This window comes from Thunnus albacares, chromosome 13 (assembly GCF_914725855.1).
Source record: "Thunnus albacares chromosome 13, fThuAlb1.1, whole genome shotgun sequence".
Lineage (NCBI taxonomy): Eukaryota > Metazoa > Chordata > Actinopteri > Scombriformes > Scombridae > Thunnus > Thunnus albacares.
Window position 1 is genome coordinate 28,806,625 of NC_058118.1, and position 572,711 is coordinate 29,379,335.

A 572,711-nucleotide genomic window follows, 5' to 3' on the forward strand; every position below is an offset into this window, starting at 1 on the left:
CTGGGGGATAGAGAGGGGTTATGGCAGGTTAACAAGGGGGATGCATTTTGGTCTTTTTGCTAACAAGGGGGATGGTATACCCCCTAATCACCCCTCAAATCACCTATTGAGTATAATTGAAACCCATAGCTGCAAATTTTAGACATGGTGTGAATACATACCAAGTCAATTTGAAGACACAAGTAGACACAGATTCGCCCAGGTGGGTGTGCAAATTGAAGCAAATTTGTGTCTGCGTTAGTTGTTTCAATGTTTCAACTTGAGCAAAAAATTCACACATATCGTGGGGCTTTTATGAATGTACTTCATGTTCAGTTCAGTCAGATGCTAAACTGAGCACACACACATAGAAACACTCCCACAGGCACGGATGATGCCTTTCGTTGCTAGCTAGCTTACTGCTAGTGTGTTTTGGCTGTTTGGGGCAAATAAACACAAACGGTCCAGTGGTCAAGCTTCGCTTCATGTTCTGTCTGAACACAGTAACAACGATTCAAAGAAACGCCACACAATAATGGTCTATATGAGTATGTTGTGTGTTTTCTTATTTCTCTTTGCAAATTTCAAAATACCAGTAGTTTATGTCTGCTCAATTTAAAGATAGCCTACCTTTTAAACTTTAACATTAGGCTTCTCTCACTTCGGATTATTACAAATGTCAATTATTAATCATTGCTTTAAATACAAATCAACATGTAAAATTATAAATTACACCTCCTTACAAGCTCCAGTAATTATAGTCACATTTACCATTAGCCTCTGATGATACACTAATGGTGCAAAACAGCATGTGAGTTTCAAGCTGGAAAAATGGTTTTAACTCTAAACAATAGCCACATACTGAGCAGGTCTGATAATGAGGTGATGTGCAGGTGTGCATGGCACACATGAAAGTTTTCATACAAACTTTAAATAATTTTTTAAGTGTAAAGCTCACAGTACCTTAACTGATAATATGTTGTATGTTGCCATTCCCCGAGCAACAACCTAGTCAGAGGACATTCTTTGAACCAAATGGTGGAAAGTGGAAAGTGGACAGCGAACAGTGGACAGTGGAGAGCAGAACTACCTAGACCCAGGTTGGTAAATGCAAATATCTGTCTCTATTTTAGTATATTTTAGGGTAGAAAAAGAGCAAAATAGAGAAAAGTTAAATTCCTAGATATCTGCTTAGGGGTGAATTTTATTGTATTTAGTCTATACTAGGGATGTGCAGATATCCCAGTATTTGTATCTGTATTTGTTGAGGCAGCAAAATTATTTGTATCTGTATTTGTATTCGAATAAAAGTGGAAAGAGGCTTAAAAATACTGTTTTGTTTTTATGACACTTTAAATTTTAGAAAATTAAAGTGTTACAATAAGTGTTCATGAATAAACTACCTACAAAGGAGGTCCCCACACCGGGTCTTGAACTGCAGTCTCCCAGCTCATAGACAACTGGCTGACTACTGAGCTAAAACTCTACTCATTGCCTCATGCAGACAGACCTCTACCTATTTATACACCCATAACACAGAGACAGCACACCGTGTAATGAGTAGGGAAGAACTTCAAAGGCAATTATTGCTTTGCATTTTTCATTTGTTGCCTATTTTTTACAACCTGACTTTGTGGAAAGGAGAGGGGGAACAACAGGTCATGGAGAGTCCCTTGGGATTACTTTGCTTGTGTCAATAGCTCAGCTTTATCTCTGGGGAACACCCCCAACAAATAATTTTAAAAATATTTGTATGAAACAAATATTCGTATAAAACCCACTATTTGTGCTATGCCGAATAATGTATTTGTATTCGGGCACACCCCTAGACTATACTTCAATGTACTTAATACTTTAAAAGATGGGTTTGGATTTTTTCAAGTCTATCTTCATACTCACTCATACACTGCTGTATACTGTATGTTGAAAGAGTTCTGGGTTGCTGTTATCATCCCCCCTCTCCATACTGGCTGTGAAGCAGTGCATTTGTTGAGCGAGTTGATCACCCAAAATTTACTGTTCCTGCTGGTAACTTTACCATCAGCATTCATGTCACCTTCTTAAATTAGTAGTGAAGTTTGTGATGACACTGATGCATTGTGACACAGTTTTGCAGACTGCCAATATAATGTAAAGTGGAGACTTACATTTCTGTGTAAATAAGCTTCTGTTTGGTTACAAGTTTGCCAATGACTTTCTCATTATAACAAGAAAACCTTTTTTGTTATAATGTGATACTTTCTCATTATAACAAGCTAAACCCAAGTTTGGTCTGAAATTCATTATAACTTAATATGGTTATAAAAAGTATGTATTCTTGTTAAGAGAGCAACAAGAGAAGAAATTATTCATTATATCATTAGTCAAAACATCAGTTGGACCTCATGTTATGAATAATAACAAAAATCAAATATCTATTAAATTAATACACATTTATTGATTTATATTTTACATAAATTAAATAAAACAAAGTAAAATAATAAGTAAAATACAGTACAACACAGTAAATTACAAAAAGTTTAGAAAAAAGAAATGATAATATCCTTCAGGAATAAAAACACCATATTGAAGTTTATTATTTAAACCTGTGGTACACAACTTTTACATATAAATTTACGTCTGTTACATTCAAGCCCTTGCCAAACGAGTTCACACAATGCTGCTTAAGCATGTCACTGCCAGACAACTTTCTCTGTATTTCACAGTATACAGAGTATTTAAATCTCATGTCGGGCTCTGGCTGTTTGAAGAGAGTTCTGCGGCCGAGCCAGCAAACCTCCGGTTAGCCCTCTGCTAACTTGAATGATGATAAAAAATAATTTTATCATGCGGCTCTTCTAGACTTTCCAGATGTTATCGGACAGAATGGATCAAATTCTGATAGTGAAACAAGTCATTTTTGTGTGACACTCAAAACAATTTATCCACCATTTTACAGTAGCCTATGACGTAAGCACGTGTTGACAATGTTTTTGTAATCACTCTCACTGCCAGAGGGGGGAGACAAAAGTCCCGCACTCCAGCTTTAAGTAATTGCATTACAATTGGAAAAAAAAAAAATCTGAATCACACTGTTAATTAGTCCTCAGTTTAGAATACATATCTCAGTTGTTCTTTATGTGTTTCCAAACACACAACGAGCTCGTTTGTAAGCTCCATAATCCGAATTAGAGCCCCCGGTGACCATCTGCTGTCTACACTAGCAGCTCCGCGCACTACTTTGTTACTGCATTCACCTCAGCCCGCCCCCTCTGTGTGTGTGTCTGTGCTGTGCGTTTGAGTGTGTGTGTGTGTGTGTGTGTGTGTGTGTGTGTGTGTGTGTGTGTGTGTGTGTGTGTGTGTGTGTGCGGGTACAGCCTACCGGGCGGAGTAATTCGTGTTGGTATATCTACTGAGTGCGTGTGTGTATGTGTATGTGTATGTGTGTGTGTGTGTGAGAGAGAGAGTGTGTGCTACGGCTGCTGCTTGTCACTCATTGTGCAGCGAACACGGGTAGCGACAAGGACCAAAAATCCGTCCGGTAGCAGTTGTTGTCCCTGGAAAAGGCTGATATCTGTTTTTCGCCCCCCCTCAGAGACACCTCGCTTGTTTTAAGTGCGTCTGCTCTTCAAGGAGAATATCTGTGACACATTACAATGGTTCATATAAGGGACCTCATCTGGGGATTGCTGTTCTTTGGCTGTGCAGGTAAGAAGCTGAGTTATTTATTATTAATATTAGGTGAAGAAAAAGAGTCATCGCAATGCTGTGGCTTTAGCAAAAACATGTTAATATGCAGGCCGAGCTGTGTTGGTTTTGGAGCAGCATCCTCTGGTCCCACTGGCGGCATCCTTGTCACTGACTCCGGACAGTGGCTTTAGGTTGGAGCTGGTGCTCTGCGAAATTCACCACGATTATACAAAAAAAAAGTTTCTGTAAGAAGTGAGAGTATTACCTACACACTGAGCCAGAGAAAGCGTGAAATATATGAATCGGAACGCGTTTTATTCATTTTCGGGGGTATCTATTCCTGTACTTTCACACAGGAGCTGCTCGCCTCGGTGCATTTTTGAATATCTCCGCGCACTACGGATGAGTATGCCATCTCAGGTCCGGTCGGCTCACCCAGTCCTCCCAGAGTTAAGGCATATTTGTGTTATTTTGATGAAAATTGCCCACACGTGCTGCGTTTTTATGTGAATTAAGCGTGTGAGTTCATGTGCGTGGGTAAAGGTTAGATGGATGCTGGCGGAGGTTCGGACCGGTGATATAGAGGGACGTTTTTGTGGTCCCCTGTTACTTATACTCTCTGTGGCTGCTACTATGTCACAATTTTAGTATGAAATAGCAAATAACCCAAAGTAAACGGCATATGATGTTATCCAAAAGTCCTCCTCGGCTCTCACTTCTGCTGGGTCAACCGTGACGCACCGAGGATGGAGTGTCCGGAGCGTCGGTCGCTCTTCACGGGGACGTTTTGTTTCAGTTCACAAAAACAGGTTTAAGGGCATTTTTTATCAAGATAAATTTCGGATTTTGGTTTCCAGCAGCATGTGCTTAAACTCCTCGTTGGATGGATTAGATGCGTCCACCATCCCGACTCTGGCCATCGTCGGATTTGGCAAGCAAACAGTATTCTGCGCGGATGTGTCAATGTGGGATTTTAGAATTTAACATCAGTCAGATTATATACAGAAGGTTAACAGCCTTTGTTAACCTACCGTCTTTGTGTGGAAGAAACCCTGTTTGTATTCTTTTTCTGTCTTGCCAAAGAGGACACTACAGTTCTCAACTTAGTAGCGCGGTGCGTTTTTTAGGCGCAAAATGATGTTGATACAGGGGCCCGGACTGATTTGATCGTAGTTTTAAATTTGGTTGGTTGGGAGGAAGGTCGTCACCCATTGAAGACGACTGAATAGACATTCTATGTATACAATAGGATCCAATCCCAGTGCTCCCACGGTTATATAGGCTAGGGCGGGAGGGGACCCATTCCCCCACCCCCCACCCTCAACCCCCCCACCTCTCCCGCCTCCCACATCCTCCTTCCCTCCCTGCATCTGCCCCCTCTTTGAATAGACTGCAACTGCAGTGCTACAAGTGGAGTTTGAGGACCCCCAGGGGTCCTTGGAGAGGTGAAGAATAGCTAGTTGAACAATAATGTAATTTATTAGACATTATCTCAATTACAATATACAAGGATGGTTATTCTAACCACAGGTTTTCAATTCACCAATCTTTCTCTGTATTCTAAAGGTCTAGTTAAAGGCTAAGGTTAGTCTCTTACAGTGATTGACGTCAATGCCACACATGTTGTGCATGCACATCAACACTTAAACCTGTCACACAGTTATAGTATACTGTAGGTCTATTATTGCCTTCAGTTTAACAACAAACTGAAGGCATGAAACATTTTCATCCCCTTCTATTTAGGTTTAATTCAGCTAATGATATCGCTGTCCTGCATTGTTGTTTAACTAAAAGCTTCACTATACTGTCCCATACTGGATTTTGAAGCAGATACTGATATCAATATTTGAATTTCCAAAAAATCTGATAAGCTAATCATTATATTAGCTCATATTCATTATTCAACAACAACAACAACAACAACAACAAAAAACAAACAAAAAACCCCCCATTTATATACATATAATATTAAAACATACTGAATTTGACATTTTTACTAAGGAAACCATAGATTTTTGTTATTAAGGACTGTGACCATGATACGTTCTGAGCTTGACATTTTACTGTGTAAAAATAAACCTGTTAATGCCTCTGGTGGGCAAACTATTGAATATATCTAAGATAAGCTAAAATTTATATCAGCCAGGATCTGTGGGTTGTGTGGGTATAATGTGTGTCTTCTTCCACATCTATGGCTTGACATTATGCACTTTAATGAAAAGAAGGGCTTTTTTAGCTTCATGTATTATTTTCTAGGTATTTTTCAAATTATTTCTTGTCAAACACTGAGTCCACCTGTCACTGTTAGCGGTGTAGAGAGTGGTGTGATACCAAGAACCCCTAAGGATGTGTTGATTTCTTTCTTTATGATTCACGATTCAGTAGGGGAAGAAATTCAAAGAAATTGATCACATTATTTGATAGGCCCAGGGAATATTAAAAGGGTAATGACAGTATCACACACTTTGAAGGCTCAGCAATTTAATTACGTTTATTGATTTCCAGTTCTTGTTCCAGTTCAGTGATAATTAAATTTTGAGGCTAGCAACAAACATAGGATGGGAAGCCACACTACTTTCCAAGAAATGATTGAATAAATGGCTGGGTTGAATAGAATATGATTTTAGAATTGGACACAGGCACTTTTCTTGACTTAGTCTGTCTGCAGCCAGATGGATTGAGTCTGGTCTGTATCAATTTTGAGTTATTGATGTGATCTACTACATCCTGATGGAGGCTAATCAGAGCAACAGAACTATTTGTCGCATCTTTTCATGCACTTTCACCATTTTAGGAATGAAAATGTAACTCAGATTTACTGCTTGTAAACATTATCAGTTTAAGGTTTGCACAGAAGAGCAACTTCAGGAGTTTTAATGCTTAAAAGTGATTTTTGATCATATGATTTTAGATTTTTGGTTATTGGGAGTCATTGATGTGCTGTTGATGTGGCATTGAGAGGCTGATCAAACTTTTTCCTGTTTCATGTTCTGTGCTGCCAGCTGAGTCAGACCAACTAATGCCTCTTGAATGAGTCTTGTCCCAAAAAAAACAGAGTTAAACCTGGCTTTGCTGCACTGAAATGCAACATCATTGTGTTGGCCTATCGAATATATGTAACCTTACCTGATTACTTTGTAGAGGAACGAGGTCATTTCACTCACAATTGTTGAGATGGAGGATAAATTATTATGATTGTGATAACTTTATAGAGTTGTAAAATCCTCATAGTATTAAAAACAACTGTGCAGTGTTTTGGTGTCAGATCCGTTCTTTGTGTATCTATTACTCACACTGGAGCGATTCAATCATATTTCTTCATTTCATTGGTACCGGAAACAACAAAGCCCTGCATTTTTCAAGTTCTGTTTTGTGACTGAAGTTACTGCTCTGCACCTGCTGCTGCATTTATACAGTTGTATGAAACTTAAGAGAGTCAGTTCAAGGACAGAGCAGATGTGCTTTTGAACTTTGAGATAAGGGATGAGCACTGTGAATGCAAACACTGTGATGTTCATTTAATGATCTACGAGATCTAAAACAATGTTTTTATGCATCAAGCAAAGAGCAAAACTCAAAAAGAGGACAAAGTTTAAAGCCGGGCTCATACTACGGGAGTTTTGGGTTGATTTATCCCTGATTCACCCCTACTGACAATCAGAGGAGAAATCTGGTCTGGGATCTCGATCGGTACTGATGTTCGGTCCAGATTAGCTGGTAATGTGTCGGTTTTACAGGTCCAGTTTTTAACCTCCAGAACTGCTCGTAGACTCAGACGGGGCCGCATTGATAATTTCAAACATTTGATATTTAGGAGTTAAAATCTGGAGGATTACATCACTACTTTCCAAGTGGGACCAAAACAATGAAAGAGAGCTGATGATGTTGCCAAGCAACAGTAAATGTTCTATCCCTTGAGGCTAACATGAGGTAGTATGCTTCTTTTGACAGTTATTAAATCTGACAGTTGAAATCTCACCTCCAGTTGTCACTTGAAAACAGACAATCCCCTGCTTCTGCGTCTCCACAACCTTTTTTTTTTTTTCATCCGGACTCGTTTAGTCCTCTGCTTTTGTTTTTTTTTTTCTTCCTACAAAGCATTTTGTTTACATCTGCCTCCCCATGAGATCACGTGAGATCATGTGAGGTGGTGCATTGCTCCCTCTGGCATGATAATCTAAATAATATCCTGTAGTAGAGTGTGATGCACCATTATCTTCATTATGTTTGAGATTAGAGAGAAGGACATCTGTGAAGTTTCTCCTGATGTGCGTGATGCAACCCGATTTCAAAATTGGTTAGGATTTTAAAACTTCTGAGCCCGGCTTAACTTAACATTTTTTAGGGAGAGAAAATACACAATTCCTAAATGGCTAACATATGGGACTTTAACTGCTGTGGTGAGTTCAAAGCCACTATGAAAATAATACTGGCTATTTTTGACTAAGGGGAACTGGAAAAAGCTGCCAAACAAGGGAAAATTATAAGGCGTTTTTAGCCTGCTCTCTGAATAAAACTAGATTGTGGATCCTCAGAACTTTGCTCAGTAGTTGCAACAATATCCATGCTGCACTCATGTACTGTACAGACATGTACAGTACACACACACGCACACACACACACACACACACTTATTTATCACAGTTTATGTTGATCAAATCCTCATCAGTACAGCTGCTCAGATTATAACTATGGCCCCTTTGGTTTCAGCTCATATTCAGGCATGTACAGCATACTACTGCTATTGTACAGTGTTTCTAAAAGCAGAAGACAGCATCAGAAAATGACTTCTCATTTAGGCCTAGTTATAATTGCACATTTAGTTGATTTGCCAGATGTGAGTTCTATGCTGCTGCTGGAGTTTACATAAGCCTCATTCATTTTACTGTGCATCACTTTTTCCATATGCTTTTGATTACTTTTCATTTTTGTGAATACTTGTATATTGTTTAAAACTGTGAATATTTTACAATTTCTTAAAACTTAAAAGTCATACATATCGCTGTTATTTCTCTCTCTATGCGAGGAAGTAAAGTGAAAGGAAACTAAAATGAAGAAGGTTGATGGAATGAATTAAACAACAAGTGATTGCACAAGATCCTTTTTTAAAAATACAGTTATCAATGTCAAAGCTAGGACCGGGGCCGGCCTAAGCCCGTTTGGGGGGGGCCCTAAACCAGATTTGATACAAATAAAGAAACAAACAAACAAGTAAAGTTGAATTTATGAAAATTAAAATCACTAAAAGAAATAAGAAATAACCTGATAAAATATGCTGTACTATCGTTGTTTTCAAAAGATTTGGTACCACACCCCCAACATGTTATTCATTATTATCCCCGAATTTTTTTTTTCTTTATATTTTTTTTGTACCTACAAGTTATACCTACATTACACCCCCCCCCCTAAAAACAAGTAATAATTATAGACTATTTATAATGTCAAATGGCTTTTTGCAGCTCTGTGGATGATAAAACATCATGTAACGCTCAAAAAAATGATGAATGACAATGGAACATTTTTTACAGCTGTAAGGCAGTGGATTCTGATACATTATCCATAAATTCATGTCATCTCCCAGTGCTGCTTCATACAGAATGTAAAAGTGCAGATAGTTCCAAACAGATAAGTTAAAAATGATGGCTAGCTGTTGCATTTCTTCTGCTGCTGACTGTTAGATGAGGATGGGCTGTCTTTGCATATTAATCAGCGCATGAATAGGGACCGTGAGTGATTTGCATTGTGTGAGCGCTGAGGGCGTCCTGTAGAGAATTGAATGTGGGGAAAAAAAGGAAGACTGAAAAAAAGAGATGGTCTTATTCTACAGAATAACCCCCCCAACCACTGAATTTTTTTTCTGTTATCAGCATAGCATAACTTTACAAAACTTAAAACAGTGTACAGTGTGTACCTATCTGCACAATTAATTAACCAACACATTATTTGATCCTTTCCATTATGCTTGTTGTGTTCCTTGAATATTAAAGACAAAGTAAGGCAGAAAACTGTATCATTTTCAAGTGTGAATTTACATACAATAACTTGCCTCCCCAGTGCACTTGTTGTGTTGTGTTACGTGTTGCATGATAATTAATGATTCAGGTCTGTATTGGAGGTATTGGAGCTAGCTGCTAATGAACCTGAATGAGGTCACTTTTTTTTTAACATAAATAATGAAATGCATTAAGCTATAATTTATAAAGCCTGAAAGACTCTGTCAGTTATATTAAATAAGAAAAGCACCCAGTCTGCTTTGTCTTTTAAAAATATGTGATCAACAGAAAGTTGGCCCAAACTTTCACATCCTGAAACAACATTAGAATCACAGCTTTCAAGGTTTGAAAATGCACTCTTTTAATGCACGCTTTTGTTATGGTTATAATGATGAATCATTCAGTCTAAATTTAACTTGATTTTATGGCATTTTTAAAAATTTGGCCAAATTATTATTAAAATGTGGTTGATGCAAAGGTGCCCTAAGATCACACCCAGCAAGGTAAAACATCTCTGGGAGTGGTTCTGTTTCAAAACAGTCTTAGAAGCTGCTGGTGCCTTAAGGCCCTAATAGCCACGCTTCTCATGGAGAATGTGGAAGGTGATGGTGAATGGACGCTTGCTTTCTGTGACACTCGGCATCTTCAGCAGAGTCCTTTATCCTAAGGTCACCTGGTTTTCTGCGTCAGCACTGATGATCTGTGCAGCTCCCTGCAATTTTATTCTTTTTGAGCTCTATTGAAGTGAGGCTGCCAAGTCTTGTTAGGGTGCCTAAGATGACGGTGGACTACAATACTAGAATCCCAGCATGATGCCCCTGTCCTCCTTGACCTGCCTGGAAAACTACAAGCACCGATTTTATTTGGAATAGATACTGCTTATATCAATGTTCCAGTTTTCTTTATTGTCAGCATGGGGCCCAGTGTTATTTATAGTCTGCCACTATTCTAACTTACCTCCCCTAGGACTGGCACTGGTGAACAGATGGTATTTCTGTCTGTGAAAGTCAAAGACACTTCTGAGTTTTCTTGTGATCACACTCAGTTGTAAAAAGTGATGTTTTTTAAATTCCTTTACTGAACCTGTTTCAACCGCACACACAAAATCCATTTAAAAATTAGATATAGTTATATAGACAGCACTTTAATATAAAAAACCCTGCTTTAGTTGCAATGACCTTTATCAGGGTTCATACTATATGCAATCATTTGTATGCTTAATGATGGACTACTGGCCTTCTTTCACGAGTCACAGCAGAGAGTAGGAGGTTTTGCTTGATTGTCCCATTGTTCAAATCAGCTTTTAAGTAATGAGAAAAGATAGAAATATTGTGTCACTGATAGGTTTTTTAAGCTGATGAAGTATACACTTACTGGTGGCCTGCTGCTGGCATTATGTCCTGGAAAGCTAAATCAGCAACACATATCAGCTGTGTATTACACACATCGTAACACCTGATGATAGGCACCTGAGTGGAAACATCACAAATTGGCATGAGATGTACACAGCCCAAGACAGGAGGGCTCTGTAGCGGGTGATTAAAACCACCCAAAACATCATCGGTACCCATCTATAGCATCAGTGATACTGGTGAGGTGAGGTGCCTGCACAGTGTGCAAAGGATGCTAAAAGACAATACCCATCCTAGCCACAGCCTGTTCACCCTGCTGCCGTCTGGCAAAAGATACAGAAGTAGTCGCAGTCCCGAAATAAATTTTAAAAACACACATTTACCAACTGAAGTGTCTCACACGGAGGCTCCGATACTGACTAGAGCACCAGTCCGCAGAAACAAAGAGATGCGACGGATCTGTTTTACCAGCCTGCATGGCAGCTAGCAGCTAATTAGCATGGGTGCTGTGCTGTGTGTAGCCCATAGACTATATAAAAATAAGGTGTAGCCACGGTGTCTCTGGTTTTACAGCACCGTGCTGGGCTGGTGACAGGTGTGTTTACGGTGTTTGTGTGCTCTGAAAGAACTCACGGTGCTGATATAAAGTCACATAGCTGACGGACTGTTAGCCTAGCATGCTAATCATACATAAACATATGGATGGGACCATACGTTTACAGACATCTGTAGATAGTCACAGATGAAAGAACGGGGGGATTAACATATATTTAGAATAGTTATAAATAAAATTGAAATAAGTTCTCTTTCCAATCAAACATCCCAAGATATGAGTTGAAAGTATTGTTGTTTTTTTTTTTGATTAAACATATGCTACTTCACTTATACACAACTACACACAAATATTACTGGGACCACCACAGAAAATTGCTGATTTGCATTTAATATCTAGGAATTCACATTATAGACACTACAACTGACTACCCTTGTAACAAATTGGCTATTTTGCATATCGACCATACACGGTCTGTCCAGCCATATACTAGGTTTTGACCCAGTCTTGTTAGCTACTTCACCAGTGCTACAGTTTAGGGACAAATTGAAGTGATTGAAGTGAAAGTGTAAGGCAGTCTAAGGCAGATTGTTCCAGGATTTTAGCAGCCTAGCTGCTCCTGCTGTGTTTTCCTGCTCTGAAATCCTGCTTTTCAAACCACCTGGAGTGGCAGCTCATTTCCTTGTACACCTGGTGTCTACAGGGGCAATTGTTGTTCATTTAAGATGTGTTAGGTGATGTTTTTCCATACAATGCATTGTGATTGTGTCTCAGTTTTTTAAATGTTTTCTTTTCTCACTGATTGTCTCTATTTTTGCTTGATACTCTTTACTATTTTTCACCAGGATCTGGTCCGTCATGCCATTATCTTCACTGCCTTTTTTTTTCCCAGAGAAAGTGCTTTAATTGCCATATTAACATGGAGTTTTCAGTTTGTACTGCAGCTTGCACAAAACATAATAGCTTCCTCTATAGTGACAAATGATTCAAATAAAAGTATATATTTAGCAAAGGCAGCTGGTGATTATTTACTTGGGTGGGGCCACAGGCACTAAAGGTCTCTGCTTACACAAACTTGTCTCCTCTGCCTTGGTGTGTAGCAAGTAATAAAAATCCAAGCTTTGTCTCAGTCTTTTAAATTTCCTCTCACAAATGAAAATGTAACCAGAAAAGCAAATATACTGCCTCTGTCAAAACTGGGATATAATCTTAAATCTCTACGGTCCTCTATATCTAACTAAAATGGCTTTCAGTCAGCTCTACTGGTATCCATGGCAACATTATACTTCCTGTTTACATCATCCAAAGCATGATAGAAAATAGGGCTGCAACTAATGAGTATTTTCATTATCAATTAATCTGTTGATTATTTTCTCATTTAATGGATTAGTTTGATCTATAAAATGGTAAAAAACAATACTGATCTGTTTTTCAATGTATTACCTCAACCAGGTATCCCTAAAGCCTATTTTCTTCCATTTCACATAATAACACGACATAATTGTGTGTTGAGTATTGAAAAATGCGAGTGACCTACACTCAATACTGTGTCCGAATTTATCATGTGAAGACACTGATGGAGGGCTGAAGCTGCTGCTGCTCTACTAATGCACTACTTTCGCTAAGTAGTCAGTATAGACATTGTGTAAGGCTCAGAGTGCCCTATCAATAGGATTCTTATATCCCTGAAATGCTGCCACTCTCCTCTATACTTTCGTAACAGATATTCTTTAATGTGTTGAAAACCTATGGACATAAAATTGATAGCATTTCTGAGTAGCCCAACTTATTCTGAAAATAACATTATATGCCATGCCTGGCATAAATAAAGGATGTAAAAACTCTATGAAAAAGCCACGTTTTCAAATTAATTATTCTTTTCCAATGTCTCTTTTATCAAAAAAAAACTTGTGTTTGACTTATCTGAGCTTTTCAGCTCTGATGCCAACTTTAATGTGTAAATTGGTAGGATTTCTTTCTAATTCTCTATGGCACACTGTGTTGTCGGAAAAGCCAACATGGCCTTTGAATAGTTTCTGAGGTAATCACTCATTAATCCCTTTATTTTCATTTTGCTTGCATTAGATGGATGTGGGATAAAGAGAAGCTATTGTCCAATTAGAGTGTGCTTCTAGCATCCAATAATGTAAAAATTTCCTGAAAGGTTTGCACTTAACTTGAAGAAGGAGAAGAAGAAAAGCATACTTTTTTCATTATTACATTATTATTAAAATGATGACATCATCAATTTTTAAAAAAAACCCTCTCATGACAGGTATTACATTATTGGTGAAAATGTTATTATAATATCAGTCAGGACATTTTATTACATTGTTGGTCAAGTTATTAGGCTACATCATCGGATTTTATTACATTTTCGATCAAGTTACGTGCAAATTGTATTACGTTTTCAGGCGTTATTACATTTACAGGAAATCATTACATTATTTGGTGCTACAGCGCTCCATAACCTGAGAGACATAGTGCTCGTTCATGCCGAATGGGCGTGGTTTCCAGTCCATTTAAATTCAGCACACATGCAACACATTCTGGTTAAACCAACCAGAATAGACGGCATGTGCAGCAAGAAAACAAAATACTACATGGAGCCCAACTGCATAGCAAACAGCAGATATGGTAGACACATAACTAATCCAACAGTCAACATCCTCAAGTTTTCAACAAATGTTATAGTTTGCTCTAATGGATAGTTGCACAAGACAGGTAACAGACAGCAGTTTAACTTGTTTATATTGTTTCCCTCTCTGATATTAACCAGTTTCTTGTTCACCTTTTTACATGTTATCCTAAACAAGAACTGTAGCACTGCAGCATGTATATTGTGATACCAATATATCACAGATAGGTTGGTATCGGCCAATATATCTGAGTCTAGCTCTTGCTATTAAAATAGGTTTTTCTGTGTTCTACGTTATGAATAATGTTAACACATTGGCCCCACCAAATGGACCACAGCCAGTGTGTATTGCAAAGTTCCAGTGATACCCATCAGTAAAGGAAAAAACAACATAATGTCTTATTTGGCATTTTATTTCATTCATTACACTCAAAAATATATATACCCATTATATGATATTTGTTTATTTGAATAACTTTAAAGGCATTTTAAATATTGGTGACTCATAATAAAGCTTTGGTGGATGCAGGGCGCTGCGTGTGTGCTCTCTATTTGCAGACCATCAGGTGGCCTGACGTGGTGTGGGTATTTTGTGTTAGCACATAAATACTGTATATTTGGCATCCCACCGTAAAAACTCAGCATCCTTTCAGTATCCCTTGCTGGGAAGTCTTGGCACTGACGTAGTTTACCTGAGCTACAGCTGTCTGACACGATTTAAGTGCTGCAGCTCAGAGACCAACCTGAGGATTATTCTTGCCTCAGAGATGAATAGTGTGTATTTGATGCATATTATAAGCACAAGGATAGACCAGCTTGCCTGTGTTCCCCTACAATTTCATCTCATCTTGGCAGAGCTATCATGGGGAGGCAAGGCCGTAATGTATTTGGGCATGTGTTTTACCGTCTCTTAATCCCAGGGAGTGACTCACCATCATGATGTAATGCCTAGCAATGGCAGTTAGGTCATCCCAGGGACTCTGGCTGTTATTGGCTAGCTTCCTCAGGTGCCAAGCTGCCTCAGCGTTTGTGTGAAGAAATTAAAAAAAAAAAAAAAAAGGTGCGTCTTCTGGGAGGAAGGAACAAGGTGAGATGTGCAGCTTGTGCAGTATTCCTTGGACTTGTTTACTTTCTAAATTGGCACAATTGTCAGTGAGCACATTCTTGAGGTGAGCATCCTCAGTCTGGGGCTCCTTGGTGTTTTTTAAGACCATACCAGCAAAAAGTACAGAATGACTTATTTCATTCCATACTGCTTACAATCTCAGGTGGCACAAACTGTTCTGTCTGTAGGTTTTTAATAATCTTAATGGAATTATGGCCTTTATAAGTAAGGTGGAAGCTGAGTTCACTATTCTTATTCAAAACGTATTACTTACCTATTATTTTTAAGTATATGTGTGCATTTGAGTGGTTGGGTGTGCAAAAACAGCAGGCTCAAGAGAAAAAAAACCTCTTAAATTCAGCTGGAAAAAATTCAGTTTCATTTGCGTTGGGTTTGTGTTTCAAGGTAATGTCTTCTGATGGGTGAATGTTCATTTCTGAGATGGAAAAATAGATAAAGTACTTCAGAGATGACACACTCTGGTTTCTTGTCACAGTCAACTGTTAAAAGTATGTGTGTGTGTGTGTGCTTGTTTAAAAACGCACTGCATTTGCTTCTCTTATGTGTATGTTGCTGTGAAATATACTGTGAGGTAATGCTATGGAAACAAGATGAAACACAGAGACAGATAAAGGAGCTGTTGATTTGACAGCGGATGCAGTCCAGACTCTGTGGACGTTTTTTTTTTTTTTTTTTTTTTTTGATCAAACTGCTGTGTCAAATATCATTTAATTAACTGGTTAAGTCCTGCCCACAATCTAATATGGGAGCTGGATATGACCAGAGCCCTGCTGCTGCTGCACATATGGACATCATATGTGAACATAGATGAGGTCAGACTGATCAAAATAAATGGCGTTTTTGTGTTGGGCTGGTAGCAGGTGGTTGCAGGATAACATCATCTAGGTGCTGAGAGGGAGTGGCTGTTGCCATAACAGAGACAAAGTGAGCTTGAATACATTTAACACTAATAGGGCTGAGCATCAAATCTCAATACTTTTTAAGCACCAACTGAAATGTATCTGTAACATCAAGTCTTGCAAATTGTCTTGCTAGGCTTACATATGCTTTAATCAGATAGTTCCTGATCTCTAACTTTATTAATACAATTGAATATGTTCTATAGTTCTTAATATTTATGCATTTAGTAGTTTGGAGTATTGTTAGGGGAGAAAAGTTTGAAACGTATTGTCTAAACTAGAAAGTATAAGTTGAAACATTTGTGAAAATGTGTGAAAATCAGGACCTATTGTGCATGAGATCGCTCAGATCAGATTTCCATTAGCAGACACTTTGAAATTAAAATATAATTGCAGTAAAAGCTACTTAATAGCTGAGTGCATTGTACTGAGCCTCTCAGGTGTGAAGTGGTAGAAAAAAAAAATCGATGTAGAAATCTGTGTGAACGAACTGATAAGCTAAATGTAAGGATTACTACACCATGTACGTTATCAATTATTAATTTACTTGTGTGCACAGATTATTATGTTGTGCGCTCCATGGCAATACATGTGCACAAATAAATAATCTTAAAAAAAAAACACCTTCAGAGTAAAAGTCAAGGGGGGTTAGATAGTGTTAAAATAATGTCATTTGGTATTTGTACCTATTAAAAGCACAGATTAATAAATTGTGTAAATAGAATACTATGATACATGTGCAGAGATTTCCATGACACTATTTTTCTCTACAGTGTGACCCCCAGTGGGCTCTGTAATGCTGCCGCTGTAAACAAACACAGATGCAACACATAAGAAAGGATTTGACATCTTTCTCTTAAATGCCTCATTGATTTTGATTTAACAATGAAGACAGCACGCCCAGTTTTGTTCTAAAGGTTTTAAAGGACAATCACCCTGATTTGACCCAACACACACACACACACCTCTCTAAGAGGGTCTTTTCCATTATGTGTTTACGGTCAGAAGATCAGGAGAGGTCCTATTAGGCTTTCACACTAACAGCATTATTGAAGAGCCGCTCCTGAAGATAAAGCTCCAGGAGTGAGTCACTGCGAGCAAGGGGAAGAAAAACAAAGGTGGAGGGCAGCAGGCAGGAGGAGGGGTGGAGGAGGATGAGAGTGTCATCAAGGAGGAGCCACTGGGTGGGCAGGGCACTTCAGCCTCTGGATTCATTGTTTCCAATTTTATTACTAGAGCTCCATTTCATGTAATAAAGCTCTCTCAGAGCAGTAATAATATTAGACATGGATAGTTTTTTAGACCTTCATACCTTGATTTAATTTGAATGTTATACTGATGGCCATTCTTCACATTGGAGATCAAGGACATCATTTAGAATTTTCTTTTCGTAAATCTTTTCTTCACTGTTCTAAATTAAATGCATTTGCCTATGTTGGTTGAAACCTCAGATGTCATAAAGACAAACAGCCCTGAATGATAAGCTTGCGTGACGTGTGTTGGCCAATAATGCACTCTTTTGAAAAGCTTTAACCTATCAATAAACTCTCAGCTAAGCTCTCTGAAGTCTTTTACATTTTTAATTTAATGCCAGCAGCGTCTTCCCTGCCAAGGAACATGATTGGAGGATAGACACTTTCCCTTAATGGTTCAAATGAACAAGACAGACCAAGGAATGTTTCAAAAGGTGTTCCTATTCTTTTATACCTTCAGCTTGAAGGTTAAAATAATCTGACGAATTATATGTTAAGTTACAAGATCTTCTCTCAGATGTTTCATGCCTTCATAGACATTCATACTTTAATGCAGCTGTTTTATTAATTTTCCTCCCATCCTATAGATCTTTCATGACAGATTGGGAGGTAAATGTCAAATGAAGATCACTGCTCAGTCTGAACACCAGGATAAAATATGTTTACATTGCAGGAACAAAGGGAGTTTGTCATGCTGCATATGATTGATACTGTCTTGCAGTGCAGGCAGCCAAATGGGCTGAGCTCAGACGATCCAGCGCGAGGGGTCGAGGGCTCGGCCTTTCTACTTGAGCCAACAGAGGCCTGAGAGACTCTGCTTCCCAAATGCTCCGGCTCAAAGACTTGTAATGTGCTTGGCATGCTTCAGTGGTGCTCCCAATGACACTGTACTGAATCTGTTCAACAGCAGTGTGTATTGAATATATAGTCTTAAGTAGCAGGATAACAGGTTAATTAGATTCACATGTAGTAAAAGCACCTATTTTAGCAAGCCATTTGGTTTCATATCTAACAAACAAACAAATAATCCACCGGGGAGGAGGGGGAGATAATTCACCTTGTTCAGGAGTTTTCTAGGAATAAGTGTCAATATCCTGCAAGAAAGAATAAAGGTTTCATTTTGTGTGCTTTTTGTGCTACTCTTGACAGTTGTCTCTTGACACAAATAGGACATCTTCACAGAATAAAGAGTCTCAGAGCATAACTGGCTGTCAAGTACTGGCACTTTATTGGTATGTCATACGCAACGTTAAAGACTTTTGCAAATGTTCGGGTGATTAAAGACTTTGTTTCTATGTTAATACTTAACAATTTCTTGAGTAAGGATGGCAGAAGTAAGAAAATACTGTCAAATATAGAAGAGATTATGCTGAAGGTGCCCAGGCCAGTATATCCAGGAAATTAGTATATGTCAAATACCAAAGATCAGTGCTAATGCAAGAACTAGTGTGTCTGTTATGTAGTTAGGTAAAGGCAGGTAAAGGCAAGGATGTGACTTACATGCTGGAGACCCAATCAGGTCTCTGTCTCATGATCCTTAACCATACCTCAACCGCGCACAACCGTGCTACAGTAGTCATGTGCTGATAATGGAGGAATAGATAATAAAAAAGATAGTAAAAGGTGTTATAGAACATTTAAAACAGTCATCATTAAAAGCACTCTGGGGAGCACACTCTATCAGAAAAAAGACTTGGTTTTTAAATTCTTGAGACAAGATGAATTCTATTAGGAATGGGTGAGATGATCACTTACTATTGGCAGATTTTCTTTAAACTTGCTTTGAAAAGAAATAAGAACTTTTTCTATCATTTTCTTTCCCGTCCTTCCCTCCATTTTTCACCAAGGTGGTTGCATAACATACACAGCATTTGTAAGAGGAGCCATATCTTCACTCTTTCACTGGTAACACTCAGATTGCACATGCTTGCCACTGAAAAAAATATTTTTTTTTCCTCTCTCTGACATGCTGATAAAAAGGGGATCTCTGACCAGATGTTGCCTTGCTAGAAGTCTAATGGGTTTGGAGTGCATGTCACTTGGCCATGTTGGTAGGCATCAATCAGGGTTGACTGCTTTTTTGAGCAATGTAATAGCTTAGCTCAGAGAGAGAGAGAGAGACTAATAAAACCCCAAGAGTCTTCATCTCTGTGTGCCTATTTGAAAGCAAGATGATGTTCTTTTTTGGTCTCTGATGAGCCATACTACCTAATTTATGAATCTTGACCTGGGCAGGTCCAAAGAATACCTTTTGTTTAAGTTTATATTGACCCTCTATTAAATCAGTGGATAACTGTTTTCAGACAAACTTTTGCATTTGTTTCAATTCATTGGACTCATTCGTGAAATATCCAACTTTTATTTCAAGAAGCCACATTTTTGTGTAAGTATTTTATCTGCACACACACATTTGTGGAAAGTGTTACAGTATTATTTTGTATCTGGAATAATGGTGATCTATCTAACAGTTGCTGCTATCATTATTCAGCGTCACTGTGTCTAGTGAGCCATAGGTAGATCACTTATCAGTGTCTGACCCGCCGTCAGTGTGAAAGAGCAACTCAAAATGCCACATCATACTCCCATTTTCCATTGTTTGTTTCGCTGAAATGTTTTTTTTTTTCTTCTCTCTTATCTCAAAGAAAGCATACTCTGTTATGGCATGCTAACACAGTGAAAGCCCCACTGTTGTTTTTGACTGTGTTGTTTTATTCAGCTCCACCACGCTCTGTAGCCAGCCAAGCAGATCACTTAGTTAGACGCCCTGTGCCATAGAAACCTTTCGGGACTTTGTTGACTCCCACTTCCTCAGATTCAATACTAAAGGAGCAGAGCAGAGAGGGAAGTCTCACATCTTCATTAATCACTCTGTCAAATTTTCATGGTTTCAAAGTATAACTGAAATGACTCTGCCCTCCCTGTCAGGAGGTAAAGCTAACAATAATTTCCATGGGAAATAGAGTACAGAAAATGAGGGAACAATGAAAATGAGGAGATTGAGGAAACAAACGAGCCAGGGCAACTCTTTCTGGTGAGAATGGCCTGGTTGTTAGTCCTGAGATGCATGAGACTGAGTTTGGATACAGTGTTAGCTGACATGGCCAGCTTCCCAAGGACAGAGCCCTTTTTACAGAAGCATTTGCTCATTAGAGAGCACATCTCGCCACATTGTTCGTGGACTTTAATGAGCCTTGCCGCGACCAAGGGTAGAAAAACAAAGACGAGAAAATACGGACCTTGCATTCAAAAATGCAGCATGTCCACTCGTCCAGGACAGGAAGAGAAAGAGCTTCAAATCCTGCCTGCACTGCCTCCCCACTAATCTTTTTTTTTCTGAACAGTACACGCTCCTTGAACATATGAGGATGAGCTCTGCCATGCTCCCCAATCTCCCTGATTTTTTCTTCCAGGTTTTTACCTTTTTCTCTCTCTCTCTTTCACATTACTGCTACTGTGGAAAACAATCTCAGGGCACCATTTTGCTGAGGACATTGAGGAGCTTAATTAGTTCATTCACGGATATGGCTCTTCTTACTAGCCCAGTGGCTTTAATGCCTCTTGAGGGCCTTAAATGCCAGTTCCCTCTTGCAGAAAAGCATCAAACTGTAGAATATAAAATACCTGTCATTTTAATAAGGGAGAACCCTCCTGCATTTCTTTATAACATTTGCACCCTCTTTCAAGGACTCAGATGGCACTGTGGTGGCAGAAGATTCATAAATGCCCCCTATGGTACAATCTTTTTCTATCACTGCTGTCTTCCTGTCTTTATTTGCTTTGTTCAAAACAAGGGTAAATTAGATACAGAGAGAACGATTAGTGCACGAGGTAGAAAAGGGTGTTAAGTTGAATGCATGCCTTAATAAAAGCAACGAAGTTACAGACCTGAACTTTTATTGCTCCTAAAGCCATTTCCCATTGCATGAGTTTAATGATTTTTCCACAACAAAATCACATAATGCTTAAATTGTTTCATAATATCAAAATGTTAATATTTATTCATGATCCCAAAGTTAAAAAAAAATGTAAAACTGATGTTAACAGGCATCTACTTCGAGAAGAATTCAATTTTTTTTTTTGAAATTGAAGGCTTGAAAGGAACTAAAAAACAATTTTGCTAAACAAACCTGCAGATGAATTTGCTGGAGTGCTTTTTTTTGGCATCAGATTGACAATGGTCTGTTAGTTGTTAGTAGGGTTCTTGGTAAGACTGTCGAACTAAATGAGCTCCTAATGTGATTTTAAATTACCAAGCTCATAACTCGGTATGCATTGATTGAACAGAGTCAGTCTCCAGTCATGGTAAAATGATACCAAAAATTCAATAACAGTGAGGTCTTCCTTTAGGAAAGGTGCAATTATGATTTCAAAAACATCTGAACTCTCATTAGAGTGGCAGGCCCCAGAAAATGGATGCATTGGATCAGTATAGAGTGCTCAGAGCGAAATTGGAAAATCAAGTTTGGAGGCTTGGGCTGTTTGCAGTTCTTCCTGTAACACTATCCTGTTTGTGGAATGGGGGGTATTCCTGAAATGACATGCAGTTTCTGGGCAACAGAGCAGCAGCTGTGCATATCTTTGTATCCGGGGTGGTAGTGGTGGTAGTGGTGGTGGTGGTGGTGGTGGTGAGGGGTGATAAAAGCCCATTGATGCAGCTGTGTTTGAACAGGGAGATTGCAGTTCGATCAGTGGCTCAAGGGACTCTCCAACTAACACAGTAGAGGGAAAGAACATTACAAGATTCCTGCAGAGAGTTTTTAACTGTCTAAAATATTGTTAGAGCAGAGCGGAGAGTCTGAGTGGATGACAGTTTTGTTTTGTGTTCACACTGATGGACCACAGTGGTTGGCATGGTGATTTTGAGAAATGAGAGGTTTACTCGTTCAGCATGCCTTCATTCAATAAAAAGAGTAGTTTGACTGAAAAGTTTAATTAAAAATAAATATCAAAACATGAAATTGAATTAAATATAGTGTGATATCTTTTACTTTAAAATGGAGTGATGACAAAGGGAGAAAATTCTGTTTACAAAATAATTTAGCAACACATTTGTGGCTAATTCAGTTTTCTTAATGATCCAAGATTAGGGCAGAGCGAGAATTTAGTATTATCATTTTATGAATTTAAAATGTGAAATCTTAATGTGATAATATCATGTTGTTGTTTCACAAATTCCTGTTATACATATAAACTAGTAATTAAAAGTAAGATGTTTGCAACCCAACAAAATTAGTGAGGTTTTTATTTCACACAGAGTCGAGTTTGGTCTCATGTGAGTTCAGTGTTTTGAACATCATTGTGATTATTTCATAGGTGGCTTTACATACATTTATCATATCATTAATACTCAATAATATCATGATGATTTAAACCATATTCTCCAATAATTTAAGGATCTCACCCCAAATTACCTTAATATGAGTAATTAAGAATAGGAAGTTCCTGAAATGATAAGAAAAGCAGACAAACAAACAGTATTAAAACATGGATAAGTACACTGTACATTATTAATTTCTGTGGGAAATTTTGACTAATCATAGCAAATTTTGTCTTTTTTAAAACACCAATGAATACCAATTAAAGTTGAATTTCTTCGTCTTTTTCTGCCTTTGTTTTCACCATGATAAATGTGCGAGTCTCCAGTCCGCACATGTGTCCAGTAGGAGAGTCTCCCTTGTTTTTAGTGTCAGATATTGCAATTAGGACAGAAAATACATTCAAATATATCATCATCCATACATAATAGTCTGCTACTTGACCCAGAATTGAAAACTCTCAACAAAATATTAGGTTTCAGATTGGGGTTCAGGCCGTTTTGTGGTGTAAAGCTTTAGGCACAGGACAGGTTGTTTGTCATTATATTTGTAAGTAGATCTGTAATACCTTGTGGGAAAAGGGACAAAGTGTGTAGCCAGTGTGTTGCATAACTGTGGTGAATGAAACAACCTATTTTACCAAGTAACACTTTATGGCAGCACCGGTGGAGCGTAGGGCACACATCTCACCAGTGTTGGCTAACCTACATTGGCTAAAATTGATTTTACAATTCTTTTAATTACCTATAAGGCACTACACAGACTGGCCCCACTCTATATCGCTGAATTACTGTGTCCCCTGACCACGGTGAGATCACTGAGGTCTACTGATCTGTGCCGAAATCTAGGTTTAAGACCAAGGGTGACCGTGCTTTCGCGGTTGTGGCCCCCACCGCCACACTTTTTATTTATTTTTATTTTTATTTTTATTCTGTTTTATTTGCATTGTAAAGCATCTTGTAACTCTGGTTTTGAAAGGCGCTTTATAAATAAAGTTTACTTACTTACTTACTTACTTTAATGCTGATCCCCTACTGTGAACGTGAACACAGCATTAGAGGTGATAAGGACGGTGATGTTTTCAGGAAATTTATAGCAGAGGACATCTTGGCAGTCATTAGTTACTTGTTGACACACTCATTGCTGAAGCAGAGACAAGAGTGGAGGTGGAGTATAACGGAGCCACTCTCCACTGGTGTGGCCTCATTAATCACTGTCCTTTCGTTCGCCATGGGTGGAGGGGGTTCTTTGTCTATGTTTGGAGCATTCTGTATTGGATTTGATGCAGTGCTTAGAAGCTGTAGCCTTCATCCCGGTTGGTGTCCAGGAAAGATGGTTGAACAAAAAAAAAAGTGTGCTACATGACATTTGTGCTCTTTTTTTTGGCCCTACAAGTTGGTATGAGTTCTCATCAAAGTCTAAATTAGGACTTCATTAACCTACATGGAAGCTATGCCACATCAGCTGTGAGTTTGCAGAAGGAGTTTTATCTTTTTAATAGATTTCTTTCTGAATACTACATTCTGTTGTCTCGCTATCATCATCATTGTCTGCTTAGAGGCTTATGGTTCAGGGTAAAGATATTTGTTTTCTATTGTGCCTTATTCATCCACACTGCTGACAAGTGCCTTAACCATTCATTTCTCAAGCAGAGGTTTTCATTATGAAAGAGACTGAAAAAAAAAAAAAATCATTATCATTTTATGAGGGAAAAATGTCTTTTTGAGTGAGATTCATTTAATGAGAGATACAGAAACTGTAGCAGACACATAATTTTTATTACCAAATGATGCTTGTTTTGAAATTCTAGAGAAGATGTTTGGAGATATGGTCCAAAAAAAAAGACTGAATGATTCAGCGTTTTGTGATTGAGTATTTAATGTCTTAACAGGCAAGTGTCACTGCTGATTTGTAGGCAGTTTAACCTGTTTATCAGAGTGGGAAGAGTAATGATGAGTATGAAGACTGAAGGGCCACTGTGAAGGCAACTGATCTTCCACAGTGATGAAACTGGTACATCTTTGGGTCTGACCTACACGAGGTTGTAAGTAGTTTTGATATGACGTGCCTCTGTGTTTTTATCTTGAAAATATTTGCTTGTTTCTTAGACAGATCACATTTGTTTAAGTCCTTGCAAATTTTTCATATGCTACAATTTCAGATGATGGGGTTTATTGTTCCTTATTATAGGAAAATGTTTCCAGTGAATGATTGCCTGCATTATGATAGCACTGAGGGACATTCTAATGTTTTTTAAATGTTAAATACCAAATGTTTTCTAATTCAGCAGCAGTGACTGTACAAACAAAATGTAGTCTCAATGTCTCAATTGTGTAGGGCTGGATATCAAACCTCAAAACTTCTTCGGTAAGACCAGAAATGTGTCTGTAGCACAAAGTAGTCTATCCTGCTATTTTACAGTTGGTGCTACGGGTCAGTAAACGCAGTAAAGTAAAAAACTATGACACCTTAAAGAGTGAAACTGACCAAAGGGAGCAAATTACCATAGGTCCTCATGATTCTTCTGCACTATAGGTTGCTAACTGCTCTCAGGGGATATGACACTGTTGGGTTTCATTTCACTTTTGAGTCAAGCCATGTGCTGCTTGTCGCCAGTTTCGACAAGAGGGTTTAGCATTAGATTGACTACCAGAAAGGATCCAGCACTTTCACCTATACTATCTTTGGCACAATTTTTTTTTTTCCAAGTGATCCCTTTTGATGTCAAACAGTGATTGCTTAGAGGTTGGGGTCCATCGACCAGTTGGAGAATTCTTGGTAGGTAAAGTCAATAAGCACTACTCTATCCTTTCCTCCATTACAACCACTGTTAACAGTAGGAGACTGTGGTTACTGGAGGCAAGTCCCAGCGTGAATATCTACAGCTGTATGAAAGTTAAAGGAGATATTGCTAAAATAATAACATGTAGGTTTGTCAGATTTTGCTGGATTAATACTGTATAGGGTGCAGATTACAGCTCGCTTGGAGGTGGATTTGTGGCTGTTTGATGAACGTATGTCCAATATTTTAGCTCTGTTTTCTCCACCAATTCCGGGAAAAAAAGAGTCTCTTTACTAGACACTAGATGCTCCACTGTTTTCACCAGCTAGATTCTAACTTTATGTGTCATTTGGTGCTAGGTGCTGCTGGGTAGTGCTGGGTAGTGTGCCAGTGAGTTTTTGATGAAAACACCTACCTGACGCTGCAAAAAATGGGGTTTATGAGCAGAGTTAAAATGAGCTAAAAGAGACAAATACAACTCTCTTGGTGTGAGGGGAATGGCAGAGTTGGGTGATAATTCTCTCTGGATATGAGCAACGCCCTTAGTAAGTTGATCCATTAAAAGTATTGATTATTGGAGCTTTAAAATGGGCCTCTGTGAAGAACTGTAACCCTAACCCTTGATTAGTCAGCGCACTGACTAAGGCTTGCATTTCTAATGTTGGTATCAGGGATTAATAATCTTGAACAATGAAAGAGATGGAATGGCTTTGATATCTCATCAGTATAATACAGACATTATTATAATATTAATAGATGCTCACACGTCTTGAATGTTTGCTAGATGACAATGTGATTAGTGAAAGTGAAGCAGGCAGCAGATAAATAGACAAGTTCCCCCCCATTAGACTTTGGGAGGCAAGAGCACCGATCATTCTGTCGCCGGTGATCACAGAACCCATAAACAAAACCCAATTAGAGAATTATGTGGAAAAATAGTATTGGTGGGTGGGGGCAGGGGGATTGATGGAGTGGGCGGTGCTCACTCCTATAGGACCTGCTGGGCTCCAGAGACGCCACAGATGTGACAGTGTCTGGACTGTGTCTGGAATATAATATAATTCTGATGAATTAATAATCATGGGGAAAATGTCATAAATAATGAGGACCAATGACTGGTGTGTGCTGAAAGTGGGACCATGCTGAGCAAGGGTGTGCCCCCCTTCCCATGACTGCTCATGGTGGCAGGAGGCAAGGCGCCAGACTGATATGCGATGTGATCCCAGGAGTCCCTCAGCAGACAGGGTGAAATAACGGGAATCCCGAGAGTAGAGCTGGGGAGGGAGGGGTGGTGTAGTGGGGGTTGGTTGTGTGTGTGTGTGTGTGTGGGGGGGGGGGGGGAGGGGTCTGAGGGGCTTGGTCCACCCATGTCTTCTGCTTGGCTTCACCTGAGACAATGAGTCAGCCTGGCAGATTGGTGCCAAAGAGGGGACTAAAGGTGATACTGAGCCAAGAGGATTGAAAACACTGCAAATGAAGATGGCGCACCCAAACGCACACAATGTAAATTTTCCACACACTCTGTATACTTGCATTAGTCAAATTTTGGTCAATAGGGAGCAGAAAAATAACAAAACAAGCTGAGAGACCTTGTTGATGGCAAACGATTGCCTCCTATGCATCCAACTGAGACAGAACGTTATCATTTATTTGAAGTCAAACTCCGACAGAGAAAATCTCTTTTTTTGAGCTGCTAGATGTTCATCTTCCTCCACTAGCTAGTGAATGACCACTAGTCTGTGGGGGGGGGGCTCAAGAGAGCTGTCAAGAATCAACCATAAAATAAATGTGCTGTAAAATCAAACCAATAAGTTAAAGGAAGCTAAAAATCGCAATAGAGCTTCAGAGTTGAGTGGTTATTTTGACACTATGGTGCTTTCATGTCCTAAGAATCATTTGATTTAATTATGTCAGGAATAATGATTAATGCAGCTTTAAGTGTCATCATTTATACCAAGTTTCACCAAAGTATACACAGGTTTTTTAATGTTTCAAGGTATCAGAAGGTTTCTAGGGGACTCTGCTCAGAACAGTTTATAGTGAACAGGCTTCTCTAGTGGCGATGGCAGCTCAGAATATTATTCCAATGGCATAAATTGTAAAGAAAAACGTCATTAAACACTAAAACTACAGGACGTTTGTGCTGAAATGTTACCGGTCTAATTAAATTTTCACCCAAATTATCAACATTTATTCATTGTCAAAAGGTTTGAAAGGACTGAAGTTCTTGTTGGAAGTCCATTTACAACAAACAGGGAAATTTGAAATGGTCCACTAGCTAACATTTTCCTATTTAAACTGTACAAATATGTCAAATGAAAGACATTAATTTTTCATTGCCACTGAAATGAAAAGTAGCATCAGCATGAGTAGTAAATTAAGGTACATTGTCTAAAGTTTCAGACATGACAGTTCAACAAGGATCTAATGAAGGTTAAACTCTGACATTTTCTCTCTTATTTTCCATTTCTGTCTGTCAATAATTTCTTGTCTTTTTTTCTTTTCCCTATTTCTTTGAACTTTCATTCTTTATTTCTGCCTGCCTTCCTTCCTGTCATACCCCCTCCACTCTGACCAGATCTCTCTCTTTCAGTAGCTGGCTCTCACTCTGTATGGTTCCCTCTGGCTGTGGTCTGTCATGGTTCCTCCATGCTTCATTTCTTCATTAGAGGTTCTAAGCATTTTGCAGAATAGATTTCCGCTATCAGGGATCCCATGCTGGCCTGCAAGGATTGAAAGTCTAGACAGTTTGGAAAAAACCCAACAATTTACCTTCACACTGTGGACTGCAGCTGATGTGAGGGTGAGAATTCCATCTGTACTGGTGTCAATGGTAGCGCAGAGGTCGGTTATGTGTGTCCTTTGGGATGACGTGGCATCCACCTCAATCAAATCATCAGTTTTGTTGGATGTAGAGGTTAACTGAGTTTTACCTTTTATGTCTGGACAGGTTGAGCCAATTACCATGAAAGTGGCATTCCTAGGTTTGTTTTGGGGTAAGCCAAGGCTGTTGGAGGAGACTGGATATAATGCATACTGCCATTTTCAAACTTACAAAAACAGTTAAAAATCAGCGTTGTGTTTTTATCTTCTTTGCATCCATGGTGCCACAACCACCTTTTGCACAATGTAAACACCCATCAGACAGAATCTATATTTTTATGTATTAGTGTCACTGCTATTTTAGCCTATAGGAATGGATATAAAACTGTAATTCAACCATATTTGAGATTTAAGCATCGGAAAAGACACTCAAGACACTCAAGATTGTCCTTGTTGGGTATCTCTGGCCTGGTCTGCTCTCTCTAACCAACAATGAATGTGCTCGTGTCATGTCCTGTCCTGTAAAATTAAGCTTTCACAATGCTTTCTTCTGTCAAAATTCTGTAAAATATTAGCTTTTTTGGGTATGAAAGTATTGACTTACAACATTTATGTTGTAGCACTTTTATAATATTACAGGGATTTGATTTTTAAGGTATAAAAAGACACTAATTTCATCAACATATCCAACTCCATGAAGAACCTCAACAAAGTGTTTAAGTTACCCAAACTTAACCATGGCTGAATCAGAAAATGCACATATGGGTCATTTATGAATTCACTGACTGATGTCTGACAGAATATTTCATTTCTTACCAGGAAATTTTGATCTAAAAAGCTCTTGGCAGATTATTCAGTTACTAATATGTAAATCTGACATGGAATATGTCAAAGCTTTCCTCTTCTAAATTGTATTCAAGACATAGGCCTACCTGTTGGCACATCTGTATCATACACGTTGCATATCTTTTGCATTAATTTTCTGCTTGCTACATGACTGATGTTATCAGTTTGCTCTTGGTGCGATGGTTGTACCAGCATGTGTTGTTGTTAATCCAGACAATAAGCCTGATAAAGCTGGGTGTAGTTCTCAATCCCCCAGGGCTCTCAAACATCCACAGAGAGCCGAAACCAGAGATGATGTGTGACTTCCTTATTAGACTCAAAGATCAGTAGCTAAACTTGCACAGATGAATCTTAAAGGGTTCTGTTTTTTTTTTTCTTTTTTCTAGTTCTAGTTAAATCTAGTTAATCTAGTTAAAGTGGTGGCCTCTCTGAGGAGTACTTTTAAAAAGCTTTATTTGAAAGAGCTGGCTTAGTGTGGAAGGAAACCAAAGAGAGAGACACATTCAAAAATGCAAATGTATTTGCATAGTAGGAGGGAAAAAAACGTTTTTAAACAGCGTACTATGAAAACGTCCTCTTTTTCTTTCTGCTCATTGTATATTACAAATCCCATGTTGTTTACAGCTTTGACAGTGAAATTGCTACTTTTGCTCCACTGGAGTCACATTACTTTGCCTCCTTTGGTAGCTCTGTATTCTTATGACTATTTCCATCACTGTTTTTCTTTTTTATGACCAGATGTATGTGGTGTTGCCAGGTTTTTGGAGTCCCCTGGCAGATGTGTTAGCACAGTAGTTCTCATTATCTACAGCTAAAAAGAAGGCATAATTTAACCTCTTATGCTGACCATGTAAATATAATGCACAGCAGCGGTTATTTACTCTTGACATTGAATGGAACAAACCCATTGATACAACTCTGCTTCCTTCTCCCTGGGTGACATTAACTATTTATGGGCCTCAGGCAGTGCCTCATGTGCGCTGTCACACTAACTTACAGTAATTGCCTGTTCTTCTAACATATCCTCTCTTTTTTGTGCACAAGCAAACTATGAGAATATACTTTCTGAGCTGGTGACACAGTCCAGTGAACCCTAAAGGGATAACAGTTGCACCTCTTTTCCATCAAAAATGCATTTAGAGAAAAACACCACTCTCCAAGAAGAAGCACATCAAAGAAGATGTGCCCCCCATGTTCAAAGAGTGGAGTGAAAGTATTGCATTGCTGGCAACCTTTACCCATCAAAACTTTTTAAAAGAAAGTTGTTGTTTTTTCTCACAGAGCTGAATGAACAGCTATTTTTGTACCACTGCAGATACTAAAACCATACAAATTTGTGAGTGTTTCTACATGTCTGTTTATTCTTGTGCGTGGTGCATATTCTTTGCCACTAATTCAAACAAAATCCCCGCCAAATGCACTGCGTTCCGTTCATCGTGACTCTGCACTTAGTCAAACATTAGGAATCTGGAAAGAAAAGGCCAAAATTGCCCTTGGATTCTGTCAATGCATGAGCGTTACCAGCATGAAAGTATGTTTCCTCCATAAGCACACAGAGCTGATATTGAAAAAACATCACTTTGTGAAATTTGCCTGCTCTGTTTGCATAACTGTCAGGATTTGAAACAGGAGATGAGAGTTTCATTTGGTGGTCCTTGCCATAGGGATATGCGAATAAGAGGTATGCTCTGGGAACGTGGAGTCAGTGTGGAGTTTGAAAGGGGTGTGAATATGTCAGTTGTAGTGGCAGGAGTTCAGTTTCACTGTGGAATGCACTGTCAGTATATTTATGCTGTTGGTAAGTCCAACAAACCTAGCCATATACCCCTGTGCAGTTCCAAGTGCTGTCCACACCTCATGCCATGATATAAACGATTTCTTTTTTGTTTCAGAGCTTGTCATAGAACCCCAAACCAGGCTGCTTTTCCATGAGAATATGTAGTGTGCAGTGAGCTTAAACTATCACCACAATGCTACAATAATGCGGTGAGAAGCATAACTACTGTTTGCTTTCACCAATCATTCGTGAAGCAACGCAGCTCCAACCTTGGCTTTGTTAGGCCCATTATTTCAGATAAATTTCTGGGATGGTACCAGTTTTACTTCAATGTTAAGAGATGGGTGACAAATTCAATACCCACTCCTGGTAAAGAAAAAGCCTGGATGCCTCACACTGTGAGAGCTTTTGGTCAGAATAGAAGAGAAACATAAGATAACAACAAGGAGAGTGCTCTAAAGCAAGTGGGTGTTTGCTAGTTTTGCCTCTTTCTGCCCTCACCTCTGAGTAGCCTTCCTTTAACAGAGCTCTATCATACTGGAAATGAACAGCATTTACAGTTGAAGTGATGAGAACAAACGGCATGAGTCTGTTTGAGTTGCTAGGAAATAAAAAGCCCTACTGAGCAGCCTCTTGGGAGTCCGGATAAATGGACTTGTTTCTGTGCAGCTGCTGTCTATTGTCTGACTAGACGCTGGCTGGAATTCCAACCCTGATGATGTTTCCTTTGGTCTGGAGCTGTTTGTCCGCAGCACTTTCTGCTGAAGTCTTGAACTTGCCTTAGGCTCATTCTCATTTTGAATAACTTGTGGGATTTTATATCTTTAAACATCAATACATCTGTGGTCAAAAAACCTCTGCGTTGATTAGTTGGATGTTGAAGGGTTTAGCAGACCTGCAGATACATCTGCATTTCAGGGAGATAGAAATTCAGAGCTCATAGTCAAATCTCTGCTTCATTGCCTGTTCGATTCCTCCCAATTTTTGGGTCATCAATGATCATTTTTCATGCATGAATTGAAATGCTGCCCTCCAGTGAATTTATGCAGTCGTCATTAATGGCTATTGTCCTCAAAGCACCTCATTTATCAAGCAGGATATAAAATAACAGAAACAACCTAATATAATCTAGTTTTTGGTTAATCTGAAACACACTTCCACAAAGTCTTCAACATTATGACTTACTATGCAAATCTCTATATTTTTCACTGAAGCTTTAATATGAAACTGAACATTTCAATAAAAGTTCCTCTCTTTTAGGCAACAAGCTGTCAGCCTCTCTCTTGGAAAAGACATTATTACAAATCAATTCAGACTGTTTTGACTGCCTATTTAGATGGCACAGGTCTTCATAGTTCTGAGTATGTGCATGAATGATGGTTGCTGTTAAACCGTATTACAGTCATTTACTGATGCATTGCAAATGCAAGTAGATTTCTCCTTCTTGCTCCATAGCTGTGATGAGTTTATCAGAACTATAGTTGTTGAGACAGACTGAGGTATGTATGTTAATATTAGTGAAATTATTCCACTAAAATGTACGAGATGTATGAGGGAAACAGCAGATTTTCCACTTCTCATGAATATGTAGTACAACTGGATTTTACATTTACTGTAAACACAGAACATGAGCAAAACTCACATGGGTGAATGAGGGCCATTGTTCCTGTGCAGATGCACATTGCCAGCTGATAGGGCTGGAAGAGCCTGTCCTGCAGCAAGTTCTTCAGTGATGAATAGATCTTTTTCACATCTGCTCATCAACACATTCAACACGTCCATTTCCAGACGTGTTCATTTTCTAAGGACATTGTAACTGCTTGAATGATTCAAGATTCGGTTCTGTTTTAATTATGATTTGCATTCACTGCAGGCACTTTGAGAAATGGAAGACTTGGTGATTGCTTTAAATGCACAACAATATCCTCGTATTATTACATATATTTTCTAATATTACAGTTCAATTAACCTCATATGCTATTTTATGTGAAATATCAACAACTAATACAGTTATTTACATTGATATGTATGTCTGTACCATACTTCTTAGAGCTTTATGCATAACTGTTTGCTCCTGACTTCATTCCCTCTATGACTCTCTATCCAAATTAGACCTTACAGATATGGTTTTATAAGTAAATATCCTTATCACCATAAAATCTCTTATAAGACCCTCTTGGGTTGATGCTGTTTTTTGAAGCTATGGAAGGCAGAGCTGAAACTTCTTAAGTTGATTGAAATTTATCCAGGTTGCCAAATCCCACAACTTTCATATCAAAAGGCACACATACCAGACATGACATTTGAATTATCAGAGATACAAAGGAGTTACTCCTTGGTTGTTGGGCTGAATGGGAATCGGCTGACGCCTGGAATAAATATTGCGTAATGTGTTTGTCCACCCACATGTGAATGGCGAGGCTGAGGCAACATAACCTGATTATACTAAATTGCCATTTTGTTTGCACTTTATTATTCAGACATCGTGCTCTAATGGTAGCCCATTTTGGCCCCAACCAACCAGTAGGGAGTGGCTTAAGCGTCTCACCAAAGTAATTTTCAGTCCACACACTCCGTTAGCAGTTCCTAGGAGCAGTTAATCCTTCCTCATGTAGATCGGAGACATATGTTGTTATTTCTGCGAAAAAAAAGGTATAATAACTTTTCTGGGCTTTGGCAGAGCCATTAATGAGTACAGTATGAAGCCATATTTAAATCACTGAAAAAAATTAGATGTTGGTGGTGGTTCAGAAGTCTGGAATCAGGCTCGAGGCACATAGTCTTTTGAAAGATATTGATAGGTAAAACTCATGTCTGCTGCTTGCTGTCAAGCTATCAAGGCAAAATATCCCGCTAATCTTTGAGTCATTGAATCTCTTCTTTCTGGGTTAAGAGATGAATGCATACATAGTTTGACATAATAATTTGACAGTGGTAACTTCATTTTATAGGTTATAGGACATTGGGGAGAGCAAGAAGTTGTAACATTAGCAGAAACTGCACTGGAGTAATAAAGTAGTGCCAAAATTAGTACCAGAAGTGTGGCAATAGTGGAAAAGAAGCTTATGGTTCATGAAAGTGAAAATCTGTTTTGGATGAATCGTGTAACTTGTATGAAATTTGTGGATTAGTTAAGGTGAGTTTTAAGTGCACTATAACTGGGACATATCTCTGGAATGTTCCATGACTCATCTTCCCAGTATTCTGTGGGCAGGGATCCTCCTCTCCCCAGAGACCCTGGACTATTCCATCACTGATACAGTGAGAGGTGGTGAGGGCTGGCAGACTCCGACTTTTCAGAGCCATTATCACGACTGCTGCTGCATCACTACCTTCATCCACACTTCATTCCACTAAGTGTGATTGATTGGAATTTCCTTCCTGGCCTAGCACCGTGTCATGGCATACAGCTGAGGGCAAGTACTCCTGAGAGAGGGACAGAGGGGAGGAAGAAGTTAGAGGATTTGAACTTTATAGGTGCCACTGCAAATCAGAGTGAGCAGAGTTTACACCTTACACATATATAAGAGTAAAGTCATCACCCTTGACAACATGACACTGTGCCAACTGAGGCTATAATAGCTCAGGGACACTGGGACCGGGACAGCACACCTCTAACAAGTAAACAATGGAGTTAAAGAAATACAGTTATAATCCTGCAAAGTTCATGCAGAGTTCGCATTTAAAGCAAAGTGACAGCTGCATTGTACAGATGCACTCATTTCCAGAGGAATTCGTCTATTGTCTTCTAAATTAGTGTGGGGAATGGGGATTTGTTTGGTCCAAGTAGTGTGTGTGCGGAACCACACAAGACACATGATTGGTAAAGTGAGACTTAAATCCAGTAGTGTAAAGTAACCAAGTATAGTTTTGAGGTATTTGTACTTGAGTATCTCTATTTTATGCTCATACTTATTTTAAAGCTAGTTAGTATTTTCTACTACCACTGCCACTAAATAAGTAAATGTAAAAAAGATAAGTAAATGCCCTACACACCTATGCTCACTTACATAGATATTTTTACTATGTAGGCTACTATGTTACTATAGTCGGCTGATTGGACCTCTTCTCAGGACTTGGTAGACATGTGCAGCGATTGATTGTACATTCTTACCTGTACTTGTTTCTGCAGGACGACTTAACTACCTTTATGATTTTTATTTTTACATGGAGTTTGGTGACTTCATGTAATTCCCAGTGTATTTCTACCAATCTACAACCTGTGCAGAGGTCAAATTGCAAGAGTATAAAATACCTCTGTACTCTAGTAACAATCTGAATGCTGACCGATTCACATCGTTGATAAATGAGTTGAAAATGAAACAATGGCAGCAGATGTAATAGTTTGAAACATATTACTTTGGGCACTGATGTTATTTACATCCATCACAAGCTCGGGAGAGTGAGGAGACTCTGTTAGTCTGTGCATACAAAGCATAGACACAATGATATTCATCCCCCTCATTCCTCATCCCCCTCATAGACAGTAATCACTCCCAAGGATGGACTGTGGCCGTTGTATTGGTGCTCTACATTCAGCTCACGCTACAGAACCTCCGACATTGATTTAAACAGTCTCCAAGGTTGCATTCTGTGGTCGGTCATGTGACTGTGAATTGTAAACCTTGATTACACAACATCTTTTTGGGAAGCACGCTTCACACGCATGGTCTGTGGGAGCAGGGTCTGAACAGTGTGTTCCTGGACCTCGGTGGACGAGGTCACCTGAGAGCCAACACAAATGTGGGCCATTACAACTTAACTGCTCCTATTATGCTCTGATATTTTATTTATTGCACTGAACCCAATGCGCCCCAAAGTGCTTTGGCTGATCTTTCTATGTACCAAGCATAATTTGCTCTCAAATTATACCATGCGAGGCACTGTGAGGCATTTGTCAAATGTGTAATTCCATGTTGTTGATAGCAGCAGCGCAGCGTAACTTTGTGGCCTTGTTTAAAGTTTGGGGTGTTCAATTTCAGTAAACTCAGCACAAGAAGTTGACACCAGCAGCAAGTAATTGAAAACACTTTTCAGGGTCACGCTCTGTATAGATCTGAGGAGTAATTCTAGCCAGCCGAGATGACAGAAACAGAAGTCAATGGGAGTTATTGCCCTCCTAGTGGGGAGTTCATTGCTGAAGATCAGAAAGGAGATGAATGACAACGTAAGGAACCCAAAGAGACAGAGTTCCAACTCTGATACCCACACCCACCACTACGCCTGGGAGTAGAACCTTACTCTCGAGTTTTGGAAATCTTTGAAGCACAACAACAGCAAGCTTTAGAAATCTGTAAAGCATTGAAAATGGGCACTGCATGCTTGGTCAGAGGCTTGTTTACTTGTTCTTTGGTCAGATATTTCCTCATTTCATTTTATTTTTGTACAGCTCTGTTAAAAGGGAAGACATGGTTTGTTGAAATGATACGAAGGTTGCCAAAGCAAGTTCTCAAAGAAGTGTTTTGCTACTCATGTTTACAGCCAACTTAAAAGTGATCAGATCTTTGGGAGCTGCTACTGCATTCGTGAACGTAGTTGTGGCTCCAGAGGGAGCTGTGCGGAATCTGATAAATAAACAATCAAATGACATCATTCGAGCCAACATTGGTTTGGGCTAATTTAACTGTTCACCCTTGTTTTCTCTTTTAAATACATTTGGCTAACCTGAAGGTTTGTTTACAATGTATCTGATTGGCTAACTGCTCTTGTTTCTTTCCCCGTCAGACTTTTTTTTTAGCGATGTCGCCATGTTCCCAGACAGCAGTAATTAATTGGTTAGCACATTATTATTAATACTAATATAAGTGATAATCAAAGCTACAGAAATTGTAACTGGAATAATTCTTCCTGTTTTGTTTTTAATCAAACTCACTAGATTACGTTTAATCTCTATTTATCAATGTTGTTTTTATCTATTTGTTGAACATCCTGTTTTGTTTTGTTTTCTCTTTATTTTATCCCTGTTATCATTTTTATGGCCTGTTGGTTTGATTTTTATATACTGGGTTGCTTCTTGCAAAGTGACAGAGAGTACACAGAGAAGGCTTGGTTCAAACACAATGGATAATGATTTTATTAAAGGAAGACAGTTTGGGGAAAATATTATGATTGCTAAACAAAGCCAGACTCTCATGGGGTTTGCCTACATTCAAGGTTCATTTCATCTAATACCTCTCTAACTTTTTTTGTACTTTTTCAGCCATCAGTAGTTTCTGATGGCTTTGTGTATATTCTCAAATAAAACAGCATATTCAGAACTCTCTTGGGTTGCCTGCAGTTAATTTTGCTGCTGGTGGTGGGGTGGAGATTGGTAGAAAACTGGAAGAAACAGTGAGAGACTCTACTATTTGCCTTACCAAGTCATCTTCATTGTATTTTCCTTGGTCAAGCTCTGAGCTCATGATCTCTGGAGAGACGGATTACAGGAGTACTAAGCTCCAGATATTTTTTTCCATCTTCCATGGCTCTAATTAATCAGGGCAGGCTTCTACCAAGGGGCTTAGCTGGCCCCTTGTCAATTTGCAGCTATCGGCTTGCTTAGACAGGCCTAAACAGCACCAACCCAGTTGCCCAGAGTAGATAGCAACCTTTAATGGGAAAAGCTTTCAGATGAGATGCTGAGCAAACAAAATACAATATGGAACAATAAAGAACTGAGGTTGCAAAGGGAATATAGCTGATTTTAAATGAATATAATAAGTGCTATAATTATAAAACTGGCTGTCATATATCATTATTGATGATGTCACTGTTGTGATGTTGTGACAACAACGTCAGGGATTTTGATCATTCAGTAATCTTGAATATATAACTTGAAATCATTCAATTTATATAACGATGTCGTGCAACTTTCGCCATTGCTTCTGACAGACAACAATTATAGTTTGACAGGCCACGAAACATCCTTACCAAGGAAATGTAAACCATTGCTGATTACCTGGTATGGGAAATTTTGCCATTTCTGGGATCTTAGTGCTGAGGTCAGCGTGAGCCAGTGTCATTGAAATATTAGATTTAAGTTAGTGTTGCTGAACATTTATGTCGTGTTACGTAATTATTAGATGTTACCAGGAATAGTTTAGGTCACAGAGAGGACCTGCCCTCCATCATGGGAAATTCAAAGAATTTGCATCAGGACCACTCTGAAAAGGAATGTGACTTCATCCTGTGCTGGTAAACACAATCATCTTGTTATTTTTTTTTAGTAGAAAATGGTTATACAAATGCATCTACCTGCAACTGATTCCATGTAGTTTTAAAAAGTTTATAGAACTTTTGTAGAACTTACTTCTTTCTCTATTTCACTAATCCAAAAATCTATCACAAGCAAAATGTCAAGGTTTTCTGAAGCCTCTAAAGCCAAAAAAAACCCATCAGTGTAAGTAAAAGCATTTACATTTTCTCTTAGTCTGGTCCTGTTTTCTGTATGGAAGGTCTTATGAGAGGCCCCATTACCTTCTGTCACCTACCAAGTCAATTTAGCTCATTAATTGTTTCTTTTTAGTAGGGCTCCAAGCTAGAGCCAAAGAACTGTCAGCCATGCCCCACTTCTATTATCTTTTGGTGAACAGTGCTGTGGAGCTGAGTCAAGATATAATGGACATTAGTTAGTGTTGATTGTGGCCCTAGTTGGGTTTAACCCATGACCTTCTTGCTGTGATGTGATAATAGTCATTAATAGTCATTGAGCCACCATACCCTGAGATCAAAGTAGTCCCTATTACCTTGTATTGTGATCGACCTGATTGTTCTGTGATTGCTTACTGTAAAGGATAATCTTGTGTATACTGTACTTGAATATATGTAAATATATGAGTGATATGCGCTCAACAAATTCTCAAAGCTCAAAGATAAGTATTATTTTAATGCTAGGCATGTGCAAAATTAAGTTAATTCATAAGTAAGTGTATTTTTTAAAAATGATATAGTACTAATGGTACATCATGTTCTTCAGATTCATAAAGGATGCCATCTTTTCATATTTTTATCTTTGTCTAGATATGAGATTTCAAGATGAAAAACCTTTTGCAGCAGTCACAATGGCAATCATAACTCTCATAACTCTCAAAGACTTAAATCTGCCTTTCTAAGGATCCTTTAGGCTATGTACAGCAGTCACTTAGGGGAGTTAGAATGTATTTTGATTTGCATGGTCTCACCTACAAATGACAGTTAGTCTACGTGGAAAAGGAATAAGATTCAAATCAAACACAGGAGGCTTTTTTTTACCAGCAGCTTTTGATTCAGTGTGCATTTACTCTGTAGATTTTAGTTGTTCTGATTATGTAGCATTATCTCTGTCTTGCATTAAAACTGAAGTGAGTCTGGGCTTCATTTTCTTTTGAAGTTGTTCAGAACAGCAAGGCAAGTTCAGGCCATGGTCAAATTTAGGTGGTGTATGCTTTGAGAAACCATTAGCTCCTTTTAGCTTTGATGCATTGCATAAAAACAAGATGTAATGGAACAAACTATCACTATCTAATACTATATTTAACATTTCATTTGAGTTAATTCATCTCCTGCTGCACATTAATTTGATATGCTGTAATACATCATCCTGCTCATACAACTGCAAACACATTTCAGCAGGACAAGTGGCTTCTAAGCTGCCGACTGCGATAGCTCATTGCAAATGTTAAATCAAATGGTGCGTGTTTTCTTTGGCAACACCCACCTCTGGGCTTCAGGCTCTATTGACTATCCAGTAGTATGTTTCAGATTTACTGGTTCGTGTCCAGCCAGCCCTTTTATTTACACTACGTTGGATTGTGGGATCTGAGGCAAGGAACATCTGTGAGCAATTGAGACAAAAGGAGGACAGGACCTCATCACAAGCACCACTGACATTAAGCTGCATTTCTACTGTAGCACACTTTCTACCACTAGGAGCGTGCTAAGAGTTAGCAATAATTACTAGGTCTGACTGCTACTAATGACAAATTGACAGAACATTTCTTATGCATTGGACAAGAATAAAGAAAGAGGGGTGTAGTTAGATCCAGCCTTACATATGTAAGAGCTATCAAAATGCTAATAAGAAAGCTATGTAGAGCTGGTAAAGCTCTTGATGGTAATGAAACATAATTTAAAGCCATAGCTGTCAGGATGGCCTAGTGGTAATACTATGTAACTGCTCCCCATGTTTCATATTATTATCTCCACTGTCACTATCTAATAAACACAAAAGACCCAAAAAATAAAAATAAAAAAGTAAAGACTTTAATTTAAGTTTCAAGTTTTGTACCCTGGCATAACCTCGCCACTGTATTACATGTCCTCTATCTTCTTATTACCACTATGCATCTTTGCTGAGTTTTGGAAGAGTTTTAGAGAATTGTATTGGCTGTCAAAGCTTTGCAGACTGGCAGGAGCTCTATCTGTTTACTGGCCAGCTGGAAAGGAAAAAGCAAGGTTGTGATTAAGTCTGCCTATGAGGTAGAAGGCATGAGATAGTTTAGACATGATAAGCCAAGGGACCCAAGCACTGTTGTGTACCAGATGGATAGAGATATTGCGAGAGGCTTAAGGCAGCGTAGAAAGATGAAGGGATTATAGCAGCCAATCTTTCTGTCAATAAGTGGTTCGGAGGCTAGGAAAATTTACCTACAACTGTTTTCCCAAGAGACAGAGGCATACACAAGCAATTTAATTTTCAGTTGGAAGAGATCTGTCAAATGTGTTCATATTACAATTTTTATCATACTGTTTCAAAAATGTGCAGATTTTTTTTAAAAGTCCTGAATCAGGTGGTATCACTATTTAGCTTCCTTTAAGTCAGAAACAGAGCTGTTAAAAGATAAATTTAATTTTTAAAAAAAAGGATGCTTTCACATAGGTAGTTTGGTTCACTTGGATGGGATCAATAAAAAAACAAAACAAAACTATAAAAGACAAACTGTTGCTTTTAGTTCCAGTCTGTTTTGTGTTCACACAATTTTTTTGCAAACTAACCAAGAGATGTAAACATGAAGTGGATGGGCAGGTAACATATTGGCACGACCAACGCTCTCGTCATCACTGAGGCCGACATGCGCAAGTCGTGCGAGTGTGTCAACATCCACAAAGTGGCCTGGCCAGGCTATCAACCTTTCCCTTTATGTGTGTGGTCCCCTCCTGCCTCAAGTCTTCCACCATTGTTTGGTACTGTAAAAAAGCAAGGTAACATGCTTAAATGAGTGGCGTCCTGTTGCCCTCACTCCCATAGTGAACAAATGTTCTGAGAGGCATGTTGAAAACCTAATCTGTAGGATGCTATCTCTCACCCTGGACCCTCACCAGTTTGCTCACCAACAAAATAGATCCATGGACGACGCCACAGCCATAACACTCCACACCACCCTCACCCACCTGTAGAAGAAGAATTCTTATTTGAGGATGCTGTTCGTATAGTTCAGTATTCAACAGCATTAGTCCTCTCTAGACTTGGCACCAAGCTCAGGGACCTCGGACTCAACCCCAGCTTGTGCAGCTGGATCCTGGACTTCCTGTCGGGTTGACGCCAGGTGGTGATGATAGGCTCCAACACCTCTGGCCCTCTGACCTTCAACACAGGAGCCCCTCAGGGCTGTGTCCTGAGCCCCCTCCTCTATTCCCAGTACACCCACGACTGTGTGGCCACGCACAGCTCCAACTTGGTAATTTTGTTTGCCAACGACACGACAGTGACAGGCCTGACTACCGACAATGACGAGAGCCTAAAGGAGAGAGGTCATTAACTTCACACAGTGGTTCCAGGAGAGCAAGGAGCTAACTGTGGACCATAGGAGGAGAGAGACTGGACCCCATCGCCATTAACGAGTCAGCTGTAGAGAAGCTCCTCTGCATTCATGTCATCGAGGACCTCACCTGGGATGAGCACACCAGCCATGTGGTGAAAAAGGCACAGCAACACCTCTTTCACCTCAGGCTGAAAAAGTTTGACATGGGGCCCAAGATCCTAGGGGCCTTCTGCAGAGAGCATCCTGACTGGATGCAGAAATTTGGTAATGGTTGATTAAAGTGGACGTGGCTTACTATAACAAATCTAAATTTCTAGACATTTGACATTCCAGACTTTAAAAAATCAAAATAAATCACCCATACGTCCTACAGAGCTGAAATTCTTCACACCCACTGTATTGTGACAAAAGTCTGTCACTCATCAATTAACAATTAAGTCTTCATTCATATGCTACCAGAATTGAAACAGACATTCTCTAGATGGTGCATTTTAAGTGTTTTTGACAATACACCTGAAACCAACAGAATGGTGTGTGATATTTTTCAGAATTTTTTCATTAAAATTTTGACTGTTGTAAGCATTTTAGGGATTAGCTCTGCAATAAAAAAAAACAAAAAACTGTCCATTCTCACCATGGTCCTCCATTGCTGCATGGCTGAAAGGATCATTATTGTTTACATTTCCAGCTCCAGCAGGAAGCAAAGTCACGAGGTGTTTCTCACAGTGAAACCAGTTGTAACAGAGTCCACTGGCTGTGTACCTTTAGAGCAACATGTCCTTAAATGTGACAGGTGTATTGGGAATTATATTAAATTGTGGTTTCTGAGCCATCGCTCACTGGTGCCTGACAGGTTACTGATGAAAATCATAACTATTTCCTGTCTCCTCCCCAGGGAGGGGGGGTGGATGGGGGGTGGGAGGGGGTCAGAGTAACCCACAGTGATTGTGAGGTTGGCATTGACAAAGCATTTATTTCTGCTCTTGAGAACAACAAGTGGTGAGATAGCATGTAAGGTCTCCCCTTTGTTATTTGGCCTGAGGTGTCTTTAGTTCTCCTGTGTGTCTTCTGAGTATGTGGTCATTTTCATCCAATGGGAAAAACAGTGATGTCTTTTTGCCCTCTTAATATTCACCACACATGAAACCAGAGCTGCTTATATTACAATGCTGTTCATTTCCTGAACAATCCTGTAACATACATGTAACACAAATAAAGCCATTTAAAGAGCAGGCAAATGCCACAGATTTCAAAGACATTAGCTAACATCGAAAACTCCCCCCTTTGTAATGCTATACCTCAATATTTGTATACAGTGCAGAGGAATCTTATCTTTTTGAGCTTGCTGTTTTTAGTATCTTGTTATGTAACACAACACAAACACAACATCGATATGTTTTTCCATAACCAAATACATAATAAAGCTTCTCACTGCAGATGATCTTACAATATGAGCATGGCACATTCTATAGAGGACCTTTGACATGACATGAACAATGCTTTAAGCATTTTATATTGTTATTTTAACTAGTGATTCCCATATATATACTTAAGCTATGTGTTCCTTTGAAAATATGGATTGATGAAAAGGTGAAATGAAATGGTGAATATGGGAAAAATACTTTCCCAATGGCTTGTGAATTTAATGTTGTTTTTCTGTCAACTGATAAATTAGATTCAGAGCTTCGATCACCAAAAAGGAAGTCTCAGCCAACTGTTGACAAAGCAGATTATTTTGTCTATGAATTTTGAATATTTTTTTAGAAAAAGCATTTTTGCTTGATTATAAATTATCATAATTGATGATTAATTTTCTATCAGATCTCTGATTAACTAAATAATTGTTTCAGCGCAAGTCCTAGGTAATGTACTCAACGTCCACTGTTGGAAACATGACGCTGGGGGTACAAACTTTTCCAATTTGTACTGGTACATAGAGAGATGAGTTCTCTTTTTTTTATTCCTATGGTGCTGAATATATGAGCAGATTTGCTGTTTTTGCTGCGCAGCAGTCCTATTGTTCAATGCTTCCAATACACTGTATTTCTCCTGTGATTCAGTCATATCAGGGCCGGAAGGCTTACTGCAGAAATGAAGGCCAGTGGCGATGCTCAGTCATCAGCGCTTCCAATTGCAGGAGGAATGTGGGGGAGAGTGGTACAAGACAAATACACACTGTTCTGTCGACAGAAAGCAACAATAATGGAAAAGGAAATAACTGTAGATCTTTGCGAGGATTTCAGATTACTTCCACAATTTCAGCTGAAGCATGCAAGAATATGTTCAGAGGCTTTTGCAATTAAATTTCAAAAGTGTTTTAAAGCACTGTTATCACTGCTCTTTGTTTAATTTGGAAAATTACAAATCTTACATTGGTTTTGGCTAAAAAATGGGTCATGACAGTTTAATTTCTTTGTGCATTGATGTTTTATGAACTACACTGACTACAATAATAAAAAAAAAAACCTCCTTAGAGTTTCTCACCAGCTTGATGAATGAATTAGTACATTTCTGAGGGACATACTATCTGAAACTGTATCTAGACTTTTTGTGGTTCATGTCCTCATGTAAAAGATAAGCTCATCCCGTGGGATCTTCTGATAATTTATCGGAAGACAGGTCATTGCCCCCATAAAAGCCACTAATTATGTTACAATTGAATTCACTGACATACAGGACAAAAGACAGAGGTAGAGATAATAGAGGTTCTGATTAGGCATCTGGCAGGCCGGAATATAATGAGATTGCCTAGGTATGAGTTGATTATGCTGTCATGTTGATAAAAAATAATTGCATTTTCTATAATCCCCAGGAGGGCCTGAGGTTGGGATTTTGGCAAATGATTTAATAGTGCAAACACACTGTATCCTCTCTTCCCAAAGAGTAGCACAAACCAGGTCTGTTAGCTCCAAAGGTCATCGAAGAGGACTCAGACACAGACACTGAAGAGTTCTTTGAGGATATGTGACTTATATCTGATGAAATCTGTAATGCCTGGCTATGAATTGTGCAGGTGTTGAACTGCCTGCGCTAAAAAGAGATTTCTAACAACATACGCTACCACCAATCCACATAGAAACACCATCCTCTAAAAGCTTTAGTCCATATGTTTCTGAATTCATCTTGGACACCTCATTGTGTTATAAATTCTCAGGCTGTTTTGTGAGCTTGAAAATTCTGATTTTTAATGATTGCGGATGTTAAGATTGCAGCAATTATTCATTTCTGATATTCCTTAAAATGTTGCCTGGCAAACTTGACCAAGGTGAAACTTTGTCCTGTCAAATTAGAGTGGAATAGATTATTATTTTACACATACAACAGCTCTTACCAGTTTGTGCCCATTTTAAACAGCTACAAAGGGAGACAAAGATAGGCCACTACAATGCAAAAAGTCACTTCCTATTTAATTTTAAAGCAAAGCATCAAGGTTTTGATTCTTGGTCAAGTTTATTGTTCAGAATGAGAGATAAAAATTAACTCCGATGGCTCATTTAAACACTTTTAAGTCACTTGGACGATCTCACGAATGTTGATAGTTTTTGCCAAAGTTCGTCAGTAGGTTCCTCCCTTATTTGAATTATTCCTGCTGGTATTTGCACAGAGTCAGCAGTTGGAGATATCAGAGGAGACTCCCTTTATAGGAAACCGCCTACAAAAAATACCCACAGAGCTACTTATCGCATCACTGTAAACATGAGATCATAGTGCAAACACACATGAATTGCTGTGAACATTTTAAATAATATCAGACATGTTCTACAGATATTGAACGTCATCGACGAATGTCCTGTAAAATGCCCAGTGTAACCGGTAACACTGGTGTTGTCATGGATTTATTAATCAGTGGGAAAATTTTCTTACTGTGGCATCCCTAATTAGACAGCAGGTTAATATGTGGCCATGCACTTGTATGTTGAAAGTAAAAAAAATAAAGTTCCAAAAAATTAAAGTTGATTGAATTTGTCTCATATTCATATATTGATGTGTTAACATGCAGTATCGAAGAATGATCTAGTGGGGATGCAACAATTCACTCGCTGTTAAGTTTTTAAACAGAGTGAGTTACCCAATAATTTAATTTGGTGTGGTGTTTTGTCTATAAAACACACAGTTTCCCCCAAAATATCATACTGTTGTCTGAACAGCACTCAGTATGGTCGTTTGACTAACCCGACTGTCCCCTCCTGAGTTATAGCAGCAAGCTCATTAGAGGAAAGTTGATTGACTAAATATGCAATGTGTTTTGATAATTACATCTACAATTTGAGTGTTGAAAATTGCCCCCTCTCTGTATAAAAACTAATGGTTATGTTTGATTGAATGTGAAACATTAATGAAAGAAAAAAGGCTGAATGAATTTATTTGATGTATACCTGTTCAGTTTCACACAGTAAACAGCAATTGCATGACAGTGCAGTGTCTTTACTCCTTATGATTCTGTATAACCTGCGCAGCGGTAGGATTGGTAGAAGTAGCACTAGCATTAGCATGATATTTTGTACCTGAATATTTACCAATCTAGTCCTAAAATATTGTGTCAACAATAAAAGCGGCACATAACCAACATGGATGACATTGACCATAAATTTCAAATAGCAGTGGAGCATTTTACATACAGTGAGTGGTCAATGAGATACTAAAACACTGACAAGTAAATGAGGTGTAACAGGAAGTGGAAGGGGATTTGAGTAAAGCTCCGGTAATGCTCCTCTAACTGAAGGTGCTTAATAAACAGCATTTAAAATTTGTCAGTTTACCATTGAGACACATCAATATTTAATGATGTGCTGTCTGCTTAGCACGTTTGCTCTTCTTCCCAGCAGACAATTCTCAGATATCAGACTCATGGGTTTCTTTTCCAGGCTATATTCTGCCTGAGACATCAGACACAAAGCAGCCTCATTTACAGCGGCTTATTTATATTTCTACCTCAGTCTGGACTGTTATTAGGACGGAAACTGATGTGACGTTTGTCTGACATCCTATTGATTTCCATGCCTCTACTAGTTGGGTTGGATAATGTCAGTTATTTACACCCGACCCTGTCTTTCCGACTCCCCTGTAGACTACTGGGAACAGGTTGAATTGCAACGTGCTAGCCATGCTTATATCCACAAGTTGTACAGGTTGTGGTGAGAAAAAAGTTTAGTCTGCATTGGAGAAATCATAGTATTAGAAAACAGACATTTCTCTGGTTTGGCAGTTTTTATTGTTTCCTCATGTTCTTGTTGATGCACTGAGACTACCTACAGGTTGGTCCAAGTGCCTAGTACCCTACACCTAACAACATTTGGGTTGCCTGGAGTCAGAGTCTTGTGCTTTGTACCAGGACATGCCAAACATCCTGAATGTCTAGGTGAAAATAGATCTATCTTCCAGCAAAGTGCAGCTGAATCAGATGCTTCTCTGATCAAACAACCTACTTCAGAAAAGAGAAATAACCCAAGACTACTGCATCTTCATCTAAATCCACACTAGGACCCCATTTATTAACATGTGATCTGTATTTGATTACATTATCTAGATATCTAGATCTAGATCACAGACCTGTGCATTTACACATGGAACTAATAAGTGTTCTCGTTATTTAAATTCTGCACACATTGTGATTTCAATATGCAAATTAGATAGGCAGACCCAGTGAACTTGTCAACAAACATGGTATGTCCCAGGTAGTTGGGGGTGATGCTGCCGAGCCAAGTCTCTTAAAGAGGACCTGTTATGCTCATTTCCAGCTATATATTTTTATTCTACTAAAGTAGCGTTGCATGATTCACAATAAAAAAAACTCCTTATTTATCTTATACCGGCCCTTTACGCAGCCCCTCAGTTCAGCCTCTGTCTCTTAACAGGCAGTCTTAGCTCCTGTCTCTTTAAGGCCCTCCTCCTGATGAGCCCACTCTGTTCCGACATCCCAGCTTTAGGGAAGTCTGGCGAGGGGCAGCCATATCAAAGTCATGTTAAGTTACCGCTAATGCAAACCCAACACTTCCTGCTTCACTGTGTCAAATTAAAAGCTTTTAAATTACTAAATATGAGAGACTTTTATTTTGAAGAATTTACGTGAAATGAAGCTTGTTCCTCACCGAATTAGGAGAGCTTTGTTAGTGTTGCTGAAAACCGGTTGAAATGACAACATATGGACATATTTTGAGTTTCCTCAGTGGATCAGTTAGAAATAATGCAGGGAAGAATAGTACAAACAGAAAGAGCCACAGTGATGATGATGTTTGATGAAGAGCTGCAGATGACCAGCACTACTCCAACAGATAAACTACTTATTTTACTTTGCTCTGCTGTATAACGGAGTCATGGCTCAGCTTGACTACCCCCCCAAAATGCCATAATTTTAGCGGAAACAGAAGTAGAAAAAAATGTTGGAAATTGAGCATTCAGAGCAGTGAAACCGGTGCTTTTTGCTGACAGAGATTACTTCTACATACATTATTTGTCAGGATGGCAACATTTAATATGAACATCCAACATTGTAACATTTATATGACTGAAAATAAGGGAAAGCAAAATAGGTCCCCTTTAAAGTTGGTTAGAATTATAAGAAAAACCCTCAGCTGCTGACTGGTTTCAACCAGTTGAAGTGTGTGAAAGACAGAATATCAGAATATGTATATGTGTATATCCATGTTCCTGTGCACATTTGTTGAGTCTCAGTCAGAGAGACAGGATGCGTCCATGGCATGTAAGTCAAGCTAGAGCAGTCAGGTCACTCAGTGGTCCTTGACTTGGAGCCGTTTGGTACTAAGCCAGTGGCTTTGCTCGAAGAGTGCGAAAAAAGTTTGTGGTCTTAATACTTCTCAGCCAATACTTAAGCCTGTTATCTGTGCTTGTGTGCTCTGCCACTGGCACACTCTCTGCCCTGTTGTGCTTGTTCTCAGCAGTCAGCTTGGATGCCACTGCACAGTTAGTAGGAGCTATATGGAGCAGACATGGTGATGACTCCTTCAAAGCACAAAGCAGAAAGTTAAAGGCTCTTTTCTTTTGTCAAAGCAGTTTCAGTGAAGAATCAGTTCCATGCCTTTTTATTTATCTGCAGATGATTTCCAACTAAGGTGGAGAACTGACTCATGACCAGTTGCTATAAACACACATTCGATGCTTATGGCAAGAGCTGGCAGTAGCTAGCATTTATGTTGGCAAAGCAACTAGCTGATAACACCTTATCGGCCCATATTAATGGACTGACAAAACAGATACATGGAGAGAACAACCAGCCTCATTAATTAGTTTTTACAAGTCACTACTATACAGAAAATCCTTCTGCGATATGACAGGTCAAACATGGATGCAGTGAATTCATAATTGTTTGGTTAGTGTCTAGTCTACATACTTTTAATAGATTAGAAAATACACATTTGAAAGTCACAATAACTGGAAGTCAATACAAATTACTTAAACTTGGCAATTGTGTGTCTGTTGTGTGTTGCATCATCTTTCCCCTTGAACCCACATCTGGAGCTTCGTCAGAGGTCCATTGGCAGATTATCACTGTTAAATTAAAATTATAATCCATAATATTTGTAATGTATCAAAAAGCATTTTTTATACAGCTTTATTTTTTCAGCAGTAATGGTAGTAGAGTCCGCCTTCTCCATACAGAATAGAAATGTGGGACCTGTGTTTTTGAAACACACTTATGCAAGGTAAATGGACTGTACTTGTATAGCGCCTTTCTAGTCTTCTGACCACTCAAAGTGCTTTTATGCTATGAATCACATTCGCCCATTCATACGCTGAATGGGTACAGGTGCTACCATGCAAGGTCCCAACCTGCCAATCAGAGGAAATCTAATCATTCACACACATTCATATACTGATGGAAGAGCCATCAGGAGCAATTTGGGGCTCAGTATCTTGCTCAAGGACACATCGACATGCGGACTGGAGGAACCAGGAATCGAACCGCCGATCTTCCCATTAGTGGACGACACGCTCTTCCTCCTGAGCCACAGCAGCCACAAGTTACCACAAGTAACCACAAGTAACCACAGATGTCAAATCAACTAAAATGTTAACAATTATAACATTAACAAGCAGACTTTTACAACAGTTCCCAGTCAAACGTGTTGTCCTTGAGATGATAACCTCTAATATCTGCCACCTGGTGTCTTATATTACCTGAACTTCCTGAGTGGCATTCAGTGAGCACTCACCTGAGTCAGCCACTTGTTAGGTTAACTACACCAGGTCACCTGGAATTATAGGTTTGGCAGGATCTTGGAGTATAGGAAAAAAAACCTTTTAAACTGGAACATCGGGGAAACTCAAATGCTCATGCTGTCTACTGACTTTCTTAAATGCTGCTGCCAGGAAATGCTGCATATGTAAAGCTGAAACATTTTATATTAGGTGACACATTCATATCAACAAAAGACTTAATTTGCTTGATGAAAAGAGGCACAGATTACAAGTTAAGTGGTTGTTGACATTTTAAAGATTGGTATCCTAACACAATTACTTCATAAGCAGCATCTAACGACATTACCAATTTATATTTGGCTGCCAATTTTTAAAACACACGCTGACCACAATTATCTACAAACACACTTGTCTATGATGTGCATGTTTCGAAAAAGGCTTGGCATACTCCAAAAATATGTACTGATTTATTCATTCTCCAATTCAGATCTCAGTTTTGTAATCGTCCACACATGACTTCGCCAACAATCAAAGTACAGAATGATGGAGCTCTCAGACTGTTCAAACAGTGGAGATCAATCCTTCCCTGATGTTCAGTACATTTATCTTGTGGAACACGCAAGTCTATGGTGGCAACACCAAGATCACTTAATGCCAACTGACCTCTCTTTAACTTCTGACAGATCGTTATCAAATCCTCTCATATGTCCAATCTTTGTCTGCGACTTAAAAACTGAGGCAATCACATGTTTCTCCATGGCAAGTTCTAGGCTGCTGATTCTGCCAAACCTCATATATATACATTACTGGTGAGTGATTAACAAGGATTTTGTGTCATGAGGGGACACTTCAGATGACTGATGTCACCAGTCTTTGCACTGGTACTCTTTGTGGGAAAAATTATGTCCTTGCACTGTTATCTGACTTCTTACAAGAATATCATTTAAGAGGGTTAAGAGGCTCTGCAGATTAAATTGCTGATAAATGTTATCGCTATTTTCATGAAGCTGCTGACTGATGCTGCCAATGTGCAATCGAAGACGTGGGCGGCCTTCTATTAAGACATTTCACTTGAAATATCAGTGACCTTTGCAGCCTTTTGCTTATGCTCATATAGCACCAAAGTTACTTTTCCTCTCCTTTGCCTTTTTCCCGCTCTGTTTTCCTGAGCACTTGAGAGGGCTGATATGATTACCATGTTAGGACAGTAAAAGGACAGCAAGGCATTTCTTCAGGTAGATTAATAAGTTGACCTTGGCATTCCCTTTCCACTGCCTTTTCCCTCTTGCAAAATGGACATGATTTGCTGGCTATTAAACAGCATGAGAGAGGAAGTGTTTTATGGTGATTTGTATTGGGGACAATGGAGAAAGCTATTGACCAACCCAGCATATGCTGTTTCCAGTACTGATAAACAGTGTTTTTATAATAAGACGACCATGACTGGTTGATTGCGTGTCAGGGAATTAATTAAATAGGCAATAAAGTGAAGAAAAACACAGTCTGCTTTTTTGTGGTCATAGTTTGTCTTTATGGTGCCTGTATGGTATGTTTGCAATTCAAATAAACAATACTGTAGCATCAGATTGAGAAGTAGTCTGTGCACTCTTTCAAACTTATGTGGAACATTGACCCTTAACCAAGACAGAAAAGATAGATCAAATATGTGTATTTAATGCTCTGTATGGGACCCTGCTTATAGTGCGACCTGAGTAGTAAAAGGTTGTGATGTAACCTGAGACGGTGTTAATCCTTTAAGCTGACTTAAATTAAACAAGCAAACAATACTATGCCGAGCTGCAGGGATTTAACAGTTGGAAAAACACTGCAGATCTGACATCACACCCTTCAAAGTTAGTTTTAAAAGGGTACGCCTTCATAATTCGAACAATGCCTCACTCTACCAGGCCCTCGCCGGTGTGTCATTATCAGTAATGCGGAAACACGATCAACCTTGTACAGGGTAAAAAAGTGTTGAAGATTGAGGACCAGTGCTGCAGTTCACTCTCAAACTTGGGACTTTTTTCTAAAAGGTCAGCTGAAAATAGCTATGTATTTTTTTCTTTCTCCTCAGGAAATGATCCAGTGTTGTTTAAAAAGCTGTGCTGCTTAAAGACTTCTTGGCGTCATTCACCTTGCATCTGGAAGGCTTTTCATGTGTGACTTATTGCACTGTATGCACTGTCGGGAAGTTGTTTACAATTTAACTAATATCTCTTTTTTTTTTCTTTGTCTCTCCCTTCTCTGCTCCTTCGGATCATTCGGTGATTTATTCTTCACATGTCTTCATCAATAGGTGAGTTATCTGATTACTTTTAATATAGCAGTAAAGAATCCCTTGGAGGACAAATTTGTGTTGGAACAAGGGGGGGGGGAAAAATCCAAGGTGACGCTGTCTTCTGGAAATAATAGAAAGCCATTATTTATACGGCTGTTGCTAAAGGCCAATTTACCCCTTTACTGCTTGTAGGTCTTAAAGATGGTGATGGCGGTCTTTCCATCCAATTAGGTCCAGATCCAGATAAATTCACCAAGGTATCATGAGAACTCACAGCCAGATTTCCATTACCAATACTGTGTTTGTGGTTCACAGAAGATGAGTCCTAATAGTTTGATGAGCTTAACCCCTCGAACATTTAATACCGCCATCCAGATAAATTTTGCACTTGTATACAAAGAAAACTGAAAGTCTAATTGGCAGATTACCATGAAAAAAAGCACGCCAAATTATTAGCACTTCCATCAAGACAAATTGTAGATTGTGGCTACGTTATTGGTGTGAAAAGGCCTCTGACTATTAGCGATGTGTTCCTACATGCATGCATAATAGTTTGTGCCAGAGTTTAAACAGTTTTGGTCATTTCACATGAGATTTTTGGTTATGTTGTTTTTATTGAATCAATCAAAATTAAGCAAATGTCTTATCAAAACATGATGACGTTTGTTGGCTTTTTTTTGTTTCCAGGCCACTGTCAATCAAATCTGACCACACAGTACTGATGTAGCAAGTTTTTGTTAAATTCTTATAATGAACACAACCTGAGGATCACTTTCGACAGTTAGTCTCGTTACTTTGCAAAATACAGCTGGAAAATAAATCTGTCACATTCAATGTAATGTTGGGTGGCCTATTTGTAGATGCTATTCTAGGATTTTTGAGATTACCTGATGGCATATGTTGGTGCTTCTTTGTAGGAAAATGAGAAACAGTGCAGTCAATATTTGGATTTAGCCCATTCATCTTAGTGTTCCTGGGTCTGATACACTGTTTGTCTGTTTGACTGTTTATAACCACTAAGAGTTTCTAAAGTCAGAAATGTATGAAATTAAATATGTGTATAGTTGTCAACTATTGTGAAGTAAGGTTATGGTTGTTAAAAAAGTATTTCTACCCCTTAAAAAACATATCCTAACATCCTTTATAAGAATTATACCAGCTAAACTACAGTTCCTCAAATCAACAGTGCATGTAGAATGTGGGCTACATACCATTATGGCAATCACAACCTCTCACAGGAGTAAATAATGTTGAAATTAAACTGTCAGCATTTCTGTCCTGGCTGGGTATGTTGTGAACATGACAGCTATTGTAGGATATAGGACATGACTGTAATGACTTTCTTGTGATAATGTTGCAGATAATAAAGCTTAGTTATAGGACACACACACACACATATACACAGCCCCTCACACAGTTGCAGCCTCACCTTCCAAGGACCTCATAAATTTTACAAGCTTCCCCAGTTTTGTTTTCATCTTAAATTTCCAAATCTGGTTGTGATTAAGCTGCTCAGCGAGAGCCTCTGGATGCTGTCCAAGCCCCTCGCCGCACGGGTCCCTCCTTAAACACTCCCGTCTGCTGCCGGTCGTCCGCCACTGTGCATTTATTCAAAAGAGAGGGGCCCCGTCAGCCCGCTAAACCCACTGTCTCAGAGTGCAGGGTCCTCTCCACAGGGAGTATCTAGTGTCAAGCTCCTGCTCCATGAGGTGATCCATGATGAAGCTTCGCTCCTAGCACTAAGGTTTCAGCTCAGAATTTATCATGGTCTACTCACAGCTTGGATTGCTCGTAGTCCTCACAGGACCACATGAAGGCTATTCTAAACTTAGTTTCCCGTCAGAAAGACTCCCAGGCGTAGTATTTGGAAATAAGAAAAACGAGTATTTTAAGAAACCATACTGGCATTTTTTTCTCTTTTTTTAGTTCTTTAAAGGGTTGGTTCATCCAAATTACAAAGGTTTTGAGATATCTGTCTCAGATATCAGCCTAAACTCAAATACAATGATGGTTTATGGTTTCTGATTTGTGGTTCTCACAACTAGAAATGATATTAAAGTAATTTTTATTGCAATGACATCTGGTTTCATGGCGTACAGCTGTGTTGACTGGCAGACAAACCAGCGGTGGTAACAAAACTTAAAAGTGGGAGCTAATTAGGAATAATGAGGTAATGATGGGTGAAACTGAACCCTGAAACTGATATGATACAAAACTTCATCAGCCTAAAAGACAAACAAATTTTACCTAAAGCTCATGACAGGGAAGTGTCCACTAGTGTCTCATGTCATTAAATGAGTTAATTAACCTATTCCTGTGCTGTGTGCATTAGAATAATCTGACATTTGTTATTGATTATGCCTGATTTAATGAAGGCAGCAAGGGAGGTCTAAATTATTCAATAAGACTGCATGGGTAAAATTAAAGCAGTATGTGGTTGATAAATGCTATCAACAAGTACTGAAACATTATTATTAAAATCTGCACTACTGTGGTTAATTTCAGGCTTGTATAATATTCCCATAATATTGTATCTAATTTATACCAAACAGATAATCCCTACTTGCAGAGTAATGGGGGGACACTAAGTCTGAAAAAAGATCTTATTGTTGAATTATTTTAATGTACTGTAATTTTTCAATACATTGAGCACAACAAACAAAACTTTTTTGTTAGATGAGTGAACTGACACTTCAACGCAAACCATTTTCCAAATCGTAATGTGGTGTTGCTGCTCTTTTTTCTCCTAATTTAAATACATTTTTTGCTTTACTTCTGGCGTCCGGTGGTTTCACATTCATTTTTTGATGATATTAAAAACAAACGTTCAGAGACTCCAAACCTGCATAAGTTACTGTAGGTTATCCATCACAATGAACATCCTGCCTGCCTTTACACTTGGCAACGTTACGTTACAGCTGCAAAGCTTGTATTTCAGTGCGCCTTTAGAAAATACACTTGTAAGTTTATTTTAAGTCTGCACTGAATGAATGGAAATGAATGTGTGCGCCTGGATAGTAGAAAAAACTAAATCAAACAAATCTAAAACAGTTTTAAAAGAGTCACTCTCACATCTGTGTTGGGTTTAAGAATGGAAGCATTTGTTGAACATATTCTCTGTTTATTTTTTTGTTGTTTTTTGTTAAATGACAAACCCATGAAGAAAATCTGTTTAAGCTTCAGCTATCACCTCCATCACCTGCGTACCAAATTGTGTTTCTAATGGATTTAATTATAGCACAACGTTTTTCTTTATACAATAATTCTCTGTCATGGGTTGACGACATCTCTGCTGAGTGATGCGCACGAGTAAGCTGACAAATGTAGTTCTAATTGAATACTGATCACATGCCCCTGGCATCGCCGCGTATTGTCATCCAGGGGCAGGATTGACAGCTTCCTTTCAGGACTGTATCACCTACACATCGCATTGGCATGCATCTCCGTGTTTGGGTTAGGCTGGCAGACAGGATAATTGCAGAGAGGGTAAAGTCCATGAAAAGAAAGTGGGAAAGAACTTAGTTGCGGAAGAAAAACACTGTGCTGTATCAAAACAGCTTGGTATTTTTCCTCTCATGCTTTCAGAAGGGTGACAAATGTCTTATTTAAAGGTTGTGATGATTGACGTAGCTCTAAAGGAGCACCTTGTGATGCACCACTGATGTGTTGATTTTATAGTCTGACAAATGATGCTTCTATGCATCTATCCATGGCTATTAGGGATGTTAGAAAATTAAACTATGATATCCATCAAAAGGCACACAAAAAAAAAAAAAACAAACCTCATAAAAAGCAAGTTTCAAATTAATGAAAACCAATGGCTTTCTGGAGGATTAAGTGTAAATATCGGTTTTCAGCAGTACCATTTTTTTTCTTCAGCATCAGTGCCCTCATTACTCAGGATAATCAGACACCTCGCTGTGTTTTCATTGGAACCACTTTCTACCAATGAATAGTCTCTGTGAAAACTGTCAACAGTGCGATAATCCAGAGCAACATGGACACTGATTCTAGGAAGATTTGCTACTGTTGAATTTTTCAAAATGTCAAAGCTGTGAACGCCACAAATTCAATTCTATTCACGTCCTTTGTATAAGGGTGGTGGCAGAAATCTCTGAGTAAAATATTTCAAACAGTTAACTTTACAGAACTGACCCTTTAATCCAATCCAAGACCAATGTTTTGCATGTTTTTTCTATATAAATCAAATTATCTTACATTCTTTCCAATGGACCGAAACTGTCTTTATGCCTTGTAATCCATTATAGTTAAAGGCGAGGGCACTTGTGAACACCACCTCTAATTTTCATTTGGTCATTCATATATCTTACCTTCCCTAAATGCTAAATCCTCTTTTTTTCTGTATTTCTGTACACTTGAAGAAGGGGGCCTGCTTGTATTAGCCTCAAGTGCTCAAATAAAACATATATTGATGGTGAATAGCTCAGAGGGTGACTGCTGGGAAATGTGGCTCTTAGGGCAAAGCTGTTGGGCATTAAATAGGAGTTAGTGAGAGTGCCTTTTCAAGGTGGAAAACCTGAGGTGCTCAGGCAGGTGGTCCACAGTCCCACCTCCTGCTTGTGTGGAACCGCTGAGAGCCCTGTCAAATCAGCCGCGGTCACAATGTTGAGTGAGCCGCACTTGAAAGTGAGTGATGAGAATGTTTACTCCTCATTCCACATACCCACCATGAGCTCTTATAGGCCTGCCCTGCTATTTTTGCACACCCTCGCCCTATTGGACAGCTGTGAAGGATTGCGTCGGCTGCTGGCGGCACATGGCACTCCCTTCCATCTGTCGCCAGTGTGCTGAGCCAGTTGCAAAGCAGGTCGACTCCAGCAACCCCTTCCACCACCACGTCGCCTGCCCTACCCCTTCACGGCCATGACTCGGTAATGACTCCCCCCTACCCCCAAAGACATCCAGATCATTTCCTAGTCACTCCCACAGGGTTGGCACACCCATCCCCAACTGTCAGTCAAAACAACAACATGCCAAAATGTCGTAGACATTCCGAAAGGCCTCAAATTTTCGAACAACATATTGGCAGGCCCTGTTTTTTAAAAAACCGCACTCTAAAAAACCTCTAAAAAAAAAAAGGGAAGATGGGCTGCTGCCCTCAAAATTTCCCTTTAAGCAGCCACAATTACAAACCTTCAGAGGATGGCTGAGCCTGGCAGCATGAGGGAAGTGGAGAGTTTTTTTACAGAAAGGGGTCAGATGAAATGTGGATGAGTCATTGATTTGGCTGGTGTTGTGAGGGTCTTTCTTCTTAGCGTAAATAAAGAACATGTTACATGTAGAAATGCTAATTTAATGAAAGGGCAGCAAACACATATTGTTCAGTGCCAACACCGAGCTTTTCATCACTTTCTGATTGCAAAAATCTCAGCCAAAATTGTTCTAACTCCCACAGATGGTGCAAATGTAGTGTCATATTTACATATTATAAACAGTACAGCACATGCTGCGTAGTGCTTTTAATCCCATGTGCTATTTTACTATCATTATAATCCCCTGACTCTTTAAATGTGCTAAAACTACTAAAAGCCAGTGTAACATCATGCAGAGTCTGACTCGTCACAGGCTTGTCTCGTCTGGGATTTTTTTTTGTGTGTGACTCACAGAAAGCTGTTTACGCCTCAGACAAGTAAAATTGAACTGTGTCCCTTTTTTTTCAAAATAGATTACAGCTTGGGTGAAGTCTTTGTATCTGGCATGTAAGTGGATAATTATAGTCAAGCTTTTTGTCATCAGAATGATTGATAGTGTGAAAAGTTTCATTACTTAACTTCACTTTAAAGCCTGACCTAACTGCTGCAGTTTCACAGAGAACAAAACTCTCCAATGTACGCCCACAGGACAAAGTCACCAGCAGTTAATCACAAAAAACCCCCCCAAAACATTTCCTTTCAACATGATAACACAAGCAATAAATCCAATTTCATATATTATATTAAATTTAATAGTATGGGCTGTTAAAAAAGACCTGAAAACTAACATATTGTTGTTAAGATTTCACTATTCATCAACCCAAAAAGCAAAGTTTTCTCCGTAACATGCTACTAAAATTAGGATATCCTGAGGGGTTTAGTTATGATTGCATCAATGGTAGCCCCACAGAAAGGAAGCACAGCAAAACATCTGTCCCCAGATGTGTTGACTCAAGAATGAACTGACAAGATGTGTTGCAGCAGCTCAGCACACATCACACCAGTTTTCTCTAAGCGTGGGTGTAGACTTTAATTGCATGGAAGCTTATATCAGGCTAATGGAAAACAGCTGCCAGGGGGCCTGACAGACAGAAAACAAGTCCATGATCGCTCCTTAGTCAGAAATACTCCAGATATTAATGTGAGAAGCAGCTGCTGAAGAGTACAAATAGGGACCTTGTCGACTCTTTTTGTAACATTCGCTACATGACATGAAGCGCTAAATTATGACAGAAAAAAAGTTAAAGGTAGTAGCAGAGAAAAGCCTCCCGACACCAGCTGCTTTCCATCATACTTCCTTAAAAGCTTTGTTAGTTTTTCTCATTTTTAACTCCATCACACTAAGTGGTAAAACATTATCTTCCAGATTATAATACTCCATTGTTTGTTGGACAGCATCATGGATTTGGAGAAGTTTTGTACCATTCCCCTTTTGCAATGTTAAAAAGATATTTAGTGGCAGCACATTTAGGGCATGTAAAACATGTCTTGGTAAGGTGTTGCGCCACCATGAGCCTCAAGAACAGCTTAAATTCTTCCAAAATAAAAAGATATTCCTTTATTTGTTGGTGATGGTGGGAGAGTGAGCTGCCTAATACATACGTCGCTCTAAAATCTCCTGTAGCATTGGATGTTCAGTTGGATTGAGAGCTGACAATCATTTTTTGGTTTTTACCATTCAGTTAAGGTTTTACTTTAAATTCAGTGAAATAGTTTTTCATCCTGAGACAGTATCTGTCTGTTAGAGATGAGTAATCAGATTCTCCTGCTCTGCTTGTTTAACTTTAAATAGAACTTGCTGTTTATTTCTTATCTTATAACTACCTAAAGCAGCTCTTGACCTTGGAGTTGCAGGATTTCTACATTATGTTCTTAGGAAAATATAAACGGAGGAAAACATCAGCTGAATACCTCAATGATAGCAAAGCAAAATGAGCCAATCAGATTGCCCTGTTTGTTTACGAGTGTGTGCTGGCAGGAGCGATGCTGATAGCCTGTGCCATATGGTGTATCCAGGCAAACGGTTGGAAATCAATGTGTTCGGGAAGCTGCTCAGCTGCCATCTTTCGCCTGCACCTCCGAGAGTGATGGGATGGGGGGGGAGAGGCGGATGTGGGGGGTGAGCGGGAAACTTGGAGCACCCAGTCCCACCCACATTCATCATTGTGAGCCTGGTGTCTGCATCTAATCAGATCTGTGCTGAGAGCCCCACCAAAACTTGATTAAAGGCCGGACTCTTGGCGTTTTACTAGCTTTCTGTGCCACTTAAGCAGCCTTTCACCACCTGCCCCTGTAAAAGTATCCGCCGCTATAATGTTTATTTATGTGTTTATAGGCTTTGAGCCATTAAGGAAGCTCTATGTCTCTCTCTCTCTCACTCAACCTCTGCACCACCCGACAATTTCTATCCCATAAACGGGCATGGCCTGTGGATAAAGAGGGGGCTGGGAGGAGGCTGTTGGAGAGCTGTTGTCTCACAAAAAAATCGAAGGCTGAGCTGCTTCCCATTTCTTATGCTGTGAGTGCTCACATTTCCAGAAAAGCCGAGAATATCTGTTTTTCTTTCTTGAGCTTTGTTTTGCTCTCCAGTTCTGATGTAATCATCTACACAACAGACTTTATTCTGTAAATATATACATGTATATGATTCTACTGAACTATATTGAGGAATTTATAGACCAATTTAAGTGTCTGAAAGAAAGCGTCATATCTGCACCTCCTCACCCGACCTTACATTCCTGACGCAGTGTGTCATTGACGACTTTGCTGAATTGTTCCTGAACTGAGACGACTTGCCAGGAATTTTCAGTCAGAAAGCTCTATGCAAGTATTCTCTGCAAGAATGTTTGTGAACACAGCCCCGGGTATTTTAAATAACTGAATGGAGCCAACTTTATTTTCCCATTCACAAATTGCGTTCCATTTTGTGACTGACTGTCAGCTGGCTTTGGGCCGTTTCAGAATCAGTACGCGACATCCTGTAGAGCACAGTTGGGTCTCTGTGTTAGTTGAATTTCAGAGGAATATATGTCGGCCTATTAATAAGCTGTCAAGAGAAGGCCAATGGCGAGACATTTCAGCTTATTACAGATAATGCCTTGGATTCAGTTGAAAATAATTATGATGATAATGTTCAGTCTAAGTTGATGCCATAAGAACAGATGGCAGGTAATCAGCGTTTCATATGGTGTCATCAAATAGAGCGAGGAAGAAAGAGGGAGTTGCCCTCATGCTGGAATTTAATTTGTCAGCCACTGTATCTTTAATGGCTAGAGGTGTCTTTGAAGGGCAAAAACTGACTGTCTCTCTTCAAAAGAGGCTTTAAGACTGTCTGACTTTCTGCTGTCAGTAGAAGTATTTGCCAGCATAGGACCTTGTCTTTCCGGTGTCCTGATATCTGCTCTCTTAAATATTTGAATTTCCAGATTGAGGTGACAACAAACCATCTACTTTTGTTTGCTCCGTTGGCGTTCGTCTCGACACTGCACCGCCTGCTTCCTCTTCAATATCTGTGGCAGCGGTGTTGTGACTTACTGATTCATTTCACAGAAGGCTGCGGTTTGCACAAGGAAATTTGAGAGTAAGATGGCCTTGAAATGGAGTCACTCTGGTCTAGGTTATGGAGGGAATGATGACCGTATTCACTCCTCTTCAAAGTTTTGATTCACAGAGCTTCTTTTATCCTCAAATGCAGCAGAGATTCTATGCACTCACAGAATATACTGTGTTAAGTAATTTCCATATCTGATCTGGACCATATGAGTATGTGGTGCAAATTCAAAACATAAGGAAAATTACTTACATCCAGATGAGGTCCAGCCTGCTGGAGCCGACATTAGCATCGTGAGTTTATGTTGATTGGTGACAAATCAAAGGAAAACCCGGAGTAAAATGTCTTATTAAGGTGTGTCGGACCGCCATGAGCCTCCTGAACAGCTCCTATGCTACTTGATATAGATTCTCTACTCTTCTTATATCTTTAAGCGCTGTTAAATCAGGTTGAGATCTGGCGACTTTGAAGGCAGTAGCATATGATTCACATAATTTTCACACTCATCAAACCATACCGTGAGACCGTCCTGCCCTGTAGGGATGCATCTGCATTCGTGATGTTTCTTCAATGATTTATTCAGGTTTTCATCTGTACATCCTAGAAGAAACATCAATAACTACAAAAGATATCTACATGTAAAAACCAATGTATTCTCAAAAAAGTAGAGAAAAAGGGTCTAAAGACTCTATTGCTACACATATAAACAAGCTACGGAGGTTTTTTGAAGTCTCAGGTTCTTACTTTCAAGAATCTTTACAATTATTGATCTTGACAGTTGAGGAAAAAATGCTGGATGTCAGTTGTGAGAGCAGATCCTCAGGGCAGCTCATGTCAGACACTTACTGCACCTGAACTACCGTGGAGATGTCTGTGTAGAAAGGTGGAAAAAAGTTATTTCAATCTGGGAAAGTGCTTTAAGAGACTAAGTCTGTCTCAGAATATTTATCACATTGGAATAAATAGCTTTACTTTGTTAGATGGATAATTTTGGGTTATGTTTAATTTTAAGATGAGTTAGTGTATGTTTGCTCAAAAGATTTTGTGCTTTGTCTCACGGTGGCACTTCACAATCACCACAGTCTCAGAACATATGAGACATACTGGTTTTGATCCGCCAGTGGGAAGACCGAACATGTAAGAGTCTGTCTGTTCTTGATTAAAAGCTCTGTTTTTCACTGTCTACTGTTCTCTTTTTAGAGCACGCCGTATGAAATGACTTTTCTCTGACTTGCTTATTTCGACTGTAGTCTCTCATCTCGTCTCTTCCGTGTGTGTATGTATCTCACTCAATGACTTGAGTTGTAGTGCTTATCGGAATGCACAGATTTGATTGGCTGAGTAGAGTTACGTGATTTGCAACGCATGCAATTGGTCTGTGAGTTTCCTGGGCCGCTAAACCAGTGCCGTAAAGGCTAGAAAAGTTGCGCCGGTTAAAATAGAAACACTGTCAAAATTTAATAATTCTCAATCATTTATTTTTTTACTTCCTTGGGTTCTCAGCAATACTAATAGTATTATAACATCTAAAACATTATGATGTTGCTGTTTCTGTATAGATCCAGAAACACCTGATTGGCTGCTGTATGTTGCAGCTATGCATCTGCACGGCCGCCATATTGGAGAGGTCAAGATCTGCAAAATGTTTTCTAAATGTTATGATATCTTTAACATATCTCATCCAAACAACTTCACGCTTGACACTGCCCTTCCTTGGGTCCCCACCAATGCACCTGCCAAGTGTGAAGTTGATCGGATCAATGGTTGTCGAGAAAAGCAAAGAACAGACAGACAGACAGAGACTCTTTCCTTTATAATTAGAAGTAACGAGCGTTGCTCTTTAGAGTTCTGTCAGGAGCTGTAGGTAAATATTTATTTTTCTGGAAGCTGGTGGATATTTAATTTAGTTAAACTGTGATTTCAGTAGCCATTACTGTCAGTTTTGCACAATCCGCCACTGGTCTTTCCAACAGTACATAAAGCCATACCACACCATTATAAACCCAACTTTTGTTGGCTGAATCTAATTTTTTATTAGTAAAGCAGCTTTTTAATTAGTAAAGCACCTTTCTAATCTTTTGGTTGCCTCCCTGGATTACTTTCCTCTCAACTGTAGTTGTGTGTGACTGCAAGCTGAGGAAATGTTTGTGCATGTTTGTTTGTGACGGGGATTAGATGGTAGTTAAAGCTTTCCATCCGTTGTATCCTGAATCACACTCAGTGAAGAGGCACGCTCTCAATGTAGATCCACTACAAAGGAAGAAAATAACAACCCACCATATAAAGAAATTCACTGAACTACTGATTGGCAATCAAACTATTGCATCAAGCTGATTATTATTCACTATTTAGATAACTGATTTAGAAGCTTAGGTGGAAGGGAAAAGGCTGATCGCTTTTTAGTGCTGGTTGATGGGTTAAAATGAGGGATTTTAGAAAAGTAATCTCTGAGACCATAGTGTGAAGGATTGTTTCATAAATCAACAAGCCCGGTGTGCAGCCTTGCCAACAATAATATCATCTATCCATCACTACAGAATATTGAAAATGACCCTTGCTTAAAACAAACTGCAGTAATTTAACTGAGAGTCCTCTGCCTTCAATCATTCGTCTGCACCAAAGAACTGCTGTATTATTTGATTCTCCCCTGTTCCGCAAGTAGAAGTTCCTGTGGTTTCTGTTCAGTGGTCATCTACAGTACACGTCAGTGAGATTGCATTAATGCTACTTGAAAGGGAAATAAGATCTCTTCTCTTCCACATTAACGAAGACAAGCAGATGATTTGAGTCTTTCCTCCCCACTAGTTGGCTCGGAGAACAAAGCGAAGGAACCTTAGCAGTTTCTCAGTGGCTGGGGGCTGATAGGACACATGATAAACGCTGAAAATGACTCCAGAGCCCGGAGGACAGCTAAAACAAAATGAACTGACAATACTCATTTTCACAGGCACAAATTTAGATTGTTATGATTTCAGTAATGATTTTCCTTAAGCTGTGGGAAAGCAAGTAATTAAAGCTAATGAGAGAGATGGTAAGAACTCAGAATAGACCGGCTTCTGGGCTATTATTTTACTACTTTGTTTTAGATACAGGTGAATGCTTTGTTATCTTGAACACTTCTGTGCTAATGAGATAAATTGGTTAGATGCATTTTCCACTTTATTCTCTGGACTGACTAAAGCCACCCAGATAATCTCTTTTATGCACATGTAGCTATTGAGTAAATGCAAAATCAAATGCTTTTTTTTATATCTACTGCAGCCATTGATCTTCCATGTGCTCTTCACTGTTGTTTATATTTCCCCCTTTCTTTTGAGGAAAAGAAAAAAAAATGAAAGGCACTCAAAGTCCATAACTAATAGGATCAAAATGTGGTGCAGACTACATGTGGATAAGAGCCTGGGATAATTGAGTTTGAGCACTAAATCAGAATGCACTTACAGGCCTGCAACTGAGGTTTGAAGGCCAGGATCACGGTACCTATTGATCAGCAACCCAGGTCACACAGTATATATTAAGACCGTTAAAATTCTTAATTCTGGCCTTATGAATAAGCACAAGGCCACTACTGAACATATTAAACTCAGCTCTACAAAATAGATCTTCACCTTTCTTCTTGCCTCATTATTTTTTTTCTCTGTCAATAGAGAACATGCTGTTCTATATAGTTCCAGCTCACTGCTGGGGGTTTGCTGTTTTTGGGTTTCATACTTGGTAGCTGGTCCAGTGTTTTGCTATTCTCTTTTATGTGCGTTGTTGTTGTTCACACAGGATAGCTGCACTCCTCCATCCTCATCCAACCCTCTTGGCCCCCCTGTACAGAAGTAAGCCTAGAAACATGTGTTGCAGAGTAAGGTTACATTTTTAGGCCTCATGCCTGTGCACAGGTCCAGAGAAGGTTGTGCTCATTAAACTTTGCTTCAGGACAGCATGACTATAGCTCGCGGTATGTCAGACCAAATTAAGGCCATGTTCACCACACGGTCTCAACACTGGCCATTTGAGCAAAGTCCACCATATATCCTACTGTCCTGGTGTCCAGTTTAAATTCATTGACTTCATTGGCTTTTTCCCTCCAAGTCTCGCCTGCTTTTGTCTAGACAGCTGTGCACTGCTGGCGTCTTTGTGCTCTTATCCCACACAAATGGAGAAGGGGAGAGACCCCATATGCTACCAGCTGCTAGACACATTTGCTCTTACTCCTAGTAACTGAACCCAACGAGGAGGAGGGAAAACCTATCTCAGCTGCCGCCATAACTAAATGAAAGGGCTTTCTGAGTAATTTCCCTATAGGTTATATAATGTTTTAAAATGCTTACTGCCATTCAGAGACCTATACGACATATACTATATAACAGTAACATGGGATGGGGTGAAATTGTCTGAATCACTGTAAATTTGTTTTACATTGATTTATCTGCTGCATATTGCTTTCACTCCCCACCAAAGGGGAAATTTAGTCTCAAGGCTTAACTATATCCAGTATTGCTGTTGTTTGCATAAGTAACCAGGCTCCATATATCGTTGCATTCGCCTGTTTGTAACAAAGAAGGCCAGCTGCATCAACCACACTCCCTTTTAAGAGGCTGCTTTATGGTCGAAGACACCCCTCTAATTTATGTCCTCTCGTGGGCCCCTTAAGGAGCATATGAATCTGAGACACATGGTGTGGATAGGGTGTTCAATCCCTCCCAATAGATTTAAGACCCTCATCATGAATGGCTTCAGGGAAGTGTGCATGTATCTGGTCCAGGTCAAGGACGGGTCTAAAACAGGTCAAAACCACATCAGGCCTATGACCAGAGCAAATACATATACAAACATTAAAATATTTTTCATTCCCAATGCTTTGTGCTCATGGAGTTTGCCACAGATTAGCATGTTCTGTTTGGGGCAGCTCTGTACTTTAGCCTTCAATCTAATTAACAAATTACATTGAATTTCTGGTCTATTGGGTGCTATTTTCAACAAGTTTTCCAAACTTAACAACAAAATGAATCATTTCTCATTGCCTTTTAAAGGGTTTTCTTCTCCGAAGCCCCTATAGGCAGGAACAATGCCTTTCAAAACCAATGCAAATTAGTTACAAAATCATTCATATTAGCATTTTCTCAACTGGTTGGCTTTTCAAAGCAACTTGGTTAAAGTAATGGAGAGATCATGGTTTGGATTAAAATCAACTACTTGGTCACGGTTATAAGAAACCAACGTTGACCGCTGGTAGCATTGCACGTCCATCCATCCAACCTGACATCCTCACTAAGAAGTTTTAAGGCTCTCGCACACTACTTCCACTTTGCTCCTGCCAGACAAAACCATAATTCACATGGCCACTAGAGGTCCTTGTCTATTATAGGTTTAAAAAAGGCTATTTTTAGGCTATTTTTAGGCATTTCAACAAATGACTGATAGAAGTAATGGCCAAAACTACAAACCCAAGTTGTAATAAATCAGAATTTTTTCCTTTAGTGCATAGGTTTAGAGGTTAAAATCCTTGAAATTGTTAGACAGAAAATAAACCATATTTATTTATTTTGCTGATCAAGGCTGTCATGGCTCTTTCAGCTAGATCTATTTGTCCTGGAATAAATACTAAGGAATGCACAATTCTGATCAAACCCTGCACATGGGACTTTTCCCTTGCTGTCTTGTGCTTTTTTAATAATTAAAATAAAACTAATAATGCTTACAATAATAGACATTAACACCCCAACAGAGAGAAGCTTTTATTAATAACCCAGCCATGATATACTTATTTCTGTGGGCAACAGGGAAATGAAAATTAAAACTTCACTCAATTTGTTTTTAATATCACAGGCCATGGGTTGCCATTAACAACAAAGTTATTTCCAGCCAACTGTATCGATTTTTCCTTTGTGCGTGTCATATGGTGTTGGCACACAAATGGATATTAGCTGCTCCTGATATACCAAACAGCAGACCAACATCTGTTAAGTATTGAACTATTTTTGGAGAGGTTTTCCCTCCTCTTTACCAGAGGGGCTTTAAAGTAGGTCCATTAGATTCCGAGCACCCAACCATTTGCATCCACCATCTCATTGAACTAGTGGAAAATTACACTCAGGGCTTGTTTAGCCACTGTCAAATTTTGCATCACTGACAAGTGACATAATACTATTACGCCAAGTTCTTGGGCTACAGGGCTAAGTGTGTGTGTTGCATTTTAACACTTCCATCAGCGTGTAAAGCTTCTGCCAAAAATGAAAGTGCCAAACTGGCCTTAAGAGAACAAATGAGCACATATCTATTTACACATCAGTCCACAGGCTTTTGTTGTTGTTGTTGTGAAGAGAATTATTATGCGCAATGTAATGATTTCCATGTATATTGAAAGAGCAGCACCAATTGGAATGCAAAATCCACCGAGGAGCACATGGCTGTTGAATAAAAATGCCTTTGCTCTGCTTCTGTATTGTGGACTCAACAGTGCTCTTATATAGAAACCAGCTGTGACCACTCTCGGTACCAGCTCGCCTTGACGAAAAGATTATGGACCCCTGTCTTTGATGTACACACTCCCATGGTGTAGTCACCGTCTGCTCATGCTGAACCTACTGTTCTCCAGCTGTGGCATAAAATACAGAGACTCTCATTTGAATTCCAACTATAGGGTATTGTTTGCTAAGATATTTTACATTTTCCTTTCCCTCCTCCACGTCTTTGCAGCTGTGTACACTTAAGAGGATCTTGAAAGTTGTCATTGGTTCACCAGACCCCAACAGTCGAGGTTTTTATATTGTGCATGAGTCCTAGGGGATGAAATGCATGAGAGAATTCATAGTGTGAAGAGTTTAACAGATGACACAATAGAAATGAAATATATGGCTGCTCCACTGGACCTGTAGACTGGAGCTGAGAGTTAGGGGTTGAGGTGAGTATGGGGGATGGGGTTGACTTCATACAGCAAGGCTTGCTACCAATTTCCATGTGGTTTACTGTCATTTGGTAAGTCATGCACATGACGGCATTCATCTCTTGACTGTTTTTCAGACAGGCAGCCTCTTGCACATTGATGTAAATAATTTTTTTTCCTATGTAGTTATTATAAGAATCTAGAGTTATATGAAAGATAATTCAGATTTATTACATAATGGGTCTTATTTCTGTATTTTGGGTCATTATTTATTCATTTATCAGTTAAGATGGACACATGAAGAAACATCTGATAGGTTGTAAACAAACAAACAGATTATATAAGCCAGTTTATTTAGAGGTTATTCCTCACTGCAAAAAAAGAAAAATTGCATGTGTCAGTCTGCAAACTGCGATGATTCTTCACAACAGAAAATTTGGGTAGTATTTTTAGCCTTTGTATTCACCTCCCCATAAGGTTTGCTAACCAGAGGGTTGACCTTCCACTAGATACAGCTGCATTGCATTCGGGTTGCACCACACACAGCACCATCTCATCATGCCTCGCTCTTTTTTTCTTCATTCTCTTTTTTTTATCTAGCTCAAGGGGGTTTATTGCTATCTCTCTATCTCTCTCTCCTTCTCTCTTTCACTACTTAGAAAACAAGAAACACTTGAATTTTTAAAAGTTGTTACATATAGATAAACAGATAAATATAGAATTTATACGCATTCACAAGTGAAAACGGTTCAGGGATGCGAGCAGCTCCGATAGCTCAGTGTAAATATAGAATGGTGAGTAGCTGTGGTTATACGCTTGATGGACATCACCGTCTGACTGGAATGCCAACATATCTGGTCTGAAAGCTGTGATGTGGCTGAAATGTGACGCAGATCATTGTAACTGATAGGAGTGATGGCTAAAAGTTGTATGAAACCAGTGTTAACTTTTAATCACTGTCAAGGTCAACTAACAGTGGAAACCTTATTTTTCACTTTTCTCTCTTTGACTGATAAACTATTCATAGGGCATTGAATTTCTCATGCTCTCATGCAGGCCAGACAGATAACTGATGTGTATATGCTTTATGGAGTTTGGTAGGGCAAAGGGAAGGGATCCCACAAAGAATGGATGGAAAATACATGGGGAGGGTTCTCTCTCCTTTCGGAAGCACTTGCAGAGTTATTGGTTACTTCCTAACCTCTGTCTAGACAGAGTTAACAATCCTGGAGTGTCATCTGGAATATATGTGTTTGCCACGCAGGATCTAATTGGGATTTTAATATACTACAGAAGATATTTAAAGATTTGTTCACTGTCTTGAAAAATGCTTTTATACTGGCTCATTCCTAATGAACTGGATCACTGGTTTCCATCTGGAAATCTTTTAGGAAAACTGGAATATTTTTAGCCTTCTTACACAGGGGAGTCTGCCTGTTGAATTATTCATGTTAAATCGGTGCCTTATGCTGTGTGTTATCTTAAACTGTTTAGTTAAGAAATAGATGTTAAGACCAAGTCGGAGCAATGTAACCATAATCTCCACGTCGACTTCTGAGGAGAAAGCATTCTGTTAGAGAAAAAGACTCCCTAAGGCATGCTTTTAAAGTCTTCCCCTTCTTGAAGGTGTTATGAAACAATAACAAATCAAGACACCCGAGAAGTGAACAAAGTTCCCATGGCCAATAGCACTTGTCACACTTAACCTCGTTGTCCTGACAAATTTCCTGACAGAGCGTTGTCAAACAGCATGTGAAAGCTTCCCATGCTCTGAATCTCCTCTCATTCACTTTTGTCTAGTTGGCATGGAATTAAGAGGCAGTCATGTAAAAGCTCCCTATGAGCCTGGAGGATGAGAGGTTGTTTGGAGGTCAGCGTGGAAACCTGCAGAGCTGAAGGGCGCCAACAATCTCTGGGAAAGTGGTACAATAGAAGCTTTGGTCATTTCAGAGGCAAGACAATGGATCCATTTGTCATCTCACCTTTGACCTCTGGTACATTTAGCAGCAACCATAAAGACCCACAAATTAATCATGTTGATAATGTCTTCTTTCACAAAATGGCTCCATAGTCAAATTCATGGACTTGTTTAAGTTAATGTAAAATTCTGTCTGTGTGTTACATGAATAATCTCTGGCAGGTGCATTCTCCAAGATTCCAAATGTGCTGTTTTCATGGACTCAAAGTCTATGTGGGCACCTCATGGAAATGATGATGTCAGAATAGAAACACACAACAGAGGCAATGCTGATGAGAAGCTGCACTCCACACTGTTGTGAATGATTGACCAAAACAGTATAGTTCAGTGTCTCTGAGCTGGATAGGCTCAATCTGGCCTTTTGATGAAATATGTAGTCAGACAGCTGATGTTAAACATGGCCATACTCTATAGATTTATAGATACAGATATTTTTGGATTCAAGATAATATTATTTTTAATTCTCATGCCAAAAGTTTACAATAAAAGAGGCATTTGAGCTATTCTGGAATTATATCTTTGCAAGGCGCTGAAACAGCCTTTATACAAGTTGTTTCCAACCTGTAAGCAAGAACCTCCTCATGTGATCTCAGGACAAATCTGAGGGACTATGACATGATAATTTGGCTTTTCTCCAATCTTTTTGTAAAATACTGAGCTGCTTTAATTCCTCTGGCCTGTAAAGATTATTCAAATGAAAGAATTAGAGAAGAGATAGTGCCTTTCTGGTCTTTGGCAAGCTGTCTTTTAACAATGACTTTAAAGTAAAATTGGGCCACTACCCACTGATGCCATCCAAATCAACTGCCCCATTAATTGTGAGCAGAGCTCAGCTATGCAGTTTTATATCACATCACTGAGCATGTAAAGCCCACACAGAATGGTTGGCTACCTTTTACCACACAAATCCCTGTCTGTCACTGGGGGAAGGGCAGCCACACTAGATATATTGGTTGTGCGACCGTGTGAACATAGGTTTGCCATGGGAATCTATCTTGCTATTTTCCCCCTCTAGGTGTCAATTCTTGAGTAGTGACTTTTGAGCCAGTGCTATGTAACTTACCGCTTGTAACTAAAGCCCCAGGGGCAGCGCAGCAGAAGCCCCATGAGCAGTCGGGTTGTTGGAATTGGACATAGAAAGACACTCTTAAATTCTGGCATCTAAAGCTGTAGCAAGCATGTCAGAAAGCTGGAAATGCTCTTTTTTTTCAGAAAGTTTAAGTTGGAGTGGATTCATTCCTGTTGGTCACCACTTCCCTCTGTGAGGGCTTGTCCGCTTGAACGGCTGCACAGGGTGAATGAAGAAGTAAAACACAGCCGAGACACGAGATTTCTTATGTGATTTCTCATGCCTCACAGTGTGAAGTGCAGAGTGCAACCAGGATTTGAACACGCTTCAATTCAGAGACCTTTAAGCAGGGATGAACTCAAGGCTTTTTGGCCCCAGTCCCAAATCAACAGGGCATGTTGAAAATACAGAATAACAGCCAACACTAAATATCCAGAACATCCAACTGCTAAATTATAGTGCCGGTGCTAAGACTACAATTCCAAGAAAATAATTTTGCCGCAAGGAAAACATTGCCTTTTTTTGTCAGTGATCCTCAAATTCATCTCTTCTGGGGTAACTGTGCTTGCCAGTGCTTCAGAGTTTCATTCTCTGTCTCTTAGTACAAATACATCATTGCTTTCATCCTTTACAGCATTGTGAACCTAAGTGGCTGTTCATTGGTTGTGAAATTTATCTCGCTTTAGCAGGTGGTGAAGGGAATCCACACAAGGATGGCAGAGCCTATACCAAATTTTTCACAGCCACGTTTAAAATGGCAATCACATCTTGTTTTTGGTCCTTTCTTTGTCTTATACTCAAGAGGTAAATAAACCCTCATGGTGGATTACTGCCTGTTTCTGCTGTGTTTACCCATGGTCTGCCGGGTGTCTCTTGTGCATTTGACATACATGATTAGGAGCCTAACTATTCTTGAGTCACCCCCCGCTACTGGATGAGTTTATTCCCCGTGATGGATGACCTATTCCTCAATACCCTTGCCAAACTCTGGATTAAGTGATCCCCTTGCTCAGTGGAACTCTTGTTACCTGTCATCAACAATCATAATTTTAAACATCAATGCTAATTGGGTGTACAGTGACCTTTCCATCAAGTATGTGTGTGTTGAAGGGAAGGTCCACTGCCACATACACAAATGGAGTGACTTATTATAAGGTCTGTAGTTTTTCCTTTAACCCCTCTCAAACAACATGGGACAACAAGTAGAGTTACAGCCCAAAGGAAGCCATGGGCACTAATGTCTAGGCTCATGTTTATGTATAATACGGTGTGTTATACACTGACATATGTGACATTTCAGGCCAAGAATAAATTCATTGGTTGATAAACTTGGTGAATGTGTCTACCAAAACTTGAGGTAAGCTTTTATTTTCGTAGCGAACATTAACATGCATTGTTACTCCAGTCATGTTTGGACTTACCATGTTTGGAGGCTACAATGCGGCACTTTATTTGTTCAGGCTAAAGTGAATTACGCGAGAATGATTGTCCATGGCATGAGAGTTTGCCATGAGTCAAGTTTGATTACCTGCAGCCTGAGCAAATAGTGCTGGTAAAGGCACAGTAGTCACTGCCTTACAGAACAATGCAAAACCCCTAAGCCTAACCCTAAATAACTTTTAGCATTTAAAGCCACCTTTCTTGATATGTAATGCTAGTTAAACTAGCTAGCATTAGCTAACTTAATAGCATTTTTCAACTCAGTTACCAATGGTGGAAAGTAACTAAGTACATTTACTCAAGTAGCTACTGTACTTAAATATAAATTTTAGATACTTGTATTTATTTGAGTATTTCTGTTTTCTGCTAAATTATACTTCTGTTCCACTACATCTCAGAGGCAAATATTGTACTTTTTACTCCACTACATTTATCTGACAGCTTTAGTTACTAGTTACTTTGCAGATTCAGATTAACAAAACAAAATATAATCAAAAAATAAAGTGTGATATTATTATATCAATAAGGCTTTATTGATCCCCAGGCGGAAATTCACGAGCTACCCAGCAGTATGTAAAGTAATGTATGCAACACTAAAGTGATGAACACATTAATGCATCAATAATTATAATCTAATAATCTAATAATATATATTGTTCTGAAATGTGCCATTCTGCATAATGAGTACTTTTATTTCTGTTACTTTAAGTATATTTTAATGCCAATACTTAAGTAACATTTTCAACACAGGACTTTTACTTTTAACAGAGTATTTCTACAGTATGGTGCATGTCAAACGCTTGTACAGGTGAAGAGATTTAATAAATAAAAAGAAAGAAAAATATGATGTGTGTTTTCCCTCTTCTTCCCCTCTCTTGCCTGTAGTTAGACATTGTGGTTAAAATAATCAAAATTCAATAAAACCTATGTGTTTATCAACACAAGATGTTGTTTTCTCGTTGTATTATAATCTCAAAATGCTCCAAAAGGCTTCATTTGCATATTAAAATCACTCAAATTTTCTTGAGAATGCCCCCAGACCTCCCTACCCGCAGGTCTGCAAAATTCACCAAAATTGATTGGAACAAATTTACTTTGTCTCCGTAAACAATTCCACTTGAATTAATTTATTTCAGTCCAAAAGTTCACTATTACAAATTCCCTTTATGACTAAGCAATCTAAATGTTAGAGGAATAATACAAAATTTTGAGAAATACTCTATTTGCCGCCTTACCCAGAAAGAGATGACATGAGCAAGGTTTGTACTTCCAGGACAGAGATAGGTTTGGGAAGTATTTAGCCTGTCTTAGCACAAAGACTTAAAGCAGGAGGAAGGTGCTAGCCTAAATTTACCCACCTTTAAATTTCCATTTATGACATCCCATGAACAGAAAACACTTATCACCAGTGTTTATACACTTACCAGATGTAAATTTGTGCAAATAGAGGTAGGTCTATGGCATTTCAATCAGTAGTATTGCTGTAGGCTTCTCTAATGCAGCCTAACTTTAGACTGTAAAACAGCTGTACTTGTAGATAGTAATTTCAGGAGAGGCCATGTTATCCATCACAACACCTACACTTGGACAACCACGAGACTCTTATTAACATGTTTGACCAGCATCTGCCTGAGGATTAGCTTGTCTCCCCTGAGGGTTTACAAATGTGCACTGGAAAGGGCAGCAGGCGAATAAGAATCTACATGGCAATATTTCAACATGCTGAGCAACAACAGAGTTTATCACAAGCCATCAACATGTCAAATTGTCTCTTGAGATGCAGTTTATCCATCTTGTCTGACAAGGTGGTTCTGGATGGGTAAGTCATGATGTTGGGATTCATTCTGTCCACTCTGTGGAATTGATGCTGTTTGTCCACAGTTCACTTCTCCCTGGTTAATGGGTGATTAAGCTGGCACCGGATACCGCATGACTGATGAGGTTGCATGACTGAATTGCCAACTACACTGGGAACTGGCTGTTTTTATTTCGAAGGGCTATTCGTGTACAAGTGCTACCTAGGCTTAACAAATTAGTAAATGAAAATAAATAGGCTAGAAACCGATTCAGACATTACTTCTCAGATTTACAAGCTTACTTTTCCCTTGCATTAGTTTCAGATTTCTTTGGCCTCTCTAGCCTTGTGCTAGATAATCTTTTGCATGATGGATGACATAACTGTACTAATATACAGGGATGGAACAAAAATCAATATGGCAGTGTAATATGATGCATTGTGATGAAGTTATCAATCCACTGCTGCCATGCATTGATGATGTCATTAAACAAACAGGTGCACTGAATGGATTTCCCTGCATTAAATCTGCAACCGTTTTGACTTGAGTGACATTGACTAAAGAAGAAGGACTCATAATCCTCTGATCATGTGGGGAATTTGCACTGTTTTGTACAGATTGAGGCACACAGGGCACAGGTGTTCCCATCCTTCACTGCAGACATGCTCTGTCAAAAGTTCCATATCAAAATACAATAAATAAGTAATAGTTTTCTACTACTATACTACTAATATAGTATATGGCAGATGTTTTATTTGCCTTTTAATGATTTTTGATTTGTCCTCCAGTGTGCAGTAGCTGAGTTCCCAGATCTCAACAGTTCTTAGACAGAACTACAAAAAGAAGACACATGTTGTAATGGAATTGAATTATCCTTTTATACATTACCCATCTCTTATTACATTACCATTTGCCACAAGCGTATTTGTATTTTGTATTGAAGAAAGAAGGCAATTCCACCTCAAAGCCTAATGCAATGTCGTGCCTACTCAAACAGTTGTTTTCATACATTGTACAACCAGACTACCCCCAAATCTGTTCCATACTTGGCCAGTATGTGCAGGTTTATATCTTAAGTATTTAAATCTGAACACCAGGGATAACTTTGATGTCTAAAGGCAGCAATTGAACCGTTGAACCCTGCTACCTTGCACCACATTCCTAATCTAAGTCCAAAAAATCCACAGGGGAGTGTTTCCCTCCAAAACCGACCACACAGAGCAGAGCCAGCCCTCAAGACTGCTACACAAATGTGTGTGTGTGTGTGTCAGCCAACTGCCACTGAACACTTCATACACACCGCAATCCCCTCAACCCCTCTGACATTCACAGGAGATATTAGGCAAAATCAATAGCAGACTTCAAAGTCATTTACCATAATATTTGCAACACCCAGTGCATTCAGAGGATATTAAATGGTTTCAGTCTGTGCATTCCACAGAGCAAAAACAACAGATGAAGAAGATAACCTTAGATCCAACCTGAATAAAGACAACTTTGCTTAGCATGGGAGCTTCGTGCAGTACCAGCACCAAACTCACGGCTGTTTTTGTTTTTTTTTGTTCCTGTGCCTTCCTTTTGAAGATAAATTTGGTTTGAGTCTAATTAAATGTGTGATTGCACTCTTGTTTTCAAGTTTCTGTTCAGAGGGATGGCAGTAGACTCATTTAAATTTATTACCTGTGTAAGTTTGACATTTGTTTGTCCTTTCAATCCAAAATTGTTTTTCCCTGTTGGTGGTCTGGCAGAGTGAGCCGGTTCCACAACTACTCTGGCCGCAATGAATTTGGTATAAATATTTGGTAGTCCATAGGGGATAAATCCTATTGATTTTGGGGAGCATTGACGTTTACTCTTGTGCCCCTTTGTCCAACATTTTGTTAAATGATTAAGTATTCCAGTATTTGCCAAATTTCCATAAAATTGTTTGTGTATATTCATTGTTCCAAGGGGATGAATCCTTGACCCACAGCCAATATCTCTAAATGTACAAGAAATATGGAAATCCACCCAACTGATTGCCCTAAAGCACATATATGCTCACCAGAGGATGAACCTTTTTTTTTTTTTATTTTGAACTCTTCTCTCGCGCTTCTCTAGCACCATCCTCAGGACATAATTTCACCTTCATACACGATATTTAATAATTTAATAGGCAATTCCATACTTAGTTTTAGTGACTAACTAGTTTGCTGTGAATCCATTGCTCCAAATATAAGTTTGTCTTGTGTGTCAGTTTGACAGTATACAATACAAAAGTACAATACTTATGGTCACTGAACCGTTGAGAAGACTATAAAGCTTATTGAATCATAATGTTTATGTATATTTTTATTGTTATGATGATAATCCCTGCAAATAACGTTAATTCCCTTTCACAGAACAACCTAAGCACAGCCAGCACAGAGAGTCCTCTCTTTATTATAGCTGATTATTATTGTGCTGAATTTGTTCTGTTTCTTTTCATAGAACTTTGTAACCTGGTTTTGTAAGATATTGTACATCCCCAGCTTTAATCCCCATTGTATTTGGAATTGCTTTGTAGATTGTTGTTGTAAATTTAAGGTGCCTCTCAGTTGTCTGTTGTGATTAATAGCCAGTGTCTTGTCTGTCTGGTTATATAACAGAAGTCAATATAGTATCTAAAAACTGAAGGTGGTGATTTGTATTCAGGGAGAAAAATATCTTCATTCCCCATGGCAGTTTGACATTATCACATTAGTATATTGCTTGGTCTGACCACCCATCACCTCCTGATCACCTCCCCCCCGAAAAAAGACTTTTTTTCCTACCATTGTGCATTGGAAGTCTAAAGGACTCATTTGCATATTATGTCCCTCCTTTTCAGTAACCAGGCCCTTCTGATTTATGGTGACCCTGTAAAAAGCACGACTGACAAGAATGGAAGCAAGGCTGACAGATGCAAATTGCTTTGAGGATTTATTGAAGAACCACTGCTTTACAATGCTTTGTTGGTACCATAGCGGTTTGAACACGTTTCAATTCCAGTAGAAAGTAATCCTTCTGAATTGACGAAGCTGCATTGTTCAATTTCTGAAAGCTAAAATTGTTTGAATTTTGGGAACTTCAGTCCCTTATAGTTTACATTTCTGCTGACTATTGTCCTAATCATGCCATCATTTTGTTTTGATAAATTGTCCAAATAAGCCATTGATTCCTATCACTTTCACAGTGCTATAACAGCAACCTACAGAGACTTAACAGTTCAGCTTCAGATAAGTAATCAGACACAGTGAATAATTGATCGGCCTCTTTTTAAATTGCAAGCACAAACTGTTTTGAAAACACTTCGTGAAGCTACCTGCTGCATTTCAAGGAAAGCAACTGAAAAGTATTCCACACATGAGCTATGATGTGAGAAAATCAAAACCACTAAAACAAAGAGCAGGCAAACAAAACCATGGCGTCTTGGACCACACTCGGGTGCTGGAGTGTTCTTTAATGCACCAACTGAAAGAGGTTTTAAAAATGGTCCCTTCTAACAGCTGCTTTACCACATGATGAATGCAGTACCTTGTAACAGTAACTACAATGAGTTTCAAGTCTCTGCACGTTGCCTGGAAGGTAAGAAGTCAATCTAAAAAACTGTGATTTGCAGTTGATGACCTAAACCATGGAAAATTAACAGTATGGTCTTTTAATTTTGTTTGTACACCTTAATACCATACTATAATTCTACATGATGAAGGGACTCAGCCAACGTCTCTCTATCTCTGTACGTGGGGTGTTGTATGAGCTATCGAATAGTCTTACGCCTTGCTTAATAGTGATGAATGATTCTGGCCAGCATGGCACCCAAAGGCTAAAGGAAATCAGTGGCCAGTAAACAAAACAGTGCACCTTATTTGTGTTGGTGTTGTCTTATTTTTTGGCATATTTTTAGGTACATTTAGATATGTTTGCTCTATTCATTTGCAGGGTTGGGAGGATTACTTTTAAGATGTAATCCGATACAATTACTAATTACCTGCTAAAAAATGTAATCAGTAACCTAATCCAATTATCACAATATTAAAGTAGCATAACTTGATTACTTTCCGTTACTTTTGGATTACTTCAATACCAAAAATGCAAATAAAGACAAGAGAAAGGAAATATCAATAAGGTGACTTTTACTAAATTCTGTAAGACAACAGAACAATCAGTGGCAGTTTAAATGCAGGTCCAGAGCAAATGTGTGTTTCAGTTTTCAGCCAGCAGATGACAACAGAGTCAGAGATTTATTTATTTTAAACTATTGCTTAGCAAATGATAAACTGAACCGAGCGCTAACTAAAATGGAGCGCAACTTCTCATGCTCACTATGATGTTAGTTACTACCGGTGCGACAGCAGGACAGCAGTGTGTGTGCAGCACTCTGCTTCCACTACCTGCAGGCATAGTGGGCGTGCCAACCGCGTACTGCAGCTTTCATGGCGCTCTTGCCAACCGTCCACGGCTTGTTAACAAATTGTCGACAAAACTTGGATGGTTGGCCAATTGTACTTCTGCTAATAATCCCCCTTTTTACTAAACGTAATGGTAATCTGATTATGTCTTTTTTTTCTGTAATTGTAACAGAATACAGGGATGTGCAGAGGGCTCGGTATTCGTATTTGTATCTGTATTTGTTGAGGCAGTAAAATTATTTGTATTTGTATTCGAATAAAGGTGGAAGGAGGTTAAAAAATACCTTTTTTGTTTTTATTACGCTTTTAATTTTAGAAAATTAAAGTGTTACAATAAGTCTTCATGAATTGTTCCCTTGGGAGTACTTCGTTTGTGTCAGTAGCTCAGCTTTATCTCCAGGGAACACCCTCAACTCCGGGAGTGATGTCCAAATTATGAAATGTGCATCATGTAGCAGGTGGATGTGACTCCCCTCATTGAGACCTGCTGAGAGAAAGAAAAATAAAAACAGACTTGTATAAAATGATACATTTTTGTATCATTTTATTGTATCATATCTTATTATAATACTTTAATTTTCTAAAATTAAAAGTGTAATAAAAACAAAAACAGGATTTTTAAGCCTCAAATACAAATACTGAGATCTCTGCACATCCCTACTCTACACTCTACACTTCTTTTTAAAACTACTTACCTTTTGCTCACAAACCAAATCTTTTCAGGGACTTCTCCCTGTCTGCTAAAAAACCACTCAGCATCCACCATTCAACATCAAAGTCTTGTTCCTTCGATGGGAAAGGTGTTGACCTGAATGAATTACTCACTTGCACCAACATTGCTGACTTCAACCTGAGTCGCTCTGATTAGAACCCTCTGTGTCTGTCTTATCTATGGATATACAACGATTGTAATTACACTAATATGCTTTCCTTTTTTTCTTCCCCTCTCCCATGTGGTGACCCCAAATGGTCTTTCTCAACTGTCATATTAAGGTAAGAGAATTTATCTATTATACCTTGAAGATTCTTGTTGTAAGAATGCATAAATAATTGTCTACAGCTTCTCTGAGTGTCTGACTGGTGAACAGTTACACATGAAAGAAAAAAAAAAGGTAGAATACTACATAACCCACATTGCTGCACCGTAGGATTGATTGTTCCAAGATGTCCTTGAAACCACAAAGTCTGTGTTACATACCATACTGGCAGTGGTGAGTTCAGGGAATATTAGGGACTGAAGAAAAAGGTTATTGTCTCTGTTTTCAAAGCTGCCTGTAAACCTCTTCACATAAGTTCAGAGAGGAGCGTTTCATTCTGAGTTCAGCGATGGGCTCTGCCTTACATGCACACTGTACTTTGAGTGTCTTCATCCTGCTGGCTCTGTGGGAATGTATGATGTTCAGAGTATTGGTTTATCTTCCCTTGCATCATTTTAAGCAGACAGTAGAAACTATCTTCTGTCTCTGTTTTTTTTTTTTTTTTTTACATCTACATGTCTCAGCCTCTGTGAGATGCCTCTGTTTGACTGTGAAAGTGGATAGCAGGTGTTTTTGTTCTTTTCTGATTAGCAGTACCTGCATGGTTCCCTGTTTTTTCCTCACACTGAATGGTGGATAGCTTTGGTTGCTGCATAACAAGCCTGTTTACTCTGTGGTGGCAGTAATGTGTTTATCCTTGCATCATAATTTCTGTAAAAATCTGTTTGAAGCTAAAAATAGATTCGAAAATATGCCATCTTAACATTATCAGTTTAAAATGACACTTTTAATAATCTCACATCTGTAAGTTTTGGGGTCATTAATTAATTTAAGGACCTTTAAAGTGGGTCCAAAAAATGCAGTTTTAAGATAAAACAGATTAAGACTTGTATTTAGGTTGCAATCAGTATTAGGTTTATTTAAGGATAAATCTAAGCTGGAGTGAGCATGGACATGGAGAAAAACAGGATTGAAAGAGGGTTTATGTGTGTGAGCAAGTGTTGAGTGCACATATGGCCTCGCATGACCTAGTTGTTTGTCCTCTTTTCCAATTCTCACAAGGTTAGATTGAAATTCATGTTAGGTTTTCTTTTGGCTAAAGGCATGTGAGGATTCATTGTCTCCAGTCTAACAAGTCATGGTTCACGCAGGGCAAAGCCGCTGTTGGTTTAATAATATTGCAACACAGACTGGGCAGCCAAGCTGAAACGTATTGCATTACAATATCCACCTCCATCTTCCCGAGATTCTCAGAAATGTGAATCCCATATTTTTCTCACAGTTCTATTATTTTGCAATCTTCAGTGTTCTTCAGAAATATCATAACCATAATCACATATTGTTCTAGCTTAACGAGTCTCCCCAGTAGGGAAATGGCATGCCTTTTTTTAAAAAAAAAAAAGTTAATATTTGAGTGTGTGCCTTCTGTAATGTATCAGAAAGCCTTGCTGATGGCATATGACAGATTTGAACTTCTCTGTTTGTAAAGAGATGAGATAGAAGGTGAGGACAGAGAGAGAGAGAGCAGGTTAGAGGACATGTTGAATGCAAATATCTCTTTTCCCGTCTCCTGCGCTCTTGCAGAAACAATAGGCTGGATTCTGTTTGACATGGATGAGTAGTACGCTCTCTTGCTCTGTCTCTGCCTCTGTCTTCCTTCCTCTGAATATATTTCACAGCTGTCCAAGAGGGCTAAGGGGAACTCACTGCAAATATTAGCAGTCTGCAGCTGTGTCTTTTGTGACAAACTGCTCCAAGAGCCGCAGAGACTTAGAGGACAAGAGAAAAATACAGTTCTAAAACCTGCTAATACAGATTTGGTAATGAAAGGAGGGGGAAGGGAAGGACGAAGAGGATGGCTGCGTAATGCCTGTTTCATGTCACAGTGGAAGGAGTGGAACAGAATGGCATTTGATGGCTATTACATGGAAGAATTCATGTGTTTCACTTGTTGGGATTCATCCAGGTTGCAGACAGCTGGCTGCTTGCTTTAAATCTAACATGACCTAAAAGTTACACAGATAAAATTCATGGACATGTCAGAGGGACGTTTCGTCTTTACAACCTATTCAATCTGAGTGTTGAAGTCAGTGCTGAAGAGCTTTGTTTTCTCCAACATACAACATGCTAGATGAGAAAACTTAAACTGCACTGAATTCTGAAGCTCTGTCTCGTCTCTGGTTCAGGTTTCAGTAACTATTTTACTTCTATTGTGAGACTTGGTAGCAGTTTTTGAAATTACTGTTCCATAAATGGGACATTATAGCTTAGTTGTTTAGTTGTCCCACTCCAGGTTTACACAGATACCAGCCTCTTGCACAAATTGATAGTTTTGGCTCCAGGAATTTAGATTTCTCTTCAGCAGAATGTCTTCTGTTTGATGTTCTCCATTCAGTGAGTCTCTTGTACTAGAGTTTTGATGTAAAGGACCCTTCAGGTGTTCAGCAAGGAAACAAAGGGCACAGGATCAAGTGAAGTTAAAATTAGATGTCTTCATTACCAATAAAAAGAGGTTTAGACTTTCCTTTCAGCAGATGCATAAGTGAATACAGTACTTTCGCTTCTGCAATAGAAAATAGAAATAAACTTAAGATTTTCTCCTCATTTTACTTCAGTGTTATTATTTAGAGCTGATAAATGATTTGGGTCATATTTTATTGCTTTTACAACTTGTCCATATTTCTGCATTGTAAGTGCAGCGACAATGAAAGCAAGAACATTATTGACCTTATATTTGTAGCCTTTTTTTTTTTTTTTACCACAGTGCACCAACAGTGACTTCATGTTGCACCTGGAAAACTGTGGAATACACTTTATGACTGAAGCAAACACTGTAATTTAATGAATTTATTATTGTTGGGAGGAAAATTAGGGAATAAGAGAGAGCAGTTTTTCCCTTTCTTCTCTTGAATTTTACTTTGCTTGGCAGCCATCTTTCATCTATACATGCAGGGCACCTCTCCTTTCAGTTGAAAGGAAAAAAGAGATTACGTGGAATTGATTTCCCCCCAGGCTTCAAAACATCTTTTCAGAGATTTATTTGTGAAATCATTGATGATACATATTTGTCTGTGCAGTTCGATGTATTTATATATTTATTATTTATTGTTATTTATATTTTTTTATTTCATTTTTTTGTCAATCTTTCATTGCTATCTCCATTTAATCTTGCCAGACATCTCATATTAATCCACGTGCCTTTTGCCTCCCAATTAACTGCACCACCGTTCACTTTCAAATGCACAGACTTCCATTCAACATTTCAGTCTCTGTGATCCCACCTTAATTAGAGAAGAATCCGAGAACTAAATGTTCCACAGTCTGAATGTACAGCTCAACACATGATCAGTGAACAATTTACATACTATATGTCTATGCCATGTCATTTCAATGATGTTGAGTCACATGATCCCTGGTTTATGAAGTCCTCCACAGTTTCAAAAAAATTCACACAATCACCTATAGTCCATCTACTGACTGCAGCTCTGCCACTACCCAGAGCCTCTAACCAGTGCGAGGCTGTGGGTGAATACATTAGGAGACAGAATGGAGAAAGAGAGCAGCACAAAAGATATCTGTAATGCAATAAGAATGAATAAAGGGTTTTTTAATGAGGAGGCCTCCATTCCTCTGACTCTCCCTCTGCCAATCCAATTGTTTCATTATTCTGAGTGGGACATAAGAGCAGCAGGGCTTCAAAGCTGGGGTTTACTGGGGACTAAGGTTAACAAGGTCAAAGCACAATAAAATCATCAGTCAAAAGAACATTTCTTATGCATTTACGGCTTGTAAAGGCAGTCCTTCAGCCTGTGCTCCCACTGTAACCAACATCCTCTGTGCTGTACTGCTAATGTTTTTATTATCTTTCTTTTTTTTTTTTTTACCTTGGGCTAGGTCAACTTGAATAGATGCTGGATGGTTTCAGGGAGTGCTTGATCTTAATTAATCTTAAAATAAACCAAATTTGCCTTACACATCAAAGCATGTACGCAGGTCTGTGATGTCGGCCATAGGTTTCTGAAGGGAAGTTTTGAAAGCAGAAAATCCAAATTTAGTCAAAGGGATGGAAGCTTTGATGGGGCTGAGATGGGATATGCAAGCATATGAGGCTGCATGGCTGACGGTGATAGACCGGGACATCTGTCAGACAAGCACACAAATCCCAGAATATTATTCTGTTTAAGTCTTAATATCTCTTTTATGAAAAAAAAAAGTATTCTCACAATTGCTGCCATGACACACATTAGAGCCTCACCACCTCTGCCAGACAATTTCCTGTGTAAACCTTGTATTCACAGGACCAATTTCATGTTACTGTCAAAAGCCAATGCTGTCTTGTTGGTGTATGACCAGACTGCCGCAGTTAAAATACTACTCTGAAATCCTCAAAACTCTTTCTTTCATCAGTTTTGGAATGAAAAATTCACTCATTATTCAGTAAGATTGCTGCTGTAAACTGGTATCAGGTAAGTTCAAACTGTTGAAGAATGTTGGGAATTGTTGATGGAAATTAACTGAATTTAAAGCCCATATTACAGCCCATATATAGGGTTTTACTTTGGTGACTGCCAGTGGTAGTATCAGAAACACACCGTGGTAGACAGAGATTACACGGAATCCACAACACAGATCAACAGGAGGATTCTGAGAAACAAAGGGCTGAAAGAACCACACACATTGCACCAATTTTCCCCCGGAGTGTCTTTTTACAAACATAAATTTGATAAATGCCTTTAAACAAATAAAAATTCCACACATAGTGGCTTTATTTCCAAGAAATGAAGAGTCGGTTAGCAAACTGCACATAACACACTCATATTATACCAGAGGATTCAGTCCTTTGAGACTCACAGGTCAATATGTTACAATAAATCTGCTACAAAAATGTTCTGCAAATAATTTAAATTCATAACACTTTCTTTTAAAACATGACTTTGGTTTGTTTGACCATGGAAAGGAATTCTTGACCTTGGGATCAGTATTGTCACGTGGGTTTTTGCATGTGTCCTGTATGACTGTTGTGTTTTACCCCACTAGTGACAAGGCTTAGTGACAGCGGTAGTATTCAGTTTCTCCATCCATCCATCCATCCAAAAATGGGATTTCCCAAACATATTCATGTTCTCTAGAGGAGGAACTATTTTAATCACACCATGACGTCTCCTCTAGCACCATCAAACATTGTTCATTCCGTTCAACCCTTCCTGAGCACATGTTAAATAGTTTTTAAGGTGAGTACTTTCAAAGGTCAGTCCCTGAGAGCCCTTCAGCATTTTTGTAGTGGCAGCATCCTTGTGTAGATATACATCAGTCCTGCAGAAAGGTTCTGCGCATTCACTTCACATGCAATGGGTTGTTTGAGTTCATCTTCAGTGCTCACAGAGGAACAGAGCGTTTCATTTTGGTAGTGTGGCTGCAGGGCATGGCTGATGTTCAGCTGGATTGAGTTATCAGCCATCTTTGCCTTGTTGCACACCAGAGGGGAGAGAGCAGCACCAGAGGGGGAGGAGTATGAATCATTCAATCACAGATCATCCCCGAGTGTAAGCAGGTTGCATGTGTGTATTGAGTGAATGGCATTAATTGGATACTCAGCAGTGTATCTGCACTTGTGTGTTTCCATAGCCTGATATTCTGTTAAACCAAAGGAGTATAGGATACTAGAGCAACAAAGTTTTGTCATTTATTAGATGTTTGCTGCCTGTATTTGCTTTATCTGAGAACTGTTACTGACTGGGACTCAAACTCGCAAGACCAAAACGTAGGGGCAATTTGCTATACTATTTCTCCCTCACTTATTTTCATTTCACCTGAACTTTTAGAGGGTCAGTTTGATTAGCATTGGTTTTGAAATTACTTTTTTTTTCTGGGAAAGGTTTCAACTACCTGAGTTATTTACAGCGGTTGTTTTATTTCTTCATTTTTTGAAGCTCAAACTTTCTGTGTTTACATTTGGATCCATATTTTTTTTTCAACAAGTCTTAATACAATACTTACATGCTATGTGTTCGTTGAAAGAGTTATTGATCGCTGTAATCATTGCCGCAGTCCGTACTGTTCAAAAAGTGACCACTTCCCACTGCATGTTCAGAACAAAATCAGAGTTGTTTCTGAAGAAGGTCTGATTATAAGCTAAATTGCTGTTAACATATTTTTAAAAGCCTTTTATTTAATATGGGCAGGTAGCTATGCAAAATAAATAAAAAGATAAAGTCAAACTGTGTTCCTTTGCTCTGCCTTTTAAAGAGAAAAGTATTAGATTTTGGAGATAAAGGAGGTTTGTGTACTTGAAAAACTGATGACACACTGCAAAGGATCTATTCACTGTATGAGGGGATTTATTGCATTTGGTAAATGATTTTTGGTCGGGAACCAGAATACATTAAACTCTGTGGGGAACACAGTATAGTATCTGATTTGCAGTTTGTAGCTGGAAATAGTGTATTTATCATTGCTTCCCATGTGAGGTATCGTAAGTAATCGCTCCCAGTGGACATGCCTTCTCTTTTCGTAAACAGAGCATATAAACAAGCAAAAATTGATTGCAACCTTTTGTTTATGTCCATCCCCTTTTTCAGCTTTGTTTTTGTAGCTTCCACATACTCAGACAGCTCATTGCGAAACACTTTGAAGAATTTCTGTTCCAAGGTTGAATTTTGCATGCAGATAAAAATCCTTCTTGAGCTCTCTAAAGGTCAGTGAGTGCTTTGATGTTGTTTGACAGCAGCATGTGCAAATAACTCCTACCTGTCCTTAGCAAGAACTTCTGACATTTTTCTCCAGCAATCCGGTAATGGATTGCCTGAGAAAGAAATATGCATGAGCGTATTATTCCTAGGTGAATGTTTGACCATGACAAGGTCTAAGGAAGTTCAACCTGGGGTATTAGATGAAATGAGAAACTACACAGTTATGGATGTAACATTTTCTAAATTTTGTGATGGAGAATGAAAAAGGTTTTCACTGCACTTCATTTTCACTTCACTGTCACCTCTTATATTGCTTAAAACACACAAACCTTTCAACCAATAGAAACCTGTTTTGCATGTTACTTAGCTAATGCATGCCAAACAGCTGTAGTCAGACAGTTTACCTGGAAATATTGTAAGGAGCGCTACATATGCTACTAATGTACCAGTGGCGACATTTGCAACATAAAGCATCAACAATTTAATTTGGAAGCCAACAAAATTGTGATTTTTCACTGTTGTATTATGCAGAGTCACTTTAAATATGGTCATCCTACCCTGCAGATAGAACAGCGACATAACATCTAATGTTGCCTTTTCTCAAGAGATGTTTTGGATGTTGCGTCTGTGACTTCACCTGTTGATTTCTGAGGGGAGGTTTTGAAGATTGGTTTTTGGCCCTCGCTCATGTTCAGCTGAAGCTAATGAGGCTTCAGCAGTCCAAGTTAGTCATATCAAGCGGTAATCTTCTTTCTGGCGATTGCATGTATGGTTTTTTGCCAAAATTTAGTTTGTACATTGTTTGTCAGTTACAGGGGACAGAAAATCCTAATTTGATCAAATGTGATAGATTGAGACACCTGTCTCATCAAAATGCATTATATGTATCAATGTGGCTTAACAAATGTGTGTAGTGCATTTTCTCCCTATTAAAACTTTTTTTGCAAAGTGTTTTTTTTTTTTAAATATTGTGATACATACATTGTTTACAGCCAAGCCATTTCCTTCTTCCCTGCCGTTTATTGTTGCACTGCTATGTTTATGTAACCCTTCTTTTCCGGCTCAATCTCAGCAGACTGAAGAAACCGCCTAAAAAACTTCTCTCAGGTTCAAGGTGTTTATTTCTCGGCACAGCTGTTAGGCAAACAAATGCATGTACAGGAGGTACAGCTCCTGCCCCACAGCTGAAACCTTCAGCAAAAGGGCACATTTCATGCAGTTTAAAACTCTTTTACAATGTGATCGTATAGTTTTGTTGAAAAAATACAAGTAAATTTCTACTACGAAATAAAAACCTACTGATACAAAAGTGCCCTCAGTTGGAATTTGAGTGGGTATGTTTGCTCCAAAGATTCGTGCTTTGTCTCACGGTGGCACTTCACAATCACCATGGTCTCGGAAAATATGAGACATACTGGTTTTGAACTGCCCATGGGAAGAATGAACATTTAAGAGTCTGTCCATTCTTGATCAAAAGCTCTGTTTTTCGCTGTTTACTGTTCTCTCTTTAGAGCACGCCGTGTGAAATTTCTTTTCTCTCACTGGCTTATTTCTCTGACTATAGTCTCTCATCTCGTCTCTCCCCCGTGTGTGTTTATCTCACTCACTGACTCGAGTCGCAGTGCTTATCAGAATGCATGGATTCGATTGGCTGAGTAACGTCATGTGAGATGATTTACAATGCATGCAATTGGTCTGTGAGTTTCCCGGGCTGCTAAACCAGGTTAGAAAAGCTGCACTGGTTAGAATATAAAATGCTACATCAAAATTTAATAATTGTAAATAATTTATCTGCTCTGGGTCTGGGTCCGGATAGGACGGCGTCTGCCCATTAGTGACCTTGGATCTATAACAAACCTGTTACACTTGTGTGTTCGGGAGAGTTGGAGACTTTTGGAGAGATTTCAGTACAGTCAAGAGTTTTCTTGAAACTAGGATCTTGTGGCCATGCATTGCACCGTATAAGGTGCACTCAATTACATTACTGCTCAGCCTGTGGTTGCTGCTTGGGTGCAATTTCTGAAAACATACTTTTCATGTTATTTTCTGCACTGTCCTTCTCTCTGATATGCTGTAATTTGCAGTATTCCTCCTATTCCTTTGACAGACTTCCTTTGTAAATGAATTGCATATGGGAATGCTACATTCAGTGGGTTTTACAGAGTTGCAGCGGCATACCCTGCTACCTTGACAAGCAAAAAAGCAAAATAAAAGGCAATTTGGATACTCTGAAATCCTTCTTCTTCAGGGAAAGTTACATCTGAGAGCTTGAGCCGGCTGTCTTTTTCTTTTATCACCATTCTCTTTTACAGTATATCACCTCGCCTTGCATTCCCTCCCTCCTGTTACTCAGTTTTCTCTCTATCTCTTTGTTCTTACCTTCTTCCTCTATACTTTAACTCTGACTTTGTTCAGTTCTTTCTTCTGCTGTTTTTCCCCCTCTGTCCCTCTTCGTTTCCCCTGTCCCTCGTTTCCTCTCTCTGGGGGGTTTTGGATCAGAGAGGCGTTTTTTCGTGCCAGACTGCGACAATACTTCATGTTAATGAAAAGGATCGTTGGAAGCACAGTGGGAGCAGCACAGGAACATTTTTTCAGCTAGTTTGCCATGCCTCGTTGTGTTGTGGTGGGAAAGAGTCTGTATCTTTTAGAGCACCGCTCCGTCTTCATCAGAGGTAGAAGGTGTGGTTGCACTCATACTAATATCTTAGCTGCCGCAGATTTATTTGTGACTTGAAAATGATCCTCTGGTAGTTACATGACTGTAATGAAAGCAATGTAGACTTGAAATTGGAAACAGAGGTACACAAATTCACTAAATTGGCCTTCAGTAGCCCTCATGTTCAAAGAGGTACCCAACAGGCAACTACCTGCAAATTTGCCCCAGTTATTGAGTTAAAGTGATGTGAGAACATGAGGAGGCAATTCTTCAGTCTGGTAAACCACAATTCAGCCTTTCAAACACAAATGACTTAGTACTCTACATAACTGCATATCATCAAGTTGAGAGGTCCTCATTCTTTCACATCTGTACAGATAGGTGGGTAGTAGGAGTGTGCCTGAACACAAATACATTATTATTTGTTGGGGGTGTTCACTGGAGATAAAGCTGAGCTACTGACACATGCAAAGTGCTCCCAAGAGACTCTCCATAACTTGTTCGTCCCCTTCTCTTTTCCACAAAGTCAGGTTGTAAAAAATAGGCAATAAATGAAAAGTGCAAAGCAGTAATCGCCTTTGAAGTTCCTCCCTACACATTACACGGTGTGCTGTCTCTGTGTTATGGCTGTATACATAGGTAGAGGTCTGTCTGCAAGGAGGTGAAGAGTAAAATTTTAGCTCAGTAGTCAGCGCAGTCGTCTATGATCTGGGAGACTCCAGTTCAAGACCCGATGTGGGGACCTCCTCTGTCAGGTAGTTTATTCATTTAAGTGTCATAAAAACAAAAACAGGATTTTTAAGCCTCTTTCCACTTTTATTCGAATACAAATACAGATACAAATAATCTTGCTGCCTCAACAAATACAAATACTTGGATCTCTGCACATCTCTAGTAGGTAAGTAGATAGATAGATAGATGACTTTATTAATCCCCAGAGGGAAATTAAATCATCATAGCAGCCACACACATTAAATTACAGATGACAACATGAACATAAATGCAAATATTCAAATATAGTTAAATATAGAGTCAAATATTACAGTGTGCGAAGAGCAAAGTGATTAGAATAATGTACACTCCTGCTGTAGTGACTGTCTACTGTATGCATTGCTTCACAGAGCCTTTTACATTGCTTTGATGTTTCATTTTTAGCCTGCCATAATCTATTAAACATGATTTTGAACCTACTTACTAAATAATGAAATGGTATCAACTACTGTAGATCAGTAGTTAAGTCTGTGTCTTAAGCTGCAGTTTCTCAAATGGCCTTTAACTGATGTCAGCAAAAATAAATGAAAATAAAAATGAATAAAAATAAAAGTGTAAGACTGATTGTACTGAAATTCATTGAGTTCAGATTCAGATCTTGAATTTTGAAGTATCTCAGTCTGGTCTACGTGAGGTGTTCTGTTGAGAGAAAAAAATAATGTCTACTGTGTATACTGTAGCACACTTCAATATGTAAAGTTGTTAATTTGTGATAATTGTAATAATCTCCGGAGATGGCATGTAAAGATATGTGAAGCCTACATTTTGAGACATACATGTGAGCTGGAATAACATCGTCCACTACAAAATGCTCTTTACATGGTGCTGAAAATACTGTGAACAAAGGAAAACACTACCGTATCAACCATGCAGCAGTTGGAGCGTAAAAAACTCAAAAAAAGGAAAATATTTGTCCATATTCTCAAGAAGGATTGTGAAATCCTGTGCATGATGTGCCGATAGAAAGTAAGTCTATCAGCACATCTGAGAATATACTGTAGCTTCCATAGATTCACAAGCAGTTTCTTTTCCCTTAACTGTGAAGTGAGAACACCTGTCAAAAAAAGCCTGTTGGTCTGAAGTCAGTAGCAGCACTGGGCAATATTTTTATTCACATAATGCGTTCAGCTGCTGAAGGTGTCATCATAGCAACCAGCAGATCTGTTACCGACATTTATTGAGACCAATCTGTGAGTGTGTGTGTGTGCGCCAGGTGAGGCCGATGTCTTATTGTTGGAGCAGTTGACCTCAGGGGCTTGTCATCCAAACTGCTGATGACACACTGAATCACTACAATGCATCATTCTTCAGCCCTCCCAATAACATTCACATCACACCAAATAGATTGGGATCATTAATTTTTGAAAAGGAAGACACCACGGAAAGAGAACAGAAGCCTGTTCTCTTCAGCCTGGAGCAGAAATGTGTCTGATCTAAACCTCTGAATTGCTAAAAAAGTACACCAGGGGGGAATGTGATGTCTTGCATAAATTTGCATTTCAAATTGTTTGTGCTTGATTCATAATCTATAAGTGAACCACTTATCTAGAAAGCATTGCCAAACAGATCTATTTTGTATAGGTTTTAATTTGTTACGTCTCTATGCACTTTTGATGTGGAAGCTTTGTTTGGTGTGGATGTTAATGAAGAAGACAGTAGCACTCAAGGACTGACACTGAGCCAGCTGGGTTCAAACCAAATATCTGGGCCTGTTCTTATCAATCTTCCTCTTAAGAATGCTCTAAAGAGCCAACTTTAAGAGTGAAAAAAGAAAGTTCTTTGAGCAAGTGAAGAATGAGACATTTATCAAGCAACTTACTCCTTCTTACAGCAAAGAGTAGGGGTAACCTTTAAGAGCTTGTCAAGTGATCATATGATTAATGACATGTATGCTAAGAGAGAAAAAGCCAGTCTAACATAAAAATGGTCCACCCAACTGTTAGCTCTTTAAAAAGAATCTCTGCATTTTCCAGTAACATTTACTCTGCAGAAGCCTATATAATGTTCATGTTTTTGAAGTTAATTGTGTTTTGTGAATTATTTATTAACTCTAGTAGCAGATCCTATCATAAATCATATATACTTGAACAACTTTCTATTAATCATGATCCATGTTATATTGTACAGTCATTTTAAAACATGTCTCCAAAGGTGTGTGCTCACTTCTGTCTTTGCACTGCGGCAATCTAGCATCTATTCTTAACCAGAGACCTCTATGAACTGTAATATTTTTAAGTCAAAATACACGTATGAGTAGCTTTTATTCTTACATTTATGAGGAGGAAAAGAAGTGAAGTTAATTTCACTTTTAGTCCACCAGCATCTCTTCAGCAGTATTTAATGGGGAGGTTGTTATACAGAGCTCAGCCAGTGGAATTAGTTTACTCTTAAAACCTCTTGAGTTACTGTTGCTGTGTCGGAAAACTTTCTGTCAACAACATCGCGGTGTCTGATATGTAAAACAGTGGGTCCTTCCTGGTGGTCAGAGGATAAAATCTGTGAGGTTGCATGATGATTAACCCTTTCATGCATGAATTGTGATAACCTCAGTCAGGATTTTTCATTCCTCTTTAGGCATGAAAAAAAATATTTGAACTTCATTTTTTTAAAACACATTTTTCAAGGAGTTTGTCCAAATGTGGACAAATGATTAATTGTCATTTTCCCCAAACATAAAATCAATACTTGGAAATTTTAACAATTGTATTACTCCTTAGTTGTTACTTGATGCGACAAAATCGTATTTACCTACAAGGGTCTATTACTGTAGAAGGATTGGCAAGATATTCCTGAGCTGTTGGGCATTTCCGGCTGGCAGGTGGCCATCTTGGTTTTGAACTTGAGAAATTCGTGTTGCACTTACAAAGGCTGGCCAATAGATGGCAGTGTATGGGATGACACACTAGAGTCCACTGTGTTGGCTGATGTGCAACTATACCAAAACCCATGAATATATAAGAAAACGGCTTTTGAATAGTTCTCCACTGTAGTGACCACTATGCATGAAAGGGTTAAGAACGACAAAAAAACTTTATTTTCTTTGGCTTTCCTGGAGTCCACCTTGCCTACAAAAAACAGCACAAGTAGTCCTTCAACAGGACTTGGACCTGAACGCATATTCAGATACTATCTGTCTTACATCTACTTGCATCTCAGGTAAAGTCAGTTGGATTAACGGACATAAGATAGCATTTTATAATAATGACTGGCTAAAACTTCTATCACCAGCCTGCTTCTTCCCAATTGGAGGACAGTTGGCGCTTCATGTTTTGATTAGATTAAGTTAAATAATGTCTCTAGAAAAGTTTGGAATTATCTAAAGGATACTTTATTTTTTGATGCCTTTCTTTGTAAAATACAAACAGATTTTTATATAAAACTCCTTTTTTCGTGTAACAGAAGAAGCCAAGGTTCTCATATGTTAAATGATGGAAAATGATGGAATAGAACATTGAGGTCAGCTAGTATTTGTCGATTTCACTAAACATCTGTTGACAACAGATTTGGGAGAAAAATGGCACTGTCTATCAAAAGCAGAAAATACAGGCTGAAGTGCAACAGATTTTTGGATCAAGGTTAAGGAAATACATATCTTATGCACTTCACTCGATGGCTTCCTTCCTCAGGGTGTACAACAAGTATGAAATTCCGCTACACTCTAGTTGCAACTCTTCACCTGGCTTCCCTCATGACACCATGCAGATTTTGAGACTGATGGCAGTGTGACACAGCCCACTTCTCCAAGATTGTTTTCTGAAACTATTATAGCAAAGGCAGTTTACATTTACTGCTTCCCCAGCCTTGAAATCAGTCTTGGAGGAAGAAGGGATTGGGACGGGGCATTAAAACGACAGTGAATATGTCTAAAGGCCTCATTGAGCAGAGGGCTATTTGTTGCTGTTATGTTTAAAAATGTAAATTCATATTGATGGCCATGAATGATTAAAGAAGTATTGGTTGACAGCAACATCACTGATAAAGGAGCAAATAAGCTAGTAGGGCTTAAATATTGTAACTTAAATATAAATTATTCAGCTTTGATGTAGGAAACGCAGCATGGACATGTAATGTGTAAACAGATTACCAGCAATCAGCATGCAATTTGTCTCTCATCTGAGGATATTAACCAACACAAACAAAACAAGTTGCAGTAAACACAAAGAAGCCCAGTGTGTCTGTGTGTGTGTGTTTAACATCACAAATCTAAGGTGTAATCGCATATGTAATTTAAAAGTTTCGATAATAATTGACTCAATCTGTCTGATCTTCTGTGTGTACCCAAGTGCTCACAGAGCAACAAAATAATGCATCAATGTCAAAACGGATTATTGCGATGGTTGACAGAGGTGTTGACTGAAGGGTTAGGGGTTAGGGCCAGGGTTAGGGTCAGGGTTAGGGGTTAGGGGTTAGGGTTAGCGGTTAGCGGTTAGGGTTAGGGTTATAATATATATGTTATATATGTATATATTTACTATACAAAATTAAAATTTGTGAACAAGCTACAAAACTAAAATGAAGATGCAAAACACTATGTAATGATTTAAACATTTGTTTTTCAACTGATCTTAAATAACAGTGCAAATCTGTTTCAATATGTGTGAGCAAAGCTTTGATAACAACTGAAGAATGTTTTGTTTCTACGCTGCAAGTGTCTTTGGAGTCTCTGCAGTGAAAGATGTGACAACTTCAGAGTGAAGCCAGGTTCTAAAACTGTGCTTTTGATAGTGGAGTGTCCCTGTGGTTTACGTTACATCATGGAGGGTGTCTTTAACCTGATCATATTGTGTAATAAGCTTCCCGAACACAGTGTAGATCAAAGACTCACAGCAGTGTGTATGTGAGCATGTGTGCACCTAATGTATGATAATGCAGGACTGCTTAGCACTTCTGTAGCCACACAGCGAGCAGGAACATGAATTAAATTGACTGCCCATTCTTCTACTTATTCCTTTTAGATCTTTTGATACCAAGTTGCAATATGAGATCAGTTTAATGACTGGAGTAATGATGAAACAGGAAAACTGAACCAATGAGAATTTAGCTCGACTTAAGTGCTTTTATTTTTCTTCCAGCGCAGCAAGTATGATTGAATTCTGTTGCACTGTTTTTTGGTAATCCACAAAATGAGCAAAGCTCCCTTCACTCCTGGCGACAGAGTCCACTTGCTTCCCCAATATAGTAGCAACACCTTAATATGTCAAAGCTACTATAGAGTAGCTGCCAAATGTATTATTTCCTAGGGAGTGCTTCACATAGCTCCACCCCCACCCGTCTACCCATGCTAATTAGACTTAAAACAAAGAGAGATATCATAGGTGGATGAAAGATGGGGTTTGATGCAACAGGCTGCCTCAGCCACCTGCGGAGGCAGAGATGCTCAGTTGCGGTCCTGGATGGTGGAACTCTACCTTGATTATTTTTATTATAATAATTATTATTATAGTATTGTGTGTTTGTCAGACCCAGTTAGATCAGACAGCAGTGGTTCACAATGTGATGATAATGATGCAATTATATCTTTGTATGGAACCACTGAATGGTCAAAAACTCACAGGATGATTTCCCAGTGGTTGCTCACAATTGCCAGTGGGTGCCTGAGCACCCGTGGAATTGGCGCCTTTGAGCACTGCAGTAGTTCCTTTGTGCCTTCCAAAACTGAGAGACATGACTGTTACCAGAATGATTCATGTGGCCATCTGACACTGCTATGGCAAAGGATTGGTTACATTCAGGCTCAAAACCTACATGGTTAAGGTTAGGGAATAATTGTGATCATGCTTTAAAGAAACCAACATCGACAGTTGGTGAGCGGATAAAAACGTTGTCATTGTCAATGCTTTGGACAGACAAGAGTCATAGACTAGAGGTCCTTGTCAGGTAAACATAAACATATGTTGTTATAGACAGTTGAACAAAGGGAAAATGCTGTTATTTATCTTGTGAGGACTGTCTTTAACCTTTCTAGAAGGGAAGCAAAAAACAAATTTGTATCTTTCTTATCATACCTTGTGAGATGAAAATATGCACCAGGTTATGGCATTTTAGAGGTGAGCTGGTAAATGAAGTTATCAACCTGTGAACACAAATACACTGCAGTTATAATATGCTTGTTGATGCGCTCATGACCCTCCATGTATTAAATCAGTCTCGAAAAAGGTTTTCTACCCCAGCTACACATTGCTCAGTGGTTTGTGACTGACATACAACACAAATTTAATGCAATACGGTGCTCTGTTAAGCAGAAGGACATCTGGTCTAGTCAGATTTAATCTTGCATTCAAATTAATAATGCCAGCAAATTGACCCTTACACAATGTTGTTTTCGTAATTGCATGAGAGGGATCAGGAGTATTGTGATGGAGATGGGGGGTGAGGGCTTAAAAAGCAAATAACATTAAAGAGGAACTAGGACCTTGATGATATAATAATTGAGATATTCCCATATGGGGTTGTTTAAGGGTGTTTGGAGGTTTAATGGACTAGCATCATTGCCGTCGTCTGAACCGCAGAATATGGCTCATAAGCTATCGGCAAGCCCTCCGATGATTGGATCAATGAGGAACAAGGTAGCACAAGCTCATTAGTGGATCACTGCAGCTTCAAGCTACCGTGAAATACTTTCCAGGCTCACACACACACACGTCTCATGAATAGCCAGCTTTATTTATCTGCTCTGTCAGGTGAATCAATAGCTGCTGATTTGATAGCAAAACTGCACTGATCATCATCCATCCACACAAGCACACAGACACACCCACACACACACCTTCCATCCTTTCAGTTTTCAAGCCCCAAGAGAGCCACGTGTGTTAAACCGTTCAAATGAGCATTGGATCATGTCTGTTTCTGAATTCTGTGTGCATATTCTGAACCTTTTTCAAAACCGTGTCTGATCACAGCTTGAAGAGATACCTTAACATTTTGAATTTCAGTGCTTTTAGTCAGGATCAGCAACAAAAGCTATCATGTCATTTTAGAGAAACAGCAGGACAAAAGCTGAAACTTTCTCACTGTGGGGAGAGCAGACTGGTTCAACTTTGCTGTCACCAGGACTGATACAGGAAATCTTTTCTGCCCAAAGCAATACAACACCTCACCTGTTTAACAGAGAACGCTCAGAACTCACAGCTTTATAGTTTCTGTCTCAACCAAACAGTTTTGTTCCTCCAATAACTTGCTCATGGTGAATTTCCACAGCTTTATACCTCATTGCATTAAATAAATAAAAAAAAAGGTTCAACAACTTTTGTCTAATGTATATAGAATGTTAACCTATGTTTATATTTTATATTTTATTACATTTGTAATGTATGCTAAGTTTTTTAATATTATTGTATTGAGCTATATTATTTATATTTATTATTTATTATAATATTATATTTTATCTCTCTATCTATCTATCTATGGGAAAAAATGAACTGAAATCCAAAATACCAAGCTATTACTTGAAGATATCTTGAGCTTGATTACTGCCTTACTGGCTTTTTCATTCATGTTATGTCTGATTTTCAGACATAACGTAGGCATAAAAGCCTAAACTTCAATAATGTCTGGTGATCTAACCATTCCCAGGTGTGGAAATGATAGATGGACATGGATATTTGCTGCATTGCTATACTTACAATTGGCTTTGTCTTCTCCAGTGTGAACCAAATGCACACCCTACAGCTATTTAATGCTGAGAGGTGCCGTAATTGCATTTCCTCACAACATCACTCATTAGTTCTTTGACTGATCAGAAGTTTTTCAAAGCCCACTAAAAGTTAAGCTTCATACCCCTGACATGAATGAAGGGATGAAATATAAGACAAGATAAGACTTTATTGATCCCTGGGGGGAAATCCACACATTACAGAACCACAAGAGACAGGCTAAGAGGTAAGAAAAACAGATAAAATCTATATTTTTATTGCATTAATATTGATACAGTCTGTGACTCCAGGTGGTCTGATTCATCTAACAGCCAATGTAATTATGGTCTAAACAGGCAGAAATTCAGTGTTGGCCCAGATAACCCAACAGTTCAGCGCTGGCCTGACTTTTTGGTCCAAAACTAACCTGCAAAACTACATTATGTTGGCTCAGTGTGGTCAAGTACTACTTAAATTTTCCACCCGATGTCAACAGAGGGTAAACATTGTCTTAGTCTTAATATGTTGACACACTTGTCAGCGTTATTTCAATGTTGGCACAATGTGGCAAATTAGCCTAAAAGTTGACACTCCAATACAGGCAAATATGCCAATAGAGACAAATTTCTCTGATGTTTGCCCCTCCAGCTTGACACCATCATTAGCAAAACTTTGTTTGGAGAACACCAACCACACCAGCAGTTTTTTCTCAACCTCTACTCGCTCTCTGGGCTTGGGTTTGGGTACTCTGCAAAAGCTTCCGTCACTGGTGGTAAATTCAGCTCTTATCCTTTGACAAATCAAATATGATTTCTGTTTATGTGTCAATATAATGTATATAAGGAAGGATTTTCTTCAGATAAATGATTCTGCTCTCAGTGGCTGAATGGATAAGATAACTTTCTTAAAAACTCAAGTCTGATAGACTAAGATGTACTATCAAGACAAATTTATGTTTTCTGGTGAAATGCCTCTTATCAGCAGAGAAGCCTCGGTGTCTCATTTCTGTATAGATACAATAAACTGTTTTGTTTGTTGTTGCTATGGTTATTCAAGATGGAAAAGGAGATGGAATGAGAGTTAGACAAAAGCCTGTTAGGATGATACCTCATTTTGTGGGTTCAAGTCAGGTTGACATTGGCAAACAAACTTTGTTATTGCAGTACATTATTTATTATTAATGTGCTGTGCCCCATGATTTTCTCATTTCTGACATACATTGAGTGGCATAGTAATCAGTTGACTGTTGGAAAGATGTTGAGTCAGAAGGAGATTCTTTACTGCTGCTTTTGTGGGACTTTATGACACATTTCGCATAGTCGTCATCAAAGAGCATTTTAGGGCTTTTGACCATATAGCGTATCAGTGTCATTTTTTGATTGTCCCCAATGAGGAGAGAGCGTATGCGGCCGCCTGAAGAAAAAGCTCTTTTTTTTTCAGTGAGTGCTCCAACATTTTTGTGTGGCTGCTAGTTGAAAATCTCTTTTCAGAAAGGTGCTGGTGTCGTCACTGTCGCTCCTTTTTTAAGGCAACCAATCATATCTCCAACGGATTGTGTCATGCACCCACATCCTTTTTTAGTCTACAGCTGTCAGATTGAGAGGAGCGGGGACATCACCATTATTACAGTATGCTCATTCATACAAAGTATGAGTTCAAGCATGCTCTGGTTGGTGTTCATGGTCATACAACGGCAGTTATAGTGGTGATATGTTGTTATACAAATTGTCAAAATATTATTGTCATAGAAACAGAAGTCATGCACAGCTTTTTTTTCTCTCACCGTAGCGCTTCATCCTAGTGCTCATCAATATCCTGCCAGAGAAAAACGCTGTATGCACACCAGGCCTTTCTTTCACTATATGTACTGGACAAATTAAAATTGAGAAGATGACAGTCATGCCTAACAATGACTGAAAAACCTGCTGCTGAATCCCCTGTGAAAAGCAATACAAGTGGTTTGCTTGTTCATATGAGCCAGCGTCTTCTGAAGGAATTCATGATCTCTTTTCAGATAGGCTGTTTGCTTCCTTATTTGTCCACCAGTAGATCGGTCAACGTAAAGCCAGAGGTTGAGCTCATAAAATCTCAGATGTATGCTATTAAAGTTGTACTCTGTCTTGCCCTCAGTTTCCTGTTTATCCTATGCTGGACAAAAATGATAAATAATGAGCTCTTTATCCTCCTGGGCTGCTGTTTGGCTGGTGGAGAAGCTTAAGACCAAAACACTGAGCGGGTCACTGTTGCCCATTAGTTTCAGACAGAAGGTTCAGTTGGACAGGATCCATTTGGCAAGTGAAGTGAAGAGAGGAGCAACACTACATTCAAGATGTTGGAAAACAAAGGATGCTGATTCTCTGATTATTTGTAATTGCATCATTTTATGCAAGGGCATGATCACTTGTTGTAGAAGAAGGTTAAATAGACTGCATGCTCAATGTTGTCCGCCATGTAATGGACAAAGGACATACAGAAAGTAACCTTTTAACCTCAAATCTAGTCAGATCTGACGTTAAACGACAATATCACTGAAAAAATATCTTATCTATATTTTAACATCACAGACCTATTTGAGACAGATGGCATGCACATGTTCTCCAAGAACTTGATACTTTATGCAGAGAGAGCTTTAACCATCACCATTCACTGTGAAAGTCACTGCGTAAATTATAGCAGCAGCAGAGAACTTAACCAGGTTGGATCAAGCTTGATTCTGTTGCACTTACAACCAAGATACTGCCGCAGCGTTGAGTGCTTTCTTTCCAAGATCCTTTGTTGTTGTTGTTAACCTATGTAATGTGTTTTTGTTGTGGCCATTTCTTTCTAACACAGAAATGGTACTCAGTACTTCCACTGAACACCCCAATTACCACCATTTCTCCTTGCTAGAGCCACCAATGTTGACCATGCTAGACCAGAACTGATTCACATCAAAATGTCATGATGGAGTGACATCAAAGTTGCATGAATTCTGAATAAGATATGCATCAAATTTAATACCATAGATAAAGTAAAATAATTGTAGCTCGTTGTCCAGTTATGAGCTTTTTGTGGAGCTTTCAACTGCACCGCACAGTCTTTATCAGTGAATGGAGTTTGACTCAGTTGTCAACAAGTTCAGTAATTGATTAAATGCTTTTTGTTATTTTCCATCTCTGACAAAATCTATCATAATGTCAACTTCCCCTCTATATTCGTTTAGCTTCAAAACCTCAACTAGATTTCAAACCTCCTATAGACTAATACTGTACATCACATCAATTCTGTCAAAGCAAACAAACACAGAGCTGAAAATGCATGCAGTATTGACTCTGCTCTACCCTCTCTCTCATGCGTTTTTTTTCTCTCTCAATATGAAACAACTAGGATCAATATTTTTCCATTAGCAACAGCACAGAGATTGGATGGCTGCATGGTCACAGATGGGCGAGCTGCAAAACATCGGGCAGTGGCTACAGCCACTTAGTTAATTACAATATATTTGGTTTAATGGCCCCCTGAGGACCAAAACAGTGAAGGTTGGGGGTGACATCTCTTTGACACAAAGAAATACTGCCTCTGTGGAAAGTTATAGGAGAGCTACAGGAAAATAAAGTAAAAGACAAGGATGTCAGTAATAAAATCCATCCTCATTCACACCCAACTTAGAGTAAAACATAAAGATAAACAGTAGTTTTTACGTATTATTATTGTTCATGCACTCTCCATTTTTTTTAATTAAGTAATTTATTTTATTCATTTACCTTACCCTGTTACCCTGTAACGCCATGTAAATGCTGTGGTGACCAGTTTTGATCAAAACACTAAGGCAGTTAAGCACCAGAGAAGAATTAAAAGAGAAATAGAGGTGAATTTAACCTGCGCATCACATAGCTCAGACAGAAAGCATTCGCTTCACCCCTGCTGTTGGCTTTACTGATAGTACAGTTATCGATTTCACAGAAAAGTGTAAACACAGTCAAAGAATCTTGAAGATGATTTTGCAAATCTCCATCATAATTAGTATATTCATGCTTAAAAATCCGTCTTGCTGGACGTCTCCAGCAGAGTCAAAAGGCACAAGTGAAGATTTATTTTCTTTAACTCCATTTCCCACAATAATCTGGTTTCTTGTGTGCATGTGAACATGTTCTCAAGAGTTGAGAAATAGTTTTTGGAGTATCTTTTGATGGAATACACTTCAAGATTGTTTACACGGTTTTAAGTAGAGCACCAGGACCAGAAACCGGAGAGGCACACTTGTTTTTTTTTTGACTTTATAGCCTACTGAAAATGTAAGGCTTTGAAAACTTTTATCAAATGACTGTTTTTGTTGTTGGTAATGATATGACCTTTATAAGCTACAGGAGTGACTCCCCATTCAGTGGAGTCTCTGTTACAGTTTATTGTTTTTCTTTTTAAATCGTTACAGGTTTTTAGAAAGTCATGGCGCACAGCAGAAAAATACTTTTTTTGTGTTCCTTTGAAGAACATATTCATAATGAAGTAGATGCAGAAGTATGAAGGCAATGTTGGGCAAAATACTTGAAAAATGTAATAATTTATAATTTTCTTCATTAAAATAGCAATTACATTACTAATTACTAAACACCAGAAATACGGATGATAAAGGACGATATTTTTGTATAATTGTTTCCTAATTTACCACTCTCTGCCCAAACATTAAACCACTTTGCATTGTTGTTCAAGAATCCACACTTATAATTGGAAGATTTTCATTATCAATAAGAAGAAAGTCTTGATTGGATTTATGGTGAAGTTTTGTGGCATTCCTGAGATAATTCAAATTAAATTATAATATGGTGTGATAAGACCTTATCCATCACTATCTACAAGTCATCTCATTTATTATACTCTTCAGTCTGAATCAAGAGCTTTCATTTGGAGGGATTGATGAGGATTACAAATACACAATAAGAATACAGAACTGGATAACAAGGATCCCAGTTGATTCACAGTCCATCAGAAGCTTCATATAATGCAAAGGTGCTTGTCATTAGCACAAAAGAAGAGAATGCCAATCCGTGTTATCCAGCCTGCTCAATGAGGAGTTTTTGGGGGGTGGGGGTGGAGGGGGTTCTTGAAGAGTGAAGATAATCTGATTAGTAATGTGATACACCGCCGGAGGGAGGGAGGAAGCAGCAAGGCCTTTAGAGAATAGAAAGTGGTGCACATTTCTCCTCACATCTCTGGAAAAAGGAGGACACACCATTTAAGTAGCTAAGTGGTGTATTATGGGAATGATAGACAACCGGCACTGTTTTGTTTTGTGTCTTTTAAGAGGGTTTTGTAATTTCTGGGATACTCCACTGGGTAGACAGGATTGGCACTTAAAGTGTTTTTTTTATCCTTACAGTACATGAATATTTATGAGGTAGATAAATACTATCATCAAACTGGTAAATTGTATAACCATAGTTTAGACCATCTTGCATATTTTCTAGATTTTTATTGCTATGAAATCAAAATAATAGTTTTCACCGTCTCCAGTAAGCATCTGAATGAAAAATACACAAAAGACTGATGCTTTTTTTTCTTTTTAAAGCCTTGAGGCAGTGAATAGAACATCTGAAAGTGAGTTTATAAGTTTGATGCCCAGTTAGAGTTTTGGTTGGACTTTTACTCAGCAAAGAGTGAAAGATGCTGCCTGGGCACTTTCAACAGTGCCGAAACTTTGACAGCTGTATCTACAGGCAACTTTGAGGAGATCATGTCTTATCGAATGTCATTTATTTAGTCTGGGCCTTTTTAAAAAAAAAATTATCAGCTTTGCTTGGCCACAGAGGAAACCAACTGGACAATGCCACTTTAATCCTGCCCAATGGGGACTAATAAGATGAAAATAAAGTGAAACCTTCAGCATGGAAACTGTCTTTGTTATGACTGTTATCAGCTTTGCACACAAGGCCTGTGTCCAGCCTGTTCTGACGTACTTTATGACGCACTCAAGCTATCTTGTGGGACAATCAAGAATCTAGTACCATAGATTATTTAAAAAAAATCTATAGTGCTGATATGCAGTACAAAATAAATCAATATACATTTTTAAAAAATGGATATTGTCCAGTTGTTATGAACTACCAATTACTGGAGGACCTGCATGGATAGATAAAAATCTTGGTCACCTACAAAAAAATGATTTATTTAATTATTCAGTTATGATTTTTCTAAATGTATTTTTAGTTTGAAGGCTGTAATGTTTCCTTATATTATCCTTATTATCCTAACTGCTTAACTATATTTTTGCTGGATTCATTGTGCAGTTTTCTATCAGGTTTTTCACAGGCTTTTGTATCAAACAAAACGCATAAAAAATTAATGTTTTTTATAGTTTTTATTCTGCATTTGTTTTCTTAACATTTATAACTAATATATTATTGTGATGGCATTCACCATTGTGTTGCAGGAATATCAGGGAGATTAATTTTCTTTGTTGATGAGTGATAGCCCCTTTACATCACCTTCCCTCATAAGTTTTCTGTGCAAATCAACCTGTTTTTGAAATTCTGTAAACCAAGTAATAAAGGCCAGGGGTGCTCTGTAAACAGTTATCACCATGAACTATGCCACAGGCAGAGCAGAGCTGCAAGTTGGCTCAGGCTACTGTGCTGCAGGCTCTATGGAAGTGACTGGTCCCTCAGATGGTCTGCTAAACTTTAAAGTGCTAAGTGTTTGAGCTGTTAATAGGGACTTATTATGCTCATTTCCAGTTCTATATTTTTATTCTGGGACTCCACTGGAGTAGCTTTGCATGATTCACAGTTTAAAAACCTCCTTATTTATCTTACACTGGCCCTTTATGCAGCCCCTCAGTTCAGCCTCTGTCTGTTAACAGATGTAGGCCTTTTCCATACACATGTCCTGGCTTGGCTTGGCGCATTAGCCCCGCCATGGCAGGGATTTGCATCTCCATTACAACAGGGTTACCCACTTGAAGGTGTGTCTTTAACTGATGACGCGCTTATATACATAATGGCTGTGACTAGTGGTCAAAGTCGTGGCTGTAAAACAGTGGATAAACACATATAATTTCCTATAAATTCTTCACAATAAAAGTCCCCCATTAGTCTGTCAGTGGAAAGCTTTTAATATGAAGCAGCAGCAGGAAACGTTTTCAGCTGCAGTAACTTAACATGGCTCCGAAACGGCTGAAAGCAGTCAAGAAATGGTAAAAAACCAAACCGACCAAAAAAACGCTGGAAACTGAGCGTTCAGAGCAGTCAGAAGCTTTAAACTTTAGCCACATTTAATATGAACAGCCAATATTGAAAACATTATATATATATGACTGAAAATAAGAAGAAGCTTAAAAGGTCCCCTTTAATGTTAATGTTGTTCACACAGACTGTCTTCAGAAATTTTATATTGTCTCAATCTTTTACAGTACCATAATCATTTACAGGCATGTGGGACCTGGCTCCTATCATATAGCCTCCAAATAGAAAACGTGTCAGAATTTATCCAAGAGGGTTCACCAGTAAAATCCAATGACTGGGATTGTTTCCCACCAATCAGCAATTCCATTTGCCTTAATACTTCTCAGTGTTTCTAATGAAATTATACTACATTAACCTGGGTAACAAATAACCTGGGTAATAACAAAACACAACAACAAATAACAAAACACCTGCGCCTCCTTCCTGTTAAAAAGACAGACAGTGTGTCCATCCAATCAGCGATGAGCCTTGTCAATAGGAGAGCGTCCAATTAGCAACAAGCTTTGTCAATAGCAGGTACCTACCTTTTCCGGTAGAAGTTAATGTTGTTGTGTTTTCTGCTTTTGCAGTTGTGTTTTCTGCTTTTGCGGTTGTGTTTTGTTATTTGTTGTTGTGTTTTCCTATTTGACTTTGTGATTTGCACTTCAGGGCCACCGTAGATTAAGTATATAAATAAAAGATATAAAAAGGATATAGCACATACTTAATATCTTGTAATGCACCTTTAAAATTGTAGGAGTGAGTTATGTTTTGGCATTCAACTCTGGTCATGAACAGGATGTTCTATGTCAAAATGAAGGAGTTGACATGAAGGACCAATTTGTCTTTATATGTGTGTTAGAAAGGTAATAGAACTATTATATTTAGCTTTATATAACAACAACAATGTATTCACTGAATAGAATAGAATACCACTTCTTTCTAACAATATTTTAGATGAAAGATTCATAGAACCCCTACTCTACTTCAGTAGAGATGTGTCCATTAAATTAATGTAGTAGACAGGCTAAAAGACAAGCAGAGGCAGATACACAGAAAAAGTTTTACTCTTAAGGAACAGTGGCCATTTGGGAATATCTTAAATTATTAAACCCAGTGGTATTTTTTTTTAGCTGTGACCAGTCACTGTGTTGGCTGATTGGTCCCAAAAGTTAAAAAAAAAACCCCAACTTGTATGTGTGATCTGTATGCCATTTCATGACGCATAGACTATAGGCTTGGCTGTTGCATCTCTTTGAATTTAAAAACATGTCATGCTGCTTGATCCCGCATTAGACTGACTGGTTGACTCCATTCATGTATTTATGTGTGGAGGAGTTTATGAATTTATCACATCTCAAGTCTATTCCTTGACATCACTTTGATAAATTCAGCCAATCCTGTTCCACAGCAAGCTTAACACTGACAGATTAATAGCATTGTAGTATACGCTGCCAACTAACACATATTTTAGTGGTGATTTTAAGAATCATTGTCCTATTTAGAGGATGTTTAGACTGAATGAAAAGTATTTTAACTGTTTTTGCTTACTGTAAATGAAGCATGTCTTATTTAATCAATCAGCTCTGGTGATTGCTGTTTGTTTATCCCAACTCAACCAACCTGGATTCCTCTCCTTTGAAATTTGAATTTCCTGGCTCCATTGATTGACAAAGATGGCTGGGAGCGGCAAACCCAAATCCAGGGCTGCTTTGGCTCCACGTAAAATGTTTGCTTCTGGATGTTTTTTTCCCCATGAATCGAGAGAATCCCCATTATACTCAGATGGAAGATAGCTGCCAAAATAAATTGTTTTCTTGTTTATGTGAAGCAAAGGGAGCAACACACCCCTCAATTTTCACCCTTCTAGCGATGATATAAATGCTTGTTTCCGGCAGTTGTTTGGCAATTCAACACAACACAATGTTTAAGTGCACTATGCAAGGAACTCTAAATATATGCTTCCTCTTTTTAAACTGTATCCTTTCCATATGTTGTCTAAGGATTCACTTTGTATGAACCAAAGGAAAAAAAGGCTATGAATGTGTGTGAATGGTTAGTTTCCTCTGATGGGCAGGTTAGGATCTTGCATGGTTGCCCCTGTACACATTCAGTGTATGAATGTGTGTGAATGGGTGAATGTGTTTGTAGTGTAAAAGCTCTTTGAGTGGTCAGAAGACTAGAGAGGCGCTATACAAGTACAGTCCAAAGTAAAGCAGTTTTCAGGGACATTTTTCTTCTGTCGATCTTGTGACCTTGTTCCCTTATTGAGGTATAGAGAGCCTTGTACGTTACTGTAAGAAAGACTTCAGCAGAAGATAATGTGTCACATGGAACAAAATGCAGCCCAAGATTCAACATATCCCTTTAGATAACTATGGATGACGTCACAGATTCCATGTTCATGTTTTTCAGTCTGTGGTTCACATGCTCAATGTGGCAATTTAGGACCAAGCTGATCTCAACTATTCACAGATTCTGAGCTTGTCACTGAGAAAAGAGAATGCTTCAAAGAGTCATTAAAACTGCAGTAGGAAGGTTGGAAGAAAGCAGTCAAACAGTTGAAGCTCCCCCATGTCTCCATCTCTGGAGCAAACAGCGGAGACATTGCGTTATCACTTTTGCCAGGATTCTTACATGTTGTCGTCTTCATTTAAATTAATCCCACATGGGGGTGACTCTTGCTGAACTCTGCTCCTGTTGTCTTACTGTGTATATAAATTGCAAAGGGCAGGGAAGCTGTGTTCTCAACTAGAGTACAGGCCAGAAACTGTGGTTTGAAAGTTATTGATATTGATCAACAGAGTCACAGATATATTACGCTTATTTAGTGCTATGACACAGTAAAAAAAACCTTACTTATAAATGTTCATCAAGTGCCAGTACTACACTTTATATGATGATAATGAGGTTTTCGAAGGATTGCTTAATTAGTGCTTTTGGTGTGTGAAGGTTCCATTTATAGGAGCAACATTTAATTTCCCAATCCCCGGATACTGGTACATGGTGGCAGTGAAGAAGTCTGGGTGTCTTTTCAGAGGCAGTGTGCTGATGCAAATGCATGCTGGCATTTGCTGACAATGGAAAAAATTTGCCTCTAATGTTGGCTTGATGAGCCGTCCTGGGAAAAAAAGGGGAGAGCTTGCAGACTGGATTCACCAGCGCAAGCCGTGGCTGCACACACACACACACACACTCTGTTCATCACCCCGAGAAAGCATGATTATCTCCCCCTTTAGTCATCTTCTCCCTCCAGGTCTCAATTAAAGTTTGTCGCTGAAATGAGCACAAATGGGCGCCCACCAGTTTTACCAAGCTGCATTGATCAGTGATCTGGTGTGTAAAAGGGCAACACATTCTTTGTTCTTTTTCTGTCTCCTGGGTTTCATTCTTATGTGTCTGTCAGATTGTGCTCTGGCACTGACAGGGTTTCTTTCTACATTAACAATCACACCTTAACATTTTTTTTAAATTCCTGTAAAATTAGCCTAAAACACCTATCCAAAACATACCTAAAATAAATTGAGTTTTTTCCCCAACAATCAGAATCATTGTAAGTGCTACTGGCATTGAGTCATAGAAGTTTGAACAAATTGAAGTAGAAGGTTATTTCTGCCTTGATATTTTTTTGCAAACAGATGACCCATAGCTTGAACTTATGTTGGAAAACACAATGGAACCACAGCATGAAGCCTTAATTAGTTCAAATACAAATTTAATAGGAATACCACAGACTATTCATATTTTTTTACATGTTTTTCTGAGAGTATTTCTGGGCATCTTCCAAAACAAGGCCATTTAGAGACACCAATTGACCCCTGCCTCATTTAATATACATGCTACTCACCTATGAGACTTCAATTTTTCCAGCTGGCTGAGGAGACTATGCACTACTATGCATGCAAGCATAGATTGTACTGATTACGATCAAGAAAGACAATATATGAGGGAAGAACTTAGGAAGACTGGACTTCAGGAGCTCAGCATTAAAACTATAATGAACCTGCCAAATGGGTGGAGCAGTAGTTTTCTTTGAGTTCATTAGACAGACAGGATTATGTGTAGGATTTAATCTCTGGTCCACACTCCGGAGCAGAAGGTGGCGGTAATGCACCTAATACGCTGTTATAACGCCGTTATAAACCAAAAAGAAGTTGTTTTTTTCCAAACAGAGTGGTACATCCTGTCAGCCTAAGTGTTTCCTATCTGTGATGGACCGAGATGGACTGTTTCTCACTGATGGTCCTGGTGTTTCCTCCGCAGACTTCACTTCACTCAGCTGCCCGTCAGACCCGCCGCCTCTGCCCACTTTAACCTGAATAACGAACCAGGGCTCGGTGCTCCGGTTGGATCCACGTGGAGAGCCGGTGCTAACGTTAGCTAAGAGGCTAGCAAAGCGTTAGCCGCAGCATGACCGGAGGGAAGCACAGCCATCTAGCCTCCAGCTAATCTCTGAGCTAACGTTAGCCCCGGCTCTCCGTTTGGATCCAACCACATCTAAGCTGGTCTGATGGACAGCTAAGTGGAGCCTGCAGAGGAAGCACCGGGACCGTCAGGGTGAAACAGTCCGTCAAGGGAAGCACAGTCAGGCGGCGGAGGAGAATGTGACATATCGGCCTCTCATAATCAGCAGATTTCGCCAATGCCAATATTTCATTTTAGACCTTTTATCAGCCGATACCGATGAAGTGCTGATAATATCATGCATCCCTAATCACAACCTCATTTGGTTCAGAATTTGTTCCAGTAATGCCCACTCGAGAGGGTTTTTTAGGTAGGTGGGAAGATAAGTGTGTCAAGATTGTTGTGTTATCAAATGAGCAAGCCCCAATGTGTAGAATTTGAAAATGTATAATTTTAGCGCCAATATTAATTGTATCAAAGATGGCATCCAGGAATGCCCCACCTCCACCAACTCAGTGACTGCATCAGTTTTCATCTGTGTCTTTTCTTTCTCCAAACTAAAACATATCTCATCAGAATAAATGGAAATATTCTCTAATCACATAAAAAAATCTGCACATAGTGGCTGTAAAAGAATTCAGCAAAACTAATTCAAACTAATTTAAATTGTGCTCGGTATTCATTGGACCTGTCTAAAAGAAAAGAGTTCCTTGAGCCCCACTTTTGCAGCCACTGCCCCAGCTGATGAGAATACCAAGTTAATACAACCATCTGTTAAAATACAGTTCTGGAAGATCATTTTCTACTGCAGATGTCTGTTGCCATAATGTCCACATATATAAACACATCGCTTTATTTAGAAACAAACTCTGGGGGGCAAGTTCCTTAAATCTAACCTGTGAAATGAGTGGACCCTAATCCAAAAGACAGAGAATGACTTTCATTGGCTAGGAAATGTACCTGTGTGTGCATGTGTGTGTGTTTTATGTTTGTGTATATTTCCCAGCACCATTTATTTTTGAAAGTGGGTTGGATTGTCTTTGTTTCCTGCCGCTAAGAACACATGTAGTCCATGTGAGGTGTGTTTATTTGCCATATCTGGAGCCCATCAAGATTCCAGGGTCTCTCTTTGCCTTTTTCGCTGTTTATCTTGGTTCAGTGTTTCAACTCAGTCTTAACATACTCACTTTTAGAGAGCCCTTTGTTCCACTGTTGCCGCTGCTGGCTGGAGCTACCCATTACAATCATAATCATAATATGTTCCGTGGCTTGAAGTTGAGTTATTGTCAAAATGTTCAGGTTAAATATGGTGTAAAGTGAGAGTTTTTGTCACACATTTCCATATTTTAAAAATAATTTCAATAACTACATTCAAATATGTGGAGATTTCTTAACTGAACCTGTTACACCTTGGAATATAGACATTGGAACTCTTTAAATGACAATTACAGTATATGGTAAAAACAATGTACAAAGATCCACTTTTAAAGCTTTCAACAACCTCTAACCTGGTCATTTAGTCATGTGATCCCAATTGGTTTTATGTGGACACTTGGCATAAAACTAACTGCACACCAACAGCAGATAACGTCAGATGTCCATGAACACCAGGTCAAACCTGGGAGAGTGTCAGGGTCATTGATTAGGAGATGGCAGGAGAAAGATCAAGGAGGTCATCCACATTTGATGCCAAAGACCATCCTTGAACCAAAACAGAGGTTCCCTCCCTCCCTCCATGTATTACCACTTAAAATATCACATAACCAAGTGACTAGGTTAAAGTCACATTATGACTATTATTATGACATATGAGGACTGTGAGATGCATTTGTAAGCCACAGAAACTAATGAGAGGACAGTTTGTACTTTTCTGGAATGACCCACTTATAATCTAAATGCTTAGATGTCTTTTCATTTGAAATTAAAACTGTTCTCACTGGGAAAGTATTTGAACAACCATGCTAGCGCTGGATCAAGTAAAACTCTAGAACTGTGCTTAGTAGGAACGTCCACAAAATTAAATGGAGGTATTGAGGAAAGGGTATGACATTAGCAAGTCTCACATTACCAATTTTCCCTCCATGACTGCTCTTCTAAGCAGATTCCAAGATGGAAAATCAACAGCTGCATCTGCCAGCTTTGCACACTTGTGGCCCCACATGGCAGTTAGAAATAAGAGAACATTTTCGACTTCAACAGCCAGAAATCCTACAAGTTGACATCAGTCACTGTAACTGCACAGTCATAGGCAATTGGTGATTCAGATACTAAAGAATGCCAAAAGTAGGAAAAAAAAGAGGCTAAAGAGTGGTCCAGCTCTCTCCGGGCAAAGTGCTTAGTCACTGCTGATTAGGAGGCACTGCATTACTATACAGATTCAATTCATTAAGAATGGGGAAGTTACCATGCTGACTCAAGCATTTCTCACGCTGCTCTCTGGTGCAAGCCCACATTGTGATTCAGGCTGATAAAACAGGTGAATTCCTCCAGTTCTCATACTCAAAGGGGAAAATAAGCAATTTAATTTCAAACAATTCATCATATGAGCTGCCACGTCTGTAGTTAAGATCTGGTTAAGTTTAGGGACCTGAAATTACTTAGGTTAGGGAAAGATCAGGGTCATGGTGAAAAGAACTGGCGTTGACTTTTGGAAAGAAACTGGAAACAAACCACAGACTCAGTGACACACTTTGTATGCCTAACAATCCACCCCACCCTCCTTTCTTTTTTCAGTGGTATATGTCATATGGCTTGCACCTTTTGCTTCTTAGAGGGGACAGATATTACCTTCACAACCCTCAAGAGGTCTCTCGTCAGAAAAATAAGCTGGCTGCATTTGTTTTTAATGATTTGAACAAAGGACCGATGCTGTCTTTTGTCTGGTGAGGATAGTCTCATATTCTTACATAAAACTCAATTAAAAACGTATTTCTGTAACCCCAAGGCTAACAGGGTCCAAGACTATGAAACTGTCTGAGAATATTATGATCTAATTAGAGGACATATACTGTATCCTAACTGTAATTAATATGGTCTTATTTTGTCTAGTGTGGAATACTTATAATAACTAAAGTCCAGTCACTTCCTTCTCTCAGTTCATTGATTTTCATTTTGAGTTTTACAAGAACTTCATCTCTACTTTCCTGCTACAAAGACAAATAAATCTTGCTTGCCTCAAAATAACTCTTTAGGTTCCAGTCATAATATTGTCAGGCTGAGTTCGGACTGAGTTCTCAGGAAATTAGGAAAACACTGAGGGAAACACTGCTGTGTTTTCTTGTTCTTGTGCTGCTACCCAAGGCGTTTTGAGAATACGCATGAGGGAAACTTAGAAGACCTCTGTGGCATGGAAGCCAGGATAGTATTGTGATTTTGAATGGCTTATTCAGATTTTCTTTTGCTCATATATTGAATTTTCAAAGTTTTTCTGCGAGCACCGTTTGCATAAAGGGCTGTAACTTGTATTCAGTCTCTCAAGCAAGGAGAACCAATAATCTGTGAGGTCATAGAATAAGTAGAGGAGAAATTTCATTTGGAAATACCTCATCTTCACTTAGAATTTCCCCCTTTCCTTCTTAATGCTGTGTTGACTTTTCCAGTCATAGGGGGAAAATGAGCGCTCTCTGGAAATCTGAGGACTCCACGTGGTTACCGCAAGTGGTCAAACCTTTCAGCCAGAGCCATTGCTCTCATCTTTCTGCTATGTGCATTTGCATAAGCAAAACCTGAATGAGTAACCGTCTGAATCAGCATTTGCAGTAGCTGCAGAATGACTGTGGCATTCCAGGGCTGAAAAGTATTAGCGCATAGAATGGCCTCACGACAAAAGCTCTATCCTTTGTAACACTATTTTTTTAAAGCATAAAACATTGTCTTAATGAATCTCTTGGCAAAAAGATATCACATGACACTGACATATCATGTACACTACATACAGTGATCTCTGATAATAGGAAAAGGTAAATCTGCTACATTGTTTTGCTCAATTCTAATAAAACAGCCTTAAAATTGAAAATATATTTTTTCCTGTAAATGTGGACCTTATTCTCTGCTACAAGTAATGAAGAGGAAGAGATGTTTTAAACCATTTTGTACAAGACTAATAGATAGTTTTCCACCTGTAACTCTAAAAGATCTCCCCCTAGGAGATCAAAAATTTTGTTTTATCTTACCAATGGAAACTGGTTCTTGGTCACCACCTGTGTGCTAAACCATATGCTAATTGAATAACTCTGGTAGAAAATTTTTAGAGGACAATTCCCGGGAGTCCATCTGAATCTGAATTATGTGCCCCTAGCCATATATAATGAATATGCAACAACCTAATGGATTGCAGATTAGGGGAAAGTATGGAAGAGTGCCACCACAGAAATAGCTGCTAAAACTTTTGCCATCTCCCGCTTTCTTATCACCAGCAGGTTCTTAATTTAACTCTCTATTCAGAGTGTATTTATTTTACTTTAACAAGACTTCCGGGCTGTCACTGACGACACTGCTATATGCTTTCCAATTAGGTTGTTTGTATATGTATTTATAAAGCAGAACCATAGGGCTAGTGTACAATCAGACAGATATATGTCGAACACTGAAGGGTGAACTTCTCAAAGGAAGCTAAAAGTAATGTTGCCATCAAATGGGGCAGTGTCACCTTTGCAGCAGCTTTAGAATTTCCAAAGCCGAAGAGGGTGTCATGACACCAAAACTTCTGCCAATTTCAAGTTTAGAAATCTTTTTTTCCCCCAAGGATTTCTTCTTTTATGACTTTTTTATGGACTGTATCAAACCTCCATGCATACTTTTTGTTACATTTTCATTACTGCTGTGTGTTGCAATAGCATCTATTGAATTTTGTAAAATAAGCTTATTTGTAGATTTGTGTACAAATAGAATAGTGGTTTCACTTGTAACTTATTATTTTGGTAGAAAAGATGTCGACTAACTGTGAGATTCATTTTATTAAATGCAAAACATATTCTGTTTTTTAAAGCCTAAACAATTGGACAGAGAGAGGCTGCACAGAGAAGTTGGGCTATAAGCGACTTTCTGCAATGCAGGATGATAAACGATGTTAAACAATATTTTAATAATGTCTGGGATGGAAAATAGTGGGCATTTAAATCAACTTGAGCAGTCCTGTGATCTTTTGTCATGTTCTCTATTTTCTTTCCCAGAAAATAACAACATTTACATTTGCAGTGCAATCTGAGATCTGTGTAATACATCATTTGTCTGGTGCTTATGTTGCTGGCTGATATTGCTGTGTTTAAATCCCAACATATTGCCTTGACAACATCATACCAGAGATATATTATACAGTCATTGACTGAGTGCGTTACCCCCGGCCTCACTTTGTCCTTGATGGCAGCACCCTTACTTAAACTGTAATTTATTTGTTGTTCACTTGTCACTTTTGTTCGTCATCATCCATGCATTTTACCTCTAGCGATAGCTCATCCGTTTAGCAGTGCTTAAATAAGAAAGATGTTAGCTGGGGAAAGTAATCCCTTCAGCATGTACAGGATGAAATGGTTTTCAGAAAAATAGGGCTATTTTGCTGATAAATATGGACGATATAGAGTAGATTAAACCATGCTCTCAGTTAAACAAGTGAGGGTGACAGGGTATACACAGTTGTGGGTAAGGAACAACCGAAAAACTACTACACTACTCTGTTCCCGTCTACAGGGGCATTCTCACATTTTCTGGTCAGTAAACAAGCAAAGTCATATATCTTTCTGCAGCCAGTCGATAATTGTTCATTTCTCTGTTCCTTCTCTAGTTTGTTGTATATTTGGCAGATTTTGGCTAGTGTCCAAAATGGAAAGGGTTCCTCCTCTATTGGAACATAAAGAAGCTGAGTAAATTACATTATTATTTTGATATACATATGGGCCTGATGATGGTGCAACAGGAAGAGTCACAGGGTCATCAACATTATCTGGACACATCCTATGGGGACCATGCATATTCAGATGTCATAGAAATCCAACCATTACTTTTTTAGATACCTTGTTGAGAAAATAAAGAATATACAGGTCTGGATATCATCATATCGTTAGGAATCATCCTCTGGGGATCATGAACCAGATTTCAAATTGATATCGTAGAGCTTTAAACTTGAGAATTGGCTTGAGAATAATCAAATGTCATTTTAATGGTCAGCATTCAGAGGGAGATCTGCAGTTGACATGCACTTTGCTTAAGAAGATTTTTGAGTGTATGTGTGAGTTGCTATTATAGGATCCGGGACATGGTTTGTACTTGTCTTAGATGACTTGAAACAATACTTAAAAACAGCATTGCAGTCTTGCCAGTAGTTGTCGGGACATGTCTGTGCAAAAAAAAAAAAGTTCCATTATAAAACATTGTCCACATAAATATTTCACCCAACTTAGTGATGCCTCAGAGCTTGAGGCTTTCCAAACAATGATTTCTTCACTTTCTTGTGTAGGGGATTAGATGGTGTTTTACAAGTAGGACACTTCACCAAAGAATTGATCATTATCATTTTTTTCAGTCTAACCCCTACATAACATTAGGGTTTCTTTTTCCAAAACTGCTGATTTCCCTCTATTATCCTCTATTATTTCCCTCAACTGCTACTGACTCTGAGGAAAACAGTTACTCCCTTTGAATGAGACATTTTAATGAATGGGTCCCTCAGACACAACGTATATTAGAGGTTTTCCCTTGGGTTTAGGTTTCCAGTCTGTGAGAATCACTTAATATGCATGCCTTAGGCCAAGCCAAGAGCATGGTGATCACAGATTATTATTCTGTCTGCTAATGAGTTTATTTTCACAAAGTGCTCATCCTTCTCCCTGCCCTTATGTCTTTATCTTACACTTGAGTGTGATCTTAAAGTGATAATTAATATTTTATTTTCCAGGGTTGATGATACTGATGGTTTGCAAACCCATTTATCCAAGAGGACAATGGGTGGAAGTGATAAACTTGGCTGTTGTTTGACGCAATCCAAGGGTGAATAATGCAGCCTCATCACAACAGGAAGCTACTTCTGTTTCTTCCCAGTCTGTCATTAAGGCAGTTGTCTCTTTTTTTTTATGGAGGAGACGCCTAGCAGGGGTGAAGAGCAGAGATGTACTGTAGATTCACCCGGGTGACGCTTGTGTTTGCCTTAGGAATGTAGAGTTGACACCCTCATCACACCCACCCCCCCTCCACAGCAAGGCTGATGCCTCGGGAAAGCCCAGTTGTCATTTGTAATCTTTCATAACTACGGCTCTTTTATTCCAGAAACAAGTGCGACCTGTTGTTTTACATGTAGATTCTACATGTCACATGGGATGTCATGTTCACATCAATATAAATAGGCTTGTACAAGTCATAGCGTTGGGAGACCAAGGATGTTTTGACGTCTACATGACCTGTAGGAATTCTATCAAGGCCTCTGATCTACTCATCTGTAATTGACGAAAATAATCATATAATAATAATAATAATAATAAGTCACTGAAGATGAGGAAAGGCGGAAAATCTCACTGTGAATTGAAATGATGTTGATTTACTGTTGAAAACAGTACTGTGAGCAAGTCTTTGTATACCCACTGTGACTTTGGGTCTCCGACATGACACTCAGCACATGACGCTTACAAATCGTAGTTTAACTATAGAAAAATTCTGTATGCCAGTCATCCCTTCTTGAGTGCATACTCACTACTTCAGCAAGTCTAGCCTCAAACTGATTCATCTTGGAAATGAGCAATGAGAAAAGAGAAATATGTGTGTGGAATGGAAATAAACCAGAAATACACAGTCAAGTTGACACTCATGAAAATCACATCATGTGAAACTGCTGACCCATTGCAGACAGTGGTAATGTTGGTATGTTGGAGGCTGTGAAAAGGCTGTGTATTTTTTATCTACAGTAGTTTGGCCCTTCAGCATAAATTCACTGATACAGTCAAAGCCGATATATTAATGTGGTTGCAACCAGCCATTTTCAGTGTACAACCACACCAATTTCAACAGTATTTCTAGTATCAAGTTCTTTAAGGATAAATTAGGTTGTAGGTTGTTGTTTTGACTGTTATTTTTTATCAGTTAATATAAGACAGAATATAAGAGTTTAAGTAATATTTTTTCTCTTCCAAATAATCTTATCCAAGGTTTGTTTACAACCCGTCTGATCATCTTGTCCTGTCAGACCAGACCTTTGAACTTGACAACTCATCAGTTCATCAGTATTGATGAAAATCCGCAGAAATATCCTGGTGATATGGGTAAAAGCCCAAATTTTTTTTTAAAAAAGAGCTTAAGAGGCATCAATTTAAATAACTGTAAACTGATGTATTCCCATAGTCTGTATGACTGACTCAGAACTTCAGCAGCAGACATATTTGAAATCTTACTGCTCTTTTTCCACTTGAAAAGCTCATTTCTGCCTGTATAATTAGCTGGGCTGCTACAGAGTTTTAAGATCCCTGCATGATTTTGTGCCCCATTACATAGACTCCAGTGTCCCTTGGAAGTGAGAGAGAGTGAAGAGGAAACTAGATGACTTCAGTGAAAGACTCTTATCAGTGTATTCCTTAGTGCAGCGCTTTCCTGCTCAGACTGGACTGCTGCCATTGCTGTTGGGACTCAGACAGAGAGGCTTCTGGCATGAACACGGCTCCTTCCTCAGTACTTTGTGGCTAGCTGCTGGTTGTTAGCTTCATCAGGAGGCATGCTACAATATATGGGGTTTCAGCAGTGATAGAGGCTACATTTCAAAACACGCTAGCCCCTCTCCCACACCACCAAACCGTTCCTTGGAAATATGGAGCAGCGCCAGAACATATGCTTATGCCGTCACCCTGTTGCAATGCAGACATTTGCTGGTTATGTTACACATCCTAAACAGTGTGTGACAATACCGATACAGTTTACACTGCGGCTGTATATATAACACCTTCAGCAGATCGTAAATCACTCGCTTATTATCCCACCAGTCCAAGTCCCTTTCCAAAGTCAGTTTTTAAAGCTTATTTATACTATAGTTCTTCTGCTTTGGAAATTCTGTTTTTTCTATCAGCACATGTAGATCCTTACATTTTCCCATGATGACTACTGGTAGCTGTGTAGGGCATTGCACTGGTCACACTGGTCACACATTTTGGTGTATTCTATTTCCAGTGATTATAGTGAAACTCTCCAGTTGTAGTTTGTATATTGGTAACTTTGATCCTGTCTTAGGTGTTGGTGGGATTTTAAATTGCCCTGAAGACACCTGAGTCAAGCCCATAGCAACCGTGTACATCATTTGCAGTTTTTACTGGTAAAATAAATGAAATTAAAGACCACTAAATTGAATAATTTACTCAGGAGAACCACAGGAATAAGGGGGCTGAGCAGCACCCCTGTGAACACCTTTAGCAGTAGTAAAGTGCTATTAGGCAGGCTGCCCCACATCATATTTCACACTCAGAGAAATATTCTCTTTATTAGAATGCCAATACATCCCTCTTTAGCCAGGCTCAGAGGACTTTTATCATAGTATATCAAAATGACTGGATGTTCTGGAGGCCTGGTTCGCTGCCCAGGATGTAGGTAGTGCCACATTTAAAGATAAAGTGTGAGGCTACAGATAAGCTTACTCTACTAGAAATTTCACTATTTATTCATTTGAGTGATTAAAAAGATTAATATCTAGTTCTTGAGATACAGTACTGAAATAATTTAAAAAAGGTTCTTCCTCTTACAGTTTTATCAAGTACACTGTTTTTCATTCTTTTTTCATTTAATTGGAGGCAAATTAGAATGCATAATCACTCAAAAAAATCAGTAATAATGAAATGTATTATTAGGCAGGGGAATGCTAATGCTTCTAATGTACCCCATCAGTTATGTTTGATGCCATTGTGGAGTAAAAATGTGACCCCTCGTTCCCTGGTGGTGATTGTGTGCCTGGATGCAGAAGTCATAAATTTATATAGAAATGCAGGAGATATTTGGAGATTTGGAGATTGAGGACCACATGAACAGAAACCTATGCCCTAGAGAATAAATGACAATATTGTTGGGTTCTGTTTTTAAATTATGAGCTCAAAGAAACCTGACAGTGTGAGTGAATCGAATCAAACACATTGGACAGGAGATGGCTCCTACCATTCATCATTTAGCCAAAGACAGCCTGCGCCAATTTGATATCACATTATTTATCATAAACGTATGTAGCCTGAGTAATGCAAGACAAAATAATGACTTTATCAATAACTCATCATCTGTGACCAGTACATCAAAAGCAGAGTTTGCTTCATTTTTTTATGAACAGGAGTCCATTATTGTCTGCACACAGTTCCAGGCTTGTCAAACAAAGGACCTCAATTAGTTGATCAGAGCCATGTCTTGCCACTGTGGTGCACATCACTACTAAAGTTTAATATTTCCTGACAGTATTGACATGAAAATAATGAGTCCTTGGTTGCCTAAGAGGAGCAGCCATATTAGGCTGGTCAAAAGAATATTACAAGAGGGCATCTTGTTGACATACAAATGAGACTTTAATCTGTTAGATGAGATCATGAAGCCTGAAGCCATTTGTCACCTCCTTATTTGCACTTGCTGGCATTTTTTTCTCAGATAGAGCTATCTGTTAAATTGCAACGGAAGTGATCATGCAGCAGAAACAGAAGGTGATGACGACTGCTTCCTCTAAGCAATGACATTTCACCAGATAAAAAAAGCAGTGTGCTGATAATAGAATAGCAGCTTCATTCAACACCGACCGTAGTCGAGCTCTCTTATATGTCCTGAAGGCTTCTTGTTGCTAAGCATCCCGGAGCAAAGGTGTTGCTCTTTGTCTTTTGTCTTTCTTTGTTTTCCTCTGTCTGTTCTGCCATGGTGACTATTGTTGCTCATGCTAAGTCCCTCATTTTTTCTTGTTGTGTTCTGCCAAAACAAACCACTGTTGCTGCTGCCAGAGACATTAAACACATCTCTTCCTGTGCACCAAAGCATTTTTCACTTGGAGGATCTCCCTGACTCCACAAAGCTTTGATGATCTGACTGTATGTGGAATTGTATGTGTTACCAACAGAGAGCAGCAAAACAGATATTTATTCATATGTGGGTAGAGCACTGGGAATCAGTTCTGAACAAAGTGAAAATGTGTAAGATTCCACATTCACACCATTGTACAAGTTAATTGTATGTTTATTGGTATTTTGGGTTTTCATGAACATGTAATTTGCAGCAGTTCATTAAAGAGTTATTGTTTTTGGAAGTTAAGATCTTCACACCAGTTTGTAAGTTGTGATTTTTTAAGCAAATGTTACTCAAACAGGACTAAATAAAACAAAAATAAAACTACAGTGACCATCTTCATTGTTATGAAGGAAATTGTCACCCAGTGCAGCAGAGTGGCTTATAAATGTTTTCTTAAGTACCTTTTGGCAACAATGGCGGTCTATAGTACAGAAGAATAAGCTGTATCAGGCTTTGGCTACACAGCCAATAATTTCATTGAATTTGTTGACAGTGAGAAAAAATATCACCAGATGTATCCTGTAAGCTTATTAACAAAATAGCAACTAATAACTTTAGCCTCTTACTAATGTTGAAAGCCATACTGTACCACCTAAATAGCTTCAGTAAGGGATTCAGATTAGATGAGCAGATTCAATACTGGATGCAGATTTATTAAAATCCTGCTGAACCTCAACCATGCTGGATACTAACTACATACTGTATTTAGATGGGATAATTCACATGCTCTCACATTCTTAAGTGAGGGGTATCCTCATTTTACATTGACAGTTAATTATTTTTTTTACTATTACTATTATTATTTTGATAATAGTGTGACAAAACCACTTGGTTAGGTTAGGGAATTGGTTTGGATTAAGGATAATATGGTGTGGGTTTAAATTACTATTTTATTAAAATTAGGTGACCATCAACGCCATGACTACAATAAAAGCCACAGAGTTAAGGTTAGGGGACAATTGTAGTTAAGTTTTTTTTAATAGACTGTCCACACTCATGGTTGGAAACGGGAAACGATCAGCAGTTCCCTGTGGCAACGTCCACTGTTGGGTTATATCATCCATCCACCCCTCCTCCTTTGAATGAGGACAGTTGTCGACATATACTGTATATACGTCATTTGAACTGTGCCACTGCTGTCACTCAAATGTAATTAATTATAGGTCGTATTTGGGCATCTAACCTATTGTGTAATTTTTCTTGGGATAGGGTTAGGGTTAGGGTTAGGTATGTTGGGCCTCAAACCATAAGGTCACACAGAGAAGGCCTACATGTAACCTGTGAGGCCTGACCACGAGGTGCTTGTTCCTTTGTTTCCCCCGAGACAAAGGAATAGCGCCAAAATGCTGCTTACAGACAATGGGAATCCATTGCAAACTCCATTTCCAAGGATGCTTTGCGATTTTCACACCTCATCAGGGAACAGTCAACATACAGTCTCATTGGCGGAGACGCTCCTGCACAGCGGAGCGTCCTGATGACGCAGCCATGACATCACCGCCCCTTTAAAAACTGAACGTGCCCTGAAGCACACGTCTTTCCCATGTCACTGAGCTAGGGGTAACTCCTGTTCCTCTGTGAATCAGCTGACTAAAGGGGGTACCCCACGTATGTGTTTTCCCCTCATCGAAGACTCCCCTTGCCGGACGAGACGAGACTTCGCCCGTGTTCGCCCAGGACAAAGCCGGACATAAAGACGGATTACACACAAACCCTGCTCACTTTCTGAAGCGACCAAGTAAGAGGCATAAGTCTGGGCAGAGGCAGTGTTAGTTGTGTGTTCTTATCAGCATCAGTAGTTTAGCATTCAGCTCTTAGCTTTTGCTATTGTTTTGTTGTGTTGTTGACGGACCGCCGAGCCCATTTTTCCTGCTTTATTCTGAGGAGTATTTTAAGTTGCTGCCTGTTTAGTTGTGTTCACCACGCTAGACTGTTTTGTGTTTGTCCCGCTCGGGACTACTGCTGTGTTTGTGCCATCATGAGTGAGGAAGTAAGTTGCTTTGTCGGTCAGAAACCAGACAACGTGCATTACAGACTGCCGTCCGTACACACGCTGTCTGTGGACGAAGGAACCGCTTCTCTTCCTCTTACGATCGCTTTCTCTCCTTCTTCCCTCTCTTCTGACTAACACATACACGTACACACACACACACATGCACCGACATCTTTTTGCACATCTGATGGTCAGATAACGTCAGACAAAGCTTGGCTTTGTCTTTCCTTATCCGCCATCAGACACGTGTGTTTTTCAGAGAAGTGGGTGAGTGCAAGACGCCGACCACCAGGCGGCGCCGTCTTGCTTCTGTCTAACCAAGACACCGCCACATTTCTGCCATCCGGTTCTCGCGTGATCTGACTTCCTCCCATAGTCACGTCCGTGTCGCAGACCGACGACGTCATCACGTCAGGCCCCGTTGCCATCTTGTCGCACGCGCACACACACACACATGCATTCCCCTGCAAGTGTCCAACCTTGTACATAGCTGTTTGTGTTTTGTTTGGTAGGATTAGATTCTAGGATAGTTGTCTGTTGAATTAAGCATTTGTTAACTTTGTTAATTTTGCTAAGTTTAATAAACACTGTTATATCTTTAAAGAGAAGTTCTTCTGTCATTATTGTGTGTAACATATTGTGAAAAGTGGCTGATTGAAGGAGTCAGAGCTCGAATTCACCCTTCTTTGTTCACCCTCGAATGTTGATATCTCTCAGATATCAACATTCTAGGTGAACTCCTTTTATGAGACTACCTGGTTTGGTTATTGGTCCCGGTTTCCGGGAGGTGCCCCGTATTTGTTAATTCATATTAATAATTCTATTAATTGTCATAATTAATTATCCTTGATAATTGATAATTATTGCAAATAATCAACTGTGTTCCTCACAGATCCAACAGTTGGTGCCTGAATTATTGATTAAGGTTAACAATATCTTATTTTCACACATCACAACCCTAAATCCTAAATATCCAGTTACCAGCTCACTACTGAGTTGAGAAGCTTAGTTGTGAACTAAAACAGTCTGGGCACATAGTGTATTTGTGTATTAAATCATCAGGGGCTGTAATAATACACATTTTTCTGTCGTTTTTTGCACTGGCCTCCACTCTGAACCACCCCTAAAAAAAAAAAGTCACTTAGGTAGCAGTTATTTTTGCTGCTTTTAATGGCCTTGAATGGCATGTGAGCTTTGTGAGAGGGGCTGCCACAATGGGGAAAAAGGAGAAAAAAAAGAAGTGCTTTTCTGATAATGGACAACAACTTAGTGAGGGCAGCACTCACACTGTGCAGTCTGCCTCTTAACTAACTGCCACTTCCCCCGCGACTTCCCCTCTTACCATCATCTCTCATCCATGTTTGTGTCGGAGGTGGAGCACTGCTGGCTGTGAGGCAACTTTCTCCTTAGGTTTGGGATTTTCTTCCTCCCTATCTCTTTCTTTCCTCCCATTGATCCCATTTCTTGTCACGTATCCAGCCCTGCTTATCCCTCACTCACACAAACACCCCTCCACTTTATATCCTCCCTTTCCCTCCATCCCTCAGCAAATTCTACCTGCCTCCTGCCTATGGAGACAGAAGTGATCCTATGCTTTTCCTGCCAATGTAAGAGGGAAGGGAGATAGACACGAACTGAACCTCAACATGTGGCAGGATTAGTGACCTGTTAAAAGTAAAATGTCAGAACAAAGCTGCTAATTAGTATATTGATATGCTACCACTCAAAATAAGCACTTTAAATATGAGCATGTTGTTTACTTAGGACGGAGTTAATACAAGTGGTTGCACGTTTTAACTCCTTAACTACATATTGCGCTGTGGTTCACATGACTGCCAACTACACTTCCTTCAGTGCGGTACATTTTTTAGATAGTTATCCTATCATCCATTATTTTCAGTGTAATAAAAAAAAAAAATCATCTTGTAGAAAACTGAAACTTCTAAAAATGAGTAACTGTCACACAGTACATGGAATTGCTTTTATTTTTATTAGTTATGTTGTTATGTGACATAAGTAGAGATCGCATGGTTTTATTAATGCAACAAATTACTACATTTGCACTATTTTGTAAATGGTGACCCTGTTGATTTATCATTCTTGTAATAAACGTTCAGACAGGATAAATAAAAAGCAATGCAATACTAGAGTAGATGACTATCATCACCAAGGAGTTTGAAAAGTTTCATTGCACTTCCACAGACGGGTAATAAAAAAAGAGAGAAAATTAGGTTGGATTTCTTGTAAATTTTAAAACTTTTGCAGGTAATTTTTTATATTATCCTGAAATAACACAGGGGGAATGTTTTGGAAAATAGCTTGTAATGATGTGACGCACGTGTATGTAATTTGTAGTTAATGGGCTACAAAAAAGTAAAATTATGGTCCTTAAATAGGACCAAGGAAAATGGACGAGGTGTTTATCAGTCCTAGACTTGCCAAGTGCACAATGTGTGCTTGTGTGGAAGGTTTTTCTCCAGCTACATAAATGAGATGCACGTTCTTGGCGCGCAGTGAACATACTATACTTTTAGGTTGTTAAGACACACCGGTCTTCACTGCAGCTGTTTGAACCATCTCAATTTGGTTATTTTCTTTAGGTATGCTCATCATCTGAGGTATCATCTTTGCACAAATGTTGTACATCTCTTTATATTAGTCTTTGGAACACCAGTTCCAAATGGCACTGGCAGCATTTCTTTTGAAAGCTACATATTTTTCTATCATGTGTGGCTCCATATAATAAATATAAATTATAGGTGTCTAATTTTGTTGCTGCTCACTTATGCTTTTAACCAAACTACTACTTAATTAAAGAGAGATTGCAGAACATTGCCTTGAGAAGATGAATGATCCTCTCATCTTTATCTCCAAGGCTTCAGAATCTCTCCACACTTTATCCCTCCGGTATCTGTCTGAGACTAGATCCATCCTTCATCAGACAACATTAAACCTCAGCTGTGGGAACATGCTGCTTTAGACTTGTTGCTGTAAACTGTCTAAAATATCCCTATGAGCACCAACATTGTATCAGGTGTATCTTACTGTGAATCAGAGGCGGCATGCTGACTATTACTTGCTGACTGCTCCTGACATTAAGGTCTGTCCTCCAGACCTTGTTAATGTCATGGTTTGTGTCAGGGAAGCACCATGACAAAAGAGAAGTCTGGTTTCCAGCTTTATCACAACATACAGTTCACAAGAGTACACAGGCGTTAGGAGGTATTTTTGTTTTGTTTTGTTGTGACAGTGCTGCATTTATCCCCCTTTAAGTAACTTTTTTAATGACCTTCACATAAGGTGCATTCACTCTGACTTCTGCCTTGTGTTATTAACCTAAATTTGACCACTGGGGTAATTTTACAATCAACAAGGTCCTATCTTGTCTTATCCTGAGGATGAGTGCAGATTTTACATTCAAGATGACACATTTTCAATTCACACTGACATGTCTTTGCCTCAGTTTGTGCTGCCTAGAGCAAATTTGCTTCTTTTCTCATCCATTTGTGACTTTCTACTGACTTTATTGTGTGCAATCATGTGCTGTTAAAATTTGAACACACTATTAGATTTATGTTCAACCCAAGCCAGCCTCATGATAACTAGTTATTTTTCATATTTAAGAGAAGTATTGGACAGTCACACTTTAGAATTATGCATCTGTAATACATCTAACAGTGTATATTTTTCACCAAGACTCAATTTGCTCCTGCCCAAGAGTTTATTATCAATCTCTCACAGAGGTGGGAAAATAAAAATTCATTTGAGTGTTAAAGCGCAGACAGACCGAATCACCTGTGCTGGACGCCCTGTCATCAAGGCTGGCTCAGAGAGGCTGTCTGGAGGAATTTGCAAATGCTGCAGTTGTGTCTGACATGACAGCTTTCCTCCCAGGGGTTAAGCATCATTAATATTCATGAGAGCAACGTTAGAGAGCTGCTGGGAGAAGAGCAGTCTGTGAAACAACTGCAAGGCTGTTTAGACCTAGTCCCTTCCTGCTCTGCTTTCTGACAGAATGTCATGTCTCTTTTTTTCCCCAGTGATATGCACCCAATCCAAACTCACATAGACCATGTTGAAATTCATGAAAATAATCAACATCTCAACAACTACATTTGGAAAAGCCCAATCAATACTTCAGTGGTGCCTCAATCTCAGGTTTCATTTGTTGAAGCTGATGTTTCCAGGAGGGAGTCACTTTTTGTAGACATGTTAACTGTAATCCTTGTTTCATCAGTTTTGTGTCCATCCCCAGGGCTATTTGTTCATTGTTGTTCTGTTTCTGTACTGTAATTACCAAAGATCGCCTGTCAATCAAACATTACAGCCAGCTCTCAGCTCTCATATCTCACTACCATTCCCAGCCTCCATCCATCCTCTCACTATAAGATATTTACATGTCCAAATAAAGGATGCCATCCAGACCTGTATAGGGGGTGTGGCATTTGAAAAATGACGTATAATGAGATATTTTCAACAGAGATTTGTAAACAAATTATGTGAATGCTAGTCAAGGTTATTTGGCATGAAATGTCAGAAAAAGAATTAGGTTTTGGCTTGCAGACCATTAACGGTAATTTGCTGAGGTTAGTCAAGGCCTACTGTCAGTTGCTTAAAGTACATTTAATGTGAAATGTGTCTTCCTGTTTATGTTAAAGCTGGCTTAATCCAGTCCTGTTGAATGGTATCTCTCTTTAAATACAATTTCCTGTCACTTTCTACTGCATCCAACAAAGGCAACAAGGCCAAACAGGAATTGGAGAACAAGACAAAAAGTTTAAAGCCCCCTACAGAGTTCAGTGTTCGTAGCACAACATAGTTTGAAAGTGTTTCATGCAACATAATGAAGATTTAGCTATTCTTAGAGCTGTGAAACGCTTTTCCCGCTAATTCCTGATACCAGTAGAATGATCATGGTCATTAAACTCAACAAGGTTTTTACCTTTGGAACTTGATTGTGCTCAGAAATGTTCAAAGAAGTTGGCCTATTGATTATCTGTCATTATGGGCCCTATTTTCTCACAGGTACAAGGCCCACGCTGGTCTAATCACAGTCGTAATGCAATTTTCCTGAGGCGCAAGTCTACCTGTTGCTGCATTCAAAGGGGATAAGGAAAACTCATGTAAATGGTAAATGGACTGCATTTATATGGTGCCTTTGTAGTCCTGTCAACCACTCAAAATGCCAACATACGAACCTGCTCATAAGGAGCGATACAGCGCTTCCTATCCAAAGCGCTCCATGTTAAAGTTCATGTTCATGTTAAAGCGGACTCAATCCAGTCCTGTTGAATGGTATCTCTCTTTAAATGCAATTTCCTGTCACTTTCTACTGCATCCAACAAAGGCAACAAGGCCAAACAGGAATTGGAGAACAAGACAAAAAGTTTAAAGCCCCCTACAGAGTTCAGTGTTCGTAGCACAGCATAGTTTGAAAGTGTTTCATGCAACATAATGAAGATTTAGCTATTCTTAGAGCTGTGAAACGCTTTTCCCGCTAATTCCTGATACCAGTAGAATGATCATGGTCATTAAACTCAACAAGGTTTTTACCTTTGGAACTTGATTGTGCTCAGAAATGTTCAAAGAAGTTGGCCTATTGATTATCTGTCATTATGGGCCCTATTTTCTCACAGGTACAAGGCCCACTCTGGTCTAATCACAGTCGTAATGCAATTTTCCTGAGGCGCAAGTCTACCTGTTGCTGCATTCAAAGGGGATAAGGAAAACTCATGTAAATGGTAAATGGACTGCATTTATATGGTGCCTTTGTAGTCCTGTCAACCACTCAAAATGCCAACATACGAACCTGCTCATAAGGAGTGATACAGCGCTTCCTATCCAAAGCGCTCCACAATGTTTCACTGCTCACCCATTACACACACTTACACACCAATGGTGCAGCCAGTGGGAGTAATTTGGGGTTCAGTATCTTGCCCAAGCACACTTTGACATGTGGACTGGAGGAGCCAGGGATCAAACCACGACCTTCTGATTAGTGGATAACCCCACTCTACCTCCTGAGCCACAACTGCCCACCATGTGATTGGTCATTATTGAAGTCCGCCCGGACTCCACCTGTGCATAACAAACTTCTCCCACTAAAAATGTATTCAGTCTCTCCTCTGCATTGCACCTGGCTTGTCCCAGAGTGCGCCAGTGATGATGGTCGGGAAATTTTCAAAAATGTGTTGGCCACACACGCCACACAGCAGGAATTAAGACTGGGATCTGTGCCTGTGTCTTATTTTGGGAAAATAGGGCCCATAGTGTGCAAAATCTGTCCTGAGGGTTGCACCAGTCCAAGATGGGTAGGGTTAATCATCTGGGGAATATGGATGTGTCTATTACTTGTGCACAAATTGGCCTTATGATGGCTCTACAGAAAAAACTAGGGGGTCATCATCAACAACAAAATCCATTCTCTAGTGATAATCCATGTTCACAATAACTTTCAAGGAAATTCATTAGTTTTCAAGACAACCTTGCCATAAATATGCAATAAAACTGTTTGTTGCTCACTGGGGAATTTTGTTTTTGACAGACCGATATCCATTAACCGGTAACTAACCGGTTAATTTTTAAGAAAAGTTGTAATGTAGCTTTCGTTTGTGAGAGCTGTCCAGTGGTCAGAGCTAGCTTGACTTTTAGCTCCTCTTTCTTCTCCTCAAAGTGTTTTTCAGTGTGTTTAGTCACAGTAGCTCTCAATGGCAAAACGAACTCGGGCTCAAGTAGACATCAGATGACGCTTTCATGAATTTATTTCCTCTGTGGCAGAAAAACACGTTGCACAAGCCTTTAGAAACTCCTGCACGTTAAAGTGGACTAACGAAACACTTTTAGCGCTGACTGACTTTAACACACATTCACTATAAATAGACTTCAATACACTTGCTAGCCTAGCAAAGTTAATGCTACAAACAACCCATAATGCAACACTCTGTGTAGACGTTAGTTTTACACTGGTGCTTTCTCCATTCAAAAAGAATACTTGATGTTGTGAACACGTAGTTGTCTAGCCATTAGCGGAGCGTGTATGCAAATTAACCTATAGACCAACATGTGTAACTGGTCAAAAATATTCTTGATGGTTAAGTGATTAATGGTTAACTGTGGACATCCCTATTGCACATTTAGTTAAGTTGCTTTATTCATTCTATGAAAAGAAAGCAGATTGTAGCTTTTAATGTACCACAGCTGGGTACAATGTAGTATGCCTGGATGGAAATTTAGACATTTAAACAATTATCTACAAGAGGCTCCACATTTCACATCTCACAGGGGTCAAGAGTGTACCAGCAGTGATGCATATGTGAGCAATGTACTCCTCAGTTCGAAAATGTCCTCGACTGTTGCTGTGCTGGTGTCTTTTCTGGGAATTAATATTAGTCATTCTGCATTTAAAAGAGTGAGAAAGTCCAAATGGCAGCAATGCACGCTCAAGCAGCCTGTTGATAGGTGACAGCTACGGTAACGAGCCACACTGGTTGAGCGTACTGTAAAATGACAAGGCAACATTAAAGATAAATATTTTCTTAATCCTAAGAATGATGATTCATTCCATGATTCAGAATGGCAACAGAAATTCAAAGAGGCTTTGAATTGGCTCCCCAATTATTGAAAAAGTGAAAATGTGTGAGGAAGGAATGTTGAAGGCACAGTTGCTGTATTAAAAGTCCAATCAGGCAGACTGTGGTAGAATCGTTGAATTCAATAATTCAGAGAGAAATTACTCTTCAGAAGGGAGATGTGAATAATTTAGGGTATTATGACTTAAAATGACTATCAGCTGCATGCAGAATGGAGTTGAATGATTAATTCAACATCTGGATTAATAGTGTTTCAGTCAGACTGTCAGTTTATATCGGTGAGGTCTGGCTGACCCTTTACCCACATAAAGAATGAAAAAAGAAAGGGATTATTTTTGGCTATAGCCCTTTGCTGCATTTCCGGTGAGCTCCAAGTCTAGGAGTTTGACTTTTGTGGGTGACAGCACAATGCAGTGAGTGCAGTCTGCTGTTAAGCTGTCGAGGTAATTGAAGGAGACGCGTTTGGTGTGCTGACCATAATCACTTGAAAATGTGGAAGGGGATAGTCATCACAGCCATATCAGCAAGAGACCTGCTATTCTTGAAGCTGTAAATCATGAGGGTAAATATGAAGAAGCACTGAAGCAGTTATGTGATGAAAATGTACACAGGATGAGGAAATAAATCTAGAAGTTAGAGAGCTGCAATTGTGGCCAGAAGGTCAAACTGACTGGAGAAAGTTAATGAGTCACTCTCTCATCGCATACTCCCACCTGACTGACTCAAGTGCCCTTGAGCAAGGCTTCCAGCCGTCAACTGTTCCACCGGAGTGGCAAAGACTGAACTGTGCTTTGTGGGTAATTAAAATCACTTGTATCACATGTAGATTTCCCATGTAATTATTAGCTTTGAAATTATTCTTTTATGTCCTTATGGTGTTAAATAAGTGTCATGCAGCATATGGCTTTGACATGTAAAGATGTAGAAACAGCTTTAGTTACAATACCAGTCAAAAGTTTGGACACACCTTCCCATTACCTTGAATGAGAAAGTGTGTCCAAAGGTTTGACTGGTATCAGACTTTTTATAGGTTGTGCCAAACCTTGCATTTAAACTAGGCAGGTGCACATTTCCTGTGTAATAACTTCACCAGACTGCAAATGTTCACAAACAAAGGAAGTTGATGTGTTTTTCTTGCTTTGTAAACCACATATTATATGCCTCACATATTTTGACAAAATACTGACTTGAATATGGAGTTGTTGGGGCAATATAAAAATCACCACATGAAAAAAAAATAAATAAATAAATTAAATTTATAATAAAAATCCCTTACATATCGCCTTTTCACATGACAGCCACAGAACGCAGTTTGGCTGTGATTTCTTGTTTTCACATCAGTTGCTGAAATTACATGTTATTTCCTTGGCTGTTGAAAAGCACCAGGATTGGTTTTATTTTGTCACAGTAAACTGAATAAGCATAAAACATACAACAAGGCTGCTTGTAACAGAGACACAACCACCAACCTTTTCCTGCCTCTACGACATAATAACGCTTAAAGTAGACAGCATTACATGTCAATACCCAACCCCATGAAACAACTGAGATGAATGGCAGACTGCACTCATATTTGCTGAGATTGTCTCATTTTTATTTTCAATAAAAAAATGTATATAATCAGAGTGATTAGGAAAATGCTGTTATAAAGGAGCTTCAGCACTACCTTCAAATGTCAGATCAACACTCCCAAATGACTGGTTATTTTCTTTCTGCTTTATTTTGCATTGTGGTGTTGTAACTGTCATTGTTTATTCCTACCAAGTTCAGTCAGCACCTTAGCAAGGCACATGAACACTGTCAGAATCTGGGATGATGGCATGAGGCTGATAGCTTTATGCTTGTTTGCTTGCTCGGCGCCTCCACACTGATCAGAACCAAACATGATATGGATGGTACAGAACATAACTTAAGAGAAAACAGTGGGATTGCTGCCTGTGTAAGTAAAGTCTGGAAAATTAGTTGAGAGAGGTGATCTGAGGTTGGATTGCATTTTCTTTAAATTATGCAGCATGTTTGGCCCAGCTCTATGTATTGATATTTCAGGTCAAATGTAACTGCAAGGGTTGCATTTTGTGTACACAAATTCAATTGTCAGATTTTGTTTTGTCTCTTGAAAAATCAATTTCCCTCATCCGTCCACTGGCAGACCGCAAGTTTGACATGTCCAGCTCAACCAGTGATGAAGCACTTTCCCATTTTTCCAAATGGATCACCTGCTTGTTTCCAAGGTCACTGCACTAACTGCCATCTGTGACTGTGTACATGCTTGTGCATGTGGTTATGTACGATTTGTGTGTATACACATTTGTTGCTGTGTATCTGCATTAAAATATGGAGAATATTCTGGTACACAATTCAGTGATTCGTACAGAATGTGTATGAATCATAGGTTTTTGTGTGTGTAAGGGTATGAATGCAAATGAATATGTCGTAAGGAGTTAAATAACTGTGCTCATTAAATACATATCATGATATTATATTATAGTAATTGTCATTTAAAAGTTTTACAAAAATAGCAAAATATGGTGGTAGATGATCTGATGGACATTTGCCAAAATGCAGTTGGCCATTTATAGATAGGTTGGCCTTCTGGGGGGATGTGTGGACCAAAACTCAGGAGAGACTCAGCAGCCACACATTTTTCTTTCTCTGTTTCTCTGTTTAGTATCGTCAGGTTAGGCTAACCCTTCACTAACTCCCTTCACTATTCCAGCAGTTGGGAAAAAAACAGACGACACTTTTCTTTGTCTAGAGAAGCTGCAGCATTTATTCACTAACACGCTGTAGCCTTTACTGTACATTTTACTGCCAGATTGACTGCTTGCTGCTCGTCTTTTCCTCTGCTGCCGCTCGCACATACTCAACCACTCACTCACTACGCACACACATTATGCACTGCCTTATTCCGTAAAAGGAGCTATGCAATCAAGAGTTTCCCAGGCAACGACACAGAGGTTTACTGAAGTTTTGGAACAGTGCTACACAGAGATGTCCCCAAATGCTATTGATTTCCAAATGAAAGCATATTTGGTGTGCAGATGTGTTCAAATGAAGATGATTTTGCCTATTCACAAATATTCATTGTATGCAAAACTTATTTTTAGTTAATTGATTATTCATTCATTTTTGTTCTGCCATGTTACTGTTTATTGTTTATAGGCTATTTAGCCTAGCTTGCCCATTGCCTTACGCCAAAACGCCAAAAGAGAAATATATATTTGCATAATGATGTTATGAATTTAAAAAAAGCTTTAATTCTTACCTTCAGTTTCCTAGTGATGTGATCTCATTCACACATTGTTGAAATGTCTAAATTAATAACTAATTAGGTGAAATTGCGCACCTGTCTTTGTCATGTGGATTTTGTTTATTTTTATTATTATCGCTCAGTATTGTCCATTTGGGGAATTTAGGCTACTTTGGTAATTTAAATAACATGGGTTATCTCATTATATGATGAATGTCATTTTATAATAATATCACACCACCCAAATATGTAAATATTTCCTTCTAATACCAATTTTCAGTGTCATTTCAGACTGATTTATACTTATGGCCATGCAAAGCGATTAGTGTTCTTAAAGATATTTAGATTATCAAACAAGAGGACCAAAATACAGGTGATGATTAAATTTTACCCGTTGGCGGTTTTAGGTATATAGCGACCCCTGGCGGTTCTAGTGTTAAATTATCCTTGTCCTGTTCTTAATTTTGACATTGAATTTGCTGCATAATGAGGCCTTTTCTCACTCCTATTCATATGTAGGTCAGATTCAGCTAACTGACCACTGTGCTCCGACTGGCTTCTCTTGTTCCATTTTCTCACTGTGCGGTGGAGAGTTGACAGATTCAGTGTGACAGTTTGGTTTGAAACAGATTCCCGAAGGCCAGAACTGTGCTCAACTTTATTTGTGTGACTGCCACTAAATATGCAGCAGCAAAAGGACACAGACATATGAACTCAATCACTTTTTTTATGATCCTCTTATACATATATAATAATCTGACCAATGATTGGTCAGAGGTACAATATCCTTTCTCAGTTCGATTTTAAATCCTGCCATATTTTTAACAGAATAATGTTTTCAAGCAGTGCTGTAAGATTTTGGCACAGGAAAATGACTGACATTGAAGCTGACACTTTTCCCTTGTTTCAGCTAACAATTCAAAACATGATTTCATATCAGAGAAGCAATCTGAAAAGGTTTGTGCTCTTGAATCAAGCCCTCTTGAAAAGTTGTATCAGATATGTGCAGCCGATATAAACAGTCCCATGACATTGACAAAAAACTTGAAAAGCGCTCCAGAACCATGAAATGATTGATGTATTACATATCCAAAAGGTGAGACAAATTATTTATATAGCACATTTTATACACAGTGCCAGTCTATAGTACAGTACAGTAATTGATTTGTAGACTAGTTATGGTACTTAATAATCAATTCTCTGACTTTCTGGTTACCGATGCAGAAACTTTAGAATGGGTGTAATATGTTCATATTTCTTGTTTTGGTTAGAGATGTTTTTTGGACAGTTGCTTAAGAATTTTCTTTGGTAGACCTGAGAAAAGACACAATGATCTTACATCAGTGTAACCTGCTCAAGATTAATTCATGACTTCTATTCATGGAGTCCTCTTAATCCTTCAGCAGTATTTTTTAGATGATAAAAGGCTGATACTGTAACTGATTTAATATGATCACTAAAATGTAGCCCTAATCCTGTTGACTGGGGTACCCACAGACCCCAGAGGTTTTTATGACTTTGTCAGTCAATTTGTTCCTAATGACTTCATATCATTGATTTCTGTTTCTGTTTTAATTAGTGCTTTTTAAAAATACCGATGTATTGGGGTCCTTGGGGACCCCAGTCAAATGCACCCAATTCCGCCTATGCAGTTTTACTAGATGGAACTATTTATTGATTCCATGTTTACTGTGGGTCCTAATATAAAATATTATACACTATCGGGGGGGTTAGGAGTACTCTGTCATTTTGAAGGAGACAGACACAGATTTTCTCATATTGTAGAAGTGGAAGAGGTGAAGTAGGTGGAAGAGGTCAAAACGGCAGCAAAAAGCATTGTGTGTCAATGGGACCATAGTCATCTTGTGAAAGAAATGTAGAGTTGAGTATCATCTGCATAAGTATGGTAATTATGTTGTCTTGAAAAATCTGGCTTCGTGGCAGCTTGAATCGATTGAATATAAGAGGGGCAAATATTGATCCTTGTGATGTTCAAGGATCAATACCCAAGGATCAATACAGGTCTTGATGACCTGCTTTGAAGATTGCCAACGGGGATAAAATAATTCCTGTCCTGAACCGAGACAGAGCAGTACCAGAGAACCCAACACAGTTTTCCAACCTGTCCACCAATAAGAGTGTGATCAACTATATCAAAGGCAGCAATGAGATCTAATAATACCAAGGTAAAACTTTTTCCTGAGTCAGTGTCATATGCAAAAGGTAACAAAGTGTGGAAAAACCCAAATATGTCCATATGATTTCCCACTGTACACAGATATTAAATGGGGGTACTTACGTGTATGCATGTAGGACTTGTGACTGTATCTTACTAGCCCTTCAAGTTTTATTTTTGTGTGCAGGTATTTTTTCCCATGGTATGGTCCATAGTTGACAACAGAGAAACATAACACAATAAATTAGTTTACGGACTTGAAAGAGATTGACATACACTCTCACAGTTGACCTTCCTGACCTCAGGAATCATTGCATTATGTGAAAGGTAATAGTTGCAGATATTAAAACCAGACACTCTGACACTTTTTTCAAACTGTTTCAAACATGCATTGTTTAGTCGAGTTTATTCAGACTCAGTTTGTTTTCCCTCTTGGTGTGGAACCAACGGGAAAACGCAACAAGCAAACCAACTGTAGGTTTGAAAACACCCTAATTAGTCATTTTTCCTCCTTGCAATTACTCAAATTAGCATGTATACACCCTCTGAAGGTGCCATTGAAGTTCTGCTTGCAGAACACATGGTCATAGCAGCAACCCTGAATACTGAAATACTGAATGAAATCTTTCAGAATGCTGCATAAGTTGTATTAAAAATTTCTGCATTCATAATAACTGTATAGCCTAGAGCATGCAAAAGAGCTGCTGACAACAGCTAATTCATCAGCGCTAATTTGCTGTATTAAAGAGATTGCCTGCGGTGGTTGTTTCAGTGTTTCCCTTTTTCTTTCCACACCCATTTTTCTGACTCTTCTCTTCATATCCACACTATCTTTCCCCATTCCTTATTCTTCTTTTTGCATATCGTCCAGACATGCATGGCTGTTGCAGTGTACATCATATCTAGTATAGGGTCCCAGCTGAGATCTAGGTTATTAGAATATATATATATATATATATATATATATATATATATATATATATATATATATATATATATATATATATATATATGTATATTCATTTAAATATGATTCTTATTTATCCAGAGAAAACCAACTGAGCTGTATGCTTTTCATGGTGCAAAATTAACTTTTTTGTCCAGTGGTCAAATGGCTAGTGAAAGTTCCAATTTTACCAGCCACTCAATAGAATACCATTGTTTTTTGGCTGGTCAGTAATGCAAATTCACCAGCTACTTGCATATTTTACTAGCATTTGGCTGGTGGCTGGTGCTAATTTTGTGCCCTGATGCTTTTCAAGCAGCAATCTGCTATACATTGATTTAGTTGCACACATTCGTGGGGTTAAAGAATTCTAGTTATTTCAACTAGTGGACTCAATTTCTAGACTGTCCTTTAAGACATAGACTTGTTTCCATTCTCCTGACAAGGATTTCTTGTAGCCCGGCAAATAATGATATTGTCTTTTAGGAGCAGAGGTGAAGTAGCATGACGTTATAGCACCACAAACGTCTTTGTGGAAGGTTGAGGTGGATAGACTTTGGTTTATTTTAATCATAGCTGAAATTAATAATTTTATAATGCTCAGATGTCTCTTGAGATACATTATCTCTATTCCTTTCACTGCTGGCCAAAATGCCAGCAGTTAATATTCATACATTAACACAAAATTAAGATAGAACATTCACACAAAGCACAATAAGACAGGTCCTGAGAGGCATTAAAGACATATTAAAAGCAGTTACTTTCTTCGTGAAATATTTATTGGAATGTGGCGAGGGTATGTCTATATGAAGTTTATCTTTAAAATTATTCCAAGTCCAGGGTGCATAGTTCAAAAGTACAGTTTTGCAAAGTTCAGAGCGGACTCTGGGGAGAAAATTATCTTTCTAGATGATCTAGAATGATTTTTGTTAGAAATAGGAAAAAGCAGAGATAGCAGAGGTATAGTCGACACAAAGTTTAACAAGAATGGCTATAAAGATCAAAATGTACATATGAATCATTCTCTGTATTTTTAGTTCATCCACTTAAGATATATAAATTACAGTGATGGTCCATCATTCACAATATAATATGACGATAAACTGTAGACAGGATCAAGGCTGAGACTGTTTGATGCATGTAGAGTTTGTCACCATCATCTAACAGTGATGAAAAGTTTTTTTGTTTTTTTTTTCTTGCAGCAAATGGAAAGCATTTCTTAAAACAAAAATAAAAAACTTAATTTGAGTTTATAGTGTAGGGTTGCCCCTAGGGGAAATTGGGGCATCAGATGGGAAATGCAAATACGAGTCTGGTTAGTTTGGATGACTGGCTGTATTTTCAGTTTTATTTCAAAATAAAGTGATTTAGATAATCTGTCTAAACTCTTGGCTTGTTAAGAAGCTGTTTGATCATCTGTTTCTTGCCAGGTCACACTTAGTTGTAGCAATGTCTCCATATTCCCAGATCTCAGCAATTACTTTGGTAATGGATCCAAGTTGTGTTAAACCAGAATGATTCTTTGCTCAAAAGCACCTCAGCAGTTGTTTTTAAGAGAAAAAAGAGAGTTAATCATTCCCTTTCCCAACCACCTCCTCCTAGGCCATCCAAACCAGCAGTCTTCCTCTCTGATCTCCAGGCAACCCACACAGTGGACTTCTAGAAAAGACAAGTTTCCTTTGTCTTGACTTTCTTGTGGTTTCCCCCTGCTGAGTGTTTGCTCTCATAGTTTGACACACAGTATGCCTTTTCTACACACACCACATCTCACCATCAATATTCACTGCTCATCTGGAAAGAGAGGTGAAGGTATGTGCAGTATCTGAAGCCCTCACGTTGGTTCAGAAGCAGGCACTACTCCACAATTGATTCATCAGAGCAAATAAATAGCTGTGCTTTTAAAGAAACAAATGAGGTTGCCTCAGGGTTCACAATGCATTCTCTCAATGTATGATGTTCCTTAGAGGGACAGATGTTTGAGTAACCTTTTTATCTCCATGTGTTCCTTTTCCTTACATCTGGTGAGCTTGGTAAGATTGTTTATCAGCTGCAGAATCCTTCCTCTGACTGTTTGCTGCTTTGTTATTTTTCATTTGTGATGCCTTGTGATGGTTGTGTTTAGATTAGGCTAATTCTGTATATTCAATGATAATGCTTAAAGTGCCACTTTGCGAATAAACTGAGAAATGTGGATTGTTGCTTCAATTCGAGTTAAAGTAAAACCCAGTGAGATGGAAAATATTTGAATGCCAAATTTCAGGACTGGGCAGTATGTGAAGCCAAAACAATACAAAATTACCCAGAGTGTGCATACATCCGCCAAGCCTGAACAATACTAACTTAATACCGTTTTTGAGTATGTTTTAGCTGCATCTGGATTTCCTTCAAAACATATGTGACACAATCTGCTTTCACACATGCACTGCAATCCTGAACTTATCTAGACATTACCCGGAGGAGCTGTATGTGAGAATGCATATGTCCAAATCAGCAGCTGGACCGGACATTAAATAGACTTGATCCTGCCTGCTCCCCTGGCACAAAGTCCGTGTTATGTCCAATTGAGCCCATGTGTGAAAAGAGCAGGTCATTGTCCGGAGAATTCACAGTGAGCGAGCAAGTGGGTGTGTTGATGACGTTTCTAGTATGCGACTGGCATGAAATAGCGATTTCCGCAGTGTACTTTTTTAGCGTCATGTCCTCGCCTCCTACATGGCGCCACCCCTCATTTATACCAAACAGAGTATTTCTAGTAGGTGAGAACGCATCTGACATGGACAATCTGCTGTTGTGTGCGACATGTGTGAACATCTGGACCTGATTCTCTGGACATTGTCCGGGGTTCATATCAGAGAATGGCCATAAGATGTTGATTTTCTAAGGGAAAACATTATTTATTACTATGATAAATGTATTAACTTAAATGTGTCATATCATAGAGTAACATACATTCTGTTGTAGCTACTAAAAAGTAAAATATTATGGAGACTCCATATTGCCGACTCAGTCTAAATTAAGGGGAACGTATTGATTTGCCAGTCAGTTGTCTCTTACAGGTAATAATCAGATTACATTAGAATGAATTATTGCCTGCTATATGCCTATGGATATGAGAAATCCTTATATCCAGTGTGACTGAGGAGGTGGATTCAGATTTCTCAGCTATGCTTTAAGCCATCACCACACCTGTGTTGCATCACTTCACCATCTCACTACTGGAGAGGGTTTCTTTGTTTTTACAATCGCAAACAAAATCCTAATGCTTCAAGACTGGACCTTGGCTCTGCAGTGTGAATTTATGAAACTGTCGTTATTTAAGTTTGCCTTCTATAATGAATACACTTTGCCTGCTGCTAGTGCTGTCTCATGTAGGCTACAGCTGTGCAGGTTTGTTTGTAAGGGGCGCCTCAAATCACACCAGTTCGTCTCTGAGAACAATTGCAGACACAGAGTTTACCTCTGGATTGACTGAGAATATGAATTATTTTCTGTGATAAATTTACAGTTTCTGTCTTTTTCCTCTCTCCATATCCCTGCCTCCCCATCGCTGCTGCCTGGTGATTTCTACACCATCTTTGTGTCACACCAAAACTTCATGTCTACTTAAAGGTAAGAATTGTGTCTTCTATAAACACGAGGAGCTGTGGATGGGGAGAATTGGATGTTTGAATGATATGACCATGGTTTTGATTGCTCAGTTAAATCATTATACAGCATTTTAAAAATCCACATGGATGAATTAAAGCACATCAGATTATTTTTTATTCACAACAAGAAACCAAAAAGCCTGGACTCCTAGGTAATAATTCTGGGTAATGTGCCTCTTACTTCAGACTATAGCTACTACACTCCATTTGAAACCCCAGGACTGAGCTGAAAAATCACCTGTTTTTGAGGTACCCCCTTATTAAGAATTGAAACATTCTTAAATGAATTCTGGGAAGGTTTGAAGTTAATCTCACTAACCCCCAAGCTCCTCCACAGTCATTAGGAATCAGCCATCAGCCTTGCTGCCTTTGAAAACAATCAAAGCTGCTCTTCTGCTTGTGTTGCAGTTGCATTGGCATTTTTCAAGCTCAAAAACTGTAGAGACGAATTTATCAGCACGGATTATCCTTCTGATGCTGCTGTTTGGGGGAAATTAAATACATGTGTGAATGACGTTCATCGTCTGGGGCTTTTGATATTAGTTCTTTTTTGAAGATAACGACTTAATTGGCACACCATTCAATTAAAAAAAATAAATAAATAACTGAGAGTGTTACAGCATCAGCCACTTCAAACTTAGTGAACATGATTAACCACCTTCTAAAGTATGCAGTTAGAGGACTCCCGTGACTCATTCTGTGCTCTGTCTCCTTGCTGATCCTGTCTTTAGACATTCTACATAGAGCTCTACATCTGTCATAGATCTTGGAGCAGGAAAAAAAAAGCCCTCTTTTTGTTTCTAGCTATGGATGGAAATCAACGTGAAATGAACTGGGAATGCGTAAACAGACAAAACTAAAAATACTAAAGTGGGAGCAGCAACATGTGTGAGTTGCTGATATGCTTTTATATAACATACTGTATCCTTAGCACTGACCTAACTGTGTAATTTGCGGTGGAGGACAACAGGAAGTCATAAACAAAATAAGTGAAGCACTTAACTACCTCCGCCAAGTACAGTCTTCCCTTGACACCAAGCAAACACTTGGAAACAACTCAAAGTAACCACACAGAGTTCAATCCTGTATTTCATTCCAATTTCAAGTGTATTTCCACTCCTTGTTGGATCAGACGTTATTATGAAACAAAGCAAATTCAATTAGACAGATGCAAGAATAGGACCCAGAAAGACAAACAAGAAAAAAAATAATAATATAGCTTTCCTTTTGTGCTTTATCTTCCAAGAGCCTGCCATTGCAATCCTGGGTCTAATCTCCTCTTTGTTTTTACTGCCATTGTTTTCCCTTGTGTCCATCACTCTTTTCTACTCTAACCGTTTATCTCAAATTCAGGAAAATGTACACAAAAAACACTGTGGGTTGTTTAAAGGGGGGGCGTAGGAGGGTACTGGCAATGGGGACAAAAGGCCTTTGGCCCAGCAAAATATCTAAGAGCCTCTCTTGTCAAAGCTTTGTATTGATTTTCTGAAGGGCCAGCAATGTGGTAGCTATTACCAAAGCTGGCACAGGATGCTGCATTCTTCCTTTGCACAATCATAAAAATGTCATTCATGTCAGCTTTCAGGTTACGCTGGCATGATATCAGTGAAGACAGCAGCCTGCAGTCAGTGGTTGCTGCTTCACATTGGCACTAAATTCTAGATTTAACACCAATCATAGATAGACCCCAGAGAAGGAGAGCACAGGGACTACTTAATCAAGAAAAAAACCTTTCTGAAAAGCACTGTGGGGAAGTTACCCGCAAGCTCCAAACATGGAATGATTCCTCTAAAATCAATCAAAGCTGCCTCCCTCACTGCTGCATTGTGTTGCATTGGAATGTCAAAAGTTAGAAATCACACACCAGTTATTGCCCTCAGTTGTTCTACAGTGGCTATTTTTTTCTGCTGAATCAGCTACAGCATCATACCCACAATGCAGGCTATAATGTACGTTTATAGAAAAAGCGATATATTTTAAAATTTGTGGATGCAGTTTGTGTCTATATTATACATGTGCTAACCGCCATACTTTAGTGGTAATCTGGCCCACATGAGAACTTGTGTGGCGCTTGTTTTACAATCGAACATTAATTTTTACAATTGAATGTCTGTTTTTTTTTTTTTTACAATTGAATTACATAATTAAAGTTAGACTATTTGTTGACAGCCCTAGAACCCAGAAGTTTTCTTGAAATTGACAGCAATTTGAAAATCGTTGAGCTATTAAGAAGATAAGTGGACTGGTGGCCATGTTTCCTTGACTGACTGTTATGGCTATTGCTTGTTTATCCCACCTGGCTTCACCCAGGCTTTAACTATTTCAACCATCTTTGAATTTTTTAGTTCCATCCAGGATTTTCTGCAATGTATTATATTAGTTTGATCAGGGTGATGTTTTGTTTGAGCTTGGAGTGAAATAATCCTGTAATTTCTGATGAAAGCACACCTCTTTTTGATTGAATGACCTCATCTCACAGTGATTTAGGCTCGCAGTTATAGCAGTGAAGCTGAAGCTGAAAGTTTTGGGAATTGACTGACCAACTGACAGGGTGACTCATACTGCTGGTTACAGCTAAAAATACCCCATGTTATTCTTTAGCACAGAGATGGATGTGACCCAGATGATTTTTTTTTCCCTCTGCGTTTCTCCTTCAAAACAAAGACATTCTGGAGCAGTCAAAACACTGTGTTACATTTCTTTCCTGCACAACTTTCAGCTGAGTTTAATAACAATTCCCTTCTAAAACTGGTCATACTGTAGAGCAGAGGTCCCCAACCTTTTTTGCACCACGGACCGGTTTAATGACAATATTTTCACGGACCGGCCTTTGAGGTGCGGCGGATAAATACCACAAACTAAAATGATACGACCGGCATAAAAACTGTGGTATTCTCTAAATATAATAATAAACCTGAATCCACTGTGTACTCATATGCAACTTTATTAGCAGCGTCCTCGTAACATTGCTTAACAAGCGTCAAGACTAAATCATAGATGGATGTAATGGAGAGAATCCGGTCATTTTTCAAAATAAAACATCGTTCAGACTTAGATAATAAATAAAATGGAAATAATGTAAGTTATTTATTCTTTCTGTGAGGCCTGGTACCAAATGACCTACGGACCAGTACCGGTCCACGGCCTGGGGGTTGGGGACCACTGCTATAGAGCATGGAGTCATGATGCAACATATTTTAATAAAGTCTTGCTGTCTCCATAAATAAACTTCTTCTCTGCTGTGGCTCGTTGAGTCATTTCTACTTGATCATCAGCAGATGCTCAGCAGGGTTGTTGATTGGTGTCATGGTGCCAAGCAGTGAGTGCAGACCATGATGGAAATCATGGTCTGAATGACGGGAATGATAGCAAACACTGTCATTTCAGCCTAGCCCCAAGAGAGAAAAGTGGCTGTCATCACCAGCTGACACCTGACCAGTCCTCTTAGAGCAAGCCAAACTGCAGTGTCCAGTTAAGAACATCCTTCTTTTCCTTCTTATGGCTCTTTCTTCTTCTTTACCCTCCTGTCTCATCTTTATCTTGCTCTGTCTTCTGCCTCCCATCTTACCTACCTTTACATAAACCTGCCCCTCCTCAGTCTCCCTTCTAAGGTTGCTTTAACACAAAAAAAAAATTATACATTATTACTTTTTAATTCTGGGACATTTTGCATTCACACTGACTTATAAAATAAACTAAGCAGGACGCAGAAAGACTAGATTGTTCCACAGTGGAAACTGCACTGAGGTTAGCAGACCAAACCAAACAAGGTCAATGCAGGAAAAAGAGTGGCAGAGATACAGTACAGCTGCAGCAGTGCATTAACAGCAGCCACTTTTCAAACTTTGACAAACCCATTGACCTGTTCCAAAGGCAGATGGAGGCGAAATGACAGCACTAAATTATAGTGGGACACTTTTAATTTGCAAGTCTGTTCTCCCTATGAAAACAGCTGTTTGTTTTGAGTGTATAGATCTGTTCTGCTGGTACTGAGCCAACAATTCCAAGTGTCATTTGAACAATTTTAGAGGTGAGAAGAAAGAGAATTGAGCAACTTTTGAACACTGATGGCAGCAATCTCGGAACACAGCATTTATTCTTGAATTTTATGGTTGAATATGTTCATATCTGCTTTTCCTAATCCATTGACAATAATGTGCTACAAAGCTGAATATGAATTTACAGTGCTGAATTTGACATGTATCGTACAACAATTTTTTGTGTTCCATTTTTTGTGATTATTATAATAATATGAGAATTCCACGTTTATTCCTTAACTGTTTTTGACCTAAAAAAAACCCTCTCCAATTCATGTACTTGCTAAATACTGAAGTCATTCTCACTTAATGTTGATAAGAAAGGATTTCAAAATGGTCATGGCCATAATTTAAGATGAATGTTAGGCTAAGGGCCCTGGAGGCAAATTAGAAAATTATACAATGCATGCCTACGTTAGCGGGCTGCATGCATTATAGTAATATGAGCCCCAAGTAATTTATGAATGTAACACACACTTGATCTATTTCTGATTGCACTGTCACTTTTACATACGGTGTCACAGCAGATTCTCCATCAGAAGATAGAGGGAAGGTGACACATAGGCCTACACATCTGCTGTGCAGAATAACATATTTAAATTGCCTTTAATGAAAGATGCATTTTAAAACACTCCTGCTACACAGCTAGCATCCACCCATATTCAATCATATGTATTCATAAAATGGTCCCTCCATTCTAGATGTATAAAATATCTGTTTACACAAATTATACTTGTACCTGCAAAGAATAGAGTGTTATGTCACGCTACTGATGCAATCTGTCAATGAAAGTCAGGGACAGTCTTTATTACCAACAAAAGTGATGTACTGTGTAGGTGATGGAGGCTATTCAGTCTTGTGGGAAGAAGACTGAAGTTATGGTGGTGGCTGAAGCTTGTTCTCTGATCCGCTCTCCCTGGTTAGTTAGTTAGAGTGTCTATGTTAATGATGTGCTTGAATACAAATACGTTATTCGGCAAAGCACAAATAGTGGGTTTTTTTTTTACAAATATTTGTTTCATACAAATATTTGAAAGATTATTTGTTTTTGGGAAGAAAGAAAAACATGTCAAATACCAGCACACAGGTCAGTTATAGTCACTATATCAGTGTCTCTCCTCTGTTCCGTTGTTACGTCTATCAGCAGGTCTCAATGTGGGGAGTAACATCCACCTGTACATGACACATATTTCTTAATTTGGACATCACTTTTAATTTTCATCTTTAATTTTAGAAAATTATAAGCGTAATAAAAACAAAAACAGGATTTTTAATCTTCTTTCCACTTTTATTCACATACAAATACAAATAATTTTGCTGCCTCAACAAATACAAATACAGATACAAATACTGGGCCCTCGGCACATCCCTAGTCTATTTATTATTTATACAGCCTTCCCACCAAATGCTGCTGAAAATGTCTAAATTTATTTTATCAGTTTACATAGTGATTAGTCAAATGTTTGTTAGCTTACCTAGCTTGCATTTCCTGCAATAAAGGCCCTGTAAAACAGCAATTAGAGTGTTTTTAGCCTCTCTGAGTGAAACTGAATATGTCGGCAGGGTATCATTTTGAGATATGTTTAGAGGTTTAATTGGATCACCTTAGAAGATTTAGTGAACATGATTTTTTGGAAAACCACAGTGTTATACAGAGCTGTGGAGGACTGTTGGCCTCCAACCATACTTCCATCACCTGTGTTGTTAAATTAGAAGATGGAGAACAGTGAGAAAGCATTTAATTAGACCTCAAACATGCCCTTTGGGAAATGTTTTTGCCAAATGAACCAACTCCATAATCAAACACATGATATTGCTTCACCAAAAGCCAAGTACAGTTTTATGTAATGGTTTAGGGTTTGTTGGTTGCACCAAATCATATTTGATCAGATAAATTTATGCATACATAACTAAAGCAAAGATTAGAAGAGCCAAGATATTAAGTGCATAAAAACTTTATGTATCATAATGCATCCAAAACACATCTGTACAGCAATCCTGTTGAAAGCAAAACTCAGAATTAAAACTTATTTTTACATAAAAGTTAGCATAATGCAACTTTAAGACCAGGTGTTAAGAAAATATGAGCGAATCAGAGTCAAGTGTCCTTTTGAGCGACATGCTTCAGTTTACTGTCTCTACCTGCCACCATGTTAAGCTGTTCTTCCCCCTGAAGCCCTGCTCATTGCATCCTATTCACAGGAGTACCAGAGATGCAGGTGTTTCCATGGCAACTGCAGTGCAGGCAATGGCAACTGGGCTATGATGGGGCTTGGTGGCTGTACTGTGTGTGTATGAGTGTATGTGTGGGTGTGAGAGAAAGACACAGAAAAAGAGGAAAGACAAAAGAACATTTTAATTTGTGTCCAATTTTATCACTAAAAGTAGGTTAATAGCCTATAGCTCGTAGCTTGGGCACATGCATACATAACCATAATAACCATAATTTGATATTGGTGGCAAGAAAAAATAAGTAAAGTGACATATCTAATTAAGTCAAAGTGTACACTGTCTCTAACTATGAATCTAAGTTATGTGCTAACTCCAGGTTGAACTTGAGGTTTGTGGACATGTCGGTGTTGCATTCAGTCTGTTAACTTTGTGCGTGAAGCTTTCTTCTGATGCTACAACCCAGTGTTGCTCTCCACCATATGATTGGTAATGACATTACTATTTGCCAGGATTATCCTGAAGAACATGTGGCGTTAATCACCTTAGCAAACAGGCAGTGTGTCTAGAAAGACATGGACTCGCAGAGACAATCTTTTTCCTGAAAATGCTGTCGAAGCATACAGGGAATTAGCAGAAAAGATGGAATCATCATTATGGATAGGGGATTCATACTGTAATAGTTACAATACAGCTGGTAAATACCACCCCGGGAATAATTTAGCTTGGGATGTCTTTCTTTCAATACCAATGAGAGATTTTCTAATGACATGTTAAACACCACGATCATCAACTCAAAATTAGTGAATGTCATTTTAAAGAACGGTTTCAGTAGATTTCCACAGACTTGTACAATCTAGTCAAGAAGTACTGAAGTTGTTCTGGATGTTCATGGTGAACCAAAACCCTACTTAGACACTTTATGTTGACTGTTCCTTTCATTTGTCACCCATCTGTATACTCAAATATAGAGGCACTGACAAATTTTATTTTGTCATTTGAAGGCAACTGTAATCAAAATTTTTATCATAACAATGTATCAAATGGCGCCATGTAATGTGAGAGGAGTTGCTCTTTGTGGTGAACCAACAGAGAATTATCATCTGACTTTGCAGCTTCTCTTGGCTTTATGTAAATGTATAGAGTTTCAGCTCTTTGTTTAGCTGTCCAGCCCACAACTTTAATCTTTTGATTTACTCTTTCTGCTCACAGCCACAGCGGGCATTTAGCAGCTTAACACCCAAATATGTCTCTCAGTTGGAAGCTGGCATAGAGACCAAAACAGAGCTAAAAGATGGTGAATATTGGACTTGTATTCGCCAGATGGCCAGAAACACAACTCCAAATGAATGAGAGTGTTGCTCCATAACTGTTTGCTTGCAAATTGCTAGTTGATAGTTCGCTGCCGCCAAGTGACCAGAAAAAAAACAGTTATTGCAGGTTTAAGTGTGAGGATTGTTTTTTTAGATGCACCATACTTTGCAGAACGGTCTAGTCTTACCCAAAAAGAATGCATGTTAAATTGTGGGAATAAGTGTCCTGAGAGTGATGTTATAGCAGCCGTCTAACTTTATAAAGCTTAAAAAAAAAATGTGTCTAAAAGAAACAGAAAAAAAAGAAACATTACAACCAAGTTTAATGGAAACATATACAGTAAGACATATAAAGCTCACAGTACAACACTTTGTTTTGTAAAATAATGACAGCACCCTAATTTTATATTTTATTCTGATAGTACAAAACATGGGAATCCAGTGACACATGGCTTTACTGAATCCCAGTCTCCATTGCAAAATAGACTGGTTCTGCTGCCAAAAATTAGCACAACAGATGCAATTGGTATGGCACATCCCAGTACAGTCCAAAACAAAATATATCAATCTAAGGCCCCTAATCACCTGTGCTTAGCCCAACCGTTATTTTGCTGTGAAGTAGACTCCAGGCCTGCTGTTTGTTCTGCTCAGAACATGGTTACTATGGTTTGTAAAGTCATATAGCTCTGGTTATCCAGCAACAGCCACCACTAGTTTGTCCTCCATGACTGTTATGTCTCCTTGTTGTCATCGCCACCACAGAAGGCACCGCCTCTCAATTCATCCAGTTGGACAATGGGAAAAAAAACGCTAATGATGTTGGGCGCGTTTCCGCTGTGAGTTGAAGTTATTTTAACCTCCTGAAAAAAAAACACGAGGCGCACAGAGTGGAAAAACACGAGGCGCTTAGCAACGCAAAAGCAGCCAACAAAAAGCTTCACTATCATTTAGAATAATTACAAAAAGTTTTATTATTTATTTGCACAGGTAAATATAAATGTTGCGTATGTGAAAGATATTTGGAAGCGGCTGGGAGGCAGATATAAGTGAGGCACGTTGTCTCCCCCAGTAAGATGAATGAGGTGGATTCTTCTTGATGTGAGATGATATCTGTTTAACACTAGTGGATTTACAGCAGGGATGCTCTCAAAGAGGCAGAGAGATTAGATGGCCCACTAGGAAGGACAGGAAGTAGTGATAAGTAAAAGTAAGGCTCCAGAGTTTTTAACTGCTGCTGTAATGCATTATGAAGACTTTTGCTGAATGTATGGTTGGATTGAAACTGAGAGTAATCATATTGTACATACATGAGTTTGCATTTAGGGCACATTTTAAATTATTTATTCATATTGTTGTTACATGGTTACATCACTGAATTTTACAGCGCTGCCTTTGATATGCATGGAGTCACAAGCTGCTTCGAGACTGTCCTCTCAAGCAAGTGCCCCAAACGACAAATGTTTATGTTCTATCGGCCATAGGAATTATGATTCCAACTTGTCGGGAGCAAAGGAGAATGTCAGGTGACCTTATTATAAAGTGACAAATTCTGCACAAAGAGGCAGTTGGACGGGTCAACAAAATATCAGATATCAGTTCCCTCACCAGAGCTGTCAGATCAGAAAACATTTCAATGTGTTAATCTAAAGGAAAGTGACAATGTATTTTGCAGTTTAATTTGGCCGCTTCTTTTCACCTGCTAACCAGGGCGTTAATAAGGGTATAACCTGTCACAACATGAGGATATGCATTCAACCAGTAATAATCTTTTGTGGAGGGTCAAGGGCTCAGTCCCTCTATGGCTTCTCACCTGTCAGCACTCGTGGGAATCATTGTGCTTTTTCCTCTGCGCCACCTGGATGCCCCAAAAATTCTTCCCTCACTAGTGCCAAGGCCTAAAGGTAGTCGGTCCATCCATGTTATTGTAGCAGCTACTGACTAGATTTCAGTGGAATTTGGTGTGGATATTCTGGGTCCCCAAAGAGAGGGACGAAGTACAATTCAAAGTCAGGAAATTAACATTGTGTGCTGTGTTTTTGTTGCCATGAAAATAAAGCCTTTAGACTGACTTCATCATGCAATGAAAGATTAGTTTGTGCTGAATGCAACTATTTGACAATAAATAATACTACTTTATGGCTTTAATCATTAATTTTTTGTTCTTAAACTGTTTGAAAACTCACTACCTGTGGACTGGTAAATTGGGTATTGTCATCTTTGCCTCTTTATTTTGGTTTTTGATCATCTTTAATTCCAGTGGCGGTAAAGAGGTCACCAGTAAATCTAAAATTTGCTTTGTACATCATTAAAATACCCTGTTTTGTATTGATGTACCCACAGGTCTTGTTAGAATTACATCAGTATAAATGGCTATCAGAAAATAACTTTACTCTCAATAGTTCTATCAAGCACTTCTGAAGGAGCAGAGGTAGGAATATGGAGGCACTATTAAAAAAGTCATTAGAGTTAAAATAGAAAGACAAACTGGATGAGGAATGAAGAAAAATCACTTTATGGCAGGTAGTCTGTGTCTCTTTCTTTCCAGTGCTAATACTGACCCAAATCATCTCACTGCTTTTTTTGTCTGGTCAGCTGGGTTTTAGGAAAAAGCTCCAATTTGGACCGAAGATTGTTCAAACATGCAATGTCCAAGGAATGTGGTTTCTGTTGGTATTCTTGGTAGGTTTGAGCAATAAATCAGAGTGAAGAGGCCTATGTGCAAAGGCAGCAGGGTTAACTGGTTAGCTTGCTAAATAAAAGGCATAGTCGACAGGCCAGAACTGCTTAGTAGAGAGACCCATTTGGCATCTATTGATCAGGTATCCATTCTCAAATCCATCTTTAGAAATCACTCTAGGATGTTCAGTGCATTCCATGAGTTCTATTCTGATGAAGAGTTTTAATGTGCTCTCATGTTGATGACATTTTCCCTCAGTGTGCCTCATCTACATCAGCCTCAGTTACTGGTTTTGCAGCATGCTTAATACATGGAAGGGAGCGACAACCATACCAACAGTAACAGTGATAAGGATAATTAAAGCAACAGTAAGAGTTTCCAGTCAGGAAAGAGTGAAACTGGCATCCCTTCGGGCCTCAGTAGCTTAAGCTCCTTTCTGAAGCCCCTCTGAAAATCTCCTCTGATCTGAACTTGTAAAATCCCTGATCCTTTTATGGTTCCTCAGAACTGCAGTATGTAGGTGGTATGAAGAGGTTTAGAAGATAGACTCGTACAAAAAGCTGTGGCAGCTTTTATTTATTCATTTTTTTTATATATTTATGCATTGGCTAGGTTGCTTTAGCAACATAATTGGTAGGGAAGTGGTCGGGGTGGACAGTGGGCATACGACCAGAGATGGAAGTTTGCAACAAAAGCACTTCGGTTAAGGTTAACGAAAGATTGTGGTTTTGGTTAAATGTTAATTGAAAACATTGTTTCACATGCGTCAACAGTTGCTAAACATAACCATTAAAAAGCTGAATATTGCTGTAGTTACTACTAGCAGATATTGTACAACAAGATCAGGATCAACTTGCCAAATACATTAACAAAATGTTTTCATTATGTTGAGACAAAACACAATTTTGCCAGCAATATGCCTCCTGCAAAACACATTGGCTGCAATTTAGTAGCATATAAATGTAAATTCTAGGAGACGGGGCATCAAAAAGGCTTTGAGTCTCAACAGACTTTGAGCTGTGGTGGTGGTGGGTACACAGGATGTGCTGGTTTCCGTGCAGACGCAACATGTTCAACATCTGGTTGACTGTGTTGAGATGACTGGAATTCGGTTACAAGCAGCCCGTCCTCACAAGAAAAACAGTATAGGTCCAAAATTCAGGCCGGCAAAAATGAATTATGGTTACGTTTTTTACACCATCTAGTGGCTGTTGTAATTATGACCTGGGGAAGTGATGCTAGGAGGGATGCCTAGAGAGTAAGATGGAAAAAAAGGCAAAAAGGGGCCTTTGCTGCAGGAGACCACTGTTTGCCTCCCACTTCCAATCCAAGTATCTTTCCCCACGAAAGACACCGTGAGACACCGCGGCTCGGGTGTGTTTTTCCCTGCAAGAAGCGGTGTATTTCACAGGTGTTTACACCACAAGTCGTTGCAGCTCGGGTGTCCAAACCATGATCTTTCCCTAACCAAGTGGTTTTTGTGCCTAAATCTAACCAGACCTTAACCACAGCGTTGTCACATCGTAAAACATCATTATATTATAAAACGGTCCTGAGGGTCGTTCTTCTGGTCCCCATCTGTCCCGTAGAGGGAGCTGAAAACACTGATATAGGTCGTTTTGGAAGTCATTGGAAATAGACCTATTTTTGGTCACAAGTGATGCAACATGTTGGTTTATTGGTTTCTGTATAACAGATATAAGATGGAGAGACAGTTCAAGGTTTAGAAGTGCTTTATTGATATATTGGTAATTGAAATACCTCTCAACCAATCACAACATGAGGCTTGACTGGTTATATACAATGCACAGGTTTTTTTTTTTTTTTTTTTTTTTTAATGGATGTATAGCAGAAATTGAAAATAAATAGCAACTTCTGACCTTCATCAACATCCACAGGGTCACCATGGCTGTGTGGCCATTCTCCATGACTTTATATGTTCAATAAACAATAACTTTGTTGACAGTTGACATCAAGTGTTTGGACCAAACTGTTAGAGTGAGTTTTTTGTTGTTGTTTTTTTAAACAGCACTGGCCTGCTGCTGCTGATGACAGCACATGGTATAATGGTGCCTTTCAGCAGCATAATGCATTCAAACACAGGACATTTTTTAATACTCAATTTCATGTCCCTCAGCCTACATACATTAAAGAACAGCTGGTTAATTGTGTGACCAGCTACAAATAGATACGTTGGAGTGATGAAAAAATATTATTGTAATCAGGAATCAATCATGTCTGCGCACTGTTATTCATTTGTTGTTGTTGTTGTTGTTGTTGTTGCATCATTGTCAAGTTTAGAGAAAGACAACACATTAACAAAACCTTTGACCTGGAAGTCTGTATGCTATAGAATGTGTAAAGCGTTGAATTAAAAGTATAATTAGACCATAAATGACAGCCCAACCCTGCTTCTTTTAATTATGGAAAAGCCACGTTGTTGTGTTGAACACAACACCGAACGTATACTCTTCTCATTAGAGAAAAAGGTACAACACTGTGTCATGTTCTAACTCATGCGACATTAGGTGCATTCTCATGTTAATTTGTGCTCACTTAGTGCCTTTGTGATTTGTTCAGATAACAAGCTTATAAAACTATCAAGCATTACATGTGTTATAAACAAGACTCTTCAGTAGACTGGCTAATTGGAAGGTGTAGGTGGATTGTTAGAAAATATTAAAGCTGTATTAGTTAATTATTGTGCATGAGGGTTACATTATTTTTGGAGGCAAAGCAACATTTCCTGTTGCTTTGCGTAAGATTAGATTGTGTATTTTTTTTTTTTACCTGCAATTTTTTACATTTTAGCAGCTCCAAACAGTGGTGATGAGTGAATGAGGACTTCATTAATCAAAAATTCTTTGGCATGTATAATGATTATGGGTGCAGTGCAGAGTTAAGAGTTATTTCTGAATACATTTTGGATTTCTTTCTTAAATTTTGATTTTTCAATTCCCATACACCACATAGACTTTCCACCACCACCCTTTGATGCTATTACTTCAATAATACATTTGATCGTGCATTCTGATTCTTATTATATTTTTTACCCTTGATTTACATATCGATGCATTTATTCGATGCAAGTGCTTCTGTATTGCCAGAAGAAAAACCCCTCCAGACATCTGTTCAGCTGTTCACAAGAGAAAATGGCAAGCTCATTCAAAGAAAACACCAACTTCATAATGCTAGAAATGTTGGATAACACCATGTGCTTATGTTGTTGTGTGTTCAGGTGTTTTCAAAGGAATGTGACTTAAATAAGAATGTTTTCCTTCTCTAAAAATAAGGAAAGGTTCAGTGTAAGTGTACCAAAGAGACAGAAACATCATATTGAGTTTTTCCCAGCAGTAATCGATAATATTTCTGAGACTGATGTTTTTCATCTCAGCACTACCCACACATAAAAGGCAGCTTACTTCTTGCACATTCCTAAGTATTACACTATACTGTTATTATATTTCTATCATTAACAATAACAACAATGCTTCAACAAAATATAAAGGGGAAAGAAACACTAACAGTAAGATGATCAAACAGTTCGTAAACCAGCCAGTTTTCTAAATCTCTGTAATTGGAGGTAAAACAGAAAGTAAATGCCCCTGAAAGCAGGTTTAGTGAAAACGCTTGAGTTTGTTAACCTTGAGTTGAGAGAAAACCTGTCTCAGTTCCAAAAGGCAAGATCACTTTAACTCTTGATCAGTCACAGTGGTAACTTACTCTGTGAATCTGACCTGCTTCACTGGCAGGTTTTCTTCAATAAACCCCGAATTTCTGTCTCGGCCTCCTCCTAGAGAGCCTGAAGGAGCTGTCAGACACGCTGTTTAATTTCCTTATTGACACAGTCAATATCAAAGTGAATACTGAAGCTCATTAATTTGCAGAGATTTACATCAGCAGAGGAAGATCAGAGTTCCAGTTGGACATTAGCTTGTTACCCGAGGATTATCTTTACCTACGTTACTGTTTTCATGAGCAGTAAGCCATTTCTTTGGACAGCAATCTCGGCACTGAAATTCAAATATTACACATTGTGGATTCAACCTCTAAGCACAGAATAAAATGTATTCATTGCCCATGTTTTTTTTTTTGCAAGTATACATTTTCTTTATAACACTGTGACGGCACTGTGCACATTGGTAAGGCAGCTGTCAGGTTGTCAGTGGCAGTGAAACATTAACTGCACATGGCTGAAAAGTGCAATGCAAAAGCATGCTTGACTAAAATTAGTTTTTGAATATATATATCCTTAACATGTTGGAACAACATTGCAGTGACTATGTATAAATCTACTACATGTTGAAATATTGTCCTCTAAAAAATAAGTTTGAACATTGATCACTACTTCAGCTGTGGTTTTTTTATGCGCATATCTGCATATATATGCATTCATAGTTTTACCTACACTGTATAATAATGGAAATAATGCATTATTGATCATTACATCGGAGCTCCATTGATGATGGATATTTTCTGAGTTTCCTGTCTCACACTTAGTCAACTCAGAGTTCAGGTTTAGGTAAAAAGTTTGTTAAACGTGCTTTGTGGAAAAGGCCCAGGGAGTTTCGTAACAACCTGTCTGATTGTCTGACACCTCATTTTTCTTGCCCTATAGGACATAAACTTAATACAGCATATTTTTAAGCAGTTATTGCTTGATACGGTAAGATGACTTTTATTCATTATTATGCATCCCAAGCTTCTACAGCCTATTTAGCAACTGAAGTAACAGCATAACTTCACTATGCTGCAGCGTTAAATTTAGGACAAAACATGCTAAAAATGTGATCACTGACTAACACAAAGTCATAACTGTTGACAACATGAAACATTTTTTTTCAATATAGTCATTATTCTATGAGAATGCATCAGACAGCAAAGCAGCTCAGTAAGAAATACAAAATACAAAACTTTGCTCATTGCCAAGACTGACTTCATGGCAGACATGATCACAGACATTATCCATACCACATATGTTTTATCCGATCAGCCAGCCTACCCCTGGCTGAGTTAAAGGCTTTAAGGGTGACTCAATAGCATCTTAGTGGGAGTGAGGTGGACTTGTCTGTTGCAATACTGCTTTGACCACATATTCAGAATGGAATTTGTTTCCTGGTCATATGAGCTGACTTGGATAAAATAAATCTCCATCTGTTGACTCAGTCTGAAATAACTCTTGTGTTACTCCTTCCCTGCACCGGAAAGTCCAGCCTTCCATTTCAAAACCTCATAGAAATGCATGAGGTGTCGTACTGAAGCTTGCATTTGCACTCACCACATATTAGCACTAACTCTTCATTTTGAGTTTATGAGAATTTATGAGCCCTTAAATGGATTAGCTCTATTATCGGAGGAGCCACAAGTCAGAGAGACCATGGTTTATGCATTCTTTATCCATTCTCATAATGTTTCTCTTCCAGCTATGGCAGGCCAGAATAGCTTAAAGCAAATGAACAGCAGCCACGCTTTTTTTTTTTTCTTAAATGCTGATCAAAGAGGAAACTTTGGCCCGGGCATCAAGGTTTTTTGGGGAAAAGACCAAAGAAAACCAAGCAACAAAGAAGCCAGCCTCCTAAATAACAAACCAAACCGCTTAAGTCTATCAAAGTGTGTTTTGGCGGTTTTAAGTTTCTTCTCATCCTGCCTCTTTGAAATGTAAACTTGCAAAAAGTGGGTGTATGTGGCAGGGCATGTTCAGATCTGCAGGGAGTAAATGTTTTAATAGCACAAAAATTCATTTCCCTTTTCTTTTATACACATACATACATAATTGGTGTTCGGGGTTGCTATAGAAACCACTATAACTCAGATTATTTCCTGACAGCAGTCGCAGTCAAAATAAATGGCTTTGGGAATTGGGGCACACTCCACATAAGCTGAGAACTGGGGTAAATTTAGCTGCCCTCAGAGAAGAGGGAGCTGTTAGAATCTTCAGCTAAAATGGGAGAACGCAATGAGCATGCTTGCTTCTTCACTGATTGAAAAAGTAACTTGTGCATTGATCTGATGACATGGTGAGATGCAACAAAATTGTTCAAAGTAAAGATGACAGTTCATTGTTCATTGGGGATCGAAAATGAGATGAGTTCATCCTCTGGGGAGCTCAATGTTCAGTTAGTTTTTGACATTTCATCTATACAAGAGGCATTTTGGACTGATGGTGGTTTCCAGAACTAAAGTCAGAATGTCACCAGAAAGAAAGAAGTCATCCTCTGGGGACCATGAATATCACATCAAATTCACCAGAAAAGCATCAGCAGCAGTTAAGTTTCAAAGTTAATTTTTGACCTTGTTAAGATTGTTTTGTCAACTGTCCTGGAGCGTTTATGTCACGTATAAAATGGTCATCATCAGCATGAGTTGTCATGGAATTGTAGTTGTTCACTTTTTTACTTTTTTCCATAGCACTTTATGGACTTCCCATCCATTTGGCTTACAAACATAAAATTCCCTTTTAGGGATGTGCAGAGGGCCCAGTATTTGTATTTGTATCTGTATTTGTATTTGTTGAGGCTGCAAAATTATCTGTATTTGTATTTGAATGAAAGTAGAAAGAGGTTTAAAAATCCTGTTTTTGTTTTTATTATGCTTTTGATTTTAGAAAATTAAAGTGTTACAATAAGTGTTCATGAAGTGTTCCCTTGGGAGCACACCCCTAACTCCGGGAATGATGTCCAAGTTAGGAAATATGCATCATATAGCAGGTGGATGTGACTCCCCTTGTTGAGACCTGCTGATAGACGTAACAGTGGAGCAGAGGAGAGAGACTGAGATAGTGATGTAACCGACCTGTGCGCTGGTATTTAACATGTTTTTTCTTTTCTTCCCGAAAACAAATAATTTTAAAAATATTTGTATGAAACAAATATTTGTAAAAACCCACTATTTGTGCTTTGCCGAATAGCGTATTTGTATTCAGGCACACCCCTATTCCCTATGTTAACATTTTCCTGACAAGCAAGCACTGTGCGTGATATTACTGATTTATGGTGATGAAAGTAGTGTTGTAACCTGATGCCCTAGATGGTTTGTTACACAGAACTATCCGAGAAGTTGTCTTTGGCAACTGTTTGGAAAAGGGCTGGCACTTAACACAAAATACTTGGCAGGTGAATGGATGCACCATCTGTCTATCACTGTCTATCACCATCTTACCTTGGGAGGCAGCTAGGTTCGTGAGAATTCTCACAGGATACTTATTGGTCCGAACCACACAAGCGCATAATGATGAATTCTCAAGTGAGCTCGCATGATGTTGTGATCTCATGAATCCAGCTGCCTCCAAAGTAAGTGGTAGTTGGACACAGCAAGCAAGTGTCCAAGTATCACATCGCATTGCGTAACATCAGACGCTTTCTGTCCACACTGAACCTGTTAAATATGCACTTCTGTGACATCATGTAAACAAACCATGTACCTATCAGCTGTGGATTCAAGATCAGACTGGAGATGTAGCCACTAGGGATGTGCAGAGGGCCTAGTATTTGTATTTGTATCTGTAGGCCTATTTGTTGAGGCAGCAAAATTATTTGTATTTGTATTTGTATTCGAATAAAAGTGGAAAGAGGCTTAAAATCCTGTTTTTGTTTTTATGACACTTTCAATTTTAGAAAATTAAAGTGTTACAATAAGTGTTCATGAGTAAACTACCTTACAAAGGAGGTCCCCACACTGGGTCTTGAACCGGAGTCTCCCAGATCATAGACGACTGCGCTGACTACTGAGCTAAAACTTTACTCATCGCCTCATTGCAGACAGACTTCTACCTATTTATACACCCATAACACAGAGACAGCACACCATGTAACATGTAGGGAGGAACTTCAAAGGCAATTATTGCTTTGCACTTTTCATTTATAACCTATTTTTTTACAACCTAACTTTGTGGAAAGAAGAAAGTGAACAACAGGTTATGGAGAGTCCTTTGGGAGCACTTTGCATGTGTCAGTAGCTCAGCTTTATCCCCAATGAACACCCCCAACAAATAATTTTTAAAATATTTGTATGAAACAAATATTCGTATAAAACTCACTATTTGTGCTTTGCCGAATAATGTATTTGTATTTGGGCACATCCGTAGTAGCCACAAAAGTAAATGATGAGTGTACTTGCTGTCCTATGTTTGTATTTTTTAAACAGAAAAAAACACATTTTATATTGACATATTTAGATTTGCTTTGCTAGAAATGACATACAATATAGCCAACAGCAACTTAGCCATCTCTGGCGATCTCCCTCCAGCCAGCTGCTACCTTATTTAGGTTTTTGTAGTGAAACGAGGAGGTATCGTAGAGATAACTCCTCATTTCAACTAAATGAATCAGCTGTTCCTTATCTGTGACACGCTTTCAACTTGAGCGACAGGAAGTAAATAGAAATAGGGTGTCCGACAAAAGTCAGCTCAAAATAGCGCGCTGCATTGTGCTGCGTTGCTTGTAGACAGTTTTGACATTCCAATAGAAAACAAAGCAATCAAACTGATATTGTCACTGACGCTCGCTCGTGTTGCATTCAGTTATGACATGGTGTAATACAGGACAAAAAGGATGGTGAGGCATGCAAGGTGTATGACTTCGACAGAAGAGACTGTGGTTTTCTACCTGTCTTAACAGTCATTTAGCAAAAGAACTTATTGTTTTGGGGTTTTTTTTTAACCTATGACCACAATCTTTCCCTATAACCTTAACCAAGAATTTGCCTAAACCTAACTGATACTTAACCATAGGGGTAGATCAGAAAATGCTCATATGAAACAGTCATATAGGTCATTTTAGTAGGCACTGACCTATTTTGTCTTTTAGGTATGGGGACAGATGACCATATTATGCTGCTGCACTGCTTTGCTCTGACACAGTTTGTCAGGCAATCCAAAAATAGCTCTTCTCTCAGTATGTACTCAGGCACATGGTGTACAATTGTGGATTCAAATAACTCCTACGAGTTTTTGCTGAATGATTGTGTTGTACACAGATGTTTCACCATCACTGTAACAGTGGTAGTGGGTCACCCAGTTTGTTAGAGTTGTTGCTTTGAAGAAGTACCTCTGCCCTGACAACAATAAAGCGTGGAAGAAACATTTTTCACTCAATAAAGTTGGGTATCATAAAGAGATTAAACTACTTTACGTCCATGACCTACTGTATGCTATACACTAGTGTTGGTTCATGGGGACTTGTTGGTACTGAGTAGCTGTCTACAAAACAGAACAAAGGGAAAGAGAGCAGAAGGACGCGAGACATGGATGAAATGCTTTCTGGCTAAATTGAGCTCCAGGTTGTGCTTATGTAGACCCCCTCCCTACCCCCCCTCAAATCCTGGCTACCTTTACTATGTACATCTGGACCCATGAGAGCCTCCTTTTGTTTCTGCGGCCAGAGGAAGACAATAGAGTAAAGCACACTAGCAAAGGTCTCTATTTACCATGACAAAGCTGAGGGCCACGCTATGGTCACCTCTGCCACAGGCAAAGTAGCCCGCCAACCTATAAATCCTTCAAATAAACACAGTCACATACACAGTGTGTTGTGTGTACAAACACATGTGCATAAACATACACACGAATATAAAACCAGATAAATATAAATACAGGAACACACACACACACCCCAGTCTGCAACACACCACCCACAGCTGACCACAGATATGCAGCACACAGGACGAGAAATTGAAAGCATTTGGGGAGTTCCAAACAGAGTTTCTTTTGTTTCTGTCTGTTTTTCCTCACATGACATTTTTAGCAAGTCTTCTGCAAGCGGTGCAAAATTTTAAGTAATCAAAATATTCACTTGTCTCTTGCTGATAGGAACTGTTTTCAGCACAAAGGCTAAAACTACGCCAAGGCTCCTTTGATTCACATCTGATGTGAGTCAAAAGATACTGTCATCTCCACCTTTCTTCTCTTCATTCCTTTCTCACACACAAAGGTGTCTTGATATGAACATTAATATGCAGTTTTATCTGTCGTTCTTGGATACAGATCAAACCACATAACTTAAATCAAGAGCTGACCATTTTCTTCCTGACAGCCATCTGGTCTGTGGCAATACAAAGATAAATCAAAATCAAATTTAAACTAGTCCAAATGCATCAAATCACTTGATAAAATGTACCACACACATTACATAGATCCCTGATTTTTTTCACCTGCAAATTAATACCATACCTTGGCAGATGACCTTTGAATTGGGTTGGACCAAATGATGCCCTGTTGATATCCAATTAAACAGAACCTCGGAACTTCAGACAAGCTTGTTTTACTCAGCATTAACAAGAAAATAAATTCCCAATGGCTTTCAAAGGCTGTTTTTAGGGTTGTCAATCAATTCAGTGAAATTCAGAATGGAATACTTTACATTTATACACATATACACATATTTATATATATATATCCCAGTTACACTAGAGAGCAGGTTAGCATCTTGAGTCAACAAGAGCATTTTAGTTGAGGTTAGGGAAAGATTGTGGTTTCGGGATAAATTTTAACAAAGTAAACACAACTTGTCTTGTGCTTCAAGTCACTGTCAACTAACTAATATTTAACCAAGCCAATAATCTTTCTCTAACATTAACCAATTGCTGTGAATGCCTAAACATTACCATAAAAACATTTGACCATGCTTAAGTTACTACAAGTTGATGTTGAATTGCAAGAATAGATATTGTAGGAAAACATTAAATACATTGTCAGTGAACGTACTACAGATGCATTCAGTATCAACATTGCGTGACTTGCCAGATACATTAACACCTTTTCTTCATTATGTTGATAAAAAGTAACATCACGCTTCTTTAAATGTATTTGCTGTTGCAGATATAAACGTAATTTCCTGGATATTTAGCACAGTGGCATTCCATTTTGATCATCAATCTTACTCTGTTTTCACAAAACATTTGGAAACTCTATACTATAAAACAGAACTGTCTTATAATGTCGGTCAAAACAGATGAATATGCATATTAGTTAGAACTCAGTTAGTTTACTAGAGGTATTTCCTTGAAAATAAGTCTCCATCTTAATAACATTTGCAGGAAAATTTGTTATCTAACTAAGTAATTACAATAAGAAAACTGGTGCTGAGGGGACTCATGACTTCAGTAGAGCTAAATCTTGGCTACCACCCTATCTAGGACCTTAATAAAACACATATTTGACTTTAATATCCTTGCATTTTGCAATTACATTTTACTTCACCACAAAATGACATTACATTTTTCAGTGGGTAAGAAAAAACTTTCACTCTTAGCTGTCAACAGGCAAACTATAGCAAGAGATGTTGACTAATGCAGAATGTATATTTACTGTGTATTCATTTACTTATAATTTCACAGATATCATACATGACTTCACAGGACAGGACAATAGCAGTTGTTTCTCACATACAGTGTTGATGATGGATTTGGAGTGGAGGCCGCACTGTTTACCCCTTCAGAAGTTATCTGAGCTGAAAAACAACAGTAACAAAACAGGAGGAAGGAATGGTTTTAGGCCATGGAAGCACTCCGGCTTATTGATGAAAGGGTATAAAATGTACTACATGCATATGAGAATTTATATTTTCTTCTTCCAAATATCTCTGCTTCAATGTGATGCTAAGAATGCCAGAGAATATTATAAACTAAAAATAGTCAAATTAATTTCAAAAAGTGTAGCTATCCCCTGAAGGCATGCTCCATACTAACTGTAACATTTACTGGAATCTCCCCATGAGGATGAGCAGCCTGATAGTGTGGTACTTGCTGCTTTGTTGATAAAACTGGTCATAGGAGACAGCTGGGGTTGGCACTCTAGGCTGCAAACAGCAGATTGAGGAGATGAGGAAGGCAGCAGCAGAACAGTTGGCTTCAGGGGCAAAGGAGGGCACTCCTATTTAAAATGTTGCTTCGGGGCTTACTGCATTCTAAGACCTGTGGACTGTGGATATGTATTTTCATATATTATTTTCATATATTATTTGACAGATACACCAAAATTGGTTTCCTAGCCTCTGTGGTATATGCCACCTCTACAGTGTTATCATGTTCAATAATAGATGATGTACTGACATTTCTTGATTACTGAAATAGCAAGTTAGGACCACAACATTATGTTTCGGAGGTAACCTAGATTGCTGCCTGGATAATGTTCACTAGCTACTTTTTTTGTCAATCCAGCAAGTGTTACATTTCTAAACTTCTCTGAAGTCATAGACATGACAGACACAGGACTTTGACACTAGAGACCTGGGTTTGTGTCTTGCATCCCACTTGTTAGTATGGGTGTGCCCGTATACAAATAAGTTATTCGGCAAAGCACAAATAGTGGGTTTTTTTTGTGTTTTTTTTTTACGAATATTTGTTTCATACAAACATTTTTAAAATTATTTGTTTTTGGGAAGAAAAAAAAACCCATGTCAAATACCAGCGCGCAGGTTGGTTACATCACCTTCTCAGTATCTCTCCTCTGCTCCGCTGTTAGGACTATCAGCAGGTCTCAACAAGGGGAGTCACATCCACCTGCTACATGAGGCACATTTCATAATTTTGACATCACTCCCGGAGTTGGGGGTGTTCCCCAGAGATAAAGCTGAACTACTGACTCAAGTGAAGTGCTCCCAAGGGAACACTTCATGAACACTTATTGTAACACTTTAATTTTCTAAAATTAAAAGCGTAATAAAAACAAAAACAGGATTTTTAAACCTCTCTCCACTTTTATTCGAATACAAATACAAATAATTTTGCTGCCTCAACAGATACAGATACAAATACAAATACTGGGCCCTCTGCACATCCCTACTTGTTAGGTTTAAGCCAGAGACTGTCCTCCCATAGTCTCTGCCTATGTGACAGTTGCCCTCTAGCAGCCATAGTGCTTATGACAGGAGCAATAAAGGAAACCAGATGACTTACGCCAAAACTGTTGTAGGGAGGAGGCCGAGATGTATGGATGCGTCAACAAAATATCCGGCTTTTATTTGACTTAGTCATTTTAACCATAAGCACAATGTTTCCCTAACCTTAACAAAGTAGTTATGTTACCATAAATCATGATCTTTTTGTAAACCTAACCAGACCTTAAACACTGTGTTGTCATATCATGAAATGTATTTGTTTTTCAGGAGTGATTTGTTTTGAAAGGCACAGACAAATTATGTCATCCAGACGATTACAGCCGATATAGGCATGAGATCTGAAAACACTTGTATGTATTGTTCTGGATGGACTGCATGGACCAATGGCATATTTTGTCATGTAATTTAGAAGACTTGTTGTTAAAGCACTACATAAACCATGAACTGCAGTCTCTTCATTTTTAAACAAGACTCCAACAGTAGGCAGCTGGACAGACTCAAAGACCTCTCAAAGACCTTGCAGCACTCCGACTGTGAATGTAACTCTTAAATTAAATAATTATTTGGGGACTAAAGGCTTTTACAGAGTTATTGATAAAGTCTTCCCTCACTAGTTAAAATGCCAGTTATAGTTAGATTGTCTTCTCCATTTGACAAAAGCACATACTTATTGTACTTTGCAGCAGAACATTGTGGACATTTTTTATATGATGACCAATCCCTATATATAAGTCAGAACAACCATATGTACTTGTCCACATGGGAACTAGAGTCAGCCTAGTTCTGGCTGCTTGTCCTCATTTTTCAAGGGCAAGGTATTTTTTTCCACACCGGCAGCAGTGGGCTGCAGTAACCAGTTCTATGTCTCTTCTTTCTCTGTTTATTCCCATCTTACTCTTTCCCCTGTTCTCCTTTCTTGGCGCCGGTTCTGTCTCCCCTCCTGCTGCCTTATGTACATACATTATTTAACAATCTGAGGAGTGAAAATGCTATAATAGAGTGTCTCGGCATCCAGCTGGACCACAGAGACATGTTATTTTTACCAATCTCCTTTGCCCCATTCAGACGGTTAAATAATGTATGTGTTAGCTGCACACCCACTCTGTTGGATGCAGGAGGATGCAGAAGGGAATCATCAGTATGCCAAGTGTGTCATTAGGATGACACCATCCGCTGACAGATTGCGTATTTCGTATTTTTTGCGAATTTCACCATAGGATACTTGCAGTGAAAATGAGATTGGTTGGGATGGAGAGATGGTGCAGGAATGTGATTCCATCTGCTGTCTACAAACCCCCCCCTCCCTGTCTTATTGTTTCCTCTCTGGCTCACACTGTTGAGTTTGTATTCTTCATCCTGTGTTTTTTTATTGAATCTTTGAGAATAAGAGCTTAGGTCTTGCAACTCACTCACAATTTTTTTTTCCTTTTAAACAATCAGATTTGGTCTTGTGCATCAATATAGTGGAGCGTCATGCTTTTCCACTTCACCTCATTTTACACCAATAATCTTTGATATTCCTATCTACCCCCCACTGTCATCCAGACTCACAATGACTTTATCTCTGCACCTTTCAGCAAATTAGCAAAAAAAATTCCCTTGATCCCCTGCACCGACACAGCTGCATTGTGCTGCATTCATATGGAAATAGGTTCCACAGAAAATACACACAGACACACTTTTATTTCCTGTACACAGTGAATTCAGCCCTGGGTCCAAAACTTCTATCAGTAAGAATAAACTTAATGTGATATTAAGGCTGACTCTGCTCATTGATATTCATGATTTGTCTTGAGTCACTGTGTTTACTGTAACATACAAAGAATACAAAGGGCAGGGAACTTTATTTGTCACAACAGTGGAGCATGTCAAATAATAGAGCACCCAGGGGAAGGTCACTATTGCCTGATTGCCTCATGACAGATTACTTTGTGAGCATACATGACATTAACATGACAAGGACCTGCTGCTTTTGTCATTGTTGTTGCTGTGCTCCTTATATGGCTGCTCCTTCAATCACTGCAACCCTTCCTGATGTTAGGCAGTTTGAGCCATTGATACATGTCTGCAGGAATAGTTATAAATGTTCTGCTACTATTATAAATTAAACATATCTACCTTCTTCTGCTGTTTATTTGGCACTGACATCAGTCCATTGCTAATGTATGTAGTGAGCACACTAAGTAGATATTCACATTTTGCTAATTACTGTTATTATTTATCCATTTTCTCCAATTAGAGCTCTCAGCAACAGGTGTAGAGCATTCACTGTCACTGCTGTGGCCTTTGACTGTAGAATGGAGACATTAATACTAAACACAGTGATTAACTCCGGTGAGAGAACAGTGCACCACATCACTAATTTTAGCAGTGTGATGCATCAAGTTCCAGTGAAGGTTCCTAAATTCAGAAAGACAGTACAGGGAGTTGCTTGAAGGAACATACAGACACATACATGTATATATAATGGAATTGTTAAAAAAGAAAAAAAAACCTATCATTATGAATCTTTCTTTCTAATCCCCTTCAAATACTGTCTTTGAGATGCAATACACTTGTCCCAGCACTTCTCCTATTCCTGTCAATGTTAGATTAACCAAGCTGTAGGCACACACTACCTAGCGGTAAATCTGATAACTAAATATTATTCCCATGCTATCAAAGTCTCCTGGGTTTTTTTTTTTTTTTTTGATACCCCTTCGCATATATACATACCCTCAAGTTTTGCTAACATCTTGACATGCTCTATAACAAAATCAGTTTGTACATTTTAAATAACAAATACCCATTCATTTCCTCACTCACTGATATTTTTTTAGGGTTAAATGAGGCTAGAGTATTGTGTGTTTTATATTACAGTATTACCGATCCTGATATTAATACAAAGAGTGTTACAGAGCCACTTAAACGGATCTCTTCCTAAGAACAATTTCCGAAAACAGGCTGCCTGTAGTGTTGCTTCTAGTAGGGACATGGCTGAATTGGCTCTCTCATTAATAACACAACAATTGTTGTTGCTGCGGCTACCATCCTTATTCTTATAATTATTAAACCAAATTGTCTCTATCACATCAAATAAAAATAAAAATTGGACATCCAAACTATATTGCTGCCCGCATGCTGCTGTCACACACTGCTGTTAGGGAGATGGAGATTTTTTGTCAAGCTGACATTTTGCCAAAAGTCATAGAGAAGCTTATGATCATACCTTCCCACTTCCACATGCTTTCTGGTTTTCTACTGCAGTTTATCTATCTGCATGACGTGCTCCTTTTTTGTGCTTTCGCCGGAAAACTCACATTTACCTTAAGCCAAGAGCAACTTCAAATGTCAACGCTATATTAATGGAAAAGTTTGTCTCCTTCCGTTTTGACAGACAAGCTGAAGTAACTTAACAATTGAATGAATACTGTTATTCTACGGGGGCATGGTAGTGCCCTTTAAAAAAAAAAAAATTAGCCACTTCCCCTCAAGATGTATGCACACATCCCTGGCCTCTAGGATTGGTTTGTCATGTCAGTCACGTGCTGATGTTTATGTCTGGAAGAGCCTTCTGATCATATATATAACAGCTTTTAATAAGTGTTGATACCAACTGGGTAGTAAAGGTATTGATTAGTGTGGTATCAATCTGCCCAACTCTAAAGCCTCTTCACATCTGTCCCTCTTGAAGGGCTGTTAAACTGTGTGGCTACAGTGGACACAGTGTAGTATCCTTGCTCAGAGACACATGAATACGATTTATTATGATGATTATGGAGAAAAGGCCTAGGATAATTAGTATTAAGATTAGTTAAGATTAATGCAAATATGGGTGATTTTATCAGTAACACATCTCTCTGATTTAAAGAGATTCAAGAACATACTGGAAAGTGCTACCATCTTCAGATTGAAAAGGGCAAAAAAGAAAAAAAAATGCAGCCACTTTATTGCCTTCTGCATAACAATACAACCAGGCCTCAGGAAACTGTATTTTGAGCAGAGGCAGGAGCTATCAAATATTTAATCTATGGTTGTCTGGCCTTTGTTGACGATGACAAGCATCAGATCAGGTGTCCTTTTGAAGAAGATTTATTCCAGAAAGTATTGGACAGAGAGATCCAATTAAAATGGAATCTGTCAGGAGAAAAAAATCTCTTTAGATTGAATATGGGGATTCAGACTGACTCCCTCTCCCTCCTATATCTTAGACTTGCCATGCAGATAACTTGCAGATCACACATTTTCCTTACCAGACACCCAGACAAACCATCTATTCTACATGTCCTCCGTTCCAACCCGTTTATAAACTGAGTCTAATGCCCAGCAGCCATCTACTGAAGTTCAAACACCACATTCTATAACCAACTGTAGGAGTTTTGCCTTTCCAATGTTCATAATCATGTTTAAACCAGACAAATTTATTGGGTGACAGTGAGGGTGGAATGATGCGGAGGGTGGAGGGGGGGACTAAGAAATATGCACCTAATGCGTTTTAAGCACTATCATAAATTAGTTAGCATATATTTCATGGTGAATACATATTCCTCTTCTTCCTCCTGTGTCGCCAGTGCAGGCAGAGTTTATTTTAAGGCAAAGGCATTCTGGGAACATCTCTCTGGATAATAATGATGGGAATAAATTGCTGCGGCCACACTGATTACACAAAAGTTAAGTACAGCTGCATGGCTAATGAAGTTGACACGGCGCTAATGCTCTGGATACAGTTCCATTCAGTTCAGTTGTCAATGGTGTAACAAGCTTAAGTTCATCATACTACTGTATTCGGCAGGCTAATTCAAAACCTTTGAACTGCTTCAATGAATTGCTTTTCAGAGCAGTGATTCCAAGTATTGCAAATGGAAAATGTGAATACTGTAATGTTTATGGTGCTCAGCGGTAAAGTGGCAATTGATGACATGCTTTAGAGTAGCAATGAGATCAGCGTTGTTATTATCAGTATTGCTGTAGGGATGGCTTTAGGATATTTTCAGAACATTATATGGTTCAGATGTCATCATGTGACCTAACTGTGGAACTTTGGTCATGTGTTAAGTGGTTGTAAAAGGGGGTCGTGTGATAACGGCTGACCCTGCTCCATTCAGTGAATGAAGACTATGAGATGCAGTTGTAAGCGAGTAAGCAGACCTTTAAGCTTTGATTATCTAGTTTTTCTACACGGCTACAAGTTGCTGAAAACATTTTCTTGTCTTTGTTTATCTGTCTGATTACAAAAACAACTGAAATAAAAATGGCTGTCTGTGCTGATTACAGCTTTTCATCGTTGCTTCAAAGCAATTCTCAGATGACTGTCTACATTCTCAAAATTGTAACAAACCCTCCATATCATCAAGTCACACTTTGCCCACAACACTGTATCATTTTTCATTGCTTCCACACATAATGCAAACACATTTTTATAAACATCCTCATCTTTTTATTATTTTATAGGAGTTATGTGTATGTAAATCCACACAAGCAAAATACTAAATTCAATGACTATGTTTACTTTCTAAAGAAAATGTGATTTGTGAGATTAGAAATCAGTGAAAACAGACATGCAGTGAACCTCACAGGTGCACAGTTAGTCCCCACAAGCACATTTACACCCCAAGGTTATCAATAAATTATTGAGTAGCATTTATACAATAAAAGAAGAGTTGACAATCTTAGTTTTGGATAGGATATTTGATCCAATGCTTAAGAGTATATAAGAATAACAAGGAGAGATCAAATGCAAATGAGAAACAGTATTTATGAAGAAATGAGATTGTAATAGAGGAAGGGTTTTGTCATTAGACTTCATTAATAAGCAGCACCCTCATAAAATGCAGACTCATGAAGCAAGGAGATACGAGAGGATCACCCTGGGGTGTGTGTGCCACCACTGCTGCTGCTGCTGCAGCTGGAGAAAAGGCAACAAGTGGATAATGGAGCCTCCATGGTTTAATTTCTCTGGACCATCCTGGTGGTGATGGAGGATGAAAGGTTGCACAATATGTTGCATTTAAAAAATACTTTAATTAAAGAGCATTATCTAACAACAAATGCACTGTAGAACCCGGGAAGAAATGTGATTTTTTTTTAGATATGTGTGAGTGAAGGCCTTTAGAAAGTGTGAAAGCCGCACTAGCAGCACAAAGTATCAATTTTCTGCAGTGATGAATATAGCTTTACACCCAGACATGTGAGAAAAACACATTGTCAACACTCATTAACTTGAAATCTGAAAATAAATACACATGGCTCAAAGCTTGGCCTTGCAAAGCTCCACAACCTTGAGTTGCATTGCATTAATGCAACTAGCCAATCATAGACCAGCTCCAAACTAAATATGTGTAATTTCAAGTTCAAATAATTCCGGTGTTTGCTTAACGCTTTGACTTCCAGATTTCGCATTCACATTGAGAATGCATTGCAAGCAATAATTGCATGGAGATCAGTATCAGGAAAAGACCTTGCTGCTTGTACAGTACCAGCACCTATATGTAAATGTGCTCAAGGAGACTTGATAACCACATAAACCTGAATGATATTCTTTTATAAGATATATTCTTTTAAACTGCTGCTTGCTTATTTCTTATATCTTCTAGCCCTTGTTTGATAGTAGTAGTCTGTGTGCCCATCCTGTCCAGAGGTGTGTGGTAGGGTCTTTGCTATAACAGAGTTTCAAAGTTCAGGTTTGCATCAGGGTGGAAGGGTGATTAGACAGACCTCCCCTCAATTGAAAGCCCCCTTGAATAGGACCAGGTTCATGAGCACTGCTGTGTGGCAGACAAAGCTTTGACCTTCCTGTGGAGACAGGCAAGTCAAAAAATTTCTCTTGTAGATCAGTCGCACACACATACACACACAAAAAAAATACAAGGTAGGGTGCTCATTATCAGTGCTCGCCTGATCCCCTACACCAAAGAGAGTCAGACTGAACATGAATTCACTCAGGAAAAACAAGAAGTGATGGCAAGAAGCTTTGTTCCATAATTCTGATTCACCAAGCCTGTAAAAAGATCAGCATGACATTAGCAAAATACCAAACTAGCACAGAAGGCAATTATTGATATCACAATTTTAGCAGTTATGAATATATTAGTAGACAACCCATGAGAATATCGCTCTATATCTACTTGATTGAATTTGGTTTCCATGTTGACAGTGGCATACTGTCTGGCATATTTCCTTTTTTTCTATTTGTAACACATGCATTCACCGTTGTCTCCATTACTTTTGGAGATTCAAGAAACACAATGTCATAGAGTCAGTGAGTTAGTTGTGCACTACAGCTATCTCTGTACGTTCTAGTGAATCTGCACCTTGAAAAGTCTTATGGCATTAGAGCAGTTCCTGTTTGAAGAAAAAGTCAAAATTTGATAATGAGACAAGTATCTGAAGTTGTAAGGAGTACTTCTATTATATGATTATCTTTTTATACTCATTGCTATCACAAGACAGACTAAGTTGCTCTGATTCTAGCAGCAAGTGTGTGAAGTCTTTGTGTTCAGGTTTCATTTATTAATGGCACAGTGAAAGTAAAGCAGTATGATTTGTGGTGCAGTATGCATCAACCAGGTGGAGAGGTTAAAATGTCTGTAAAATCATTCTCTACAGTCAAGTTGATTGTTGCTTTAATTCTAGAGCAAACAGCAAAGTCTGAAAAACTCAGACACATTTGTTTATTTAATTCTTTTGTTTGTTTGTTTTGCATTTTGGTTTTTTAATACCTAATTCCTAGCTTGTTACTGTATCTGTATGCAGGAGCAGATATTCTCTACTGTCTCTTGATGTTTGCTGTTGTCTTTGATTCAGATTACAAATGCGCTGAGGGAGCTCAGCCCAACTTGAGAGTTGGATTAAGGTCCCCCCCGTAGAAGTCGAAGGATATCCAAGTTGCAGCTGTTCGTGAGTGATAGACAGTGTCTCACTTGCGAGAACAAGTCGTCTTTCAGGGGATCAGTATTATCCCTCTGCCGGGTGATAGACAGCAAAGGGTTCAGGAAAGGTTACAAAAAAAGTTCTGCTACCGACTCTCAGACGTACCCTGGTGATGTGTGTAAACACTTACAGATTACTGACTGTCCTTTTGTTTGTGGAAAAACTGTCAGCCGAAGCTTCCATCATAGCAAGCAGCGCATGGTCAAATGGAAAGGCTCAAGAGGAATGAATTAACAAGCCACTCTCAATTATGTTAAAGAGTTTTATTCTATCTCTAGCAGCCAGTGCGGGATCCCCATCAATTATAAATCCAGAACTGCATCCCAGTGGTTGTGGTTTCTATTTCTTAATATCTACCCGGGCTCCTTATTATATTGTCCACTGGTATGTGAATGAGAGTTTCTTTGGTTTGTGTTCACGTCTGGGTGGGGATGATACTGAAAGTGCTTACCACAAGAAGGAAGTGTCTCTCGTCCTGTGAGGGATGAGGTATGGAATAAGTACAGAACTGGCCAGAGGCTGTAACACGATTTTTAAAGATTCAATTGGATTTAAGGATAGCCTCTGTTCATGGATCCTGCCATATCCAATCCTCACTGCAGGCTCAGTTTTGATTCAGTGGACTATATAGACTGAAGTGCGTGTGCTTTGGACACATGCCACGTTATCCTTCCTCCTCTACCACAGGTTAACCTACACGACACTCACAAACCAATCCAGTTTGCTTTAAAAAAAATGTTTAGCATATTTAAACACCCATATATCACTGTCAAATTAATTGCAGTACCTCTGTATAACAGCCCATAACAAATGAGAACAAGACTGAGAGTATTTCTCACACCAGAGGTATTGTTATTGCTAGTGTTTCTCCAAATTAAGATCACTTCCTATTAACCACATTGCTTCGTGTTACAAAGAAAATATTGCTACTTGCCCCCCTCCTCTGCTCGAGTCTTGCTCTGGGCGTGTTTGTTTTAAAGATCAAGAGGAGGGATATCTGCTAATATATGCTATCTGCATTCTAATAAGGAAACAGTAAGTACAAACTGTTTTTACTAGAAAAACAATACTTTTCGCCTGTTTTGAGCTGTAAAGGAGACTCTCCTTGTGTTATAAAGTGAAAAGGTTCACATTTTCTTGATTGTTTTGCCCTAACCTACCAGTAGCGAGTGATGTATATGTCATTTTCACTCAGCACAGAAGCTGCGGTAGCTTTTGGCAGGAGCAGTTAACATAATGCTTAACATTTAAAACTTGTCATTTAAGTCAGCTTACAATAACTTGTAGAGCTTTTTAGGGCAATGACATCGCCGTGCTTAATGGCACCTGCAAAGCTCTGATTAGTTGATTTTTCTCACACCAGGAAAACAGCAGTCAGTGAGTACAACATGCAGTATATTTGAATTGCTTAAGAAATCAGAGATGAGGGCAATGATTCAGGGGTCTGGAACCAGGATAGGGCATAAAGATTGATATAGTTTGTTTTTGGTAGGTTACGTCCAAATCCGAGTTGTGAGTTATGAAAAACAAGCATATAGCACCTTTTACAAGTATTTTTCTCTTCACTGAGACCCTCTGTCTCTTTTTTCTCCCTATATTATACCACAAAACACCATTAATACTGACCTAATCTTCACCCAACACAAATGTCTCATGCACTGCATGGCCCATTATCAGGCATCAAAGGTGGAAAATTAAAAAGGAAGTCATCAAGCCAAAAGGGCAGACCCTATTAAAAAAAGGCCAGCCACTTCATGAGTGTGTTAGACTGAAAATGGGGAAATCTCCAACAAAGATCAGCTCCTTCTTTCTGAAAAACACAAGATCAATCTGATTTATTTTCTCCCCTTCCACCTTGCATGATCTGTGGAATATACTGTCCTCCTCTGGCAGAGTGACAGAATTAATTCTATTACTGTGAAGAGGTTTTGCACAGATAGCTGCCTTTGTGTTTGCTAGGCTTCATTTGGTTTAGTTTGATGGGATCAGCTTTTGAAAGATGCTGATTTTCTTGGAAGAAAGTTTCTCTGAGAAATGCAGATGTTGGATTCTCCAGATTGTGGTTATGACAGATTCACTTGAATGGGTTTCATTGTGTCGAATCTCCCATATCTGGTTTTAGAAGTGCTGGTGGAAATTGAATCCAGATTATCTGTCCACTTGTTGTGCAAACATATAACTCTGACTTATATCTGGAGAATGGTATTTGGAGGTGTATAATCACTCGACCCTTGAGTCAAGGGGCTCTCTGAGGTGCCTGGAGGGGAAGCACCAACTGACTCCATTTCAGCAAGTTTATCTAAACCACTTGCTGCCAAAAATGCCTCTCGGGTCACTTGGCCACTGTCAACAATTCAGATGAGGTTGCTGGCCCATGAAGGATAACACAACGGCAGCTTCTCAGATACTCAGCATGCTAGGAAATATTTAAGTCAAAAACTTGTGTGAGCCAGGAAGTATAGTTTTAAATGGAATCTGTTTGGATCATCATTTATCTTTCATGCTCATTATAAGGACACTAAGGTTACTGTGAAACATGTTAAGCTATTGAAGCTCCACTAATGAAATTCTTTTGTACTAACAAAGGATCAAATGACTATGTGCAATGTGAAAGATGTCACTCACAGTGACAAACCCACAGAGAATTATCACCAACTCTGCAGTTCCCATAAGAAACCTCTGCCAGCTCGATGTTTTAGTTGTGCAGCCTGCAACTTCTGCTCTCATCAGGGTCATTAAGCTGCAGCAGTCAACTGTTTTCATCAGAAGAACTTCTGACTGACCCTCTGTACACTACCTGCTCAAAAGACAAAGTTTACCATTAGGTGGTGAAGAAAGTTGAACATCCAGCAGTTAAAGTGCTGAACTTTTTTTTTTCCTCAGGAGTTGGTGGAGAACAAAACAGTTAAAAAGAAAATCATAATGGGCCTTACATTTGTCAGGTGGACAGATACTCTACTACAAACCATGCTCTGTGCCTGTTTGATTTGTATGTAGGCAGTTGTTTTCATGTTGTGGAGTTCTTCTGACCCCATGGGCAAAACATCGCTTAATGCAGCTTCTAAGAATCCACACCAACATACAATGTAATGAAACCATCCATTAGATGCAGAATGTTGCCTTGTCTTTGAGTTATGAGCAAAGCTAAATTAGGGTCTTAGATCTTGGGTAAAACAGCCAAAGTGCCCAAAGGCTCCAAGATCACTGTGTCACTGTTCAAATATTGGCCCACAGTTCAAAAGCTAATTTTTCCTCTAGGCCCCCAAGGGTTTTAATCCCCCTGGCTATGAAACCCTAGCTTATGAACTGCATCACAAGCCCAGCCAGTATGGACCTGGTTATTTATCTATATATTATTTATTGTAGAACTGGCAATCTTGTATCCAAGGCAGACAAACTTAACCTGGTGTAAGAAGCACAACCTTGGAGCAGTAGGTGATGGAAACACTTTGCAGAATCATATAGAGCACAGGGTGCACATACACTTTCCTAATAATGTTCCTGTGCACTGGTTACATTTGGTGAAGTGAAGTCATGATTCAGTAAAACCTAAATAGACTGTGATCAGAAAGGTTGAAATCTCAGTTGCACATACTGATTTTATTTCCCGTGAAGTGTAGAAATATTCTGTCTGTAAAAGAAACAAGACCTTAATATATTTTAGATGATCTAAGCTGACTGCTGCTATGCTTGGTATATTAGTTTCTTTGCCATTAGTATGCCAGTGAGAATTCTGCAGCTCTGCAGTGATTATCAGCTTGGTGAGATGCAGGGCCACCTCAGGGTCAAACAAAGAAAAAGGATGGGGGCAGCTGTTTAGCCCTTTTGGCCTCATTAGTTAATTAAGGTGCAGACTGGCAATTTCACTCACTTGCCTTTGTGTAAGCATGCAGAGAGAATACATGAATGATGTTGAACTTATGCTAGAACCAAAATAAAACTTGGATGGGAACGTGAGTTAATCTCCATGTCGTTTTTTTCTTATTTTGGTAAAGATTTCTGTTTAGCAATTGAGAGCACCTTGCTTTAACATGGAGCAAATGCAGGGCATAATACTATGTCTAAAGCATTTTAACATCCATTAATGGTACCTGATGCAGAGAGAAGTAGGCTAGGTGCTGAAAGTGAAAGGGACAAAAAGACACTCTACCTCAGGCCTTACTTTTTCATTTTTAGAAGAAGGATTATCAATACAGTTTGGAAGAAGACATAGTGAGTTGCCAGCTGTCACCACAGCAGAGTTTGGTTTTATCCCTGGCAAAGCTGAGCCCTGAGAGTTATTTCAGCAAATGTTAGAGTCAGCACAGACCAGAATAGTCAGACTGGTTCATACTCATGCAAACTAAACTCTTGCATGTACAGGTATTTGGATATATTTTACATCGTTTGGGGTAAATAACAATAATAGAAATTAGCAATTGTATGACTATACAGAATTAACAATGGTGTGCAGTTATTCTATTATAAGGAAGGGAGCTTGCTGTGTTGACTTGAAGTGATGTCATTTTTTCAAATGCTAATGTGATTATTGTTTTTGTTAAAAAAAACAAACAAAAAAAACATATAAGAATTTCTGCCCTTCCCGCACCTAAAACATATTACATTTTCTTTTTCCAAATTATAACCTGGCCTCAGTTGTATTGCTGCTAATTATAATGCACCTGGGGATTTGACCTTGTGACAGAAAGACCCTGCAGGAAGTTAATTGGTAGGAGATGAAGCGTATTCAGGTCAGACCTCGTTCAAATTATTTTGAAATACTTTTCATGATCTGCTTTAGCTGAGAAGTGCTCAGAGTAGGGTTTATGAAAGACAGGACAATAAATGAAAGCCTTGGAGAGCCAATGTTTTATCGCTGACAGTCCACCTCCAATAGGGTAATGACCACCAGTCTGGTATAAGCTAAAAACATTACAACAAAGTACAGTAAAACAACTTGTTAATACTGTTTTGGCTCTTCTAGCTACACAACTCCATGATGCTAATGCCAATGTTGGTCAGTCTGTGTGTCTGTTCGTCCAACACTTCAGTCCAGAGCAAGATATTCAACGAGTAGAGGCCATATTGCAATAGAATTTGGCATGGATATTAGGGATGCGCAGAGATCCCAGTATTTGTATTTGTATCTGTATTTGTTGAGGCAGCAAAATTATTTGTATCTGTATTTGTACTCAAAAAAAAGTGGAAAGAGGCTTAAAAATCCTGTTTTTGTTTTTATGACACTACATTATGACACTAATTTTAGAAAATTAAAGTGTTACAATAAGTGTTCATGAATAAATTACTTTACGAAGGAGGTCCCCACATAGGGTTTTGAACTGGAGTCTCCCAGATCATAGACGACTGCGCTGACTACTGAGCTAAAACTTTACTCATCACCTCATTGCAGATAGACCTCTACCTATTTATACACCCATGACACAGAGACAGCACAGAGTGTAACGTGTAGAGAAGAACTTCAAAGTTGATTATTGCTTTGCACTTAGCATTTATTGCCTATTTTTTACAACCTAACTTTGTGGAAAGGAGAAGGGGAACAACAGGTTATGGAGAGTCCCTTGGGAGCACTTTGCGTGTGTCAGTAGCTCAGCTTTATCTCTGGGGAACACAAATAATTTTAAAAATATTTGTATGAAACAAATATTCGTATAAAACCCACTATTTGTGCTTTGCCAAATAATGTATTTGTATTCGGGCACACCCCTAACAGATATTCATAGTTCCTAGGGAAGGATCTCTAATAATGTTGGTAAGCCTCTCTGTTACTCTAGCACAAACATCAAATCAAAATGTCACATTTTGGTGTATGATATAGTATATGATGTGGATATTCATGGTCCTGAAAGGATGAATCATATAGAAACTAAAAAAAAAACATTTATTCTGAAATTTACTGAGAACATTCATGCTTATCAGAGGATGAACCATTTCCATTCTGGACACTGGCTAGAAGAGGTTTTCTCTTTCACCAGCACCAGGCCAAAATAACTTTTTACACACAGTATCTCCTACTATATTGGGCAGATTGCCATGTGGCATTAGCTGAGCACACCCTTGCTCCTCAGAGGATGACCCTTTTTGTTTTGAATATCCCATGTCCTTTCCCTTAGCGTCACCCTTAGGACAAACCTATTTTATATTTTTCAGTCCTAATAGGCAAGGCTTTTTACTGTCGCATGTAATGAATAGCCTCTAGGTTCTGCTAGCAGAGCTTTTTGATCTTTGACTTGTGTTTTATAATCTCATCCCTCAGTCATTCCTCCCTTTACCTTGACTGGTTTTACATCTCACCTATACATGACCAGATTTCATGCTGACGCTTTTTTTCCCTTCTGCTGCCCTTTTCAGCCTTTTAGCCTTTTATGTTGAATTTTCCAGTTTTAGTAATGAGGTGCTGTCAGAATGAGAAGGCTCAAATTTGTCAGAGTAAAGAGGGGCTTGTCATTGTTTGGACTCTGTTTATATCCAAATATTAATGATGAGAGAAGAGGAGCAGCTCTTGGAAATGTGTTTGGGGAGTTGTTTATTTGGACATTATGAGATGAGACAGCACACTTTTGATCAATAGAGGAGTGCAAGTATGATGCTTTAGGAAGTAACTCTTGTCACACGATTGGTTAGTCTCAAACTTGTTATTTTGTGAAGCTAGTGGAAAAAAAATACTTAAAACTGTTGATTTCTGCAGCACATGTTTGTGTTCCTCCAGATTTACTCCTCTCCACTTGTAATGCGCTTGGATGACAACTGAAGTGGTGGCGGGTTGGGGGGAATGATAGCAACAACTGTAATCCTGACAAAGCTGTGGTGGTGAATGACTGAAAGATGTGAAGAGAAGGAACTTAGTAGCTGACACGTCTATGTCAATTTGATCAAGGCCTGACACCCACACACAGCACATGGAAACAGCTGCTTAGCACTCTGTGCAGTGTTTCAAGGCAGCAGGTTAATGATAAGTGTTAGAGACAGTTTGGAATGTGTTTCTGAAAGGCTAATTTATCTGGCTCAGAAACACAAATTGGAAACATAATGCTTAAAGTTAGTTCTGTTGGGAGGCTGAATATAACAGTTGTTATGTATGTTCACTGTTCACCTGCAAATATTTCCCTTTAAAGTGTGGATTACCATGCTGTAATCCCACTCTTAATATAGTACTACTGCTGATACTATACCGTTATTGGTACTATTGTTACTACTGCCACAAATTCAACTCCAACCCATGTGTGTGATGTATAAGCAGTAGGGGTGTGCAGAGATCTCTGTATTTGTATTTGTATCTGTATTTGTTGAGGCAGCAAAATTATTTGTATCTGTATTTGTATTCGAAATAGGCTTAAAAATCCTGTTTTTGTTTTTGACACTTTTAATTTTAGAAAATTAAAGTGTTACAATAAGTGTTCATGAATAAACTACCTTACAAAGGAGGTCCCCACACTGGGTCTTGAACTGGAGTCTCCCAGATCATAGACAACTGCGCTGACTACTGAGCTAAAACTTTACTCATCACCTCATTGCAGACAGACCTCTACCTATTTATACACCCATAACACAGAGACAGCACACCATGTAATGTGTAGGGAGGAACTTCAAAGGCGATTCTTGCTTTGCACTTTTCATTTATTGCCTATTTTTTACAACCTAACTTTGTGGAAAGGAGAAGGGGAACAACAGATCCCAACAGTCCCTTGGGAGCACTTTGCTTGTGTCAATAGCTCAGCTTTAACTCTGGGGAACAACCCCAACAAATATTTTTTTTAAATATTTGTATGAAACAAATATTTGTATAAAACCCACTATTTGTGCTTTGCCAAATTATGTATTTGTATTCGGGCACACCCCTAATAAGCATACATACAAGTGATAAATCAAAGAAAGAAAATCTGAATATATGAGTGGAGAAATATTCCAAATTCAGCTTCCATACGGGTGCACTACATGATACAATTATCCATCTAACATCCTATCATGCCAGTCAGAGTCATCTTTCATCATTTTCTAAGTGTGCAGTACAAACTTGAATGCTTGAGCCCTACGGTGATGGGGTTCGGTAGCTCTGTTGCATGTGAGAGGTATTTTGCTGACATTATTTTGCTCCAATTGTCCCCTTGGGGGAAGGGCTCTATCCTGGTGGTCCTCAGAGCATGAGGGCCCACTGAATGGTTGGATGAGTATGCAAATGATGTAAATCACACCATATGCTGTAGCCATCACAGTCACCAGATCTCAACCCAACTGAACTCCTTTGAGAGATTTTGGAGCAAAATGTGTTAAAGCACTCTTCACCACCATCATCATCAAAACACCATGTTATCGAGTATTTTGTAAGAATGGTGTTCATTCCCCCAGTAGAGCTCCAGCAACAAAATAACTATGAAACACCACCTTCTGACTTCAATTCATCACCGATCTGTATATATGAAACTGCTGTTGTATTTGAAAGCATGAAAAATGACAAAAACCAAACAATATAATGGGAACTACTAATAACAAACCACGACCAGTTAGTGTAGGAATCAAACTGAGGTTCTCAGGGTAACACACCGCTAAAAGCAGTGTGAGTTATTTCTGTCAATTGACCGGCAATTCGAAGAGAAAGGGTTTAGAGAGAAGGTTCAGAGCATACAGGGAGCAGTACCAACAGGGCATGATGAGAGTGATGTGTTTATACAGCACCGTTAAAGCCTTACTGGATGTTTTGGAAATGCCTGCCAGGAATCCAACTGAAGTTTGTGTAGGAGCTTCCTCAAGACTGCAAGGGTGAGAGAGGGGTGGGGAACCACTGTTAGTGTTGGTCTGTGAAGTCTATTGAGACATTCTGCAGTATGTGATATCTGGCAATACAAGTGGACTCGATTTGACTTAATTGACAAAGCTTTGAGCTGGTAGAAGGAGGCTTGGTGTTCAGATAAGGCATACCATGATTGTGTTTTATTTATTTATTTATTTTTTAAACCTTTTCAGCCCAACCTCCCAGTGGTGGGAAGTGAACTTTCCCACAGATGTTAGCACTGCAGCTTAATTGCCAAATTACCATTGTTTCTTTTGTATTATCGCACCTGTGCACTCTTTTTGACGTTGGCTTCAGTCAATGTATGTGCTGATTTCAGCTCAGAGGACAGTTTCTACCTCCACCTAGCACAAAACAACAGTGATCACAAATTTTCCAAGAGACATTATATTCGAGAGAATTTAACCCATGTAAATGGTCAGGGGATGTGAATAAATGCTTTTTGTGAAGAGAGAAATGTAAATTGAAGACTACAGTTACAACTAAAGACCTCTGACCCAAAGATTAGAACAAATTAGATGATTGTTTATTTTACTGAGAATGAGAAGTCAGACTTAATTCAGTCAGAGATACAACTATAGCCCACCTTCACTCCAAGCTGTGCTTCCATGCACTGCTCATTACAGGGCATGTGAGGTGAATACTTTCATAAGAAAATCCCACAAGGATTCAAGAATAGATTTTACACAGCTTACGTCACCTGGTCTCAGAGATGGGTTTCTCTTAATGCTCAAATTTAGAAACAACCTCATACTGAACCGTCTCTGATCACAACTAGAGCTCTCTAAGCAATCTTAAATAGTGTCATTTAGGCATGCAAAATGCGCATGAGATTGTGAGCTTACACATCTAAAAGACATCCAAATATGGCTGTATTTGTGCAGCAGTTTCAGTCATTTAATGAGGGTTTCAAACACAATCTCTTGCCAGTATGTCAAGAAGAATGTGTTTCAAAAGGTCTGGCATTGATGACGTTTTAAATAGCAACATTACCACAAGTTTCAGGGTTTGTCACATGCCATATCTCTTTCTGTTTCTCTTTTGCTTCTTCTTTTTTTCCCAAAAATAATGGGAAAGATTCCCCTTTATATTCAGAGAAATCGAAATAGAATCAATTTCAGATCAAAATTGTCTCATAATATCTCAAAAATGAATTCCTCCATTACCTTCTCCTCTACTTGAGGGGAATTAAGGAGGAGCCTGTCTACCCAATTATGTGAGAGATGGAAAAAGAAGACTTCTTTTGGGAAAATGGGTTTCCCATTTGACAGCACTTAGAGGATAACACGAATGGCTGGTGTGTGCTTGGATCTTGCGCAGGTCTACGTCCTCATTACTACTGTCTTGACCTTTTTTCAGGCCGCTGGGATTTAAAAGCAATAGCACTCAACATTTTTCAAATTCACATACATGATGAGAAAAGAAACTACTGGCAGTTAACATTAGGGCTTGTTCTTAAAACAATGTCAGAGTATGATAACTTCTTCACCTCTATGTTAAAAGTATGTTGATAAATCGTCAAATACATCGAATCAACTGCCCAATAATGTTGACCAATTTGACCCAACGTTCTCTGTCAGAACATTCAGCAGTTTTATCTGCTAATGTTTCAACTTACTTGTGTTTTTCTGCACCATGAAATCCTAAATTCACTACCTAGCTACATCTCAGTTTGAAACTAGGGGTGGGTAGGTGTAGAACGGTGCTGATTTTCTATTTACAAGCATTTAAACCCTCAGACAAGTTCACAAAATCTAAGAGGTTAGTTAGAGGGCTACACATGATTTAATTAATTTAATAATTATTGTTTTTATTTTAGGGGAGCTCAGATGAATTGCTAATGCTAAAATCGCCAATGTCTTGGTGTACATCCACAGACAGTTGCTTCCTAAGCTTATGTGATAGTGATGTATGCATCTCAGTGTGGCCCTACGCAGTGCTGCCTGCCCTGCATAGTGTATGCTTGCTCTGACATGACTTGCATGTTAAGCACCAACAGCTGACTGTTGTAGCCTCCTTGTAATGGAGCCAGTCACCACCGGCTGCCAGACTCCAATTAGGCATGCAAACCTCCTGATCCAAGACGGGAAAGAAGCTGCCTCAAACTTCAGGTTTTTTACCAGCAGACGGAATCGACTACTTCTCGTTTGGTCGCTCCACAAACTCGAAGTAATGATGGCCACGTGACCTGTATAAATATTTGTGAGTTTACATAATTTGGAATTAAAGAAGTCTGCGGTTAAGATGCTAAAAGCCTATTTACAGTAGCAGGCTGTGAAGTCCATAATCCTCTCGCTAGAGAATGGCCAGCACTCACATCTTCACTCAGTGGTTTTGGTTATTGTTGGTAAAATCTCACGGGCATATTTGCTTGAAAGTGTGGAGGGATAATCAGTAAATTAATACACCATTGCTAATATTGCTTCTGAGCTTATACCATGAGTAGCTTTGAATATGCTCTCCCGTCTTAGTTCTTTTCGAATTAATAACTTGGAATGATCAATCCGCTTGGCAAGCGATTAACTAGGTAAACATAGGGTATATGTGTGTGAATATGTGTTTGTATCTATGTATGGATGGATGTGTGGGTAACGGAGTTAATTAATGCTTTCAGTTCCCTCGAGTTATTATAAAAGACCCTACCTTTTTGTTTATTACAGGATAATATCAGGGTAATGCAATTTTGATCCCATTGCCTTAAATGCTCATGAAAGGTATGTTTAGACTTTCAATAAACAAAATGGAGAAAGGGGGAAAAATAAATCATTATTTTTATTTCATCTCTCATATGAATTAAAGCCTGTATGGTGATTTTTATCATTATAAGGTGTTATTGTGTTGCTTTAAGTTTGTAATAGGTTTATACAGCCTACTTCTTATTTGTTTTCCCAAATCACTTTGGAGGAAACTTCATTGCTACTCAGCACATTGATAAAAGAACAAATTTTGTGCAGCATGTGTTGTTGGAAATATATTTACTGTTGCAAATTGATTAAATACGTACTTTTTAAGAGACAGGTTTTGTAAAGAGATATTAGTGAGCAAACAGTACCAGTGAGGAAGAACTGCTGGTAAACACTGTGGGATGCCATCTTCCATGGGAATGCATGCAGTGAAATAACTGTCTGTGTCTTTGGTTGCTGTGGCCTCTAATTGCCAATGGTTTCCGGGGACAATCTGTCCCTTTTTTCCAAGAAAAGAAAAACAAAACCTAAAAAAGCACAAGGTGCACCAAGGTTTGAAGGTAGAAACTGTCATCTCTGGTTATATAGCTGTGCTGTCCTCAAAGGCTGGAAATACAAGGGGCATGGTCTTAAAAGTCTACAGGGCCAGAAAGGCAGAATGTAGTTTTATTTAGACAGACAGACAGACAGACGTTTAAGGAGAAGGGGTGAACCAGATAAACCCGATTTTCCTGGGGTTTCTACAGTTTAGCTACAGCATATTGAGCTACTGTATCAAGATAGCTACTTAACCTAGCTGATCGTCCAAGTTCAAACTGGCCTTGCCCTGGTTTTTGTCAATAACACCCTCTCAGGGACAGTGTAAACTGCAGTTTCTTGATGTCTATACTTCTGTGACTTCCTTTAGTAGTTTAGTACACCGCCAACTCTTGCCCACTACTCATATTACTGGGAGCTATACAGTCTTTATTTATTTGTGCCAGAGAAATTTACTCTCTCTGTGTCACTCACTAACTTTATCCACATAAGATGAAAAGAGAATAGAGTAACAACTGAATATACTAAAATGAAGTCACAAAGCGGACGTTGCTGCAAGTCACTGAAGTACAGACAGAGAGACAGATTCTCTCAGGGCCATTTATTCTGTCTTGACAGGGCCCTGCCACACATAATACCCTGGCCCAGGGCTAAGACTAACCACACTTGTATTATATGCGAGCCACAGACCACATTACTGTAAAAGTAAGGATACTGTATCATGTTTTGCATATATTAGTACTGTTGCCAAACACTATATAAATGAAAGCATGCAACTATATGACAACAAAGGATGTCATTCTGAAAAAATTGCTGAAGTCTAGATTTACAGTGATTTACAAGTTTTTCTTTCTCAAATAACTAAAAGATACCTTCATGATGAATGATAGCAAGAGTGTTGTTTGTCAAAGAGCAGAATGCTGTGACTATAGGTGTCTAAGCAGCAGAATGATGAGTAAAGAAGGACTCTCAAGAGTAGACAGAGAGGTTTATGAGTCTTTAAAGATGACTGAAAGTGAGGAACAGGCTTAGTGGATAGATATTAGATTGGTGTCATGAGTGAGCACGTCAGGGCACAGATAGCTTTATCCTTTATCTAAGCTCTCTCCTCACTATGCCAAGTACTTCTTTCTATCTACCCTGTTAATCTACACTTCTGCTCCCCAAATCTCCTTTGCTTCTGAGTTTCTAAGTTTACCTTTTCATTTGCGTAATCTAGGTCAGGTCTGTCTTAATTTCAGTGCTTTGATGAAAACTTTAAAGGCTACTCATGCTTGTGTTTTTTGCATGTTTTAGCATATTTACAACAAATTGTATATAATTTACATTACTGAGCATCAGCACAAGTCACACAACTCTTAAAACAAGGACATATTACAATAGATGCAGATCATACAAGACAATAGTACAAACATTAACTAGAAAACAATATTAAATCAATATTAGATCTCCCCGCCACTCCCCCCAAAGAAGACAAATGAACACTAGACTTGAACAAGAATCAATTAATAGTATAATAAAAGTAATTTTCAAACTCAAAAAGCTCAATCAATTTAGGGTAGAGTTCCTCTTGAATTGCATTGAATTCAGACCAACACGTGTTATCTGTTGATTACAAAAATGGCTTAAAATCTAGGTCTTCATTCAACCCTCAGGCTTCAAGTACTCAATCTGAAAATTCACAATGCCTCGCTTTTAAGAAGCAGCTTTTCAAAATCGCCCCCTCTTTCTGATAAAAATACCTTTTCAGTTCTTATATACATAAGGAAAGAGACTGAAAATTTAATTTCCATAAAAATGGTATGTTACTGAATAAGTCATTTTATCACATAAAATAGCACTTGTATGTTCTGCTGTTCTTTGTTTCAGTTCTCTTGTTTTTACCACACATCTTTTTTTCACATGGACATGTTAACAGATAGATTACACTCTCATTGTTTCTCCAAAGTACTCTTGTCATTTCTTTTGTTTTATCTGCATGTTGATGAAACAAGTTGGTTGTGTTGTACTGAGCTCACACTTCACATTTATAATTCCCATCCGGCATTGGGGTAATTCAGTTTGAGATGGCTGTCATTTTGATGGGACTTTTTTTTTTTCTCTTGAATATCACTCTTTTTTGGTCTCTATGCACTTTATCAGGTTGTCTTTGTGCAAAAAAGTGTTTTTGAATCATTTAGAAATATCCTAATTAATAAAACTGGTTAAAAAATATTTTTCAAAACATACAGATTTTTTTTATGGCCTAATGAATGTGCTTTTACTTTTATCCAAACAGCTACATCTTGTTTCTGTCTGAGATGCATTACAAAAACACCTGCACGGTCCTTTACCACATTGGTAAGAAGTCAAGTGTTACAACTACCTGGCTTTTTAAAAATAATTATTTTTATTGGGTTTTTTTCTGATATGGTCCATAAAGATGAAATATCTACAACAAAAAGCAGTGCATAACACTACAAAATACTTTATTCTTGAAGTTGTTAAGATGTGGCATCAAACTATCCAACCCAAAATAAATTTATATGAATTTGACCATCATAACATGACTACCTAGAATCTTATCTAAAGAGGAAGTAACCTCGATGAGTGTTATTTTAACCTGTACATGTTGAAATGGAAATATGATAGATGGTTCTTGCTCCATTTGGCATGAGCAGAGAGGTAACCCAGCCAGTACAGTTTCATCTGAACAGAGAAAATCCTCATTCAGATGAAGAACAAAAAGGGTCTTTTCAGATGTTCATTGATTACACCTGAAGATTTCTCTCATTTTTACGCCTTTATGTTATTTCTGACAATAGGCTCTCAGCAGAGACAGAGTCACACATGCTTGACACATGAAACTCAACAGTCACATCATCCTTGAGACACTACACAAGTGGCCATTTAGAGACATACACTGAGAAAATGACTCTGGGAATAGCTATCTTTCCCACACCACCTGGACTCCTTTTTGTTGTCTTTATTGTTGCAGATATGATCAGTTGATTTTTGTCCAGTTGTCTTAGTCTTAGGAGTCGTGGCTAAGGTTTGCAGCATGGTATCTGTGATCTTATGAGATGAGGGAAGGAAAATGGATATGTTGTTTTCTTTGTATCTACCTCCAGCCTGTAAAAGCAAACATATCGTGGGTTGTGGGTTTCCATGCCTCTGGAGCCTTCATGTTAGCCCGCTGGAGCAAAGCCAGGTCATTCATGTGGCAGAGGCAGTGTTTAACTGCAAATCAATATTTGTATGACTTCTTCACTAGCTGAGCCATAAGGGAGATGATATTGTTGTCTTGAATAGTTCACTGAAATCAATATTTAAAACTATCTTTGTCCAGCAATATTTTTGCCTATTCAAATAGATTTTGCCTATTCAAATAGACTTTGATAGATTTCTTTTGCTAAATATAATGAGTCCAGAACATTGAGCACATCGTTGGTTTATAAACACTACATAGCATACTGTGTACATCTTTGCAGTTTTAAATGCTATACACACAGCAGCCCATTATTTTTTGCTTCATATTCACAGCATGGTGATGATTACTTTTCAAATAAAGGAGTGTGTAGAGAAAAAAGGACATTGAAAAACTCTGCTGTTAATGTGTCTTCTTTGTCAAGCATGTGTTTCTATGACAGTGTTGAATTATGAAAAACCTCCATCTCATTGTGTTGTAATGATAGTTGGCTACCTGTCTTGTGAATGCAGAGTCCTTGCAAACCATTCCCATGAATTGCCTGGTGAGAGCTGAGCTGAGACTGACTCACTCATTGTGGCGACATGCTGAAGGCTCAGCAGGATTTTTCTGTCAAGCTCCGGATCACGATACAGTGGTGTTTCTGCTTCGCAGTCTGCGCTTTACTATCATGTCACACATCACTGAATATAGAAGTCTTAAATTAAACCATGTCACATTTAAAAAACATCACCCTCTCTGGCATTCTGGTGCACATGTGCAAGTTATGATTTCCTGATTAAGCCCTTTGAAAATTTTTACACATTTAATACTTCATTGAATATGCAATATAAGAGTATAATATAAGATTTTGAATTTGAATTTCTTAGCGCCCAGGAAGGAACAAACACCAGGTGTATCTCTGCACACTCTCATTTCTCATCTGTGTCACCGTAGCTTTAGCTGATGCTGAAAGATGAAGTGCATTAGAGTCTCAGGAAAAGGATATTCTTTGATTTATGGCATTATGCCTTCTAAATCATCTGCCGAGAGAAAGAGGATTGGGGAAAACAAGATGGTGAGCACCCTGGAATGATTCATGTCTTTTATAAATGAAAAATATATCTTTGGATAGTGTTCCTAAAGACTGCTGGTGAGGACTGAAGATCAACTTACTCCAAACCAGTTAAAATGCAACATTTGAAATACCCAATTTTTATTATTTTTTGATAGATAATTTGCCACGCAGTTGCTCTACCTCTACACTGTGTCTTTTTCTTTTTCAGTCAATTTAATACTGTCATGCCTGCTACGTGCTTTGACGTAGTTAAGTGTCAGACAGTTGATTGTCACAGGGTGACAGGTACATATCCATGCTTCGTTAACAGGTTACACCTTGGAAGTGTTGGTACCAAAATGTATAGCTTTTTACAGGATGAATGAATAATAGGGAGTGCTGTAATCTCCGGTTTTGTTTTTTATTGGCACTTCAGAGGCAGCTGGATCAACAGGTGCTATTGACATTAAGTTAATAAGGATTGAATGTTAAGTGCAGTCAAACTAGGAGGTAAAGGTAAAAAAAAGAGAAAGCACGTGACTTTCCTTAGCAGACAATGATCTGGAGCTCCCAGAATTTTTTTAAAAGTCAAGAAAGTTGTCATTTGCTTGAAAAAATTTTAAACTTCTGAGTTGTGTTTTTTGTACATTCAAAATGTGTTTTAACAGAACAGCTAAAAGTTAACATACATTACCTCCTTAAAAGTATGTTGTGTAGTTCACTCCATTTACCTAGACGGGGATGGTAAATAAAAAATTTAAATACATGTTAATGTTGTTTATTTAATATATCTACTTCTGGTTGTGTTTACCCAAAAAAAAAAAAAAAAAAAAAAAAACATTTCCCAAGAGCTCAACACTGCTGCAGGTTAAATGTCACCAACTTGACAAAGTTAAATGGAGAGCTATAAGAATGAACAAGGGAGATCAAACACACACAAAGGTTACAGCTAAATGTAAAAAGTTTGGAAAGCTAACATTGAAAGAGAGTGTGTATGAATCTTGTTAATGAGGGAGAAACTGTCACAATGACATAGAATATGTGCACTGCTGTAGTTTTTTGTATGTTAACAACTAATCGTTCAGTAAAAACAGTGATATTAGGATATTGATAGTGAACCAGAAGAACACATCGCATTTTTAAGAAAAGGTGAAAGGGACCCTCAGAGATTACATCGAGTTACAGAAGCAAGTGGAACAGCAGCTAGCCAGGAAGTGACATCAGAGTTTCTTCACCTTATATACACCACATATTTTTAAGAATTCCATCATGAAATAGACCATTTTAAATGGTAGTGTGCTTAATTTATTATATTTTTGATAGTGAAAATGTGTTCAGCCCTTTGCATTTTCACATTGGGAAAACCCACCTGGAAATATCAAAAATGTAACAAAAATAAGATAAAAAATTAAAACATAAAAAATTATACTAATTGCACAGTGAACAAAGACTTCTATGTATAATATATCCTTAACAGGTGAACCCACTAACAACCTCTCAGTTTGACAATGTCCTTGTAGACAATTTAGACTCATTACCCATCTGCATGGGGATGCTGCACTCTAACAAGCATAAAACTTTCATCCCAGGGTTGTATCCATAGAGCGTATGCCTGAAAAATGGTTCTTTTGAGCAGGCAAAGCAATTTGATTGGGCTCCTTGCCCTATTGTGCTTCGCTCCTGTGCCATCGTTCCTCTCGCTGGAACCAGAGACTAATGTATATTTTGTTCTTTCTCCTCTTTTCTTTGCCCAGCTGCCATCCAGGTGGAAATCACTCCATCACACGGGGAGATCAGCGTAGGAGAATCCAAATTTTTCCTCTGCGAAGGTAAGAATGGTCTTGAATACATCTTGATGCAAAATGTCACCACATGTAACTGAAACTCTGACTGGACCTATTGCAGAAAGTTTTGGGGTTTTTTAAATAGGTTTTGAAATGTGTCTTTGTTCTTCCAACCCAATACAATAGATGTGACTGGAAGGTTTCTTTTTAAAATGTGCCCCCATTACTCTACTTTTTGGGAGGATTATTTTTTTCACCAATCTGTTCACAGTGAGGATTATCCAGAGTAAAGTCTACACACATTTTGCCACAATATTCTGTACCTGTTGCTGATTCGAAACAAAAATCCTCGAGTCTAGCCGGAATCCACACTCACCATGACGTGTTGTCTAGTTTGAGCAGTTCCAAGAAGCAGCTTGACCTTGCCGTTAGCTGTCCACTACTAGAGTTCAAACATGTTTGATTTTATCATACCAAAAAATAAGATGCGCTTGTTGTCGGAGCACCTTGGAGACGAGTCTTTTGCAGGAGATGAGATGAGAGCACAAACAAGGGGGTGAGGAAGGAGGCAGGCATCGGACACACCCACAATCACACTCACACACTCACCTCTACTGAGATCAGTTGTGTAGTTTTTGCATCCCTACTTACCCCTTCATTGTATTGGGGTAGATATCTCAAAACCTGGGAAGCTATCTGCATGGGTAGATGCCACCAGAAGTTAGGAGCAAATACATTTGTCCCTAATTTGGGTGAACCAACCCTTTAAAATCAGTCATTATACTGCAACAGTAACCAGTGGCCTCTTAGTACTGACCTGATGCTGCACAACTTTTTGAGATAATGAAGCCAGGAAAGCAAAGCTCAATATCTTTGTTTGACGTTTTCTTTTTATTTTCCTTCTCTTTTTTGTTCTATGAGGGAACATGGCTTCAGCTTTGACTCATTCTACAGTTGAAAAGGATATCAAAATGTGTTTAGGGTTCTTTGTGTGACGGCATTAATATATTTCAGGGAAACAAATATGTCTCAGCTTGCACTCATCTCTATAAAAAATGAATGATGTGGAAAAGTTGTTTGATTTTTCTTTTAGAGAAAGTTGCCTCCCAGTGAATAATCATGTCCTACTGAGCAAGTAGGAATTATTTATACCACTCTTTTCATGTTGTTTTCATGTTATGTTGAATATTTAGTCTGATCTTAAAAGGACATTGACTGTAAGGAGATGGGTTTTGAATACAATAATGTCTCCAGGCATGATTTATGGTATGTCGTTATTAGCTTTTTAGACACACAGAATATCATGAGAGTGCAGAGTCTTGCTTAAACTTATTGAAGTAGTTGTTGTTGCTATGAACTTCCTTACATAATTCTAGCTTCCTTGCCTTATGCTTCATTTTCTGTTTCTTTTTTCTTTTTTAGTGGTGGGAGATGCGAAAGACATAGACTGGTACGCCCCCAGTGGAGAGAAGATCCTCCCCAACGGGCAAGATATTTTTGTGAGCCGCAACGATGAAGCCACGTCGACCCTCACCATATACCACGCCAACGTGGACAGCGCTGGCATCTATAAGTGTGTGGCAAAGAATGGGGACAAGGAGGCCCGGGCCACGGTCCAAGTGAAGATTTTCCGTAAGTCTCACCTTTTTTTTTAAAAAAAATTTGAGTTCTGCAGTAACTTGGTAGAACAGTGCCTTCAAAGGGATCTTGTGGACATTTGGCTTTAAAGGATATAGTTGGAGATTTTCTATATTTTTCTTAATGTCAACAAATCTCATGTGCAGAGCCAAACCACCAATGTATTAGTATTAGTGTATGTATTAGCATAGAATTAGCTTTAGAATATGACGAATTACTAATCATATATCATGTAATTACACAGGAATATACTATACAAACCTGACAATCAAGCTGAAAATGTTCCATTACAGTTTTCCGTAAATATTTTTTTCTTGTGGACACTGTTGAAAGCAAAGGATGTAGGACGCGTCTCTGTATCGCTCCTCAGTTAGTGACAAAAACAGAGGCTACAAGAGGCTACAAGAGTGGGCAGCAACAAGCCCTCACCCTGCGGCTAATATTAGCCCCATGGGAACACTGACCGTGGAGCTGCTACATTCCTCAAAACTGATATTTTCGGTAAAATTGACTGAAAATATCGGTCTTTCTCTATAAATCTCAGATCAGAGAATCAATTTTGTCGATGGAGAGAGGACACAACATGCTCTGTGCAGTACTTCCTGCAATCCAACCCAGTCTCCTAGATATTCCATTTATATAATGCAAAATGGTTTAGCCAGATATGTTTAAATGGAGACATAATTACTGGCTGGATTATGTTCACTGGCAACATTTTTTCCAGTGGACATAATCCTTCCATTCAAACACATTTGGCAAAACCATTTAGAAGAATAGAAATGTAGGAGATGGTTGGATGGCCTTAACTAAATTGAATGTCCCCTGAATTGTTGGCATCTAAGGCAAGAGATATGCTTAAAAGGCTATAAATGTAAACAATGTGAAACTGTGTGAAACATTATGCTACTTCTTTGTAAAATTTCCAAACAATTCATTAATATGTACTCAAAAATTCCCAGGTATGTTTTGAGGAGTTTGGTGAAGCTCTTACATAACTTAGGGATACGTAACCTTAAAGGTGCAGTGTTTAGAATTTAGTGGCATCCAACAGAACGGACTTGGCAGAAATGGAATATAATATTCATCATTCATTCATTCAAGTATGTTTTAATTAGTGTATAATCAACTGAAAATAAGAATTGTTGTGTTTCTGTTACCTTAGAATGAGCCCTTCATATCTACATATGGAGTGAGTCCTCTTCCACAGAGGCCGCCATGTTGCACTGCCATGTTTCTACAGTAGCCCAGAGCAGACAAACCAAACACTGGCTCTAGAGAGGGCCTTTTCACGTTTTTCGCGGGCACCGTAGGTTGTCCTACACGCTTGGAACATGGATGTATAAAGAGAACTGGATACAGCATCGGAGGCGGGCCCCGTTCATTCCTACAAAAGTTGCTCAGTGGCACACGAAGCAATAAAAAATCGACTTCCCGGTATGAAAGTACTCGGATCTTCCGCATTGTGTGGCCCATAGAGTGTGCGCACTAGTGATTTTCGCTGGCCGAGTCGGCTACTTCCGGTTTAGCCCTGCGGCTAACTTGAATGGGGATAAAACAATTCAATCATGCGGCTCTTCTGGGCTTTTGAAATGTGATCGGACCAAATGGATTTAATTCTGATAGTGAGTCATTTCGCGGGGGCTGTGATGCTCAGAAAAATGTATCCGCTGATTTACACACTTCTCTTTTACAATGTAAGTCTATGGGAAAAAGTCTTTTTGGGCCAGTGTGCATCATGTGATGCTGTAATTACACAGTTTGGCCGCTATGTTAAATTTGCTTCAAAGCCTGGTGCTCTTCATGTATCCATCCGTGGCTTTGAAGGGAAGGGTGGGGTAGGGAGGTTTTCATTTGGTTGCAGTCTGCAACCTCACCGCTAGATGGCACTAAATCCTACACACTGGTCCTTTAACATATTTTGCCTCAAACTCTTTAGGCGTTCAGGCAGAACACAGTTATATGTTACAAAAATACAAGGGGCTGCATGGTTCAGGACGTGATGGTTCAGGTGAGTAATAGATTCATGAGTTTGCACAGCAGTTTAAAATTTTATGGGGAAGGATTTTACTACTTTGGAAAGTTATCATGACCGGTATTATTTTATGTTTTGTTGTGTTGATCATGAGGTAACGTGAGGTAAATCATGTCACTCTGTGTTGCAGTGGAAGGTGAGCCAGGTTCCACTTTTTAGCAGTACGACTCTGTGTTTACATGGACTTAGAGTCTTTACCACAACTACCTTCCTACACCATCTATAATTATATAATAACTAAACCAATGAAACTTTTTGAAAATGATTATTAGAAAAGCTGAAGTTCAACTGTAAGCTTTTTTTATGCAATGTAAATATGCCACAGGAGTGTTCTCACCTTTATATGTTCAGTCTGAAAGTTAAGATATTTTTAAACATGTGTAATATGTGTGCTTGTCACATCTCCCCACAGAAAAGATCACCTTCCAGAGTGCTCCCAGTCCACAGGAGTTCAATGAGGGTGATGATGCTGACATAATCTGCGATGTGGTCAGTTCACCACCACCCACCATCATTTGGAAGCATAGGGGCTCCAAGATCCAGGTTGCCAAAGATGGTAAGCCAGCCCAAATAAAAATGTTCCAATCATTTTGCTACCTTCTCACCTCCAACCTGCCTAACCTTCCTGCCAATGCTGTCTGCCAATTCATGCATTCCAATCAATTTGTCACACACTTCCTCATCTTTTCTCTTCCTGCCCATCACCAATGAACAAAGCCATGCATTTTCAGCAGGGGAAGGAGTTTTAGACCTCATAGATGATGCATGAACATGAAAATTCCATTTCTTTAGCTCAGCAAGATGTGGTTATTGTCACCAGAAAATATGTCCAAGGGCAGATAGGAGTTCCCAAACAGGGGGAGAACTACATTAGAGGCAGAAATAATTTGAAAAATTGAAGAGAAAAAGGGAAGGACTAACAATGGGCCTCATTAACAAACCGTGTGTACTCACAAATCTGTGCTTAAACTGTGCATACTAACGTTTTAAGCACAATTCCGGGATTCATCTTTATATTCTTACCTGAATTTGTTCTTGGTCTGCAAACAAATTTAGAACTGCCTTAGACCATGCGTACACACAAATCATAAATGTCCCACGGTCTTAAAAAATGATAAAGTCAGTATTTATTCAATGTAAACAGTATATTAGAATCACAATTATTTAAAAAATGATTGGACCTAAATATACAACATTTAAAATCGTGAAATTGCTAATAATGCACAGCTTATTTACTCATTTTAAAATGAATAGCTAAGACGTTGTAATCTACAAATCATCATCATAAAAGTAATTGAATTATTAATATATTAAAATTATCCTGTTCCCACTTTTAGATGACAATAGCTTATCCATTGGAACTTCCATATTGGTGACGCTGATTCATTTCTCCATAAGATTTGGCCGTGATATATATGCAGCTGGTTCACCAGCATCCTGTTAAGCATCCTCACAGCCTGACAGTTCAGTAGTGGCACAGGGAGGGGCGCTCTGCTTTCAGTACATCATGGCCTGTTGTGGACAGAGATGAAACACAATGCACACCTGGCACAACAGTAGAGATTTATTTATTAATTCCACAGACCTACACATTTACCAACTTTTTATTTTGTTACGGACGTACTGTGTCGTAGTGGTGCAACAAGTATGCAGGCTGTATACTGAATACACAATCGGGACCCAAACGGTTGTGCAATGACATGTTTACCAGCCAAATCTGCCTTTTCTGGCCTCTACTTCTGAAACTATTGTTTTCATTTCACTAGCAGTAAAGTTTTTCTGTATTTTTCCTCTTTGCAATGAGTGACAGCTCTCTCCACTACTACGCTGCTCCAACAGAGCTTTTCTTATATAGAGAAATGGGGACGTGGTAGTATGCTAATTACCGATAGCAGGTATGCACCCGTCAGCTTAGACGATGATTCTGATTCACTAACATACACACGGTGGTAAGAACAAAATTGGCCAGTGCAATCATGTGATGAAAAAGTAATTTTTTGCGTGTGCACTTATTTCGTGTGCAAATTAAGACTATTTCTAAGCACATATTAGTGAATGAGGCCCAATGTCATTTAAGTCTTCCTATCCTGTCACTAACAAAAAAATACAATCTAGACACACCAAGTTATCCAGATGATCGGTAGTTCACCAAACTACTACTTTTTAACACATGTAGAAATAGAAATGATGGTTTTATTTCAGTATGTGTTAGAGGTGTTTCTTACAGTTCACAGTTGGGTGTGGCCCTGTCTTTATGGTGGGATTGGTAGATTTGCTCACTGTTGAAACTCTACTATTTAGGCTACACTGAAAATCTTGTGAGTATAGGAAATACTCACTGCCTTAAGGCTTGAAAGGAGTTCCTGAAAAGTTGTTGCTTGCATGGCTGTAACCAGCTTTGATTTGCAGCAGTTATAATGGATTCCAATGCTAACTCACAGTCACAGCAAGAAAAAAGTCTCAATATATATCAGTATATTCTAAACAACCACCGCTTTGCCAATAAACATGCTTCAGAGCTATGAAGCGTAACAAAGAAGTATGTAGCTCTGTGGAAAAACTATTGAGTGTTTCGAACAAACAGTAATTAACACACAGATCAACACCTTAGAAGTGAGTAGTAGGGATGTGCAGAGATCCAAGTATTTGTATTTGTACCTGTATTTGTTGAGGCAGCAAAATTATTTGCATCTGTATTTGTATTTGAATAAAAGTGGAAAGAGGCTTAAAAATCCTGTTTTTGTTTTTATGACACTTTTAATTTTAAAAAATTATAGTGTTACAATAAGTGTTCATGAATAAACTACCTTACGAAGGAGGTCCCCACATCGGGTCTTGAACTGGAGTCTCCCAGATCATAGACGACTGCGCTGACTACTGAGCTAATACTCTACTCATCGTCTCATGCAGACAGACCTCTACCTATTTATACACCCATAACACTTCAAAGGCAATTATTGCTTTGCACTTCTCATTTATTGCCTATTTTTTACAACCTAACTTTGAGGAAAGGAGAAAGGGAACAACAGGTTATGGAGAGTCCCTTGGGAGCACTTTGCTTGTGTCAGTTGCTCAGCTTTATCTCTGGGGAACACCCCCAACAAATATTTTTTTTAAATATTTGTATAAAACCCACTATTTGTGCTTTGCCTAATAATGTATTTGTATTCTGGCACACCCCTAGTGAGTAGTGCTGCAGGAGGGGACTGAGAAGTCTCTTTGGAGGTCTGAATACATTTTGAAACACTTTGCTGTCATGATTTCAGGTCAGCACTGGAATCCATTGTAACTACTGTGAATCCAAGCTGGAAACAGCTGCAGTTCTCTGTAACAAATTACAAACTTTTCAGCCCCTTTTCAGCCCCATCTGCCAGTAAGATGAGAGGGCATAAATGGTGTAGTAAATATATCCATGTACAATTTTGTGAATGACTTCATGCATCTTCAGGCAGCTACTTTCTTTGGACACTTGTTGACAGCATTGGTCCAGAAGCAGCTACTAAAACTTCGGTGTGCTGCATGAGAACTGAGGTGTAGAAGAGGCAGGAAAGTGGGGTTTTGTTTTACACTTGAACTGGGTCATTTTAACCTTACAGTAACCCCTCCCTTGGTGACCACTGGAGAGCCTGGACTCACCACAGTGTTGTGCTAAGCCCGCCTTTATTCTTGGACTCTCTTCAAGGAATGTGTTTTTCACTGGAAAAACCACTAATTGTAACCGACACTGAAAACTGAAAAACTGCTTGTGTAATTTTCCTCAGAGCAGCAGTTGATGTTACCAAAATGCTGCAAGTTGCATTGTTAAATCTCTTATCAGAACGTATTCATTGTAATATGTGTCAATGTGACAAGAATTAACAGCAGGTCAATACAATGTCTTCTTCTATTGAAATACTTTTTCACTAAGCCTTCAAAAGAGGTTTTTGACTTAAATTTTTTGACTTAAATTATTTTAATTTAACTCTTAAATTGAGTTGTTATACCCCCTGTACATGTGTGGTTTAATTAGAAATGCAGCAGCTCTACAATTGGTATAAAACACGGCTGAAATACATCTTGTGTAGCCAGGGTGTCATGCAGGGCTCCAACCACTCGCCTGATTACCAGGGATGATTGGGACTTATTAATCTGGCTCCCACTTCTTGCCTGAGCATTGCAGTGAAGTATTTCAGTTTTATAATGTCCTTTGTGAAATTGTGTCTGCTTTTATGTACAAAGAACGATTTAAGGAAATAATCATAATCAATTTAGAGCTTAGATTTCTTAGATATTGTTAAACAATCGCATACAGACATGGGCTTGGATTTTTATGATCCACTGATAAGATTCCATTCTTAATTTTAACTTCTTGTGGCTCCAAGGAGGGAAAATACATAATTTGCTTTGAGATTAAGCATCAAATTTATTCATACAAAATGTTACAAACAAAACATCACTAAAACGGACAAAAGAGCATATAGAAAGTACATGTTATACTTATTACTTTTAAATGCATACAGGCCACATTGACGCATTTAAAACAACTGTTTTGTTGTGTCATTACAATCTGTATAATCTTGGTGTGATAAATTATTGTTCTGTTTACCTTTTCTGTTTTAGTGCGATTCAGGATCCCGGAAAATGGCCACCTGCAGATCCGTGGCATCAAGAAGACAGATGAGGGCATGTACAACTGTGAGGCTCGTGTCATGGCGAGGGGAGAAATTGACTTTAAGATGATCAAGGTTGTTGTTAACGGTAAGAACTTTCTCCTCCCTTTCTGTCCTGTTGCTCAAAGAGGAGTTTTTTAATAGAGTACAGTAGTTATGACCCTGAAAACCTTGGGAATGTACTTTTTAAACCTTAAATATGGCTATGTGGAATATGTGCACATTATTGCCCCAAATGATGTCAGTTTGTCAGTTCATTGTCCACAAGATACCCAAACAACTACTGGCCATATTGAAATGATATTTGGTACAGATATTCATGATCCCCAGAGGATGACTCCTAATGATTTTGTTTATCCCCTGACCTTTCGTTTAGCAGCATCAGTAGGCTGAAATAATTGCCACTCTCATGACAAAATGCCAGTTATGCACATTTTATCTAAAAATAATAATAATTAAAGCTGCAAGCAGCGTTGGTCGGGACCTCGCACTCTGGCCCGTCGGGATCACATCATTTTGCTTTTTAAAAATGAGGGATATTTAGTGTGGTGTGCTTTTATTTTGAAAAGTTTGATTGACATGTGTACTGTCAGGTGTGTAGAGACAATAAGTAACTGCAGCTGGACACAGAAAAATACTCAGATATTTGAATGGAGTGTGAGCGAACCCACATCTTTTTGAACATTTACTGCGTCCACATAGTTTTAGATACAGACTTCATTTGAACTTTAAATGAGTCACGAGACTTTGACCTACAAATCTTGAATTTACATGTTTTTTCTATCTTTTATTGTTTTTGAGATATTAGAGTGTGAGTTTTAAAGTCTTTTCTTGCTCCTCCTGTGATTTTATAATGAGTGTGTATTGCGGAATGTTTCACAGCACTGAGGGAGTGACGTCACCAGGAGCAGTTGGAGAGGAGGATTTTAGAGTCCACTTTTTGTGAAATCCCATGACTTTGGCCAAAGCTTACATTAAAAATCATATTTTAATAGGAAATTGTGTGGCGAATCCATTGATATAGGTTTGAAAGTGGTCAGACTTATAGTTTAGATGTCAGAAGCATCTATTTGACACAAAGTTCACGCCCATAGATTGCCCATCGTTTAACATTGTAAGGTGTGATGTTGCACTGCAATTTTCAGGGCTTATAAAATGTTTAGGGGGTCAAATTTAGGGTTTAAGTGGCATAATAATAAAGGAAGAAAGAGACAAACAAACAAACACATGAACATACATATATATTTTATAGATTATTTGTTTACATCTACATGTCTGGACAGAGCCTCTTCAGAATACCTTTTTAATGCACCTGTTGCATGTGCTTGTATCTCTCTTTCAGTACTCCCCACCATCCGTGCCAGGCAGTCAGATGTCAACGCTACAGCAGACGTTGGTAGCTCAGCTTTGTTGGCCTGTGATGCAGATGGCTTCCCTGAACCCATCGTCACCTGGGCACAGTACGTCAACCGCTGCCGTCAGCTCAGATCCACATCCTGATCAGATCAGGGGCAGATTTGAGCTGTCACAAAAATTAAGCCCTTTTTCTTTTCTAGTCCACTTTTTCTGGATTTCAAAGAGAGACATGAAGTAAAAGGAAAATTTAAAGAAGAAAGAAATTGAAAAAGATACACATTGTGCTGAAAGGAACCTTTTCCGTACCACCTCGCTAAAAGCTTCAAAGTAGCTCAACATCACATTTATGGATTCTGCTCAGACTGAAAGCTGCTGCAAGAACATAGAGGTCATACTTCTATATGTTTTTATTCCTTGCGCTTTGCACATGAAACATTTTACAAAAATGGGACATTTACAAAAGAATTTTTATCATTCGGCTGTAAGAGCGTGGAATGAAAAGATGTTCTGCTGGTTCTACTTTTTCCATAAAAAGCATTTTTTAACTAATATTAACTGTGCAGGTAGAAATCAGTTGGTGAGGATTGCTTTTGTTGTGCTGGAGTGGTGGGATAGCACTATTTATTTCCTGAAGTTTCTTTCCATAGCATTTACAGATTTCCAGCAGCTCTTGAAATTGACTGCAGCTGATCAGGTCGGTTCAGTCAGTTAAGAACCTTACTAGGTTCTATAATATAGGTCTAGTTGTTTTTAGACATTTTAATGTGGAATAATTACATATTATAGCTTTAAGGAAGGGTTTTTACTGTTTTACATGATCAACTGTATTAATGTGGCCATCAGTACACAGTACATGTTGACAGTATAAACCACATATTTAAAAAAAAAAAAAAATCAGAAAAGGAAAGTATTTTTGAAAAATAAAATACATATTGATTTTATCCACTTAACAGGGCTCAGTTTAGTGAATGAATGTTCCAATATTTCAAAGCAATGCTTGCAAAACAAAAAATAAAGGCATGTGTCTCCTGCATAAGGTCATGGAAATAAAAATATCCCCTTCACTTGAATGTTTCTTATAAATGAAAACACATATTTGAGAAATATAAATGTCATATTTCATAAGAATCTGGAGTTTCTGAAACAGACAAGCTTGTGAGATACGTGACTCTGTTCTGGTTGCAATCCTAGCAAAATGTTTCTGGAGGACCAAAATTTTGTGGAGAGTAGTAGGAAAAATACTCACTCAATCTATATTAAAACATGAACTCTTCTTATTATAGCAGTAGATTAATTTATTTCTCTGCTAACTCAGACGGTTTGTTCTCTTCAACTCAAACTCTCATCAACAATAATTCCCAGGAATGTTGTAGTTGACCCATGAGGCATCTCAACACTTGCCAAATTAAATTAGATTAAATTACATTCTTTGTAAAAAAAAAAAAAAAAACTAAAAAAAACCAAAAACTAAATATTTATACATAATAACTATGAGATAGAATTGCTGTATAACCAATCAGAGCCTAACAAATAGAATGAAAATATGATTTCTACAAAAAAGAATAAAATATATATATATTAAACTAAGAGCAAATAGCAGCTGGGATATAAAATGTGCAGCATGTTTGACTTTATTAGATTTTGTGTGGTAAAAGCAGTTTGATCTGTAGCTCATGAGATGTTTATAATCATATTCTGTTGGATGCTGGTGTTTCATAGGAATTGATGCACACATTACTGAGGGCTTTAGACTTTCCTAAAACCTAAGTGGTACAACTACAATTTGGGTTAGATAGCATGTTCATTTAATATCAATACAGTATTGATCCGAGTCCTTATGAATACCTTATCAAATCTATTTAGGTTTAACTTGATATTTAATTATTTTGTCAGCAGAGAAGGCAAAACACTACCAGTCTTCACAACCTATAGATACAAGCTTAAAATTAGATACAGTAAAGTAGTATAAGACATCAGCTGTTGTCCTACATGCCGGACGTCTTGATAATCAATAATTAATTTGATAAATTAAAATTTCAAGAGTCTGAATCTCTCAATTAAACTTTTATGCTTATAATATGCATGAAAGTTTAACTCAGTTTTGAAAAGTTGTATAAATAACCAACATTAATTCATCTTCGTATAGCTGTTTGCTTCATATACTTTCATATTCATGGTGCATCATTCACTGCTATCATGCAGCAGCACCGCCGCTGTGCAGAGGAACCTTTAAATAAGACCTTTTTTTCCAGAGATGTGACTGAATAGGACGATTGAAGGCTCCGATAATGCTCACAGCTGTTTTCCATGCGGCAGAGCTGATGTGTGATGTAGGTGTTGGGAGGCTGATGGAAATGCAGATCCATGGCCAGAGGAGAGTTGTGACACACAGCGAGGTTGTTGGGAGGACAGATGGGTGAGGCGGTGAGAAAACAGAGGGGTAAAGCTCTATTTGTTCTGGTTTCCTAGGGCTGCTGACAGGGCTGTCATTCACTGTCTGTCTGTAAAATGCTTCAGGAAGGCTGCTACTCCAAGCACACAAATACTTAATTCTCTACAAACAGGATTCTGACCTTTAGCAAAGACTTCTGCTTCTAAAGAATGAAAATCTGTATTTTCCCAAATGTGAAAAAAACATGCATCATCGTCAGATTGCTCCATGGCTTTCACAGAAACACAGATGTGAGGGCTAAAGGAGAGCTTAGGCAAACAAAAGCTATATGTTGGATATGCTCTCAGGGGCATACGCTAGGGGACAGCAGCTTTTCTGGGCTCCCAGCCTTTGTTGGGTACCAGCTGCTCTCTTCCTGAGATAAAACTCCAAACACATCATTGTCAGAGAGTTAAGAAACTTATTTGTAGGCCCCTCAAGTTGTGTAAACAAACACTCGTGATGTGAACCCTGCCTTTTTTCCTCTTTTTCACTCTCCTACAGTAACAACATTGTCCTTGAAATGGGTGATAAGTACAGCCTGAATGAGGATGGTTCAGAATTGGTAATAAAAGATGTCAAGAAAGTGGATGAAGGAGATTACACTTGCATTGCCAAGAACAAGGCAGGAGAGAAAACCGAGGAAGTCAGCCTGAACGTGTTTGGTAAGAAAATAACTTCATTCACTTATGTTTGCATACAGAACACTGTGACTTTTCTTATGTACTTATTGACATTTGCTGTACGCTCCTCTACAGCTTTTCCAGTGGGTGGGTGCAGGCTTACACAGCGTGAAGCATACAGTTTAAAGAGAAGCGTGTCCAATTGAAAACTAATTAAGCCACCCCTTAGGACATTCAACGATATCACACTACAGTCTCTCTTCATGAGGAAATTTGGACCAGCCTTATGAAAGCATGTGTTTGCAGCTCTATTATAGGCTAATGGTGTATGAAACCAATATCCTGGTCTTTATTAATGTCTCTATACTCTAATATAATAATGGTTACAATATGTAACAGTGATTTAAAGCTGCACTAATTAACATTTTTTTTATTACCAATGGATAAAATATTTATGTGTGATGTGAAAGGTGTTACTTCCAGTGACACACTCACAAAGAATTAACAGACAACTTTGCAGAGCTTCTCAGCAGCAGGCAGCTATTTTCAGCTAAAAGCTCTGATAAACCTGCACACTGTCTGCTACCTACCCAACAGCATGCGGATAAAGTTAGCATCCTGCTGTTAAAGCAGCTCTGGAGCCAGAATCTTTTCCTCAGGAGTTGGTAGAGACCAACAGAGAATAAATAATTGAACTAATGTTCATCAAGTAGCCAAAAACATGAAATGAATATTGATGTTGCTCCTTTTCTCCTTGTCTATGCATAAATAGGCAATTGCTTGCTGCCATGCTTTCTAACATCACCTTTGCAACTTAATAAAATGAAAATATGTCCAATGATGTGTTTTCAGCTGGTTGCTGCCTCCGAGTAGCTAAAAAAGTATCAATGAATGTAGACTTACTTTTGGAGTGTCCTTATCAGTGTCTAGAAACCCATGATTTAATTATACTTTTTTTTGTCTTGCTTCTAGTGCAACCTAAGATTACCTACTTGAATAACCAGACTGCCTCAGAGTTTGACGAACAAGTCACCTTGACCTGTGAGGCTTCTGGCGACCCAACACCCACCATCTCCTGGAGTTTTGAAAACAGAGTGTTCACTGAAGGAGAGCAGGTACAAAAGAATATTCATGCAACGTTTTCTTTCAGCAAAGGTAGACAAAACCACTTTCAGACAGCCTTAATGGCATTATGAAATAATACTGAGTCTTGACTGATGCTTAATTCCACACTCAACATCGTTAAATAACTACAGAACTCCTTCAAACTGATTAGTAGCTTTGAGAGTACAGGCACATAGATTCGTTTGAGCATTTAAGTCTCAATGACTTGCATTTCTCTTTCAGTCTCAGACTTACTTCAGTGAGTTTAATGTCCAGTTTATCTCAGATCATCAGTAGCCGATGAGTTGGCCAATCAGCTCAAACTGCTCGCTGTAATCATATATTCTGAACTTCTTATCGAGTCCTGTGAATTAGCTCTTTTTACATTAAGGATTGGATTCTGTGACCTTTTTAAACTTTTGACAGCCTCCAACAGAATTGCAGTAAAGATTTTGTACATTTCTATCATGAATGCTAGAGGGGGGGTTGTGCAGATTGCCATAAAACCAATTTCAAGGCAGTGCAATTGCATGGTATTCCTCAGTGTTATTAAGGGTATACAGTATATAACACTTTAGACCCTATTAATCACAGGCATTTAAAAGGTAATACTTCTGTGGAATTACAATGTGGAGTGCTCATTGATAATTCAAAGAAAATTAAGTGAGAATTAGTTTAAAAGCTGAAAATGAGTTTGGTGAAATTAGCATAATTTTTGCTGTGTTAAAATCTAGAAGCCCTCTATCCCTCTATCTCAAAATCAGATTGTTTTGAGCTCAGTTATGCTGCTCTAGCAAACTGCTGTGATAATCCACTTTGGAAATGAGTGGGCACTTGCTCTCAGGATGAATATGATATAACAGTAACAAAGCCTTTGCACGTAAAGCCACATAAGGGTTATACATCTTTGTCACGCTCTGGTGTATATCCTTGTCTTTTCTTCATGTCCTTCAGGAGCAATGGAGATAACACTGGATTAAAGCTTTGGCAGTAGAACATGCGTAAAAGGCTTCTTGAGGTGTGTGAGCTATGCAGGGTGCGATCTGCTAAGGGTTTGGTGGGGATTTACCCCCCTCTGGTCTATATATCCCCGCCTCTGCTGAGTTATTTTTATCTCCAGTGAGGACAAAAATGTATCCCCCTCATAGTGTTTTATGCTGCTTCACCCATAGACTATATAAAAGATCTAAAATAAGTTATTTAAAAAAAAATGTAAGTGCTGCAATGTGAGAACAGTCATTGGTGCAAACAACAATAAAATCAGAGATGGACTTTCACTGTCAGCGTTCACGTGACGATAGAGATAATACTGCGTCTTGGCTACGTGATGATGCAGATTTGCAGAGATTCGGGTAAAAGAGAGGCGACACGCTGCGGATGACCCCTCCACAGAAAAGAAGTCCATCGTCAAAGCAGACTGTTTTCTTAGTCTGACAAGCAGGCATATACTGTAGTCTATTTATTTCTATGATGATGGAATGTTATTATTGTAAATATGTAATTATTTTCTATTCAATATTGAAGTTTGCTGTGCATAGAGCTGAATTAAGCACTGACTTTCCAGAATGACAAGATTATTATCATGTCTGATCGAGTGGCGCTATCCATAGTACTGAAAGGGTATCTGGCATGTTAAATTATAATTTAACTTTTTGTTTTGTTATATATGATCATATCTGACCTCTCATTGCTGATTTTTTTTTTTTTAAATTAGCTTAAAATATTCCTGCAAATGCAGTGGTTCAAGTTCAAGTTTTGTAATTGTTTTATTAAAGTTCATAATTATTTTATAAATGTTACAGCTGCAAGAAATAGCCTAATAGATTCCATAGTCTATATTGGCCCACTGTGGTTCTGATTTATTTTCATGAGTAAAAACGTCTCAAAAACATTCCCCCTCTGATTTTTTGTCACAAATCGCACCCTGGAGCTATGAATACCATCCTTTACAGTGGTCGCAGCATTTTGGCAGTCGCTAACCTGAAGAGAGAATCTCATCCCTAAGTCTATTGATATGCTCCTATCAGCTCATAATTTAAAAAAAAAAAATCTTAACGGTATATTCTGACAACATGCATCATGTGAGCATTAGACGGATTAGTCACTTCAGAGGGATAATTTTCCTGCTGTGAATGCAATAAACAGATAATTACCTTGCTGCCTCTAGCAGGTTTGTGGATTCAGGAAGAACACTTCATACTGTAGGACTATACTGTGGTTGGTGCTTCAGTTTGCATTTGATACTGCATCTTCATATATTTTATCATAAAAATAGAAGTTAGATACTCGTATTTCCTTTACATCAGACGTTCTCATCTCCCAGGCTGCAGACTGATACCTTGAACCATTTGCTACCAGGTTAGAGGAAACAATGTTATTTGGCAAGAAATAATTAAATAATAGTTGTCTAAATGTATAGGCTATTAAAGGATATTTTACAGTAATGTCCTTGAACTCAGTGCAGTCTGTGCTGCATTTTTCTCAACACTTCCTGTCACGTTCCCAACAGCAATATACTGATTTTAAGTCGGTCATCATACGTGATGTGATTATTAAGGTGAAGCTTTGACTTCTAGTTTCCCTCTGACCACTGTCTCTCTTTTGCGCATCCTCTTGTACGCTCTCTCACAGCAAAATTCAGTTCAAAAAACTGTTTAAAACCCCTGCCTTACATTGTCCAACACAGTTGTGTGAATGTTACAAATAATATACGCATGTAACGATAACTTACTATTCCTGGAGACACACAGTGACAGCACCTGTCCTTTTATGTCCCAAAGGACACAGAGGGACTCAGTTGCACAATATTCGGGCCATACCGGCCTACTTTACTCCACATGCTCTGTCCAGCTGTATTCAGCTAGTGCAGTTTGATGAATTGTGTCTTAAAGCTGCCATGTACTGTAGAGCATTTTTTCCCAAACTTGACATGAGGGGAAGGATGCGTCCTCACGAGATGAAAATGTTTCAACTTCAACTTGGCTTTCAACAAGTAAAATATTAGGACTTGAATTGAGTTATTCATGTAAGGAGACCAGAAAAAAAGTGAAAGAGGTCTAGAGGAATGTAACAGAAAGTTTCAAGATCAGGCTCAGACTGAGCTGTCAACACATACAGACACTTAACATCTTTGCAGTTTGGAAATTTGATTTTGAGACTTCAATTTACATTTGACATGACATTGGGCTAAATAAACTGCACAAAAACCCCCAGCGGTCAAATATACACCAATAAAGCAAGACAAAACTTTGCTTTGCATTCAGTCTGAACACACTTTTAGCAGGATTAATTCATTGTTGGTATTTGTATGTTCTTTGCTTTGTTTGACAATCTGATAAAAGAATGATTAGCAAGGCCAATCAGTAACAAAATGCATCACCCATCTACCTAATGTGAAATTTAGACTGGCAGTGTAACAGCTACAACCGTTCCAGTTGCAATTTATAGCCTCTAATTACTATCAGTTTCCTGAAGGTAACTTGAAAGATTTTCTGCCTGCAATGCACTCAAGCCAAGTGAGCACTTTTAGACTTCTTGACCAAGGAAGTGATGGATCTAAAATTGGCATATGCACACATAACAGGCCTAGTTTAATTGTTTTAAATTCACAATAAAATATGAAAGAATTCATGAAATATGAAACAGCGACAGCATTTCAACCTCAAAATGTGTTTGTCATTGGAGCACATTAAGCCCTGTGAAATTAATCAAAGGACTTGGAATCACAAACCTTTGGAATTTGCACAAAATCACTATGAGAGAGGATGGATGAAATCCAGCATGAGGAAACATTACTTTAACCTGACTGCGCAATGCAGCCAAAGTAGCCTTGTAAAGCTGGTGATTGTGCCAAAACTTAAAATGCATGCCAACACTGTTTCCCCTGGTGGCGTGTCTCCATTCTGGTATCATGCCAGGAAAAAGACAAATTATATTGTAGATAGATTTTTTTATTGTCACTGGCATTACCATGATAAATATTAGTGACATTTCAAAGAATTAAATAGAATGACAGTGAGTGACAGTAGTATCACAAGACTAGGTCAGAACCCAGTATATGACTGGACTGTGTATGGGTGTGTAAAAATGTTGCCAATTTGTTGAATTCCTGAATATTAAATGTTCATCTGGAGGCTACAGTGGAAATTATAGTGGAAAGTTTTCACAGCATTGGGTGCAAATTCAGGAGGCTCATCTTCACCCAGTGACTGTAGTTACAGCAAGCGCACCTAGGCAAGGCAAGGCAAGTTTATTTTTATGGCACATTTCAACAACAAGGCAATTCAAAGTGCTTTACATAGAGCATAAAAGGCATTAAAACAGAATATAAAAGCAACACAAGTAAAAAAGACATATAAAAACAATTAAAAAGTGTTAAATTTGGAAATAAAAAGAAGCTAAAAAGGGAATAAGACAGATAAAACAAGAGAATAAAAGTAACAGTGTAGTGTAAATTATTAACCCTTAATGTGGTTTAATGAAAGGCAAACAGAAAAGTCTTCAGCTGCGATTTAAAAGAACTGAGAGTCGCAGCAGATCTACAGTTTTCTGGGAGTTTGTTCCAGATATGTGGAGCATAAAAACTGAAAGCTGTTTCACCATGTTTAGTTTTGACTCTGAGGACAGAAAGCAGACCTGATCCAGATGACCTGAGAAGTCTGGATGGTTCATAATGTAGCAGCAGATCAGAGATGTATTTTGGCCCTAAACCATTCACTGCTTTATAAACCAACAGCAATATCTTAAAGTCAATTCTTTGACAGACAGGAAGCCAGTGTAAAGATCTGAGAACCTATACTAAACTGATATAACAACCTACATTAGTCTCATGTTTTACCAGCAAGACTCGTATTTTAATGCTATTGTTCATCGTTTGTGATGTGAAAATGTCAAAAGAAATTTAAAAAAAATTTGCGTCCTGCTGTTAGTTCAGTTATAAAATCCTAACGTGCCGCAGAGCGTCTTCTCCTGTCGGCTGCTGACAGTGCTGTCAGCCGAAAAGTCGATCACACTGGCGGTAGAGGAGGATGTGTGGTATGTGTCTGTTTAAACAGGAGTTTAGCCGACTTCTCTGCATTTAATACCAGAGCTGAGAGCTTGGAGCAGGAAACACAGTCTCTCTGCGCACACTGTCCTCTGTTTCCATCACAGTTATGTATTTAGGTCATGTAGAGACAAGACTGTAAAATTTTGCAGCCTGTCAAATTGTCACACATATCCAGGGGGATAATGTCAGTAAATTCGAGTGAAATATAGACTTTGCTTATCCCATGCGAATGCGCCTCACGAACCCCCTCACCTCCATGTGATTAATTTCTAAATCACATGAGGTCCTTAGGTAATATAACCTGACACACCAGATGGTTTGTTACACAGAACCATCTGAGAAGTCATCCATGGAAACTGTTTGGAAAAGGGTAGACACTTTCAGGAAATACTTGGCAGGTAATTGGATGAACCATCTGTCTATCACCGTCTATCACCGTCTAACCTAGCGAGGCGGCTGAATTTGCAAACGCTGATTGGCCAAAAGCACATAACTTGAAGCCTGACAAGATGGATTCTCGTGTAAATCCAGCTGCCTTTCAAGGTAACAGGTAATACATCCGGTCTGAATAGGGCTATGAGTGGAAGCACTGTAAATGCCCCATGATGACATAATAGAAAACTCCAACACTTAGCCAACAATGGTGCAACTTCATCACTCACTCACTCACTCATTCAGCCAACTAGAAGCCTTGTGATAAAAGGAGAACAGACATCTTTGTAATGTTATGATAAATCACAAGCTTTAATTCTGCCAGATCTTACAATTTTCAGGCTATAGATCTGCTTGTGCCCTTATAAAGAGGCAAAAAAAAGCACCACTGAAGGAAATAAATATTTTTTAAGAGTTACAGAATTTGACACAAAACCTGAGCTAGTCAGCCATTCAGTTAATGGACCAAATACGGTGTCACCCATGTCCCTTCTTGGACACTCCCCTTGTCTCTGTTAATCTTGGACAACGATTGGCCTGAAGCCACATGACCATAAATCCAACCCATCTTTGTAGACGCCTCATTGGCTGATATGTGTCTGGATGTATATGATTGGTTGTCTTTTATATTTTTTTTTACCTTTTTCATACCCAACTTACTTTATTCATTGGTGTTTGTAATGGGTTTTATGATGACCCTGATGAAGGCGACAAGCCAAAACGCATCAGTCAACTAATAAAGTTGTTGTTCATACTACAAGTAGTTGAGTAGGAGTTCTCATCTCTCTCTAGACTTCTTTCCCTACTCCGTGCACCTTGGAAGTAAATTGCAATCTGAGCAATTTTTGGTTCAATAAAAGTGTTAAAGCCTTGAAGAGCCTTTTCAGCCAAGTACTTTTGATACCATGGATATATTTAACTGTTTCTGGAGGCTTGATTGGTGCATCTGGCACATTTGTTCAAAGCACAACACCACAACAATACCAAGCCCCCAAATCACAGTTTCCAAAGGATAATAACATTTTTGGTGACACTCTGAACTTTCCTCTTGCTTCACATCAGGCCAAAATTTTCACTGGTTCACAAGAAATATCAATAGCTAATTGGTAGATTGCTGGTACATTCATACTCTCAATAAAACAAACCATTTCCCTCTACTACCACCCTCTTTTTAACCCATATGTTTGTGGTTTGCTCCATCCAGTGTTAGCTGAGTGTTTCGCTCTCGTACATTTGAGCTCAAACCTCTTGTGACCAAGCTTAACTTCCCTAATTTGTCACATTAACTGTGTCATTTATCATCGCCAATCAGTGGAAGCATTCACACATCATGGTGCATTCACGGCTGTATTGCCAGTCACTGAATCACATCTTCTACCTGCAAGACAAGACTTGGCGTCCACCCCTCACAGTTGTCACAAAATATCTTCTTCCATTCACTGCCTGTCAGCATCCCCCCTCTATCCAGAGCGATTTTGATTTAATGCTGCTGTAATCAGAAAATCCTGCTGATCATTTGGTAATAGCTGTCACTAATTTTCATCGGATTGTTATTCATCATTCATCATTCCATTCCTGTTCCTGGTCACGCTCCGTCCACCATTCATATTCTTGTTCTACATCATACCAACCAGACTACAAGAGCACAGACATGCTGTATTCATAATGATATACAATGACAGAACAGTTGTTTTACTGGCTGCTACTTCCTCTTTTGGATTTCCTTGTCTTGTCACGAGTATAGTGGATGTTATCACTGTATCATCTACTGAGAGAGGATTTCCGTGTGATGCTGTGGTTTTTTGGCACATTCATATACTTTTTTACACCATGAAAGAAGAATTATCTGCATGTACTTATTAACACAAGATAACTGGTTTAGTCCTGTGTGCTGTGCATAAATGAACGACTTAATCAAAACACAGAATGGCATGATGAGAAAGGTGCTGGTTAGAAGAAATAAAGTCCCTAGATACTGGTAATCTCTCATTCGTAATTAGTTTCAGTGCCCTGTTTTCCATAGTGTGCCTCCAAATTCTCTCTTATTACAGTACATTAATTAATAACCAACTGAGAGGCCCCCATGCTGCTTTAGGAAAATATGCTGCATTTTGGCATTCTGACCAGTTCTCTAAATTCCCTGACAGCAGTTGAACTGCCAAGTCAAAAATCCTGACGTTACCATAACAGTCCTTTTGACTTTAAGAAAACCTTGAAGTTAATGATGTCAGATTATATTATTGCTTGTGCTCTGTTTTCAATATTTTTTTTTAATAGAGTACTTTAGTATTTATGACAGAATTAATCATAACTGTAATAAATACAACTTGGTAGAAAAGTCTCTGTAATCTTCATCAATGTTTTTGCTCATTGTGTATATATTAGTTCTGAGAGCAGTGCCAGTATTTATATGTATATTAATACTGATCACTTTCCAAAACATGTTGGAGTGTTCTACATGTCTGAAGGTCTTTGCACACCGAGTCCGTTTTTTTTTTTGTTTTTTTTAATCAAAACAAAAATTGTTATGCACAGAAACCTTGCACACTGAGTCCGATGCGTTTTATTACTATATTCGTTGCGAAAATTCACAATATGAGGCAAAATTGAGTCGTCAAGCAGTGAGGATGATTTTGTGGTCCTCTGAATTCTTGAAAGAAAAAGAAAGAACCACACAGTAAAAAGAAGACCACCAATTACCACGATCCAATTGATCCTGTACAGCGGCTGGCAGTACACACACACACACACACACACACCTGATCACAGGTGATCACAGGTGATCAGCCTTTCGACTGGATCCGCAGATATTCAGGGCACAGCCTCAAAACGCTGCAACATACAGACAAGATCATGATCAATAGTTGTCCTGTGATCAGTCTGTGTATAACTTCTCTGCTGGGGCTGATAGTATCAGTGTTTCGAGGCTGTGTGGTTTGCATGTACGGTGGCTCTGAGTGGTCAAACAACTCTGTAAAAGCTTTTGACGGATGCAAAAAAACGCAGAAGATCAAACCTGCTCCGAAAACTTTAATGACGGATGAAACTTTTGGAGTCGGTGTGTAAACGTGATTGACACAACGTGATGTCGTATTTATTTTTTTAACATGCGGCAATTTCGGACGAAAAAAACGGACTTGGTGTGCAAAGACCTTGAGTGTGGTATCCTGCCTTTCAGGCAAACATTTGTTTCCATTCATTTCATTATGTATGAAAATTAACGCTCAGACTTGAAAAAGTTTTATTTATTTATTTATTTATTTTTTAATCAAAGTTACATTTTATTTTAGCACAAGCAATACTTCTGATTGGACAGCTACCAAAGTACAGTGATGGATAACCTAACTCACTCAGAAAATGAATGTAGGTCAAAAACTGCCTGAAGGGTATGAAAATACACTCTGATATGTCCTGAAAAATGATCGGCAGCAATGTAATGAATACATATTTGTAGCAAATGGGCTAAAATAATCAAAATCCCTGATATGGTCCTTTAAACATGAAATCATTGCACATCTCCAGCAGGCAAATCCAGTCTGCGCTCCCTCTGTGTGGATCCTTTACAAAAGCTTACTTTACTCCACTGTGTCGTTGTTTGTCTTTGCTTCCTCTTTGTTTGTTCTCTCTAGGCTTCTTGGACGCGACCAGACACGTATGAGGTATGGCTACTAAATATCGTAGCCGTAGTTGTAATAGCCCAAACTTACACAATAGCCCACCCTTTTTTATTGCAGAGCAGAAGTGTTGTCATTCAGCCCATATTTAATGTGTACTACATTTAGTTGAGCACTAGATATGTAGACTATTAGACACGTAGTACAGTACATTTAATCCATTTAGTTCCAGTACACATTTAGACTTGCCCTATTTACTTGTTCCTGTTTAATTGTGTAGACAAATTCCATCTTCAAGACATAGAGACAGCCACAGTATCTCAAAGTAGAATTTTTGGACTGTTATTTCCTGCTGCATGGTCTGGTAAGTTCTTGAAGCTTGATCAAGGGAAGAAGCTGACTCCTGCATTGGGTTGTTGGTAGGCCAGCAGCTATGCAACCTCACATAGAAAACACTGTCTGCTCTGCTGTGGGCCGGCCACGGCTCTAACTCACCAAGCTATACTAAATCTTAACAGAGTGGTTATCAGTGGTGTAGTCTACTATTATGAGCCAGGAGTCTGCATGTTTTTTTTTACTTCAGCTTCACACTACAGGAGCACCAACACCATTCATACAATGGTCTTACTGGGTCGGTTCACCCAAATTACAAAAAAACATATTTGGTTTTAGATATCTGTTTCTGAGATGGCTGTATCCACCTCAATACAATAGAGGTGGATGGGAGGTACAGACATTAAAGGGGCTTAGCAATTAGTTACAGCTCTTAGTACACTAATATCAAGTATTTTTTTTTAAGGATCAAACTTGAGCATGCCCTGGGAAATGCTGATAAGCGTGTTTAATTATAAATCTAATACATTAAGACACAAGGTTCCTGCTATGGTGTTTGATCAGAAAGAAACATGCAAACTCTTGGTCCTCGAGGTGCGAATAAAGAACTACCGCCCTTAGATAAAACTGACACAACGTAACAAGCTAACATCTCTCACTGCCACACACACACACACATGTTGAAGACAGGATTTTTTTTTACTTTAGTAAGCTTCAATGTTAATACAAAGTGAATCCCAGTAACCAATGTTACCGTTAATAAGAAGAAAATCACATTCTGACAACATGTGTTCATCTGAAAACATACAATTCTCCTTTGGCTTGTTTTAATAATTTCACCAGCTGATGATGTCATTCAGTGCACTTGTAAAGTTTATTTCAATAATCACATCACGTCACATGAGTCTGTTTAACACAGAGTGTCATCCCAGCTTGTGACCAGTGTCGCGTGACATTATTGGAACAGTCGTCTGCATTTCAAGTTGTGTGATTTATGGCTCAGCAGACCATAGCAGCAGCATAGTTATGATTATGTGCTGGTTTTATTATGTTATGAGTTATTTTTCTAGCTTACAGTATAGTAGGCTCTGACACATTTTTTAGTTCTCTGGTTCAGTGTTTACTACTTGATACTGCTGACTATGAAATTTACATAGAAATTGAACTTTTTCTCAGTTTGAATATACATCCGATACAGTACATTACAATATATATAGATTTAATTTGTAGCTGGTTTCATTATTCCACGATGGTGTTTTCCCAGGTGTTTTTTCCCTTGTTTTCGTAGACAACCAGCGACTATTAGTAGATGTAATGTGTAGTGTTTTGATGTACAGACAGATGAGAAATTACAGGAAAAACCAAGTGTCTTAGTAAGGTGTTTGGCCACCACATGCTGCCAAAACAGCTTCAGTATGCCTTGGCAGTGATTGTACGAGTCTTTGGAACTCTATTGGAGGGATCGACACCATTCTTCCAAATGATATTCTCTCATTTGGTGTTTTGATGATGGTGGTTTAAAGTGCTGTGTAACACGTCAGTCCACAGTCTCCCATAAGTGTCCAATTGGGTTGAGATATGGTGACCGCAAAGATCATTTTTATAATCATCAAACCATTCAGTGACCCCTTGTGCCCTATGGATGGGCACGAGGGGAGTGGTCTCATCCTGGAAGAGACCACTCCCATCTTGATAGAAATGTTTCATCATAGGATAAACGTGATCACTCACTCATTTGATTTGCCGTGGACCCAAACCATGCCAGCAAAATGCCCCCCACAGCATAACAGAGCCACTAGATCCCCTCACTGTAGGTGTCAGGCATTCAGGCCTGTAGCTACCATTCTCTTGGTGTACACCACTTGTCAAGAATATGCTGAAGAATGACTCATCTGACCATCACTTTTCTCCACATCTCTAGACCAGTGACTATGGTTTTTGCACCACTGAGCTCTCAAATGTGCATTCATCTTTGTAATGATGGGTTTATGCACTGCCACCCTACTATAACATCCCTCTCTATGTAATTTTTGATGGACTGTTCTTGCTGACACAGTCTGATCCCGTCCTGTGTTGACATTCACAGTCACCTGAGGAAGAATTGTTTTGTTTTCCTCTGTTTTTCCTTACATATCGCACTAATGCACGAGCATCACGGTCATCAAATGTGCACTGTCGACCACAATGTCCAACCGTATTTACTGATGTCTTTCCCATAGATCTAAATGCAGATGTCACTTAAGTCCTATCGAAACGCTAGCCAGTTGAGCAGTCTTTGTGACTTAAGCTCCGGCCATCAGTGCCCCAACAATGAACCCTCTTCCAAAATCACTTAGATCTTTTCCTCTTGCCATCTTGGTACAAAATCAGAAACAACTGGGCCTGCTCAGCACTTTTATACATGCCACAGAGCATGATTGCATATTAATTGCTTAATTGTACCATGCAGCACACCTGTGCGGAAGCATCTGCATTCGTTATGTTTCTCCACGCATCTATTCAGTTTTTTCCTTTAATTAGTCACCCATCTGTAGTTAAGCATTGCTCTTTATCAGTGGATGAGGTGTTTGTAGTGCATGTCCTTTACTACTTAATATCCCTATTCTCTTCTACTCACTAACTATTTGTCTCCATGGGTTGAGGGGAGAAAGAGTGAGAGAAATCTAAGTAGTCTATTTTACTCTCATAGAGTAGCTTGTATCTGGCTGTGTAGATAAAAGCCATGAATACAGGGCCACAAAACTTCTCATTATTTATACCTGAAGAAATTGTCAGTCAATGGTTCTGCACAGTAGTAATGACAGAAATGTTAAATATTTTGATGTAACCTGTCATAGAAAATCACTTGTTGATGAATGCCCTTCTGATAGGCATTGATCAAACTAATCTGTAGTCATTGATAATAGTTTTGGCCCTGCTGAACTCAGCTCTATGATAGACATAAATCATAGGCTGCCAACCAGCAGGCATGATATGATTCGTTACTGTGATAAATATGACCTTAGATTTGGTATTATTATGCTGGAGTGAACTGCAAAGTCTTGACAGTGTCTTTTTGTTCATAGAGTAGTGCACTTTAAAGAGCAACCTGACACTCAAACCAGATCAGGGTCTGATTATAATGTCATTGATGTCAGCAGTGCTGAATAGAACATTCAGGCAATCCTCATCAACTCATAACATCATGAAATATCACATGACTGTGTTGTACCACAAATGTGTAATCAGGGGTTCATCGGTCAGTAGTGAATATAATACTGAAACTAGCTGCATAGTGTAAATAAGCTTGAAATGTCATTTTGAAATGTCATTTTTTAAAGTATGTTTAAAGTATGTTTTTTTATTAGAGAGTCAACAGTGGAGAGTAAACTGGAAATGAGGAGAGAGAATGATGGGGAATGACATGCAACAAGGGTCAACGATCAGATTCAAACTGGGGGCATTATGGTCAGTGCCTTAAATCTTAGACCAACAGGATGCCCCAAACATCAAAGTTTTATACTTTACTATTTGACAAGGATCACTCATATGCACCATTAGTTTTAAATGGCTGCATTTATACAGTGCTTTTTATCCAAAGCGTTTTATAATTTGACTCTCCTTCACCCATTCACACACTCATAGCAGCAAGCTACCATGCTAGGTGCTGGCCAGACAATTTTCACCTATTTGGCATACCCAAATGGAAAAGCTGTGAGGCCAAAATGCATGTATTAGGCTTCATTTGAAAGGTAACACCTTCTAGTTTCTGGAAATGTGCTTATTTAGCATGTGGCTAAAACACAACCAAAACTACATCAGTTCAAATATGGCTCAAAAAAGTGTTTTTGGTTCTTGTCTATAATGAGTCATATTTGAATAACAATAATTAGGACATGCTTTATGCCAGAACTATGCAAATCATCACATACCTTCTACATCTTGTCCACCACACCTGTATAAAATCCCAGACCTCTGGGCCTAACCTTATGGGAGCTAGAGAGTGTTTAGTTTGTGGTGTCACTGGTGTCCCCAAACCTCTCCAAAATGTCTCCAAGTGGCCAAATTGTACCAACTGAGTGATGCATGATGCTAAACCGCTTACAACCGGCTTAAGCTGGACGCCGGCGATGTTAAGAGGAGGTGGATGTTAAGAGGTTGATTTCTGAAGAAGGGGCAGGTTCAGCCAGGCTTTTAGGACCTCTCTGATGAATATACCTTTAAGTGCCACATCCTGCTGAAAAATTGAAAATAGAAAATGAAGACATGTTAATAACTAAGTCTGTCACAGTAGTCCTTTCCACAGTGCATAGTCCTTTCCAATTATATCACCATGTTAGAGCAAGAAAATTCTCACATGCCTTCCTTGTATGAATTGTTGCTCCTGGCTGGCATTTTGTATTTACAAAAATCCAATATCACATTAATGCGGCATTAACATGTAAACCCGAGGGACAGTGAATGACCTAGAAACACACACACACACACACACACACACACACACACACACACACACACACATATATATATATATATATATATGAAAAGCTATCCATGTGTCAGATTTAATTTAAAATTTACTTAAAATATACAAACAGCACATATAAAGAATACATTGGGTCTGTTCACTGCATAACTGACAGATACAGCCTGTGCAGATTCTGGTTGGCAGTCTCTCCTATATAGCAGTTGTAGTACAGAATATATGGCAAGCGAAACACATGTATTGACAGGTTATGTAACAGGGTGTCAGTTCTGCCCTATAAAGCAAAGCAGCAGTGACTGCACAAGCAAATGAAACTGTGAAAAATCATTTTCCATGCCTTCCATTACAGGTCTGCTCTTTATAATTAATTTGGTTACAAATCAGAGTTGTATAATTAAAATTATTCATTTGAATTACTATTAATGAATAAATCCTGTTCAAAGGTCTGTCTGTTCACTTTTGCCTCTGTTGTATCATGGAGGTATCATTCTCCATTAACCTTACCCCTATTTACATTCTAATAGTGTGCCCAATACAGCTCCTTCCTGTGTCATTGCAGTAAGACGAGACTGATGTTGCCCTTTTAAAATGTACCAGGACACTCAGATCTTCAGTAAATAGCAGAAATGTTTCTGCCACATCTGCGTCCTCCTGCTCTGTAGAGAATAACACTTAATGCCATAATGCCAATACAACAAATTTCACTCAATTATTTGTTAAACACAAATAATGAAGCACTTAGAATGCCTGAAATATTAATAGGAACTCATGACAGCTAGAAGGAGTATGTATGTCCCCCTGTTGGTGTGAACTGTCTGTCATGCAGAAGGAGTAAAAGCTTTTTAATGGCCAGCCGCATGCCATTTCTTCATTATTGGCATTATTTAAACAACAACCTTCTTAGGTATAATTTCAAGATTTGCAGAAAGCATGTAAGAATACATCTTAGTTTTTAGCCACATTCTGTAGATGTAACTAATAATGACAATGACAACAAAGAATGAAAAGCAAAGCACCCCAACCAAAGATTGAGTTAGACTGCAGCACATGATTAAAATGGCAAGTCAGGTCACCGGTTGTACTCAGATGTCAGCTGTCCACCTGTGCAGAGAGTTTGCTCTGAATAAGTCAGAACACTTTTTTTAGTGAGCCTGCATGTTCACAACACAGCAGGTTCGACTAAGTAGACAGCACAAAAAAACCTGGTCTGCTAAGGAAAATAAAAACGAGGTTTAACAAGCCATTTGTCCCAACAGCATTTATTCTGTTCCAACTGCAATTTAACTGTCTTTAAACCTGCAACTAGACTTTTAAATGGTAAGGACGGTAATCAACATACTATAGGAGTTTGTAGTTTATTGGCCAAGGCTTTGTTCACTGTCTAATTTCCAGGCTGATGTCAACTGTATTGCTGTTTGCATATAATTGAGAGACAGAAACTTTATTTTTGACTAGTATATTTTGAGACTGACATGTTTTTTTTTTGTTTTTTTTTATCATTTCAAGATTGCTGTGTGTATCTTGGGCACCTTAAATCTCAGCTGCATCCACAAATAGTGGGTTTCTATGAATATTTGTTTCATACAAATATTTTAAAAAATATTTGTTTTCATGAAGAAAAAAAAAACATGTTAAATACCAGTGCACAGGTCGGTTACATCACTATCTCAGTCTCTCTCCTCTGCTCCAATGTTCCATCTATCAGCAGGTCTCAACAAGGGGAGTCACATCCACCTGCTACATGACGCACATTTCCTAATTAGGACATCACTCCTGGGTGTTCCCCAGAGATAAAGCTGAATGACTGACAGAAATGAAGTGCCCCCAAGGGAACACTTCATGAACACTTATTGTAACACTGTAATTTTATAAAATTAAAAGCGTAATAAAAACAAAAACAGGATTTTTAAACCTCTTTCCACTTTTATTCGAATACAAATACAAATAATTTTGCTGCCTCAACAAATACAGATACAAATACAAATACTGGACCCTCTGCACATCCCTAATCCACACACATAAGAGGGGTGTGATTCAATGTTTTTCTTTTTGTCAACAAATCCTATAAAAAGAGTACTCAGTACTACAGAGTACTACTCAGTACCTCCCAACGTCCCCTCCCTGTCTGTGCAATAATAGATAGTTACCATCAGATTTTCATTCGGTCAATTAGGATAGCAGATAGATATTTTACATTAAAAATCTAAGACACCAATTGATAATCTGTACAATATTCTCTATTCTTTCTTTCTTTTGTTTTGATATTGTCTCCATCCAGCTGCTCAGAGCTGTGGTGTTTTTTCACTGCTATTCACACAGGTCACCTGCCAATGAAACAGTGCCCATCGCTCACTTTTTTTTTGTTTGTTTTCCTGTTGATGAAATTTTAGTACTGTTCCAAGTTCATCTATTTTTTTGTTGTTGTTGTTTTTTGTTTTTTTGTTTCTTTCAAGGAAAGAGCTTCAAGTGTTCACGCTGACAAATATAAAAAAAATTCACAAACAAGCTGAGGGAATTACTGAGAGCTCAGCAGGACATGCATTCATTTGAGAATTTCAGGCTTTACAAATGAGAATAATGTCTTTTCTCTTCTTTGTAGAGCCTTGATAGAAATATTGTGATACGAAGCCACGCACGGGTGTCCTCTCTCACCTTGAAAAACGTCCAGTTCACGTACGCCGGCCAGTATCTCTGCACTGCGAGCAACTCCATCGGTCAAGACAACCACCACATGTACCTCGAAGTCAACTGTAAGTCCCTCCAGCTCTTCCTACACTCGCTCTAATAGTTTATCAGTGCCGTCAATGCACATCACTTTTGGTTTGCACTTTTCTCTATTCGTTCAGTCACTCATGAATGAATAAGGTTGCTGATGACATTCGCTTAATAACTATTATTCTATGAAGAATTATAAATAATCATAAAATATGCTTACTTAAAGGAATAGTTCAACATTTTGGGAATATATACTTATTGAGAGTTAGAGAAGGTTGTAACACTCTATGCATAAAGAATGGACGAGAGGAACCAACTAGCCTGGCTCTGGCAACCTCACTCTGATGATGAAACCTAGGGATGTTGCCAAGAAATTGTTCCAGCATGTATCTCTTCTGTTGGTGTGCAAGTGAAACAAATTACCTATCACCTACAGCTACATACTGTAGGTGTTGGTAGGAATATTTTTTTAAATGGAGGTCATCTGTCTCCCCCTGCCTCCAGTCTTTATGCTAATCAGGGCTAACCACATCCTGACTTCAGCACCGTATTTGATATTCTCATCTCATTTCACTGTCAAAGAGCAAGAAAATAAGTGAATACCCCAGTGTTTCAACTATTTCTATAAAAACTCTTGAATTGTGAGATTAAACTCAGAATTGACTTCATTCCTTTATTCTCTTTGGTCAAACTTTTTTTTCCTCACAGAGTTCTGATATGAATGTGATATATCATGTATTGATCTTCACATGGACTGAATCCTCACGCATATTATGGACTAATACAGGTCTTCAATGATGATAAAGTAGGAACTAAAGTCAGCACATAAAAACTATGTAAAGGAATTCTTCACTTTGTAACAGGGTGCAGTTAATTTTCTTTTGCTGAAACATTTTCTGCTATTCTTTTATGCAAAATAGCTGCAACAGTAGAAGTGTGTAAGTATCAGTGTGTTGACAGTTTTTCATTGTTTTGGCTTTGGACTCAATTTTAAATGTAACCAAGATTATGGTTTTGAAGGATGTCTTAAAATTTCCTAAAATAATAATCAGTTGTCAAAATGAACACTGAAATAGTTTTTTCTTGCTGTAATCATTCCTCCCATTCATACTGACCATTAAAATCACTTCCTGATGTGCCTCCAATGTAAGTGATGGTGGACAAAAATCCACAGTCCTTGTGGATTCATCAGTCATGCAAAAGTTTATTTAAACGTTTATCTGAAGCTAATATGAGGCTTCAGTTGTGCCAATTAGTCAAATAAAGCCAATATCTTTCAAATTCATACTTTTTAGTGCCAAATTCTTGCTTTTTGTTACGATCCTTCCACTGAACAGTGAACAGGAAAATGCTGTCTGGGGTAGGGGTGTGCCCAAATACAAATACATTATTCGGCAAAGCACAAATAATGGGGTTTTTTTTAATGAATATTTGTTTCATACAAATATTTTTAAAAATATTTGTTAGTTAGAGGTCTGTCTGCAAAGAGGTCAGTCATCAATCAATCAATCAATTTTTATTTATATAGCACCATATCACAACAGAAGTCATCTCAAGGCTCTTTTCACATAGAGCAGGTCAAGACCGTACTCTTTAATATACAGAGACCCAACAATTCCCCCATGAGCAAGCACTTGGCGACAGCGGTAAGGAAAAACTCCCCTTTAACGGGTAGAAACCTCAAGCAGACCCCGGCTCTTGGTGGGCGGCCATCTGCTTTGACCAGTTGGGTTGAGAGAGAGAAAGAGAGAGGGAAAGGGGGAGGGGGGACAGAAGAAAAACAATCACAACAACAACAACAAGCACAAGCAGCAACAGTCAGGGAAGGATGCCATCAGGACTGTGAAGGACCGCGAAGGTTCGGCCCGGGACTCAGGTTTTCCTGTGAGATGAGAAAGCACAAGAAACTCCGGGGAAGAAGCAAAGTTAGTGACATGCATTGATGTTACATGAATGCATACAGATGGAGAGGAGGAGGAGGAGAGAGGAGCTCAGTGCATCATGGGAAGTCCCCCAGCAGTCTAGGCCTATAGCAGCATAACTAAGGGCTGATCCAAGGCGAGCCTGGTCGGCCCTAACTATAAGCTTTATCAAAAAGGAAAGTTTTAAGCCTACTCTTAAACATAGAGAGGGTGTCTGCACCCCGGACTGAATCCGGTAGATGGTTCCATAGAAGAGGAGCCTGATAGCTGAAGGCTCTGCCTCCCATTCTACTTTTAGAGACTGTAGGGACCACCAGTAAGCCTGCATACTGGGAGCGTAGTGTTCTAGTGGGATAATACGGTATTATGAGCTCTTCAAGATATGATGGTGCCTGACCATTAAGGGCTTTGTAAGTTAGGAGAAGGATTTTAAATTCTATTCTAGATTTTACAGGAAGCCAATGCAGTGAAGCTAAAATGGGAGAAATGTGGTCTCTTTTTCTAGTTTTAGTCAGAACATGTGCAGCTGCATTCTGGACCAGCTGGAGAGTCTTTAGAGACTTGTTGGGGCAGCCTGATAATAAGGAATTGCAATAATCCAGCCTAGAAGTAACAAATGCGTGAACTAGTTTTTCTGCATCTTTTAGGGACAGGATGTGCCTGATTTTTGTGATATTACGTAAGTGAAAAAAGGCAGTCCTTGAGATTTGATTTATGTGGGAGTTAAAGGACATATCCTGATCAAAGATAACTCCCAGATTCCTTACGGTGGTGCTGGAGGCCAGGGTAATGCCATCCAGAGTAGCTTTATCATTAGATAATGTGTTTCTAAGGTGTTTAGGGCCAAGCACAATAACTTCAGTTTTATCTGAATTTAGTAGTAGAAAATTGCAGGTCATCCAGGTCTTTATGTCGTTAAGGCATGTTTGGAGTTTGTTTAACTGATTGGGTTCATCTGGCTTCACTGATAAGTATAATTGGGTGTCATCTGTGTAACAATGAAAATTTATGGAGTGTTTCCTAATAATATTACCTAAAGGAAGCATATATAAGGTGAATAGAATTGGTCCAAGTACAGAACCTTGTGGAACTCCGTGTCTAACTTTTGCCTTCACGGAGGATTCATCATTAACATGTACAAACTGAAATCGGTCTGATTTGAGGTGAAGAGTAAAGTTTTAGCTCAGGAGTCAGTGCAGTCGTCTATGATCTGGGAGACTCCAGTTCGAGACGCGGTGTGGGGACCTCCTTCATAAGGTAGTTTATTTATGAACTCTTATTGTAACACTTTAATTTTCTAAAATTAAAAGCGTAATAAAAGCAAAAACAGGATTTTTAAGCCTCTTTCCACTTTTATTCGAATGCAAATATAAATACAAATAATTTTGCTGCCTCAACAAATACAGATACAAATACAAATACTGGGCTCTCTGCACATCCCTAGTCTGGGGAAAGACAAATAGGGAATTTAATACCAAAAAGACTGTGAATTTATAAGATATTCACTTGATTAGACTAACTCCAGACAACTGAAGCCTCATATTAGCTTCCAATAAACTTTTAAATACATTTTTGCACAAAATAAGGACTGTAGATTTTGTCCCCCTTCACTTACATTCAAAGTACATAATGAAGGGATCTCTTAATGGTCAGTATGAACAGGAGGAATGACTACAGCAAGAAAACCCTGTCTCAATGTTCATTGGGCACCTGGCTATTGTTTTAAGACAGACTTGAAAAATTGTGAACCTACCCTTTAAAGTGCTAACTTCCAGCTATAAGGGTCCTTTGAATTGTTCATATCTAGAGTCTACAGTGTAGGACTGGGGGCCCTTTTTTAGCCTTGGGTTTATGTATAAAAAGAGCTACAACTTCTACGTGCATTCACTGGTTGTGGATATAAACATCCTGAAATTAAGGCTGAAGGCAGCACTTTAACTTTACTGTCCAATGTGCTGGAGAACACAGTCAAAACAAGACTGCCCCTAACACTTAACACATTCAGAAGAAACTAACATGCTGTGCCATCAAGCAGACCTACAAACTCAGAAATACCAAGTAAATGAGTCCTATGATGAGTTAGCTTGTGGTTTTCTATGGATTTTCCAATCACTACCTTGACTTACTCAAAGAATATGCTTGGAAAGACTAGATTTGCATAATGGAAGCCAAATCATACTATGATGTTACTTCGAAATCTATCAAATGTTACCTTGGTAAAAAAAAAAAAAAAAAAGAGAGAGAGAGAGAGAGAAATAATGCTAATGAACGCTTAATTGGATTAATGTGTCCTGCTCTCAATGTGCCAGTAATTTGCTCAGCGATACAATCACAATGCAGCGTTGATAGAGTTGTTTGAGAGTTTGCAGTTAGCTTGAGTAATCAGTAAGTAATCAGGTAGTTGATTCACTGTTGCCAAGCAATTATCGATAAGAAAATGTGCTTTGTCTTGAGAGCAACTCTCACTCTGTGTCGTCTCTATCACCACTCGCCCACTCACACAATGAAGATGTTATCTTGAGCATGGAACTTCCTATCTGCTGCACAGCATGATCCCATTAGTTGGATTGAATGTGTCTAGGCTTGCTGCTGAAGGACTGGTAGGAAAGTGTTAATATCTTCTGTTTGTGAGCTCTGTTATCACAGTTGTTGTAGTTTGTTTAGCATGGAAGTCTTATGAAAACACTGTTTGAGCTGTGGGGAGGCCACTTCTTATGTACTTATCTCTGTCCTGCTGGCTGTATAGGTAGATATTTCAACTCATGTGCATATCTTGTATTTTTTTTATCCTTGCCAAGTTCAAGTTCAAGATATTCACAGTTTTAATTGCAATGATGAGACCTGTATTTTAAGTCTAAAGTTGCTGGGAACTGCTGTTTTGTGTCAGTATTGTGTCAGTCTTTCAGTATTTAGTTCACTAACATAAAATTCTGATTAAAGAAATTCTTACACAGGCACAAAATAATGAATAATCATCAAAAAATTACAGCAATGACTGAAATGGTGTTGGTTGAAGCTATAGCTCATTGGGCGCTCCTGTTTCACAATACAAAATTCATGAACAAGTTACTATCCAGACTATAAATACAAGTTATATGTATACGCATGTATACAGACATACAGTGTACATACAGACATTGATACACATACATGGAGCTGTATAGAATAAACACATATCATTCGGTAAAGCACTCTTTTATGAGGCCGTGCTCTAACATAGTACAGTAATAATACCTAACCTGTACATGCTATATATTATCCCTAGTAATTAATGCCACTGTAGCCCTTACTATGTCTTGTACGTATATTATATATTAGGTGACCTACATAAGCATCACTAGCAGATACTTTCCTGCTATTTGCAAACATACCAGCAATCTCACCTACACAGGCAAGGCAGCTTCAGAAATCAAATAGGCAGATTACAGGCACTGTAGTGAGTTAATTAGGCCCAAAAAGCAGCATTGATAGAATGAGAGAGAGTATAATCAGGGCTGCAGGAGATGGAGCATCTATTGACTCAGCCTTGTCCATCAAACAGAGCGGCAGCACATTGCAGAGATTTTCAGGGTCAGAAGTAAAGCATCGGCAGTGTCAGGGACCGCGGCATTTCACAGCGCTCAGGAAGCAAAGCGTACTTCGCTGTATTCAGAAGCACTGCTCAGTGATGTGTGTGAGATCCAATATAAAAAGGAAACAATGCAGGAAAGATTTCTATTATAGCCTCTTACTCCTTGATGATAATGTCAAAAATGAAGGCACAGGATGACAAGTTTTGACCATATGGTATTAATTCAATTCAATGAGCATGTCAAACTAGCTTGGTAAACGGGGGCTTAGACTGTTGCATGAATGGTAGCAGTGTTATTTGTGTCTCTGCAACTATCAAATATAGAGCAGAGGAAAAATAATCTAATATTCATCAAACACAAAATGGACCAGCTAGATTTCTTATAGCAGTTGGAAGTGACAGTGTGCAGCTCTGTTATTTCCATTGACTCAATGCTCTTGCTAACTCATTATTGTGTGTCTATTAGTCTTTCTGTGTAATAATGGCAGGCCTGTGAGACATTGAACTGTGAAACATTGCATTTGCAAGTAAAATCAGCAAAAAGCCGTTCCATAAACCAGCATAGGTCGTCTTTAAAACTCAATAATAAAGGACCTTGCCTTAAATGTATAACACTAAGACAAGAAAACAGCTATTAGGTGACATTAAGTGTTTGTTTACCATTCTGTAAAATAGCAAATTCTGTCAGTATTGCCATGAGTAACCCAGCTGCCTGCAGGAGTGTGTTTAAGTCTTTTTTTGATTAGAGAGGTTCTTAAATGAAGTATCTCACTGATAGCCATGATAAGAGCTGCTGGAAGTCTTTAAATGCTGTTGAAAGGAGCTTCAGGGAATGAAGGAAGTACTGCCAACCCTCAATTCTTTGCTCTCCAATAGAAGACTCAACATGGCCGTTCCTAGCTGACTAATTCCTATCTATCTTGTGGGTTTTTCATACAGAGAAGTGATTGGTTTGGCAGTAATAGGTATATCTGTGTAAAAAGGATATGAGTTAGTGATAAGAGTTAGTGCTTGGTTATAGAAAGATTACATTTAGAGCCCTGTTGATCCCAAACCCAAATGATCTGAAGCAAATATCCTATGTCATGTTGTTTAGTAATGCTTGGATGTACTTTACGCCTTTGGTGTTTACTTTCTTTTTAGATTCATATTTAAAAGAAGCATTTCCAATAGATATTATCTCTAAATGTTGTCTAGTTTAAGTTCAGTTAAATTCTCTTGGTCATGGTCCCCCAATTTTTTCCTCTAAATCTTTCCTTGATCTTATGACAATTTCCAATTTAAGTGGTTAAAAAATGAGAAAGGATGTAAATGATTTGACTATTCAGATTAATTGCACAAATCTACCTTGTAAAATTATGAACGTGCAGTATTTATTATTTATTATTATTTGTTTAAAAGGCATAAAGCCTTGCATTTTGGTTTTCTTGTAATTAGTTGATTACAGTTTCTGTCCTTATACGATACGATAAACTTTATTGTCCCGCTCAGGGAAATTTGTCTTGGACTCTGTAGCTGCACCATGAATGCCTTGACGGCCACAATGACACAAACAATACAACCTCAGCCATACCAACACCAACAATTACATAACATGACAATATTGCACAAATCCCATAACATAATACATACATACACCTCATAAAAAAATCAAGCTAAAAGATCACCATTGTGAAAGCACTGTAAAAATTATATAAAATTATTGCACAAACTTCAGCCTCAAGCAGCATTTTGAGTTTGTAGTGAGGGACTCTGTATCGTCTGCTCGAGGGTAGGAGGTCATACTCTGAATGAAGGATGTGAGAGGGATCATTTACTATCCTCTGGGCTTGCCTAAAAACAGTTTGTTGGTAAGCGGACTGCAGGGTCTGGTAGTCGCTTTTTCCAATTACCTTCATGGCCGTGTGTACCAGATGAGCAAACTTAGTTTTTAGTTTTGCCGTGAGGTTTTCATACCAGGATGACATCCCATATCTCACTAAAAGCACATTAAATTGTCTTAAAAGTAGGACAGCCAGACAGTCACATTTTTAGACTGAACATGGTCATTTGATAGCACCAGATTTTAAATGCATGATTTTTTCCTGGCCAAATGAACCAGATTGAAGGAATAAATGCTTCAGATTGTCAGTAAAGTGTTCCAAACAGGCCTGGTGTGATGTTTACCACCTTCACTCCCCTGTGTGTTGCCGCAGATGCTCCAAAGATTCTCGGTTCAGTGGCAGTGTACACGTGGGAGGGAAACCCAGCCAACATCAGCTGTGAAGTGGAAGCTCACCCTGGAGCCGCTGTGGTTTGGTTCAGAGACGGTCTTCAGCTGCCCACTGCCAACACCACCAACATCAAGATCTACAACACGCCAACCAACAGCTACCTGGAGGTGTGCTGCACTGCCATCTTTATACTGGCATACAAAAGCACAGGAGTTGATATAACACAAAGAGACTGTGTGTTTGTATGACACTTGGAATTGCAGTTTTGGCAGGGCATGTCAGCTTTCTGATAATATTAAATATTGTGCCTGTATCAACAGCAGTTACCTAACAGATAAAGATAAGCCATTAGAAGAAATTATAAATAGCTTTTATTCCACTTAAGTGTTAAATGATTTTACCTGCTTATTTTTAAACAGAGCTTAGCTTTACAAAGGCTTTTTGTCATTTTGAATCTAAAAGACAATTTCCTGGTAATTTGAAATGGATTTTCTGTTTGTTATTGATAGAGTGAAACAGGAAAACAACAGCAGGAAAGATTAGCAAGTCTCCTGAGTCATGACATGAATAGCTAACAGGTAGTTCCAGAGCAACTCTAAACCAAGGATTATGTAGTACACATTGTCGAGTACAGACTGCTAGGCACTATACTAATGAACCAGTGCGTAATGATTAGTTCCTAAATACCTGTACATCTTCATACCGACCACCATCCAAATGAATCACATGTGATCAACCATTAATGAACTGCGCAATGGCACAAAACTAATATCTAATAATTACATCCTAATGATGTACAAATTCAGTTCCTACTGATATTTTTTTTCATATTCACCTGCAATGCCTCGCAACATGATCTGATGTTTGTCTGTGTTTATGTCTTTTTTTTCTGTCTCTCAGGTTACCCCCAACTCTCAGAATGACTTTGGGAGCTACAACTGCACAGCGTCCAATATGATGGGTACAGAGTCCAAGGAGTTCCTTCTTATCCCAGCAGGTTTGTTTTAAAACGAAAACGAGTGTTTTTTTTTCAAATTCATCAAAAATGAAAAAAAAAAGGTATATGATTTAAAATCAAAAATGGGAGTAAGTGGGAAGTATTGCAAGCTTGATAACTTCACAATTTCAAAGGATGTGACATTGAGTGTGATACACCACCCTCCCATTTCTATCTTTACCAAAGCCATACTACAGTACCCAAAATGAATCCAACCACCACAACCAAATGGTCATTTCAAGGTCTTTGGTTTCTAAGGCTCAGCTGTTAACCCCTTATGTTCCCACACAGGAGGTTAACACCTCAGCAATATAACCATGTGCAAAGGCTCAATAGAAGTTATAAATAAAATGTTAAATTCAATGAGACAATTAGCAGATTTGTAGATAAGAGATATTCCTGTATTCCCTGCACAAAAATGGGAACTGATATTATGTTTGCATATGACATGTAGCAGAGTACAGCATATAAATAGAAAAGAAATTTTGACTACGCACTGAACTGTGAGGCACTCCACAGCACAGACTAGATAAGTAATGACAACAATTCAAATCACAATGGAACTGTCCTTTAAATCCCATTTTCTTTGCACCACATTTTGTGTGTAGTAGCTTCAGTTGGTATGCCTAAAGTGACTCCTTCCAACCAGAGTTTGACTAAATAGGTAAAATTTGTCATTACACCTTATTTTCCACATTGATATGTCAAGGGTAATTAGGCAGTCTCTGCATCACATACTAATGGTACTCAATCCAGAAAAGGTCGGGTAGGTTCATCATTACAGGAGACACATGATGCCTAGAAAAAAACTATTAACCTAAAGAAAAAATATAGGATAATTTTCAGCAGTGTTTGTTTGCATGATGTCATTGAGCGACTCTTAGAGGTTTGCAAATATACATAAATGGATTGATGATTAGTTAGTCCCTTCACCTTTTAGCACGGAGATAAACATCCAGTGTTGTTTTGTAATTACCATCACTGAGCAGTGGTTTCAGGACTTCAGAACAAATAACTTTGCTTTTTCTTGACCCATAAGAACCCGGACCCATTTCTCCTTAAAGGAAAATTATGGGGCATATAAAACAGACCAAATGGACCACAAGGAACGCATTTCTGAATTTTTTTTTTTGAAATTCTACCTTCAATGTCAAAGATCTGTAATGTAACATATATGTCATAAATTGTTTTATATCAATTTGTTCAAGAAATGTGGTCAGGACAGGTTAAATGTAATACAGGACATCTTATTAAAGCATCAGAATTGTTAAATGGGTTGAAACCTACCTTTAGTAACAAAAAACAAGCTTTTTAAAATTAGCTGGTTCTGTCACATTTGCTGACCAGGCACACAGCCATTTTGGAAGTGATGTCATGGGTACACAGATTCACACATTGTCACATGACTGCACCAGGATGTTCAGTAGATGTCACTTAGGGGACTTCATGAGTTCAAATCAAGGATGAAGCTGTATAAGGAATTTTCCAGAACATTGAAAGGGTTGGTGACACATGTGTCACCATGGGTTCTTATAGGTTAAAAAGCTACCAGTAGTGCAGCTAAAATTTAAAAGTTGGTGGTGTTGCTAGGCGAGAGATCATGGGGTCAGTTAAATCAAAAGGGTTCATCCTCTGGGGAGCATGAATGTGATCAGAAAATTCATTGGTATTCTATACATTACATTGATTGTGTTGTGTACATCTGGAAATTTTAACTTGATAAAATACCAGAGTAGAGGCCAGGGGGGTCATTCAGTTGATTAGCAGTCATCCTCTGAGGACCATGACCATACTGTATCTCAAGCTAGAGTTAAAGCTGTCTCTGCAAACTCATTCAGACATGTCCAACAGATCTTCAGTAATTGGCTGACCAGAGGCATTGGTACAACAGAGGCATGTAAGCAGTGCAGTTGTGAAAGAGGCTGATTTGGAGTGGGCCATTATCAGTAGGTGGTGCAGGGGCTGGTATCAATCAGAGCCAATCACATCAGATCTTCTAATGCCATTAAATGCAATTATCTCGCTGCCAAAGCAAATAAACAGTTTAGTAACACAGAAGAGAGTCCAGCTTGGCTTCTTCTGAAGGGAAACTGATATTCTATTTTTGATGTCACAAGACACAAATATGCATTAAGTCTGCACCCCAACATTGAAGAGATACTGAAATCCGTGTCATTGTATTTGGTTTTGAAGACTCTCACACAATAACCAGATGTTTTTCTTATCTTTTAATGACTAGCTTATTATAAAAGATTAAATAAGCAATTCAAGAAGTCTCATTGAGATCTCTGAAGGTTGGTTTTACAAGAGAGACCTGAGAATAGATATCATAACAAAATAACAACATTACAACAAGACATCACAAAGCATTCACTTACAGACACACTAATTAACACTGTCACAGACTCAGTGATTAAAATATTCACAAGTATAATTGAGGAAGTCAGTGAGTAGAACTTAAACACCTATGTAAAGCAATGAGTGTCTTTTTCACAGAACTCACAGTGGTGAGTGAGATAATTATCATGATGACACTGTAGTATCTGGCGTCCTCTGGCTTAAATGGCAACATTATGAGCAATATACCCTTATATAAAACGTTTTCATAGTAAAAGTTTTAGAAAGAGAGATGCTATAGATGCAAACACACTAGAAAAAAACATTATTGTAAGAAAATGTCACTGCTGCCAGTCAACCAGTAGTCTGTTTAAGCCATTAACAACACTATACATATGAACTCCATGCAAAAAAATCCTGTTTATGTGACTAAAGTACTTGTTATTGTTATTGGAAATTGCCATTTTTTAATTGTCAAGTTGTTAAATGTAGTTTGTGGATCTTACAGTACATTATATTCAATATAATCAGTGCAATCTATTGGCTAGTCCTTGCAGTAATGCTAGCTTTTGAAATTTGTTATTGAAAAGAGAAATAAAACACATTTTCTTTTTATCTGGGCTCTGTTGCAGAGGTTCCATCATCGCCAGAAATTATACAAGTGGACCCTTTCTCCAGCACAGCAGTGGTAGAGTTTGAGGAGCCGGAGTCCTTCGGTGGTGTGCCCATTATCCAGTACAGAGTAGAATGGCGTGTGCCCAGCCAGGACTGGACTGGCAAGGAGTACAATGTCGAAGACTGTGAGTCAAACATCTCTCCTTACCAAAGTTTACCTTTCTTTCATCAGCTGTTGTGTGCATCCTCTTGGCTATGTTAAACTCTGTGCACAGAAAATATTACACACATCATTTCACAAGAATTGTTTTTATGAGCTTATATTTCAACATTATATTTTCTCAACAGCTGATCAGATACGCCTGCTTTGATATGTTGACAGAAGGTATACATTTTAGTGCCTAATGCGATTCAGTGTTGAATTAAAAAAATGTACATTTAATTTAGCCAAGTGGATGCAAGAATGTCATTTAATTCTGTCTTCAGGGTCAGTGTTTTCTGCAATCTGTTAGGATTTATCACATGCATCAGATTTTACCTCTTAATCATAAGATTTAAACTTTTGGAATATCAAGGTAATCCACTGATTGTTGTCTGTAACTGTGACTTTTCAGCATGAAAAATATATTTGTAGAATATAGTGAAAAAAAAAACATGGACATTTTTCCTTAATGGAAACTCGTCACAGCAGTGTTGAGCACTCGTTCTTTCCACACACACAATGGCAAAATGCAAGCACAGTATATATACGTCATCTCCTACAGCCTGATAATGTGAGTATTAAAGTGATAAGCACCCATAAATGTCCAAGCCTTTTATACAGACACTCTCCTCTTTCCATTCATATACAGGTATTGACATTCTGTGGACATACAGACAAATATATATATATTATTATTGTTATTTTATCTATTTTTTTCACATCTACTTTAAGGAAAATGGGCAAAAACTGCAGAAAACACCCCAGTTATCAACAACTGTTAATCCGAACTTGACAGCACAGCTGATGTTAGGAGAAGAGGTGGAACACAGTGTAGTCTAAATGACAGTCAGCTCAGACTACTGACAGGCCCCTGATAATATCCCTGTCCCACTGAGGTTTGTGGCTCTTACATATCCGGCTGGTTCTTGTCCTGTATGCCACATGGGACACATCACTCGGTGGCTGACAGGCTCTGCTGTCAGCTCAAGGCCCAAGAGCTGCCTGTCATGTGATCATATACACAAAACACATGCACACACACACCCACAGTAAATGTTACCAAAAATATTTTATGAAGCCACATCAGCTAATCCACATCTGATAAACCAGAGCCTTTCCAACACCCTCGTATACTGAATGGACATTGTCTGTTGCCCTTTACAGTGCTTGCAGTGTATTTACGTTCATTTGTATAATACTACTCCTAATACTAAAGGGATACCTAATTAAACTACAACATGCCAGGTAGGAAGGAAGTATATTGTTACTGATGGCTGAAATGCGCCAATAAAAAGGCTATTGAGTTTCAAGTGTCTATGACAATATTATGAACCAGGGCTGCCATCACATGTTTGAAAGAAGTACTGCCAGAAGTACATACTACACCCATCAGTAAGAAAAATATAGAATATTGTCAGCCTTATCCTTTAATGGTTGCATAGGCGTCATTGTTATGTAGACAAACACAAGGCAAAATAAGTCTGCTTTATCAGGGTTCAATTTGATGAATAGACAGCTTGGACACAATTTTGAAATTTTGCATTTGTCAATAATACATAAAGTAAATACTGTCTTTTCAAATACAACAAGATTATTATGTAGTTCCTGGGTTCCCTCATTTGTATAACCCTTAAAGGAAATAAATACAAACAAACAAAGTGCTGCTTTACACAAAGTCACATCAATTGTTGGAGAACATCTTAGGTTACTTTTTTATACAATGTTTGATATTTGTTCAGTTGTCTTCACCATTACTCTGGACAAGGTCCACAGACCTCTCAGTCAGCAGTTTTCATGAGGACTATTTCTTCGGTAAGAGGTAGTTCCACTTAAAACTGTTCAAGGGGAGGCCTGGGGATGATCCTGAGTAATGAGGAGACCGTTTCGGGACATTTTTTGACACATTGTACTGCTTTGACAATTTTTAAAATGTAAGTTTTCAGTTCTATGAGCTCCACAATCCATATTCTATTCACCTCCATTTTATTTGGGTGGAAACAAGACAAGTCAGACAGATCGCTCAAAACCTGGGCAAACAACTTGTTGAGGTTACACTTGGGGTTTATTTGTGGATTTATTTAATGCGAAACAGGTTGCATATTGCAGCTTTAGGTCAGTAACCATAACAGCAATCATTTATGCTAATTATTGCCTTAATACCTTCAAAGATTGATTTCTCTGACATCAGTACACATTCCTTGATGCTGCAGTAAGCATGCAATAAGGCAACACAATGATAACCAAAGTCAGTCAAATTTGTAACAATTGTTATGATTTGTGGAGATAATCTTTTAGTTAAGCTGAGGAAACCAGTTTGTGATAATCACTGGCAAATTACTCCAAGCAGTAACATTAGTTTTACTGATACAATTTCCAATATGACATCTCTAGCACCACATACTGCACACAGGAAATAATATTTCACCCATTCACAGTGTCCGATAATCCCGACAATTCAGAGCCTCCAGTAGTGATACCACAGCTGCTGCTGCCGTGCATGAGGTGTGAGGTCCCATTCCCTGCTGCTTGCAGGATTAATTTGATTGATTTTTTTATCCACTGAAAGTGAAGAAGTAGATTGGTACACACAGCCTAAAACAAACACAACAAAACAACAGGAAGACGTAATGTAGTATATGCTGTACAAACAATTGTAGTGAATGCAAGAAGAGTAGGAAGAGCAAGCAAATAGTGAGCCAAAGAAACAAAAAACAAAAACAGACAATGTCAAAAAATTTCAATAGTTTGTTATAGCAAGCAAACCAAGTGCTCTGACTATTAGTGTAAAAAAAGGCTTTGTTTAAATACATTAATTTCATTTACTTTATCTGGATTGCCATTAGCTTCCACAAAATGGTTCATAGTTTTCCTGGATTACACATAAAAGAATAATAAACATCAATTTAATATCACACAGAATCAATGCAACAACAAAAGGCAAAACAAGCCAAACACAAATACCAGAAAACAAGTGATTTATGATTTTGTAAATGAGAAATAAAGTTATATATATATATATACACATATAGACCAATAAAGACCAATAAAAATCTACTGTATTGTTCCTCTAGTCTTGGTTTACTATTTCTTGGATCACTGTATACAGTTCATGCATGGAATAACACCAGCTTGCCTCCAACAGACATGACGAAGATCACCATCACTGGCCTGAAACCAGAGACCACCTACGAGGTCAAGATGTCTGCCACCAATGGCAAAGGCGAAGGCGAGAGCAGCTCGCCTACCGTTTTCACGACTGAGCCAGTCCGTAAGTACTGCCCTTGCTGCCCATGTCCCTGCTCTCAGTAAGCGCTCCTCTGACCCTTGTGCTCTGAACCTAATACTTTTGCTCAATCCACCTCCTGTTCATGTCAAGCTGAAACCAGATGCTTTCACCCCCACAGTCCTCTTTTTCTCACGCCAAGCCCCAGTGCAGTCCTTTTCCAGCCAAGCTAGAAGAAATGATTATTCCTGATGCTGCTGACATTTAATAATCCAACTCGGTTAATAGTGTTAACTAAACAAAGCATACCCTGTGTATCCTTTACCAATGAACAGTATTATTTGCCTCTTTACACTTGAATGTATGTGGTGTATAAGGCAGACCTTGCCTCTTTCCATTACCTTGCCTTCTTAGCCCACAACTCTGATGATTTAGTCAAGCTCTCTTCAAGTATTTTTGTGCTTTTAAGGCTGATTTATACTTCAGTGTGAAAAGGTATTCTTTATCTTTCAATGACAGCACGCATTCTTAGTTTAGCGGTCACTGAAGCTTGTGTATATTTTGTGAAGGAAATGGCAGCAGATGATGAAATGTTGGGTATTTTGGAGGTGAAGAAAATGTTTATATTTAACTGTGTTTGGGGGAAAGGAAGCAAGGAGAAGAGTCATCTTACCGGCACAGAGCAAGGTAGATACAAGGAGAGGATGTTCTATATTAAATAATGATCTCTTGGATTTGGCTCATATCTATCCCATAAGTGCTTAATATAGTACAAAATAATGGTATAGACTGACTTGACACATTGTAATAGACACTTGAAATGTGAGAAAAGGGTCTCACTCCTCACAACAGCTGATTAGTTTGACCATGGGCATCTAACTTTAAAATCAGAGATTTAATGGAGGAAACCAAAAGGAAGACTGTGTATTTCTTGTGCCATGTTTTAGGACAGATTATTGGTATTGGTTCTTAAACAGTTTATGAAAGACAACTCAGTATTATAAGGCAGTCACACAAGAAAGTCACAGCCAGCATAAGAAAGTTCACATAATATGGTTAGGTGCTAGTCTCAAACACAGGCAATGAAGGGAAACTTGGAGTTTAAAAGATAATTCAGCTTTATTACAACATGGGTCTTATTAATGAAGCGACGCCTGCGAGCTAATTCAGGCAGACCAACTCGAGATGCCGTCCCACTCTCATGCTATACTCCCCTCGCTGTAACATATATCCAACACTTATATTCATGGCGGTGTATTTAAGCCGTCAGTGTTCTGCTCACACTTTGCTGCAAACCTGCTGCCACACTACTCACATCCTTTTTTTTTCCACCTGTATCTATTCAGCGGGGAGTTTCACTGAGAACAATGCTCTTTTTTCAGGAACACTCTGAATACACAGTTATGCATTCACACTTGAAAACTGTCCAGTACAACCACAGTCTGATCTACTGGCCACTGGGCAGCTCTACATGAGCAGTCGGGGTTAGGGGCCTTGCTCTGGAGCACCTTGGTAGTGGTAATGAGGGGCGAGTGATTTATCCTGCCAGTCCAGGGAATTGAACTGGCGACCTTCTGTTCACAAGCTCGCTTCTCTCATCTTTAGCTCTTACTGCTTGCTTGAGTTTCCTAACTGAATTGTAGTTTTGGCTATGATAACATCGTACTCACCAAATAAATTAAGAAACACAGTCAGACAGTCAGACGATCAGACAGGCTGTAAACAAGCCAGCAGTTTATCTAGATGAATAAGTCACTTTATGTGGAGGTAAGTAACGTGTATCTTGTACATCCTGTGCTGGAAAGCTGTGTGTGCACAACAGCAGTGAGGATTTTACCGTTTTCTGCTTTTATTTTCCGATAGTCTCACCATTTTTTCACCCACCAGACTTTTTTTTTTAGCAATGTCACCACGTTCGTAATTAAGATGGTGAGATATATGTTATTATGTGTTATTTTGTTATTATTACCGATTTAAATGATGGCCAAAACTATGATAATAAGACCCAAGTCATAATAAAACAGTATTATCGTTTAATACATCTATCCACTGCAGCATTAGTTTAGCCAGGCTACAATCAAAAGTCAGCAGACCTATTTCTTAGTCAGCATTTCAAATCAGAGTCATAAATAAATCTTTGTTTTAGTTTGTACCAGCCTCTATGTCACACATCCATCTGTGCTTAATCACCCCAGGGCTTCTGTAGAAAATCCTCCTCATTTTGCCTGATTAGCTAAAGGCAAGAGTCTTTGTTCTACTTCAAGATGTTTCAGCAAAAAAGAAAAAAACAGTGTCTGATGTAAACTGTATATTCAGTTTATACGAGTCTACATAGAGCTTTGTAGAAACTTTAGGTTGTGCTTAAACTGTATTTCCTGTATCAGTTACGGGATTTAAAAGAACAAAGACACTAAGGAATCCATTTAGATTGTACACATGTCATTTGATGGCTTACATTACATTAGAGTAGCAGTGTTGTCATACAGAAACCCCTTTTGTCCTTTTAACAAAACACTGAATCCATAGAACAACCAAAGTCACATCTGAGCTTGAAGTCTTTTAAAAGACAAATTTCTAATTTAATGAGTAACAGTATTAGTATTGTCAAAGTCAAAGTTATCTGCAAACAAACAAAGAGAAGTGAGACTTGCTACAGGCAGTGGATTCAATAAGACAAAGTAGCAGGGTGACAGCAGGTTAATGATGCGGCAGAACAGAATTGCCCTCTATCATTGTTCATATTTCTCATTTCATTGTCTTTGTTTCTTCTCTTTGTGTTATTGTTTTCTCATCATCGTTTTCCATCTGTTCTGTATTCCATTGGACTTCTCAGAGTATTCTTTCACAAGTAAGTTTCTTTTCGCCCTGTTCTGTCTGCATTATTTTCTTCTGTAGTGGATCTCTTCCATTTGCCTTTATTTGCTTTACTTTGAGCATTATCTCTGTATTAAAACACTGCTTTAATGACTGAAGAAACATTATGTGAAACTAACAGCGTTCATGATCTAATGATGTCTTGTCCTCCATGAAAAGTTCCACAGAAATCATTGCACTATGCCTTAAAATCATGATTTGTCTTTTCTTAATTGGATACCAGTACTCATTCATTACCTGTTGGACTATTTTTCCAGACAGCATTCCATTTCATTACTCTAATGTGGTTTCAGGTTTGTGAAGCAGTGTTATAGATTGATATGACAGACTCATAGCTTGTAGCAAGTGAGTGATTTTGTACTATAGTCCTTAATGCTACCTTTGCTTCTTTAGTATTGCTTGTTTGTAGCATCTTTCTTTTAGTGTCTCTCTAGTTTAAAATATATTGCACTTGTGCACTGCAGCAATTCAGCTCTGCAGTGATCTTTAAAGAAGGTAAACAACAAAGTAGAACAGAGGTGTATTATCATAAAATAATCAATGTGAAAAGACGAAGATACTTACTGGTAATAATGTTAAAAGTTTGGAATCTTTGTGCATAAATGGTCCCATATGGAAACATAAAAATTAGATGTTTAGGCCTTAAATACCCATAAATAATTAGGATTCCCTTTTGTGCTCATGATGTGTTTTTATTTCAGTATTGTTATTTCGCCATTCGACTTAAAGCCACATGTATCTCAGAGGTCACAAGAATACATAAGAAAGACTGTAAATGGCTTCCTAGTTTCTATTGGGGTGTAGAAAAGGTGTAGAGCTGTAGCTTTCTATTAACACATCACAACTGTGACCATTGTGCAGCAGTCCACATGGTCTATAAGCAAATCTTCAACAAGTATGTTTACATTCACACTAGTATCCCAGTTAGGTGTTTTATTCTGGCTTGGACCATATTCGTCATCTGACCAAGAGAAACCTGGTTATTCAGGTCCCCATGTACAGGTTTTTGATTGTGATAACATAGGATTTAATTACTTAAAGTGTCAGAGTAGAAATCTAATATGTGTTGCAGTGGAATTGGGTTATAAGAATATAACTGAGTTTTTTAGGGGATGATATTAGATTTGGTTTTACTGCATGTAAATATACTGTACATGGAGATAACAGGTGTAGAGTTCAGTTATGTTGAGGAGTAATCAATCACCTGAGCCCAGCTGAGGTGATGATATCAACAAGAACGCTGTTGTCTCAATTGTACTGTGTTGTGTTCTTGCAAGTTTGGACTCCCAAGTTCAACTTTCCAAGTTCCAACTCCAAAGAACTTTGGTACCAGGTACCTGCATTTAGAAAGGTCATATGTCTTATGTGTATTGTGGCCAATACAGTGTTAATGACTGCAGTATATTTGAAAATATAAAATGTGTCCATTCTTTGACATATTAGTTCACATGGACGTTCCCATTGCACAGGATGTAATACAAAAAGCTATGAGCTGCCCATGAAAAAACAACAGGAGTCATTGTGCCACATAAATGTTCCAGAGGAATTCATTATAACCAAGATAGTATAAAAACAAAGCAAAAAAAACAAAACAAGCATTACATTCGTCTTGTTAAGGAGAATTCTAGCACCTCTCACCATGTTCTCACCATCTTTCAGTTTCATCAGAGACACCACCCCCTATCGCTGCCACCAGTATGGCCCTTAGTGAGTATGCCAGTCCAGCAGTGTGCAGTGTGTCTCTCTCCACTTCTATGTCTCTTACCTGCTTGGCCTCACAGTTAGTGTAGATGTTCATTCATTACTGTCGTGGCTCATAAAAGGGCTCATCTACTTCTGCAGGTAGAGTGTAGCAAAACAACAAAATGAGTCGGCAACTTACTGGCTTTGCTAACTGGCTTGAGTTCTAATAGATTTTACTAACATTTGTCAAGGACATGAAGGTTTCCCTTCTAACGGCCTGACTATATGATATTATGTGTGACATAATTGACACAACGTACCTGTTCATGAAGATCCAAATCACAGTGAAAGACCCTGGTAGATTGGTGGCTGCACAACTCCATGCTGACACTTAAGTGATTTTTTTTTTTTTTTTTATAATAGGTACCATATTGGGAGTAAATTTAGTTGATTGATAGTAGAATCATGACACCATATCATACACTGTGTTCAGTAATAACCCGTGCTAACGTTTTTTTGAAACTACGCCATGCTAACAACTTATGATGTCTTTGTCTCGTATAAAATTTACTGTAGGTACCATTAATGTTGACAACAAACTGGTAAATGCAACTGAAAACTCCAACCCAGTGGTAGATAGTACAGACGTATCTGCAGTTTAACAAATATTGATGTCTTAAATTAGTCAAAGTTGCTAAACACTAATTTTGTCATCGACACTATTTTACCGCCTTATCTCCTACTGCCTTTATTACAACAATGGGGTAGCTGAGGAGGCTTGATTGTTTGGTGGGTTTAGATGAAATGTATGCTTTGTTGCTTGCTAAGGTGAGGTAGCTGAGGAAGATTGGTCGGTTTGTTTGGTGGCTCAAGCAGCATGCTTGCTAGTTTATCATCTTGTTCGCTGGCTATTGTTAGCTAGCGTGTTGTTAGCTGATAGTGATAGCTGGTGATGATATTATTTATATAGTGCCAAATCATAACAGAAATTATCTCAGGGCGCCTTTTATATAGAGCAGGTCTAGAGCGTACTCTTTATTTTTCAGAGACATTCCTCCATGAGCAAAAACTTGGTAACAGCGGCAAGGAAAAACTCCTTTTATAGACAGATGTAGATATGGATATAGATATAGGTATAGATATAGACAGAGGTGTATGCCTCTGTTGCTTTGTTGCTGCTTTTTTGTATCATTGCTCAAGCAGCGTGCTGCAGTGAAGGCCGGGTAGCTTAAAGATTCAAAGGCAGTTTAATGGGACATTAGGTCAGGGTTAGAGAATGGTGTCACCCGTCACAGGTGACTAGATTTATGATGGCACAGCTACCTAGATACCCACTGCAGGGCCTAATGATAGGTCAAAACATCATTTAGCATTTATACTGGTTTTCCACAGGAATGTTCATCCAACAGTGTAACCTGTAACAGCTAAACACTACATCAAAATGTATTCAGTGTGCAAATAACACTTTTAACACTTATTAGTAAAACTTACAGTCGCCATCTTGGATTGTGCAATTGCCCCCCACTTTCTACTACCTACCAAGCTTATGTTTGCCTCTTTGCCATCAAATGTTAGTAAAAAACAATGGATAATCTGTCACTGTAGACTTTGAATTTTTCTGAGAGCCCTCTCAATGTTTCTCAGTTTGTGTCTGTGTAGCTTAGATACAGTGATACAGTTATGACAGTGCAGTTTGCACTAATCTTGTGAAGTCGGCCTGTCTATACAAACAATAATGTAAAGGAGATTCATTTTCTTGCTGTGATAATGCGCACTTTATACAACCAGGTAATACACAGAGGCGGGCGGGCCTGCTTTGCCTGTTTCGAAAACCTCAGCAGCCAGTGAAGTAACAGAGGGGTGACAGTGATCAGCAACACTTGCATTCCCCCTCTGATATTTTATGGTTATTTTGTACTACTATTTTGTTACTACCTAAACTGATTGCTTTAATTTGTGGTTTCACACAAAACCTAAAGCAAAATTTGAGATAACAGTGTGCAGTGTGTAAACAAACATGGTTTGTGTATTTCATACAAGTTTAATGGAGTAATTGTTGCATGTCTATTGTTCTACTTGTGTCGCTGATGTCCTTTCAATGTCCCTAACTCAATCTCTACCTTTGAACAAACTTTTAATAACATTTGTCAGATAAGACAGCCTTGGCTTTACATTAGATTCAGGATGTAGTTGTTCATGTGCTCCAGCAACTACACAGTGTCACAAACGCTTTTAGACAGTCATCTGATGCAGACCTTATTTCTCCTGATGTTTCATGTGTTTACTGTTGTCTGCTGTGTTGTGTACCATATTTAGTTGGCATGGTATGTATTCCCAAGGATGCAGAGTTTCCTCTGTTCTTCTTCTGATTTATTGTTTGTCCCAAGGGCACCAAGCATATGGCTGCATTTTCCTTATCTTTAATTTGTCTTTAATGGCCATTATGGTGTTAGAGCGGACCATAGTTCAATTTCACATTGGGCATTAATGTTGCTATGTAAAAAAAAAAAAATAGAATGAAAAAAAAATCAGAGGAAAAACTGTTGATTATCTGGATGCATGAAGCAATTCTGGGTGTTCAGTTTTGGTTGTGTTAAATCTATATGTTAAAATCGAAATCAGTGTATTTGTTTGTTTATTTATGCTGTGAAATTCTACATATTTTCAACAACCAAAACTAAAAAAAACTGCAACTGCTTCATATATTCAGCAACATGTTTTTTATATGTATTCAAAAAAAATCTGTTTATCTATTTATGTGTTTCTTTTTGTTGTTTGTGTTCTTTTTGTATCATTTTGTCTTTAACATTCTCCTTCATTTTGTTAATTTTGTTGACCTTCTCATCATTCCAAAAATGTTTTGTGTGTTTCCCATGTCGTCCCTCCCCCCAACCCAATCATGTGACTTTGTCATGTGGCTCTTGCATGGTGCTGATGATGTCGTCTTCGCTGGCCAACAGAAGGTAATTTTTTTTTTTTTAGTTTGAGATTACAAGATCAGTAATGATCGTTCAGAAGACATTTGTAAAATTAGACTCATAGATGAGGCATTAAAACACTTTCAGTTTTATTTGCCAATTTTTCATCCATCTCTATGCCATTCTGTAAACATGTAGTAAATATTTAGTAAACATACACTACTTCATTTCAACAGTATTTCATCTCCAGTCATCTTATGACTTTTCTTCTTGCCAATTATGGTCCTTTTTTATCATTTTCCATTGCAATCACAAAGTAACAATTCAAGACTATTCTCTTGTTAGTGCCTTGTTAAAGATTCATACTGTATGGACAATCTAATAATATATGAAATACAAACCAGGGCCACATTCTTTGTATCGTGATTAATTGAGCTCAGTGCCTTCTGCTTGCATTTACACCTACATTACTGTACCATTATTTTTGTCCTTATACAGATAAGATATTCAGATACAGATTGCATCTTAATACCAAGTAGAAAAAGGGTCCCCAGTGCTAGCTAAGATGTAGCTGAAACTATTCAACTCAAATTGCAAAAGTGCAGGTTAAATAAGCCCAACTTAAATAACAAACTTTTAAAACTTTCAAAACTTTTAATTTTACTCATCTGTGAACTCACATAAGCATTCACATGCTGCTTATGGCTGCTCCTTTCTGTAGAGGCACCAAGAAAAATGTAATCTATGTTGGATGGATTACTAAACTCATACCACTGGAAAGGAAATGTATACATCTTTAAAACACACCAAAATATGTTTGTTTTAGTAAATTGCAATGATGCAACAAGAGCTATAGATTCAATTGTAATTGGGCTCACACATTTCATTCCATTGTTTCGTTTTTTTTTTCATTTGATCTTACTTTAGATTAGTTCTCTCACTTTGGTTTTATCAGAAGCCAAGATTGTTCCAGCCAATCAATACGTTATGTGACTTGCAAAGAATCAGGCACAACAGGGTTAGTACAGTTTAATTTAATCCCAACACACTTCATGTCATGTAATTGTTAATTCTCCAGTGTATTTTTTTCTTGTTGTGCTTGTTTATATTCGACCTTGACTAGAAACAGCCTAGCTTTTTTTATCCTAACTTTAAATTGTACCATAATTTGCTTACAGGTGGCATTAATGGTCAAATTGCAGATTTTACTTTGTGAAACCTGCATAGTCATTACATTAAAAATGTATTGTTATGTTTTTTGCCATTGTATTTTGAATTGCATTTATACAAGAGTACCTTCACAATGTGCCACCTATTGTAATCTGCATCGCATGCACTGTTAAACGTAGCCCACATACTCACCCATGAAACTAATTTCTATTTTACTCCGAATGATTTACTCTACAGTAGCTATCTGTGTTTTACTGAATGGACTCACAGCAGCCCATTACATTACTGCTGCATGCAAGTTTATTTCCTCTTTCTTGTTGCATTCTTCTTCTTGTTCTGTTGTTTCCCAATGAAAATGCTGTTTGTGTCTGCATGTGTCTGCATCTTTGGTGTCTTGTTGGTACTTCCATTTCTACATATACATGCTAAATGCAACAGTATTGAAAGGTATGGCAAAGGCTTTGTAAAGGCTACTGGTGTCGCATTCTTTCTTCACAATAATTGATATCAGTATTGGTGCAAACGCGGCTGTTACATTAAGATTTTCAGCATTAAATATTGCATCAGAAGGAATTATGAACCCACACCACTGACTAAAATAATGTCTGTATCCCACAGCATGTTTTTTTTCCTATAACTCATGTTCAATTCTAACCACTTACCTCTCAATGTATGCTGGAAGATGAGGGAGGATGCTGTATTAGGTCGGGCTACACGTGGAACCATGTCCGTTAAACATGTGTCAGTGTGAGTGCTCCACATGTTGCCCCTCCTCATGTTTAGCAGTGCCCAAAATATCCAGCCTGCATGAAAGAGCTTCTCATTCTAACAACCCCTCTCTCTGTTTTAGCCTCAGAAATAATGTACCCAACCCAGAATGATGCTCATGAATAACAATACTGAATGTACTAATGTCTACTTGTCCCCATGTTTCTGCTGCGTTTACTAACTAATAATGTCTGATTCATTCAGCATATGCCATGCTCACTCCAGTCTAGTTGAATGCAGTTTTCAGGCTGTGCGCTCAGATGATACCATATGATCAAGAAGAAGTGCCTTCATGCATTCTCATTCACAACCACTAATGTTGTTTGAAACGTTAAATACTGTGTCTGGAAATGTGAACACTGACATCTTTTTCTGTGTCCATTTGAAATGTATGCAAGACTTTAATGTTTTTTTGTTTTTCCTTGCCTACTCACTGATTTGCTAGCAAAAGGCATGTATGTAAATCTGCATCATGTGTTACATAATATAAGATTATGTAAAGACTTTTGTTCTTTCCACCTGCTCATAGGCAGTCAATATCAAATTGCTAGCACAGGACAAAGGCTGAAGTCAGTTGAATAATATTATAACACGGCCGACTGTGTGTAACCAATTTGTACATAATTGATGAATTTGGGTTGTTAGCCTCCTCCCTTACAGCCCTTACAATGGCATGGGAGTAAAAGCCAGCATCACTCCACATGCACACAAAACACCTCGACCGTCCATCCCACAAGACTATGTAAATGTTATTAAAAGTAATAGAGTAACATGTCCAATCAGTCTGTACAGGCTCATTAGCTAGCAACCCAGAAGCCATTACTCTGGAGGACAGAGCAGATAATGAGGAGCCACAAGGAGAACAACACTTCAGCGATGGTTCTGAGGCAACCACACTGCCCTCTGTCCATGGATATATAATAAGAGCTGGATAGGGCGCCACCGCTCAGCCTTGCAGCTAATTTTTCCCAGTGGCCACTCGCGGCACTGCAGCGAAAAATCCCCCTGCGGCCCAAAAAGGATTTTCCCCATAGACCACCATTATAAAAGAGACATCTGTAAAACTGTTGACAGGATGCCTCAAACTGTAACCAACATCAATTATGACTCTTTCTATTATGAACTTTCGATCCATGGAGGTTTTATGTTTGTAAAACTTTCCTCGAGCTGAGAAAAGCGATTTAAAAATCTGTGATGTTATCACAATGTAAAGTCTATGGGCTGAGTGGGAATTCACGGGCGGGGCCAGCGGGGGAAACACTACTGTGCATATTCAGTGGGCCACAAACTCTGAAGCAAGCCCGGAAGCTAGAAACTTTTTTTGGCGTAAGTGCCAGGCGAGCAACTCCTATAGGACTGAATGGGCGCCATTTTTAGTCCGGTATCCAGCTCTCATAATATATCCATACCTCTGTTCCCCCATGCTGCCTTAAAGTGATATTCCACCCCAAATCTATATTTGATGTTCAAATATTCACTTACTGTAGGCTTGCCTGTAGAAAGTGTAGTTACATTATCATCATCAGAGCAGAGTGACTGTGGTCAGCTCATGTTGGTTCCAATATGTCCTCTTATCTAAACAGTAATAGATGTTCTCAATGCCTTTAAAAATGAGCCATATTAGTGTTTTCTGATCTGACACCCACATGGGCAGGATAACATAATTTGTCAGTGCCTTCTAAAACCATTACAAATCACCATTTGAAAAATGATTCATTTCTGATTGGATTTAAAGAGGTCATTGTCTGTGACAGCGTGAAAACTCTTAATAACCTTACCCAGCCTTAATAACACTAGTTAAAAGTCCTCTGATTGCCATACTTGTAACAATTTGATGAAAAACATCATAAAACAGCACCACATTCAGGTGTTTGATAGGTAGAACTGGCAATCAATTCCTACAGTTAAACTGCCACTCAGTTTTAGCTTAGCTGACCCTGAAGACACAGACATACTTGAACACAGGACGAAAGTTAGAGGCCCAGTTGGTTGCTTGTGTTTAGAAGCTAAGGACGGTGTTCATGCAACAGCCAGTTTTTATGTTAACTAACCATAACCCTGTGGTTTGTCCTGTGTAGGGGAACCAAGTGCCCCCAAACTAGAGGTCAAGGTCCAAAACAGGGGCAATTCTCTTAAGGTCAACTGGATCAAGCAAGATGATGGCGGTTCCCCCATTAAACATTACCTGGTCAGATACAAGGCTGTGAGTATACTGAGCAAGGAGGTAACTTGGTACCACTTTGCTGTTTTCAATTTTGTTCAATTCATGAACACTACCACATTTCTGCTTAAAATAATAGAGTTTAGAACCACTGTTGGACATCACAGTCAAATAAAACCAACCCCTTTAAAAACAAACATCCTTGTAAATGTGTGAAAGGAATGCCAACAACTCCCATGAATCTTTTCATGAAAGCTAATTTTTGTACCTTGTTAAATAAAAATGTTTTCCCCAAGTGACCAAAGTGTACTTAAAAAAGAAAGGAAAACAAGAGCATAATAAATGTACTTCTCAGAACTCATCTGTCAGATTCGAAGGTATGAGATAACTGCTACTATACCACAAATATTGCATACATTGTGTGAATAACAGCTCTGGAGTTGTTCGCGGTCACCGATAGAGCTAGAGTAACATTCTCACCCTGCTTTTATTTCTTGTACTAAGACACTTCTGTTTTTATTGCACAGAGACAACATTGAATTGATGTCCTCATCTAACGCTTGGTTAGACAGCAAACATTACAAATTCTCAAAATGCTGGAGATTTTCTTTTACAACCAAAATACAGTAATCTTCTCAGGCAGCAGTTGGCCTGTTTAAATCTAACTGCACCTTTAACTTCATACTTTAACCCTTTCATGCATGAATTATGATAACCTCAGTCAGGATTTTTTTCCTAAGTGTTTTTATTCCTCTTTAGGCATGAAAAACACATTTTTACAAGGAGTTTGTCCAACTTAGAGGACAGATGATTAATCCCAACATAAAATCAAAACTTGGAAATTTTAACAATTGTATTACTCCTTAGTTGTTACTTGATGTTACAAAATTTTATTTACCTGCAAAATTTTATTACCTACAAAATTTTATTTATCTTCTATAGTCTATTACTATAGAAGGATTGGCAAGATAGATTCCTGAGCTGTGGAGCATTCCCGGCCGGCAGGCAGCCATCTTGGTTTTGAGAAATTTGTGCTGCACTTACAAAGGCTGGCCAATGGATGGCAGTGTATGGGATAACACACTAGAGTCCACTGTGCACTAGAGTCCACTGTTGCACATCACACACCACTGTGTGTGATGTGCAACTATACCATTAAAACCTATGCATATATAAGAAAACGGCTTTTGAATAGCTGTCCACTGTAGTGGCCACTATGCATGAAAGGGTTAAAGTACTGCTCAATAACCAATCAGATTTACCTTCCTTAAGTAATGATTTTTACTCCTTTAGGAACTACATAGTAGGATTATTGGCAAATGTTATATATAGTAGATTATTTCCCATTTTACATGATTCCTGTGAAAAAAAAAAGGTTCTACAAATTCAGTCATCTGAACCATGATAATCTTTGGTAAAACAAGTGAAACTAAAAAAAAACAACACTGTAAACCCTCTAACTGTTCAGCTTGTGAAGTTATCAAAGAACACTGCACTCCACACGCAGCTTGAGAAATGGAAAAAGTCATTCTCAAATAATCTAAAATGACCCTTTCCTCTATTCTCTATATTGCTTTCTCAGAAGCATGTATCTGACTGGAAACCGGAGATCCGCCTTCCTCATGGCAGTGAGTATGTGGTTTTGAGTGGCCTGGACTGGAATACAGAGTATGAGGTTCGTGTGGTGGCAGAGAATCAGCAGGGCAAGTCTGAGCCAGGAATCCTCTCCTTTCGAACAGCTACAGAGCCCACTACCATCCCAGGTACTATTCCTATCATCCCACCTCTAGCATCAACACACACCAGCCACAGTGCACAAAGGCTTCCACCGTGACCAGAAAGGCTCTATTATTTGGATCCTAGACTAATACCAGGTGCTTATTCAAAGCTCGTTGGCTACAAGGTCTGACATGAATCATCCTCTCTGTCTGTCATATTGGGGGAGATGTACTGTTTTTTACTCTCCTTATTGGTTCAGTTCATAACAAAGTGGAAATACATGGCACAATCCCTACTGAAGTTAAAATCAATTGTAATATTGTGGCCTATACAATAAGTTTGAAATGACGGGAGTCAGCACAGTCTCACAAAACTATGTAAAATAAGCACTAATTGAAATGCAAATGAGGTGTCACAGACATGAATAATGTGAAGAATATTTTTTTCTCCAGCATGACATTTTTATCACATGAAAAGTTTAATTAATGAATACATTTAGAAACGTAAGCCCTTGTTTAGGATTTTGATTAGATTAAGGTTTGTTTCAGGGAACTGAACTAAAACATTTCGAACAGCTGCGTTTACATGCGCGCTATTATAGATGAGCTGTGGCTAATGAGATGTTGGCATGAGAGTAGGTACTTATAAGACTGTAGGATTATTATTCTTATTCCGTTGCTATGGAGCAGATAGCAATGAGACATCCCTCTACAGTACTTTACAATTACAGAGGTTATATGCAGAATCGAATATGAAAATAGTATGTTTTGCAGAGACAGACTCATAGCGCTTGGTAGCTCCATTTGAGGCACATGAATGCTGCTTGTAGTCTAAGGAGTGTTCATAAATGACAAAAACAGTGGAAGAGACTGAGTGAATTGTCTTATTAGAATCAACTTTATGTACAGTGTGTATACATGCAAGGAATTTGTTGTTTTCAGTACTATACTGTACAGGAAGATACACAAAGACATGCAGCTACACAAAAGTATATTTTACATACAGTATGTTTTCATTTAGTAGTTAGGTTGCCATATGTGCGTCAATAGTTGGTGAATAGTCAGATAAAGCTATGTGATAATTTGATGAAAAAGGGTGTAGTAAAGTTTATGGTACAACCAAACCCCAAACTCAAGTCTGCATGACTACTGACTGGTCTTGATGCCAGGTGATCTTTGTATAGTAGCTCAGTACTGTAGCAAGCAGTTTTAGGTGCTTGTTATTTTGTACATTTGATTAAAGTCTAAATTATAGTATTATGATTTTAATATGCAGCTGTTATGTCAAGGCATTAGGTGGGTTGTAGTCCAATACTCTATACTCTACTGTGTGGAAATATTTATCATATTTGTTGGGTCCGACCTGTCCCTGTTGGCAATGCCGTTCTAGGATTTTTGAATTCAGTTTTAAAATAGCAACACTGACAACAACAAAAAACGTTCATGTCAGTAAAAATACACAAGCTGTGACTTGAAGCAGGCTCACCTGATGTTAATATTTATTTTACCCCTTGGCCTGGACTGTCTGTCTTTCTACTGTTAATGCCAACCTTCTGCTTGTTTCCAGTTATGTCTCCCTCACCTAATAGTTTCCACTTGGAGAAATACATTTTTCAGTTTTTTTTCATGCACAGAGCCCCTTATTTGCATTTTAAAACACTCACTTCACAAAATTTCAGAGGCCAGGCTGCATAAGATAAACAATAACTATTGAATCCATATGAGGAACAGAAGACTATTCATTCCTCTTCCTTGCTGCTCTACTGGTGCAGATATAACAAAGCATCATGACAGTAGTGTCTATAAGGCAGCCGTTGCTGCTCAGGTTCAGTGAGCAATAAAGTCGGAGCAGGTATCAGTCAGACCAGGAGGACTTTGTCCAGTTAATACCAAATCCCTGTCTACCCCGGTGGTCACGGTCAGCCTTTTCTCTGTTGTTGTGTTGTGTATAAGATGCATTTTTTAACTTGGGCTGCCTCCCCATCGCACTGTACCTGGCTTATAAAATAGTTGAAACATCTGTACACAACTGTTTTTTCTTTCTACTGAAAAAGACCTAAATCTTTCTCTCTGTATCATCCTGTCTTTCTTCTATCCATACCTTCAGTTTCAGGGCTTTCTTGCCTGCCCTCTTCTTCCTTCTCAAGAGTTCTTCATAGCTTCAACCATATTTCCATTTAACTGTCAAGTAAGCATCAAGGAATCCAATAAAATGACTCTAATATTACAAACTAGATTTGAAGAAAATTAATGTGTCCTACATGCCAGAAACACATAAGGAAGAAATGAGAGCATAATTCCTCAAAATTGATTAGTTCTGGGAATTCATAATGTTTACCATTATCTCATGCTTTCAAAGCTAAGTAATTATCCACAATATTCTAGAAACAATGTATTATTGATATTTTAGTGTACCGATGTAAAGACAAGAGAAAGACAAGAACAAAAATAAACATACAATTAGAATAGCTGAAAGAAAGACATGCAATAAATTACCCTGGTAAAATTACAACACATTCCCAATTTCTCAACAAAGCCCTAAATCCCAAAACTAATCTGTGGTTGACAATAGTCCTCAACAAGTGGATGATTTACTCTTGCTTGATTAATGTAAAAACTAGCTGTTTTTGGAAATTACTCAGCCTTTTTGAAAAATAAACAGTATATTTATTCTGTTTATATTTATATATCTTCAGTAAGAACACTTTGGCTTGGGGCTGAAAGGCACTGAAAAGGTAGCATTGTCAGAAAGTACTGAAAGATAAACTTCAATAATTGTTTTGTTTTTTCATGGGATTTCTTCAGAGTAAGATAAATAAGCAATAATAATCATTAGACAATATAGATATTGTTGTTTTTTTTCCTTTTACCAATTTGGAATGAACAGTTCCCATAGGTGAAGTAGTGGCAGACAGAGACAGTGTAGATAGACCAACTGGTAGAACATGATCCCTCACTGGCTTCCCGCCAGTAAACATTGACAGTTGTGTTTCATGGAGCGCCAAGCCAGAAGGCCCACTGACGGGGATTGAGGCTGGTTCTCTACAGCTGTTGTTAAAAACTTTCTTGGATTCTTTTTGGGTTTTTTTTCCCAATTTTATAAACTCCTTCATTTTTCCATATTCTCTTATACTTTTATTCTTTCTCTCAGCCTCTATCTTTCACTTCCACTGCCAGGTTTAGTGGGTCTCACATTTCAGGGCCTGTGACTGACCTGAATATACAATGTGTGGCCTAGTTAGGTGGGGATGCAGCCCTTACACTATTTGCATGGTGCCACTTACAGCTGGATTAATTTTGTCTGTACTTTACTGGAGACCCTAAAAAGCAATTGCTGCCAGTGCATGGCACATAAAGAAACCAGTTATTTTCTTCTTCATGCGCTTGCTGGGCACCAGCCATATAGCAGTGGGAGGTTTGGATCACTTAAGAAATTACCAGACTAACTTCACATGGGTTCCATCCAAATCAGTCCCCATTTAATTTATATTTTTTTGTTTTTTACTTCCAATTTGCTACAGTGGTTTTTTTTTGTCTTCACTTCGAGGCACGTGGGAAATTGCTGAAGGTTATTTTTAGCTAGAACATCTGCATCAGTAGGTTTCACAGCTGTTCTTGATAATGTTGACTTAAAACAGCTGCTCTTTTATAAATATATACTGGCTCTATGCGCTAAATTGGCACTGCAATACAAATTGTGAATGCAGGGTTGATCCAAGGTTAAGTGTCAATCTGTTTAAATTGGTTTTGTTTTTTCATTTTTCAAACACGTGCTCAGAAAGCAGTCACACACGCAAAATGCTACAAAAACATATTGATCCAAGTGGTTTAATTGCATTTTAGAATGCATCAGAATCCCTAAAAACATCCTAGTTGTAAGTCAACTTTCTTTTCATCAAAAACCTTGATATAATTTGGCTTGTGTAATTTTCTCTGCAGGTACAGCTGGGCAGCATTTGCATGTCACAGACTTACCAAAGAAAGGTAAATGCTGTCCAGCTGTGGCGGGATAAAACATCATCATAATTCTCATAGTGTTGTTCCAAATAAACACAGCCTTTGTAAATTTGGTGATACAGATATAAAAGTGGCAGGTGTTAACAACTGATCCATCCAAATCTCCCCAGCTAAGGTTGACATTGGAGTAAAACTACAAAAAAAAAAAAAAAAAAACAGCTATTAACTTTTGCAGTTTTGATAACATGAGATCATGCATTCATCCATGTCATGGACGTGACTTTCATTACCAGCTTCTGTTGTGGATGTGTGGTTTTTGCATGGGCCATTCTCCCTGCCATGACCAGTGGTGTAGTTGTAGCTTCAGGAGTGGCTCAACTGCGATTATTGTCCCGCCCTCTCCTTGTTACATGTGTGCACATTCACACCAACCATCTTGTCTGGTGAAGTACTCTTATATAGTAGTAGACATCTTAGTGCTTGTATCACTGGAAAAAAACAGGTGTTTGCTTTTTTTGTTACATCCATAAAATGTGCATATTTTAGAAGATGACTGGCTTTTTCAAACCAGTCTTTTAGAAATGTAATCTTCTACTTAATTTGTAGGAAACGTAATACGTCTGGATTACATCAGCATCACGAGCAAACGTTTCTAATGAATGTATCTGCAAAGTTGCTAAAGCATAACTTGCAATGCACCTAATTTATGAGTATAATGCTGTTATTTTGTCAATAATATGCTGCAGCAGCAAACCAATCCAGCATCACTATTCTACAGGCTAATGAGGGAGCTGCTGATTGGATACTGAATTGATTGTTTTTTCGTCAGTCAATATACCAGCCGTTGGGTCTTGCTGTTTAAGAGACACATAACAAAATCTAGAGGCCCTACTGTGTCCATAATTTTTTCCATTAATGACCTGATGGTTGAATTAATGAGGCTTTTATCAGGCACTTGAAGTGTAGGAATATACTTGGGTTTACTTCACATTACACCACTGGCCATTATTAATGAGAGATAATAGCCTGACTCTTGTGGATGTGTTCTCGCATCCAGGTTGTCATCTATCTTATCCAAAACTCTGCTACCGATCAGCACCATGGCTGATTAAATACTCCCTTTGTTTATACTGAACTTTAAAGCAGAGATGTTGGACTGTGGTGTATGTGTGTGTGAAATTTCTCCCTTTATGTTTTCACTCCCCATTACCTTAATTTCTGTGACCTTCCATCCATGCCTGCCATGAACCACGTGTCATTTGCTGTGCTACTAACATGCTATGACTTCTTTTTACGTTGATCCTCTAACTTAGACTTCCTTTTTTATTCCTCAGTTCGGTCTCTAATAACCTTCCACACTTGTATTTCTGTATTTCTGACCTATTTTTCTATCTCTCTCCCTCTTTTCCCTCTTTCTCACCTGCTTCCCTTCTCTCCGTGTCCTCTTCCTGTATCCATGTGTGATCTTCTCGGGCACCTATGGACCATGACATTGTCATACACACAAATTTCTTTCTCTGTGTTTTTTTTTTTATTATTATTATTATTTGTTTTTCTTGTCACACTTTATTGCTATGGATATTAAACTATATATTTGTCGCCTGTGGTTGGTCAATAACCTCAGCTACCCTCGGTTGCCGATGTGTGACGTACAGTCTGGCAGCTCTTCTGCTGTCAATGCTGACTGTGCTCTGGCTCGCATAAACTAATTTCATTCAAGGAGAAAGGATAGTCTGAGCCTATAAAATCCTTTGGCCTGACTCCTTTGCTTTCTATGCCTTTTGACCCTTGTGCAGCCACACACAAGATAAAAAAAAGAGTCACATTGGTTTCATGATGTTATTACAGGGTGCTCAGTACTTGCATCATTCTCAAATTTTGGGGGATTTAAATTCTCATAATATTTTGTTTTCATCTGTTTTCATGTTGTATATGAATAGAATCAGAAAGGGAAATTTTAGAGGGTTTTGTCAATGTTACAAGTTGGACTTGGGTGCTCTATTGGGATATAATGTAGACAAAGTATATTCACTTTGTTTTAAATACGTTAGTAACACATTCATAATGCCTTAATGCTATCTTAAGAGGAGTGATAAATGGAATAATTCCCTTACACTGTTTGATTGTGTCTACAATGTTCTGACCGGAAATGGCAATTGTAAAGAGACTTTTATTTTGGAATTTATTGCCTATTAAACAGACACATCATTCCACTGTCACATCACAGATGACATAAAAGCATGAACACTGCATGAAAGCTGGCACAAGGCATGATCCAGTATTCATGAATGCTATGCAGCTGCTTTGAAGCTCCCCAGTCAAGCATTATGAATGTGTTAACCAGGTGATGAGTAAAAAAATGTGCCTAATTTCTCTTTTTTAGATACAAGCTTGAAATATCCCATTGTACAAAATGAGGAAAGATAACATTTCCATAGAAATTTAATATTGGTTATGGTCAGAGTATTCATTCTTCAAGGCACTTTCTTAATTCTCGTCAGTTTCAGATACATTGTTATGTAAACGCCTTTTCAGGATAGGACAGAGAGTTGTGCAGAGATGTTTTGTGACAAAGTGTACATACTCTTTTCAGAATGAAATATAAGAAATCAGCTGTTATTTTGACGATCCATGTTCTCTTTTTACCTGAAAGCAGAGAAATGTCTGGAACACACAAATGCAACAGCTGTTAAACACTAAATTCACTCATTTTCAATAATGTGACATTATTTTATTCTTTGAGACATTTTTGTAAGTACATATCAGTGTGTTTCCGTGTAATCATTGTAGGGTTGAAATAAATTGTGTTTCTTTTTTCTTTCATGAAAGTAATGGCTCTCTGAAGCTACAGTATAGCAGCTAAACATGCTAAGATGTGTGACGCAGTGCTGACTTTTTCTGACTGTTCGTGGCCTGGATTGTGAAGCTGATTTTAGCCTTTTTCTCTGGAGCTTTAACAAAATGTCTGTATTCTTTATTCAGTGTTGCATTATTCCACACACAACTGTAACATCCAGATGTTGAAAAATAGAAGCCTGGCTGTAGCATTATGGGAAAAGATACAATAGGCATTTTGAACAAAAATGAACAAATGGAGAACAGTTTACAACATATAGAGGCTTTGCAATCATGCATTACTATTTTTTGTGAAGCTAAAACTAGTAATTGTAGCTTTCGAACTCTAAACTAGCTGAGCTTCTTTTACTTGATTTGTTTTTGTATAAAGGTTTTCTTGTCAAAAAAAGTTGAAACATGGGGTTTCCATACTGTCCGTATTCTTAAATTTGTATCAACTGTTGGCTAATAAAAATGTGAACACCATAATAAAGATTGTTAGCGACAAAACAACTACACTGTTGAGATCTATGAAAATCTCATGGGAACTTTTTCAATGTTAATGAAAACATCAGTAGTATATCTGTTACAATGAGGAAGTGTTCAAGTTGAAAACACAATTACATCAGTAGATACACTTTTAGGTTGTAATATGGACTGTTTGTTATCATGTTCCAGCCTTTTGAATGATGAAATAAACCCACTATGCAAAAATACATGGTTGGACAGAAGCTAATCCAGAAGTTATGTAGATAAAAATAATTTGTTACCAAATGTAGATTACTGTTAGGCTACATGATGTATTTTTAAGCTAGCTAACTAACTATCCAGCAGTCTAATTCGGCACAAATCAGATGTGTAGCAGCAACATGACAGTGATTGCTAGCTAAGCAGATTCCAGCTAGCTAACAACATTATTTAAGCATGAAATCAACATACTAAATGTTCCCAGTCAAAACAGCACAGAAATGTGATTACTATAAATGCCATAGCAACATGTCCTCCAAACTAAACAACAAAATGTGTTTAGTTTGGAAGTTTTAGTTGAGTTTTCTGATCTGATGATCCAAAAAGTGACCACAGTTACAAAAAGATTCGTATTAGTGCTTTCTGATCTGACAGGGAATTGCTTTTCCATCAGCTCTACAAAACTTTGGTTACAAAATACTCTAATTAATGTCAATTTCAGGGTGAAAAAGCTTAGATAAAGCAACTGCACATGACCTGCCCAGTACCAAACAACAGACAAAGTTAGCAACTAGCTGGTTAACATAGAGAGCAGGTTGTGGTCATGGTTAACAGAAACCAACTCTGAACTGATTGGGAATACAGTGTTTTCCAATGTTGAAGTCACACTCTATGTCGACCCATCCATCCACTCTAATGTCCTCCCTTTGAGGTTGCGTGGCTCTATCACAACATCAGTTCTACTTTTGCTCCTGACTGCGCCACTAGACTCCATTTTAGTTGTTATTCTTAGGCATTTGATCAAACGACTGACACTGTTGTTTTTCTTGAGTCTTGTTATTAAGGTAGCCAAGCAGTCAATTAAAAAAAAATTAAAAGGTTATTTTTAAAAGCTGTGTACAATAGTTACAATCCTCAAATATGGCCATCAGCAGAGTGTAATTTACTCAAAGCCCTCTAAATAGTTTCCATTTGTTCAAACAATTGTTTCACACTCTGCTATACGATGTATTAAAGTCCTGCAGTAATGAGAGGTGAGGGGATGCAATGCATAAATGAACTCAACAACAGCCATGATCAACAACAATTGGTGAATGGTGATTGTTTTCCCAGCCTCGGTAATGAAAACACTCGATAGCCTGCATTATAGTACCCAGTGATGAATACACAACTGTTTCTTTCTGGGGCAGACAAAACCTCATCGTTGATTCACCAGAAGTTTCAGCTCACTGTTGCCCAAAACTGTAAGTTACTCCAAATGATAATGGTACAGATGAGCCGGTGTTTAAGATGGTTATGAGAAGACTGATATTTAAATGAACACACTCTTTTAGTATCAATGACTTTCATGTCTTTTAGCCATCTGTTCTTTTCTGGTGTTTCAGCATGATGTTGAAATACAGGCAATATAGAATCATTCACTATCTTACAAAAATTGAAGATGTTTTGTTGTCATTTGCCTATCAAGGACGCTCTAATTGGTTTTAAGTGGTAGGCTTAAAAACTGATCATACAACATACCTGACCTGAAGATCTCATATGAAGTATGAGTGTTTAGCAAAGAGCACTTCAATTCCAAACAAGCAAATGTGAAAAGTTTTATTCGCAACTTTTGAAGAGGGTTTCAGAAGGGCTGCTCAGGTGAATGTAGCTCAAGAGGCACTCTGCCTCTTACTTAGAAACAACATAAAGCTTGTTTTCTTGCTTAAACCAAATATGCCTAAATGTAGAAAAACAATATGTGTTTCCTGTTTCCCCAAAACACGAATGAGAAGACATACAAGAAATAAGACGTGAATTACATTGGCAAAGACAAAAAGTAGATGTGTTTTATTCCTTTTGGTAGTTTCCTTTGAGTAGTTCTCATCTTGGAAACATGACTTTCACGCCTACCTTCCTTACTGTCTTAGGACTTCTTTCATTTTATTGTCCCTGGCACCAATGTTTACTCTCAACTAAGTTCTGGCAGAAGGATAATAAGAGTTTATGACACCCTTGAGGTGTACTTTGTCACTTGTAGGTCCCTCCTGTTGTTCATCAGCAGCTACTGAGTAATGATAGTGCTTATCCGTGCTGAATGATTTTCATTTCTGCTAATCAGGTTATTCATCTAAGTGTGTGCATCAGACGCACTTGCATTGCATATAAAAAGAATATTTCTCTTCTCTGAAGCAATATATGCAGGCACCCATTGCATACAGATTACAATTAGAGCTGCTGTGCTGTTATTGTTCAGGAAATTCACTCTTTGCATAGCCAAAAAATATTTTCTCATTTTGTTAGTTTTATGTAATTAATGAGATGTTTATGTAGATAGAAACTGGGAAATGAAATGACAAGTTGAATTTATTCCTTAAAGGTGCAGTGTGTAGGATTTAGTGGCATCTAGTGGTGAGGTTGCAGATTGCAACAGACTGAATACACCCCCCGCCAAGCATATAAGAGAATCTACGATGGCCATGAAGCTTTCTAGAGCTGTTTGGTTTGTCTGTTCTGTGCTACTGTAGAAACATGGTGGGCTCCGTGGAAGAGGACCCATGATTCTTATTTTCAGGTGATTATACACTAATTAAAACATACTTATGAATATTACATTTCATTTCTGCCAAGTCAGTTCTGCTAGATGCCACTAACTTCTGTTTATTTTATTTATTTATTTATTTGTTTGTTTATTTAACAGGGACAGTGCACATTATTAAACATTGCTGTGAATGCGCCAGAGTTAGCCAAGAGGCTATTTTTCATCTGTAGGCCTGGGACAGATGTTACAGAGTCACTCTAAAAACAGAATATGAAAATGAGATTGAAATTACAAAGTTACTGAGGTCATTTATAAGCATGCGGAACAATCAATAAAATGAAGAAAGAAGAACATATATAATATTAATAAAAAATATCATTCAGGACATCCTTAAAACAACACAGAGACTCATGATACAAGATATGCAAGACAATAAATACATGAAGATATTAATGTTAATAGAAAAGTGGATTGAATAAAACCACATTGAGCTGCATTGTTAGACGCTAATTAGAACATGCAAAGCAGAAGCACACATACAAAAAGAATGCACAGTATGTAAAATACATAAATTAGTCTGACACAATAAAAGCAAAACCACAATAAGACATGCATGCAGGTACAGGAAGGCAGACTGGCAGTAGCAAGATAGCAAGATAGCGACAGGTGACAATAGACAGCAAGGGAAGTTCAGCATAGACAGACTGAGGACAGCAAGGTGCGACTAAGTAATCATTTCTTGTCTTGTCCAGTTCTCTGATAGTTGCTGAGATGGGTTCCACTCTAGTGCAGCCATAATAGAGAATGTAGACTGACTGAAAGTACTTTTTCTGAGTGGAATGATGCAATCCCCTCTTGCTGCACCTCTTATGAACCCATATGCAGTTGTTCTTATGTTGACAAACTGTCTACACACTGCACCTTTAATCTGTAAATGTTCCTCCACTGTCTCTGATGTATTTTATCATCTTAATTCATCATTTACAACATGGCTTTTTAATTTACAGAAGACAACATGTTGTTTTTGTTTTGTAAACAGACGAAAATTTAAAGGTGACCTATTATGCTTTTCCTTATTTTCAGTCATATATGTTATGTTACAATATCGGATGTTCATATTAGACGTGGCCAACGTGTCAAATAATGAGGTAAACGGTCCGGGTATCATCAGATAATTCGTTATTAATTTGTAATTCAAAAACCCAAAAATGGTAAATATGTTATTTGTTTGAAAAAAAAAACCGGAAAGCCGTTTTGGTGTCAGAAACAAATAACGAAAAACCAATCAAAACCGGCCCGTTTTTGGTTTTTGCCAATTTGTTTTATCGTTATTCCTTTTTGGATTGAATATCGAGCAGGTTTGCGGACATCAAGCCAATTTGTTTTTACGTTTGAAACAGAAAACGGAAGTCACATGGTTTTTTCCTTTTTTCATTTTAAACCAAAAACGAAAAATGAAATCATGTGATCTATTCCTTTTTTGTTTCCCAATGAAAATCCAGAAAACCAAATTCAAAAGGCCATTCAATTTTGGTTTAGAAATCAAGTATTTTTGTCAGTTTTGTACGATAGCGGAAGCGGCTACATTAGCCTACCCATGATCCTCAGCGACCGTTGCTATGGTGAAGACGCCAGCGACAGCCTTAACATGTAGTCAGTGTAACATTATGTAGTACCGCAGATTATCGGTTACGATCAGGATCAACGTACTTTACTGTACATTGAACTGTAAAGAAAATAATGTATGCTATGGACAAAGAAACAAAGTGTATGAAATATATGGTGATGAGAGAATAAATTAAACATAAATAATTAATAAATAATTACATGATGTAACAGTGGAGGTTGAATAAAATGCACAATCTAAAGTCCAGTTTGATGAAAATTACGAAAGTGAAAGTGTAGGGCTTAAATGAGGGATGTGACATGTAAAGGTCAGTTTTATAACCCCGTCTTCATCCCATTTACACACACGCGCGGCTGTTGCTGGCGTCTTCACCATAGGTCGCCGAGGATCATGGGTAAGCTAATGTAGCCGCTTCCACTATCGTACAAAACTGACAAAAGTACTTGATTTCTAAACCAAAATTGAACGGTCTTTTGAATTTGGTTTCCTGGATTTTCGTTGGGAAACAAAAAAAGGAATAGACTTCCATTTTTGGTTTTTGGTTTAAAATGAAAAAAGGAAAAACCCATGTGACTGCCGTTGTTGGTTTCAAACGTAAAAACAAATTGGCTTGATGTCCGCAGACCTGCTCGATATTCAATCCAAAAAGGAATAACGATAAAACGAATCGGCAAAAACCAAAAACGGGCCGGGTTTAATTGGTTTTTCGTTATTTGATTCTGACACCAAAAACATTTTTTTTTGTTTTTTGTTTTGAAACAAATAACAGATTTACCATTTTTTGGTTTTTAAATTACAAATGAATAATAATGATGATACCCGGACCGACCATAAATGTATGTGGAAGTAATCTCTGTGAGACTGCTCCGAACGCTCAATTTCGAATGGTTTTTTCTACTTTCAGCCTGAGCTGATGTCGGCTCGTAACGGATTTCTTTATATGGTCATCTGCTCTGCAAACAGCGCACGAGTTCACTGCTCCGCTTCGCTATCATTATGGCATTTTTCCATTGGGGTAGTCACACCAAGCCATGACTCGAGTGGAGCTAGCATGCTGTGAGTGGATTTCCATTTAACAGCACTGCAAAGTAAAATAAGTAGTTTACCTAGTTGGATGTGTGCTGGTCATCTGCAGCTCTTCATCAAACATCATCATCACTGTAGCTGTTTCTGCTTGTATCATTCCTCCCTGCATTATTTCTAACTGATCCGCTGAACAAATAACTCCAAATATGTCCATATGTTGTTGTGTCGACTAGTTTTTTTGGTAAGAAACACCTCTCATTTCCTGTAAATTCTTCACAATAAAAGTCTCCTGTTATTTAGTCATTCAAAAGCTTTTGATTTGAAGCAGCAAAGCAGGAAATGTTGGGTTTGCAACTTAACATGACTCTGATATGGTTGTCCCACAGCAGGCTTCAGAAAAGCTGGCCAATCAGAACAGAGTGGGCTCATCGGGAGGCAGGCTTTAAAGAGACAGGAGCTAAAACAGCCTGTTACAAGAAGGCTGAACTAAAAGCCTGCATAAAGGGCCAGTATAAGATAAATAAAGAGGTTTTTTAAACTGTGAATCATTTTAATATTCTATCTCTGACTGAAGAATTTTGTATTTTAGGAAAGGCATAAACAGTCAGAAACGCAAGAGTAGTCATCTCTGTTTAACAATATTGTCACTCTGTATTAAATTAGATATATTATAAAGTTGTTGTTTTTTTTTGCTAATGCTTCCTCTACTCCCGGAAAATGAGTCAGCAATTCATATTTTTCATGCCAGTAAACACATCAATCTGTAGGGCCTGATGCCTCAGTGGAAATCTGCATTTAAATGCTTGAAAACCAATCCAGCCACATACACACTCCTTCCTGCATGAAGAGTTCCCAAAGATCTTAATCAGTCAGAGAGGGAGTCAGTTGTCAGCATTACTCAGCTTCCTTGTGCCCAAAAAGAAAACAGAATTTGAGCTTCATATTATTCCAGTGGTGGTGCAGTGCCACACAGTGGCAGAGCTGAAAAAAGAATCTGATCCAAACATGTGATCTATTGAACAATGAGGCCTGCCTAGAATATGAATTACAATAGACAGTGAAATGTTAACATTTATGGGTCTATTTACAGTTCTTGTTAGTTGTTTTTATATAGTTATTAACCTCTTAAAACTCTTGTTTTCCCTCTTAAATTTTCCAGATGAATTTATAAACTGTACAAGACTTACACTCACTGAAATATTCATTTTTTTGTTACCTGTGAATTTAGATGTTTTCCTAGTAGACTCAGAAATTTACACCATAATATCAAGTCAGATTTATTTGTTACCCAATATCATGAATCCCAAATTCGCCTGAAGGGGTTTTACAATCTGTACAGCATACAAAACCTTGTATCCTTAGAAACAAGAGTCCTGATGGGTACTTAAGATCACATGCTAGTCGCTGGACAGCTGTTAAAGATTCAAGGTGTGTCCCAATTCTATAGACATACTTATTCTAAGCAGATATTGAGTATGGAGTGTTTTCAAACCAGAAAAATCACAGAATTAAGTGTGCTCAAAAAAAACACTCAAGTATGCATACCAAGAAAGATGCAATGCAATGCAGAAAGCAGTGAAGCTTTAATGAGCTTTAATGAGTCTCTGCAGTCTCGTTGGTAATCTAGTCCAGATTTGACAGGTCTAAATATAGAAGTTTTTGATCTAAATGTGGTCTTGATGAAGAAATATCAGTGAAATCGCCCTTTTTTCTCTGCTCTAAATAAAGGTTTCACAAATCTGAAAGTGGGTTTAAACAGTTTTAAGGCTTTTGCTACAATGCCTAACAGTTTTTCATAAGTGTAAAGGGTAAAAAAAAAAAGAGAATCAGCCGCTATCATTATTTATGTTTCCCTTTGTTCTCTCAGGCAACTGCCTGCTTCAACTGTGTCAGTGATCAAACCAAACAGCCAATCAAAGGTCACGGTCGGTATTTTAAGTGACCGATCAAAGGAGCGGGCTGTATGCAGTTGCGAGCACGTAAGGAGGGTCGAGTGCGTGCTCGTCACAGACCCATCCTTGTGGGACCGCATTTGTGCACGTGGAGCAGAAATGCTCCCTCGCCAGGATGGTTTTCCACTTTCTTTGCACTTGTATCACGTGCACACACCTGGTTTTTATGTGCGTGGATTTTGAGACTAATTAAACACTCCTTATTGCACTGCACCCATTGACTCTATATAAAGATGGACATCATGACAGCTCCCCAAAAGAGTCTCTGGCTCCAAATGACATCACGCAAGCAAGATCTCAGCTCCTAGAAAGGAGATATTTTGGCTTCACTTTTGCATAGCAGTAGGAAGAGGAGACGCGTCGTCCATATTTATACAGTCAGTGACTTCACCAAACATACTGTGGGTTTAAACATGCACAACAAGCATTTGTAAAGATTGAGCCAACTGTAGGTATGACAAGAGTTTTAGAGGTTAAATAAGAAAATCTGTATGTTCAATGTTTAAATTATGAATCCCAATTGGTAGCCACTATTTGAATGCACCATCCAATGCTATAATGATATGTAAATTAACTGCCAATATAAGGTTGTTTGTTTTTATCAATGCACTGGTGCACAAGTCTGGCCGATTGACCAATTATTGATGTCTCAGGAATGTGTCGTTTTTTGGTGAAATTGAGGCATATCACATGCAGTTTGTTCTCCTCAGTCTCTCTGGGAGCTAGCTCAGTACTGTACCTGACAAGCCTGTAAAGAGAACTGTTTGTGTAGTCCATCCTGACATGTAGATCTGTGCTCTCTCCCTCAGTGGGAACACTCGGTGTAAAAACCCCCCTCAGCTCTGAATACATGCCACATGATTTATTGTGCCTGTTAAAATGCAAATGAGGCGATGGGCAGAGGAAAAACAAGTGTTGTCTGTAACACAGTAGTCACCTATAAGTATACAGAGCTGTGGCACACTCTGCTATTTTGATTACAGCCTTTAGAGAAAATTAAGGATTGCATATTTCTGCAGCCGAGGCTAGGGAGACGGTGAATTTAAATTAAATGTCTAGATCGACTATATCTGTCTTACAAGTGCAGTAAACGCAAACATAAGATGTTTGAGATGCATAGAAACTAATTTAAAAAGAAACATAATCAATCACTGCGAAGTCTGTGCCACAGTGGCTGTCTGCAAGATTTTAACAAGTGTAGTAGTGCAAAATCATGTATCAGCATCTACAGGAGGAAGTCTGCATTTCAAAACTTAATATGTGTCAACAAAACTGTCCCACTTCAATGTCCCGGAGGCCTTTATTTGCCTACATTTGTGTCAGTTACTTGGTTAACTGTATGTTCAGGAACTCATAAAGTCTGTAAAAAATGTGGTAAATATGTCACATAAACTGGGCCAATGAAAAAGTCACCACAGGACATAAAAAGAGCCTGTACATGTTCATAACTACATTGGCTGTTTAGATCATTAACAAATAGTATGAGAGGAATGAAAGTTATATAGATATATTTACTCTTAATAACATATATACATGTAGCGAAATATTAAGGTCACCCTGTTTAATTGGATAAATCTATGATATAAAGAGAGTGTAAAATAAGTAATCAAAAACATTTAAAAGGTTTTACAGGAAAATAGATGGAATTTGACATATAAATACTCAAAAATAGTTATTGACATGTGACAGATACTAAAATATAGCAGAATCATTAACACAAGGACATATGATTAAAACTTGGAAAATGTAGTTTTTATATCATTGAGTAATCACTCTGCTGAACTGGTATCTCTCCCTCTTCTGTGATAAATCCTTCCTCATGTGATCTATCAACAGTGTAAAATGGCTCTGCATCAGCTCTAGAAACAAGTGCACATAAATTCTGAGGGACTGACACTAAATCCTGATGTTTATGGTTGATGGTTTAGATGAGAGTATGTTGTAGCTGAGGGAAATATATCAATGTCTACATCTGGCCGGTTAACTGTGGATGGAATGGACCCAAAGAAAAGGTCATCACCTATAGTCTTTTCAAACAGTGTGAATGTGTTTTATGTTCATTTTTACTTGAAGCTTTAGGGTATGATGAGGATATTATACTTTACATATGGTCTGTGGTAGAGAACTGCAAAACAAACAGTTTCCTGCTCCTTATCCCCTTCTTCGGAGACGTGGATGTAATCAGTTTAAACTCACACATGGTGTTCAGACTGTGCTTATGTTCTCCTCAGACAGTGTGATGAGCTCTACAGACACTGGCGAGTGACAGCTACAGTCTTTACCGCCTGAAGCAGAACCTCACTAACCTTTCCTCAGGGATCTCAGCACATGTCAATCGAAGAAAGACTTTATTTTAATCGTGTTTTATTGGCTTCTGAAAAGACTGTCTGGGAAGTGTGGTGGGGCTTTGTTAAATAATATTTGTAATCCTTTTATACAAACATTTGTGAATTGATTAGTTAAATACAATCAAGCGATGGCTCGTGAAATTTAAAAAATGATTTAAGGCAAAGTGTGGTGATAAAATATTGTACACAAATATAAGTGTGACGTAACACATTGATTATTGAAGGGACATTTTTAAGCTGCAGCCAGTTCCACTTTGAAAATCATACTGGAGCTGCCCACCGCTACTCAAAGACTGAAAAGGTACCCAGTAGCACAATGTGGGTAAGTTGAAAAAGGTTCAGCTTTGATGCAAATGTCCTCTGATGCACGTGAGCAACATCCTGGTGACAACCGATCGCACTTATCTTAATTTCCTCATGAAACAGAACCACCGTCACGGTCAACAGCTTCACAAATCTCTGCAATATATATTTAATAAACTATAGAGGCTTTAATAAGAAAAATGACTCAAAGTTCTTTGTTGTGCACCTTCATAGCACCAATGAGAAAAAATAACTTCCTGATCAGAGCTGACATGACAAGCCCGTAAGCTTTAGACTCGAGGGAGACGAGAGACTGCACGCCTCTTTGTATCTGTATGTGTGAACACAGCATTAGCCATGGAGGCTGCCACTGTATTTAATCCCCTGTTTAGTAGTCCTACTGATCAGATTGTATATAACCAGATTTGTCAGTGTCACTGAGTATTAACATTTTGGGGTCAATGCATCATTTAGTGCTCTGAGTCAGTGTAAGAAAGCACTGTGCCACAAATGTCCGTCCTGTTTGAAGTATTGTGGAACATAAATTTGAGTTCTGGTAAGTAGTGTTTTGTCCGTTTGAAGTGACAATCTTGCCCCACGTTAAAACAGTTTTTTTGACAGTTGAATTATTGTCATCAAGGCTCTTACAAAAATGAATAATGAACAAGTAAATCATAGATAGACTTGTGTTTATGTCCATTGATGATACAAGCATCATTTTCACAAGTTTTGCCAGTTTCAAGCTTTACCAGAGACTCATTTTTTTTAAAAAGCTATGATTAACCATTTAGAAGAAGAAGAGTGTTTTTCCTTAAAATCCTCTGATGGCTGATTTTTCCCGAAATGCACTTGCAGTTTGCATCCAAATATTGAAAATTTGATTACTATTTATTAGCCCGGCTTTGTAGAAATGTCATCTAATGCCAAAACAAATGATGAGAACTAAGAAATGCAAATCTGTAATGCCTGAAGTGCTTTGGAGCTCCAAATCCTGTTTATTCTGTCCTGTCAATAAGCTTCATGTGCATTTGTTCATGTGGAATAGTCTGTGGGGAAAAATAACCTGCATTTGCACTTTGCCCTCAAAGTAGAATTATAAATGTGATGAATCCCTGCATACTCTGAGATAAACAGCTGCTAACCCTTTAGCCCTTTAACCTTTACATTCCCTGAGAATTTTTTGGGGGCAGCTGAATAGCTTAACCATATTAGTAATTTAATTTTTAATAAACCTCTGGAAAGAGCAGCAGCAGCAGCACCAACAGGTCAGAGGTGTCAATGATCGGTGAAATATCTCAACATCTGTGAGATGGAATGGCACAAAATTTGCAGATGATGTATCGTCAGGACCAGCTGTTTGAAATTTACTACTGGATGGATTGAAATTTTGGTACATAACTATATTTTTTAATGTCTCAGAACATGTCACAAGCCTATTATAAAAGTGAGCCATGTGACAAACAAAAAGGTAGGCATTGAAGGGTTATAGTACTACAGTGTAATATAATATTTGGTTTGTATATAGTATACTATCACCCACCTCACCCAAAGAATCTAATATAGAACCGTAGCTGTGTTTAGATCCAGTTTGTCGTCACGTAATGATTTAGATGTGTTGCTTTTTCAGGTTTGGATTTTCTGTGATTGTGTGTGAAATTAAACACCTCAAGTGTATCAGCCATAATGACTTTCAAGAGTAAATATCAATATTGTGTTTCAGCACACGAGTTTCCTGGTGGCTCTGGCATGATTTGTCTCCAAATTCCCCCTAAACAGAAAGACACACTTGAGGTCTTGACAACTGAAACCTGAAGCAATGTATTAAAAGCTTGACTGCATTCCTCATCCTCTCTCCCTCTCTCTCTTTTTCTAACTTTCTTTCTATCCCCTCTCCTTCATGTTAAACCCTTTCCTCTTTTCTATCTCCTCTCCCTCCCCTTTCTTTCCTGTCTGTTTGCTTGCGTGTTCCCTTCTCTCTCTGTCACTGCCCTTTAGGTGCCGTGGACGGTGGCTCAGGCTTGGGTACCGGAGCCATCGTAGGCATCCTCATCGTCGTCTTTTTCCTACTGTTGGTGGGCATTGACGTCACCTGCTACTTCCTCAACAAGTGCGGACTCCTCATGTGCATCGCTGTCAACTTCTGTGGGAAGACTGGCCCAGGTGCCAAGAGCAAGGACATTGAGGAGGGCAAGGCAGCATTCACGTAAGTGAACATAATCTTTGGCCCAGAAAAGATTTGCTCATCGTGACCGAGAGTGACCGAGAATTATTAGTTTTCAAAAAAGCTCAGATAAACCAACCGTACACTACCTGACCAGCTCCAGAGAACATAGAGAGAACAAGTTAGTGAATATCTGGTGAACATGTAGCAGCTTAAGAGCCCATTACATTTATCAAGAGTTGGAGTCGACCAGCATCAATTCCAAATAAAAGCTAACGTTGCTCTGTGTCTGGATGAATGTGTAAAACAAATTGCTTGTTAACATATATGATATATATGTAAGATATATAAATATATTATTTATATAAGACATATGTTTACAGCATTGTCCAACTGTTCCCAAGTGGCCAAAATAAATAAATAAATAAAAACAAATAAATGTAGCCGACAGCATGTTAAAATTCATAGATTGAAATTGTCACAGGTTGATTTTCTACTGACAACAGTAGTGCAAAGCAAGATTTAACAGTGAAATATTTAGAACTGTATTAACAGATTACTCTTATAAATGTCTAATTGTGTTGAAATGCAGTTATTGCACGTTAGCCTTTGATCCAAAATTCTGTTCAATATATTGAACTGCAACAAATAAATATTTCAACTAGACAACTCACATGAAACAGATTGTTGAGAGTGAATCGTGGTTTGTAAAAAGAGGTGATATTTGGCAACTCACATCTAAACATGTCACTCCCAGCAAGCAAACGCTTTAAAGTTCAGCACAATCACAGAGCAGGAAGTGATGATAACAGACAAGCCCTCAGGGGGAAAACCTACAATCAGACCCTGCAGGTGGAGGATGAGGAGGATCAAATGTTGGTGAGAATGAGAAAATGAGAGTTTTTTGACAGCTTAAAGGACTATACAGTACCAATGTTTGTGCATGTTTTATCTCACATCTTACATTGCTACCAATCACCAGAATTATCCTTTAAATAGATTTTCCTATCACATGGCTGAGGTGGTTGGTCATGTATCACAGATGTAGATTATGTCACTGTGTACTGTATGTAGGACAAATCAATATTCAGGAGACTGACAGAAAATAAAGTAATTTTTTTGTTGTTCTCTGACAACAGGAAAGATGAGTCCAAGGAGCCCATTGTCGAGGTGAGAACGGAGGAAGAACACACCCCAAACCAAGAAGGAGGGGGTCCCACTGAACCCAATGAGACCACGCCTTTGACAGAACCTGAGTGAGTATGGAACAGGACCACTTCCCTGTTTTAGGGGATGTCCTAGACTTATGCCTATCTACACAGTATCTGGACAGAGAGATGAATGAAATCAATGTGTTATTTTCAGCAAACAATGTTTTTACAAAAATTATTTTGATTAGGCCCAAACTAGATTTAGATATTGAGGCACAGTTCTGTTGTATTGGATGGTACTGAAACTAAAAGCTGTACAGTAGAAGATCATTAGTCACGGAGTAAAACCAACATTAACAATTTACAATAATTAATGTTTTCATGCTGCTCCACAGTTCACAAACTCACAACAGTATTTTGCAAAAAGTGACATCTCTAGATTGGGACGGACCATTTAAAGTCAATGTAGTGCTTAATTCAGTCGCTGTATGAAAAGTTAATGAAACAACACTTCCCAAATATGTTTAAGTATTTGAAAAGAGTGTAATTCATGGTAGAGAGGTCTGAAAGTCACATATTTTGTGATTAACACTTGTAGTCATGGGTGTTTACCTTTCGTTCAACCCTATAGTAACCCTTTATCTACCAAAAAAAAACCTGAGTTCACACTTTCACATCAAAGTAGCAGTGTCATGCCCTGAGTGGGGCTACAGAGCTTCTTAGCCCATTTAGATTCACTCGCTTCAACAACAAACACAGCTTTCTCCTGGGTCTTTTGCTTTATTGTGAAAAGCATATTATTAGCATCCTAATCCCCAAAACCCTACCTTCTGTCTATATTTTATTGTTGTATTGTTTTTTTTGTTTACCCCTTCCACAAATATTGTGTTGCTAACATTTTGATTTTGTAGATTTTACTTTTTCACTGCAGCAATGTAGCACTCACTCTGCCTTGTTTATGCCCTGACCTGCACTCTCCCTCTACCCCTTTATTTCTCTCGTTGTCCTTTTTCTTTCTTTCCCTCACTTTTCTGATTGCTCTACGCTTCCTCCCCTGTGTCCACTCCCCACCCCTAATTGTCCTCCCCCTGCTCCTCCCCCACCAAACAGGCCTGCTGCTGCAGACACCACCTTCACAGTGGTAAACTTGCTCCCCTCCACTGCCACTAACTCAGTTGCTGAGAGCTTTAGCACGGCGCAGAGCAGTCCTGCTAGTGAGAACACCACGCTAACCACCAGCGCCTCCAGCCCAACCAAAGCTGCCCCTGCCAAGTCCTCCCCAAAAAGCAGCCCTGCTGCCCAGTCCAGTGCACTTAAAGCTAACACCCAACCTGATGTCGGGCCCCTGGTCGACCTGAGCGACACCCCTAAAGATCCCCCTTCATCCAACCCAACAAGTTCCCTTGTCCCAGAGCCAGTCAGCCTGCCCTCTGCTAATGCTGACGGGCCACAGAACCAGCGTGACCCAGTCAAAGCCCCTGAGAGCACCCAGAATAAGGACTTACAAGTAGACGGCCCGACCGAGGATGCACCTAATGCCCCGTGCACAGACTCGACCACACCAGCCCAAAATGAGTATGAACACTTCCATTTCCCCATTCCTCAACATGTCTCTTCTGCTCTGGTTGCATCCCAATAGCCCACACGTGTGCCATTTTTAAAGGAAAATTTCACCCTAAAATGCAAACACAGTGGTTTTGATATCAGATCCCTAGAGTACATGCATAATTCTGCACTGTTCAGGTACATTGCCAAGAATAGTAGGCACCTTTTAGGTTTGATCCCACTACAAAATGTTCAGTGTTTTGATTTGTTACCATCCCTTCACGTTCCCTCATTATACCTTATCTAGCTTCATTTTAATTTTCTCAGAATTTCACAAGCAGAATATTACAGCACTCATCTTGTTCATAAGTGAAACAGAGTTTGATTAACATAAGAGGCAGTCAAAAGTGTGCTGAGAAAAATGTGCCATATATACAATATTTTTAATCTGGGAATAATTAAGGACAAAATGTGTTGCCAAATGACAGATATAGAATTGACTCGTCTTGCGTTCATTTCACACAAAAACTGAAAAGCCTACCTGCACATAAAACAGGAGGCTAAAAGCCTCAATCATGTAGCTGGGATCAAAGGTTTTTTTAGCCTAATTACATCGAGAGGATGCCCAAGGGTACAAAAAATTGACTCAAAACAACAGCAAATGTGAGTCACATTTTCATCTGTGCTTCTGAGCGCCACTGTCTTTCAGTAGATTGTGACTATATTGCCTGATTGTCTGAACAAATACATAATGTAAGAAAAGGTCCAGAGGCAGAGATACCAGTGTGTCCACCAACAACAACCTCATTGAAGAATGAAATGCAGCCAGAAATCGTGTTGCAATTTTAGGAGGAAACACAGATTTGATTGTAGACATGCTCCAGTTTTTTAAAAAAGCTGTATAATTAGCCAGTGATGCTTTTATGTCCATACACCCATCTTCTTTTGAAAACATTTCAGCATCTTCTGGAGGTAAAATTGGATTCTGGGAACTGATTCACAAATAAATAAGGCTGGTTAAGTGAACGTGGGTACACCAAACAAAGTTATTTGCAACACTTGATCACAGAGTGCCTCCTGGGATGTAGCCGACTGAACATCTCAGGTTGATGATAGTTGTAGGAAAATTTAAGGGTGGAATTTTCCTTAAAGACTGTGAGATTTTTGCCATGCAGGTAAATGGCACAGGAATAGGATCTTTTGGGATGCCACCAGTGCTTGCCTATCATCATTCAACTACCACTTCCACCCTCCACCCTCCACCTGTTTGTCTGCTGACTTAATGGATTCAACCTTTCCCCTTACTGCACAGCTTCTTTATTTTTCACTCAACCAGTTGTTGAATGTATGTGCAACATGTGGCTTAGTGATGCATTTTGTTGATTACACACCCAGTATATGTATACTACAGTTCTTCCAGCAATACTTACTACTACTACTACTACTACTACTAATGTGGGTACTTTCAGTGCCCACATTAGTGCTAAAAGTTCTAACATACATCAATATATGAAGAACATTGAATGGATAAATCAAGTTTATTACAATTTGGCTTTTATTTTTATAGCTGTCCTTCCTATCAACAATATGGCTGTACTTTCCAAGTGAGAAACACAGTCATATTGCTAAATAGAAAGCATATGGGGCAAGAAACATGAGACGGCAGCCAGACACTTGTTACTCGAGTTAGCCAAACTCACAGTATTTGGAAGAGAAAATGAAATAGAATGATAGTCCAAACAGTCCGTTACAAAACTCACTTCACAGTTTACAGAATGAATTCCTGGCTCAGCTTTGACCAACGGTATTTGCTGTTGTGCACTGTGTCTCTGGCATTATGGTTGCATTCATCTTTGACTTCAAAAGAATTTGGTGTGCATGGATTTTGCACAGGAACAATGCAGATCTAGTATTTTATTTTTATTCATTTTCTTCTGTGTATAATGTTAGCAACAACCCAAGCTCTTGCAGCAACGATGATATTTTGCTTGTCATGCTTCGCAGCAAAAGAAAAAGACAGTCCAATCTTGGTGAGGCTACAATGGTAGAGTAAACTACAATGTTTTTACTTGTTTACAGGATCCAATAAATCTGTTGTGTACTGTATCAGAAGAAAGAATAGACATGGCAGCTTTTGTTGTTGCAAGCGACATCAGACTCGTCTCAGAATTCACTAAATAAGATGTGGATTCAGTAGATTGGAAAAACTCATATTGTTGCCTCATTTTCCAACTGTGTAACATCTATAAACAAGCATGGATTTCATTGGTCAAACTAATTTCTGACAGCAAAAATCCAGAAGAAACAACACACACCTTTTTCCATTGCACAAAAGAATGTTTCCTTTCAAATATCGTGAATACCTTCACCTCCAAATAAAGCGGTTTAGATGATCTGGCTAAACTGTTGTCACTTCAAACTACATTGTAGCAATGTCCCAGCGTTCCCAGATCTCAGCAGTTATTTTGATGAGTATAATGTTATCATAACTAAAACTTACTGAAGCCTCAAGTTCTTCAAATGTACTGTATTTCAGTTACATTAAGCTCTTCCTAAAGTTTAAAGTGATTTTGCATGATGTACTCACAGTTTGTTTTGATTGCTAACTTCTGGCAGAAAGGTATATATCTATAGCTGACTGTTTTAACAACCATATGCCTACAGAAGACACAGATAAAGATACTTCTCTTAGCTGGAGTCTGTTAGAAAAATAACCTTCGAGTTCCACTACACACTAAAAATGAGAAATTCTTGTTCAAGCCAACAAAAGAGTAGAGATATCGTTTTGTGAAGAACTTTACAGAAGAATACAATGCTTCTCTGTTGTGTAGGGATGAATAAGCTTGGTCAGGTAAATTAAATACTTATCACAATGTGACCTCCAGTAGCACCACCTTATTGTTCTGTGTCCTCTTCATTTTGATAGAGGACAATAGATTCTCCCAGACACCTCTGTTTTTTTGTTTCAGTTCTTCTAGAAAGCCCTTATTTCAGTGGTGTTATAAAGGGTTATTATTTTGAGTTTTGCCCCGAGGAGATTGTAGATGTTCCTGATTCCTGAAAGCCTGTGAGGATGACGAGAAAGCTATGGCAGAAGATGAATTACTAGAGGCTTACTGACAATCACTCCACTTTCTCTCGTTTCTTCATCTCATACTTTGCTCACTCGTACGGCCAGAAGAAGATGTCAGTGATGAAGTATGGGGAGTTGAGAGCTAGTTGGAAGCAGGGCTCTTGTCAGCTCAACATCACCTTGATAAAACTAAACTTGTCATTGGGGGTATTTTTCTTCATAACTCTCTGACAGGACTGAAGCATAGCTCTGCCACTGATCTATGTGGTGATCCTTCTTCAGCATCCCAACACTTAAATGTCTTGTCAAGCTTCTTGTGGGTTTATTGGATTTCTGAGTGGCATTCTCCTCCTCAGGGCCCATTTTTCTCTCTTGAGACCCCTATATGTCACATATATAAATGTATTTCATGATGCTGCTTCATACCACATTTAAAACAATTTTTCAAAGGTTTCAATTAGTCAGCTTCAAATTACTTTTAATTATGTAAGAGCATTAAAAAAACATTTGAAGAGAATAGTCAAGATAGTTGTAGTGCTTGTTGATACAAAAATTGATATTGCGCACGTAGAATAATTTTAACTGTACATGTCCAGGAGATATCAAGTGTGGATCGACGCCATGGACGTATAAAGAGAACTGGATATGAAAGTTGCTCAGTGGCGCATGAAGCAAAAAAAAATAGACTGGTATGAAAGTACCCGGATCTTCTGCATTGTGTGGCCCATAGAGCAAGCGCACTGGTGACTTTCGCCAGTCAGTCGGCTACTTCCTGTTTAGCCCTCCGGCTAACTTGCATGGGGATAAAACAATTCAATCATGCAGCTCTTCTAGGCTTTTGAAATGTGATCGGACCGAACGGATTTAATTCTGATAGTGAGACAAGTCATTTCGCGGGGGTTGTGATGCTCAGAAAAATTTAGCAGCTGATTTACAGACGTCTCTTTCACAATGTAAGTCTATGGGAAAAAAGTCTTTTTGGGCCAGTGTGCATCACGTGATGTTTTAATTACACGGTTTGGCCACTATGTCAAATTTGCTTCAAAGCCTGGTGCTCTTCCTGTATCCAGTTCTCTTTATACATCCATGATCGACACTGACAGTGCATCGGTGGAAATGATATCAAAGTGACTTAACAGTCACTAGCTTGGTTTAAAGAGGCCATTGCCTGTATAGCACAGCTTTATGGATAGTGAAGGGCAACATCTTTGAGTTGGGCACTGAAGTCGAGGATGCTGCAATATTATGAATGCATACAGTATTGTAAATGCACAAGCTGTGCATAACCCAGTGGAATTTTTAGGATTTAGGTCAGTTAAAAACAGAACATAAAAACACAGCCATGCTAATTCATTATTTTGAGGATTATAGTTGGGTGTTATGGCTGCAATTATGTAAAATACTTTGAATGAGCTTAATTAGCACAACTTCACTTTAATGTATAAAACTGCCCTAGTTGAGTCCACATGGTCCAGTATTTTTCAGACTTTTTATACAAAACATGACGTTTTATTCTCTCAAAGATCAGTCTTTGGATGAGTTCTAGATGAGAAGCATGTAAGTTGAAAAGTGACAGATTGCTGTGACATTCGCTGACAACATTAATGCTCTCAAGGAAATTAACCTGTTTTATTAAAGACTGTTGCGCCACCTTCAGGCACATTTTACTTTGTCAGCCCTACTTCTGCTCCACAAATAGTACATCTTCCATTATGTTTTTTTTTTTTTTTCTATTCCATATAATAGTCCAGTGTTGTGGGATGTAATGAACATTGTAGCTGCTGGGAGACTGGTGGAGCTTTAGACTTTGGTTTTATGAACAGTAACACATGGTTCAAGTAACACAAGGGACCAAAGCTTTCAAGAATCACATCTAGTTTGAAGACATTTATACCATAGGAATGCTATTTCAATTTGAGGCTGTCAGGATTGGATTTATTTATGGATGCCGTATGTGGGACAGCCTGTGGTCTAACTTTGTAAATCCCACAGAGAGCCTGTATATGTGTCAGCAGGATAGAGGAGTGTACTGATTTAAAATGGCCGTTTGAGAGCTGACACAGAGGACAGAAGAAACCATGACTGTATGTGACACAGCAGTTTATTGTAACATTTTGGACTACACTTTTAAAATGGAAGCCAGAGCATCACATTTAATGCAAATGTATTCCAGCAGTGGCACACATTCGTACAACAGAGAAAATGTTCGACTTAAGTGAAGTATGGCTTTAAAATCTCTTCCCATTGTGTCCCGGCTCAGTCCAGACGGTGTGTAATCCTCTTGTGTGTTGTAGTTTGCGTTGTAGGTTATGCCTCAGTCTTTCATTCCTTCTTGCATTGTGCCTACTGTACCGGCCCTGTCTCATTCCACATCAGCATTCATTGTTCCTTGAAAATAGCTGTGACATCCATGTACTCTTATTCGATGTCTGGCTAGGATAGTGAGCTTGATCCTATTATGTATGAAATGCATTCAGTTCCAGGAGGGAAAACAAATTCCCTCAAAGCATCTTGCATGTTTTCCCCCCATTTTTTTCTCCTTTCTTTGAAAAATGACACAAAAGGCAGCTCAGAGCAGACAGTTTAGTGGTGTGAGAGAGACTTAGTGATTCGCTGCTAACAGAATGTCCTCTCTTTCTCTCTCTCTCTGTGTGGTTCTCTCTCTTGCTCCTGTGTTTGTCCCCCCATAGCGGTAAGGCTGTGAAGGATGATAACACTAAAGGCGAGACGGAGGTGAAGAATGCCACAGCCGAGGTGAAGACAGTTCCCAACGAGGCTCCCCAGACGAACGGCAACGAAAGTAAAGCGTAATCTCCTCGCCTCGAGAGCAGCAGAAAGAAGAGGGTGGTTGGGGTAGGGAGGGTGGTTGGGTGTGGGGTTTTTAAGGTTCAAAAAGGGGGGAGGTGGGTCGGGGGGTCACAGTCACTGAAACCTCAAAGCAATGTCACACACCACCCCATCCCATAAGAAAAAGCAACAGAAAAGCTTAAAAAAAAAAAGAAGAAGAAATCATGGGTCTCTTTCTTCAGTGTCTTCTGACCAGGAAAATGTAAAGACCTCATGCACATGCCTTAGTTCCTTTTACTTCAGTTTTCTTTATTTGTCACCGAGAAAAAAGCTAAATTCATACTTGTAGTCCACCCTCCTTCTTGTATGAAATATTAAATTGATCAACTCTTAAATATGGAACAGAATTTATATTATTTTCCTCTAGATAACCATGGTTGGACTGTAGCTTTACTTCACAGATTACTGCCTTCATGATGTAAGACTGGTACATTACCAATACTACTATTCTTTATGCAGTATGGTCATCATTGTGGTAATGGATTATGGGTCTTTTTTTTTCCTTTGTCAATATTTTGTTGTGTTTAAATAATGTGCAGATATTACTGCCTATTTAGCTTTTTTTTAATGTGTTATTTCCAGGGCTAGAGATTAGAACATTAGCATGCCTGTTTTTGCAAAGTTACTGTATTTCTGTACATGTTGCTGTCATTTGGTTCCTCTTTAGATGTTTGTTTGTTTGTTTGTTCTCTTGAACTTTGTCACCATTTCTGGACCAGAAATCCTGTAGCCGTAAGCAACAAGAATCAGAAGAAGACACCGGAGAAAGATTCATCATGCCGTTATAGTTGAGGTTCAGGGGTTTCAACCCTGTCCCCTAGAAATTATGTTTGAACTAGTAAATGGTTTTGCCTAATGCATTTTTGAAGAACAATAATTGTTGATCATGCTTTAGATGCCACAATCAGATATCGTAGGAAAACAAACAAAAAAAAAGGCAGCAGATACGTTCATAAAAAGCGTTATCTGGATGATGTTACATTTCTTTCAAATGTATCGTATTTGCTGTTTGCATGAACATAATTTTTAGGGAGACAGGGTTGGGGAGATTTGTGATTAGTGGTAAGGAAATGGTCACAATGAAGATTATAGCTGTGTCCCTTTTCATGGGCCACATCCCTCAAAGTCAAGACTGAATACATCATAAGAGGTCAACAGGGGTGTCCCATTCCAAAGGCGAAATATTTCCTGAATTTGATGTAAACAGCTGATGTTGTTTGTTTCTCAAAATCTATCACAAATCAGTCAGTTGTACCGCTTTCAGTCCTCATCAACTCGTAAAGTCAGAAAATTACAATGTGACCAAATATACCAGGTGTATTCATGTGGTCATATCACTGGTAAATATAGCATATGAACTGGACCAATGGAAAAGCCACTACAAGATGTAAATAATAGAGGTCCACTGTACCAGTTGTTCATCATGTCCTTGAATTTACACATCAGAAGTCTGCCACATCTTGGGCAGTTTGAGGGCAACTTCCTGCTTTGACCTTATGAGTTGACGAGGACCACCCAAACGCACCATGAGTTGTCTCTGTGAGGCTCGCAGTGGGAACGAGAGATGACATTAAGATGAATACTCCGTAGACCATCTCATCTCAGGAGGTTGTGCAGGTTCAGCCCACTAGCCTTGAGTGCTTAGACCGACACCCCTTGTAAACCATGTCCTTCGAAAGAGGTGGTCCCTGAAATGGGACACAGCTCATGTGTGCGTTATTAATATTGTCGTTTGGTTTTCTTTAGGTTAATTTGAGAACACACTTTCATCTCTTTCTCTCTTACATACACACACCTCACCTTTTTTCCAGAGGTCTCCTTTAAGCATTTGGACCAGTTCTTAACCTGACAGGTTTGGGCTCAACAGTGACTCAAAAAGGCCACATGTGCTCTGTCAAAATGATTTTCAGCAGGTTTGGACTGCTAGGAATCTAGCCAAACAAGTTCTTGGCACACAAGTTTCCACTGCCTGCAATTAATCTTGAATATCACATGCAGTTTGCTGCCTTGGGCTCAACCATCTGTTCTTCATTGTCTGGTTCATAGTCCTTGTTTCCTGCTTTCCTGCGCTACTCGCTGATGTTCACTGCTTATAACTTAGTGCTCAGAGGGCTCAGCATGCTGACATCTCTACACCATAGAGTGACCAAACATCTGATTTAGCCGTTTTTTTCTCTCTTTCACCACAGCTGTTGACATTGTGAGTTTGTGTCACCACTGCTACCACCATCTTGTCTTTAATTTGTTTGTGCCTGCAGTGATGTGACATGTATTGTAACTTTAATTCCTCACTTTATATGTCAGAGATAATGCCCCTTAACCAACATAAAAATAATGGTCAGACAAAAAAAGACCCACTTCCTGGGAAAATGTCTGGGAATTTTAAAAACTATAAATGAGCCACAAGTCTAGTCTTTATCTGTCATCTGATCAGATATTAAAGGCACTCTAAAGAGAGGAAAATTATGTGTTAAATTGAGCAAATTATTACAAAGCCACAAACAGAATATGCTGGTTAACATCATCAGCTTGTGGGGGAAGCTAATGCTGGTTGTGCTCTGGCCATTGTAGTTTTTAAGCACATGCTGGTCTTGCTTGCTAGCAGCTGTGATCTCATTTACCACTATAACCAGCATCAGACTGTCTCTGTCTAGCTAAGGCCAGTTAAAGACCAGCCAGATCTACCAAACTGCTCTAAGCTAGGTTTTTCATTAAATGTTTGTACTCTTGGTTAACAGTGGATGTTGTAAAAGACTAAGATCAAGAGTTTAGATAATGCCAATTGGCTATACTACATGCTAAGACTTTAGCATGCATACAGAACTACCTAAACCGAGGTAATTTTGTTTCCAATCCTCATTGGATAAAATAACCAATGTATTAAACTACCAAAAACAACCTAGCTATTTCAAACTAATGAAAAAAGCCCAAGCTGTCACAGGTCCAAAGGATTCCAATGGAAAACTGTGCTGTAGCATAAGTTTGGCTTAAATGGGTATACGTCTTTAAATGAATGTACACACTCAAGCCGTTAAGCATATAGCCTTTTAGTGGTCCTTTTTTTTCCACGAAAATAAATAAAGAAATTTGGCTTCTTTTAACTAACTAGGAAAAAATTGGTCTGTTTAAAGGTCTCATTGTATGCATAGAATGTCAATGAAATTATTTTAAAATGTTCTTACTCAAGCCATAGTACCCTGCTGTGAATTTGGAAAAAAAAAATTTTAGTCTGACCATCTTTTTTTTGTACAGTGTTTCTCCTATTTTAGACTGCAAGCTAGTACACTGTGAATGTGTGAATCCATTGTGTCCTTTGTCATAGAGTCGAGTCAAATTAGTTTTGATTGTGAAAATATGTAGCTGATAGTATGCAACAGAATTCCCAACGCTAACGTACATAAGTCTGACAGCAGCAAACTGGAAAGACACAGTGCCTTTGAATAAGAAAATGGTGGCATGCATTCCATTCCTCTCAGTGTCTGTCCATTAAAAGGTTTCACATCTCCATCTTCCTGCCAATTTGCTTTTATTTACTACATTTCACAGTCGTAAGCTAAGCAGCACTTGTTCAAATTGTGTCATATATTCAAAATGGCTACATCTGGTATATATGATGGGATCTTCTCATTGTCCTTGTGAAAGGATAAATCTGGTTTATCACAACTTGGATCTTATTTTTTATAGGTTTTGACATCATTTGTACCATCATAATAACAGTGTACTCACCAAGGTAATTGCTAAGAATTCCAATGGGACAAGAAACACCAGCAGTTAGGTTGTTAATGAAGGTAAACTGCAAAATTATGACTCAAATTTTCAGTTGTAAAGGCCACCATTTGAAGACCGATTGTAGTTGTGTGCACACAAGATATAAGACCCAAGATGTAATACCTTGGAATTGTCCTTAGAAGAAGACATTTGGACATACTGTCTCCTCATCCTAGAAATTTAGAGCAAACCATCACATCTAACTACAACAACACATTTACACTTTGCTCAGGTCCCATATTCTCAAAAATATCTGAAATGGTTGGATTTGTCAGAAGCAAGCATGCAAACAAACTAGAAATGGATATTATTATTATCATCACAGTTTTTGATATGGAAGAAAATGAAGGCTTCATGTATTGTATTGATCTTTTTTCAAGTGTTGTGTAATTTGTCCTGTTTTTGCTTCACACACCTCTGAAATGTAATTTTAAAAAAGGGAGAGTGCCATCAGCTAATTATACTGTCTCTGCTGAAATACAGTGTGAAAACATACAAAAGGAACCATGTGAGTTTATTGTTTTGTCCAAAAACAAGCTTGAAGGTGCTCTGGAATTGCAAATGCAGGACCAATTTTTGTGCAAGTTTTCTACCTTTGTCACAGCTCCTGAAATTAATTTGTGGGAAGACATCAGGTGAACCAGTGCTCTTTGTTCAGATACCTCAAAAAATGCAAGAATGACACAGAGGCAGCCTTGCATTGAACTGTTTTGAATCCACCATTTGATTCAGTCAGTCAGAATAAAGACATGTACCAGATTTTTTCATCTTGCTCGGTGTTTGTGGGGAGGAGACAAAGCAACATGATTTTTTCAGGGTTTGAAAAAGACAAAAAACATCCTGCCAAGGTTCTCTGTCTCACAGTAAGAGTCACCAAATGAGAGTGTCTAACAAACAACTGCTTCATATTCAGTCAGACAGGAGACTTGAGCCTCCACTGCCAACAGCTGGTCACTGTCATTGATCCAGAGCTCCCTGTTCTTCAGCTCTTTTCTCTGTATACAACAGCTTCTTTACTGCAGGTCAAACGTTGGTAGGCTGCCACTCTGTCTGTCCACTGTCACCGGTGTAAATACTGAATACTAACTACGGAAAGAAGAAGCAGAACACATTCTGACTTTGCATTCTGCCAGAAATTCTTGTGCTGAATAAAGTTAAAAAAGAAACAAAAGACATTGCAAAGTTTTCTTTTAAGGTATGGACTGTCTGGTAGTTTCTAGCATGTAAACAGACTTATATAATATAATAATACATTGATAACATTAAAAAGGAAAAAATATGTTTTAATATTTTATACATAGTTCATAAGAATTATGAACACTTGCTGTTAAAATACAGTACATTCTTTAAGGTCCAAGTCAGAATGGAAAAAGAAATATTTATAAGCTTAATGTTAAATCTATCTGCCAATTATGAATTATAGATGGTATTTTGACAATTGTAAGATTTCCCCAACCTTTTCCTTTATTTATTCTAAAGCAGTTTTAAAATCAGCTTTAAAAAATGTAATATTTGGAAATATTTGACATACCATTTTTTGCTATGCTATACTATTGCTATAACTATTTATGTGGTAAAACATTTTGCAAGTAGGATAATGCCATTAAAATGCTATTTAATATTACTGCTGTATGTCCTCTTAACATGTCTCTGAGGCTAACACACTATGAGAAGTTATTATCTAAAATATCTTCTTCGGAGGTAAAATATTTTTAAAATACAGCAACCCCTGAATGTCTGAAATGTTGCTATAAATAAATCAGAAATATGTGCTATGTACACTAGTTTTGTTAGTTTGCTACAATCATGATTTTTAAACTTTTATAAATACTTGTTATTTTGCTAATGTAATTCAGATCTGGCTGAGACAGCAGCATCAACGAAACATTATGAATTATTGCACAAACTTAGTGTAATGAAATGAAATAGGAGGAAACACATCCGTTTCCTTAAAACAATAAGGCTTGCAGCCGTTTCTAAAGTTTAATTTAAAAATAATGATGTAATAGATTATTGTTCTCTTATGTTTAAAATATTTAAATTCATCCTGACTTATTCAGTGTTTTTGGTTTTCAATTTTTCTGTTTTCGACACAGCAGGAGCAGCACGTTTGATTTTTTTTGTATGCATGCTTTAGCCCTGGGTGAAGGATAAATACCAAACCAAAAATTACAAAAGTTCACTCGTTTATAGAATTAAATAGAACATTTCAACTCAGCATTGCCTATGAGCACAGTGACATAATAGAAGAATGTGAATGTATTATTGTATTGTTGTATTATTATCGGATTTAACACTGTTACTTGTCATTGTTCCTAGGTGTTGGAGACATGAAGACATTTTTTTATAAAACAAGAAAAATGAATGGAAGCTACATACATTTACACCAATTATCATTTAGAGACTAATTCTTACCCAGGTCATGATTTACTGACTCACAACTAATCCATAACAATGGCTTTAGTGACGCTCTTATCCACATATCATGCAGTTCTGTATATTGACCACTAGAGAGCAGCATGTCTCCAAACTAGACACAGACTGAAGCCATGAGAGCCAACAGTGTATTACAGCTGAATCACAGCACTGAGATGTTGTATATGAAAATGATGCAACGTTTATAATACTTCCAGTATCACTGTTGTTAATTGCCGTATGATTTTATTTCATCACTAGAAATTATCCAATTCGGAGGATGCATGTCAGGGAGCATCAGCTCCCCCCATACATTGCATTCAATGCAATTCAAAATCAACAACAACGGCATGGATCCCTCAGTGTGATGCACTCAAGTCTGTGGGAGTAATGTGTGTCTAATCAGAACAGTGCAACACCTGGTGATTATTGAGCTTAAGTAGTTCTCTAATATGTCCAAAAGGTGGCAGACTAATTCAATTTAACAGAAATGCACTCACGTTCTATGGAAGAAATACAGTCAAACGTTGGTTTAAATATTTCTAAATTAGGAATATGGTGACATGGCTGAAGGTATAGAATCTACAAATATAGAAAGCCAGTTTAATCATACTATTTGCAAACTACATGTGTCAGAATACCCTTTTTACATTTACATGTGACCTATGAGTCAAAAATTTCAAGTGATTTCTCACACTCGGTTAGAGAAAAAGTCAAAACTAGATTGCCTCAAAAATCATTGCAACTCTGAAAAATGAATTAGATAATTAATACATCATCAAAAGAGCACCATGAAGCATCACTTTAGATCTGCTCTGCATGTTTATCTGAATGACTGATAAGACTTGATGACGAGTCAGTGTGTGATGAGGACACCACACAAAAAGAGTCATGACACTCTAATGGTCACTTTGACCAGTAACAAACTACATGTTTCACGTCATTTTGGGACACTGAGGCATATACTTCTATATATTTACAAAACATTTGTATGAAAGACTTGTGTTTGTGATGGATTTTTCTTTTCATTCAGGAAAAGAATTAATAAATTTCTTCCAACTTGAGAACAAATAAATATACAGTACATTAGTACACATGTGTTCTAATTCATAAGAGTCATCAGATGCTCATTAAACTGGTTCAAAAAGAAACAAAATGTCATATAAATGACTAAATGATGTTCAAATAGTCATTTAAATAAACTCAAAGCTTCATGTCTTCCCCTCTCCTGCTGACTTCATCTCACTGCTCCACTCTCTAACCCCCAACTTCACATGCACCAGATTAGGGTTCTTTTCAGGAGAGCCATCCCTCCCCCATACAATAACAATGGTCCAGTGTGGTCCTATATGGCCTTAGATTGATCCTACACGCAGATAGCTAAAGGCACAGAGCCCAGCCTCATGGCTATTACCTGTTTGAACACATGTTTACTTCTGCAGTCACAGTCAGTAGTGAGGCCTTGTGTTAAGCACTTTGGTACACACGACCCCACCTATCTTTACTTTAGAGAGGACATTGGTCAATGTGTGGTAATGAGTTAATTAGTGAAGTGGTTGTGCCATGTATGTAGCATTTTGTCTGCCTTTTATCACTATTAAAGGTGCAATTAATCCCCTGTTAGATTGATAAAATTGAACAAATCAAAAACCTTTAGACATGATAATGTCATCCATCAGTTTTTAAAGGGTTATTCTTTGGAGCCAGAAAATCCAAAGGCAAAGTGGGTTGTTACTGGATGGTCTTGAGGTAGGAGGAACGTGGAATCCGAGGGTGATAGGCTGAGATACCTGTCAGTCAAGCAGAAATGCCCCCAACACACCCATTTGTCATCCTTAGTCTCATGTTGGAAAAAGTGAACAGCATTGATATCTAAATGTGTTGTGGCAATGTTTTAATATTGTTATTGACAGATGTTGATTATTACCTTTTAATGTTGGGGCATTGTGGTATCTCTTCAAATTAAGACCAACTTTTCTAACAACTGCATGCAACAGTGTAGAGAGCTGAAAGATGCTGCCAATCTTTTCCACAAGGCTCTGGCAGTTTTACAATAACTTGGACAAAAAAGTCACGTGAAAAATCATGTTTTTTATACCTATCTTGGTTTCTACATTTGATATTGTGCTATCACCTGTGTCAATTAATATTTCAAGGTGAAGCTGTTTTCCTGAGTGTAAATATTTGTTCATGTTTTCAACAGTTACAACGTTTTTTAGAGTGAAGCTATCTGTGGAAATGTAATTTGAATATTTATCATTTTCAGATGCAACAACCAAAATCTGTTAAAAAGCATATATGGTGTATGTTTCTGTGAGTTTGTGTGTGATTTTTCTTTTTTGAAAGGTAATAAATTGTACATCTTTTAAAAAAAAAAAAAAAAAAAAAAAACTTTAGTCATGTTTATCTCTGTCAAAGCAGAGGAAACAGTTTTCCTGTGTGGCATGTTGCAGTCCGGTCTGTTAGGATGGGATTTCAGCACTAGGTGGTCTGTGGACTAACAGTGTTCTCTTCAACACTGTTGCCCAAACTCAGAAACTCGAGCATCATGATAATATTCTCCAATACAGCGTTGGTATTTTGTGCCAAAGGCAGGGATCATTTTCCACAGTAAAAGCATGTAAACTGTTGTAAACAGTCACATTTATTTATTGAAGCTGAAGTGATTTGATGAAACAGAAGGCCGCGGTTCCCATCGAAGTCAGCTTTGTTGAGAAGATTAGACTGCAGACTGAAGATACCTGAGGCTGAGCTGCAGTTTGTTTTGAAATACACACAAGCAGATGTTTGCACAGAGGATTCTCCTTCTCTTTTCTCTTTTTTTTCTGATTGTTGAGAAATATTTGTTTTTTCATGCATAGAGTCACATTTCAGCTCTAATTTATTTTATTTGTAAAGCGCTTTTCTAGACCCAAAAGCACCAACAGACAGAGATACAAAAACAGTACAGACAGTGATACAAAAACAAAAACATTCAACATGAAAGCACATAACATTGTAGGATCTCATTTCCAGGCTGCTCCTGTCTTGTCCCTTTTTGCTTTAGCCTCAGCAAAGAGCCAGCCAGCCATGCATTCCTATCCAGAACACTCTGCTTAATCTCTGCCTCCCAACCTTTAAATCACATCAGTGTTACATCACAGCATACGCACTCATACTTCCTGCCTTGGCCACCATGCCAAAAACGTTTTTCTCGCACACAACAAGTCCTCCAAATCAAATGACCAGAAAGGTCGTTTGACCATGCGCTCCAGAATGAGCCATAGGGGTGTTTTCAGAACAACACATAGGGTTGTTTTCTAATCAGGCACTTCCATCAGCAGTAATCAGCAGGACAACACCATTTGTCAAGTCACTGTTAAAAGATAATGACGTTTTATGATGTGACAGCTCTGTGGTTAAGGTCTGGTTAGGTTTAGAGGCACAGAAACCACATAGTTAGGGTTAGGGAAAGATCATGGTTTGGGTTAAAATCATCACTTGAAATGTGGTGGGTGTTAAAGTTACTACTTCCTTAAAGTTAGGCAACCTTCATTGTCATGGCAATAGCAAACACCACAACAATCACAGTTATCTTTTTTTTTAAAAAACTGTCCCGATTTGCAGTTGTAAGCGGGAAGAGCGGCCACCTGCAGCAGGGTCTACTAAGTCCACTTGTTGCAAGTTAGGATCTAACCAGCCACCCAACCCGCCACATGGTCATAATTACTACAGTCACTCAAACGTAACTATAGGTCGTTTTTGTCAACTGTCTAGAGGTCATTTTTGGGAGGACAGGCTCCTCGCACAATATGTTTCCCTCCTGTTTTGTCCAAAACTTTCCTGTAGTTACAAAGAATCATCATCTACATCTTTTTTTTCTGATCCTTAACTCAAGAAGAAACTGTTCTGATATTTCCAGTGTGCATGTACCAAAATATTTTGGACAGACAAGGAGCATTTTGTACTAGTGAGAAGGTACCAAAGGATATTATGTGCATATGAGCAGATTTACAGTATTTAATAAATCCTTTTATTTTGTGAGGTTTTATAGACCCAAATGCAGACTGTGGAAATACAAAGACTTGTGTCATGCAAAATAGACCTGCAAAAAGAAGGCAACATTAAAAGTTCATAAATTCTTACAGAATAACCTCAGTTCTTGTGATAATCATCATCACACAGACATATTCTCAAGTATCAAGAGTAATGCAGTGATTGATTGATCCATGGTTACAGTGCAAACAGAAACTGCTGGAGACTTAAATGGTACAAATCCTTGAAAATGTAAGCCATCCTTTGTAGACTTTGTAGATAGTTTTACAGTAAGTTTGATATTTAGACATTTGGTGAGGTGAACTCTTACCCTCACAGATCATTCATTCTTGTATACTGAACAGTAGGTTACTGCTATTAAATGATATCAAAGCCTGACAAAGGAAAATAATCATGAGCTAAATTAGATGCTGTCCTCAATTTTTCTCAATGTAACTTTCTCTTTTTTTTGTCATACTTCCAACCAACTCCTCCCTATTACATTACAATTTCATCACTATATCTTGTTTTAATTGCCTTGTAAAGCACAAATGATGTACAAATGGCTATATATAAACAGATATATAAGTTTATTATTATATAGCACTATAGCACACATTTTGTACCTGGATCAACAGTTAGGCTACATAGAAGCTGTTTACTAGGGGTGTGCCCGAATACAAATACATTATTCGGCAAAGCACAAATAGTGGGTTTTTTACGAATATTTGTTTCACACAAAAAAGCCGCGTCACATACAAGCGTGCAGGTTGGTTACATTGCTATCTCAGTCTTTCTCCTTTGCTCCGCTGTTACGTCTATCAGCAGGTCTCGACAAGGGGAGTCACATCCACCTGCTACATGATGCACTTTTCCTTCACATCACTCCCAGAGTTGGGGGTGTTCCCCAGAGATAAAGTTGAGCTACTGACACAAGCAAAGTGCTTACAAGGGACGCTCCATAACCTGTTGTTCCCCTGCTCCTTTCCACAAAGTTAGGTTGTAAAAAATAGGCAAAAATGAAAAGTGCAAAGGAAGAATCACCTTTGAAGTTCCTCCCTACACGTTACATGCTGTATTGTCTCTGTGTTATGGGTGTATAAATAGGTAGAGGTCTGTCTGCAATGAGGTGATGAGTAACTTTAAATTTACTCATCACTTTAAATTTCTAAAATTAAACAAAACAAACAAAAAATGAACAAAAACAAAAACAGGATTTTTAAGCCTCTTTTCACTTTTATTCAAATACAAATACAAATACAAATAATTTTGCTGCCTCAACAAATACAGATACAAATACAAATACTGGGCCCTCTGCACATCCCTGCTGTTTACTTACTCTATTCTGTTTTTAGGGGTAGGGTTCAAACACAGACTGATTATGCTAATCATAATAAACTTTTATTCATATGGAAAATGTAAAAAATATTGAAGTATTCAGAGTGTATTCACATTCATACTACAGAAACACCCAGAATCTGTCCATTTTCTTTCCTGTTTCGACATTCTCTTATTGCAGTGGACCTTTCATAGAAATGCACCAGCAATTTGCAGAACCTTCGGTTTTTGATCAGCAAATCTTCAGAAGGGGGCTTCTTCAAAGAAATAACTTCCCACTTCACTTCTTAAGCTGAACAAAAAACTCCTCCTAAATGAATGGCTTTTGCTCACAGCTTGTGGCCGCAGCTGGCAGTATTGTTGCCCACTGTCGTCCTTTGGCCTCAGAACAGACAGACAGGGGATGAAGGTTGATAGAGGGGGTTGACACAACAGGTACACACATGAAACGACTACAATTATTGCCTTTCCTCCTTCCAAACACCACTGTCTGACTAGACAAGGTGTCGTTGATTTATGTTTTGTTTTAGGGGTTTTTTTTTTTCTTATGTTGGAAGGCTTCCACAGATGACTTTTTCATCTAACATCAGAATGAAAAGTTCAAGCCAAGAAGGTGTTTGATTCTCGTTCTTGCTTTAATGAAGATCACAGAATATTTGAGTAGCACTGCAAGTCATTGATTATCAATAGAGGTATGGATACAAAAAACAGACTTCCAAAACAACACCTCCAGGAACACAAGGCCAAGATAGGTGAATAGATAGATAGATAGATGCAAGGAGGAGGAGCAGGGAGACAGCCAGATTGACCAAAGAAAGTCTCGAAACTGCATGCTCTTTACCAAATCAGGGAGAAGTGAGCATGCTTTATGGTTCCAAAAATCAGAAATTGCACTTGTTGCTGTGGCAACTCCAGTCATTTAGAGAGGAGCAGCCAGAGTTAGCAGTAGGCTAGTAACTTTCTTTTAGTATTGAGGTGCCTACAAATACTGAATTTATTCCGATTTATTAAAGGATAGGTTCACAATTTTTTAAAGTCTGTCCTAAAACAATAGTCAGGTGCTCATTGATACGTTTGCCCCGCTGTTATCATTCCTCCTGGTCATACTGGCCATTAAGAGATCCCTTCATAATGCACTTTTAATGTAAGTGATGTGAGACAAAATCTACAACCCTCCTTCCATGCAAAAAAAAATATTTTAAAGTTTATTTGAAGACAATACAAGGCTTCAGTTGCACAAATTAAACCCCAAATTCCCTGTTTTTGTTACTATTCTTCCACTGCAGCTAAACAGGAAAACTCTGTCCACTGAGACACAAGGTGGAACTTTTTACTACAAAGACAGTAACTTTGGAAGATATTGTCTTTATTTATCTAACTTAGACTGCTGAAGCCTCATATTATCTTCAGATAAACTTTTAAATATATTTTTGCTCAAAACAAAGACTGTTGATTTTTTTTTTCACTTACATTACAAGCACATTTGGAGGGGATCTTCTAATGGTCAGCATGAACAAGAGGAATGATTACAGCAAGCAAAACCTGTTTCAGTGTCCATATGGGCACCTCACTATTGTTTTAAGACAGACCTAAAATATTGTGAATCCATCCTTTAATAGCCTTAGATCATCAAATACAGAACAATTTTTCTTGTCCCTGTGACATTCGTTGTGATGCCCGTCCATCCACCCCAACTTACTCTGTAAGAAGAATTTTCTGTCTTAATAACAGCATCACATTATTTCCACCTTTGTACAGTCTTATTTCATTCACATGTTAGACTTCTTTTTGCTGTTTTTCTCGTGAGGACAGTATCGACCTACCTAATTCATTACTTATCTAACTCTAAGCAAGCAACTGCTCAAAATGTTCAGGGTTCAACAAGTCAAGGTCCCCCCTGATATGCCTATCGTTAAAGCTTGTATTTTGCTTATTTTCTTTATTTAACTATAGTTCATCTCTTTTTTTTTGCTTCTATTCTCCATTGATTTGTCTGTCCTCCATCTTCCTCCCCATCTCATTGCACTCTGTATGAGCATGTCAGTTCTTTGAATGTGGGGTCAAGTGTTGCTACTACTTTCAGGTTTGAGATGGATTATTCTTACTCTGCCAGCTCCTATGTGAAATGTAACCTTGAGGCACAACATATTGGCTAGCTCATTATATAAAATCTTATTCATTTTGAATCCAAAATATCTAAGATGGCATGCAGTAAGGCAGGTGCTGCCTTGCTGCCATCCAGCTTTGACTCCTGTTGCCAATTCAGTGCAGCTGTGTTTGGTCAACACACTCAATCAAGCTCATCTTCATCAAGAAAACACCTGTCCCAGACATCTAGTGTTTCCTTTGTTCTGTGGATATACAGAGATATGTTTGCCTGTCAAACAATTTGCTTTATATTGCAATGTTCTTAATAAGCAAGAAAAGCAATCATCCCAAATGCTGCTTCCAAAAACAAAACAACCAAGCACAAGTCTCCCAAACTGCTGTGGAAACTTTCTGCATACCTGTTTGTCACATTCCTGCTTGCGGGGGATGTGCATCCTAATCCTGGGCCAACTGCTAGGGACGTGGGCCCAGATCGACATCATCCAGCAGCACTCACAGATAGCGTGCATCACTATCCTGGCTTGGATGATATTACACCAGGGTATAAATTTACTGTTATAAACAGCAATCTTCTTACCACCAAAGCCATCAGACTGCTTGAGGTTTCAGCTGATTCAATACGAATAACTACATCACCAGCAGTAATCTTGCCAAGCGTTGTGCCACCGTCCATGGCAAATCATATGCAAAGGATAAACTCTGCATCACCAAACAAGTCAAACGTGAACCAGGCTCACATTCTGTGGGACTCTTGGGCTAAACCAAACGGGCATTTGCATATTCGAAGTGCTATTCCTAAAAGTGAACAAGCACAACATCTTCTATATGAATAAAATTTGGACTTCCTATGCCTATCAGAGACATGGTTACACAAAAACTCCCCTGCTGAAATCAAAAGTGAACAGCTACAATATATTTAGACAAGACAGAGTGGACGGGACTGTGGTGTGCTATTTTATTTCAAGGATAGTATTTGATGTAAGCAAATCCAATGGTTGTGTGTTAATGACTTGGAATGAATTGGTCTCAAATTAACTCTCAGCCCAAATGTCATTCATTATGATTGGAATTTATAGACCACCATCTGCAAAATATGTGTTTTATAAGTTGAATACCCTTCTTACAGACTATGATACTAACAATGAGATCATATTATTAGAAGATTTTAATATAAATTGGAATGATAAAGCAAAAAGGAAAGAGCTAAAATGTGTAACAAGCAATATTGCTTTTCAACAGGTTTTTGATGGACTAACTAGGATAACTAGTTCCTCAAAAACACTTATTTGGCTTTCACTACAGACCAGAAAGAATAAAGAAATCTTTCATCCAGATGAAAGAAATCTCATCTGGTTACAGGATTGTCTGACCACAATATGATTCTGATTGTAAGAAAGCTCACTAAAAGGAGATTTAATCTATCAACCTACAAGAAGCTAGAACAGTATAAACTTCCTAATAGTCAGTTAATTAATCTTGGAAATGCAGTTAAAGAAATAATTTGGAATGAGCACCTTGTATGTAAAAATATGGATGATAACTATAATTCTTTCATGGCTAAACGTCAAACAATTAGACACAGTCTTATGAGGAAAGTGAAGTGCAAGCCAGGCCAAAGACACTATCTACCATGTTTAAATGAAAAAATACAGTCACTCATGAAACAAAGGGACCATGCTCTCACAATGGCTCTCAAGAATAAGGTGGAACATGAGAGGTGTTTATTTACCACACTAAGAAATAAGACTTTAAAAGAGCTCAGAAAGGCAAAATCAATGTTTTCCATTAATGCTATTAATGAAGCAAAGGGAAATGCCAAAGAAATCTGACAGAATTTAAAGAAATTAACAGAGAAATCTAATACCATTAATAAAACAATAGAGCTAAATATAGAGCGAAATGTGACCCATGATCCAAATAAAGTGGCAACAGCATTTAATACTTATTTTATTGATTCTACAAAAACTCTGACTCAGAATTTCCCTATTATTATTATTATTATTATTATTATTATTATTATTATTATTATTATTATTATTATTATGTCACTCCTCTGAGTACTTATGCTCCCATTCTGACTTTTAGAGAAGTGACCAACTCCAAAATACATATGTTTATTTCCTATCTTAATTAAAGAGCAAAAGATGTATATGGGATGTACACAGTATTTATCAAAACCCATAAGGAAGCACTCATTTCTCCTATTTCAAAAAGTTGGTCCATTAATGAAGGAGTGTTTCAAAGTGCCTGGAAAACTACAATAATTACACCAGTGTACAAATCAGGTGAACACATGGTCATTAGTAACTACAGACCTATCAGTGTTCTTCAAGCAGTATCAAAAATTGCAGAAAAATGTATTTCTGAGTAGATAATATAACATTTGAATACTACGTTCTCATTGCATCCTAATTTGGGTTTCAAAAACATAATTTCACTGAAACTGCAAGTTTTTTTCTTCTGGAAAACATTACGTTTCATCATCTAATTTGTTTTGTTTTTCCAAGTTCTGCCTCTGTTCTTTTGTAAATTATTTTGTTATTTTGTCTAGCTATTTTATTTATGGAAAGCCTTTGATGCAGTTAATCATGAGGTTCTAATTACCAAGTTATCAAAGTTTAATTTTTCACCTAATGTAACTAAATGGATAAAAATATACCTTACAGACAGAAAACAATGTGTTTGCGTAGACCATAAAACCTCACAAAGGGTTTATAATTATGTTGGTGTACCTCAAGGTTCAACTTTGGGTCCTCTGTTATTTAGTTTGTATATTAATAACCTACCTGAGGTTTGTCCACCTACTGTAATTTGTCAAATGTATGCTGATGATATGGTCATATATTTACATGCTAAAAACAAGAAGCAAGCCACAGAAGAATTACTGCATGTATAAGAGAGAAGTAACAGGAGTGCTGCTGGTGTCCCTCAAACCACCGGTGCCCATGGAAGGGAATAATATTGAAGAAGAGTGGAAGAATTATGACCAATGGTCATAATTCTTCTGCTCTTCTTCAAAATTGTATGTATGTTTTTTTCAAAGTCTGCAAATAGAGATCCATACCCAGATGTTATAGTAGCAGGGAGAAAACTATCAGTAGTGCATAAGTTTAAGTATTTAGGCATAATAATATATTCACAACTCACATTCAAAACATTGTGAATAGATTTGAATTCAATTTAGCAAATTTTAGACACATTAGGAACAATTTAACTACTGAGGCCTCAAAGTTGTACATGACTGCCACAGAACTAAGAACATCACATCTCTCAACTCTTTCTCCAAATCTAAAAAACAGTGGTTACTGTTAAATCAAACATGCTGTCATAATCTGGGGTAGTGTTTATGTCATTGTTTTGCTATTTGTCTGTGTTTATGTGCTCTTCTATGTGTGTGTTTTATTTAAATGTTTTTATATGCCATCAACCTGCCAGGGACTGCAGATGGAAATTAGCCAGTATGGCTAAATCTGGCACATTCACATGATGGACCCAAGTGCTTGTGTTAATAAATGTACATGTTGCAACACAACTAGACACATTCACACCATCCAAGAGCCCGCTGAAATATCAGTGATGTTCGAAACCAGTGAGCAGAGACAAACTGACAATAAATCAGTCTAGAGTTATGTTTGAGGACAGTACCCTGGGAAAATGTTAGCATGGGCATGTTATACTTCTGCTTCCCTGTTTGAAAGTATTTTATTCCACTACATCAGCTCTGTCAAACCCTAGACATGGACATAATATGTGTTATATTATTCACTTCAAGCATCTGGAAGGACTTTTAAAGTCCAAATGTAGGGAAAAGGCTAGTGAAGGAAGCCTGGGAGGAATTGACATGGGTGGAGAAACTGGGCACCATTGTGAATTGTGATTGGCTGAGCCTCATGTCATTTATGCAAAATGAAATCTCTGTAAGTTCACCCATATCACACTCACCTCTTGTGATATTTAGCCATGCAAATAATTTCAGTTTGTCTTTTGGGGTTTTTTTTGTCCAGGTTTTGAGATAAAGAAGAAAAAAATAACATGAAGGTGAATGGAATTTCATTTGTGGTGCTATAAGCATTTCTTCCTTAGAAAGGACTTCCATTTAAACCATGCACAGTGAGGTTTGCGGTTTACACAGAGTAACTGGGAAATTGTTTTTGGAAAGGCATGTTGCTGTTTGAGCATCAAAAACTAAATGCCATTAGAAGGACTTTTTATGTGACATACCATCAAGAGTACTTTGGATCCAGTATCAAGTGGCCATTAATAGAATGGCCGAAGATTTTGCATTCCCCACCTATCTCTAAATCATGCATAGAAGTTGAGGCACCATAATGATGCCACACTGCAGGGCAGACAGCCCCCAGGGTACCAGGCCCTAGAGTGCTCACGGGGTGCACAGCTGGACCTGGACCTTGAGATTATAGAAGTATACCATGTCAAAGCTACTGTTGAGCAGTTTTCAGGGAACCCAGAATTATTGTGACACCTCTGGCCTGTGTGATCATAGCAAAAGACATGTTGCATGTCATTTAGCAGCATTTGTCGACCACTTATATACTGTTTACATACTTTTATTGATTACTGTATAGCTTACAGCTACAGCTACAGCGCCACCATTGTCTGTGTTTGACAATGGCTGTAAGGGTTCTTCAAGGCTCTTCTTCCTGACATTAGGTCATTTTGCAGTTACTGACATCAGTTGGATACATTGCTAATCGATGCATCTGCAATTTGAGTTCAGATGATATCCTCTTTGTTGCTCTGTTGTCTGATGTTGCTTTGAAAACTCACATGTCAAAGTACTGATTGTCAGACTACTGACAAATGCTGCTAAAATGGGTTTCAAGCTGAAATTACCACCACCGTAGAATCAGTGTTGTTAAGTGTGATTAAGTGTTCCTGAAGTACGTCATACACTCAGTTCTTCACAATTTTGATATTAGCCATATTGTAGTACTTGCAGTTCTGTAAAATAAAAGTCTCTTCTTGCAACAGTTTTGAATACGTTTTACTAACTGATACTGATACAAAACATAAAACTGATCCTTGACTTTGTGCTATATTGTAAATTTCTCAAAGAACTTCAGTACAAAATCAAGATGCTCTGATATGTAGCACAGCAGGCTAGGGAAGCTGTATAAACACATGCTCAGTGGCGTCTGCCTTACATGGGACACTAGTCTTACTGTTATTAGTCTTTGGAGCCGTTTCTAAACAAACTACCATGACCATAATGTGCGTGGTAAAGGAACATGTCACCTAGTGCAGCGGTGTGGCTCACTGACATGTTTTTAATATTTTTTGGACAACAACGAATGAAGGCACAGAGGAATATGATTTGTGTGCAAATGAAAATTTTTAAATTCATTCCTTTATTCTTATTGTGTTATTGAAACTCTGCTGCAAATGGTACTGAAATGTAAAGGTTAAATGGTTAATGGTATATTAGCCACCAGGATGATTTTCTGGTGATTGTGAAATATTATGGAGTATGGAAATGATAAAACTTGCATAATATGGACTGAAATTGGAGAAAACATTCTCCTATGCTGCCCGCTAGTTGAGCATGACACTGCAGATTAAAGATTAAAGTCTCTTGGTTTTGGTTCATACTTACATATTGCTCTCTCCTAGATTTTTGTAATCTGTATTTGAGTGACTTTACCAATGAACTATATTTTTATCATATATTTTCAGTACTGCATGTATTCACATGCAAGCAAATGGATGAACTGAAGCAACCTTCCAGCGTTTGCTACATGAAATGTCTGTAACTGATTTTTATCATGGACAGTTTGTTCTTGTGTGATTCAGTTTGACATTTCATGTTATTTTGTTATTTTTATGAATACTGTTCGTTCTCAGGTCTCTTTTTATATTTGAATAACTTCCTGTGTGCCAAAACACGACAGGAAGCGCTTAGAACAGCAAATGTAAAACTTTCATGAACTGTGTTACCTCTGCGTCAAATTACCACTGTGTTTTATTCCTTTCAAGAGAGAGTAAAAAACATACCCTTTTGATAGTCAAATAGAGCACATGACAGTTGTTATGTATTAAAGTCTTTCATCAACAATAAATCACAAAAAGAGGATGTTCCACATCTGAAGATGCATAAAGCTTACTGGTATGAAGCTCACATCAAATAATAAAATGGCCAAAAAAAAAATCTGTTATTGCACAACAGGGTTTCGCAGGACAGTTGAAAAGGGAGAATGATTACAGCAAGCAAAGCTGGTTTCAATGTACATATGGACACCTGACTATTATTTTAAGACCATCTTGAAAAAAATGTGAACATACCCTTTAAAAAAGTAGCTGTTTACCATAACTTGCACACTGTTGTCAAAGGGCTGAGGAACTTCATTGTTGTAAGGTTTGGTTTTCAAGACTAAAACCTTCTATGGATTGCCATCACACCTTAAGACATAAGGGAAAGGTGGCGGGAGTTTGATGGGGTGGCTTAAACAAATCATGGTTATCTTAAATGATTCCTGCGCAGATATTGGAAACAAGATGGAAGAGAGAAAGAGCAGAAAGAAAGAGAGAGATGTGCTAAAGGATTAGCTGTGAGGAGCTTCCCTGTGGTGAGCGGGCCTTCTTTTTCCCGGGAACACCAGGAACACTGTAAGGTGATTACTGTGTCGTTTGCCATCGGTCCAGTGGTTAAGCACTATGGACACAAGAGCTTGAGTGCCTCCACTCAGCACAATGGGAATCAGAGTTGGGAGTTTAACATGCCTTGCATTTAGCAAATGCAAAGAAAGTGTATTCGCTTTTTGAATTTTTAAGTTAAACATGACATGTTGAAGAATTTACATGTTAATGACCAACAAAACCCAAAAAACAGAAGGAAAAAAGAGAGCAAGGGAGACAGGTAGGATTTCAGCGAGCGGTTTTGGAATTCTGCTCCACTTAAGACAGCTGGATTCCTATTGTGTGTGTGCATGTGTGTGTGCATGTGTGTGTGTGTGTGTGTGTGTGTGTGTGTGTATGTGTGTGTTTTAAGATGAGGAAAAAGATGAAGAAATGGGTGATGAGGGGAGGAGAGGTTCTTTTCTTTTCTATGAATGAAAGGCAGCTGTGGCCTTGCAGTGCAATACCTTGGCCGGAGGAGGTGGATGACAGGCGGTGGGTGGTGAGGGTGGAGGGTCAGAGAGGATAACGCACACACACACACACACACACACACACACACACACCTAAACACTGAGCAGAAAAATACATGCAGCTGTGTATAGAACGCTGTATAATGTAGTAAGTATGTGTTGTTACTTTACTAACAAACATACACACCACACACATCTAACTAAATTGAAACATCGAATGGCCTTGTTGATGCTACACAAATAAACTTGTCTTGCCTACATAGAGCCAATAATCTGAGACATTTTTGTATGGAAACACTATATGTATTCAGTATGAGGTCAACTCTATTTATTTACCCTAGATTGTTTTCTGAAACTAGTTGTCTGAAACTATCTACTGGAATACAGGACAACAACAATGTAAATTAGCCAGTAATGCTACTAGTGCTAATATATGGAAGTAAAGAAGAGCTGTAAGGATTGGAATCTGAATTCCTCACTACTGAATACTCGTCATACTGAATATTACCCAATTCATAACATTTAAACATTTTACTGAAAACTCATCTATCTGAAATTCTGGGGTTTGAATTCCCATCTTTGCTATTAGTGCACAAACATTTTTTAATGCTTCAACATCTTCAAAATAAAAACATATTGCACAACTCTTCTGAAGTACACCATGCTTTATTCACCAAATGTTTTTCGGCTATCTCGCCTTCACCCTGCTGAGCATTTTTAGGTTTACTGGAGAAAAGCTGGACAAGTGCAAAAGTGTTTTCATTATGATGGACTTGCATTGAAGCTCACACTGGTCTGCAACCCTGTTGTGTGCACAGTCTTAAAGGGGACATATTATGCACATTTACAGGTTTATATTTTAAATCTGGGGCACTACTGGAAGTCCTGATTTAACTCATACTAACCCTTCATGCAATCCCATAGTTCAGCCTCTGCCGGAAACAGGCCGTTTTAGCTCCTGTCTCTCTAAAGCCCCCCTCCCAATGAGCCCTGTTCTGATTGGTCAGCTCTTGGAAGCTGCCTCTTCCTTGGGAGCTGGCTCCAGAGGCTACATAAAAAAACCATGCAGCAAACTATAGTAATAGGATTTCACTTATTTCCCTTGTTCTTTACTTTAAATGTCAACTTGTCAAATACATCTGTACACGTTCGAGCTGAAATCCAAGATTTGATGCAAACGACAAACGGACAAACCTTAGCAACAAACGCTATGGAACGGATGGCCGTTTATGGGCATGTACAACAAGCTGACGTGATGAAGAAAAAAAAATGTCACGAAGCATTTAGAGCAGGCTGAAGCCCTGGATTTTGACTTGCAGCATTTCTACATATGTTAACCTTAAGTTTTGGAACTTTGATCATGTTTAGCATAGATATCCGACATCATAACAGTATATAAATCACATAAAATCACAAAAAGCATGACATATCCCCTTTAACCATTGCTGCTACCACTTATCAAACTAACTGTGAAAGGACAACATCAGCAAGCATATACTGTATATATTGCTCCAATTCTTTTAATTCAACCTGAGACGGAACTGTGGATTCCCCATTTTTTAAAAGGATTTCAGTGTGTGTGTGTTAACTGGGTCACCTCACTATGCACAGTGTCCAAGAGGCAGGAAAAGCCTCCCGTCTCTTTCACCACAGGGTCTCGTGTGAAAGTAGACTTGAGTTGGAAGAAAAGATGAAAAGAGGAAGTACTGGGCAGCACAGCAGACTAATGATGAGGAGGGACTGGGCTATATACTGATCTAAACGTCCCTTCTTTTTTTTTTTTTTTAAAGATGTTTGGTCACTCATCATATTCCTTTCACAAATATTAACTGAGGTGATGGAGCTGTGTTTCCTCCACTGCAATGACTGCACTTCCTGGATATTTGTATGTGTCATATAGTATTATTGTACATACTGTTGCTCAGCGATGTGTAGTAGATTGTAATAGATTTAAGAGACTTTATTGTATACTGTTTAGAAAGCATTGCATTAAATCTAATATAGCCTTAAACCAATTATCAGACCTTCATCTTTTTCCCTTTCTCTCTCTGTCCTCTTTTTTTCTCCTTACTGCCTGTCGTTCCACATTTATTTCTTCACCCACCATTTCACCATTTAGTCCTTCCCTTACTCATTACAGTGATCTGAGATTAATTTAGGTACATGGACTTCGTACTAAACTAGTCTATTGCTGGGTTTTTTGGCCCTTTTGAGATGTCCATGCAATCTCCTCTAAAAGGAAAGAGGCTATTAAGCAGAGCTTCAAGAAAGGATGGAGGGGATCAAACCGAGGGCAATTGAACACAGGTAGACAAACAAATTCACACAGTGGCACTGGGAAGAAATTGAGGTGCGTGTGTGTGTGTGTGTAAAATAGCATTTCTTTAAATATGCCCTTTTAATTCTCTTATCAAGTATTTCCAAATGTCCTAAATATGTGGTTATTGCAGTTCAATCAATATGGCAAACATTTGATGGTGTTTGATGTTTTTTCTGCTTCATTAGAGAATCAGAAAGACTATAATAGGACTGTATGCTGTTCAAACAGTTACTTTACTGATACAGTCCCAAGAAATAAACAAAAATTATATCAGTATATACTCTCTAGATGGGAATGGCCATATAAATCGAGCTGAAAATGAAAGGCAAATGACAGGTAACACAGTAATGTGATTGCATTAGATACTTACAGATATGGCAGGTATGGTCGATATGAAAATGTTGAAATAAGTTAATTGCTTTTTGACACATCGACACATTGAAAAACTGTTAATTTTAACTGTTTAGTTGTTCAGATTATTTAATAACAAGAACAAAAGTGTGAAGCCAATAAAACAGTGACTCTGTGGCTTGAGGGTGAAGCTAAAGGGACACTCTTGGAGTGTCCAGAATCAAATCAAATCAAATCAGATTTATTTATAAAGCACATTTAAAAACAACCACAGTCGACCAAAGTGTTGTACAATAAGATATCAGGAATAAATTAAAGCAACAGGGTAACATCAAAAAAGAAACAAGAGCAAATAGAAAACAAATAATAGTAGAACACTGGATTCTAACGACAGTCAAAGGCCTGAGCAAACAAGTGAGTCTTTAGTTTGGCCTTAAAAGTGTCTAGGGAAGGGGAACACTTAATTCCAAAAGGTAAGCTGTTCCAAAGTTTTGGGGCAGCTACAGCAAATGCACGGTCACCATTACCCCTCAGCTGCGATCGAGGGAGAGCGAGCAACAGTTGGCCAGAGGATCTAAGAGATCTGGTGTTGTGAAGGGGGCAGATGAGCTCCGAGATGTACTGGGGCGCCAGGCCATGTAGAGCCTTAAAAACAAATAGAAGTACCTTAAACTCAGTCCCATACTTGACTGGTAACCAATGCAGGGAGGCCAGTATAGGTGTGATGCTGTCTCTCTTCCTTGTGCCAGTTATTAGCTGAGCGGCAGCATTCTGCACTAGTTGCAAGCGAGACAGGGATGACTGGCTAACACCCAAATAAAGGGCATTGCAGTAGTCCAGACGGGAGGAAATCAGAGCGGTTGTGACAGTCTTCAAGTCGTTGAATGAGAGGAGTGGTTTCAATTTGGCAGTGTTTTGTAGGTGGAAATAACAACCTTTGACAACAGAATTAATTTGTTTATCAAATTTTAGAGCCGAATCAAAAATAACACCGAGATTTCTGGCATGAGAATGAAGGTAAGGGGCCAGGGGCCCTAAGAGATTAGCTATACCCCTGCTGGAGTCGGAGGGACCATATAAAACCATTTCAGTCTTAGAACACATCATCCTGTAAGAATAATAAATGTGCTTATCAAATCTCATTTCCACATCTGCCAGACCACTTCTGGCTCACATTGCGATATCAGTGTTGAGCTGTAAATTGTTTTGGATTTTTGTTAAGCCAACAGATTTATAATGTGAGTCTGACTCAAGTCCAAGTCATGTGACTCGATCATAGACTGTATAAAAATATGGACATAGTTACCGTGACGTCACCCGTTGGTTTGTGAAGAGCAGTTTTGAAGCTCAAAGCGAGCTGCTCCGACCGTCGCCATCTTGGCAGTGCGTGATGCTGCCTAACTTCCAGCCAATCAAAAATGAGCAAAGAGGCGGGGCCGAATGGCTGAAACAAGCCACCTAGCGGCTGGTGGACCTGTTACTCAAAGCAGCCATGTCCTTCATTATGCAGAACTTTACGGCTTAATAAAATTTAAACAGGCTAGTTATAAAAAATTCACCCCCCGTACAGTTGTCATGAAAGGGGAAATTAGCTATAGAGACCAAAACCATTTTTTGTACCAGGCTGTAAACATGTTTATTTCTGCTGTAAAGTTGGGCATTTTAACATGGGGGTCTATGGGGATTGACTCGCTTTTGGAGCCTCAAGTGGCCATTCAAGGAACTGCAGTTTTTGGCTCTTCTGCACTGGCTTCATTTTACAGCCCCAGAGGTTGCCACTTGGACTCGAGTCCACACATCTGGTAATTGAACTGTAGTCAGATTCAAACTGAGTACAGATTCACCAGTCGCTCTTCTTTTGTTGAATTTCTGACAGAGTAGCTACTCAAGGCATGTATGCTTCCACCAGTGGTTAATACCTGTGCCATGTGGTTGACATACCTGTCATTTTGAATTAAGCTCCAAGACTTATTTTATTAAAACACACTCACCATTAACACCAGTAACCACACACTGTAAAAAAAAAAAAATCGTAAAAGAATGGTCAAAGTCTAGCAGCAAAAGTTGCCAAACACTTACCGTCAAATAACAGTAAAAAACTTTTAGTTATCCTACAGAGATTTATTTTAAAAATACAGATAATTACTTTGGACATTGTCTGCATTTTTACAGTCCAACCATTGTAAAATAAAAATAAAATCTCATTTTAAAACATTGCTAGAATGTTAAACAAATGTATAAATCTGTATAAAAAATGAAAAACACTGCAGAAATACCTTAAAATGACCTAATTTAAATGAAGACTACTGTTTTTACACAGTAATCTTTGGTAAATTCATAGGATTATTAAATCCATCCACAAGAACTCCCCTCAAAGTACAGATTTCTGGATGTAAAACACAGAAAAATGATGTAAAATTACATTCAAATTACTCTCCTTTAACACCCATTAATGGTATCTTGAGAGCTTTAGGCTTTTATTTTATGTGATTATCCAATCTATTTATAGTAAATCCCTGGCAAATGTTAGTTTTATACTGTACAAAAAAAATGGTACTGTACAAAAAATTGCACAAAAAAAACCTGCAGGTGTTCCCAAATCAACCAGGACAATTATAACCTCAAGTGTAGTGTTTCTACTGTCCTAACGAAAAGAAAATGCAATTTAATCTTTTTTCTCACATCTTTACCCCTTTTCTTTGTAGACCAAATCTACAAAGGCCCACGTACTTCCCACAGGCTTGAACAAATGTGAAAAACTATGTTAAACGGGGTTCCCCCAAGGAAAGACTCTGTTCAATGTACAGTGAATCCGTCTGATTTATTTGGTCAATGCCTGCCTCATCCACTCTCACTGTACAATGCATTAGGACTACCTGAGGCATGGGAGAGAATTGATCTCCTGTCAGACTGTAACTGGGGCTCTCTCCTCTCAGATCACCACTTTTCTGTTGTGATTTCTTCAACCAAGGAGATCAGCTCACATCGGTGAAGAGTGTAAATGGGTTCAAATATGTTAATTATTAATGAGAAAACTACCCCACCAAAGTCCATGTGGGGTTTTGTGTTTGTCTGCACAGGTTTGTGCCAGACGTTTCCTTTTTTTCCTATGTATTACCTGTCTAAAACAGAGGAGATCCAGGCTTTAAGGTTTTGTTATAGAACTGAGAATTCAACTAGAAATTCATGTGTGCGATGATATTAAAACGATCGCTTAACAATAGATGAGTTGAACTCTGATCTCCTTTTTCTCTTACAATTAGCCTTATCAGTGTTAATTTAGCAAATAAACAGAATATAATGCAAAAAAGGTGATACTCACAAATGTAAAAGTTCCGTGAAATACATGAGAGAATAAATCCAGAGAATATAGCTTCTAAAGAAAGGATGCTCTCTCTGCCGTATGCGTACCTTGTCTCTTCTAATGCTTTTATTCTTCTATTTTATTGTTCATGTGTTGTTGTTTTGTTCTGAAGAACCTCCATTCAGGAGTGAAAATATCAGTTTATAGCTGGGATGAATTGTTAAGTTAATGTTGTCTTCCCCTGAAAAAGAGCAATCTCAATGTGGCAGCTTGTCACACACATACATATACCTACAGGTTTTTGGTATTAAAGGTATGACTACGTGGCTATATATCACACTAACATCACAAGGACACTTCCATTACTTTAATGAAGTTGCTATAAATGACCCAAAGTCTTGTCTCATGGATAAAATCACTTGTTCCAAAAGTGTTATTGTGCAGTACATTGCTCACTGGAACGGTTGTATTGGGCTGTCCATTCTCCTCACAGACTGCACTTATACAGAGTGGTAGTTGTATGACTATCATCACCTCATCATGAAATTAATTTAACTCAAACTAAGTGAGCCATCTCAAACCCCCTCACAAAAAGCCCAGGGGTGTGCTGCAGTTTTTGAAACCACACACGTTCAGGTCTTTCTTCCAGAAAGTTCACTGTGGAAAAATCTAAGGTTTGATTGGCTTGCCTCACTTGTAAGTTGCTTTGGATAAAATGGTGCGCCGAATTTAAAATGTAAATATAAAAATTGTTGTTCTTTATGGTTTTCAAAAGTAATCATCAAGTAATCACAGGATTTGTTGAACAGAATTATAATTAAATGCATACACAGTAAAAAGTTTGACTTTGTAACATGTAAAAAACAGCATGCTCAACTAATTGACTGAAATGTCCATAAATGGTAAAGGTTTTGTTGTGTTATTTTTGTTGTTTATCTTGTTTCTGTTTTTTTTTTTACCAAAAATAATATTGCCATTGAATGCAAAGTTTTCTGATTTGCTGTCAATATGATACATGTAATTCTCATTCCAATGTATATTTGTTTTATATGATTTTTAGATGTTTTCAATAAAAATTGGATTACTACTCAATACTGAATACTGAAATAATTCAACAAAACTATAATTATAGCAGTATACTGATTGTGAGCAGACCACCTTTACACTGATCAATGAGGTCGGCGCAGATTTTGTGTCCACGTTGAATTGTTTGGGAATTATTTTGTTTTCTTGTATTGGAATACAGGTCAGCAATGCTTTGTAGAATACCAAAAAAACAGTTGAGCTGTTGCACTGATGAACAAGTCTGATCTACTTCTGCAAAGACTGCACTGCATATTATATGACCTTTGGTTATTTTTATATGAACATTATCTTTTATAATTTCATCTTCAGCACTGCATTGCAGTTTTGCTGTAAATGGACATCTAAGTGTTTTGGCACAGAGGTGGAATATAGGTACATTTACTCAAGTACTGCACTTGTATTTGGTATTTTGTAGGCACTTGTATTTTTCTTGAGTATTTCCATTTCATGCCACTTATTCATTCTGATTCTGACTCTTATATTGATTCTTATGGCCTTTGTAATCTCTGTTTTTGATCAATTCTGTATAAATAACTCACTCCACTTATTTGACAGCCATGTTTTCCAATCTTTTATGAATGAATTCAGCATCTGACATTAAAACATGTTTTAACAAGTTTTCCTCTAGCTGTGTCAGGGAGAAATTAATCATTATAATTAATTATATTTTCAGATTTGGCCAATATACATAGGGTCAATATATCAGCAAACACATATTTTGGTCAAACCTTAGTATGAATCAAAAAACGTTTTATTGCTTTTCACTCCACCTTTCAACTGAACATCACATTTATCTTTAGATGATCTTTTTTTTCTTCTTTCCTTTTTACTTAGCAAACAATCTTTGTAACAACCATCCTTTTAACAAAGCCAAAAATCCCCATGTTGTAATGATTAAGAGATGATTGCAATGTCTTAGGTCAAGGTACTCGTTACCTGAAACTGACCACACAAACCCAGTTTGTTGAGCTGCCATTCTTTTGCCATTCAAGACAAGAGGAGTATTGATCCAGTGGCTTCTCTTAAGCGCTGTAGTTTGTCCTCTGAGGGTGCAGCTGGAGGCTTGGAATGGAGAAGTAAACAGGCACTTGGTAAATAAAACACCTAGGTCAACATACCCATTTCACCCATTAACCTGAAGCAGGTTTGGCCATTCTGTGGGGTTACGTAGTATGTGTGTGTGTGTGTGTGTGTGTGTGTGTGTGTGTGTGTGTGTGTGTGTGTGTGTGTGTGTGTGTGTGTGTGTGTGTGTGTGTGTTGAAGTGGTCAAACCTGCAACTTGGTAAACACAACAGACCTTGGTCATTCAGAGGTCAGAAAGGTTTGATATTAACCAGCTTTGGTTGAATGAAACACTAATAGCAGATTTAAGTTTTTCTTTGGAATTTCTAAATATATTTATAATTTATCGCAATGTATTATGTAGAAATTGTAATTATTCAGTCTTACTAAAAGATGATCTTGTTAAACTTCCTTACTATCAACAGCTTAAACTGTTAAGTACACTATATTTGCAGTTACATATTTGAGAGGCTGGGGGTTAAACTAAGATTCAAACTGAATGATTTTTGGCTTTGCCCATGAGCACATGGTGAGCAAAAAGTACTTCCCGACCAAATCCAGCAAAGGTCAGAGGTGAGGGTTAGAGGTCACAGAGGCGTGGCCTCGGTGCCGGAGACGCCCCCAGGTTTACACAAGTGTAAAAAGAGTCCATTCAGTCTGGCTGCATAGGCAGAGTTTCACAAAGGTCCACTGTGTGGGGCCTATAACCCCCCTACACACACACACACACACACACACACACACACACACACACACACACACCTCCTCCATGCACATGCCAACACAGGACACAGACAATGGGGGGTTTCTGGTCAGCAGAGCCACATACATGTTAACCTGAAAATACTTTCCTCCATTAAAACTGAAATATTACCCACGTTTCCCCTGCCTGTTCACTACATTTTTGTTTGCAATTTAAACCAGAATGGACATACAAGTTCCTTCTTTTTCTATCATCTGCTAACCTTACCTTTCCACTTTTCAAAGGTGCTTCACCATGAAGAAGAATAAATAGTAATGAAAGAAAAGTCAGACAAAAACTGTTATGGTAAGAATTTAAACAATAGATGAAATAAATGATATGAGAACTAATTAGACAAGGTAAATAACAGCCAAAGAATATTAAAAAAACAAGCAGTAAAGCACACAAAATTTAAAAAATTATATCATCAACAAACCCCATGAAAACACCAGAACTAACAATGAATTAGTCTGTCTCCCAATACTTCAAGACTTCATACCTGTCTGTAGCATTCAGCCCCAAATCTGAAAATGTAAATCTTAATACATAACATATGGCTTCATTAAAAAAAAAAGCCTCAGTCATTTCCTAAAACAGCTGGGCACTGTGGTTTTTAACAAACGAGACTGAAACAGGGGTAAATAGCAGCATTTGTTGTGGACTATTTTCATCGGTGGATTAATACATATTTGGTGCTACTGTACAGTGAGTATTTACAGCAGATCAAATAATCTGGACATTACACATGTAGGCGAATGTATTTGCCAAGTCTGGTATCTTTCTTCAGCTTATAGGGACAAATCTGCTACATAAATTGAGGTTTTTTTTGATTGCTCTAATTATTTTCAGTAATAGACACTAGAGATTGGACCTTATCACATATCCCAAGTATCCCTTGAATTATAAAACAGCTACGTGAAAAATTAGTGTGAGGGTGCTCATTGTAAACCAAACTGATAACTCCACCAATCATTACCAGAGGTAATTGCATCATCACTACTAATTGTCTATATTCAAGGTTCTTTGGTTTTACATGAAATACTGTGGCATGTGGAATAGTAATTGGTGTTTCTTTGTAACTGATCATCCTGTTCCTACATAGAAAAAAAACAATAAAGCTGTGGCAACACAATGGACATACAGCACACTGTAGATAACCAACCTCTGAATCACTCCCTGATAATTAATGGTCCTATTGCTAACCTCAGCTACAAACCAAAACTTCCTCCAGGCAGCCTATCGTTTTCTAACTCTTGGTATTATTTTAAAGTGCAGTGATGATCTGGTTTTTATAATTTAGCCCTCATCTTCCTTTCCCTCAGTAAAACGGTGGATTATAACCAGATTAAGGGAGTGCCTTTTTCTTTATCCCTGGGTAAGCCTGCACAGCACGCAGCTCAAAGGTAATGAAGCACTCTGTGATCCATGCCGGGATGAATCTAAAAATTCCCAGAGCACCGCTGTATTTTAAAGGAAATGAGATTTCCCTGAAAGCCCCCTTCAAACCTATGCTTTCCATTTTGAAACAGCTATAAACTGCGTGACTACTCACAAGCTGGTGCAAGCACACAGACCTGTTGCCTTTTAAAAAATGAAATAAATAGGAAGACAAGCATTTTAGAATATATTAGAATTATGGCTTTTTTTTTTTTTTTTTTACAAGAAAATGTGCTTCCAGGTTCTTCTGAACAAATACATACATTTCTTTACCAGAATGAATTAGAATGTCCTCAGTTTTTGGTCTGACATTAAGATGCTCGGCTTTGTCAAAGGTACTGAAATACAGTGTATTTTGACAGGTATTACTCTAGGAATTTAATGAAGCTTTAATGATTTCGGTGGGGTAAAGTGGGTCAATGCAGCAGTGGCAAATATGACTCACTAAGAATATAACAAATACATTATTCAAAATTGTATTGTGTAAGAAATGAACAGACATTCTAAATATATTATCATATTTTGGACAACCTTCTCTCCTAGAAATTACATTTATATACTACCGAATTGCCACACGTTATGCAGAAAATGTGATGCTGGATGAATTACATTTTCTGTAAATATAATGAGAACATTTTTGTTAATTAACACATTGTGAGTGTATGAGTAAAATGCAGTTTAAACGCCTTACTTTCTCAACACCTGGCCAATGACTGTGAGAGGGGGTTTTAGACAATCTGATAAGCACTCCTTTGAAAGCATACTGAGGCCTTGACAGTCCAACGGTAGGTCCACAATGGTGATTGTCAAAGGTACTCAGTTACTTCACTCAGTGGCAAACAGATGTCTCACAAAAAACTGAATTTGAGAACGCTTTGAACCAAGAAGACCAATGCAAAGCTAGAGTTATTGGCTGTGTCTCTTTTTATTAGTAGTCATGTAGTCATGAAAACTTTTAAGTTGAACTGAACCACTGGACCTTTACAGGCCAAAATAGGCAGCTCTTGACCACACTGAAGAACACTATGGACCACAATTTATGCCTTGGCACCTACCCTAACCCTAACCCTAACCCTAACCCTAATGCTAATTTTAATGTTTCCTCTTTAGCGCACCACCACAAACCCAAGTATGCTGTCAACTACTGATTGATAGAGTGTACTGACTGATCTGTTGCAGACATTGAACAACCCCAACCTCCTTCAGATAGTCTACTTTGACCTGACTTGCCCATTGCTTCAAAATTTTATCAGCCTCAGTCGGCAGAGTGCTGATGTGTGTGTGATGCATGAAGGTGACTAAACTCAACATCCTGGATGATGAGGCCCTTCCAGCTATTTGGTCTGTCTGCAGTTGTGTTGTAAATGGCTCTTCTTGCACCACCTGGCAAAGCTCCTTAATGGACCACGCAGCACGCCTCACCATCGCAGATAAGTGAAAAATAAATACATGTAAGGAACCCAGCAAACCTCAGCTGGATGTATTTTCACCTGTTGAATTTTTCCAATCAGTCAATGGTGAACAGGTTTTTTTTTATTTGTCCTCAGTAATATCTCTCTGGCTAAATGAGAAAAGATGTATGCCTGAACCACTGACAAACAGTAATTTATATAGATATTTCACTGTATCTAATCTGCAAACTGTAATATTTATGTGTTAGATGAAGATATTTTTTTTAAGAACAACGTACATTCAAAACTCAAAACAGAAAATGTCAGTCTGCTGGTGGCACTATACAAACATTCAGGGGATCAACATAGTTATTAGGATACATTATCTATGAACCATGAAATTATTTTCCAGTCCATCTAAGTTGAGCTATTTTACTGGATAATTGAAAACCTGATAGTGGTGCTTGATAAAAAAGTTAGGGGATCAACAAAGCCAATAGGATTCATCTTTATAATATAAATGTCTGTACACATTAACGAAAAGCCTACATTATGCTCATATTCTCTTCCTTCTACCACTTCAGCCAAAGTTCTTAAATAAAACAGACAAAAATAACCTCATTTGTCCTTTGAGGCATGGAGCACTTTCAATGTCAGATCATTTGTATTTTTGGTCATCATTTTTGATCATTTGCATTGGAAATTGGAAGTAAAAGCTTACAAGGAGCACTTTAAAGCAACCTAACAAAAGAATAAAATATACTTAAAATATAACATTGGTAAAGAGTTGCCTCCCGTTGGTGATGATCATTAGTTTATTTTCAGAGGGGCACTAAAGTATGCTTTTACTATAAAAGACTTCCAGAATTAAAGCACTAGTCAATGGAAAAAGCAAAATTAAAGCTTTGAAACAATGAAGGACTATTAATGCAGCTAAAAGTATTGATCATTGCGGATGTATTTTTCAGAAAATAAGAACTCAGCCACTTGTTCCCAGTGCAATTTATTTTGTTTTTTTGATTTGCTTCAAATTATGGTCAGTATCTTCAAAAAAAAAGAGGAAAAACAACTTGAAATCAGTTTAATTTTTGGAAACAAGTGAAGTAATCTCCCCCTAGTGCTTGATTATTTTGTGTTTCCTAAGAAAATCTGGTTGTAGAACTGAATAATAGTTCCAGTTTTTACAGTGTATTGTTTCTTGCAGTACATCGCAAGTGTTAGTATGTTGAATTTTGCTGTGTTAACACTACAATGTTGACTGATGCTTCCATGCCATCGGATGGCACTGGAACCTTTTCTAACGACTGACCCATCTGTTGTCATATGTGGTCATGTGGCCTATTACATGGCTTTTGCATCTGTTCAGGTTGAGGTACATACCTGTCTGTCACATGACCCTCGCTTGGCTGTGACGTCTTGCTGTGGACGGTCCATGCCAGCTTCATCACTGAAGGGTGATGAGTCTGCAGCCTGCAAAACTTTGGTGTGTACTTATGTAACATTTGCACTTGGGTGATGTGTAAAATAATTCCATACTGATCTTCTGACCCACTTTATATAATCTGTTCTTTGTTCTGTTCTGTCTTTCATGGTTTTGCATTTAAATATTGTCAAATGTAGTAATAATAGTAGCAGTAGCTTGTATTGAAAAACCTTTAAATAACTGTTAGAGTAGCAAAAGAAGCATCACAGGGAGAAAAGGGCTCCAATACAGTGTTATGATGTGCATAAAAATACAACAAAAGAAAAAAGTTTCTCCCACTTTTAATACATTAGGATACTAAACATGATATGTAAGGATCTTACTTCACGTTCTTGTTGCTTGTGACTCCTCTCTCCATCAGGTTTATGCATTATTGATTTTTTTTTATCTCATTTTCAGATGTTTTGAATATTTAAAACATGTGATGACGTTTTTTTTTAAAGCCCCCCCTCTTTTTTTTCGTTTTCATTTTGTTATGCAGAATGGCTGAGGTGTTCTCCCCAGTTAACCTTTGCATTCATATCTGCTGTGCTCTGCTGCCACTTTAACACAGACTGTAGTTTTAATTAATTGATAGAAAATTGTTAAAGCGGGCTTAAGGAGTCCCCATACTTGACTTTCCCTTATAGGATCCCATAATCTACCCCTGGTTTGAGTTTGAGAACAACTGTAAGCTGTATGTGAATTCAAACAGCTGGAGGGAGGGCAGTGTCGCTCAGCTTTCACTGCCATACTGTAATACAGCCGTTTGACATGAGACAGCCCCCTAGGTGTCTCACTTTCTCAGTGTTTGTATGGGCTGGAGCGCTGCGCCGGCTGCCCGCCTGCCTGCTGCTCGTCTGGCTGACTGGCTACGTTGACGTCAGCGCCGTGTTGATTTGCTAAGGCGAGAGAAGAAAGGAGTTAGTGCGTGTTGAGAGAGCGGGTACTGCGAACTGCCTTACTATGCTGTAGCCCCAATCCCCCTTCACTATACGGAATCAAAACGTGCAACTTAGGTGAGTACCAATCCGGGCTAAACGCAGCTGCAGTTTCCCGGCGACAAGTGCCAGACCCGCTACTCTGCATGCGTCTGCCACTGTTTTCTCTGTGTACTTTCATTCACCATGTGGATGTTTTGATGCATTTATAGCGCCGGGGATCGTTTTGCTTGTCCCCGTTCAACCTCATGCTGAAGTTAACAGTAAACGCGACTTTGGCACGCAAGTTGGATCTGCGCACCGGAGTGCTGGATGAAAACAAGTGTTTACCTGATTGCGCTGCAAGGTGTTTAAGTTTGCATTAACGCAGCCTATTGTAGAGATGTAAAGGTTGACGTAACCCCCCACCCCCCCACCCCCCTACCTCCACCTCCCCCCCCCCTTTCGGTCTGGTTTAGTATGCTGGAGATCGCAACCAGAGGACGTGAGGTCTGGCTGTTTCACCGGGAGCCAGACAACATATGACGCCTCGCTCCATGTGACTTTACTGGAGAAATCGCGTTTGCTCATTTTGATGGAAATTATGCAATTTTTAGACAGCGACACTCTTGCCCGTCCTTGTGTCTCCAGACGCACCAGTGTGGTTCATTTAGCCGTGATGACATCATGATGAGGACTGGGGACACTGGTCTCTTTACTCGAAACAAGCCCAAATCCAGTCAGTGTACAGTCACACTACAACTGATTGACAGGCGGCTAGATGCTTGATTGGTTATCAATAATCGGCTTGCAGTAGCACGCGCATCACACTGTGAGGTGGGGAATTGGTAACATGCATTGGCAAATTGATTTGTTATCGAGACTGTCTTATCTCTCTCTTCCCCCCTTCCACTCATTTTCTCTTTATCCTTTTGGCACCTTTCTCTAGATCATAGCCCTCTTCTCCTTTATTGTTAAAAGCCAGCATCGGAGTATTTCATCCTGCCTCAAACAAAGTCCACCTGTGCGTTGATCAGGGGAGAGCTGGCATGAATCGGCGTGAGATCCTGGCAGCTGTCTGTCTAGTGTCTACTTTTTTAACACGTTCACAATGTCTCTGGTTTTCCTCCTTAGAGATGCTGTACCATCTTGCTCTCTCCACGTTTGTGTCTGTCAGCGTGCATGGTCTGGAATATTGAACGCTGTTTATTCTTGTTGTGGCTGGGTCGCCAAGGCGCGCTATGGCAGACAACCCGTGATCACATTGATTATGCTGCCTTTCTGTGAAGTCGGCCTAATGTGGTTATTGTCAGCGGTCTACATTGTCCTCCGGGGAGAAAATCTCTCCTGGCTAAATGTATTTAATGTAGTACGTGGTGTTTTGCATAATGCATAACGCTCTGTATAATTTGTCTGTTGTGGCTGGCCAATTTTAACGCTGTCTAGACGCACGTAGCCTTCCTTTATTAATAGAGCGCCAACAGGCGCGATAAAGTCCCCAAACAGCAACTTTACATTGTGCTCCAAAGAAGCCACAGCTTGGTTGATAGCCCACAGAGCGCAACAAGCATTGATCATTTACGGGGCCATAAATCGCAGCTATTGGCATACCTGTAATAAAGATAATGGCATGTTTTGGGTACGACCCTGTTGACTGAGAGGTTGAGCTCAGTTAGATGAAAACCTGTAGTTTCATCATCAGCTCCCGACTATATCGATTTTATGAATGTGCCCAAAAGACAAACTGTCGAGTGTCCCAACAGCCGACAACATTGTGTATCTGACATGATCCTCAGCGCAAACAATAGCTGTCAGCAGCATTTACCTCCTGCATATTCCGATTTAGGATTGTGTGGTTGGAGGTTTTTGCGGTCAGCTTACATATTGGGGAATTATTGATATTTTTAAAAAGTCGTCTAGTTGAAGGGCTGGTGATATTTCCTCTTTTTTTCTGTGTCTCTGTGTGTATTGTTCTCAAGCGGGAAGGAAGGAAAAGAAGTGCTCAGACACACAAACTCTTCATTCCTTTTATATTTCAAATGAAATTTTGGCTTTTTGAAACTGAAATGTAAGATTCTGAAAATGAAGCTGTTGAAAATGAAAATGAACATTTTCTAAACAGATAATCAATCAAAATGAAAAGAACTAACTGAGCTGATAAAACATGTCATTATTAACCTGATATACTGAATAGAATAGACTAGCCATCAGTAAGCTCATCCTGGATGTGGGTCAATGGATTGAGACTGAGACTGTTTATTTAATTGGATTAATGAAGAGAGCATTATTTTATTGTAGTTTCTAATGTAAGGTATAGAAATATAGTCCCCTGTTAAGTTGAAAAATCAAGTTAACTTAATCATTTCTTTGAAGTGCAAATTGTGGTGGAAGTGTTTATTTAATTTGAGCCTCTTCATTATTTTATTTTAGGGTCAAGGTATGCTGTAGCTATGAGATGAAGCAACATGTTGCCCTGTTAACTTCAACTTAATAGCAGTCACGGAGACAATCATTCATTTTGGATATTCAACATGCGTGACAGCAGACAGAGCGAGGTGTTTGGTGCTGCAACGTTGTGTGCTTTTGCCTCGTCCTGCTTTCCTTTCCACCCATTTCTGGCCGCTGCTCTCTGCTCCCGTCTGTGATGGGAATACTGAGTAAGATGCTATTTAATTTCAGAAAGGCTGCTGACGGTCTTTGTGAGCCAAGCAGCAGTGAAAAACCACAATTCACACTTGTTTAACTGGTGTACATCCCCATCAGATAATCGAATGAAGATATCTTTTTAACATAACATATGCTGGACTGATTGGTATGCAGGGTGAACCTGTTGGACTGCTCACAAATTGTCTCCCTTCAGAAATCTACAGTCAATACTCTCCACTGATTTTAAGAACAATGCCATTGCCAGTGTTTACCATCCCTGCAGGATGTTTTACAATGGTTTCTTCACGCTTGCCATTTACAAAATAAATAATGGTATACTTTAAATAAATTTATTGACATACTAATTACATTTTTATTTTCAAAATTTAAGTGTTGAGTGATTTAAAAAAACATTTTTCCATTTCCATCCATTAAAAATGACTCAAAGTTTATGAAAAAAGAGGATTGCATTTGTTGGATTTGAAAGTATAAATGTAACAACATTTGCTGTTCTGTTTCTGTTTTTTCATCCAGGTTTCATCTTGTTTACATAGATAGATAAAAACACTGCTGAACGGGGAAGGCGAGCCTCATGAGTCGGCTTCGTGGATTGCATCAACGCAATGGATTTAAGTAAAATGGGTATGATCCAACTCCAGAACCCCAACCATCCCACTGCCCTTCTGCAGAAGGCCAATCAGATGCGCCTGGCTGGGACTCTGTGTGACGTGGTCATCATGGTAGATAGCCAGGAGTTCCACGCTCACCGGACTGTGCTAGCCTGCACCAGCAAAATGTTTGAGATCCTATTCCACCGCAGCAGCCAGCATTACACCCTGGACTTTCTTTCACCAAAGACGTTTCAGCAGATTTTGGAGTATGCTTACACTGCCACGCTCCAGGCCAAGGTGGAGGACTTAGATGACTTGCTCTATGCAGCAGAGATCCTGGAGATTGAGTATTTGGAAGAGCAATGCCTCAAGATCCTGGAAACCATCCAGTCCTCAGATGAGAATGACGTGGAGGTCAATGTGAATGACGGGAGCACAGAAGAGGATGACGAACGTAAAGGCCACAACGGAGCTAAGAACTCCAAAAAGCATTCCATGGAGAGTCTCTATCTGTCAGGTACCCAGCAAGTTTCCACCATGGCTGGCATGGTGGACCAGAGTCCCTCAGTTTCCACATCCTTTGGTGTCTCCACCTTGAGTCCCACTAAAGCTGCTGTGGACAGCCTGATGAGCATCGGTCAGTCTCTTCTCCAGCAGGGCTTCGGGAGTGAACAACTTATCCACGGCAACTCCCACCACCTGATGACTGAAATCAAGACTGAAATGATGCAAGTGGACATGGGTGGCAACGGCCATGAAAGCCCACAGAACATGGAGTCCAGTGGCTCCAGCAATGGAGAGCGAAGTGGGGAAGACAGGAACCGAGATGGTCCAGGAACACCAACCAGGAGCAGCGTTATCACCAGTGCCCGCGAGCTGCATTATGTACGTGATGAAGGCATGGGCGATGCTCAAGCTGAGGTCAGTCAGATGGGTCTGGAAGCTATGTCTGGAATGACAGAGAAACATCTGGCATCGCTGTACTCCCTACCAGTCAATCATAAATCAGATGCCATCATGTCCATGCCGGCATCCATGGCCTCCGCTCTCCCCATGTCCCCAGCTCTGGCTATGTCTATGGACTTCAGTGCCTACGGGGGACTTCTGCCTCAGAGCTTCATCCAGAGAGAATTCTTCAGCAAGCTCGGGGAGCTTGCAGTGGGCGTGAAACCAGACGGCAGGAACCAGCATGAACGTTGCAATGTTTGTGGTGCAGAACTACCAGACAACGAAGCTGTGGAACAACACAGGTAAGCCAAGTTTTCTTTTGAGTATCTGCTTGCTGATCGTTTTGGCCTCGAAATTTATAGTCCTTTTCAGCCTTTTAGCACAGTTTTTTTGTTTTCAAGACTAACATTTAAAAGGTTTATGCAAGAGTACTTTGGCAGTTTGCATTATGTGCAACAGAAAGTGAAAGTCATTTGGCCTCAGAATTTTTTAACACCTAACTATAAATAATTACAAACATATATGATTACTATGGTTACCAGGGACTCTATTATAACTTTTTCTCAGGTGTAAGCCAACTGTTTTGAACTTAGGAATAAAGAAATATCAAGTACATCTCTTTGAGGCTTGGTTAACGGAGAATAGAGGGAATTGGGTGTTTTCATTTTCTTCTACTTGTTTGAGGCTAATACCAATCATTTTCTATGTCAGACATCATAGCAACCAACAAAAGAACCCATCCACACATCTTTAATGTATGAGTAAGTGAAATCCTTTGATGGACACAAACCGTAGTTCTGTGTGGCTTGTAGTTCAGGCCCAGAGATGCACTCCTTCAATAACTGCCAAGCCTGTCCAGGTGACTGCCAAAGCAGTGCTGTCGTAACATTGTCGAAGACTATTAGTCACACCTTACAAGATGTGGACGGCAGCTATCACACACACTCTCTAAAGTGGTACCCCCTCATCCTGGATCTGACTCCCCTCCCCTTTCCCATAACTGCACAAGGGGGACCCTTATAAGCTTGATAATTGGAGTAGACGGTCAGCCCAGGAAATGAGCGCTGAACCTGGGACAAGGAGGTAGTTCTAGGACAGAGGAGTGGTAGTAAACCAGCACAGCGCTGTTTCATTCAGTGCATAAAAATGAAATCTTAAGGCCTGGAAACTTCTTTCATAATACTGTAACTCACCTATAGACTTTTCAAAACTCTTAATGCATTTTTTGTCATTTACATTTATGTCATTGCATGTGTCATGTAATTGTAAACTGCATCTTGCAAAATTTTATCAACCCAGCTAGAGTACAAACATCTTGTTGAACTTACATCACTTCTTTGTGGATTTTGCACAGTCAGTGTTTTTGTGACTAGAAGCCTTTTCTTACCTTGAAGGCCACCTTTTCACCCTGTGATGTTTGCTTAAATCAATTGGAATGCACAGTGGTTAAAGTTCACTTGAGGATTTGAACCCCATCACCCATCCCTTCGTGCTTGAGCCAGTATCTTGGTATGCATGGCTAAGAACTGTACTGATTCAGTCCAAGCTCCTCAGTTTCTAAATCTGTCTCAATGTTGTCTTTAGAAAATACTCAATATTATAGAATGGCTTTTACCCTAACAAGAAGTGTCCTTGTGCGCAGCCTCACACTGTGTTATTGAGCCGTGTTTTTTCTTTGTTTTTATATGGATGGTGCTGTATGGTGAAGTCATGATGAATGCTCAATATGAATTGAATAAAAGGGGAATTTCTGCATTTACTCACTATGAGTCTTTAGAAAAGCAGCAACTTTAGAGGTGAATTTTGAGCAGTTTATCATGAGTTCTTCCTTTTTTGTTTAAAATACACCATAGTTTCTGTGTTACATGCAGTAATGTAGTCTCAGTGTGTTAAAGGACAGGCTACACTAGTCTCTGTCTTGAGAAAAGTCTGGCGTGTGAAATGGTTGCCTGTGTTTCAAGAGGAATTTCATCAATTCGCTCAAGCTGGGAAATCTTGTATCAAAGGAGATTTCCAAACCGTTTCATGCATTGATGTTCCTGCTTTGCCCCATAGCATACTAATGGGTTAATTTAGACTGGTTGATACACCGACACAACACTGTTTAATATTGTACGCGCTGTCCTGACAGCCTCCTGAAGTGTAGAAATCAAACATTGCATCATCCGCTGTCTGCTTTGCTGTCCGTACATGAAAGGTCTGCTGTGCTACCCTGAGATGCTTGATAATTCAGACGCTCCTCGTGTCCTCACAAATTCCAATGTGGCTCATTTGATAGCATATCAAGCTTCCTTTTCTATGCACAGCCTGTCAAGCTGCTGATTCTTTTGATGTGAATACAAGATGTTTTATTTCAGATGAGGGGAGTCGTGTTCCCTCTGACTAATTACACATCAATTCCCCACAGCCACTGTGTCAGGGTCACTGCAGCCCCTGCAACAAACACATAAAAAAGTTGGCAGAGTTCACTTGGTGCAGGCAGGTCAAGTCAAACATGAGTGTAATTGTTTCCAGATGTGGCACAGGTCGTTGGTGTGAGGTGTCTGTGTGTGTGTGTGCGTCTATGTTAAAATGAATGCACCAGAAAGCACCTACTTCCTGTATAAATTTAGTCTCTGTTCCCTTTCATTCCTCTGTGCCCTGGATTATATCATAAAAAACACCCACCCAGACTGAATACATTGTATATTGGCTCCACAAGCGGTGTGTGACTGTTTTATTATATGTACGGCCCTTTGAGGCGTACTTTGTGATATTGGGCTGTTATAAAGTTTGACTTGACTTGACTTGACTTGACTGGACATACAAAGTATATGCTGATACAACACATCCTCATGAAAGAAACGACAGTATAGGTCTAAAATTCAGGCCGGCAAAAACGACCTATAGTTACGTTTACACCATCTAGTGGCCATAACTTAGTAATGTGCTCTGGCTTTCCAAAACCGTTACAAAACTAATATGTATAAAATAATGTTTTATGGTGTGATAATGCTTTGGCTATGGTCTGGTTAGGTTTAGGCACAAAAACCACTTGGTTGGGTTTAGGGAAAGATCATGGTTTTGGCTAAAATGATCACTTGAAACTTGGTTTATACTTCCAACTACACGCAACCTTTGTTGTCATGGCAACGGTAAACACCACAACATTACGTTTTTTAAAAAAAAATCCATCCACTTATTCTGCCTCCTCCTAACATGGCAAATATCACCTAATCAAGTCACCTTTATATCGACGTCATCTGAACTGTGTCACTTCCTGGGGTCGTAATTACTACGGCTGCTAGATGGCGTAAACGTAACCATAGGTTGTTTTTGCCGGCCTGAATTTTAGACCTATATTGTTGTTTTTCTTGTGAGGACAGGCTGGCTGATAAGATGGCGGAAGCACAAGAGATGCTTCCTTGAAGTGGGTAACGAAACCTTAACACCTTTTGAGTAACAGACCAAAATCTAGCAAAAAGTATCAAAAACTGTCCAGTGCCAAAAGATGGCATTGGGTGTCTGGTCTGATTCATCACTTTTATTTATTGCTTGATATGATCGTTAAAATAAAAATAATATTTAACAGTTGAGAACTTTTTAAAAGTAAGATATAAAGAAGTATTGTATTGGCATTAGTAAAATTAGATAAATTTGAAAATTTATCTAATTTCTCCTCCATAGAAATGTATCAAGCTAAATGAAGGGCCACACCTTATAGGTACCTGAGGTTCTGTTGACTGAATCTAAGTAGTTCCCATCTGACCACGACAACTTTTCCACCGTCTCTCCTCCAGTAGTCCATCCCGCCACTTCCTTACTTCTCTACTGACAAGCCCTAGATTTATTTCTTAAAGGAAGCCAAGGGTGAGTGTTGTTGCGGCTTCAGGGAGACAGGATTACAGCAATATTTTAGTAACCCTTGCACTGAGAAAATAATCAACACAGGAAGAGCCTGAGTGATTATTGGGAAAATAAATGCATGATGCAGGGGGCTAATTCTGCAGTGGCGGGGGAAAGAGGAAAAAAAAGTCCACTACTGCTTGGTATTCCAAACACAGCATCCAATTCACGGGAACTAGCCTTGGGTTTATCTCTTTCACTTAATCGTCCATTCTCATGCAAATGACTGACCCTCGCTGTAATGTACATCGCATAAGTGAAAAAAGAGCCTATTTTAAAGGGGAGCTTTTCCAGCATATAGCTGTTAAGCATTACTGATAGCCATCAATGCTTTAACTTTGCCTTTTCATAATACAGCCTGGGTTTTTTTGGGGAGGGGTGAGGGGTGCATGAATGAGATGAATCCATGAATTCCTGCTTTTCTCCTCTTTGTTTTTGCTCATGTTAATTTTATTATTGATGGATGTATTTGGTTAGGTGTTGGAAGTGGTGGAAATAATCACCCTTGCATTAAGGTCCGCACGCGCGCACACTCATGTGTTCATTACTTTTCACACACATTCCCCTCAGCAGCAGCAGCCAGCACTCACTCTTCTATTTCCTCCCCTTTTGTGGCAAAGGGGGACGGAGGGCGCTCTAATACCCTGGGCCCCAGGTGTTTAAACAGCGGGCCCAAGGCCCTTATCTGTGCATATCAGAGTGGGACAGATAACCCTTGGCACTCCTCCTCAGTAAACCAAGAGCAGATTGAGCTCAGATAGCGGCCCATAACGTTTGTTGCAGGTGATAACGATGTATGCACACACATATATACCCTGCACATTGAGGTGAAGCCAGTGGAAGGTATACAAGTTGTTTCCCTACACATTGACACTTGTGTGCTTTGGCCACTATCAACCATTAACCAATGCTTTCTATACATTCACACCATGAACAACTGAGCACAAGAAACAGGCTTCAAGAAATCTCTAACTTTAAAATCCAATTTTATCTCTTGAAAAGTCAAACCAAGATCTTAATACTGTAAGTAATTTCACTTCCTCTGATGTGTCTACAATTTGAAAATCATCTCTCCAATTAGGAGACACTAAAGCTTGAAAAGAAGTTTTACCGCATGTTTGCTCGATTGTCAAGTGACTCAACCTATCACAATCAGCTGTGGTAGTTCCTACTTATTTACTATCTACTTATCTTCCTACTATCTCTCCTTAGTTCCACCCAGGCTCTTGGCCAAAAATTGGGTTTTATGGCTTTATGAAACCACAGTGATTTTTGCAAGTGGTAGTCAAATCGACGCTTCAGACACCTGAAGGGATGTTTTTGGTGACACGGCAGATGATAAAACCATTTTTTTGAACAGGCAAATTATACATTTTTGCTCTGATAGTGGCTGCCATAGTTTTTGTGGGTTACTAGAGCTAGCTAGCAATTGAAAGTAAAAAAAAAAACAACAAAAAAAAAAACTGGCAAAATGTTCAGTTGGGACCAACTTTTCGCAGATATGCAGAGAATCTCCACATTGGCTGAGCTTTTCTGTTTTAAATTAACTGACTTGGTGACGATGTATTACAATGGTGCTGCTCATGGTTTGAAAGCATTGCTAGGGTTTCAGTCAAACAAGCACTGCTGCACCCATTTTGTGACCATAGTAGCTGCCACTACCATCAAACAACACTGTGATGTCCAACTGTGAAACATTCACCAGAAGCAACACAGGCCAAGTGATGGAAACTCTTATTATCAACTAGCAGCATTTTTTAACTTCTATTCTTTCTTTTTTTTACCTTTTAATGTTGTCATATGAAGACCGACCCTGTCTAATCTAGCAGCTGAATGGAAGGCTCAGAGACAGCTAGAACTGTTAAGGCAAATTTGTTCTTTCCGCATCAGTGTAGCCATGGGGGTCCGCTAGGGTCTGTGAGACTTTAATTCCATCAGACACCTGTGAGTGTTGACCAAAATGTATGACGGCGAAGACTGCACATGTGCTAGAAAAGCAAAATGAAACTTGTTGTCAAGAGGTCACGGTTTTGATTTTTTGCACATGTGTTGGACATGTCCATGCACACACACCTGAAGAAACATTGTGTGCATGTCTGCTTATATTTTGGAATATATAGATAGTTTTCTTTACACAACTTCAGTGTTTTGCTGTAAGGAGCAAGAAAGAAAGGTGCTGGCAGTTTGGAAAAATGATGGGTAAATTTGAAATGATAGTCAGCCATTTGCTTCATTGTCTCAGTCTTGCTGTCCAAATATATCACATTAACTCTAGTCTGAAATAAAATAATTCAAACCAAAACTGAAGCACAAGCGAGCTCATGATCCTAACCTGTAAAACTGAGCAAGCATTTTCCTGCTTCCTAAAAGCAGCCTGGCAACAAAGCATCCATTACATGGCAGTGGATTACCCTCTATTTGAAATCACTCAGTGAGCTAAGTCTCCCCGGCTTGCACTCAGAGGTACAGTACATGCTGGTGTAATAATCCAATAGCACAAAAAGCCTCACTCAACTAAAACGCCTCTCCAAGAAATACCTCAACCACAGACAACAGTAGAGGGCTCATTCAAGTCTGGCTTCCACACCGTCTCTCTTTTTATCCTCACACAGGTGTTTTTTTTGCCCTTATTGGAGGTACAGTGTTTGTTTATGCCTCTGAGGAACTGGTGCTTTGACCGGGCCCACGGTGATAGCCGCAGTCAAGGCAGCTGCTGGCTGAGGCCCAATTATAGACAGGCTTTAAAAGGCTCTGGTTGAACCGTAAAGATTTACACCGCCATCGCTCTGATCTCAGATCTGGGCTCTGTCCTCACTGTCAGGATAGGGAGATGTATCGATTAAAGACTTAACACAGGGGGCTACATCATGCGGAATGGACTACACACATACGCACAAACACACACCTTAGTACAGATCAAGCATTTTAATGTCGTCAGGTGGCATGTCACCATCTCACGTCTGGAGAATCAGTTTTTTTTTTTTTTTTAGGGAATAGAGATGCTTTTTTTGGAAAATGGGAGGGCGGGAGGAAACTTAACTGAGAAGGACAACCACCAAGAGAAAGGATGGGGGGGGGGGGGGGTTTCTAATATCCAGACATTGGCTATGGCAATGGGGGGGAGGGCGATCTAATCAGCAGGCTGATTAGATCGCCCTCCCTCTCTGAGATAAGAGTAGAGGGAGGTGCTTGTGCAATAAAAGTTAGCAGCTTGACTTGGTGCGACCAGCTGCCTCTATGTGGCTAACAGCGCTCAGCAGACGTGGCCTTTGCTGATGCGGTCTGGCAGGGGCTGCTATGAAACGAACACACTGAGGCCCCTATCTTTTGTCCCTGTGGGGGCCTTGTGGTCTGGAGGGAGGGATAAGGATAACATACTGTACTGGAAGTTGGCCTTGTGTGTGTCCATGCAAGCATGTGGGTTTTTTTTTTTTTGTTTTGTTTTGTTTTGTTTTGTTGTGAGGGGGTGGGGGGGCTCAAGGGGAGTTCTAATTACAACCAGTTATCAGGTGACATGCAAATGTATTATCAGCCTTAACTTCCTGATGTCTATCTCTACTCCCAGAAGCTGCTATGTTGGCAGGGGAGGAGGTTGCACACTGTGTGAATTTCAGCGGGTAGAATGCTTTAATAGCATTATCTACTCTTATTTTCTCTTATTTTTTAAACCATTATTAGATTTAGTAGACGTTCTTCTCTTGGCAGACTTTCTTACTATATTGAGGTGCATGTCTCATTGTCAACATTAAAAAAGAAAAAAGTCAATAGACTTAGAATGATCTGGCCTTAAAGCTGAGTGGGTTTTAGTTCTAGTTCATAGAGCTCTGCCTCTGTCCTCCTGGACCTGAACGCTCTGGGTTCTAATCCCATCGATATCCCATTAGCATCCCCTCTTCGGGTCCCCGCCACATGAAAGAAGATGTGTCGGTTTCCCCTCTCTGATTCTATCGCTCTGGCGGACCATAGGGAGGACGACCACAATGAGCAAATGTGCTAGAGCCAAAGGGCCAAACCAAGTGTGCTCACAAATGTCCTGTGGGTCTGTGTGTGTGTGTGAGAGAGAGAGAGAGAGAGAGAGAGTGTGTGTGTGTGTGTGTTTGTGAAAGCTAACACTGCCACCTCAGAGGCCCCCTAGCCTCCCTGGGAAGTATCAAACCAGAGCCCTCCGCGGGCTTCCAGCGAGAGAGCTTCTAATTAGCCTCTTTGTTACCACTTGAATGGTTTGCCAGAGATTGGCAAGGGGCCCCAATGGAGTGATACCAGCACGCTAAGAAGCTGGTCATAAAAATTACCCCCCATTCTCTCCACCGTCACCTGTCACAAAGGAGCTCTCAGGTAGGAAACTGAGGCTACAGCAGTGCCATGTGAGCTTTTAATCGACGTGACTTTCTGTACACTCGCTCAGTAAATTCTCTTAGATCCTCTAGAATAATATTGTCTATATGAGATTGTACCGTACTGCATTTTGGAAACTTTCAGCCATGAATCAGTGGAATACCCTGCCTGTTGATGTGAGGAGCTGAAGCTCCATCAGCACTTTGAAAACCAACTTAAGAAGTCTGTTAAAAGCTGCTTATCTCTGCACTCACTGATGTTGATATTCTATCTTATGGTCTTCATGACTTGCTTTTATTTGACAAGCATACATTTTTGATGTGCTATTGTGTGTAGTTTTGTATTGTGTGTCTCTTTTGTATGTTGTTTTTACTCTGTTATTGTGTTATTATGTTGTTTCCTTGCTCTCACTTGCAAAGGGACTACAGATTAAATTAGCTGGAATCTATAATGTGGTGCAGTGCATCAAATGGTGACATTTATGTTTGAGCTGTACAGCTTTACTGTCTCTATTTAAATAAGATAAAATAAAATAAATAAATAAATCCACCTCTTTAGAGCCCAAAGAGCCATGTTTCCACAGGTGGATGCTAGATTACTGCTAGCTAGCTCTCTGCTCACAAGTTGGGCAGGTCTTGACAACATGTTAAATAAAAAAAATAAAATAAAAGCAGCCATTATGCTTTCCAATAATTATTGTTACTGCTGCTAATGTACACTTAGAAAGGCTCACTGCATTACTGTTAAACTGCAAAAAAAGAAATTAATTTAGCATGGAGTAGTCAAACAATATGCAAAATATAATTAGCCTAGAATGATTAGTGACAAGTCAAATATACTCACAGGTGGTTTGAAATATAGAGGAACACAAAATCGACAGTGGAAATACAGTAAACATCTTTGCAGTAATGACGTCACTGTTTGAAGGACAAGTAAGAATTGGCGCAATGACTCAAATGATTTTCAACCCAGATCTCATGATAAAATTATAACTTTTTAAGTTATGATTTCCACCTATCTGTGACTGTATGTTCAAAAAAGTGAACCAGGGCATTTTTTTTTTTTTATGTTACAGGTAGTGTAAACAAAATTTCCGTCAAACTAATTTAAGTATAACTACAACAATGTAGCTAAATTCAATCAAATCAAAAGTTAACACTAAAGGGGCTGGTAGCTGACAAAAGTTCTTTCTTTTTTTATTTTGAAAATCAGATTTATTTTTTTGTTTTCATAGGATTTGTACAAACAAGAATTAATGTCCATGAGAGCATATTGACCTATTAACTGATTACATGAATACATTTCTGAATATAATGTCATCGTATGAGATTATTTCAAACCATATCTTAAAAAAATGTCATTGTCATCTAAAGGTGGATTACACTTTATTCATTGATTGCATCCTAACTTCATAGCTCTAATCAAAATTATTGATTTTTCACTATGTAGTTCTGATGTAGTTGCTATATATAGTACTGTAAAGGGTCAGATATTGTTTTTTGACAGCTGACAACAACACAACAGTCAATAGAAAATAAGTGAAAGGTTTCAGAGGTAGTATTGTATATGTTCTCATATTTTATGCTACTTAGCAACTAGCCTGTTAGTTTAGCCTGTTAGCCACTAACACCTTATTCGTAATAATAATACTTATTTTTTAGCGATTTTCACATTTGTTGTTGACTGTTAGCTAAAAATGCCTTATTTAACTTGGGATTGTGCAGTTAGTAAATTCAGTTTTTAACTGGCTGCTGTATGTTGATGCAACCATTGGCTGTTGCTAGAAGCAGTCCACAAAATGTAGTAGTTTGTATTAAATGTCAAATAAACTACTGATATAACATACCATATATATATAATCTTAAATCATTACTCCTTCACAGTTAAGTCAACAAACTCAATTTAGACCCTGAACCTTTGAAAACTTTAGGGTTACAAGTCTTGAAATTCAAATCAAAGAATTTAAAGAAATGTAAATTTTATCACCACTGCGATATCACAGAGCAGTCTATCTGCCTGTCAGCCTGCTCAAAATGCTTTCAAATCCATACTTGTGGCATCTGACATGCTGCTTGGTGAGCGTCGTGGCAGGAGCGCAATGAATGTCAAGGCGACTTGAGGCTTTAGCACCGACTGACACGTTTTAAGCTCCGCTGTAATCCAGGAGGGATCAGTTGGGTAAATCATGGCATAAAGCTTAAAACTATAATTGATTTATGTATTTGCTGACCGAAGACGCCCAGAGAGATTACCAGAGGGAGAGAGCTGATGATGGATAGGCCGGCCCCCCCCCCCCCCTAGCAAAGGCTGCATGCGAGGTGGGGGTTGAATTCAATTGAAGGAAGATTTGTCTGCTTCAAGAGCAAGAATGTTGGAGAATAAATGCATAGGGGTGAATTTACAAATATGCATGTTAAAGCCAGTGTATTTCTGTGTTTTAAAGAGCTTTTTCACCTGTTTATGAAATTGAACTGATGCAGAGACTCATACTGATTGTATATTGAACACTTGCCGACACAGTTTGTTTAAAATGATTTTTATAAAGTTTTGCTTGTGTGAAGTTAATTGAAATGTAGCACTGCATCATGGTATATTCATCCGTTTTACATCCACTTTATATCCTATTTTTAACACTGCTTTGACTTTCTATTTCTATCAATTACTCTGGAAGTGCCACCAAAATATTTACATAGTCGTTCTCTGTTTTTGAGGATGATGTTATTTCACTTACACATTAAACAAACACTAATTGACAGACGGGAACTTAACGAAGCAACAGTCAAAGTTAAGGTTTGAAAAAAAACATTAGATAGATATTATTTATTATATATACAAGTAACATCACTTTTTTCAAAACTGTAGAAATACTGACGTCCCCAGAATTATTTAACTTTTCAGCCACAAACCAAACTGTATAAAATGTATTTAAATAAGAATTATTAAATTTCACGTTGTATTTATTTACTGGAACTATAAGTAAATCATTACATTAGGGTCCAGGCATGTAATTCAAGTGAATTATACTAAGTGAGTTAATTTTAGTTTAATTTATTTAGGTATCTTGCTCAAATGCAATCAAATTTGGTTTGCACTGAGTTCACATATTTGTAGTTTTGAAAAGATGGGATTTGTTTTAGTATTTCCTGGAAGATCAGGGTCATTCATCACCTTGCCTATTGACTGGAAGATATCAGATTTTTCATGGAAAGACATCACCAGTCTAACTGACATCATAATAATCCAGATTAACACTGACCATATATATTTGATAGTGAACATTTAATTGGTCAGATGGTTTTCCTGCCTTAATCAGCCTGTGGATTTCTCTCCTGACACATTATGAATCTTGTCTTTCTTGTTTACTGCTGGGCTGTCAGGCATCTCCAAGGTCTCTCTTGACTGCTTCAAGATTGTTTTGTGTTTGTCTGTTTGTCCCTGGGCCCCGAAAGGCGAGAGTGGGATAGTAAAAGAAGGGGGAAAAAAAAAAGCTATTCCATTTCCTGGACTGATCACTGAAGCGGGTGGCTCTGACATGTCATGACTCAAACAGCATCATTTCTGCCACTCCTGTCTCGCCGCTGACCTTACAAATGATGCTGTAGGCTCCCGCCATATGCCATTAGGCATGGTGTAAAACAGGATGGGGTTTTATCCCCCCTCATACGTGCAGCAGCACCCAGACACCCTCTGCAGCTTTCATTCCCTGCTCTCACCTTTCAGAAAAAGAAAAGCAGATTACAACAGCAGTTTTCTCTCTCTGATGGCTTTGTCCGTATACCGTCTTTTTTCTTTTCTCTGTTCTTCCTTCTCTGCTTGTGTTTTATTGCCTCCTGTGAGTGTTGGTCTGAGGCGAGCAGCTCAAGCTTCCCTAACAGGTGTTTGGGTGCTTATCACCCACGTCTGTGCCCTTATCTCTGGCCCTCAGCTTCCTGCATCCTCTCTCTTGCATGCCTCAGAGTGGGGATATATTTCACTTAGCCTCTGACCCGAAACCTTCCTCTCTATCTCTTTAGGTCTCTCTCTCTCTCCCTCTCTCTCTCTTTCTCCTTCTTTGTCTCATACACATGCACACCCATACACTCACGGAAGGGTAGCTGACAGGACAGCGAAGACATTTCGTCATCATCAACTAACTTAACTGTTTTTTTTCTTCTCATCTTCTTCATAAATCTTATAGCCATTAATTAACAATTCATGTTTTTTAATGTCCTTGATGAATTGAGTTTTCTCTGTAAAATGTCAGAAAATTGTGCCCATCACCTTATGCACAAGGTCATTTCTTTATATTGTTTATTTTGTCAGAACCCAAAAACATTAAGTTTACGGTGATATTTTTTGTTGATTGACTAATCAGATTAGATTATACATATTAATCATGTAGCCCTTCTAACGGAACGATATGAAAGGGGGAAAAAAAATAAACATCATAAATTTAAATGGTGTCTGGTAATGGATATAAGAAGTTCACTAATATTTTTTCAAAATCAAGCCTCCAAATGACACAGATTGTTCTAGAAAGAAGAAAACAGTTGAATAAGAGTGGAAATGTCTTAGTGGCTTCGGCACACAGTGAGCTTTGATGGTTTTTTGAGCCGTGAGTTTGATCCAGCATTTTGTCAGAGTGATTGGTCTCAGGCTTTTAGCCCCACCTCCACATTCCCTCGATCCTTCTCTGCTCCCAAGTCTCACACAGGGACAAAGGCTAAAGTGTCTGTGGGATGGGGTTGTGATGCTGGTTTGGAGGGGGTTGACCCCCTTGGAGGACCTGACAGGGGCCCTTCTTTTTTTTTTTTTTTTTTTTTTTTTTCTAATCCCCATTCTGAGTGGGCACAGAGGGGAGAGAGCCCACAGTCTAACACCCATGAGAGAGTCTATTGTGAGCGGCAGGCTCTGTTACAGTAGGATGGATGCAGGGGTCTTAGGCCCAGATAAACGCCAGGGTCAGCCAGGCCCCCGTTATTTACAGTAGGCCCTTTCATTTGTCGAGTGAAACAGGAGCCCACGGTGGAGGTGGGGGTGGTGGTGATGGGGGGGGGGGCTTCAGGGGACGACCACTGTTTGTGCTCAGCCAGGCCTCCACTATAGGTCAAAGAGCACAGGGGGTGGGGCCGCAGGGGTTACAGACCTGACTTTTGTCTGTGTGTTGGTGGGGGGGGGGTGTTGCTTCATAGGGGAAATAGAAAAGGTGGGGGGGGATGGCTTCAGAGAGAAAAGGCGGCAATGATGGCTTCCACACACAGCTTTGCGTGATGTGACATAACTAAAGAACAAGTACTGGACTGTAGGGCTGACTGATTTGAAAAATAATCAAATTTGTTTGACCAATATTGGAATGTAAATACATTTCCTATCATTTCGACTCCAACCCTGTATTGGTAGTCTAGACATGCATTTATAAAGAACTGTCACATACGTATCTTGTTTCTACATAAAAAGAATTAGACTAAATAATACAGTTGTTTGGTGTTGAGTTCCTGTTTTTCTCAAACTAGTAAGTTAGAAAAAAGCTCTAAGTTCTAACTAAACTTAAATAGTTTTCTGTAGACTTACAGAATTAATGTTACTTAATTACAGCCAGCTGGTTATCAAAACTATATTTGTACTTAATATAAGTATATAATTAATTGTACAGACCTTTTGGATTGTTATTGTTATTTGGATTTGATGCATTGACAGTGTTTTTTTCTCGATACAAACCTTGATACCTGATTTTCATTTTTCACTTAAGTTTAGTAAGATTGCATGATCAACATTTCTCACTTCACAACATCAGTTTATATTTCTGCTCTTTTCTTTGTTTCATTTGTGGAAGGAAAAGCAAGGCAACAGAAAGTTTCTTTTTTTTTTTTTTTTTAATAAAGGAATGTAGCTTCTGTTTCAAAGACCGATTGATGTAAACTTACATCAACTTACATTGTCAGGAAAAATGAGTTTGAGTGAGAATGATTAGAACTGCACCTTGCAGCACAAAGAGCATTGTTGGGAGTGTAAGAACTCACTAGGTGTTTTTTTTTTCTTTGTCATTTTTGCCAGGGTGTTGCTCAGAAAACTGTAAATTCAACACAATCCCCAAAACGACCGCAAGCTCGTTTCAATTGTCTTGAATTGACTTAGTGACCTACATAAGCACAGTGCATTACTTGACCCGCTATAGAAGCTAAAGAAACATATACACTACAAGAAAAAAAAAGGTTTACAGGAAGTTGCAGTAACTCAATGCTTCATATTCAGTTAGTTAGGTCATCCTCTTTCTCACGTGACATTCAATACTCTGTAATAATCCCTATTTTCTGACAAATCCAAAAATCCAATGGTCTCAAAGCAGGTTTGAGTATCACCTTCTATACTAAAGCAGTTGCTGTCAAGTACATTTATTTAGCTTAATCCCACACGATCCATTACCAACCCAATTCCCGCTTGTTGTCTTTCATTAAGAAATGGGAAGTTGCCAGGGGCCAGCATTGCACGAAAAAGAGAACTGGTACCATCTGCCAGAAGACTGAAGTATAATCTTGACATAATCTTAGTGTCAACCTTCTATATTAGGAGGCGAGGAAAGAGAGTAAAGCCAGCAAAGAAGTACAATAAAGACAGCAGTCTCTCAGGCATTCATTTGCCGGAACAGATTTTATTATTTTTACTGGGACAATGACAGTAGGGGTGAAAGGTCAGCAGGCAAGAACTTTACAGATGAAGCGGGGTGCGGTGGATGCGTGCAGGGGTTTGGTTTGACCCTCCACCTCTCACCCCTATTGTCCTGAGATAACACAAAGGCTCCTGTCAAACTCTAGTGGTCAGCACTTCGGCCAAACCCGCCAAGCCACAGACGCGGCAGCAGAGGGGTTCGAATCTGGCTGAAGCCGCCAACGCCTGACCAATCAGACTATGAAGAGAGAGGCAGCAGTTTGTCCTCTATAACGGCTTTTTCCTAAATTTAGAGCGAGCAGGAAAAAAAAATAAAGCTTCACTTTAACCAGCTACAACATTAAAATACTGCTTACATATTAATGCATCAGTAAAATAAGGGGACATGTTGCTTGTGTAATTAGTGCTTTTACTTTCCGTACGTAAGTACATTTTTCTAATAATGCTTCTGTATTTTACTTAAGTAACCTTCTGCATGTAGGAAATTTTACACTGTATTACAACTTTTACTGTAACTTCTTAATACCTGCATACTCCATATATATAAAGGGATATATTAAGGCCTGATTGACCCTGAAAAAACACAATTCAAACACAGGCAAAGCTCTGCAGTAGGTATTTGTAAACCACTACTGTCCTCGTTCATCCATCTGTACCTTGAAAAATAAAAATAAAATGCAAAAAGTTAGTGTGTGCACAGCTGCAGTTCAAAAAGGGCTTGTTGGAGTCACATTTTCTCTGCGTATGTCTTGCTTTCTGTCCTCTAAATACCCTTGACATATTACGGAGGAGATCAAAAGCGCAGGAGAGAGATGTGGGCTGCATGTGGTTGTCAAGGTACAATGTAGGCCGGAGCAAGGCCTTACAAAACGAATATGCAGTACGCCCTTTGATTTCTCTCCTTCTCAGGCTGATGTTCTGGTTATGGTCATTGATGTATAGTTCACTGAGTGCTGACATTTCTGTATTGATTCTGCTGATCACTCATATGTTGTGTTGATATTCTTCCAATATAACATTTCAAATTTTAATAGTTTCTTGACAAAATAGAATCTTTTTCACATTGAGTAACTGGTTAGTCAGTCTACAGAAAGTTTGATAATCAACTAGTAATTTAGGAAAGAAAACTGCCACTCTTTGACATTTTAAAGATGTCATATGGGCTCCAGGAACTTATTTGCATTTTGTGTGGTTATATGATGGGTATTTTCTAACAATTTATAGACCAAATGATTAATTAATCAAAAAAATAAATAATCAGATGATAAATCCATTGGGAAAATAACCAGTAGTTGCAGGCAGCCCTAATTTTATACAAGGATCATTCCGATGGGACTGGGGAAGTTAATTGGCTGACTGGTGATGATCCTTTTACAGCACATATATGATGCTCCTCATATTATGACAACGCTCTTCCCAGTACAATGCCCTCACCACCCAACACAAAACACCCAGTCAGTAATGAGGAAAGCCTCTCTGATCAAGCAGGACCCCTCTCACCCTCCTCCATCAATCCTTCAGTTATTGACATCAGGTTGACGCTACAAAGTCCAACTGGCCCTGAAGAACATCTACAAAAAAATCTTTTATTTCCTCTGCGTTAATCACTCTGAACAAATTAAAATAGGCACTGTACTCTGACCTGTTTAACACTGTTCTTGTCAATAGTTTTAATAGTTTTGGTCATTTTCTATGTGTGTTTGTGTTTGAATGTGTTTTTAAATGTGCGTTCTTTGTTTGTTATTTAGCCTTGTCAAATGAGAATCTCTGTTGCTTTGTGACAGACAATAGAGTTATCTTTAAAAAAATGTCAGGCAATTCAATAAAATTAACTAACTATTGATTCTAATTTGAAAAATTTCTTTCTTTTTTTTGTTATAACAAAAAAAAAGCTTTTCATGAATGACTGATCTGCAAAAAGTTATTTAACAATGACATTATGTCCAAAGAAAATCAAAAGCCCTATAATGACTGGTCCATTAATGAGGCCTTTATTAAATGCTTCAACATAGGTGCTGTTGATATAAGACTAATCTCAAAGAGATTAAAAACTTTTCTCTTTTGGAATTATAGCTGACATTGTCTTTGTAGTAAACAGTAAAAACAGCAACAGCCTGTCTCTCTGTTTGTTGCGTTGGGCAGTGGTTCGGCGGCTGGGCCTGTACAAGCACTCAGAGGTCAGTGGACATGGTACAGCTTTCACATGGCCCTGAGGTCCTGACCCCCACCTTTGTTGGCCATATTCACCCCCCTCCTCCCAGTAAGGACCGAAGCCCTTTGAGCCGAGCCCTCAACCCCCCGCAGAGCGCGCCCCTTCAGCACATTAATAGTGGCACTGGAACTAATTGCCCAACCTTAGATGTGCTTGAGACCCAGATTGCCTCAGCTGCCAGCGTGCCACAACCCCCCAACACTCCACCCCAAACAGAAGAAAACCTTCAAAAGAAGAATTGCAAAATTGCTGGTTTCTTTGCCCAGTCTTTTGGTAAAACACAGCTCTTCTCCTCAAAGGCCTTCATCTATTTCTTTGTGTTACTGTAAATGTGCATCTATTCAAGCTTGTTTTGAAAACATGTCCCTCCTTTCTTGTGCCGCGTTCTCGATTTTCTGTCTCGCCATTCAGGATGGCATTGGTTTCGCTTTTATTCCTGCGAGAGGACTGACAAGTACTCACTATGTACCTCACGCCTTGGCGAGACCTTCCCACACATGCCATCCACCGCCATTTTGTTGCTAACCTCATCAAGCACGATAAAGCGCCAAATCACCCTTTTGTATTCGGCACACGTATCGGTAATCCTTCCCATCATTCTAAAATATTTTCTTTCAGGCGTGCGCTTTGAACTGTGAATTGCAGTACGGGTGTTAAGTGGTGTCTAGTACCAGAATGTTGCTGTTAACACTGTCACGTCTGCCGTCTCCTTGGCTGCATTCAGTGTCACCCCAGTTCAAAGAGATACTGAAAGAGAGGGAAGCAGCCTGAGAGGCGTTTTATGATTTTATTGGGCCAGAGGAAGCATTGTTGCAAAGGTGTTGGACTGTTATCTGTGCTGTCTTTGTCATAACGGTACTACAGACTGTGGCTGTCTTGCTTATTTGTGAATGCATGTGTCTATACACTGTATTCACAGATACAATGATCCTTTATTTGTGCAGAAATGTGTCGATCCTTTATTGTCTGATTACCTAATTTCAGTGGAGAACCAGGTAGGGAATATGATGCGTATTTTTAAACATCCAATCCCAAGCTTCTCCCTCAGTGTGTCAGGTCAGATTAACTACACACAAGCCAAACCCCTCATACTTATGTTAAAATGCATGTACAGTTTAATACCAAAAGAATTTTAAGAAACAGAAACGCAAAAATCATACAGATGAGCATTATGGCACCAATTTTCCCCTCATTATCACTTTAAGAAATGGAATTTTCTGAATTTTTGCTTCACTTCCTGTGATGGCATTGAAAGAAATTTACTGAAGTGGTGAAGGACTCCTGTATGGAATAAAAACCCATTGTAACCTATTTAGTAATGGTTATTTCAACAATCATGTGAAAAGTAGGAGAATGAAATTGGAACTTAACTGAGAACATCAGTGTTTTCCCTTGTGTCTGATTTTCTTGAATAAGACAATGGCAATGTTTTTATGAACATTTTACATGTTCATGGTCAGCTAATGTATCTGCTGGTAACAGAAAAATGATCATTATGGCCAATTGGTTCCAACTTAAAACACAAATGTCTTTACATTGCTAGACAAAATAATATGAACTCGAGGTCCACTTTACAGATTCTGACTAGATATACCAACAGCCCTGCTATGTATGGGCACCCCACCAGGATGCTCATGTTGGTCCCTGTTGATTTAGCAGTGTACTCCCTGGTCTTAATTTGTGGCAGGAATATCATAATCCACTACCTGCTGCACCTCCTCCTTTCCATCCTGCTCCTCACTGACAATATGTTCGACTATGTGTAGGAGGAGCCTCATCAATGATCTTTTATGCTATAAGTGGTGGTTTGAGTTAAAATTCAGATTGTGGTCTGTGTGAGTGTATATATATACATATATACATGACGCTACAAGATGGCCGAGTCTTTGTAGATTATCCAATGACAACATGTAAATGACCAGCCTTTAAAGGATGCTACAGCCCAAACACCAGCAAAGTGTTTTGTACTTTACCTCCACTGGGATGTAAGTTTCTGCCCTAGATTGATTTTATCAATACTAATAAAAAAGATTATTAGAGCACTAAGTTCACTGGTGCAGTAGTGATGACACATTTTCTACCACTGCATTTTGCCTGAACCTTATAGTGGTACCATCAAGACATTTGGCTATGATATAAGTCATGTAACACATACTCCTCAACATACTGGAGAAAAAAATGTGGACTATAATATCAGTGAGGAGGTTTTAGCTGTGAAATGATTCCCTCTATTCCAATCCTTCAAATTTATACTTCAGTCTCAAACATTTAATTTCCCTGAGCCTGAGCAGAAAACAGATCATTGGAGTGGTGGTCCTCTTTTTAATGTCATGTGAATCTTACAAAAACTCACATAAGACATTACACCGGTCTTCATAAAACTCGTCAGCAGTCATGGAAACTAGTGGTAATGTTTATTTTATTGGGGGAGGGGGTTCTTGTCTAAAAATATCTTGTTTACTGTCTTTTAATTAAATCAGTGAGCTCTTAAAGATGCAAGTTGAAATACACATGAATGGAGGAAAACCCATTTACAGTATGTCGTACAAAGGGCTTCACTTTATGTCCATGCATCCATTTGTGTGTGGAGTAGTTGGTCCTCTTTGCATATACGGATGTCTTCTCATCTTGTCCTCCTCCTTAGCTGCGTCATGTTTTTATCTGCTGTTGCCTCATCCCAGATTCCAAACATGGATCATCAGAGTTTCAGCCTGTGAGAAAAATAGTGACCCACTTGTGTTTTTATCAGTTCAAGCAGAATATTTTATTTTGTTTCTGTTTTACCCAGCTAGTTAAGTTACTCTGGGGTCTGAAATATTTTTAGGTTAACTACCTTCAGTTATCTGGGTTTGTAAGGGGTTTTGAACAGTAAAGTCCCTGGACACTGGTCAGAATAGGAAAAAAGAGAGTGTCGAAAAGTTGAACGCAAGCGGTGAAAAAAGTTTCCAGCTTCATTGTGACATCTATAAAGAGAGACTTTGCATTTGTAATTTGGAACTGAGAAATGCAAGGCGGCCCTTCCTCTCTGACATCATCACCAAAAACAATAATAATGCACTTGCCTTATTTGCTGCTGTCAACAGGCTAACAAACCCTCCTGTGTCAATAGCTTCTGAATTTTTATCCACCAGGACCTGCACTGAATTTCCCTCCTTCTTCACTGACAAAAGTGAGAAAATTAGACAAGCATGTAGATATGCCTCCATATTAGGTACAAGATTTGTGTTGACCCTGTGTTCACTTAAAATCAATTCATGTTGTATGACACAATTTTATCTATCAACCACAAAAACTTGGAAGACATTACACAAGATCTGAAATTCTCCATCTGCTGCTTTGATATTCTGCCTACAAGCCTTTCAAAAAATAATTCTCATTGCATGGCCTCAGATCTACAAATTCTCAACATGTCTCTTCTCTCAGGTGTCTTTCCACAGGCCCTGAAAACTGCTGTCAAGCCACTCTTAACAAAGAACAATTTAAACACGTCACTAATGAACAATTAAAGGCCCATAACAAACCTGCCATTTTTAAGAAAAATAATTGAAAAAGCTTTCAACAGCTGAACAATTTCTTGGCACCAAACAACCTTTTTGATGTCTCCCAGTCGGGTTTTCAACCACACCACAGCACTGAGACTGCTCTTGTTAAGATCTTCAATGACATCCGCTTAAACACTGACAGTGGCAGAATTTCAGTCTTAGTATTTCTGGATCTCAATGCTGTATTCGACATGGTCGATCACAACATGTTACTAGACAGACTGGAAAACTGGGTGGGACTTTCTGGAACAGTACTAGTTTGGTACTGGTTTGAATCCTACTTAAAGGACAGGGACTACTTTGTGTCTATAGGTAATCACACATCTGAGTGGACAAAAATAACATACGGAGTTCCCCAGGGCTCCATTCTGGGGCCTCTTCTGTTCAACATCTACATGCTCCCGCTAGCTCAGATTATGGAAAAACAACAAAATATTTTACCATAATCATGCAGACGACACACAAATTTACACAACCATATCACTGGGGACTGTGGTCTAATACAAGCCATTGCAACAAGGAAGTGCATTGAACAAATCGGATGTGCCAGAATTTTCTTCAATTAAGCAAAGATAAAACTGAAATAATTGTTTTTGGGGCCAAGGAAGAACATTTAAAAGTCAGTGCTCAGCCTCAATCTGTAATGTTAAAAACTACAAACGAAGCCAGAAATCTTGGTGTAGTCATGGACCTGAATTTCAACAGCCACATTAAGACAATTACAAAGTCAGCCTACTATCACCTGAAGCATATATCAAGAATTAAAGGACTTATGTCTCAGCAGGATTTGGAGAAACTTGTACATGTATTTATCTTCAGTAGACTCGACTACTGTAACGGTGTCCTCACAGGTCTCCCTAGAAAATCGATCAGACAGCTGCAGCTGATTCAGACGCTGCTGCTCGAGTCCTCACTAAGACAAAGAAATGGACCACATCACTCCAGTTCTCAGAGCTTTACACTGACTTCCTGTCTGTCAAAGAATTGATTTTAAAATGCTGCTGTTTCGGTTTCAGACCAAAATGCATTTCTGATCTGCTGCTACATTATGAACCATCCAGACCTCTCAGGTCGTCTTGGACAGGTCTGTTTTCTGTCCCCAGAGTCAAAACTAAACATGGTGAAGCAGCTTTCAGTTTTTATTCCCAGCAAATCTGGAACAAACTCCCAGAAAACTGCACGTCTGCTGTAACTCTCAGTTCTTCTAAATCACAGCTGAAGACTTTTCTATTTGCCACTGCCTTTTATTAAATCAAATTTTTACTTTTACTCCCCTGTTTTACCTACTTTTTAATTGTCTTTTTATATTGCCTTGTGTTACTTTTATATTCTGTCTTGATGCCTTTTATTTTCTATGTAAAGCACCTTGAATTGCCTTGTTGTTGAAATGTGCTATACAAACAAACTTGCCTTGCCTAAAGTTAATCAAATAGCACAAAAGCCATCCCTGAATTTTAACCTTGATTTAAAAAGTAAGGGCTTTTTAAGGTGTAACATAATAACAGCTTTCATGTTAATTGGTAAATTTTTGGGGTTTTTACTCCTTAAAAAGCCATCAAACTGAAGATAAACACTTTTAAAAAACCTGTTACAATCAATTGATACATTAATTAAAATCTTAGATTTTTGTTAATGGGTACATAGGGGTACATTTTAAAATGGAAAAATAAAGGACTCAGTTTTGTAGTGTTATGGAGATAACATTTATAGAAAAATGAATAAAGAAAATATACAAGAATATTAAATCAATTCAATGTGGTGGGGTTTTGGGAGAACTTGAGACTCATGGCATCCTGGCTACTGCCCTGACTTCACTTATGATGTTACCACCAGGTCAGCTAAGTTGACTGAATGAAATTGTATGTATATCAAGGTATGCAAGATAGCACGGTGCATTGACAATGCAATTGATACACAAAGGAGCAATAACTCCAGATTATTGCATTGCAAACCCAATCATTTTTGTAGCACATAGACATAATGTCAGATTAGATGTGATCCAAGGCTCAGGCGGTAATGTGAAATAAAACTCTCCACTGAAGCCAAGACCGATAAAATTCTTTGAGGCTTAGCAGCTCTTTAAAGAGATAGTAGCAACCTCTTTCAGAAATAACTTTCAGTATTCATGTTATATCCCTGCTTTTAAAAGCAGCTGATACTTCATCCTGCAAGCTTTGACCAAGCTGATGTAACCGCTCTCATACCGTCAAACTGCATACAGAGACAGAAACTGCATCGATGAATCCCTCTGACTAAATAAAGAGTTAAAAATTCTCCAAACTCCCAAATGTCCTTTTAATACCACACCTATTCAATTACAGAGAATCTTCCATTCAAAGTATTTTAGACAAGGATACCTCTATCCTTGACATACAGTATATTTATTCAGCATTATGATTCAAATAAGGCACAGATGAGGGCACGGGTGCAAGACGAGTTCAGTCATGTAGTGACATCTCCGGCCAGCCATCTTTCTCCCTGAAACACTCAAAACCTTTTATGCTTTTCTAGGGCAGCATCTGCCCATTGAGATTTATTAGCTCTACCTGCTCACTACGAAATACGGCATCTCATACTTCAGTTGCATGTTTGCATGCCACCAAATAATCCGCCATAGGAAGAAAAATTCTTCTTGCTCCTTTAAATAAACTCCTCTACAGCAGCAGCAGGAGCAGTGTGTCTGCTTTCATAGCACGGCCGGTCAGATAATCCTCCATGGAAATGTAGCTGCTGACAGATGTGTGCATGGCTATCAAGAATTACAGCCACGATAAGAAAGAATGAACTTTATCCTCTTGTAACAACAATACAGTGATGGAGCGCTGCGCTGTTATTATATGGTAAACATCCTGAACATGATGTGCCGGCTGTAATCCCATGACCATGCACTTCAAATCTCAGTTTGCTGCTGACGTGGATGTCTTTTGTTCTTGCTGGTGTGTGATAATTCTAAGTGCTGTGTGAGTTATATTAAACATGCTATGAACACGACTGCATGTGTGTTGCATTCTGACATGCAGCAAACTGAATATTTCAGGTTGACCAGTCAGTTAGTGTTTGATGATATGAGATGTGAGTGTTTGGAACTCGATCATGCTAACTTGCCAGAGGTAAGAGAGAAAAGAGAAGGTTTATCAGCATAGATCAGTTTCAGGTTGAGTCATTTCCACATACTGTATAATCTTGTTAGGACAGAGAAAACTTCCCCAAATGTCTTGTCCAGTGTTCCCTTAAATTTCCCTCTGTGAAATTTGTGGTATGAACTGAAAAAGTGACATCACTGTTATTTCTGAGTCAGCTCGGAGATAACGCATTTTAATTGAGAAACCTGCATGGGAATTTACCAGGCAGGGAGAGGTTTACAAAAGGGTTTTACTATTGGTTGCATTATGGAAGTGGAAGGATCTGATGTTTTAGGAGCTTGACCCTTAAAAGAGCTGCTTTGAATTTGACCTTTCTTTTTCTATTTTTTTTTTTTTTTGTCAGTCTCTCACAAGTCCTTCAGCTTTATGAAAGTACAGCATTAAATCCCTGCGGCAACCGTTAAAACTAGGGGTACAATCAATTATTATTTTCATTATAATATATATTTTTTAAAAAAAAACACATTGCTTAGTCTATAAAATGTCAAACAAATTGCAAACAATGTCCATCACAAACTCTCAGAGAGAGTCACGTCATCAAATTAAATCTAAAATGAAGTAAAGAAAGGAGGTGAATGTGAATTTTTTTTGCATTTTTGCTTAATAAATGACCTAAATGAGCAATGTTGTTTTCCAAATGTACTAATTAACCGTTTGTTTTAGAACCTACATAGACTGTGGTATTTGTTTATTTCTACATGATACACGACAATGAATTTTGTTACGTAATATTTCGTTTCAAGTTAATAATGGTTATTGATGTTTCCATGAGAATTGAGGGTGTGGACGCTTGCACATGTGTATGACTATGAATTTCATCAGCCTAGATTTTAGTTTAGATTTTTTTTAATATCTCAAAGGATTTTCTACACTGATAAGAATCACATTCTGTTTGAAACCCTGAATATGATCTTCTTCATGCCAGAAACAGCAAATATTCAAAGATGATTTATTTTGGCAAAAAACAGAGAGAAACAGCAGCTTGACTTTGGCAGAGTAGACGAAGCAGTGTCTGAGATTTTATGTCGGGAGGCGTGTGAAAAGTTGATAAAAACAGTTGATTTAGGAGTTTGAAAGGCAAACGTCTTTTCAACGTGATGAATAAAATAGTTCAAACCACTCTGAGAAGGATAAGAGTGAGCGATGACTGAAGCCCATTAACCAATTTTAGTTTAACAAGCTTCATTTGTTTGTGGCTTGTGATCATGCAAATATATCCAAAAACATGAGCGTGCACGGTCGTCTGGGGCTGCGTGACAGTGTCGACACTATGTGAATTAACTTCACATTTTAATTAAAACGTGCAACACTGGTTAATACTGACTGAATCACACAGTGTCACCCTTCTCTGAACACTTCTCCTCACATGTATTCTAAGTAGCTTTTTTTTTCAACCTTTATACAGAAGTTGTAAATAGAAACTCTACATACCACAGGCAACTGTAGTCAGAAGTTTTTGTTTTGTTTCAGCTTGAACTTATGTCTCTTTTGTTCCAAGGTTCTAAAGTTGTCTTGAATGCAAGGCGCTGAAATCGTGATGATTGGGTTGAGTTTTTTTTCTTTTTTAATTCAGTAAAATATGCATCTGTGTAAAACTAAAGACACTGGGTGTTAAGGAAATGCTAAAGCTCTCCTGCAACATGTTCATCCACTTTTACATTATATCAAAGAGTGGCAAAAAAAATCACAAAACTGACATTTACTCAAAAGTAAAGGTCATCCAATTATTACAGAGTAGGTTTATAGTCAGGCAGAATAATCTATGAATATTCTCTGAGCTTTCATGGTAAACGGTGAAAAACCAGTTACCAGCAACTAAGCTGTTTGTGGCTTCATGTCATCTTCTATAGAGATGACTCATTTTTAAGTTGACATACAGCGTTTCCACCATTTTGCATCGTTACCTAACAGTTGGTGAGTAACAAAAGTGATACATAGCTAACCCCTTCCTTATTTACTGATGGATTTATTTCTCAAAATATGGAGCTAATGAGATCAGCAGTTTACATCTCACTGTCTCTAGTCAAAACAACCAAAAACAAACATGCGAGTCAAACAGCAGCTAAGGAGACCAAACAGGGCCTCAGTGACTCATGTGTATGGGTGAACATTGCTTTTCCAGCCCCCGCCTGCAGTTTTGGAGATCATTTGGCTGCGCCACCGTGTCACTGTCACCATCTAATCTCATTGGTAAGCCCCAGGCATGCCACAGTGTCCTGGCTGCCCACATCTGAACAAACACCCTCAGAGAGAAAGACACCAACCTTTTAGTGAAGTGACAGAGGAATGATGAGTAAGGGAGGGAAGCGTTAGCACAGGGAAATATACAGTGCAGTCGCGGGGCACCTGTCTTGATATTCATCTCAACAGTGTAGCAACAGAATCCCCTGTCCGCTTACAAGTGATACCAGTGAGTGGCTTTAGGCGAGAGCAGCACTGTACAGCAACAAGGAGACGTTGACTGGATTCATATACCAGGAGTCTTCTTTTTATGTGCTTTAGCACTTGAAAATGATGATACAAGTAGAGCTGAATGATATGAATAAAATATCTAATTGCAATTTTTCTGAACAAGTTGGAACAAAGTAATGTTACTTTTATTCTACAAGAAAACCAATATAAACATAGCTCATATCTAGTTAGATATTTCATTGCTTGTATATTTAACATTACTTATTATTTTTCAGAAACAATCATGGCAAAGATTAAAGATTAATTTATGGATTGCATTCCCCCCCTGTTGTACATAACCAGGAAGGAAATGTGTAATTTACTGTATCTAAAGGTAAATGGCGGAACAACAACCACACAGGAGAACAAGTTAATCAAGATTTATTCAGACATCAGAACAAGTCAGGTACGAGTTGGACAGAGAAGGGAAAAAACAGTTGGTGCTCAACAAGCAAACACATCAGTCAGATCCAAACTATGATGAAACTCATTTATTCCAATGAAATTTAACTTGGTTCAATTAGTTTTGGTAGTTGATTAAAAATCCAGTTTACATGAGGCAGCATGAATGTTTTGCAGTTTCCAAAGGGGGGGAGCATGACAGAAAAGTTTAGGCCAGGTTTTTTGCATGTCGATGTACCTGGTACGGAGATTCTGAATGCACCAAGTAAAGTGGTCAGACATGTTTCCTTATTCCATTTCCGTCTCCACCCCCTTATTTTGTAACAAGTCTAATTAAAAATGGCATGTTTTTTTCTGACACGGCCACTGCCAGTCACAGTACTGACTTTGTTTGGAGGACAGGGTTCTTGCCAACAGGAACTGGTCCAGCAGAGACTATTGAAAAGAAGACTCATTTCCACGCTTCAAAATAACACCAGGGAACAATCAAGGTCGTGTTTATTAAAACACATCAGAGAGGTAGACTCCTCGCCAAAAGCCCCGCTCAGCCAAATGCAACGCCTGCTCTGTGATCAGAGAGAAAAACGTATTCGGCGTCATTTTAATAAAATGATAAGGTGGCTGGATCCACATGGCCACGCTGGGCCGTTTGTTTTTACAGCCTTTTTGGGGACTGTGCGGAGTTAATCCTCCTTTGTAATCAATTCCTTTTTGTATCGCTTTCAGTAATAAAGCAGCCTGGACTGAGAACACCACACAGAAGAGACATTTAACAAAGAAAGGTTTGAGAGTGTGTGTGTGTGTGTGTGTGTGTGTGTGTGCGCACGTGTGTGTAAGTAGCTACTTCCTGCAACAATCACACAGGCGTGCAGTATTTAAACTTATTCAGCATCTGCTGAAATGAGCGCAGACCTCAAAATGAGGAAGTGATAGTGACATGGAGGAAGAGGAGCTTCTTTCAGCTCCATTTGATAGACTGTTTGGAAACACTCACATGAGCCTATTTTATTCTTAGCACAAGCATGTTGTACATCACGGAGTTTACTAGAGTGCACTGGACAGCTTGGAAAAGAACTGGGAAGGGGTTTGACACTATATACAACAGTCATTTTAGTTTATTTCATCATCTATTAAAATCTAATCAAAATTTTTACCCAGTTGCGAAGCGCAAACTAATGCCAGAAAAGAGTGCAGGCAGTGATTAAAGGATAATTCTGCTTTATTACAAGTTTGGTTTTGAGCATAGAGGTTCATTGATAAAGGACCAGTATGTAAGATTTAATGGTATTTAGCGGTGAGGTTGCAGATTGCAACCGACTGAACATCCCTCCCCTCCCAAGCATCTAGGAGACCCTGTGGTGGCTGTGAAACTTGCAAAAAATGTGAAAGGCCCCCTCTAGATCCAGTGTTTGGTTTGTCCATTCTGGGCTACTGTAGAAACATGGCGGGCTCCGTGGAAGAGGACCTGCTCCCTATGTAGATATAAAGGGCTCATTCTAAGGTAATGAAAACACAATTATCCTTATTTTCAGGTGATTATACACTAATTAAAACATACTTATGAATATTATATTCAATTTCTGCAAAGTCCTTTCTGACATTCCTTTTTAATACAAAGGAGACAAAGGTGAGAAGTGAAGTTATTACTCAAAGCGTCTGTTGTAAACATCTTTCACAGTTTACAGCTTAACTTTTTGTTCAGCTTTGACCCGATCTATTTACTGTAGTTATGCACCCAGCTGTCCTGAACAATGAGGTATTACTACAGGCTTTTTGTGTGTGCTCACTTTCAGTTCCACCTCCAAATAAAGAGAGATTTTAGATAATTTAGCGAAACTATTGACTTATTTATAACCTGTCTGATCATGACTGACTTTGTTGTAGTGATGTTTTTGTGTTTCCGGGTCTCAGGAATAGCTTAATCGATAATTAAATGCTTGTATAAACTATGAAAATATAGTAATCAGTTGTTAAAAAAAGCTTTTTTTTATTGACATTAGTGAGAAGTTTTGTAATGTTTGAGAAATATCATCTAATATTTGTCTGCATTCCTGATGAGCAGCTCATTCAAATGCAAAAGGCTCAGCAGTTTGCATTCATAGAGGTGATATTTGCCTACTTGAATAAGTGTTGGAGAAAATTCACAAAAAAATGATTAAAAGCATAGTTTTTGGAAAAAAAAAACATGAAAGAGAAATGATGACAAAACAAGCCAATGTATCAGTGCAGTTGTACTTTCATCAGCTGTTTTTTTATATTTATCCTCCCCTCATTGGGACTTATTACCTGCACACAGTAATTACAGTAATACTGTAAGATCCTGGCAAGATAGAAAATTCACTCACTGCAATGTTTAACTCTGCTGTTAGAGAGAGATGACCTCTGGAAAACTCTTCCAACCTGTTTCCCAAACTATAAACGGTCAGTAGCAAACATATATGCCGCCACTCCCCATCATAGCCTAAAGACAGATTGTTTGACAGACTCTGGTCCTGAACGTTGTCCAATACAATTATGAGGTAGAACAGGACGTTGGAGTTAAGATGCAGGGGGTGGAGTCAGAGCAAATACCCGACTAGCCAAAACAGGCCTAAACAAGACCTTGTCACCACCTGTCCCCTCAGTAGAGGCTGCTGGCCTCTGCTTGTCCCGCTATAAGTGGAGATAAGCAATTGCCCTGAGCTGATATACAAACTTTTTAAGACCATGCTTGACACACACACACACACACACACACACACACACACACACACACACCAGCTTCCTTCAGAACTTGATTGACATGTGTGGAATGGATGCCTTTGCCGATGCCATTGTCTCGCGGTCAAGCTTTGCGTCGCTTCCCTCTCAGACAAAGGTCATTCATCATGACAGCATAAAGCTCTGGCCATTAGCTGTTGATGAATGACCTGGCCTACCGGTCAAGCCTTGACCTCCCCCCTCCCTCCCTCCCTCCCTCCCTCCCTCCCTTTGTGCAGTAATCTACTCCTTTTTTCAAGACTTCAGTCAGAGTTTGAAAAGTGCTCAGCCTGTTGGACGTGGAAGGTGGAGCCGTTGGATTCCAGTTGGTCAAGCTTTACTGTATCTATTTGCCCAGTGGCTGGTATTAGTCTCTCTCTCACACACACACACACACACACACACACACACACACACACACACACACACACACACACACACACACACACACACACAGGATGCTTCTAGTTCTTATCTCTGCTGCTTTTAGGACAGCTGTTGAGTGCAGGCAGCTGACCTCTGACCCCTTGCACCACTAGGCTCCTTCCCTCCCACCACCACCAGTGCAACCAGCACGACAACCCCCACCCCTCTATAAATTCCTTCCCCTTCCAACTCTGCAGTACTTTGTTGTCTGTCTGGTGTTTTTCAAAATAAGAGTTTTGAAGCATACATTCCTTTGCATTAACAACACAAAATGTATCCAACTGGTCATTTGGATCATTTACTTAAAAAAAAAATGGAACCATCTATATTTCTTTTTGTGTACATACACCATATGTAAGGGGTTGTCAGCCATGGCTTCCTCCCCCACCTCCCCTTCGTCTGTGTGTCTGAAACATATGTGAGGGGCTGGGGGTCTTTTAAGGTCATGCATAGGACTGGGGAAAAAAACAAGAGAGGGTCTTTACTTTTCCTCTCTTCATTGCGTCTCTGGTCCCTTTTCAAACATGCACTGCAACCCTGAACTGATCTAGTCATTACCTGGAGGAGCTGTATGTGAGAACGCAAATGTCCGAATCAGTCGGACCAGACATTAAACAGACTTTACCCTGCCAGCTCCCCTAGTGCAAAGTCTGTGTAATATCCAATTGAGCCCATGTGTGAATAGAGCAGGTCATTGTCTGGAGAATTCACAGCGAGTGAGTGGGTGTGTTGATCACGTTTCTATCATGCGACCGGCGCAAAACCAGAAGCCTCGTCTGCCATCTTCGATGTGCTGTAAACATTTCCGCAGTATACTTTTTGCATCATCTCCTGCCTCCTGCATGCTCTACCCAGGCGCCGCCCCTCGTCTATACTAAACAGAGTATTTCCAGTAAGTGAGAACGTGTCAGACATGGACAATCTCCTGTTGTGTGCTACATGTGTGGAAGGGGGCAACTCCGGACAATGTCTGGACCTGATTCTCTGGATGTTGTCTGGAGAATGAGGTCTTGCTGACGGTGTTAAAAACATTTACCCTATGCAGAGGTGGGGGGAGGTTTTAGTTTCCGCCTAGAGGGCACTACTGTATTCAACATAAGGAACTTGCAGAGCAACCTGAGCAAACACACACACACAAAGATAACTGGACTGTGCAGCAAAAGTGCCAGTGTTCATAGAAGTCGTTAAGTGTTAAAATCAACACTGTCAGAGCTTATTGGAGGTCAATCAACACTTGTTAACACTGGAAAGTTGGGTCAGGAGAGCAATTAAAATATACTTTGTCCCATCTAAAGGACAAGGCAGGACAGTCATCGCACTGCACTCTATGGAGAGTGTTCACGGAAAGTTAGTTTCAACCACTGATGGAAAATACTCCTTTTACTGGGAACAAATTGGCAATATCACTCTTTACAAGTAAAAGTCTCTAAGCAACAAAAGCAAAAGTATGCATTCTATAACAGTGGCTTTTTAAGAGCATTTTAAAGTCCAAAGTCTCACTACTTTATGATTCAGTCATAACTCTGAGCTGTTAATTTCATGTTTTGAATGTAAAATGCTAATCAGTAAAGTAACTAACAACACAGCTGTCAGATAGTTGATTAAAGTACAATACTTCCCTCTGAAAGGTAGCAGAGGAAATGTCACCCAAAGTGGAAATATTCACATAAATTACACAGTGAGAAAATGTAAATGTGAATTACTTTTGGCCTTGTTATATGTATGCATGTATTATTTACCCCCAAAAATGTGTTGGTGCTGAATATGTATTCATTGCAAGTAAAAATAGGGAAACCACAATGTAGGAAATACTCATTCTACTACATATGCACTACATAAGTACGAGAGCATTATCAGTTAAATGTACTTAAAGTATCACGCAGATTTTATACTTTTATATTAATAAGTAGAATGTACAGTTTAATGTGTAGTCTAATCTGTAACAATGTGGCATATTTTACAAACTGATCTTATATTTTTTAAATGTCAAAGTTCTGTCAAGTAAATGTAGTGGAATAAAAAGTAAAATATTCCCCTTTGAAATGTAGCGAAGTACAAGTGTAGAGTAGCAAAAATGGAAATACTTAAGTAGTGTAAAAGTACCTCAAAAAAAGCTAGTGTAGCACTTGAGTAAATGTACTTGATCACTTTCCACCACTGACTGAAAGTAACTGATTGCAGCACATTTGCCACTTCAAACACATGCTTTAGTAATATGGCTGGAACTATTAAGTATGTTGTCAATTATTGCTTCAAGATGCAATGCAAGACTGTTTCTGTGTTCTGTAAAACCTCAAGCTAAGCTCATTTATGTCAAGGCTTTGACTGCGAAAAGGACCGCAGTTAAACTGAAGAAATCATGTTTGGCACATAGTATTCTCGATTGGTGCGCATTACATTTAAATCCTGAACCCTGCTTAGTGTCATGCATAAAACGTTGACTTTCGGTTCACTGGTTACAAAAGATAGATAACCTCTATAATACTGTTTAGATTTTGCACTTTATAGTATTGCTATTTAAGTTTTTTTGTTCTTGTGATAGTTGTTGCATCCTGTCTGTTGCTGTTAATGCTTATACGATATAGACAATATAAAGATTATTTTGCCCAGTGAATTTTGCAAAATAAGACTAAATCCACTGTTTCTAGAATAAAGTTCTGCAGAAAAGTCCTTTTTCAATATTGTCAACAAGGACCAGTAATTGTGCACATACTCATGAGCACACATCCAGATTTCCCTGCCCTCGCTTCAACTTAATTGTCCTCCCCTCTCTCCCTTTGCAGTGAGAAAATTTGCCGAGTGCCAAATGAAATTGAAATCAACTTATGTGTTAAGCAATGAGCAGGGGAGAAAGAGAGGCACAGCAAACTGCACTTGACCGCTCTTGACGATAGCGCCTGCTCCCACCAAATACACATTGATTAATTAATTAGAATCCCTTATTAGCAAATTGACTGTCTCAGCTGATTATCAAATTCAGTTTCTTTATTAGACGCAGCTGCCGGGGCTGCTGGCCCGACGCTCCATCTCTGCTCTCTATCTGAGCGCACCACTCAGCTCCAGAACAGCACTCATCCAGCCGTCTGAAGCGATCCTCTGTGAACTAACAATCAGACTGGACCCAGTGATAATGATTCCTCTGCCAGTATGTAAATTTATGGGATGGGGAGTGTACTGTTAGACCAGTACATGAGGTTAAAGGACCATTCAAGACATATCATTTACAGGTTACATTTTCACTAACCATTTGCCTTTCAGTTGTAGATTTCGGGATTTATTTAACCTGTATTGTTCCAGGCAGCCATTGGTTTCCATTCATTTCTGTATGGCATAAAAAAATTAGCAGTACTGTTGAAACTTGCTTGAGTTGTGTTATCCATATCAATGAACATCAAGTCCCCTTTAATATTTATCATATTTACCATATGGACAATTACTGGCAAAACCACCAGTATGATACTTTAAACTTTTAAATATATCAGCCTGCTAGTTTTGTCCATCTCTAATGAAAGTTTATTTTTTTATTTTTGCTGCCTTTTAGCCATTCAAGTGTTTGAATTTGGTAAGTTAATTTGGAAAAAAAAACATGAAAAAGTAGAACTGTATCCTAAGGATGGGTGCTACCATCTTTTGGGTGGGTGTGGTGGGTCAAACTGCTTTATAGCATCGCTAAACCTCAAGTCTCAGTGCTATTTCTGATGCCTTTTTACCCTTACTGCAGAAGAATTCTGCTAAAAAAAAAAAACTGTCTTTATGTTTTGGCATGAAATTGCCAAATTTATAATATTAATTATAAGTAAACAGCACTGCATGAATAGCTTTAAAAGGTAATTTAACCCAAATTACAAAAATACAAAACAAAAAGATTTTTCCACTTGCCGTCAGTGGTATGTAACAATGCGGATAGTTTTGGTATATTTGTCCAACTTTTGACATGTATCTGTCTCCGAGATCTGTGCCTCCGCCCTTAAAAAGAAAATCCCAAAATTCTGTATTGGGTTACAGAGAGAGATATCTCCAAATCTGGTCCAATTAAACCAAAACGATCTGCGTGACTAGATACCACTCGAGGTAAGTGACAAAACGTTTTTCTGTAATTGCGGTGAACGGAGCCATTAAAGAAATCAGCTAAAATCAGCATTTTGTAACACGAGGGAATGGTGAACAGGCATTTCATTTGTCACTTGTGCATTCATTGTTGGTATGTATGGTGTTTTCGCGAGCTGGAGTCATATGATGATTTGAAATAGCGATAAAACAAGCAAAATAGGGAAACAATCGTCTCATTGACCCTTCAGCTAATGATATGTTGACCTTAGGCAACATTCTTCGCATCCACACACTTGTGCGGGCATCACAGTGGGCCTCACAAATGACCCTGTTCACCCTGACTGAGACAGGAGGAAGGAACCATGGAACACACACGCACACACACACGCGGCTGGCCTGTAGTGGAGCCGATGGATATCTAGCTCCATGCCTCCAGTGCCAGGTGGAATGAAAAAGCCGATAGTGTGAGAGCGCTGGCTGGCCGTCGGACCACATGGACGGGCTTGTGTAGGGCCATTGTGGCCGATGGCTTTGTCCAGATGGTTCACATACCTTTAGTCGTGCTCTGGGTTAGGAATGCGCTCCCTCGGGACGGTTCCCGACCCTGGAAACAAGGGCCAACATAAACACCCATCCCCAACCCCCCAATATGGCTCTCACCTAAAATCCCTCCAATCCCTGTTAGAGCTGATAATGAGGTTGCAGCAGGAAGAGGAGTTAAAGAAAACTTATAGAAAACTGTCGTGCCACTTTAAAATGCAGGTGTTGCATTTATTGTTCTGTATTTTTAGTAATGCTTGTTAAGTATTTTCTCCAGGAGGTTTGTGCATGACACATTTTTGCAGAATTAAGGGTGACAAAGTGGTTTGTCACATGATAGTATTAGGATGCAGTGTTCTGAGAGAGAGAGAGGGAGAGGGGGGGGGAGAAAGAGAGAGAGAGAGAGAGAGTGTGAGGGATTATAGCCTGACTAATTACCTTGTAAAATGCTGTTCCTTCCATTTAAAACACAGCAATGCCACAATTCCAATAAACAAGCATTATTCCAAACAAGAAAGCGGCGAGAGCGCGGCCTGGAACCCTCTGTTCCAGCTGTCTTGTAAACAGCGGTCGTCATGGAAGGATGATATAGTTCCATTTTTATCAGTGAGCATTTAAAACGCGGGTATTTATATTTCGCTATCATTTAGTGAGGGGAAGGAATTCCACACAAGTATACTCAGCAGTTCTCAAAGATAAGTGTTTATTCTGACATATTTGTACAGAGAGGAATTAAGAGGCTCAGCTTGTTTACAGTACATGTCTGCGCTCTTGTGTGTCTCTCTCTCTTCTCTCAGCACTGATGGGTTAATAACATGAGAATAAAATAATATTTCTCTGTGTTTTCTACATGAGGAGTGTTCTCCTTTTTTGTAAGGTTTGTTTATCAGCTCGAACCAAAAAAGGAACGTAAAGTCTAAATGAGAGACTAAGTAAGATGTATTTTCAGATGAGAAGAAAGGAAACGTCTTGCTCTTGGCTGAGATTTCTTCTACTGGAATAGACTTATAAACAACAACAGCACGGTGTCAATAACGTGATGCTGCTGTATCTGCTGCAGTTAAAAAAAAAAAAAATCCTTAATTTTTAAATTTAAAGGTCTCTCCAAAAGTTGAAGGATGTCTGGTGTCCCCTAACTGTCGCTTTGTGGCTTTGCAGGGCTGCTCTCAGTAGCTCTCTGCCAAAAAAAAAATGGATGAAAGCAAGAAGAATTCACAGCCTTGCAAGCAGTGATTGAATACGTCTGAACTGTGTCGATAATAACTTCTCCTTGATTTCTTTGAGAATGTGTGCTTTTATAATCAAATGTAAGGCATTCTTATTTAAAAGATTGTTTTTTCATGTTAAAACTGAATATTGGCAAATTGTTATTGACTTTTTCTTAAACACTCAAATATTGATATTTGTTTCTGTCACTAACATTTAGCATCAGTCAGGCTGCAATAGAGATAATTTCCAGTTTCATGTTTTTGCTGGCATTCATTATTTTTGAAGGATCAAAAGAACTGAATTGCAAAGCTGCAGCTAAGTAAGCAAAGTAGCTCTGTAGTGAAGCAATTGACAAGATTCAGGTCTGAATCAATCTGTATGATGAAAGAAGATGGGAAAATCTGCGATAGGTTAAAAAGGGCTTAAAGCCAAGCAGACTACCATTTTCTATCCTCTCCTCCTCCTTCTCTTCCTCTTCTGCTGGTATCAAGGCCTGCGCTCCCTCGCACATCTGTCGGCATGTATCCGCCGCTCAATCGCTCTCACTGGGCCACGGCGGGTTCCCTAACAGCTCAGTATGGCTCTTCCATTAATCAAAGACACTTCCAGTGTCCCATTACAGAAACACTGCTACTCGGCCTGTCTGAAGCTGACAGCTCGCCAATTCATCTTCTAGGAGAAAAAAAAAAGCCATTGTGGCACGCCAGTCGCCTTTACCTGTTCAAACGAAGGGCTGTTAAGAGCGCAGGAAGACCCCTCTGAAATTGTTTTCTCTAGGTCAGGCAAACAACAAAAAAGGTAAATTGCTTGTCTCAGGTAACACGCAAGGGGGAGTTTGGTGGTGGCAGTGGGTGTGATGTGGAAATGGGGTTGGGTGGAGGAATGGGTCAGCGAGAAAATAAGAGGATGGAGATGTGTTTGTTAAGAAGCTGATTTCAATGAGGCTACAGGGGATGAAATGCACTGATGCAGTTTACCGAAACGGCCTAAACACTGTCCTGACACCAAAGAAGACCCTCTGAAGATGCTGGCCACCACTAAGTACGTCTCCTTATACCTCCCCTGCTGTTTGAAGACGGCAGGTCAGGGTGTTTAGCTCTTTGTGGTGGTGATGGTGAACAGACTGAGAGGAAATGTACCCTTGTTCTTTCCACAGATCACTTGTCATTAAAACAGTGTAGTCAATAATGAGTTTAACTAGATGTTTTGTAGGTGTGCTTTTGCATATCTTTATAGCCATCACTGCTGTTTTTCTTCTCTCTCAAACTGTAAAAATAAAATGAATGGCACTGAAATAAAACACATTTTGTGAACCAAATGATGATGGAAGTACATCAAATGTCAAGGCTTTCATGAGATGATTCACTGATGTGATGTTGATGGCTATTTCGAGGAGAAAATTAGACAATAATCTGTAACTTCACAAATCATTACTATTAAGCAAAGGCTTGAACCATTATATTGTTCTAAGACATCCTGCACTGCAAATGGATTCAGAAAAAAAATGGAAAGCTTAAAGTTGCATTCATCAATTTGTGGCAGAAAAACTCAAACTAGCTTGGAGACCCACGCTTCTAACATATTATAGTCTTAGTCTTAGTGTTGCTATGGCGAATGTGTTAGCAACCTGTTTATTCAGAGGACATGGAGCTACGTTAACATTCATGCACTGGATTCATGTTCCTGATGGGTATTCACTGTCCTTTTTAGCTCCGGTTTGGTCTTCACCCAACCTCAGAGAAAATATCTGGCTCTTCTAGCTGTTACTGTAGATGCTCCACTATGTCGGCTGGTTAATAACTAACTTTATCAGTCTGCCGTTCGGTGCTGCAGGTACAGGTACAGTACTTTTTGGCTTTAAGCCAGCTGTGTACCAGGGGTGGATCACAGCGTTTCAGACTAAAGTAAATGTGTAAAAGCAAAACAATGAGCTGAAAGAGGTTAAAAAGTTCCATAGCTCTGTGGGCTTATCACTCAGAGTGACACCTTTCACATTACACATAGCGTTTGATTCAATATTCATATTAAAAAATACAAATTAATGCAACTTTAAAACTTGGACCCAGCATTGAAATGCTCTTGTGTAATCAAGATGAGCTTGAGGTAAAGTTTGTGAACAACAGTACAGTATAAAGAAGACATAGGTCATGAGTAAGCATTTCCTGTCTTCATTTTTGAGTTTTTGACACAGCACCCAATACAAGTTTTACAGTTTTTACAGTTTCCCTTTTTATATGGCGAATATTCAACCTGTTGAATCTTTCTTGTACACTGGCAGAATTTGGCAAATCAATTTGTAAAGGGATTAAATGTTTGAATCCTAATTTGTTAGAAAATATGGCAGATTACTACAGTTCTCAGTCACCAGGTTATATTTCTAGGAAAGTTGTAAGTGCATGCATCAGTGTGCTGTGCAAACATCATGGACATCCTCTGAAAATCATAGACCACACCAACAGGGCCTAACAGGGGGGGCCAAATACTAAAATGAATACACTGCCAGCATTCAAATTCTAAATTGCTGTGGGATTTTAATGCAAAGAGTGAAGGTTAAGTTGACATGACAAAGTCTCAGTTGAGAAATTGTTTCCATCTAAATCCCTGTTATTATTTGAAAGTAGTTTGTTGGCACCCAGACTGTAAATAGTTTACCCTCTGCAGTTTAGAGGGAAAAGGCAAAGTGAACTGTGAAAAACCCAGCTGCAGCTCAGGGTGTGTGGCTCTGAACTGGCAGCTGGTAAATCCAACATTTTTAGCTTTGTGGAAGAAGAGGAGTGGTTAGCGGTTCATTACCAAACCAAGGTACAATTGGGGGGGTGGGGGGTGGGGGGGGGAATACAGTACTTTACCACAAGCCCTTTCATGACAGTTCAACGCGATGACGTTACTCTCATTCAGATCAAATCTTTCTTTATTATGAACACATGGACAGTGAAAGTGATTGAGACTGAATGAGAAAGGACAGCTTGTTCGCTCCTTCTCCGCTCCCCTCCAACCCTCTACACCCCCTGGTCGATTTGATTGGCATAATGAGGTGAAGGCTAGTTGGCACAAAGCTGCTCGGGGGGCAAATGGAGACATTATTATTTTGTGTGTGTGTATGTGTGTGTAAAAGGGTGTCTTGGCGATTCACACCAAGGCCCCACTGGGCTATTAATTACCCTCTCTGTAACATGGCATCTGCTGAGACGGGGCGATAGAGCGAGCACTGCCAACATGGGCATAGCTGCTCTCTCTCTCTCTCTGTCTCTTGTCTCTGTAGACCCCAGCTGCAGTCTCGCTCCGTGCTTATTGGATTCTATCTACATGTATGATTGATTCAGCACCTGAACTGTGCTTTTCATGACAAACAGGCCAAACACACACACATACACACACATACACACACACAGCCAGAAAAGTACCCCAGCTGGCAAATATTTAACTAACCATGAGACACGCTAAGATGCCCGCTCTGTTCAAGTAGGTTGGGACATTTTCTGAGCATCTGTTTGATTTGCTGTTCTGGAAGAGAAAAAAAGAAATGGTAAGAGTGTGTTTATATGTGTCTGGGTTTTGTCTTCTTGTATCTCTGGCAGCCACAGTTTTGATTTGATGGGAGCACAGACAGCAAAATGGTTTTTATTGACTCATGCTTATGGTACAGTCTCATTAGCCTCTTCCCATTCATTGCAATAGAGAGGGAAAAGGTCCTGGACGTCTCTCTGGCAGACTTGTGGGGTTGTGAGTTCACCTTTGTTCAGTTTTTATTAAGGTTACACTGAGATGTTGGCCTTTTAAAGGAGACATACAGTATCATGCTTTTTTGTGATTTTCTATTATGTTTATGTTGTTACGATCGAACATGGTCAGAGTTCCAAAGTTTGAGGTGAAAATATGAAAAAAATGTTCCCTGCAAGTCAAAAGCCAGAGGTTCAACCTGCTCTGAACACTTCATTTGCACCGCTACCTCTACTTCCTCCCTGTGATGACATCAGATTGTTCGCACACGCCCACAAACGTCTGTTCAGTAGCATTTGTTGCTAAGGTTGTTTCAGGGGTTGTTCACGTTGTCCACACTCGCATGTTTCGGATCGGATTCGGGCTTGAACATAATGTATTTGCAAGCCCTGCTAAGTTGACCCCGTCGAGCCTTAAGCATCAGGGAATTTTTTTCTCTAAATGTATTTTAAGAAGTTTTCTAAACTAAAATGTGTTATACAAGTAGCGTAGCTCCTTTAAGGAATCAGTGTAGCGAGTGTGCGAGAGAGAGAGAGAGAGAGGCACGGTGGGGCTGCAGCGACCGAGTTTTTAGACAATTTGTCGGTGAATATATGCTACAACTCCTCAAGACCCGAGCCAAGTTCCTGTATCTTACTTGCCACCCAGCTGAAGTGAAGCCCCAAAGCTAGCAACTCACTTAAAGGCGGCTATTTGCTTTTCAAGAGCAATATAGTAAGGACTCTTATTTTGGTGTTTCCAGGCTTCCTTGATTGCAAGTAATGTCCTGTAATCACTTTGACTGTAGCTACCACCAAGGACACTGTGATCATGTTGTCAGTATTGGTTTTTTTCCAGGGAATTTTGTGGGATTTTAGTGAACTGGAGAGCATTTTAGGTTATTGTGGTCAATGTTGCAAATCTGACTGACTGATTAATGACAAATTTGGATTACGTATACTGTGATATAAGGTTTTTATCTATATTACTTGCTCCCTAGTAGTTTGGGATACACACTAGTCGTGCGATGAAGAACGTTTAAAGGTCTTGTTTGTTGTTTATCCTTCTCCCTGTAAGCCCCCCCCCACCCCCACACATCCACACACACACGCACACACAAGCGTCTGGTGAGTCACAGCATTAGCAGTCATATCGATTTCTTCCTTTATGTTTTCTCTAACCAGTTGTAAAGAAAAGGTACCCCCTCTCCCCCCCTACCACCACCACCACCACCTCCACCAATCCCAACCACTACCAGCATTACCACTACTGCTTGGACACGACACACTACCACAACCCCCCACCCCACCCACCCACCACCACCACCACCACCACATTACACAACAGTCGCTACAACAATGGATCAAAAAAATAAACTGTCAAAAGTATTGCATTATCCACCACATTGACTGTAAAATATCTCATTATGTAACATCACCATGAAGCAATCACCCTTCTCCCAGAGGTCGTCTATTCATTATGACTTATAAAGAAATAATTCCTGCTTATTGCAGTAAATAAAATAGTTTTATTTAACTAACAGATCTCCTTATAATTTCAACCTCTCTCAAGGTGCATTAGTGTGCATGTTAGTACATTATCTGTCAGACACTACATTATCAGCTGACTGTAGTGATGTGTGTGTGTGTGTGATGTTTTCCTAGCCGGGGTCGGGAGGAAAGTCTGCTCTCAAGTGAAGAGAGCGACCCCGGCCTGACACCCAGACGCTACTATTTCAGTGTTCTAGCCCTCTGGCCAAAAAGCTGTCAGCACATATTTTATCCTTTCACTCGCACAGTATATTTTCCCTCTTTTCTCGTCGGAGCTCCTGTCTCATGGTCTCCCCCTCCTTCTGTGTATGAAGCAGTGACACAGATCCGATACAAGGTTCCTTAAAAATGTCTTAAAATCATTTAAGTTTGAAAATAATTAAATCCTGTTTTGAAAGGTCGTATTTTTTTTCCACTCAGGTTTCTCTGTGTAATTCTTAGGGAGAACAATATGTATCCTATTCCTCCACTGAACCCAGCAGGACGTCGTGTGGCTTACCATTTCACCTGCTGCTGCTCCTCTTTTTCTTCTTCTGATCATTTATAGCTTAACAACATTAGAAAAAAAAGGCAGTTTTTCACAGCTTTGTTTATGAAGTGTCCTTAAATTTAATGCCTGGCAGCTTTATGTATTTGCCTGATGCATAAGTAATGCTCAATTTTCTTTTCAAATTTTGACATTACACCAAAATCATTAACCCGAATGCCACCAGGCAGCATGGACTGGCCCAGAAGAACGCAGCAGTGGTGGAATAAAAAAAAAAAGGACAGAAAAAAAGCCATTAATTGCTCTGTTATTAGCTATATTTCACACAGACACACACACACACAACCCCAAAGTCTCACATGACCCTCCGCTGTGCGGGCAAAGGCACTGATTCAGACCGACAGAAATTCTTGGCACAGACCGCCCACTCCATTCACTGGCTGTTGTTCAGCAATCATACTCACTTGGCTGAAGTTTTTTTTTTCTTATAATAGGGGTGCTGTGCAGAGATGAAGGTACTAATATAAGCCGTGGCAGTCAAAAGGCAGTTTCTTCATCCGTAGCTCACTATACCTTTACGGTCAGATATGATGAGAGTGAGAGGATGCTGCTTTGTGATAGTAGCAAAGAAGAGACATCAGGTATGAATTAGAACAGAAGCAATCTGTGGTTACATAATATACACCAATGATTCCCAAAGTCAGGTTCAGGAAGCTCCGGGGAATATCAGGGGGCTGCCAGAAATAGGAGCAATTGTCATGCTTCATTATCTTCCTGCTTTCTTTGAGTTATCTTAGACGGAAGTAAGTCATATTTAATACGCTTCTTTTCCCACAAGGGGAAACACTTTTATTTTAACACCCAGTATTTGGCATTAATAAGCAGTATGTAAACAATTATGAAAGGAAAGTTTGCATGCATACTAGTCTATGTAGGGCTTGGGCTGCAAAAATGTATTATTTTATACATAATTATAATATAATTATTTCTTAAATCTATTAATTATCATGAATATGTAAAGGGTTAAAGCAACACTTCAAAATCTCAAAATAATTTAATTCATAACATTGAAAACAACAATTGTAGCAAATCCTCAGCAGCTAACCAACTTTTCCTTTTAAAAATGATTCAAGTTATTAAATGGTCATTAAAATGCTGTTAATATTCTCTCTATTGTCTAAACAACTTAATGACTTAATTGATTCATCATTTTTGTACAAAATGAGTTAATGAGGAAATCGCTGCAGTGTATTTAAAATATGAAAACAATACCTAAATATGAAGTATTTTATGAGGTATATTTTCATATGAGCAGCTTTTTATTCAGTCCACATATACAGTATGAGTATAAATACACACTTTATTTATACAAAGTTTTTATAGCCGAAGGCAACATATGAGCATAACATGCATATCGACTGTAGGTAGAGATACATGAAGAAAACAAAAACACTCCATACTATTATAGGTACTGTGATGTGTACGAGCACATAGCAGAGTATCACACGGCCTAACCACCCCCACCCCCCCCGACCCGACACACACACACACACACACTCTCTGAGATGAGAGCGACTTGTTTACTGCAGCCCCGCAGAGCTCCGGCTGAGGCTGTTTGGGACGCCTGTGGGTGCTTTGCAACTCTTGGAAGGCGGACGTATAGTGAATGACAGTGCAGATGGCCTAGTGCCACCGATGCCACCTGAACCTCCCCGAGCTGCCCCACACATACACACACACACACACACACACACACACACACACACACACACACACACACACATGTTCCCGAGGTCAGACATATCAAAACAACCTGCCTGTAGCCGTCTCAACTGTCAAAATACGGCATTTTTCTATTTAAAAACTCTTATTTCCCTCCGTGTAGATGTAGTCCTTCCTGCTCATAATCCCATTTGTATATTTTGCACAGATAGATAACACACACACACACACACACACACACACACACACACAGAGTCTCTCATTGAGACACACAAACACACTGGCCTGCCTCTTTTCTTTTCCCAGAATGTGATCTGTCCGGCATTACGAGGTGTACAGTAAATCAATCTCAGGGGCATTGCATAATAGTTTGAGAGCTGTATCCAAATACCAAAAATAATCACCTTGTCAACTGGTCCGTGCTGGCTCATGCTGGCTATAAAAAATAACATCACAAGGTCCCTCTAACGTTTTCCAGGCAAACAAGAGTGTTTACACGGAGCAGCGTTATGAAGTTGGGACACCGCTGTCGACGTAATATTGACAGTGAGCCAGTATTTCCTGAGATAAACAGCACCTGGTCAACAGTAGCAGTCATAGTAACTATGGAGCAATCACACCTCTGCATATACAGTATTACTACTACTAGACTGCTACTTTAGATTATTAATAATGTTTGTTCTTCATATTTAGAGGTCTGTGTTTCAGTTCTATCACTATTATGCTTTCAGAAGCCTAAAATGATAACTATGTAGATCATTTAGATGTTATTTGGAAATTATTCTACAGGTGTTACGGCAGTTTTAAAATAAAATGATGACGTCTGCAGCTCCTACATATTTTCAAGGCCTTAAAAGTCATTAAATAGTCCAAAATAATCATTTCTGGCAATGTAATATCAGCATCGTCTTTGTCGTCTGGTTTTAACTTTTTCTTTTCATCCAAATTTGTTAATTTTTTTTCAGCAACACCAAAAGTCTGTTGCCAAGGAAATCTTCCTCTTTACCCAGAACCTAACATTTAGAGCTGTGTTTTTAAAAAAAAAAAAAAAAAAAAGGCTGTAAACCATCTAACATTTAACCTGATGTACCGTTGAACTGATCCGCGTGAAACAAGTCAAAAATATCAAATTGGGTTGCTTTTATATTATTGCATTATAAGTGCTATTATGCCCTTCTGTTGGAAACGTTTTCATCCTCAAAGTAATTACTCTGTTTTTTCAATTCTTGAAGCTGTTTTCATGTTTTTTGAATCTCCCCCTTTTCTGTTCACTGCGACAGCAAAGACAAAACTTCTCCACAAGGTCAAAGTTTGATCCGGTGTCATCTAATCTAATCTGAACTCACTCACATACTCCCCCTGCTACTATCAGCATTTAACTCCTTTTTTTTGTGTGTGTGTGTGAGTGCTGTGCCATCACACAGGTTGTCGTTGTTGTCATTCTTGTTGCGAAATTCGGCTTTTATTGATGTAACAGGTGCTTAGCTCGACTGCGGCAGTCAAAATAACACATCTCCTCCTCTGTTTGGCTTTCAGAATGGAAGCTAAAGTTAGACATCTTTGAGGTTTTTCTGCCACTTGATGGAAGGTGATGCCAATGCATAATGCATGAGGAGAGAGGGAAGACTTTGTCTGGCTGCTTTTTATAGACCACCAAAGCTCTGCTACTGCACACACACACACATACACACACACACACACACACACGCCAGAGCCAACCGTCTCACTCGATGCGCTGTAACCTCTCTCAGATCAAGAAAGCAGGAGCGGAGGAAAAACAGGAATCTAGCAAAACTGGCAACATTGTCAAGAATATATAAAAAAAAAAAAGAAATGAAACAAGAAGACAAAACAGAAATGTTGACGCGCTATTTTCAGATGGCAGGGTCTTTTGATGCTCAAAACCAAAAGAGAGGCGGGGGGGGAGAGGGAGCAGCGGGGCGGTGTTTGTCTCAGAGATGGGCTTTAACAGAAATACTTTATACATGTGATCTTACAGGCTCTCCCTCATCTTTGTTCCTCCTGTTCCAACGCCTCGGTGAAAGTGTCTTTAGGTCTAGTTAAAATGAGAAAAGAGAGTTATGACACGGTGGGGGGGGGAAACTGGGGATATCAAATTATATGCAGGCAAAGCTGAGCTTCTACTTTTGGCTGCAGACTTTGCAAACACCATTTGCTACCCTCAAAAGTGTTGAGTTATTTTCTCCTTATCCCTCTAATCCTTATTTAACCAGGCTGGTTGACTAAGAGCACACTGTCATTTATAGTAATGACCGCGGGGGGGGGTGCAGCCCAATAACACCACACAGTGAACTAAATCTATGAATAAATAAACTGATCTTAAAAGTCAGTCCACCTTAAGTGAGCCTGGTCAAGTTAAGCTAACGCGTTGTTGCTAACTTCGAGGCTAACCCCCTTCGATAGATGAGTTTTTTCTTTGTCTTGAGGAGCTGCAGCATTTATTAACTGACTAACTGTACATTTACTGCCAGATTGACGATTTACTTCCGCCGCTTTACACACACATACACACACGCGCACTGCCTTATTCCTTCACAGAGTTACACTATTCTTGTACCTTTCACGTAGATGTCCTTTGAAGAACGAAGAGAGGGAGGATGACTAAAAAAAAAAATCCACAATAACGCAGGGTTTTTGTGCTCACACAGTGTGCGAGTGAAAATCATTAGCATTAGCAATTTTAGCATTTTGCTACTGAATGAATATCGGGGAAACACTTGGACTTGTAGTATATGTGGTTCTTGGGTCTGTGCCAAAGGGTACCATTAACAGTCTTTGATAATTTTTCACCACTAAATTTTGCCCCCTACCAGTCTGGGGATTTGAACTGCGAACTGTGGGTCATATTCTCTCTTGATTGTCACCTCTAATTGAATAAAAGAACTTTGTCAAAGAGGGGAAAGCACTTCACACTGAGTGGAACTATAGGAGGGGTTGAAATGGCTTCCTCGGTAATGCGGAGAGTATTAGAGAGTGAATCCTACCTTCTAAGCTTTGGTGGGATCCAGGTATCTAACTGGGATTAGGTTACTGCCCAGGAAGCACAATTAGAAGTTCCTTGGATTATTCCCCTTCTATTACCTGAGAACTCAGGCTTTCCTAACTGCTTAGGTAGTGATCTTGCTTAGGTGTGATAATTAGTTTAAATCTAAATAAATACATTTTTGTTTGTGACTTGTTTCGACCTCTGACATGCATCTGCACCGTGTTTTAAGCCCAATCTCACAGGAAACAGGTCTGACAACAATTTAGTTTTGAGCATAAAGGTTCAGGTTTCAGTCACCCTCCATCACTCTCTCTTTTTCAGAAAGAAAACAAAATTGAACAGTATCATAGACATGTCTTCCCTGTCTGAAAGGGGTTTAGATGCTTTGAGAGCATGCTGACAATTTCAATTCTAGTAATTTTTTGGTGGTAACTCTCGAAAAATACACACATCGATATTTGGCCGCTTACTTGGTGAGAATGGTTTTGGCTCTTTTCATCTAAATCCATCTCAGCTCTCATTCATCTTCTTGTTCTTTTAAACACATAGTAGGGAGGTGACACGTGTTTGCCACTGAAAACATCAGGATTTTATTTGGAAATGTGGTCTTTAGAGACACACGTAACGCCATTAGGAATGTGTGCGACACATTAATTAGTACTGTAGGTTAGGACATCTCCTGTGGGCTAACTCAGACATGACTGATTGGATTTTAATGAAACTTGTGGTTATCATTAATCTAACTGCTTACAGCCAACTGTCAAAATTTCACTCTCAGATTTTGATGAAACTTGAGAGAAATGATGCATCTCACCACCACCGAAGGTTTGGAATCATTATTACAGGTGATGTTTCTCATCGGCCGAGACAAAGAGTGTGTCATGCAGAGAAACATGTTTACTATACTTGCTTTTTTTTTCATTGTTTTTGCCCCAGCAATGTAGCTTTTTCCTCTAGAGACTACCTCAGGTCAGATTTAGGGGTGACAGAGTCTGTGATATTATAAATAACACAGCCAGGATGAAAGGAATCGGCGCTCTCCCCTCCCCATCTTTTCTGTCTCTCCTCTTTTCCTCTTGCCCTGCTACTCATCTATGCTCAACACGAGTGCCTCGGCGTTCGCGTGTGTGGCTTGAATTTATATGAACGTCTCCCCGGCGGGGGACAACGGGGGCCAAGTCATTGATATGTGCAGGAGGACTCAGGATAAACAGCCCACGCCGACCGGTGTTACGCCAGCCTGCCTGATACATTTTGATTGAGCAAAGACAGAGGGGTGGGGTAGGGGATGGGAGGGGGGGGGGGCAATTGAATTGGGAGGCTTAAAAGCAGGGATAAGATGACAGAAAGGGAGCTTTTTTTTCCACCTGCTTCCAGACAGCCACAAAATGGACCCATGTAAATGTTGTGAACCACACATGGTGCCTCACTAGACTAGATATGTGTGCGTCACTGAGCTCTGGAGGTCCTCAACAAATAGATTAGGTGACATTATTTCTCTGATCGTCATTTTTTTTTTTTTTTTTTTTTTACCCCTAAATGTGGGCTGTAATTTAGTTACATCCAGATAGGATTTTCCTCTTATTTCCTTCTTAATGATCCTTTTGTTTCACTGAACCACCACCACTATTCCCCTCTCGCCCCCGTCGCTGCTCCCACCATGTTTGTCTGTGTGACATGGTCGGACCCCTAATGGACTGGAAATTCATGTTGGGGGGGGGGGGGGGAGTCCCTTGTTCCTCCTCTTCGTCTCTCTCACTCTCTCTCTCTGTCAGAAAACCAAAATAAGAGGTGGCGGTGGCACACTGCGCCACTTATGGCCACATTAGGATCAGCCACCAAAGTGTCACTGAATCGCCTCGTGCATCATTTTGGCTTTGTTCACCATGACAGGGAATTGTGTGTGTGTGTGTGTGTGTGGCGGTAGCGGTGGCAGTGGTGATCCTCTTCCACCCTGGGATTTTTTTCCCCAGATGGATGTATCATTGGCTGGGCTCTTACGTCTGGAGTGCATTATCCCACTTATGGACCATGGATAATTTTTTATTGAACTGTGTTTGTTGTGCAATACTTATTGACCGCAGTGTTTGTTACTGCTTTGTAATTATGCCGGTTGACTGTTGCCAGCACCTGCCTTTGTACTTAAGCTAGCTTCACATTGTAGTTCCATCTGTAATTTAAAAATTTTATGGAATAAATATAGATAGATCATAGATAATATATGAATAGTACAGTTTGCCTATAACCAGGTCTTTGAAAAAACAAAAACAATGAGTTAAAAGAGGTTAAAAAGTGATAATTCTCTGTGGGTTTGTCACTTAGAGTGACGCTTTTCCCATTACGCATAGTTTTTTGATCTTTTGTTAACATAAAAATATTGATTAATGCAACTTTATGGATACACATACACACACAAAAACAGGTTACAAAAAGCAAAAGGTTCAAATTTTTTTCTTTTATGCTAAGCTAAAAGCTAATGTGAGAGATAAATGGTTGCATTTATAGGTTGAAGAACATTTCTATAACAACTTATTTTTATCTTCACCAAATGACTCAGATGCCCACATTGGACAATCACCATCCCTCTGCTATTTAACCCCAAGCTCTATTCAGAGGCCCTCCGTTCCCCAATGATCAGTTGTTTTGCTTCTGACCCACAGAATAAATGCATAAATGGTCACACACACACACATAGTACACAGCCTTTCCTCAATTTACCACTTCTTATCAATTGCCTCTCTTTATCATTTATCAAATGTTTTCATCTCTCCATCTCTCTCTCTCCATAACCCTCACATCCTTCTTTTTCTCAAGCTTTTATTTAGAAACATCATTTCAGGTTGTTTTATAGCTTCCCCTCAGGAACAGAGGATGGAGGGAAAAAAATGGAGAAAGATGAAAGGATAGATGAAGATAGAGAAGAACACTCAAAGGCTGCTGAGGGAAAATAGATTTGAAGCAAGCAATGAGAAATAAGTTTAAGCCATCAGGCATGGCTCTGTCTACTACTACATTTTTTTTTTTTTTTTTTTTTGTCAAACAGTTTGGATGTGTTGATGTGAACTGGAGTGGGTATCATCATGAGTTCGAGCAGAGTCATTTGATTTAATGAGGTTTAGCAACAGTTCCACTGCCTCTGTTAAAGTCCAATCATATGAAATCTGGATGACTCAAAGTCATTTAAAGGCCATGCAGGTCTTTCAAGTAGCTCTACTTGTTGTAGTGTATAGAGCTAGTATATAACCTTATTTTTGCCTTGTTTAACTGTGCCGTATTAAAAGTGGAAGCGCAGGTGGTAAGCTTCGGTCTTTATTTCACCAAATGCAGTACTAGATATGATATATGGCCGGCCAAGTCCACCGGCAAAATAGGAAAAAAAAGTTCTGAATCACATGAGGCAAGCTGTTACGGCTCAATAACGCAGGCCTGTAATCGACTCACATTTCAAACACACACACACACTCCGACAGCCCTCGGTTGGGCTGTTTTTTATGAGGAAGCACACCGCACAAGGTGATCAGCATATGTTTTGTTGACATAAATTTAAAATTTATTGCTGTTGTCAAAAGTGACTGTTGGACAAAGTCGATTATTAACTGAGTAAATGGCCTGGCAGAGTTTTATGTGAACTTCTTAATGGCTACAGTCAGTCTGTTTCAAATCACCCCCCCCCCCCACCCCCCCCCCCTCCACCCTCCAGCTCCCACCCACCACACACACACACACACACACCTCTCATCATCTATTTCAGAAGCATAACACGAAAGCTGACATTTACGATGGGATTTGACAGAGTGTGTGTGTGAAGAGGTCTATCCGAGCTGAATCACTGAGCTGAGACAATAGTTTAGTATCCTTTAACATATCATTAAACTTTGTTGAAGTACTGAATTGTTTAAATCTGAATTACAATATATTATTAGCTCTGCTTAGGCACACAAAGCATTTCAAAGTGTATAAAATTCACCTTGAATGCTGACTCTAGTCTAATGTTGCATATTATTCTACTATATTCTGTAGGTGTGCGTGACTGTGCATACGATTAAATACATTTTCTCTGTCATCAGATCAGTGAATAACTTTTCTAGCTAAACATATTGTCACATTATTTCAAAAATAAGCATAAATTTCAAATCATCTCTTTATTTCTAAATTACACACAGAAGTGTGGAAGAAATCTCAGATGGCTGGCTGAGTTCCCCTTCCCAAAAAACGGTCAGATAGCCAGTCAAGTTGGGCCAATTGAAACTTAATGTTAGCGTACTCAACTGTGTTCTGGCCCGAGGATATCAAACGTGATCTGGCTCAGACACATTTAGGTACTGTTTCCACATTTGGCTACGCTTTGTGGATGCGGACATGGGTGTTTTAGGCTAATAATCGGCTATTGGACTGTTAACCAGATTTTGGTGCATTATTATAATCATGAGTCTGGCATGTTTCTGGCAACCAAGCATGTTGAATATAAGCCATTGCTTGGTCAAGCCATGTTGGGCGATTAATAGAATTAGCACTCGAAATTAGCATTTACTTGAGAATAGAAACTAAATATTATTATATGCCAAAAAATAGGGCGTCATTAGTGTTTCAATAGGACAGTCCTCTAAAAGTCCCTTTAACAGACTGAATTGCGGTTGCTACCATTCTGTTGAACATCAAGTAATGTGATGTTTTTAGTGGGTAGAGCTAGCTATTGCAGTTATATTTAACACACTCTCTCAGCTAGGGACATACACACTGCACTTTGCTCATCAACACTACATTTACGATGAAAGTACACGGCACGGCTTCCACTTGGAGTGGCCTTAATAAGTCCATCCATACCTTATCAGTGCTCTGTCTGGGGGGCACAATGGTCAGATTGAGGAGGGACACAAAAGGCCTTTGAAAGGCTTTGTGCTCTGTGTGTGTTGTGGTTTACCGCCTACGTGTGTTTTTTCCCCTTATCGGAGTGAAAGTGTGTACATCACCTGATCCTTAAAGGAAAAAAAAAACCTGTTCCATTCCTTCGTCCATTGTGTATTTCTTTAATTCAAATGGATAACTAGTCAAAGAAGATTAAGATTACATTAAGATATTTTTCATTTACCTGAAGCATAATTTGTACACACTAGGCTTTGGTCCCTTAAAGTTACAACACAAGGGTTATCACAAATTTTAGTGCTGCTGTGCTGCACCAAAGGATTCCAATGTAGAGGCGGCCGAGATGGCAGGTTGTCCACTGGCAGTTGCCTCAATAGACCAGAATGCAATGCAGCTGTAAGACACAATGTATACTCGTGCAATTGCTATCAATTTGTCCAACTTCATGTATAACTAACAACCGTAATTGTTATGCCTGCTTTTGAACGCAGCAAATTCAGATTTCTTTCTTGCTGGTTGTGAGAAAAGCAGGAAGTGGGAATTTGTCATTCTAGTTCATTACATCATGATATAACTCCTAGTCTATATGCACCATCACATACTGATATCAAACAGTGGAAGAGATTTCTTTACTTTCTTAGCTGTGCCATTAATGTCTCTCTGTGTCACTTTCTCTTCCCTTTTGGCTTTTCAAGTGTCCTTTCCCTTTTGGGGGCATTTGGCATTTAGGGCCTTTTAATTACTCCCTGCTTGCCAAAGGGATGTCATTCTGCCTTTAGTTTTCAGGGTCTCTACAAATTCTAATCACTACAATGGCTATCATGACTTCTTCCACTCCCCTGCATTTTTATTACAACGTAGATTTTTACTCTTCCAGCCAGGTCTTCAACGATGTTTTGCAGCAATTAATTTTCACTTAACTCATACTAGACTTTTTTTTTGCTTAATAACTCCTGCAGCCATTGCCATAAGGACATGATATAATCTCTCTCCGTCTGTCTCTGTCTCATCCCCGCTCTGTTTCTCCCTACCCCTTTCTCGAGGCACAAAAGAGAGCTGTAAATCAATTTGCATTCGACATCTGACATCAATCAGTCATGTTTTGGGAGAGTGGCACCACCTCTGCCTCTGCGGCTTTGTTGAGAGACGCTAAGATGGATGGCTGTCATCTCGCCCAAGTTGAGCGGATCTCTTATCAAGGGCATTGTTTCCCCAAGAATGCACTCAGCTGATCACTCTGTGCCACCTGACTCGACAATGGAGACTATGAAATCCTTCTGTTTGACATTGTCTTTTTTTTGCCTGCCAGAAGCATACGTTCACTTGAGTACTGAATCATGCACTTGTTTTTGTGCATATTTGGGGGTATCTTTATTTAACTTTGCAGTAAAATGTTGAAGATTTTTCCAAAGCTGGAAACATGACAATCAAACCAAAGCCTTAAAGAACTATCAGTGGTGTTTTTCACCACTTATCATGGTCTTGATCACTCGATCCTTTCATCAAGAAGATGATACTTAGTTTGAAGCCTTACCTTGTGAAAAGGTTTTAGATTAAAAGCGCCAAATCTGAAACAGCACCAACTTGACCAACAATCATTACTATCCGTGGCCGTGTGTGCTTTTCTGTACCTCTCTCAAGGTGAGGTATTTGAAGTTCTTGGGAGGCTTAAGGCACTGTGGCAGTTGTTTGGCAATTCGTGTCACCTTAATTGCTTTAGAGCACTTTCAGATATCTCTCAAGAATAATATGCTTTGTACCGAGCCGTGGGGTCTTTGAGGATTTCGTAACGGAGAGAGTGGTGAGGCTAGACTTTGTGTTGTTAGATGTTATTTAGTTACCTAACCTTCAAGGCCTTTACCGCATAATCAAATATTGACCCTTAGTCTTGTCTGACCTTGTGAGCTTAAACTATGTTACAGCCTAATGACTGTCCATTTGGAAAAAAAAGGCAATTCGTTTTCGATCAGATTTTTTCTTCGAGCTACACATCACCTTATAGTTTGGAGAGCTGTTGTCAAAAACCGGCCAATAAATGGTTCATAACACAAAGTAGCTGTATTGTGTGTTTGCCTGAATAAATCATTTTATTTCACTTTACAGCTCCTTATCCATCTGCAGCACTTTAGATGTAGGGAGTTGATATTGCCTCTGCTTGAATAGCATCTTATGATTTATAGCACTGAGTCATGGTCTGGTGCTCCATGTAGAAGAATATGTGTGATAGTTGGACAATATGTTTCACTGATGGTTATTGTTATGGACTGATGTTATAATTGATGGAGTGTGACATTTTGTGTCTTTTAAACTGCAGAAGGCAACAGGATAGCCAAAGCTTTTGATGTACTGAAGGTCATCATTTATGTGCTGTAAAAATTTTTTTTTTTAAAAAGCGACTTTGTTTAGAGACACAAACATCTATTTGAGAGACATGCACATTAAACTTTGTCTGGTCAAAACAACAAGACTTTCTTAGCAGCGGAGTCCGCATACTTAAAGTGTTTGTTTTTCTCTTTGACAACAGGAAGATGCATAGTGGAATGAAGACCTACGGGTGTGAGCTGTGTGGGAAGAGCTTCCTGGACAGCCTCCGTCTACGGATGCATTTGCTGTCTCATTCAGGTAAAAGAAAAAACCCACAAAACCACATCCCCATGCAATGATCACTGTTGAGCTCAGCGGCAGTTCCTCCCATTATCATTGCAAGTTTATGGTTGATAATGGGAGTTTTTGAATGATAGAGCATTTGTTACTCCTGTTCCATACAGTTAAATTAACCATTATGTAGCTGAAAAAAACAATATATCAGTGCTTCTCTCAGAGTTTCAATGAGAAACTGAATTTATATTGAAATCCTAATCAAGGTTGGAGGTTGATAAGAAGAAGGTCCTTAAAGAGTGGTTTTGCATGAACCCATTTACATTACTACTATTACATTTACAGTTTATTTCTTCTATATTATTAATTTAATTCTTCACTTACATGTTATGTTTTGTTTTTTTTAATTGTATCAACCCTCCCAAAAAAAAGACCTCAGTATCCTCAATGTTAGCTATGACCCTGAACTTAAGCAAGCTTTATGTTCCTGCAACTTGAATAGTTTATTCAAAGGAATGTGAAACAGGAAGTAACAATGCAGAAGGCTTTCAGTGTGATCAGTAATGACAAGTATATAATGTGTGATTGCAAGTAAATACATTCAAAAACACAGGCAAGTTCCTTAAAGGGGAGGTTGCATCTCTCTCTCTTGCAGACTTACGCTGTGATACCCTGCAAACCCGTACTTAAGCATTTACTCTGGTATCTCAAAAATCTGGTTTACAACCATTCACAGATTCAAAATGATTGATCATGAATGCATTGTACAGTACAGATGACGTCCCTGCAGCCTGAAAGCTAAGCCTTATACATGCTTTCCCAGTTTAAATATATGGATGTGGAGCACAACCCATTTTTCAGTGATTTGTGGATTAAATAACTGTTCAGCCCAGTAAGGCTGAGCAGCTCTGGGAAACGTAACCCAAGAAGTGCCTGCACATCATCATCCTGTCATCCTACACGTCTGTGACATTAGAGGTCTGAAAGGCAGTACAAGTCAGAACTCTGGACACCTTGATTGGTCCAATCTGACAGAATTACATCCAACCCCAAACACACACACACACACATACACATATACACCAGCAGTCCTTGTGCTCTGAGCCTACTTAGCGCAGCACCGTTTTAATGGCATGAACCGTCTTTTATAGCAAAGAGCTTACACTCCTAAGGCCCTAAGTGCAGATGGTTTATTGAGACACTGTAAAAGCCATGGGACCTCTGAGGGAACCCCCCCCCCACACACACACACACACACACACACACATGCACAAAACCCCAAATCCATGTGTTGACATTGGCCCACAGATTGAGCCCTCTGTTTGGTACCCTGTATGTTTTCCAAAGGGACGCACTAAGCGGTCTGAATTGTCTGCTTGGCATTAATGTTGTTGTTGTTGTTGTTGTCGATGGGCATACCACCCCCCACCCTCCAATCCCGCGGCCCACCACTGTCAGTAGGCAGAAAACTATAATTGCTAGGATCATTTGTTTGTTCGTATCTCACCAAAACTTAAACAATGACTGAGATGGATGCTGACACTCCTGCTATGTTGTGACAAAGATGAATGACGAACTCACGCTGTGCCGGTGAATTGGCTCAGCACACAACTCAGCGTGTCAAAAACAAAAGTTGCTCCGAGGAAGTATTCAGTGTTTATTTTAAAATTACACCCCATTTTCACAGTCTCCCTGCTGCAAATGCACGCCCCCCCCCCCCCCGCATCTCACTCACTTGTCAATGCAGAGAGAAGAGCGCTCTGTCACGGACACAAATAGGATAGTGAATGTTTTGGAGATTTTATGTGTCCCCCCCACTATGTGCCTCTTCAGACATAACATCCTGCCTTAAAGCCTAGAGCTGGCTTGGTGTTTATGTTGTTTCATGTTGCGCAGTTCAGCGGTAAGCATGAAGGTTTGAACTCAGGATATATGACAAAGTGGGAGCTAAGGGTGAGTCGAGGTAATGTTGAGCTCAGACACTTGTTGACTGTTCCTGAAGTGTGCGTGCAGCTCTCTGCATGCTCCGGTGGAGATGAGCCGTAAAGAGCCATGCTCTCGCTCCTGACATGGATCCAAGTTAACCTGACTTGGCCTCAGGTCCGACTAGTCTTAAAGCAAACTTACAGTTAGAAGCATATTGGGCATTTGTCATTGTAATAATTGTTGTAGTTATAAGAGTAACAGTAACGCTAATGTAATGTACTTGGCGTATTATATTTCTCCTCTTAATATTTGCAGTAGTAGCAGTAAAGGTGCAAGAACAAGTTGTAATGGTAGTGATAGAAACAGAGGATTTACTAGCAGTATTGGAAGTTGTAGAAATAATAATATGGTAGTAGAGGTAGCAGTGATGGTAATAGTAGCATGTCAGTGTAGTGATAACAGCAGCAGTATTAGAAGTGTAAAAGTATTATCTATCAAACGTTTAAATTACCCCGTGAGACGATGAAAAATGTGCTTCCTTCTATTCCTCTTATCTGAATTGTTGTATACAGATATATTATGTAGACGTGTATATATACAGTTATAATTTCTGTTTTTCTTTTGGCTTTGTATATTTAGTATTTTGTCCACCTCATTTATATCAATAAGGGTAAACCTGGGATAATGTACATTTAACAGGATAACTGATCATGTTACTGGACCTGCATAAAATTATAAAAATAAAATAAACTAACAAACCTAAAAACGTTGAAGTCATCAACACTCAGTAATTTAAAGTGACAAAAATGTCACAGACTAAAAGCATTCTGAAGAAATGTTAAGTGCTTTTCGACAGCATTTGTACCATACATGCAGAGGGTTAACGGCGCTAAAAAGTCTCTCTAAAACAAATGAAATCCATTTCATGTTGAGGGAAGATCATGGTTTGGATTACATTTAGTTGTAGAGTTTAGGTAAATGTGTATGTGGGATATTAAGACCAGAGAGATCATGATTACGTCTTGAATAAGATCAGACTAGAGTGATTTGGATGAATATATCAGAACATAAATACAGCTCCGTCACATCCAGGAGGTGTTTGTGTGAGTTTCGACCACACTGAGGTAATCATTAGAAGACTTTCAGTATCTTCTGTGATATCAACAGGTGAATAAAAACTCACAATTTGTACCAATTGACATAAGGTGAAACTCTGTTGATATGAGATCAAATGGAAAAAGCAGAACACTGAAAACTCTAGGAAGAACCACATACTCCACCTTGAGAAAGGCAACCGAGCGGAAAATGTGGGCAGTGTATTTTTAGCAACAGTGGCAGCAAGTGCACAAACTTTTTTTTTTTCTTTTTCTCTTTTTTCCTCTTTCCAAGCGGGGCTGTCTTGATGCACAACATCAACCTGTGCTGTTACACACATCAGTGTTGATTCATAGTCGCTTTGGTCTGGCGTAAAAGGCAAGACAAGCGCTTCTGTGGAGACGGGCGACGGTTAGGGAAGAGACAGCGCTGAGGCAAAGCTTCTTTGATAGTTTTTGTTGTCTTTTTTTTTGCACTATTTCATTTTTTTTTTTGTCTCCTCCACCTCCGCCTCCACCGTTTGACTTTCAAGGCTTTTCTCAGTCTGACACTGCGTCTCGATTTTTATCGTGTCTCTCTGTAATGATGACACTTCACCAAGTCCCAAAACCCTCATCCTCAGCCCCTCCTATCCTCCTCCTCCTCCTCCTCTTCCTCCTCCTCCTCTGCCGCCGCCGCCGCTGCCGCCATCATCCTTCAGCTCGCTTCAGAAAAGACAGAATATTGGGGAGATGAAGCGAGAGAGTGGAGAGGCTTTTTGGTATGCGCAGCGTGTCATGGATGTGGAGCGTTTCAGACGCCGCCGCTGCTGCTGCTGTTGCCTCCTCCCTCCCCTCTGCTTTCCACTCTGCCTGCCTGTCTTCCTGCCTGCCTGCCTGCCTGCCTGCCTGTCTGTCTGTCTGTCTGTTTGTCTGTCTGTCTCTCTGTGCTTGTTGTACGGAGGACTTGGCGGCTTGCCAGTCTGGGCTTCTTGCCACCACTGAGGGTACAGTATGTACAGTCTACCTTGTGCCAGCTATTTATTTTTTTTCCTCTCGTCTCGTTCTGTCTCAGTCCTCTCCACGTTGTTGTTTTTTTTCTTTTTTCTTTTTTTTTTTTTTTTTTTGTATCAACGCCTGACGTTTAGTATTTGACAGTGTTTGCTGAGCCAAAGCCTGCAGATGGGGGTTCGAGCAGGGTGGAGGACTGTGACTCAGCCCCTTTTGGGTGCATTTTGAGGTCTTGGATGTTGTTTTCTATAATTGAGAGCAGCACCTTTACACTGGTTATAGAAAATGATTCCAGTATTACATAAACTTTGACCAACTGAATGCAGATGATTACCTTAAAAAAAACCAAAATAATCATGTTTTACCTAAAATTGTATTTGATTCCAGTTCTGAAACAGCAGTTAAACCACAATTAAACCCCAGAATAATAATAGTAATTCTAAATATATTCAAAAGTAGTGTTGGGTATTGAACTTTAATACGTCTTTGGTGCTGACCAAAATGTGTCCGTTGCACTGAGTATCTTGTTTAGTTATTCTTAGATCAGATCCTGATTTGAACAATTTAGATGTATTTAGCCAAAGTTCTTGTGCAGCTGCTTGTGTTTAGATAACATATAACATTTGAGAAGTTTGGCTTCTTTTATAAAAAATTCTAAAATGGCTTGTTGGAAAAAAAAACCTATAACCCGAGGTCTACATATTAGGAGCTTTCAGGCCATATGATGCTGTTTTGGCAAACTGCTGTTTCCGAGGTCTTCAACTGCCACACAAGTCTAGTTTGAATCAATGAATATGTATCAGTCAAACTGCATATTATCCACTGTATCAATAACCTACTAAGTGTGTGTGTGTGTCTTGTACTGAAGCTCACCAAACAAGACTAGACCAGACTGATATGATTCACAGTTTGTTTTCTGAGCGAGCCGATGCAGATAATAAGATTATCAATAAGACTCTCTCCTGAACACCCGCATCCCCATCTCTGTTACCACCAACTTTTCATCTCACTGCCTTTATAGTTTAAGAGTCTTAATCCTCTGTTTACAGTATGTATACATAGTAAAGAGTTTCCTGGATTAGTTGTCTGTGTGTGTGTGTCAGTGTGTGCGCATGAGATCTAAAGCACATTAAAACAGATCCATCTTTATTTAAACTGCAGGCGCAGGCTAAGTGTCTTGCTCAAGGGCACAATGCGATGATATATGAATGGAGAGATGGTGTCTGTGATGTGCTGCTTGGTAGTGAGGGAGCCGACAAGAGTATTTAAATATAGAGCATGGTGGATTGCACTGTCTGCTTGCTCAATACTGTCTGACTACATACTGAAATGTATCCATAGCATCGATTATTGGAACGTATCAGTACAAATACGTATGTGGTATTGAATGCTTTCTTAATTCTAAGGCATATATACGTCTTTGATTTGATATTTCCTGAAACCCTTCTAATATTTAACTGTGTTTTATATAAGAGAACTTATTTTATATTTGACTCTGGTGCATTTATCAGCATTTGGCTAATTTTTTGGTTAAAGTATAGGTTCACAATTTTTCAAGTCTCTCTTAAAACAATAGTCAGGTGCCAAAATGAACATTGAAACAGGTTTTTCCTTGCTATAGCCTGCCTTTAGCCTGTTCATACTTGATGTTAAGAGAGATCTCTCTTCATAATGCCTTCAAAATCCACAGTCCTCCTTCTGTGCAGCATGTATTTAAAAGTTTCTGTGAAGCTAATATGAAGCTTCAGCCACCAAAATTAGTGAAATCAAGAAGATATCTTTCAAAGATGAAGTCTTTTTAGTGCCAGTTTTTTTGTTACTATCCTTCTGCCACAGGTCAAAAGGGAAACACTGTTTGGAAAAAAATATAATTTTAACATTTTAAACTGAAAAGACTGTAATCTTGCAAGACGTATTGACTTTATTTGACTAACTGAAGCCTCATGTTAACTTTACATGAACTTTTTAATACATTTTTGCACAAAACAAGGACTGTAGATTTTGCCCCCCATCACTTACATTGTAAGCACATTTGGAGGAGGGAATTATTACAGCAAGAAAAACCTATTTAAATGTCGACAGACTTGGAAAAATTGTGAATCTGCCCTTTAAAGCATGTCTATATTCCGCAAATATAAACATGTGGTTTTGGTATTGGAAAAAAAACAATATCAAACTTTTCAAATGATGCAATACCTAGCTCTATGCTTAGTTAATCTGCACTTGCAAAAGACCGTCATCATCATCATCATCATCATTTTGACATTTACCAAGGATTATTTTGTTAGCATTCAACATCTCCCGACCCAATTAGTCTTCAACACATCTGCTGTCAAAACCCTCATAATAGACTGTATAGTGAACACACATAGCACATATCATCTCAGATTCTCTACATTATTTGCCGTAAAACGTGACTTAACATGATAATCTCCTGTCATTTCAGGTCATATACTAGCGCTGTGTGGTGGTGTGTCACACAGCCTTCAGCAGTTTGGTATGCTTGTGTTTGGTTTAGAGCATTAGTCAGCTAGTACAGTATATTTCCAGAGTGAGGTTTAAAGTTTAGAGCAGTGTTTTCTGAGCAGGCTGAAATAGGATTTGTCTTTTACGACACCTCGTTTGGTACTATAACATTATGTTGCCTATTTGTTGATCTTTTTGGGGTTGTATGTTAAAAAAGAAACAAAAAAAGCTGGGATACTTGGTTTAGAGCAACTAGAAATGACAAAAAGAAGAAAGCAACGACATGAATACACAGTCAGACGTTAAGCTGAATGAAGAATGTTTTATTTAAAAATTCATAGATGATCAGTAACCATGTGGATTTTAAAGTAAATATGTTTAAGTGTCTGTGCACCTGACTAACTCTAATTGTTCACATTTTGGTCTTTCGTTTATTTGACCTGAACAGCACACATTAGCTAAAATTATTATAAATGTGCCAAAGATAAACAAAAGGCAAGTTTTCCTCTTGTCGTCCCTGACTAGATGTTCAACTTGGCTCCTTGAAATTAAAAGCTTTGTTCTAGTCTGATCCCAATCTTAGCGTGGGAGCAAAATGCCCACGTAAATGTCCAGAGCGTTTAGATGAGGAGAAATGCAAAGAATTTGGATATGAACGCGGCGAGGCGGTAGGGCTGCTTTCCCATTGCTCTTTGTCTCTGTTTCTGTCTCTCGCTGCATTTGTTCGGCTGTTTGGCTGACGGCTGGTCGGCTGTTTTGGCGTTGTGCCGGCTCTTCCCTCACAGTGATGACGACATATTTGTGCCGGCAGGTCTGGATGTTCTGCCAGCATTCCAGCATTTATGATCGCTCGCAGATGTGAGTCCAGGAACACACTGTACTGTACCCAAACCGAGAAATTAATGAAACTTGACTGCCTTCCAGGCCACAAATTCTTAAATGTGTGTGTGTGTGTGTGTGTGTGCGTCTGTCTCTGTGTGTGTATGCATGACTGAGAAGAGAGACAGGAGACTCTGGGGAGGGAGGGGTGGCGGGGGGAAAGTGCTATTAAAAGCAAGTAGTAGGAAAAGAAGTAGTTCAGAAAAAAAATAAAAGTATGGCCCAAAGTGTTAAGTGGTTTGCATGTACATTTTTTTTACCGCAGCTTATGTTCTGTCCTGCCTGTGTGCACACACACACACACATATACACACATATATCCCTGCTGTTACCCTGTACATTAACACAGGATGACAGACAGAGTGGATAAAGAGCAGTAGCTCATGCTTTAGTAGGATAATGTAACTGCTTCTCTGCAACTTAAAATTCCCCTTTCCCCTGCACTCCTTGTAATACTTCCCCTGACCTGTTGATTTACTGGTCCAAACACCACTGGGATTATGCAGCTGGACAAGTCTTGGCTGGGTTATATTACATGAGAGGAGGGCACGTCGGGGACAGACAAGCGAGAGGTGACATGACGCAGGGGTCGACTTATAATACTGTAGAATCAGTCGTTGCTGTCAGATTGATATTTTTATTTCCAGCGGAGACAGGCGGTGGAAGCAGGGGGAGGTAAGGGGAGGAGGAGTGGAGGGGAGGCAGGGGGGGAGAACTTGTTAGACCGCTGTCCTGAGCAAATGTGACTTCATTGGAAACGTGTTTCACCAAGCAGCTGCGCTCCTTAGCCAGTACTCAGTGTACCTGTGCCGTGAGCTTCTGGGAAAAGTAGTGTTTTTAAAGAAATAAGACGTAAAAATAGCCAGGCCGACGAATACGTGAGGCATGATCCTCTGGGTGATAGACTCTCCAGCTGACCAGGTTGACAGCTCCCTGTCTGGAGGCACACTCAGACTAGACGGCCAGTTGCCTTCAATGTAATTTTGCTCAGCATGGTTCTACCTGACACCTGTAACTGTATTCCTGGAAGAAGCTGTGTGGTTACTAAGAGGAACTTGCACTGCTGAGAAATGTTTCACTAACTAGCAAAAGATGTGTCATAGTTTAATGATATGTATGATGTTATTGCAGAGAAGTACAAATCATACTCTGACGTCGAATTTACATTTAAAGGTGCCAAAGTATGTGCAGCATGTTTTAGCTAGGCGTGGGGCTAAGGTTAGTGATGTTGGGTAATCCATCTGCTGACTCATTTATCTTGGAACGTCGGTAGTCCAGGAACATGTAATTTTTCTGGAAGACCAATGTAAGGAACCTTCTGCAAGAGACTGCATTGAGGCTTGTAAGTTAGCGGCGGCAGCAGTTAGCGTGGGAAGTGATTGATATGAAATTTGCTTACTTCCAATGCCCCATTTAGGACTGTTCTTTTTATTTTTAGCCACAGATAAGATTAGCAACAATCTGTGAGTTTTTTTATACCATCCAACACTTATAGGTATTGTAGCCTCCAGGGGCTGCTAGTTTCGCGTCAGACTTTTAAAATCTAAAATAATCCCTGTCGTATTTCCTTTCCCTAAAGACAATAAATATGTTGCCCTTCCATCCTTTATCTGATAGTGCCAGACAAATTTTTGCACGAGAATAACAGAACAGCGCCGTCTTTCTGTTTTGTGCTCCTGTTTGTTTATGATCTTAAAATGAACAAGCAACTGATTTATTGATGGTACAATGTGACTGAACTGTAGCTAGAACATGTTCAAATAGAAAGTATGTTAATCAATTTGGGTACGGCGAATTATCGTTCAGGTACAGAATTGTCAACCGTAACATATTGGGCTCTTGCTTTTACGGTATATTATCTTATCATACTTATCTGTCTAACACGTGGAAATACAATTACATAGCATTTTACATGGGAATACATTAATGCAACCACATAACATTGAAACTAGCTTAAAATAAAAGTAATGCCTTCAGATACATCATATACAGTATGTACAAGCTCAGCTTTTATTCACAAGATGTGAAAAGATTAATCGTCCCTCAAACATAAATACTACTAATTGTATAATCCCACAAGTAATCACCTTTTTCTCAAACAAGCAGCTCCAACAGAGCCGTTACCATCTTTTCTTGTGGTATCGGTTACTCCCAAAGCCTGTCAATCAAGAAGTTGGACGGGGAAGCTCAGAGTTGACTTTTCAGCCCTCTCTATTTTCAGACAAGAAAGAAAAAAAGGAGGACTTGATCTTATTCCTTTTATTACAGGGATATTGCAGCTTTAAATCCTTTTGGTTGCTAAGTAGCGAGTGCCCCTCTGCTCCCTTAATGGGCCTGATTTGGTATTCCGCTCTGATGCCAAGTCTTATTTTTGTATGCGAGACAAAGTGTTTTGATGGAGGGTGATTGCTGAAACGTCTGTGTGTCTACCAAAGGCTGTTTTTTTTTTTTTTTCTTTTCTTTTTTTTTTTTTTTTCTTTTTTGGTGGAGAGTGAGAGTTTTATGGCCTCTCAGTACAGTACACTGTGTGCCTTCTGCTCAAAACAAGAACACAGTCGATTGAATTTTGGATTCGCTTCATCATCCCTCCCTCCTCCCAGCAGCTTTGTTGTCAGCGAGCAGCATGTGTGTGTGTGTGTGTATGTGTCTGAGAGAGAGGGAGCGAGCGAGCAAGAGAAAGAGAGATGTGAGTGCTCGCTGTGTGTGCTTGATGCGTATGTGTGTATGTGTGGTAAAAGTCAATTATTGCAAAAGGCTGCCAATTAATTTGCTCTCCTGGAAATTCGAATGATACTGTAGAATGCACACACACTCATAAACACATGTGTGCACATGAGTGAAGCGCACACACACACTCATTCACACACACAAACATGCAGTAAGCACGCACACTCTGCTCACCATTACGTCGAAAAGGAGGGAGAAGAAGATGCACAGGCTGCAGACATTTGTTTGCTCCAGAGTTTGATGTCAAATTAGGTTGTGTGTGTGTGTGTGTGTGTGTGTGTGTGTGTGTGTGTGTGTGTGTGTGTGTGTGTGTATGTGTTCAGAGGGGCTCTTGCTGGATGAATAGTGAACATTGCTCAAGGGGGCTAAAGCAGGATCAGGTGGAATTGCCCGGTCTAGTCTCCAGGTATTCTGGGAGTGTCTTTTTTTAGGCAAAGGGTCCTTCAGACTGTCTCAGGGCGTTGAGATGGCAGAGGGGCAGAGCTGATTGTGAATCCTCCATGGCACTTATCTCGACACAATAAGTCTTGTTTTTTTGAAAAAGAATTTGCTAATCGTCATCATCAACATTGTTTATTTTAGGGATGAAGTAGAACTTAGAAGCAGATGTAACTTTCAGACACATTCTGTGATTAAATCAATTGAACATGGTGTGTAACACATTAAATGTGACAAAATGTATTGCAAATACTCTCTGATCTGGTTACGATTTTTAAAAAAAGATGACCTCATGAAACCAAAGTTTACTTTAAAAAAAAAAAAACTTGGGAAGACAAAAAAAGTGTGTGTGAGTTTGTATGGCTGGTACTGGCAAGGTCCAGTTATGCAATTCTCTATAGCAATTAGTGGTATTTGCCACATTCAGAGGAGGTGCTGCTATGTGTATCTGGACTGCACATGTTGATATAAGCCGTGCTCTATTTTTACTCTTGTTTCAATATATTTCTCTTTAATACGTAATTACTCTTTACAGAGATATTCATTGGATCATCGAAATTCCTTAACCTTGGGGGACTTTTGGCTAAGCATGTAACAAGCAAGACATGTGAGGGAGGCTCCTACAAACAAGTTTCATTTTTTTAAGCCTTCAAGTTCTGTTGGTCATATTTACTTTTTCAGTTTTGACTTTTGCATTGGACTGCAACACTAAATCACCATCAATCACCCACAAAGCCACAAGGAAACATAGAAAAACAAGACACAAGTGAAGCGACCATGCTAACCCCTAAGCTGATGCTCCAGATGGTTTGTTACACAGAACCATCTGAGAAGTCATCCTTGGAAATTGTTTGGAAAAGGGCCCTTTCAAAAAATACTTGGCAGGTGATTGGATGAACCATCTCTATCACTCTCTATCACCGTCTTACCTTGCGAGGCAGCTGGATTTGCAAGATCACTTGAGAATCCTCATAGGATGCTGATTGGTCCGAACTACCGGTGGTTTGCACACAAGCACATAATTGGAAGCCTGACCAAATGGATTCTTGTGATGTTGTGACATCGTGATCTTGTGAATCCAGCTCCTTCTCAATGTATGCTAACCCTTATGAATCCTGTAATGGTGTCTGACGCTGAAGCTAGTGCTGAGCTACTCACCGAGCTTGACAAACTTCATGCCTTTCTCCTGAAAGAGCTAAGTACATCAATTAACTCACCATTGAAAGAAGCACTTGAAAGTGCACTTTCACCCATCTCAGCATCTTTGGATAAGACTTTATCCACTACCGACTCTCATGGACAAATATTAAACGAGGTCAAGCACACACTATCAGACCCCAGTTATAAAACTGTGGCTCTAGAAGTAAGATGCGCTGCTCTCAAGATGGAGAACAACCAGCTTAAAGCCAAGACTGATGACCTTGAAAATAGGTCAATCAAACATGCAAACTCTTGGAATTCCTGAAAAAATAATACCGTAAAAATATACCGTAAAAGCAAGAGCCCAATATGTTATGGTTGAGTCGTAGTAGCTACCAAAAGATAGTAATGTAATATTATTGCCTCTTCAGGCTTCTGATTTTCACTAAGGCGAATTTGATTGTGATGAACAATTGAGGCTTTAATCAAACAAAGGTTAAAGGTTAGGTTAAGGTTACTCAAATACATTGTACATACTTGATCCACTGTAAAGAGGGAAAGATTACATAGATCCAGATGTATTGTAACCCTTATTCACTGTTGAAACAAAATCGAACGCAGATGCTTCATTTAGCGGCATACTAGGGACCGTCACGAAATTACATACAAAAGGAAAAATGTGACAGTCATATCTTAATAAATAAATAAATCATTTGTAGACAGACAATTTAAATGTCATTCAAATGTAATATGACATAATTATCAAAGTGTATTGAGTGTATTTTTACCAAAATTTATTTATTTTCCCAAAAGTCAGGACTTGGGCGCTCTTCTTCTTCTTCTACTTCTCAGAGTATCACTCAACCTTGAAAAATTATACATTTGGTAAAACCATACGCCTGGCAACTGATACTATTGGCTGAGAGTTAGACACCACCACAAAGTCATGTATGAGGGGAAAAAAGTAACTGTGGGCTGTGTCTTCATAATAAGATTATTTGTAGACATACAAGTACTTCAAAAGTGATTTTTTTAATAGGCTAAAATATCGTGTGTATTGTGTATTAAATGCTCCCACTTGTTTCTCAGTTCCATATTTCAAGGGTGTACTGATCCTGGACAGTCTCGGGTCACCCTTTTGAGTTGATCCCTTCAAGTTCAGCAATTATAATTGTGGGGAAAACACACAGCCGACAATTGGTATTGATTGACAGAAAGAGGCAATAGACTCCTACCCTCTGTTGTCAATTGTCTGCCCTTAGCTGACTCATTACAATTTCTTTTTTCCTTTTATACACATAGGCCAATAGAAATAAGAGGTGTTCTTTAATCTAGCTTACCTATGCTATTGTTCTGCTGAGGGGGAGAGGGTTAGATCTAAAGGCTTAATTCTGTTCTATAAATAGAGCCACTCTCATGTGAGAAAGGAGAGGAAAGAAGAAGTTTCAGATGCACTGGAAACCGAGCACACAGTTTTTTTCCTGCGGTCTTTTCTGTTCACGAAACAAGACGTACAAGTTTTGCTTTTTTGTTTTTTTTTGTGTTGTCCTTAAGCCTTGGAGGTATTGGAGAATGAGAGGGGTTGGCTTTAGGATGTATCTTTGCTCTCTTATCTGTTAAATGATTGAATCGATCTTAAAAATGCATTGCACATGATTTCTGCCATATCAGACATAGGCCTGAGATTTTATTTTTGTTTCTTTTGGTAAATGGCACCAAATAACAAGGTTAATAGAGGCAGTCAGGCAATCATGGAATATTAAAGGAATGAATAGCCCGGTCACACACTCAAAAGTTTTTTCTCACCTTAAACGTCTCAGTACTGAGATTGTGGTCTTGCAGGAGACACATTTCAAAGTGGCAGACCAGAAAAAAATTACAAAAAGGTTGGATTAATCAAACCTGCCATTCTAACTTTAACAGTAAAGCTAAAGTTGTAGCAATATTGATCAGTAAAAAGATTCAGTTCATCCCCTTTAAAACTATTTCTGACCCCAACAGTTTTTATATTATTTTTATGGGTTCTTTATAAGACATGCCGATCCTTTTAGTCAGTGTATATAGTCCTAACTGGGACGACATTCAATTTGTTAACAAACTCTTATCTTCTCTCCCCTGTTTAAATACACACTGATTGATCTTAGGAGGTGATTTAAATTGTGCAATCAATCAGAGATTGGATCGTTGAAGCTTGAGAGTAGTCCCCCCAATGGGAATGGCAAAAGCTTGTGCCACATTTATTGAGGAGAATGGATATGTGGACCCATGGAGGTTCTAAAACCCTTCAGCCAAAGAATTTTTTCTTTTTTTTTCAAATGTCCATCCTACATTTTCCAGGATAGATTACTTCTTTGAAGACTCAACCGTTCTAAGTGAAGTCAAATCTGTGGAAAAAAATGGCAATTGTCCTATCATATCATGCCCCACTGACACTTAAAATGAACCTCTACAATTTCTTTACAGATCATTCTCCATGGAAATTTATCTCATTATTGCTATCCAATGAGAAATTCTACAACTACCTATCAAAATCTATAGAATCATTCCTAGATATACAAATACAGATTAATCCATCTCTCATTCATTACTGTGGGAAACTTTAAAGGCATTCCTAAGGGGCCCAATAATTGCCTATTCCTCTCATATAAGTAAACAATGCAAAAAAACTACTTAAAGAATTAACATAATCAATATTAAACATAGATCACCAGTGTTCCACAAACCCCAAAAAAGATTAGATCTACAATCACAATTCAATTTGTTATTCACAAATAAGGCAGAGCGCCCATTACTCCATTCCAGTTTTTATTATGATTACAAAGAAAAAGAGAGTAGGCTTCTCACTAATCAATTAAAATGATCTCGGCTTATACCCCAGGTGAAGGACCCTGGTAATAACTTGGTGTCAGACCCTCAAGAGATTGACAAAATTTTTACATAATTTTATACACTTTTGAAGCACCAGCAGACGATTCCAAAATGCTAAATTTAATATTTAATTAATATTTCAACAATCAGTGAGGATCTTGCCATGGATTTGGAGATACTTGTAGGTCTTGTTACAGCTATAAGATCAGTACAGAGCTGGAAGATTCCAGGTCCAGATGGTTATTCTGCCAATTTCTATAAGTTTGTTATAAGTTTGCTGACAAGCTCTCGCTTCTCTTGCTTAATATGTTCCAAGACTCGATTGAAAATGGTCAGTTACCTCCAACACTTAATCAGGCATCCATATCCCTTCTACTTAATAAAAAAACAAGAACCCCACTAACTGTGGTTCTATCTCACTTCTGAATGTGAATGTCAAGATCATTGCAAAGGTGTTTGCTCTCCATTTAGAATAAATTCTTCCAAATATCATCTCTGAAAACCAGATGGGCTTCATAAAAAAACGGCTTCTTTTAAATCTTATATACTTTCCCAGCAACAACTCCTCTCTGGAAGTGGTCACCTGCCAATGACTGAATCAAACAGGGCTATTTATTCACAGTATTTGACAAATTTGGTTTTGATAATAACTGTATTGCATGGATCTGTCTTCTCTATTCCTTACCACAAGCTGCGGTCTGCACTAATTCTATAGGGTCTCCGTTTTTTAACTTCTCCAGGAGACCTCATCAGGGATGTCCCTTATCCCTATTGCTCTTCGCTATAGCCATCAAACCACTTTCCATAGCGCTACAGACTTCACCATTACTGCAAGGTGTGAAAAAAGGAGGGGTTGAGCACTGTGTGGCTTTATATGCTGATGATTTGCTAATGTACTTAACTGACCCTGAATATTACACAACAACAATTATCTCACTCCTTGTGGATTTCAGGTTATTTTGCGGGTCCAAATTAAAACTTCATTAAGAGTGCTTCCCAATCAATGAGAAGGTCCTACAAATTTGACAAGCTTCAATTCCATTTCACTTATCCTATTCAGGTTTTAGATATCTTGGTATTCAAATTACTCGCTACCTCTTCTGTCTTTGCACAGCAAATCTTACCCCACTGCTGAATCAAATCAAATTTGATTTCAACAGATGGAATAGCCTTCCACTGTCATTAACTGGTAGAATCCAATCAGTAAAAATGAACATTCTCCCAAAGTTTCTGTATTTTTTCCAATGTCTCCCTATATTCCTCCCTAACACAGAGTGTTCCTGAGTTGACAGATGACTATTGAGAGGAAGCATTAAAACAGGACAACTCCTCCCCATCATATGCTAGCCTAGCAATCATTCAATTTAAGGTTTTTTACATAGAATTCATTTTAGTAAATTCAGGCTAGCTGAGATTTACCCAGGCTTGGATCCACGGTGTGACCATTGCTTTCACTCTGACCCACCAAGCCCACAAATTGCCATCTTTGGAGTACCAAATAATTTGTTCTTATCCTTGAATAATAAACAAAATGATATTATTGCATTTACAACTCTTTTGACTCACTGAAACTCACTGGAAATCTCCCTCATCACCATCACATTCTGGGCCATTAAAATATGCAATTTCATATTTAACCTCATCTGCTGTTTTGTCTGTTTTGTTTTGTTCTTGAAAATTTGAAACATGTAGACATTTGTTACTTTTGGATACTGTATTTATACCTACATCTCCAGTAATAAAAATACTTTTTAGAAATTCCTTAACCTCATATCGTCATATCCTTCATATCGTGTCAAAGTGCATACACGTACAGGCATGAGCGTATGTGTGTCCAAGGGGGGCGGGTTGGTGGTCTTAAAGGGTTTCTGAATACATTACAAACACCCCCTCCCAAAACAAAAAAGAAAAACAGTGGTAGTGATGAGAGGTGGGTAGTACAGGGGGGAGATAAGGTTGTGAGAGCAGGAGGCTGAATTTAAATCGTAATTGGCCGACTTCCACAAGCTTGTGGGCATTTTAATGAGTCATAATAACTTCATTTAAAACCAGCTGAGCAGAAAATAGATTGGAGAGGAGCCTGTGGCTAGTATGGATTTGTGTTGCTGTGTGAATGTGTGCGCGGGTGTGTGTGTGTGTGTGTGTATTGAGCTTGACTGTAAAACCTACAGACTTGCACACACACACACACACACACACACACACACATACACACCCTGCAAAAAGTAACTGGTGCGACATTTATCCAGGACAGCTCGCAGAATAACACTGAGCTGCTTTTCATGCAGTGTTTTTTTTGTGTATTGGTACACGATAATGAGACAATCAACACATTTATAACATGGTGATCGTGACACTTATACTACAGTTACAACTAACATTACAGCACTCAATATCCAAATAATATCATAAAATAGGTCTGTAAAAGAGCGAATATGTGAAAGAAGTGAAACTCAGAATTCTCACCCCAATAGGTGTTTCATTTAAGCCAAATCATTGACATAGTGTACATCTCACCTGTTTGTTTTATTGTTCTTGTTAGAGGTGTACCTTTCCCACCCTATAACCAACCACTGTTAACCTGACCAGAGGATCAATGTATCTGAAATTACCACACAACTGTATACAGTACAGTGGTGTGCTCACCATTTTAAAATGTTGCTCGTATATTTAGTGAGAATTATCATACCCTGTTGTAGTGAACAGGCTGTGTTTTGTGTATTTATGATCCAAATATTTCAAGAGCCTACTAATGAAATTATCTCTAACATCCAAAATGTCATGAAGAATTAGTATCCCACTCATTTTAATTTGTGGCTATTTTCAACAACATAATATAGTGCTGAGCTCAATATTTAAGAAAACTCTTATATTCAGTATTTTGGACAATGCTGCATGCAGCTAAGCCAGCCTAATTCTGCTAATTCTGAGTGCCACAGACCTTTTGCTATGTGTGCTAATATCCAAGCATGAAATGAGCTGTCTGTCTGTCCGAGGTCTGCTGTGAGCAAAGCTGAAGCTCTGTAGCTGTCATTCTGCTATATATTGTTACCATCATCTACTTATGAGCTTTATAGGGAGTCGCACCTGGAAGTGAAGGGGGAGTTATCCCATGAGACAAGCGGCGTGTGACTGAGTCCTTTCAGGAAAAAACAAAAAAAACAAAAAAAAAACCCACTATCCTTGTTTCAAAAAATGCCTCAGATTTCTCCAGCATTATGTCCAACAGTAAAACATTGTTCTGTTAATGATATAACAGTGTGTCATACGTTCACGTTGGCGATTAGATTTTCACTACCACTTGTCGCAGTCTCTGTAATGAGTCCCTGGTATTCACTGACATCGGCAGAAATGGAAGTCAGCCAATCAAATTTGACAGCTCTCTCATTGTGTCATGACAGTGTGTGTAATTAAGCAAGTTTGACATGACTGTAGACAGTCACACACTTCTCTGTTCACTTGTCCTGTTCAGATTATTGGCCTGCTCATGCCTCGAGCTTTAAATCGAGGCTGTATTAGTCACTAGTATTCCCATGTTTAACAACTCAGCCAGACATATGCTTTTTTTTCTGTATATCTTAGCTGCACCATGTGACAGTCAGATGAATGACATATACATATGTCATTGTCTTTGCCTGGTCCAAATTTTGCTTTTTTTTATGTTGCCTACTTTTATTTATTTAACAGAGCAAGACTCATTTTTTGACAGTTTGACAGATTTTCTTTAGCATACTAAAAATGTATTTTTAAATTTGAATGAAATGTCATTATGGCATTTTTTTTTTTGCAATGAATCTAGCTTTTGTTACAATCCCAAATGTGAAAATGAAATGGGCGGGATTGTTTGTGACACAAATAATAATAAAAGTAAATATTCTCTCAGGCACGACCTTTTATTGCATTATGTAAGTTGGCCAATAGCTCTGGGAAACTTTTTAGATCAATTTCGCAGCACAGATTAGAAAGCTATGAATCCCATTTATGGAAGAGCTCCCTCATGAAATGCTCTTTGAAACTTTTATATTTTCGGATGAAGAGAGAATGAACCCGGCTAAGCAAAGATCTGCCGACGGCACTTTCATGTGGGGGGAAGAAAGAAAGCAAGAGAAAGTGAAAGGAGACAGAGCGAACGAGGCAGAGAGAGAAGATAAAAGCACTCCTAAAGCCATCTGGAAGTAGCCAGGACACACAAGGATTGCTTTTATGCTACTAATTCCACTGGGAGGTGCGACATAAAAGCAAAGCATGGATATTGTGTTATAACTGTTGAAAACAAGCAAGTGGCCACGGAATACTAATATGGTCGGTCAGAGGGAAAAGCACTTCAATCACAGGCCTTTTTGGATGGCCTCTCAGAGGATTTTTGGGGTGGTGTGGGGGTATGGGGTTTATTGATTTGCAACTATTAGTTGACTATCTTGCAGACAGTTTCTGAAAAGGCTGCACCACATCTGTACTGTGTGGCTTATCTAAGTGTTTCATGTGATAATTAGTTATTAGATGTATTTACATGCAGGTAGAATCCTAATCATTGTCCCTTCTTTGATAGTTTGATACTTTAAGGTTTTCATCATATAAAATGGGGAAGACAACATTCAATCATGATTTCAGAGTCATCTTTATTAAAAACAACATGATGCAATAGATGCTCTCAGCCCGCGGTTTGTTTGGCGGTACTGCTAACAGATACACCAGTTGCTCTTCGTACAGTATGCTGCTTTTCACACAGTGTAGTCGAGTGTTTGCTGCCCCCAGTGGTCAATACATGTGTCATTTGAAACAGAACTCTGGGACCTGTATTATTACAACACACTTGCTGTTATTATCACATTAAAGGAGATGTGAATTATTACCTAAGGCTATAGTGATAATAATTATGTGTAAGCATGCCACAATCATAAAGTGAACAAACAGTAACATTATAGCACTGATAGCACTGTTAGTTCACTGCCTCAGGCGATCTGTGCACAGTATGACAGTATCACGCTTCTTTTAAATCATTTATAATGTCCGTATGCAGTTTGCTTGACCTGCTTTTAAGGGGAATCGCATGTAAATGTACCCAGTGAAAGTTCCTATAAGAGCGAGCCTTTGCTTCATGAGATGTCCACCGAATATGCAAAGACGTCTCTGTGGGTTAAACTGAAAAGAGCACAAAGACATAATGAGTGCACCCAGCATGACAGTGACACACACCACCGATACAGATGTTTCTGTCAAACTGTCACCCGCTTTCAGACTTACACAAACCTTTTGAAATGTTGCATAAAATTCAATGTGAACTTGGGATGTTTGCATCAGGCTGGTTGAAGTGAATAAATCAGCTCCTTGAACATCAAAAAGCACATCCGGCTGAAAAATCCAGCCCGGTTGGTACGTTCTGTCACATTTTGCTGCTAGTGGCACAGTTTTAACAGGCTTTAGAAGATGATAATAAACTGAGTAAACTTGCTGTTAAGTAACTGCATATTCAATAGAATAGTGTTTGTGTTTTAGGCTTTTCGGAATTAAATTGGATCAGTCATGCAGACGCAGTTTTGTTTCCATTTAACTATCCAACAAGTTTGAAATAGATGTTTGAAATGTCACAAAGTATTAAATATGATAATAGAAGTATCAATCAGTATTGCTGTCACTGCAATATCTGTTTGCTCTTTTTTAATATGTCACAACCAAATTGGATAATTGCATGCTAAAAATAATAGATAAGAATGAACGTGACAGATTCTACTGTACCAACTACCGATTATGCAACCTGAATAGACATTAGATGTTTAATGCAAAATCATGGTCATACTGTGAAATAACCAAAACATTGACCTCACTAGATTGTCATTGACATGCAAGATTTTGCGATTTGACTTGATGCATGCAGCCACAATTTATAATACTGCACTTTTTTTTTAATAACTTAGCTTATAACTAGCTTTTACTTTGTTGCAATTAACACACCAAAATGCACAAAATGAATAAAACATACAATAAATAAATGAAATTAAGTAAAATTTACATCCAGCAAAAGAATTTCCCAGATAACCCTACTAGGTAACAGCAGGAACAGAGGGGGAAAAAACCCTACTCAGAGAGCAACTAGAGAGGACAGGCGAACCCTTTGAACCGTACAGTCACCATTTGGCCTATTTCTGCCTCAGCTGATTGTATCCCCCCCCACCCTCCCCACCCACCCGCACATATACACACACACACACACACTTCTCTACTTCTGGCCGCCTGCCAAGAGCTGTCATTGCCTCTACAGTATCAGTTCTGCTGTATCTATATCCAGAGCTGTGTGGAGGCCCGTGCACAAAGTGGCGGGTCTTCAGGGGGAAGTGGGCTGACAAACCCTCAAACCAGAATAGCGTTAATACCAGAATCCACTTCACTTTGGTCAAAAGAGGAAAATTATTAACAATTTTTTTTTTAAATGTGGTATCCAGGGTAAAAATGACCAAACTTTTAAAAGAAATCTTAAGCCTCATTTAAGTGACTTTCACTCATTACAGTAAACAGAACATGTGAAAATCAGTTTCCAATTGTCTGTTCTTTATTTAGGACTATACGTGTCTATGTATAATGCACTATGCATGCCGCAAGCAATGTCTTTTAACTTTATTGTAGCACAAAATGAAAGCAGCTGATCAAGGCAGCCTGAGAGCTGAGCTCAGGCTCTCATAAATGATAACTAATTGGATCTCAATGTCATCTGTGCTGTGGGTCTGGACAGAATCTGATCTTGGAGGATTTCCTTCATCTTTTTCTTACTTTACTCACCAAATAATATCCTTACTCTGACACCCCATTTGGGGAAAAACAAATGACTTAATGGAAAAGAGCTAGTAACCTCTGTATGGTGTCATTTGGCAGATAACACGGGCTTGATGACTACAAGTTCTGTGGTATTTTGAGACAAGTTTATACCCCTAAATAGCTTTTGTTGTGCGATTTCCCTAATTGATCCGATTTGCCCGTTTGAAGTCAGCACTTATTAAGTTTTATGTGGAAGATTTAACAGGGTGGAAGAGAGGATTTTGGAGTCAAACAAAATAAACAAGTATGTAAATCAATGCACCTGAGAGCAGTAAAAAAAACCTGCATGTTTCAAGTATTTCCTGTTGTTTAGCCATTTGGATATCCTATCATCTGCAGCTTCAGTTATGTCTCCTGTTGTTTCTATTGGCTTTAGCTTGGCTTCTCTCCTGAGTTGAATTGACTCACACAAAAAAAAAACCTGCTCTCATTGTCTTTTTTCGGTGATCGTACAATTAACTAATCTTTGCACCAAAAGCACAATTTTTTTCATCTTCTTTTCTGAATAATTTTTGAAATGTCATCACATCACACCCGTGCTTTGTTTCCAGATTTTGCACCAATGCAAGTTTACACTCTTCTTCCCTCATTTTTTTTCTTTGTCACTGTTTTACTACCCAAGTGATCACTGTATTCCCTGCTTTCCACTCAGGCCCTGTGACTCCAGCCTTAATAAACTCAGCATTGCCTTTGACAATGTGTGACTTGAAAGCAGGAAATAATGGGCCCTAAACACTAAATCTTTACAGGTTATTGACCTGGGGTAGGAGAGGGAGAGTGTGTGGGGGGAGCATCCACCAACTCCTGCCATGATTTCTTTGCTCATGTGGCCATTTTGGTTCACTGGGGCAGAGGGAGATGAGTGGACAGGACAGTGAAAGGTTATGTAATGCAGACATTAGTTTCCCCAGCATCTGACAAGAATGCTTATGCTAACATGAAGCTCGGTGAAAGCATTGTGTGTCCACCACACAGATTTTTAATGAGCGGGAGCTCGGTGTCTCCTGTTACACCGGTAAAAGTCCCAGGCTCAGCCTTGGCTTTTGCTTTGGTTTTATTCTCCAGCAATCCTTGGCAGTAATTTTTTTTGCCTGCTACTGTAGAAGAAGCAAATAAAAGCACAGGGTATGTGTTGCTAGATTTTGGTGCACTCACCCTAAACTTCAGCCCACCACCAGCATTCCCCAGGCAGCAAACGACAACCAAAATTAGTTTTCCTGCCCCGATTCAGCAGCCATCTCATCCCTTCCTCTGTTGAACTATAAATGCATTTACAGCACTGTAAAGAGGATGTCAATTGCTGCATTCCCAGCAGCTGGCTGGGCAACAGTCTATGGTGGTCACAGGGGTAAGAGTTCAACTGCTGGTCAGAGTCTCAGGTCTATCTGTCTGTACCTTTTCCCAGCACACAGAGAATAAAGCTAATATTGTGTGTAACTTAGCTTTACCCTTTACCCTGAATCAGTCCGTCAATCTGTCCAACACTTTCAGATCACTATGAAATTTGGTGTGGTTATTCATGATCCTCAGAGGATGAATTGAAGCCGTCCTCATAAGAAAAAGACAGTATTGGTTGTTTGATCAAACCTTTAAAATGACCAATGTTTACATTTTTCTGATGATGAAATAATTACAGTTGTCTCTGAAGCAAAAGTAAAGCAGTTTGACAGTTGTCGGGGTGGATGGTTTGACTTCCAGATAGTCTGAGGGCCGATGTTCGCATCAGGTCTCCTGCAACCTACCAACAGTCAAAGTTGGTTTCTTTTACCCATGACCAAGATCCTTTCCTAACCTTAATCAAGTAGTTTGAGTTGCCTAAACTTAACTAGTCCTTAACCATTGACATGGAAGATCAACACTCATATGAATTATATGGATTTTAGAAGACACAGACAAACAATCTACTGTATGTAGTTGTCATGTGACTAAAGGGAGGCGCTAGAAAACACTAATGGTCGCAGTGGAAGGCAGTGATAAATGACCTGTTTTGGCGTTCAGTTTGGAGTACTTGTTGGACGATTGCTAATGATTTTAGTGAGCCTTGACGCACTTAGGTATCTCAAAATTTCATAGGCAAACTGATATGTAATTTACTAATTCATGCTCTCAAGATGATAAACGCTCTTTATTGCAATGACCCAAGGCCTTGCCTCCTTAGCTCAAACTGTTTTAGCTCAATTACTGGCAAGGTTTAAATAGTAAAATTGTTCACCATATTGTTTTTGACATACATTACATACTGAGATCAGCAAATATAAATAATTTACAAGCATTTCCGGAAAAAAAACGTGTTTACTGCTAACACTCTCTGGACACAGTGTACATTGCTACAAAGATTCAGAACTGCTGTGTGGTTGTTTGAGGGGTATTGCGAGCTTCTGTTTCATGTCAAATTGCTTTGGGAAGCTACTGTTGAGAAAAGGAGCTGGTTTTGAAGGTTTTAGGCAGTATGAATTCAACAGGAACATTCACTAGCTGTAGAAGAAGTAAACAGAGCTCAAGAGCTGAGCTCCCTAAGAAGAATTAGAAGAGCACATCACAGAAACGGTGTCGGGATTTGAAAGATGTTGCAGCAGCTTTTAACAACACACTTGCAAGATAATATTATCGGAAAACAACGTGACCTCATATCGACTTGTTCCTAACAGTGTTATCCACAGTCATATGTAGAATGCATCATCAATGGACTCGAGAATCTTCTCCTATAGCCTCGTATATTTTAGATAGTCATTCTTCAAGATTATACATTAACTTACCACCCAACTGTACTTACAGGCTGCTCTTGATTGACCTTGAACTTAATATTGAGTTGAATAGTTTAGAGCTCTTTGACCTCTAAGTTCAGCACTGATATGTAGTATTGTTAGTGATAGGATTGATAATTATCCTTTTATTACAGATGCTCGATTGTGAAATCCAAATGTGTCAGCTCAAGATAACCCAGCTGCAGCTCATTATGTTTACATATTACAATCACTGGCAGCAATTACAAGCAACCAGTTTTGCTGTTTAGGTTGGAGTTCATGTTGTTACGCGGACAGGATGGGAGTCTTAATACTCGTGTACACATCCTGACACAGCTAGATCTTTAAACTCTCATCCCATCATTATCCTTTGCTGCTTGGACTGATAAGCATAAATACTGAATGCATTTTCCCAGAGTCACCTCACATTATTCTTGGGTAGTGAAGCCTTCAAAGCTGCAACAAGTTTCACAAGCATTTCCAAGCATCAGATACAAACTGACATTCAAGTTAATTTAAAGTTCAGCTTCATCTCATCAGGGCCTCTATTAACAGACCTTGGTAGAGTCAAACTGCAGTAGGTCACTCATGTCAGCATATATTTCACCAGAAGCCCACCCACCCTTGTCCAGCTAGGATCTATTAATACCAGGCCCCGAGGCTTGTGAGAAACGGTCCACTTTGGCATTTTAGAGCAGCCCAACTTACTTCCTGTCTCTTCACACCAGGAGAGCCCCGGGTGGTTCCTCTGTGCGTCCAGCTCTTGTTTCCTTCCTCGCACTCACACACACACACACACACACACACACACACACAGATACACACATCCACCTAAAGGCCCCCGAAGATATCCTTGCATCCCGGCAGCCACTGTGGCCTGCAGGAGCACACGGATACATGTCAAAGCCTCATTTTCTTCTCTCTTTTTGAAAACAGAGGGGGGTTGAAAGCAAAGCTGAAAACACATGGCACCTTTCACCTCTAGGGGCAGCAAGGGGAGGAGGGGGGAGGCCAGGATTTGGAGAGGGTGGGGGTGTCCTGAAACATTTGGTCAGTGTCTTGCAATGGCAGGGTAATTGCTGTTACTGGTCAACAAGACAGGGCGTATATGGTTGTGTGTGTGTGTGTGTGTTCTTACACCTGGAAAAATTACATGTTTTTACAACTTGTATTGTGTTTTGATTTAAGTCTAGCTTGTGTGACACTATTTGCACATTTTCTTGCAAGTTGTAAAGTTGTAACATGTCCTGGTTTCTCTACAGTCAGTTTTATGTTTTCTGATTTTAATAAAAAGAGCCAAAATCTTAGATAATCCAGGTTTGCTTTTAAAATTAAAACTAAAAAGTATTTAAAACTTCTTAAGCTCATGTAATGATATATCATAGATAATAATAAGACAAAGGAATAGTAAGACATTTGTAAGAAGTTGTAAGACATTTTCACATCTCTCCAATGTATTGCATCACTTGAGAGAAGTAGTTTCAAATGATGCATGTGTATTCGTGTCCATTAGTGTCAGTGCAGACTTGAAACTAGGTTTCTGTGACGTCAAGACAATTCAAAAAGGAAAAGGAGGGGGGAATGGGAAAGATAGAGGTAGAGAGCAGGAACTGACGAGGAAAGGATGGAGGAGGAGGAGGAGGAGGAGGAGGAGGGATGGATGCGTGTACTGAGATGCCCTCGATCTCCCAGGGGGCAAAAGCTCTGGAAATGGCTTCGTCGTTCAGAGAAAGTAAGGCAGAGGAGAGGGAGAAATAAACAGTACAAGAGAACAGGGAACAGTGAGGGCAGGAAACTGTCTGTGACCTACTGGACAAACAAATTGGTTTGCAGGCAAAATGGATTAAGAGGTTGAGCTGGGCAAAAAAAAACCACGGGTGACTGATGTTGCAATGTGAGCTCATCCATTTTGAAAGGGGGCTGAATTTACAGGATTCATGTGGAAGTGTCTTGTGTATTTTCCCTCTGTGTTTGTGTGTGTGTGTGCGTGCGTGTGTGTGTATGCGTGTGTATGTATGTGTATGCAAACGCTCTGCAAGTCAATATTTGTCTGCTTTGCCACGTCCCTAGACATCCCATTCGGCGCAACAGACCGTAAAGCTGTCAAATGCGACCTGAATATTCTCTGTCTTCATCTGTTTCCTCCTTTTTTTTTTCTCTCTCTCTCTCTTCCTTGTGCTCTCTCACTTCCCTTTGATTTCTTTTTCCTCTCTGTCGATAACAATAACATCGGGAGCAAACATGTTCCTGTGCTCTTGATGGCTTGTCTATAACCCCCCCCCCCCCCCCCCCCCCCCCCCCCCCACAGAAAAGCGAGATTATCTCCTCTTATCTATCGCCATGCTTGCTCACGACATAGCCATTTCACATTTGTACGTATCTGTCTGATAATTGCGAGAACCAGCATGTTTTCTATATTTATTGCAATGCCCATCTACAAAGTACATCATGTATGTTCTGTTCTGTGGGCACCTACTCTGTGTTTATCTAGTACACTGAGATACATCGGATAAAACCAGAGTCTGTTGTACTGTGGTTGTTCTATTAGGTTCTTTTACTACTATATCATCCATTCCTCTATCATTTGTATCAACATCTCTAAAACTTAGAGGCTAATGTCTACTGCTACAGCTGATTAGCTGGTAATTTGGGCCATGAGCCAGTTCATTTTGTGGTGGTAGTTTGCTAGCTAATTTAATAGCGGATATTTCTTACCGATGACATTATTTTATTACTGTGCCAGTCTGGTTTAGTTTTCCTGGTTTAAAGTTCCTGCTGTACCTATTGTCAGAATAGCAGCCGTTTCAATATTACTTCAGTAGAGCAGCAAACTATCCAATTTTATATTTGTGAAGTCCATGCATTTGATATTTACCCAAATACATTTCAATGGTGACAGACAACTGAACTCATGTACATTGACAGACATTTAAACGTCTTCCCGCACTAACATTCACTGAAATAATATTAGAAGTTGAGACATATTTGCAGTTAGCTATCTGCCACCTGTGTTGTTTTCAGATAAATATCTTTATCTAATGATTCTCTTAAAAGTTTTTCTCTGCCAAAATATATCAAAAGAATTCTGTCCTGGTTTTTGTTCGGTTGTTGATCTCAGCCTCTCTCTGCATGTTGCCATCTGTTACATGCTTTCTGGTGCACATTAACATTTTTGTTAGGTAAAAACTGAATTGCAAAATTCTAGTCCATCATATTAGAAATATGCTAAGTTGCTAAAATGATTTAAGGTGTGTTTACCCCCATTACATCCCTAAATGGAAACCCCTCTCAATTGTATGTGTTCTGCAAAACCAGTGTAATAACTTGGCTGTAGTTGTGGTGTCTTATTGCAAACTCATCGTGTGTGTGTGTGTATGTGTGTGTGTGTGTGTGTTTGTGTGTGAGTATGTTTTATTATTTTGAGAGGCAACCTGGCGCGGGACCAGTCTTTTTTTGAGCCTTGATAAAAACGTGCTGGGAGCATGGCGGTACACACCTACTCTGCTACAGGGTACAGGCAGTACCGTGGCCTGTCCTCTCCAATTGGCAGCCTCTGTGCTGCTGTACCACTGATAAGAGGCTGGTGTAAATAAAACTGTACAGCACGGCTCGTTATAACGCTGAAGGTAGAGCGAGGGGGGTGGCGGTGGAGGGGGGGTTGGAGAGCATGTGGTGTCTGTACTCATTGTTCTGACAGCATACTGCGTCTGTGTGTGTTCCCGTGAATATGTGTGTGCTTGTTTTGTTATTTGTATGTGAACCAGACTTGAGTTTTACATGCTGAGGAAAAAGGATCCTTTTATGCTGCTTAAAGTCATTTTGGCCATTGCGTCACTTTAATTTTATTTGTTTATAAAGATTGAAGTTATGAATCTAGTAGAGGCAATAGAAGTTATTTTTAGGGTTATGGGAATGAATGGAAGTCCTCAGAAGTGTAGTGAAACCAACATGTGTGTGTGTGTGTGTGTGTGTGTGTGTGTGTGTGGTGGAGGGGGGGAGGGATGGTCGGTGAGGGCATGTGTGTCTGTGTGTGTTTATGGATTTTTGCTGTTTTTTGGTACTGAGAGTACTGTCTTACGTAAGCCATTTATGTAGGCTCAGTGAACAGCCAGGCTATGTTTTTGATGGTGACTGCGCTTGTCTGCCTTCCTCCCTCTGTCACACACACACACACACACACACACACACATGCACACACACATGCACACACACATGCACGTTCTCTCTCTCCCTAATCTGTCTGTCTGCCTCTCTCTCTCTCTCTCTCTCTCTCTCTCTCTCTCTTTCTCTCTCTCTCTCTCCTGCCCTGTTTACACTGTTAAAAACCACTGAGTGTGATATTGGTCGGCCATTGACAGACACACTGTAATTAGCCTTTTTAATTTCCCATTTAGCCTCCCTGACTCCTGCAAACAGATCATTCAGCCACTTCCTGCAGAAATATGTGCATATGCAGTAAACTGTGTCCTGCCCTGCAATAACCAAAGCTGCACAAGGACTTGGGGGGGGGGGAAGTTAACCTTCACATATTTTTGTGCAATGTGCAATTAGAATTCAGGCATCATCGACTTGTCAGTTGTTTAAATTTTTGACCTTACTGCTGTTGTTACTTCTCAGGTCAGTGTGGCCATGGCGTTTTAGAGGAAATGTGTAAAAAGGGAAATTTTGCTAATAACATGTTTTTTAAACCATATTATTCAAAACCCCGACTTCATATTAACAGACCATAAAAGAATATAATCCCCAATTTAATTTCGAGCAACTCAAATTTAACAATGAAACGTACTATTTTCTGGTTACACAACGATGGTTGTTATCAAAATTTTCAGTAAAATATTATATTGGGTATTCAGTCCTTTTATACAAAATACAAATGTTAGGCCGATAGAAACACTCTCAAGCAAACTCTTTTTTTTTTTCCAGCATAGACTAACCTCTGCAGCCAGAAATGCATTTGTGATTTGGACAACAGATAATCAAACTTCAGTCTTAGAATTTGCTTAACTCGATTTATTCAAAAGTTTTGCACAAGGCACAGTTTTGTCAGCTCAAACTAAATATTACTGATATGTTCACCGGCAATATTTCCGAGCAGTTGGACAGGTAATTCTCAACAAATGCAGCAATTTATAAAGAGCTATGGTCCCCCCTCCTCCTCTCCTCCGCTAGCCTTTGTTCCAACCTGATGTTTCACTGATGGAAGATGATACAATTTATGATAAGAAAGTACAGATAAATTCCACAAGTTGACTACACTGTAGTCAAAATAACAAGTGGCATTTTATGTATACCGTGTTGTTTTTACGTATGATGAACTGTCCAGCTTTGACTTTTGCATTTTATGTGTTAGCTTCTTCTCTTGGAACAGTTGAGCTCTATTGCAGAACATTTCTTCTCTGTGGAAGCTCTGGGTGTTTTTATGTAATAGATGCTAAATAGTGTCATGCCTTCTCATGCAAGCAGATGACTATATTGCAAGGAAACAGAAGGTCTATGCATGACATGGCTGATTTTTTTTTTTTGGAGAACTTCGTGTTTAATTCTGTATTTTGTTTTTGTGACCCGTCATCTTCATTTCTTCAGTAATATGTTTAATTGACAAAACTAGGTCATTTAGTGCATGAGTTGCAATGGGAAGATTGATGAATTCATCGGATTACGAAATGATCAGCTGTTGTTAAAGAAGAAATCATTTTTTTCCTTCATGCAGGATGAAATGTTTAGCTCTAGTATCAACATGGTGGCCTACTTTTTGTGTGTTGCTATGAGCAAAGACTGGCTCTCTAACTCTTATGTTTAATTCTGTGATTGTCTTTGATGAAAGATTCTGTTTAGACTGCAATCCCCAAGGGGGGACATCTGTTGCAAACTTAGCATATATGCTCTACCTGTGAAGGAAAGTAGGTTGGAACAACAAGTGTCAAGCCTGAGTTCGGGCATACAGTCACAAAAAATATTTAGTCTTCCACAAGAGGTACAGAAAAACAAGACTGTTACCCCAAACAAACAGGGCCTTTCTCTGTCTCTGACATATTCCTTTAAATGAGAAGAGCCTCTGAATGGAGGCATTATGAGATCACATTGCTGAGCTGGATGATGCGAGTGTGGTGATAGTGTGTGTGTGTGTGTGTGTTGTTGCACCCAGATACACTTATCACACCCACAAACCCCCAAATGGGCACTGAGGTTAGGTTTTCCCTGGTCTTCATCTCTGCACCGTAACGTAGCGCTGGTTCATATTTGCAACTCAGTTTCCGTGCACACATGGAATGAGTGTAATAGCAAATAGGACAATGTACCATTGCACACCACATTATTTAGGGAAATGGGAGAATGAGCACTTAGTATGTCAGGGGAAATTACAGGCAAGGGAATGCACCATCACTTCCCCGTGAGGCTGGCGCAGTGGGCTAATCCACAATCCTCATCACGTCTGCATGGTGAAATGTTGCCACTGCTGGGGGAAGCCCACAGCAGTTAACTTTAAGTGAAACACTCTTGAATAATGCCAAAGAAGTGGTTGGAGTACCTAGAGTCAACTACAATCAACAGTAATCACAAGTTGTATTTATAGAGCAAACAAGTTGTAAAAAAGAACAAAAATGTAAATGATTGATAGGATTGTCGTATCATTGTAGCACGTGTATCACATGATTGGAACAGATATTTGAGTCAAGTCATCATGACGCCGTTACTTGTTGTTTTAAATTTGAAATGGTTTGTTACATAATGGTTTTTTTTGTATAACAGGTATTAAATTAGCACTGCACTCTCTTTTTGTTCTGACTCAACTTGAGTTTCCAACATTTTGATTTGAAATCTGACATTACTGACACACATTTGACAAAGACTTTTTATATTCCACATTTAGACCCGGAGCTAATTACCTACTCGAATACTAATTCCATACAGTCAGCAGGACCTGCTGCGATTAATTTACACCCTCAACAAAGGATTAAGCCCACTTAAAATAAGAAGAACACAGCTGCAGAAATAAAACTGAACGTGTTGATATAAAAAAACTTTTCAGGAAACCAAAGAACCGGATATGAACTTTCTACAAGCTAGCATACACTTACACTGCAGTTGCAACTAGCATTAACATACAATAGCTAATCTAACTTCATAAATCAGCACAACACACTGAGAGGCCAATGCTTCTTGAAAGTTTATAATGTGGCACCGTATGAGGGAAAGCTTTCTTTATCAGGGGGATGCAGGGTCTGAATAAACAGCTCAAGTTTACAGTATATAAGGGACCGTTATATTACTCTTTGCTGCCGGGCTTTGTAGGAAGTTTACTTTATTGGCAGGGAGCCCTCCTTTGGCTTGTTCTCTTTTACTGCCCTTTATGAAATAACTGCGCTGCAACAACAGTTGTGCAATATTTCAGAGAGGGAAGCGAAAAGGGAAGCGGCTTCGGTGGCATGTGGCACCTGATCACCACCTCCTAACTTGCGCACACACACTAACTCAATATGGGTTGTGCAACTTTTATTATGTCAGCTAAGGGGTTGAATCTGTAGCAATGTGCTGAGGGACTCCCCACTAACAGAGGAAACGGAGAAGACCTCTTTGTTTAATTTTGTTTTTGGTCGTCTTGGATCGTGTGATAGTTAATTTTTATTTTCTGCACGTTAGCGTGTGTGTTTTCGTTCATTCCTGATGGGCGACTGGGGGGGGGGGGGTCACCTTTTTAATGTTGGTGCTGCACAAATGAAAATCTTGTTGAGTGAAATTAAAGATCATTTCAGTGTTTCATTTGGAAATCATGTGCCTTTAGGTTCTAAAGTGGGATCTTGAATGGCCCCCTGGTTGGAGTGTGTTTTTTAACTATTAGTTAGAGCACACGTGACAAGAGTAACAGCTGATGTCAAGTGTATGTCTCCTCGGTCCCGGTTCCCCCGTCTTTCCTAACTAACAAGTTCACCCTCTTGCGATCAAAGGGGCCTCGAGATTTATCGCTTTAATTTGGCAGTGAAAATGGCCAGTGGCGGCTGTTACCAAGCGGAGGGCCCCCTGTTAGCACTTAGCTGGCTAACTAGAGTGACGGGCATCTGGCTGGGTGGCTGCCTGGCTGTGTGTACCCTGGATTCCTATGCTCCCACTTTTCCTCCCCCCGTTTTGCCCCACAGTGACCTCACACAACTCCATTCTCCTTGAAGCAAGGCACCATGCAGGCATTTCCTGACAATTTATGTCCTTGTGCCACAAGCAGGGGCATGCCCTGCACTAAAATCCTATCCCTGGCCCATTTAGCACACGCCTCTTGGCCTCCCAGAAGACTGGTTATAGTGTTGCACCACTGTCTGTGGGGCGGAGTAACTGCTGCCATCTCTGCTTTTAAAGAGCTATGCCAGTGTTAAGCTGATTTACTACAAATCACCTATCTTTTACAATACTGCAAACCATAGATGTGTGTGTGTGTGTGTGTGTTTTTCTTACCTTCCAGACAGCCATTGGTGTCCATGCATTTTTTTTTTTTTAAACAGATTAGATTCGCTGAGCATGAATGCACGTTTCCTGCAACACAGTCACACATTTACACACATTCACACATGGAAGCTGCCCAGTACAATCAAACAAGTCGATCTGTTGGCCACACAGGAGCCCATCTAGAGCTACGTGGGGTTAAGTGTCCTGCTCAGTGGCACCTCTGTAGTGGCAAGGAAGGAAGGAAGGGAGATTGTACATTAAAATTGACTTTTTTGAAATTTACTTATGACTGATATTCGCTGTGATGTACTACTCACTTTCAAGCGAGATTCAGTTCATTGCAAATTGATTTTCATAGATTACAGAAATGAATTTAGTAGCCAGTGGCTACATGGAGAATAAGACGCTACAGTATGTTTTGAGAAATGGTCATAAGTAATGTAAATATGCACTGTACAAGTGCAAAAATCACCAATATAGCCCCTTGGATGTTTCCCTGAAATGGAAATGTTAACACATGTTTACTTTGAGCACTGACATCTATAGGTAGCACATGATGGAGTCGGGGTTGTACTTGTATGGTCATAAAATTGTCCTATTGCTCCCCGCAAAGGCAATCATTGAGCTCAAATCAATAGATGCAAGCGGTCCAATGCAGGTTAGCAAATCAACCATAGAACATAAAAATAATAATTACAGCTGATCCAGCAATGATGAATCAAGGAGTTAAAGAAGCAACAGAGGGACTATGTGATTAATGCAAATGAGGGACATCAGTGGGTGTGTTGGGGGATTCTGTGTACATCTCTACTACATGTCTTCTTCTCTAAAGGTTAAGTGGCTGCTTTTGCCAGCTAATTCGGCCATATGCTCATCTGTGCATTTGACACTAGCGCACCATACGCTCACACTGCAAATTATGCCTCTTGAATATGCAGCCAATTAAAAAAAAAAAAAAAAAAAAGGGACACTGCTCACCAGCTCGGTCTATTTAGTCTAAAGTTGTCAAATGGAAATAAATCTTGTGATCTCACAGATTAATCTAGGATGTGCTGGCTTTAAAGGTTGCATTACAGTGGCTTATGATCTAGTCACGCTCAGTTGTGCAGCGTACCGTCTTTTGCATAACTTGTTGCATAAGCACTCTACTGGCAGGCACACTCTGTCATGTACGGTCCGTGTCATTTCTGCTTTTGGTAGGGCTTATTACAGTACAGGCCGTTCCCTAATGTCACTGTGGTTGCAAAACCACACAAGCCATCTCTCCCTGACTTTTTTTTTTTCTGTCATCTAAGAATTGGCTTCCTGTTTTCATTGTGTTCTCTTTCTCTCTCTGGAGGTGTCGTAACCCAGGAGGCCGTGCCAAGAACAAACCATGGTCTGGTCGGGAGAGATCGCTCTGTGCTTGCACTGGAAACAGACACACACACTAGCACACATGCACGCCCATTTTGCACACACACAATATCCAGATGTTAAATGTGTGTGTGTGTGTGTGTGTGTGTGTGTGTGTGTGTCTGCTTTGTGTGTGTGTACGTTTGTTTGATGTGTGATGTGTATGGCATGTACAGTGCTTGTTGCCAAGCCATAAAAAGTCATTCGCCTGGGCTTGATCTGATGTGCCCTCCAATAGCACCCTGTGTATGTGTGCATGCCAGGCTTCTGTCGCTCCTTTTTTTTATTGTTGTACAAGGTTGTACAATTTCATAAAGTATAGAGGAACATGACAATTCAGACCGTAGCTCAAGGGGCCACATACTTGATCTACTTGCATAAACAGAAGCAGAGTGTGGTGCAACAAAAGTGGAATAGTACTCAACAATAACTTCAACTTGGCTTTGAGTCAAGAACAGGAATGTATCAGCCAAGTGTAGCTCTATAGTACATATTAACAGAAAGAGTGTTCACTTCTAAATTTCCATTGATCTGAAAGTTAGAGAGTGAAGAGAGTAATGTGCTTGTGGACTTGTGGCTCCATTTTTACTGTGTAAGTAACATGATCTGTCACAAATAATGGAATCTATAATTATTACTGTTAGACATTTTTGGGAAATTAGCCTGTATCAAGCGTGTACAAGGAAGGAGATGACGCTTACTGCCACTATTTGCATATTCCTTAAATTTGCTGAGTCTGACCAATCTGAAGGCTGATAGTTTAACATCAAAGGTTGCACCTTTTTGCAATTATGCACCCATTAATCAATCAAATAATGAAAAACACTAGATTCAAATCTAAGCGATGAAAAATAAAACAATGAAGACCTTAGTCTTTGGTTAATACAGTATCAGACTGCAAAAGATGCAAGACTGCAAGTTAACTTTGGCCCGGTACAAGTGACGGAAGTGACGGGTTATATCGTAGCATATTTCAATGTTTTGCTTATGACATGAATGAGAATTATGTCTTTGTGTGCAAGAATGAATGTAAAAATGAAGCATAATGAAAATGACTTTTACTCACTTCTCATTCAAGAAAGTATTGTGCAATCTGGATATGACTACTAGAGCCTAACTGATACTGGATTTTGAGGCTTGTACCAATATCGATATTTAACAGTTGGAAACTCAGCCAATAACTATATATTGCCTGAAATTCTTACCGCATAAAGAATTTTTTTTGATTAGGATCCCTTAGATTTGTTTTTTTAAAGAATTGTTACCATGTCATGGACTCGGACAGTCAGTGCTCTCTGGTGGACAAACTATGACACACCTTTTGGCTTTTCTGTACCAGCATTCTTCATTCAGTTTTTATCAGCAAATACTGTATATTATCCTGGATAATTGATCTGTTATCAGTGTTAAAGATTCACTTTTTGATTTTGTGATTGCTCCCTACTACTCCACCCTCAAATCCAAACACTTTCCTCCCAGCTGATTTTTTTTTTTATGTCTTTCAAAGTTGAGTTTCAAAGCATCAGTAGTGACATGAGAGGATATTTTGTAATATGGGTGCTGTGGTTGCTTTTTTTTTTTAGCTAAGCTATGGCACTAACTCTTCATTTCAAATTCAAATCATGCTACATTTTAGTTTAAAATGTCAGTGTCAGGATGGATGTGTTTAGGTGTAAAATGTCTTTTTAAAAATGAATGCAATTCCATGCTATAAAGCTCTTGTTTCTCCCTATTTCATACTGAATTTCCAAGTGTGGTACGTGTGTATGTGTAAGTGTATATTAAGTCCCCACTTTCTTGTCTCTCGTTGTTTTCCAGCTGGTGAGAAGGCCATAGTTTGTGACCAGTGTGGCGCCCAGTTCCAGACAGAGGAATCCCTGGAGGCTCACCGGCAGATCCACACCGGTATGAACACACACACACACACAGCCAGACATATCATCATGACACTGCGGACATAAACAGAAATATGTGAGCCTCTCTGCTCCATCAACACGTTTGTATTGGTCGAATTCATACACTGAGTTTCAATCAATGTAACTCACTAAATACATATGTTTTGAATAGGTTGTAGATACTGTATTTTAGATAATAAGCATGGTCTGATGAGACAAATTCTTTTAAAAGTAGCCAAATACCTTACAAAAGCTTCAAAGTATGTACTGTAACCAGATCAAATTCAAACTGAGAAACACTGATGATCACACTGAATCATCAGGTCCCTCCTGATTCACACTCCCAAACTGCTGGTGCATTTGCACAAATCAGCATGCATGTTGTGGTGTGGTGTGTGTGTGTGTGTGTGTTGTCGAGGCTCATTCGAGCCTTCTCTGGCTAGCTGGAGCCATGGATTGACAGACAGATAGATCACATCATCTTGGATTAGTCCCCCTCGTCCTAAATCAAGACAGACTCAACAGTAATCAACAAACCGGGAAAACTTGGCAGGGCGATGTTGTTTATCAGTGCTCAGCTATGAAGATGGGGAGACGAGGACGATCTACATGCCAAGATGTAAATAGGAAGAAGTAAATCCCCTTTCAGCAGATGTGTGATGGCCCTGAACAGTTCACTGCTGATGATAAACTTTTTAATTTGGGGGAAAGGATTGTCTCATATTTCCCCTACTTTGTTATGGAGACGGTGTGCTTGGGAAAAGGGTATGCGTGTGTGCGTTTGCTATTACATATGGTGACTTTCATGTACGTGTGCATGTCTGTCCATTGGTCAGTTACATTTATGCATCTCTGTGGACCATCTTCTTTATCCCGATTTTCACTTTATATAGCCAACATTTTGGACAAACACTCCAGATCCACAATAATTATATAGTTTTTGACAGAGCAAGCAACAACATGTGGATTTTGTTATTCTTATAGTCTTACTGGTACTGGTGGTAAAAATGTAAAGAGGTTGTATCACCAAATTCAAAAAGGTTCATTCATTCATTCTTCCTCTGAGAACCACAAATGTACTCGGCTAACATTTTTTGCAGTCAGTCTGTCACAGTTTTCAATGCTTTGTGCAAAAGTTACTTTAAGTGTGTGTGCTAGAAGAAAGGCAACAGAATATCCACATTGAATAGAAATCATCCTCTGAGGACCATGAATGTCCACAGCAAGTTTCACGGTTATCCGGCTATTAGCTTGTGATGTTATGCGGACAGAGTTGACATTTGTGCTGTGGGTGGCAGTGGAGGAAAGGCAATCTACCCAGCACATTTTGATATTTCTTGTACATAACAGTAAACTTTGGTCCTAATGGTAGCGTCAGGGGAAAGTTCAGCAGGTTACAACCCAACGATCAACATCGCCATCATTTAGCCCCACCCTAGCATGTCAAATAAAATGAGACGAGAAAAAAAGAGCGCTGCCGGTGCCAGAAACGGATCCCTAAAATAGCCACACATCATCATTATCATCAACTCGTGTTTTGTCCTTCATCTGAAGCCATGACCCTCAGGCTCCCAGTATCAGCTCTCATCGGGCGGCTCCACTTTTTCTTTGCGGCCATTCATGCTCCTCCACACTCCTCCTCAACATTTGAGAGGGGGAGGTGGGATGGTGTAGTCAGGGTTAAGGTGGGAAGGGGGGGGGGGTTAGTCCTGAGGGGCATGCCCTCAGCCAATCAGCTAGCCGGAGGTAAGGAAGGGTTAAACGAGGCTAATGATCCAACAGCCATAACAGCGGAAAGGAGCACTCTAAATATAGGCATTCCAGTCTGGAACGAATGGAAGGGGTTGGGGGGGCAGCCGCAGCCAGGGCCAGACGTGTCTTCCTGCCAGACAACTTGAGCAGCAGCAGCAGCAGCAGCAGCAGCAGCAGCAGCAGCAGTAATAGTATAGTAATCATCCATGTGTTGAGCCCCTCGGAGGGATCAGAGTCAGAAAAATGGGCTCTGGTGAAATATGACGAGGCAGTTTCACTGCACCGTCTGATTTGCAGTTTCTCTGTCTCTTTCTTTATGCTCTTTAAGCTACTGAACACGTACATTATAGCATCATTGGCTCTAGACTTGAGCACTTGACATATGACCTCCCCTAGTGTGAAAACATGCTTTTAAGACATATTGCTGTGTATTGTAATTCAAAGAGTATACATCACACATGTTATCATTATGGAAACTAAAAGCCTATATATTGGCATACTAACATATACATACTCATCTCACTTTTGTATAGTCTTGTCTAGTTATCAGTTATCCGCCCTATGCATCTGAAAAAGTCATTGATTGCCTTTGAAGGCTACTGCAGATCCACTCATCAAGGTGTCATGATGATTTGGTCTCAAAAAAGTTAATTCCAGGTTCCCTGTATCATTTGTGGCAGACAGAGTTTATTGTTGCCTTGTGTCTCTTACTGTGAGTGTGTGAGTGTGTGCTATTACATATGGTGACATTCAAAGGTTAAGTATTATTCATGCACTGAGCTCAACAGTGAGCTGAAGGTTGACAGCATTTTAGCCGGTTGGTCTGTTTCCAGCAGGGGAGTGACTGATGAGATGAGAGTGAGAGAGGTAAACAAACAAGTCCCTTTCTGTGTCTCTCACTCTAACTTTGTGGAGACTTATTATGACCATCCCTGTTGTTGTCTTCTCTATCGGCCAGTGGGACCTACAGACACGCCGAAGCATACCGCCCACAGCACGACACCACAACTTGTAACATCTAAAGTCAACCTTGGTTTTAGAAGAAGTCTGTTGTGTATTCTTTCAGTTAATTTCCCACCTGATGGGCCAACTTTTCCAGCTATGCCTTGCTAGGCAATGCATTTTTGAATACCAGCTCTCGGAAGTCGGTATTGTGCATTATAGATAGTTTTTGTCCCTCAGCAGTTACCGTCTCACTGCCCACTGTGACACCCTCAAGACTACTGTTAATGGGATGTGCCAATCAAGGGAAAAGTCTGAAACGACTGCAGGTTTCCTGGAGAGCAGTGTCGACATTATAAGATACTGTTTCCAATAGTTTTTGTTTGTTTTTTTGTTGTTGTTGTTGTTGTTGTTGTTGTTGGGGTTTTTTTTTTTTTTTTTTGGACTGTCCTAATTTACTTTTCCCGGGTTTTTCCCGGATAGTTTTCCAACACATTCATTCTCCCCAGAGGATAAACCCTTTGATTTCATACACTCCGCTCATCTAGCGCCACCCCTGGGCCAAAAATGACAGCATGTACACAAGATATCTTACAATTTAAAGGGCAGATTGTGTGACATTTGCAATTCATGGTCCTAAGAGGATGAACCATTTCATCTGTAATGACTTTGTGGACTTTCTTCTATTTTTTAGTAGCCCCAGAGCTAATAATAACCACATTGTTACTGATGTTCATTCTGATCAACACTTTTATATTGTGGGCTATGATGAATACAGCATCCTCTGGGGACTGCCAGCAGGGCTTTAGACTTGTATTCTAATTTTAAGATATAGTCTTCTTTATATGTCTAGAAAATATAAATAATGATGTTTCTGCTGTCTATATAAGGATGGACAAAACAAAAGAAACTAAATCACATACAAAAGCAGCTCCAATGGACAGCACTGTGTTAAATCCGTTTGAACTAAAAAGCTTAACAAACACGGATTTATTTATACAGAAATGACTGTGTGTACAGTACCCAAGACACAAAACATCAGAGAGGGCGTGTTGTGGGAGCAGGGGGTTACTGTTGGCCATCAAAGCCAGATTTGATCTCTGCCTGCCTCTTGGCAGCGCTTCAGCCCTTGGCTAATGTTCTCTGATGACAATATTTGGCCTCTGAAACTGTGGCTGTTTCTTGCTGCTTTGAATGGGAACTATTGTGGCATCTTCTCTGTTGGCCCGATCAGCTGTCTGACTCAACCTCTCTCTCTGCAAACCATGGAGTCTCTTTCTTACTTTGCCTTCTCTTGCTTTTAACTGGGCAGGCCATGCATGGTATATCGCACACCTCTCCGTGTTACTCAAGAGCTCTCGTATGTGGGACGTATAGCGAGTGGTCATTCAAAACCATGGGATAGTTTAGAGGCCGTTGAGGCATTCCTGAAGTTGCTGCCATTCCTAACGGACAAGCTGTTTTGCATGGGAGTGGGGAAGGGGGGCTGGTCAGGATGCCAAAGGAACTAACAGCAAAACATCATGTGGCTGTTTTTACCCACTGAACTCGTGCAAACACACACTGCAAACTACCCCCTTCTTTGGCAGTGTTGTGCAACACATACAGATAAATCCAAGAATGTCTGTGTTCAGGAGCCCAAGTCACTTGTGAGTTGAATTACATCTACTGAGGCCTAATTTTTGTCACATATTATCCCAAATTGGATGGCATCACATCAGAGTCTCTCTCTCTCTCTCTCTCTCTCTCTCTCTCTCTAAACTGGGACTCGCCTGAGGGCTTTTGTAACCAAAGAACACAGTCTGTTTGGCTTTCATGGAGCTCTCATCCTTAAAGAAAAACACTGCTGTCATTTAAGAGTTGTAGCCCATTTACTACTGTCTCTGCCTCGTTTATGTGTCCTCCAATTGTTATGCAATGAGACTACTACTCATTTCAAAAGTCCCAGCTTTGCATTGTTAGCGGCCGTCCAAGACAAACACAAGACTTAATGCTACATGCTTACTAAGGACTTTTTAGTAGAGACTTGTCAGGTGAAGGACAAGAAGAAGCAGTGCATAACATAATGTGCATACTGAACTGAAGCTACTCCAAACAGCATTTTATTTTGAAATACTGAATAGCTTCATGACAGTTGTAAGGATGGATGGCAGTCAACGGCTACCTCTGTAAGGAGAAGAAGGAACCTTTCAGTATACCATTTGATAGGCTGTCTTCTTAACTCGTAAGGTAGAAAACACAATCCCTCATCATCAAACAACTAGATTACCTGCCATCCACTGACTTTGTATTTTCAGCTTTCCTCCTGAAACAAATCTTCTGAATGTCAAGTGCCTCAAATGTCCAGGATCCATGATATCCGGGACTGTGATTCATATGATGATCCTGGATCAAGGATATCATAATAGAAAAGGCAGGGGCAACTTAGACCTTTGGCAGAAATTTAAAGATCACCTTTAATTAGGTTTTAATGTGATTTCATATGCCAGGCTGCACTCGAAATGTCCTCAATTGCAAAGCATGCCACTGCACTCAGACTTTTTAAGAAGCGTTGTCCTCTTTAAAGAGATTTTCCTCCTACTATCCTTTTCTCTGGGAGCACATGCAGGCACACCTCAGTTTTTTAAACTTTGACACGAGCATCAAATTTAGCTGTTGCATTTGTAATGTTGTCTCTCAATTTATGGGGCAAAAAAAGAGGATGTTTCCTATAAATGAGGTTTGGATTTATGGCAGTTTGAGGCAGTAATTATTTAATATGGGCAGTCATTAAAGCTTGGGTAGGTAGTGTTCTGGAAAAGGCAAAAAAAAAAAAAAAAAAAAAACGCCAGAATTTCAAAATAAAGCCTTCCTCCTGCAGCTCTCTGTCCTAAGCCCCTCCCACCAGTTGCACATAGGCATATGCACGCACTTCATACGCACGCAACACAACAGCTTACTACTGCGCTCACTCACACACACACACACACACAAAGCTTCCTCTCAAGACACAACAGCCCTTAGTAAACAGTAAATGGTAAATAGGACCACCACTCACTTGTTTGAAGGGTGCCACAAAAGTAATGAGTTTCCCATCTCCCTGCTTGAAATCAAGTGATATCGCGTCTTTTTCATTGTCCGCCTCCAAAACCCCTCCAGTCAGAGAGCCGGACCTGCAGCTCCAAACCGAGTCCCAGAGCGACGAGCAGGACGCTGAGAGTTTTCACTTCTGGGAGTCGAATTCACTTCCATTGAAAGTCTCTCGCTCAGGTGTTGTTGATAAGCTTATACGGTGTTCAGTTTCCCCTGCACTATAGGCAATAGTCTGATGATCGCACGTTGCTTTTCATTCTGAGTTGATCTTCCGATCTTTTTCTTCCCTCCCTCTGCAATTCATGCAGTCCCGTCACTTCCTATCCATCGGTATCCTGCTGCTCGCCTGGCTTCAAAACTTTGCACAATGAGTGCACAGGCAGAGTGTGCACAAATAGGCAGGTAGGTAGGTTGACAGGTAGGTAGCCCGTCCAATTATTTCATTCGGCCTTAATGAAATAATTGGACGGATTTATTCCAGGCCTGCGCCAGCCACAGATACTGGATTTTTTCCTTTTTATTGTCAGAGCATTTGATGTATTGATTGCTGTCGGGATGCACAGAGAATTGCAACAAATATATCTGAAATACATCACCTACCCTGGCTTTAATGCATTTTATTTTCATAAATCTTGAGAGAGTTGGTTAGTGAAAGACACTTTCCTCAAAAAAAAAAGTGCAAACAGTCCTCAGAAGTAAATGTTTCTGTCATAAAATCTGTAGTTGTCCATTACTGCTACCACTCGAGCTTGATTTTGTCCCACACCGTATTATCATATTGTGAAACTGTTGTGCTCATTTAAACATGGCCACCTCCAACGTGTCATTTTCAGTTTGTATTTCCAGTAAAGCCTCTCCCCGTGGGGCTGTACAAGACTGCCCTGAGTTCTGAGCTGCTGTTTTTCTCTCATTCTGTCTTTATCTCTTTACATCTGCCAGCCATCTTCATCTCTTTTTTCATTAGATTGTTTTGGTCACCCACATAATTTATAGCTCTTGTATTTTATTGGTGAAACCCACCACAGTCACATTCCACTTGATTAAATTGTAGCTCGGTGCAGAAAAGCAAAAGGTCAGAATATGTGCACATTGTAAGTGGCTCACACACACACAAGAAAAAGCAATAAATTGAAGTTAAAGTATGTTTTTTTTTTTGTTGTTGTTTTGTTGTTTTTTTTCATCTGTCTATCTGCAGATTTAAAATCGATCTCACCACCAGGGATTCATGCATTTTACAATCTCTGCAGGCTCTGTAACTGTCAATCTGAACTGCACACACTTTGTAATTTGCATTGAAATCTGCACATTCATCCGCCAAACTAAGGCCACATTCAGTATGAGCAGTTGCCTGTTATTCAGTATGAGCTGTGAGTAGCACTAGAAACGACAGGGAACTGCATCTCCCATGTGACCTGTGTAGAAATGAGTTCGAAGTCCACAGGCCTCGGAAGAATTTGTTGTCCGACTGTGTTCCTGTTTATACATGAATCATCCCCATGTATACACACATGCACACACACATGCACACACACACACACGCAGCAGTGCCGGAGAAAATCCACATATAATAGGAGGGGGAGGCAGCTCTCTTACTCTTTTTCTTTTTCTTTCTTTTTCTCTTTATCTCCCTCTGTCCTTTTTAAAGTCTTGTAATACAGGGAAAATATGCAAACCATGGAGTGGCAATAGTGGGTTTAGCCAGTGGGAACACAGCGTGATTCCAGCAGGCCTCAGCCGCAGAGTAAACACTTTCTTTTCTCAAGCCAGAAATAGTTTGGCTAGAGAGAGAGAGAGAGAGAGAGAGGCGGAAAGGGAGGGAGGGAGGGAAGGAGGACGGGAGGGAAAGGGGATAGGAGGAGAGACAAAAAAAAAAGAGAAAGAGAACAAGAAGATATGGAGAAAAGATTGTACAACGAGGTTACGATGGTCAAAAAGAAGGAGCTCTTTTTAGTCTTTGTCTTTTTTTCTGCATAAACCGGTGGCTTCACAATCAGTTACCTCAAATACAAAAACACACACACACACACACATGCACACACACAAAGTCCAGTCATGTCACTCAAGCAAATTAGGCCAATGGCAGTGCTACACAGGGGTCATGTCAAAAGTGCCGATTGTCTCAATCACATTAGTCCAGCACTGGCATCTGTTTAGCATTTAGTTAATTGTGATGTTATTAAGTTGTCAGTGAGAATTAGGGCGGCGATAAGCAAAGCAAATATTCTTCCAGCCCAGGCAGGCGGTGCTGCACATGTGTTGCTGCATACACACACACACACACACACACACACACACAAACAGACATGTAGAGATATACAAGCGTACAGCCCTCTGGACCCTGGAAGTGTGAATGTGATTCAACCTATTTATCACTCTTTACTCTTGACAGCTATCAGAATGAAATAATCACCATAAAGATTAAATAAGTATGTTTTCTGAGGCGTCGCAGCTCGTCGCTGTCGGGCAGATGTGCATTAGCATTGTGACTTTTGATCACTGAATGTTAGCATGTCGAGCTTCCTGTCGGTGTCATCTGGTGAATCAAAATGCTGATTAACACCAGGCTAGTGCTCGTCATTTCGGCATTTTACTCATAATTGAGAAAGCTGTCAGCGGTCTAGGCTGATTATCAGTCAGTCAGTCTGTCTGTCTGTCTGTTTGTGCCCAGCTGGCCATACAATTCATACAGGGGCCATTTTAGGTCACAGCATGTATCAACTGCCACACTCACTATACCAGGCCAATACTGAGACATACATAATCATAGTGTGAGTCACTACGAGCAAAACACTACACAGTACATTTCACGGTCTCACGTTCGACCCTCCATGATGGCGTAAATGTATTTTTGTCTGTTTTATTTGTCGGCCTCCTTATCTCTGAAATGTCCAAATAGCTTCTAATGTCAAAAGGACTCGATACACAGTGATGTAAAACTAATGTAAAATTAAATAAAGAAGCAAATCATCTTATTTGTGAATTATTTTTGCTAACTAACAATTATTTGATCATCAAAATTGTTTCAAAAATGTGTAAAAAAAAATCGATCAATCTGCATTATGTCAAAAGAAAAAGTCTTTTAAGGTAGTTGTAGGTCTAAATATCAATTATTAAAGATGACTTTGTCTTTCTTTTTGGCTCTGTATTCACATATTCAAGATTTTTAGCTACTATTTATTGTCAGAATGTTTCTCATTTAAAACCCTGCTCTTCTTTTTACCTCTTTAAACGAATATCTCTTTCTCTTCGCCTCTCTCCATCTCCCCCTCTTTGGCACTCACTCTCACTCACCTTCCAAAATAAGAAGAGTACAAGTGGTCAGAGACACTATCGGTGGCTAAATTAAATCAAGCGGCACAAGCTAGACTACAGTCACTTCTCCTGCTACTAACCTCCTTCTTCTCCCTCAGCAAACAAATTTTTCCCCAGATAAGATCTAAATGAGTTTTTCCAGGCGGAGGAAGATCCTCCGTTCGGCTGATTGATACTGTGCAAGGCTGCAGTGTGACCAACACCCAGTAGTAATCATCCGCCACAGCCATAAGTGTTACGCACGACAGCCTATGTGAACAGGAGATGTGTGGTTTGTGTGTAAATGAGATAAAATGTGTGAATGAGAGTTGGCACTGCTACATTCCCCCCGTACCCAGCTTCATTCATTGAGAAACACCCAACTGGGCCCCTGCACTGCAGAACCTTAGTGCTGAGGCTTAGTGTCATGGTGGGCACAGGCGCATTGAGGCATCGCCACAGGAAACCATGGGACAACAGCATGTCAGGGAGGGAGGTAGTTTCTTATAAGGGGGAAATAGGTGGGTGGGATCCAGTAGCAAATTGGGATGTCCGTAGTGGTGCAACAGTTTGGCTGCGGGAGAATCCCCACATGGATGGATCATTGTAAACCAGGGACAGCAGCAACACATCCAGAGAGACCAATAAAATGATGTGGTATGGGCAGCGGGAGGGGGTTGAGTAGGGGTGGGGGGGCGCGCGGATTATAGACTCCCAGAGGGCTCTGCGATTCACGGGCCATAAAATGGAAGTCAGCAGGACACACTGCAAATCTGGCCGGCCAATATCCACCATCCCCTTCCTCCCTCTTTCGACCCTGAGGATGTGTCTCAGCCGTACGTCACAATGCAACCCCGGCGAGCACGTCCCGTTGTCGGACAATCTTAACTCCCTTGGATGCCGCTATTCTATCCTGTTGCATTTGCATGTCAGCCGCTGCGGCTTTGTTCAAGATCTGCTTGGTTAATAAAAAAAAAAAAAAAAGGATAGATAAGGAAAGAGACAGAACAGTGGAAACCAACGCAGGCCTTTGCCATCCGGGGAATAAAAAGGCCGCTTTTGTCAGGAGGCTCCCCACTTCCAGATATCCCGACGCATTTTAACCTTGGCAAGGCGAGGACTTTGAATATAAAAGGATTCGCCCAAGAGAGTGAAAGAGAGAAAGAGATGTGGAACACTGGTCCCACGTCAACAATAGCCAGGGTTCTTTTGTCCACAGTGTTATTTGAAGTAAATCTCCCTCTGTAATTAGATTGGAGCTGTTTGTGGACATCTAAGGAGAGCATGTCAGTGTTAAAACAGCAACGTGCGAGGGCCCTTTTAATTTACAGTGCAAATACCTTTCGATTAGCGTGGCGAGAGAGGAGGGGGAGTACAGACAGAGAAAGGGGGACAATAGAGGAGTCTTTCAATCCTTTTCTTTTTGTTGTTGTTGTTTGAGAGCGGGAAGAGGTTCGAGCAGCTCTCCTGTGTTCCTTAATTGTGAAGCAAGGAGATTAGTACGAGTGCTTCCAACCTTTCACCCCAAACAAAGGAGCCATCAGATCCAGTTGCCTAGTGACATGGGGTTTCACACCGGCAAATTTAGCCACTACATTCACCACCCAGCTCCTTGTGGTCCATCTTAAGAGATGGAATGAAATCTCAGGCCTTTCGCTTGTGCAGCCCCATGCAAACCATTTCCGTCCCTGTCCGTTTGACAGCACCCTTAATGGTACCGAGCAGCCACACTAATGAAAATGGCCGCTCATCCTCACTCCAAGTCTGTCTCTCAGACTCATATAAAACTTAATGTACCCGTGACAATGACATTCAGAAGACCGTTTAGCTTTGGACAAATGCTGCATTTCTTGGTGGCAAGAGCAGCCGGGCACACAGAAATGTCCTTTTACACTGCGTGCAGCTCAATCAAAGGGCACTTAGCAGTGTCATATTGATTATGGGAGCTTAACCCCCGTCAATCTCTGATGGGTCATTTTGGCAGCCTTCCCGTAGACGGCTTCAATGAATAGAACCGCCTCAACAGAAAGAAAGGGGTTCCCTCATCTTAAGTCAGTGCTGGTCACTTCTAACATAAGATAGCCGTAAATACGTGCTCATCAGACAGAGACAGAAGGGTGATTCCTGTATGTATGCATGTCTTGTCTCAGGCAGGAGGAAATTATTAAGACAAAACAAGCACAGATCCTGGACAATCCCAATTATGAAAATGACATTTAGACCTAATTAATTATCACTCCATTGAAATGTAATTTCAGCTCGCAGTTGATGAGCTGCCTTTCTCTCTCTCTCTCTCCATAAAGAAAATGAGCTACTTACCAACCACACAATAAGAAAACTGCTCAGATCTCACATTACACACAAACAAAGAGCCTTTAATATAGTGTCATTTATTATACAATTTACAGCAGTCCATAGGAACTAACACAATGATTTTGGTATATTCCAGTCAGAGTTAAATAGGAATTTCCAGGCTGGTGGACTTTAATTGTGGTCTGCTTGTGTTTCAGTGGTTTATTTCAGGAAAAACCAGGGGAGAAACATGGATGCTTGCCAGATTTTCTTTTCCCTATTGAATATCCTGCTCTTAATACATGTTAGCTACAATAAGTCCGGCTTTAATTTACCAGATTTATGGTAAACTCAGAAACTCAACCCTGAAAGGTCAGATGTTTCCCATGTTTTTGCTCATTTACCCTTTTTTAGGGTTAACAGTACCTACCTCCCAGACAGCCATTGATTCTCATTAACTTTAGTATAGTGTGAAAATCATCCTGAGGGTTCCTATTAAACTCAGAAACTCAACCTTTAAAGGTCCACTGTTTTTGCATGTTTTAGCACATTAACTGCAAATATCATCTACTTAACATTAACTGCTACTTCTTTTTAAATCTGTTTTTAAATGTTTTAAATAGTTTTTTTTGCCATTTACAGCCATTGGTTCCCATTAATTTCTGTGCAAAATGAAAATCATCTTGCAAGTAGTTACTTAAGTTTGGTAATTCATGTGGTAATGTATGCATGTTGTCTCTTTTCCGATCACAGTCAGAACTGTATATTACCTGAGGAATTTTATGAATTTACTTACAGTAAAGAGATGTGACTGAACGTGTGAATGTGTGTGTGTGTGTGTGTGTGTGTGTGTGTGTGTGTGTGTGTGTGTGTGTGTGTGTGTGTATCCTGGCTGAATTTGGCTCTTGAAGACCATTTGGTGGCGTGAATCAGCTGCTGTACTTTAAGACAGGGAGGAGTGAGGCAGTCATTGGGTTGGGTTTGTCTTGGAGGTGGCCTGCTAGGACAATACTACGAAAAGGAACTCAAGTGGGACCCATTACACCCCACCGAGGGCAGACTCTTATCAGTTAATAGCAGGTTTCCCTCTGTGAGTAGATTGTTTTGATAGATGGCACCTGGTCAGGCCTTTTGCTACCAGCCACAAAAAATCCAATAGTGTATGCCAGATAAGCTTTGTAAGGAAAAAGAATAGAAATAGAGTATCCTGTGAGTGTTAATTTGTACATGGAAGCAGAGAAAAAGTACACACTCTGGTGTTTTCTGACTATTTGAGACACAACACTTTCTCGTTTCACTTCCTCTTATTTGCTCATAGAAACAATGAGTACTGTGCACGTTTGCTCAGGTGTGGTGTTAGGAATGAGTCAGCAATTCACCTGATTAGACAGCATTCCTGCTACAAATTATACATTTTATGTGCTCTATTTGGAGAAACTGCTGTGACCTGGAATGCTTTGATCTTTGGTTGCTGTTGACTTCAGCATCCTCTGTTGTACATTAGTTAGCTTTATATTACCATTCACATATTGAGTAACAGGCAAGTCTATGCTGCTATTTACAACTATGAGTGGAAGATGTTTTAATGGGAATCAGTGTCAGATTAACTGAAAGCTGCTGCTATGAAACAAAGCTTTTCCATTCACAAGAGAAAATATTAGTTCAGCTGTTCAGCTACACACATTATCATTTCCAAGTAATATGGAGTACAAGATGTAGTACAACACGCATACTGTAGCTGCTAAACATCTTTTGGCAAGTATAACGCCTATGACTTAGACACAAGAATAGTATATTTGTAAGTAAAGCTTACATATTTACATATTTTGTATCTTGAATACAAAATACGTTTTGTGATTATCAACCAACTTTGTTATTTTATATGAGATAAATGGTCAATCCATCTCTCACAGGTCATTAATATTTAGTGTCTATTTGGTCTGTCCTAAACTGGTTCAACAAGATCCATGACTCAACTGAAAAGCCTTTGTTTACAGTCTGTGTTGCCGTTAAAGATTGCTGAAGAACCAGAGAGTCTGAATCCCTTTTAATCCCTGAATGTACAGTCAGTTATGCTATCATTATTTCTAAACAGCAGTATGAGAATCTTGGCTAAAACAGACGAGACTAGAATGATAAAAAGCTATGTATCAGTCGTGCATATTAAACATTAGACAGAAAAGCAAAGTAAAAGTCCAGGTTTATTTAAGAGCATTAAAAACACAACTGATCTTGGGTATAAGTGATCACTGTGCACCTCTCCTTGTTGTCTTTAGTGCCCTTCATTCATGCTCTCTTGGCTCTAATATGTAAATGTTCTCTTGAAAATTAATTTAGCATTTAATTATGTATTTATTCACAAGCAAATATGCCAAAAGTCTATGTGGTGTCAGCAACACGCTCGCAAGTCAGCGGCCAGCTGTTCAATTTCACGCTGACCTTGACTAACTTTAACAGCTCTGGAGCAACGGCATTATTTCATAGGAAAGCCAGAAGTCTTCCTCTGGTGCTCAGTGGTGTAATACAGTTGGGTGCTGGTCAAGCACCGGCAAAGAAGAAGAATCAAATGAAGAGAGGGGGTTTGCCACTCATAAAAAAAAGTCAACTCTGGACAAATGTTCTTGATATTTATTTAAACATTTTCTGCAAGTGGACAAGTGAGCGACGCTTTTCACGTATGCACAAACTTCACATGCATTATTTTAGACATATTTCATATACATATACAATTGCATCCCAAGAATAAACAAAAAAAAAAAAAAATAAAAATACATAAAATAAAATAATTTAAAAAAATCCCAAATTTCAAAATTCCAAAAATAAAAGACAGACCTCAAAGTAAACTTGGTAAGAAGGTTACTTTATTATTTTATACTTTAGGTCCCACATTATGAAGATTCTTCTTCTTTTTAATAACATGTTTTTTAGTTTTACAGTATTCAAACGTTAGACTTGTTAGAGTTAAATTGCCTCTTCATTGTCATTATAAGAAATAATAAGCAGTAATGGAGAAAGTTCAACAAGTATACACTGCACTGTCAGTTAAAAGCCAAGAATTGATCAGTATTGTTAAAATAATGAAATAAACGAAATTCAGTCTAAAAAAACAATAATCCAGAAAAAATCAGTAAAAAACTAAATGATGAGCTTTGACTATGGGTCAACATGGTGAGGGGGGGGGGGGGGGTTAAGCATTGTTGGCATGTCCATCTCTCTGTGAATGGAGCGTTTGTTTGCAGTGGACAATTTTAGATTAGTGGAGAATTCCCATCACCAGATTCCACAGGATGGAGTTAAGGAGTTTGAGAAGATTTTAAAAAGTATATTTTGACATGACCCACTAAGCTTTCATTTCTGAAACCCCACCTTTAGCCCAAAAAAAAAAAAAAAAAAACCATGGAATGTTTGGGGGTGGGTCCGCTGGTCTGACTGAGGTGTCTCCTTACAGTCCGGCTGACCAGCAGGCTCTGGGAGGTGATTGATTGGGTGGTGCTGGGGCCACCAAGGACCCTTTCTGCAGCTTTAGAGGTGAAGGGTCAGCTCTTCTGCAAATCTGCTTCCTTTTGTACAGTCGCAACACCAGGAGACCAGTGTCACATCACCCCCTGCTCTCTTCTCTCACCCCCCCCCACCACCACCACCACCACCACCCCATCCCTCCTCCCTCTCGTCTTCACCCTGGGAAAATGGGGGAGGCGTCAATTAAACCTTTTCTCTCTTTCGCTTCAGTTCTCTCTATCTTCTGAAGTTGCTCTTTAAAAAAAAAAAAAAAAAAAAAAAAAAAGCAAATTCTTTAGGTTTAGATGCAAAGAAGAGCTCAGGGCCAAGTCGCGGTGCTTTTAAAAAGGGTTTGTTAAGGTTTCTCAGAATAAAACTAATGATAATAGAGCATGCAAGCTGTTGTAGAGACATTCCTTAATGAATTACTGTAGCAAGCAATTAGTAGTACACAAGCAGCCAGATATCAGCATCTGAATGGTTTAAAATATGTGTCACTTGTCATGATGCAATGTGGTAATTACTCTTGCCAATAGATTGATGTGAAACTGGTTAGACTGAGGCATCAAAAAATTACATAAAATAAGCTTCTTCTGTTCTCTCTGGTGTTGTTGTTAAGTTCTCCAACTAGATTCCCGGAAGGTTTACGTTGTATTGTGCAATCGTGTTGTAAAATATAAAACCATAACTTATTAATTTAGAGTTCTTGATGGGGAGGGGGTCAGTTTAGGCTTCATGGCCTTCCTAAAACACCAGAACAGAGAGAAGAGCCCTGAAATGTAATCCTTTGATATGTAGTCAGTCCAAGGGGTTTGCTGAGGGATAACATTGCAATTCAGAAAATGTGGCTGGTCCTTGGCCCTCAGGGGCCAAAGTCTTTGTGGTCACAGGACCAGGATTACACTTTAACCCCCACCACTGCAAGCAACCAGCTCCCCCAACCCCCCTGGCTAAGGCCTGGGGTCAGGTGAAAGGCCAGGAATCTTAAACAGGGTAGAAATGGAGGGAAAGGGAAAAAAAAGAGAAAGTCCGTCTTTTAAACATCCCAAAATGCAGCACTATGACTCAATCCTGGATTTCATTTAGATTCCACCACTGAGGACCATAGTTAGTGTTCTGTTCCTCACCAGTACATGCAGAGTTTTTTTGTTGTTTTTTTTTTTACATATATACATCTCTACTGAAGTAAATGTAAGGAAATAGATTTTATTTGAACATCAGGGACTTGCTTTGAAAGGATAAGACATAAATGAACATGAAATGCAAACTTTGTCAAAACTGCATCTGAGACATAATGTAATCATAAAGCAAAGCCAGTAAAGAGAGCCAATCACAGAATCTGCTCAGATTAAGTCTCAACTTTACTTGTAACAAACATTTTAAACACTATACGTGCATCTGAAGCTAAAGTTAAGGGGGAGGACAACTAAATCCTAATGTCTGTCCATACTGACACCCATCGTCAGCCAGAGGTTTTTGTCTTTTGTCCAGCAATCATTGACGACATGTCTGCCTCATGTCTGTTAGATCTCTGTTATCATCCATCTGGAGTTTATCTTGAGGACAAATGTTAATATTTTAGATGAAGTTTTGCTAGAACTGTCCAGACACTTGAACAAAGATTTGAGTATCTTAACAACATGTTCTTGGCTTCCATATAACATTCGTCTTTCTGCTATTGTTCTAAACTAACTCTGTTCTCATATTAAACTACAGATTATATGCTCCTCCCTGGAAAAGCGAGAAACATACATTTTCTCACCAAAATATGATTATGTGAAGGAAGAATTCGTTAAAACGCTTTGACCTGTTCTACTTCAGATTGTTAGGCTAAGTGTTTGATGTTAAGTTTATCTGGGCCAAGTGGGTGAAAATGATTTGTCCCCAGCTGGTGGTCATATTATTCAGTTAATAATGGAAGAAAATAATGTTCACACAATTTCTGTCCACAACACTTGATTATGAGCGTTTTCAGAGTGCGTGTTCATTTAATGAAATTTGATGAGTATGTATTGTCTCCACAGGCAGAATCTTTCTTACAAGTCGGTCCATCGTGGCTGTACGGCACGGCTCAGTCACATGTATAAAGTCAGAAATGCTAGCTCTTGTTTCTAGCTGCTGTGTGTGTGCTCTCTTCTGCCCACCCAAGTGTTTGAGCAGAGCCTGTGTTTGTGTCTGGTGTGTGTTGCTGTCAAGTATGTCAGTCAGCTTGTTCGCAGGCCAGGTGTACTAAGGAAGCGTTGGGGTCGAGGTTGGAGAATCTCCCCCCCCTCCACCCCCTAAAAAAGTGTGGATTTACAGCGTCAAGTCTGGGTCAGAGAGCTAGTGGACTCTCCCTCCCACACCACTCTATAATTTCCAAGGCTCTGTCCACGGAGAAATATGGCCTGGAGACAGAGAGGTAGAGGAAGAAAGGAAGAGCTAAAGATAGAGATGATGGAGGAGATGCAAAGTGGCAACACAAGGGGATGAGGAAGACACAGTGGGAAAGATGTCATCTAGTTGCACATTGTTTTCCAATTCCCTACCTTTCTTTTTTACATAAAGTACAAATCTCACAATGTCTTTCATTGAGATCCTTAATGATTCTTAATGATATTCGATGAACAGATAAAAGGCTCATCAAACAATCTTTCTGCTCCAAGAGGGAGGTGAAAAGATAAGGCTCGCAATATTGTCTATCTTACTGTCAAATCCCATGAAAAGACCAAAACTGACAACCAAATGATCCTACTAACAAGTATTGTCTGTGCGTCTGAGCTACTGTTGTCCAAAAACCTATTAAAAACATAATATGTCACTCTGTTACAGTGACACGTTCCCTCATTACTATGAACAGGGTTAGGGTTAGGTCAATTATTTGGAGTCAATCACACATGCACTTTCCTGCTGCTGTAAATACGAGGGTTAAAGGTAAAGTTATTCATGTTTATCCAGGTGGACAAACCTCATTTTACCCCCATACCTATCCCTAACCCTAAATATTAGAGCACCAGAATACATATCAATCCTCAACTGAAAATAGTCCCCAACAAGTACACTTTTTACTCCTGTTTGGGTAGAATTTTCTTAAATCTACAGTTTTAAAAAATTACTGAGCCTTTATTTTAAATGAAACTATATATTTTCAACATGTTCTTACAAGTCTACATCTTCAATCCTGCATTCAGTGTATCAGGAGTTCCTAAATGAACTGAAAAATGAATGAATTTTGTTTGATTAGCGGTAAAATGCATTTAAATTTGCGTCTTCTTATGATGGAAACAATATGTCAAACAAAAACTAAATGAAGAGCAAAATTAAATCTTTAAAAGTACAGTCTGGCCTAACAACCATTTCTACAATATTAATTGATATATTATTATTTTATTAATCTGCAGTTCATTGTAAAGTGGTGGAGTGTGTGTGAGTGATTACAGTGATTAGCTAAGATGGTCATAGAGAAAGTGCTCCGCTTTGCCGCACATTTTCATTCATTCTTCTCCAATTGTTAACCGAGTATGTTTCTATTACCTCGATTTTGTCTTATTTCTTCTTTCGATGCATCCCATTAATATTTGCTGATGCTATGGCCCAGTTTCATTTGGCGTTTTATGACAGTGTGCTCAAAGGATGCACAAAAAGCAAAGATCTCAATGCAGAAAATCTCAATCTTCACCAGCGATTCAGTCTATTATTAACTCCATAAATTCTATTCTAACAGAACAGAAAACTGCAAATAGAATGAGTTTTAACTGTTTCTAATTTAATTATGACTTTTAAAAGGCATGTCTGTTTTCTTAGTCATGTGAAATGTCTCATACTCTCCTGTTTCACTTAAAAGAAGACAAATGTACTGTGAGCAAATGGAATTATATCACTCTCAGCAGAATAAGAGTCAGTTTTTTGTAATGCATCTGTAGAGTATACCTGAATTTAACGAGAATTTTCCTTCTCAGGTATGTGAGTGAAACCGCATTTATCCTCAGTGACCCCAGTGCTCTGTAACAAACACCTGACTCTCTAAACTCCTTTCTAATCTCCATTCTCAGCCATTAACTGTCTCAGCGGTCGACACTGAGGCCGTTAAGTCTTACCATATACCATATAAGAGGCTTTTTTTTTTTTCTTCTGGAAGAAAACTCCTGTGAACTGGAAGGTCATATGAGGACTTCTCCCCTTTCCCTGTTGCTCTAGCTCTTCCAGTGTTGAACCAGTGTGTGTGTGTTGTGGAGACAGAGGAGCGCCCACTGCTGGCGAGAGGCTGCACTGAAGCCCTTTTGCACACAGCTGTCTCACACATGCTACCCAGTGTGAGCACTTTACTGCTTTATTCCCACTCATCTGTATCGCCTGTTCTTTATTCAGAGGTGACTTTATGGGGCCGTTTTTGTTGCAATCGGTGCTATCATCACCATTATATGATTATCTTTCACTAATCTCTCCAATGTAATAGTCCTGCAGGACCAATTTCTGGAGCAGGATCGTTTCTTATCTGCATTTTTAGGCAATCTGGGGCAGCAGGCATCTCACTTCTCTCCAGAGATAGAGGCTTAAGATGATGGTCTTTTAGTAATGATTTCATTTCTGCCTTCAGTGAATCCCCCAATTTGATCATTGTGAATGAGAGTATTCAACTGAATTTGGGCAGAATTTTTTTGGATTTGCATGCAGTCGTACTATACGCTCATGGTGAAGACACGTGTGAATCTATAGGAGATAAATCTCTATCCTTTCACATTTGAGTGAATATTTTCCAAAGTCTTCATTTTTCAAAGATAATTTTAGGATTAGTTCTAATTCCTCCTGGGTACTGGCTCTTTGTGTGAGCTATTTTAGAAACCACAGGTGGGCACATACAGGTGGTTGTTAACAGTCCTGGCACTAAATACACTCATTTTCACTCCTCTCTCTTTTTCTGTCTGAGAAGCTTTTGAGCCTCGCTGAGTTTCTCGTCTGCTTTGATTTTCCCCGTACAAATGTGGAAAACATGAACCTCCTCTGCTCTCATCTGCCTCAGCATGCGAGAAGCAAAAATGACTAACTCTACAAGCCGCCCAGTGATATTGTGATAAGTGGAGTTCCCTGGTGAAATAGATGAAGATAGGAATTAAATCAAAGTCACAATCTAGATGTGTGGTAGGAGTGAGTCCTCTTTCTCTCTCTCTCTCTCAATCTTTGTTATATAAAAATGAAATATTAGCATTGTGTGAGGAGTAGATGAGCATCTCCTCTCAGTAGTTTGATTGGAATTGGCTGTTCAGAGTTCAAACTGAATGAATTGTACAATAACTAGGCAATATAACTTATTTTTGGAAGCATATTTTAATTGTAGCCTACAGTATATGTAAACAGCCTACTGTTTTTTTTATTCTGGTTTAGTTCTCTTTTGTCATGTAATTCACTTTAATATTAATAAAATATAGATGATGATACAGTATTCTCCTACACCATTAAAAGGGAATTAATCAAAATCTGAATGGAGAAACTGGGTCACTGCAGCAGCAAAGTACAGAAGTAGAAACAAAAGAGAAACATAAAAAGGCAGGTTAAAAATATTATAGACTCACATTTTTTAATCAGTTCTGTCGTTTAATTCGTGAATTTGAATAAAATGTATATTATGATAGAATATTCTCCTTCATCCTTAAAAGGATGGAAAAGGAAGGAAAGAAAAACACAAAAAGACAGAGAAGGAAGTTGTAGCAATAAGAAATGATGTACATCAGGAAAAATTAATTAAAAAAAGCATAGTTTTTTTAAAAACAACATACACTATTTTGGAAATATCCAAATTTTTAAATCTGTGTTATTAAATCCAACTGGAGCTTCAAGTGACGATGTTATCCATTAATAAAAACAGTAAGGTTAACATTAAGCTTATAAGGAACAAATGTTGGAAAGTAACTAGTAATAAGATTCTTCTGTTGTTTGTTAAAAAAAATGTTTTGTTTAAAAAAAAAAAAAAAAAAAAAGACTGATATGTTACCAACCTTTCAGGACTTCGAGGAGGAGAGGAAGTGTTAGTCTGCTGCTCAGAATTATTCCATCCATCTGCCATAGTTCTCATGCATGTTGCAGTGTTAATATTAGCAGTTGCATGTATTTATGCTGCATAACCCCAGTCTGCTGCAATCCTTATTTATACTCTGATTTAAAATTTATGTTCCTTTTTTTTTTTTTCGCTGCTACTTGTTGCTACAATGAGCCCCTTCCCTCCCCTACAGGGATCATTAAAGTTTCATCCCTTTTATTCTTATCACTGTATATCATAGCACAACAGCACACACACCACTGTACATAGTTCCACCAAAGGACACAAATGAATGAAACGAGGCCAAGATTGTAATGCAGAGAGAGAACAACCCTGTGCACTCCCCCCCCCCCCCCCCCAACCTCCAAATCAATTTCCTTTAAATGGAATTAAGTGAGATTGAGGCACACCACTGTATTAGTTCTTCAAAAAGCAACCCTCCCAGCAACTCTTACACACACACACACACACTTTCACTCCTCCTCCTCCTCCTCCTCCTCCTCCTCCTCCTCCTCCTCCTCTTCGACGGCTGCCGTTTTCCCCTCGATGGAGTTTGATCGACACACAGCTGATCTATAAATAAAGGCTTTTCTTCTTACCCACAAAGTCATGTCGGCCACTCGCAGTTTGGCTCCAAGGTCACAGCTGCCTGAACTCGCCTTCGTCGCGGTCGTTCACCACTTGTTTGGGAAATGGCTTTAAATGCACTTTAAGCTAATGTAAATCTGTTGTTCTGCGGAAATGGACATAAAATAAACAAATTAATGCATTTTTTTTTTTTTAAAAGCATAGATTTTAAAGCTGGTCTTAAACCTACCTGAATGCCTTTTTAATACCTATAATGACACATTTAACTTCATGTGCATGCATCACAGTAAATGAATGTTATCAGCCAGATGTTGCACATAAATTGGGCCTTTAAAATGATATGAATCATTAGATTTTTTCTTTTGTTTTAGACTGCTGACTGCAGAGTGATGTAGAGTAGAATTAACTTGCCTACCTGTATATTAAATGTGATTTTTTTTTTCACATAAAAAAATTTCCACTATACCAAAATGGCTCTCTTGAAATAAACCAGATTATGAAAATTTTTACAGTAAAAAATTGCTTCAGCAGTAATGTTTAGTATTTGATTCAATTTATTTTTTTTTTTACACCCTACAAGCAGGTTGGCAGATAATGTATAGAAGTATAATATGAGTTCATTTATCTGTATCAGTCGGCATCAGTACAAAGAAAATATTTGACTCCTGAAATTAAATTCAGTATTAAGAAGAAATTAGAAAAAATAATAAATACGTAAATCTCACAATCCTTAATATATCTTTAATTCTTGCTGTTTTATTATTTCTTTTCTGTACAACTTTAACTAATCTTACGCACACTTTTAGTTAAATCTAATTACTGTTACATCTTAGTGGTTTTTACTTAAATAATAATACAGGCAGAAAATCTTACATTACTGTAGTTCTTTTATAAGAAAATCTGAACTTGCAGCCCTGATACCACTTACTGTCTCCTGCTCTTCACCATCTCAGTTATTATACAGGTTCAATCTCAGGGTCTACATTGCTCATCTTTAGTGCAATCTGTTGTTCCACTTGTACCACTGCATTCAGGCTGTGAATGCCAGAGTATAATGCACTGTTGTGGTATTTGAAGCTCCTTCTCTTGTGTACTGCTAATTGTTTGCTTCACTAAAGAAAATGTTCAAGGAGTATTTTCTTTGATTCCATATAAACGCTGCTATTGGCTCTTTAAGAGGTGTCTTGATTTCATCGAGATGAACTTAGAAATCAAATTATTATTTTTCCTTTTGTGTACTCCTGCTGAGATGGCTGAGAATGAAGTGTGCAACTCTGTGATGTCATGGCCTCACCGCTTCCTTGTGGCATATTTTGCAGTGGATTGTTTTTCAGTTTCAGAAGGGCGCACGCAGCCTTCACCTGCTCTCCGCTTTTAAAAAAAAAAAAAACACTCCTGTATTTGTGTTGAATACAAACCTCCCCAACAATAGAGACTTGTAGTGCTCTGTGACTTTGTTCTTAGACCTCCAACCCTGTACTCATCTTCTGCTATTCACAACAAAAGGCCCACGTTAACTACATAAAGCCGGCTGAGAAGCATGCCATCCCCATTGTACCTAATACCTTTATCATTCAGTCGTGATTCAGCTATGCTTCTCCGTGAGCATTCACGTATGAATTGTTCTACATTTTTTAAAGTTACACACAACAGATAGCCTTCAACTCCCATCCACAACACCCCCTCATCACCGGTTCTTTTTGTGCCAGCCCACCCTTCCCTTCTTTCCAAACCGTCTGAGAAAACAAAACAAACACCCCATCCTGTCCAGCATGTCTGTGTCAGAAGGGATGGAGGGTGCTCTGTGTGTGTGTGTGTGTGTGTGTGTGTGTTGTGGTTAGGACAGTAGAGTGAGGTGCTAAAAGCCTTTTGTCCAGCAGGAAAGACGATGTCAGCAGCCACAGTGAGGGGAAAAAAGTAAAGGGGGGGGGGGGGGGGGCAAGGGTCATTTGGCTTCAGCCTTTTTTGTGTGTGTGTGTGTATATGTGTGCTTGGGTCGGAGGACTTAAGAGCCTGTGACTAATGTGGGTTTGCAACTCCGTCCCCCCCTGCCCCCTTTTTCTTTTACGTTCTCTGCCCCCACTGTCCAGATGGCCAGTGGGAAGAATAAATCCTGGGAAGGCGAGGAGAGATTTGGGATTCCATTGCAGGACAGGGGGTAAAGGTGGGGGGGGGGGGGGGGGGGGGGGGGGGGTGATGGGAGGTTGACAGGGTTTGAGTTGAACTGGTCACTCCCAGTCTGTCTGGCTCACAAACCTTTTTATTTTAGGGGAGCAGAGAGTGTCCTGTGAATGGTCAACTTTCTGAATTTAAATTAAGTATACAGTAGATGGAAATTTAATGATGAACGTTTACAGTAAACACAACCGGATAAAAAACACAGTCGGCCAATGGAGCACAGGTAGACAACAATAGCACATGTTAGTACAGGTGCAGGAATGACACTGAAAAAAAAATCTAAAAGACTTGATGGACTGGAAGACTGGATTAAGAGGGTATGAAACATAGCAGCCGTGGAAGCGTGCTGACACAAGTCTTTATTGGGACTACAGCAGAAGTTTGTGGCCCCTCATAACCCCACTCCGCTATATACTGCACTGTAACAGCAGACTTAAAAACAGCAAACAACACAAATCACTTAAATGAATATAACAAATGAGTAACTGCGGCAGTAGAAGTGAACAGAATCTTAATAATTGTGGGAATATCTGTTAATAAAATAATGACCAGTAAACTGTACATAAAGTATCTATGTGAACCCTTAGAAACTGAAAAAGTAGGGAAAAAAAATGAAAATGAAGGAGTTATTAAAAAAATTGTTTTTTTGTAAGATATATGGAAGAGTACAAAATGCAGTTTTAATTATTTTATTAAGTAAATTTTGATAAAAGTGGAAAGAAAGCTTTTTTACCAACTCATTTAGGGTTAAAGGAAAAGTATAAAACATTTTTTTACACTCCAATTCAATTATTTACTATAACTAACTATTATTTATTAATGTATTCAGCAATATTCTTGCCTTGTCTGTTTCACATTAAACACATAAATTTAAAGCTGCTGCCATTTGAATGGATTTCTTTTTTTTTAATGCCAAACATGAAATGGCAGATGACAAAACATGAAAAAAAAATCATGTTTCTGCATTTAACAAAAAAAAAAAAAATGTCAGTAATTATGTTTTGTTTATGTTTAGTAATTAATTAAATGTGTGAAATCAAGTCAGTATGACAAAAGAATGATACATGAAGACCATCTGTAGTAAACCTCACACTCACACGAGGTGTAAAAACATTAAAGATTTAGAAGTTTAGAAGCTTTGGCACAATTTAAAATAGTAAATACTGTTCACAGTTGTGATATGAACAGCAGGAGACACATCACAAATGTAAATAGCAAATATTATTTTAAAACATTATTCTGTAGTGCTATTAAATCCCACTAAACTCCTTTTAATGAATTAAAAAGCTCTTTTCTAATTACATGTATATATTCTTATCCATATCTTATTTGCAAATGTGACTTGATATCATCTTTAATTTCATGTTTGGATAACTGGTACAGCTACCCTTCCTTCATACTTTTAAATAATACATATAAATGGATTCACTCCTTTGCTATAAACCAACAAGTCCGGCTGTTTTTTTTTTCACGTTGCGTGACGATACAGACGGGTTCGTTTTCAAGGTGTTTAAGGAAACAGAATAACGGACAAGATGACAATGATCAGAGAGGAAGGAAGTGATGCAAATGTTCAAAAGGTGACAGGTCCACAATCAGACATTAGACTTCCAGTAATTAACCTGTACAGACACGACACACACACACACACACACACGGCCAACGTGAGGTGACATTTTTGGCACTTTTTGAATTGGTCTGAGACTTCCTGCTTTGTCTCCCTTTTCATCTTTTGTTGTTTATGTCTTCAACTCTCACAGTAAAGAGGATACATATTAGTTTTTAAACCTTTTTAAATAAAGTCTATTTGAGTCATTTTCCCCTCTTAGTTTTAGCTATTAAAGCTGAAATCCTGATGTTAATGTATACAGTTTACATTAGTATGTAGCTGCTTGCAGGTCTTGTAAAACCTTTTCTGAATCAGTGTCAGAGAGGGTTTTTTTTTTTTTTTTTTTTTTTTACATGCTCAAGTTCATTAATCTTGGTGACAGGGATATACAGCAGCCGGCAGATTTTCTGATATATTTAGAGTGAAAATGTCTCATTTCCTGTTAAAGAGAAAAATAGGATAGCACTCAGATGTGGTGCTTCATCTGTAAACACACAATTGAGCATTTTATGTGGAGAAAACTGGATATACAAATGGCCGAGCTGCGCAAATTTCTCCGTGGGATACTCGAACCCCCCACCGAATGCTGTCATTTATTTTCATTGGTTTCCTGCAGTAATGGACTTCGCTTGAGCAACATCTTTGTATTTAACCTTGAGAATGAAGCATTTGAGTGCATATGTGCATTTATGGAGTCACAAACACACATTCAGGCACACACTTTACTATCGTGATGATCATCTTATTTACTATTTTTTTCTTTTCTAATAGCGCATTTTGCTTTTTTGCAATTTCAGAACGCTTGTTGGGGTAAAAAGCCAACATTTTAATTCAAGACTGAATCAGTGCAGCTCTGTTGCTTTAAGTTATTAAATGTGCAGGTATTTGTCTTGGTGATAGTACACACTGTGTTGCAGAAATTGAGAACATATATATATATATATATATATATATATGTATATATATATATACTGTATCATCCTGTATGACATTAAAAAAACAAGTCATACATAGAAGTTGCATTTCAATATACAAATTTCATGTCATGCCACAATGTGGGTGACACACAAGAGATAGAATACAAAAAAAATGTTGTTACAGAGGTAATTCTGACTCCAAAAACACCTGGATCCTACAGTTCCCATAATGCAAATAGTAGCATATTTTTTTATTAAATCTCTCCTGCTTTGTAAGCCTCCACATCTGTAACTCCAGTTTGTAAATCAGGGTATTTGTGGTATCAAGCCGTGATGACCCTGAAGACATCACTGTGACATCATCAAGGGTTATTTTCTCAGACATGACAAACTGTTTGCATGATCTATCAGATATTTTGTACTAGTACTAACATTTCAACACAATGTTCAAAGTCTAGAGTCTTATATTGATATGAGCCTCCAAAAGCCAGCACTGATGAGGCTGTAGTTCATGGATTACAATATTCAACAACTAAATCGAGTTTTGCTATGAACATACATCCTAAATGTGAAGTCAGAGCCTACTCAGTGGCCTCTACTGGCCCTTTACAAGTTGTACATCCTGGACTGGGCCCCTCCTGCTAAAAAAAAAAAAAAAAACGAGGCCCCTCCCTGACTGGCAGAGGAAGAGCGAGCCAGTTGTCATGGCCAGCCTGGCTGAGAGTTAGGGGAGGCCAGCTGTAGCACAGGAGCTGTTCCCTCTCATTTCCACTTCATTTATCTGCCCTCCCTCCTTCCTTCCACTCTCCCTCCCTCCCTCCCTCCCTCCCTTCATCCCTTCTTCCTTTCTCTTCCTTCCTCTGCCAGTGGACCAGCACTCTCTCCATGCTGAGCTCCACTGTGCCCATTCAACTGTGGTAGAGCAAATGGCATCTCTTTGTTTCTTCACTCTCCTCCTCAGATTCAGAGTTAAAGTACAGTCATATGTTTGTTTTCATCCAGTTTATATATATATATATATATATATAATCGTTACAAATGAAAGCCCTCAGATGTTAATGACGCTCAAAGCCAAACCATTTATGTTTCCTTCTTTCACTTTAGTTCTTATATATGCTTCTAATTTTTCAAGAAGTACATAAATCAGTTTATTAATTCAGTTACAAGAGATGTATAAGAGACAGTCGGGCTGCGTGGAAATAACGATAATAGTAGTCATGCGGGAAAAAAACAAAAGTAAAGAAAATCCAATCACTTCCAGTCTTGACCCACTGTAGAGCAGATCAGGTCCAGGCAGAGAACTCTCTGTTTCCTTTTCCCTCCCTCCCTCCTCTCCTTGGTATGAATCTGCCGTATCTCATTCCCCAGCGCTAATTCCAATTTAATTGCCAGTAGCCCGAAGCCTTCTCAATAGGAGTAACAAATGGTTTGATTCTGTAGACTTCATCAGACTGCATTTTAAATGCGACACAGTAACCCGGTGCGAATGCCAATGAAGCCTGGCGAGTAGCTCCTCTGTTTACTAATTATCCTTTTTCTTACTCCGAGCCACACTGCACAAGTTGTCTGATTAAATCGGATTTGTGGGGATTGGAGGGTGGGGTAGGTGGGTGCTCCGGTGGTGGTGGTGGTGGTGGTGGTGGGTGAGGAGAGGATGTCAGGGGGGGGGGCCGTGGTGGGGTAGATTGGATGGTAAGCGTGGTCCGTCTTTTGTAAATGTTCAGCAAGTCAACAAAGAGAAAGAGGGCCGGGCACTGCAACTGTAAATCATGTTAAAGGGCTTTGCCACTGTTTTTCACATTGACATTCATTCCCCAGCTTGCATCGTTTATGATCTTTACAGTCAGCATGGTGGTGAGGGGGGAAAAAAACAAAAAACAAACACATGCTGGTAAATAAATTCTACTGACATGTTGGAATTTATATCCACTGCAGTCATGCAGGGGAAGGGTTTGAAATTCCCTTTAAGGTTCTTGAAGGTGGGTGTGATGTGTATTTAAGATCTGAAAACCTTCAAAGGGGGCCATGTTATAGGAATACAGATTATCTTCTCTCTACACATCTCATATGGTTAACAGTCACTGAAAGAAATTCTTGCATTCTAGTTGGTTTATTCCTAAAGGAAGTTTCCAATTAATTTCTCAGTAATTTCCTAAAACTGTTGGACACTGTGGTTTTTGGCAAACATTATTCAAACTGGAGTAAATCGTGTATTTGTTGGGAACTATTTACATCCGTAGATTAATACAAATTTGTTGGGTTTTCGAGTATGACATCAGGACGGCGGATGGTAATGGAGGAGCATGTCCCACAGTTTTAGACAACAATAGAGATCTTGGTCCTTTCATGGGATTTGTTGACAATGTCAGAAATATAGAATATCACCTTGTCCTTTAAGCGTTGGCAAGCCTTGATTAAAATGTCATTTTTGCTTAAACCTCAAAAATACATTTAAAAATCATTACAAATACTGAAAAACACATGACCACTAAGGCTTCCTAATACTGTATTATTGTCTATATAAAATCCTTTCAGATGCAGAGTTAACAATACCATCATTTCAGCGATAATGTGCAAATAGTAGTGAAGTGCTCCAGTTGCTACAGTAGAGAGAGAGAATATGGCGAAAGGCTGTGATGCTGTGCAGATGAGGAAATTTGCACTGCTATAAAGACCTCTCCCTGTCAACTAAATGGCCAGTTGAGCTGCCATATGGTTGTGCTGACATTATCTCTGGGTAATTAATATGGCATCTCGCCTGGCATCTGGTGGCATTAATCTAGCTGGGAGCAGTTCATCTTACAATGTCAGCGCTGCTGCAGGCCCGATGTGAATTATCACTGCCCGATGGAACTGGGAGGCAGAGACGAAACAAAACAAAATACAGCAGGACCGACTCCATTGACTGTGTGCTGTTGCATTTTTTTATAATAGACATTTTCTTTCCTTTGATTTCTGGTAGTTCTTTTCAGCTGATCCTCATTCAGTAAAGCTTAAAGTCACTAGTGGATTGGTCTTAAAGGATAGTGCTCATGTGATTTTATCGAATATTGTTGTTCTTGGTATAAAACATTCAGTGACTCATTTTATTGTGTTTCATTGCACTTGTATTTTAAGTACCATAGCGTCTCTCCGAAGCCAAGGTCATTAAAAAGTCAAAATTACATTTATATACATTTAAAATGTATTCAAAGACTTAAAATATAAAGGTAAATGTAAAGGCTTGGTCTTGTACCACATTATTTATGAGTACTAAAAGATTTACTCACATGTTGAGTGTATTATCATTAGTATTTACAGTTAGTATACAAGAGATGAGTGTACTGTACCATTTAATACTAACAGGAAATGATAATGATAACGTAAGGCTCCCAACCCCTTAAAACAAAGCGGCCCACATACATACTAGTGACGAATTCGACCAATAAGTGTTTTTTCCTTCTCACATTGCTTTATCTGAATTATTTTTAAAGGTTTGACTCTTTGAAATATGCTTTTATCGCTTTCCTGTCCGGTTTATCAGCTTTCAGTCCTTCAAATCTATCTCACAAGTCCTTGAGGGCTCTAAAAGATTTCTGTGTCCATTGTTTATTTTAAGTTTCTCTCCTTACTTTTGTTTTCTGTAAAGTGTGGTGAATGACATTCTCATGCAGAAGCAGAAAGTCTTAAATGTGACTTTCTACAACATATTGACAACCTGGAACTTGAATAACAGCAAACCTATGCAAGACTAGATGTAAAGATTTTAATCAATTGTTGCTTTAATCAAGTAGTTTTCCACTGCACACAGATGTAAGACTCTCTCTCTCTCTTTAACAAGGAGTCCCTCCTCCAGTTAGATCAATAAATACTTTTGTGAAGGTGTTTTAAATGAATTAGCAGTAGCGCAAAACAACCCATTTCATTTTCTTTCTCATACTGTATAGAGAGCGCGCTGTGTTAGAGGCCAGGCAACTGTGCTCGAGTTTCTGGTGTTATGTGTCTGTATGTTTGAAGCACATAAGAGGAACCAGACTGGAAATGTGAGCTGAGGAAAGAGGATGTTAGTGAGGGCCGTACACAGTTGGATAACAAGATACTCCGAGTGAAAGGCAATTCTTGGTGAACAGGTGATACTGTAACAACGATTCTGAAACTGCTCCCCTAAAAGGTTGTGAATCCAGTATGTTATCTTAAAATGCAAATATGAGCTCTGTGCTCCACAAGTGAGGGAATGATAGTGTCCCAAACCTGAAAGATTAGGTAAAGGAGATGTGACTAGCAACAGGTTAAAGACTGAAATACTTAAGTGCAGGAAAGCGAGGGCGGATAGTTGCATATACCGTATATTTACATGCTTTTTCATCTGTATTTCAACAGTTTCTGATGTAACTCTGTCCCAAACCACACTGTCTGAACCCAGAGCTTCCTCACCATTCGACTGAGAAACTCTTGATTAAATGGGTTCATGATATATAATATTATGTGAGCTTTCACAGTGTTCTTGAAAATATAGAAATATGTCACATGACAAATTAACGGCTCTGTAACTTTTTGGGGTCATGGACATTCCAGCACCTAAAACCAGGCTCCAGGATCCTGATCATGAAAGTAATATCAAACTCAAACCAAGATCATTTTTCTTCCTAAATTTAACCATTAGCAACAGTTTGCGTGTGACAAACAGGAGATGATTTGCCCATGCTGTTTGGAGTGATGTAATTTGGAGGCAATGCGTGTTGCGTAAACTACTTTAACAGAATGCTCATTTCCTAATTTCTCCATATATGTGTTGGCAGTCCTCGTGCTTCTGTTAGCACCATGTGGCAGCTTTACTGCAGTCACTCCAAATGTACAGGATCTGTTCAGAGTTTGATGGAAGCTCTGAGAAATTGTTTGCATTGTTTGCATGTTGGTTAGCAAAAAGCTGGCCATCTTTCTTTCCCCAGTTAAGAACAAATTGGTTCTCTAGATAATCTCCTGAAGAGACCATAATCAGACTGAGGAGCATATGTCTAACAGTATGTCTCAATGGCTAAGTAATAGAGAGAGGCAAAGAGTTGGAATTCTTTAATTTCTGCATAGCCTGCTTTGACATTGTCAGTGTTTGACACTGTTGGATAAACTATACGGTGACTGTTAGTTTCCCCCGTGGTGCCACAGACAACAACAGTTTCCCACGGGGGGTCCTGCTAGCCAGCGATATGCCAGAAATGATGACTATAGTTTAAAGTTATGAGTGTGGGGGGGCATAGCCAAACATTTCAAGTGAGACCTTTTCCAATCCATAAAAGAGAGCAACAGTAGATACTTATTTGTTTGTTCATGACAGGTGACACCCCATGGAGGTGGAGGTAAAAAAAAAGGTGCTTGGTGACCTTTTCAAAGCAGCTGTGACCTGATGTGTGATGAAGCTTGATTGCAGATGAGAGCAACAACAAAAACATGTCTTGTCTAGACAAGGCTAAAGAGCAGCAGGAACGACACCTCGGCTTTTGTTTCTCACACCTCGCTCCGCCAACACAGGCAGGACTGTTGTGACTGGTGTTTGTAGTGACTGGCAGTTAGATGGTGGCAGCTAGCAGAGCTAAGAATACAACAAAGCGCCAGGAAGGAGGGATGTTGTTGTGACTGAATGTTAAAGGCTGCGTTTGCTGGTGTAAAGCGAAGACAAGAAGGGAACAAATGGGTCTGACTGTTTTTGACATTTAATGACCTAAACCTTTACAGATCAGCTGTGGTAGCCATTCTTCATTACACCTTTTTAATAGGTTAAACAACGATTGGAGGATTTTGGAAAGAAAAACTTTGCATACTGTGGATGATATCAATTTTTTCCAGCAGTTTTGCTTTTGATATTTTCCCCGAAACTTCCTCTGATATGTGAAAAACCTGCAGCTGAAACAGAAATACAGCTGAGAATAGTGGGATTCCCTTTAAGCTATGAGGTTTCTATATTCACTCTGTGCTTCCTGTGATGCGCCTCTCAAATGCTCCATATATGATGCATATTTTCCTACGTTTTGCATCACAAAGCACAGTTTCTAAAATATAATGAAAACTCTCAAGGTGGAAGAAGAAATAAGAATCCTCTGTTATCTCCTCTGGGACCATTTTTATATTTTATATAACTCAAGGTCCAAATAATAGATTTCTCCAAGGCTTTCAACCTCTTGTTAAGTTAGTAAGTGGACCCTGAGTATTGCTCTTTTTTTTTTTTTTTTGTCTAACTACTGTTTCCAGGAATGAACATTCATGCTCGAGGTAAATCATGTTTATGACAGAAGCTCAGAAGTTTCAGAAGTTAAAAGTCTACAAAGCCGGACTTGGAGGCAGCAACTCACAAAACCATCATAAATTACACAACATGGTGACTTTGGGATCATGTTTCTGTTATTAGGCCTCAATCCGAGCTCAAACTGAGACACCTGAGATTAATGTAGATGTTTTAGGATACAGACGCCCACATTTGGTCACTATTTTGCACTCCCTATAGATAAACTATAGCTTTCGATAGATTGCTATTGACAAGAGCAAGCAGTAACGGAGGTTGAGGGCTGTGGTAATGGCCTGTGATTGAACACCTTGTGCTGAGGTCCCGCTGCTCTCTGCCTCATTAACTCTGGCAGGTCCTCTGTTCAGCACGCTGCATTGCAGGCCAGAGTCGGGACACATTTAACTGTCTTGACTACAGTCCAAGACACACAAGTGTTCAGGATGGATTTAAAGCAGGTACAGCTTGTTTTCTGCTCACATTAACACTCACCTTGAAAAATGTTGAGTTGTTACAGCTTCTAAGTCTCTAAGATGGTGCTGTGTGCGTAAAACAGTTAGTAAATCCTGCGTTTTTCCAAACTAGTTTAGAGTGAGAAATATTGGTTTTCACCTATGACGGGAAGCTTTTCAGAGGCTCAGCTAAGGTTTTCAGTGTTTTCTGAAAGTTATGAACATAAACTGTAGAAAACCAGGTGTGTAGAATATGTGAGTGACATACTGAAATTAGTAAAATAACCAATTTAGACCTTATACTGTAAGTTTGATAGAATTCATGCAGTTTTAATACAGAAGAGTAATGAAGACAGTTAACCACAACTACATAATATGTACATGCGTCATTTGCTGTGAATAAACTGTAAAAAGTAAGTGATTACAGGCATTTTTCATGTCAATAAAAGTAATGACTGTTGTGACTTATTGTGACACTTAAATAGAACAGAGACATTGTAATTAGTAACCCCTGTGCTTTATCCTACTATGACAAGTTGAAATGTCTGCTGTTCAGAAGGCCTCGCTGAAAAAATGTCGTCCATAAATATCATCAAAAATGCGGTTTGACATGATGAAATTTGAGGCCATTCATTGAGGTCTTTTAAGACTTTTTCAGACTTCTTTTTAGGGGCTGGTGGGTGGATGGGCGTTCGGCTACCCTGCTGCACATCAGAATCAGAGAAAGTGCCTACCTCAATGGCCGGCCTCTACCCCTCAGGCCATTTCTCTGCTCTGTGCCCATCCAGCCACTGTCAACTCCCATCGGGGAGTATTCCTCTCCATTACCGGCCTCTGTCCGTCCCCCACTTAAATAACAGCAGCCTTGCCACTCCAGGCCCATTAAGATACTGCCGGCACTGCCGCAGCCGCACACACACAAACAGCCACAAACTGCCCAAGCCTTTATAAATAGATGGCGGAGAAAGGGAAAGAGGCTGGTTAGAGGAGGTAAATTATTCCAAAACAGCCCAACAGGACTGAGACTAAGAACCCCCCCCCACTACTCTGGCTCCTCCAGCTCTTCCTTTCAGGTGTCACTTTGGGCTGACTCAATTTTACACTGTAATGGACCTCCTGGGTCAACTACTTTTCTCCCACCTTTCCTTCCTTTTTTTTTTATCTCTCCACTGCTCTCTTCATCTATCAGCAGCTAACAACACCTTTACTCACTTTCCTGTAACACACACACATTATTCCCTGTACTGACTGTATGGTTTGTATCACTTCATTTCGTCTAACTCTAATCAGGGTTCACACTACGCTTTACTAAAAACTCCTGTTTGTAGACAAGAAGGGGGAACGATAGCAAGTAGATTTCCCTCATAAACAGTTGAAAGGCGTAGATCATACATGTAAGATGTCACCCGTAGGATGTATCAAAGCCTGGATTTGCATTTACTCGGTATCATCTTTGGCAGTTGCAGGTGAAAATCCAGAAAATCCAAATTCATGACGCATTCACACATAAAGACACAAAGAGGCCGGCGGTATCTCATCTCTCAAGTGTCTGAAGCTTGCAGGCTGTGTTTTCTTTGAGCATACTCAGCTTTGTTTGTGCAGTTATTTTCTGCGTGCTGCAACTATACTCGTGCACGATGTTGTTCATTTTCACGTTCCGCTAGCTTGTTAAAGTTATATCGACAAACTTTTGCAGCGTCAAGTCAAACTATGTTCATTTGCCTCACACGGAATCAAAATCAGCACAATTTATTGTCTCTTAAGAGGCTACTTCTGCTCATCAGAAGACATTTACGGGGCGTTATGCTGCAATTACATCAGTGGCAATTACATAGTTTCAATAAATGTCAGACTACATAAGATTTGCTTTAAAAAACAAATCTAAACTTCTCTCTTGAAATACAAAATAAATGATTTTTCATGGCAGACCCAAAACTCAATCATCAGTGACATTACAGGTGTTAAGTTCATGTTTTTTCCACAGGCTGTGTACTCAAAAAATCAGTCCACAGTTGGCATTGAGAGTAGTCAATACTAGAAAGATTCCTGTACAATGCGATCTGCTGAATGGGGATGCCATGGAGGTCATTCAGCTTTTTCTTGGTGTTAATGAAACAGTAGAAGTAGTAGAAGAAAACAGCTCAAGGATCTGTCATAGCATATAGCATATAGCATATAGATATTATATGCTATGACAGAGTCACAGGATGAATCTGAGGGGTTGTGAGATGATTAATGGGAGAGGAAAGAAGAAAAAACAAAGTTCTGATACATAAATTTGGATTCACTTTTCAGGCTTTTCTCAAACCTATGTTATTTAATGTAAAATTGAACTAATATAGTCGTTGTAAAAGATAGCTATTACAGTGGAAACAGTCTGTCTGGGTCAAAGCGTATGACTATTATAACCAATTTTTTTCTTTTTCTTTATTTCTCATGCAGATTACCATCATACATTTGTATATTTAATACATGAATATAAAGTAATGAAATGGACAGCTTCACTATTTACTGAGTTTTATATTATTTTTATTGTTTTAAAATACAGTACAGCTGTTTCAAACACTTGTTGTTTGGCTGCTGCATCTCGTTGGGTAGTTTGGGCAGGTTGTCATGAGCTTCGAGGAGACGACGTGTTTCATTGAGAGAAAATGACTTTCTTTTTCCCGTCATGATTTCAATGTGCACACAAAACCAGCCTCAGGTCACCCGCCAGGAGCAAATGGGTTACCACAAGGCAATAATAGCGCCACAGCCACTAAATACATATCTTACGTGTATCATGGAAGTAAAGTAAAAACAAAAAGTAGAATTATCATAGTTTTAAAAAATGTTTCCATATGTTGTCATGAATGAAAAGACCCAAAATTAACACTGTAAGCAGACTACTGTATTATTATAAGTGAATTATTGAAACAGTATTTGTATAAGAATGATTCTGTCATGAGCTTTTTGATCCATATAAGCGGTTGATCACTGTAACCATGATCACTACAAGCAGTTTCCACTGTAATTATAGCTGTCAAATAAATGTAGTGGAGTAAAAAGTACAATATTTGCCTCTGAACTGTAGTAGAGCAGAAATATCAAGTAGGATAAAATGAAAATATTCAAGTAAAGTACAAGTACCTCAAAACTGTACTTAAGTACAGTACTTGAGTAAATGTACTTAGTTACTTTCCACCACTGTTAACCATCTTTTAGGTCTTCTGTCCTCTTTACATCAAGGTGTGCATCTTTTTATTTTGGCATTGAATACAGGGGCTCTTCAAATTACAACAGTTAGAGGCTGGACCATAGATGTGGTCATTTTTGATTCTTTAGTTTGTTCTTTTTTATCTTGTGGACATGTTTGCTTTTATATTATCCAGGTTGAGGCCAAGGACAATTTTCCTGACTCAGCTGGACAATAAAGTTTATTCTATTCTGTTCTATTCTGTGCAGTTGTCTGATTGTCATATGTGTTTTCCCAAATTTTACTTTCACATTGACTCTGTTGTACTCTCTCAGCTGTCTAGTGTTGCTTAACACCTATAAAACACCTATAAAAGCCTTGAATGTCAGACTTCTTTTAAAGTTGATACATACTTGCTGACACATATTGTACGGCATTTAACTTATTATGTCTTGCCACTGTAACTGCCCCCACTTCAAAGTAAAAGTCTTTTTCATGTGGTTCTTCCGCTTCTGGCTCACCAGCCCTGTTTTTCTCTGTGTGTGTGTGTGTGTGTGTGTGTGTGTGTGTGTGTGTGTGTGTGTCAGTATCTGGGTTTCGTATTTCCACCATGTCCACGCCTTAGCACAGACCTGAGGTCAAAGGTCCGCTAACCTTTTACATTCCAAAACCTTTTTTCCCTCTAATTCTCCATCTTTGACCACTCAATCCCCCCTCCACTCCTCTCTCACCGTCTCTATCACTGGTTCTGCCTCAAGACCACTTAAGCCATTTTCATTTTCTGCCTCTGCAAACAACAACAGTAAGATTTTTAATGTAACTATCAATGATTTGGTCTGAAGAGGCCTCCCTCACTGACTGAGCCAGGCCTAAAATACACACCGGACTAAGAAAGAGAGAGCGAGTTGGAGGGGAAAGAGAGAATGAGGCACTGGACAAAAGTGAATATGAGGAATGCTTGTCAATCAAAGCCACTTAAAGATCTCGAGTCCCAGAGGGATTCCAAAAGCAATCGACCCCAGTCAATAGCCTCTTCATTGATAAAAGCAGAGAGCAGAGGAAGAGACAGGCACAAACACAAGAGAAAACTAGCTTAGCACTAGTTACATTTATGTTGTAAGTTATTTACGCGAACTATAGTACACTTTGACTAACAGTAGGAGATTTTACATTTGCTGTTATAAACACATTGTGCCTTCAGGTCTTTCCAGGCAAAAGTCCAGTAGTAAAGAAGAAGTGATGCAGTTTTTGACCCCAGTTTGCTTTGAAAAAAGAAAATAATTTGTTATTTTGCATGTGCAATGTTATAGACCATGGCTGAAATGTAAAGAGCACCACCTATTGAAATTAAAACTTCAAAATCATCAATAGAAAAAATCTGATCCAGTCCAGATTGTATGCGAAACTTGTTGTTGGTTAACATGCATTTATATATTTTAAAAAAGAAAAGGAGAAAAAAATGCATAAAAAACACTCCAATCAGTCTAATCACCCTAAATGAAGACCAAATACGGAGTCACATCTTGTACCATCTAGCCAATCACTACTACACAAAGTTAAAATTGTAGAGAAACTTGAAATCCATAGAACTTAGTCTAAAAGCATACATGGGGCACCTAAGTCCATAATGTTTGTGCAGCAAATGACAAATTCAGTAGTCTTCCAGCCTGAGGGTAGACCTTGAGGAAATGCCATGGTGGTGTTAAAATCAGATGGGTTTATCCTCAATTTGCTCAGAAAATTTCATGTCAATTTGGCTATTACTTTATATCCTAATCATATAGCGCATATTTTCTCTGAAGTTGATACAAGACAAAAGCTCATGATGTTCCCAAAATGAAGAGGGTTTACCTTCTTGGGAGCTTGTGCTCTGTAAATTCTCATGTAATTTTCCAATGGAACTTTTTTTTGTGAAAGTGGAAAATCCACCTTGATAGTGAGGCTAGAGAAAAGACCAATGTCATCAGCACATTAGGAATCATCCTCCAGGGACCATGAATACAACTTACTTCACCTGTAGGGCTGACACATTAGTACCACAGGCTTTCTGTCATGATTTTTAAATTAGGACCTAATGAAAATTATACTCTCCTGCAGGCACATCTGCTTTCTTTTCTGTACACAGAAAATGAAACACGGAGACAGGATATAGTCAGAGGGGGAAGGTTTGTCAATATTTATTTCTCTTTCCTACATGCGCCAAAATTAGATTTTTTTTTTCCCTCGACAACAGACTGAATCTCCTATCTTTACCTGGTCTCCAACAGCTCCTCTGTATCCTTCCTCCTATCATCATCCTCCAGCGGTGGTATCATCCCCGTTTTTGAGCGTGTAAAGCAGCCGAGACAGTGATTGATCTGGCGTGGAGGCTGTCTTGGGCCCTCCTCCTCCTCCAGTGGTTATGAACATGAGGCGGGTTGCTCTTCATAGATTTTTAAATTAGTGTCAGCTTTGCCCCAAAGATGTGTTATTGACTGATGAAATAGAAACTGAGCTCCAAACACTCAGTCCTTCCCCAGAGTTTTCCCCAGCCTGGTAATTGAAAAAGTGTGAAGGGAGTGTGTTCAAGTGAGCGTGCAACTGTGTGTGTGTGTACGTATGTGTGTGTGTTAATGGTGTTTGTGAGTTTATGTGTTTGTGTGCTTGCGACTGTGTGCTCTTTATCTCTGCTGGAGAAAAATGCACAGTGCTCACTAGAGTCAAGATTCGATTGAAGTATTGCATAGGAGATCTTTATCTTTCTGCACCCATCCTGAAACATGAGTATTGTGTGTACCTTTAATCCCATAAACATAGTATGCTTAAGCCTATGAGAGTACAGTTAGTGAACTATAATGTGTCCCACACCATTACACCTCAGTTGTTGCATAACCTGTATCTTAATAATTTTGTGCATGCACAACCTTTATTGAGGCTTACGGATGAGGTTGACACTCCTGACTAGTTCCACAGTAACAGCGCATCATTAAAAAGACATGTGACACTCTTTTTAATGACTACCCACGTTGTAAGAAACTTGAGTTATCCTTTAAATTGGTGGCCATTAGCAAATTAAATGAAATCATGCTTTCCGCCACTCACCACTAACTCCCTCGATGTGTCTTTTTCTCTGCAGGGTCAGACATGGCCATCTTCTGCCTGCTTTGTGGGAAGCGTTTCCAGACCCAGACAGCATTGCAGCAGCACATGGAAGTCCACGCCGGCGTTCGCAGCTACATTTGTAGTGAATGCAACCGGACTTTCCCCAGCCATACTGCACTCAAACGTCACCTACGCTCACACACAGGTCAGTGGAAGCACTATCTATCTATCTTTAAGTTTGTAGATAACATGAATGGAAGCACAGTGTGTCATCCATCCATTTATTTCCGGCCCTTTCTTCAGGTTTGTTGTTCACTGTCCCATGACCTTTTGACATTCTTATTTTACACTTCTTGTGATGTCTGAGCTTCTCCTTCAGCCTCTAATGCTGAGCACAGATACTCAGGAAAGGAAACTTCCACACATATGCACAATCTTATTCTTTCAGTTACTATCCAGAGTTAAGACCATAGTTGAGGACTGGAAGACAGGCTAACACATAAAGAACATTACCAAGCTCAGCTCTCTCAACACCATATTAATCCAGTAAAATGATTAGTTATTACCTCAACTGTCCATTCAACTATTGACAATGTTTTGGGAATGATAACCAGTACAACAAATGAAATTAAATAGCTCATAAAATTTAGTTTTTCATACTTGCAAGCTCCTACCACACTGACTGACAATTCATTTCTCCTGACCCAACCCATTTTACATCAGTGTTTCTGGTGCACCAGTTTAATGGTGCAGCAGCAACTATGGTAGTGAAATTACTCAAATAAGCATTTGCTACAAACTTGCATCACCCTTTGTATTTTTTTTTTTTTGTTTATTTATTTGGAGCCCCATTCGCTGTTACCAGTGCAACAGCTACTCCTCCTGGGCTCTTAATTCTCAAAACAGCACACTTCAATGTATTATTTGTCTACCAAATTACTACAGGATTCATACTGACATCAAGGATTTCTCATAAAAACTGAATAGTTGAGTGTTTAGTCATAGGCTTCAGTGTCATTTTAAAATTTATTGATTTTTAAAACACACATACACATAAAAAACTACAAATAAAAAAGAAAAAATCATGACAGCACCTAAATCAAGGATCAAATCGATGTAACAATATTAACAACATAGAAGACTAGTGTAACATTAAAAGATCTACTGCATTCTAGTATTAGGCTACTAGTTTTCAGAGAAAGAGGATGGGAAAGAAGATAAATTCATAAAAAGAGAATAAGGGGATTTTAAGTCCAATTTTTATATGATGGGATTCACTCTGAAAGTTAATCCACCCCTCTATAGAAAGTCTGAAAGAAATTAACTAAAACTGGTTGCCAGATTTTTAGGAAATACGTGTCATTCCCCTTTAAAGTAGCAGAGAGTCTTTCCATAGGTAAAACCTTGTATAATTCTCTGTACCACTGTGTTACTGTTGGGGGTTTGTCTTTAATCCACTGGAACAAAATACACAGCCTGGCTAGCAACAACAGCTTTGTTACAAGAGTATACTGTGAAGGGTTAAGATCAAAACCTTCTGGCGAGGATCACAACAAAAACAATGTAGGTTCCAATTTAATTTCCATGTGAAAGATTGTGCAAAGATTTTTTTAAATATTTTTTCCAGAAACGTGCAATCACAGGGCATTGCCATATCAAGTGAAAATAAGTTCCCACATCTTTCTTACATTTTTTGCACATGGGAGATATTTTGCGGCTACATTTGTTGAAAAACTGAGGTGTGCACTGTGACCTATGAAGTATTTGGTACTGGCTCTCATTTAACCGATTACATGAAAAGATTTTACTTGATAACGAATACATTAGACCACTCTTCCTGGCTTGTTTGGATTCCAAAATCCTTCTCTCATGTACTGATGATTTTATCAATGCTATATTGATCCAGACACTGCAGCTCCTGATAAAAAGGGGAAATAAACTTTTTTGTAATATTTGGAGTTAGAAAAAAGTCGTCAAGAGGGCCCCTAACATGCTTATCATCAGGAAACTTGCAGGTAGTGAATACAAAATGTCTAATCTGCAAACATGTAAAAAAGTATGCTGAAAGGACATAAGTGTTCCTGCCTCAAACAGGTCTCTCATTGCTTTAACAACCTTTGCAAACCATTTTTCAGAAACACCTTTACCTTGTCCTGGTAGAAAGAATTTATTAATTATGGTTGAAAGGATGATGAACAATTTCCATGGCCAGTCAATTTAGAAATATCATACCATGCTTTTCATGTGATGAATACAATTACATTTTTTTTAATATCTGTAGAGAGTCGGACATTACTTGTCAAATACTTTAGTAAGGAATGCTGGTGACAGAAGGCAATTTTGTTTTTTTTGTCTTTTAAGAAATTATGTATCCAATTATAAATTGTTTGAGCCTGGCAAGCCCAATTATAATAGAGAAGAACTGGTAGGGCTATCCCCCCTCTGTCTATAGGATGTTATTTTCATTTTCACTCTTGTTTTCCTCTCATGCCATAAATATCCAGACAAAGACATTTCATTATCATAAATAGTGGTTTTTTGTAATATGGAAAGGGAGTATTTGCATTGGGTAGAGAAGTCTTGATAGTCTTGATAGTTCATCTTTATCAAGCTCGCTCTGCCCATCCAATATAGGGGTACGTCCAGCCAGCTATTCAGATCTGTTTTAATTCCTGCGGTGATATTTGTAAAATTTGTCAATAAAGATGATTGAGATTTACAGATATTGTAATTTCAAGTTAAATAAATCCAGATTTTTCAAAAATTATTTTTTAACCTGAGATTTTAGAGAATTCATTTATAATGGAGAGGATTATAAGGATTGAAGATTAAGGGTTGTTGACAAAAAGCAAAACATCATCTGCGTAGAGCATAATTCTGTGGTCCACTCCCGCCAGTTCAACCCCATTAATTGCTTTATGCATCATTATCATTTCTGCCAATGGCTCAAGAGCTGGTGCAAGAAGGAGGGGCAACAGGACGGAAACTTGGCACGTCCCTCTCTGGAGGTAGAATGGGTCTGAGCAGCGTCCATTAACAAGAACCTTGGCCATCAGTGATTCATATAAAATTGTCATCCAATTGATAAATGTGTCCCTTAGCTTAAATCTCTTCATTATATTGAATAAGTGCTCCAATTCCAGCCTGTCATATGCCTTTTCTGCATCTAATGAAATGGCAAGAATTTTGGATCTGAGAATACTGGATAACATTTATTAATCGTTGCATGTTTGCATGGCAGTGTCTGTTAATAATAAATCCTGGAAGAAATCTCTCCAACCTGGTAGCAAATACCTTACAGTTCACTGCGATCAGACTGATTGGTCTATATAAGGAACAGCTCTTAGGTGGTTTGTTCTTTTTAAGTATTAAAGATATGTCCGCCAGATTAAGGGTAGGACGGAGTCAGCCATCGAGGAATGACATAACACAACGGTTAAAAGTTCCACTAAGTAGTTAACAAATTGCTTTTAAAACTCTGAACTAAACCCATCAGGTCCTGGTGGTTTTCCCCCGAAGTTCCCAATAGCCTCACATACCTCCTGTTTAGTAATTGGAGAGCATGAGGTTGCCCTTGCATCATCAGGCAGAGTTGGCAGTGCCATTTTGTCAAAAAAAAAACCTGTTACTCAGGGTGGAACTGTATTCACATTCAGATGCGTATAGTTATCTATAAAAATCCTTCATTATTTGGATAATATGTTTTGTTTGTTCACCATTTTTGTCTAAGAGTGAAGGTATTGTCTTCCTCTCAGCCTTTGACTAAACACGCCAGTAGCCTTCCTCGTTTGTTGCCATACTCAAAAAATTTATCTTTACATAGAAAATTGCCTTTTCTGCTTTTTCACTAAGAAGCTGGTCGAGGGAGGAGCAAGTAGTTTCAAGTTTTCAGTTTCAAGGCTTTGGTAAAGTTGATGCAGATGTGTCTGGATTGCAGTTAACAGATAAAAAAATGTCCCACTGTTCCTTGAGGTATAATATGAATAAGGAGTCACTGAATATGAACACATGGATTTATACACCAATGTCTGGACAGAGAGTCATAATATGGAGGGTCTAATTCTAGGCTAACTGAAGAGTGATCAGAGAGGATTTGAACATTTTTATTTCAGACATTTTAGTGATTAAAACAATTTCAAGATTTGGAGCATTATTGGCCAAATTATCGCAATGGTGTAGAACAGACATGCTGGTTTTTGATAACATGTCAGGAGAAAATCAGTACTCAAAGACGGTTTATTATCATTATATCACCATGGTTATCAACTGCTATGTGGCCCCAGATTCCCAGAGCAAAGTAAGTTACTAAAATTAATTTGTGTCATGGAGGGTTTATGGGGGTCCGGAGGGGCCCCCTAGCAGGTTAATCTGGCCATGCCTAACAGTGGCCAAAAATGTCTTGTAGTAGTAGGTACACAATAGTAATATAACAACCCAAGAGCACATGTGTATTACATGTAAAACACACTTCACACCAGAAAATATAACATGTATAAAACATTTATTCTGTAATTTCACAAGTGATGTTCACAAGAGCGAGAGAAACCAACATTTTATTATAAACCATGAAAGGGACCAGAGAATAAAGTGAATAATAGCCAAGAAAACATTTTTGAGAAACGTCTCATAAGTTTGGCAAATATCTAACCAGTAACCAGGATATTTTACATTTAATTCTAAAATCTTGAATATTTTTTTGGCTTTTTGCATATAATTGTTCTGCTCAAATTTTCACATGAATTCAGAAATTTTCATCAAAATGTGCTTCCTGAATATCAAGTGAAATAAGTCTCTTTTTTCATGTAAATTGCTTTGTGCTTTCATACTGTATAAACAGCTTTTTTTTTCAAATTACCATATATCACCACCTCCCACCCTGGTGTATTAGAGTAATAGAATAGTCAACCATTAAAAAAATAGAATTGTGTACAGCCACAGTAGAAAAAAGCCTGAAAAAAAACCTCACACACTGGCCCACAACAAGGATTGTCATGGAATGACATTTCATGAATGTAGCTTACAATATAATACAAAGTAAAAAAAAAAAGCTTGTTTTATTTTAGGAAATGGGAATGAATTATGCTATCCCTACCCAGTTACATTGCTACTTTAGCTCAGCTGAATAAACAGCAGTAATTCAGGTCAACGTGAAATGAATTCTGCAGCAGTCAGACGAAGCTTATTTACAGTGACTGCTTTTTTGTTTTGTTTTGGGGTTTTTTTTTTACTTCAGTCCACTAGTACTTCTGTCAGTGCTAGCTCTCTGATGAGGCGAGGCCAGGATACTAATACATTGTTGTGAGGGAGCAGAGGTAGCCTGACAGATGCGGCTATTCAGAATGGGGGGGAAAAAAACAAAACAAAACGTAACCATGACAGAATATGAACACATGGAAATGAATCCCATTTCACCAGCGAGGGATGGATGTGTTTTTCCTCCCTCTCCCTCTCTCTCTTTCTCTCTCTCTCTCACCCAGCCGCCTGTCTGCGACCTTAAATAACAGTCTCACTGTCAGAGCCGATTTAGCTCACCGGCTCACGGATAAATATTTGAAACGAAAGGCAGTGAGATGAGAGCAGTCAGCCCTATTTACAAGTCAGGCGAATACACCATTAGTATGTGATGGTGGTAGGGGGCTGGGGGGAGGTGGACGGGGCTGCTTGAGCCGCCTGTACAGTAGCGATGCACACATCTGCTCTGTCTACTAGACATTGGAGAGGACACAAGCAGCGTCTCTGATCCACCTGCCCACCCGGGCGACGCAAATGTCACCTCAGCTCGTCTCTGGAGCTGCAGATGAGACTTTGCAGCCTCGTGCCACTTTGAACCTCATCCCACTGTGGGCGTGTGGTAAATCACAATGAGCCAGCCGTGAAAGCAATCGTTTAAATATGATGTGGAGCCTTTTGTCAGGGGATTATAAAGTCAGCAACTCACACAGCCATCATAGGCACCAGAAATATGTCCTAATTTACCCTCCAAAAAAAAAAAAACAAGTAGAGGCATGATGTTCCTCTACATTTATGCTTTGATGTTAATAATCTCATTCACACTTTGCTGGGTAACTAGGCAAAAATAGTGCTTAAAAACAGACAGAGCTAGACAGCGTATCCACCTCAGAGAATCAGCTTTATTTACCTACATGTAGCCTTGTTTGTGCATACACGTGTGCATTGCAATCCTCTAACAAAGTCATCCATGCTTTTTTTTTTTTACTTTCAAGATTTCCAATATGCATCCAAAATACATTTCAGTCAAAATAGCAAAGGTGTAAGTTTGGTCCTTGAAGTGAGGAGGTGTTGTTTGATAAAACATGTTTGATACTGTAAAAAAAAATGCTGTTTTAATGATGCAATGCTTTGAATAATAATGTGTATCTGATATGGCTTTTCCATTAAAAAATAAAATTCAACTACCTAGTTAGAAAGTCTTTACAAATCATGCTCAGAGGCACACACCTTAAAGTCAGATTCAAGGTGAGCAAAGAGAAAACTTCACCACTTCAGCAGATGAAAGTGAAAACATGCACAACCTGCACAGTGACGCTCAAACATCCACGTGAACACAATAAGCAAAACACATATTTTTGATTGTTTTTAAGGACCCATTGTAGCACAAAAAGTTATTAGAAGAAACAGCGGCTCATGTAACAATGACATGTCAAGGTCAGACTTCAGTATTTGGATGCAATAGTTGCATTGATGAAGTTAAGTTATGAACTTTTGTGATGACGTCTTTGTTTTGGTTGATACAACAGTAGATACAAGCACACACACTAAAAATAAAATCTCAGGTTCCCACAGGTATTTTTCCCAACAAACAGGAGTCGATTTTGGTGAGAATTTCCAGGAAATAGCGAGATCTCAGTTCCTGGTATTCAGCCTAATTTTAATGGACAGCAGAGTGTGGCAGCTCATCACCCATAGGAAGCTTTCTAGATATAGTTCGGTTACTGGTTGAATCAACGTTTTGTTGTATCAACTGACAACAGAAAGCAGCAAAAAGCATTTTATGGACATTCATTACATGTGCTTCATTTTACCTGTCTGCTGGCTTATCTTTTGAAAGCAGCCTTGCTGGTGCAGGCTCTGACATTGGATCACCATTTAGGATGAGGGAGAAAAAAAAAACTGATTTAATGGTGTTTATTTCAGCATCTTAATCTTGCCATCTCTCCCTCTCTCCCTCACTGCGTCTTTCTTCTTATTTTCCTCCATCCACCTGCAGTTTCAACAGCAGGATATTACACACACTTACCTCCATGTTGCCTCTTTATTTTGTTTATATATTTTTGTTGCATGTTCATACAGTACATTATAGGTTCAAGCACACACACACAAATACACAATGTTGGCTTATAACAGTAGCAGTGATGGCAGCTGTGCTGTTTCCCTTCCCCACACTTTCTCTTTACAGACCAGGCCTTCATTAATATTCCGTTGTTGTGCACTGTCTGTGTGTAAGTGTCTGTGTGTGTTTTTTTTTTAACTCAGAGCCAATTTGCTGTCTGCTGTGGCAGGGTGTTTTGTGTTCGCAGCTGTATTTGATAGTGCTACAGCCAGAGAGAGAGAGAGAGAAAGAGGGAGAGAGAACTGAATTGAATTTAAAGAGAGAGAGAATGAGCCAGTTCTGGTCCTGGCAGTGATGGAGCCTGGTGATTTACAGCCTCTTACCGTATATAATGAACACGCCCCGGGTGCCCATGGGCACAGGCACCCTGAGCAGGCCTTTGGGGTGTCAAAAGAGGTGGTGGTGGTAGGGAGGGTGTAAATGTAGAGGCGGGAGGGGGGTCAGGAGACGCAGGTGGTGATGCTCGGGGGCACCCAAGGGTCCACTCACCATGCTGTGGTTCCACCTCACTGTGCTGGGTCCTCATCTGTGGCCTCCTTGCCATGTGGTCACAGCAGAAAAGAGAAAGGAAGGAAGGATGGAAGGAAAGAAGGAAAAGAGGGATGACAGAGGAGGAAGTAATAGTGGCAGATTTGGGATGGACAGAGGACATGTCCCCATTATTCTGCAGCCCCCGTGAGAATATCCTGACAAAATGAAGTCCTGTCTGGCTCTTTACATCCTCACAATGTGATTATAGAATTGTGTCTGATTTATTTAAAGCTCTGCAGTACAACTTTGAACTTTGGCGTCCCCAAGTGGCAAGAGAAGATATCATGCATTATATGCACCCCAGGGATGAAGATGCATTTTATACCATTCTGTACATCTTTTTCAGACGTCCTTCTCTGTTTTACTGAGTGGACCTGTAGGATCTATTCTCAATAAGAAATATAATATCAGCAGTTTATTACCTGTTGTCTGTTCATTGTACCTAACAATGTAGTTGTGGACAGTAGTTTTGTCTTTTTTTTCTGGTATGGTAAATGTTTTGATAGAGTATAAAATAACAGGAAGCTGAAATAAGTGAGTCTTCCATTTTATTGCTGAATGACTTCCTATAGTAAGTTTCCTGAAAATTTAAATTTTAAGATGATAGTGAACAATAAAGTGAAATAAAATGAAGTATAGCCCAGGTCCAGAAACCTATGGGTGATGAAATAAACTAAAAAGACTACATTTTAAAAACTTCAATCTAAATCAATCTACAAACTAAAAGTGAAATGGCATGCTTTATAAAAATGTCCTGCACTAATTTAAGTGCCTATTTTATAGTAAATTATGCAGAAAGCCTAGTATATTCTTTAAAGTATTGCATGTGACAAATACACCAGGCTCTTTCCTACTAATTCAAGATTTTTGATAATGTTCGCCAGCACCAGACGTGCAGCAACAGGACATTAAGCGTAAATAACCCTCCATAGGCCTCCTCTGAGTATTAGCATCCCACTCGCTGGTCTGATCAGAAGCCCTAATTAAAGGCAGGTGAATCTGAGCTCAATTATTATTCTTGCAGCGTCGTGCAAGCCCACCGAGCTCCGTGATGGATTGTGATCTCTGCTGTGGTTGAAACGCTAGAAAGAGCACAATGTCTTACAGCGGGAGCCACTGATAACTTCATGCAGACAAATAAAGACTGTCACTTTTATTGATTTTTTACCCAGCCCCCACCTCCATCGCCATATACACCCACATTCCCTGCTCCCTCCCTGTCTCAGTTTTATCCCTCCCCCTACACTCCTCCATCCCCATCAAAGCTTCCCTTTAATGGGAAGGCGTCCAACATCACAAGGCACTGAAAACGTTTTCTTCCATGAAAGTATAGCACATCCAAAAATGTGATCAGCATGTAAAGGATATCCATCTCTTACTCCTCTTTCATCCCTCTTTTTGTGTGTCCTCCTAAATAAACCAAATAAACTCATACATACTGTATATACACAGACATAAAACCCTAAATAAAATATGCAGGATAGAACTGAAATCGTCTCTTAACAGCGGGTTAGCGGCAGCGGCACATAACGAGAAATGCAATTTATTCCGTGGCACGTTGCTGCTCGGACAGGCAGATAATGAAAGGCATAGGTCATTGATGGTGACTTAAACCTGCAGCAGTGGAGTGAAATACATTAATAAATATCCACAACATTACTTGGCTGGAGAGTGTAACACGGGGGGTGGAAGCAAATGATGCGAGGAGCAGCTACTCATCAAACGCAGGAATACAATTAGTCTTTGGACTTGCTGGTGAGAGCTTCTTGCAAATCATAATATCCTGATCACTGACATCTGAATATCCATTACAGTTGCCCTGTGGGGACCTGAGCTCTGGCATCCTAAGGAACAGAATGTGATGCCTGTTGTCATTTGAATTTCTGAAGGCACACTGGACATCTACTGCAAGGCTGGTGTCTGAAATTAATCTTAATGTCTCAGAATGGAAATATAGGTGCTATGTAAATAAATAGTGAGACTACATTTGCCCACAGTGAATGGATTAGACAGAGGAGCCATGAATAGAAACAGACAGTATGCTGATAGTAAAGTAATACAGTGAAAGTAAAGGCATGGAAAGGCGGACAGATTTGTCTCCAACTTTATTTCCACTTTATATGTGCTGAATCATATTGCTAAGTCACTCTGGCACCAAACACATTATGAAATGTTGTCAAAGCAACCAGTAAACAGTGTTGGTGTCAGACTAAAACTACAGTATAACAAGAGGTAACAGCAAGCACTACTTGGTTAAGGTCAGAGAGAGATTGTGGTCATGGTTAAAAGATGCCAAAGTTGACTGTTAGTAGGAAACAAGAACAAGGTTTTGCAGTGCTATAACATTGCACTACTTAATAATAATAATAATAATAATAACTTTATATAGTAACTTAATTTACTTCTGCCTGTGCTTCTGAGAGAAGAGAGTCATTAATAAGATAACCACAAGATGTCACTTGATGTTTAGGAAAACCTTAATCTGTAAGTGTTTGAACAACCAACTGATGTTGTTGCTTGTTGGTGAGGATGGTGTCCTGCGTAAATGTAAATGCGAGATTATGACAGCGTTCACCTGACAGTGATCTGGATTGTGCAAACATTTTGACAGGTTCAGCTTCACCATCCTGCAACAGCGCGCCAGTCGGAGACAAATGCCATGCTTCTTTTTGTTGACAAAACTGCCCTTTGGTTTACAGTTTGGCCTTTCAGAGAGATGGATGATGCCTCTTGGTCTTCTTTCAAGTGGAAAGCGATGTGGTTCATTTAGAACAAACCAACAATGCATCCATAATTTACCCAGCCGTACACCCGTGTGTCACCCCTTTTCTGACTGTGTGCTTATATACAGTATTAAAAAAAAAAAACAGATAGTGATACTGATTTGCTACTTAGAATGTATATAAACCCCTGTCTTTTTCACAGCCTTTATAAAACAGCCATCTTGCCTGTCCAACAAAAAGTGCAGAAAATGGTGTGTTTGTGATTTGTAGGCTTATACATAGATACCCAAGAATAATACATTCTGGGATGACAAACTCAGCTCATTATTGCAGGATCACTGCATCAGTCAGGTTATCCATTAATGCATTGTGAAACTGGAACCGTATGGTCAATAACACATCTCATGGCCAGTGAACATCCATGACAGGCTACAATTATTTAAGGTTTTACACAAAGCAGAACAGCAGTGCAGGTGATTTGAGGAGAAAGACAAAAGATTGGTTACATTTGTATGCTGGTATTAAAGCTTTTCAGTGGGTATCCATCAGAATATAAACATGTGATGCTCTGGTATTGTGCATAAACTCAGCAAAATCAGATATAGGATGAGGTAACACACAACTGTATGTTTACATCTTTTGGATTGTAAACCGTCTAACCATGAACATCAGTGAATCTTCGTCAGAGTTTTAACAAAATCAGATTAATATTTTACATGTTTCTGAGCTTGACAATGACCGAGCATCCATCAATATCAATCCTGTCCTTTAACCTGACAAGTATTGTCCTTTTGCTTTTATACAAAAAGATTTTCTTTGCAGATGAAGTGAATGTTGCTTTTTGCTTTTTTTTTCACCCCCACATTTCAGCAGGGGACCACCCATTTGAGTGTGAGTTCTGCGGGAGCTGTTTCCGTGATGAGAGCACGCTGAAGGGCCACAAACGCATCCACACCGGGGAGAAGCCCTATGAATGTAACGGCTGTGGGAAGAAGTTCAGCCTCAAGCACCAGCTGGAGACCCACTACCGTGTGCACACAGGTACTGTGATGAAACTTACAGTGAACATATGTGAAGAGAAACACAGTGCATTTATTGATGCATTTCTTGATAATTATTCATATCCTGCTCTATGGCGTTTGAAGGAAAAATACATACATAAAATATAAACAGTGACCGATCTCACTGTGACTCTGGGATGCTGCTGCTTTGTAGTCTCACTGCGTAACTCTCTCTAAACTAACAACGTCCTAACGTCTAGCTCCAGAAAGCCAATAAACAATTACTGGGATCCTCGTAAAAATTATTAGTTATGTGTTTAAAAAACATATTGGCCCTTATATCATTAGAAAATGTTTTACGTCCCAACTAGCAATATTTTAATCCGCCTTAATAGACCGCATCAGTCTGGCTCTATTCATGAGTATCATGAACACTTTCAAATTGTAGCAATGAGATGTTATCCCATTCTTCCACTTATCCTAATTTGATATGAGTGCAACATTATATCTCATTGCCCCTCATAATAATACAGCGTTGAAACATATTGATGCAGCATATGGAGCCTGTTAAAGTGCTCTGTTGTAGGAAATCCAAGTTGCAAGGCGCAGACCAGATGAATATCTTTGTTGCTGTGATACAGTAGATGAATGTCTCAGAAGACTTTGTATTGATCCCAGTATATTTAGAGCCCCATAAAGATGTTGACACAGTGATAAGCTGGGTGCCCTGGAGAATGAGTGCATGCTATGTACCAGACTGAGCGAGGATACCACGAGTGCTCACCGGGATGGCACACAGCCAAGGCTTTATGCTTTCTCACCATCCCTTTTTCTCTAACACACACACACATACACACCAGCAGCAGCAGCAGCCTCCCATCTCCCATTCAATAAGCCAGCTGTTAAGCCACACTATCAAGGCAGCCTGTCCAATAATTGGCTCCCCCCCCATCCACCCTTTCCCCTTTTGTGAAGGGGAGGGGGGGCTTTGCGTTAAGCCGAAGAGCAACAGCAGATAACAAGAGCAAGTGACAAGCTCACAGTCAAAGGCCACCTCGCACAAAAGGGAGCTGCTTGATGAATCATCGACATTGGCAACCTAACCCCCCCCCCCCGCCCCCTTCTCCCCACACATCTCAAATGCCAATGACGGATCAATACCTGGGCCCTATTTGCAATTCATTATTAGCCGGTTATTTGAGGCGACCCTGTTTACAGTCTGGTTATCAATATCAACATCATGCAGGTGTCCACACTGCTTTAGAGTAACACATGATGGCCTGGAACACTGTATTTATGCTTATTGGCTAAATGGCGCTGTAACCCAGCACCCACAGAGGTCAAGGTTAACCAGGGCTCCGAAAGAACAGACAGACTAAACAGCAGAGGCACAAAGCTGCCTGTTTTGCCAGCACACATGTACGAGGCTCCAGCTGAAAGGTGACAGCAAGTGCCGAGCCAGATCACTTCCGACAGCTCATTTCAAATGCCATTGGTAAAGGTCAGCATTTACATGTCTAATTTGCGTCTGCCGGCTTGAGCGCTGGTGGATTATTCCCCGCCATCACTCAAATCATTAGCACATTTAGGATGGCTGCTGTTGCTGAATTGAAATGTGCCTCTTGAATATAGCAGCCCCCACAGCAAGAAAGCAGCGTTGCACTTTGATTTATGACACCTTCAGGAGTTCTCCATGGCAGGAGCTGCATTTTGTGTAATGTACCAGAGATTAATTGATTAGGTGTGGGTTATAAAAGAAATAACAGACATTTTAACATCACAGATTCTTTCACATAAAAGTAAGATCTGGTGTTTAAGGCCATTTAGAGCTTCATCTAAATTTTATTTGGTCGTTTTTTTTTATTTGAGCACAGGTCTGAATATTTACACAATTAACAGGATAACTATAGTATGGTTTATTACAACTTCTCTTACAGTATTTTCACAGTTTTGACCATCATTTTATAAGTTCTCTATGGTGAGATCTGGGAACACAGTGACAAAATGAAGTCCAACAGGGCAAGAAACACAAGCATATATTAGCTTAAGAAAATAACTAGCTTTTTCTGAAACTTTCAACTGCATCTCATGGTCTTCCTTAACAGAGGCAGTTGATAAGATAGTGAGATGAGGTTTAAAACTCAAGAAAGAGCTAGAAAGTGGAGCTTGACTTAAAGGGGACATATCATGCACATTTCCAGGTCTATATTTATATTCTGGGGCTCTACTGGAATATCTTTGCATGTTTTACAGTTATAAAAAATGCTTTTTTTCTTATATTTGCTCTTTATGCAGCCTCTCAGTTCCACCCCTGTCTGAAACAGGCCATTTTAGTTCCTGTCTCTTTAAGGCCTCTGATTGGCCAGCTTTCAGAGGCTGCCTCTCATTAGACTCCCGTTGGCTCCGGAGGCTACATAAACAAACAGTTGTAGTACGATTTCATTTCTTTTTCTCGTTCTTCACTCAAAATGGAAACTTATCAAATACATCTGTACATGTTCCAGCCCGAATCAAGTTCAAAATATGCAAGTGGACAATGCGAACAACTCATGGAACAACCTTAGCGACAAAGGCTACAGAGTGGACTGCAAGTTTGTGGGTGTGCACAAACAATGTGACATCATTACGAGGCTTTTGTCTTGCAGGGAACATTTTTACATATGTTCACCTCAAGTTTGGAATTTTGACCATGTTTAAAACAGAAATCCGACATCATAACAATAAAAGCATATGTCACCCTTTAAGATTATTTTCATCAATCTACTGTTTCTGAAGCCAAGAATGAACTGTCACGCTCATCTTTGTTGAGTAGTTTTGGACCTGAAAGTGTGTATAAACATGATAAAAATTATCTTCACTTGCATAGATCTCATTAGTAATCTGATGATCCATTTTTGAAAACTGCTGTTTTTTTCCGATGGCTGCTACAAGCTCGTAGTCTTGAATGGCTAAGCAAGAGATGAACCAGCCAGCATAGCTAGCGGGATGACACTGAAAGCTGCAAGAATGGCCAACCCCACCTCAAGTGCTCCAGTTAGTCAAATGAAAAAATCAATGCAAGAGATGCCACAACTCAGCAACATATCTCAAAGAACTGCAGGAGGATGTTTCCTCAGTGAAAACATCACAGGCTAAAGTTAGCATGGATATTACTGCTATTTTTGAGAGACTGGAGGAGGCAGACGGACAGATAATGGACAGATAATGGAATGCTAAAAAGAGCAGTGCAAGATGAAGCAAACCGGGATAGACGACTCAGCCTGTGTCTAGTTGGAGTTAAGGAACAGCTGGAGGGCGGCTGGTTGCAGAGGTGCTTAAAGTGGACCTAGCTGAGAACAAACTTCAACAAGTGCACCAGTCACTGGCGCCCATTAAAGATGAAGATCGTCTTCCAAGACCTATTATCATGAGATTCCAAACATTTCTGGAACGCAAACAGGTGATGGTTTCAGTGAGAGACAAGTGCAAAAACAAAACAGAGATAAAGTGGCATGGCAAGAGAATTTCCTTTTTCCCAAGACGTGACCAAGGATGTGGTCGACAGGATGAAGAAGTTTACCAAAGTTCGGAGGAAACTATACACAATGGATACTCACTACACACTGGCCTTCCCCACTGTGCTGCAGTTTTCATGGAAAGGGAAGAGGATGAGTTTTGAGGACCATTGCAAAGCAGTGGAATTCATCTACAAAGGGGACACACATAGTCCAGAGTGACTTCAATCAGATTCTGGATACTATATTGGCTAGGACAACATATTCTAGTAAACTTCTGAAGGATAGATTTGCAATACATCAGCTTGTAAAAGACCTGAGCCTGGTAGATGTCTGGAGGCTGACAAATCCCAGAGAAAGAGAATATACCTTCTACTTACATAACCATAAAATGCATACCAGAATAGATTATTTTTTTACTATCCAAAAACATGATTGAGTCTGTTATGGATAGTAAAATATCACTAACAAACCATGCTACGGTTGAGCTGTGCCTATCAACGGATACTCAAAGAATGAGGAGTAGTAGGTGGAGACTTAACACTTCTTTATTTCAAGACTCAATATTTAAGCAGTTATTATCTGAAGAATTTGGACAATTTTTCCAAATAAACATGGGTTCTACTGAAAGAACAGGTTCCATCTGGGAGGCCTTCAAGGCATTTATTAGGGGCAAAGTCATAGCCCATACATCAAAGGTGAAGAAAGAAAATAGGGAGAAAATCAGTGAATTGGAAATTGAGTCTAAAAAGTATAGTGAGACCTTATTGAAACAGATATATCACATTAAATATGAGTTAAATGAGATGTAAAATAAGAAAGCTGAATTTACCATATTTAGACTCAAAACAAATTTCTAAGAAACTGGAGAAAAGTCGGGAAAATTGCTGGCAAGACAGTTGAATCGATATGAAGCCGCATACGTTATATCAGGTATTAAGGATGAATCTGGACATGTGATGACTACACCTCAGGAAATAAATCAAGTCTTTAAAAAAGTTCTATTCTGTATGTGTCAGACACTCCTGTTAATATCGATGAAATTAATGCATGGTTTTCAAGGATTGATCTCCCTAGGTTGTCATCTAATCAAGTAGAGATTTTGGACGCACCAATTACAGAGGATGAAGTTAGGAAAGCTATTAAATTAATGAAGTCAGGAAAGGCTCCAGGATTAGATGGCTTCCCTGTTGAATATTATAAGAACTACATTGATATTCTGACACCTATCTTAACGAAGTTATATTCTAAGGCTATGAGTACCGGAGGACTTCATCCAACCAGCTACAGGCCTATCAGTTTATCTGTGGTTGATTACAAGATACTAACGAAGGTATTCTCTATGAGCCTAGAGCATATCCTGTCGGACATTATACATCTAGATCAGATAGGATTTATAAGTGGAAGGTCATCCTCTGATAACCTCAGAAGATTGCTTCACTTGATGTGGCTAAGCAGGGAGGATGACACTCTGATCGCGGCCTTCTATCTAGATGCGGAGAAGGCTTTCAACTGGGTGGAGTGGGGTTTTTTTTTTTTTTGTTGCATACTATGAAAACTTTTGGATTTGGAGTTGGGCTCATAAATTGGATTAGAGTGATATATGCAGACCCATAGGCATCAGTCCTTACAAATGGGTTGATATCACCCTCCTTTAAGCTGTCACAGGGCATAAAGCAGGGAGACCTGCTCTCCATTATTGTTTACGTTATTTCTTAAAGCACTTGCAGTAGCTATTAGAGCAGACCCAAAGATTGGTGAGGTTAGAGCTAGAGGAAGAGGGCACAAGCGATTTCTTTATGCAGATGACATTTTGTGGCTGCCAACAGACCCTGCCCCTTCAGCCCCTATATTGTTAGGTTTATTTGAAACATATTCAAAGATATCAGGTCACAAAGTTAATTGGCGCAGGTCTGAGGTAAAACCAGTATTGAGAACTTGTTATAAGGGAGTAATTAGTTCACTGCAATTCAAATGTATAGATACAAGAATGTTATATGTTGGGATAAATTTGTGCAGATCTTACCAGTATAATGCAAATATGTCTCCACTACTTCAAACGATTAAAACAAAATTAGATGAAAACTAATAAATCTGAGTTTATGGGGAAAGATAAGCATAATAAAAATGGTAGTTGCATCTCAGTTTAATTATATCTTCATGATGGTGCCAGTCAGCATTCCTCCAGGGATTTTTAAACATTTTAATCAGTTAATTAGAGACTTTCTGTGGAATGGGAAGAAACCTAGAATTAATGGTCTTAAATTATACACTACAAGGAATTTAGGAGGGTTGGGATTACCAAATGTTGAGTTGTGTGGAACATCATTTGAAACTAGTGTGTGCATTTTCTGAAGAAAAAATACGTGTGGGGGCTGGAAGCTGTTAGATACTGCTGCTCCCAACCGCTACCTGCTGCCACCTGCTGCCAGGCTCATTCAGCGGATTGGCAGCACCTGCGTATGTCTGCATTTTTTTAACTTTCAACTCTACTGAGTGCTGCACTTAGATGGGTTTGAACTCACAACCTTTGGATCTAGAAGGGGCACAGATGTGGCAAGATCTTAAACCAATGGACTATTCGGATATACTGTAACCTGACAACTAAAGATGACTGTTTTTTAAATGCAATCTAAATATTAAATAATAATATTAAAGATTGTGGGAGTCACATTGAATGATGGTACATGATAAACATATAAACCAACTTTATTCATAAGAGCAGTGTTATATGGAGGACTGCTCTGAGCCATTATCAAACCCAGAAACTTGCTATCTGCCTAAAACAAAGCTTCTAAGTCCAAAATTTGAACATCATTAGTGGACGGAGGACCTGCAGAGCATTTGTACAAAGTGTTTGAAGGAAGAGAGAATCTATAAGTTTAAGAAACGGGAATGAGAGGAGACTAACAGCCTACAGATTGTACTGCAGCCAATGAGAGTGTGACAGCGCTCTCCCTATCAATTAAGGTTTAGATCTCAAACACTATGCGAAATGTATTTACATCGTGAGAGAGAGAGGAGGCTTGTGGCAACATTTTAAGGTATGATATGGGCTTGAGGAGTTAAAACTGTGGCAGTGAGACGTGTTTAGTATTGTTTTTCTGATCAAAAAAATATCTCTGCTCTGCACTGATCACATGACACATGGAATCATGGGTGGATAAAAATATATATATAAAGTTAGTGATTTGTATAGACCAAGCATTTTTTAATCATTTCAAGAGTTTAAAGATAACAAGAAGGAGTTTTGGAGGTTATATTAAGTGAAAAGGAGAACAAACCATCATGTTATTTTAATTTCTTCACTCTTTTATAAAACAATGGTTTTGTTGATGCTTCAAGAATTGTTCTCCATTGGAAGAGCCGGATAAAACCAGATCTTACTTAATGGTTAAAATTGATGACAGATAATGCCTCTTTTGAAGCCCCAATCACAAGGACTCATATTATAACAATTATTAAGGAAAGTTTTATGAAGTTTGGTCTCAGTTTCTGATTTATATAAAGGAAGGAACCTAACAGGAAGTAAATATTTTTTTTTGATTTTAAGGAAAATATGCTACCCCATTTGCTGGTACATGGCACCCCCTTATTAGTTTATTGTTTGTTTGTTCTTTACTGTACTTGTAGCTAATTCTGTTTGCCCAGATTTATGTTATTTTGTTTTCTTCTGTTTGTTCTTTGTTTTGGAAAAAGTTAATTAAAACTTTAATTACAAAAAAATAAATCCTGAGTTTCGTATATGGCTGTTTTCATAAGAGGATTTAAAGAAAGTAGACATTGAACATTATTCTCTGCCTGGTCTTAGGAACCTCAAGTGCCACATTCAGTAGTTGCACATCTGCTGCTCAGCTTGATGTAAAAAAAAAAAAAAAAGCTTAGATGCATGGTTGCAAAATCTGAATACAGTGGGGTGTTTTTAATAAAGCCAAGTGAACACAAACAATTCCTATCCTTTCAACCATAAGAATAATTAGAAGATCATTCTGCTAGCTGTTGGGGGGATACAGTGTTTCTCCTAGGTTGACTGCTTTGGGTTGGTAGGAAAGTAGGAAATAATTACAATGTTACAGAACATTTAGACCTGATCAAACAAACAGTTAGAGGAGTCATATGTTACAAGTCTTCCCATATTTTATTTTGTTTCCCAGTGATCCGCTCAGAACAATTTTTTTTACAAACAGTCATGCTAGCTTCTAGCATCCTCGCCATGGTACATTTAAAAAATGCTGATATTTTGGAGTCAATGTCTGTCCATCTTTTGGGTGGATTACATTAAGAAAATTACTGTTGTTGGCTTTTTACTTGCAAAGCTTTTATTGCGCTTACAGTAACGTAATGAGTGTAATGAGTTGTCGTCAACTCGAGACATGTTATCTTCACTTTACCTGTCTCTCCTCTGCTCCGCTCGGCGTATGTGTGGAGGAGTTTAGAGCAGAGCAGAGCAGAGGAGAGGAGAGGAGAGAAACTAGCGTGACAATAAATCACAGCAAAACTCAGTCAAGACTCTCACACAGAGCTGAAATGAAACAAAGCACATAAATTAGGTGAATAACAAATAAAATATTTTGTTTATTTCACAAGTTTCCCAGGAAAGAGGTTGATTCTTCTTTCTGAACAGCTCCACACGGAGGCTCCCAAACTCAGATGATTTTGATTTCCTAATGAATGGATATTTGGGGTTATTTTTTTATTGGCATTTCAAAAAAAAAAGATTTATTTTGGCCTGGTGAATGTTCTCATTGGCTCCCAACTATGGACCTTTGTTGCATTTCATATTCCTCTCTCTATCCATATTACTCTCCCTGCACTCAAATAAAAGCAAAAATGTCAAAAAGTAATCTAAAAATAATAATAATGTGTTCCAAGTGTGATTGAAAGAAGCTGCTACATTTACCAGAAATGCTACACAGACTAATGTGTCTGTTCCTTTTAAATGATTTGTCTCAAATGCATTTATTTCTAGATTAACAGGTACATCAAGCCTCACATCAAGGACGTAATACTGTAATTGAATGGCACAGTTACTAACGCAGTTATTGTCTTCAACCCCACCCCATCATCATCCTTAGGTGAGAAGCCATTCGAGTGCAAGCTGTGCCACCAGCGATCCAGGGACTACTCGGCCATGATCAAGCACCTGCGCACCCACAACGGCGCCTCACCCTACCAATGCACCATCTGCCTGGAGTACTGCCCCAGCCTGTCAGCCATGCAGAAGCACATGAAAGGCCACAAGCCCGAAGATATCCCCCCAGACTGGCGCATAGAGAAGACCTACCTGTACCTCTGCTATGTCTGAGACCGGAAGAGTAAAGAGATGGGGGGGGGAGGGCACGTGTGAGGGTAGGGACGGGGGTTGTGAGGTAAGGGGAATGTAATTGAGATGATAGGAGGCGTGAGGCTATGGTGGAGTGTTGACGATTGAGGAACGTCAATGACAAGAGACTCGAAAGCAAGAGGGGTTTGTTTTCTCATTTTCTTTTCATGCAAAGGCGGCAACAACCGACGGGGTAGAAGGGTGGTGATGGTGGGACAAAAGTGCTAAGAAGAGGAAGACTTGGACATGGAGAGAGATTCTCCACCATTGTTCGGATTTACCGGGTCATTCACTACATCTGCAACTGTGTTATTGTTTCAGGTCATTGCATGCAGCACCATAAAGCGAGCAAGCTGCAGGGAAGTGACATTTTGGACGCTGCTGCCACAGCAGTGAGAGAGCAGATTCTCAAGGGCTATCTGAACCTGCGCATCCTTACCATCAGGAACCAAATCTTTCACTCCATCCTTTTGTAGAGTTTGTTTTCTTTCCAAAAGGGGGAAGACTTTTTTGTTCTTCTACTTTGGTATTTGGTTTGTTTGCATTCACCCTACACAGTCAGACTAGTTAGGATCACATGAAGAATATGTGAATATGAGAATCAGTTTAAGCCCCCGGTTCATCATCATGCTTTGTTCTACTTTCCAAGTTTTGAGGAAAAGCTGGATTTCAGATGCTAAAATCCTTCCCTTTATGGCCACAAACCACTATGACTGAGTTAAAGAAACAAATGCTCCAGAGGGTGCCCCTAATCCTTTCCATCCCCAAATGGAAAATGTATCTGTTTTGTCAATTCCCATCATTTCTGCCTGACCAGTAGGCAAAGATCTTTCCAGTATTCACAGAAATCTGCCAGTGTAACCTGCCTATACATAATATCCTTCAGATCCCAGTGGTGGCAGTGAGATAGCCCCTGAGAATCAACAGCAGAGCTGGTAGGCCTATGCAGTAGATGAAACGATTGAACTGGACGGATGGGAGCACTAAAATACTGCAAACGGAGTACCTATTTGGTTTTGAGTGGGGAAGATGCTACTGCTGCTTTCTGTTGGAAATCTCCCCAGTTTTCTCAGTAGTATTCCTGGTTCTGCATCTCTGACAGAGCTGGAGACGATCTGGTCACCACTGGCCACCCACGGTTCTCCCCAGAGAGCCAAAGGCTAACTTTTTCATCTAGTATTTTTTTTTAGCTCTGCTTGATTTATCATGGCTTGATTGCACAGGTAAAACAAATTACGACAACAGTCTTTGTTTGATGCAAGGTATATATTTTTCATTAAATCATAACTCTCTATTACAGTATGTCACAGTAAACCCAGCCTATCCACCTTCTCAGCAATAGATAACTGGACTGCTTTTATCATGTGCATTTAACCAGATGACTATCATAATCTCACACTAACAATGAACTACACAAACTGACACATAAACCGTAACACTTTTGACCGCAACAGATCTGTCCATTCACCGCAGTGATGGAAAACAAAATGGGAAAAGGCTGCTTTTCGTGGGAGTCCTGTGACTTTGACTGCTAGAGGTGAATGTTGAGGGAGTCCTGGGAATGCCTTAGCTGCACGCCGTAACGTTTGTTAAAGGTGGCGTGGCAAGATGAAGACTGTTATATGGCATCAAAAAACATGAATGTGAAAGACTGTAAGCTGGGTTCAAACTAGGCTAGGTTCACGCTGTGTCAAAAATTGCAGGTTAATGCTGTCTTTCAGTTGAAGTCGGAAACCTATAATTCCCACCTTGGAGGTTGTTACTACTCTCCATGCTTTCCAGTGGATCAGCTTGGAAAATTTTCTCCAATGTCAAATGCTGTTCCTTGTGCAAAAGACATACGTTAGCTGGCTAGCAGCTGCAAATGCTAACTGTTCACAACTAGGGTCTTTGATAGATTGGACAAGGCTAGTTTACCAACCAGACAAAGCAGACAAGTTCAGTCTGGTTTGTGTTTGAGATCACTGAAATGATAAGAACCTTACCCGGGAGTCCTTTCTTCTAGTTACATTACAAATATTGTTTTTAAATGGTGCATATTCACAAATTTATTTGCATTGCATATTGCTGCCAAGGCTTTATATAAAAGCCTATATTACAAAAAATATTATATGAAAGATGATATATGTTCTCTACTATGTGTATTGGATACTTGTGTGCACTAATGCATAGAGAGTAGGGCGGTCAGCAGGATTAATTCAGACCCTTCTTTGAGAATAGTTAGTACGTTAAAAGTTTTGTGTTGCATTTATAGTGCTGCATAACGGCATCTTGGAAAAAAACGCTACCTTTACTTGTTCCAAAAATGCAGTATGAGGCTCAAATGGGAATGGGTTATTTTTCTGAGGAAAAAGTGGGAATTTCTGACTTTTTTTCTTCTCTGAAATGTAGCATTAGACCTGTATGGCATACACAGTGTATTATGGTGGAACCTATGGCATTACTGAATATCACTGCATGTCACAGCGTTACCAGGGTGATTGCATATCCAAAATGGCCGGTGGAAAAGGGGGGAAATCACTGATTGGACGAGACACAGCCCAGCAGCTTAGGGGGGGCGACCAGTAAGACGACAGAATAAATCAACTCTTTCTCTGTGGTTTTGTCCCTTCGCTTCGTCTCTCTCGTCTCCTGTTGTTGTTGTTGTTGTTGTTGTTGTTGTTGTTGTTGTTATTATTGACCTTGAGTTTGAGCTCAACACATCGTACTTGAATTACCTCGTTTTTGTGACCTCATGTTGCTTGTGTATTTTAATTTTCCCTTTTGTTTCATTGTACACTTTTTTTTTTGTTTGTTTGTTTGTTTTGTTCATGAGTGTATGTGGGAAAGATGCATTGCACAACATGATGAAGCAATGTGTACGCAGAAAAATTAAGTGCCACGGTGAAGAGATTTGTTTGTTTTTCTAATGTTGTGTATTTCTTTGTGCATTACTTGTTACCAAACTTGGTATTATTAACCCCGCTTGTTAAAGAGCCGGAAAGTTTGGTCATTTGTTATAAAAGCTACCTCTAAGTTGTTTTCTTTTTTTTTTTTTTTGGCAAAAGCACATTTTTTTTTTGTTTGTGTTTTGCATTATTTCATCATTGCTACTTCATCTCATGCTTTTTTTTTTTTTTTCTAAAGTTGATTTATGATTGTCTGTGTTTTTAAGCGAAATGTATATAAAAGGGTAAGAGATAACAATAGTAGAGGTTGATAGGCTGAGAAGAGTCATTCAAATGGATGTTTATTCCTCTCTTATAGTCTCCCCCTGCACCTCCAACCATAGAAGAGCAGAGAAAAAAAAAGCAATTTTGAAGCCTTAAGTGATGAGTAAGAGGGATGCAGCAGATAAGAGGAAGACCTATTGCTTTTTTTTTTTTTTGAGAGGGTTTAAAAACAAGAATTTAAACTTGAAAATATGTGAATAGAATTGTAGTTTTGTAATGTGAAAAAAAAAGAAGGTTCATCATGACCACCCCCCCCCCCCCCCCCCCCCCATCCCCCGCCATCCCCATCCCCCCCCACCCCCCCCCACCCCCCCACCCCAGGACAGGTCATATTTGCAGTGATGCATAGTGCGTTGGACAATTGGAACTGCAAGTGGTAATCAAAAAAGAAAAACCAGAAGGTTAAAAATAAAGATTCTCTCAGCTGACGAGCTCTCTATGGAGAAATGAGTGTATTCCTGAACAAGAGCCAACAGAGGCAATTTGATATATAAAAATTGTGATATTTTTGTATTCAGTGTCAGTCCTTTTTCCATTTGTGGAGGGTTACAGCAGGGCACAAATATTTGTATTTCTTTTTTTTTTTTTTTTTTTAAACCTGTTTTTTTTCTCTCTCTCTCTCTTTCTCTCTCTGGGTGTGAATCGTTTTTTGCCTTGCTCCTCTTTGATATTGTTGAACAAAAAAACATGTGTGTGAACATATTGTAATAATAAGTGTTGCTTTCTGGATGTCAATTGCATTGTAGGTGAAGGACTAAATCTTATCCACCACAAATTTTACGAATGTGTGTGTGTGTGTGTGTGTGTGTGTGTGTGTGTGTGTGTGTGTATGTGACAAATTGAAAAAGGAAAAAAAAAAAAAAGATGATAAAATACGGGACGGCAGAGGGACGCTGCCAAAACCGAACAATTAGTACTTGTCATTCACAATTTTTCAATCAAACTTGACTGTCAACATATTTTTTTTGTTTTGTTTTTGTACTTGAAAAAAGAAGAAGGGATGGCATGTCCCGTGGTGTCTTGCCATTTTATTCTCAAACACTGTGAGCTGAGGGGGCTTTTTCACCCTCATATAATATCCACCCACTATGATATACCCAGTCACGGCTCAGTCTGAACCACCACAATGCAAAACCTGATCAGTCACGTTATTATTCCTATCATCGTCCTCTGAATGTTTTCTACTTTTTTGTGCAAGTGAAAGAGCGTGTAAAAGAGTGTGAAACTATGTGTGTGTGTGTGTGTGTGTGTGTATTAGTGGAAAAATGCACTAATCAGATCAGATACAAAATAAAATGATATTCTATGCCACTTTTTTTTCTCTATGTTGGAAAAAAATATATATATACATTGGCATTGATATAGTTCTTCCCTCAGTGTTCTCCGATGTTTCTGTACTATCTTTGTGCCTAAAAATGGAAATTGTTCAACAAAAATATCCATCTATATCTGCTTAGTTTCTGTATTTTCAGAAGAAAATAAAAATGGTGTCTCCAGCACCCTAGGGATGTCATGACGCTCAAAAATGACCTGATTTTTTTTTTTTTTTTTTCTTTTTTTAATCCTGAACAGAGCAGGGCTTCTTTTTTAAGGACTGCAATAAACTCTAAACGCTATCGAAATAGCAACTGAGATTCTGCATTCACGTCTTTTCTTAGGCCGTACTCTGTAATTGGCACCTAAAAGCATTTATTTAGTGACACAAAACCAACAATGATGGGAAAATTTAATTGAATTCAGACAGGCTGCAGTGGCAAAAACCTCCAAAACTTTTGGGAATAAAATCTATTGTATGAAATTGTTTTTTTTTTCTGCCATCAAATTAAGCCAGAGTCTGCGTTTCCACTCAGATTGTCTTTTCTCCTCTTTTTTTTTGTTGTTGTCAGCAACAGGTTTGCTGAGGAGAACTTTATATTGCTCTTCAAAAAATTTAAATAAAATAAAGAAAACCTCCATTTGGGTGGGTTGGCAGTAGGGTATTCCCGTTCTGCTTTGTTTCCGTTTTTTTTGTTGTTTTTTTTGAAAGTACTTTCTTTTCTACAAAACGCATTTAGAAGGGAGGGGGCGGGGTGAGGGGGGGGGGGGGGGGGGGATGTTAAAATTCGTCAGAGAGGAATCATGGCATCCCTGGAGCTGGCACTCTGTGTTTTGGTGTGGTGTTTCTAGAACAAAAGTAGCCATTTCATGCAGTGTTTCAATGCATGTGCCATCGAGGTCTAGACTAAAAACTGTTTGAGTAACAAAGCACCAAGACATTGTATTTTTTTATATTAGCACTGAGGACCAATTGCCCTGTCGGACCAAGCATAACAAAGCTTTTTATGTAACAAAGCTTTTCTCTCTGTCTTTCCCTGGCTTGTCTGTGCTACTTCTCTCCTCCATTGTTGTGACAGCACAAGTGCCAGTCAAGTTGCTCTGTATTAAGAAAATAGTGTTTTTATTATGATTTGAATTATAGTTTTTGTCTACCTCAGCACCTAATCTTAGCCTAATCTTAGAAGGTGCCCAATTATTATTTTTTATTTTCTTTATTTTGTTCTCTTATTGTTGTCAGTTGTGTAATTTTTTTTTTTTTAAATTTGCATTAGAGCTTTGCAAAGGTCCTTTGTCTTTTCCAGCGACAACGTGCTATTTTTTTCCGTGGCAGTACGTTTCCTGTTGAGCTGTGCCACCAATCTATAGCCACCGTCTGTTGATATAGAGGTTGTTCTTTTTTGTTTCTTTCCATGTAGAATCAGACACATCTCTTTGTAACATTTCAGTGTTCTCTGATGGAGTGTGAAAAAAAAAATAAAAGAAAAAAATAAAAGATTTAATGCTGCAGGTTCTCTTCTCCATGTTGTCACTAAAGTCAATGTTGTGCCTTTGATAGTGAAAATATAAAGAATATTTCTTTTTTCTACATCCTACTAACAGTAGATTGTTTTTTTTGTAGTGGAATTTTTTTGTATTTTTATTTATGAGTCTCATAATAAAAATCAAATCATGATGTTCAGTTGTATACTTTCAATCTGCAGTTAGAAAAAAATAAAAAATGGACTTCATGTTGTCTGTCTTAGCCCTCTTTCTGGCTCATAATTTGTTCCCTGAATCTTTTTTAGGAATAATATACAGAAAGTATGAAACAGTAGGATCTAACACAAAATAATAATCTTGTAGCTGTGTGTGTGTGTGTGTGTGTGTGTGTGATCTGCTCTTGAATATTATACAGAACTTCAATAATACACTTTATAAATATAAATATACTTTTAATTGGTTAATTGTTTAATCGTGTGATAAATTGCAATAATCATGATGTATTACGGTTCAGTGAAAATAAAACAGCTTTAGTGGCATCAAACTTCTTTTCCTTTTTTATTTTATCTTTTTATTTACTCAAAAAAAAGCAAATCACATCCTTGATTTATTTGTGTGTTGTTTTTTTGTTGTTGTTTTTTTCATATTAAGTATATAAAAGTAAAACAAAGACTACAAATACATTAACTTCCTAGTATTCCCTCACACTTTCATATACATATATACAACCGTACATATATTTAAATGCCCTCACATGAAAGTACAAGAAGCATGGAAATATTTGTAACAAAGGTCCTAAATGCAGGTTCTGCTCTGCTGAAATTTACTGAACACATTCATACTCTTGACTTTTGACATTCTTGGTTACCCCATGACACGTCCTCAAGCAGCATCTTCCGGATGAATTTTATGGTTGTATCTGAATTTGTGCTGGAGAGGCGTGGTTTACACAACAACAATGCATACTGAATGCTTCTCTAGCTGATTTGAAAATCAACAACTTGTAGCATGTTGGTTAACTAGCATGTGAACTAATTATATAGAATGGGAAAAACACCTTCTGTATCAAACAGAAGAGTTACTGTATTGTCTTTGTTAGTCTTTGTTAGGTTGTCTAAAGATTAACTCTATGTACAGTATTTCCTGGATGATGGTTGCATAGAGCCTAACAGATAGTGATTTGATAGTAAATACGTTGACATGCCAGCAGCGTTGTTCGATTGCAATCCTTTGCCTTTGCTTTGGTCCAGACTGAAATATTTCAACAACTATGATATGGATTTCCTTGAAATTTGGTACAGATATCAACAGTGCCCATAGGATGAATCCTAAAGAGTTGGGTAATCCCCTGACTTTTCCTCTAGCGCCACCAGCAGGTCAAAGTTCTCACTGATTGGCACAAACATCGGTGCCCTGACTTTTAGAGCCAACATGAGGTTCACATTTGTGGTTTTGAGCTCAACAACTAATGGATCTCCTCAAGGTGAATTTTACTGACTTTGGTGACTTTTTATCAAGTACCGTCATCAGGCCAAAATGTTAATTTGTCCAAAACTTCGGTTTATGACTAAATAATTAATAACAATAATAATAATAAACTTTATTTGTATAGCAACTTTCATACAAAATGCAGCTAAAAGTGCTTCACATTAAAAAAAATAATATAAAATAAATAGATAAATAATTGAGAACATTAACAGGAAGAATAAAAGGAGGCAAACAAGAAAAATGAGAGATAGTGCATTATATTAAAACAGAGGAGACACAGCTAAAAATCTTAAGTAAAAGACATAATCATTCATGAATAAGAATGCAAATGCCTTAAAATGGATTAAAGTGTTTTAGTATATGATATGGTGTAAAAGTCATACTATAGAGAGGCTAGGTTAAAAAGATATGTTTTTAAGTGTCGTTTAAAACTTTCAACGGAGACTGCTTCTCTAACGTCTTTAGGTAAGGCGTTCCAGAGTTTGGGAGCATAATTGAAAAAAGCTACATCTCCAATTTTCTTCTGGGTAGCCTCATGGATCTCAAGCAGTCCTGCAGAGGAAGATCTAAGAGCTCGTGAGGGAGCATAAGGTATCAGGGAGTCTGTGATGTAGCTCGGCCCTGATCCATTGAGAGCTTTATAAACCAGTAACAGGACTTTGAAATCGATTCTGGAAGACACAGGGAGTGCTAATTTAGCAAACGCTAGCATGTTAATGTGCTAAAATAAGATGGTGAACATGTTAAACATTATATTTAGTAAACATCAGCATGTTAGTATTGTCATTGTGAGCATGTTAACATACTGCCGTTAGCATTCAGCTCAAAGCACAACTGTGCCCAAATACACCCTCACAGAGCTGATAGCACGGCCGTAGTCTTGTTTTCTGATACATATTAATACAACTCATGCTTAACAAAGAGTGTTCCCACAGCTTCTGCCCCGCTTTACTGCCTCTGTTTTATCACCGACTGATAGGAATTCAACCTAATACTTTCCCGTAACCTCTCCTGCCCCTGCTGCTGCTATACAACATGAGGTATGCTGGCCAGGCCAACTGAAGCGCACTCATCCTTTCTCTGACAGGTGAGTTTTAGGAGGTGCGATACAAAAACATCACAACAATAAGATTAGCTGCAGAGGTGGAGACAACATGAACAACAAATCGTGTCAGAAAACTTTTTCCATAGAGGATAAAAAAACGTTCATAGTTAGATCTGTAACAGGGACACTGTCTCTGGAAAAGAGATGTTACTATTTTTAGACGTTAAATTAATCTCAGAGACAGATACTTTTTTCTAAAATCCTGGACAAGTAAGACCAAAAAAATATCTGCATGCATATACACCTCAACAGTTCAGTTGTCATGTGGTCTCTCTTTGCAAATAGCTGTTTTGAATTATTTTGAATTTATGACATTATTAGACATGTGTGCCAAGTATTTTACATTTTAGACCGACACCATAAAAAGTTATACTGTGCATACCTACTAGGTGTGCCCGAATACAAATATGTTATTCGGCAAAGCACAAATAATGGGTTTTTTACAAATATTTGTTTCATACAAATATTTGTAAAATTATTTGCTTTGGGGGAGGAAAAAAAGGGGGGCAAATATGAGCGCACAGGTTGGTTTAATCACTGTCTCAGTCTCTCTACTCTGCTCTGCTGTTACGTCTATCAGCAGGTCTCGATGAGGGAAGTCACATCCACCTGCTACATGACGCACATTTCTTATTTGGACATCACTCCCGGAGTTGGGGGTGTTCCCCAGAGATAAAGCTGAACTACTGACACAAGCAAAGTGCTCCCAAGGGACTCTCCATAACCTGTTGTTCCCCTTCTCCTTTGGTTGTAAAAAATAGGCAATAAATGAAAAGTGCAAAGCAATAATCACCTTTGAAGTTCTTCCCTACACGTTACACGGTGTGCTGTCTCTGTGTTGTGGGTGTATAAACAGGTAGAGGTCTGTCTGCAATGAGGTGATGAGTAGAGTATTAGCTCAGTAGTCAGCACAGTCGTCTATGATCTGGGAGACTCCAGTTTGAGACCCGGTGTGGAGACCTCCTTCGTAAGACAGTTTATTCATGAACACTTACTGTACACTTTAATTTTCTAAAATGAAAAGCATAATAAAAGCAAGAACAGGATTATAAAAGCCTCTTTCCACCTTATTCAAATACAGATACAAATAATTTTGCTGCCTCAACAAATACAAATACGGGAATCTCTGCACATCCCTAATACCTACATGAAGGCAGTGTGAATCCATCAGTGTTTCTGTTATTACAACCATGTAGGATGTTTTTTTTAATCTGGTCTAGTTAGAAAAACCTAAACTGACACAGGAAAGCGAACACACAGCACCTGACTAAACGCCGCCACTCACTCTCGACAGCCTGCTGTATGTTTCCGCAAATGTTCACAGTCGAAGCACAATCAGCTGTCTAGTTTCACACTCACCACCTGGCTGTACACCATCTTTCCTCACTCATAAATGTGCTAATGGTAACTACTGCAGCACTTCAAGCCTGACTGCCTTTTGTCTGTTCTGCCTCTTGTGCTATAGAGGTCATAAATGCTATCATTAGATATGCAGAGCATGTGTATGTTGTGCAACTCACTCGCCACACACGAATGATTGTCATTAGAAAGGAAGCGAGCCAAGACGTGAGATGTTCAGCTTTTGCGTGGAGATAGATTGACCTGAACAAGGTTTAGATTAGTGTTCTTGTGGCAGGTAGTCGCTCATGTCAGTCTCTCTTTTTGTGTTTTCATCGCTTTAGCAGTTGATTACACATATAATTTTGCATCTTTGTTCAATCTCACATCTAACCAATAGATAGAGTAGTTGTTGAATGTCTTGTTTCCAGTGTTGAAGTGTAAATACAGCACGAAAGATGAAGTTAAAGGAGTAGTTCAACATTTTTGGGGAAATGCGCTTATTCACTTCCTTTCCAACTATATAAGATGAGAAGATCATTATCGATCTACTGTTTGTGTAAGTACAGAGCAGGGGTCAGGACATGGTTAGCCTAGCTTAGCATAAAGACTGGAAACAGGAAGCAGTTATTAGAAGAAAAGTTTTGCATGTGCATTCAGTTCAGTATACACACATTTTGCAACTTTCAGTCTTGGAGTTTCTTACAGAATGTATTTGCTGATTCAAATCAGTAGTATATAAATATAATTTTCATATGCAGCAGTAGGGTGAGGTTAGGTAGAATTACAATAGTCGCATGGAAAAAAATTATCATATGTTTGACATAAATTCTGTCTACGGAGCCCCTCAAGGCTCATTCGCTAGAAAAAAAATATTGACATGGAAATCCTTGCAAATGTGCAGTTTGACAGCTGAGACTGTCTGTTAACCCTCTATTCTGGCCTGTCCTGCACTCTGTGATCCCCTAAACTGTGCTTTAATGCAGCCGAATTCATGGTTTAGTTGTTCTCATCTACATATTTTGCATATGCATATGATACTTTAAACTTACTTTCAAATGCATCACATCTGTTCTTAGCCTTGCTTATTCATGTAAACATAATAAATTCCATAGCCGCTAACTATCCCCAACAAGAAAAAAATCTCTCGCTCCGCCTACAGAATGATCTTTCAGGGGATGATGTTGAATTAAGTTACTGTATCTACACAAGTATGGTGAGATTTCCACATCATTTCGTATGAGTATTCTTGTAATTATTGTGACCTCACTTGTTCGTTAGTGCCACTATCAGGCCAAAATCTCCACACACTCCCCAGACGATGAAAACTTTCTAAACACAGAGGCGTAATTTAACAGGCAGATTGCATGACTTCCTGAGCAGATTAATGCTTCCCAAAGGAGAAACCTTTTGAATTTCGTGATGTAATGGTCTGTTCTATACTCTACAATCACAGTCACACCATGGTGGCAGACTGAGAAGAACAGAAAACCTCCCAATTAAATTTACTAACAAGGAGGCGTTTTAACACCAGTGCAGTTTTGAATTCTTCCTGCTTGTGTCTGCACCACCACATGACATGAAATATATGTGGTAGGCTTCCAAAAATACATGGAAGTAATGTTACATGTGCATTTGATTTGTAATAAATGTGCTAAAACATGCAAAATCCCTGGTAGCGCCCTTTCATGTGTTAAAGTTTCAAAATGCATCAGATTTAGTGATAAATATTCACTGTCACCTTTGTGCTGGTTGCTGAAATTTCTTCCCCAATAAAGTTTGATATGACAAGCCCGTGTATCCCCTGAAATAAACATCACATCAAAAGTGTTGCCAATGCTTCCCAATAATGCCACTATATTTGCTCATTTCCTCTCTCTGGCACATTGGATCAGATCTTGACTTCAGTGTATTGAAAACTAATGAGGCAGCTCTTCTCTCTCCCTGTTCACTTAAGCGCCCGCTCTCAAGTATTACACCCAAAAACATATTGCAGCTTTGTGGTTATTTTTTTGTGTGACTTTTTTAGATTTTGACAGAAAACAAAAACAGGAAATGAGAGGAAAAAAAACTCTCATTGTGAGTGGTTTTGTTTGACTTTGTTGCTTTAGTGTGGCTTTGATCTTATTTTGGGGTATTAGGAAGGAAGGGGCAGGGGTTGGTGAATGGTTTGTCAGGATGGTAATATGAACAGTGAAGGCCTTTGTGTTGAAACATGAGGTTTCACCGCTGATCTTTGACCCACATATCTAAAGGCTGGATTCTGAGTTGGCAGCCTTAAAGTGATGATCCCAAAAGTCCTTGTTTTAGCGGTTTAAAATGAAGGTTTAAATTAAACATGCAAGGAGAATAATGTTCTACTATTTTATCACACACCTATTATTGGACTTAACTCTTAATTGCAAATAAATGTTAACCGCATTAATCATCTACAGCTCTTTTATCACACCAGTTATCCACAGAGGGAATTGCCCGTTGAATAATTTTATGTTGATGAACAATAAAAATAAACCTAAATTAACTTGACAATAAACCTGTGGATCCCTGTGGTGGATGAGTCACAGATTACGTCACGGTGATATTTTCATCTGTGTAATTTCTTAGCTTGCTTAACATGCACTAAGTAAGTTTAATTGCAATCAAAGGATTTAAGTGGCTCTAACAGGGCTTGGACTCAGTTAGGAGAAAGACATCTCACACTTAACATTGTTGGCTGACACAAATGCACCAGCATGAGAACCATCCTTCAGAACAGAGTGGTTCTTTGTTCAGTCGTCTTTACAGCAAAAGCTATAATTACATTAGATGTACTATAGGTCCCAAAAGTTTTGGCTTTAAGGGGACACAGGATTTAAAACATGCATAACTACAAAAACTCATGAAAGATTGCAAAACTTACTTTAATTCAGGCCAATGTGATTGAACAATGTGGACAATAAGGGCTGAGTTTAAACATTAACACTGTTCATTTATAAAGAAATGTGTTTTATTTGGTCATTTATCTATTTAACTTTGTGTTTTGATCTTGCACAAAGAGCTACATCAATTTAAAAACAAAACAAACAAAAAAAAAACCTGACTGATTGATAGGTGACATTAATAGTAACACTGTCCAGTTGGTAGCATGAGAAAAACAAAAACAAAAACAAAAATCCTCAATATGCCTGCATTATCATAAACCATAATATAACTTTCCTCACAAGAACAGAAAATGTCAAATATGAATGAATACCTCCATTAATCACAGACATATATTCCACCACAAAGGCGGCACTCCATACAGCAAAAAGAATCACTTCATGTATTGATCTCTGTCAAATTAAGCCTATTGATTGTAAATCTAAAAGATCAATACATGAAGTGATTCCTTTTGCTTGTTTTTTAACTATGGAGTGCAGCCTTTCTTCCTCACTTTGTTCTGGAGAATATAGACAGCTTTTTGCAGGAGAACTACGTTTCCTCTTATGATCTCAAAATACTGTATTTGATAAGAAAAAAGATTAGAAGCATCTCTGCAAGGCTGCTAATAGTATCAATATCATGTCTGGAGTATCTCACTGCTGTTGAGGGAAACTGATATCATTGTGCATGGTGCCATCCTCTGGCAGCTGTGGTGAACTGCAGGTGTTGACACAATGAATGAGCAGTGTAGTACATGATGCATTATTAGCAGGTTTGTAGCCAAATTATGAGCAGCACATTATTATTGTGACGGCTCCTCTGCTTTGTGCTCCTTGTTGCTGCTGTGTTCTTTGTTTGCAGGGGCAAGTTTCTGAGCACACTGATTAGCAGGATGGGACACACCTGGGCCCGGTGTGCCCCATATATATAAAGTCTTAGAAGCTGGCAGTTCAGATCCTCTCCTCTCTCCCCCACACACTCCTGCATTGCTTTTTGGTTCCTTTTGTTTCACCATATAACACCCACACAGCATACATTCACTCATCCATTCCCTACATGACTGATTTTACAGACTAACCCTACCTATTGTTATTTTTTGTTTGTTTTGAGTACTTTGTGTTAAATAAATTTACTTTTGTATTGTTGAATACCTGTGTGACTTCCCTTTTTTTTTGCCACAGTCTAGAGCCGGGCTGTGACATTACGCTCACTGTATCTATATGCATATTTAAACCTCTTATAAGTAACAGAATAAATAATAACAGATCAGCAGTTTACTGACACATTTCACTCTACATTTATCAATTTAATACAGATCATATGGGTGGTAGACCATCATATTACGGTAAAAATGTATTTGACATGATTTACATGTCTTTACATGTCTCTTATTAAATGTATACGACTATAGATTTGATTATACATATAAATCATGCCATTCAAAATTGATTTGTTCATAAAACTACACAGATCTGTGGATTATTATTATTATTATTATTGTAAGGAAGGCAAAACAGAAGTCCAAATGACCATGTCCTGTAAATGTCTACGCCATATTTAATGGACATGTCTTACAGTTACAGTTTCAATTCATTGATTATGGATCTTTTGTAGATAAATCCTTATTTCCTCACTTCACTTCGTGCTGGGAATGCATATTCTAAAGACCAAAATTGTCGAAGTTCATGTGGGACAAAAATAACTGAATACAAATGAGGCTTTATTAAATAAATAATAATATCAATAAATACAGAAAACATAAATGAAACAGTGGGAAATTAATTACTACAGCTCAACTAATTATTTTTTTTTAAGTCAGAGTTTTATTGGAGCTCATTTTTGATTATATGGTAGCACTTTTTCATTAATAATTTCCTATTTAGAGGAAATACCTGGTTATCAGCTAGTCATTATGAAAGTAAGTGATAAAATTAAAACTTCTGTCATATTATTTTTTACAGTTTATTTGCTAATTTAAAAATTGTTCTCACTTATTCATAACGTGATTAATTTACCTTTTTTCTGTAATGGACTTCCATAAAAAAGTAAAGTAAAGATGGTAAAGGCTTTTTTTATTTGAGGAACACCTATGGGTGAAACATTTACTGAAACATGATTAAATTTACAATTACTACTCTAACATTGCATGTAATTATATCACATTTCTTGTTGACACAGCACACAATTAAATTAAATTAAATTAAAATCTGCCGCTGTATACATAAAATATGTTGAAACACTGTTATCTAAGCGTTAATGTGAGTAACAAGATTCATGTTCAACATTCAAATAGATTTTTGACAGATTTTATTATATCAGGTGACACATTAAAGCTTAACATGATTTTTGATATGTATTTGAAGCTCTGCAGTTTAAATTTCCATCATTTTACTTACAAACATATGATTTATCATGACATGAAAATAACTCAATACGCACCTCTTCAATATATCCACAGTTTAATCAATTCAGGGCAAAGAGGACATGCAATTAAATGTTTTCCTTAATATACATGTAGAGCAAAACAGGTCATCATATGCAGTTGTTACCTCATTAATATAAATTATTTGTTTATTGATCCATGTATAATAAGAGGAATACATATTTTAAATAGATGTTTTCAACAGTAGGAGCAGCAATTCAAGATTTTAAAGTTAACAGATGTGCTGTCAGTCAGCAATCGGTTTCATAGTCCAACTTTTTTTATAGGTTTATTGTTTAGGTTTTTAAAGGTAGATATTTTTGCTCATTACATTCACTTGGAAGTGGATGAACATTATTTTAAATTGACTTTTTAATTTTACTCCAATCTTTTCTCCTTTAAACACAACCAGACCAGCCATAAAGAACTACTGTAACTGGAAGTTTAAGGCTCCTCAGCCACATGAAACATGTAAATTACACATGTGTACAAGTCCACTCTTCCTTTCTACTGATAATTCAAGTAAAAAAATGTATGAGTTTTTTATAGTACTGTACATTTTCAAAGTGCATGTTTTAAAACAGCATTTTTAAATTTCTAACTTTCTTTATTGTATTAATTGTTGTTTATTTGTTTGTTTTGCGGTGGGACAATACTAAAGTCAGCTGAAATGTCTTTGCTTGGTGTGTTACTGCTACTGTCAACCTTTATAATCCTTCATAATGATGAATAATAATAAGTGTGTGAGGCAGTATGTCAATTTTCAATCCCAAAAAACCTCAAACCGGCCCTGAAAAAGCATCTCAAAAGACATTTACGTCATGGAACTTTAAAAATTATCAAACCTAAGAAGATGATGATAAAGAATAGCTTGCTGTTTTCAGGGGTATAGTGGCAAACCCAATTGGTCAGCTTTGAATGTACATACTTTAGGCTCCAACTACAGGAACCGCTTTCCTGTTCCATTACTATGTGAGTGCCTCCTTGTACACAGAGCTCCACAGGCATAGAGCAACTCACTCAGATATTCTTAACTCCATGTTCTACCCACTGAGCTTTTGTCCACAGCGCTACAGTGGTGAGACTCAGGCAACGTGCCACACTGACCACAGCGTGCCCAGTGTGATGCTGTAAGCCACCACAGCCACCAAGTAGACCCTGAAGAGCAGCACGTCCAGGACGTAGCCAACCTGCAGCCACTCCTTGGCGACTTCACGGCACCTGTCCCTCTTCTCCAGGAAGTGACGAATCGCTGTCACTTCCTGCAGGATGTTGTCCATGACGGGTGGGGTAGGGTCCCTGGAGGGGGGCAGGCCCAGTCCGAGCAGCCCACCCTCCCTGTCATGATGACTGAGCCTTCGGCCTATCTCACAGGTGTGGTGGAGGGTGCACTGGGCTGCATGACGAGAAACAGATTTCAATTTATTTGCAAATTCATTGGAATATAACTTTTATGGAGGTTCATATGCACATTTTCAGGTCTATATTCATATTCTGGGGCTCAACTGGAATATCTTTGCATGATTTACAGTTCAAAAACTGTATTATTTATCTTTATTCAGCCCTTCAGTTCAGCCTCTGTCTGAAACAGGACGTTTTAGCTCCTGTCTCTTTAAGGCCCGCCTTACCAATGAGCTCACCCTGTTCTGATTGGTCAGCGGTTTCAGAGGCTACGTAAACACACAGTGGTAAAAGGATTCATCACTCGAAATGGAAACTTCTCAAATACATCTGTATATGTTCGAGACCCAATCTGATCCGAAATATGTGACTGGACAACCCGTGGAGCAACCTTAGCAACAAAGACTAAGGAACGGACATCGGTTTGTGGGCATGCACATACAATGGGACATCAGCACAAGGAGGAAGTAGAGGTAGTATTGCAAACAGGTTGAAGCAGGTTGAAGCCCAGGCTTTTGACTTTCAGGAAGAATTTTTATGTATGTTTACCTGGAACTTTCACCATGTTTAACATCTGACATTATAACAGTATATAAATAAAAGAAAATCACAAAAGCTTGATATGTCCCCTTTAAAACAAAGGTCCAGCATCTGGGGAATTTTGCTTGATTGCTTTCCTACCTAGCTCAGATGAAATTTGTGATATCAGTTCGTGCATCAATAGAAATATGTGATGTGTTTAGTTTAGCTTAGCCAAAGATGCAATGTTGTGTCAGTCTGTCTACACTTCTCTACTCCCAACGCAACCATCAAAAGCAAGATATCTTGACAGCCAATGGCCAGATGGATGCAGGGGATGAACTTCCAATAGTTTTAGTGATCCCTGACCTTTCTCCTAATTGCATTATCAATCTAAAAGATCCACTAATACATGAGAAATATATACTTCATTCATAATTAGACTCCTGTTGTCTTCATTTATTCATCTGCCCTGTCTCATTAAAATTATGTTTATATACTGTTAATTTGCAACAGCAAATGTGTTTTGAAGGAAACATAATGCTGCCCAAATAATGGGTATATAACAAGGAAGCATTTTAATGAATGTATCTGCAAAATTGTTACTGACAACATATTTCATTTGTTTTCCCATTTATTCACTTTTTCCATCTAAGCTGAGCTAACATTAGCATCCATAGGCATAAACCAACCAGCCTTTTCATTCCAGCAACTAATTTTTCTGCTATACATCTTCATCCACAGAGGGGAAACTAACCAGTGAAATCAGCTGCTGTAGCATTTGGTTTGATGAAAAACCTGAATACGCTTCTTCCTTAATGGCACTAGACTGAAAACCACTGTTGTAGGCTACATGCGTTCACCTGTACCTTACCGGTCCCATAGTTGTTGTCCTTGTAGTGCTCCAGGTCAGAGGCCTGGGAGGACAGTCTAGAGCACAGTCGGTGGTTCTTGTGGATGCAGAAGAGGACCGCAGCTCTTTCCAACACCAGGTACTTGACCCAGTGGGGCACAGGCGGCTGTAGGTCCTGCTTGTGGACCAGACGCACAATCAGCACAGTTTCTGTCAGGCTGATCACCAGGAGGGCCATGCAAACCACGAAGTACACACCTACAGTACAGGACAGGTAAAAATGAGATAAGGTCAGGAAATTATTTAAAAGAATTAAATTGAAACCTCTCAAATACATCTGTACATGTTCAAGCCCGAATCCGATGCAAAATATGCGAGTGGACAACGCAACTAGACCATGGAACAACCTTAGCAACAGCTTTAGCAACAAGCTTAGTGACAACCTTAGCATCAAAGGCTACAGAGCAGACCGGCCATTTGTGGGCATGCGCCAACAATCTGATGTCACCACGAGGAGAAAGTAGAGGTAACTTTGCAAACAAAGTATTTGGAGCAGGTTGAAGCCTGGGCTTTTTACATATGTTCACCTCAATTTTTGGAACCATGTTTAACATGTTAAACGACACCATAACAGTATAGAAATAACAGAAAATCACAACAAGCATGATCTGTCCTCTTTAATCTGTGCTTCTTCCAACAATCAAGTGGATTGAGCATGAATTGTAGTGTCTGTTATAGGACTATGATGTAGTGGTAGCTTCTCAAGGATGTTGCTCTGCCTTACACCCGATACATGCTGGGATAGTCTCTAGCCCTCTAAAACCCTTAAATCAGTGTCTTTCTGTGCTCACTCTCAAAACTTGTCTTTCCCTGCATGCTTGACTTGTAGACTAGTTGCTCTCCTGACATCATGGTTTACCTTTCCTTTTTTAGCTTTTTAATTCCACATCAATTTAAAGGTAAAATCAGATCATTTTCAATTTAATTTTCATTTAAAGTTCTAAGAAGACAGTCCTTGCAGGGACCTTGTTCTGAATGCAAAGTGTTGATAAGTGGTAATTGATGCCAGTCACCTATCAGCGGGGTTCCGATGGCGGTGGCAGGCAGAGTGTCAGATACAATGATGAGGAAGACAGAGTAGCCCAGTAGCAAGGTGATCTTGAAGGAAACCCTCTCTCCGCTGTCTGGTGGCAGATAGAAACCCACGATATCCATCACCATCAGGAAGATACTGGGCAGCAGGAGGTTCACAGTGTAGAACAATGGCCGCCGCCGGATAACCACCTGGGAAATGTAGTTTTATACCCTGAAACACTTTTCGTATAGCAAGTCTTGTAAGTAAATAATCTGAGGCTATGTTAGCACTATTCCCAAAACGTAATTTTCACAAAAGACATGTCACATTAGTAAAAGCACAGGTGCAAATAATGAAATTAATGATAACTGAACTCCATTTAGCTACTTCAGTTTCACTATTGTGCATGTTGGCTCACTGTCATGGCTTACTGGGACACTTTACTTTGTGGAGTGGAGTGGAGTCATGGTTAATGTTATTAGTAACACCTGAGATTGTCCTACAATAACAATTCAAAACTTCTGCTGTGAAAAAAGTTAGTTTAACTGAATATAAAGACAGGAAACAAAGGGACAGAGTTCGTTCCTCAAAAATATGGCTACTAAGACATATAAATCTCATTATTTTACATATTATTTGTTTAATCCATATAAGAGCAGAAATGTAAAAACAAAACTTTATCTACAGTATCTAAGTATTTCTGTCCAGCGTTTCCAGATATAGCACGGGTTGCCAGATGCAATGGACGAGCACTTTTGGTCTCCAATCATGAGGCTACACTAGGCTAATTTTTTGTGTTTTTTGGGGTTTTGTTTTTCGCTTTTATTATAGAGTTGACAGTGGAGATATGACTGGAAGTTAGGGAAGAGAGAGATGGGGAATAACATCAACAACACAAGTCCCTGACCTCATTTGAACCAGGAACTTTGTGGTTTTTGGTCAGGGTTTTAAACCCCTCAGCCAGCTGGTACCTCGTAAATGTTGCAGTTTCTTAAACACATTCATGGCCTTTAAAATTCAAACAAAAGGTTTATCTCACTCAAGTCATACACACTCAATAACATATTCATCATATTTGTCATATTTGTAACTCAGTTAGTTCATTTTTAGTGAATTCTTCTCATTTCAAACCCAAAACTCTTGCTACACTGCTACTAACAGGTCAGGTGCTAGTAAACTTGACATTTGACTGCACTGAAAAACGTGAGTAGAAGAAGAAGGAGAAGGTAAGAAATATGTACAATAAGAGCAGGCAGCCAGGTGTCGAGGTCAAGGCACTAAAGAAAACAATTAAAAGAAGATGCACAATCCCACATTTGTGCTACACATAAACTGAAACTTAAAAATCCTTATAATCATTTAATATACTCACATGGAACTTCATCTCAGCGTAATAGTCATCATTGTCCACACTGAAGATCTTGTAGTTGGACAGAACATGGAGCAGCTCCCATTCTCCTTGGTTCATGAAGACACTCTTGTCTTCCCTGAGCTCCTCGGGGCTTCGCATAAGGGTGATGTTGATGTCATCAACTACAGATCGAACACAATGTCCGGAGCAGTGTGAGACGGCAATGGCAACAACTTACCCTTCACCTATCACTCTGCTCTCTGACCACAATCACAGCAGGGGAGAGTTCATGGACTCACACAACACAAAGGCTGTTCTGCTTTGTTGAGAAGAGGTAATGTGAGTGTTTGGGTGCTATGCCTGTGAATATTCCTTGTTGGATGTTTGTTAGTGACAGTGTTTATCGTTAAATCATCAAAAGCAGCATAATGACTATGATTACTTGTGGCACTGATAGAGCTGCAGAGGGATTTTGCTAATGTGAAGTACCTCCAACTACTCCAGAAATGTGTGAAATCTGCCCACATTAGCTGTACTGTGGAAAATCCATTGAGAAATGATGGTTTTAGAGTTTAATTTTGGTCAAATGTTTTAGTACCAATATTTTTGTAAGTGATTTTTAAATGTAGAACATGTAGTGAGTTAAGCAAGTGACATAATTCCTCCACAGGGAAAATTAATGTGTCATTGGTATAGATACTTTTGTCACAGTCAGCCTAAAGGATAATTCCTGTTTATTACAACTTTGCTCTCATTTTTTAGTTTTGTCCATCTTACCTATCCATAATGACAACATTGTTATACACACCAAGCTAATTGCTTGGTAATAATCCCTTTTATTCAAATAAATATCATCTTATTCAAATATCATATCATTTTCCTGTAACGCAAGTTAAAACTCATACTCATATACTCACTGATATATGTTTCTAATGGCAATGAATTTCATTCTGTGTACATTTTAGCTTTGAAACAAGCTTTCACAACAAGCTTACATTGCTGCATCCATTTTGGCTATTGCATTATACAGCAGTTTTGGGATTGCTCCTTGCAATCATTTTTATCTAGTCTGAGACGTTATTTCCAGAAATTTTATGCCCACACACATCCATGTAGAGGAAAACATGTTGAATACTTTGTGGCTTTGTCATATGATGAAAACTAATTTGGAAAATCAAAATTTATACCACATCAAACCCAGAAATTCAGATTCTGGTGGTGATTTTTATTCTTATCTGTATGAAGAAATAAACTTATGAAGATGTTTTTAAGACAAATTAATAATATGGGGAAAATACATGAAAGCACAAAAGGGTCAGTCAAATTGTAAATGTGTGTTAAGTAAAGGATGAATATCCTACTGGTATGAAGCCAGCTCTGGAAGGTGAGGCTGCATTTCTGGACGTCGAATGGAAAGTTGTAGATGTTAAGAGTGCAGGCTGTGACAACCTGGATGGGTTTATAGTTGCGCACCAGTCCATCATGTGTTACATAGACATAAGGTATGTCCGGAGACTTTCCCACATCTACACTGGAGGTTAGAGAAAGAAACGTAAGACAACAGAAAGGCTGCAAGTCCTGATAGTATAACTGAAACAATCTAAATAACAGTATTAACATCAGCAGTTCTTACAACTCATTGATGAGGATGTCAGGCACCCACACGTTAGCGGTGGGTATAGACACTTGTTTGACTTCATCAAAGTCTTCTGGGTTCCAGACTAGGAATTCATCCGTCCACGACTAAAATGTTCAAGAACAGAAGAAGCTAAATGTTATGATTCTCATAAAACAATCTTTTTTTTTTTTTTGCTGCATTGTGTATATAAACTAGGGATGTGCAGAGAGCAAAGTATTTGTATTTGTATCTGTATTTGTTGAGTCAACAAAATTATTTGTATTTGTATTCAAATAAAAGTGGAAAGAGGCTTAAAAATCCTGTTTTTGTTTTTATTATGCTTATAATTTTAGAAAATTAAAGATGAAAATTAAAGTGATGTCCAAATTAAGAAATATGTGTCAGGTGGACATGACTCCCCTCATTGAGGCCTGCTGATAGATGTAACAACGGAGCAGAGGAGAGACACTGAGATAGTGACTATAAATGACCTGCTCGCTGCTATTTGACATGTTTTGTTTTTTTCTTCCCCAAAACAAATAATTTAAAAAAAAATATTTGTATGAAACAAATATTCATAAAAAAAAAACCCCACTATTTGTGCTTTGCCGAATAACGTATTTGTATTCGGGTACAGCCCTAATATAAACAGAACTACAGCATCACTGGCTTATTTTTACAGAATGAAAATATACGTTGTATGCACACTATAGAAGCATGTCACAGTGTTATTAAGTTCTTTACAGACATTTATTAATACACAAAGTAAAGGTAATTTATAATATTATAATATAAAAATGCTTTAATGGATCCAATATTTGAAAGACAAATAATTATCAATAATGCAGTTAACCAAAAAATAGTTATGTTCAAGATATAATATCTAGTATCTTTATCTTACCTGTCTGTACCACACATATGTTGTCAAAACCTGGTTCTTCTCATCCTTTGTTAGAAAACAAGAAGAAATAGTTTTTAGATTCTGTATATGCCGTTATACATTCATTATATCTTTTTTCATTACATTATATTCATATGAAATACATCTTATGTTCCTGATATATTTGAATATTTTTAAAATGCTTTTTTTTTTTCAATTTAAGTTTTTGCATTTATGCTACAACTTGCACATGAGGGGTTATTTGGCATAAATATTTAAATTTACCCACAAATAGTTTTTTACACATTGCGCCTACTCCGACCAATCAGATTTTGACATTTTGCAAAAACACACAATAATCCAACCACATATTTTCTTCTTCAAATAATCAGTTGGCATTTGTTGCATAAGAGAGAGAGCTACCGGTCCACATATGCATATTTAATTGAAAAGCTTCTATACATTTGAGACAATGAGGCTCAAAACCAAAAGCGAGTCTTATCAAGGTGATGCATATATGCAAAATCATATTTGTCAACTAAGTAGTTTGAGATTTGTTAAATCTCACATGTCTTCATGGGCCCTGAAAGCTCCAGGCTTATTGTGTGAATATCATACATGTCATACTGGTTTGTGCTGATTTAATTGAATGACTGTTTGGGATTATGCACCACTGAAGCACAAAATCAACAGACATGATAGAGGTCTTAAAGTGATTACAGTGGTTGGTTTATGCATTTCCTAATCATACGATAATTTCTTGAAGAGGGTCCCTGTGTCAGTGTTTCTGTTTATATGCATATTTCCAAATTAATTCCAGCTTATAAAACAGGCAGCTAAGTTTTCCTCCAGGGCCATAATGCAGGATAATCATGTTGCGGTAATAATGCAAGGTTCATTTGAAGTGTTACAAACCTAATATAACCTTATGAAGGAGCGATGTAGATAATTGTGCAGACGACATATAGCATATACTGTACTGTAAAACAATAATTAAAGAAGGCGGGAAACTCTAAGCAGAGGAGCTGGATATAATTATAACACTGCACAGTGGCTCATTGTGACATTCATTAGTGTGGATCATTTGTGCAGCATAAGTAACTCACCACATTGAGGATAGAGTAAACCATGAGGTCTATGGCTACGATAGTGGACGTTCTCCAGTCTTTTACTGGTCTCACTCCCTTTTTATACCCCGCACTCAAAAACTCTGACAGACGCACTAAGGTGGCGTTGGCAAATCTTCCCGTGCTGCTGCCCAGTTTCTTCACTGAAAAGTTACAAAACATTCATCTTTTACAGCAGACATCAGAGATACAGCACAGTGTTTATCTCTTATATTGTCAGCAGAGGTGAACGTTATACAAGTCAATTAAAGCTATAGAATTATTGCTTATAATTTATAAAAGTAATCTTCATTGGAATAAATAGCTTTTTTGTTTTAATTAGATCTCACTCTGGAAGTGAATGGCATGAGGAGAGAGCTGTCTTAAATAAAATGCTTATGTATAGTAGAATAAGTAAATACTGTTTATAAATATATATAGTATATATATATACTATATATATACTATATATACAGTATTAATTAAATTGAATATATTTAACAAAGCTAACAGCTAGTTAATTCCGGCAAAATAACGTTAATAATGAAAATGTATTTATTAAATGTTACTAACTTTTTTTTACCTTTCAAGTTTTAGTGTGTTTTTTTATCTTGGTAAATGAGAGTGTACAGATCAAATAAACAAAAAATGTGAAAATCTGTATTTTAAAGTTATTTATCAGAGCAATAATGTAAATAATTTCTAATGGTTTAGAGCTTTCTAATAACACACTACTCTGACCAAATAACAATATTTGTACAACTAATAAATTATGTTTTTTACCTAATTTATGCAATTGCTGACAGCAGTGATGTTCTTTATTTAATTTTAGTGACACTTTAATCTCAATTACCTAGCTAATAACCTTGAAGATATTTAATGTTCACTTTTTTACACATTATTGTATTAATTGTAAGTCTTAGTTGTAATATGATGCCATATCTAATATCTCATTGAATTAAACTAAAGAGAAGTAAACCATAAATCATAAACAAAACACATTGTCTGCCAATGATTCTCAGCATCTATTGATCAGATAATAAAATCAAGTCAGTTCCTGTGACTAATAATGTATTACACAGACCAACTATAAATATAATAAAACATTTTCAGAAATGTGTCATATTACACTTTTTAATTGGGTCTAAATCTCAAAATTTTGCAGGCAAATAAGAGTGAAGGGACTTTGCCATAGTCGATGATTAGGTAAGCTGACAGTCAAACGTTTGAAAGCGTATAATGGAGTTTAAAACAGAAGCTGCTGTACCTGTGCAGGCTCTTAATGCTCCTTGAATAAGAAAGAAAACAAGCGTTGTCCAGGCTGATGAGAGTCTCATGGTGCCAGTTCAGTTCATCTGTGATTTCCCCTCCTGCTGTGAACCTCTGCCTGCTGCTCTGATGAAAAGCCTCGGGACTCCTGATACCAATATCCTCCATATCCATCCACTGTATCCATCACTTCACTCACTTCCACTATCAAAACCTTGTTAGTGTCACTGAGCTCATAAGGGTGGATCCATCTGCTCTGACGCCACTCCTCCTCGTTCAATAAAGCAGCAGCTCGCTTAGATAAATGGAGTTGAGAGACTCCAGCGATACAAGCTCTTGTGACCAGATCGTATGTCATGTCTGAGTAATCATTTAATTTAGTAATACAACATCACGTCAGTATGTTACAGTAATTTAGAACAGTTAAGTGACATGGACATCTGTCTGTTTAGTTGATCAGATTTCAGCATATAAATGATTTTAGTTATGTATTTAATTTTATGTGGAAACTTGATCTGTTTGACTCCTGAAGTGTAACTTTATTTTTTATGTTTATGCACTTATTTATTTATTTTTGGTTATATTTGGTGTAGCCTTGCTGTTGTTCAATTTGTGTTCTTTCTCTTTGAGAATGCACTGGAATTGTTTCCATTGGGATTTTGTGTCATAAAAGGTCAAATAAAATTGTCCAAAAAAAGAACAGTTGCGAGACAGTTTGACAAAAGTGTCAACTCGATTACAGATGGCAAAGTCTCAGCATTTAAGGCCCTTTATTATATCAAATCTACACTAGCCACAATTTTCACTGTAAGTCAATATCTGATTTGGTGAAATGCACCAATCAGTATACCATTCAACTGCTTAGGTTTCTGGCCTGTTTACCATATCTTCCCAGTATAAGTGAATTTGCGTTTGTGAAAATAAATGTACAGTAGTCCAGTTGCATGTTGGACTTATTTTTCACCTTTCTTTGCTTTTTTTTTGGAATTTTTCATGTATGGCTGAATGTTAGCTAATTTATAGAAACATCGTAACAGAAGATATAGGGGCTGTCAGCCATCCCCTTTTCATTGTCCAGTTCTGTCCCAAACAGCTGTAAAAAATAATTTCCTGAGCATCAAACACATTCAAAAATAATCTGACGTTTGTTTCAATTTGAACATTTAGATCCAATAAATTGAAGCCTTGAAGATTTTAGTTTCATTCATGATAGTTTAAATTTCTTTTTCAGCTGTAAATCTGCTGCAAAATGATGAACATGAACACTGCAGCTTCTGAGTGCTTATAGCTGTCTTTCATAATGTATACAGAGTATTTAAAAAATCACCAGTGACCTATTGATGGCAGCCAACTCCGAGCTCTTAACTATACTCATCACTCTTTGAGTGCAGCCTTTGATACCATCTTACATAACATCCTCCTAGAGAGATTAGCTTCCATTGGAATCATTGGCACCTTTCTTGCCTGGTGTAAATCATATCTCTCTGGCTGCACTCAGTTGAGATCACAGTCCTTTCCAGTTACTAGCGGTGTTCCCCAGGGCTCTGTTTTGTGCCCCCTGCTATTTATTATTTACCTTTTACCTCTCCATATTTTCAGGAAATTCTGCATTCAATTTCACTGCTATCTGGATGACACTCCGCTCTATCTATCTACCAAGCCTACTTCCACTGTTCTGCCCACTTCCCTTTCCGATTGCTTACTGGAAATTAAATCTTGGTTCTCATACAACTTTCTCGAACTTAATAGTGATAAACCTGAGGTTCTCCTCGTAGATCTACTTTGGTTAAAACCTAACAATTCCACAGTTCCTCCTTCCCCTCAGGTTAAGAGTCTGGGTGTCATCTTTGAAAGCACACATCAACAATGTTATTCGGTCTGCATACTTCCCTCTACACGATATTAATTGTCTTCACCCATCGCTTACACCTAACAGCACCGCCATTCTCATTCAACCCTGACTACATCCCATACTGACTAATGCAAATCTATCCTCTTTGGTCTTTTTCTCAGGTGTCTTCAAAAACTTCAGTTGGTTCAGAATACAGCTGCCTATATCATAACCAGAACTCCTTCCATAGATCATATCACTCCTACTCTTGAGCAACTTCATTGGCTCCCTGTTAAATACCCTATCAATTTCAAGATTCTGCCTCTCACCTTTAAGGCCCTTCATAACCTAACACCTTCATATCTTCCCAAACTCCTACATATCAACACACCCGCCTGTACTCTCAAATCCTCCTCTGCCATCCAGCTCACTATGCCATCTGTTTGCTTGTAGCAGTCACCCATTCGTGGGACTTGCCTTGTCATTTCCCTGTCTCCATGTTCCGAATTTGTGTAGTTGCATGTCGAAATCCCTCTGGGTTGATTGGAGGGTAATTCAGATCACCTGTTGTGTGGGTTGTGGGGACTGGCTCCCACATAGTAATTGAGAGCAGCCGAGTTCATTCCCCTCTTGGCCAATCAGGCTGTGGTAACATCTTTTTTCTGGGGTTTAAGAGAGGAGATAAACTGCACACCCTGGTCACTCTGTTCTCTCCTCAACTGTTTGCAGACCTCATTTGTAGAGCTTGTCAGACAAGAACTCTGATTTGTTCAGGCCGTTTTGAGTCTTCTTTTTGGTCTTTTGCCTTTCTGATTTGAGGGAATACTAAAACATAAACCTTTTGACCAAGTGACCTGCGTTTGGTTGATCTTAGTGCTATTTGTGCAAGTGGTTGTGCTTACCTCACAATAGCCTAACACCAGCAGGCTTTATATTTTGTTTATTTATTACACATATTGAAGAGGAATTTTTCATTATTATTGTTGAAGAGGCATTTGTTTATTAAGGGAACGTTTCCCTATATAGAGAACCATGTGAGGTGGTTTCACAAGTGGCTGGGAGCAGGTTCTCAGGCTACTTTCCGATCAGCTGTGGTCTGGAGGATCAGTACCGCCACACTCTTGACTATCATTGGTCTAGAACCTTCAGCTGTCCTGGACCCCGCTTCTTGAACTATCTCCCACAAGATATTCACAATATTGACAGTACATACTTTTTCAAAATGGCATATTCAGTCTGATCCTGAGTCTAATGGTTACACCCACATTGGGTTTTGCACTGATGATGATTTTATACCTATCTATTGTATTAAGCTTTGTTTGATTTTATGATGTCTTGATACACTGCTGCTTGTTTTAATTGTGTTTTGTAAGGTGTCCTTGAGTGCTTTGAAAGGCACCCATAAATAAAATGTATTATTATTATTATTATTATTATGGTAATGATCAGATTTCTCATGAGTCAGTGTACTTCAGAAATAAAAATACACAAGTCCATGATTGGTTTTACTCTGTGAGGCTTTTATTTTCACGTATATATCATGTATTATCTTCACAAAATAATCATATGCAGCGTAAAGGCTTTGCTTTTATTTCAAAAGAACAGGTAACAAACAACAAGTAAACAACATTTTTTAGCTCTCTGTTTAGCTCTCTTGCATAACATCATGTAACTTGGTCCACTGGATAGTGCATTAATACAGATCCCTCCACTGGCAAGTTTTCTATGACACACTTCTGATATTCTTAACATGACTACTAGGAAACTAGCAGGGAATAGAGACACAGCAGCTGAGCTCTGAATGTGTTTTATTGATCTATTTTATGGCAGTGGGATGGAGATTAAAGTATGAATACAGTATCATAACATCACACGGGCACTAGGGATTTTCTCCAGAGGGCCATCTCGTTCTACACTATCTCTCTGGAAAACATGATAACAGACTCGCTACACTAATGTCTCTGTGAAACTATGATGTTGCTATAAAGTGGGAAAAGCAATATAGGTTATGGGAACAGAATATTAAGGGATAGTAGAGGTTTTATACAACTGGGATTATATTTTTTATTTTCCTGCACCCCATAATGTCCTAGTCACAAGTGTGTAGGACCAAAAACTCCCACACACTGTCCTTCACTTTAATAACACAACATTTCACATTTCTGTGATCAGACCCTTTTTTTTTTTTGCAAGATGAAGGTTTAAGGACCAAACTTAAAATTAGACAGAGTGTGATAAGAACACTTTATTCATGAAGTTAATAGCTAAGATCGGGGAACAAGGTAACACTGCTAAAAAGACGATCAAACAGGTTGTAAACAAACAGGTTAGCCAAACTTATATGGGAGAGAAAACAAAGACAAACAGACAATATTTTTACACAAAGTATCTGTTGTAGTTCATCGTTGACCTGCTCAGTCGCTAGCATTGCAATTACTCAATCATTTTCAGTGTAACGAGGGATTATCACCAACATTTCGAATGTGCTCACTTTCAGTTTTAGCTCCAGATAAAGTGATTTAGATATAAACTGTTATAACAAACTGCATGATCGTCTGACTGTTTGTATTTCTTGCCCTTTAGACTTTGTTATAGTGTTGTCACAGGGTTCCCAGGTCTCAGCAGTTAACTTGATGTGTACAATCTCATCATAACCGATTAAAATGATGCCAGAACTACAAAAATAAGAACCAAGTTTTTATAAACCAGAGCAATCCTACAAAAGCATCTGTGAACAACACTGGCATTATATAGTATAGATGTATATTTTATGTAGACATTATTCTGTCTGCAGTGTGCATTTTGCAGTCATCTTTGTATTGTAAGACAGCATTTAGGCTTTTACAAACACAGACTCAAGTGCTGCATATTACATGCGGTCAGACGAAGCTCCAGCTGGCCCAGAGCAGCAGCAGGGTACCGGCGTACGAGCCCAGAACCAACAGGTAAAGGCGGAAGAGGAAGCAGTCGAGCTTAGAGCAGAGGGCCAGCCAATCAGCTTGAGCAGAAGACTCACTGTCCTCCTGGGATAAGGCCAGACGGAGGGAAACCAGCTCCTGGAACAGCCAATCCAGCCCGGAGGGAGCGTCCTGGATCTCACTCAGGGAAAGCGCATCTTCCTCCATGGTGGGCTCAAGCTCATAATCTATGAGAAGATCAAGGAATCTGGTTTTACCTATGCAGCTTAATCATGTAGTTTAATAAATGTGAAACCAGAGTAGGAATATGACTTTTTTTTAATATCCCCATCCTTGATACCAGTATTGTGATAAAGTTACACACTGGGATACAGTTTCGTCTCAGCTCAACACAAAACATATTCTTTCCAAATTCAACGTTTTGAATGTTTTTTTTTGTGTGTGTGTGTGTTTTGGTGTTTGTTTTTTTTCTAGATGGGCTAATCTTTGCCTTTAGATGATTTCAGAACTGTAACCAAACAGTATAAATGTGGTTGCATTGAACAGCTCTCAGGTTCAGTTTATGCTACTGTGATGATGATGATGATGATTTACCTTGATATTAAAAGTTAAAAAATATTCCTTGTAGGGAAGAAGGAAGTCAAAACACTCCTGTTTTTCATGCAAAAGTCGTAAAGCCTTCGTGTGGATGACAACAGTACATAAACATCAGTAGCGTTAGAATTATTTACATTTTTCATCCAAAAATCTTTTTATTAATTTCAACTAAGAGACATTGTATGATGTGGATGTTTTCACAGTGGCAGGTCATGTTGACATAATGCAGGAACCTTAATTTCCACTTCCACCCGCTCCAACTGACCATTAACCCTTTCATGCATGGCGTCCACTACAGTGGACAGATATTTGGAAGCCATTTTGAACCATTTAAGTTGTAACTACCAGGTGTTGAACCCCCAAAGTGTCGTCTATGATATTCCATCTGAATATCATTTTTGACCCTCTGTGATTTTGAGATATTGAATCTTAAATTCAAAATGGCGGAGGGTGGAGGAAATGCACCAAGTAGCTCAGGAATATCTGCTAAATACTTTTGTTGTCAGAGAAAAAAATAGGTAAAAGAAAATTTTTTACAACTAAATAAGATGTTTGAAATACTTTTATCAAGTTTTTGATAATATTTTTCCTGTACATTTTTTTCTGTGACTGAAAATACATCTGTCCACTCCAGTGGACGTTACGCAACAAAGGGTGTATTCTGTCTATTGGGCCTATGACATGTTTTTCAAATATCCTCTCTATTGTTGTTGTTATCTAATGTTCCTCTGTGTATTCATACCATTTGCTCTTAGTAATAAAATAATATATATATAAAAACATACATATATATATTTTGCCTATATTGATTTCCATGAATCACTTTTTACTCTGTTGACACATGGTGTCCACTACAGTGGATACATGTCAAAATACAATATATTAAAAAAAAAAAAAAAAAAAAAAAAAATTTGGCATGATTTTTCAATTGTTTAAGAGCAAAAATAAACAATAAAAAAATACTCTGTGATTTAATAATTCATGCATGAAAGGGTTAAACAAACATAAGTCTTTGCACACAATACTGTAACTAACTGAATGAATAAAAATGTGGTTACAGATGTGATAACAGTGAAAGAGAAAATATGACAAATACGGTAGATAAATGAGGAAGATAATAAAATAAAAGAATACATAAAGAAGTAAATAAAAATACATTTAAAAAACATCATAAATAAAAATAATAATAGTTGGCTCCCTTTCATCTAAGTGTTCTTCTACTCTTGACATCAATAAGCACCTGTTGGTTTTTTTTTTGCAAACAGACCTTTGATTTGGAGAATCATCAAGCAAGAACACACTCTGATATGTTTGAGTTTGTAGTTTACCTCCAGACTGGTTGATGTGGTCGAGGGTTCTGATGGAGGTTAAAGCACTTTCTGTGAAGCCGTGACCAGCTGAGCCGTATTTGTCCAGCAGACATGCAGACACTGACATTTCCCTGACCTCCTTCTCGCTGTGGTGGAGCAGCTTCACCACCAATATAGACTTGATCAAGCTAAGCATCAGCAGGGCCATGCACACCACAAAGAACACACCTTGAGCGGGAAGAGAAAACATTGGTTACTTTTTTCCATACACACACAATAGTTAGATTATGTCCAGTTATCGGAGGACATGGGTCTCTCCGGCAACCAATAATGCTGTTCTTTAATTGCATCATTGCCTTAATCTATATTTTTACACACAAATAAGGTTGAGAGGCTGTGATTTCACCTTCTGTGTTTCCTCCAATAAATCATTGTGTTAAGTCTGGTGGGAAATCTTCTCTACAAACAGGGAATGTTGAACAGTGGCCATTTTAACATGGGGGTTATCTGATAGTGGTGACAGCAGCAAGCAGGAGGGCCATTCCAAACTACAGGTTTATTGAGTTATCTGGACAACTTTAAAATAAAACCTGGAAAGATTTAAAAAGGAAAGGTCCATATTTTTCTCAGAAAAGTTATCCTGAGCAATCAGTAAACCTGGTTCTTTTTTCTATTTCATCTCTTTGGTACTTTTTAAACATCACCGACCAGGTCAGGCAAGTAGACATGAAAATGCTCTGTATACTGTGGTTTACTGGTGTTTACTGGTGAATTCATACAGGAATTCAGTTTTAAGATTTAGTGAAATTTTCAAGTTTAATTTTGCACATGCACTGTATACCAACAGACAAAATCAAGGTTGAAGAAGAGGAAATGTGGGTGCAAAACAAAGCTAATAAAAACCATAGAAAGTCTTACCTATGAGCGGTGTTCTGACAGCAGTTTCCGGCAGTTCATCTGTCAGGTTGACTCTGAATAAAGTGTAGCCCAGCAGTATGCTGATCTTAAAAGCAATGCGCGTACCGCTGTTCAGGGGCAAGTAGAAGCTGATCACATCTACCAACATCAGGAAGATGCTGGGGATGAGGAGACCAACCACGTACTGCAGGGGGCGTCGGCGGATCAACACCTAAATGAAACATGAGGACAAACAGCTGAGCTCTGATAAGACACTAATATGATTTATTCAACCACATGTCCTGAAATTTGACACAAATTACAAAATATAATAATTACAGTAATTTAAAATATGTGTAGCCTCTCTTTAGCAGTATCTAGCCATGCTGATAACTTCACCATCTCTTCCGTGTGTCCTTGTTACTCTGCATTATCCACACAACACACTGTCAACAGATTTTATGGGGATTATTTCTTTGCATTCACTCATTGTTTATTATTTCACTAATATCAGCATATACTTCAAAAACACACATAATATACTCACAAAATAATTTAAGAACATTATTAATAGCATCAGAATGCAATTTCTCTACTGTCGGCTATCTATAGAAAAAACACAATTTTTTTGTAAGTTTTCAAGATGCTACAGCTCCCAATTCAATTTTTCCAGCATTGCAATTCACACATAGTATCACACGCCATCGTAATGGTTTTTCCCTTTATCCACGATATCCATCCAGGCTCTCTGCTAATGTAATTTTTCCAACTTTTTGTTTGCTGGCTATTCCCACACATTTGACTGGTCTCAGTCTATGGAGCTGGTGATATTTAACCCCTGATAGTCTTGGCTTGTGGGAAATGATGTTTGTTAAAGGCCACTTAAAGCAGAAATATTAATAATGACATTGTCTGGTCTATAAAAAAGACAATTACATCTGATTGACAAGAGCCGTGACACTGTTTACATAAAAGTTGGTAAACTCTTCAAGTAAAGGCGTGGACTGCCCGTCCACCTCAAGGTATAATTATCAGTCTTTACAGCTTGAGCACCTGGTGTGGAAGTTAGTATGCACACAGACTATCTCAGTGGGCTTTTCAGTGCACTACAGTGCATGTGTCAACCTGTCCCTTTATTTCATGACGAAATATACCAAAATATATTTTTGATCAAAATGTCCCCACGCTTGAATTTGCATTATTACAAATGTTGTTCCAGTTTCACTTCACCTCTCTACTAAGGCAACAACAACATTAGAAGAGTATTTGCACTTTGCAGGCTATTGCAGTATTTATTGCATCATGTAAATAAAATATGTGTGTGGATGTGTTTATTTGTTTGGTCATAAGTGCTTCAACTATAAAATTGTTTCTTTCAGCTGTGTAATACATCTGTGTCATTTCATATCCTTTGCTTAATGCACATCTTTCTCAATCTCCAGTTTTATTAACATCCAACATTTTCTCAGAACTGGAAATAATTTTCCAGCAGAAAACCTCTAAGATGAAATATCTACCTTTAGCGATAAAACTGTCACAGTGTAATAATATCCCAGTGAGCCATGAAATGCTCCTTTACCAAAAAGCCTTTGCTCTTTAAGTTAAATAAATAGCAGCAGCCCTCCCTGATCTCCACCTGCAATGGGCTGTGGGGCCATTTTCCTCACCACTAACAAGAAGTCCATTGATCAGGCAGCCACTGAGACAGTCTCATTATGGTTGCTCACCCCACCCTGTCTATCAGACTCTCTCTCTATCTGTCTCTTTACTTGCCAGAAACAGCCTCAGCCTCATCATTTGGCATTAGCTCACTAGCCCGATCCATGAAGGTCGCAGCCAATTGCTTTACACTTAACAATTCTACTGCACAGTGGAGGAGGAGGGGGGGGGGGGGGGGGGCGCGCTGCGGGAGGGGTACTAACACACAGAGGGCCACAGTTTAAAGCTCACCATCGATAAGCAATCACAGCCATCACAGTGCAGTTACTTGCTCACTAGGAATGGCTTGTTACACAGTGGTTGCACCTCCACTGTAATACAATATTAAAGCCTCTGGAAACGTGGCTTGAAATAATAAAAAAATGTATGTATGATATCAAAGTTGAGTGTCTCATTAAGCATCCACAAAAATCTGAATGAAAATAAACATTCTTAACTATTAGAAAACTTAGCTCAAAAACAGCTCATTTGGCTGCTCAAACCATTTCTCAGGACTTTCAGCTCAAGTACCGTTTTATTTTTATTCATTCACTAAAACGTTTTGCTGATATGGAATAAAATCTATCAAATGGACCCTAGTTGATTAGAAAGCTTGACTAATCAACTAACTAGCAAAACAGGTTAAAGCAGCCAAATCTGTGTTTTTATTTAATTATACCTCCCAGAGTATGACGCTAATTGTTTTAGCATCCTCCATTCACTTACATGAAACGGTTAGCATTGCTATTAACTACCAAATCTGTCAAATGGATCCTACTTGGTTGAAAGTTTGAATAATCCACTAACTAACAAACTAGGTTAGACCACCTGAAACTGTGGAAACACTTTTTATTTAACTATACACCCCGGATAATTTCTGTAATGTTCGGATTATATAAAAAATAACCTGCAGTGTGACTTTATGTTGCAATTAAACCTTTTTTACTTTATAATTTAGATAATTTCCTCCAGTGATAATGGTGATGAATCTACATGAAGTCACATACATTGAACTGGATGTGGGCGTAGTTGGTGTCGTCTTGGTGCATATGCCAGTAGTGTGAAGGAATGGACAGTAGCTCCCATTCTCCGTCATTCATGAACTCCCTCTTATCATTAGCAATGGCCTCTGCACTCCTCCACAGAGCCAGGTCAATTTCCTTCACTGCAGAGGAAGAGATAATGAAGGATAAAAAAGAGGCGGAAAGTGTAAAACCAATTTAGGAAGGCAGTAAAATATCTGCTTTCTCTTTGTTTAATGTTCATCACTTTTGCCCCACAGTAAGAGGAGAGTTTGTGGGTTTACATGGAGGTTTTTCTCTGATGCAAGTGAGGTGAAAATGTAAATTGCTTGTTTCACTCTTCCTGCTTGTGTCTGTATTTATTTCATAAACACTGCAGGCATGAAAACTGAATTTAGTGAGCTTGCAAAACAAAATAACAATTTTACATAAAACAGACAAATTAACAACAGACCTGAGTGAAGCCAGCTGCGGAAGGTGAGGCTGCAGTTCTGCTTGTCAAATGGAAAGGCGTACATCTGCAGGCTGCAGGCCAGCACCACCTGCATGGGCCGGTAGTTCTTCACCGAGCCGGAGGAGTTGACATAAACATAGGGGATTGGAACAGACTTCCCCTCATCAACACTGAAAAGAGAGGTAAGGTGAGATATGAACAACCATTTGGTGGTCCAAGTGCTCACACGTTTATCATGCTTTAGTGGTATTTAAATGTACTTTTGATTAGATGTACTAAGACTTTAATAGACAGAGTTTTGCTCACTGTAATCATTCTTTATATTCATACTGACCATTAAGAAATCCCTTCATAATGCATTTTCATTGTAAAGGATGGGTTATAAAACTTGATATCCAACTTGATGAGGCTTTGGCCATCCAAATGAGTCAAATCAAGTTAACATCTTTCAAAGTTACTGTCTTTTTAGTACCAAATTCCCTCTTTGCGTCTCCTCGGACAGCGTTTTCCTGTTAAGTTGCAGTGCAAGGATCAAAAAGACAATAAATTTGAAAGATATTGACCGGATTTGAACAATTTGAGCAGCTGAAGTCTCATATTAGCTTCTAATAAACTTTTAATGGCTGTGGATTTTGTCCCCCAAATAGATGTTCAGTTGTGTTGAAGTGTTATCATCTGAGCCCTACCAAGTTGGTGATGTTAGTAACTAGTGTCCTAGTTGCAAATTGAGCATACAGCACAGTGTCCTGCCTTTCAACTTGCCAAATTTGAAGAATTGCAAGTTTGACCTTTAGCTTATTTATTGAGAAAGGCCTGTCGTCTTCTTTGATATTCTCACTGTACTAATGTCAGAAATTTACAAAATCTACTCATGATCGCTTTAATGTGATAGTTCAGTGCATATACAGTAAGTCTCATGGTAGACATTAGCACTGGGACAGATTCTCTACAGAGTTTACTGAAATTAATGGAGTCTACAGCCAGTTTAAGACCTTGGTTACTGCTGAAAACATGACAGACTAAGCACTTATCGTTTCAGTAATTTCTTACAGTTCACTAATGATAACATCAGGTATCCAGATGGCATCAGATGACAGTGAGATCTCATTGATGCCATCAAACTCCTCTGGATCCCAAACCAGGAACTCATCTGTCCAGATCTAAAAGAAAAAAGAAAAAGAAAGAAAGAAAAACAGCAGAGGAAGTTTGTGGTAAAATTATGTAAATCATGTATTTAAACGCACAATATGTGATTTCAGCTGCTAGGGGTCTCTCAATCAAAACAATAACAAAAGACGGAGTGTGATGACGGTGTGAGGTAGCAAGGAATCATGGGAGTTGTTGTCTTCGTTATTAAATAACCAGCTTCACCGGGATACGATTACTCCAGTGTTAATCATTCGGGATGTTTTTACTGGGAGCCGAATTATCCGCAGAGGTCTCCTCCTCTGCTAATTAAAGCTGTTTCACCTAAAAAAAAATCAATATTTCTTAGACGATGCTGCAGTTTATTTCTCTGATGACTTAAGATCCAGACGTCCAATGACTAAAATCCTTCCTCCGGCTAAAAGATATAGTTAAAAGCAGCCTAAATTTATCATGAAAATGTGGCTTAAAACTGAATAAAAGTCAATTTATAACAGTTACTGTGGAACAACCACAACGCCGATGTATTATCTTGTATGTGTGTAAGTTACTCTTTGGTAGACGCCATTGTAGCGGACAAACACAGCGCCGCCGTATGCATCTTGTGCGTGTTTACTTTGGTAGAGGAGGTATGACGCCATTGACGTGCAACCAAATGAAACGGTCCGTTACTTTGATTAAATTACAGATTTTTCTGGGTTTGAAGATTGTTGGAAACATTTGGGATAATGAAGCATTCAGTAGAACACAGTAGAGGGAAATAAATGACTGGTGTTATTTCAAATATACAGTATTGATTTTACAGAGAGGAAAACATGTACTAGTCCTTATACAACAAGTAACAAACACTGAGGGAAATGAGGAGCAACCTACCTGTCTGTACCAAATACTTGTAGTAATGCTCTGGGTCTTTCCATCCTGGGAAAAGGAGAATGTCTTAATAATAAAATAACACTAATAATATACTGTCTATACTTATAATAACACATTTATATTAAGGCTACTGTGTGGAGCAGATTGAGTTGAGTTGAACTGAGTCAACCTTATTGCCGTTACAACCAAAGTTGTTAGGAACTCGCCTCATTGCTTGTAATGCAACAGAACAGACAGGACAACTTTCAACACAGCAAACTAATAAAAACCATCATATAAATAAATATATTGAAATATATAATATATATATGTTGGGTAGAATAAGCCTCTTGCCTGCAGTATTATAAAGAGCTAAGTTAAAAAAAACCCAGATTTGTTGTGTTTCAGAAGAAAGAAAACCACATTCACATTGATATTAGCAGTAATGTGCATGATCTAATCTATGATCTAATCTAGCTCAACAGTCTGTGGTGCGGTCAAGTCATGCCATAATCTAACAGTACATTGCCATGAAATTTACTGAGACATTCACGCTCATTAGAGGATGAACCCTTTTGATCTTAATGACACCATGATCGTTGCTCCAGCGCAACCCTACAGATGGAAAATGTACATTTTTTCAGTCCTTTTACTGGTAAGACCCAAAAAAGGTGTGTTCAGAGTAAAGCAAATTTTAGAGGTGGTATAATTGCATGTAAGGTCCATTGTGGGCAGACCTCACAACAAACATTTTGACTTGTTATAGTAGGAAAAGCACAGGTGTTAGTACTAACATGGCTCTGTTTGGCTCTGTTCCTAAAGTTGAAAAGTTTTTTTTACTTGTTCTGGATAAATGTCTGTAGAGGAAATACACAATGAGGCTTAAAACGTGTTTTTGCTCTTCTCATTGATATCAGATCTCTTTAACCACTCTTTAAGGGGGGCAGGGGGGCAGCAGTATGATCATAGCAGATAGCCTTCAAAGTTCACATACCACATTGAGGACAGACTGTAGTATGAAGTCTACGTAGATAGTGGTAGGACTGGTCCAGTTGTGAACAGGTCGAACTCCACAGTCGTATTTCCGCAGGAGGGTTCTGGTCAGCTGGTTCAGAGCTGATCTCTTTGGCTTCGCTGGCACACATTCAGCCAGATGGGCTAAAAGACAGAGTAAGATTACCAACTAGACAAAGCAGGCAACTACTCAGGTTCACTGTGTGGTAATTAGTTTGCAGTAATCCTGATTAATTGTATGAACACTTAAGTACAATACAAACTGAAATGATCAGGGCTCAGTAGAGCCTTTCTTCTCATTTTTTGGGGGCCTTACTGGCTTAGTTCACCCCTGTCAAAAGGTTAAGGGATGTATAAAGTATTTGTCATTTTCTCTGAAATACAGTGCATACTGAAAGTAAATGCAGGGATTATTGTTAACCCTTGCTGGAATAGAGTTGAGCATATTTTAGGCTTCCAGACATAAATGAAATTACATTTATATTTTATATAAAACGTATTTTACTTACATTAGGTCAATGTGTCACTCTCTTACAGATTTAATATTAGTAGTTTGATGGTCTATTTTCAAACCGTAGTTAAATTCATGTGACACTTATTCACATGAAATTCAAAAATATGCACATATAGTAATTAAAGCCAAGAGCCAAGAGGGCACAATAACTTTTTCTTTACTAATGTTTTAATTATTAAACACTACGGTTTGAAAATAGACCATCAAACTATTCATATTAAATCTGTAAGAGAGTGACACATTGACCTAATGTAAGTGAAATAAGTAGAAAAGCACTGAGTAATGTCTGCAGTAATTTAATTTTCCTGGAAAATTTCACAAAGCAGAAATCTTAGGAGCAAAACACTGCTGGTGTTTCTAGCTTACAAATGAAAGAAATAATCAATACTTTTTTTTAGAAAATGCAAGTGTCTGATCTTTTCTTTTAGCCAAAAGGAGCATCTTACCTGAGAACAACAGCATCAGCCAAATGAGAGACATCAAGCTAAAAAAAAAAAAGAAACCAACCTTCCAGATTACAAGTGTCAGATCCAAAAGTCTTTTCTTTTCAAAAAAATATCCACAGTTTCATTAAATAAGTTGAACAGTGGCAGTACAGAGTGTGGAGAAGAGCAATGAGCAGGGTTGTGCCGACATTTTGGTCGCACTGATATTGATTTTCCACTGCCCGAGTAAGGTGATACATACAATAATGAAACACACCAGAGAGGAAACTCCCAGAAGGTTTGTTTAGTGCCAGTTCGTTGCTTCATTATAGGGGATCATGGACACAGGTTATTGAAAATGTGTTTTTAACCCAGCTGAAAACACCAAAGAGAGCATGTTGTTAAAAAACTCCCACATGTTCATTGCTGAACATCTTATAAACTGCTACTTCCTTCTCTTTAAGACCTATAAGTATTTTGTTTTGACATTTTATTTTGTCCCATGCAAAAGTTGAATCAATATTAGACATAGAGGTCATTATGACTGATCAAGTCAAGTCAGTTTTATTTGTGTAGCCCAGAGCAAAACTTACACCAGACACCAAATATCAGGATGATCAGGATCAGGATGAGTTTCAGGGCAATGTGTTTAAAATGATGCACAAGAGATAGTTGAATATTTCCATTGATGCAGGGATGCAGCCACAAAAACATCCTGCATCTTGACATATTTATAATATTCCACTCAGTATCATAAAGTGAAATAAAGATTTTAGAGTTTTCAGATGAAGGAGCAATAAAATACAGAATATACTGTTCCTGTGTGACACTTGTAATAAAAATATGGGAGGTCTTTTTTTAGAAATTAATGGGGAAATTAAATAAATATTAACACAATTGAAATTTACACCTGATTAATGGACCTCAAGTTGCAATTTTATTAAGGTGCCCACATTCCTACCTGACAAGTGGCTGTCACCTTTAAATATGCTTGGCCTAAAAAGTGAAAAGTTTGACTTGACACAAAAACTTTTTGACTTTTTGACAACTAAAAACAATCTCAGGTTTGTGCTAACGTTAACCCTTAAGATACCTGCTACAAAAAGGTTGTTTTTTTTCAGATATTACTATTTATTTACACAGCTATAATGTATTATGCCCAGACTCAGAAACTTAAAGTCTAGGTTTTTTGAGGCATGAAGACTGTAAAAATTGCTTTATATAGTTATTTAAAAAGCAAAACAAGAAAATATACCTCAATCATATAATGAAGCCTATAATTCAGCAGTACTGTACTTTGCATTTTGTGAGACAGTAAATCTCATAAATCTCAGAAGTCATAACTTTTTTATATTTAAATCTAAATTATGGTTCACTTATTTTTATGCTATTGGTTTTAAATTTAAATCTATAATCTAATCTATAATATTAATGTATGTAAAGAAATTTTCTCAGTTATTCTTCGATCATTTGTACTTTAAAAATAACTACATTGAGAAATTACTTTTTCCTGCTGGAAACAAGAAACATTCAAATACAAAAACAAAAAGAGGTCAAGAATATTAATATAACATCTGATAACTTCCAAATATAGGCTAATTCAGGGGTTAGCTATTTATAATAAAACTGAGAAACAAATCAAATAATTTTAGGGGCTAATTTTTAGTGACTAAACTCATCAGAATTTTTTAAAATTTTTTTATCAGGAGTATCTTCAACAAGGAGGAACTTTCATGATTGGATTTTTTTGAAAAATCAATAACAAATGAGTGCCGATATTGCATCACAAAAGGAATCAAACTAATTGGCTGTTACAAAAATTACCAAGATATATGGTATATTTATTTATTTATTTATATAAAGTTTATTGTAAAGGGACAAATATGAACGTATGCCACAGCTTTTATAGCCTAAACTATTTTGCAATGCCCGTCCCTAGATGGGCTTTTAAAATAGATAAAACTTTACAGTAAAATACATATGAAACTGCACTCAGCGATAGATATACGTACATTACAGCACAAAACACAAAACTCAACAACAAAGCAGCACAAAACTACACATAAACATGTTCTGGGAAAATGGTGCCCAGTTGCTTATAATTAAAGAGGCATTTTAAGGATTTCGGAAATGTAAACTACTATATAAAACATACATCGGATGAAAATTGTAATTATAAGTAAAACAGTAGCAGAATCACACTACAGCCTATAGAGACATGCTGAAAGGCTTTGACAGTTTAAATCCGCCACAGACTCCGGAAGCTTTGCTATAAGACCTGTCATATTCAGTCACTCACGTCGCGAGAGCGCGCGCGTTAATGCCAGCGCTCGTTTAAAGTGCACGCGCGTGTCTTGACAGGTGAGCGCGCGCAGCTGGCTGTTCGCTCTCGGCGTTTGACAGATGGAGTTGGTTTGACTCGGAGTCAGAGCTGAAAGCATTTTGGGCAAAAACAACAAGGGATTTCAGTTTTCTTTTATTATTTTTTTCAATCTGCAATGAAAGCTGAACAGACTGAAAATGGAGAAAACTCGACGAACTCGGTGAGCGCAAAGGATGACGGAGCTGCTATTAACATTAACAATGCCTGAAGAACTAACGTTAACACTAACCCCTCTGTTGTGTGAAGCATTTAAAAAAATCTGGTATTTTAAAGTTACTTTGATTATAGCTTCATGTACATAGGGGGTCGAAAAAAGTTTAAATATACATGAATTCAGCACATATAAAATACACCAATCGCCCTGATTTTGTTCCACAATCTAAATGACTGGTAGCTAAATATGATAAGCGAGTGTTTGATAAATAAAATCTCCACATTTTAAGCGTGAACATATGACCTATAGGCTACTATAATCCATTAAATAGTAGCTAATAAATGCATAAGCCTAACATTTTTTTTTTTTCTCTCTTTTTGACTTAGATTCTTGTTGATGAAAACTTGTTCTAGGTCATAACACTTACACTTCAGTCAGTATTTGGCTCAGTAGCCTTGCAATCTATCAATAGGCCTGTTATATTATTCCTACTGTGGGTCTACAGTATATGGAGCCAACAGTCCAAAGATGTTATGTAAGAGGGAGGGTAAGTAATGATTTATGGTAGGCTATGTAAAAAAAAAAATCTATGGAGTATTTAATGTCAGAAAATTGGTAATATTTGTTTGCCTCTGTCTTCTGTTTGGTATTGACATAGGCTCTGTGTGTGTGTGTATGTGTGTGTGTGTGTGTGTGTGTGTGTGTGTGTGTGAGAGAGAGAGAGAGAGAGAGAGAGAGAGAGAGAGAGAGAGAAAGAGAGAGAGAGAGACCCAGTGCCTTTGTCACTCAGCTCTAGTGGCATGGTGAGTGGAATGATAAACAGAAGTCTGTGCTATCCATGTCAGTAGCCTAAAATAGAGGCTAACCAAGAGGGTCTCAGATAGCCCCTGGACTCCATATAAGTCTGGTCAGCCTGCTCTTGGCTTCCTGTGTGTGTGTGTGTGTGTGTGTGTGTGTGTGTGTGTGTGTGTGTGTGTGTGTGTGTGTGTGTGAAAGAGAGAGAGAGAGAGAGAGATACCCTGACATGTCCACCTGCTGTTGGGGTAACGGGCTTTATATAGCGCCTCTCACTCAGCAGACTCAAGTTTGTTTTTTTTACTTCATGTGTCTATGAGGTGAAAACGTATGACGACCTGTGAGAATTTGTGTTTGCCAGTCTAACCGTGGATAATGATGTAGGCATGTTGTATGAAGTAGCTGCGGCCTGAATACATTTCAATACATTTTTAAGTTTAGTTTTAAAGAAACCCATTGGCTTAAGGACTCTGGGCCACTTTTGTTCAGCTCATGGCTAAAATCTGGTCTTCCTATGCTGCTTATTGAAACCACAGACTTTTGCTGCATTTTATTACGCAATTGTTCCCCTGGCGCAGCCAACATGTGGGCCTCATATGGGCATGACAGGTTGGCATTCAGGCATTTGTCCTTCGGCTCCATATAAACCCCAAATGTGTCTGAGGCTCACATGAGCCATTATCCTCAGTTCCCACACGGGCTCTGATGTGTGTCCACCAATAGTACATGGGGCACAATGGACTACAAATGGAACTCTTATGGGCAAGAAGTGGGATACCTACCTGTTACCACAAGGGTTAAATATGGATTACATTGGCTAGTTTGAAAATCTAAAATAGTAAGGAAGCAGTGGAAGACATAGGGTAAAAAAAAAGCTCAAATTATTCCTGTAATTTCATCTAAGCTCATATTTTATCCAATTGATAGCCAACTTGTTGCTCAGTTTTGTTTATTTCGTCACCCCAAGCACCAATCTCTGAAAAATGAAGCCACAAGCAAGTGCCAAAAACTCTGTTCCTCGAGTGGCCACTTGAGGCTGGTTCCAAAAGCAGGTCAATCCCCATAGACCTGTTAAAATGTCCAACTTTACAGCAGAAATAAACATGTTTACAGCCTGGTACAAAAAACGGTTTTGGTCTCTATAGCTAATTTCCCCTTTCATGACAAGTGTACAGGGGGTGAAGTTTTTTATAACTCACCCATGTAAATTTTATTAAGCTGTAAAGTTATGCATAATTAAGGATGTGGCTGCTTCGAGTGACAGGTCGCTAACTGCTAGGAGGCTTGTTTCAGCAACCAGGCTTCATTCGGCCCGCCTCAGCTTCACTTCTTTGCCCTTTTTGGATTAGCTGGCAGTTAGGTGGAGTGAAGCACTGCCAAGATGGCGACTGCCGGAGCCACCCACTTTGAGCTTCAAAACCACTCTTCAGAAACCAGTCTATGGGTCACCCCAAATGGGAGTCAAATGCCAATCTATCACTAACCCTAAAATTGGAGGTGCATGAAGGATCTAAAACTCAATTGTCTTTCTTTCCCTCAGCAGAGTGAAATGCTGATCAACCAGCTGAGGGAGATCACTGGCATCCAGGACCCACAGATTCTCTGCCGAGCCTTGAATGTAAATCATCAGCTGCAATGGATGGCGTCTCCCTTGTGTTTTGTTGTTGTTGCTTTACCACAATGCAAATCAATGAGTGATCTTTATACATCATAAACATCATCACAGCAATATGATATTCCACATATTGAACACACAGTAATAAAACATGGCCAACCCAGTCAGTACACATGTCAAGATAATTAAAAAGCATTTTTGTAGATCTGTTACAGCTACATAAATTTGCAATTAGTCAAATCACATAGATCTAATGGACACACAGTGAACCTGGGGCTCTGGATATGATAACCTGTAACTAAAAACTGCTATCCTGCTCTACTTTCATTATATTCCTATTTAGGCAATAATGTCTATAGTATTTAAATATTTAGTTGTCCTATCATTTTTTAGTTTGGCTGGCAGTACAATCAAGCAATGAAATTAGTTTCGTCAAACTGGGATGAACCTGGACTTTCATACTGAAAAATCCCAGTTTACATGCAGACTTCTACTTTAGCCCTTACCATGTTAAAGGAAACACGCTTACAGGACATTTCAGAAACCATGTTAATATATATATAATAATAAACTTTATTTATATAGCATTTTTCTTAACAATGTTACGAAGTGCTTTACAGGAAAAAAAGAAAGACACATCAAATAAACACTATGCCAGGAGCAGTAAAAAATAGTGCAGAAGATGATGTCAGAGAAAGAAACCTACTGTATATCTAAATGATTGATCATGTTGTGTGCATACAATTATTAAGAAATGTTTTATAATTATTTATCCTGTGGAGAACATGACTGTTTGTACAAAATGTCTTGGCAATCTATCTCTAGAGCTGCCTTGCCTCAGTAGTTGGCTATTCTTTGAGGCTGTGCTTGATGTGTAATTAATGTTAAAGGAAGACTCTTTGATTACATTAAAAGCACCCCCAGGAACACTGCTTATGTTTTCAAATGGAACTGCACATAAAAATTTCCCTAGGAGCTTGAGTTAATAGGAACCTCATAAAAGTTATAACTGACAAACAGTGCAATAAACAGCCTGGCTGACTGTGGTGCACGCATCATCCAACCTGTTGTACCAGGGGTAGATAGAGAGACAGCAGGAAGTCACAGGTTTCGGAGGGGCACTGCTGAGTTCCATATCAAATCAGGGATGTTTGTGTATGACTGGTTTCAAACACAAAGGGGAATTCTGCACAATAATCGACAAGTGTCACCTTAATTAATCAACTGTATGTGCCCACATGCTTGTACTATGTTTCCCATTCACTAAATTGTGTCCAAACGTTTGACTGGTATTGTATGTATGTATGTCATTTTTGTTTATTTTGTTCTTGTGCTGTATTGTACTGCCGACACTTATAATATCCAGAATATCCGCCCTTATCTTTTCCCTGTGTCCCTCTCTTTAAGGCCAGCCAGGGTGACATCGGACATGCTGTTGGACTGCTGACAACCCAGCCAGCAGAGGTTCAGGATCCTGGAGAACCACAGGAGTCTGCGACCCCTGGAGTGGCCTGGGAGGGGCAGAAAGGTACAATGGGGACAAATCACTGGTGCACAAAATTCTGACACTTCTCAATTTAGTGTCAAATTATTTTCATATTTCAAAATGAATATACACTCATATAGGTTAACAGCAGAGATAACATTTTCAGCAAAGATTAAAGGTGCGTGACAACTGAGATCAATAAATACTTATTATAGGACTGCAACTAATGATTATTTTCTCTATAAAATGTCAGAAAATTGTGAAAAATGCTCAATAAAATTCCCCACAGTCCAAGGTGACATCTTTGAGTTTCTTGTTTTGTCCAACAGTCCAACACCAAAACATATTCAGTTTACTATAATGTATTGCATCAAATTCTTATATTTGATAAGCTGGAACCAGCAAATGTGTGTTCTATTTTGCTTCATATTTTGTTGAAATTAACATGAACACTGTTTTACTTGGCATCATGGGATCTTGGTTGTCACATTGTTGTCTGTTTCCTCAGTAATTCATAAAGATGAACTGCAGACTGCCATTGAACTCAGCCTGCAGGAGTCCCACAATGCTCAGGAAGAGGAGAGAGAATTCAACAGGTACAGGAGTGCCTGCTTTTTATACAGTGTTGCTTTTTTATTGGCAACTGTGATTGTTTGTTTGTTTTTTATTTACTGTTGACTTTAAAGGAGAAAAGGTATGAAAATAGAGACAGTTAACATTAGGGGTGTGCCCGAATACAAATATGCAAATAGTGGGGTTTTTATGAATATTTGTTTCATACAAATATTTTAAAAAATATTTGTTTTTGGGAAGAAAAAAAAAAACATGTTAAATACCAGCGCAAATGTTTGTTACATCACTATCTCAGTCTCTCTCCTCTGCTCCGCTGTTACGTCTATCAGCAGGTCTCACCAAGGGGAGTCACATCCACCTGCTACATAACGCACATTTCATAATTTGGACATCACTCTTGGAGTTGGGGGTGTTCCCCAGAGATAAAGCTGAGCTACTGACACAAATGAAGTGCTCCGAAGGGAACACTTCATGAACAATTATTGTAACACTTTAATTTTCTAAAATTAAAAGCGTAATAAAAACAAAAACAGGATTTTTAAACCTCTTTCCACTTTTATTCGAATACAAATACAAATAATTTTGCGGCCTCAACAAATACTGGACCCTCTGCACATCCCTAGTAAACATGGACACTTGTGAGTTTTCTTCCTCTCCGGCTCACAAACTGCTTAGATCATAACCAACAATTAGCAAGATTACGCCACAGTCAAGACAGTCATCAAAGTTAACTGGCTACAGATGATAGCCCATGGCTGATTAAAAACACCCAAAAGTTGTCAGTGGAAAATTAAATAATTGAAATGAATGAAAGATGTCTGGCAAATGGAAATGAGAGACACTTGTTCAGCTGTTTCATGTTGTCTGTACCTAAAATAAAGTGTATTTACTTTTTAGCTAAACTATTGGCTATGGTTTTAGGGTTGGCAATGTTGGTTAGTCTGTTGTTTGGTCGACCAATTTAGTCCAGACTGAAATATCTCGCCAACTGCTTGATGGATTGCCCTGAAATTGAGCAGCACAGATCAAAGTTTTCACTTACCCAGTGAAATATCTACTAATCAATGGATTGGTACAAAATTTGATACAGTTGTCAGTGTTTCCCAGATGCTGTTTCCCAAAGACTCTGGCAAACCACTGATTTTTCCACTCGAGACAAGTTGACAAACAAACAACATTTTGTTTGAACTAGAACATGTTAGCATGCTAATATGTTAAACTAAGATGGTGAACACGATGACCATTACCTGCTAAACATCAGCATGTTAACATTTTCATTATGAGCACGTTGCCATGTGGAAGTTAGTCCACCAGGCATTTCCTCCCATCTTGCAACAGTTTGTGTTTTCCTGGGAGACTTTAGGATTTTACCTTTAACCCATAAAGGTCTTGTTATACAACGTCTTACTGGGTCAATCTTTTTTTAATAGAGTTGTCAAATCAATACTTTGAAATGGGTAATTTGATGAACTGCAGGGCTCTGGAGGCTAGTGCAGAGGAGAACACAGCTAAGATGAAGAGGAAGAGATGTGAGGCCCAGAGTGAGATGTGCAGCCCTGGAGACTGGATCCGCCAAGACAACTGGCCCGTGGGCATTCGCAATGTAGGAAACACCTGCTGGTTCAGCGCTGTCATCCAGGTAAGAGTCAGTGTCTGACTGGGTACAGCCCCTTTCACCCTAATACATAAAATAACATGGTAAAGCAGGGCCATCTCACCATTGTGGGGCCTGAGGTCAGACAAATAACAACAACAGCATTGTGCTGTCAACTCACTGCTGTCATGCTTTAGTTACAATGCTACCAAACATGCACTGTACCCACCACTGTTTTTAACAATGACTTCACTTAAATATCACAATTATTATTGGCAAATAACACATTAAGCAATCCAAATGATGTAATAAATAAGGTTACATTTTGCAAAGATCTTGGTTACAATACCTACATGCAATTTTGTAAATCTCTCTATATAAAGCAAGGAATCTCTGTCTGTCTGTCTGTCTGTATGTATGTATGTATGTGGGTTTGTCCTTCACATTATCTCGAGAACCGTTCATCTGATCTACTTCATACCTGGCAGGTGGATTGCTGGGGAAACAGGGAAGTGCAATGTCGATGCGTGAAGTTGTTTGGATGAGCGGTTCTCAAGAAATATATAAAAAATACCTCATAAATACCGTTGATTTGCTTCTTCTTCTGCCCGTTGAGTCAACAAATGGAAATACGGACAGCGCCACTCTGCCATTGCAACCCACATTGTAGTTTCAAGATATTCTGCATGTGAAGTGTTTAGGGAACATGAGTAAATTATAGCGTCTACTAATAGCCTGTGTGTGAGGTGTTTAGGGAGCATCGGTAAATTGTAGTGTCTACCAATAGTCTGCATGAGAGGCATTTAAGGGACGGACACAACTCTCTCTAGCTATTGAGAAATCAAGCCCTTTTCGAACGGGCACATTTCAAATGGTCATTGCACTAGTCTTGTCCAATTTTAGATTATGCTGCAGGGATCTGGGGGTGTTGTGGACAAACAGAAAGCGATAAATTGCAAAACAGACTAACGCACTGTTTTCTAGGTTTGCATAAAGTGGCCTCAAAATGTGCAATTTACTAAATAAATGTTTGACAGGAATTTTTTCATACTAACCACAAGCAAAGAAGCTTGAAGAGTTATTTTCAGTTTGGTTTACAGTATATGCAGTATTGTAGAAACAAGTTCCTTGAAGAGTTACTAAAATTAAATGTTATTTTTGGGCTCCTTAGGGGCAGCACAACAATCTGTAAACACAACATTGACATATTATCACCTTAAAAAGTTGATGTAGCAAACATGTAAGCAAACAATAGTCAGTTTACACACCCAACAGACACAGAGAAAGATCAGCGTTCATTTTAAGTCATATTTCTTACATAAGTCCAACTTTCACTCTTTTTAACTCTGTTTTGGTCTCCACCATCTCCTGAGGAAAATATCATGCTCTTTAGCTGCTAAATGCTCCTAAATGTTCACCAGCTAGTGACTAACTTTGATCATTTTTCACTGAAAAAAATTAGGTTGATGAGAGTAGTGAACCAAAATAGTAAAGTTGCTGGCTGTAAATACCAAAACAATCAGATGAAAAGTGTAAAGTTGCAGAATCAGGTGATAATTACCTGTTGGCTCCATTGGTAATATCAAAATATTGATTAGATCATCTTTAAATTTAGATCTGATGTACTTTGTTTTGACACATGTATACAGTAGTTTTTTTGTTTTGTTTTTTTATTCACATATACAGTATATACATATGTTTTTATATCACATAATGCAAGTTTTGTCTTGTCTTGAATAAAAAACTGAATTCGAATTCAAAATACAGAATACAGCTGTACCGTGTACATCTATATAGTCTGTTAAGTGCACTAAGCTCCCTCCACCTGTTCTAACAGTATCTCACATCCTTGGCTGCTAAGGCTGAAAATAGCTCTCACACAGATCAACAAACATTTATAGATTTGGACTTTCCCCCCTTCCAAGATTTCTAACTTGAGTCGGTCAAAGTATCACACCTTTTATTCAGTCAGCAAATTTTGGGGGGGGCTTTTACCAATATCTATAAAAGTAGTTTAGATTATTTTTCAGGGTAGAAATTAGTGCACATGTGTTTTATATATATAGTGATCTTCTTTCAGTTATTACAGGAAATGGCTCAAAATGAGATCAATACCTACCAGTTTTTAAATTGACAACAGAAACACTGACTACAGAAAGATTAACCTTGAACCTCAGTTTTTCTATATGACTCTTATACCACGCTAATACACTAGAAACATCAGGAAGAAAGCCAAAAGGTGTGGGCATCTTCCTGCCAAACAGTATCTCTCTGAGCTGCTAATTCTATTACAAGTCCATTCCTGACTGAATTTAGCCAGACCTATCAGGTGGCTCGGCAGAAACTGGAGACTTCATTGAGATGCACACGCTATATGGATAATTAAATAGTGTGTGATGCGATGATGGAGCAAACTGGTGGACTTTCCAGTCTGATCCTGAGATGGACAGAGAAGAGATGTGATTCTTCTACATTGATTTAGAAGTCAAACCCTTGAAGGACAGGGGTTATTATCTAGGAATTTTGCATACAAATGGTGTTCAAATGATACCCTTTTGTTTGTTTTTTTTGCTGGTGTCGATACTGTTTGTTACCCCCTGACCTGACTGTTGTAGACTCAACAAACCAGTCTCGCCTAAAAAAAGTAATTATGCTATCAGATTGAGGCCAGAGTGACCACATGATTCAGTTGTCGGCTCGTATTCTCTCTATTATCCTTTGTGGTATGAATTACAGTAAAACTGAGATAAGCCATAATTGAATTTCCTGCTCAAATGGAAATACTGTATATATCAAGATATTCATAGGTGCTCAGAAGCTCCGCTGAGACTCACAACACATGACATATAAGACTAATTGACTGGTAATGTGTTTAGCTTATCATGAGAAACACAAGTATCGTATAACACAGTTGATGGTGTGTTTGCTTGCCTATTGTGTGTAAAATAAAATAAAAATATTGAATTTGACAAAAAATAATAAAAGCAAAGACACTTATTATAGAGTAAAGCTGTGTTCAGATATTGGAGCAGAATTACAAGCATGAAAGGGTTTTTAATAATTCCTGAAATTATACGCCTGAAGGCGAAGAGAAAGTTCCTCTAATGTGCAATAAATGCCAGCTACTAGAAACCTTTATGATTTTAGACATTAATGGAAAGTTCCTCCCTCCTCTCTTGTTTACACCCAAATTTTGCATTTAATTTCACTAACATTTCTAATTAATTAGATATTAGGTAAGGTCGAGCTAAAGTGGTCACCATTAAAAGTATGCTGAATTAGCTGTTGTCAATTCCTGTTTGCAATGTACCTGTGGATGATTCAAAGGCAAGTTCTGAGTTATTCGGAGCATCTTTTTCTATGATTTCTAAGCATATTTATGGAGGTGTAAGTCACACTGAATCTTAAAAATGTGTTGATCATGCAGTGATTCAAAGAAGGAATAAGAGTTTTTATGCAAATTTGCAGCTCACGCCTCATGTCTCTCCCTCTGTACCCTGTGTGAGTAAATTTCAACCTGGGCCTCGTTTCCAAAACCATCTGAAGGTTAAAATGATGGTAAAATCCATTGTTTGTTTGTTGTTTGCAGTCATTGTTCCACCTGCCTGTGTTCAGGAGGCTGGTTCTCAACTACCATCTGTCTGAGCGACTACTGGACAAGTGTAAGAGTCACGCAGTGAGTAAACTACTATGCATACCATTTGTCCAAACAACAGTGGCTTACTCTGTCATTCCCACCAGTCAATCCTTTGTTTTGCACTTTCATTTTTACATATTATCAATTCCTTCAACTTCACTAATTATACACAAGATGTGGGAATTTTCTATTAGGGTTTCTATCAGGTGCAAAGGGGGTGAAGTTTGACTTTGAGCTTGTGTTAACAGGACAAGAGGAACATTGCTTTCATGCAGGAGCTGCGCTGCCTGTTTGCCCTCATGTTGGGCTCCACCCGCAGGTTTGTGGATCCTTCTGCTGCAGTGGAGTTACTGCGAGACGCCTTTAGGACCAGTGAGGCCCAACAGGTACAACAAACATACAGTATTTGTCTTTTAACAAAAAAATCTTTAATCTTAACTTAAAGCTATAATATGTAATAATTCCACATTAAAATGTCTAAAAGCAACTAGACCTATGTTATATATGTTGTTGAGTTGTGTACTTACATTATCCCAAATGTTTCCAACAATTTTTAAACCCAGAGAAATCTGTAATTTAATCAAAGTAACGGACCGTTTCATTTGGTCGCATGTCAATGGCGTCATACCTCCTCTACCAAAGAGTAAACACGCACAAGATGCATACGGCGGCGCTGTGTTTGTCCGCTACAATGGCGTCTACCAAAGAGTAACTTACACACATACAAGATAATACATCAGCGTTATGGTTGTTCCACACAAACTGTTATAAATTGACTTTTTTAAGACACATTTTAATGATAAATTTCGGTCACTTTTAACTATATCTTTTAGCGGACGTCTGGATCTTAAGTTATCAGAGAAATAAACTGGGCAAATGTTAGCAGCATCGTTGGAGAAATATTGATTTTTTAGGTGAAACAGCTTTACTTAGTATTTTTAACGATTTTAATCTGCGTGTACGTTTGTTTTTGGAGAGGAGGAGACCTCTGCGGATAATTCGGCTCCCGAGAGAAACCGAACAAGTGTTAGCAGCAGCTCGGCTAACAGCCCATACCGGACATCCGCTGGTCGCCGTACATCGTCAGAGAAACACTGATTTTTTAGGTGAAACAGTTTTATTCAGTGCTTTTACCTGTGATCTCCGGGTCCGTTTGTTCTGGAGAGGAGGAGACCTCTGCTGGTAGTTCGGCTCCTGGTAAAAGCATCCCGAATGATTAACATTGGAGTAATCCTATCCCGGTGAAGCTGGTTATTTAACGACGAAGACAACAACACCCATGATCCCTTGCTACTTCACACCGTCATCACACTCCGTCTGTTGTTATTGTTTTGATTGAGAGACCCCTAGCGGCTGAAATTACATATTGTGCGTTTAAGCTCCACTTATAGGTACACCTTCCACTTGCAGATAATGCTTGCCTGTTCCTGTCTCATTATCACCTCTGGAGAGAATGGTCTCAACTCTTTCCCTTTTGAGCTCTCTTTTCTCGGATGGAGATAGAGCAAGAGATTGTCCCTGAACCAAAACTGCATGATTTGTGCACAGACATGTGAACCCACATGTGCCAATGCAGCCCCCATGTCTCGACTGCCTTTCCAGAGTGTGCACTGATGGGGTCTGAAGAGGGCAATTTTGTTGGCCAGCAATGTGCATTAGCAGCGTTTTCAACAGCATCTGTTAGTCTGTCAGTGGATGCAGTTTGTCGCTCAGTGGTGACAGGTGGTCACACACCTGAGTTATCTCCATGGCAACTGAGCAAACTCCAACCACTGAGATAAGGTTGAAAGCTTTGGAAAAATTGAACTTTTAGTTTGGATGTTTTTTTGTCAAAACTTCTGTTTCCAAGGTAACGGGTGAACTTTCATGTCCAGTGTTTGTTTCCTGTAAAGAGTCGAGTAAATTAGCATTTTCTTTTCTTGTGTCATCTTCATTTCAGGATGTGAGTGAGTTTTCTCACAAGCTGCTCGACTGGCTAGAGGATGCATTTCAGCTGGCTGCCAATGGAAAGTAAGCTATGAGATGATGTCATCGACATACAGTACATGTGGATCTCTGTTCGCTATATAACATAAATATAATGTCATGTTTTTCTTTCAGTAGTGCAGAAGACAAACAAGAAAACCCCATGGTTCAGCTTTTCTATGGTACCTTTGTGACAGAAAGAAAACATGAGGGTATGTTTTTTTTTATAGGTCTTTTGTAATGGTTTCATAATCAATATATATTCTGCTCTCAGTCGCTCATATCTCTCTGATTCTGCTTAGGTAAGACTTTATGTAACATCGAGCAGTTTGGCCAGTACCCCCTGCAAGTCAATGGCTTCAACAACCTGGATGAATGTCTAGAAGGTGCTATGGTTGAGAAGGAGATTGAGTCGTTACATTCAGATCACAGTGTTACGCCCGGCCGTGAGGTAAATAGCTTTTCCATAAGAATTTCTACAAACAGAGTGTTTTCTGCCAGCGTTTGTGTAGTTTGATACTCTGCCAAAATAAAGTCTGTATTTTCTCTTGTTTTTGCAGAGATGGTTCAAAAAGTTACCACCAGTCTTGACTTTTGAACTGTCTAGATTTGAGTTCAACACCCAGCTTGGTCGTCCTGAGAAGATACACAAGAAACTGGAGTTTCCACAAATCATTTATATGGACAGGTGAGCTCTGCACAAAGCACTAAATCATATAAGTGCAAGTTCATTCAGTTCTAGTGAGAGCTATATCACTACACTCACCCAATAACAGAACTTACATAGCACCGTTGTGTGACCGCTAGCAGTCATAAGCTAAATACAAAATGTTGCTATTTCTTCTCTCAAATGAACAAAAACTTTATGGAAGCAGACTTTTGTTAAGATAATATTTGCTATATTTTGTCCACCTCTACCATGTATGTCTGTGCCAAGCTACAGAATTATTAAAATATTAACACACATGAGGTCATATTAAAATGTTTCAACCAATCTTAGACAAATTTACTGATCACTTATTTTGGGGATTGTCACAGATATCTTCACAGAAACATAGAGCAGACCCATGAGCGGAGAGGAGAGGTAAAAAAAATGAAGGAGCAACTTGCAGCCCTTCAACAGAAACTCGAGTGGTAAGTTACCTGTTAAAGCTGAGATATGAGACGTTATAGGAACAAATCTAGTGCTAATTATCCCATATCTTTATTCATAGCTATAAAAACTATGGCTCAGGACCTACCAAGTATCCTCTGACTGACATGCTGCAGTTTGTGTTGGAGTTTGCTACCACCAAGCCTTCGAATGTTTCCCCAGCTGAAGACTTTAGACCAACCTCATCTTCACCAACTCCTTCAAGCCACCCACTCAGTGAAACCATCTCTACAGACAACAGGTTGAGTACACGGATGACCAGAAAGACAAAGAAGAGTAATATATCGTGTACAGACTTTTACTAGCACAGCACAAATAGTAAACAACAGTATATGCCATATATACATAACCGTAATATTAAATCTTCAATCCTGAATTCCATCAATTCCAGTTATCTCTAATTAAAACAATCATTTGTTTTTGCATTGGAACATGTATGTAAATTGCCTGAAGCCATTTATAGATGTGGTGTTATTGTGTGTCATGTAATCCAGTGTGGGATGGCTTTTTAAATGGTAATAATTTTGGTTTTAATTGGTGCTTATTAAAGGATAATGTGCTCTTTTTCTACAACTTCAGTCTTATTTTTACAGTTTTGGCCATCATTCCTATTAATAATAATAATAGCTTTACACTCACTAAGTTAAAGAGAGTGATCTCTTTAATGGATTTAACTGGCTGATTTTGATACAGGTTGCTTTTATATAAAACCGCTTTTTTAAAAAAAAAAAGACAATCACAACCTTCTTGCAAAAACTGAACATATTGGACATTGATGCTTTTCTTGCTTCCCCCTCAGTGAACCTGAAGACACAGATTCATCAGAGGGCCTGGTTTCCAGTGTGTCCAGTTGCCAGCGGACCCCCATATACAAGCCCTTCACCCAGTGCAGACACCCCATTGATTGTCCACCACACCCAGCCCCCCACAGCATCACTGAGGAAGAGCTGCACAATGTTAAGAACTGCCTACAGCGTTGGAGGACAGAAGTAGAGAACGACATAAATGGTGAATGTTTATGATGTACACACTAGCATTACTTTTAACACAGTTATGTATATGATAATATACAGTCAGGTGATCATAATATGTGTGAATTGTCAAGTTGAGTCATTTTCCTCTGATTAGAGACGCTCACCCTGCTCTCCAAAACTTTGCCATTGGGCGCAAATAATAAATGAAAGAATAAAAAATTAAAAGTCAAAATTCAAAGAAATTCATCTCAGCTGAGCTGTAGGTGCACTTAATATTTTTTTCTGTTTTCTCTGTGGTTTTTTTTTCCTTATTTTTTATTTTGCGTATGTGTGTGTGTGTGTGTGTTTCAGAACTAAAGGCCAGCATTGACAGGCTCAGTCAGGTGCTTGAGGGCATGTATTCAGACAGCAGCCTCTGCCAGGTAAGGCTACAACTACGGTTTAGGATGTGCATAAACTGAGATTAGATGAAACTTTATTGATTTCCATGGAGAAACAAAAAAAGGAATATGAAGTAAACAGGTGAATAGAATACAAATAAAAACAGATAAGAACATTTAAAGATTATGCTGCAGTTGAGAGTCAGATCTCAGTATTTGGATACTGAATCCTAAAAATTTAGAGCTTCAGATTTTTATACAGTGGGCTTTACTCTTACTTAGGTGCCCTACAGACTCCATGCAGTGCTCGTCCATGAGGGCCAGGCGTCAGCAGGTCATTACTGGGCCTACATCTACGACCACGCCAACCAGCGCTGGATGAGGTATAATGATATAAACATCACTGAGTCGTCATGGGAGGAGCTGGAGAGAGACTCGTTCGGGGGCATGACCAACGCCAGCGCCTACTGCTTGATGTACATTGATGACAGGCTACCCCACCTTATCACAGGTACATCTACGGATTTGATTTGAGATTAGATTAATTTTGAATAATCTAGAAGGGCATATTGAATCATTGCAGCAGCAATAATGAGACACAACAAAGAGTGGTGTGCACAGACTCTCTTAAAAGCAAAATATGTCATTTCAGCCACTAGGGGTCTCTCAATCAAAACAATAACAAAAGACGGAGTGTGATGACAGTGTGAAGTAGCAAGGGATCATGGGAGTCGTTGTCTTCGTCGTTAAATAACCAGCTTCACCAGGATAGGATTACTCCAGTGTTCATCATTCAGGATGTTTTTACCCGCAGAGGTCTCCTCCTCTCCAGAACAAACCGACCCGGTGATTACAGGTAAAAACACTGAATGAAGCTGTTTCACCTAAAAAAATCAGTGTTTCTCTGATGATGTACGGCGACCACCGGACGTCCGGTACGGGCTGTTAGCCGAGCTGCTGCTAACACTTGTTCGGTTTATTTCTCTTATAACTTTAGATCCAGACGTTCGGCCGGTTTCTCCCGGGACCCGAATTATCCGCAGAGGTCTCCTCCTCTCCAAGAACAAACGTACACGCAGATTAAAATCGTTAAAAATACTAATTAAAGCTGTTTCACCTAAAAAAAAAAAATCAATATTTCTCACACGATGTTTGGTGACCACCAGACTTCCTGGAGGGGCTGTTAGCTGAGCTGCTGCTAACACTTGTTCGGTTTATTTCTCCTATAACTTTAGATCCAGACGGTCGGTCGTTCTCTCCCGGGACCTGAATTATCCGCAGAGGTCTCCTCCTCTCCAATAACAACACTGGAGTAATCGTATCCCGATGAGGCTGGTTATTTAACGACGAAGACAACATCTCCCATGATCCCTTGCTACTTCACACCATCATCACACTCCGTCTTTTGTTATTGTTTTGATTGAGAGACCCCTAGCGGCTGAAATTACATATTGTGCGTTTAAATCAATGAAGTATTTTAATGGCCAATATGAACACAGGAGGTCAGTGAGTAGGTTTTATTGTGATGTTATTAACTGACACTACCCCACATCCACCCAGAAGACACAGATGACGAGACAGGCCAGATGCTGCATGGCATGGACTCCCTGCCGCCCATCCTCAGACGCTACGTCCATGAAGATAACCGCTGGTTCCAGCAGGAGCTCAGCGAATGGGAGGAGCAGTTCTGCCAGACAGCGACCCCACAGGGAGAGTCTACAGTCTCTACAGAGCCCCCAACAAACCCCAGTCCAGACAATGAACAGCAAACACCAGTTGAGCCAGCTCCACAGTCCTCCAGTGGAGGGTCCTCCACTGAAGGGCTGGACCAGGGAGCTGCTTCAGAACCACAGCCAGACTCAGAAGCACAGAAGGATCCAGAGCCTGATCTTGCAGAGAAGCCTGAAGGTCTGTAGTGGTGACTGGAGAGAGGGAAATGAGGGGACGTTTTTATAAGATTTAACAACCCATTGCATATTATTCTCAGATAACTGATTCCGAAATATTTGTATCGGCATGTAAAACATAGTAACGGTCATTTTATTTACACCAATTTTACCCATCATAAACCAGTAGCATGGATTTTAACCAAAACTTAAAGCTTTTTGGAGAATGCAAAACATTTTTTAATTGATTGGATTGGGAAACGTGGATTATCTGTTTTATCTAATTATAAGATGGATATTCCATGACAAGCTGTGTGCAAAAAGGAACTGCACAGCTCGTTATGGATGATCCCTTATATACTGTACATATGCAAGATATACAGAGATATAATCTAGCAAGATAATAGGGAAGGGTTTCTTTCATTTGTTTATCTAAAGGATGACAAAGACTATATGGTCCCAGAAAATGGACAGTTAGAAGACAATTGGAAGCAGGATAATCCGCCCCAGCGATAACACTCAGTACAAGTAAATGTCCAATTCTGCATGGATTATCCCTTTGCTTAGTTAATTTTGTTTTACTTCTCATCAAATTCACAGAGATTGGAAGAAAATCTCATAATAACATTTTTTGGTGGTTACATTTCTGTTCAGCTAATGTACAAACAAGTTCTCACTAGTCACATTTTAATATTTGAAGAATAACAACAGCCCATCTATGTCTGGCCAAGACATGACTAAGTTTATCTAGACCTTTGTTAGTTTGCTAAAAAAGGACGTCTGGCTACATAAAATTAGGATAAGATGGGGATTTGGTAGCTATTAAATATTTTCCAAGTCAAACTAACTTCTATAACTAGAGTACTTTCCATTACAGACACACATGTTCACCCACAGCCTCTCTCTCTCTCTCTCTCCTCTCTCTCTTTTTTTGACCTTAGAAGAATCAGAGTTAACGTCACCGCCACCAGAGAGCCCGGGCTGCCAGCCAGACGAAAGCAATGCGGCAGTCACCGACACCCTGGAGCCCAGCCAGGACTCCACCACAGCTGAGAAGGATCTACAGAGTCAGGTGGGCCCACTCGCTCCCACTCTGTAAAAATATGGGTCAGAAATTCTAGGCCACAGAAATAAAAGTGTGTACATCTGGGTCAAGTATCCCATTTCACCACTTAGCATAGAGATGGAGATCCAGGCTTAATGCCAGGCAGGCTGTAGAGTAATGTACAGACAGAGTAAAAGTCACAAGTAATTACTATCATCAACTGATTTCTTTGATAGTCAGTATCTAATTTAGAGGCTTAACATATAATATCATTTATAAATATCAGTGCATTGCAATGCAACAACACCATAATCTACAGCCTGACACTATGTCAACAATAAAAGCTTCATAAATATAAGATTTATTGTAGGCCATTGCTTTAGAAGACATTAGATAAACTGGTGTCAAACCGCCGCATCACAACTCAATGTCTTGTTGATGAATCTGGTGTTCCATTGATTAATTTGTCACTTGTAAGTGAAATTTGCTCGTACAGAGCTGCAGCACTTTCTGCTGACCCACCTGACTACATATAATAAGACCAACCTTTCACCGGATACAAATAGACTTTTTGAAATCCAGTTTGTTCAGTGTTGGAATGAGGGTAGGTGTTGTGTTGATGTCAGTTGTCCAGAGACAGAATTAAAATAGACACACGTGCTAAACGCTCCAGTCGAACTGACATTTTCCAGATATCACTCCACAGGTGTTTAGATGGTGGGTCGGTGAAGTTATACATGAACACTATACCAGAACAGGACACGTGGCTATAGATAATGGATGGATGGATGGATGGATGGATGGAAGGCATAGTAATGTGTGTCTTATCAAATCTTTCTCTGTTAGTCTCCTGGCCCTGAAGCTGAGCTTAGTAACCAGTCGCCATCGGACCTCCATGTGGAGAAGGATGACACAGAGGTGGCAGGCCTCAGCTCTGAAGCTGAAGGTGACCCAGAGGCTTCCAGAGAAGCTCCTGAACATGATGCAGATCATGAGGATGAGGAGCAGCAGCAGCAGGAGGAGCAGCAGGAGCAGCAGCAGCAGCAGCAGGAGGAGCAGCAGGAGGAGCAGCAGCAGCAGGAGGAGCAGCAGCAGGAGGTCCCAGCTAGACAGCGACAGCCTGAGAACGAGGTCTCAGAAGTGGAGATCCCCAATGTGGGCAGGATCATGGTGAGGGCTGATGCTGATGGATACAACGAAGAGGTAAGAACTCTTCGGATTTTGTGGACAAAATATAATATTTTTTGACATGTCACATTGTTTACTTTTAAGTATTTTCTGACAGTTTTTCTGGGGTTTTTTTTCTAGTTAAAGCCTTCAAGTGCATGATTTTGTTCTTCCTTGCGTATCTGTTAAAATCATTCTCGTTTCTCGTCTTCGCTGTTGTGTCATTTCCTAGATGATGCTGACTCCAGCTATGCAGGGCGTCATTCTAGCCATCGCCAAGGCCAGAAAAACTTTTGACAAGGAAGGACCTGAGGCTGGCCTCATCAGGGTATGTTTTTTCGAGAGATAATGACTGATAGATTGTCACGTCTTACATCAAACACTAAGTTGCACAATATCACAAAATAATCTTAATGATTCCTGAAAGACTTTTGCAATTGAAATATTAACATTACTGCATTCTCTTCAAATGTAAATGTCTCTGGAGTAACCCATTCACTCCATACAGTTTTGAATGGTCATCATTTTGAGGGACCTTTTGGCTCCAAAAAATTAATTCTGTAGTGAATTCCCTCATTTTCAACTGCAGGTTTTGTTGCGATATCATCAGCATGCAGCATACACTGTATTAATAGAGGCCTCCTAAAGATTTCTTTCTATAAATCATGAAGTTTATAGTAAAAATTAACTTTAATTATGCATATTTTTGACAAGATATTCGGCTTTTTAGTTTATTTTTTTTAGTATGTATGTCTTAACTCTGTTAGCCAAGCATCATCACCAATCCTTGTAGTCTATCAGTCACTATGAGGTTTCATCAAATAAAATCCATCTTAGTGCTGTTACATGCTTGTCAACTATGAGCATTTGAGCAAATTAAAATATTAAACCTCCCCTCTGTTCCCTCAGGCCTTCCATGAAGAGTATTCTCGCTTGTATGAGCTCTCCCAGGAGGAGACCACTCCCCAGGAGGATGCACGTCTGCAGCACGCTCTGGTCTACTTCTTCCAGAATAACGCACCCAAGCGTATTATTGAGAGGACATTGCTGGAGCAGTTTACTGACCGGAACCTGAGCTTCGATGAGAGGTACACACCGATAGAAGACAAATGGTCACCTTTAATGAGTCTCAGATATTAGTCTATTACGTTGGATGGAGTTTTAAAATGTTTTAAATGAAATCGATGTTTAAAAAGACAATAAGATCTGGATCAGAAACTTCAAGATCAAGGTGAAACCTATTTTGGACATAATATATTAAAACAAGTAGGGAGAGCAAACAGAAAACAAATGTTTCTGTCTATTGGGTTGTACAGTGTGTACAGATAGCAGAAGTAACTGAGGTAAATCATGGCTGGAAAAAGGTCTACGCTCACCAGAATTAGAGGAAATACAGTAGACTATACAGCATGCATGTAATGCCATCTAGTGTTCAGAGCAGAGACCTGCAACATGGTTTGGATGTCGCTGTATCAACCCTGTCAAAAACATCCATTCACTTCATATTGTGTGTCCTTTCCTGTGCATGCAGGGCCATCAGTATCATGAGGGAAGCCAGATCCAAGCTGCGTCTCATCAAGCCAGAGGATATGGACATGGATGAATACCTGGTACTGTCTATTGCATGGTCTGTGGTCTATAGATTAAATATCAACAGATGGTCCCATCTCTGCCTTAATGGATAGTTGATTTATTCAGGCATGCACTCCTCATGTTTGGGGAGTTAATCTGTCCTAATTTTGTAAAACACTGGAAATGAATCTGATCCTGCTGTTTACTTCAATTGCTTTAAGTTTAAATCTTGACAGGCAGGTTTGTCAAATCCCACTTTTGAGAGGGAGGAGCTTCACTGATTTGATGATAAAGACTTTAAATGGTTGCATAGTTGCATCAACATGTAGATATAGAAATTACATGTAAATTTGAGACTGATATTTGTTAACAATATCATCATATCCTTCCCGTTATAAACTGAAACACACAGCAAAAACAAAAGATGGGCAGGTAGCTTTCTTTATGCTGATTGGGCCAAAGGTCGTTCCCACTAAAGAGCACCAGTGGAGAAATTTGTAACTGTGTAAGGAGCTAATCTGTGGCCAAACTTGAAATGTTACCTCAGTCTGGCTAAAACAAGTAGTGACAACGGGATAAAATGGTACAACATGTACTGTTGAACGCAATGAAAGTACAAACACACAGATTGATTGGCCGTTATTACATTACAGACATTATTACGTGGTGGTACCTGCTTTTTGAAAGACGTTTGGATCCTGTTTAGTGTGTTAAAGCCCTGATCTGAATGGTATATTTGGGTCTGCATGGTTGGAATTCCAGCAGGAAGCGTGTAAACCCAGTGACATTTGGTCCCAATGGAATGAAAACTATGTTGACTCCGGCATGACATGAGAGTTGGAGTGATTAGCGTTGTTGTTCACTAATCCCAGACTGGAGTTTTAAACTGTTTCTTAAATCAGGAACATTATATAAATTTAACATAATTCCAGAAATTTGTGATTTGTCAATAGTTATGGATACATTAAACTGCACTTTCTTATTGTTGGTTAATCCCATTTTACTGTTTAATCTGCAAGGTATAACTAAATTGAGTTGACACAAACAGCAAAAAGCAAATTAAGTGATTGGCTGGTTGTCCTGTGTGCTCTTCTACAGCAATGGCAGGATGACTACAGGATGTTCAGGACAGTGTTTGTCTACCTGCTGACTGGACTGGAGCAATACCAGCATGGGAAGTAGGTGTCAAATAAACTTTAAAAACATGCGTTCAGTTCTGCAGATCAACATCCAGCTGTTTGTTTGTGTCCATCCATGTGTTGCACCAAATCTCACCACTGGAAGAAGTTAAATATATATATAATAATGTACATACAATATAACACAATCATTGCAAAGTAATACTAAATATAGTTTATAATGTTGCGACACTGTGCATGGGAAGAATAAGAAAAGGGATAGCATTAAAATTTTGTGAAAAAAACTTTAAACAATTAAGACATTTAAGTACAATTTTACTTAAAAGACTTTTTAATATGTTTTAAGACTGTAAATCCACACACACATATTTTAATGATGTGTGATTACCATGCTGAATTAGTTTAGTGTAGCTTGGGAAATATAGACATCTGTGTTCTGATAAATTACAATGATTGGTTTACATACTTCCTAGTGATTGGCCAATAGTGGGAGTACATTTTTTTTTTTTTTTTTTGGTGGAGGATGACCATGGTGACTTGTGTGTGTGCTGCAGGATACGGGAGGCCTTGAACTACCTGGCTCATGCATATGAGACCAACGCAAGCCTGCTGAAGAACGGAGAGAAACGCGGCGTGGACAAGTCTCTTATTGCAGTTTACAGGAGGAAATGCCTCACTGTGAGTAATTACTGTAAATTACTGTGAAGCCATGGTGTTGATTTTAAAGAACACTGAGCTCAATCCTTCTGCATAAACAAAGGCTAGAATAACAACAAAGAACTAGTCATTCACATTTCTTGCATATGAGTAAAAAATTTGACCTGAAAGGAAAATATCTTGCTGTCCACCAAAGTGTAGGACAGATGGACTGACTGCCATATTTAGACTACATCACAAGCAAGGAAAAAAAGTTTTAAATAATTAGCACTTAGTTTAGTGTCCCACAGTAGTCTTTATGGTATGTAAAATGCCTTGACCTTGAAGTTAAGAAAACAATCTCACCAAAAAGTTCTAGGTCCATTTAGCAGCTGTTCCGGAGCTTTTGATCACCTCAGCTTTTAAGCCAACATGGACAAGAGGTCCTTTAAAGTTCTCAGGAAAAAAAGGGAATTTAAACATCAACAATTCCATGACATCCACTGAAAATCTTGTCTTTGCTGACCTCCAGTGGTTTAACCGCTGTCCTTGCTGCAGTAATGTACAGGTGTACTCCACGACCGTGTGACATCACTGTTGAGCAGGGTTACAGGTGCAAAAAAAGCACATCCAACCACACCCATCAGGGTTGAAACCAGACCAACTGCTTTACAGCCTGATGTTAAGTTACTCTTAAGGTTTTAATCACTAACTTGCAAATGTATGCATCAAGATACACCAACACGACTACATTGTCTGCTCAATATGGGGCAACTGATGAATGTTTTAAGAGCACCGTGTTGCAAACTGATCATATTAAAGTAGATCATTACAAATACAGAGGAAACCGAGTGACGATTGCTTTAACTATTCCATCGTCCTTCTTTTCCCTACATCCTCTATGCTGCAGATGTTGAATGAAAGCGCATCAAAGCTGTTTTGCAGTGGTGAGGAGAGCAATGTGGAGGAAGGTGTGGCCATCATGGACGAGGCCGTCATCCCATGCCTGCACCTCATGAGTCGTGACTCGGCTTTAACGCAGGAAGACCGGGACACTATGGAGAGCATCCGTAGCCACTGGTGCTGCTGCCTGGGCCAAGACATGGATGGTAAGATCTGTTAAATTAACACATCAGCATAGCAAATAATAATGTACTTGTGGCTCCCCATATGACATAATTTGTTGTCATAGTTTTCTACTCACTTTATTCTAAATATTCAGGTTCCAAATATTAATTTCCAAAAAAAAAGTGACATGAGGTGGCTCTGGAAAGTATTCAGATCCTTTAAATTCTGCCACATCTTTTGTTCTACAAACCCTTCACGTACATTTGGTAAACTGAGCACCAGAAATGGGTTATTTGTTGCTCAATCTCAGAGTAATTAACTAGTATTATTACATTACATTTCTAGCGTTTATTGTATTGAATATCATTACATATAATCATCAACAGGACCTTATTGTACTTGTCTCATTACATTTTTTCCCTAATTTTATTATAGTCGTAGGAATTTTTCTAAACAATGTTCTTCTATTTTCTTTATAACAATATTGCCCAGAAGCACCAAACTTAAAAAAAACATAATTAATCAAAACATGAACTATAATCTCAAGCACATTTAATTTTAGTTTAGTCAAAACCTACACCGAAACTAACACTAACCAACAGTAAACTCAAAAATACACTGAAATAAACCTCATCAACTCCATATTTACTGCTCTTCCTTTGTGTTCAGACTCATTGCAGGTGAAACTGGGTGAGTTCCTGCCCAGGGTTCTGGACTGTTCAGCTGAGACAGTAGTGCTTAAAGACCCACCTAAAGTCCACGTCAACCAGGACCTGTGCAGTCGCCTGGCTGCTGTCATGGAGTCCATCCACAGCACCTCGATAGTCACTGTTAAATAAAGCCCCGGATGAAGAGTCGCGCTTTGAACTGTGCGTCCTACCTGCCAGCAACCATTGGCCAAATGATGTGTTTCTTTTGATTTGCTGGTTTGGTGCTGTACATGTATATTATTTTGATGTTGTGTTTAATATAGCTAGCTGTAAGCGCTCATTAGGGTTAGACAGGCAATGGGGCAGGGCTGTCACCTCATACAGTACATACATGCTCATGTATTGATTACCACATCAAGAATTTTAAACCTAAAAGCACATGGAAAAGCCCTCCAAACATCTCAAAAGTATCAAAAATAAATCCTATGTATTCCTCACAGAAGTTTGTGTGTCATCTGCCTGTCCAACCACCACCATCAGCAAAAACAAAACAAAACAAAAAACTACTAACTGTGCTTAAAAATCATTATGTCCTTGAAGCAGCAGCAGGACCCAAATGGTAGCAGCCCACTGTAATTTTTTTTTTCCTCTAATGACCTGCAGAACTGGCAACCCAAATAGCACTATTGAAAAGATGGAATGATACAGACTGCTGTAGCATTTTAACCCTAACCCTTAAAGATGTTATACATACAGTCTTACTGAAACGACAAAACATCCTATGACATCTCGTTCTTAGTGCCTGAAACATCTGCAGTCAAACTAATGCATTTGCTCATCACGTGTCAGTTAACATTTAAAAAAAAAAAAAAAAAACATGTTTTAGGCTTTCTGCTTGTGACTCGCTGTGACTATAAATACATCCTTTTGGTTCTCGCTCTTTAAAAAGCACATTACTTATTGACAGCTCTGGTGCTATTTAGTGGCAAAATGTCATCAGTAAGAGAACAGGGAAGCATGAAATCCTGATTTGCATTCTGAACGTTTAAGATATGGACATGTTTTACTGGCTGGCAAACTTGTTAACTTTAAATACTGTTAACCATTAAAGTGCCACTCAACTCTGCAGGAAGTGACTGGATTCGGCAGGATTAGTTGATTGTGTTGCTAAGCAGCGTGACCGCACAACGGGGCCTTTAAATAGGCCAACAAAACCATTAAATTTGTACTGCACGGTGACAAATACTGTTTATTAGCTTTTTTTAAATATGTGTTTTATATTACTTTGTATTTTTTCAAAATACATTGGGAAATTTTAAATGTAGATGAAGCTTAGAGAGATATCTATAGTACTATTACGCATAAAAACATTAGTGACAGCAGGGGGACTCTCACTTTGTTGAAGCTACGCAGAACCATGTTCAACAGTACTTTGCTTATACAGATGTGCTTTTTATCCCTTTTTGAGTGGTTCTCTGTAAACCATGTGAGCCCTTTGAAAGGAAAGCCATGGGACAAAATGAGATGAAATCCTTTTTTTAAAATTTTTTCCCGGTGTCCCAGATGAAATGCAGTCATCATGAATGAATCCTCTCAATCAGGATTTTCAGGCCAGCAACAGCCTGTTGTTACTGTTGTTACATATGCCGCTGATTTCACACAGCTTTTTCACTTTTACTCTGTGATGATACTCAATAAATCTTTTAAATACTCTCTTATACTCCTTTATTATTGACTGTCTTTGCTTGTGTAGCGGAACTTGCAAGTTCATCTGACTGACATTTCTCTGCCAATCATGAAGCCAATACATTATATTCTCCTGAGGAAATTCATAACGGAGTCTGTGGCGTAGTTTATTGCATGTTCAAGAGTAAGAAGGTAGTTGATATTTTTATTGTCTAAAAATCCCATGAAAATTAATTGGTGCTACAAAGTATTTCTCCAAGTGTGCAATAAACCTCCAGTGTTGTCCAAAAACAAAGCAATCAGTGAGCCGCACCGCTGCACTCGGTGACATGTTCCATCATTACCATGAACATCACAATGTATTTAGTATTCTGTGTTTTTATTTACACTGTACTGTAATGAATCCCAAACAATCCTGTTGCTGTAAATACTCACTAGAGCACCAAATGTGTATTAATCCGCAGTTTAAAATAGTACCTAAAAAATGCACAATTTACTCCTGTTGTGTAACATTTTCTGTTGGTTTTTTTTGTATTCAAGTTTTTATTGAACACAACATTTTTGTCCATACAGGAACAGGCAGCATAAATATATATATATATATATATATATATATATGTATATATATGTATAATCAGGAATCAATTCAAGCGACAGACTTAGCACCTCGAAGAGTAAATAAACAAGTGAGACAAGTAAATAAATATATAAACAACATGAAAACGTAAGAAATGAAGATAGGCAGCCAACATGAAAGAAAGAGAGCACAGGCGCCTGAATATGCAACTCACATTCTCACACCTGTATGTACATTTATTACATACCCAACATGCTTCCACGTATCTCATATAGGTATATTACTGTGGTATACATCACAAGATCCCACTTGGGGGAGGCACCACAACAACAATAAAAAACAGAATCCTAGTGGGGGTCATTATTTATCTTTATATAGTCCCAAAACCTGTTCCACAGGGTCATATTGGGTAACTGAGATTTATCCCCCAGTAAGCAGAGCTCTGGACTTGAGGAGATTTCTGCTTCGAGCCAGTTACTTAAATTAATTAGAATCTGAGCCCAGAAAGGTCTGATTAAAACACATTCCCGCATACAGTGGAGGAGGGTTCCAGTTTCCTCTTTGCATTTCCAACATAAGTTTCATCCTATACAGTGTGGATGCTGTGTAATAATATCTATGTAATACATTATATTGTGTGACTTTACCCCTTGCCTCTCTCATATATTTACCACAGTTTGCCACAATTATCGCCCATCTATCACTTTGTGTAACATTTTCTTAAAACTTTAGTGTCCAATTGTTTTTTTGAACAAACTATATATATTGTGACCTGTTTTTAAAAAATATACATCTTCAGTTGGAACCAACAAACAGGTGAAGGAAGCCAGGTAAGTTCTTTTAATGGGATTTGTTAATATTTAAAAAAAATAAATATATATATATATATATATAGAATAACTCCAGCCTTATATTTAAACAGATGTAACTGTTTTCTACACTGTCACAAATTTGGACATGAGTAATTCTATTAGCACTTGCAGACCGCTCCCCCTCCCCTCCCCTCCATACACCCATTCGGTCCACAGCTGGCGGTGACATTTCTTGAACCAAAGTGGACACCAGAGAAATAAGCTCGTGTTTAACAACTCACCTGCTCATGCCATGTGTCGTGTGTGTGTGTCATGGTTTTAGTTGGCAACATACATAATTGTCCCAAATTCAAACAAGCCCCTTTTATCCACGTGTATAATACTGTACTACAATAATGTACTTAACCATTAGACAAGTTTAAATACACATCAAAGATCTAATTATACTGAGATTAAGATAATAATACTATAAAGTCATGGTCTACATTAGGGTAGATAAAGTTTTGATTTCCATCAGTCTCTGTTTTTCATAACTGACCTCATGCAGGATGTGCGAGGGCCGAGGTAAGAGGTGCTGTTGATGATGTCTACAGCTGTCCTTAAGTGTCAGGACATGTGTGTGTTATTGTTCCATCTGCAGCCCAACATGTGAGGAAGGTCTTACTATTATTATATTACAGCACTTTTCATAGACCACATCTGTTATGGTTGCTAATGGTTCACTATTCTGTTCACATAAATGTAAACAGTGCTGCACTTATCATCACGGGGGGGCAGGAGCATGACCCACGATATCCTGAGGATGTTTTGGATACGGCGTTCAACAGAGCTCCGTTCTTAAGTTCTCTCCGCTCTGCATCTGTGAACATATCCTCATCTAACAATGACTTGTTGGATGTGAATGACGTGTCCTCTCCTTTTTTTTTTTTTTTTTTTTTTTTTTTACATCCACTCTTTCAAGAATATCATCTGAAATGGCATTTTGCAGGTGAGTTAAAGATGATAGACAAACAGACTGTCTAAGTGAAGAAGCATGGCCTTATTAAATCAAATTTGACAAGCAAATTAGGGATTTTTTAAAAAAAAAGCCATATTAGTAACAATTTTGACAGCGACCACTGTCTGTTATCTTTGTTGAATGACTGAAATAACTGGCACACCCAAACACTTGTCCTTATCTTTGTTATGGATCAGGACACATATAAGTAGTTGAAATCACCAATTCCCAGTAGGCACTGCGATAGTCTTCTTGTGTCTGCACGACTGTTTTGACATACATCTCGTGCTCTAACACTTGGGTGAGGAATGTGTCTTATCCATCCATCTTAGTCATATGTACATGTAGAAATATTTGTGTGGTGCTGAACTGCAGATTAGAGTGTTTTATCCTTATGTTTTTTTGCATTAACAATGAAATGGGCCTCAAGCAGTGCTTAGTGGCTGCTACACCATATATAATGCAGCCTCTGCAGTAATAATTAACATTATAGGATTTTACATTATTATGACATGAATGTGCACAAAATGATTCACAAAAATCATATTTAATGTTATACTTTTCTTAAAGGATAGATTCACAATGTTGTTTCCTGTTCATACTGGATATTAAAATGTGCTTTCAATGTAAATGATGGAGGCCAAAGTGCCACAGTGTGTCCACACAGTCATTTTATGCAAAAATGTATTTGATGTGCAAGTGATGTGAAGTTTATATGAGGCTTCAGCAGTCTGAGTTAGTCATATCAAGTGGATATCTGACAGATTTACAGTCTTTTTAGTATCAAATTCCCTCTTTGTGTTTCCCTGTTGAGCTGCAGAGGAAGTAGTGACAAAAACGGGGACTTTGGCACTAAAAAGACTCTAACATTGAAGCTTCATATTAGCTTCAGATAAACTTTTAAATACATTTTTGGATTTTGTCTTGTCTTACGTATTTGCATTATGAAGGGGTCTTCTAATATTCAGTATGATGACAGGAAGAAAAGAAAAGCCTGTCTGAATGCGCATTTTAGCTCCTGACTGTTGTTTTAAGACAGACTTGAAAAGTGTGAACCTGCCCTTTAATGTGACTGTTTTGTGCTTTGATTTTGAATGCAACACGCCCAACCGGAAGCCTTATCCTAGCCTCGGTTTCCTCGCCCATCTGCGGGTCTCCGGTCGGGAACGGGCCGATCAGAGACAACAGATACCCGGTGAACTCAACCTGGCAGGAGGGAAAGTCATCATCCAGGTACGCTAAATATGGCGGAGAGGTGTGCAACTCGAGGCTCGGCGTATTGTTGATAGCTGCAACCGAGAAGCGGAAGCTGTTTCAACCGAAACGCTCGGAGTGGTTCAGTCTCTGTTCATTTAACGTTGACTCACACAGCGTGGAGAGAAGAAGACCGAGCCTCCAGGAGTTTGCATCAGTTATTCACTTCTGCAGACAGGTAAGATTAATTAAAAAAAAAAAAAAAAGTCGTCTAGCTGCATAACAGACGAACAACCTTCGTGTTGAATAGTTTGCTAGCTTAACTAAGTTAGCTAGCTAGAGGAGGAGTCGGTGTCTAACTAACGTTATCTGATCATTTTAACACTTTTATCACTGTTTATGACCGCAAATGGAGATGCATTTCAGTCTTAACTTTGCTCCGTAATCTTGCATTAATGTTAGTCATGTTCTCCTCCAGTTTTAAAGTAATGTTTAGTAAAATAACTGCAGCACCGTGTTAGACTAATCTAGCTCTCAGTTAGCTAAACTCGGTAAACGGATCCTGCTAACTTACCCGTTTTCTAAATATACACAAAGCCGTAAAGATGCACTCCTCTGCTGACCTGTTAGTCCTGCAAGATCAGGGGGTCTCGAGGGGGGGCCTAACTCCCCACTTAATGTCATGCATTTTTACTTGATAATTCATCACTTAAACTTTGCTTATTTAGATACACATCCATGGAAGTTATGATAAAATCCCTTAAAGTTGGTTCACATTCATCTACAACCACCACATGCATCCGATTAAAGGTGGAGACACTTCAAATCTTTAACTCTGATCACTGGAACCAAGTTTGGATTAAAGTTGCAGATTTTAAACAAGGAATCAGAGTCATATTTGTCATTCTTATTCAAAAAATAAATAAATAGACATCTTCTAAGACGTTTAAAATGTAAGATCCAATACACCAAAAAAAAAAAACAGATTTCCAATAAGACTGGAAATCCTGCAAGAACCAAACATTATTTTTCTTATAAGGTAGATAAAAAGTCTTAAAGGGTTTTTAGAAATGTACAGGAGTCCTAAGAGACTTTAATGGAACTGGTAGAAGAAATAAAAAAAAAAAAACAGATTTCTAGGACTGAGAAAATCCTAAAAGAACCAAAACTTTCCTATTTGATTTTTAAAAATGTTTGGAAATCCTAAAGGGTTCTATTGGAAAAGATGAAAATCCTTTTTCATTAGGGACCACCATTGTCCAATTTGATGCATCCAGTTTACTTTGAAAGCTATTCTAATACATTCCTTATAGTCAAGGTTAACCGCAGTGGAATAAAAACTGTCTTCTGTACTTCTGTGATAGTAATCTGCAAGCTTGTACAAACTCGGAAACCCGGTGGTTTGTATTTGCACAACGTGTTGCTGTTAGTGGATGTGAACAGAGAGTGTGGCTGAACGGAAATGTCAAAACCTCATTCGCATAGATACATATACAGTGTTGGAAAGTTTTGAGGTACTTGTACTTTACTTGAATATTTCCATTTGATGCTACTTTATACTTTCTACTCCACTACATTTATCTGACAGCTTTAGTTACTTTTCAAATGAAGATTTGACCTGAAATAACATGAGCTTCCAAATTTCACTGTGTTATTTAAGATTAAACCAGCGGTCCCCAAATGTCACATAAAATCAGTGTTTAGTTGTGTCTCTTTCTGATGTTTCAGATGTTTGTGAGTTGTTAGTTTCTCAAAACTTTTTCAAATAAATAAAACCCAAACAAGGTAAAACTCCAATATTTCACAAAAAACACAAAGATGAGAGAAAAGCTCTAGAAAATGAATCCAAATGTTTGTATCAGAACTTTGTTTTTTATTATTTCCTACATAAATTATCATCTCACAGTCGCTCAGATTTATCTTATGACTCATAAAGTCCTGAAGATCAAATAATAACAATAAAATGCTGCTTATGCACTGATTCATCAATATTAATAAAAGGGGAGCAACGGATCACGAAACTCACGGTTCGGATCATATCATGGATTTGAGTCACAGATTGGATCATTTTTCTGATCAGCAAAAAAAAAAAAAAAAAAAAAAGGGCGGGGGGACAAATAAAACTTTGCTTTCCATATATTGTGTAAAACACTAACCCTTTTGCCCATGTTCTTAATGAAAATAACATTCAAGATGTCTAATGTTTTAAATAAAATCTTAAAATATATAAAATATTCAATGCTCAGTTGTTAAATTAAATTAAATTGCAATATGAAGCCTGATACCTTCCTCCTTTTAAACATGGTCGTGAATGAAACAACAGCCTGTGTCCACATCATCAAAACTTGATGATAACTTACAAACATGAACTGTGCACCGTTAACGTCGGACAGCTAATTAGCTGCTCAGCTGCAACCTCCGGGGTTGAAAAATGAAGCCAATGCAGAAGTGCCAAAAACTGCAGTTCCTTGAACGACCACTTGAGGCTACAAAAGTGAGTCAATCCCCATAGACCCCCATGTTAAAATGCCCAACTTTACAGCAGAAATAAACATGTTTACAGCCTGGTACAAACAACGGTTTTGGTCTCTATAGTTAATTTCCTCTTTCACGACAACGGTACGGAGGGTGAATTTTTTTTATAATCCCGTTTAAATTTTATTAAGCCGTAAAGTTATGTATAATGAAGGACATGGCTGCTTTGAGTGACAGGTCTGCAAGCCGCTAGGTGGCTTGTTTCCACCATTCGGCCCGCCTCTTTGCCCATTTTTGATTGGCTGGGAGTTAGGCAGCGTCATGCACTGCCAAGATGGCGACGGTCGGAGCAGCTCGCTTTGAGCTTCAAAACCATGGATGTATAATAAAATATAATTTTCCCAGTGGCCACTCGCGGTACTGCAGCAAAAAATCCCCCCTGCGGCCCAAAAAGGATTTTCCCCATAGACCACCATTGTAAAAGAGACGTCTGTAAAACTGTTGACAAGACACCTCAAACTGCAAACAACATCTATTATGACTCTTTCTATCATGAACTTTTGATCCATGGAGGTTTTATGTTTGTAAAACTTTCCTCGAGCTGAGAAAAGCAATTTAAAACTCTGTGACATCATCACAATGTAAAGTCTATGGGCCGAGCGGGAGCTCGTGGGCGGGGCCAGCGAGGGAAACACTACTGCGCATATTCAGTGGGCCGCACAATGCGGAAGCAAACCCGGAAGCTAGAAACTTTTGGCGTATGCGCCAGGCGAGTAATTCCTTCAGGACTGAATGGGCGCCATTTTTAGTCTGGTATCCAGCTCTTTTAATACATCCATGTTCAAAACCGCTCTTCAGAAACCAACGGGTGACGTCACGGTAACTACGTCCATATTTTTATACAGTCTATGGTGTAAACATACCTGCAGATGTCACTTCGGACCTTTTAGATGCTGGTTTGCTCTTTGAAATCCCTGTTAGCGACGCGCTGTCTGTTCATTACTTGTACTTACAGCAGTTTGTTTATTTTGTCTTAAACGAGACATTAAGTTTTGCAGTTAATCCGATCCATACGGGTCACAGATCAACTACATTCTATTACACCACCAATTAATAACGTACTGTACCCGATTTTCTGCAAAACAAGCACTTACTTTTAATACTTTTAAGTAAATTTACCTGGTAAATACTTCAATACTTTCACTTAAGTGTGATTTTTCATGCAGGACCTTTACTTGTAATGGAGTAATTTTACATTGAAGTATTTCAACTTTTACTTAAGTAAAGGATCTGAGTACTTCTTCCACCACTTCACATACAGTATCTGTGATTATATGGCCAAAAGTGTATTATGGACACCCACATTATTGAATATTCTCGGCAGATTGTTGATCATGTCGTTTCAAATCAATAAGCATTGATATTCTATCTTCTAGCAAGGCTTTCCATTAGATTTTGTAACCTGGCTGCAGAGATTTGCTTCCATTCAGCCACACGAGCATTAGTGAGGTTGGAAACTGATGTTTGGTGATGAAACCTGGCTGCAAGTCAGTGTTCCAGTTCATCCCAAACATGTTGGATGGGGTTTAGGTCAGGACTCTGTGCAGGTAATTAAAGTTCCTTCACCCCAAAACCGTAAAACCATTTGGACCCGGCTTTCTCGCTCGGGTGCGTTATCATGTTAAAACAGGAAAGAGCCTCCTCAAGCTGACAGCTGGAAGGACACAATCAGGGCTGCAACTAATGATCATTTTCATTATCGATTAATCTGATGATTATTTTTTCTCGATGAATCGTTCTGTCCATAAAATGTCAGTAAATGGTGAAAAATGCTTTTTATCATTTCTTAGAGTCGTAACGATGTCTTCAACAGTCCAGAACAATCTAAAAAGATCAGTTTACTATCATACATGTCACAAAAAAAAGCTTAAATTCATCACATTTGAGAAGCTGCAACCAGCAAATTATTTTGGCATTTTGCCTTTAAAAAAAAAAAAGACTAAAGTGATTTATTCAATTATCAAAATTGTCGGTGAGTAATTATCTGTTGATTAACTAGGCTAACTGTTGGAGCTCTTAACACAGTTTCCCTCTACAAGAGCTAAAAGGCCAAAACCATGAAAAACAACAGAGTGCAAAATGTTTTACTCCAAATGTTTTGAGCTCAAAATCTCATGTTGCATGCAATGAAAACAACTACTGTGCTTGTTCATTATATAAAATCAGTAAATCAGTGTCGTATTTTGCATTAAAAGGGTCATCAAACAATAAAACAGTACGCAAATGAATGCTACTGCTTGCATTTTCTGTGCCGTTCAGCTGACATTAACCTCCCGTAATGACTTGGCATAGACCCCAGTTTTTGTCTTTAATATCTGGTGCAGATCAAGCTCTACAGCTGTTAATTTGTTCTTTTATTGACTGGAAAGGTCAACTAGATCAATCAATACAATATAATATATATTACAATGTGCAGAGCATCAGTGTCAAGACAACAGATGAGAAACAACAAGTCAGTAACATTTCTTTATTCTGAAAGTTTTATGGAGCGTGCTTGATGATCTTGACATTTAAAAAAAAAAAAATTGAAAGTATGTTCTAATCTTTTAGCTACAAACAATATTGTGAGGAAACAGTAGAGTTGCTGGTTTATTTTTAATACTCCCCCCTTATTTGTTTTCTTGCTTTATTTTTACTCATAATAGTTCTTTCCTGTTTCCCCTCCGGCTCTCACGTCTCCCACTCATGCGGTGAGAAGCTACTGCTCTTTACAACACTTCAAACTTTTTTTTTTTTGCCAACAGCGTACTCGAACAAAACATTATTGTGACAGACGGACGTCATACCCTGCAAAAGGTTCAGTCTGGGCAGAGTTATTGTTTAACGTAGAAAGACAGTTGCAGTGATGTTGCATCAAGTGTTATACATCAGAAAAGGGTTGGAGGAGTATAATGTAAAGGTTAGTGTATGTTTTGTTAGTAAAAATATGTGATAACTTTTGGGGAAAATTAAAATTTTTAGGTAATTTTTAGTGTAGTTGGTAAAATCAGCGTCCACAATGCAGAAGGTCAATTTGAAATCATTGTTTTCTTTAAGGGTTATTGTAATGAAATCACAATCAACACTAAAACCTAAAGATTACAGTTTACAGTGATTATAAAACAAAAACAAGCAGCATATTCTCACATATGAGAAGTTCTGTGTGACAAACGTTTGGCCTTTTTGCTCGACAAATGAATTAAATGATCCATCAATTTTCAAAGTTATTACCAACTTATTATTTCTCACGCTTAGAGTGTCAGCACTGATAACGATAATATCCGTAATTGTATATTCAGAATGAAATATCCTGAAGGCCCCAATGCAAGAGTGTCCAAAAACATGACTCATGTCGTGTTTGTGGGGAATTGTGAGGTTGCACTTTTTTGTAAAAACCCTCTCTGTTTTGGAGGATCAATATATCGATCTTCTCACTGACACCAAATGGATCATAAATTGGAGAATTTTACAAATTTTGTTTGTTTTCTTTTTCTCTGTTGAGTTGCGTGTGCATTTGCAGAGAGGCACATCTAGAGACGACCAGTTTTGGCAATAAATGCTGTGGTATGTGGCACTGATCCACGCTATGTTCTTGTCTCCCAAAAAAATAAACATTCAATCACATAAATGTTCTGTAACGGCTTTAATTCGACATGACAGGAATGTTACAGAAAGAGCTGCAACGGCTCGGTATTGTGTGCTCAGTGATGTGTTTTAAAACTTATTTTGCTGTCGAAGCCTAAATTAATGACCGTTGTGCTTTCCCTGCTTCTCACAGTGAATCACAGTTTCATCGTGTATTAGAGAATTATGCAGCCTAAGATGTAATCTATCACAATACGCTAGCATTAACAGTCACATTAATGTGGCACTCCCGTTTAATTCATATTTTTTTACCCTCATCACAAGGGGTAAAAGATCTTTTTTTGTAGACTTTATTTATTAAACTGATTTTATTTTCTTTGTTCATAAGAAATAAAAATTAAGTGAGTCCATTCTCACTGTATGTGCGCACCGATTGGCTCAAAACTAGTTGTGATGTCACAAATCATGCTGGTAGGGTAAACACCTTAAACTCCGATTTTTCCAGTAAACACAGAGAAACTTTCCACTTCCAGTAGCTGAATGTGAACATTTCTAGGGCTGTAGTCTCCTGGTCGACTGGTCGATTAGTTGGTCGATATGCTCTCGTCCGACCAAATTCTCATTGGTCAAATAATCGCCGTCTTACTTTCATAAGGAACAAAGTGCTACATCAGCAGCCTTCTAGGATTAATCCATTATTTCCTGCAGTGGGAGGGACAGACTAACAAATATTCAAAACACCCCCATTGTTTTCACATCTTTGAACTCGCCCAACCTAATGGAGACTGCTGGGTCTAACTGTTCTCAACGTTTACTGAATCAGTGTTTCTCCTATAATTATAACAACAAGAACCTCCCGCCAGGCCAAAAAAATAATTTTTAATGTCAAAAATAACGCCAAATATCCATTCATTCGGAAATCAATAGCGTTTGGAAGTCTATGTGCAGCGCTGTTCAGGTATGTGAGTCAACCTCTGTGTCGTTGCCTGGGAAACTATTGGTAGCGTAACTCCGTTAAGGAATACGGAAGTGCGTAGTCTGTTGGCGTAGCCAGTGGGAAAAGAGTGAGCCGCAGGAAAGTGACAGTTGTCAGTCTGGCAGTAAATGTACAGCGCAGACTAGGGATGTGCAGAGAGCCCAGTATTTGTATCTGTATCTGTATTAGTTGAGGCAGCAAAATTATTTGTATTTATGTTAAAGTGGAAAGAGGCTTAAAAAATCCTTTTTTTTGTTTTCATTACGCTTTTAACTTTAGAAAATTAGCATGTGCCAGTAGCTCAGCTTTATCTCTGGGGAACACCCCCAACTGCGGGAGTGATGTCCAAATTAGGAAATGTGCGTCATGTAGCAGGTGGATGTGACTCCCCTCGTTGAGACCTGCTGATAGATGTAACAGCTGAGCAGAGGAGAGACACTGAGATAGCGATGTAACTGACCTGCACGCTGGTATTTGACATGTTTTTTTTTTTCCTTCACGAAAACAAATAATTTTTAAAATATTTGTATTAAACAAATATTTGTGAAAAACCCCCACTATTTGTGCTTTGCCGAATAACATATTTGTATTCGGGCACACCCCTGGTACAGACTCCAGTGTAACAGTTAATAAATGCTAAAAAGTCAAGTCTGTTGTTTCACCAAGTGCAGGAAAAGTGAAGGGGGTTAGCTCCAAAGTTAGCAACAATGGGTTAGCATAACCTGAAGACACAAAACAGAAAAATAGAGAACGGAGAAATGTGGGACTCTGTCCCGTTACATCAACCCTGCAACCAAGATTTTCCACGGTTGACTACAGCCCTAAAAATTTCCCTCTGGTGTCGATATCGGCATTCAATTAAAAACCTGTTGGAGGTTTACAGAAATGTTACTAGTAAGACCACGTTTACATCTCTTACCTATAAAAGTGACTTGTGGAGGCTTTTTCAGACATAAAACCAACCAATGTGTAAAATTGTCATGTCTGAAACGGACTGTTTAATGGTTAAAGAGCTGACATAACCAACTCTCTCCCCTTTATACCCACCAGGTGCCATGAGCAGTGAGCTGAACGTACCCATGGGTTCTCCGGCTCCAGGGGTGTCAGAGCGGGCTCCAGATGGCGGGGGGATGGACTATAGGGACTGGGTGAGGCGCAGTTACCTGGAGCTGGTCAGCTCCAACCACCACTCAGTGCAGGCCTTGTCCTGGAGGAAACTCTACCTGAGCCGGGCCAAGCTGAAGGCCTCCAGCAGGACCTCCGCACTGCTCTCCGGCTTTGCGATGGTCAGTCGTATTCACCTTTCTCACTAGATTCAGTGCAACGCAGCTTCTTCTGTGTATGGTGCTCAACAGGCAGCTGGTGGTTTCAGTTCATTTTATCACCGTCACAGCTCTACCACAGTGACCAACATATCACATGGTAAACGAGTTGTGGGCAGGCACTGGTTTTTAGCATCCTGTTTGTGCTTACAGGATGTTACCTTAATGTTTAGTCTGTTTTCTGGTAACATAAAGCCTCAGCCACTGTTGCAATGGGGAAAAAAGACATGAATCAGACTGGTAGCAAATTCAGAATGTTTCCTGTTTGAAGTTGAGGAACAAAACATTGACCCAGAATCTGAAATTTAACTTTTTTTTTTTTTTAAACAACTGAATGTTTAAAGATGTACTGTTTGACTTTCCAGATATTAGAACCAGATATTTTCTAACACAGTTTTTCATCTTTTGTACTAGTGTGCTCTATCTCTCTTATCATCTAACATTGTCTTCTACTTCAAAAACCCACAGACACCCGAAATAACTTCCTCCGATTTTGCAGCTCTATTACTGGCAGCCAGTGTGCTGTTATCCACATATAAAGCTTTGAGATCACCACAGGACATCAGAAGAGCTAAAAAAACCAATGGAGTTTATTTACATGCACAGTATTGTGGTGTGATCTATACATAGATGTATAGTAGGGGTGTGCCTGAATCCAAATACGTTTTTTGGCAAAGCACAAATAGTGTTTTTTGTTTTGTTTTTTACGAATATTTGTTTCATACAAATATTTTAAAAATTATTTGTTTTGGGGAAGAAAAAAAAAACATTTCAAATACCAGCACGCAGTCGGTTACATCGCTATCTCAGTCTCTCTCCTCTGCTCTGTTGTTAAGTCTATCAGCAGGTCTCAACAAGGGGAGTCACATCCACCTGCTACATGACGCACATTTCCTTATTTGGACATCACTCCTGCAGTCGGGGGTGTTCCCCAGAGATAAAGCTGAGCCACTGACACATGCTAATTTTCTAAAAATTAAAAGCGTAATAAAAACAAAAACAGGATTTTTAAGCCTCTTTCCACTTTTATTCAAATACAAATAATTTTGCTGCCTTAACAAATACAAATACAAATACTGGGCCCTCTGCACATCCCTAATGTATAGTAACCTGGTTATTCATATCTGTGTTGGTCACAGGTGGCGATGGTGGAGGTGCAGCTGGAGATGCAGTACAGCTACCCCCGTGTGCTCCTCATCGCCTTCAGCGTGTGCACCACCGTGCTGGTGGCCGTGCACCTCTTCGCCCTGCTGATCAGCACCTGCATCCTGCCCAACGTGGAGGCCGTCAGCAACATCCACAACCTCAACTCCGTCAGCGAGTCGCCCCACGAGCGCATGCACCACTACATCGAGCTGGCGTGGGGCTTCTCCACGGCTTTGGGTATCCTGCTGTTTCTAGCGGAGGTAGTGCTCCTCTGCTGGATCAAGTTCCTGCCAGTAGACTCATGCGGAGCCAAAAAGGCGAACCCTTGCGGCACGACGACCGCCACCGCCACAGCGAAGCCTACGACGACTTCTGCCTCGCCGCAGAACAGCGGCTGGCAGGCGGCGCTGGCCTCCACCATCATCATGGTTCCGGTGGGGGTGATTTTCGTGGTGTTCACCATTCACTTCTACCGCTCTCTGGTGCGCCACAAGACGGAGCGCCACCACCAGGAGATCGAGGAACTGCACAAGATTAAGGTGCAGCTGGACGGCCAGGAGAGAGGCCTCCAGACTGTGTGATAACATTTCGTTCTGGTCATTGTTAATGCCTTGCTCGGACTGGTAGACAGCGAGATTTAAAAGCTCCTCACTTTGCAGTACAGACAGGCCAAAATATGTCAGACTGCTAATTTATTCTTAAAATAAAGTTATGTCATAGGATTTTGTGTAGTGACCTTGTCTGTGTTTGTCTGGGGTTAATCCTGTTAGAAGGATAATGAAAGATGTACAGAAAAAGGGCTATAATGTTCTGTGTGCCATTTTGTTTTTGTTTTGCCATGCTTAGGGTTGGGTGTTGTTAGCGTTTTGAATCTGGTTCAGAGGCTAACAAATCTCTTATCGAATATTTTCTCTCCTCTCATTCCTTATTAGGAAATAGCAATGTAGAAAAATCCTTTTTTTTTTTTTTTTTTAGCCGGCACTGGCTTTCACTTTTTGCCAGAAAAGATGTCAACAAGAAACAGCAAACTAATACAGATATATACCTTAAGTAATTAGTTAAAACACAGAAACAAGTAACTAATGTCTGGTTATTTAGCCCTCTGTAAGCTGGTGTGTGTGTGTGTGTGTGTGTGTGTGTGTGTGTGTGTGTGTTTCCTCGGCCAAAGATTGTTAGACATTGAACACTTTCTCAGGATTGGACTGTGTTTTTTTTTTTTTTTTTTTTTTTTTTTTTGCAGTTCAACAAAACCAACAGAGTCAGTCGAGTGAATCTCAAAGTTTAAACCTGCAGCCAAATATCAACAATCTTAAAACTTAATTGTTCTGAATCAGAACCTCTGGTATTTATAACGTGTGCCAAAATAAGTTTTAAGGAATCAACATTTCATATCTTTAGGGAGCTTATTTAATTTTTTTTTTTTTTTTCGAGATATAGCTGACTACAGTTTAAATCTAGTTAGTCACAAATGTTGATGGTTTCATAAAGGATTCAAACGGACTTCAGTACTGGATTCAGATTCGATGAAGCGCTATCGAACTCCAACCCTGTTGCATTTATCATATGATGACGCAGGTCTCACTGTTTACAATCAACCTTCCTTGTTTTGATCGTAAAGAGAGTCGTGTATCACACTGCAAGCAACTTGATGTATATTTCACTGTATTCTGACTGATTGAGGGTAATTTCTACACTATGTCTGCGTATGTTTGGTGCAGAAAGGTGAGAAATGACCACCAGAGTCAACAAGCTCTGTTGTTAAAGTCTTAAAAAAAAAAAGTGTTGAAGTCTTGTAAAACAGAAGGGAAGTCAGTGATGATGTGTTTTTAACGTCCAGAATCTCAAACAAGCTTCAAACATTTTGTCATTTTTCCGTCTTCGAATAGCTTTTATCGTCTTTGACGAAGCCTGTGGAGCCTGTTTAAAAGGTGTCAACTCTGCATACTCAAAGTGCTTAAATATGAACGTGTCCAAATATAGTTCTGCCTTACAGGATTATTGCCTTTTATGAACTGCTCATAACACAGACTGATCTTTTGCCGGGAATGTCGTGAAGTGTGACAAAGTTTAAACCAAACGAGTTTAAACATTGAGTCTGATGAAGAGTAATGAAAGTGATGACGGACATCAGAACAGTCACAGAGTACATATTTTAATCAGCATGATCTTGTGACCTCCAGTTTACTGTATGTGCCAAATATTGGGCAGAAAGAATCAACACATACGGTGTCGGCAGTTACTTGGAAAATGTACCAACCATTTATCACATTCCAAATAAGACGAGTGACGAGTGTTGCTCAGTTGTTTGTTTCTTGCCTCTCAGAAAGAGACAAAAGTGCACTTTTAGTTTAGTTGTTGTACAGCAGTGAGTGCCGGGGGGGGGGGGGGGGGGGTCATATCTCAGAATATTTTTTTCTCTGTCTCATGTTGGTGGACTTGTGCTTCTTAAATGAATACTACAGAGGTCGTTGAGACCTGTGCTTGCAACAGACTTCCAAAATAAATAAAAAAAAAAAAAGTAAAAGCTCACATTGTCTCTTGTGTGTCTATAATCAGTCACAGCCGCTTTTTGTTCTCAGCCTCTGCCAAAAGTGATGATCTGTTTTAATACCATATTTTGCTTTGACAGAGAAATTCTCGTCAGGGCTACGATTAAAGGATAGGGTCATCATTTTTCATAATAGTCAAGTGCCCAAATGAACATTATTAATCAAATCACATTAAGAGATCCCTTCATAATGCACTTTCAATGTAAGTGAAAAAGTGTATTTAAAAGTTTATTTGAAGCTAATATGAAGCTTCCAAATGAATCAAATGTCTTTTTAATGCCTCGTTCCCTCTTTTTGTTACGATCTTTCCGCTGCAGCTGAAGAGGAAAACATTTTTTTTCACTAAAAAGACAGTAACTGGAAAATATCCTCTTTATTTGACTAACTCAGACAGCTGAAGCATTTTATTATCTTAAGATAAACTTTTAAATGCATTTTTACTCCAAACAAGGACTGTGGATCTTGTTCTCCATCACTTATATTATAAGTGCGTTTGGAGATCTTCCAATGATTCAGTATGAACAGAAGGAATGAAAAACATGTTTCAGTGTTTATACGAGTACCTGACTATTGCTTTAAAGACATACTGGTGGACCTTTAACAACGTGAAGCGTAGCCACACGTGGAGATAGCAGCTTTTATTTCTGAGTCTCTGAGTCTGATTAAATGTGATGTCGGTGCGACTGAGAGGAGACAAAGAATTAATCATCGTCAAAGATGATTAACTCAACTTAAAAACAGACGTTTGTTTGGCAGCAGAGCAGCGCCGGTCCATCACCACCTAAGAGGCAAAATAAACTTTTATTATTCCACTGTGTTGTCAGAGAAACATGATCCTGTCCAGGATTCAGAGAACAAGTAATCCAATCTGTTGAAGGACGAGTAACGCTTTCCATTTACAGACAAAAAAATGAGAAAATTAAACCTCGGTGTCATTTTCTGAATATTTTTCCAGCAGGCTCGGACGGTGCGGATCCTGAGTCAGGATCTCCTGTAACAATCGAAAGAACAGAGACGGCTCGTATTTTGGGGAAAAGATGGTGGGACGTGAATGCAGTTTGCAGCACGTACGCACGTCACAACGAGGAGATCACAAGAGAGAAGAATGCCATAACTTAAAAGCTGTTCAACCCAAGATAAACAGGCTCTCTCCTTACCTCGGTTTGCTTTGATCCAGTTGCTGAGGCTTGTTCGAAGGCACTTTGACTCACACTTTTTTTTTTTTACACCTTCATATTCATTCTTCCTTCTTTTTTTACTCAATGTTTTGGCTACTCCTAATAGTATCACTCCCCTTTTCTCTTTTTTTTGCTTTTTGTAGTTTTATTTCTAAATTATTGCACTGTCTATTTTAATATGTGTGTGTGAACTGCATGTGTGTGTCCTCCTGGTGAAACTGTCCATTTGTGGAGCTGTTGTCACGATGCTTTTCCTTAAGAGACTGCATGTCTCAGTCCCGTTCACCCGGCTGGGAAACCTCTCCACCACACACACACACATTAAAATAAATACAGTCTGCAAATATTTACACATTTTCTCTCAGAGAGCTGCAAGATTCTTGTGACAGCAGTAACTTCACCTTCTTCAGGAGATCATTAAAGTGCACAAAATCGAATAAAATATGCAAAATTCAAATTAATAAAATGTTTTGGGGCTATGGCAAACAGTTGTTTTCATTATCAGTTCATGATTGTTTTCTCGAATGTCTCCAATGTCAGAAAACTGAAAGATAAATTTTCCAGACTCTAAGATGAAATTTATGAATCTGAATATAAAATATACAGGGATTACACTGCCAGGCTGCTTTGAAGGTAGGAAGTAGTGATGTGCAGAGAGCCCAGTATTTGTATTTGTATCTGTATTTGTTGAGGCAGCAAAATTATTTGTATTTGTATTTGAATAAAAGTGGAAAGAGGCTTTAAAATCCTGTTTTTGTTTTTTATTATGCTTTTAATTTTAGAAAATTTAAGTGTTCATGAATAAACTAACTTATACAGGAGGTCCCCACACCAGGTCTCAAACTGGAGTCTCCCAGATCATAGACGACTGCGCTGACTACTGAGCTAAAACTTTACTCATCGCCAAATCGCAGACAGACCTCTACCTATTTATACACCCATAACACAGAGACAGCACACCATTTAATGTGTAGGGAAGAACTTCAAAGGTGATTCTTGCTTTGCACTTTTCATTTATTGCCTATTTTCTACAACCTAACTTCGTGGAAAGGAGAAGGGGAACAACAGGTTAGGGAGAGTCCCAGAGATAAAGCTGAACTACTGACACATGGGAAGTGCTCCAAAGGGAAACACCCCCAACTGCGGGAGTGATGTGCAAATTATGAAATGTGCGTCATGTAGCAGGTGGATGTGACTCCCCTCACTGAGACCTACTGATAGACGCAACAGCGGAGCAGAGGAGAGACACTGAGATAGCGATGTAACCAACCTGCGTCCTGGTATTTAACATGGGGGGCTTTTTTCATCCTGAAAGCAAATCATTTTTAAAATATTTGTATGAAACAAATATTTGTAAAAAACCCACTATTTGTGCTTTGCTGAATAGCGCATTTGTTTTCGGGCACACCCCTAGCAGGAAGACACTACATCTTTAAAGCTTTCAGCTGTATGTTGTATCTAGATCTTTTTGGAAATGAACACAATGATGGACATACAAGAGTTTAATCTAGTGATACATATATTACACGTTCATATTTAAGTCACTTTTCACAGTCTGCAAAAGTTGCACCGAGGTTGAAACACCACCACATTGCAGCTTTCTTATTCTTGTAAATAAGGGCCAAATCACACACACACGCAACAATACTGACGGTGACATTTAGCACCATCTGTGGATTGACTGCTAGTCTGTCAAGCTCATCTTGAAAGAGTCCCAAATGATGGAAGCTCTCATTTTTGTTTACTCTGTTTCATACAGATCTTCTTGACAAAACACAAATTGTAATGTCAAAACACTATGGGACACTTACTGGTGTGAATGCAGCCCTAACTGGCCAAACTTTGTACTATTAACGCTGTGATGTGTTTGAGTGAGATGCACCTTCCACACTTTCCCAAAAAGGAAAAGTATCATGTGGTTGTTGAAAGTCACAGTGGGAAGTGTAATAAGGAAAGCACTGACTGAATGTTGCAGTGTAAGCTGTTAGCAATAAGAGGCAGTTATAGCAAACTTCAGTAGTGGAAGAAGTATTCTGATCCTTCAGTAAAAGTAGTAATACAGCAATGCAAAATACTCCATTACAAGTAGAAGTCCTGCATGAAAAATCCCACTTAAGTAAAAGTACATAAGTATTATGAGCTTGATGTAGTTAAAGTATTGCAGTAAAAGTACATAAGTATTATGAGCTTGATGTAGTTAAAGTATTGCAGTAAAAGTACATAAGTATTATGAGCTTGATGTAGTTAAAGTATTGCAGTAAAAGTACATAAGTATTATGAGCTTGATGTAGTTAAAGTATTGCAGTAAAAGTACATAAGTATTATGAGCTTGATGTAGTTAAAGTATTGCAGTAAAAATACATAAGTATTATGAGCTTGATGTAGTTAAAGTATTGCAGTAAAAATACATAAGTATTATGAGCTTGATGTAGTTAAAGTATTGCAGTAAAAATACATAAGTATTATGAGCTTGATGTAGTTAAAGTATTGCAGTAAAAGTACATAAGTATTATGAGCTTGATGTAGTTAAAGTATTGCAGTAAAAATACATAAGTATTATGAGCTTGATGTAGTTAAAGTATTGCAGTAAAAATACATAAGTATTATGAGCTTGATGTAGTTAAAGTATTGCAGTAAAAGTACATAAGTATTATGAGCTTGATGTAGTTAAAGTATTGCAGTAAAAGTACATAAGTATTATGAGCTTGATGTAGTTAAAGTATTGCAGTAAAAGTAGTGGTTTGGTCCCTCTGACTGATATATTATTATATATGACATCATTAGATTATTAATAGTGAAGCATCAGTGTTAGAGCAGCATGTTACTGTTGTAGCTGCTGGAGGTGGAGCTAGTTTACACTACTTTATATACAGTTAGCTAGTTTAGTCCAGTGGTTCCCAACCTAGGGGTCGGGGCCCCTCCAAAGGGTCAGCAGATAAATCTGAGGGGTCATGAGATGATTAATGGGAGAGGAAAGAAGAAAAAACAAAGTTCTGATACACAAATCTGTTTTCAGTTTTTGGACTTTTTCTCTAATCTTTGATTTTTGCTGAAATATTGGATCATTTGAACATTTATTGAAATGAAAGCATGTGAGAAGTTTAGAGGGAAAAATCACTATTTGGTGGAGCTGTTAACAACTCATAGACATGTGAAATGTGACCCCGACTACACACAAACCACTGGTTTCATCTTTAACAATGTGTTGTATTTTAAAAGCTTGTTATATTATCCATTGTGTCAAATCTAAAACAATGATAGGAACAACTTAATACTCCAGTTTGTTTAAGTTTATGACCAGTAACAACCAGCCTATATGTGATTACAGCATATTCATTGATGGAGGTTTCTAGCTTAATGTTTCATATTTTATGTGAACAGTGAAATGTATAAAAACACTCTCAAAGTTCCAACCAAGTAAAATTTAATGTCTACAGAGTCCTGAACACAACAGAAAAACATGTGGGAGAAACAAATTTCAGTCTAGGAGACAAACACTCCATGGCAGCACGTTTAGTAGGTAACAAGACTCCATTGTTTGGCTTTGTACTGGAGATGATGTTCAAATGATATTTTTTTTTTTTGTTAAAGTCTCATTTCTATATCTGCAAAAATTACAAAATCAAAAACCTGGAAAATAGAAGTGAACTAATATGTTTTATATCCTCTTCCCCCTTCAAAAACTAGAATGATGCTCTTTATGCATAATATTTTCCCCGACTTTATATCCCCAAAACTGTTTTTTTTTTTTCAGTCTGCCTGCACTTTTCTTTTTAGGCCAGCAGAGAGCAGACAGTGCACATTCAATGCTTTGTAAAAGTCACAGCCTGGCTGCTGCATCCAAGATTTACTGGAGCTTCCTTCAACATTTTGGAATAAAAGAGAATCTCTAAACGACGCCGGTTAATCCGCTAACGTGTCTCGAAAAGGACGCAAACCGTGTTTACCAGCATCTGGCAGCTATGTGGTGTTTACTTCCCCTTTACTTTACATGCATAAGCTACATATATACTACATCTTCAAGACCTTCAAAAGCCACAATAAACACATTAATCCATATACATGGCCTCAGTACGGATACAGGTACAGATAATACAGGCCGTCCTCCGTCATCCTGGAACTGTGAATTACACAGGGGGTTGTTTTTGTTTCATAAAATCTCAAAAAAAAACAAAAAAAAAGAAGAAATTAAATCAGATTCACAGCTTTGTTTTGATATCTTACAATTTAAGTAACCGGTTCACGTATGTTTTCACGATGTCTCACAGACTGAAATCTCATTTTAACTTAAAGGAACATTTGTGAGGAGACATTTTTGCAAAGAAAAAATGAAACTTTTACTCAATTTGTAAGATATTAAACATTCCTACGGAAGCCTGCGAGGGACGATATTAAAATGATTATGTAAACTTGGGAAAATCATAACACTATGGTGGAATTACATTTTCATTCTCAAGTTTCTATTATCATTTTTATATAGTCCTCTACAGGCTTCCATACATTACAGAATTTTATGTTATTTATGGGTTTTTTAAAAAAAAACAAAAAAATAAACAGTCCAATTTCCCCATTTGACTAATCAATGTGTGTGATTCTAAGGCTTTTATGAGGAAATGTACAACTCAAAGACTACGATACAACTGATAATTAGTCGGTCGAGTCTGTCAGAAGCAAAAAAATGAAAAACTGAATGATTTGCAAAGTTCATATATTCTTGCTCTTGTCAATAACAGCACAAGTTCCCCAATGCCCTTTGTGCTAAAAAAAAAAAACAGAGATAACTGTAAGCTAAAAGAATAACAGAGATAAAACTAAATAAACGTAGCATTATCGTTGATCTTTTGTTTGCCAACTGGTGCCGACTGGGGAATGTTCAACAAAATGTAAGGAGTGCTGATGTTGACTATCTGTTGTATGAGGGCGTATTTCTAAATCACATGACTTGGCTTCAGTTGTTTGTTTTTTTTTAAAATCCTGAGTTGATGAGACGTTGACGGTGACATCACATGGAAAGAAAAAAAAAAGATAACATTTGAATTTCATCATTATTTGAGAGTGTGGGCTTAAAAAAAAAACAACAAACATTATAAAACTGTCCCATGTTTGTGCGTGGGAAGCCAGTGAGGGATCATGTTGGTTTTTTTTGCTGCACTAGTGACTCCCAACTGGTCGGTCAGGGCACCAGCGGATAAAGTCAACTCAGGTCAGAGTAAAGACATCAATATGCTTCAAAGTGCTTAAACAGCGTCTGAAATTCCCTCCGATAGCAGAATTTTTATGAATTTCAGAAACAGACGAATCATTTCCACTTTAAAAAAAAAAACTGTTCATCCTCTATACAACTACTTCTATCACTTTTTTTTTTGTCTACAGTCGAGTGAAACACTGTGAAGAGGAGACTTCTGGGTGTTTACCCATTTTTAAGATTCACTGAGACAAAAAAACAAACATCCACTTCTTAAAAGGATGAGATCAGGGAGGCAGTGGGATGCAGCCAGAAGGTGGAAATGGAAATGATGGTCAGCTTTTTGCACCTCATCTAGTAATTTGTCCACTTCCAACAAGTATAAACACTTTAGTCTGTAGATGTGGTCACATGGCACGACATACATTTGAAGCATACTGAGGCCTTTAGAAGTCTTTAAGGAACTGGACATTTCTAAATTGGGAGAAAAAAAAAACCCAAAATAAAAAAAAAACACATCAGTTGTCTCAAGGTTATTGCATAATTAAGTTATGATCTGGAGATAATAAACCTAAATGATGATGAGCAACTTTAGCCGATCTGAACTTCCATAGATAACGGTGCAGAAAATCCTGCTATTGACCCATTTTTAAATGTAATCTTATACAAAACTTGTTTCAAAAAGACAGCAAACTTGAAATACAACTGACACACTTTCTGAAAAAAACAAAACAAAACAAAAAAATAACCGGATGAAACAGAAGAAAAGAAGACGATGTTAGACAATACTTCTGTTATATTGTTACTCTGAAAGTTGTTACAATAAAAAGGTCAAAAACTGTCGTGATCGGTGCAAATGTTGAGCATTACGATGTGAAATCTATTCATTGTGCAAAAAAAAAAAAAAACAAAAAAAAAAAACATCAAAACTAATGAAACTGACTGACTTGGTGTGCATCTACCAATAAAGGCAACAACAACAACAACAACAACAACAACAAAGAAAAAAGAAAAAAACGCAAGAAAAAGTAAAAGTCAGCATGCAGTTGAAGGACTAGCGTCACACAGTAAGGCAACTGAACAGCTCGTTTGGCTTCCCTGCCCGAAAGCTCCTCTAAAATACTGCTGAACGAAGATGTTCATCATCATCACGCTGTGTGTGTGTGTGTGTGTGTGTGTGTGTGTGTGTGTGTGTGTGTGTGTGTGTGTTCTCAAAACAGAACAAGACAGAAATCTGTTAATGAGCATTTGGTGTTTTGGCAGTTTCTTCTGCATTTATCAGCCACAGCTGAAAATGTTTGTTTTTTTTTTTTTTGTATAGCTAAGGGCTTTCAAGGGTTGAGGTTTGCTCACAAGCACATCAGCTTTAATATGAGGACGCTGAAGTTCAACTTGTGCGCGCTCGCCACCAAAACCAGCTGTTTTCCTTTGTAGACCTTAGATTCTGATAAAAAAAAAAAATAATAATAATAGCTGATAAGATACTGGAAGGATTTGGTAATTTAAACTATAGTTATATTGATCATCGTGGAGCATGTGAGCAGCTTCGTGAGGAGATTTTGACAGGGCTGCTGGAGTGTCTCAGAAGTTTAATTTGTAACATTTATCATCAAAATGTCTGTTCCTGTTTTGAGGCTATGTGACAAGTAACTTCAAAAGTGAACTTCTTTAAAACTGAAGCTCTTTTTTTTTCTCTCTCTCTCTCTCTCTCTCTCTCTCTCCATCCTTCCTCATTAATATCAATGTCCACTATCATGCACAGTTTGTCCCGATAACCTAAACATTCAAAAGTTCATACACCCCCTTGAAATTTCAAGATGACATGCCACAGGGTACAAAACACAAAGGGAAACAACCGAAATCATCAACTTGAGAGCTAACATAGCTTATAATCAGTCTAAGGCAAAAAAGAAAAAGAAACAAGTAGTGGGTTGGTGAATTTAGGAGCTTTCTGACAACATACTGTAGAGGCTATCACTTTGTGGACCGAAGTCCTGAAGTCCCTCTGTACCCCCCCCTTTGCATGGCCTGATTCCTGAAAGTTGGGGTCTACAAGGATGACCTGGGGTTTTACACTCTGAAGCTCTCTCCTTTGCCGTCGATGTGGCGCAGACGCAGGTAGACATCAGTGCCGATGCCCTGCATGGACTGCACGGACAGAGAGCCGCCGAGGTACTCAGCGTAGGCCCGGGATGTGGGCAAGCCGAAGCCGAACCTGCAGAACACAAAAAAACACAAGACAGCGGGTTGAAGATGACGGTGAGGCATTCAGGCACAGCTAAAATAGCTAAAATGATTTGTTGTAGGAAAAAGATGCAGTCACGAGAACCAGGAAGTCAACATGGGGGGCAGCCATGTTTGTTTGGAGCCCTGCGGAACCTGCTAGTGTAGTTTTTCTGATCCCGAATCAGTGCAACTATTATAGACTATGTGGCTGTGTGTAAAAGGAGCCCGAGGCGTGATTGTCAGCTTATCTACATTTTATAGATGTGGATTGTGCACCATCAGTGTGCAGCGACATTTACATACCTCCAGATCAGCTTCAGCAGCTTCCTCAAACCATTCAGTGAGCTTTTGTGCCCTGTGTGTGTGTGTGTGTGTGTGTGTGTGTGTGTGTGTGTGTGTGTGTGTTTTTCAGCGTTGACACCAGACTTGCAGAAATTGATTTGCGAAAGCTCTGGCAGTGTTTTTTTTTTTTTTGATTTTTCAGATTTATCCATACTGGTTTAGACATTCCCTGCAATGTTTTAACACAACCACTTTCCTTTCTGTGACCACACAACGCAGGGTTAAATGCTGTTTCCTCTACAGAGGTAAACATGGAACAAACGTATTCTGTACTTCTAAATTCTTACCCATGCATAGGCCCAGACTGGTTTCCTGTGTTGGTAATGTTGTTGAAGAAGTTGCTCATGCGGGGGTCCTGTGCGCTCTCCTCAGCCGTGCTGAAATGGTAATCCATCACTTTGTCTATTATGTTGTGAGGGATGCCGCCACCCCGGTCTGAGATCCTGCAAAGACAAAAAAACAAGCTTTGAGCACCATAATACCTGACTACCGGACGCATGAAGGAAAACATAAAACACTGGCTGACATTTGAAGAGTTACTCGGGATCCACTCTGGATTCTAAACTTCCTGAAAACATCATTAAATATCGTTGCCGTGGCAGTGGAACAGATGTTTAGCCACTCACCTGATGACAAAATCAATGTCGTTGTTGGCGATGGTGACGACCACATCAGGCACGTTGTACGGGGTATCTAGATGGCTCTCCATGGTGGCCCTAAAGGGACAAACAGATAGATGTCAAGAGGAGTGAATATTGAGTGTCAAAAAGTTATTTCTTCAGCAAAAAAAAAAAAAAAAAAAGGGCCGGTTGACATGGACTGTACGTCTCTGTGCAGGATGGAATCAACAACGATCTTTAATCAAACCGAGCCTGCAAACAATAGTTCAGCGTCACCGCTTTTCTAAATCACTCCTCGCCTCTTCTGCTTCTGTCCTCTAAACCGGTAACCCGACATGAATGAGAGGAATGTAGGCAACACGCAGTCAGCACCTCCAGCCAAAAACACACAGTCCTCTCAGCTCTGATGATGAGGCAGGACTCACTCACACCGGGGGTACAGTACACGACAGGAAACAGGAAAATATATATAAAAATCATCATTTGTTGCCATTAGAATGATGTTGATAAAGGACATTTCACTCAAGAGACAAGTGTTGCTTCCAAAGATGCTTGTAAGGTGCAGCAGAAGGAAACAATGTTAAGATGTTTTAATGATTCCTAAAGGTTTCTGGACTGTTCTGTTCTGTTTTAACGCTTCAAGTTGGTCAATACAGACCTTAACAAACCTGCGTTTATACTTGAGCTGTACTTGATTGTGTGAACTCTTCTCAGTGTTTCCCCTATAACTGGACAGGCTTGGTGGGTCGCCAGGCCAAGAAAAATTTTTCTTAATGCCAAAAATAACGCCAAATATCCATTCATTCAGAAATCAACGGCCTCTGTGCAATGAGTCAACCTCTGTGACGTTGTCTGGTTAACTCTTGGTAGCGTAGCTCCTTTTAAAGAATAGGCCGGTGTGTAACGTGTGTGCGTAGCGACTAAGCGGTTGCAGAGCAGAGGAAAAGGTTAGCAGTGAGTTGTCAGTCTGGCAGTAAATGTACAATAGAGGCTACAGTGTGTGAGCTCATATATGCCTCCCCCCCCCCCCCCCCCCAAACTGCTGGCAGAACGCCGCAACCTGACGACGCTAAACGTCCAGGTCGAAGCGCTCAGCCTAGATGAAACACAGCTTCTACGTACGACATTTCCTCAACCAAGAGCTTCTTTTGAAGTACTGGTAGTCGTTTGCTGAGTATTTTTAACAGAACAGTCCTGACTGCATGTGCTGTTCTTTGTTTTATTGGGCGGCAGTGGACCAGCAGAGAGAACTGGAGTGCCTCTCATAGGGATTCCAACCAGGTTTATTTTAGATTCACTTGTTCCTTTACCAATAATTTAATGGCTCACGGCCACAATCTCGACTGTGTTCCCGTATGTGCCCGGAGCAACTGTTTCCGAAGTCAGCGTCCAAAAACTTCTGGTCAGGAGCACTGGGAGATTTCTCATTTCATTTTCTTCTTTTTTTAATATCAGTAGATCTCATAGTGTAAGTTTCACCACACATACAAATCATGGATTATGATGAGATGAGACGCTTATACTCTTATTAAAATGTTCTTATGCTAGAAATGAGGGTTTGTGGTGAACTGAGGTCATGGAAAATGTTACTTTAAACATTTGCTCTTATTCTTTTTTATGACATTCTCATGTGGATCTTTTTCCATTCTTCTTAGTTTTAAGTATAAAGTATTTTAATATTAAACATTTTGTTTTGTTTTTGCAAGTTTCATGCCCAAGATGATAGGAAATCTAACTGAACTTTTAACTAAATTGAACTAAAACAGTTTGTTTTCATTTGAACTCTGTTAAAATATTGCATGAGTCCTGTATTGTGGATCGACAGCTGACACATCCTAACTTGTGAAACTGCATCTGGAGTTCTTTAATCAACAGGAACAGGAAGTCAAGCTGGAGATGAACAAACATCTTCATGTACGTGTGAGCGGTGACGTTTACCTCATGGCATTCTTGAGGAGCTCAGGCAGAATGTAATCCAGAGGCAGAGGGATGAAGGGAAAACGAGCCGCTACGTGTCCGTTGATCCTCACTCTGGGCGAGTTACCGTACTGGTGCTCACACAGACGTCTGGTGGACACGAGGAACACATGAGGGCCGTGCAATATACGGGATATGATCCACTAACACCTCTGCTATAAAACTTCATGTATAAACCCGAGATGGAGAGGGTTTGGTGCCACCAAAGATGGCGAACGTTAAGGATGATGTGACAGCTACAAATAACACTTGAACTGTTTGCTGAGCGCCATCTCAGTCGATTCATCCAATAGATGTTGAGATACGCCATGCTGGACCAAAGTGGTGGACATTATGGTTTATTATAGGGGATTACACAAATGTTGATTCCATTGTGTTAAAACATAAATAAATAATTTCCAAGCTGGTTGACAAATTATTAGTCCACACACAAAATGAACTTTTTTTTTTTGTCTTTCTAACTGAGCAAAAGTTACAAACTCTAAAAAAGGTCATTTGATAAGATTACAGAAAGTAAACAGCTCCTATCTCATTCACAGCTCCACTGCTCTGAAACACGTCTGCTGCCGACGGTTTATCAGCTGACCTCTGACCTCTCTCTGTCAACAGAGTGCTCAAACAGAAACGGAAAGTCATCTAAAAAAGGTGATAAACAAACAAATCCATGTGACTAAACACTTACCTGGCAAAGTCAACCCACTTCTCAATGATTTTTTTGGGAGACAGACGTCTGCATATGATCCCAACAAAATCAGGCTGAAATGACAACAGAAATACTTTAATTATCAATATTAAATAACTGTAATTTATCTCTAGAAGTAGATGTGATGTGAATGGGAGGGTTTTTCTTCTTCCTGCTGTGTGCTGTATTCATTCATTTATTCAGATACCGTTTGAACTGCATGGCAACTCATTGGTTTTGGGTTTTATTTGGAACTAGTTTTGGGTTTAGAAGCGTTACTTTATATACCGGTGGGTTAATATTGGTCTTTTTTGAATGTTAGATATTGGCGATCCATGTGTTTCAATGAGTCAATGAGTCAGTCAGTGAATCCACAGCTGAAAATAGTCCCCAACAAATGCATAATTCACTCCTTTTTCTGTAATGTTTGCTAAAACTACAGCTGCTGTAGGAAAGTATTCAGCCTTTTTTTAAAAAATGAAATCATATATTTTTGAGCTGTTAGGAGCCAATGAGCTTGGAGCTGGTGCCACAGACAGAAACACATTGTTGATTTTGGTCTTTTCATGATATTCGTTGTAAATAAGTAACCTTGTCTTTTAAAACACTTTGTAATACAAAGTTTAAAGGGTTTGCTGGATACCTGGATGGCTTTAAAAGGCAAATAATTGATGTTCTAAACTGTAGAAATTGACTACATGAGCGATATTCACCAAAGGTTAACAGCCAATAAAAGCCAAACAACACTAACCCTAGACTATATGACATGCTCCAGACAAACAACACAGTTAAAAGGTTTAAAAGTCCTGTGAACAGAAACAGTCAGACGTACATTGTCTTCATGGAGAGCGAGGTGGTGTGTTGCCAACATTCGGATTCCCAGACGAGAGCACAGCGTTGTATCCAGGAAGCTGCGGACCATTGTCTCATCCTGTAACACCGGGGGGGAAAAAAAAGCTTCACAGCTCAAACAGTGAAACCAAAAACAAACAGCTGATAAAACCTACCAAATAAAGATCAAGAAGATTTCCTATAAAAACAAAAATCATGGACATTACTACAGCCACTGATTTTTTTTTAGATTAGATCAGCAAGTTTCATAAGCAAAACAAACCAGTCATTATATGCAGAGAATGAGACTTCCTAACTAGAGTCAAGACACTTGAAATACATTTAATTTAATAATAAGAATAATAAGTTTATTTAGTATAGCACCTTTCACACAAAGTGCTTCACAAGAGTAAAAGTTAAAAATAAGACCATGAAACATACAAACAATAAAAAAACATACAACACAAGTTAAATTTAACACAGAAACAAAGCACAGGCAACAGGGTACCGCGAAAGAACAATCACTTCACATCACACACATCTCAAGGTGACACCATTTAAAAAGTTGCTTTTTAAAAGCTTCTATGGACACCGCATGTCTAAAGGAAGAGAGCTCCGTAGTGTTGGAGCCACTATTATAAAAAAGGCACCTTTAGTTTTCAGCTGAGACCAAGGGACAACCAGTAGGCCCTGGTCAGAAGACCTAAGTGACCTACTGGTGATATTGGGATCGAGAAGATCACTAATGTACTCAGGTGTCAGTCCATGCATGATAACAAGAACCTTAAAATGAATCCTAAACTGGATGGAAGCCAATGTAAAGAACTTAACCCTCCTGTTGTCTTCCCGTCGACCGTGTAGCTTTTGTCCTCCCGGGTCAAAATTGACCCACAGATGCTATAAATTTAAATTAAACACCCAAAATTCAATGAAAGTAGTGATCGTTACTTTTACTTGCACAGTAGTGTGTGGTGTGGAACCCTCCATGTGATTTTCAGGCAATTAGATCAAAGAAATCCACGACCGTGCAGCTTTTGTCCTCTCGGGTCAATTTTGACCCGGGAGGATAAAAGTCCACAGATGCTATAAATTTTAATAAAACACCCAAAATTCAATGAAATTAGTGATCATTACTTTTACTTGCAAAGTAGTGTGTGGTATTAGATCCAATAAATCCATATTTCTGACATGACGGGTCAAATTTGACCCGAAGACAACAGGAGGGTTAAAACGGGTGTAATGTGATTCATCCTGCTGGACCTGGTTTACAGCCTTGCAGCAGCATACTGGACCATTTGTTAGACGGTAATAATGAAGGTTAAAAATATAGACTTTTAAAATGTCCTGCAGTGATAAAACGTGTTCAACAAGTGTCTTTCATACAGAGTTCCCGTTAAATTACTGGGATTACCTTCCAGGCATCGCTTGTGATTTTCACTATTGCTTCTACATGCAGCCACATTCGGGAACATTTCCGTCTTGCGCCTTTTTCACACATGCCAAAGCAATTTACCGGAATAGACGGGGGGCAAACGGTCAGTCCAGTGGACGGCGGTAAAGCAACACTCATGGATGCCAACTACCATAAAACTCAACAGGAGAAGAACATGTACACAGCGGAAGACGTGTCTTATTATTTTCAGTTTCCAGCCATTCTTGGAAAAAAAAAAAAAAAGGAGCTTGTTTACAAACACAAGAACTTGAGATTGCTTGTTAGTTATCAAATCACCCACAAAAGCATCGGCAAGGCAACCGTAAACAAGTCACGTATTAATTACGTCATCAGCAGAGTCTTGTGATTGGTTCGCTTTCTCCACGTCAAAGCATCTTTCGTCAGACGGACGTAATCCTTTACGTGCTTGTCCCTGCAATGTTACTGCTGTCATTCTCAGCTGTACCAGCATTTTTCCCTGAAATGTTACTAAATCTTGAGGTGGGAAATCGACGGTACAGATTTTTTTTCCCCTGAATATCGATCCCTGCTCCCATTCATACATGACCCCGTGCAGGAAATGTTCCTGAACATTTCAGGGATGGACTGCATGTGTGAAAGGGGCTATAATCATTAGCGGGGCATCACTGCCAACATAGGATCTATAATTTAGCTCATGAAGTTTGGTGTTCTCATGGTTCTGGAGGTGCAGCTCTTACCTGCAGGTGTTTGCGACACTCCCTGAAGCCCTGGGCCAGCATGGTGACCACATCTTTGTGGTCATCCAGCAGCTGCTGCACCAGCTTACAGAAACGAGCCTCCACGTCCTGATCCTTGATCTGTCGATAGAAAGGCACGCTTTACATCAACCCTGTAGATGCTGTTTTTGCTTGGTTTTCACTCACCTTTATTTACAGATCCGGGCCTATTTCTAATTTCCCCAGTTTTATAAGTATATCTCATCATGTGTTAGGCTGCATTCACACCAAATAATTTGAATGGGGGTAGTGTGGCTAGGCTGCGACCCGGAAAGTTGAGCCAGAGTCAACTTTTGGAGAAACGTAACCCGACGTCACTGCGGCTTAAGGCTGCGGTGACCAATCACAGCTGGAGATCAGACTGAGCAGGACGAGGGGAGGACCTTTCTCTTTGCTTGATAACGTTAGTAAAGTTAGACCTCGCTGTCGACCTCCCGACTCGTTTTAAAAAAGAAAGACGCGAGAAAGAGAGAGAGAGAGCAGCTGTGGTCGAGCGAGCTAGAGAGTGAATGGGGAGAGGGAGCGCTGGTAGCCGGAAAAAGCCTGTGAATCAGATCAATAAAATGTTATTTTCTGATTGTTTCACAGCGGTTACATTGTAGAGCACAAATAAACACGCCCACCCCCCCCCCCCACCACCACACCTCTGCTCGACCCTGCAGCTGAACGCCGCACCGCCTGATTCGGTGTGAATGCAGCCTTTTAGTAAGAAGTCTCCCCGTTTTCTCTGCTCCTGCTCTGCTGAGTTTCTCATTTGCTGTTTCTTTTTCTATCAAGGTTTTGTTGCCGACAACAAAAACTAAACAGCATTTCTGTAAAAAACAAACAAAAAAAAACAAACTCAGAGCAGCAGAGAGGTGAGAATGACATGTCTGTGGTTGTATTGATTTGAGCCATTATAGTACAAGTAACACCCGTAACAAGTTTTATTTGTTAAAGCAGAGTCAGAGAAGCAGGAGTATCAGAGCTGAAAGCTGGTAGACATCCTCTAATCTTCACGCTCATTACTCACAAATGAAACTCCTGGAGCTCTTTCTTCTGTTCATTAGAGTCAGAATAAATAACAAGCATCCAGTAAGTGGAGTGTATCCATAGTGATTTACTTTTCTGGGTGTTGTAAGTACAAAACCTGGCTCGAGAGGTGTGTTTTTCTGAACCTGGCGAGTCTGTATTTAGCTAGTTTACTAAGCCAGAGGGCAACTTTTTTTTTCAGATCACACTGATACATAAAAGGGGTGCCTGCATTTATACACAGCAGAACATAAAACACGTCGAGCAGGTCTGTTCTTATCTGCGGTATAACGTGTACTAACACAGGAACAAAACAGACACACTTTTCTCTTTGTCAAGAAAAAACCCACATAAGAAGTGAGTAAAAGGCCACGGCCGTCTGAATCCAACCTCAACCCTCAAACCCTGTAGCTGCGTTACACAATTACATTTTGACTGAAGATCATAAAAGTTACAGTCTGTCAGATTGAACAGTTTACAGCCTTGCAGCACTCACACACCTCAGTGAACACACACCTCTTCTTACAACATTGTTACTATGTACTTAGGTGGGTGTGTATTTACCTTTTTACTCTTTCTTATGCACTTTATCTGAATTCTGATGCATCATCTCAGCTGAACTGAAACTTGGAAACACTTCATCATCATTTTGAACATTTCAGATTTCATGCAGCAGCTACAGGGGCGTCATGTACAGCTCTGTTTGGCTGTTGTTGCTGTGAGAAAAGTAATTATGTTATTTCTCTTAATTATAAGAATGACTCAGCAGATGGCTGGATTGTTTCGCCGAGTCAGTTGTGTTAACTGAGAAGTAAACTGCTGACGCTTTGAAAAGGAAGTGAATTGATTTCTCTGCAGAGTGATACTGTAAATACATTGATCTATTTCCCATTAATCGATCATTTACATACTTCAAAAAAATACAAGGTGGTTGAAGTTTGTCAAATGTGAAAGTTTACTGCTTTTCTCTGGTTGTATATCGTTGTAAATTAAATAATTCTGGATTTTGTTCAGGGGGTTTTGAATCCGTCACATTTGAATTAATGAACCGACTCTTGACGTGCTACATGCAGGCCCATCAGAGGTAAAGTACACATTTCCTGTTTATTGACATGAATAAAGCCACTCCCTGACAAATGAAGAACTTGAACTGTTTTCTGTGTGTGTGTGTGTGTGTGTGTGTGTGTGTGTGTGTGTGTGTGTGTGGTTAGAATTAGGCAAGTAGTGGTTATGGTTACGGTAAGTCTCAATGAAATGAATGTAAGTCTATGTAATGTCCCCAGAAGTGACCCAAGTAAACGTGTGTATGTGTGTGTGTATATATATATATAGATGTGCGTGTGTGTGGTCTGACTTAGCCTACTTTCAGGGACACATTTCAGACTTAAGGCTAGTTAAATGGGGACTGCTTGTCCGATTGGGGATAAAAGCCATGTTTGCAATTGGGCAAGTGGGAAAAAGATGATTCTAGGTCTAAGTCTCAATGAAAAAGTCTATGTAGTGTCCCCAAAAGTGACCCAAGTAAACATGTGTGTGTGTGTGTGTGTGTGTGTGTGTAGGACACTCACCGGGGGAAAGTCAATGAGCATGTGGTAGGCTCTGATATACAGTTCGTGCTGTAAGAAAGCAGAGGAGAGGGAGGAGGAGGTTTTAGACACATTCTCTGTGATCGTCCATTCAACCAGAAAGCATCACAGCACCAGCACCGGCCCCTGACTGGGGCCCCACAACTCCACTGACAAGTCCATGTGGCTTATATTACTGACATTTTTGGATTGCTTCTACGTGATGAGTTCTCTTCCCCAGAAAAATAGACTTTGTTCCTCAATTAAATTCAGTAAATATCTAGTTAATAATAATCTGTGGATGAGTTGAAAATCTGCTCCAGTCGTTGTTTTTTTTTTTTTTTTTTTTGGCAAGAGAGGCGAGGAGAGGAGAGGAGTGAGAAAGTAAAGTCACCCTGACCTACATTACAACCGGTGACACACAAAAGGATCTGTGCTTTATGTAATTGGCACAGAGGAGCTCGGCGATACTGGGGAGGAAGGAATCTGGGTGAAAGTTCATCAGCAAAAAAGACATGTGGAGGCTATGAATCGGTTATGAAGGAGCTGAAGGGAAAAACACACACAGAGACAGAGAGAGAGAGAGACTACTGTTCCCACACAGAGGCCCTGGAGACAAATAAGAAACTCTCACTGGAAACAGAAATACACCGATCGACGCTCTCATATTTAACAATTTGCAACAAAATGCGGCGGCGCCATTTAGTTTCACAACCACGTTTATGTAGCCGTACGGATCCTTTCACGGGTTTTATTTACTGATGTTTTGACATATCTGTGTACAAGAAAGTTTCAAAGGAATTTTGTTTTTGTCGAAAATGGCATTTGAGAAACTCGACAGCGACGTGTCTTTCCAGGAACGGTGACCTTGTTGCCCCGGACATTCCACAGACCTCACTGAGGACGGTTTTCATTGGACGTTCTCCTGAAGAGACAGTCCCCGTGAAAACTACTGAAAATAGCAACTGTTTAGGAATTATCATGAGCAGAAAAACCTTATTGTTAAGTGGCGTTCAGGCTTGAATCACTCATGAATTTTGTTTTAATTCTGACAGATTCTCTTAAATCACTTTCATGTGTCATTAAAGAAGGAATCCATCCGTATGAGTGTCTGCATGAGGCCCGTCGTGCAGAACATCAGTGCATCTTGTGCATTGAAAAGTTAACCAGTAGTAACCTTTTAAATTCTTTAAACTGACTATGCAACACCCACAAAAGCTTTCATCTGTAATCAGTCATGTTAACCCAAATACTGAATGTATATGATACCACTGCTGCCCCTTTATAAAAGGTCAAATATGTGCAGCATCATCTCTACAGGTGCTTTGAAATTTACAGTTCATGATAAATTAAATAGGAAAATTACATCCTGTAGCTTAATAAAGCAGGTTGTAGCTTAACATTAAAGGAATTGTTAGCAAATTAATTAACAATTTATGGGCCCAAACTGGATGATCGCACATTGACGTAGTGTCCCGACACCGTTTTTTGTATTGATATATTTGTTCCCTGCTTATGAGAAGATGTGTAATCCACATCACTCATAGCAGCACGATGAGCTCATGTATCATTTTCTTCATCGTGGCGTCTGTGGTCGCTGTAGTCATGTCGCAAGACACGGCAGCAAAAACAGCAAACTGGTGAAATGTTTAGAGTTTTGACACACTGTTTATACCGAGGTAGCTATGACTTGTATCAGGACGTTGAAGGCAATGTTGAACATCTATGAGGAAGACTGTTGTTTGATGATTATTGCATCAATGTGATGAAGCATTTAATTTGTCTGGTGTTTTATTTGCTGGATTAGACAAAAACAGACATTCCTTCTTACAGTGATAGAGGGTTTTATCACCCAGTCACTCCTCGTTGCTACACTGGGAGCGACGGAGGCTGCAGCAGTAACCACTCTGTGTGCGTAAAGAGCACATTAACAGACCGTCTTCCTCCTTTCATCCAAAGTTCAGCCATGACTCTCCTGTGCAGTAGCCTAGTTGTTACTTTCTTATTATAGGATGTGCTGCAGTGTCAGTGCAGTGCCTTTGCTTCGTGTGTAGCTCCGCACTGTAGCGAGTGGTGAGCGGTTCTTACCACTTGCAGGATGGTGGGGTTGCAGCCGATGATGAAGGGCAAACTACGGAAGCCTTTGATGCGATGAGCGATCCGTACAGGCAGCTCCTTGTGTAGATACCCGGCGCTGCTCTGAGATCACACAACAAACAGTAGAGAGGAGAGCGGATGAGTGAGGAGTCTCATTCAAAGATGTAACTTGGCGGTTCTCTCAGAAATATTTACCAGGATGTGGTGTCCGTCCGGAGACTTCCCCGAATACAACAGGGTCGCTAAGGTCAGTCGCACCGAGGCCTGGAGAAACATACGATCACACATTTTTGAATTACTTTCATACCTTACCTGAGAAATATATATAATATATATACACACACATGCTGCTATTACACACATGTACAGTCTAAAGTTGATTTAAATAAAGTAAAGAAGAAATAAACAAGACTATAAATTTGATCAGACATTCTGTGACAGTTTTTGATACTGACGCATTTCAGTCAATAACCCGACCAATAAACCAGCTGGCCAATATTATCAGCTGATGACGTCATCTTCTCACAGAGATATGTTGTATATTAAATCCAAAGATCAGTTTGCTGTCATGTAGACGTGTTGTATTTTAGTCATAACTCTTTAACAACCAGCTGATGTATTCTTATCAGCTGTTTTTATTCTGAAATATTGATAATCAGTATTGGCTTTAAAAAAACCCAGCAGAGGTAAAGCTCTGATGAAACCGACTCTTTGAATGATCACAGTTTAAACCACTTGGTTAAATATACACTCAACAAACACGTTTTGTTATTGAGGTCATAGTGTGTGGTGGTGGTTGTGTACTTGGAGGGCATTATGATGTAAAGTGTTCCTAATATTTTGTCCACTCCATTTATATACATGAGGAGGGCAAAATATAAAATACACTTTTAACAAAAACTGAAGATGAATCAGCTTCGTAACGCTTTCGTAATGAGTTTCTTGGTAGAGCCGTTGTTTTGGATTGCATTAGATTGCACAAGTGATCTTTTTCAGTGAGTGTATTTACTAAAGTATAAAAATATAATTTCTGTGTCAACCATGAACAGAGAGTCAGTCAGGCTCAGCCAAAGAAAATCACCAGTGCACCAGTGTATTATGGGAGAGAAAGTCTTTTCAAACATTCACTGCGCAGTGATTAGATTTCAGGTCAGTGATTCAGTGAACACGGTTCACACCTTCAAGACAATGATATGTAACATAATCCCCCAGCAGCCCATGACAGTCACATCCACAGAGTTACACATGCTATAGTGTCAACATTACCAGAATAAACTCTGCTAACTTTTGAAAATATGAAGCTTCTGACAAATATTAAACCTACTTGTGATAGAAAACCTTAAAACACTGCAGCTGCAGCCGATAATATCAATAACAGCAGGTCTTATTTACGTAAGCTGGTAGTGGAATTATTGTCATTATAGCTGCAACAATTAGACAATTAATTCATAAGTATATTTTGATAAAAAGAAAGCTTTTTGCTTCTATAAAATGACTATTTTGGGGTTTTGGACTGTTTGCCAGACAAGCAAAGACATTTGAAGACATCACCTTGTGCTCTACGATACTGTGAAGGATATTTTTCACTGTTTTCTGTTCTTTTATAGTCCAAACAATTAATATTTAACGCAGAAAATGAAAGTCAAGAGGTCACGTACAACATTAGAATCATTCTTCAGGGACGCATCAACATCCTCAGCAACTTTCACTTTTTTTTTCTTATCTCTTTTGTCATCTAGAGACCTGTTGGGGATCCTGAGCCGCAGGTTGAGAACCCCTACACTAATGTTTGACTATAAATCATGAAACAAAAACCGCGGCTGTGTTCAATCAGACAGATTTATGGTCTCTGAGATCAGTAGCTTCCATTTCTGTTGAAGACTGTTTACACGTTAATTACTTGAGTACTTTCCTGGCAGCTTTAGGTTTTGTTTACTACTTTGCACTTTTGACTACTGCATTTTTCATTTAGTCCAAAGTTGCACAAGAGGGTCGATGTTTTCTGTCAGTGTTTTAGATTAAAAGGCAGCTGCAAATACCCTCATTTTACTGTTTGTTTTGCCCCAATCTGAGTGATTAATCTGAACATTATGTCCAGACAGGCTGTTAAACATCTCAGGAAGTATTGAGACATCCGCCTTGTTGCCATGACTAAAGCTTCTCTGGAAAAAATGTTTTGAAAGAAAGGAAGGGCGGATTTTTAAAAATGTATTTACATTTCTTTTTGAGTCTGCCTTAAATTAATAATTTTACATGTTTGATTTACACTTAACGAACGTTGAAAGACGAATATAACAGATAATAAGCGCGATAGCTACCATTACCAGAGCCTATAAGGCACTTGAGTACTATTAAATCCAAGAATAAATAGAAATGTAGACGGTATGTTTCTACGGAGTGAAATAGTAACTGTAGCCAGATAGATAACGGATTTCACATGGGTCAACCTGACCTCCATCGCTGAAACTTGACTCCGTTATTGGTCAATCTCCAGACATCTACAGTTTCAATGACAGCTTTGAACTGTCAGATTTTCTTGTACGGTTAACGTCAGTTACAACAAACCACCACGCTGCCAGGATTTTCAACATTTTAGTGTTAATTTGACCGAGATTAAGAAAACCTCCGCTAGCTAAAACATAATGTCCCCATGACAAGACCGCGGCGCTGCGTTCAAGTCCTCGGGAGCAAATCATGTCGCTCATGTTGCTGTTCAAGCTAAAGTTATGCACTTTGGTTATTCATAAATATTTATTACAATAGTACATATAGTCACCATCGTAAACACTGTATTGCCATCAAAAATGAGATCCAAAAGTAGCTACTTGAGTTTTCATGTGATATAGGTTACTATCCATTTTGTTCATTTGAAAGAAAGACATAATTTAATTCATTTATCACAGGTATTTCCTAGTTCGTGACAACTTTCTCCAAGTTGGAAAGAGAAATTGAGGTTCCTCTGCTAGTTTGGATCCCGGAGAGTAACTTAACTTAGCTAACTTTGAACGCTAAAGAGGATCCGCTATCCGAGAAGGAGATAGTCATATTTACTATGTTTTGTGTGTTCTATGAACGCAGCACAAACCTTGCTAACGGTTAGCGTTACTGTCAAGCTAGAATTAGCTAGCTTTACTCCCTTGTTGCTACAGTAATAAAAGAGCCGTTTAAGAGACGCACACCGGCAAATAGTCACATTTTTACCTTTTCTGCGGAGACGTCGATTGCAGACTGGTTGTAAAACGACGTGACAGTCTTCGACCGCTCTCTTGCCAACTCTGAAAATCCCTGCATCGAGGACGTGGACCGAAATCTCCGGTTCCCCGTACTTGATATCGGCGGCACTGTTTTGGTGACGGGGGCCAGCAAGAGGCTGCCCAGCCTCGGCCTGGCCCTGCAGGTAGCACCGCTCAGCATCTCCACCGCTATACCCGCCAGTCCAGGACGCATTTGGAGACAGGGTGTGTGTGTATATATGTGTGTTTGTGTGTGTGTGAGTATGTGTGTGTGTGTGAGAGAACAGGGCTGCCCTGTTCCCGTACAAGCAGTTGTCTTCTAATGGACCGCTACGAGGCCATTAGGGCCGCGTCGTAATGGTGCACAAAGGCACGTATCTGAATACAGTACGGAGAGGGTACAGAAAAGGGCTTTGTAGGCATTGGCCAGTGGTGGAGAGAGCAGGGCGACGACATGGCAGCTGAGCCAATCAGTCAGTCAGAGGCGGAGCAAGACAGCATCAACAACGCCCTCCTCCACCCTCCACCCCTCCACCCCCATTACTGTACAGTAACGTTACTGCGAGGAGCAGGAGAGACGGACGGTAAACAATTCCGGGTATTTTAGTCGACTTGCGCCTCTCGGGGACACTGGGAGGCACATTTGAAAATGCAGTTTGTTTGCAGGTACACGTACTTGTTTAGAAAGCATGATGTGTTCCTTCAGGTCTGATCCCTCTGTTTACTCTCACACCTAACCAGCGGTGGAAAGTATATTTACTCAAGTACTGAAGTACAATTTTAAGATGATTAATTGACACAATGGTTAATATAACAAGCTTTAAAATACAACTCATTTTAAAAGATGAAACCAGTGGTTTCATTTCACATGTCTATGAGTTGTTAACAGCTCCACCAAATAGTGATTTTTCCCTCTAAACTTCTCACATGCTTTCATTTCAATAAATGTTCAAATGATCCACCAAAAATCAAAGATTAGAGAAAAAGTCCAAAAACTGAAAACAGATTTATGTATTGGACCTTTGGAGGGGCCCAACCCCTAGGTTGGGAACCACTGGACTAAACTAGTTAACTGTATGTATAGTATAGCAACAGTAACATGCTTCAGTATTAATAATCTAATGATGTCATATATAATAATGTATCAGTCAGAAAGATGAAACAAGTACTTTTACTTAAGTTCTTTCAGTACATTGTGCTGCTGATACTTATGTACTTTTACTGCAGTAGGATTTTTCATGCAGGACTTTTACTTGTAATGGAGTAAGGATGTGAGTACTTCTTCCACCGCTGCACCGAACACACAAATAAGTTCCACTACCGAGTGGAAAATGAATTAGGGAGAGCAAAAGAAAAAAATATATATATAGATAAAACTCTCAGATTGCTCACATAACTACTTAATACTACTTTAAGGCTCCTAGTAACCACCTACCTCGCGCCCCCTGTCTGCTGTGTATGTAGTACACTTATTTTCTCAATGAATCATTTAGTTAATGAAATGTTAAAAAACTGTAAAACAACAACAACATTCACAACTTCTCAGAACTCATGTTAATGTCTTCAGTTTGCTTGTTTTGTCTGACTAACAGTTCAAAACCTTAAAATAGTAATTTTACTGTCATATATGACAAATAAAAACAGCAAATTGTCTCATTTGAGAAGCTGGAAACAGAATGTTTGACATGTTTTGCTTGAAAAATGTCTGAAACAATTAATTGATTAACAAAATAGTTGCTGGTTCATTTTCTTTCGATCGACTAATTGATTAATCAGCTGATCGCTGCAGCTCTACCTTCAAGTAAAGAATAACACACTCAAAAAAATACATTTTTGATCAGTAAGCTGAGGCTCAACGTGCTGCCTAATGGATGAAATGAACAGAAGCTGTTACTATGCAACGCTTGTGGATAAGATCACATTAGTAAAGGTGCTCAAAGACAAAGGTTCAGATGAGGGTTGATCTATGAGTTATAGCCTACAGTTATAATAATTATTGTTTTGCATTAATAATTTATCCATTTTGAGTGTTTATGTCGTATCTAGTCCAAAACTAAAACAAATCATACAGTTTCTTTACCCATTTTCTGGCCAAATGTATGAAGGGAAAATCCACCTTAAACAGAATTTCTATTCCATTTATTTTTTTCGCCAGTAAATTTGACAACTTCAAACATCTGCGCCTGTTCGGCTGCCACTTAAATTTACTTATTATTCTTGTAATTAAAAATAAATATTATGCTAATTGATCTCAGCCACTGAATTATTTAAAATGGATCCAGAGCTCATCCTCAGTCAGGAGTCACCAACAGATGGTGAGACGCACTTTGACACAATGACACAGAGTTCACAATACGCAGTCTGTCCCGTCACTCACACAGCAAGACCAATAAAAACTCATTAAGTTCATGACATGAAACGACAAGACATCCACCTGTTCACCTGTCTATGAAGAACAGCTTCCTCTCAATATATTAACTGTGAAATGTGATTTAATTTTTAACATTCAAAACAACCGGGGTGTCCAGGGGGGTTTGTAATGTAGTAAAACTGAAACATAAAGACTGATTTACTTACAATGTAGTTAAAATAAAGTTACTGATATGACAAGAATTCAATTCGTCAAAAGTACAGTCATTTATTATAGTAAATGAGGATATTTGTGCAACTTCACAACACATGAAACCATGATGGGCTGCACACTGAAAACATGGGTGCAGTAGAACAGTGTATATATATATATATATATATATATATATATATATATATATATATATATATATATATATATATATATATATATATATATATATATATATATTTATATTTATATATACAGTACATTCTGTTCAGATCAATATAATTACTCAGCAGGAAGAAACATGCTGTACTGCACTGATTCTCTCAGCAGTCAGCTGCCGGGCTGCGTCTTCGCTCCGCCTCTTTAATCCTGTGAGGAGTGTTTGCATTCCTGACTGTTATTAGAACTTTACAAAGATCCACAGACTGGCCTTTAAAACAGCAGACGAGGTTCATTCACATACAATTATTCACATTAAATATTGTATGTACATAAAAAAAAAAAAAAAAAGAATACAAGGCACAAACTGCACCAAAACATTTCAGTTCTGTTCATGAGGCCACTGACTTTAAAATGTTTTGAACTGATAACCAGTTGTCTGTTTACACATCCAGTAAATACAAAGCAACACATGCAAGTTGTGCAGTTGTGTTTATAAATTTAATTCTCTCTCCTTT

The 572,711-nt window shown here is 38.8% G+C and overlaps 7 protein-coding genes and 1 long non-coding RNA gene across 30 annotated transcripts; 4 read left to right on the top strand and 4 right to left on the bottom strand.

Moving 5' to 3' along the window:
• The first annotated feature begins 3,055 nt into the window (after positions 1-3,055).
• Positions 3,056-275,202, top strand: ncam1a (neural cell adhesion molecule 1a). 17 transcript variants are annotated; one of them, XM_044370539.1, is made up of 23 exons: positions 3,056-3,666; positions 188,322-188,396; positions 189,774-189,983; positions 192,434-192,577; positions 196,621-196,758; positions 198,013-198,130; positions 200,962-201,122; positions 202,053-202,195; positions 211,293-211,322; positions 218,675-218,825; positions 226,479-226,663; positions 227,397-227,493; positions 230,463-230,630; positions 233,790-233,915; positions 236,704-236,718; positions 238,404-238,451; positions 241,388-241,390; positions 245,362-245,486; positions 247,027-247,207; positions 266,414-266,621; positions 267,719-267,835; positions 268,841-269,305; positions 275,039-275,202. In XM_044370539.1, exons 1-23 carry the CDS (start codon positions 3,615-3,617, stop codon positions 275,157-275,159), a joined length of 3,081 nt encoding a protein of 1,026 aa, XP_044226474.1. In that variant the 5' UTR covers positions 3,056-3,614; the 3' UTR covers positions 275,160-275,202. The 17 variants fall into 17 exon arrangements, with proteins under 17 accessions (XP_044226474.1, XP_044226478.1, XP_044226475.1 ...); XM_044370543.1 differs by lacking the exons at positions 238,404-238,451; positions 241,388-241,390 and adding an exon at positions 237,237-237,239; XM_044370540.1 differs by lacking the exon at positions 241,388-241,390.
• A 34,669-nt stretch (positions 275,203-309,871) lies between these two features.
• On the top strand, positions 309,872-465,348 carry zbtb16a (zinc finger and BTB domain containing 16a). 2 transcript variants are annotated; one of them, XM_044371102.1, is made up of 7 exons: positions 309,872-310,119; positions 313,201-314,527; positions 367,657-367,754; positions 403,462-403,548; positions 442,686-442,856; positions 454,130-454,297; positions 462,827-465,348. In XM_044371102.1, the coding sequence occupies exons 2-7, from the start codon at positions 313,290-313,292 to the stop codon at positions 463,054-463,056; spliced, it is 1,992 nt and encodes a 663-aa protein (XP_044227037.1). In that variant the 5' UTR covers positions 309,872-310,119; positions 313,201-313,289; the 3' UTR covers positions 463,057-465,348. The 2 variants fall into 2 exon arrangements, with proteins under 2 accessions (XP_044227037.1, XP_044227036.1); XM_044371101.1 differs by having other exon boundaries at positions 309,873-310,119; positions 454,127-454,297.
• A 12,898-nt stretch (positions 465,349-478,246) lies between these two features.
• Positions 478,247-488,509, bottom strand: htr3a (5-hydroxytryptamine (serotonin) receptor 3A). The gene is made up of 9 exons (XM_044371789.1): positions 488,407-488,509; positions 487,140-487,303; positions 486,055-486,099; positions 485,169-485,278; positions 484,897-485,066; positions 483,557-483,717; positions 482,183-482,393; positions 481,131-481,367; positions 478,247-479,732 (listed from the first exon to the last, which is right to left on the bottom strand). Exons 1-9 carry the CDS (start codon positions 488,474-488,476, stop codon positions 479,422-479,424), a joined length of 1,479 nt encoding a protein of 492 aa, XP_044227724.1. The 5' UTR covers positions 488,477-488,509; the 3' UTR covers positions 478,247-479,421.
• A 4,576-nt stretch (positions 488,510-493,085) lies between these two features.
• htr3b (5-hydroxytryptamine (serotonin) receptor 3B) lies at positions 493,086-503,141 on the bottom strand. Its single transcript, XM_044371198.1, has 9 exons — positions 503,108-503,141; positions 502,128-502,291; positions 501,155-501,199; positions 500,186-500,295; positions 499,136-499,305; positions 498,667-498,824; positions 495,983-496,193; positions 495,083-495,292; positions 493,086-493,384 (listed from the first exon to the last, which is right to left on the bottom strand). The coding sequence occupies exons 1-9, from the start codon at positions 503,139-503,141 to the stop codon at positions 493,119-493,121; spliced, it is 1,368 nt and encodes a 455-aa protein (XP_044227133.1). The 3' UTR covers positions 493,086-493,118.
• A 2,311-nt stretch (positions 503,142-505,452) lies between these two features.
• On the top strand, positions 505,453-530,671 carry usp28 (ubiquitin specific peptidase 28). Of its 4 annotated transcripts, none has more exons than XM_044370786.1 (26): positions 505,453-505,629; positions 507,959-508,036; positions 509,441-509,561; positions 510,028-510,115; positions 511,569-511,731; positions 515,276-515,362; positions 515,572-515,709; positions 517,263-517,333; positions 517,424-517,500; positions 517,591-517,739; positions 517,849-517,976; positions 518,327-518,422; positions 518,503-518,682; positions 519,241-519,449; positions 519,767-519,837; positions 520,078-520,306; positions 521,359-521,703; positions 522,623-522,753; positions 523,573-523,929; positions 524,126-524,221; positions 524,803-524,981; positions 525,425-525,503; positions 526,564-526,643; positions 527,159-527,282; positions 528,151-528,349; positions 528,978-530,671. In XM_044370786.1, exons 1-26 carry the CDS (start codon positions 505,585-505,587, stop codon positions 529,145-529,147), a joined length of 3,690 nt encoding a protein of 1,229 aa, XP_044226721.1. In that variant the 5' UTR covers positions 505,453-505,584; the 3' UTR covers positions 529,148-530,671. The 4 variants fall into 4 exon arrangements, with proteins under 4 accessions (XP_044226721.1, XP_044226719.1, XP_044226717.1 ...); XM_044370784.1 differs by having other exon boundaries at positions 507,962-508,036; positions 521,356-521,703; XM_044370782.1 differs by having other exon boundaries at positions 505,454-505,629; positions 521,356-521,703.
• LOC122995503 lies at positions 516,471-521,342 on the bottom strand. The gene is made up of 3 exons (XR_006406799.1): positions 521,099-521,342; positions 520,662-520,670; positions 516,471-516,497 (listed from the first exon to the last, which is right to left on the bottom strand). It is a non-coding gene; the product is annotated as an uncharacterized LOC122995503 (long non-coding RNA).
• Positions 530,672-534,090: 3,419 nt separating the features above from the next.
• On the top strand, positions 534,091-546,015 carry orai2 (ORAI calcium release-activated calcium modulator 2). Of its 2 annotated transcripts, none has more exons than XM_044370790.1 (3): positions 534,091-534,263; positions 542,350-542,585; positions 543,761-546,015. In XM_044370790.1, the coding sequence occupies exons 2-3, from the start codon at positions 542,355-542,357 to the stop codon at positions 544,346-544,348; spliced, it is 819 nt and encodes a 272-aa protein (XP_044226725.1). In that variant the 5' UTR covers positions 534,091-534,263; positions 542,350-542,354; the 3' UTR covers positions 544,349-546,015. The 2 variants fall into 2 exon arrangements, with proteins under 2 accessions (XP_044226725.1, XP_044226724.1); XM_044370789.1 differs by having other exon boundaries at positions 534,096-534,462.
• Positions 546,016-554,386: 8,371 nt separating this feature from the next.
• On the bottom strand, positions 554,387-569,839 carry bckdk (branched chain ketoacid dehydrogenase kinase). Of its 2 annotated transcripts, XM_044370787.1 has the most exons (12): positions 569,422-569,839; positions 566,416-566,484; positions 566,212-566,322; positions 564,127-564,174; positions 561,509-561,628; positions 561,136-561,222; positions 559,359-559,457; positions 558,527-558,600; positions 557,806-557,934; positions 555,874-555,963; positions 555,535-555,690; positions 554,387-554,894 (listed from the first exon to the last, which is right to left on the bottom strand). In XM_044370787.1, the coding sequence occupies exons 1-12, from the start codon at positions 569,665-569,667 to the stop codon at positions 554,750-554,752; spliced, it is 1,374 nt and encodes a 457-aa protein (XP_044226722.1). In that variant the 5' UTR covers positions 569,668-569,839; the 3' UTR covers positions 554,387-554,749. The 2 variants fall into 2 exon arrangements, with proteins under 2 accessions (XP_044226722.1, XP_044226723.1); XM_044370788.1 differs by lacking the exon at positions 561,136-561,222.
• Between the last annotated feature and the right edge of the window lie 2,872 nt (positions 569,840-572,711).

Excerpts from the sequence above, each read along its gene's own strand:
- ncam1a (XM_044370539.1), top strand. The coding sequence starts at position 3,615 with ATGGTTCATATAAGGGACCTCATCTGGGGATTGCTGTTCTTTGGCTGT. Across the intron at positions 189,984-192,433 it reads GGTCCAAGTGAAGATTTTCC|AAAAGATCACCTTCCAGAGT; the intron begins GTAAGTCTCACC and ends ATCTCCCCACAG. Across the intron at positions 227,494-230,462 it reads GTTCCTTCTTATCCCAGCAG|AGGTTCCATCATCGCCAGAA; the intron begins GTTTGTTTTAAA and ends GCTCTGTTGCAG.
- zbtb16a (XM_044371101.1), top strand. The coding sequence starts at position 313,290 with ATGGATTTAAGTAAAATGGGTATGATCCAACTCCAGAACCCCAACCAT. Across the intron at positions 314,528-367,656 it reads GAAGCTGTGGAACAACACAG|GAAGATGCATAGTGGAATGA; the intron begins GTAAGCCAAGTT and ends CTTTGACAACAG. Across the intron at positions 367,755-403,461 it reads GCATTTGCTGTCTCATTCAG|CTGGTGAGAAGGCCATAGTT; the intron begins GTAAAAGAAAAA and ends GTTGTTTTCCAG.
- htr3a (XM_044371789.1), bottom strand. The coding sequence starts at position 488,476 with ATGAGACTCTCATCAGCCTGGACAACGCTTGTTTTCTTTCTTATTCAA. Across the intron at positions 485,279-486,054 it reads CATATGTGTGGTACAGACAG|TCGTGGACGGATGAATTCCT; the intron begins GTAAGATAAAGA and ends TGAACATTTTAG. Across the intron at positions 485,067-485,168 it reads GACATCCTCATCAATGAGTT|TGTAGATGTGGGAAAGTCTC; the intron begins GTAAGAACTGCT and ends TCTAACCTCCAG.
- htr3b (XM_044371198.1), bottom strand. The coding sequence starts at position 503,141 with ATGTCTCTCATTTGGCTGATGCTGTTGTTCTCAG. Across the intron at positions 496,194-498,666 it reads ACGCCCACATCCAGTTCAAT|GTGTTGATCCGCCGACGCCC; the intron begins GTATGTGACTTC and ends TGTTTCATTTAG. Across the intron at positions 493,385-495,082 it reads CCACATCAACCAGTCTGGAG|ATTATGAGCTTGAGCCCACC; the intron begins GTAAACTACAAA and ends ATCTTCTCATAG.
- usp28 (XM_044370782.1), top strand. The coding sequence starts at position 505,585 with ATGAAAGCTGAACAGACTGAAAATGGAGAAAACTCGACGAACTCG. Across the intron at positions 517,977-518,326 it reads CAAATCATTTATATGGACAG|ATATCTTCACAGAAACATAG; the intron begins GTGAGCTCTGCA and ends GGATTGTCACAG. Across the intron at positions 526,644-527,158 it reads GAGCAATACCAGCATGGGAA|GATACGGGAGGCCTTGAACT; the intron begins GTAGGTGTCAAA and ends TGTGTGCTGCAG.
- orai2 (XM_044370790.1), top strand. The coding sequence starts at position 542,355 with ATGAGCAGTGAGCTGAACGTACCCATGGGTTCTCCGGCTCCAGGGGTG. Across the intron at positions 542,586-543,760 it reads TGCTCTCCGGCTTTGCGATG|GTGGCGATGGTGGAGGTGCA; the intron begins GTCAGTCGTATT and ends TGTTGGTCACAG.
- bckdk (XM_044370787.1), bottom strand. The coding sequence starts at position 569,667 with ATGCGTCCTGGACTGGCGGGTATAGCGGTGGAGATGCTGAGCGGTGCT. Across the intron at positions 566,323-566,415 it reads CGGACGGACACCACATCCTG|AGCAGCGCCGGGTATCTACA; the intron begins GTAAATATTTCT and ends GTGTGATCTCAG. Across the intron at positions 554,895-555,534 it reads CAGTCTGGGCCTATGCATGG|GTTCGGCTTCGGCTTGCCCA; the intron begins GTAAGAATTTAG and ends TGTGTTCTGCAG.